Source organism: Lonchura striata, chromosome 17, assembly GCF_050655825.1.
Source record: "Lonchura striata isolate lonStrDom1 chromosome 17, ASM5065582v1, whole genome shotgun sequence".
NCBI classification, from domain to species: Eukaryota; Metazoa; Chordata; class Aves; order Passeriformes; family Estrildidae; genus Lonchura; species Lonchura striata.
Window position 1 is genome coordinate 9,695,001 of NC_140719.1, and position 440,000 is coordinate 10,135,000.

At 49.0% G+C, this 440,000-nt stretch overlaps 13 protein-coding genes, 2 long non-coding RNA genes and 1 other non-coding gene across 54 annotated transcripts; 11 read left to right on the forward strand and 5 right to left on the reverse strand.

The window, feature by feature from the left end:
- Nucleotides 1-45,684: 45,684 nt before the first annotated feature.
- On the forward strand, nucleotides 45,685-123,062 carry ABL1 (ABL proto-oncogene 1, non-receptor tyrosine kinase). Of its 3 annotated transcripts, none has more exons than XM_085594149.1 (12): nucleotides 45,685-46,104; nucleotides 46,195-46,538; nucleotides 100,164-100,337; nucleotides 101,076-101,371; nucleotides 106,508-106,780; nucleotides 110,603-110,687; nucleotides 111,050-111,227; nucleotides 113,380-113,564; nucleotides 115,706-115,858; nucleotides 116,499-116,588; nucleotides 116,923-117,087; nucleotides 119,437-123,062. In XM_085594149.1, exons 2-12 carry the CDS (start codon nucleotides 46,403-46,405, stop codon nucleotides 121,134-121,136), a joined length of 3,435 nt encoding a protein of 1,144 aa, XP_085450275.1. In that variant the 5' UTR covers nucleotides 45,685-46,104; nucleotides 46,195-46,402; the 3' UTR covers nucleotides 121,137-123,062. The 3 variants fall into 3 exon arrangements, with proteins under 3 accessions (XP_085450275.1, XP_085450274.1, XP_085450276.1); XM_085594148.1 differs by having other exon boundaries at nucleotides 45,685-46,009; XM_085594150.1 differs by lacking the exons at nucleotides 45,685-46,104; nucleotides 46,195-46,538 and adding an exon at nucleotides 90,268-90,946.
- Nucleotides 123,063-125,455: 2,393 nt separating this feature from the next.
- Nucleotides 125,456-130,345, reverse strand: QRFP (pyroglutamylated RFamide peptide). The gene is made up of 2 exons (XM_085594154.1): nucleotides 129,281-130,345; nucleotides 125,456-128,295 (listed from the first exon to the last, which is right to left on the reverse strand). Exons 1-2 carry the CDS (start codon nucleotides 130,343-130,345, stop codon nucleotides 127,906-127,908), a joined length of 1,455 nt encoding a protein of 484 aa, XP_085450280.1. The 3' UTR covers nucleotides 125,456-127,905.
- On the reverse strand, nucleotides 130,212-145,524 carry FIBCD1 (fibrinogen C domain containing 1). Of its 2 annotated transcripts, none has more exons than XM_085594152.1 (7): nucleotides 145,283-145,524; nucleotides 140,131-140,607; nucleotides 139,099-139,258; nucleotides 138,292-138,428; nucleotides 133,488-133,584; nucleotides 133,105-133,284; nucleotides 130,212-132,859 (listed from the first exon to the last, which is right to left on the reverse strand). In XM_085594152.1, exons 1-7 carry the CDS (start codon nucleotides 145,352-145,354, stop codon nucleotides 132,600-132,602), a joined length of 1,383 nt encoding a protein of 460 aa, XP_085450278.1. In that variant the 5' UTR covers nucleotides 145,355-145,524; the 3' UTR covers nucleotides 130,212-132,599. The 2 variants fall into 2 exon arrangements, with proteins under 2 accessions (XP_085450278.1, XP_085450279.1); XM_085594153.1 differs by lacking the exon at nucleotides 145,283-145,524 and adding an exon at nucleotides 144,731-145,149.
- Nucleotides 145,525-145,661: 137 nt separating this feature from the next.
- Nucleotides 145,662-177,080, forward strand: LAMC3 (laminin subunit gamma 3). 2 transcript variants are annotated; one of them, XM_085594147.1, is made up of 31 exons: nucleotides 145,662-145,785; nucleotides 147,198-147,343; nucleotides 148,647-149,799; nucleotides 157,205-157,968; nucleotides 161,918-162,222; nucleotides 162,413-162,543; nucleotides 163,419-163,585; nucleotides 163,960-164,148; nucleotides 164,313-164,430; nucleotides 164,511-164,609; nucleotides 164,820-164,956; nucleotides 166,835-166,951; nucleotides 167,262-167,457; nucleotides 167,657-167,766; nucleotides 168,033-168,251; nucleotides 169,678-169,866; nucleotides 169,949-170,194; nucleotides 170,415-170,568; nucleotides 170,680-170,822; nucleotides 170,904-171,082; nucleotides 171,172-171,310; nucleotides 171,723-171,928; nucleotides 172,209-172,285; nucleotides 172,400-172,534; nucleotides 172,819-172,963; nucleotides 173,080-173,241; nucleotides 173,478-173,580; nucleotides 173,682-173,881; nucleotides 174,013-174,159; nucleotides 174,357-174,456; nucleotides 175,071-177,080. In XM_085594147.1, exons 4-31 carry the CDS (start codon nucleotides 157,602-157,604, stop codon nucleotides 175,313-175,315), a joined length of 4,725 nt encoding a protein of 1,574 aa, XP_085450273.1. In that variant the 5' UTR covers nucleotides 145,662-145,785; nucleotides 147,198-147,343; nucleotides 148,647-149,799; nucleotides 157,205-157,601; the 3' UTR covers nucleotides 175,316-177,080. The 2 variants fall into 2 exon arrangements, with proteins under 2 accessions (XP_085450273.1, XP_085450272.1); XM_085594146.1 differs by lacking the exons at nucleotides 145,662-145,785; nucleotides 147,198-147,343; nucleotides 148,647-149,799 and having other exon boundaries at nucleotides 149,862-157,968.
- Nucleotides 177,081-177,624: 544 nt separating this feature from the next.
- Nucleotides 177,625-189,683, forward strand: AIF1L (allograft inflammatory factor 1 like). The gene is made up of 5 exons (XM_085594171.1): nucleotides 177,625-177,708; nucleotides 182,178-182,244; nucleotides 185,223-185,264; nucleotides 186,408-186,570; nucleotides 188,229-189,683. Exons 1-5 carry the CDS (start codon nucleotides 177,631-177,633, stop codon nucleotides 188,314-188,316), a joined length of 438 nt encoding a protein of 145 aa, XP_085450297.1. The 5' UTR covers nucleotides 177,625-177,630; the 3' UTR covers nucleotides 188,317-189,683.
- Nucleotides 189,684-191,710: 2,027 nt separating this feature from the next.
- NUP214 (nucleoporin 214) lies at nucleotides 191,711-230,455 on the forward strand. 4 transcript variants are annotated; one of them, XM_021543507.3, is made up of 36 exons: nucleotides 191,711-191,865; nucleotides 193,309-193,504; nucleotides 194,147-194,298; nucleotides 194,550-194,754; nucleotides 195,221-195,291; nucleotides 195,614-195,677; nucleotides 195,934-196,037; nucleotides 196,343-196,449; nucleotides 196,597-196,663; nucleotides 197,179-197,302; nucleotides 199,143-199,304; nucleotides 200,360-200,813; nucleotides 202,113-202,288; nucleotides 202,811-202,902; nucleotides 203,228-203,317; nucleotides 203,657-203,806; nucleotides 204,037-204,195; nucleotides 206,359-206,462; nucleotides 206,918-207,097; nucleotides 207,563-207,648; nucleotides 207,755-207,838; nucleotides 208,162-208,407; nucleotides 209,086-209,250; nucleotides 209,739-209,847; nucleotides 213,155-213,230; nucleotides 213,878-213,986; nucleotides 214,962-215,064; nucleotides 216,610-216,683; nucleotides 218,466-220,220; nucleotides 221,664-221,734; nucleotides 222,244-222,400; nucleotides 223,704-223,853; nucleotides 225,084-225,255; nucleotides 228,593-228,735; nucleotides 229,545-229,569; nucleotides 230,251-230,455. In XM_021543507.3, exons 1-36 carry the CDS (start codon nucleotides 191,824-191,826, stop codon nucleotides 230,282-230,284), a joined length of 6,258 nt encoding a protein of 2,085 aa, XP_021399182.2. In that variant the 5' UTR covers nucleotides 191,711-191,823; the 3' UTR covers nucleotides 230,285-230,455. The 4 variants fall into 4 exon arrangements, with proteins under 4 accessions (XP_021399182.2, XP_077644008.1, XP_021399185.2 ...); XM_077787882.2 differs by having other exon boundaries at nucleotides 222,247-222,400; XM_021543510.3 differs by having other exon boundaries at nucleotides 208,162-208,398.
- Nucleotides 230,456-232,117: 1,662 nt separating this feature from the next.
- On the forward strand, nucleotides 232,118-238,021 carry LOC146765883 (uncharacterized). Its single transcript, XR_014958855.1, has 3 exons — nucleotides 232,118-232,258; nucleotides 236,605-236,877; nucleotides 237,752-238,021. It is a non-coding gene; the product is annotated as an uncharacterized LOC146765883 (long non-coding RNA).
- A 1,755-nt stretch (nucleotides 238,022-239,776) lies between these two features.
- On the reverse strand, nucleotides 239,777-248,724 carry FAM78A (family with sequence similarity 78 member A). Its single transcript, XM_021543511.3, has 2 exons — nucleotides 248,152-248,724; nucleotides 239,777-240,861 (listed from the first exon to the last, which is right to left on the reverse strand). The coding sequence occupies exons 1-2, from the start codon at nucleotides 248,412-248,414 to the stop codon at nucleotides 240,333-240,335; spliced, it is 792 nt and encodes a 263-aa protein (XP_021399186.1). The 5' UTR covers nucleotides 248,415-248,724; the 3' UTR covers nucleotides 239,777-240,332.
- A 5,374-nt stretch (nucleotides 248,725-254,098) lies between these two features.
- Nucleotides 254,099-268,346, forward strand: PLPP7 (phospholipid phosphatase 7 (inactive)). Of its 2 annotated transcripts, XM_021543513.4 has the most exons (3): nucleotides 254,099-254,236; nucleotides 254,926-255,398; nucleotides 267,507-268,346. In XM_021543513.4, the coding sequence occupies exons 2-3, from the start codon at nucleotides 254,948-254,950 to the stop codon at nucleotides 267,869-267,871; spliced, it is 816 nt and encodes a 271-aa protein (XP_021399188.1). In that variant the 5' UTR covers nucleotides 254,099-254,236; nucleotides 254,926-254,947; the 3' UTR covers nucleotides 267,872-268,346. The 2 variants fall into 2 exon arrangements, with proteins under 2 accessions (XP_021399188.1, XP_021399187.1); XM_021543512.3 differs by lacking the exon at nucleotides 254,099-254,236 and having other exon boundaries at nucleotides 254,790-255,398.
- Nucleotides 268,347-272,243: 3,897 nt separating this feature from the next.
- Nucleotides 272,244-273,569, forward strand: LOC146765884 (uncharacterized). Of its 2 annotated transcripts, XR_014958857.1 has the most exons (4): nucleotides 272,244-272,383; nucleotides 272,483-272,515; nucleotides 273,210-273,313; nucleotides 273,431-273,569. It is a non-coding gene; the product is annotated as an uncharacterized LOC146765884 (long non-coding RNA). The 2 variants fall into 2 exon arrangements; XR_014958856.1 differs by lacking the exon at nucleotides 273,431-273,569 and having other exon boundaries at nucleotides 273,210-273,347.
- A 9,415-nt stretch (nucleotides 273,570-282,984) lies between these two features.
- Nucleotides 282,985-329,511, forward strand: PRRC2B (proline rich coiled-coil 2B). 19 transcript variants are annotated; one of them, XR_014958853.1, is made up of 33 exons: nucleotides 282,985-283,193; nucleotides 296,298-296,465; nucleotides 297,355-297,532; nucleotides 297,747-297,849; nucleotides 298,770-298,842; nucleotides 301,517-301,660; nucleotides 302,298-302,539; nucleotides 302,904-303,025; nucleotides 303,478-303,620; nucleotides 304,203-304,293; nucleotides 304,690-304,882; nucleotides 305,253-305,568; nucleotides 306,191-306,378; nucleotides 308,724-308,988; nucleotides 309,721-309,940; nucleotides 310,561-312,624; nucleotides 312,747-312,946; nucleotides 313,601-313,746; nucleotides 314,194-314,335; nucleotides 314,950-315,029; nucleotides 315,730-315,921; nucleotides 316,061-316,255; nucleotides 316,682-316,768; nucleotides 317,691-317,795; nucleotides 318,390-318,582; nucleotides 319,782-319,879; nucleotides 320,511-320,638; nucleotides 321,231-321,468; nucleotides 322,867-323,043; nucleotides 323,321-323,412; nucleotides 323,717-323,808; nucleotides 324,353-324,434; nucleotides 324,831-325,614. XR_014958853.1 is itself a non-coding variant. In XM_085594155.1 (32 exons), the coding sequence occupies exons 2-32, from the start codon at nucleotides 296,351-296,353 to the stop codon at nucleotides 324,969-324,971; spliced, it is 6,792 nt and encodes a 2,263-aa protein (XP_085450281.1). In that variant the 5' UTR covers nucleotides 282,985-283,193; nucleotides 296,298-296,350; the 3' UTR covers nucleotides 324,972-329,511. The 19 variants fall into 19 exon arrangements, 17 of the variants coding, with proteins under 17 accessions (XP_085450281.1, XP_085450288.1, XP_085450287.1 ...); XR_014958854.1 differs by lacking the exon at nucleotides 324,831-325,614 and having other exon boundaries at nucleotides 324,314-324,434; XM_085594155.1 differs by lacking the exon at nucleotides 323,321-323,412 and having other exon boundaries at nucleotides 324,314-324,434; nucleotides 324,831-329,511.
- Nucleotides 318,811-318,893, forward strand: LOC116184250 (small nucleolar RNA SNORD62). The gene has a single exon (XR_004149008.1). It is a non-coding gene; the product is annotated as a small nucleolar RNA SNORD62 (small nucleolar RNA).
- A 252-nt stretch (nucleotides 329,512-329,763) lies between the features above and the next one.
- Nucleotides 329,764-343,027, forward strand: POMT1 (protein O-mannosyltransferase 1). 2 transcript variants are annotated; one of them, XM_077787883.2, is made up of 21 exons: nucleotides 329,764-329,828; nucleotides 331,082-331,205; nucleotides 332,015-332,158; nucleotides 332,818-332,924; nucleotides 333,499-333,549; nucleotides 333,892-334,038; nucleotides 334,949-335,060; nucleotides 335,537-335,602; nucleotides 335,732-335,825; nucleotides 336,262-336,417; nucleotides 336,995-337,125; nucleotides 337,351-337,446; nucleotides 338,794-338,886; nucleotides 339,898-339,994; nucleotides 340,083-340,175; nucleotides 340,693-340,813; nucleotides 341,042-341,139; nucleotides 341,647-341,760; nucleotides 342,073-342,199; nucleotides 342,280-342,457; nucleotides 342,663-343,027. In XM_077787883.2, exons 3-21 carry the CDS (start codon nucleotides 332,037-332,039, stop codon nucleotides 342,835-342,837), a joined length of 2,178 nt encoding a protein of 725 aa, XP_077644009.1. In that variant the 5' UTR covers nucleotides 329,764-329,828; nucleotides 331,082-331,205; nucleotides 332,015-332,036; the 3' UTR covers nucleotides 342,838-343,027. The 2 variants fall into 2 exon arrangements, with proteins under 2 accessions (XP_077644009.1, XP_021399195.2); XM_021543520.3 differs by having other exon boundaries at nucleotides 329,822-330,832.
- On the reverse strand, nucleotides 342,872-349,247 carry UCK1 (uridine-cytidine kinase 1). The gene is made up of 7 exons (XM_021543521.3): nucleotides 349,123-349,247; nucleotides 348,795-348,954; nucleotides 347,922-348,018; nucleotides 347,661-347,803; nucleotides 347,487-347,581; nucleotides 346,357-346,405; nucleotides 342,872-346,037 (listed from the first exon to the last, which is right to left on the reverse strand). The coding sequence occupies exons 1-7, from the start codon at nucleotides 349,207-349,209 to the stop codon at nucleotides 345,850-345,852; spliced, it is 819 nt and encodes a 272-aa protein (XP_021399196.1). The 5' UTR covers nucleotides 349,210-349,247; the 3' UTR covers nucleotides 342,872-345,849.
- Nucleotides 349,248-351,046: 1,799 nt separating this feature from the next.
- On the forward strand, nucleotides 351,047-352,468 carry PRRT1B (proline rich transmembrane protein 1B). 2 transcript variants are annotated; one of them, XM_085594179.1, is made up of 3 exons: nucleotides 351,053-351,495; nucleotides 351,622-351,750; nucleotides 351,840-352,468. In XM_085594179.1, exons 1-3 carry the CDS (start codon nucleotides 351,160-351,162, stop codon nucleotides 351,984-351,986), a joined length of 612 nt encoding a protein of 203 aa, XP_085450305.1. In that variant the 5' UTR covers nucleotides 351,053-351,159; the 3' UTR covers nucleotides 351,987-352,468. The 2 variants fall into 2 exon arrangements, with proteins under 2 accessions (XP_085450304.1, XP_085450305.1); XM_085594178.1 differs by having other exon boundaries at nucleotides 351,047-351,750.
- A 667-nt stretch (nucleotides 352,469-353,135) lies between these two features.
- RAPGEF1 (Rap guanine nucleotide exchange factor 1) lies at nucleotides 353,136-437,920 on the reverse strand. 10 transcript variants are annotated; one of them, XM_085594173.1, is made up of 27 exons: nucleotides 437,760-437,914; nucleotides 432,793-432,876; nucleotides 405,843-405,982; nucleotides 401,371-401,549; nucleotides 398,539-398,695; nucleotides 394,111-394,199; nucleotides 393,580-393,732; nucleotides 392,105-392,228; nucleotides 390,695-390,878; nucleotides 389,018-389,533; nucleotides 382,591-382,793; nucleotides 379,987-380,145; nucleotides 370,551-370,832; nucleotides 369,212-369,304; nucleotides 367,540-367,628; nucleotides 366,186-366,297; nucleotides 364,518-364,593; nucleotides 361,463-361,551; nucleotides 360,048-360,136; nucleotides 359,477-359,662; nucleotides 359,237-359,321; nucleotides 358,921-359,015; nucleotides 358,385-358,463; nucleotides 358,141-358,242; nucleotides 357,616-357,713; nucleotides 357,087-357,215; nucleotides 353,136-356,559 (listed from the first exon to the last, which is right to left on the reverse strand). In XM_085594173.1, exons 3-27 carry the CDS (start codon nucleotides 405,948-405,950, stop codon nucleotides 356,409-356,411), a joined length of 3,627 nt encoding a protein of 1,208 aa, XP_085450299.1. In that variant the 5' UTR covers nucleotides 405,951-405,982; nucleotides 432,793-432,876; nucleotides 437,760-437,914; the 3' UTR covers nucleotides 353,136-356,408. The 10 variants fall into 10 exon arrangements, with proteins under 10 accessions (XP_085450299.1, XP_077644012.1, XP_085450298.1 ...); XM_077787886.2 differs by lacking the exon at nucleotides 432,793-432,876 and having other exon boundaries at nucleotides 379,987-380,142; nucleotides 437,760-437,918; XM_085594172.1 differs by lacking the exon at nucleotides 432,793-432,876 and having other exon boundaries at nucleotides 360,048-360,140; nucleotides 361,467-361,551; nucleotides 437,760-437,918.
- Between the last annotated feature and the right edge of the window lie 2,080 nt (nucleotides 437,921-440,000).

Here is a 440,000-nt window from a genome sequence, read left to right on the forward strand (position 1 = left end):
CAGGAACCTGGACTGCTGAGGTTTCTTTCCCAGGAAAAATGGAAAAAGGATGTGCCCAGGGGCCCCTGGCCCTGGGAAGGGGCCTCACTGCAAAAAATCCTTATATCGAAGGATGGACCCCACACCGAAGTTGTGCCCACCTCAAACCTGTGCTGCCCTGATAGACCCAAGGGAGCCCTACAAACTGACATCAGGAACCTGGACTGCTGAGTTTTCTTTCCCAGGGAAAATGGAAAAAGGATGTGCCCAGGGGCCCCTGGCCCTGACTGCAAAAAATCCTTATATCGAAGGATGGACCCCACACCAAAGTTGTCCCCACCTCAAACTTGTGCTGCCCTGATAGACCCAAGGGAGCCCTACAAACTGACATCAGGAACCTGGACTGCTGAGTTTTCTTTCCCAGGGAAAATGGAAAAAGGATGTGCCCAGGGGCCCCTGGCCCTGACTGCAAAAAATCCTTATATCGAAGGATGGACCCCACACCGACGTTGTCCACACCTCAAACTTGTGCTGCCCTGATAGACCCAAGGGAGCCCTACAAACTGACATCAGGAACCTGGACTGCTGAGTTTTCTTTCCCAGGGTAATTGGAAAAAGGATGTGCCCAGGGGCCCCTGGCCCTGGGCCCCTGGCCCTGACTACAAAAAATCCTTATATCGAAGGATGGACCCCACACCAAAGTTGTCCCCACCTCAAACTTGTGCTGCCCTGATAGACCCAAGGGAGCCCTAAAATCTGACATCAGGAACCTGGACTGCTGAGTTTTCTTTCCCAGGGAAAATGGAAAAAGGTTGTGCCCAGGGGCCCCTAGCCCTGACTGCAAAAAATCCTTATATCGAAGGATGGACCCCACATCGAAATTGTCCCCACCTCAAACTTGTGCTGCCCTGATAGACCCAAGGGAGCCCTACAAAGTGACATCAGGAACCTGGACTGCTGAGTTTTCTTTCCCAGGGAAAATGGAAAAAGGATGTGCCCAGGGGCCCCTGGCCCTGGGCTGAGGCCTCACTGCAAAAAAACCCTTATATCGAAAAATGGACCCCACACCGAAGATGTCCCCAGCTCAAACTTGTGCTGCCCTGATAGACCCAAGGGAGCCCTCCAAACTGACATCAGGAACCTGGACTGCTGAGTTTTCTTTCCCAGGGAAAATGGCCAAAGGATGAGCCCGGGGGCCCCTGGCCCTGACCTGAAAAAATCCTTACATCGAAGGATGGAGCCCAGACCGAAGTTGTCCCCACCTCAAACTTGTGCTGCCCTGATAGACCCAAGGGAGCCTTAAAATCTGACATCAGGAACCTGGACTGCTGAGGTTTCTTTCCCAGGAAAAATGGAAAAAGGATGTGCCCAGGGGCCCCTGGCCCTGGGAAGGGGCCTCACTGCAAAAAATCCTTATATCGAAGGATGGACCCCACACCGAAGTTGTGCCCACCTCAAACCTGTGCTGCCCTGATAGACCCAAGGGAGCCCTACAAACTGACATCAGGAACCTGGACTGCTGAGTTTTCTTTCCCAGGGAAAATGGAAAAAGGATGTGCCCAGGGGCCCCTGGCCCTGACTGCAAAAAATCCTTATATCGAAGGATGGACCCCACACCAAAGTTGTCCCCACCTCAAACTTGTGCTGCCCTGATAGACCCAAGGGAGCCCTACAAACTGACATCAGGAACCTGGACTGCTGAGTTTTCTTTCCCAGGGAAAATGGTAAAAGGATGTGCCCAGGGGCCCCTGGCCCTGACTGCAAAAAATCCTTATATCGAAGGATGGACCCCACACCGACGTTGTCCACACCTCAAACTTGTGCTGCCCTGATAGACCCAAGGCAGCCCTACAAACTGACATCAGGAACCTGGACTGCTGAGTTTTCTTTCCCAGGGTAATTGGAAAAAGGATGTGCCCAGGGGCCCCTGGCCCTGGGCCCCTGGCCCTGACGACAAAAAATCCTTATATCGAAGGATGGACCCCACACCGAAGTTGTCCCCACCTCAAACTTGTGCTGCCCTGATAGACCCAAGGGAGCCCTAAAATCTGACATCAGGAACCTGGACTGCTGAGTTTTCTTTCCCAGGGAAAATGGAAAAAGGTTGTGCCCAGGGGCCCCTAGCCCTGACTGCAAAAAATCCTTATATCGAAGGATGGACCCCACATCGAAATTGTCCCCACCTCAAACTTGTGCTGCCCTGATAGACCCAAGGGAGCCCTACAAACTGACATCAGGAACCTGGACTGCTGAGGTTTCTTTCCTAGCGAAAATGGTAAAAGTATGTGCCCAGGGGCCCCTGGCCCTGGGCCCCTGGCCCTGACTGCAAAAACTCCTTATATCGAAGGATGGACCCCACACCAAAGTTGTCCCCACCTCAAACTTGTGCTGCCCTGATAGACCCAAGGGAGCCCTACAAACTGACATCAGGAACCTGGACTGCTGAGTTTTCTTTCCCAGGGAAAATGGAAAAAGGATGTGCCCAGGGGCCCCAGGCCCTGGGCTGGGGCCTCACTGCAAAAAAACCCTTATATCGAAAAATGGACCCCGCACCGAAGATGTCCCCACCTCAAACTTGTGCTGCCCTGATAGACCCAAGGGAGCCCTACAAACTGACATCAGGAACCTGGACTGCTGAGTTTTCTTTCCCAGCGAAAATGGCCAAAGGATGTGCCCAGGGGAACCTAGCCCTGACTGCAAAAAAATCCTTATATCGAAGGATGGACCCCACACCGAAGTTGTCCCCACCTCAAACTTGTGCTGCCCTGATAGACCCAAGGGAGCCCTACAAACTGACATCAGGAACCTGGACTGCTGAGTTTTCTCTCCCAGGGAAAATGGAAAAAGGATATGCCCAGGGGCCCCTGACCCTGACTGCAAAAAATCCTTATATCGAAGAATGGACCCCACACCAAAGTTGTCCCCACCTCAAAGTTGTGCTGCCCTGATAGACCCAAGGCAGCCCTACAAACTGACATCAGGAACCTGGACTGCTGAGTTTTCTTTCCCAGGGAAAATGTCCAAAGGATGTGCCCAGGGGCCCCTGCCCCTGGGCCCCTGGGCCTGACTGCAAAAAAATCCTTATATCAAAGGATGGACCCCACACCGAAGTTGTCCCCACCTCAAACTTGTGCTGCCCTGATAGACCCAAGGGAGCCCTACAAACTGACATCAGGAACCTGGACTGCTGAGTTTTCTTTCCCAGGGAAAATGGAAAAAGGATGTGCCCAGGGGCCCCTAGCCCTGACTGCAAAAAATCCTTATATCGAAAAATGTACCCCACACCGAAGTGTCCCCACCTCAAACTTGTGCTACCCTGATAGACCCAAGGGAGCCCTACAAACTGACATCAGGAACCTGGACTGCTGAGTTTTCTTTCCCAGGGAAAATGGCCAAAGGATGAGCTCGGGGGCCCCTGGCCCTGGGCCCCTGGCCCTGACTGCAAAAAATCCTTATATCGAAGGATGGACCCCACACCAAAGTTGTCCCCACCTCAAACTTGTGCTGCCCTGATAGACCCAAGGGAGCCCTACAAAGTGACATCAGGAACCTGGACTGCTGAGTTTTCTTTCCCAGGGAAAATGGAAAAAGGATGTGCCCAGGGGCCCCTGGCCCTGGGCTGAGGCCTCACTGCAAAAAAACCCTTATATCGAAAAATGGACCCCACACCGAAGATGTCCCCAGCTCAAACTTGTGCTGCCCTGATAGACCCAAGGGAGCCCTCCAAACTGACATCAGGAACCTGGACTGCTGAGTTTTCTTTCCCAGGGAAAATGGCCAAAGGATGAGCCCGGGGGCCCCTGGCCCTGACCTGAAAAAATCCTTACATCGAAGGATGGAGCCCAGACCGAAGTTGTCCCCACCTCAAACTTGTGCTGCCCTGATAGACCCAAGGGAGCCTTAAAATCTGACATCAGGAACCTGGACTGCTGAGGTTTCTTTCCCAGGAAAAATGGAAAAAGGATGTGCCCAGGGGCCCCTGGCCCTGGGAAGGGGCCTCACTGCAAAAAATCCTTATATCGAAGGATGGACCCCACACCGAAGTTGTGCCCACCTCAAACCTGTGCTGCCCTGATAGACCCAAGGGAGCCCTACAAACTGACATCAGGAACCTGGACTGCTGAGTTTTCTTTCCCAGGGAAAATGGAAAAAGGATGTGCCCAGGGGCCCCTGGCCCTGACTGCAACAAATCCTTATATCGAAGGATGGACCCCACACCAAAGTTGTCCCCACCTCAAACTTTTGCTGCCCTGATAGACCCAAGGGAGCCCTACAAACTGACATCAGGAACCTGGACTGCTGAGTTTTCTTTCCCAGGGAAAATGGAAAAAGGATGTGCCCAGGGGCCCCTGGCCCTGACTGCAAAAAATCCTTATATCGAAGGATGGACCCCACACCGACGTTGTCCACACCTCAAACTTGTGCTGCCCTGATAGACCCAAGGCAGCCCTACAAACTGACATCAGGAACCTGGACTGCTGAGTTTTCTTTCCCAGGGTAATTGGAAAAAGGATGTGCCCAGGGGCCCCTGGCCCTGGGCCCCTGGCCCTGACTACAAAAAATCCTTATATCGAAGGATGGACCCCACACCAAAGTTGTCCCCACCTCAAACTTGTGCTGCCCTGATAGACCCAAGGGAGCCCTAAAATCTGACATCAGGAACCTGGACTGCTGAGTTTTCTTTCCCAGGGAAAATGGAAAAAGGTTGTGCCCAGGGGCCCCTAGCCCTGACTGCAAAAAATCCTTATATCGAAGGATGGACCCCACATCGAAATTGTCCCCACCTCAAACTTGTGCTGCCCTGATAGACCCAAGGGAGCCCTACAAACTGACATCAGGAACCTGGACTGCTGAGGTTTCTTTCCAAGCGAAAATGGTAAAAGTATGTGCCCAGGGGCCCCTGGCCCTGGGCCCCTGGCCCTGACTGCAAAAAATCCTTATATCGAAGGATGGACCCCACACCAAAGTTGTCCCCACCTCAAACTTGTGCTGCCCTGATAGACCCAAGGGAGCCCTACAAACTGACATCAGGAACCTGGACTGCTGAGTTTTCTTTCCCAGGGAAAATGGAAAAAGGATGTGCCCGGGGCCCCTGGCCCTGACTGCAAAAAATCCTTATATCGAAGGATGGACCCCACACCGAAGTTGTCCCCACCTCAAACTTGTGCTGCCCTGATAGACCCAAGGGAGCCCTACAAACTGACATCAGGAACCTGGACTGCTGAGTTTTCTTTCCCAGGGAAAATGGAAAAAGGATGTGCCCAGGGGCCCCTGGCCCTGGGCTGGGGCCGCACTACAAAAAATCCTTATATCGAAGGATGGACCCCACACCGAAGTTGTCCCCACCTCAAACTTGTGCTGCCCTGATAGACCCAAGGGAGCCCTACAAACTAACATCAGGAACCTGGACTGCTGAGTTTTCTTTCCCAGGGAAAATGGAAAAAGGATGTGCCCAGGGGGCCCTGGCCCTGACTGCAAAAAATCCTTATATCGAAGGATGGACCCCACACCAAAGCTGTCCCCACCTCAAACTTGTGCTGCCCTGATAGACCCAAGGGAGCCCTACAAACTAACATCAGGAACCTGGACTGCTGAGTTTTCTTTCCCAGGGAAAATGGAAAAAGGATGTGCCCGGGAGCCCCCGGCCCTGACTGCAAAAAATCCTTATATCGAAGGATGGACCCCACACCAAAGTTGTCCCCACCTCAAACTTGTGCTGCCCTGATAGACCCAAGGGAGCCCTACAAACTGACATCAGGAACCTGGACTGCTGAGATTTCTTTCCCAGGGAAAATGGAAAAAGGATATGCCCAGGGGACCCTGCCCGGGACTGCAAAGAATCCTTATATCGAAGGATGGACCCCACATCGAAATTGTCCCCACCTCAAACTTGTGCTGCCCTGATAGACCCAAGGGAGCCCTACAAACTGACATCAGGAACCTGGACTGCTGAGTTTTCTTTCTCAGGGAAAATGGTAAAAGGATGTGCCCAGGGGCCCCTGGCCCTGGGCCCCTGGCCCTGACTGCAAAAAATCCTTATATCGAAGGATGGACCCCACACCGAAGTTGTCCCCACCTCAAACTTGTGCTGCCCTGATAGACCCAAGGGAGCCCTACAAACTGACATCAGGAACCTGGACTGCTGAGTTTTCTTTCCCAGGGAAAATGGCCAAAGGATGTGCCCAGGGGCCCCTAGACCTAACTGCAAAAAATCCTTATATCGAAGGATGGACCCCACATCGAAGTTGTCCCCACCTCAAACTTGTGCTGCCCTGATACACCCAAGGGAGCCCTACAAACTGACATCAGGAACCTGGACTGCTGAGTTTTCTTTCCCAGGGAAAATGGAAAAAGGATGTGCCCGGGAGCCCCTGGCCCTGACAGCAAAAAATCCTTATATCGAAGGATGGACCCCACACCGAAGTTGTCCCCACCTCAAACTTGTGCTGCCCTGATAGACCCAAGGGAGCCCTACAAACTGACATCAGGAACCTGGACTGCTGAGTTTTCTTTCCCAGGGAAAATGGAAAAAGGATGTGCCCAGGGGCCCCTGGCCCTGGGCCCCTGGCCCTGACTGCAAAAAATCCTTATATCGAAGGATGGAGCCCACGCCAAAGTTGTCCCCACCTCAAACTTGTGCTGCCCTGATAGACCCAAGGGAGCCCTAAAAACTGACATCAGGAACCTGGACTGCTGAGTTTTCTTTCCCAGGGAAAATGGCCAAAGGATGTGCCCAGGGGCCCGTGGCCCTGGGCCCCTGGCCCTGACTGCAAAAACTCCTTATATCGAAGGATGGACCCCACACCGAAGTTGTCCCCACCTCAAACTTGTGCTGCCCTGATAGACCCAAGGGAGCCCTACAAACTGACATCAGGAACCTGGACTGCTGAGTTTTCTTTCCCAGGGAAAATGGAAAAAGGATGTGCCCAGGGGCCCCTGGCCCTGACTGCAAAAAATCCTTATATCGAAGGATGGACCCCACACCAAAGTTGTCCCCACCTCAAACTTGTGCTGCCCTGATAGACCCAAGGGAGCCCTACAAACTGACATCAGGAACCTGGACTGCTGAGTTTTCTTTCCCAGGGAAAATGGCCAAAGGATGTGCCCAGGGGCCCCTGGCCCTGACTACAAAAAATCCTTATATCGAAGGATGGACCCCACACCAAAGTTGTCCCCACCTCAAACTTGTGCTGCCCTGATAGACCCAAGGGAGCCCTACAAACTGACATCAGGAACCGGGACTGCTGAGTTTTCTTTCCCAGGGAAAATGGAAAAAGGATGTGCCCAGGGGCCCCTGGCCCTGGGCCCCTGGCCCTGACTGCAAAAATCCTTATATCGAAGGATGGACCCCACACCGAAGTTGTCCCCACCTCAAACTTGTGCTGCCCTGATAGACCCAAGGGAGCCCTACAAATTGACATCAGGAACCTGGACTGCTGAGTTTTCTTTCCCAGGGAAAATGGCAAAAGGATGTGCCCAGGGGCCCCTGGCCCTGACTGCAAAAATCCTTATATCGAAGGATGGACCCCACACCGAAGTTGTCCCCACCTCAAACTTGTGCTGCCCTGATAGACCCAAGGGAGCCCTACAAACTGACATCAGGAACCTGGACTGCTGAGTTTTCTTTCCAAGCGTAAATGGAAAAAGGATGTGCCCGGGGGCCCCTGGCCCTGACTGCAAAAAATCCTTATATCGAAGGATGGACCCCACACCAAAGTTGTCCCCACCTCAAACTTGTGCTGCCCTGATAGACCCAAGGGAGCCCTACAAACTGACATCAGGAACCTGGACTGCTGAGTTTTCTTTCCCAGGGAAAATGCAAAAAGGATGTGCCCAGGGGCCCCTGGCCCTGACTGCAAAAAATCCTTATATCGAAGGATGGACCCCACACCGAAGTGGTCCCCACCTCAAACTTGTGCTGCCCTGATAGACCCAAGGGAGCCCTACAAACTGACATCAGGAACCTGGACTGCTGAGTTTTCTTTCCTAGGGAAAATGGCCAACGGACGTGCCCAGGGGCCCCTAGCCCTGACTGCAAAAAATCCATATATCGATGGATGGACCCCACACCGAAGTTGTCCCCACCTCAAACTTGTGCTGCCCTGATAGACCCAAGGGAGCCCTACAAACTGACATCAGGAACCTGGACTGCTGAGTTTTCTTTCCCAGGGTAAATGAAAAAAGGTTGTGCCCGGGGGCCCCTGGCCCTGGGCTGGAACCACACTGCGAAAAATCCTTATATCGAAGGCTGGACCCCACACCGAAGTTGTCCCCACCTCAAACTTGTGCTGCCCTGATAGACCCAAGGGAGCCCTACAAACTGACATCAGGAACCTGGACAGCTGAGTTTTCTTTCCCAGGGAAAATGGCCAAAGGATGTGCCCAGAGGCCCCTACCCCCAACTGCAAAAAATCCTTATATCGAAGGATGGAGCCCACACCGAAGTTGTCCCCACCTCAAACTTGTGCTGTCCTGATAGACCCAAGGGAGCCCTACAAACTGACATCAGGAACCTGGACTGCTGAGTTTTCTTTCCCAGCGAAAATGGCCAAAGGATGTGCGCAGGGGCCCCTAGCCCTGACTGCAAAAAATCCTTATATCGAAGGATGGACCCCACACCAAAGTTGTCCCCACCTCAAACTTGTGCTGCCCTGATAGACCCAAGGGAGCCCTACAAACTGACATCAGGAACCTGGACTGCTGAGTTTTCTTTCCCAGGGAAAATGGCCAAAGGATGTGCCCAGGGGCCCCTGGCCCTGACTGCAAAAAATCCTTATATCGAAGGATGGACCCCACACCAAAGTTGTCCCCACCTCAAACTTGTGCTGCCCTGATAGACCCAAGGGAGCCCTACAAACTGACATCAGGAACCTGGACTGCTGAGTTTTCTTTCCCAGGGAAAATGGAAAAAGGATGTGCCCGGGGCCCCTGGGCCTGACTGCAAAAAATCCTTATATCGAAGGATGGACCCCACACCGAAGTTGTCCCCACCTCAAACTTGTGCTGCCCTGATAGACCCAAGGGAGCCCTACAAACTGACATCAGGAACCTGGACTGCTGAGTTTTCTTTCCCAGGGAAAATGGAAAAAGGATGTGCCCAGGGGCCCCTGGCCCTGGGCTGGGGCCTCACTGCAAAAAATCCTTATATCGAAGGATGGACCCCACACCGAAGTTGTCCCCACCTCAAACTTGTGCTGCCCTGATAGACCCAAGGGAGCCCTACAAACTGACATCAGGAACCTGGACTGCTGAGTTTTCTTTCCTAGGGAAAATGGCCAACGGACGTGCCCAGGGGCCCCTAGCCCTGACTGCAAAAAATCCATATATCGATGGATGGACCCCACACCGAAGTTGTCCCCACCTCAAACTTGTGCTGCCCTGATAGACCCAAGGGAGCCCTACAAACTGACATCAGGAACCTGGACTGCTGAGTTTTCTTTCCCAGGGAAAATGGAAAAAGGTTGTGCCCGGGGGCCCCTGGCCCTGGGCTGGAACCACACTGCGAAAAATCCTTATATCGAAGGCTGGACCCCACACCGAAGTTGTCCCCACCTCAAACTTGTGCTGCCCTGATAGACCCAAGGGAGCCCTACAAACTGACATCAGGAACCTGGACTGCTGAGTTTTCTTTCCCAGGGAAAATGGCCAAAGGATGTGCCCAGAGGCCCCTACCCCTAACTGCAAAAAATCCTTATATCGAAGGATGGAGCCCACACCGAAGTTGTCCCCACCTCAAACTTGTGCTGCCCTGATAGACCCAAGGGAGCCCTACAAACTGACATCAGGAACCTGGACTGCTGAGTTTTCTTTCCCAGGGAAAATGGAAAAAGGATGTGCCCAGGGGCCGCTGGCCCTGGGCTGGGACCTCACTGCGAAAAATCCTTATATCGAAGGATGGACCCCACACCGAAGTTGTCCCCACCTCAAACTTGTGCTGCCCTGATAGACCCAAGGGAGCCCTACAAACTGACATCAGGAACCTGGACTGCTGAGTTTTCTTTCCCAGGGAAAATGGCCAAAGGGTGTGCCATGGGGCCCCTGGCCCTGACTGCAAAACATCCTTATATCGAAGGATGGACCCCACACAGAAGTTGTCCCCACCTCAAACTTGTGCTGCCCTGATAGACCCAAGGGAGCCCTACAAACTGACATCAGGAACCTGGACTGCTGAGTTTTCTTTCCCAGGGAAAATGGCCAAAAGATGTGCCTAGGGGCCCCTGGCCCTGACTACAAAAAATCCTTATATCGAAGGATGGAGCCCACACCGAAGTTGTCCCCACCTCAAACTTGTGCTGCCCTGATAGACCCAAGGGAGCCCTACAAACTGACATCAGGAACCTGGACTGCTGAGTTTTCTTTCCCAGGGAAAATGCAAAAAGGATGTGCCCAGGGGCCCCTGGCCCTGACTGCAAAAAATCCTTATATCGAAGGATGGACCCCACACCGAAGTGGTCCCCACTTCAAACTTGTGCTGCCCTGATAGACCCAAGGGAGCCCTACAAACTGACATCAGGAACCTGGACTGCTGAGTTTTCTTTCCCAGGGAAAATGGCCAACGGACGTGCCCAGGGGCCCCTAGCCCTGACTGCAAAAAATCCATATATCGATGGATGGACCCCACACCGAAGTTGTCCCCACCTCAAACTTGTGCTGCCCTGATAGACCCAAGGGAGCCCTACAAACTGACATCAGGAACCTGGACTGCTGAGTTTTCTTTCCCAGGGAAAATGGAAAAAGGTTGTGCCCGGGGGCCCCTGGCCCTGGGCTGGAACCACACTGCGAAAAATCCTTATATCGAAGGCTGGACCCCACACCGAAGTTGTCCCCACCTCAAACTTGTGCTGCCCTGATAGACCCAAGGGAGCCCTACAAACTGACATCAGGAACCTGGACTGCTGAGTTTTCTTTCCCAGGGAAAATGGCCAAAGGATGTGCCCAGAGGCCCCTACCCCCAACTGCAAAAAATCCTTATATCGAAGGATGGAGCCCACACCGAAGTTGTCCCCACCTCAAACTTGTGCTGTCCTGATAGACCCAAGGGAGCCCTACAAACTGACATCAGGAACCTGGACTGCTGAGTTTTCTTTCCCAGGGAAAATGGCCAAAGGATGTGCCCAGGGGCCCCTAGCCCTGACTGCAAAAAATCCTTATATCGAAGGATGGACCCCACACCGAAGTTGTCCCCACCTCAAACTTGTGCTGTCCTGATAGACCCAAGGGAGCCCTACAAACTGACATCAGGAACCTGGACTGCTGAGTTTTCTTTCCCAGGGAAAATGGCCAAAAGATGTGCCTAGGGGCCCCTGGCCCTGACTACAAAAAATCCTTATATCGAAGGATGGACGCCACACCGAAGTTGTCCCCACCTCAAACTTGTGCTGCCCTGATAGACCCAAGGGAGCCCTACAAACTGACATCAGGAACCTGGACTGCTGAGTTTTCTTTCCCAGGGAAAATGGAAAAAGGATGTGCCCAGGGGCCGCTGGCCCTGGGCTGGGACCTCACTGCGAAAAATCCTTATATCGAAGGATGGACCCCACACCGAAGTTGTCCCCACCTCAAACTTGTGCTGCCCTGATAGACCCAAGGGAGCCCTAAAAACTGACATCAGGAACCTGGACTGCTGAGTTTTCTTTCCCAGGGAAAATGGCCAAAAGATGTGCCTAGGGGCCCCTGGCCCTGACTACAAAAAATCCTTATATCGAAGGATGGAGCCCACACCGAAGTTGTCCCCACCTCAAACTTGTGCTGCCCTGATAGACCCAAGGGAGCCCTACAAACTGACATCAGGAACCTGGACTGCTGAGTTTTCTTTCCCAGGGAAAATGCAAAAAGGATGTGCCCAGGGGCCCCTAGCCCTGACTGCAGAAAATCCTTATATCGAAGGATGGACCCCACACCGAAGTTGTCCCCACCTCAAACTTGTGCTGCCCTGATAGACCCAAGGGAGCCCTACAAACTGACATCAGGAACCTGGACTGCTGAGTTTTCTTTCCCAGGGAAAATGGCCTACGGACGTGCCCAGGGGCCCCTAGCCCTGACTGCAAAAAATCCATATATCGATGGATGGACCCCACACCGAAGTTGTCCCCACCTCAAACTTGTGCTGCCCTGATAGACCCAAGGGAGCCCTACAAACTGACATCAGGAACCTGGACTGCTGAGTTTTCTTTCCCAGGGTAAATGGAAAAAGGTTGTGCCCGGGGGCCCCTGGCCCTGGGCTGGAACCACACTGCGAAAAATCCTTATATCGAAGGCTGGACCCCACACCGAAGTTGTCCCCACCTCAAACTTGTGCTGCCCTGATAGACCCAAGGGAGCCCTACAAACTGACATCAGGAACCTGGACAGCTGAGTTTTCTTTCCCAGGGAAAATGGCCAAAGGATGTGCCCAGAGGCCCCTACCCCCAACTGCAAAAAATCCTTATATCGAAGGATGGAGCCCACACCGAAGTTGTCCCCACCTCAAACTTGTGCTGCCCTGATAGACCCAAGGGAGCCCTACAAACTGACATCAGGAACCTGGACTGCTGAGTTTTCTTTCCCAGGGAAAATGGAAAAAGGATGTGTTCAAGGGCCCCTGGCCCTGACTGCAAAAAATCCTTATATCGAAGGATGGACCCCACACCGAAGTGTTCCCCACCTCAAACTTGTGCTGCCCTGATAGACCCAAGGGAGCCCTACAAACTGACATCAGGAACCTGGACTGCTGAGATTTCTTTCCCAGGGAAAATGGAAAAAGGATGTGCCCGGGGGCCCCCTGTACCTGGGCTGGGACCTCACTGCGAAAAATCCTTATATCGAAGGATGGACCCCACAATGAAGTTGTCCCCACCTCAAACTTGTGCTGCCCTGATAGACCCAAGGGAGCCCTACAAACTGACATCAGGAACCTGGACTGCTGAGTTTTCTTTCCCAGGGAAAATGGAAAAAGGATGTGCCCAGGGGCCCCTAGCCCTGACTGCAAAAAATCCTTATATCGAAGGATGGACCCCACACCGAAGTTGTCCCCACCTCAAACTTGTGCTGTCCTGATAGACCCAAGGGAGCCCTACAAACTGACATCAGGAACCTGGACTGCTGAGTTTTCTTTCCCAGGGAAAATGGCCAAAGGATGTGCCCAGGGGCCCCTAGCCCTGACTGCAGAAAATCCTTATATCGAAGGATGGACCCCACACCGAAGTTGTCCCCACCTCAAACTTGTGCTGCCCTGATAGACCCAAGGGAGCCCTACAAACTGACATCAGGAACCTGGACTGCTCAGTTTTCTTTCCCAGGGAAAATGCAAAAAGGATGTGCCCAGGGGCCCCTGGCCCTGACTGCAAAGAATCCTTATATCGAAGGATGGACCCCACACCGAAGTTGTCCCCACCTCAAACTTGTGCTGCCCTGATAGACCCAAGGGAGCCCTACAAACTGACATCAGGAACCTGGACTGCTGAGTTTTCTTTCCCAGGGAAAATGGAAAAAGGATGTGCCCAGGGGCCGCTGGCCCTGGGCTGGGACCTCACTGCGAAAAATCCTTATATCGAAGGATGGACCCCACACCGAAGTTGTCCCCACCTCAAACTTGTGCTGCCCTGATAGACCCAAGGGAGCCCTACAAACTGACATCAGGAACCTGGACTGCTGAGTTTTCTTTCCCAGGGAAAATGGAAAAAGGATGTGCCCAGGGGCCCCTGGCCCTGGGCCCCTGGCCCTGACTGCAAAAAATCCTTATATCGAAGGATGGAGCCCACGCCAAAGTTGTCCCCACCTCAAACTTGTGCTGCCCTGATAGACCCAAGGGAGCCCTAAAAACTGACATCAGGAACCTGGACTGCTGAGTTTTCTTTCCCAGGGAAAATGGCCAAAGGATGTGCCCAGGGGCCCGTGGCCCTGGGCCCCTGGCCCTGACTGCAAAAACTCCTTATATCGAAGGATGGACCCCACACCGAAGTTGTCCCCACCTCAAACTTGTGCTGCCCTGATAGACCCAAGGGAGCCCTACAAACTGACATCAGGAACCTGGACTGCTGAGTTTTCTTTCCCAGGGAAAATGGAAAAAGGATGTGCCCAGGGGCCCCTGGCCCTGACTGCAAAAAATCCTTATATCGAAGGATGGACCCCACACCGAAGTTGTCCCCACCTCAAACTTGTGCTGCCCTGATAGACCCAAGGGAGCCCTACAAACTGACATCAGGAACCTGGACAGCTGAGTTTTCTTTCCCAGGGAAAATGGCCAAAGGATGTGCCCAGAGGCCCCTACCCCCAACTGCAAAAAATCCTTATATCGAAGGATGGACCCCACACCGAAGTTGTCCCCACCTCAAACTTGTGCTGCCCTGATAGACCCAAGGGAGCCCTACAAACTGACATCAGGAACCGGGACTGCTGAGTTTTCTTTCCCAGGGAAAATGGAAAAAGGATGTTCCCAGGGGCCCCTGGCCCTGGGCCCCTGGCCCTTACTGCAAAAATCCTTATATCGAAGGATGGACCCCACACCGAAGTTGTCCCCACCTCAAACTTGTGCTGCCCTGATAGACCCAAGGGAGCCCTACAAACTGACATCAGGAACCTGGACTGCTGAGTTTTCTTTCCCAGGGAAAATGGCAAAAGGATGTGCCCAGGGGCCCCTGGCCCTGACTGCAAAAATCCTTATATCGAAGGATGGACCCCACACCGAAGTTGTCCCCACCTCAAACTTGTGCTGCCCTGATAGACCCAAGGGAGCCCTACAAACTGACATCAGGAACCTGGACTGCTGAGTTTTCTTTCCAAGCGTAAATGGAAAAAGGATGTGCCCGGGGGCCCCTGGCCCTGACTGCAAAAAATCCTTATATCGAAGGATGGACCCCACACCAAAGTTGTCCCCACCTCAAACTTGTGCTGCCCTGATAGACCCAAGGGAGCCCTACAAACTGACATCAGGAACCTGGACTGCTGAGTTTTCTTTCCCAGGGAAAATGCAAAAAGGATGTGCCCAGGGGCCCCTGGCCCTGACTGCAAAAAATCCTTATATCGAAGGATGGACCCCACACCGAAGTGGTCCCCACCTCAAACTTGTGCTGCCCTGATAGACCCAAGGGAGCCCTACAAACTGACATCAGGAACCTGGACTGCTGAGTTTTCTTTCCTAGGGAAAATGGCCAACGGACGTGCCCAGGGGCCCCTAGCCCTGACTGCAAAAAATCCATATATCGATGGATGGACCCCACACCGAAGTTGTCCCCACCTCAAACTTGTGCTGCCCTGATAGACCCAAGGGAGCCCTACAAACTGACATCAGGAACCTGGACTGCTGAGTTTTCTTTCCCAGGGTAAATGAAAAAAGGTTGTGCCCGGGGGCCCCTGGCCCTGGGCTGGAACCACACTGCGAAAAATCCTTATATCGAAGGCTGGACCCCACACCGAAGTTGTCCCCACCTCAAACTTGTGCTGCCCTGATAGACCCAAGGGAGCCCTACAAACTGACATCAGGAACCTGGACAGCTGAGTTTTCTTTCCCAGGGAAAATGGCCAAAGGATGTGCCCAGAGGCCCCTACCCCCAACTGCAAAAAATCCTTATATCGAAGGATGGAGCCCACACCGAAGTTGTCCCCACCTCAAACTTGTGCTGTCCTGATAGACCCAAGGGAGCCCTACAAACTGACATCAGGAACCTGGACTGCTGAGTTTTCTTTCCCAGCGAAAATGGCCAAAGGATGTGCCCAGGGGCCCCTAGCCCTGACTGCAAAAAATCCTTATATCGAAGGATGGACCCCACACCAAAGTTGTCCCCACCTCAAACTTGTGCTGCCCTGATAGACCCAAGGGAACCCTACAAACTGACATCAGGAACCTGGACTGCTGAGTTTTCTTTCCCAGCGAAAATGGCCAAAGGATGTGCCCAGGGGCCCCTGGCCCTGACTGCAAAAAATCCTTATATCGAAGGATGGACCCCACACCAAAGTTGTCCCCACCTCAAACTTGTGCTGCCCTGATAGACCCAAGGGAGCCCTACAAACTGACATCAGCAACCTGGACTGCTGAGTTTTCTTTCCCAGGGAAAATGGAAAAAGGTTGTGCCCAGGGGCCCCTGGCCCTGGGCACCTGGCCCTGACTGTAAAAATCCTTATATCGATGGATGGACCCCACACCGAAGTTGTCCCCACCTCAAACTTTTGCTGCCCTGATAGACCCAAGGGAGCCCTACAAACTGACATCAGGAACCTGGACTGCTGAGTTTTCTTTCCCAGGGAAAATGGAAAAAGGATGTGCCCAGGGGCCCCTGGCCCTGACTGCAAAAAATCCTTATATCGAAGGATGGACCCCACACCAAAGTTGTCCCCACCTCAAACTTGTGCTGCCCTGATAGACCCAAGGGAGCCCTACAAACTGACATCAGGAACCTGGACTGCTGAGTTTTCTTTCCCAGGGAAAATGGCCAAAGGATGTGCCCAGGGGCCCCTGGCCCTGACTGCAAAAAATCCTTATATCGAAGGATGGACCCCACACCAAAGTTGTCCCCACCTCAAACTTGTGCTGCCCTGATAGACCCAAGGGAGCCCTACAAACTGACATCAGGAACCTGGACTGCTGAGTTTTCTTTCCCAGGGAAAATGGAAAAAGGATGTGCCCGGGGCCCCTGGCCCTGACTGCAAAAAATCCTTATATCGAAGGATGGACCCCACACCGAAGTTGTCCCCACCTCAAACTTGTGCTGCCCTGATAGACCCAAGGGAGCCCTACAAACTGACATCAGGAACCTGGACTGCTGAGTTTTCTTTCCCAGGGAAAATGGAAAAAGGATGTGCCCAGGGGCCCCTGGCCCTGGGCTGGGACCTCACTGCAAAAAATCCTTATATCGAAGGATGGACCCCACACCGAAGTTGTCCCCACCTCAAACTTGTGCTGCCCTGATAGACCCAAGGGAGCCCTACAAACTGACATCAGGAACCTGGACTGCTGAGTTTTCTTTCCTAGGGAAAATGGCCAACGGACGTGCCCAGGGGCCCCTAGCCCTGACTGCAAAAAATCCATATATCGATGGATGGACCCCACACCGAAGTTGTCCCCACCTCAAACTTGTGCTGCCCTGATAGACCCAAGGGAGCCCTACAAACTGACATCAGGAACCTGGACTGCTGAGTTTTCTTTCCCAGGGAAAATGGAAAAAGGTTGTGCCCGGGGGCCCCTGGCCCTGGGCTGGAACCACACTGCGAAAAATCCTTATATCGAAGGCTGGACCCCACACCGAAGTTGTCCCCACCTCAAACTTGTGCTGCCCTGATAGACCCAAGGGAGCCCTACAAACTGACATCAGGAACCTGGACTGCTGAGTTTTCTTTCCCAGGGAAAATGGCCAAAGGATGTGCCCAGAGGCCCCTACCCCTAACTGCAAAAAATCCTTATATCGAAGGATGGAGCCCACACCGAAGTTGTCCCCACCTCAAACTTGTGCTGTCCTGATAGACCCAAGGGAGCCCTACAAACTGACATCAGGAACCTGGACTGCTGAGTTTTCTTTCCCAGGGAAAATGGCCAAAAGATGTGCCTAGGGGCCCCTGGCCCTGACTACAAAAAATCCTTATATCGAAGGATGGACCCCACACCGAAGTTGTCCCCACCTCAAACTTGTGCTGCCCTGATAGACCCAAGGGAGCCCTACAAACTGACATCAGGAACCTGGACTGCTGAGTTTTCTTTCCCAGGGAAAATGGAAAAAGGATGTGCCCAGGGGCCGCTGGCCCTGGGCTGGGACCTCACTGCGAAAAATCCTTATATCGAAGGATGGACCCCACACCGAAGTTGTCCCCACCTCAAACTTGTGCTGCCCTGATAGACCCAAGGGAGCCCTACAAACTGACATCAGGAACCTGGACTGCTGAGTTTTCTTTCCCAGGGAAAATGGCCAAAAGATGTGCCTAGGGGCCCCTGGCCCTGACTACAAAAAATCCTTATATCGAAGGATGGAGCCCACACCGAAGTTGTCCCCACCTCAAACTTGTGCTGCCCTGATAGACCCAAGGGAGCCCTACAAACTGACATCAGGAACCTGGACTGCTGAGTTTTCTTTCCCAGGGAAAATGCAAAAAGGATGTGCCCAGGGGCCCCTGGCCCTGACTGCAAAAAATCCTTATATCGAAGGATGGACCCCACACCGAAGTGGTCCCCACCTCAAACTTGTGCTGCCCTGATAGACCCAAGGGAGCCCTACAAACTGACATCAGGAACCTGGACTGCTGAGTTTTCTTTCCCAGGGAAAATGGCCTACGGACGTGCCCAGGGGCCCCTAGCCCTGACTGCAAAAAATCCATATATCGATGGATGGACCCCACACCGAAGTTGTCCCCACCTCAAACTTGTGCTGCTCTGATAGACCCAAGGGAGCCCTACAAACTGACATCAGGAACCTGGACTGCTGAGTTTTCTTTCCCAGGGTAAATGGAAAAAGGTTGTGCCCGGGGGCCCCTGGCCCTGGGCTGGAACCACACTGCGAAAAATCCTTATATCGAAGGATGGACCCCACACCGAAGTTGTCCCCACCTCAAACTTGTGCTGCCCTGATAGACCCAAGGGAGCCCTACAAACTGACATCAGGAACCTGGACTGCTGAGTTTTCTTTCCCAGGGAAAATGGCCAAAGGATGTGCCCAGAGGCCCCTACCCCCAACTGCAAAAAATCCTTATATCGAAGGATGGAGCCCACACCGAAGTTGTCCCCACCTCAAACTTGTGCTGCCCTGATAGACCCAAGGGAGCCCTACAAACTGACATCAGGAACCTGGACTGCTGAGTTTTCTTTCCCAGGGAAAATGGAAAAAGGATGTGTTCAAGGGCCCCTGGCCCTGACTGCAAAACATCCTTATATCGAAGGATGGACGCCACACCGAAGTTGTCCCCACCTCAAACTTGTGCTGCCCTGATAGACCCAAGGGAGCCCTACAAACTGACATCAGGAACCTGGACTGCTGAGATTTCTTTCCCAGGGAAAATGGAAAAAGGATGTGCCCGGGGGCCCCCTGTACCTGGGCTGGGACCTCACTGCGAAAAATCCTTATATCGAAGGATGGACCCCACAATGAAGTTGTCCCCACCTCAAACTTGTGCTGCCCTGATAGACCCAAGGGAGCCCTACAAACTGACATCAGGAACCTGGACTGCTGAGTTTTCTTTCCCAGGGAAAATGGAAAAAGGATGTGCCCAGGGGCCCCTAGCCCTGACTGCAAAAAATCCTTATATCGAAGGATGGACCCCACACCGAAGTTGTCCCCACCTCAAACTTGTGCTGTCCTGATAGACCCAAGGGAGCCCTACAAACTGACATCAGGAACCTGGACTGCTGAGTTTTCTTTCCCAGGGAAAATGGCCAAAGGATGTGCCCAGGGGCCCCTAGCCCTGACTGCAGAAAATCCTTATATCGAAGGATGGACCCCACACCGAAGTTGTCCCCACCTCAAACTTGTGCTGCCCTGATAGACCCAAGGGAGCCCTACAAACTGACATCAGGAACCTGGACTGCTGAGTTTTCTTTCCCAGGGAAAATGGAAAAAGGATGTGCCCAGGGGCCGCTGGCCCTGGGCTGGGACCTCACTGCGAAAAATCCTTATATCGAAGGATGGACCCCACACCGAAGTTGTCCCCACCTCAAACTTGTGCTGCCCTGATAGACCCAAGGGAGCCCTACAAACTGACATCAGGAACCTGGACTGCTGAGTTTTCTTTCCCAGGGAAAATGGCCAAAAGATGTGCCTAGGGGCCCCTGGCCCTGACTACAAAAAATCCTTATATCGAAGGATGGACCCCACACCGAAGTTGTCCCCACCTCAAACTTGTGCTGCCCTGATAGACCCAAGGGAGCCCTACAAACTGACATCAGGAACCTGGACTGCTGAGTTTTCTTTCCCAGGGAAAATGGAAAAAGGATGTGCCCAGGGGCCCCTGGCGCTGACTGCAAAAAATCCTTATATCGAAGGATGGACCCCACACCGAAGTGGTCCCCACCTCAAACTTGTGCTGCCCTGATAGACCCAAGGGAGCCCTACAAACTGACATCAGGAACCTGGACTGCTGAGTTTTCTTTCCCAGGGAAAATGGAAAAAGGATGTGCCCAGGGGCCCCTAGCCCTGACTGCAAAAAATCCTTATATCGAAGGATGGATTCCACACCGAAGTTGTCCCCACCTCAAACTTGTGCTGCCCTGATAGACCCAAGGGAGCCCTACAAACTGACATCAGGAACCTGGACTGCTGAGTTTTCTTTCCCAGGGAAAATGGAAAAAGGATGTGCCCAGGGGCCCCTGGCCCTGGGCTGGGGCCTCACTGCGAAAAATCCTTATATCGAAGGATGGACCCCACACCGAAGTAGTCCCCACCTCAAACTTGTGCTGCCCTGATAGACCCAAGGGAGCCCTACAAACTGACATCAGGAACCTGGACTGCTGAGTTTTCTTTCCCAGGGAAAATGGAAAAAGGATGTGCCCAGGGGCCCCTGGCCCTGGGCTGGGGCCTCACTACAAAAAATCCTTATATCGAAGGATGGACCCCACACCGAAGTTGTCCCCACCTCAAACTTGTGCTGCCCTGATAGACCCAAGGGAGCCCTACAAACTGACATCAGGAACCTGGACTGCTGAGTTTTCTTTCCCAGGGAAAATGGCCACAGGATGTGCCCAGGGACCCCTAGCCCTGACTGCAAAAAATCCTTATATCGAAGGATGGACCCCACACCGAAGTTGTCCCCACCTCAAACTTGTGCTGCCCTGATAGACCCAAGGGAGCCCTACAAACTGACATCAGGAACCTGGACTGCTGAGTTTTCTTTCCCAGGGAAAATGGAAAAAGGATGTGCCCAGGGGCCCCTGGCCCTGACTGCAAAAAATCCTTATATCGAAGGATGGACCCCACACCGAAGTTGTCCCCACCTCAAACTTGTGCTGCCCTGATACACCCAAGGGAGCCCTACAAACTGACATCAGGAACCTGGACTGCTGAGTTTTCTTTCCCAGGGAAAATGGAAAAAGGATGTGCCCAGGGGCCCCTGGCCCTGGGCTGGGGCCTCACTACAAAGAATCCTTATATCGAAGGATGGACCCCACACCGAAATTGTCCCCACCTCAAACTTGTGCTGCCCTGATAGACCCAAGGGAGCCCTACAAACTGACATCAGGAACCTGGACTGCTGAGTTTTCTTTCCCAGAGAAAATGGAAAAAGGATGTGCCCAGGGGCCCCTAGCCCTGACTGCAAAAAATCCTTATATCGAAGGATGGATTCCAGACCGAAGTTGTCCCCACCTCAAACTTGTGCTGCCCTGATAGACCCAAGGGAGCCCTACAAACTGACATCAGGAACCTGGACTGCTGAGTTTTCTTTCCCAGGGAAAATGGCCAAAGGTTGTGCCCAGGGGCCCCTAGCCCTGACTGCAAAAAATCCTTATATCGAAGGATGGACCCCACACCGAAGTTGTCCCCACCTCAAACTTGTGCTGCCCTGATAGACCCAAGGGAGCCCTACAAACTGACATCAGGAACCTGGACTGCTGAGTTTTCTTTCCCAGGGTAAATGGAAAAAGGATGTGTTCAGGGGCCCTTGGCCCTGACTGCAAAAAATCCTTATATCGAAGGATGGACCCCACACCGAAGTGGTCCCCACCTCAAACTTGTGCTGCCCTGATAGACCCAAGGGAGCCCTACAAACTGACATCAGGAACCTGGACTGCTGAGTTTTCTTTCCCAGGGAAAATGGCCAAAGGATGTACCCAGGGGCCCCTAGCCCTGACTGCAAAAAATCCATATATCGAAGGATGGACCCCACACCGAAGTGTTCCCCACCTCAAACTTGTGCTGCCCTGATAGACCCAAGGGAGCCCTACAAACTGACATCAGGAACCTGGACTGCTGAGTTTTCTTTCCCAGGGAAAATGGAAAAAGGATGTGCCCAGGGGCCCCTAGCCCTGACTGCAAAAATTCCTTGTATCGAAGGATGGACCCCACACCGAAGTTGTCCCCACCTCAAACTTGTGCTGCCCTGATAGACCCAAGGGAGCCCTACAAACTGACATCAGGAACCTGGACTGCTGAGTTTTCTTTCCCAGAGAAAATGGAAAAAGGAAGTGCCCAGGGGCCCCTAGCCCTGACTGCAAAAAATCCTTATATCGATGGATGGACCCCACACCGAAGTGATCCCCACCTCAAACTTGTGCTGCCCTGATAGACCCAAGGGAGCCCTACAAACTGACATCAGGAACCTGGACTGCTGAGTTTTCTTTCCCAGGGAAAATGCAAAAAGGATGTGCCCAGGGGCCCCTGGCCCGGACTGCAAAAAATCCTTCTATCGAAGGATGGAGCCCACACCGAAGTTGTCCCCATCTCAAACTTGTGCTGCCCTGATAGACCCAAGGGAGCCCTACAAACTGACATCAGCAACCTGGACTGCTGAGTTTTCTTTCCCAGGGAAAATGGAAAAAGGATGTGCCCAGGGGCCCCTGGCCCTGGGCTGGGAACTCACTGCAAAAAATCCTTATATCTAAGGATGGACCCCACACCGAAGTTGTCCCCACCTCAAACTTGTGCTGCCCTGATAGACCCAAGGGAGCCCTACAAACTGACATCAGGAACCTGGACTGCTGAGTTTTCTTTCCTAGGGAAAATGGCCAACGGACGTGCCCAGGGGCCCCTAGCCCTGACTGCAAAAAATCCATATATCGATGGATGGACCCCACACCGAAGTTGTCCCCACCTCAAACTTGTGCTGCCCTGATAGACCCAAGGGAGCCCTACAAACTGACATCAGGAACCTGGACTGCTGAGTTTTCTTTCCCAGGGAAAATGGCCAAAGGATGTGCCCAGAGGCCCCTACCCCTAACTGCAAAAAATCCTTATATCGAAGGATGGAGCCCACACCGAAGTTGTCCCCACCTCAAACTTGTGCTGCCCTGATAGACCCAAGGGAGCCCTACAAACTGACATCAGGAACCTGGACTGCTGAGTTTTCTTTCCCAGGGAAAATGGAAAAAGGATGTGCCCAGGGGCCGCTGGCCCTGGGCTGGGACCTCACTGCGAAAAATCCTTATATCGAAGGATGGACCCCACACCGAAGTGGTCCCCACTTTAAACTTGTGCTGCCCTGATAGACCCAAGGGAGCCCTACAAACTGACATCAGGAACCTGGACTGCTGAGTTTTCTTTCCTAGGGAAAATGGCCAACGGACGTGCCCAGGGGCCCCTAGCCCTGACTGCAAAAAATCCATATATTGATGGATGGACCCCACACCGAAGTTGTCCCCACCTCAAACTTGTGCTGCCCTGATAGACCCAAGGGAGCCCTACAAACTGACATCAGGAACCTGGACTGCTGAGTTTTCTTTCCCAGGGAAAATGGAAAAAGGTTGTGCCCGGGGGCCCCTGGCCCTGGGCTGGAACCACACTGCGAAAAATCCTTATATCGAAGGCTGGACCCCACACCGAAGTTGTCCCCACCTCAAACTTGTGCTGCCCTGATAGACCCAAGGGAGCCCTACAAACTGACATCAGGAACCTGGACTGCTGAGTTTTCTTTCCCAGGGAAAATGGCCAAAGGATGTGCCCAGAGGCCCCTACCCCCAACTGCAAAAAATCCTTATATCGAAGGATGGAGCCCACACCGAAGTTGTCCCCACCTCAAACTTGTGCTGTCCTGATAGACCCAAGGGAGCCCTACAAACTGACATCAGGAACCTGGACTGCTGAGTTTTCTTTCCCAGGGAAAATGGCCAAAGGATGTGCCCAGGGGCCCCTAGCCCTGACTGCAAAAAATCCTTATATCGAAGGATGGACCCCACACCGAAGTTGTCCCCACCTCAAACTTGTGCTGTCCTGATAGACCCAAGGGAGCCCTACAAACTGACATCAGGAACCTGGACTGCTGAGTTTTCTTTCCCAGGGAAAATGGCCAAAAGATGTGCCTAGGGGCCCCTGGCCCTGACTACGAAAAATCCTTATATCGAAGGATGGACGCCACACCGAAGTTGTCCCCACCTCAAACTTGTGCTGCCCTGATAGACCCAAGGGAGCCCTACAAACTGACATCAGGAACCTGGACTGCTGAGTTTTCTTTCCCAGGGAAAATGGAAAAAGGATGTGCCCAGGGGCCGCTGGCCCTGGGCTGGGACCTCACTGCGAAAAATCCTTATATCGAAGGATGGACCCCACACCGAAGTTGTCCCCACCTCAAACTTGTGCTGCCCTGATAGACCCAAGGGAGCCCTAAAAACTGACATCAGGAACCTGGACTGCTGAGTTTTCTTTCCCAGGGAAAATGGCCAAAAGATGTGCCTAGGGGCCCCTGGCCCTGACTACAAAAAATCCTTATATCGAAGGATGGAGCCCACACCGAAGTTGTCCCCACCTCAAACTTGTGCTGCCCTGATAGACCCAAGGGAGCCCTACAAACTGACATCAGGAACCTGGACTGCTGAGTTTTCTTTCCCAGGGAAAATGCAAAAAGGATGTGCCCAGGGGCCCCTGGCCCTGACTGCAAAAAATCCTTATATCGAAGGATGGACCCCACACCGAAGTGGTCCCCACCTCAAACTTGTGCTGCCCTGATAGACCCAAGGGAGCCCTACAAACTGACATCAGGAACCTGGACTGCTGAGTTTTCTTTCCCAGGGAAAATGGCCTACGGACGTGCCCAGGGGCCCCTAGCCCTGACTGCAAAAAATCCATATATCGATGGATGGACCCCACACCGAAGTTGTCCCCACCTCAAACTTGTGCTGCTCTGATAGACCCAAGGGAGCCCTACAAACTGACATCAGGAACCTGGACTGCTGAGTTTTCTTTCCCAGGGTAAATGGAAAAAGGTTGTGCCCGGGGGCCCCTGGCCCTGGGCTGGAACCACACTGCGAAAAATCCTTATATCGAAGGCTGGACCCCACACCGAAGTTGTCCCCACCTCAAACTTGTGCTGCCCTGATAGACCCAAGGGAGCCCTACAAACTGACATCAGGAACCTGGACTGCTGAGTTTTCTTTCCCAGGGAAAATGGCCAAAGGATGTGCCCAGAGGCCCCTACCCCCAACTGCAAAAAATCCTTATATCGAAGGATGGAGCCCACACCGAAGTTGTCCCCACCTCAAACTTGTGCTGCCCTGATAGACCCAAGGGAGCCCTACAAACTGACATCAGGAACCTGGACTGCTGAGTTTTCTTTCCCAGGGAAAATGGAAAAAGGATGTGTTCAAGGGCCCCTGGCCCTGACTGCAAAAAATCCTTATATCGAAGGATGGACCCCACACCGAAGTGTTCCCCACCTCAAACTTGTGCTGCCCTGATAGACCCAAGGGAGCCCTACAAACTGACATCAGGAACCTGGACTGCTGAGATTTCTTTCCCAGGGAAAATGGAAAAAGGATGTGCCCGGGGGCCCCCTGTACCTGGGCTGGGACCTCACTGCGAAAAATCCTTATATCGAAGGATGGACCCCACAATGAAGTTGTCCCCACCTCAAACTTGTGCTGCCCTGATAGACCCAAGGGAGCCCTACAAACTGACATCAGGAACCTGGACTGCTGAGTTTTCTTTCCCAGAGAAAATGGAAAAAGGAAGTGCCCAGGGGCCCCTAGCCCTGACTGCAAAAAATCCTTATATCGATGGATGGACCCCACACCGAAGTGATCCCCACCTCAAACTTGTGCTGCCCTGATAGACCCAAGGGAGCCCTACAAACTGACATCAGGAACCTGGACTGCTGAGTTTTCTTTCCCAGGGAAAATGCAAAAAGGATGTGCCCAGGGGCCCCTGGCCCGGACTGCAAAAAATCCTTCTATCGAAGGATGGAGCCCACACCGAAGTTGTCCCCATCTCAAACTTGTGCTGCCCTGATAGACCCAAGGGAGCCCTACAAACTGACATCAGCAACCTGGACTGCTGAGTTTTCTTTCCCAGGGAAAATGGAAAAAGGATGTGCCCAGGGGCCCCTGGCCCTGGGCTGGGGCCTCACTACAAAAAATCCTTATATCGAAGGATGGACCCCACACCGAAGTTGTCCCCACCTCAAACTTGTGCTGCCCTGATAGACCCAAGGGAGCCCTACAAACTGACATCAGGAACCTGGACTGCTGAGTTTTCTTTCCTAGGGAAAATGGCCAACGGACGTGCCCAGGGGCCCCTAGCCCTGACTGCAAAAAATCCATATATCGATGGATGGACCCCACACCGAAGTTGTCCCCACCTCAAACTTGTGCTGCCCTGATAGACCCAAGGGAGCCCTACAAACTGACATCAGGAACCTGGACTGCTGAGTTTTCTTTCCCAGGGAAAATGGCCAAAGGATGTGCCCAGAGGCCCCTACCCCTAACTGCAAAAAATCCTTATATCGAAGGATGGAGCCCACACCGAAGTTGTCCCCACCTCAAACTTGTGCTGCCCTGATAGACCCAAGGGAGCCCTACAAACTGACATCAGGAACCTGGACTGCTGAGTTTTCTTTCCCAGGGAAAATGGAAAAAGGATGTGCCCAGGGGCCGCTGGCCCTGGGCTGGGACCTCACTGCGAAAAATCCTTATATCGAAGGATGGACCCCACACCGAAGTGGTCCCCACTTTAAACTTGTGCTGCCCTGATAGACCCAAGGGAGCCCTACAAACTGACATCAGGAACCTGGACTGCTGAGTTTTCTTTCCTAGGGAAAATGGCCAACGGACGTGCCCAGGGGCCCCTAGCCCTGACTGCAAAAAATCCATATATTGATGGATGGACCCCACACCGAAGTTGTCCCCACCTCAAACTTGTGCTGCCCTGATAGACCCAAGGGAGCCCTACAAACTGACATCAGGAACCTGGACTGCTGAGTTTTCTTTCCCAGGGAAAATGGAAAAAGGTTGTGCCCGGGGGCCCCTGGCCCTGGGCTGGAACCACACTGCGAAAAATCCTTATATCGAAGGCTGGACCCCACACCGAAGTTGTCCCCACCTCAAACTTGTGCTGCCCTGATAGACCCAAGGGAGCCCTACAAACTGACATCAGGAACCTGGACTGCTGAGTTTTCTTTCCCAGGGAAAATGGCCAAAGGATGTGCCCAGAGGCCCCTACCCCCAACTGCAAAAAATCCTTATATCGAAGGATGGAGCCCACACCGAAGTTGTCCCCACCTCAAACTTGTGCTGTCCTGATAGACCCAAGGGAGCCCTACAAACTGACATCAGGAACCTGGACTGCTGAGTTTTCTTTCCCAGGGAAAATGGCCAAAGGATGTGCCCAGGGGCCCCTAGCCCTGACTGCAAAAAATCCTTATATCGAAGGATGGACCCCACACCGAAGTTGTCCCCACCTCAAACTTGTGCTGTCCTGATAGACCCAAGGGAGCCCTACAAACTGACATCAGGAACCTGGACTGCTGAGTTTTCTTTCCCAGGGAAAATGGCCAAAAGATGTGCCTAGGGGCCCCTGGCCCTGACTACGAAAAATCCTTATATCGAAGGATGGACGCCACACCGAAGTTGTCCCCACCTCAAACTTGTGCTGCCCTGATAGACCCAAGGGAGCCCTACAAACTGACATCAGGAACCTGGACTGCTGAGTTTTCTTTCCCAGGGAAAATGGAAAAAGGATGTGCCCAGGGGCCGCTGGCCCTGGGCTGGGACCTCACTGCGAAAAATCCTTATATCGAAGGATGGACCCCACACCGAAGTTGTCCCCACCTCAAACTTGTGCTGCCCTGATAGACCCAAGGGAGCCCTAAAAACTGACATCAGGAACCTGGACTGCTGAGTTTTCTTTCCCAGGGAAAATGGCCAAAAGATGTGCCTAGGGGCCCCTGGCCCTGACTACAAAAAATCCTTATATCGAAGGATGGAGCCCACACCGAAGTTGTCCCCACCTCAAACTTGTGCTGCCCTGATAGACCCAAGGGAGCCCTACAAACTGACATCAGGAACCTGGACTGCTGAGTTTTCTTTCCCAGGGAAAATGCAAAAAGGATGTGCCCAGGGGCCCCTGGCCCTGACTGCAAAAAATCCTTATATCGAAGGATGGACCCCACACCGAAGTGGTCCCCACCTCAAACTTGTGCTGCCCTGATAGACCCAAGGGAGCCCTACAAACTGACATCAGGAACCTGGACTGCTGAGTTTTCTTTCCCAGGGAAAATGGCCTACGGACGTGCCCAGGGGCCCCTAGCCCTGACTGCAAAAAATCCATATATCGATGGATGGACCCCACACCGAAGTTGTCCCCACCTCAAACTTGTGCTGCTCTGATAGACCCAAGGGAGCCCTACAAACTGACATCAGGAACCTGGACTGCTGAGTTTTCTTTCCCAGGGTAAATGGAAAAAGGTTGTGCCCGGGGGCCCCTGGCCCTGGGCTGGAACCACACTGCGAAAAATCCTTATATCGAAGGCTGGACCCCACACCGAAGTTGTCCCCACCTCAAACTTGTGCTGCCCTGATAGACCCAAGGGAGCCCTACAAACTGACATCAGGAACCTGGACTGCTGAGTTTTCTTTCCCAGGGAAAATGGCCAAAGGATGTGCCCAGAGGCCCCTACCCCCAACTGCAAAAAATCCTTATATCGAAGGATGGAGCCCACACCGAAGTTGTCCCCACCTCAAACTTGTGCTGCCCTGATAGACCCAAGGGAGCCCTACAAACTGACATCAGGAACCTGGACTGCTGAGTTTTCTTTCCCAGGGAAAATGGAAAAAGGATGTGTTCAAGGGCCCCTGGCCCTGACTGCAAAAAATCCTTATATCGAAGGATGGACCCCACACCGAAGTGTTCCCCACCTCAAACTTGTGCTGCCCTGATAGACCCAAGGGAGCCCTACAAACTGACATCAGGAACCTGGACTGCTGAGATTTCTTTCCCAGGGAAAATGGAAAAAGGATGTGCCCGGGCGCCCCCTGTACCTGGGCTGGGACCTCACTGCGAAAAATCCTTATATCGAAGGATGGACCCCACAATGAAGTTGTCCCCACCTCAAACTTGTGCTGCCCTGATAGACCCAAGGGAGCCCTACAAACTGACATCAGGAACCTGGACTGCTGAGTTTTCTTTCCCAGGGAAAATGGAAAAAGGATGTGCCCAGGGGCCCCTAGCCCTGACTGCAAAAAATCCTTATATCGAAGGATGGACCCCACACCGAAGTTGTCCCCACCTCAAACTTGTGCTGTCCTGATAGACCCAAGGGAGCCCTACAAACTGACATCAGGAACCTGGACTGCTGAGTTTTCTTTCCCAGGGAAAATGGCCAAAGGATGTGCCCAGGGGCCCCTAGCCCTGACTGCAGAAAATCCTTATATCGAAGGATGGACCCCACACCGAAGTTGTCCCCACCTCAAACTTGTGCTGCCCTGATAGACCCAAGGGAGCCCTACAAACTGACATCAGGAACCTGGACTGCTCAGTTTTCTTTCCCAGGGAAAATGCAAAAAGGATGTGCCCAGGGGCCCCTGGCCCTGACTGCAAAGAATCCTTATATCGAAGGATGGACCCCACACCGAAGTTGTCCCCACCTCAAACTTGTGCTGCCCTGATAGACCCAAGGGAGCCCTACAAACTGACATCAGGAACCTGGACTGCTGAGTTTTCTTTCCCAGGGAAAATGGAAAAAGGATGTGCCCAGGGGCCGCTGGCCCTGGGCTGGGACCTCACTGCGAAAAATCCTTATATCGAAGGATGGACCCCACACCGAAGTTGTCCCCACCTCAAACTTGTGCTGCCCTGATAGACCCAAGGGAGCCCTACAAACTGACATCAGGAACCTGGACTGCTGAGTTTTCTTTCCCAGGGAAAATGGCCAAAAGATGTGCCTAGGGGCCCCTGGCCCTGACTACAAAAAATCCTTATATCGAAGGATGGACCCCACACCGAAGTTGTCCCCACCTCAAACTTGTGCTGCCCTGATAGACCCAAGGGAGCCCTACAAACTGACATCAGGAACCTGGACTGCTGAGTTTTCTTTCCCAGGGAAAATGGAAAAAGGATGTGCCCAGGGGCCCCTGGCCCTGACTGCAAAAAATCCTTATATCGAAGGATGGACCCCACACCGAAGTGGTCCCCACCTCAAACTTGTGCTGCCCTGATAGACCCAAGGGAGCCCTACAAACTGACATCAGGAACCTGGACTGCTGAGTTTTCTTTCCCAGGGAAAATGGAAAAAGGATGTGCCCAGGGGCCCCTAGCCCTGACTGCAAAAAATCCTTATATCGAAGGATGGATTCCACACCGAAGTTGTCCCCACCTCAAACTTGTGCTGCCCTGATAGACCCAAGGGAGCCCTACAAACTGACATCAGGAACCTGGACTGCTGAGTTTTCTTTCCCAGGGAAAATGGAAAAAGGATGTGCCCAGGGGCCCCTGGCCCTGGGCTGGGGCCTCACTACAAAAAATCCTTATATCGAAGGATGGACCCCACACCGAAGTTGTCCCCACCTCAAACTTGTGCTGCCCTGATAGACCCAAGGGAGCCCTACAAACTGACATCAGGAACCTGGACTGCTGAGTTTTCTTTCCCAGGGAAAATGGCCACAGGATGTGCCCAGGGACCCCTAGCCCTGACTGCAAAAAATCCTTATATCGAAGGATGGACCCCACACCGAAGTTGTCCCCACCTCAAACTTGTGCTGCCCTGATAGACCCAAGGGAGCCCTACAAACTGACATCAGGAACCTGGACTGCTGAGTTTTCTTTCCCAGGGAAAATGGAAAAAGGATGTGCCCAGGGGCCCCTGGCCCTGACTGCAAAAAATCCTTATATCGAAGGATGGACCCCACACCGAAGTTGTCCCCACCTCAAACTTGTGCTGCCCTGATACACCCAAGGGAGCCCTACAAACTGACATCAGGAACCTGGACTGCTGAGTTTTCTTTCCCAGGGAAAATGGAAAAAGGATGTGCCCAGGGGCCCCTGGCCCTGGGCTGGGGCCTCACTACAAAGAATCATTATATCGAAGGATGGACCCCACACCGAAATTGTCCCCACCTCAAACTTGTGCTGCCCTGATAGACCCAAGGGAGCCCTACAAACTGACATCAGGAACCTGGACTGCTGAGTTTTCTTTCCCAGAGAAAATGGAAAAAGGATGTGCCCAGGGGCCCCTAGCCCTGACTGCAAAAAATCCTTATATCGAAGGATGGATTCCAGACCGAAGTTGTCCCCACCTCAAACTTGTGCTGCCCTGATAGACCCAAGGGAGCCCTACAAACTGACATCAGGAACCTGGACTGCTGAGTTTTCTTTCCCAGGGAAAATGGCCAAAGGTTGTGCCCAGGGGCCCCTAGCCCTGACTGCAAAAAATCCTTATATCGAAGGATGGACCCCACACCGAAGTTGTCCCCACCTCAAACTTGTGCTGCCCTGATAGACCCAAGGGAGCCCTACAAACTGACATCAGGAACCTGGACTGCTGAGTTTTCTTTCCCAGGGTAAATGGAAAAAGGATGTGTTCAGGGGCCCTTGGCCCTGACTGCAAAAAATCCTTATATCGAAGGATGGACCCCACACCGAAGTGGTCCCCACCTCAAACTTGTGCTGCCCTGATAGACCCAAGGGAGCCCTACAAACTGACATCAGGAACCTGGACTGCTGAGTTTTCTTTCCCAGGGAAAATGGCCAAAGGATGTACCCAGGGGCCCCTAGCCCTGACTGCAAAAAATCCTTATATCGAAGGATGGACCCCACACCGAAGTGTTCCCCACCTCAAACTTGTGCTGCCCTGATAGACCCAAGGGAGCCCTACAAACTGACATCAGGAACCTGGACTGCTGAGTTTTCTTTCCCAGGGAAAATGGAAAAAGAGTGTGTCCAGGGGCCCCTAGCCCTGGGCTGGGGTCTGACGGCAAAGAATCCTTATATCGAAGGATGGACCCCACACCGAAGTTGTCCACACCTCAAACTTGTGCTGCCCTGATAGACCCAAGGGAGCCCTACAAACTGACATCAGGAACCTGGACTGCTGAGTTTTCTTTCCCAGGGAAAAAGGAAAAAGGATGTGCCCAGGGGCCGCTGGCCCTGGGCTGGAACCACACAGCGAAAAATCCTTATATCGAAGGATGGATTCCACATCGAAGTTGTCCCCACCTCAAACTTGTGCTGCCCTGATAGACCCAAGGGAGCCCTACAAACTGACATCAGGAACCTGGACTGCTGAGTTTTCTTTCCCAGGGAAAATGGCCAAAGGATGTGCCCAGAGGCCCCTAGCCCTGACTACAAAAATCCTTATATCGAAGGATGGACCCCACACCGAAGTTGTCCCCACCTCAAACTTGTGCTGCCCTGATAGACCCAAGGGAGCCCTACAAACTGACATCAGGAACCTGGACTGCTGAGTTTTCTTTCCCAGGGAAAATGGCCAAAGGATGTGCCCAGAGGCCCCTGGCCCTGGGCTGGCCCTGACTGCAAAAAATCCTTATATCGAAGGCTGGACCGCACACCGAAGTTGTCCCCACCTCAAACTTGTGCTACCCTGATAGACCCAAGGGTGCCCTACAAACTGACATCAGGAACCTGGACTGCTGAGTTTTCTTTCCCAGGGAAAATGCAAAAAGGATGTGCCCAGGGGCCCCTGGCCCTGACTGCAAAAAATCCTTCTATCGAAGGATGGACCCCACACCGAAGTGTTCCCCGCCTCAAACTTGTGCTGTCCTGATAGACCCAAGGGAGCCCTACAAACTGACATCAGGAACCTGGACTGCTGAGTTTTCTTTCCCAGGGAAAATGGCCAAAGGATGTGCCCAGGGGCCCCTAGCCCTGACTGCAAAAAATCCTTATAACGAAGGATGGACCCCACACCAAAGTTGTCCCCACCTCAAACTTGTGCTGCCCTGATAGACCCAAGGGAGCCCTACAAACTGACATCAGGAACCTGGACTGCTGAGTTTTCTTTCCCAGGGAAAATGCAAAAAGGATGTGCCCAGGGGCCGATAGCCCTGGGCTGGGACCTCACTGCGAAAAATCCTTATATCGAAGGATGGACCCCACACCGAAGTTGTCCCCACCTCAAACTTGTGCTGCCCTGATAGACCCAAGGGAGCCCTACAAACTGACATCAGGAACCTGGACTGCTGAGTTTTCTTTCCCAGGGAAAACGGCCAAAAGATGTGCCCAGGGGCCCCTGGCCCTGACTACAAAAAATCCTTATATCGAAGGATGGACCCCACACCGAAGTTGTCCCCACCTCAAACTTGTGCTGCCCTGATAGACCCAAGGGAGCCTTACAAACTGACATCAGGAACCTGGACTGCTGAGTTTTCTTTCCCAGGGAAAATGGAAAAAGGATGTGCACAGGGGCCCCTGGCCCTGACTGCAAAAAATCCTTATATCGAAGGATGGACCCCACACCGAAGTTGTCCCCACCTCAAACTTGTGCTGCCCTGATAGACCCAAGGGAGCCCTACAAACTGACATCAGGAACCTGGACTGCTGAGTTTTCTTTCCCAGGGAAAATGGAAAAAGGATGTGCCCAGGGGCCCCTGGCCCTGACTGCAAAAAATCCTTATATCGAAGGATGGACCCCACACCGAAGTTGTCCCCACCTCAAACTTGTGCTGCCCTGATAGACCCAAGGGAGCCCTACAAACTGACATCAGGAACCTGGACTGCTGAGTTTTCTTTCCCAGGGAAAATGGCCAAAGGTTGTGCCCAGGGGCCCCTGGCCCTGGGCTGGGGCCTCACTACAAAGAATCCTTATATCGAAGGATGGACCCCACACCGAAATTGTCCCCACCTCAAACTTGTGCTGCCCTGATAGACCCAAGGGAGCCCTACAAACTGACATCAGGAACCTGGACTGCTGAGTTTTCTTTCCCAGAGAAAATGGAAAAAGGATGTGCCCAGGGGCCCCTAGCCCTGACTGCAAAAAATCCTTATATCGAAGGATGGATTCCAGACCGAAGTTGTCCCCACCTCAAACTTGTGCTGCCCTGATAGACCCAAGGGAGCCCTACAAACTGACATCAGGAACCTGGACTGCTGAGTTTTCTTTCCCAGGGAAAATGGCCAAAGGTTGTGCCCAGGGGCCCCTAGCCCTGACTGCAAAAAATCCTTATATCGAAGGATGGACCCCACACCGAAGTTGTCCCCACCTCAAACTTGTGCTGCCCTGATAGACCCAAGGGAGCCCTACAAACTGACATCAGGAACCTGGACTGCTGAGTTTTCTTTCCCAGGGTAAATGGAAAAAGGATGTGTTCAGGGGCCCTTGGCCCTGACTGCAAAAAATCCTTATATCGAAGGATGGACCCCACACCGAAGTGGTCCCCACCTCAAACTTGTGCTGCCCTGATAGACCCAAGGGAGCCCTACAAACTGACATCAGGAACCTGGACTGCTGAGTTTTCTTTCCCAGGGAAAATGGCCAAAGGATGTACCCAGGGGCCCCTAGCCCTGACTGCAAAAAATCCTTATATCGAAGGATGGACCCCACACCGAAGTGTTCCCCACCTCAAACTTGTGCTGCCCTGATAGACCCAAGGGAGCCCTACAAACTGACATCAGGAACCTGGACTGCTGAGTTTTCTTTCCCAGGGAAAATGGAAAAAGAGTGTGTCCAGGGGCCCCTAGCCCTGGGCTGGGGTCTGACGGCAAAGAATCCTTATATCGAAGGATGGACCCCACACCGAAGTTGTCCCCACCTCAAACTTGTGCTGCCCTGATAGACCCAAGGGAGCCCTACAAACTGACATCAGGAACCTGGACTGCTGAGTTTTCTTTCCCAGGGAAAAAGGAAAAAGGATGTGCCCAGGGGCCGCTGGCCCTGGGCTGGAACCACACAGCGAAAAATCCTTATATCGAAGGATGGATTCCACATCGAAGTTGTCCCCACCTCAAACTTGTGCTGCCCTGATAGACCCAAGGGAGCCCTACAAACTGACATCAGGAACCTGGACTGCTGAGTTTTCTTTCCCAGGGAAAATGGCCAAAGGATGTGCCCAGGGGCCCCTAGCCCTGACTACAAAAATCCTTATATCGAAGGATGGACCCCACACCGAAGTTGTCCCCACCTCAAACTTGTGCTGCCCTGATAGACCCAAGGGAGCCCTACAAACTGACATCAGGAACCTGGACTGCTGAGTTTTCTTTCCCAGGGAAAATGGCCAAAGGATGTGCCCAGAGGCCCCTGGCCCTGGGCTGGCCCTGACTGCAAAAAATCCTTATATCGAAGGCTGGACCGCACACCGAAGTTGTCCCCACCTCAAACTTGTGCTACCCTGATAGACCCAAGGGTGCCCTACAAACTGACATCAGGAACCTGGACTGCTGAGTTTTCTTTCCCAGGGAAAATGCAAAAAGGATGTGCCCAGGGGCCCCTGGCCCTGACTGCAAAAAATCCTTCTATCGAAGGATGGACCCCACACCGAAGTGTTCCCCGCCTCAAACTTGTGCTGTCCTGATAGACCCAAGGGAGCCCTACAAACTGACATCAGGAACCTGGACTGCTGAGTTTTCTTTCCCAGGGAAAATGCAAAAAGGATGTGCCCAGGGGCCGATAGCCCTGGGCTGGGACCTCACTGCGAAAAATCCTTATATCGAAGGATGGACCCCACACCGAAGTTGTCCCCACCTCAAACTTGTGCTGCCCTGATAGACCCAAGGGAGCCCTACAAACTGACATCAGGAACCTGGACTGCTGAGTTTTCTTTCCCAGGGAAAACGGCCAAAAGATGTGCCCAGGGGCCCCTGGCCCTGACTACAAAAAATCCTTATATCGAAGGATGGACGCCACACCGAAGTTGTCCCCACCTCAAACTTGTGCTGCCCTGATAGACCCAAGGGAGCCTTACAAACTGACATCAGGAACCTGGACTGCTGAGTTTTCTTTCCCAGGGAAAATGGAAAAAGGATGTGCACAGGGGCCCCTGGCCCTGACTGCAAAAAATCCTTATATCGAAGGATGGACCCCACACCGAAGTTGTCCCCACCTCAAACTTGTGCTGCCCTGATAGACCCAAGGGAGCCCTACAAACTGACATCAGGAACCTGGACTGCTGAGTTTTCTTTCCCAGGGAAAATGGAAAAAGGATGTGTTCAGGGGCCCTTGGCCCTGACTGCAAAAAATCCTTATATCGAAGGATGGACCCCACACCGAAGTGGTCCCCACCTCAAACTTGTGCTGCCCTGATAGACCCAAGGGAGCCCTACAAAATGACATCAGGAACCTGGACTGCTGAGTTTTCTTTCCCAGGGAAAATGGCCAAAGGATGTACCTAGGGGCCCCTAGCCCTGACTGCAAAAAATCCTTATATCGAAGGATGGACCCCACACCGAAGTGTTCCCCGCCTCAAACTTGTGCTGTCCTGATAGACCCAAGGGAGCCCTACAAACTGACATCAGGAACCTGGACTGCTGAGTTTTCTTTCCCAGGGAAAATGGCCAAAGGATGTGCCCAGGGGCCCCTGGCCCTGGGCTGGGACCTCACTACAAAAAATCCTTATATCGAAGGATGGACCCCACACCGAAGTTGTCCCCACCTCAAACTTGTGCTGCCCTGATAGACCCAAGGGAGCCCTACAAACTGACATCAGGAACCTGGACTGCTGAGTTTTCTTTCCCAGGGAAAATGGCCAAAGGATGTGCCCAGGGGCCCCTAGCCCTAACTGCAAAAAATCCTTATATCGAAGGATGGACCCCACACCGAAGTTGTCCCCACCTCAAACTTGTGCTGCCCTGATAGACCCAAGGGAGCCCTACAAACTGACATCAGGAACCTGGACTCCTGAGTTTTCTTTCCCAGGGAAATTGGAAAAAGGATGTGTTCAGGAGCCCTTGGCCCTGACTGCAAAAAATCCTTATATCGATGGATGGACCCCACACCGAAGTTGTCCCCACCTCAAACTTGTGCTGCCCTGATAGACCCAAGGGAGCCCTACAAACTGACATCAGGAACCTGGACTGCTGAGTTTTCTTTCCCAGGGAAAATGGAAAAAGGATGTGCCCAGGGGCCATAGACCTGACTGCAAAAAATCCATATATCGAAGGATGGAACCCACACCGAATTTGTCCCCTCCTCAAACTTGTGCTGCCCTGATACACCCAAGGGAGCCCTACAAACTGACATCAGGAACCTGGACTGCTGAGTTTTCTTTCCCAGGGAAAATGGAAAAAGGATGTGTCCAGGGGCCCCTAGCCCTGGGCTGGGGCCTGACTGCAAAGAATCCTTATATCGAAGGATGGACCCCACACCGAAGTTGTCCCCACCTCAAACTTGTGCTGCCCTGATAGACCCAAGGGAGCCCTACAAACTGACATCAGCAACCTGGACTGCTGAGTTTTCTTTCCCAGGGAAAATGGGAAAAGGATGTGCCCAGGGGCCCCTGGGCCTGACTGCAAAAAATCCTTATATCGAAGGATGGACCCCACACCGAAGTGTTCCCCACCTCAAACTTGTGCTGCCCTGATAGACCCAAGGGAGCCCTACAAACTGACATCAGGAACCTGGACTGCTGAGTTTTCTTTCCCAGGGAAAATGGCCACAGGATGTGCCCAGGGACCCCTAGCCCTGACTGCAAAAAATCCTTATATCGAAGGATGGACCCCACACCGAAGTTGTCCCCACCTCAAACTTGTGCTGCCCTGATAGACCCAAGGGAGCCCTACAAACTGACATCAGGAACCTGGACTGCTGAGTTTTCTTTCCCAGGGAAAATGGAAAAAGGATGTGCCCAGGGGCCCCTAGCCCTGACTGCAAAAAATCCTTATATCGAAGGATGGACCCCACAACGAAGTTGTCCCCTCCTCAAACTTGTGCTGCCCTGATAGACCCAAGGGAGCCCTACAAACTGACATCAGGAACCTGGACTGCTGAGTTTTCTTTCCCAGGGAAAATGGAAAAAGGATGTGCCCAGGGGCCGCTGGCCCTGGGCTGGGACCTCACTGCGAAAAATCCTTATATCGAAGGATGGACCCCACACCGAAGTTGTCCCCACCTCAAACTTGTGCTGCCCTGATAGACCCAAGGGAGCCCTACAAACTGACATCAGGAACCTGGACTGCTGAGTTTTCTTTCCCAGGGAAAATGGCCAAAGGATGTGCCCAGGGGCCCCTAGCCCTGACTACAAAAAATCCTTATATCGAAGGATGGACCCCACACCGAAGTTGTCCCCACCTCAAACTTGTGCTGCCCTGATAGACCCAAGGGAGCCCTACAAACTGACATCGGGAACCTGGACTGCTGAGTTTTCTTTCCCAGGGAAAATGGAAAAAGGATGTGCCCAGGGGCCGCTAGCCCTGACTGCAAAAAATCCTTATATCGATGGATGGACCCCACACCGAAGTGGTCCCCACCTCAAACTTGTGCTGCCCTGATAGACCCAAGGGAGCCCTACAAACTGACATCAGGAACCTGGACTGCTGAGTTTTCTTTCCCAGAGAAAATGGAAAAAGGATGCGCCCAGGGGCCCCTGGCCCTGGGCTGGGACCTCACTACAAAGATTCCTTATATCGAAGGATGGACCCCACACCGAAGTTGTCCACACCTCAAACTTGTGCTGCCCTGATAGACCCAAGGGAGCCCTACAAACTGACATCAGGAACCTGGACTGCTGAGTTTTCTTTCCCAGGGAAAATGGAAAAAGGATGTGCCCAGGGGCCCCTAGCCCTGACTGCAAAAAATCCTTATATCGAAGGATGGACCCCACAACGAAGTTGTCCCCTCCTCAAACTTGTGCTGCCCTGATAGACCCAAGGGAGCCCTACAAACTGACATCAGGAACCTGGACTGCTGAGTTTTCTTTCCCAGGGAAAATGGAAAAAGGATGTGCCCAGGGGCCCCTAGCCCTGACTGCAAAAAATCCTTATATCGAAGGATGGACCCCACACCGAAGTTGTCCCCACCTCAAACTTGTGCTGCCCTGATAGACCCAAGGGAGCCCTACAAACTGACATCAGGAACCTGGACTGCTGAGTTTTCTTTCCCAGGGAAAATGGAAAAAGGATGTGCCCGGGGGCCCCTAGCCCTGACTGCAAAAAATCCTTATATCGAAGGATGGACCCCACAACGAAGTTGTCCCCACCTCAAACTTGTGCTGCCCTGATAGACCCAAGGGAGCCCTACAAACTGACATCGGGAACCTGGACTGCTGAGTTTTCTTTCCCAGGGAAAATGGAAAAAGGATGTGCCCAGGGGCCCCTGGCCCTGACTGCAAAAAATCCTTATATCGAAGGATGGACCCCACAACGAAGTTGTCCCCACCTCAAACTTGTGCTGCCCTGATAGACCCAAGGGCGCCCTACAAACTGACATCAGGAACCTGGACTGCTGAGTTTTCTTTCCCAGGGAAAATGGCCAAAGGATGTGCCCAGGGGCCCCTGGCCCTGGGCTGGGGCCTCACTACAAAGAATCCTTATATCGAAGGATGGAGCCCACACCGAAGTTGTCCCCACCTCAAACTTGTGCTGCCCTGATAGACCCAAGGGAGCCCTACAAACTGACATCAGGAACCTGGACTGCTGAGTTTTCTTTCCCAGGGAAAATGGAAAAAGGATGTGTTCAGGGGCCCTTGGCCCTGACTGCAAAAAATCCTTATATCGATGGATGGACCCCACACCCAAGTTGTCCCCACCTCAAACTTGTGCTGCCCTGATAGACCCAAGGGAGCCCTACAAACTGACATCAGGAACCTGGACTGCTGAGTTTTCTTTCCCAGGGAAAATGGAAAAAGGATGTGCCCGGGGGCCCCTGGCCCTAGGCTGGGACCTCACTGCGAAAAATCCTTATATCGAAGGATGGACCCCACACCGAAGTTGTCCCCACCTCAAACTTGTGCTGCCCTGATAGACCCAAGGGAGCCCTACAAACTGACATCAGGAACCTGGACTGCTGAGTTTTCTTTCCCAGGGAAAATGGAAAAAGGATGTGCCCAGGGGCCCCTAGACCTGACTGCAAAAAATCCATATATCGAAGGATGGAACCCACCCCGAATTTGTCCCCTCCTCAAACTTGTGCTGCCCTGATAGACCCAAGGGAGCCCTACAAACTGACATCAGGAACCTGGACTGCTGAGTTTTCTTTCCCAGGGAAAATGGAAAAAGAGTGTGTCCAGGGGCCCCTAGCCCTGGGCTGGGGCCTGACTGCAAAGAATCCTTATATCGAAGGATGGACCCCACACCGAAGTTGTCCCCACCTCAAACTTGTGCTGCCCTGATAGACCCAAGGGAGCCCTACAAGCTGACATCAGGAACCTGGACTGGTGAGTTTGCTTTCCCAGGGAAAATGGAAAAAGGATGTGCCCAGGGGCCCCTGGCCCTGACTGCAAAAAATCCTTATATCGAAGGATGGACCCCACACCGAAGTGTTCCCCACCTCAAACTTGTGCTGCCCTGATAGACCCAAGGGAGCCCTACAAACTGACATCAGGAACCTGGACTGCTGAGTTTTCTTTCCCAGAGAAAATGGAAAAAGGATGCGCCCAGGGGCCGCTGGCCCTGGGCTGGGACCTCATTACAAAGATTCCTTATATCGAAGGATGGACCCCACACCGAAGTTGTCCACACCTCAAACTTGTGCTGCCCTGATAGACCCAAGGGAGCCCTACAAACTGACATCAGCAACCTGGACTGCTGAGTTTTCTTTCCCAGGGAAAATGGAAAAAGGATGTGCCCAGGGGCCCCTAGCCCTGACTGCAAAAATTCCTTATATCGAAGGATGGACCCCACAACGAAGTTGTCCCCACCTCAAACTTGTGCTGCCCTGATAGACCCAAGGGAGCCCTACAAACTGACATCAGGAACCTGGACTGCTGAGTTTTCTTTCCCAGGGAAAATGGAAAAAGGATGTGCCCAGGGGCCCCTGGCCCTGGGCTGGGGCCTCACTACAAAAATCCTTATATCGAAGGATGGACCCCACACCGAAGTTGTCCCCACCTCAAACTTGTGCTGCCCTGATAGACCCAAGGGAGCCCTACAAACTGACATCAGGAACCTGGACTGCTGAGTTTTCTTTCCCAGGGAAAATGGAAAAAGGATGTGCCCAGGGGCCGCTGGCCCTGGGCTGGGACCTCACTACAAAAAATCCTTATATCGAAGGATGGACCCCACACCAAAGTTGTCCCCACCTCAAACTTGTGCTGCCCTGATAGACCCAAGGGAGCCCTACAAACTGACATCAGGAACCTGGACTGCTGAGTTTTCTTTCCCAGGGAAAATGGCCAAAGGATGTGCCCAGGGGCCCCTAGCCCTGACTACAAAAAATCCTTATATCGAAGGATGGACCCCACACCGAAGTTGTCCCCACCTCAAACTTGTGCTGCCCTGATAGACCCAAGGGAGCCCTACAAACTGACATCAGGAACCTGGACTGCTGAGTTTTCTTTCCCAGGGAAAATGGCAAAAGAATGTGTCCAGGGGCCCCTAGCCCTGGGCTGGGGCCTGACTGCAAAGAATCCTTATATCGAAGGATGGACCCCACACCGAAGTTGTCCCCACCTCAAACTTGTGCTGCCCTGATAGACCCAAGGGAGCCCTACAAGCTGACATCAGGAACCTGGACTGGTGAGTTTTCTTTCCCAGGGAAAATGGAAAAAGGATGTGCCCAGGGGCCCCTGGCCCTGACTGCAAAAAATCCTTATATCGAAGGATGGACCCCACACCGAATTGTTCCCCACCTCAAACTTGTGCTGCCCTGATAGACCCAAGGGAGCCCTACAAACTGACATCAGGAACCTGGACTGCTGAGTTTTCTTTCCCAGGGAAAATGGCCACAGGGTGTGCCCAGGGGCCCCTAGCCCTGACTGCAAAAAATCCTTATATCGAAGGATGGACCCCACAACGAAGTTGTCCCCACCTCAAACTTGTGCTGCCCTGATAGACCCAAGGGAGCCCTACAAACTGACATCAGGAACCTGGACTGCTGAGTTTTCTTTCCCAGAGAAAATGGAAAAAGGATGCGCCCAGGGGCATCTGGCCCTGGGCTGGGGCCTCACTACAAAGAATCCTTATATCGAAGGATGGACCCCACACCGAAGTTGTCCACACCTCAAACTTGTGCTGCCCTGATAGACCCAAGGGAGCCCTACAAACTGACATCAGCAACCTGGACTGCTGAGTTTTCTTTCCCAGGGAAAATGGAAAAAGGATGTGCCCAGGGGCCCCTAGCCCTGACTGCAAAAAATCCTTATATCGAAGGATGGACCCCACAACGAAGTTGTCCCCACCTCAAACTTGTGCTGCCCTGATAGACCCAAGGGAGCCCTACAAACTGACATCAGGAACCTGGACTGCTGAGTTTTCTTTCCCAGGGAAAATGGAAAAAGGATGTGCCCAGGGGCCGCTGGCCCTGGTCTGGGGCCTCACTACAAAAATCCTTATATCGAAGGATGGACCCCACACCGAAGTTGTCCCCACCTCAAACTTGTGCTGCCCTGATAGACCCAAGGGAGCCCTACAAACTGACATCAGGAACCTGGACTGCTGAGTTTTCTTTCCCAGGGAAAATGGCAAAAGAGTGTGTCCAGGGGCCCCTAGCCCTGGGCTGGGGCCTGACTGCAAAGAATCCTTATATCGAAGGCTGGACCCCACACCGAAGTTGTCCCCACCTCAAACTTGTGCTGCCCTGATAGACCCAAGGGAGCCCTACAAGCTGACATCAGGAACCTGGACTGCTGAGTTTTCTTTCCCAGGGAAAATGGAAAAAGGATGTGCCCAGGGGCCCCTGGCCCTGACTGCAAAGAATCCTTATATCGAAGGATGGACCCCACACCGAAGTTGTCCCCACCTCAAACTTGTGCTGCCCTGATAGACCCAAGGGAGCCCTACAAACTGACATCAGCAACCTGGACTGCTGAGTTTTCTTTCCCAGGGAAAATGGAAAAAGGATGTGCCCAGGGGCCCCTGGCCCTGGGCTGGGGCCTCACTACAAAAATCCATATATAGAAGGATGGACCCCACACCGAAGTTGTCCCCACCTCAAACTTGTGCTGCCCTGATAGACCCAAGGGAGCCCTACAAACTGACATCAGGAACCTGGACTGCTGAGTTTTCTTTCCCAGGGAAAATGGAAAAAGGATGTGCCCAGGGGCCGCTGGCCCTGGGCTGGGACCTCACTGCGAAAAATCCTTATATCGAAGGATGGACCCCACACCGAAGTTGTAAAAAGTGGCAGCAGGGTTGGGGCCAGAACATGCAACACCCTTCAGGAAGGGGAAGAAGGCAGGTATGTCCTGCTATGACATTTGGGAGTGACCTGCTGACTCATCTGCCTGTGTATTGTCCCACATCAAGTGCAGCAGTGCTCTGGGAAACAGGAAATGCTTTTGGAGAAACTGCTGAGTGGAAGGCTGAGAACTGCTGGCAAAGAACCTGCCCCACTTTGCTGCTTATGATTGCACAGCATCAGAAGGAATAACTGCCTGTTGGCCTGCATGATAAACTCACCTGGTCTGTTAAATAAAAAGTAAATGCATTCATCTGCACAGATCTCAAGCAAGCCAGGGAAGAGCATATTTTACAGCCTGTACTGTCCACAGCACAGCCCTGCAAGTGTTTGACAGGTTGGATGGGGCCTGGAGCAGCCTGGTCTAGTGGCAGATGTCCCTGCCTGTGGCAGGGGGTGGAACAGGATGGTCTTTAGGGTCCCTTCCAACTCAAACAGTTCTGTGATTCTATGAGGTCCTGCATATTTGCAATGATTTTTGTTTAATTTGGTGAAGGTTTTTTTTACTATTGTGCTTGTCTTCTGGAGCTTACTCTGCTTCAGCCCTGCCACAGTAGGAGAGACTATCCAGGATGCTCCAGTCAGACCCAGAAGAGAGTAACTTTTACAGTGAAGAATGGTTGGTATTGGGTTTTGTGACAAATTTCTCTTGGGCTGCTTGGCCTGTGCTGACAGCCTTATTTCCTCACTTTCCTTCAATCTGTGGGAGCTGAGTGGCGGTTGTATCATCTTAGTGAGAAGCTGATCCCCATTACTGAGATAAACATGGAGAAATTCTGCAGAGTTCAACAGCTGTGACCCTGGATTTGTCCCAGCATGAGAATCTCTCTCTCCTGTGTGGGTGTGTGTGCAGCACAACCAGTCTCAGTACCTGCAAACTGAGCAATTGATGGAGAAATCCAATAGAAATGGTTTGAGCTCAGTCTCCTGACTAAGAATTAGTGATGTAGGAGCAGCCTGGCACAGCAGAGGTGGAGGATCCCGCAGGGCTGTATGAAGTGCTACATTTTGGATGCTATTGTTAGAAGATGAAAAAGACAGGTCTGCCACAGACCTTGAATACGGCATAGGAGACACGGAGTGTGTTTGGATTTGTCACAAGGGAGGAGTCCGTATAAACAAGCTGCTCTGTGTCCAGATGGATGCCCTGAGCAGGAGGCTACAGCACAGAATTGCAAATGCGTGTTCTCCTGTTGTCGAATGGGAGCAACCACAGACCTTTGACCAAAACATCCTGACCTCAAGCTGCTGCCTTGACCCTCTTATATTCCCAAGGTGAACTGGAGAATGTATGAAAAACTAAATATCTTCAGCACCATGGTCTGTTCTTTAGCTCAGGGAACTCTCAGTGCCTGCTGAAGAATTTGGGGCTTTAACTCCATCTTTATACCAAATGGTGCACAAAAATAGATCAATAAAATATTTTTTCAATTGTCACTAGACTCTACGGCTGTTTTTATTATCGAGTTCTGTGTGTGCTGAGAGCATTCATAAGTGAAGTCCTTTGTGCAAGCAGGGTGACAGATTCCTGGCTCTGCACACAGCTCATACAATAAGGATCTCTTCTTCCTTGTCCATCTCTGCAAGCATCCAGGGTCCAGAGCTGGACAGAGGCTCTGAGACCCTTGCAGAGTCAGATTTGAGGGAAAACAACTTGGCTGGCCCTTCTAAAGAGGTAAGGGATTTCACATGAGGTTTTTTGGGCCTTTTTCACAGGGCTTTCTTTCACAGAATCATAGATTAGTTGGGGTTGGAGGGAAAATCTGGAGATCATCCTCTCCAACTCCCCTGCCAGGGCAGGGTCACCTGGAGCAGGTGACAGGAATGTACCCAGCTGGGTTTGGCGTATCTTTAGAATGGGAGACTCCACGCACTTTATCTGTTCCAGAGCTCCGCCACCCTCAACCTAAAGAAGTTCTTCCTCAATGTTGGAGGAAACTTTCTGTGTTTTAGTTTATGGCCATTGCTCCTCATCCTGCCAGTGAGCACCACTGAAGAGAGTCTGGCACCATCCTCGGACACACCGGGGAGACACTGACATGGATTGCTGAGATCCCCTCTCAGCCTTCCCTTCTCCCGAGTAACCCGGCCCAGCTCCGCAGTGTCTCCTCATCGGAGAGGCGCTCCAGCCTCCCAGGATCTGCAGAGATGCCCCAAGGAGCTCCCCGGCAGCTCCTTGCCCATCTTGTCACCCATGAGGTGCCCAGCTGGGCACGGCGCTCCAGATGTGCAGCGCAAAGGGAGGATCCCCTCCGCGCCGCGCCGGTCCCTCCCGCCGCCCGGCCGGTCCCGGCGCCGGCAGCGGGGCCGCGCTCGGGCCGCGCCGGGCGGGAGGCGGGGGCGGCGGAGGAGGAGGGGCCGGAAGGGGATGTGACCGCCCGCCCGCCGGCCCGGGGGTTCCGGGATCTCCCTGGCCGCCTCCGCCGCCCCCCGCCGGTCCCGCAGCCCCGGGGCACCCGCCGCGCCTCGCCCCGCCGCGCTGCCGCCGCCCGGGGATGCGGCCGGCGCGGTGCCCCCCGCCTGCCCCGGCCCGGCCGCTGGGCACGAACCGGCCTCCCGGAGCTCCCCGGCCTCGCAGCCCCGCGCCCGGCTCCGCCTGAGGCAGCGGGCACGGGGCGCCGGCCCGGCCGCCCCAGCGCTGCTCCGACGCGCCATGGCCCCGGCGGGGTAGCGGCGGGGGAAGGAGCCGGAGCCCGGTGACCGAGGAGCGCCCGTCCCATCGCTGCAGCCCCGGGAGCCCGCCCGGAGCTGCTGCTGCTGCTGCTTCGCCTGGAGAGCTGACATGGTTCCAGCGCACCTGACCCTGCCGGACTTCAGCGATACTTGACGCCAAATCCGCGGCTCTTTGGCCTTTGCTAACTCAATGCTATGCAAAAGAAAAGGAGGAGAAAAAAAAAGAAACCTTGACACTAGTTGTGGTGGGAATGGCTGTTTCCTGTCCTGGGTGAGCCTATGTGTGGTTTCTTGCTTGTAAGATGAACTAATTAATTCTCCTTTACCCAGTGGAAGACACACTACATATGGCAACTTGAAACTTTGGTAATGCTTGGTCATTGCTGAGCGCTTGGAACTTTTACTCATTTGTTTTGTTTGATTTTTAATTTTTTTTTTTTTTTTTTTTGCATAAAGTCACCTAAGGAGCCTTGTTGCTGTCTTCAGGAGCATTGGAGGAATTTGTCTTAATTCTTCACCTCAAGTGACTTTATCCCACTGTGAGTGCAGCCAGTGCACCCACCTAAAATACCTTCTTCAAAACTCCTTCCCAGCCTGGAAGATCAGGGCTCACGGACTTCTTTGAAAACTTCTCGTCCTGGGAAAGGCTGCCCATAGTTACTTTATGGGGCAGCAGCCTGGAAAAGTTCTTGGGGACCAAAGGAGGCCAAGTCTGCCTGCCCTGCACTTCATCAAAGGAGCAGGGAAGAAGGAGTCATCGAGGCATGCGGGCCCACACTGCAACGTCTTCGTGGAACATGGTGAGGAGTTTCTATTGGTATTTGGTTTAATTTTGGTTTGCTGAGCTAGATATAATATCCAATAATATCCAAGACCATGGAACAGATACAGACATGTACTTTATGGAAGTCTTGTTTTCTTTCCCTTGCTGCTTAATGCAGATCATCTGTGATTGTTTATTAAGAAAACGCATGGGTCAGATTGCTTGAAACCTGAGCATAGGTTATTGTACAGCTAAAGGTGAAATGAAAGGAAGTAACTTTTTAACATTGTACAAGTTTCTCATTTCTGCCTTGGTTATGTTCTGGTTTGGAATCTGGGAAAGTGACCCATTTTTGAGTTGTCTGTGTCATTATACAGACCAGCCTCAGCCAGTGGTGGTGCTGTGGTCAGTGACAGGTGTTCTTTAATTATCTTTACCGAAGGGACTTTGCTACTTGGAAGGGGAAAAAACCCTTTATTTTGGAAAGTTTGTGAACTTACTGCTGTTGTGAAAAGAGTTTCTTGTGGCATTTGGAACACCTTTGCTTAGTGGTTTCTCAGAGCTGGTTAAACCTTCATCCTGTGATGAAGTGCTAGAGGCCTAAAGTTTGAGGTAGAGCAACTTTGTCACTTGCTGACCTTCTGCCAAGTATGGGGGGAGTTCAGAATCTCAGGAAAGAAGCCAATGAAAAACTCAGTAGGAATCAGAAGCAGATTTGGTGACTGCATCAAATTCTTCCTTAAACAACAAATACCAACTAACCAAACACCCCCCTCCCAAAACCAAAGAAACTGTAAACTGAAGGCATCCCTACACAAGTGAGGTGCAGAAATGCATTGTTTTTGCTTAAACTCTGGGGTAATCCTTGCTTCTGCACAACACTTTAAAAATTCTAATGTTCTTGAGATGACGTGCTGCTGGCTGCTGTCTTTGGCTGGAGAATGTGATTTTGACAAAGCTTCTGTAACAGTTTTGTCCTGTAGAGGAAGTTTATCTGTGAACAAAACAAAACTGCATCTGTAATCTTTATAGAACTAAAAATTGAAATATTTGCTGTCTGAGAACACAATCCAGTTAGAGGAAAAGTTTTGATTTGTTCTTACTTTTTAATGGCTTTGCTTTCTAACTTTTTCTCATTCTATGTTTCTAGAAGGGTCCAAGGAATTCTCTGCAGTGTTCAACAAACACACAGAGATCCCTTGCTTGTACTGCCCTGCTGAAATACTCTTTTGAGTTACTTCAGTGTTTTATTTTCCCCTACAATGTTTGTGCACTGAATAAACTTTAGGTAGTTAAGGGAAGGTTAGAGAATATCAGGGCTAACTTGGCTCTGTGATGTTAAACCTGCTGCTGGATTTTTCCTTGGTTATTGCTTTTACTACTGTGGACAGAGTTTCAAGGTCAGATGAGATACAGCCAGAGCACTTGCTGCAAGCAATACAATGTTCTTAGTCCCTTTGGTGTTTTGCTGTGGCAGGAAAGCCAGAAACATTCTTTTTTCATCATCTAACAGCAACAGGCAGATGGTAGCTTCTTGCCAGTGTGACCTGAGGTCAGCAGATCCCAGCACATTCACGAGGAAAAATGGCATCTCTAATGTCCATGGGCCATATGTCCACGAAAGACCTTGGTGTCTTGATTTAGAAGAGAATAAACTTGAAAGGGGACATCAGGGTTAGGACATCTGTTGAGAGAACTGCAAAAAATCAGCCTCGCTTATACACATGAGGAAAAGTTTCTTCCTTTGAGTGGATGAAAAGGTTCTTCCAAGTCCTGTCAGTAGAAGGCAGTACCACTGTTGTTTATTCAGCTCTCTTCTGAGTTTGGGCTGCTCCTGTTCTGAAAAATTCCATATTAAAAATCTGGATAAATTAAGAGGGAACAAAGTACATTTTAGAAAGTTCTTCCTTTTCCTTTCAGTAATTTGCTTTGAAATACATAGACTGACATACTTTATAATTAATGAACAAAGCAGTATTTAATGCCTTCAGTCCTATTCAATTATTGTGCCTGGGCTGTAGTTAATAAAAATAAGATTGGTGTTTTTTTTCAAGGCTTAAATAGTTGCATGTTTCCTTTTCAGTACATCATTACACAGTTTCTTTTAAATACCAAACACTGTATCTGGTTTCTCTGTTGCACTGTGGGAACTGGTTTGTCTTAGGAAAATTGTGTTTCTGGCTTTTCATAACTAAGAAGTGCTTAAGGAGAAATTCCATGGTGGGCCACTTAAACCCCTAGAGACAGGTGAATTCTTAAATGTACTTGTCTGAAATTCTTGTATATTAAAGCCCCTGATAAAACAAAGAAGTGGAGCTTTTGGTAGCAGGGCTCTCCTTTTAGGGTTGTGTTTTTATAAAGGCATTCATGATCCTGCTTTGGTGGTGCAATTACCTGCAAAGTTCTGCTGAGGCTCCTTCAGCAGGCACTTAGTGAAAGATCTGGATTGCTTCAGTGGTACCAGATTTTGGCTGAAAGCGTTAGTGAATATTATCAGTGTAAGGCAAAATAACTTTCAGGAAAGTAATTCCGTTTTTTGGTCGTCACCCTTTCCGTAGCACCCAAAGCAACACATCGAGAGGCTTCTGAAAAGTCAAGCAGGCAACTGGCCAGAAACCAGCTCTGCTGGTGCTCAAATCTTCTGTGACAATAATGCAGAAAGGCTCTAAATTTTGTCATGAGCTGACAATTGAGGAGTGCCTTAAGGGGGAAAAAAATAATCTATGTGCAAGTTTTGGGCTTCTCTCTTTGTGCTGTTACTTTGCCCACCGAGGGTGTTTTACAAGCTGGAGTTCACGCTCGTGTCGTTACCCTGGGCAGCAGAGTAGCCCTTGCTGGGATTCTACAAATTTCCCCCTGATGCAGATTACTCCAGCTCACAGTTTGTTTGCAAGCTTGAACTTGAGAGGAATTATAAAGGCAAAGTTTGCTTCTTTCTCTCTGCTTTTCTTGGTGAGAATTGAGTCTATAGTGACTGCTTTTTGGGGATATCCAGCTGAGAAAAAAGTGTGGCCAGTAGACAGTGAAGGGGAAAGACTCTGTCAGCGCACCTTGAAATTTGCACACTAATGTATCTTGTGCCTTTCCAGAATGTTAATTTTGGCAAAACTCAAACTTTCTGAAAAGAAAGGTGTGTTCTCAGAGGGCTCAGCTGTGATCCCTGGGTTGGCAGGAGCTGGCTGGAGCGATTGGCCAACACCACCCCTTCTCTGACTGTCTTGTGGAGGTGTTGCTGTGCTGAGTGATGAGCAGATCCCCTGAAGCATGTTGGTAGAACAGTATCTCCAAGGAAAAGCAGCACTTGAAGGCTTTAAAAATGAACTCTAATCATTACATACGTGATGCTGAGATGAGGAAGAGATTGATAAAGCACTCAAAAATGGCCTTTTCATAGTCTTACATAGTGATAAAATGTGGCCTTAGAGTTTCTCTTCCAGCAGGGAAGCTTAAATGAGCTGTTTACCTCATTGTAAAGGGAGATAACCTGCAGAACTGGATCCATTTTTCTTAAACATTTAGTGCTGAATATAGCTGAAGTCAGCCAACTACAGTCACTGTCATATTAGATCTGAATTCTTTTTCTTACAAGGGTGCTGAAAGTTTTACTGCTTTAATTTGGAAGCAATTGTGCAAAATGGATCTATAGCACCACCGTGCCACAGCTGCCAGTTGGAGATGTGCCCTATATAGTCCACTGTGAGGAAAAACCCCAACAATTAAAAGTACCATTTCCTACATTATTGATTAAAAATAAATTTTAAGGGTCTATATGCTTAATAATCTGTCTTGTTTTATGCCGTTAAGTTTCATGTTTCAAGTACTTCAATTGTGAAAATTAGGAAATTATGTTATAATCAGTTTCAAGCATATCCTGGGCTCATCCCACAGTGTGAGCAGCAGGGCAAGGGGGGAGATTCCCCCCCTCTACCCCACTGTGCTGAGACCCCACCTGCAGTGCTGTCTCCAGCATGGGAAGGACTTGGAGCTGTTGGAAAGAATCCAGAGAAGGCCATGGAGATGCTCCAAGGGCTGGAGCCCCTGTGCTCTGGGGGGGCTGGGGGTGCTCATCTCAGAGGATGCTCCAGGGAGAGCTCAGAGCTCCTTCCAGTGCCTAAAGGGGCTCCAGGAGAGCTGGAGAGGGACTTTGGACAAGGGTCTGGAGTGACAGGACACAGGGAATGGCTTCAAACTGCGGGGAGACTAGATATACAGAATAAATCCTTCCCTGTGAGTGTGGGCAGGCCCTGGCACAGGTTCCCAAACAAGCTGTGGCTGCCTCTGGATCCCTGGAAGTGTCCAAGGCCAGGCTGGACAGGGCTTGCAGTAATTTGGGGTAGTGGAAGGTGTTCCTGCCCATGGCAGGGTTTTGGAACAAGATTATCTTAAAGGTCTGATTTTTGTACTCATTATCCTTTGTCCTACAGGGGAGCTCAATATGTCTTCCTTATATGCAATATACATTTATTAGATAATCAATTGCCCATACATGGAAATGATTTAAATGAGACTCCTTCCATACTAGAGCTGTTTCTTCAAACCCATGTACTTAAAACCCCTGCATTTATCTCTTTCCATTGTACCTCGGGGAATTTTTATACTTTGTCTCTGCTTCACCAACTGCAAAACCTGAGACTTCAGAGAAACTGCTTTACTACTCCTGACTCCACTTTAGACCATTTACCTGAAATTGGATCATTAGCAGCGGCCTAATTGGAAGCCATTTTTTAGTCTGCCTTCAGTATTTCAGATTTTCATTCTGAACTGACAAAACTTTCTTTGTTGTTAGGCTGGAGATTTGGCAGCTCCCAAATTTCAATTTCCATATCTATTAGGAGAGACTTATCTCCAGCTTTTGGGATCATTGCTTATGAATCCAACTTCACTGTGCCTCAGTATTAGCCTGGTTAATGCTGACATCTACTGCATGCTGAATGCAGATTTGTTTACTGCCTCTGACTGTATCCCTTTTCATCATAAAAAACCACTTGCTGTATTTTTTTCTTGCTCCAGTTATCAAATACTACTAGGTTATGCTAAGAAGCTCTTCTACAAAACTTGATCTATGGTTGGAATATGTATGGAAAGAGACCTAAGACTTTCTAAAGTGCTTTTCCACAGGCCGAGGTGGAGGATGATGATGATGATGGGGAAAGGCTAATCCCTTTCCTGGGCAAAAGCAGTTCTGTTTTGTGCACTGGCTAATCTTTGATAACTTGCCATGTTTAAGCAGTTGATCTCCTTCATGACAAATAGGTAGCAGTTGCTCATATGCCAGACTTTCATTAACAGATTATGCTAGTTCTGCATTCTTATTTACAAATTTTAATATGAAGGCTGTGGTAGGAAATCAGGACAGGGAGGCAAGAGAAGGCTACAGGGTATTAGCATAAAAATCTTCCCTTGCAAGCGATCATCTCTTTCAGCCCACTTCAACATTTACCATCAAACTCACAGTATTTTACGTTGGAAAGTTTAAGTCTTAAGCTTGAAAGTGAGGAGGTGACACAGTCCCGTTGCTGAGAGTCCCGAGTTTCATCCAGAGTTTTGGTATTAGGCTCTGTGGTAAATCATGAGGGTGCAGAAAGGTGAAAATGGCCTTGGAAAGTCTTTTCCTGTTGACTGTCACTTTAGGGTGGTGATGCTGTTGGGTTGTGCCTTGGAACAACAGGGGTGTGTTTCCAGCTGTGCTTGTAGGAACTGTGGTGAAGCAGACAAGAAATAGTTGGGAGAGTGTTTTGGTAGCCCTGGTGTGGATGGGAGTGTAACCAGAACCTTGGCAGGTGCCAAGTGAGGAACACTCTTAGCTGACCTCAGGCAGTGGGGATGCAGAGCTGCAGGAGTTAGTCCAGCTCTTAACCCCTGGCTGATACCAGTGTCATGCTCACTAAAGGTTCAGAGCACCCTGCCATGATTTTCAGGCTCTTTGGAGTGTTTCAGCATTGCCAGAACATTCCTGCAGCTCCATCAGCATACTTGATCCACCCTGTAAAGTTTAAAACCTGGATGTCTGTGATACTGTGTGAGTGGACATTGGGTGTGTTGCAGGTGCCATCACTTTCAGCTGTATAAAACACTCTGATATGCGTTTACAAAGACTGAAGGAAGTGTTTGAAACATTAGTGGCCTTCTGGAGTATTTTTGCAGATGGACTTTGCTCTCCTTATTCTTTGGCAGGGGAAAGGGGCTGCCTTCTCTCTGCAGTGTCTGTGTGAGCAGTGCCAGTATCTGCACCCAGCAGTGTTCTCTCAGTTCAGCCACACTGTGCCATTCTTGTGAGAAGGAGTTACTCTGCTCATAAAAGGTCTCTTGTGAATCCCAAAAATCCTTTGCTGTAGGAATATCCAGAGCGGTTCCTGCAGGAGCGAGAGGGATTCTTACTTCTTTGCTTCTGTGACTCTCTTATCAGTCAGCTCTTACTCTGCTCGATGTTGATTGAAGATCAATCTAAACACTCTGTAGAGGTTATTAGTCTGCTTGCCAGAGTGTCCATTTAATTGGTTTAAGGAGGATTCTTGGGTAAAAAGGTAATGAACATTCAATTTTAGTGAGTAAAGCTGCCTAAGGCAATGTCTTTCCTTAGTTCTTAACTAAATTAGTTCTTAGTTCTTAACTCTGGTCTTTCTTTAAACTTCTGTGTTTAATGCCAGTGTTGCACTTAGATATTAAGCATAAATGTTTGTGTGATGGCTGGAAGTTTCATCACGCTTGTGGCAAAATTTGATATAATTCTGCTAAAATGGTATGTTGTGCTCTGGGAGATGTCCCTTTCTACACATTTCCTTATGTGTCCTGAATACCAGTTTGCTTTAGTTTTTGCTTAAGTACTCTCTGAAATTAGATTTAGGGTTTTTTTTTCATGTGTGTTTTCTTTTTCCCCAGCAATTTTTCCTGGCTGTTACCAGCTGGGTTGTGAAAAGCAGGAGCTTGCTTTTATGCAGAGTGATTGCTGCTAATTTACATGGATGCAAGCAAGCTCATCATTCTTTCATGAGTGAGGAGACTGCCTGATTTATGTTGTGTCATTTCTGAGCACTGTTTTTACCTAATGAATAGAGTTTCACAACAGATTATTAATCATTAAGACTTTGGTTTCATTGTGTGTATTAAAGAATCAATATTGCTACATGTTGCCTGCCTTGAGAAGCTGCTTATCCATTAGCGCTGCTTTTCTAAGGCATTCTGGTGCATTTATCACTTTGGCTGACTTCAGTTCCTACCTTATTCCTGCCACGTTTTCCCAGGGCCTGAGCTGTGTCCAGTCTGCTTCCCTGTAGATTCCTCCTTTGAGGTGCTGTCTGAGCAGTAGCAAATGTTATTTGCTCCAGTCTCTCCTTAGAGCTCATAAAATAGTAAAAAGCTGGACCTTCCTCTGCTGTGGTTTGCACTCCACATTTGCATCAAAGAGGGAGTGATGGCCTCAGAAACTGGGAATAATGTGTGATGAAGACTATTGAATTACATACTCTGCTGCCTGTTAAATGCAGGTTTTGGATGGCAAGGCTGGCTGGAGGACAGGATTCCCCTGTTGTCTGAGCTGCTCTTTGTTCCCTGTCCAATGTCCATCTCTGCTGGAAGTACCGAGTGACCTGGGCTTGTTCCCTGTGCTTCCCGTCACGCTGGTGCTGCACAGGAGGAAATTTCACTTGCCCTGCACACCCAGAACCCAAAACACACTCGTGGGCTCTGTCAGTGAGCTGATCTCCTGCCACGCCACACCTGGGGGAACTGGTGACTATTTCATGGCCTTGTCTTTGTGTGTGTGTGTGTGTGTGTTCCCAGAATAAATAAAGCTGTTTTTCCAAAGGCTGAATGTGTGAATGGTAGTGGGATAAGGACGTGGAAACTTTAAATAGGAAATTCCTTGGGCTTTCAGGAAATGTTTGCCCTGTCATTTATGTTCAAGTTGACTAAATTCAAAGACTGTTTTTTGTTAGGTTCAGCCTCATTTAACATACCTGGTGAGGGGCTGTTCCCAAGTTCTCAGTTCCTGACCACAGAGCGTTATCACAGGGCTGTTATGCAGTAAACACAACTGTTTTCACTTGGGTTTTTGTGAATGAAATTATTTAATTAAAGTGTTTAAAATTATTTACTTAATTAAACTTTAAGGTTTATTACAAAGGTGTAAAGCAAATTAAATTGTCATTTGGGGCACTGGCCACCAGATGTCTTCTGTGACTCTTCACTAACTTCTCTGATTAAAATAATCCCAGCAGTGAGAATCGTCTTGGAAATGAGCAAAAGTTTAAAAGTTTAATGGTGAGAACCAGGGTCAGAAGTGACAACTGTGGATTTCAGAAATAGTGGCTGTCAGGTCTTTTTAGATTCTACTAGAACCTGTAATCTTTGTGTTGCTGATGAAGAAAAGCTTAGTAGGTGATGTTTGCTTTCAGTGTTAATGGGAAAATCTTGCTCCCTCATCTTCTCAAGCTCCATTTCAGCTTATTCTTTGTTTAAAAAAGAAAATAAGTAGTTTTCAGTTCTGCATTCCTTTTCACTTATTGATGTCTTCTGCACTTCTGCACTGCACTCCCCCACTTATTTTGTTATGCTGCACCGACTTTTAAAAAATATAAATACTTCCCTAATATTAATATTAGGTTCCTCACAGTATAGAAATTGATTTGGTAAATCCTCTTGTAACACTGAGTTCAACATTTGTGAACAGGAGCTTTTTATGGCAAGGATACTCAAGGACTATCTGGAAACAAATTCAGCCTGTGACACTTATTTACACAGTTGGTGTTGTCTGAATGGCAGAATTGCTCTCGCAGAGCTAATGGTGGAGTTAAATTGTTATGAAGTCGTAACAATGCTTACAAAAGCAAAGCTGTAATCTAGTAATACTCTATTTTACTCAAATCTCTTTTGGGTGAGAGTATTTTATAATAACGAAGAAGATTTAGTGCATCTAGCAAAATAGTTTAAGCTATAAATATGTATGTGTGAATGGGGTTTCATTTTTATTATTTTTATTGGCTCCAAGTTCTTTTCATTCCTGATATAAGTCTGGCAACACATAATGTTCATTTAAAAACTATATCCCATTTTAGCCTGAATAACTGGAACAGCCATTAGAGGTATTGTTGTCTGGCTACACCTCATGTTTGCAAATAACTTAGGAAAGCTCAAATGAAAAGTTTTGAATAAATGCCAAGCTGTTATTTCTTCTTTAATATATTTAGCTGGATGGATAAGAAACTGCATTTAAAAGTCTCTGCAATCAAACCATTACTTCCTACAAGACTTATTGATGGATTGCACTAAATGTGTTTGCTATATACATTCTTTTTTTTTTTTTCCTCAACGTGCAGCTATTTAATAGAAAATAGATGTCCTTTACAGGAAATGAACTGGAGGGAACACAAAGCTCTTCCCATCATTTGATACGGTTGATGTTCATATAGAAGCTGTAATTTCCCTGGGCTCTGCAGATTGTCTGTTATGTCTAAATAGTGCCTCCCACGCTGAGGGTGGATGTCAAGGTGCTATCGTGTTTCAGGTATTAAGTAGTAATTATTGTTATGAGGCGATCACATCAGTGTAAGTATTGCTCAACCTTTCAAATTCCATGTCATTGGGAAAAAGAAAGTGTTGGGGAAACTTCAGTGTAATTTAGCCCTCACTGTGAGAACTGCTGGTGGTTTTAACCTTGCTCTTGCTGAAAAGTGAGACAAAAAAGGCTTTTCATGACCACAGGTACACCACCAGGTGTGGTGTGGGTTGTTGTGCTTGCAAAAGATAACTTGGAGACATAATCTGGGAGTTAATTCTGGACTTGCTGTAGTAGTGAGTCTGGAGAGGGCCAAATCCTGAAGGCTGTGGCTGGTTAGCAAAATGTACTGAGCTGCCTCATAAGTAGGTAATACTTTGAGCCAAGCAAAAGGAAAAATTAGAATAATAAAGGTTGGATTTTTGGAGGCAAATGCTAGCTTGAAATGCTAATATAATCATCTTGGTGACTGCAGTTTTGCCTCTGCAAAGCAAAGGCAGTGCATGACATTTCATTGAAGACCTGCTGCAATGTTGATAAGCCGACCTCTCCTGAGAGGAATTGTGAACTTCACTGAGCAGCAGCATGGCTTTGTAATTGTGGTTAAAAACACAGGATTTGAAAAGCATTAAATGAAAATAGAACAGCCCTGCATTTATTATCGGGTAAGGATTCAAAGAACCGTGAAATGTTAACTTGAAATATTTGCATTCCACTCATAGGAGGAATAAGTAGCACAAATCCAGTGAGGTGTTTTTGCTCTGATTTGTTAACTTGGGCTACTTTTCCCCAAAAAAGTGCATATTGCATTGTGTTGGCCATGCCCACATCATTTAGTCCTGCCTGACTAGAGAGGCATTAAAAACACTGAGGTGAAAGTCCCAGACACCAGCAGAGCCATTGCTTTGCAGCTCAGACATCTCCGTCATCTGCAGCGTTCCCAAATTAGGAAGTGGTGGGCTTCAGCAGGACAGGGAGTGGGATGATGTGGAGCCCCTGGAATGAGACACATTTCATGGCTGGGGACAGCCTTGAGTCACTGGGTGCTGAGGGTGCCCTGAGTCACGGCGGCGGTGGCAGAACTTTGTCTGCCCAGAGATAAAGGGTGGATGTTGTGGCTGAAATGGGGACATCACCACTCGGCCACTTCCGAAAAAACACCATGTGGTAGCCAAGGTGCTTGGTTGAGCTGAAATGTCTTGGCCATTCTGCTTTTAAATTGCTCCATGGATGTCACAGGTTTTTAAATTCCAGATTTAGAAGGAAGGGGGCTCTTCCGTGGTTACGAGGCTTTCATCTGCTGAAGTCGTGTTTCAGAAAGTTGATGTGCTGCTTGTGAAATGCTCCCCTAAGGCAAACAAGCCCTTCAGGGAGGGGGACTGAGGGCTGGAGTGAATCAAACAGGCATTTTACATTTCAATTATTAATACAGTACTTTTTATGATTCTCAAATTGGAATTGCTAGCAGCTGAATTTTAAAAATGTAGTAACTTCTAAAATTTTTAGGAGTAAAACTAACCCTGTGCAAGTAAAGGTGCTATCTTCTACTGCAAGACCTCTTTACTACAGTCTTGCACAGTTACTTGGATTTGAGTTCTCTTTACCTTGCTGCACTGTGTTCTCTTTGCATCCATGGTCAGCCATGTGGAGGTATCCATAAGGGATGGGTCCAGGGGAGGTCAGGTCTTACCTGAGAGGAGTTACACGCAAAAGGTAATTGCAGGATGCATTCCTGATCTGTAATCAAATTATGATTTCTTTAAAATGGATCCAAATAAAAATTATGCTATTAAAAATTATTATCACAAGGATGCCGAATGCAAAGCTGAACAAATGGATTTCTTTTAGACTACAACAAATTGGATTAGAGTATATTCGATGCCCTTGTGCCTCTCTCCCCATTAAAAAAAAGTATTTTAAAAACCAATCTGAGTGTAATACTCTAGGCAAAAAAGTGATGGAGGAGGGGGTCTGTGAGAGAGAGTTTGTGAAAAATTCTGCTAGTGCACTTACACCTTGACCCCATATTGTGGTGGGGACGAGCTGTGTGAGTGCAGCTCCTGCCCAAACAAAGCCCCACAGGAGCCAGGGATGTTGGAATTCACCTCCTTGTGCCATGCAGCACTTCTGACTGTTCTGGAGTACAAATCATGACTCTTGATTTCAGAGGCTGACACGTCAATCTGCGTATCCAAGGTTTGTGGCTGTGGTGAGGGAATTGCTTTCAGCCTGGGATCGTACCTGGGACGTTTTCTGAAGCTTTGGCTTGAGGAGCTGGCCTTGCCAGGGGTTGGCCTGGGGGTGTTTTATGGGATGCACAAGTAAAAGCAGATAGCAGGGATGAGGGAGGAAAGCCATGGAAATGTTCACGGCTTCTCTGGGACTCTTGTGCCCTTCCTGCTGCAAGCCAGCCTTGGTGACAGAGCTCCTGTTACTGTGACACCACAGATAAACCACAGCAGGGACTTTGCATCCTGCTTTTCCTTGTGCCACCTCCACTCTTCTTCCCACATCTGGCCCCTGCACACAGCAGGGAGGTGCTACCAAAAGCAGACCAAATAATACAGGAAGAAAAGCAGCTTTTTGCTTTGCATCTGACATCAGTGTTATGTTGCAAAGAATAACTGAGATATTTTTTTTTCTGGTCATTTCTCCTCCGTGCTGGGCTTGTCCTTGGATAAGTAAAGTGTGTATTTTCAGGCTGGGTAATTAAGGTTTGTGCAGGCAGTGATTCCAGGGATGCACCAGTGCTGAGGCAGATGAAATCCTGTGTTATTCCTTGTAGCAGGGACAGCATCACAGATAGTTAACAAGTACCTGCTTGGATTGTTCCTAAGTCAAAACCAGATCCTTTATCTTCATGTTCTTTATCATCAAAAAGCAGCAGCTTCTTGCTCTATAACCCATATAAATCAGTAATAAGATTCTTTCTTCATAGGAAGGGAAGAGGGTTGAGAGTGTAGAAGTGCTTGAAAGTCCTCAGAGATGGAATAGTTTGTGTTTGCTGGTTTAAATTGGAAGCTCTGTCTTTTGTACAGGTATTGATGCCAACATGGAATGATGTGCATGTTTATTTGGCTTTGATTTATTGATTGGAGCGGGGGGAAGATTAAACTCTTCCTGGATAATGCCTCTAGTAGATGCCTATCCTATAGCCACCCAAATTTGATAATTTGAAAACCTGTGTTGTATATCCCTGACATTTCACACTCATCTTTCAACTGCTCACCTTTTGTCTTCCAGTGTGTGCAAGCTGTTTATTATTATTTGTTTTGAGTATTTTGGCATTGGTTGTTGTTGGCTTTGTCTTTATCATATGGTTGCTTTTTCTCTTGGAGAAACAACTGTCCATTTTCAAATTGGATGCTCTTGCAGGTTGAGTGATTGCTTTGTATTGTGTAAGGCTATGGAAATCCTGCTGCTGACTGAAGCAACTGAAATCCTTGTTTAGAAAGGAAGTAATAATTTCTTACTGCCTGCTGGAAAAGCTGTTGGCCTGCTCCTGCAGGTGACCTGCCAAGGATTTAAGAAAGAAAAATTGGGTTTTATCCTCTTTTTTCCTGGTTTTAAGATGGTCAAAGCTGGCATGAAAAATAGTGGTTTTCAGAGAGGGGCTTTGTCTGGCCAAAACAGCAAAAAAAGAGCAAACCTAATCTTGCTTTTCTTCTCAGGTCAGCTTTGAAGTTGTTGGCTATATTAGCTTGCTATTGAAAATAGTATTTCTTTCTTTCTGCCCCTTTAAGTAAAGGGAGATGGCTGCTTTGCCCACTCAAATTGATATTTTGGCAGCTTTCTATACTAGTTCTTTCTTGCTGCATTTTGGGAAAATGGTCCTTAGAGATTGGCAGTGTCCTTTTTGGGACAGCTGGACTTGAAAGGCCAGTGGCATTTGGATAAGGTGATGTCCAGACATCCCTGCTGTCCTCTCCCACCACAGCCTGTGACCCTTGAGCTATTGATCACTGCTTCTGTAATTAAACGTGCAAGTTGGTGTAACTCCTGAGCAGCCTGATGGTAGAGAACACTTTTGCAGTCTCTAAGGTGCAAAATAACAGCTCCGTGGAACCAGAAAATCAGGCTTGTTCTTGGGAACCTTGCTTTTTAGCTTTCTTGATGGCATGGATCAAAGCTTTTAGCCAAACTCATCTGTATGACTGGATCACAGTGTCTGAACGAAGCCTGAAGGATTATGTGGACAGGAGGCTGTTGTGAGTTATAGCAAGCAGCTTTGTTTTGAAAACCTGTGTTTTTCTCCTACATTGCAATTACAGGGGATGGGACTTGGATTTCCACTTTGTTCTCGCCAGTTGTTGAGGCCTGACCTGGAGCTTGCTGGGAGGTTGGCAGTGTGATTGCAGCACTTTGGAGCAGGACAGACACTTGGGACTTCCAGTTCAGACACTTTTTCTCATCCAGCCTCCAGATTTTTATTTCTTTTAACAAACAGTCGCAGAAATTGAAGAAACAATGCACAGGTTCACATCTCAGCCATTTCTCGTCTTCCATGAACCCTGACCAACACAGCAATGGGAAAGAAAGAACGTAATTGTAGCAAAATGTTATGTGTGCCTCCTCCATTCTGCAAAACCTGTATTTTAGGGAAGATTGTATTGCTGGACTCAATAGTCCAGAAACATTGTCCTTCCATTTCGTCTACACTGTCTCTTTCCTACAGATATTGTTTTCATAAGATGCAGTCGGAATTAATGCATTTTTAAATATTTATCTTTTCTGTGTCATAAAATAACCATTCCAGCTGAGATTGAGTTCATCCTTCAGCATCCATATCCAAAGGAAAAGTCTTAAGAATTATCAAAAAGCCGAAGCTGGAGGAGGCCATCTTGCCTTCATGATCCTTTGGGCTCTGAGATTTTGGTTTGGAGCATTTGGTATTTTTTTTACCTCATGTCTGGGGACATTTTATCATCCTCCTCTTTCCTGTTCCAAGCAATTACCATTTATTTTATCTTCAAGCAGCAGCCTGTGGCAATAAATTTTAGGAAATTCCTTCCCGCCCTTTATTAAGCCCTATATAATAGCTTCCGCTACTCACTCATACATTCATTAGGAAGAATTAAACGAGTGCTGGCGCCCATTAGCAGAGCGTTTAATAACCTCTCCAAGGGAAGGTGCAGCAGATTGGAATAAATGAACAGGAGCAAAAACAAATGAAATAACTTCATAGAATATGCTCAACTAATTCGTTCTTAGAAAAACTACTTATTTACATGAACGTAGCACTTCAAAAGTTGTCGGTTTGAAACCCCTGACAGAAGAGTCCCTGAAGATCTACAGGCAGTGACAGTGAGAGCGTGGTTATGGTGCCTGTGGGCATTTTAGGGAGAGAAAAGGCATTTTAGTGTGTCCTGCCCACTTCCCCAGCTGCTGATGCTGTGCTTATGGACTGCAGGGAGGACATCTGTCCTGTAGGAACTGGGCCATAGCTAATAGCTCATCTCATCTGGTGGCAGCCACACCAGAGTCCTCGGATGCCTGTGATGGCTGATCCCTGCCAGGATGGGCTATGGGGCAAACACAGACCTCGTACCAGCAAGAAATTTACTCCTCCTCCATTGGTTCTTAACTATTGTTTTAAAGGAGATTCACGCTCAGCTGACAGTTGGCATAGAAGAGATCGGAGTCTGAGTACCCCTAAGTGGTTTTTCCAGAATAAAGATAATATTGGAGGCATTGCTGTAGGGAATTTCCTTAGGAAATCTCAACTTGCAGGCAGACCTGGAGTTGCACGTTACAGGAAGTGTTTTGCCACTAGTTCTAGTACTTTCCATTATTTGACAGTATTTTAATTTTTATGTGTATGATCTGATCCACGCAGATGAAGGAAAGTTGCTGGGACTCGTTTGGATCCAAGTGCTCTTTTGCTGGATGTGCATTTCCTCTTGTCTTGGTGGAAAACAAGCAGAGCTTTAAGATCTGCTCCTGTGTGTAACTCGTGAGAGCTCCGTACCTGGGTGTAAAACAAACACTTACCCACGGTGGGCTTGCAGTGTCACAGTAAGTGTCTCTCAGCTGTGCTCAGCAGCCTTTCCTCTTCCAGGATCTGATACTGGCACGTCATTTTCACACACTTCAGTTTCAGATTGATTCTCTTTTGAAAAAAAAAAGAAAAGTTCCAGTAAATAAAGCAAATCAAAACTACAGTAGCAGTTTTTATGGCTAACGTTTCATATTGACAGTGCTGACAACCTTGTTTTCATTTTGCTGTTGCCTGTTTTGGAGACAAAAATGTCATTGTTGAAATGTAATTCAGGTCTTGTGGATGAGAGTGTTTTTTGAGATTTTATGTTGTTGGGGTTTTTTTCTGTAGTCATTTCTGATCTCATTTGAGGAGCTCAAAGAGTTGAGAACAGTGACACAATAATTGCAGTTATTGAACCAGAGATGTAGTCTAAGACTTTTACCTGGATCACTACATTTGATTGATATTTTAATTTAGTTTTCTGGCAGATGAAAGATAATGAGAATCAGTTTGCATTTGGAAATATTTGCACTGGAGAATTCCTAATTTTTTTTTTTAATTATTGCTTTTTACCTGCTTATAGAACATATACAAGTCCTGTTTGAGACCCCTCATTATATTTCAAGCATCAACAGTATCTGAATGGAAAGAATCTGCACAAATCATTTCAATATGCTGCTAATACACACAGAATATCTTTTTCTAGTCTCTGTGCTGGATAATAGCTCGGATAACAGCTTTCAGACACGTAAATAACATTGCAGAGACATGGTGCAGACTCCTTAATGGATAAACGTATTTATGAACCTGGTTATTTGCATTGCTTTTTAAATGGCCTGATGACCACCCTTCATCTGAGGGAAGAAATAACTCGGGTAGATTTTGAGCAGATTGGTTTTGGCTCAGTCTCCTGCTGTGATAGGTGGACAATGAAGTGTTCATAGAGCAGGACTGAGCCTGCAGAAGAGCGGGGTGAAATGCTGCTGATGAGCTGATTTATTCCGGCGGGGTCACTCCCCTGCTAGTAAATAGCAGCGTTGGTAATTTTGCTATTTTCGTGCAAGCTTCCTAGGTATTTCAACTTCCTAGTTGAAATCCTGCTTGGATAGAGGCAGTAAAAGCAGGGATCACATCCCTCCAGCAGTGCTCCCTCCACCTCCAGCTTTTCCTTCTCCCCTTGTGGTGCTCCTGGAGGAGATCTCTTTCCATTTTAATTACTCGTTTGTCCCGGATTTGAGAGACTTGCTTAAAGGCACGACGTAGATTGCAAATGGTTGCCCCTCGTATATAAGGTAATAATTGTAATATAAGCTAAAAACTGTAATAATATCTTTATCGCCTTGGAACAATTCCCTGCTCCCCATGTCCTCTGGAGCAGCAGAAGCCATTCGGCGCTGTGACATTTGATGGGAGTTCAGGCGGAGCCGCAGCTTGCTAATGGATTTCCGATTGTTCTCCTGGCCCATTCTCCCGCTGGATGGTGCTCGGGCAGCCGATGGAAAGGCTCTGCCATCCTGACATCGCCTTTCTCTGCGAGCACAAGAGCAGCTTTCCTCTCCTGTCCCTGTGGCTGCTCTCCTGCTCAGTTAGAGATAGAGAAGGGCCAGCTCTCTGTTGGAAGCTGAAATTAGTTTTGCAGTTTATATTATCTCTTTCCTGGGAGTCCGCTGGAATTCCTCTTTGCTCTAGGGAGCTTGAGCAGGCTTTCCTATGGCTGTTTGACTCTGTGAGTGCCTTAAAGCACTGCTGGTACAGAGCTGGCTGCTGTGGGAGGTGTGTTTTGGGTGGGGGGGTTTCTCTGCCTCCTGGACAAAACACCTTTTTATGCCAGACCTCTCCATTTCAGGCCAGGGAAGCCACATCTGCCTGGGGTCAACGTGCAGGGTCCCCCTGCAGAACTGCCTTCAATAGGGCTTTTATGCAAGGAACGCTTAAATGTGCTGTGACTGTTGGTTTAATAACTCAGTTGTATGGTTTGGAATATCTGCTTCAGGGTGCTAGTGGGAAAATTCAGGGTAATCTCTTTGTTTCAGTTGTTACAGGACAGCAAACATCTTTAAAATAAAATAATATTGTAGAAAGAACAATTTATTCTTAGGAATGATTAATTAAAATGTTTTTATCGACTTAAAATCAGTATTTGTGGTCCCTTTACCATCTCTGAAAGCCTGATCCAGCTCATTCCTTTCTCTTGAAGGATTGATTGCCTTCCAACAACTCCCAGAGAACCACAAAAGTGAATTTTGGGCTTTGTAATTAAGATATCTTGAGTTATTTCTGATTTATCAACATGACTGATGGAAGGGGTTGCATGCATTTCTTTTCCTTTCACTGATACACTCCTCATGTGGAGGCATTCCGAGGGCTTTGTGGGTGTCAGCCTGCAGAGTGCCAGCCTGCAGACTCTGCTGCTGGAGCAGTGGCACAGCTCTGCCTGGGGAGATCCCCTGCAGGCTGTGCCACCCTCATGTTTTGTTTTCTGGAAATCTCCAGGCTAATTCAGCCTGGGGTGTCGAGCCTGTTGAAGATAGCCAGTGATAAATGATGTTGTACCAACCTACATAATAAACATTAATAATATGTTACAGGAGATTTTATTCCTATGCATCTGATAAATACCGAGCTCACATTTCAGTAGATATTCATCCCACCACCAGTTTTAAAAAAAAGTAACTAATGAATTGTTGGCTTAGCTCAGTTTTATGGCTTAGAAGTTCAGGCTGTGCATTTCTTTGTCACAATCTCATTATATCCAACAGCTGCCTCTGGCCTGGTTCAGATAAACAGTATTAACTTGCATTTAACCCCAAACCCTGTGTGCATAGGCTGTGCTGCCTTTCCCTTGCACAGGTGATTCGTACCAAGGTAAATCCTTTCCCTGCAGGCAGCTGTCCCTAGGGAGAGCTGATGGGCACTGCAGGAGTGCCCCATGATCCCTGCCTGGGTTTTCAGGAGCAATTTTGATTGGACTCATCTTGTGAGGAGAACATAATTTTCTCAGGACATGCTGGCTTTGGTAGGATTTTGAAATGGTGCTCCCGTAGTTTTAAGAAGATTTCCCCCAAGATCTTCCTACTTGTCTAGGAAGAAAGCCAGTTTATCTTCCTCTCTTTCTATTTCTAACTTGTTTTGACTGGTATTATCTCCCCGGTTTTTTTTCCTGTTTCCATGATCTTTTTGCCTCTTTGATTTCCTGTAAACCTAGTAGAGCTTATGGATTAGTTTCAAAGCCACCAAGTGCAGACCTCCTGGGCTCCTCACAGGGCCACAACACCTGGTTGTGTCACATTGCCCAGTCCTGTCCCTGCTGAGATGCAGCTGGAGCTCCCCTCTCTGGCCTTTTTTTTTTGACTCCTCCAGAAAAGCAAGTTGATTATTTTAACTTGCAATAGTTATACCTGTGTCCTGTGGACAGGCTAATACCAGGTATCACTACAGGCTTCCATTATCTCTTCATTCATAGTGCAGAAGATGTGAAGAAATGTGTAGGGTTTTTTTCTTGTCACTCTGTAGTGCTTTGGTTTAGCACCTGGTTTGAGGCCTTGTTTGCTGATTGAACTGCTCCATTTGGGTTTTTAGTGTTTTTTGAAAGTATGCCATCAGAACAGCATAGTCAAGTGTTTCCAAACTTCCCAATTACACAGAGAATAATCACTGTGCCAGAACCACTAGGAATCTTTCTTATCATACATGCTTCTTTTCCTTTGATTACAGTCTTGCTGAAAGACAGTATTTAGGCAAACATTCCTTTTTGTGTTCCCTGGGATGGGCTGTCAGTTTGTTAGGCTTCCAGCAGTTCTGTTTATTCATGTGTGCCTTTGGAAGAGTTGGACACAGCAGGCCCATTTTGCCTTTGTTCACTGCTAAACAATTAGAAAATAATTTATGGCTTTGCTTTTGCTTTTGAATCTCCTAAGGAAATGATGGCATATTCTTACCCCAAGAGCTACAGCGCTGAGCCCTTTGCATCAGAGAGAAGCTGTTCCTCATCTGTGTTGGCACAGCATTGGGGCACTCTGCTGATGATTGGGCCATTTGGCTGTTACTTAGAATTAAATGAATAATGAATTTTCCCATTCATCCAGAACGGCTAAGTGTTAAAAGTGATGTATGTGTTAGATCCCTGCCTGGGAGCAGCAGTGTGACTAAAGAATTGAATGCAGTTCAGGCAGGCTGAAGTATCCATGAGTGTGTGGGATCATTAGTGCTTTAGGGTCCATCTGCCCCCCACTACCAGGTAGTTGCTGTGTCCAACAAGCAACTGAAGTTTTATCCTAACCCAGGAAAACATTTGTGTTGTGTGTACAGAATTAGCACCTAGGTTTATTGATCATCTAATAGCGTTGTCTTGGGCTGTTTAACCTGTTGAAGGTTAATTAAAAAAAGGAATGGCCAGCATAGGGACCTGATTGTTAATCTGAGTGTGACTGCACAGAAGTGAGTTCTTTTATGCACTGAAATTGGTTTATAAGCTTTTGCTAGATTGCTTTCCCTCTGCCTCCTGCTCTGTGCCTGGCATTTTTTTTCCCAGCTTGACATAAATATTTGGCTAAGGCTAAAGGGATGAACAGAATTACATACTATCAGCAGAATTAGAGAGGCAAAAAAGGTTATTCTGCCAATCACATCATGCGCTGGGTAGAGCAAAGACTTGCCTTAATGCATCTTATTGTATTTGGCATATGCTAAGCAGGATGAGGATCCAGTGGGTGCAGGTCATCGCCCACTGCCAGTTTCCCAGGCTTTGGGAGAGCTCTCCATCCAGGAGCTGGAACGAGTGGCATGTGTCGGTACCCGCTCTGCAATGTGACCTCTGCTGCATTCCCCGGGCTCATTCCTGGCATAACTTGGCTTTTCCATCCCCACCCCCTGTCCTGGCTGGTTCATGGTCAGGCTGGAGAACCGTGGTAACCCCAGAGCCAGACTTGAGTCCTGCTTAACTCTGTGCCTGGAGCCTAGAGACCAGCTCAGGGTCTGAACCCACCACGGCAGAGCAGGAATGCTGGGCCTAGAAATGGACCTAGGAATGCTGGACCTAGGAGGGAGTGGCACCTAGAAAAGTCATCCTGTGACTAAACCAGCCAGCACAGCTGTCCTAGCAGCACAGCTTGCCAAACTTTAGACATGTGCAATCTTCACCATACAAAGATACTTAACCTTGTTAAGGGTAGGGTAACCTCTTCCAAAGTAATTTAAGCAGGAAAAGAAATCTGTAATGCTGGAGTAAGTGTAAATTACTGGGTTATGTGCCTGTACGTGTGACCTTTGGATTACAGCAAAGTGTCTAACAGGCAAGACCTTTTGCCTTGGGTTTTCTTCTAGAGTGTGCTCATCAGTCTGAGAACAGCTGCTGGTATGAGATATAATTAAGGTTTAATTGGAGATGTCCATTAGGAGAAAGGAGTGAGGAACACTGGGAGAAAATAAAGAGAATAAACTGTGAAGGTTGAAAAGAAGAATAAAGTTTAAAGAATACTAAACTGAGAAATGGGAGCTGATGCAATACTGGAGGAGAAAAAGAAAGGGCTGAAGATCCATGCTGGAGCCAGAGGGCATTAGAACAGCTGAGCTGGTAGAGCAGATCTCAGAAGTACAATTGCTTGAATTATTCTGGGATGGAATAGAAGAGGAGCTGAGGAACATCAGGGCATGAATTTGAAGAGCTTGGAAGTGAAAATAAGTGGGTTTTAGATGGCAGAAGTATAAATGTTGAAGGGCAGGAGGCCTATTGGGGCGAAGAGTGAAGTGGAAGGCCTTTTGCTGGAGGGCCCTGCAGTTCTTGGAGAATGGATTGTAATGGTTCTGCCCCAGTGGATGGGAGTGGGTGTTGAATTACTAGCAAAATGCCTTTTCTTCAAAATATCATTGTTAATCTCTCCTAGTGTCAGTGCTGTGTTCAAATGGGAGTTTAGAGCCCTTGCTTTTGTCCTGTGTTTCAGAGGGGGTTGTTTATGTCACGCACATTGGCAGTGGCACAGGAGAGGTGGATTGCTCTTCCAGTGGTTGGTGTCCCTGGTGCTGCTCTGGGACACCACCACCAAACATCACAAATCAAAAGATCTGCAGGCAATCCAATACCCCAGAGCCCTGCTTAGCAGAGCAGCTTATCCTGGTGGAATTGAAGGGGTGAGAAAACCTCAGGGGTGTCCCTACCTTCCTTGTGGCTCTGCAGGATCAGAGGCATCGGGGAATGCATTGAATTGTCCTTGGCTGTGCAGGAAGTCCAGAATGGATGAATTGAAGGGTGATGCCCATTATGGATTGCCTGGGATGCCTCACCCTATAAATTCTAGCCAAAATAAAAATAGTTCCTTTAAATAAAATATTTAGGTAGGCTCTATTTAAACATCCCCCACAGTTTCCTTTCTTCTATATTGCTTGCCTAAGTAAGTTTGAAATTCTGCTGTTGAAAATGGAAAACTCTACAGTGGCAGTTTCCAGTGAATTTTCTAATTGTGAGCATGTGCACTCAGTGCCTTCAGATTTTCATCATGCCCTTTAGCAGGGTTGCTTCAAACTCTTTATGGAGGGAAGTGCCTTTTCCTAAGAACTGGGGAATGTTTGAAATCTTGAGAGCAGATTTAGTATCTTTTGATGAGAAGGTTAGCCTGGTGCTTAGAGCAAAGTCCTGGGAGCTGTAAAAGTGCAGGGCTATTACGCCAGCGGAGCCAACTGACTTTCCTCTCTGTATGACCTCCAGCAAGTCCTCAGACCTCTTTGCATATCATTCAACCCAGCTGGAAAACCTAAGTAAACAGCAGGAACCTTGCTTCAAGCCAGAAGCCTCAACTGACTGAGTTATTCTGGGGAAATGGAATAAGTAGTGAATTAGAATCAGGTAAACAACATGTAGATTGGATTGCTTTAAACAGAAAATAATTTTGTAAATGTCCAAAACCACTTTTATTTGGCTTAGTTTGAATGGGTGGGGTGATTGCTTTGTCCTACTTTCCAGTAAAGGGGAAAAAAATCCACTTGCAGTTTCTGTTTTCATCAGACTGTTTACAGAGTCTGTAGAAATCGAGTTAATCAATATTTCTGTTAGACACTTTGGGCCCTATGCCACATGCACACATTTTTAAACCCTTCAATCTTGTATCATTTATGGAGATGGTATTGTCAGAAATAGTACTGTAAATAATTTATTCTGCTGCCAGTGCTTTTCTAAAGGTCTCTAGGCATGAGGCAAGATTTCCTCCAGGAGCTGTAAAGCCTCCAGATCAGTTTGCTGTGGCAGAAAGATTTATTTTTTTTGAGAGAGATAGGAAGGATGGTAGAAATGATGGGTTATTTCAGGGAGTGGCTGGCAGCTGTTTATTTTGCATTGTTTTTGAGATCTAGAGTAGAGCAATCAGTAAAGTTGAATCATTGTTTTGTGGGTTCTGTGGGTTCCTTGGTGCTCCCAACCTCCCGAATCCACAGATATCTGTGTCAGTGCCTGCAGTGTGGGTCTGATGGGCTCCCTGTGGCTGTGCCAGCCAGTTCCAGTTGGCAGCAGCCAAGGGGCAGCTAAATGAACCTTGTGTTCAGCCCTGGCATGGAGGTGTGCTGTGCTGTAACAAATACCAGGCTGCAGACTGTGCTTTTCACTGCATTGTGCAGCTACAGCAGAAGCAGAGACTCCAGTTTGCAGATTTGATGTTTTCCTCTCTCAGGTGATGCTGTTTTTAACTGCACTGTCAGTTCCAGAGGAAATGTGGCACCGTCTTCTCTTTGTACTGCTGAGAGCAATTTCTTTGTGGGTGGCTGGTGAGTCCAGGCTCACTGCAGCTGGACATGCCAGCCTGGAACAGCAGATGGAAATCTGTCAAACTTCTGTAACTTCTGAGAGACTGGAAACTTTGTTGATTGAAGAGAAAACCCTACAGCAGGCCTAAGTAAACATTGAGAGGCTTGCAAGAAAGTCACTACCTCCAATTTACTCTTGAAAATCTTCCCACGTCTTTAACACTGTTTTGGATTTCTGGGTAATGAATAGAGAGTACAAAGAAAATTCCATGTAAACTCACTTGGTTTACTCCCCAGATAAACTAGAACTAACAGGTTTCTAACAGGAAAGCAGTCACAGGTAGCCTAAATTATCTCCAGGCTTCACGGTTTGATGACCCTTGTGGGTCCCTTCCAATCCAGAATATTCTGTGATTTGCTGCAGGTTTAGACCCAGAGAGCTGATGTAGCTTTAATGATGGGGCATCAAAGCTCTTTCTAAAGCATTGACAGCAGCTGTCAAGAGACTACTTGGGTATCACGTGCTCCATCATTGTGCTCTGATGGTCTCTGCTCTCTGGATATAGTCTGAGTATCCGCAGTATCCCACAAAAATTGGTTGTTGTTGTTGATGTAAATCTTGGTGGTTCCTGCCAATGCCCTTCCTTGTCTTCACTCACCTTACACACAGAGAAATCAACATCTTCAAATGAATTAACAGCAATTTAAAAGAGTGGCATTTTGCTTGGAGGAGTAACAAAAAGCATAGCTACTACTGTTGTAGTGCAGATGGTTACTTACAGGTTTGGGTGAAACAAATCGATCCTGTGCTTCCTATATGGATCACAGTGTGCCTGGTGCAGCTGAGGAGTCTCCCATCCCTGTGGGTGCAATGGTAATGCAGTTTGCTAACAGCTCCACCAGCCAGGCTCCAGCTTGATTAATAGATGAATCCTCAAATGCCTGCTTTGTGTAGATGTATGTACTCCTAAAAATTGTCTTTTTGTAGTGCTTTGGGAAAACACTTAGTATAATAGTTAAAAATAACTTGTATTACTTCATGTCAGGTATAAAACATTGCATTTTGACTCAAACTGCAGATTAAAGTGGGAGGCTGTGTCTTTCCTTCTTTTTGTTTTACAGCCCCCAAGGTGGCTGTTTCGCATGAAACAGTGTCATCAGGCTTTGTTGTCAGTGATTTTTGTGCTTCAAAGGAAAGAATCAAAAACTGAATCTACCGGTTTTTATACTGACAGAACAAACTTCACAGTATTTGAAGTTTCCTTCCAAGATAGTATTTTTCCCCCCATGGCTTATTTTGATTTAGTTGCACGATCTAGCCTGACATTCCCCTCAGTGTGCTGTGATGTCTTGGGACAGTGGATTTTTGGTTGTCTTGCTCCAGCTGATGGTGTGTTTGCAGCTCTGCTGACCCCGCGCAGCCGTTCAGAGCTCTGCCACTTGGTGACAGTCTTTTAAAATAAAATCATCACCACTAAAGGGGAGGCTTGAGCTCAACTGACCAGTGTGTGTTTCTGCACAGCAAATCTCAGAGTAAAGAAGGCTGGGCTACAGGGATTTATTTGCATATGGAGTAAAGTGAAGGGATTCAGCTCCTCAATGCCAGTTTGCTCTAAATACCAGGTTATCACTTCTCATTCTATCACTCCCTGGAATATCACGTGCTGGTAGGACTTTTTTGTGGAGCAGTAAATGGCAGGTCTCCATCACTGCAAGGTGTCTCCTGTTGTCACCAGGGGTGACACACATCCATATGTTCACACCTTGTGAGCAGCCTCTTAAAGGCTGTTCAGGCCATGCTGCTCATCTTTCCCTGGAAAGGCACAATCCTGGTGCTGGTGAGGTTTCTGCTAATTTATTCTAGACAGTGAATCTGTTAGCTGGACTTTTTTCAAGTGAAGAAAATATGTTTCAGGCAGGTTTCCTGCACAGTATCTGCGTGGTAGCTGGTCCATATCTAATAACTTGCAGCCAAATTTAATCCAGGAATAGAGGGAGAAACAGGGAAAGCTCATCTGTCAATCTTCCTGCACAGTAGAAGCTGGTCAGATAAGCATTTCTGTTGTACAGGACTAACCACAGAATATCTTCATTGAATCATTCCACTTTATCTTCTCTTTCCATTCGAATCTGGCAAAGTTCTCCCAGAAAGTCAGAGCAGTAGAATAAAACAAAAAATTAAGTTTGCTCTTTTTGTGCTGCTCTATGGCAACACTTTGCCTGTTGAAACATTCATGAACCCATCTAATATTAGGCTATTTCAGTGGATTTCATGCTGCTGGTGCCAGGAGAACCTTTCTAGTAGCTATAGTCCTGAAGCAAATCAGTAATCTCAAGAATTTGGGGTCAATTTTCTTAGGTTCTGAAATCTGGTGTGCTGCAAAGTGAGATAATTTGTGCTGTGTTCAGTTCAGTGCAGAATTGTGGAAGTACCCAGTAAAGTCCAAGCACTAGTGCTTTTCACAGAATTATGGAATTGTTGAGGTTGGAAATGCCCTCCAAGATCAAGTGCAACTGTTAACCCTGTGCTGCCAAGGCCACAACTAAACCATGTAGCTTTTAGTGGTTCTTTTATTGATTTGCAGCTATATCCCAGGATTATAAAACAGAACGAAAACCTGGTAAAGGCCAATTTTCTCTAGAATAAACCTGCTTAATGGAGTTGCTGAAGGCAACGGAGAGATTTTGACATTGGGCCTGCTCCTCACTTAATGCAAACTTAGATTAAAACATTTCAGTGTGTCGATTAAACATTACAGTGGAAGTTTCCTTGCTATATTTTGCTTGTTTCTTGAATTCCCAGGGTGGGAACATTGGTGTTACAGAAAATGATTTTCCATTTTCAGCATCATGATACCTCAGAGCTGTTTCTGAGCTGTGTGACTGCAGGTACTTGCACAGCACTGGCTGGGTGGGCGAGATTTCCCTTAGCTGAGGGCAGGTGAGCAGGAGAAATCAGACTTCTGGATCCACAGCAGCAATCCCATTATGTTTCCATCTTGCTCAGGTCCAGACAAAAAGTAATGCCCAAGACAAACTGTGAGAGATACGTGTTTTTGTGCAGCCTGTCCCGGTGGGGTGCGTGTCTGCTGTCTGTCTGACACAGGAGGACAGCAGTCTCCCTAAGTGTCTTTCTGTCTCCAGCAGCAGTAGATCCTCTGTCTGGGCAGAGGATCCTGTCTGCAGTGCTGCCTCTGCTGCTTTCAGACAGCCTCAGCTCTCGCTTTCTGATTCTTAATGGTCTGGAGAGGATGCAAGTGGGAGGAGGGGGCAGAAATCTTCTGTATTTACAGATTTGACATAACAGCAGTTCTAGAGCTTGGTCTTTATGCTCTGTGTTTAAGGCAGGGCATGATTCCCTTCTGTTCTCTGATGCAAAGATAAACTCTCAGAAAATACATCTTTCTTACTGCAGGTGTAGGATGCTTCAGGGTTACCTTGCTAAGCTCTGAGTTTTCAACACAATACAGTGTATTTCTGAGAGCTGTGGATCAGCAGCACCAAGTGTCTGACCCTCTGTCCGTAGTCTGGTACTTGCTTTTGGATTGTGTAAGTCATTAGTTTGGGACATATGGCACAGAACCATAGCCAGAGGACAATATACTGGATTATTTAGATAGCTTGATGTGCCAGGATGAATTTTAACTCCATTCCTTTCAACCTCGCTCATACGCTGGAGGAGCAGGGGAGCAGCTTCAGCAGCTCAAAGCTGGCCTGCTCCAGCTGCCCCAGAAGAGCTCTTGGTTGTGTCAACACTGGAGACTCAACTCTCTTGGAACCCGGGTCATGAAGGATAGCATGAGGCCATTTTTTCTGAGTTCTTCCCCTTTTCTGCAATTCCTGAAATATTAATCAGCCCTTTTGAAATAACTACCATCGTTTTCCAACCAGGGGTGTCTGTTGAAGCAGTGCTCCATCGCTGGCCACGATGACACTGCTTGGCACGAGCGGCTGCCAGGTGAGTGAAAGTTGATCTGGAGCTGTGGAGAGAGTGGAAATAATGTGGCCTGGGACATGTGCATGCAATTTGTGCAGATGATTCAAGTGAGAGCCATGGCAACTGAGATAAACAGAGGGAAAGATACTGGAAAACCAGCAGTGGCTTCATTTTAATAGCACAGCCTTGATTCCAGACAGCTCACATGTTTACTAGAAGAGTTTCGTCTTCCTGCATCTCTTCCTCCCCACCACCCCCATTGCTCTGCATGCACTTAGTCATGAGATCAGATGGCTGCTTGGATGAAGCACTGCAGGCCAAATTCCACTGTTTCTACTTGAGAAAAAAAAGCCATTGCCTGTCTTCAAATTTCTCCCCCTATTTGCACACTCGTGATTTAAAGCACCCTCATAAAAACTCATCTTAGAGCTTCCCGTGGAACAAAATGAACTTCCTGAAAGTGTTATGGATTATTTGGCCTAGTGCTGAGTTCGGGATGTGCTTTTGCTAGAGGTAAAGGTATTGGGAAGCTCTCAGCCTGTGCTGTCTGAAGCCTAGAATGGAGAGTGGAGCGGAGCACACCAGGATTAAAGCACACCACTGCCGCTCTTCCCGTGGGAAGTCCGAGTGAAGCTGGCTGATCTATGGCTGTTGAATACCAAACAGCTCTTGAGGAGATCAAGTCCAACTCCCATGCCAGGGCTCCACGGCGTGCTTGGCAGCGGGGCCGTGCTGGTGTGTGGGCTTTGGGCAGGAGAAACCTCAGGCTGCAAGTGGAAAGAGCCCAGCGAGAGCAGCAGGCGCCGTGTGCTGTTCCGCCGGGAGAGGGTTGGGAACGAGGACCTGAGTTCTGTCTCCAAGTCAGCGATCCTGTGCTTGCTGCCCAGGGTTGTGTAATCTGGCATAGGGCTGCAGTTTGGGTATGCTTATCCCAAATTCACCCCCCAGGGGAGCTGCTGGTGATTCACCTCTCTGAATCATAATTCCTGACGCTTTTCTAATCGCTGTCCTTAGCGTGTCCTTGGTTCATGGGCTGCCAATCGAGTCTGATTGGAAGAAAAGAGCTTTCAAGCAGTTTAGAAGTTTGCCAATTTCCTACACCAATGCATTAATCCCACCTCAAGACTCTGGCTCATTTCTTTTCCTCTGTTGCTTTAAGAGTGAACCAGAAGACGCAAAAAAAATAGAGAAAGAAATTTAGTTAGCTGTAGAAATGTGATAAATGACCAGTAATTTGATTGTGAGCAAAAGCATTCCTTGTATGCAGTTTTCAGTTCACAGTTTGTAAAACAGAGTGTTTGCCTCTTTAGAAAATCTGCTCTTTTTGTTAAGAACTGGCAGGATCCTCAACCCTCTCTTCAAGACATTGCAAATACTAATTAAAAAACCTATATCTAAATAAAGTTGTTTGCATATGTTAACACTAGATATCTTTTTCACATATGGTTCAACATAAAACTCCCAATTCTGCACAGAGAATGTGAAGCTTCGTATGCCTCTATATGAATGACTGAAAATAAGGATTAAAGCAAGTTGTGCAGGTACCCTCCAAGTCCTTGTTTTGGAGCAGGAATGGAACCAGGCCATTGATTTTTGAACTCTTGGCTCATGTGAAGCCATCCTGCACTTTTAGCACCTGCATGTTCCAGTCCTGCTGCCTGCTCTTCTCCTGGCGGCTCCAAGATCCTCATGTGCTCCATATTCTTGGTTTCAGATATTGCAGTGTTGGTGATAACACATGTTACTCTGCCATGTGAGGAAATTAATGTTAGGTTCTCCTTGTGACACAGGAATCTGGAATCTTTTGCTAGCAAAAGGCTTTTGCCTTTCTGCTGTAGAGAGTGAAGTGTGAACAGGTTTGTCTTAGACATTTATCTTCCTTAACTTGGCTGGAATGGAATGAGCAGGCTCTCCAGCAAGGAGGCCTTTTCCCTAAAATGTGTGTTACCAACTTTAGTGGAGATGATAAAACAAGATGCTCATCTTTCTTTCTGAATTTGTTCTCCACTTCATTATTTAGTTTTACATTTTTATGTCACTTCCAGTTCTCTTATCATGGTGAAATCTTTCAGGGAGGATAAAAGCTGAAGGCTACAAGCAGAAACCAGAATTTTTCAGCTGCCTTTGCTATCAAGCTGCAAACATCAGTCAGAATCCCAGTGTTTATTTTGCTTTTGTTACCATTCCTGTATAAAAAAAATGTACATAAAAGGGCTGTTTGCTGACTTGCAGTAATTGGGAGAACACAAAGAGCTGAGTGAAGGGATTCAGAAGGAAGAGAAACAGAGTTCAGTTTTGAGTAATGGAAAATGCTTTTCCCAATCCAGTGTTTTTTGCATCCGTGTCTCCCCATGGTGGTTTCAGGTCGCTTAACCTGTTGGAGTGTTCCCTAAACGTTCCCTCCTAGAATTGATTTTCTCTTCTTTTGCCTGCCTGCCCTCGCTGGGAATATAAAACTGAGAAACCAGGAATCAGCTTGGAAAATTTAGAGTGATTTTGAATTTTGAGGGTGCTTTAAAAAGGATGCAGCTTGAGAGTAGAAGTTTGCACTCAATAATAGAGCTGGAACTACAGTCCCATGGGAACAGGGGCAGAGCTGGATGGGTCAGAGGAAGTGGTGGACCAGTGCTCGTAGGTGTTCTGTCGGGACCAAAATATTTTCCACAGGATTCAGAGTGGAAACTTAAGCTTTCCTAGAAGTATTCCTGGGAAGAAGTGCCAGTGATTAATCTGTTTGCAGTAAGGACAGAACTGAAGTTTGCTCCCTGCTTCATGGGGTGATGCCTGCTCAGTAAGAACACCTAATTTCCATGGTTCTTTGGTGGCCACTTTCTGCCTGGAAATGTTTGGAGCCTGTTTTGAAGCTGTGCAGAGGAGCATGCTTGCGTCATCCAGAAAATGCAGTGAGTCAGTGGAGTCCTGAGGGAGCTGTAACGGCTCAAACAGAAACTTGGAAAATGAAATGGGGATGGATTTAAAGATACAGCATTTGTGGCTGCTGCTCTGTTTAGAGATGGTCTGCACTCCTCAGAGGCATTGGTGAGGAAGGGGTTCAGGAAGGATTTTGCTGCTGTGAAATACAAGTGGAGCTTTATGAGTGATCCACCCGGGACAGGGTGTGGAACTGGAAGAGGGTGTTAAGCAAGTTCTCCTTGCCATTATGCTCAGTAATTTGGTATTCAGAGAATCTCCATGAATTCTTTATTGATATGTGTATTTTGGTATGTTAATGAATAACTTATGGGGATGGACAGGAAGGAAGGTGGGGGCAGCCTCTTGGTTTGGCCCCCACTCCTCTTTTTCCTTAACATTTCCAACCGCCTTCAGATTTGGGCTGATTTCCACAGCATTACGAGCTGTGTGTTGCTGCAGTGCAGCTGTGCTGGGATTGCTCTTGGCCCAGCTCATCTGGCCCAGGAGATGCCCCAGGTCCTGTCACAGAACCCAGTGTGGCTTGTAAGGATGTGCCCAGGTCCTCGCCGGGCTGTGTCACCACCACGGGGAGGTTTGCTGTCAGTGCGTGCTGCTCTTCCTCTTTGTGTCCACCCACAGCTGGACAAAGTGGATATGGGATCCCTCGTTCCTCAAAACCAGCAGTGATCCTCAGCAGGACGTTTCAGAGATTAGGTGTACTCTCCTTAAAGTGCTCTCAGTTCCTGTCATAGATGAAATAGCCAAGGTCTGTCATGGTGCTGTTGGTGTGTTCATTGTTTTACTTGAAAGCTCTCAGGGCTGTGAACCACTCAAACCCACAGATGAATTCATCTTTATGGTCTGTTTCTGGAAGGAAAAAGTACAAAGAAAAAAGGGAAAGTGGCCTAGCAGTGAAGTCAAAGACAGTGTTTTGTGCTTATATATTTCCTATTGGTTCTGCTTCAGAACTGACAGCCCGTTTTCATCATTTACCAGAGCAGCAGAATGAGGTTGTTCTTCCCAGCAGAGGTAGAAGAGCACAGCAAAAAGTCCTGAAAAATTTCCCCTCCAGGCAGGCTATTTCCCTGTTGGGACTGAGTAACTTGAGGTGCTGAACTTTGTTGGTTTATCTGAGCAGGGCAGGGTAAGAGGCATCAAGGCAAGCTGGCACTTTATAGATAAGATAAACCTCCAAGAGTGACTTTTCTGTAAATTAAAAAAAAAGAGTTTCTGGAGAGCCAAGAATGAAGAAAAATGAGAAAACATGGCTTTTCCCATTCATTTGGGTTTTTTTGAGCAGGGGCAGCTCAGTCCCTGGGTTCCCTCAGAGCTATTCTGACACTTTATTATCAACAACATAAAAGCATTTTGTGACTGTGATGTGTATGCACCTCAGCACTTCAGTTTAGCTGTTTTATTCAGACCAGGAAAGCTTCATTAGTTCATGCTGATTGAAGAGTGATATGGTCCCCAGCCATCCTAATGCAAATTGATGACTCATTTATATCTTTAAAGTTGAATTTAAATTTCTATACAATTTTAGACTTAGGCAAGTAACTGCATTACAGTTTTGTGGCTTCTGTGAAAAATCTATTTTTTTTTTTACACCTAAAGCCATATTTCAAACCTGTCACCTCCTCCCCATAAAGCAAAGCTATTTCATTACATCATAGCTGTGCAATTTGCCTTCTGATAATTGGCATATACATTTATGTTGGATCCATTAAATACTTGTCCACTTAAAGAGCTGGCAGGCATGAAGATGCTAGCATGTAAATATTAATTAAAAAAAATTAGAAATGGATATTCTCTTGGCCTTCTTGCTGGCAGTTTTGCCAAAAACAAATGAATCGTAGTTTTCCCTTCCATCATCATCCTTCTTGGTTTCCAGAAAAAATGATTAATGAGCTTTAGCCTTTGCAGCTGCAACGTTTGATTGCAGTCTGACTTCACTAGTGATGAATACAGAAATATTTCTGCAGTTAATTGGATGTTATCAAATCCACAGCAGGTGATTAAGACCATACTCATATGTAGTTGTTGCAACGAGCAGGATCTTTGAGGGCAGGTTTCCCTCTGTGGCACTTTACCCCTTTGTATACTGATACCAGTTACACTTTATCTTAAATAAATACTTGAGGAGCTTAGTGTCCAATATTTGCTCCATTTCCTTTGCTTTAGGGGAGCTTAGTGCCCAAGATCTGCTCTGTTCCCTTTGCTTTGAGGCACTGAGGTTCCCCTGCTGCTCTGGTTAAAGTAAAGTTTCAGATAAGTTTGATGGATTTAGTGTGGGAAAGGATCAATATGTATTTGAAACAGTACAATGTGTCAGTCTCATACGAGATGCCCATTTATAGGCTCCACATAAATATAGAATATTTTAGCTTAGTATTTATTCTTAGCAATGGAAAACCATCTTTGAATCCCCCCGCGTTCCAGCACTAGTGCTCCGTGCTGAAATGACTTAAAACACATCTTTCATGGCTCTGCAGCTTTAAATTGCCTTATTTTCCCCTCTCTGAGCCTCTTCTGTCACCTCTGTTTTGCCAGCAAGTCTTGTGAAAGCAGCATCCCTTGTGATTCAGATCAAATGACTGTCTGGCAGCAGGGTGAGGACCCTCCTGTAGGGAGCAATCCAAGGCCAGCCCCCCACCCTGCACCCCTCACTGCTTGGGGAGAGGATGCTCTGCACATGGGATTGAGCAGACCTTCCTCCCTGCACTCTGGGAGAGGGGTAGCACCAGGATGAACAGGAATATTTCCTTGGCACCATCAGCTTGGGAGCTGCGGTGTTAAATTCCTTCCTCAAGCTTTGCCCCCTTGGTAACACCTCCAACACACTGATTATTGATGTTAAAAACAAAAAACAACAAAGGGATAATTGCCCAAATTTTGTAAAATGGCTATTTCTGCACATTCAGCCTCAGATGGCGTTTGACCCTTAATACATATGGTTTCACTTAATGTATTTTGTTTAAACAATCCCTGTTCCTGGAAGTGGTTTCAGAATAGGCTGTTCCTCATTGCTGTTCATGTTTGCTTTTTCTTATGATGTTATAAGAAGCTTGAAGAGAGTGGATTCAGAAAAAGACAGTAATCAGTGTTCGCAGGCATTTGTGGAAGCCTTTGTATTTTCCAATTAATATGATGTTGACTCCTCAAGCTTTCAAGACTGAAGTGGTTTGGAGCACTTTTGTCCTCAGGCTGTCGAGCTCCCTGAGCTTCTGTAACTCCTCTGTCTGTGCTAAGAGACCCCAGGGATACCAGCTTTTCATCTGGGATACCTGCTTTTCCTCCCAGGATAGGCTTCTTGGTGCTCCAACACATGAAAACCTCCTTTCTCTTGAATGCAAACAAAGTGTTTCTATGCAAGAGGAGAAAAAATTGTCTGTTGTACTTGGAACTATCTTCTTTTCATGTCTGTCAGAGTTTCTGCATGTGCAGACATTTTGCAGGTGGTGCAGGGTGTGTTGGTGATATTGAGCACACCCTGAGCGAGCTCTGAAAAGCTTCCCTCAGATTCCACCACAGGAGTCTTAAAATGCTGTCCTGTACCACAGCCACGGGAGGCAGCTCCACTTGATAGAAAGAACGTGAGTGCCCTTGAAGTACACGAGAAATGTGGCTTCTAAGCTGGAAGTTGGCGTGTTGGGTGTGTTACTGGATGTTTCACATTCGTGTAGTACCTGCTAGCAGTGGGTTCCGAGGCTGGGAACTGGTCTGTAGTTTGAAAGTTTGTAGTAGTTACAAAAAATGGGGAAAAAAAATGGACATGCCAAGTCAGGTAATTGTTTATCCACGGTGATTGGAGAAATCTAAAGAAGAGCTGGAAATAAAATGATGGCATGCCAATTCATATGATGAAGCAGAATAGTTAATTTTCCCTTATTTTCCCTTATTTATGTCTTTATTGTTCCTAAAATTATTTTTTTTCTTAAAATCCAGGCCCTGCTTGGGGGATTGACAGTGTAAGCAAAAGTGACCCAAACTATCATCAAGTCTTTCTAAAACAATAACCTGCTAATCCTCCCAGTGACTTGTGATGGCCTTTATAGACACTTCAGGTAGAATTAAAAAATGAGAGATCACATGGTCTGTGGGGTTTTTCCATTTTATAAATGGTGTGTTACATGGCTTAAAATCCTTTTATGTCACCTCCTCAATATTCTCTATTGTCCATGCAGTGCCCTTGCTTCATCCCCCTTGACTCCCGAGCTGCTGAAGATTTCTTGTCCTGATTCTTTCTATGAATGTTCCTCTACTTTGAGATTAGTTTTAAAATGGGTTCTTCTGGCACCCTGGCTGCTGTGCTTGTGGGAGGGAGGGATTAGGAGAACACAGCAGCTCTTTCACCATCTGAAAATCCTCTGATCACGCTGGACATGCAAAGACTGAACCAAGGAAGGGAGGAAATCAGGATGTGTGGCCTAACAAAAACCAGTTCATTGATTTTTTGCTCTGGGTATTCCCACCTGATGTCAGTTCTAGCCAGAGCCTTCCTTCTCTCGTGTTCCAGGCTGCTTTTGTTAGGTCACTATTTTTTAGTCTTAATTCTTGTAGTAACTGAAAATAACATCTCCAACTTGGCTGTGCAGGTGGAGGAACTTGAGTATCACTGGCATGAGACCTCAGTATGGAGTATGGCAATCAATGAGAAATAGGAAAAGCTGTGAGTTAAATTACAGAGTTGTGCTATCTTCTGTCTGGAACTTCAGGGAACAGCCCCAGCATCAGGAGAGGCTTAGAGTGGAGCTGCAGAGGAACTTCTTACTTCAGAAGGTTTCTCACCAAGCTGTGTTTTCTGGGACTGTTGTCTGTATTGCTGCACTGCTGCATATCTGGGTATCTGTCAGCTCTCTAGGAATTTGAGGCATTGCATTCCCTGATCCAGACTGGAGTGCAGCCAGTTTCTCGAGGCTGGGTGAAGTACTTCCATTTCAGGTGGAAGCATGTCTCCCAGCACAGAATAACTGTGGTCTGTTTGAGGGTCTCTGAATGATTGAAGTAGTCCATCTATAGCTCCTCCAGTTCTATATTCATATATTTATTTCTTTGGGATTTGTTTGTAGCTGTCTCAGAAGGAAAGGTTGGTAAGATTAAGCTGTTTATACAGCTTGTCAATACAGATGGTTTGCTCAGTATTTTGAATTAAGGAACAGCTTTGCTGCCCCCCTCATGATGCCAGCACTGTTGTTTGTGTGAACATACACTGACAAGACTCTTGACATTCTTGAACTGGGTCACCACATGGTTGGTGAGCACCAGTGCCAGCAAGAGCGAGAAGGTAGGAAATCTGGGACTGAGCACTCTGTGTTTAGATGGGGTTAACTGGCTCAAGATCCTTACTCTGTGTCAGCAGGATTTCTTCCCAACTCATCTCAGTGTTTGTCTCTAGCACTTTCCTGCTTCCCACCCCGCTGCTCCATTGTGCAGCTTTTCAGAACAATCACAGGTATTTTAGTATTGTGTTTGTTTGTTTAAATCTTCATGCACATCCTCAAGATCCATTTCTCTCCCTGAACAGTGAAGTGACTCAGCTGAGCCTGACATGACAGAAGTGTCTGGCTCACCCTTTGGAGCAGGGTGGGATGGCTTGGAGGGTGCCAGTGGCTGTTACTCCTTGATGCTTGGCACTTCTCCCTATTTTCTGTCTGGTATGTGAGCACACAGGATCAGTTCAGACCACATGTAACATATCTGCTCTGGGAATGACTCTGATTAATGATGGGCAGGTAAAGAGGGAGTGAATAGAAAGGAACTTCTGGGGTTACTGGAGATCAGTAACCCTTCTTTTTTTACACCTTCCTTTATCTTTCCACTTGTGCCTGGAAAGGCAGAGAATATGCAGAGGTATTGTACAGTCTCATACCATTTTCTAAATCTATGTTCAGATATGACAAGCATGATTAAGCATACAAAAAACCCCAAACTCATCCTGAAAGAGCTTAACTTAATAACTTTTGCCTCTTATGAATTCAGCATCAGTCTTTTGCTTTGTCTTAATGGTGCAACCTAGGGAGAATGTTCCCTAGCTTTAAAAAAACAATCCAAATTAAAATGCTTCTCTCAATGTGTTGTTATGTTTAGAAATTGGAAAAGAGTGTTCAACCTTTGTGAGAGCTTAGCACTTGAACTGCATCTGACTGTGCTCAGTAGTGCATGAGTAAATTAGAGACCCTTTTCCTGCATCCCTGCTCCAGTTGGACCAGGACAGAGATGTACATATATATTTTGCTGCTGCCTTTCCTCATGGTGAAGTAGCTTATTTCTGTCTGAAGTTTCTTCCTGCCAGCCCCAGTCTTCACAGGAAAAAATACTGGTCCTGCCTTTACGTCATAGTCCCAGCAGGACTCTTAAAACTTCTTATATTGTGTCCTGACAACAAAATAAAATGCTGAACTGTTTGGAGGGAACCATTGCTTCAGGCAGTTCTAATTAACTGGAAGCTTTTCCTTTCTGGGAGCATATATTTACTTTCTTACATTGGGAATAATAAGCAATTAGTGCTAAGGAACACTAGGCACTTACCTGCACATCTAAGGGAGGCTGAGACTAGATCCTGAGGGTGGATAAGTAGAGTAATTCAAATCAAGTGACTGTAGATGGCTTTATATAGTAGATTTTATGCTTATATTAATGCTTTTTTATTTCTATAGTTACAAAGGGCTTTTACTACTTTCTCAAAATAATATGTATTCCCCTGTGGATGAATTAGTGACGTCTGGAATTCCTGGGCAGAAGGCACTGGAGTTTGGGGCTTTGGGTTGGGTTTTTGTGGGTTTTTTCCTTGGTTTTTAAAAAAAATTAATTGAAAAGAAGATTTAAAAAGCACACTCATTTCAGTGTCAAAATATCTGTATGTTGCAAGGGTTTCTACCCATTGATATGGATAGTGTTCAAAGGCACTAACTGTCAAGAATTAGATCCCTAGAGAAAAATGATCTCTGCAATCAAATTTATCCTATTCTCTTGTTGGCTGTGTGCATGTGTTATTTGAAATTTTCTACATTTCAGTAAATTAGGATAATCTTTGCTGAATTCAGGTGCTGCAAAAGCTTAGATGAGTGAGTACAGAAATTATGTGTGGCTGGGAAGGGAACCTTCACCTGCCCCGAGAGGGCTGTGAAAATGTTAATACTGCTTCGAGACCTCCTTTGTGTGATCAACCTCAAGGCAAAGGAATTGAATTGCTCCTCGGTTTGATGGATTATTTGTTTATTTGTGCATCATTTATTTGTTCTGCATGGCTTTTATCCATTTGCTTTTCAAGTCCTTTGGTGATTCCCACACCTGTGGCAGCAGCAGGACAGTCAGTGCTGCAGCTGGCAGAGAAAACGCAGCACTTTGCCTGGGTGGGGAGAGCCAGCAGGAGAAAGGAGATCCAGCTGGTGCCATCACTGGAATTCCACAGCTGATGCACAGAAGGTTTTCCACATTGCCCGGGGCTCAGGGGCTCAGGGCTGGTCGGTGTTCCCGCAGGGAATGGCGAGGGGCAGGCATGGATTGGCTTTGTGTTTACAGCCAGCCCTGGATAAACCTCTCCTCCTCCGTGTTCTCCTAATCCCCGCTGGGTCTCATGCGGCAATGGTTCAGTAATACTTGTTTTCTTTTCTTCTTCTCCCCTTCCACCCCCTCCTCATGTGTAACTTGATCTCCGAGGCCTGCTCTTCTGCTTTGGCAGATTTTTCAGCTCTTGAACGGAATAAATTAACCACTTAGGTACTGCCAGGACTAACCCCTGCTCGCTGGTCCCTCTGGCTCTTCCTGCGGACGTGCTGGACTTACACAAGAAAAGCCCACAAAGTCATCAGCTCAGAGCTCCTCCTTTTAACCTCTTTCTTCACCTTTACTTTCTCATCTGCATTTCCTTAACGTTTCATTTAAAAGAAATACGGAAATTCTCCCACTCATGATCTGAGTCAGTATTTGGCAAAGATATTTCTCTAAAATTTGTTTGCTGGTCCTTTCCAAGCATGTATGTTTTCTGATTGCATCCTGGCTGTCTGTGATTCCTCCCTTCCCTGGGCTGCCAGAAAATACTGAACTTCAGCAGGATCCCTAAACTGATGGAATTCCACCTAATGAACAGGAACTTCCAGTCCCTGCTCCCTCTTTCACAACCTTAATAAACTGCCTGGACAATGGAAGTTCAGTCATTAATAGTCAGTAGGAATTTATACCATTTTTGTATCTTTAAAGTACACTACTTTTTTTTTTTTTTTCAGATCTGACAAATGCAAAAAGTTTCTTTGGTTTCTTCTTTTTTTTTTTTTTTTTTCCTCCTTTGACTGCAGATGTTTCATAAAGTGTTCAGTGGAAGAGGCCCAAAACCTTTTCAGTGATAGGTGATGAGCCCCTTTGGGCTTGAATTTAATGTTGCAGGCTTCAAATAATAATACTCCAAGCAATTCCCTGCGGAGCTCATGACCCATCTTATGTATTCACTGTACTCATGGAAAAACACATCACCATTGCAGGAATTTAGTAGTACCTTCTGTCTTGTTATTACCTTAAAAAAAATAAGGATTCTGCTCTGTTGCTTGAAAGGAATTTCAAATAGTTGAACATTCCATCTCTGAAATCCTACCACTTCCCAGGCACCTCCTTCACTCGTGAAAATTACAAATAACAAACATCTGTTAAATCAAGGAGAAAAAACAACAAATGCACATGCTTTATTGTAAAATCCTTGCCTTTTCTGTTGATGTGTACAGTGGACTTTTTGTAACCTGGCTTTTCTTCGTTTTTTTTGAAGTTTCTACTGATGAGAGAGTGACTTAGTAAGTCCAAGTACCAGAAGTGTTTAATATCTCCCTGTTTGTGCAGTTACCTCTCTGTGCTCTTGCAGGGCTATTCCAGCTGTGCTAGATGGTGACTGAAGAAAGAAAAACACTCTTTGCCCTCAGGTGTTAACTTGCCTTTGTTTGTGGGCTTTTAAAATTTTTATTTACAATAATGCCTATTGTAGAATGGTCATAGTAGTAGCAAGAGGCTTTTGTTTTTAACATGCTGTTTTAACTAGCTGTTGTAAACATGTCAGCTGGATCTTGCAAAGAGCTTAAGCAGGAAGGGAGATCAGTGGTCTCTAAAAATGTTTTGTGTGTGACTTGGAAAAGGAGAGACAGAGGTTTCTATGTAAAAATCTGGAAGAGAGACACTGGCAGCACTGGTGGAGTGGTTCTGAGTTAGGGCAGTGGTGGAGAAAGGCTGGCATTTACACGTATCTGGCACCAAGGTTCATCTGGGCAGAGTGGTAAAACCACTGAGCCATGTTTATCTGGGTGTGCATCCCTAATGCCAGTGGGATTCCTAGAGCTCACCAAATAAGTAAGTGGTAGTTGTAGATCCCTCAGTAACCTGGTTGCTTGGGCTTTCTCCTGTGGAGAATCTCACTTGGAGATCTTACCAGGCTGATGGAGAGCACATTCTGTGTGAAAACACCAGCAAGGACTTTTCTCACCCCCTCCTCATCACGTGGCAGATATTACAAATAAATCCCAAATGTCATTCCCTTCTTGTGTAGTGCTGTCATAGCCAAGGAAGTGAAGAACCCTGGAGTATCCTGGAAGATTGTTTTTACTTGTCCTTTGGAGTAGCTACAAGGTGTCTGAACAATCACTTGAGGCTAAGAGGTGATGGACTGAGGAGCAGTTGTTTAAATCTGAGGTGCCTGGGAGTGGGATGTGCACTCACCTCTAACCCTGCCAGCCTTGGGCTCACTTTCTGCCGTGCTTTCTTTGGCAGGAGGAATTTCTCTACCATAACAAAGCTCTCATGACACAACGTGCTTGACACACTGAAGTTGTATTCACTGCAAACAGCTCTACAAGACTCCACCAGAGTTTTTGTGCTGCACGTGTCAGGAAGGTAGAGTTGGATTTGAGAGCCAGGATTTGAAGGCTGATAGTCCTCTCTGTCTGATAGATAGATAGCACTGTCCTCCCAAACTTTTGGCACTCTGTGTCTAAGAGTGGATGGAGTTGTTTAACAGTGGAGGATCTGAAAATGCAAAGGAAAACTGGAACCTGTCAGACAAAGCAGGATTAACCCCTAGGAAAACAGGGAGTGCTATCAGATCAAAGCCCAGCTTTGTTACATGCTGTGGTCATTCATGGATTTCAACATCAGCTTCTTTGATTATTTGCATATACACACATTTTTTATTAGGTAATGATTTTAGGATGTGTTATTCCACTATGTGAAAAATGCCATCAGAAGAGAGCTGTGTAGCACGGGAGTGTTCTGTGGCGTGGGTGTGTTTTTAATCCTAAAGACAGTGACCTATGAATGTGGCAAATCACATATAGTCTTACCACTTACTAAGAAAAATTCATCTCATAAATTATGTGATTCTACATTTTGTTGCTCCAAAGACAAAAAAAAAATGTTTTACAGCTGGCACTGAGTTAGTCTTTATCACCTGTGGGGAAATTCTCAACTGCATATATAGAAAAGAAAGATAAGGCAGAGGTAACTTTAACTGTAAGCAAGAATTTGGTCTTTTTCTGGCACACTTCTTTACTCCTTTGCTTTAATCACTAGTTTGTGATACTTCTATTTCAAGTGACTTTTCCCATCCCAAATCAGCTGAATGTGCCTATCAAAAAATGCCCAGACTTTGAGACTTGAAAGTCTGTTAACTTTCCATGTTTCAGAAGAGGATTTTAAAGCAAAATTAAGCTCAGATTTTAAATGGGTGACAAACACTCAAGCTGTTTTTAACAGTATTGCAACAAAATTCACTCCAGCTGCTAACACGTGAGATCATGCCAAAACTCACTTTCTGTTCATGGAGTCTAGTCCTTTCGCTGCTGCTGTCATGTGTGTGTGTGATCATTCTTTTGTGGATAAAAATCTTGTGTCCTCAAATTCTGGGTAGCATTAAGAATGTAAAGAATAAATATCTGGCTGCTAGAAGCAGCTCAAACGCAAAGGCCGTTGGCTAAATAGGTTGTAGGAGCATGAACAATAAAGGCTAATGGATACTGGATTGCATTAATGAGAGCAGAGCCAGCAGGTCGAGGGAAGTGATTATTTCCCTCTTTTTGGCTCTTGTGAAGCCACATCTGGAGCTCCTTCCCCTGTAGCAGATGCTGAGACCCTGGAGGGAGCCTGGTGGGGGCTGGAGCCAGCACTGCCCCCCAGGGCTAATAGAGAGGGGGTGGAAGGGGTCCCAGAGCTTTCATAACCACCCCACTGGTGGCTGGAAAGACTTTTCCCAGAGGTGCACAGCAAAAGGAGGAGAAGCAACACTTAAAACTTGCAACAAGGCAAAGCTGGGTAGGTATGAGAGGATAAAGAGTGTTTAACTGCACAGCAGACTCGGTTAAAGTTTTGCTGCATGGAGCCTGGAAAATCCTGATGTAGGGGGATAGCCTCCCTCTGAGCAGGAGCTGGAACTGGAGACCTTCTGAGCCTGCTCCCAACCAAATTGTTTTGCCATTTTGCAGCAGAGAGCCTGAGTTGAAGGTTGCATCAGTCACTGGAGTCCAGAAACCGGCACACATTTCGTGACTGATCTTGTTCTAAGCTGTGTATATGACAAACAAATGTGAGAGGGATTAATAGCTGACAGCAGTAAGAGTGGCAGAGGTTGTGTGACACTTACCAGTATGGCTTTTATTTCTGTATCACCAGTTAATTTCATGGCATTCAGGAATGGCAGAGGGTATTTGCTCAAAGTATTTACAGCCCAGTTTGCCACGACACAAAAGAGGTAACGTTGAAGGATGATGTTTGTAGCACAGGGACCACACAAGCGTGTCTGCCTGGAAGCATAAAGGGAATTAATTTATCTACAGAGGAAGTTATCCCGGATAGTTCTTTGTGTTTAACTCCCCAAGTGGATGTGTTTCTCCTATAGTGAGGTTCTTCTGCAAGCGGGTTAATTTAATTTGAGATGAGGCATTCTTCTTCAGGAATAAGAACCCCAGGAGTTCATCAGAAATGTAATCCACATTAATTCTGCTGGCACTCATTGTATTAACCTTAATTGTAATGGCTGGGTGGTGTTCATGGGGGGCAGCCTTTGTACTGCAGGGAATGCTTTGGGGATTCCATGTTCGTACAGCTGCAGGAGAAGCGGGATAGGGATGGGAATGCTCGTCTCAAGGAAAAGAAGTTGTGTGCAGGATGCTTGGTCTGCTCTTAAAACCTCTTTTCATCCTGGTTCCCTAAACATGACACTGGGCTGAAACACGTGAGGACTGAGCTCCTCCTGTGATTTATGTAACCTTTCTCCTCCAAATCTGTGTTTAACTCTTCTTTTTTTCCTGTTTTTTTTTTCTCTCCCCCAGTGCAGTTGCACACAAGTTCCCTGTTAGGCAGGCAAAGAATAAGTAGATAGGTGTTGGTTTCTCTTAAACTCTGGTGCTTCCATAAAATAGAAATTCTCCAGAAGTGGAGAGAGGATGGGATAGAGTGGGGAGAACTGTACTGTTATTTTCCCAATGTCCATGCAGGCTGCCAGCAGTGGGGATGGGAGCCTCAGCTCCTTGCTGAACTGTCTGAATTGTGGAAATGCTGAAGTTCTCTGCCTGCTTTCTGGTATATTAAATGGGAATATCCATGTTCATATTTTCTGAGAGAAAGGTGAAAATACTGTGAGCATCACACTGTCCTTATTGTTACTTCTTTGCTATAAATGTGACTTGTGGTAGTTAAAAAAAAAAAGAAAGGCAAATGCACTTATTGTAGTTCAGTATGGGTTGAGAGACAAAGGATTTTTTTCCCAGCTGTCTTTCATGGTTTTACCCCATGGATCAGAAGACTGAGGCAAAGTGATGCTGTAAAATAATGTTTAAAGAGTCTGAGCAATGTTTGCTGTTTCAGAGGCACAGACCTCAGATGCTGGAAGCATGCAGAGTTTCCCCTAAAGTATTCAATGTTTGAAAACGTTGGAGGGCAAATGAGCATAAGCACTAGTCAGAAACCTTGCCAAAATAAACTGTCAGATGTGAAGGCAAGTTTTCAGGGACAAAAATGAAGATTTGCTGCTCTGTTGACTCTGTGTGTGACACACCAAGGGCTCCACATGCTGTAGCATGGTTTGTGCTGGGATCAGCTTCCCAGGCTGTTTCCCCCAAACTCTGTTTTGCACCCCTAATGAACTCCACACCCTTGATCACCTATTGCTCCAAGCAGCAAAAGCACCCCAAGCTTTGGGAGGTGAAAAGGTATTTTTGAGTGGAAATACTGGAGTGGAATTTTGAGTGAAAATATATACAACTGCAGTTGTATACATACCTGTTATGGTTTGACACTGGCATAATTGCTAGTGCTCTTATGAAAATGTAATTTTTTAATTGAATGTTGTGAAATGTAACTGAGAATAAAGTAGGCTTAAGAAAAAAAACTTTATTAAGCTACTATTATAAAAGAAAAAAAGAAAAAATATATACAAAGATTAAAATGAAAACTGTAAAACATTCTGCTTACTACTCAACTCTAATAAACTATAGCGAGACACAATTTGGACTTTAATTAGGTTTCCACCCTTCAGACAATTGATATTCAGTTTATTGAGGGAGAGAGGAGTTTTTTGTGCTACAGCCTCCCTAAGAAACACAGTTGCTCTATTATGTGTTTTTATATTATACACGGCACTACCTGGAGAAAAAGTTTGTTATGGCGATTCTTTTTTGGTTTTTTTTTATGCACAGTGTTTTTATTACCAACGTATGGACAGAGTGCAGCTCCCCCGCCGTTTTTGCGGCGGGCTGCAGGCGGGCACGCTGTCGGCTGCGAAGCGAGGCGCTCGGAGCGGCCGCGCTGCCCGCAGCCTGTCGCTCCGCGGGCTGCGGGCCCGGGCAGGAGGCGGTTAAGCGGCGAGGGCGTTGCTGATGTCGTGGAGGCCGGCGGCGGGGCCGGGGGCCCTTTGTTGGCAGCGCAGCCCCAGAGCGCCGCACCGCCGGCTCTGCCCAACTCAGTTGGCTTCGCTGTTTTTTTGGGTTTTTTTAATTATTATTATTTCTTACTGCTTATATTCTTCCCTCCCCCTTTTATCCCCCCCCGCCTCCCTTCCTCTCTCTCCCGCCAAAAGAGTTGGGAAGGAGGGAAGATGGCTGGAGTTAACTCCCCGCGAGAGGAGGCGCGGGGCCCCTGCATTTTCCGCCTCTCGGGCTCGCCCTTGTAATGCTTGTCGGATTTTCCTGGATATTTTGTATTAGGCTTCTCCTGGATGTGTTGGTTTAGACTTTTGTTTTAGACTTTTACCGGATCTTCTTAGACTTTTTTGGGTTTTTTTAGAAGAAGCTGAAGGAGTGGCAGGGGGGAAGGGAAAACAGACAGCCGAAGCCAAACTCTAACAAATGAAAATGTTGGAGATTTGCTTGAAATTGGTGGGCTGCAAATCGAAGAAGGGGCTTTCCTCCTCCTCCAGCTGCTACCTGGAAGGTGAGTACCCGCAGGCTTGGGACGTGCTCATCCCGGTGCCATCGGCACCATCCCGGACACGAGTTTATCCCGGGATTGAAGCTGGGGCCGGGTTTGGGGGTGTTTGGAGCTGCCGGGGCTCAGGCTGGGCTCTCCCGTGCGGGGCTGAAGAACCGAGCGGTGTCGGCGGCGTGCGGACCCAGGTGCCTTTCATTAATGCGCTTACAGAGGGAGCGCGGCTCTACCATTTATGGTTGTAAAATGTCAAGTGATCTTATTGCCGAGCCCATAAACAATTTCCTATCTTCAGGCCTCAGCTTTTATTTTTTTTTTTCCGTGGGGGAATCTTCCTTATTTTGGACGTGAAAAAACCCAACGCCACACACAAAAAGAAAATTTAGATGAGTCCATCGGTAAAATATTTTCAGCGTGCGTTAATTTGTAATGCCTTGGTCGAGTTTGGTTATCCCCCCCTTCTTAGTGTGCTTTCCACAGGCATTCGTTTAACTGCATTTTCTTGCATGTTTGCTTTTACAAAGTGATTTTTGAGTCACACCCGTGGTTACTTGTAGCCAGTGAGATGTTAAACATATGGACTCAGCTGGTTTGGATGGAGAGCTTGGGCGACAGAGGCACCGCGCTGGGCGGGGGGACTTTGGGCTGAGGTCTTGCTTGGTGTGACCTCAAGCAAGATTTTCACCCTGACGTGGCTTCACAACCCTGCAACAGCCTTGTGGTCCTGTTCAGCCTCTTCGCTGCGCTCCCAGGGCTGTGTCCATCCCACAGGTCCAGGCTCCTCCAGCTTCTTTTGTGTTGCTGGATGTTCTTTCAGTAAAAATAATCCTCCTGCCAGGAGGACCGTGCTAACTCATCAAATCAGAGGCACGGAAGGCAGCAGCTGATTTCCAGGGGCCTATCGCAAGTTTGCTGTTGCTCAACTCTCAAATATTTAGTGCAGAAACGGCCCTCGGAAATTCATGGGTTAGGAATCTCAAAATCTACAAATGGCTGCTCACGGCAAACTCACTTGAAGAAGTTTTGGATCAAGAGTCTGTATTTATTGGATACATTCAGTGACTCTGAGGAATTTTCTGTTCTCTGAAATCAAAGAACAGTGTCCAGAGGACTTTTTCTGCTTATTTAAAGTTTCAGAAAGCAAATGGTGGGCAGATGCGTGAATAATTTTGATGTTTTTATGTGACTGAATTCTTCTGCGATCTTTTAAGTATACAAAGGCTCTGGTATTGCTCAGGGTGTGTGTGGAGAAGGAGCCCCAAGCTGTGCTGGGCCTCCTGTCTGTGCTGCTGGATCTTTCAACACAGCCCTGTGAGAGCAGGCAGAGCATCTGGGGCCTCATTTCCCTCTGCAGAAATGAATGCTGAAGGATGATGTTACAAGGGTGTTGCCCTGACTCTTTTTGCAAGTTTTCTCTTTTGTGATCCTTACAACCACTCCCCCCGCTCCCCAGTTTGCAATGCAGTTTCATAATAGGATTAAAGCATAGTTTGACTTGGCTTATAGGCACTATGAGTTAAGAACATTGGACATAATTAATATTGTAGTATTTCAACCTTCTGCTTCCCTGAGGCTGTGGTTGTTTTTTATGATGGAATGAGAAATATTTGGGTTTTATGATGGAATGAGAAATGTGTGTTGAAATGACTATACTCGATCTCAAGGTAGCTCAGTCTCCTTTCTCAGCTCAGCATGGGGCAAACCCAAAGCCAGTGTCAGTGAATATTAAAGGTGTACAAATGTGGCAACTGCAACCTTAATGTGGCAATTGCAACATAGACAGCCCGGCAGCCCCATAATTGATTGGGGAACTCCTGGAGAGCAGGGTGTCATACTCATCTGAGGAAAAAGAAGTTTAAAAAAGCTGGATTTTCTGTTACTCTTTTCTGAAGCTGAATGTCTTCTTGGGTAGCTTTCTTATAAACATTACTATGAGGTTGAAATCGTTGAGGACTCCTCCAAAAGAATGGTGGTGGCTTGTCCCAAACTCCTGAATTCCAAGAGCACAAGTGAAATCCATTTGCTTGTGTTGCCCTTAAGAATGTAACCAGTTTTTACATATGGATTTGTTATTTTAAGCTTGGCAGATCACGAGGAGGGGGCAGGGTTGTGTCAAGGGTCAGAAACTCTGGATCATTGCTCCTGGATCCCTGTGAACAGCCTGTGATGGTCAGTCCATTTCCATGCACATCCCTCAGCCTCTGTGAAGCTTCTGAAATAATAAATGAGATGATGGTGGTGTCATTGGAGGCTTTAACTCTGCTGTTGTTATTTTAGTTGTATGGAAAGCTGGAAGTTTCTTTACTGTAGTAGATTGATAAACCTTAAACATAACTGCTTAAAGGCTGAAGGGTCCATTAGGTGCTTGGAAAACCAGTTGCAGCCAGGAGGACAGATGACCTTTTACTTAATTCCTTGTTTTTGTATTCATATGTTAACAAAAAAAAAATCAGTTCTTGGTTGATGAATAGCATGGGATGTAACAAAATAAATTCTGTTTGTTGTCTTTTTAAATACACTTTTGGAGAATATTATGCTGAATCTGGATTTGTTGTAAGGCTGATTTGTTGTCAGGCACGTGTGTAGGTGTACGTGTCCTTTGACCAAGTAATCAGAAATGTGGTTTTCTTTTCATGGTGGTCCCTTTTGAAAGGCTTTTATGCTCTGTTAGTTTGCAGGAACGAGGGTTGTTTGGAGATGCTCTGTGTGTGGTGTGGAGGGCTGGCAGGTGCTGTGGCCCATGGCTGTGTGCTGCTGTGCAAGGGCAGACTGTCCTGCTCCCTGAAAAAGCTGAAATTTTCTCTTAACATGATAAAAAATAAGTTCAAACTGGTTCTAACAGTTATTCAGTTTTCATATTGATGTTTGAGATGGACATTTCTTTGCCCTCATTTCTATTCCCACTAGTAAATATTATTTTAAAATGTGACAGATTTGAATTTCTCTCATGTGCTTTCTCCTTTCTGCCTTTGCCAAAGTGAATAATTCCTCACCCACTTCACACCAAGAAAGGGTAAAGAGTAGAAGGGAAGAGGCACAGTGAGTACTGCTGCCAATCTGATCAGGAAAACAGAATGTGTCCATGTCCCAAATAGGGGCTGGAATAGTCTTGCTGCCTTTTTGGGCTTGGCTCTACCACTGAAGGCAAAGCCTTGTTTAAAACCTGTCAGCGTTCTCTGTGAAGTTAAAAAAAAAAAAAAACATTTTGGGGACACTAGTGAAGTCCTTTTGTTTTCTAACTGAAAAGACTCCTGTCCTGCCAGCTGTCAGACTTTTTAAATTTTTCTTCCCTCTTCCTAATTTATTTCTTTTAGCTTGTCTTGTTGCAGCTAGAGTAGATGAGCCTCGGGAGGAGTGGCAGCCTGTACCCATTGCCCTGTTCCTGGACAGGGATTTTTGTAATGTATTTGGGCACATGTTAAGCCAGACCTAAATTGGCAGCATAGTGACTCTTCTACCCCAATGTCACTGGGATCAGCAGGCAGGGCTTTGGTCACCCTGCTAGGGAGAGAAAATGCATTAACCTGGGGTTGCTGCCTCCCTTCTCTTTATTTCCTCTCTTCCTTGCTATTTTCTGCTCCTCACCTCATGGCTTCTCATGCACTACCACTCACAGTTCTTGCTGTTATCCACGTTTCTGGCTTTGTAGGGGCTTCTTATGTGCTTGTTCCAGTGGTTCTTATTTGTTCAAAAATGTGGTTGATGCTGCTTGCTACAGTTTCCCTTGGGATGTGGTGAGGGAAAGGATTATCATTTCACAGGAAAAATTGTAGCTGGTTTCAGACCTAAAACTGATCATCCACAGGTATCAGTCCTTCCCTGAGCAGTCTGTGGGGCTGCTTAATAAAACAATGGAATATAACAGTAAATCTTGATGATTCTTTCTTGGTGTTTTCCCTGCCCAGGACTCAGGATCAGGCAGACTTCCCTACTTCTGCTCCTTCAGGAAGGAAACAAAACCAAAAGCTATAAAAGTGAAGTTGTCAGAAATACTGAAGTGTCATTGAAGTTCGCTGGAATCTAGTTACTCTTTCCTCTTCCTCTCCCAGACTTTATTGTCTAAGGTCAGGCAGAACTCAGTGGTAGATTTGGGAGTAAAGTTCAGATTTCTGCCATACCCACTGTTCCACTCCATCCATCTACAGCTGTGATTAGCTGGCTGGAGAAAGATGATGTTTGCCATGTCACTAAGGGGTTATAAATGGAATAAACTCAGTGAATGAGCTCAGGTAGAACTTACAGGTCTGCATAAGAGTGAACTTGAAGAAAAACCCAACAAAATTAAAAAACTGTAAAAGCCCCAAAATTATGGAATCATCTCTCAGAGGAGTGGGAGATGTCACATCACTGGGGTGCTCAAACAAGATCCAACACTGCGGTTGACTGTGGGGATCTCCTTGAGCCTGGACAATGCAGCCAGAGCCTTGGGTGCCTTTGTTCTCATGCTGGCATTCAGAAGTCTTGGTGTTCAGTATTTGGAGCACTGGAGATTCCTGGTGTCCTTGTGGAGGGAGCACAGCAGGAGGAAGGTGCCTCACTGGGAGGGGAAATAGGGCAGCACAGCTGGGGAGGCTGGCCCAGCTCAGGCGAGTGGGGCTGGATCAGTTTCTGCACTACTTCATCTCTGTGTATGAACACACAATGTTTAAAAAGTGGTATTTATCCTCATGCTGGCTCTAAGAAGGTGGACTTCCCAAATATCAGCCAAGAGCAGGAAAACCAGCAATTGCTCTTGTTGCAGAAGGGTCTGTGGCCTGGACTGTGCAGTAGGTAATGGGAGAGGCTGAGTCTGATCTCACTAGGGGGATGAGTCTGAAATAAAACATGAATCCCTCCTTCCTTTTGGAAAGATTTGCTTTACAGGTTCTTTAATTTTATATTTAAATCCATATTCCATCAGGCACAGGGAATCTGTGAGGGCCACTAAGGAAGAATACTGAGACAGAGAGGCAGCTGCTCCATCATATGTGCTCAGAGTCAGAAACATTTGGCAGTATTAAAGCTGCCTTGCTATTCTGCCATTTATCATATTTTTTTCCAGGGGAAAAGGAGAGTAGAGGGAATGTAGGGAAAGGAGAAGGCTTAGGTGGCATATGCTGTGTCTCCAAAGAGATTACTAGATGTGTTCTGCACTCCCTTGCTCTACAAACCTTGTGGAAAAAATGCCTGCACAGTTTGTAAGCCCACAGGATGTTTGTTTTGCAGGGAGACAGGAGGTCTCCTCCTTCCCTCGGGACTGCCTCGCAGGCAGTTCTGGAGGAGCCAAGTGTAATTCTGTGCTCCTGCCTGTTTTCCAGCCCTTCCCTTACATTGTGAAGGAAATTTGCTTGGGTTGATCTAGACCAGAATTGTTCATATCTGAGAAGTTCTCACACAGCCCCTAACAATGATTCATGGCTTTGTATGAACAGTAATGAGTAGGAGATAGTTACACTTGCGAAACCTTTCAGTGTGCAAGCATAAATACCTTCTGGGAAAACCTTAATTTAGGGAGGAAATTATGACATTCTTATGGCTAATGCCTCAAAATACAAGCTGCTGTTGTCTTATTTCAAAGTCTTGCACCACTTTAATTAAGAGTCATCATTTAGTTGATGTTAGTGGAGAACTGAATTACAGTGCTGCTTTAGGACTCCTGTCAGGAACCCAGGTGTTATCCAGAGCATGGTATGATCAGAGTAATAAATTGCAGCCTTGCTGGGGTGCAGCAGAAGACAAAGTGGATGTGTGGAAGGAATGACAGCGCAGCGATAACAGATTGAATTACGCTCACTTCCTGCCCCATCACCGTGCCAGGATGGCCTCCTGTAGGTACAGCAGCCAGGCTGATTTATTAGGAGGAATCTGGCCCACTGAAGATCTCAGCAGTGCTGTAAAATTGTAGTTAAAACCAGCAGTAGGAGGTGAAGAAGCTGTGTGTTGAAAAAGACTCTCAATATGTAGGAACAGCAATGTCTAATTCCTGCTCTGAAGGACTGGAATGTCTGGGCAGATTTGCTGGAGAATAGCTCAGAGGGATAAACGCTGCTGACAGCCGGCTGTACGTGGCTCCCAGATGGACATGTCCTGTCTGCTTCTCTCGCTTCATGGTTTAGTGTCCTCAGTCTGCTGACAGTCTCCTCTTGGGGCCCAGACCTTTAAAAGTGTGTTTTGTCACGGTCTATCAAGCTTCTGCTACACTCGGGTCACCACAATTCTGCTCTTTCCTTTACGCTCTTCTCTGTGTTGACTCAGGGCCTCATCCTCCCTTTCTGGACCCTCTTCAAGCTTCATTCACCACCTTCCCCACCCCAGTTCTTATCTTGGGGTTCCTACCTTCTGGAAAAACCAGCCCCACTCAGCCCAGGAGTTGTCTGGCATATCTCCATCGTGCTCTGCTGCTCAGCACGTTCACACACAGCCCACACGTCTGTTGGGGTGCCTGTGGCTGCACAGGAGAGTCAAACTGGAAGAGACAGAGGGTGTCTGAAGCATCCTCTGATTTCACTGGGAGACCGGTGTGGTTTTCCAGCTTAGCAAAAGAGACAGAGGGTGTGAGCATCTTCTGATTTCACGATTTCACTGGGAGACTGGTGTGGTTTTCCAGTTTAGCAGATTCTCGTGTTTGTGTTTAACAGCCCTTGCCCTTGCTGGTCCTTGGTTTTGCAGGCGTTATCACTGAGTCAGTGTCTGTAGGAATGGCATCGAGCAACGCCAGCCTTCCCCGACTCCGCAGCGCACCCGTGGGTGTTGTTGGCACTGCCAGGGTGTTGTCTCACAGCTGAATCGAAGCACATACCTTGGCACCCGTGTGTGATGAGTCAGTCTCAGCCTCACCACGGCCTGGGCACGAGGGAGGGATTCTTGTGGAGCACTTGGCTTTGCTCACACATCGCCATCCCTTGTTTGTGTCTGAGCCATCCTCACTGGGCTGCGCTGTGCTGGAGTTGGAGGGGAGCCTGCCTTGGATTTCCTGCCTTCCTGTTGAATTAGTGCCCCATGTGGGAGGCATTTTCCTTCCTAACGGAGGTTATGGTCCATCCCACGGAGCAGTGAGTGCTGGATTGTCCCATATTTGGGGGAGAGCATCACAGCATTGCTGCTTGCTGAGGTTGTGTGTCTGCCCCTTGCAGCTTGGCTGTCTGTTCCAGGTGTTCACTGATGGTTTAACTCCTTGGAGTATCTCCCATCACTGTGGTGCCCTGTGTTTGATAAGGGAGCTCAATGGGCTTGACAGGATCAAAGCATTTTCATAGTAAAATGATTATAGCTTAATTTCTGAAAGTGGATTTTCTGTTTCTTGTCTCATTGTCACTCTTGAGGGAAACCCAGGCTATTAAAATATATTCTCCAGGCAGGATATCAAGGTGCTTTAAGATAACCCCCCAACACACTACCACTTGACTTGTCTGTGGAATTATTTAACTGCTTTGATTCACTGTGGAAATAGATCTCACCGCAGTTACTGTTTGGCTAGGAAAGCAGGCCCCACAGTGTCTGTATTTGCTGTTTGCTCACATACATTTTCCAATGAATACAGTAGTACTCATGCCCCACAGTGTCTGTATTTGCTGTTTGCTCACATACATCATATACATTTTCCAACGAATACAGTAGTACTCATGGACATAAATAACCACCCAGAGAGCCTTTACCAGTGGTTATCTGACCAACACATCAAGGATACCAGATTGCCTTTGGGTAAATAGTGGCTACCACTACTATTTGCATTTTCACTATCAAAAATTATATTAGAAAATAATGTGTATTGTTATAATTTGTAGGGTGAATTTTGGGAGGTTGGTGGGATTTTTTTTTTTTTTTTTTTTTAGCATTTGCCCATTTGGAGAATATTTTGGACATGTCCCAGTCTACACTAAACTTCCATGCCTTTTCTGATGTCAGTTGCATCAGTTCTTCACTGGTTGGCTGCACAGCTCGCACTGAATTTCCAGGCCAAACAAACAATAGTGTTAAAACCATGTTTTGACAGGATTGCATCTGTATAGCAGCAAAATGCTACTGAGTATTTCAGGTATAAAGAGTTCTGTGCTCCTGGGTGACCTGCCAGTCTAGGAAACGCTTGGCATGGAATTTCTGTGTCCAAAGCCCTGTCTGTGCAGAAGAAGGGCTCAGCAGACAGGGGCTGATGCTGTGTGATGAAGGAAGGGCAGTTCCATGGGGCAAGGGGCTGCTGTGACACTGCCGTGTTTCCTGTCCCCAGAGCCACACTGACGCAGTGGTTTGTGTGCAACTCTGTGACCTCGCTCAACAAACTCATCCAGATGGAGAATGACCCTTCAAAATACAAAGTTTCACAACTTATTGTGCTGGCTCTGTGCCAGGACAGTCAGGCATGGTGCTGCCAGCACATCTGGGGGTAGCGTGTTAAAGAGTGAGGGGGCACAATTATCTGGGACATTTCTGCTCCAAACTCTACAATCATGCTCCAAAGTGAAGGACTTGCAGGAACAACTGCAGTAAAATTCCCTGATGTATTGGAACTTGCCTGATACTGAATATTGCATGCCTAATGTGCTGCAGTGTATAAAAAACATTGGAGGTTGGTTTTCACTCGCCTGTAAAGCTTAGTTTTCAGGAATCTCTGTCTTTGGAGTTGTCTTAGGGTTCCTAAAAAATGTAGAAGTATGCTCAACACTGCTGTGGTTTGAGAGTGATGGGCAGGAGGGAGGGCAACAAAAAATACTGCCTTGTCCTCAAATAAGAAGAAAAGTTGTTTAAAAAACTGTGAAGACCAGAAAGACCTAACTCCTTCTTAAATACCATGTCTTATAAATCTCACCTTTCTTGGCTCCATTTGCTGCACGTTCTAGCCATTTCATTTATAGGATAATTAAGGGATTTACCTTTTAAAGGTCTTGGGTTTGTTTTCAAATCTAACCATTCCAGCACTTAGGTGTGAGCCAAAGGATTTACAGGCAGCAAACAGCCTACGTGAGCTGCATTTACTGGAGTGATGGAGAGGAGCTTTCCCTTTCCTGCATTTCCTGAGAGACAGGAGCTGGGAGCTCTGGGAGAGCTGGGGACAGCTCTGGAACAAGAGTGTCCTGCCTATGTGGCAGGAGATCTGCATTAAGGCACTGTCCATATCCTCTGACGCACGAGGAGCACACGTGTCCTGAAACAATGCAGCTTCGAAAGTCAGAGTGTGTGGGTTGGCCAGATGGCTTTTATCAGCCCAAATGAACCTGCTTTTTCCTTTCTCTCCCTCTCTCTCCTCCAGAAGCCCTTCAGAGACCGGTAGTGTCAGACTTTGAGCCGCAGGGTCTGAGTGAAGCAGCTCGCTGGAACTCCAAGGAAAACCTTCTCTCCTGCCCTAGTGAAAATGACCCCCATCTCTTTGTTGCACTGTATGATTTTGTGGCGAGTGGGGACAACACTCTCAGCATAACTAAAGGTAAGGTCGCTGGCCAGAATCCCACTGGGAGTGTGGGAGAATGTGTAGAAAGGAAAGTCGCTGTGAAATAATTAAGTTTTACACCAAACCCTGTGGAATTTTTTTTGATGTGGGAAATCATCTTAAACAAATACAAATATTTCACAAATCATGACCTTTTTAAAGGTTATAACTGTCTTTTTTATTTCCTTGGGCAAGAAACTGTTTGTCAAAACTAAATTCTCCATTAGGATCAAGAATTTGAACTGAGAAGTTAAACTAAGCTGATTTTGGAGGCTGGCCTCTTATTTTCACAGTTCTCAAAACACAGTCCCTGTTTGAAAAATGACTGTACAGATATAAGGACCAGAAGGATTGAGACAGAAAACACTGTATGTACTCCAAGTCACATCTACTTACCTTCCTAATTGAAATTATTTTTTCATTGTTTATGCACTCCAGTTCTTTCCTAGCTCCAGCAAGCCAACTCAGTTCAAATAAAATTTGCTGGATTCATTTTTTAAACTCGAGTAGTATTGGAGCTGGTGCAGAACTGCAGGAGGCTCTAAAAATCTGAAGCATGTGACTTTATTTGGCTTAGAGAGGTCCACTCAAGCTTGAAGAGAAGCACATGCTCCCCGCTGAGTCAGATACCTATTCTTACAGGAGATTATTTAATGATCTGCTAGGCAGAAAGAACTTATCTTTGTCCTCAACTCCCGAGCTTGCCGCGTCTAAATCCATTTTCTTTCCGCCAAGGTGAAAAGCTCCGCGTGCTGGGCTACAATCACAACGGGGAGTGGTGCGAGGCTCAGACCAAGAACGGGCAGGGCTGGGTGCCCAGCAATTACATCACGCCCGTGAACAGCTTGGAGAAGCACTCGTGGTACCACGGGCCGGTGTCACGGAACGCCGCCGAGTACCTGCTGAGCAGTGGCATCAACGGCAGCTTCCTGGTGCGGGAGAGCGAGAGCAGCCCCGGCCAGAGATCCATCTCCCTGCGCTACGAGGGCAGGGTCTACCACTACAGGATCAACACTGCCTCCGACGGCAAGGTAGGCTCCGGGCCGTGCACACCTCGCTGGGGTACTCGGTGGAGCAGTAGCACTCGAAATGAGCAGTTCTGAGCTCTGGTCACAGGGCTCGTGGTCTGTATTTACAGTAAAGTGTGAGGTTCTGACATGGCTGGGGCAAAACTGTTCTGTTCCTTTAGCAAACTGCGTAATACAGATCAGCAGAAACATCTCTTTAAAAGAGAAAGAAAAATTTTCTCCCTTTCTTTAAGGGAGAAAATGGATCAGAATCAAACAGATCATTAATAAGGGATTCTGAGAATTCTTGTCCCTTATGTTCAAAAGATAATCTCTGACTGTTAAATCAGAAAAGTCAACACCTGTTGCTAATAATCTGATAAATATTAGGGACAGAAGGCTTTCTGAGGTATTCTGCGGTATTTTTAACTACTGTTTTGATTTCTCTACAGTATTTCAGCGTGATCATTGGAGACGGGTAGGCACTTTCACTTTTATATGGGCTTTGTCCCCAGTTCCTTTATTTTTCCCCTAGATTGTTGTGTGCTGTAGCAGTGGTGCAATGCTGTGCTTTGTGGATGCTGCAGAGAAATGTTAGCTTAAAAGTGTACTATTCCACAGGTCTTTGTTTTGATTTCATGGAAACATTGCTACTGGCATTGGAATTTGGAAAATGTTGTTTTTTAACAAATCTATTTTAAGCAGTGTCTCTTTAGATCCTGTGCAGAAGGTAAAGTGTGGGTCTGGAGCATGGCTGCTGAAGCTCTTCTTGCCATCATCTAATAGATGACAGATTCTGTGCCATTGAATTTCTTCAAAAGAAAAATATAAAAGTAATCAAGTATAGTAGCAGCCCACTGTGCCAAATTTTCCTTTGTCCTGTGAGAGCTTTACTCTTTTTACAGCAATCCTGGCAGCAAAATCTTTAGTATGAAAATAAAGGGAACCAGTACACCATGTTTCCTATTTATCAGACTCAGCACTCTAAAACCTCCAATAAGATAACCAGATTTTATTTAGTGATGAAATACTTTTTGTCTGCTTTAGCAAATGGATTATAATTGAGACAATTCTGACCATGTTATTTACGGCAACATATTTCCAACTTATGGCATTTTGATTCTTCCTTCTCCCTCCCATGTAGAAACTCTGTGGTCAGCATTAGCTCTGTGAAGTGCTGACATGCACCATACTTGAAGGACTACATGGAAATCTGGAATATTATTCCTCCTGTCTCTGTAGTGGATGTTCCTTCTATTGCCATAGATGCTGGCAGATGAGCAGTGCTCACATGTGAATGTTTTGAACCGAAGGCTCCTTGGGTTGATGTAAATAAGCATGTGTCCGTGAGGGGATAGCACATGTTCTCCATTTGGGCTCTAATAGAGTTTGGCACATGAAGGCTTTCATCCCAGCAGAGCTGTTTTTATCCCAGAAAACAGTTCTGCAGAACTCCAGCAATCCATTCAGGTCTGTGTTAGCCAGGTTAACTGTTTGTTTTCCACAAAGTTGCCTGCATTGGTGTTCTTGAGAAAAAATGCAGGTTGGAACAATTCACTAAAGCAGATCTGCAGCTCATGGCAGTTGGAAATGCAAAATTGTGCAGCAGCAGTGACCGAGACCTGTGGCTTTTGGGTTTGCAGGATCAAGCAGAGAGGTAGCCACAGTCCTCCTGATGCTGTGCCAAGTGCCAGCATCCCTGCAGGAGGGGCAGTTTGCCATGTCCATGCATCATGTGCTGCACTTTGCAGCCTGGCGTCTTCAACCTCATCGGACTCAATTTGCGCTAACGAGCCGGGCAGTGAATTGCGACATCTTAGCAGCAGATGTGCTGCTGGGCTGGGGACACTGTGCTCTTCCAGCACCCTGTCCCTGGCTGTCAAAGCTGAGGAGCTGGGAGGAGAAGCAGCCAATATCCCTGTTTGTCCCTCTGCGGGATGGAGGCTGCTGGAGCAGGTCCCACGCTGAGCTGCTCGTGTCACACTCTGTTTATTACTTGGCTCCGCAGCAGATCATGGCTGTGCAGGAGGAAAGCTCTTACCTTCACTGCCCCGAGCACCTGGGGCCCTCCCAGCCTGCTGTATCATTAGTCAGCCTGTCCAGGGAATTTAATATCTCCCAGTGCTGCAGGAAGGATGAATGGCTTTGGTGGGATCATACCCTGTGCCTGACAGAACACGCTTCGGGAGAAAGAGGTATTAGGGAAGCGTGTGGAGCAGCTGCTGCTCAGCACAGTGGTGTGTCCTGCATTTCAAAGCCTTACCCAGACTTTTTCCTGGGGGAAAATTGAAGGGACTAGAGAGATCGGAGGTTTGTACGTCTTAATTTTAGTACAAATGATACTGAATGCACTGGAGTTCAACAACTTCAAAAAAATTCCTCTGGGAATTTTTTCTTTATTTCCCACTTTAATGGGTCATACTCTTTTGGACCACCCTCTAATGTTTTCTTTTGTTGGTTGGATTTTTTTTAAGGAAGGTATTAAAAGTGACCTTTCTTGATTTGGCTGGCACAGTGTGGGCAGTCATCTGGTAAACCACTTCCGTGGTACAGAGGACTTGGTTTTCCTGACTTGATAGTACTTGAGGGAAAACTTATTGAGTAACCCAACTGAAAAAATAGCCTTGTCCAGCCTGTTCTTCAAATCTTGCTGTCCTCAGCAGGAAGGAAACAGGACTGGGGTCCTGCTTGAGTCTCCTGGATCCTCCAGTGGCTGAATTGGATGCAGACTTGAACCATCATGGATTTTTTGGTGTGAATGTTCCATTTTATCTGCTGAGTGGGGGAGCAGGAGTGCCACTGGATTCAGGATGTGCTGAGGTTAGCATGGGCCAGTTTAACCACCTGTACAAAGTACCCTAGCCAGGAAAAAGAGATGTGGTCTGGTGACAGAAGTGCAGATGAGCAGCCCATTTGTGCATGCAGAGCCCCTGGAAACACTACTGGTGTTTATGGTTTGTTTGCTACACAAAAATTGACCAAAGAATGTGTCAACAACATAGCCAGGAAGCAAACTTGAGTCCCTGCAAAACTCAGGTGCTGGGTCTGTTACCTCTGTGAGAGTACAAGTCAGCAGCACCACATGGTTTTGTTGTTGGGTGTCATCAGTGAGGGGTTAGAAAAAACCTTTCTACAGAATAAACATGTTTAGTGGTGGACATTTATCTTAATATAAATGGAAAACTTCATGAGTGTTAAGGCATGGAGTGTTGTTTTTGTGGCCTGGACAGGGCAGTCCTGTTCTGTCCTCATCCTGCTACAGCTTTTCTCTGACATCTTTGGCCATTTATTTAGCTTCTTTCTCCTTCTGGAACAGGATCATACAATCTGTCACACTAAATACAGATATCTCCAATTTTCATGATATATAACTTGCCATAAAACCACAGGGGAGCTTCCTGCTCCGCGCCTCTCTAATACTTCAAGTAATCCTGGAGTTCAGCTTTTTCTACATCCATATTTTTAGATGTTAATTCTCAGTGTAACATGGGAGCTGCTCATACCACTGCAAGTACTTCAAATCTTTCCCAAACAGGCATGGTTTGTTCTAAATTGTGGTTGTACTTGCTAATGCTTGGTAACTCACACCAAGCAGCTGTAACAGCCTCTTATGTTGTCACTTTTCTGTCCTGAGAATATCTGGTTATAAGGTGATTGCATCTGTTTGATCATGAAAAGTGTTGTAGGTTTTTGTAGGTTTGGGTTGGTGGTTTTTTTTTTTTTGTTTTTTTTTTTTTTTTTTTTTTTGAGGGGGATTTTTAAGCCATAGTGTTGAAATGAGATTTCAAAAGAATATCTGATTCATTCTGGTAGAGAGTTGTGAAGATGCCCCCCAGGAGGTTGCCATTATTTTCCAGTGTTCATTAAAAAGACTAATCAAGTTTGAGGGTGGTTTTGTCCCTTCCCAAACATTTTTTTCTCTTTCAAACTCAGCTCCCTTTTTTGTTGGTAATACTCTCTTAACGTTGGAGCTTCACAGATGCATTTTCTTTTTCCATCCAAATATTCTGTGTAGGTGGAAGAAACAAAATTTTACCCTAAGTCTGGGATTTTTGGTTGCCTGGCAGCCCTATGAACTTCCTAGCCTCCTGAAATCCCAAACAGGTGGCCAGTGCACATGCAGAAGCTGTTGAGTGTACATCCAGCATGTCAGAAGCATTTGGGAAGTTTGATCATAGCTGTTGGCATGTGATGTGAGCAGTGGGACTAGCTCTGTGTGCAGTGGATAGGAATTTGGGTGGCCTAATATGGTGCTGCTCTTCTTTAAGCTTGTCCCTTGCCAAACCTTGGTCCTTTGTGAGAAATGGAGCTCTTCCATCTTCTGTGTTACAGTCTAGACTATGATGCAGAATGCATGTTGATACAAAGATTTCTCCCTGTCTCCTTCAGGTGTAAGCAGCACTTTTCACATCATTAAATTTCTAGCTTTTTTCACTTTGCCTGGCAGAAGACCGGGCTTGAGGATGAAAACTGGAAACACACAGCTCTGGTGGGAGGGAATCAGTTGTCCGTTATCTTTAGCAGGATTTTAGGCTTAAAATGGATCTTCTGTATAAATGTTAAGAAGGTAACAAATATGGGTTATCATGCCTCGCAGCAGGTTTTCATTCAATGGTAATGATTTTCCTTCTGTGCTATCGATCAGTGCCCATCACAGGGATGGAGCAGACCAGCTCCTGCCTTCATGCTAAACCTCTGCAGAAGCTCAGGCCTAAAGCAGGGGAAGCTCTGGTGTACCAGTGATGCTTCAGAGAGAATTTAGGCAAGTGAAACTATCATAATCCAAACAGTAATAGTGAAGTCAAGACACTGAGGGTGACAAGCCCCCCCATACTCTCCAGGAAGTGTCCCACTGACCAGCCTTTTAAAAAAAGGCATCTCAAGCAACAGCATGCCGTTCTAGTGCTATTTGCAACCATTTCTGCCCTATTGTTTTGGCAAAGTGCATGTATTTGCTCCTGAATCCATGCCTTTCCCATGTAAGCATTGATTGTTCTGGGCTTTGGAGCTGGTTACAGAGCTTCTGGAGCTCACAGTTCCATGCCTCAAGTAGAGGCACCACCACACTTGGCTTTCACAATTTTACACTGCAGTTCCTGTGTCCGAGCTCTCCGAGGGGCATTACCTGAACGAGCTTTTCCCTTCCCCTTTGCTTCCCAGCTCTATGTGTCTTCAGAGAGCCGCTTCAACACCTTGGCAGAGCTGGTCCATCACCACTCCACCGTGGCAGATGGGCTGATCACCACGCTGCACTACCCGGCCCCCAAGCGCAACAAGCCCACCATCTACGGCGTGTCCCCCAACTACGACAAGTGGGAGATCGAGCGCACCGACATCACCATGAAGCACAAGCTGGGTGGAGGCCAGTATGGAGAGGTGTATGAAGGAGTCTGGAAGAAGTACAACCTGACAGTGGCTGTGAAAACACTCAAGGTAGGGCTCGATCTCTGAGCATTCCCCATTCAGCTGGGAGCGTGTTCAGGCTGGCTGGCTGCCCTCGGTTCTGGTTGTGTTTGCGTTGATGGTGGCCCTCCCGTTGAGTGCTGTAGGCTGGAAATGGAGTATTTTTAAAAGAGTTTGATCCTCTTATGCTTTATGTGATACCTATAACATGCATATCTAAACAAAGGAAGATGTTAACAGCACAATTTTTACTGGATAATGGATGAAACCTTAGAAAAGTAAACAGTGCTGTGGTGTCTCATGTTCAGGGTGTGGTAAAGGTGAGCTCTTCACGGATGAACACACCAGCGCGAGCTGGGGTATTAAAGAAAACTGTGGATTGTGAGTCAGTCAACATAAAATTCAAAGGTTGTGCTTGAGGGAAGCTTTCCATGTTTTGATTTTCTGTCTTATGTGGCGTCTTTCCCAAAAGACAAGCTCCCTGTGTACCTGGAAGTCTTAAGCAACAGTTCACAGCTGCTTCTTATCAAAAGACACAAGAGGAGGGAAAATGGTATGCAAGCTAAGGTATATTAAAATTCATAAGTGGCTTTAATGAAGAACTGGATAATCAGTTCTGTTTCTGGCTCTGCTCCCTGATTTCTGCGTCTTAGTTTCCTTGTCTCTTGAAATGCAAATAGTGCTCTGTGAGTTCATAAGGTCATTTCTTAATTCATCTATGTTTATAAAACTGTCTTGAGATCTTCTGGCACCATCTGCATGCATTGCATTTGATTGCTTAATAGGAGTTTATGCAAACTTGACACCATGTTCTCTCTCTTCGAATGGGGATGTGGTTTGGTCTTGCAGAAACAAACAGAACCGAGGGTTTCATTTGTTTCTTTTTGGTTTTTTTGCAATGGAAATTTTGAAGTGGAGAGAATTTGTAGATGGTTCAGTGTCAGGGGAAGAACTTTTCCTTGATTTGGGGAAAATATTTCTTGCTCTCTGAGCACTGGCTGCCTCAGTACTTCTGGGTTGCCATGGCTGCAGAAAGTATTTTCATTTTGGCCTTTTCTGTACTCTGGAGGTTCCTGCTGCTGCTCCCGGCGGGGGAGTCCAAGTGCAGCTTGCACAGGGAGCGAGTGACATCTAGTGTTGTCCCTGCTCGGGATTGCTGGGAGCAGCACGGTGCAGGTGAGCTGGGATGTGTCCAGGTTCAGCAGAACACCTGCTCACACTGAGGAGAGCTCAGCTCTCCCCTGGAGCATGCCTTGCAGTCCCATCTCCCTGCTGCTGGTTGCAGTGTGAGGATTCCCGATGCTTTCAGACTTCCCATCTTGCTCCAAACTGAAGTTGTTGCTTTTGTTCTCTCCCTAAAACCCACCAACAAAGACAAGCTGCGTGTTATCCCATCAAATCTGTTTGTGCAAAGGAGGAACCTTAATACAGACCATGGCTGTTTCAAATAAATAAATATTTAATGAAACATGACTAAAAGTGGTTCATAATGTAGTATGGAGCAGCATTTTCCACTGGGGAGTGTAAGAGCAACCAGGAAGAGAGTTGAGAAACACTTCAACCTGCAATTATGTATGCTAAAACCATCCTTAAAAGCAAATTTATAATCCACCTTCTTTAAATCCATTAGTCTACTGCCTGACAGGTGGGATTATAGCTTTCTTCAAAGTTTTGGGAAACATTTTAAAATCACATTTATATCCCATTTCTACTGGGAAAAACAAGCCTTTTGCAGCTTCTGCCTGAATCTTTGGATGACTCATTTTATTTTCCTTTGAGAGAATGTTTTTCAAAACTTTGTATGATTCTTCTTGCTCCTTCCCCCTCTACCTCAGATATCTCTGTAAGAAAGATAAAGGAGAGCAAAGACTAAAAGAGAGAGGAAGAAAAAAGTCCTTCCAGCATCTTTTTGAATAATGATGCTTATGAACACCCATTTGTTGTTCAGTTTTCTGTCAAGTGTCTAAAGATAGCTCATGGCTGGCACAGAGCTGGAGAAGGAGGGATGGAAGCAGCACACACTGTTCCTCAGTGTTTAACTGGAGAGGGCAAGACCGTGTTTTGGTTATGAGATGTTGCCTGTTAAAATCCATCCCTGGCAGCTCTGTGAGTTGCACAGGACACAGTGTCTATCAGGGACTGTTATAACAGGGCATGCTCTGAATTTGTGTTTCTACCCCCAGATTGGACAGGGGCACCAGGCAGTGGCTGCAGGGCCAGGGAGCTCTGTGACCTGCACTGGACCAAGTGCTGGCCACAGCTGATTCTCCTAAGAGCCATTTAATGGCTGAGCTGCTGTGAGCTGGTCAGCTCAACACATTTCTTACTGCTCACCTCAGCTCTGCTGCCTAGGACTCCTTCTGCTTTTTCTTTTGTTGTTTTTTTTTTTTTCTCTCTCCTTTATTTTTAACCTGGCAAAGAAGCCTGTGTTTTAAATTAGGCAACATGTAACCCTGGTGTCCCTTAATGTCATGGCATGGCCCTGTGCTGTGCTGGGAAAATGCTGGACAGCCAGAAGTGTTTTATTTCTGCCATGGTTTAGTATAGTGAGAGCTGGAAGCCAGTTAAAGCTGGGTCCTTTCCACGAGATCAGATTTGCAGAGAGGTCATTGCTACAGTGGTTCTCTGTATGTGTCCTTCCTATTAATATGGTCACTGAGAGGTAAGAAATTTCAAACTGTGGAGCAGCTATGCAAAGGACAAACCTTCCAAGATTTGTGTAGCATGAATAAGACAAAGGCACATTTAGGATAATTTTGCAACCTGGATTATTAACCCAGTTTCCTTTGCCAAAGAGAATAGTTTTAAGGTTCTGCTCACAAGGACCTTTGGACTATTAGTTTTGACAGTGTGTTGAGCAAATCGCAGCTGTCAATCAAGCTAATTGGCAATGAATAGCAAATGATTGAATGGAAGTGTTGGAAAAATGTTCTCAGTGCTAAGTGCAGAGCAGGGAGCTGGCTGGATCTCACAGTGGCAGCCCACTGTTATCGTTCTCACCAGCAGCAGTAAATCCTTTCCAATCCTTCCCTAAAACACTTTGTCCATGTAGCCTGTCAACATTAATCCATCATTGAAAAAAATATGGATATGGAAAGAAACATTGCTTTAGGAATAGATCTGTATTTTTGAACCACTTTGAAATGACCTTCCGGCCATTTGGGGCGTATCAGCTTCAGAAAAATATGTCTTTTGAGCAAGATTGTATCTTCCTTGGTTTTGTGCTGTGCCAAGTAACTTTATGGTGCCCAACAAATTGGTAGTGACACGTCTACCCAGAATGGACACATCATGGGTCAGGCTCTAAATGCCAGAAATGAGTCTGTGAAACCTTAGGTTTTCAGTCACACCACAGCTGCCATCGGTCCTGCCTCCCTGAGAGAGGGGATTTCTTGTTCCTGCTCAGTGAACACAAGGGCCTGCCTTTCAGCAGCCTCTCAAGCATTTGATTGTGGTGTATCCTTTCTTTTATATTTGTTCTTGTTCCTTTTCTTCCTTTTCTGTACTTTTATTTCTTTTTTTTTTTTTTTTTGTTGTTGTTGTTAGGAACAAGCTTGTTTTTCCTTTTCAGCTCCCCAGCATTCTGTGAGAAACCCTTCACAAAAGGGATATGGATTTTCTTGCCCCAGCAAGCTCAGCTAGTATGAAAATGACAAAAATGTGTTTTTTAAATCATACAAAAAAATTAATGTTTGTAACTCCCTGGCTTTGTGTTGTGGCTACAGGGAAAAATTACTGTGTGAGAACTGTGGCGTCTGTTGTCAGTTCGCAGTTCTTTTTGTGTCCTTATACAAAAATCTGTTTCTCCTTTGTGTACACTGCCTTTGCCAAAGCTTTGCCATTGTTCTGCAGGAGGATACCATGGAGGTGGAAGAGTTCTTGAAAGAAGCTGCAGTAATGAAGGAGATCAAGCATCCGAACTTGGTGCAATTATTAGGTAAGTGATAAATACCAAGCAGAGGGATTTGAACTAAACCCTTGTGCAGTGATATGGATGTTAAGGAGCAGATAAGCTGCTTACCATACCAAGGCTTTAAATACAGACACTTATTGTCTGGCAAAATTCACAATTTGTACCACTAATACATGATTTTTAATGATCTCGTCTCCCTAATGTTTAATTTGCCAGAAGCTGAAGCAGAAAATTAAGCCCCTCTATTAACCACTTCCAAGCAGAACCCATTTTTTCCACAGCCCCATTTTTCTGCCTTCTGGAGGTACAAATTGCCTTTGAGGATGAAACCTGACAATTCACTGATATTCTCCAATATTCACTGTCAACTTTATGTCATTCCCCAGGGGTGTGCACACGGGAACCTCCTTTCTACATCATCACAGAGTTCATGACGTATGGGAACCTGCTGGATTACCTGCGGGAGTGTAACAGGCAGGAGGTGAATGCTGTGGTGCTGCTGTACATGGCAACTCAGATCTCTTCAGCCATGGAGTACCTGGAGAAGAAAAACTTCATCCACAGGTAGGAAGGACAAGTGAGCACCCTTGAATCTTGAGCACAGAACAGTCCTTGATGTCTTTTCCTCCCTTTCAGTGTATGACAGCATTGATTGGTGTCATATATTTAACACATAGTGCAAATCTGGCACAGTCTATTAACCTGTCTAAAGGATGGGTTTTCTCTCAGGGTTTTTCTCGTGCCTTTGAAGTAGATGCAGGTGAAAGTCACATCAGTACTTAAATGTTTTGGGCAAGGCCTGAAATGTGAGTTTAAGCCAAAGTAATGGACTTTTAATGGATCAGGTAAGCCACTTCCTTGTTTCTAACAGCCTTTCAAACCAGCTGCAGTTGGTGATGCTGGATGTGTGCAGGTCCCTGCAGCAGAATCACCCTCCGAGCACCGCCCCAGCCCCTGTTCTTTCTTGTTTGCTTCACTTTGTTTTCCACCGTAGGGATTGTTCCATGCTATTGTCCAGATTGTGTATTCACTTTAATAAGCATCTCTGCTGTCTTTAAAGTCTAAGGGACTCTGACCTTTAAAGTGTGCTGCAATTATGGCTGGAGCTTTGCGTTCCTCGTCTGTAGAAATGGGCTCCTGGCAATGTAATGACACATCCTGCACCAGGGCTTGAGAGTGCCTGTGCTTTGTACAAGATGCTCTCGGTGTCGTAGCGTGACCTTTCCTGCCCAATTAACTGGAATATGGAATTAGCACCTGTTTTTTTTTCATAGAGACAAATATGAAGATTGTGTGTAAAGTTCTAGGTGCTCTTCTAAGCCGTGAGTTGCCTTTGCTGCTTGAAAGGCCTGGTTAAATGCTGCTGTCGGTCAATAAATTGAACAGTGATGCTGCCAATTAAAATTTCCAGCCTTTGATTTGTTCTGTTGAAAGGATTTTGTCCCTTCAGCCCACAGGAAGTAAACTTTAAAAACTCCTTTGTGTGAATTTCATTTGTCTTCTCTGCCATTCATTTCATTTCCTCTTACTTCTGATGACCCATTTATCTAAAATAAATAGTAGCATTTTTCCTTATCAGCCACCCCCATAACCACCTACTCAATTATTTGAGGAGTGTTGTCACAATTCACATCCATGGATTCAAATGCTGTGCTCTGGCCTTATTTAATGAATCAGGAAGGAGGAGGAATTTGATTATGGAGAGGAGCTTTTATTTAGATACACATTGTAGTAATCAGCACTGATAAGAAGGTACATTCAAAAACACTGTGAAATTTAAATGGGCATCCAGTAAGATGTACTTTTTTTCTGTTTTTTAATTTATTCCAGTTGAGGAGAACAAGCAACAAGAAACAGCAGTGTCTGCCTCATATCTAAAGATCTCACAGGAGCTTCCTGGCACAATCAATTTTTAGTTCAATGTGACATAATCTGGAAAAGTGTTTTTAACAAAGCCTAATATTAGGAGAAATGTGCTTCTGTGCTTCACAATTTTATCCTCCTGAAGCATTTCCAAGGATGCAAACAGCATGTACAAGGCAGGGAAGTTGCAAATGCAACATACACATGTCTCATCTGCCAGAGTGGAAAAAAGATGCAGAGAAAAAGTTAAATCCACTTCTTGCCCAGTCCTTTGAAAATGCCAGTGCTGATAGCAGAGGCTCCAGCAGGTTTGGAAAGGCCAAATGCTGGTTGTGAACAAATTGTGGTGTGAAAGGTGGTGCCCCTGGGAGGAGGAAGAGCAGGGCTGAGAGCTCATCCTGGTGCTTAAGCAAGGACTGGAAATGGAGTTCTGGAGAACAACTGGTGTTGGCTGGGGTGACTGAAGTGCTGCAGAGGTGGGGAAGAAGTGAGGAATTGAAACTCGGTTTATTCAGTGCTCATCCCCAGCTATTGATAACTTGAGCACTGACATTTCTTTGAAATATTTTTATCCTGAGGGTGGCAGCTTTTATTGAAAGTGAGGGGGCTTCTTGAAGCTCTCACTTCAAATTAGAAGAAAAAAAAAAAATTGGGGATGACAGTCTTACGAAGACGGAATGGAAAATAACTTTCCCTCTTGTGTGTGCGCGTGTAACTCCAGAATTTCTGTGTAATATTTGGATCAAAATAATCACACAGGCCCAGGTTTCTCTGGGAACAGCAGGCTGCCTTGCTGTCGCTAAAAGAGAGATGGTAAAGACTTCTCATTGCCTATTTTTGCTCTTCTTTTTAGGGACCTTGCTGCCAGGAACTGCCTTGTAGGGGAGAACCACTTGGTGAAGGTGGCAGACTTTGGCCTGAGCAGGTTAATGACGGGTGACACCTACACAGCCCACGCCGGAGCAAAATTCCCCATCAAGTGGACTGCACCAGAAAGCCTGGCCTACAACAAGTTCTCCATCAAATCCGACGTCTGGGGTAAGAATTTGCATGGAAAAGTAATGCAGGTGACAGTCTTCTTTTCCAGGGCTGTGAAATGAGGCCATTGTGGAACATTTCAGGAGGGAGCAGGAGGTTTGTGTTTGAGCAGGAGCATTGTGTTTGAGCCACAATGTTCTGTGAGCTTTTGTCAGAGTGCAGGAGCTAATCTCTGCTTGGGCAGTCTCAGCAGAGCACAGAGAATGCCCACCTGATTTTATATATTTGAGTTGTTGGCAAATATGAAAAGTAAAGGGTACTGTAATGTTAACAGAAATGTATGAAATGGGACTGAAGAGCACCAGTGGTACTGCCTTGATGGAGTTCTGGCACAGGACTATGAAGTGATACATTATTATATAGCCAAAAACTTTCTAAGTACTTCAAGGAGTAAAGAATCTGGTTCGTTTTATGTTAAAAAAAAAAAAAAGTGTGTATGTGTCTAAGTGATAGCTCCAAGCTCGTCTTTGTGCATTTTAAAGGAATAATCTTTGGAATGAGATGAGGAGAAGCAGAGGGAAAATTTGATGACAAATGGTTATTGAAGAGCCCTGAAGTACTGGTGATAAGAGTAGACTTAGCTAAATTGAGCTATATTGTATCAAATCTGACCACAGAAAATCTCATTGTACTTTTATCAGTACATTTCTTCGGGTTTTATCTCTGCTATAGCTGTTGGTCAAATTCTCAAAAGTGCCCAATGACATGAGATAGAAATTTGTGGAATGTGGTCCCAAAGGCACTTGGAAAATGATATCCTGAGCATTTTCTATGTATAAACCAACAGATAGAAGTGAAGCAGAGATGAAGTTTTCCGCAGTTTAGGGGGAAAATGTACAGAGAAAGGCTTTATGTTGAAGAAACTTTTAGGTAGATGGCTGATGTAAAATGTTTTGTAGATGGAGGAGGAAAAGCCAAAACAGCCTTCCAAGGAGTATGTGATTGCTGACCAAGGTGTTTCTGCTGCTTTGGCTTTCCTTGTGGTGTTGGCTGTTGAGTGTCTGCCACAGTCTTAGGATGTTGCTGTGCTGCTGTGGTGGCTGCAGGATCCCTGGTGCCTTTCAGTAGCAGAGTGCTCGGGGGAGGAAACATCCCAAAAGAATATGGGGTATCTTTATTTAGGGTTAATGTAACCTCGGGAAGCAGGGCTGGGGCAGTGGACTTTGGGATCTCATCAGAGATCAGCTGTCCCCGGAGGCCAGGGCTGCTGCTGGGCATGCCAGGGTTTAGATGTTTTCACCTCAGTGCCTCAAGACAGCAATCAAAGAAAATTGTGCACAGAAATGTCTAATGTAAATTGCCCTTGGTGGCGTTGCCACGTAATGTGATGTGATTTCCTTACTTATGCAGAATTGTAATCGCTTTCTCTTCAGGTTAAGAACAGAATAGGGTGACTGAACTAATTACATGCAGGTTGTTGAACTGGTGTTGGGTTTATTCTGTGTGCCTGACTCCTGGGTTAGCTGCCTGACCCCACTGCTGACCTGCATCCCCACTGACTGCTGCCACTTGAATGCCTGTTCCGAGACCCTTTTTGTGCTCTCCCTTTTCCAATTCAGCTTTCCCTGGGCCCAAAATGTCTTACCCTCACCATGTATCATTGGTAGCAACTGCTGAAACTTTCCTCTCGCTGCTGCCTCCCAGATTCCCCCTTCCAGACCACACTGCAGCTAAACAAGGGCACCCCAAAAACACAGAGCTATTAAAATGTGCGAGTCCTCCAGGGAGAGGTTGCAAATGAGAGGAGCTGTCACACTGAGGGAGCGACTGCAGTGCAGCACTGAAGCAGTTTCAGCTAATCCACTGTGAAGTCTCTTAATTGTGCCTCTAATAGGACTTGAAGGATCTCAAGGCGTTCAGGTTTGAGACAACTGATACATTGAAAATTAGTCTAATTCTACCCTGTCATATCGCAGGAGACCTGTCTGTGCTGACGGAGAGGCTTGTTACGCTTCTTTAACATTTAAGCTGCTGCTGAGCATGGGATCTGAGCCACCCAGGGCTGGTCTAAGTGTGCAGCACTGTTTAGTGACTACTCCCACCAAACATCCTCTCAAATTCAAGATGAAAACAAACCTTATTTATTTTTTTCCTCTCTTTTTTTTTTTTTTTTTTTCCTTCTCTCTTGTTCCCTACTGCAGCCTTTGGTGTTCTGCTGTGGGAAATTGCAACCTATGGTATGTCCCCTTACCCTGGGATTGACCTGTCTCAAGTCTATGAGCTGTTGGAGAAGGACTATCGTATGGAGCGTCCTGAAGGCTGTCCTGAGAAAGTTTATGAGCTCATGAGAGCATGTAAGTGTTTCTTAGCCCTGCAGGTGCTGCTTTTTAGCTCTGCAAGGGTGCAATAAAAGTGCAGGGGTCTGGCTATGTACCACAAGGCATGAGGATCCCCTGCCAGTATCAGGGAAGGTGCAGTGCTCTGTGGAAGTGTTTGATTAAAACTGCTTTCTCTAGAGGATGAACATGCTATGAAACCAGCTGTTCATCTCTACTGGGAGCCCACAGACCCAGAGAGGAGATTCGTTGTAGATCTCAATGCTTCCTTTGTCTCCTTTTTCCTGGCAACTTAAAGAAAAACCTGTGCTCCAAGGATGAAGCAGGAGCTTCATTTGGCTTCTTGCAGGACTGACTGTGCCTCTTCACTGTGGCCTTTGGTACGTGACTCAGTGCCCTGCACTCCTCCCCAGCAGTGCTCAGCACCTACTGTCACACACTGACACCAAAACCTGATTTAGGGAATGCTGGGTGTCTGCAGCTGTCACTGAGCCAAAGTGGTTGCAGACACTCAGCACCCTGTAAATCAGATTTTCCTGTCAGTGTTTTATCTCGGTGTATTGGAAGGGAACTGTGATTTCTGGCTCCTCCTGCTGCAGGGTACTGAGTGTCTGCTGCTGGAGGGAAGATTTGAGTGGTGGTGTGCTTTTTTTTTCAGGCTGGCAGTGGAGTCCTTCTGATAGACCATCCTTTGCTGAGATTCATCAGGCCTTTGAAACGATGTTTCAGGAATCCAGCATTTCTGATGGTAGGTCTGGGTCCCTGTTGGACCAGCAATTCCAGGGCTGGGGAAAGGGCTGATTGCATCCTTCACTCTGCTGTTATTCACAGATTGTTTTGCAGTGAAACTCAGTCCTGTGTTATACTATCTGGTGCAAATTATATTGAAAGCAGTTATTTGTTTACATGCAGGTATTTTTTCTGAGCAAAGATCTAATCTTAAAGGGCCAAATGGCTGAACAACTCCGAGGAACCCCAGATTTGTGTTGTTTTCTTTTCTTTTGTGCTGTTAATTCCAATCAGAGCAATAATTTTTTATCTTCAGCTGATTGCACTGATTGTTTTTCTTCTGTGCATTGCAGAGGTGGAGAAGGAATTGGGAAAGAAGGGCATGAGGAGTGTCGTGAGCAATTTCCTGCAAGCCCCAGAGTTGCCAACCAAAACGCGAACATCGAGGAGAGCTGCCGAGAGCAAAGATGCCAACGAGGGCTTGGAGACTGCACATGCTCGAGGCCAGGGGGAATGTGGTAGGTTTTAATTAAAGTCATTATTCCTTCAGGAAATACAGGGGGAAACAAAATGCAGATCTAGCTCCAGGCCCTCACGCAGGCAAAGCTGTGCCTAATCACAGGTGCCATCTCTCTGTACCAGCGCTCTGTTTCTGGGTGACAGACTGCTGACTTTGCTGTCCTGGGTCCAGAACTCCTTTTATTAGTTTTTGCAAAGGTGGGTTGTTAATTCTGGAGCCAGATACACGCAGCAGCTGGGAGTGTGAGTCCTAACTGGCTGAGGGACTGGTGATCTCCCTGCTGTTGCTTAGGGAAGCCCTTGGAGTTCTTTTAACTTAATGGCTCTTGCCTGCAGCTCCCTAAAGACCAGAGCCTGAGCACAGAGCTCTCTGATCATATCCTCTTCCCATTCCCTGGCAGGAGCTATCAGTGGGATCTCCCACTGCATCTGAGTGCTGGGTAATCTGCTGTATTCAAGCCACTTTACACTACCACACTGCATAATTTAAAGCAGGGTGATAGCTTGGGTTTAGCAAGCCTCATAAGGGAGGTTTCTTCACTCTTCCATCCTACCAGATTTGTGCTTGCAGCACAGAAGAATATTACTCTTGGCAGGCACCAAATATAATTTCAGCGAGGGACAAAGAGGTATTTACAGACTCTTCCATAAAATTAAACTTCCAATCAGTTTTTTCAGGCACTTACCTTCCATTCCGAGGTAATAAAAGCAGTGGTAAAAGGCTGAATGAGTACAGCAGATTTGTGTCTAGCTCTATGCTTGAAAAACAAGAATGTAAAATAAAATGCAGTGGGGGTTTTTTCCAGCTCCTGTTGAGCTGCCTCTTCTGACCACTCATGTGACTGACCTCTTTTGTGTAATGTCAGATTCACCCAGTGGTACATGTTTCAGTAACCAAAGTACATCAGGGCAGAGGGAAGGGAAAATGAGGGGATTTAAAATGTTGGAAAAAGAAAGTATCAGGTGACTCAGGAAGGAAGGTTATTTACCATATATAGGAAATATAATTGCCTATTATTACAAGCTTTTGAAGTTAAAATAATTTCATTTAAATACTTGAGAGCTTTGCGAAATTAAAGTTCAGCAGGCATAATATGATTTTAACATTATGCTGGGAATCATTTCATTCTTTACAGTGGAAGAAATCTTTTCACAATAAAGTTTTATTGCAGTTTCCCTTCCAATTGTCAGTGTTTCCATAGCAAGTCCAGCAGCTGGAAGCTGATCCTTAGTGCAAGCTGCTAGATTTCTCTGGATTTCTGCACATCTACTGTGTCTGTACTCAGTAAGGCCATGGTCTGGCTCTTCTGGATGTCCAGGTCCTCTTGAATCCTTGTGGGAATGGTGCAACTGCAGTGTTCCTGTGCAAACATATTGTCCTCTCAAACAACACAATTTTTTATTTTTCAAATTCTCTCCCCTCAACCAAAATCCATTCCTCAGCCAAAATCCTATCCATAGCATGATGATCACCAATTTGTGACTAAGAAGCATCCTTCCTTATGACTCTGCTTCATCTCCCTTCTTGCTGCCTAGTCAAGCTGTAAATATATATGCTGCCCTGCAGGCATTCCTCCTTTGGATTAGAATGCCACTGGAGTGCCTGGCCTGGGAACGAGCCCCTCTGTCAGTCAAACACAGAGACCTTCAGGACTCTCTATGAATTTATTATAAAGCATTATTCATTTTTAAGTACTGCTTGTAAGTGGAGAGAGGGTCACCCCATTGCTTCCCTCTGCAGCAGCGCTGCTGAAGGAGGCTGGCACTGCCCCTTTTCTCTGTTGCTATACAAAGCTGAGCATCTTCACTGTGGTACGACCTGAAGTGTCATATCTTGATCTCCATTTCTGCTCATGAAACAGTTCTTTCCATTCCCCAAAAAGGATGACATCAGGAAAATGAACGTGGAGCCTGGGGATGGAGGTGGGTTACAGAGGTGCCTTATTAATTCAGAGGGTCAGTGATTCAAAAGACAGCAATAGCACAGGGACTAAAGCAGAGGCTTCTTCCTATTTATCATCTTCACAGTGTGAAGTTCAGACAAATCTCCAGATGTGAGGAGGGGAATCTGAACACAAACATGTAGTGTTGGTATGTCACTCTTCCAATCAGAAACCCACAGGGAAAGTAGTTTGGCAGCCACGTCAGGAATGAATGGATGCAGGATCGTGGGCCATGTTTAGTTCAGGCTTTGAGTGTGCCTGCACTTCCTTTATTTCTGCTCTGAAGTTGTGTCTGTTTAGAGAACCTGCACTTCTTGGAGGTGCTGCAGTAGTTTGATCCTGTAAGAAAATGGTTTATTCTGGCTCTTTGAGCAATGCTCAGGAAATTTTCCTTTTCTCTTGCAGACCTCCTGGATCATGAACCTGCTGTTTCTCCCTTGCTCCCACGGAAGGAGAGGGTGGCCCTGGAGAGCAGTTTGAATGAAGATGAGCGGCTTCTTCCAAAAGACAAAAAGCACAACCTCTTCAGTGCTCTGATCAAGAAGAAGAAGAAAACTGCCCCTACCCCTCCAAAACGGAGCAGCTCCTTCAGGGAGATGGACGGGCACTCGGAGCGCAGGGCGGGCGGGGAGGAGGAGTGCAGGGATGCTGGCAACGGAGCTTTCATTGCCCCCCCTGCAGACACAGCTGAGCCCTCCAAGTTCCAGAGCCCGAGCAACGGGGCTGGTGTCACCAACGGGGTTGTGGCTGGCAACTCTGGGTTCTTATCTCCCCACTTACGGAAGAAGTCCAGCACGATGAGCAGCAGTCGAGGGGTGGCCGGTGAGGAGGAGAGCAGCTCCAACTCCAGCAAGCGTTTCTTGAGGTCCTGCTCAGCCTCCTGTGTGCCCCATGGAGCGAAGGACACAGAGTGGAAATCCGTGACTCTGCCTCGGGATTTGCAGTCCACGGGACGCCAGTTTGATTCCTCCACTTTCGGGGGGCACAAAAGCGAGAAGCCGGCGCTGCCTCGGAAGCGGGCGAACGAGGCCAAGGCTGACATTGCTGTCAGGGGAACAGTGACCCCTCCTCCACGGCTGCTTAAGAAGAATGAAGAGACCGCTGATGATGTGTTCAAAGATGCAGAGTCGAGCCCTGGTTCCAGCCCTCCCACCCTGACGCCAAAACTTGGCCGTAGGCAGCCTGCTGGCCCTCCTTCCTCCAGCGGGCTCCACAAGGATGATGGAGTCAAATCCAGTGCCTTAGGTACCACTGTGATGATGGACCAAGGTTCTGCTGCCAAACCCAACCCTGCTGGGTTCGTGGGGGCCAGCAAAGCTTCCTCTGAGGAGCCACGCCTGAGGAGGCTAAAGCAGACCTCAGAGTCGGCAGGGAAGGACAAAGGGAAGTTATCAAAGCTGAAACCAGCCCCTCCTCTCCCTCTGTCTTCATCCTCCATTGCCAAGCCTGGGAAGGTTTCTCACAGTCCCGGCCATGAGGCAGCAGCAGATGTGGTGTCTGGGCCGAAATCCAAACAGTTGACTCAGGTTGGAGAGGCTGCAGGCAGTGATGCTGTCAAGCCAAACCAGTCAGGGGAAGGTGTGAAAAAGCTGGGGATCCCCTCTGTACCAAAGCCACAGTCCTCTACAAAGCTGCTGCTGAGCACAGCAACCCCAGCTGCCTCTTCCTCGTCCATACCCTCTGCCCCAGGCGGGGACCAGACGTCATCCACAGCCTTCATCCCCCTCATATCCACCAGGGTCTCGCTGCGGAAGACCCGGCAGCCCCCAGAGAGGATTGCCAGCGGCACCATCACCAAAGGGGTGGTGTTGGAAAGCACCGAGGCTCTACGGCTCGCCATCAGCAAGAACTCTGAGCAAATGGCCAGCCACAGCGCCGTCCTGGAGGCTGGCAAGAACCTCTACACCTTCTGCGTGAGCTACGTGGACTCCATTCAGCAGATGAGGAACAAATTTGCCTTTCGGGAGGCCATCAATAAGCTGGAGAACAACCTGCGGGAGCTTCAGATCTGCCCCGCCACCGCTGGCAGCGGCCCTGCGGCCACCCAGGACTTCAGCAAGCTGCTCAGCTCGGTGAAAGAAATCAGCGACATTGTTCAGAGGTAGCAAGAAACCAGGCTGAAAAACAAGCAAGTGAATCAATCAATCAGTCACAATGGGCCAAAGCCAGCTGTGGAGAGAGTAACGTGTGGACTGACAAAGGAGCGGGGCGTTCGGTGGGGGCTGTGCCAAGGACGCAGACTGAATGGACGCCCCAGCTCCCAAGGGCAGGGCTGGGTTCAGGAGGCACTTCCCACCCTCTGAACTCAGATTCCCTGTGCTTCATATACTTGTAATCGTCTTATCTGTGGAGTTCTTGCCTTGTGGACTACAAGTCTAAATGCTGATGTCACACCATGCCTTTTTATTAATATTTTATTGTTCTGGACTGTTGAGACTGAAGCCAGACTGGTGGACATTAAGTCCTCCTCAGGAGGACTTTGTACTGCATTTTTGTCCCCCCCCTGCCCTCCTGTACATGAGGATAAGTGTTTGGATAGCAATATACCTACTGCATTTCTTGGGGGAGTTTGCCCAGCATGTGGCCCTGGACCAAGTCTGACATTTACCTGGCACTAATACAATAGATTTGGTGCTTGGGAGGGAAGGGGGAAAAATTATTCATGTAAGGTTTTTTTAATGACAGAATGCTACAAGTGATGATTGCCCAAATTCTTCCTCTGATTCCACCTTGCTACCCTTCATTTCTGTGTTTCAGTAGTTTCTCAGTGTTGTTTTGCTCCAGTGACTTGCTTGGGCTCGCAGTGTTGGAGGCTGATGTCACAGCCCGGGAGCCTGTTTGTTTGTGGATCTCCCTCGGGAGCAGAACAGGCCTGGAGAAGGTCTGGAGGAGGATGTGGCACTCTGGTGGTGTCTGACACTAATCAGGCTGGTCTTTGGGGTGGGGGTAGCAGAGCTTGAGCAGGTGGGAGGATGGCTCGGGGTGAGCTCTGAGGCATCACTGTGCCTCCAGCAGCTCTTCTGGCTGAGCCTGCACACCGCAGTGGGTGAGAGCTGCTGTGTCTCCAGCTGAATTTCCAGCTGTTTGTTTTGTGAAGGGAGATGGAGCCTGGCCTCTGCCCTCCTGCAGAGCTCTGGGGGGGTGTGGTGCCTGCCTTTCTGTGCCACTGGAACTCCCTGAGAGGAGCTCCAGTGCCAGCATTCCTACCTTCATGCCAGCGTGGTTCCATCCAGCATCAAACAAGGGTCTGTGCAGACTGCAGCCACTTCTCTGGGCTGCATCTCCCGAGGAAACTGCCACAACACGGTGACAGCAAATCTCCTGGCCCTCCTTGCCAAGATCCTGTGACCTTCTCAATTAATGCTGGGAACTAATTGTGACTCGTGACAATAGTGAAAGAACAAGGTTTAGGGCTATTAACAGTGCAATTTAACTCCTCTTAACAGTTCCAGCCATGAGAAAAACACATTTCCCATTTTCTGTTCCCCTGTAACTCGTGACCCCTCTTGTGTATCTTAAACACTAATTGCCTTCAATTGTATTTTATGCTGTTCTCTTTGGAACTGTTTGTTTTGTATATGATTTCTAGTAGTTCACTCGTGTGTGTTCATGCCACTTCTCGCCCTCACAAACAGCCATGACTTAACATGTGACAAATGTTCAAAAGAAAATACACACTTCTGCCACAGGCTGCCTTTAAAAATGTAAGAAAAAACCCAACCCTTGAATTGTCTCTTTCCTGGAGGTACTGTTTTTACTTTGATAACATATTGTGCCACTATATTATACATTTGTATCTTGTTATTACACACTTTTGTAGACTTGTCTTTTTTACAGTGTGTAAATAGCTCTGTCCTTCATCTCTGTGATACTTAAGGGGGTCGTTTCCCCTTTAATTTAGTCCAGTACAGATTGTTTCTGTACATGACTTCCAATTCTTCTCTCTTTCTCTATTTCCATTTTTTTGATTTGTTTTTTATTCCAGTCTCTCTTGCGTAGTATATTTAAAAATAAATCAATGTTGAGGAAAACTCTTGTTTGTCTGTCAGTGAGGCTTTTCCAACCCAGTTGACTCCCCTTAGACTCCTCATCCAAAAGCAGGAGTTCCCTGCTTGGGAACCTTCATTGTGACCCTTCAGCACAGTGGGATGGTCAGAGCCAGGCCAGCAGCCCCTTCCCGTGTTCCTTTGATCTGGCTCTGAAAAGTCAGGAGAGAAAAGAGATGCACAGAGTAAGACTGTGTCATCACCCCTTCTGAATCAAAGACTTTGCTGTTGTCTTCAAGGAGATTTATATCAGAGATCTGACTAAACTTTTCCTCTGTTAATGGTTTGTATTCTGTAATTCAGCTGCTGTTGTGTTTTCCTCCTCCTCCTCCTCCTCTGCTGTGAAATGACCCATGAGTTTCTCTCCTCATTCAGTTCTCTCTGTCATTTCTGGTTGCTTATTTTTGTTTTCTGTTTCTCTTCAGCCTTTCTAGTAAAACTTGAAGGAGGGACATTTCCAGGTACTGAGCAGCCTCTAAAACCAGCCACTGCTTTGATAAATTAAGATACTAAAAAGGATGAGAAGGAAACAAGGGCAGGTGACAGTGTGGTGTGCCTGAGCTCCCACAGTTCCACAATGATGTTTTAGGGTTGTAACCCAGTTCTCTGCATTTCTGATCCCCTCCCCTGGTGAAATCTGTGGGTCCTGGCACTGGGATCTGGGCTGGGGGAGCAAGGCTGATGGGACCCTTGGCCTGCTGTGACAGTGACTGCATTGGGCTGTTGGTGAGGCTGAAGAAGGTGAAGGAGAAACAGGAGGATGCACTGGTGAAAATAAACAAAATTAATGCTCTTGGCAAGGCACAGGCTCAGCAGAGGCTGCAGCACTCTGCGAGTCCTGGGTGGGACTGAGACCTGGCCAAGGTCATGTCCACACTCGGATATGGTGAGTAGCTGTGGTCTGAGGGAAGATGGAGAAGCTTCCCCTGCCCCTAAATGCTGTCACTGCTGGTGGTTTCCATCCCTGCTGGCTCGGGGACGGGTCCATGGTGTTGTGGGAAGGCAGAGGCTGGTTGACCTGGCTGGGGAAAGCCCCTGGATCTTTGGTGCTGGCAGTGAGAGAGAGGGGATTAAAGGCTAAATTTAGCTGAGTACAGTAGGAGTTGATTTAACAGATCGATGCATTTAACAGTTTGATTGCTCCAATTTTCAAGGCTATTGAGCTTGAAAGTGAGAGTACTCTGGGGGAAAAATAGCTGTGTTTGTGGTTTTGTTTTGGTTTTCGTGTCTTTGAAATTACAATGTTCACTCTTGTAAGTTTTCTTTAATGTCATCTTGCTTTTTGTTGAGAAGTTGCTTGTCACGAGATGTAAAATGCCGTCAGTGTTTTATGCTCACCCTTTTTCTTACAAAGTCCATGTTTTTATGGTCAGGCTGGTGTGAGAGCCTGGCTGGGCCAGTGGTGTTTTCAGGTGTGCCAGACCACTGCCTGTCCCCCAGCACAGTCGGGGACAGCCCACAGCCTCTCCCTTGGCTGACATTCATCCTTCCACAATTGGAAATCGAGGGAAATGCCCTAAGCACAGTGTCATCTCTGAGGAGAGGGCTCCTGTCATCACCTGGGCACCTCAAAGCAGGCTGGCAGCAGAGTGGGACACACTCCCTGTCCGAGGGTGAGACCTGGCCTGGGTGGGCTGCTGACAGTGATGCTCCTGGGTCAGTTCCTGGTCACTCCTGATGCCTTGGCAGTGCCAATGTCCCTACAGCTGTGGGTGAGGGACAGCCCTCAGTCATTTCAGTGTTGAGGCCGAGCTCAGAGCTGTCCTCCCTGGCAGTGCTGCTCCGTGCTCAGTGTAGATCCAGCTCAGCACAAAGCTGACCTGCAAACCAGACTTTGCTGAGCGTTTTCCCAGAAATCACCCCCTTGTTGAGGGTTCTGTGTTTGTCCTAGCATCTGTTCTGCTGTAGAGGTCCCACCTGTGCTCCTGCAGCCTGCATGACCCAGTTATGATACACAGAGCCCCTTCATGGTTCCCTGGGATGCAATTAACCCCGGCTCTTCTCTGCAGGGGCTGCTCTGAGTTTCTGAGATTTGCTGTTCCTGTTGTGTGTGTTTGTAGTGCTGCAGCTCTGCCTGGGCAGGAGGAGCAGCGAGAGGCAGCCCATGGGAGAGGAACAGAGGAGCAGAGGCCACGGCAGGGCCAAGGGTTGTGCCTGGGCAGGGAAGGTGAGTGGGTGGCTCCTGGACAGTCCCAGCAGTGGTGGCAATGCCTGCACTGCTCTCAGTGCACTGGGCACGGGTAGAGGGATCCAGGATCTGTTTGATCCGATCCTTATGGATTGGTGGGTGGCTGGGTTTGAGCTCTCCACCTCCCAGAGATGTTCAGGATCTGGGTGTCCCCTCGGGAGCTGCTTCCCTCCAGCAGGAGGAGAGGAGCTGGGCAGGGGTGTAGCTTCCTGCAGGAGCTGGGTGGGAGGTATCGTGTCCAGTGTGCAGGGTGGGCAGTGCAGCCCCTCAGGGGTCATTCTTGGCATGTTCCCCCTCCTTCCTCCCAGCCACACCCCCGGGCTCCGGGCAGTTATTTTCCATTCACTTTTTCCTCCCCTCCCCAGCATTCATCGCCAAGGAGCAGCAATCAAGAGCCTGGTGCTTCCCAGGCACCCTGAGGTGTGCTCAGGGGATGCCATGGCCCCTCACCTGCCCCATGTCACAGCCTGGCAGGAGCCCCTTTCCCGGCAGAGGGTGAGCAGGGTGATGGCATTGCCCTGCTGGCACCAAGCTGCCCATCAAGGTGCCCTGAGGCTTGGGGCTGAGCCCAACTCTGTCTCACCTGCCAGGTAAGTGCTCCAATTTTCAGGGAGTTCTACAGAGCTTATTGCACATCAATCAAAGCCTCATTATGTGAGAGCTTTTATGAGGCTGTTCTGAGCTTGTTCCTCTCCGGGATTTGAGTGCAGGAGCCCAGGCATCCCCGCAGCCCCAGCATTGCCCAGCAGGTTTCCTTTCCCTTCCCGCAGCAGCCAGTGCCACTTTCCCCTGCAATGATCCATCACAGCAAAGCCAGGGATTTACCGGCCCTCACTAACTCAGAGTTTCTCCAAAACTCTTCCCCCTTGCATCCCTCCCCCCGACTCCAGGGCAGGGTAAAATTGATCAGTGCGTGTTTATTGATGGTTTGAACACTCCGAAGAAGGGGGTAGGGGGAAGTCATTGCCATGGAAACATCGATAAAGCTCTGTCTGCGCTGCGCGATGCCAGCGCGGCGCCTGCGTCCCGCTCCCAACAGGGGGGCCTGTGGTGGGGCAGGGATGGGGAGGGATGGAGAAGGGTTTGGGGGTGCTGGGGTGCGGGTCTGTGCGGGCTCAGCCACCCCGAGTGCCGTCGCTGCTGTGCTCGGTGTGAGATGCTCAGGGCTGCAGAAGGAAATGCCCGTCCTCACCTTGGCACCATCGCTGTCCTCTCCCGAGGGCCAAACCCTGGCACTCTGTGTCCCTGCAGGCCTGATGAGCCTGGTCCTGTGCCTCCATTGCTCCCTGGGCCTCCTGCCCCACGACTGTTTTCCCCTGGGTTCCAGCTCCTCCATTCAGGCACAGTCACTGCTCCTGCTGCCAGAACGGCTCACGCAGCACTGCATTAAGTGGTCTGTCTGCTTGATGGATATTACAATGCACCTCTTGCAGCCTGATTTAGGTTTCTTTAAAATCTTTTTACTCCCCCGACCAAGTCCTGCCACGGTCTCTGATTTTTGAGGGTGCAATTCAGCGCTTGCAAATCATCTCCAGGCTCATTTTTGTGCCTACAATGAAATATCAGCAGTGGCTCAGTGTGTAAGTTGCCGTTAGTGCCTGCAGCAGGTAGTTAGAGCTCTGATTGCTGGTACCTCTGGCAGGCACAGAGAAAACACTGGGATTGGCAGAGCTAAATCTGCCCAAAAGAGGGGAAGGCAGTGGCTGGGCGGTGGGGCTCTTCCTGTGCTGGTTTTTGGGGCTGCTGGTTCCAAAGCCTGGAGCACCAGTGACACTGAGCACCTCTCAGTGGTCCTGGTGGGTGCAGAAGTTCTTGTTTCAGTCCTCCTGCACCCAAGTTCCACAGGAGCTACAGCTGGGATTAGGTGGTGACGAGGCCAGGAAGGCATTGGGAAGGGCCAGGCTGTCAGCAGGAGCTGGGGTGGTGACAAGGACATTGAAGGTCAGGCATCGCTATCTCACCCTGGTGAGCAGTATGGGGCTGTGGCAGGGCTGGTGGTGCCAGGGCAGGCTTCTGTGCTCACACCAGGGGTTGCTAAGGACAAGATTTTCTCGAACCCCACTGCTCTGCCCTGGTTTTGCAGGCAGGAGCTGCCTCGTGTGAGAGGCATCTTGACACTAAGCAGAATTTGCTGCCGGAGGGACTTTTCCTTAACAGGCAGGAGAGCAGCAGCTCGGTGGAGAGCTCTGAGGGACCCTCTCCTCCCAGACCCTGGCCCTGGACTGCAGGCAGCCTCTGGGGCTATCAGCACCAGAAGTGTCCTGCTGTAAGCCTCCGGCCTTGCTGCCTGGCCCTGCTGGCACTGCCCGTCCTGCTGTGCCACCCCTGCTTTCTGTCAGCACTGGAGACCCACACCAGGCCCTTTCCCCGTGCCCCAGCAAAAGCTGTGTGTGACCAGGGAAGGGATTTGGTGATTTCTCCTTAAGGCCCCCTCCTCTTCTTCCATTGCACCGGTCGGGGACAGGGATGGGAGATCCAGACAAGAACTGGGAGTGGAGCAAACGCAGCATCCCCCCTCCCCAAGGCAACCCCAGCAGCAAACCCCCAAAATACCCTTTTATCCGATCAAACCCAGGTGAGACGGAGGGGAAGGACGGGACAGGGTGACCCGCGGGAGGTGGGGAGTCGAGCCCCAAGCTCTCATCTCCCGAAGCGGAAGGTGAAGCCCCCTTTTTTCCTGTTGTAGCCGTTGAGCTCCTCCGCCAGGTTCCCCAGGGTGCCGCTGCGCTTCTCGCCTCCGCCGGGCAGCGGCTCGGGGCCGCCGCGCCCGCCCGGCCGCCGCCCGGCCCCGGCCGCGCCGAGTCCCCGCAGCTCCCGGGCGATGCTCAGCAGCGCATCCAGCTCCTCCTCGCTTCTCCTCCGCCGTGCCCCGGCCCTCCAGCCGGGACCCCGGCCCTCCACCGCCGTCTGCCAGCCGGCACCGAGCACAGCCGCTGCCCCGGGCTCTCCCGGCTCCCACCGCTCGCCCGGAGGGAAGCAGGCTCCCAGGCTCAGGAGGAAGAGGCAGGACAGCGAGTAGGGTGCTCTCATCTGGGGGAGGCACAGGAAGGGGGAGGAATGTCAGTGGAGCATCCTCGGGCAGCGGCTGAGGCACGGGCTGCCCTAGGGAGGTGCCCATCCCTGCTGCAGCACCCCCAAACCAGCCCTGCCGCCCCTGCTGGAGCCCCCCGAGCTGCTCCTTCTGCAGCCTCCACACCAGCAGCCAGCGCCAGAGAGGGTCTGAGCTCCCCCCTGCCTCCTTGAGAGCCGCTGCCCTTCACAGATCGCAGCCTGGCAGCTGCTCCCAGGATTATTCCCCGCAGTGCAGGGCTGGGGGCTCCGGAGCTGCCCGCTCCTCTTGGGGGCACCGCGGGAGCATCACCCCGATCGTCCCCACGAGCGGCTCCTGCCCGCTGTGCTGGGTGACCCAGGGGCAGAGGAAGGTGCTCGGCTTTATCCCTGTGCTCTGTGGGGCTCGGAGCTGCCCTGGAGAGGGATCTGAGAAGTCCTGAGCCTCGTGTGGTGCCACAGGCGGGGGGTGACCTTCAGCAGGGGCAGGGCTGCTTGGCCTCCCTTCCTCCTCCCACAAAGCCTCACAAAGAGGAAACGGGTTGTATTATTATTATTACTATTACTATTATCCGGAGATATTGCCTTAAAAGCTGCTGCAGGTGCTGGGGGCCAGGCTGTCTGCTCCATGCTTGCCCAAGGGGGCTGTTTCTCACTCCTGCACCAGACCCAGGTACGCTCAAACCCCTTCCTGCCCTTCCCAACACTCCTTAGCCTGGAGGTTTCACTTCGGGCTGCCCCCTTACCTTTTTCACACCTTGCCCCTGTTCTGCTCTCTCCCTTTTCCCACCCCCTTGCCCATCACGGAGCCAAATTGCTGAGTCCCATCCTGGGGTCTGGGGGTGCTGGTGGTTCCCCAGCTGCTTCCCACCAGCCTTTGACTCCTCTCCGGCTGTGCTGCCCGTCGAGGCAGGGCTGTAAGGCAGGGACAGACAGACAGACAGACACACAGACACCCATCACTTACCTCTGCACCTCGGTGCTGCCCAGTGCTGCCACCCTGGCACCTCTGTGCCCTCCTTGTGTCCAGATGAGCGGCCAGCCCGCCTTGGGCCATTAAATAGCCACGAGTGCTGATTGCCATGTCACCCCTTGGGCATGTGGCCACAGGGAGAGGAGGGTGGGACCCTCTGGGAGGGGACAGGGCTTGGTGGAGCTGCCACAGTGGGAACACAGCAACACCGCTCGTTAACGCGCCGCCTTTGTTTGCTGCCTCATTTGGAGAGCAGCTGGGAGCTGGCCTTGTGTCCCTGGCAGCTGTCAGGGATGCTGCTGGGATGGAGGGTCTCACCTGGGGGCCCACGCGTGTCCCCCTCATCTGGCTGGTGTGTCCTTGTGTGCAGCTGTTGGGGGTCCCACCCATCCGTGTGTGTGCACAGGCTCCACTGGAGACCCCTGCGCCCCCAAACCCACCCAGGGCCTGGCTCCACATGGACATGCCAAGTGCTCCCACCCACCCTGGCCAACACACACAGCCACCAGTGCTGGAACATGGTCCCCAAGGCACCCTGCTGTCCCCTCCAGGTCTGTCCGGGGCTGTGGCAGTGGAATGTGAGGTGGGCAGCAGGGAGGTGTGGGGGCATCGCTGGGTGCTCTGTGCATCGGAGCAGATCCCCTTGGCACAGACACCTGCCACCCTCCCAGTCCCGGGGCCACCCAAGGTCCTGCAGGGCCTTGGTTTGGGCTTTCCTGGGAAGCCTCCTCTGCCCCCTGGGTCTCCCCAGCTCCTGTTTTGCAGGGTGGTTTCGTGTGGGATTCCCAAGGATGCCATGCCGTGAGCCGGGCACGGGGAAGGAGCAATCCCCCAGCACAGCGAGGAGCTGCAGGGATTCGGTGTCACTGCCTTTGCTGTCACCACAGCTGGAGTCCCCACGCTGTCACGGCTGTCACACGCTGGGTAACGATGAGATCCTTTTATTAAGGAGTTTAGAAAGTCCACATGTACAGCGTTGGACACACTCACACACGACCTAGACTTCACAGCACTGCTACACACCACGGCCTGGCCCAGGGCTTCTCTGGGAAGGTCCATGGCCACATCCCAGACCCCCGGTCCCCCCTGCCCACCCCTTCCCAGGGAGATGTCACCACGGATGGGTTTAACCTAATCCAGGGCCACGGAGCAATGCGTGAGCTCTTGGGAATAATCCTGGGAAATCCTGCGCCTTGGCATGGATTAAATACCTCTCGTGCAAATCAAAACAAATCTCTGGGGGGTCCTGGGAGACACAGGCAGTTACACAAGGATGTGCTACCAACAAACCAACGTACAGTGTTCTCTCCCTGGCACGGCAGAACGCCAGTGGAGGGGACTGGGAGGGGATGATCCTTCCCACCCGGCACATGGTTCCATGTGCATTCCTGCCCAAAGCACCAGAAAAGCCAGCTACAGATAACCCACCAAAAGAACTGATCAAAAGTAAAGCTGGGTGCAGGCAGGACCCTTTCCAGAAAGGTCCAGTGGAATACAGGAAGCTCCTTGGAAGCTCTCAGGGCTCCTGCTGATGTGCTGAGAAGTGCCACTGCTGAGTTCCCCCGGTTCCCATCGCTCCAGAGAGCCAGCCTGACCTGCTCTGGGCGTGGATGGAGTGTGCAGAGCTGAGTGCCCTTCACTCAGAGCTCATCCTCACCTGAGGGCTCTGAAGAATCTCTCTGGCAGAGTAAAGAGCTGTGGTGATCCCAATGCATCGTTTGTGCACTTCTGTCAGGGCAGACAGCCACTCACCCAGTAGGTGAGAGATCTTGTCCAGCACAAGATGCAGGGTGGGGAAGGCTTAAAAAAAAGAGAAGAATCACAGAGGGAAGTACAAACCTGGCACAGTTGGGAAGCTGAGTCTTTGATCTCCCTGTGCTTTAAGCTCCCCTGGAAATGGAGATGGGGAGTTTTCCTCCCCTCCTCAGTCCCTCCATCTGTCTGATGGTGATTCTTGGGGCAGGGCTGTGCTGTGGCACAGGCAGAGAATGATGTAAAGGGTGGCAGGGTCACATCTGTCCCCTCCCCTCTCAGTCCAGAGTCTGCTCACATTTGGTTCTCAGGTTTTTTTTGACAAAATCCCCCATTTGAGTCCTTCCAGGGAGCCAGCAGGAGACATCAGTCCCACAGCCCGTGGCAGCTCCTGCCTGGCCGGCTGCTGCTGCTGCTGCCCAGTTATCAGGGCCCTGCAGATGCTAAGCCCCACTCGGGGCTTCTTTTTTGCAAAACCTTAACGGGATTTGAGGAAATGAAAGGCTTTGGATATCTGCAGGTGCCGAGCCAGTGCCGCAGCTCAGCCGGGGTGAAAATGAGCTCGGGTGCCCGGCGAGCAGAGGGGGCTCACTGGGAGATGTGGCTGAGCTGCCCAAGGGTTTGGGGAAAGGTCGCAGCTTTTGGATGGCCAAAGTCCGATGTGAATGTGAGGGTTCTGCTTGGGAGGGAGGGGCTGTGAAATGCAGGCAGAGCCGTGTTGGGAAGTGAGCCTTCCTCGCCTCCTCCTCTTCCTTGTTGTGCTCCCTGTGTCCCCAGCAGTGCCAGAACAGCTCCATGCCGTGCTCGGCTCTGGGTGTGCGTCCTTGCAGCGCTGTACTGGCTCACTTTGGGGTGTCCTGACCTGCTGGGAGGCTCCAGGAGTCAGGAGAGGGACAACAGGGACTAAGGAGCTGGTGGTCGTCCCTCCCCAGCTGCGTTGCTCTTGCAGGGGCACAGGAGAGCGTTCTGCAGTCCAGAGGAGGAATTGCTGGCATGGTCAGAGTGACCCAGCTGGGCCCTCCCCATCACCAGTAGCACCATGGGGGAGCTGGAGCTGTGGAGCAGCAGCCTCATCCCAGTCCTGGGGGTTTGGGGTGCCTGGGGTTCCCCGTGACAAGAGCCCCCAGTCCCTTGCCAGCTTGGCAAGCCCACTGCCAGGTGTCAGTGCCCAGAGCAGAGGTGACCAGAGGTGCTCAGCCTGCCTGGGCTGCTGCATCCCTCCCTCCCTCCTTCCTTCCCTCCAGGCAGCCCTTTTCCTTCCTTGCAGGACCCTGCAGGCCCAAATACCTGCATCCTCTGTGCCCCAGCCACGAGCACAGGCCGTGGGTCACAATCTGGCCAGGACACCTGTTCTGGCTGCAGGGGAGCCACGGCAGGGGGAAGCAAAGGTCTGGCAACATCTGTGGGTGCCCAGGAGCCAAAGCCACCCTCACTGGCAGCAGATGCTCCCCAGGGGCCCCTCAGAGGTGGGCGAGCCCTCAGAGAGGATGGGGAGGATGGGTCTGCAGGGTGCTGGGGAAGGACAGGGGACAGGGCATGGCGTGGGCGCTGCTGCCATCAGCTAATTCTCCTCCCGGACGGGCCGGATCTTCATCTCGGTGAACTTGAGGGAATACTGCCAGCCGGTCCAGGAGGACCACTCGATGCCGTCGGCGTAGGAGCTGTGGTGGCCCTTGAGGTACTGCCCATTGAGGTTGGAGGTGTGGCAGTTGCGGTACCACCAGGCGCCGTGGTAGAAAGCGGCGCAGTTGTTCTCCGAGTGGTCGTTGTCCAGGTCCTTGGTGGTGAACTTCATCCCGTTGTGCTTCAGGAAGGAGTCACCTGTCCCAGGGGAAAGGAATCCTGATGGGCACCTCCTGCCCTGCTCCGTGGGGCTCCCCTGGGCAAGGATTTTCAGGCAATCCTTACAATGGAGCTCTTCCAGCAGGTGCCCAACCTCACCTCGCCTCCAGCTCCCCGGGGCCGTGGGGACGCAGCCAGTACTGCTGCCAGAGGCCTCTGGAACACCCCAGCAAGGGGCTTGGTGCCCACGGGCCCACGTGTGTGCCCCCATCCCGCTGCCCTACCTGCTGTCCCTGAGTAGTCGGCGATGCTGATGGGGTACCCGTCCTCCTCGGGGTCCACAGAGAAGAGCCCCACGCCGAAGCTGCCGTAGTGGGCGAAGGCGGTGCCGTTGTCAAAGTCCTCCAGGTCGATGCGGAGCTCGTAGCTGCCCTGCACCGTCAGCAGGTGGATCCTCTTCAGCCCTGGCAGAGGGAAAGGGGTGAGTGTGGGCACCCTGTGGGGATGCCCAGGGGTCCAGCCCCTCCCTGCCCAGCCCATCACTCCCAGGACTTGGGTGTGCAGGGTGGGTCTCAGTGTCCCCTCCATCACAAAGAAACCCCAGATCTCTCCAGGGGAGAGAGGGTTTGCCAGCCTGCCCAGGAGGAGCACTGCCAGCCCCACTCACCTAACCAGTGCTCTCCTGTCAGCTTCCCGAAGCCGTCCCTGTAGGCTTCCCAGCCGCGGAAGAAGTTCACGGAGCCGTCCTCCCGCCGCTGGAACACCTGGGGACACACGGAGAGCATCGGCTGCGGGGCTGCTCCCAGCCTGCGAGCCCCGGGCAGCCCCACCGCTCCCTGCCGCTGCCGGCACAAATTAAACCCCGTCGGCTCAGCGGATACACAGGGATGCTGGGGAAGTGCTCCATCCCAGGGGTGGTTCAGGTAAAACCCTTCACAGTATCCTCTGTCTGAGATGTGGGCTGAGCTCAGGAAGCCTGAAGCTCCTTGGGAAGCTGTTGGGTGTCCCTGGAGTGGTGGACACCCTACAGCTGCCTCCGAAGGGCCGGGGTCTGCTCCTGCACACGGAGACATGGAGGGCACGACCCGAGGTCTGTCCTGCAGCTCGGGCTGCCCAGCTCGCCGGGAGCTCTCCTGGGTGCTCAGAACTCTGTGAAAACCCAGCGGGGCAGATTTCTTCCTCCTGGATCTCCTTGCTCTCCTGGGCAGTCACCCCACTACAAAGCATCATCTCTGTGGCAGCCTCATCAATCTCCCAGAGAAATGAACGGCCCCGAGCCCTGCAGAGCCCCTGGATCCCAGGCAGACCCCAGGCAGATCCCAGCAGATTCCAGGCAGATCCCAGGGCTCAACGCAGCCTTTCTGCGTGGAGCCTTTCCCTTTTCCTCTCCCATCTGCTCATCAGCACGTGCGCCCTGTGCATTTCATCCCCTTTTATCCATAGTTTTGGGTTTGATTTATTGACAGCGATCCAGAAAACGCTGCTTCATGCCTGACCATTTGAACTTAATTAAGCCTCCAGCCCCGGATTAATTGCACTAAAGTTGGCTGAGCGAGCCTGCCCCGCTGCCTCCGAGCTCTGTGCTCCCGAGGCCGTGGTGGGGACAGCTGGGGCACTTGGTGATTTAGGCAGAACCCTCCCAGGCTCTGACAGCCCAGGGGCCAGAGCACCCCATCTTCAGAGCTGAGCTGTGCTGACAAGCCGAGATTCCAGCATCCCAGGATTTTGGAATGTGGATGAGCCCTGAACTCAGCTGGGGAGCCACCATGCTTCGCTCCCCTGGCTGCTTCTGCCCTCCTGCACGGGGTTTCACCCTGGCATGTGGAGCAGAACCACCTTGTGAACCCCTCACTGTTTGCCCTTCCCCACATGGGCATTTTTGGGTCGGGTGTGCTGGCTGAGGCTCTGGCACAGCCCTGATCCTGCTGTACTTACCTTCTAGAATTAGAGCCTTAATTTTTATCCCCGCATTGAGCACTTGAGAAGCTGTGGTTAAGCCCATTTAAAGGGGCTTTCTTCAGGCTTGCTGGGAAAGGGGGACAGCGTGGCTGGACAGGGGCCTGAAGCTGATTTTCCCCAGCCACCATCGGCGCTGGGGAAGGCGGTGGCTGCAGACCAGGGCTCCCTCTTAATCGGCTTTGACCCACAGTTGTAAATAGCCCAATTGCCTGAGTGGTGCCAGGGAAGCGTGTGGGACAGGGCTGCACTGCCTGAGCCTTGGCACGGCTCAGGAATCACCCCAGGAGAAGCCTTCAGTGCCCCACTGCCCACCAGGCTCAGCCCTGAGGGGGCTTGAAACCAGGCTGGTGGCTGGGGAGTGCTGGAGCTCCTGTGTCCTCCCGAGTCTCCTGCTCCATCCTCATCATCTCTCATGCACAAATCCTTCTGTGCCTCTTCTGTGCAGGCAGGGCTGTGGGAACCTCCTGGTCACCCTCTGGGAGGGCTGGGAATGCTGGGTGCACCCGCAGGCTCATCGTGCTCCCAGCCCTGCCTCGCTGCTCTTTTCCTCCTCATCAAATATGCATCACCCCCCTCTTAAGCAAAAAGGATTTCCCTCCCTTCTTTAAAGGCAAGGCTGAAATATTTATCTCCCTCATTCTCTGCCTCCCCCAGTTGCCCCTGTGGTGCAGGGATTGGCACCTGCAAAGCCACAAACCCAGAAAAATGGGTTAAAAGCAGAAAAAAGTGGGAGCACCAACCTGAGCCTGCCATGGCAGCTTCCTCTCCCTCAGCTCCACCAAACTCCTGGTGGGCTTGAAACTCCCCGTCTGGGGACATGCTCAGCCACATCTTCTCCAGCACCACAGAGCTCAGGCTCCTGGTTCCAGTTTTGGCAGCATGGCAGAGACCCCACAGCCCTGTCCCCAAGGTCCCTCTGAGCCCTGTCACAGCAGGGAGACCATCCTTGGGCTCAGCCAGGGAGGAAGCTCTGAGCAGAGCAGAGCCAGTCCCAGGGGACAGCTGTGACCACCACAGCTGGCAGCACTGCCTGGCCCTGCCAGCAGAGTTGTCTTGTCCCTGTTTGTGGTGACACATAAACCACATCCTTCAGAAACAGAGCGTGTTCCTGTGGCTCCTCTCAGCCCCTGCCTGTGGTTCACTCCAGTCCAGTGTCTGCTCAGCCCCATCCTTCTCCAGGACCCCTCCAGCAGGGGATGACCAGGCTGGGGAGGCTGTCCCCACCAGTGTCCCAGCACAGCAGGTACCCCTGAAGCTGGGAGCTGTCCCTTGATGTCACCACAGCCCTCGTCCTGCTGGCACAGCTTTTTTTCCTCCTGGATTCTTTGGCTTTCCCACCATTTCCCAGCACAAGCTGTACATGGAGGTGATGCTGAGGCACGCAGAGCACTGCTGCTCGTGCGGCTGAGCTGCTGATCCCAGGGGATTTTGCCCCAAATGAGGAGCAGTGGAGGCTCAGGGGCACTGGGAGGAGTGTGGGGCATTTGCAAAGACATTCTGAAGGCAGCATCATAGGAAAAGGCAACTTCTTGAGCCCTCCCGAGATGCTGAGCCTTCTTTGACCTCTACCATGCCATTATTGCTTTAGCAAAGAGCCAGAGGTGAGTGCCAGGGGCAGAGCTGGGCTGGGCAGCCCCAGGGCACTCACTGCAATCCCAGGCAGTGCTGGGCACAGGGTATGGATGCTCCCATCAGATCCACGTCCCCAGCAGCAGCAAACGTGGCCCTGCTGCTGGTGGGCAGGACCGAGGGGGCACAAACCAGCCGTGCCTTGCTCAGCCTCCCGCAGGAGGGGGACAGGGAGCAAGCAGGACCCTGCCTCTGTGCATGATGCTTTGGGGACAGCGAGGTCCTGGGCTCTTCCCCCTGCCCTGTCCCTGTGGCCTCTGAGCTGTCCAGGCAGCCTAAAGCTGAGCTCAGCAGCTCCCAAAGCTCCCGAGTCAAAATTGATTCAGCTGCTGCCATCACTTCCACCCACCCACATGCAAATAAGCCCAAATGTCAGGAGTAATCGCTCCAGAGAGGAGGAGGAAGGGAGGGAACAGGGAAGGGGAAGGGAAATTTCCCAATTTCCCAATTTCCCAGGCTCTGCCCCACGGCACCCAGCCGTGCCACGGCTTACCTGGAGCCTGGATCAGCCAGTGCCCCCACACCCCCAGCACCCCAGAGATGGCTGAGATATCCCTGCACCCAAGGGACTGGAGGCACGTTTGGGACCCTCTACTGCAGGGCAGCCCCAAAAACCAGGAGCCTGGGCTGTGCACCCTCAGCCCAGCTCCGGCTGGCCCTCGGCCCCGGGATCCAGCTCCTGCTTTGGCTCCTGGCCCCAGCAAGGCAGGGCAGAGCCGAGGTGTCGGTGCCCCCCAGACCCTCCCGGTGCTCAGGACCACTCGCTGTGCCCCCTCCCCAGCCCGGCCCGAGCCCCCCCCGCCCGCAGCAGCTTGAAATAAGCCTCTGAGTGTCTCGCTAATCACCCTGGGCTGCTCCTCAGGCTTGGCTGGGGCTGGTGGAGGCTGTGCAGACCGTGCACAGGGTTTGCGAGGACCCTCCGCACCTTGGGGAGCAGAAGGGTCCCCCTCTCCCCTCTGTAGGCCCCCGAGAACTGAGGTCCCCGGCTGTGCTGTGCCTCAGTTTCCCCACTGGAGCTGCAGATACCACCCGACACCACAGGTTCCTCCTGCCCAGGGTGGGCTCTCGGAGGTCGAGGGCTCATCAGCCCCTGAGGGCAGGGGGGCTAAGCTCCCTCCTGGCCCTGCTCAAAGCTGCTTAGGGGAATCAGATCGTGGGGATTTGTTTCCTAGAGCGCCCAGCTGGAGGGGTGCTGGCCAGCTCGGCTCACCCAGCACGTCCTCAGGGCAGAGGCTGCCTGCCCACCCCTCCTGGTGAGACCCCACCACCTCCTGGGACTCTCTGCTGCTGGCACCCCAAGTGATGCCCCCCAGGCTGGGGGGAGCTGCTTACACCCCTGTGCTCCCTGGGGCAGCGGGGGCTGCAGGCTGGGGGTGGCAGAGCTGTCCCCCACCCTGCTCCCTGCCCCCGTGACTGGGATTACGGGGCCATCGTGGCAGAGTGAATCGGACAGGGAGTGAATCAGCAGAGCACCCGAGGTGCCCCAGGCCTCGGATGAGGCCAAACGTGTGGGTTTGGGGTCTGCCCTGAGCCCCAGCACCGCCTCTCTGGGTCCAGGAGGAAAGCACAGCCACGTGCCCCATGGCACAGCCGCAGCCACTGCCACCACGCCGTGCCCCTGCTGAGAAGGACAAATCCCAGAGGTGGCATCCAGCTCCCTGCCTGGAGCCCCCTCCAGCTCCAGCCCCCCAGTCCAGGGCAGGCACTGGGCTCCAGCTCTGCCTGGCACCTCTGCAAAGCTCTGGGTGCAGAGCCAGGCCCCCTTGACATTTATTGCCCCTCCTGATGCCACCTCCAAGTGTCCAAGGCGACACCTCCCACGCCCAGCACCGGCACGGGGCCAGCCGTGGCCAGCAGGGCCATCCCCCGTGTCCCCAGCTCACCGTCCAGCCGCCCCCGTCCGTCGTCATGTCACAGTAGACCTGGAAGCCGTCAGGGTAGTGGGTGGGGAAGATGGAGTAGATCCCATCCTCCTGCTGCCCACTGGCATAGATGTCAAAGCAGTCTCGGGGCCGGGAGCCTGCAGAGCGCCGTAGGGATGGGGTAGGATGAGGGGAAAGCTGGTTAATTAATGGTCTAATTGAATGTCTTGCCATTTCTTCCAGGCTCCCAATCTTGCTTCCAGCTCTAGTTGCTAGCTTGGTGCTACTTTGCTCTTTCCCTCCTTTCTCCTCTGATGATCAGGGCAGTGCCAAGGGGGATGCCACCACCGTGGGGACACCCCAGCAGCTGACAGGGACTGACCTCATGTCCCTGTGAGATGGCAAGGGCAAGCTGGGGCCCAGATGGGGACAAGGGACAGCCAATGCCCAGGGAGGCTGTGGGCACATGCTCCCAGCTCCAGGACAGGCTCAACTCAGCTGCATCTCAACCCAGGGCTGAGGAATGGGACTGCTGATCCCATGCAGGGCCACCCTCCCCACCCGATGGAGGTGAACATGTCCCTGCTACCCTCTGGGCTTTTGCAGGGGTGAGAATGGGTTTTTGGGCTGGTTTATGGACAAGTGGGAGCTGCAGGGTGAGAAGTCCCCCTTCCAGGACACACCTTTCCATCTCCCTCCTTCTCCACCTCCTGCACTGTATTAAATCCCTTCTCCAGGATGGTTTGCCCCACGCTGGGTGGTTTCTCCCCACCAGGAGCTGCCCCAGGCACATCCCTCTCCCCAGGCACTGGCAGGGATGTCCCTCACCGTTGGAGCAGCCCCGGGGCCGTGCTCCCCTGGCCGGGGCTCGCTGCAGGTCAGCCTTGAGCCGGGGCCGGGCCACGCCGCGCTCCTTCTGCAGCGTGTCCAGGACGTCGCTGACGGAGCTCACCAGCCGAGCCATGTTGGTCTGGCTCTCCGAGAGCAGCTGTGGGCAAGGGACACACGGGGGGGACACTGAACTGTGGTTAAATGGTTCAACACCTTCCACATCCCAGCCCCTTGACTGCTCTGGTGTGGGCTGCTGGGGACATAAATCCACAGCAGATCCCATAAAATGTCTCTGTTGCTTTTTGGCAGGGGTCAGGGTCCGGATAAGCACCTGGGAGGAGAAATCCCCAAACTTGGGTGCATTGGTGTGCAATCCCATGGGATTTGTCCTGGGCAAAGGACGGGATGACGGAGGCGGCAGGAATAGCCGTGTCCTGAGGCAGCCGCCAGCTCTTATCATTCCCTGAGGTGACCCAGGCTGGGACAGTGACACAGGGTGGCTGTGGCAGAGCATCAGGATGGGGAGAGAAGCGAAGCAGCAAGAAACAAGCAGCTCTGGGCGGAGGGAGTTGAGTACCAGAAGGGTCAGACAAGGAACACCCAGCCATGCCCTGGATCTTGCTGCGACACCTGGCAGACCCCTGGCATACCCAGGTAGGCATTTCAACACAGCTCATTGGCTGGGGGATTTTGGGGGCTGTAAAGAGAGGGGACTGATGGCTGCATGGACTGCCCTTGAGAAGGTTCTGTGTTGTGCTTGGCTCTGACTGGAGCTCCCAAACTGGACCTGGAACTGGGACAGCCACAATATGGGAGGCTGCACGCCTGGCTCACTGGCACTGGGGTGGTTTGGCAGAGAGACTTCCCAGCTTCCAATTGCCCCGCTCGCCTTCAACCTCAGCTCCTTCTCCTAGAGCTGCTCCCTGGATGCTGTGGGCAGGGGCTGGGGGCAGCCATGCCCTCAGGGATGTCGGGACAGGGAGTTCCATGCCTAGGGAGCCCTGCCTGGCACTGCCAGCCCCGGCTCACCTGGATGAGCCTGCCCTGCTCTCCCTGCAGGGCGCTCAGCTCCTGCCCCATGGCGCTGTGCCCCTTCTTGAGGCCGTCGCAGTCGGCGCGCAGCTGCACGGCGTGGCTCAGCACCTTGGCCACCTCGTCCGCCACCGTGACCAGCAGGGCCTTCTGCTGGCTCTTGGTGGCCTTGGCCTCGGCGTCGTGGTCGGCGATGGCGCGCAGCAGCGAGGTCTGCAGCCCCTCCACGCGGCCCAGGGCGCCGGCGGCGCTGGGGCAGTTGGGGTCGATGAAGATGTTGATGCGGGAGCTGTCGGCTTTCTCGATGGTCACCAGCGCGTTGGGCTCCTCGGGGTTGGTGCTGATGACAGGGGGAGACTCGGTGCCGGGCGTGTGGTAGTGGTTCATGAAGAGGATGGCCCCCGTGACCGTCACGGCCAGGAGCACGGCCACCGAGAGCAGGACGGTGCACAGGACGTACCCGCAGCTCATCCTCTGCGGGCAGAGACACAGAGCGGCCATCAGCACCCCCCTGCACATCCCCTGTGCCCCGCGGAGCCTCTGCACGGGCTCTGGGCTCCGGCAGTGGCAGGGGAGGCAGGGTGGGACCCCAGCGAGCCCTGGGCTCCAGCAGGGACACGGAGGCCACGGGTGAACCCCGAGCCAGCAGAGCAGCCCAGCCCGCCCGGGAGCAGGGTATGAAATAATAACGAGAGCAAGGCACGGCAGCGCTGGCTCCCTCTGGCATGTTTTATTTACAGCAGCGATCCTGGCTGGAGCAGCCCTGGCTCCCCAGGAGATGTGTGTGGGGCTCCCTGCTGCCCTGGGCACAAATGTGGGGAGAAAAAGGGAAAACACCTCGTGTCCCTCACAGCAGGGACCACAGGGAGAGCAGCCAGGGTAGCCGTGGGTCAGTGCTGGGGTCATGCTGCCCCGAGTGCCGTGGGGACCTGCTCTGCATGGGGCAGCTCTCAGCTATGGCAGGCAACTTCTCTTCATCTCCCTTGTCACCTCATTTCCTGCTGGAGGGGGCAGAGCTGCTCCCAAAGCCTCTGGATAAGTCCCAGAGCCTCCCGGCAAGGCAGAGTTGCTGTGGGAAAGGTCTCTGACCCCTCCAGCCCCTCTGGCAGCTCTGCTGCTGTTCAGGCCCACCAGCTCAGCCCGTGGGACCTGCTCCATGCCCACCAAGAGCTTTTTCTCCCTGCAAAGCCCAAAGTGCCAGCACAGCCAGAGCAGAGCGGGTGAGCTGCCACCCGATCCCATCGGCTCCTGGTCTCCCCCCACCTCCCCTCCTCGTTACACCTGCAGGACAGAGGCTGTGATTTTCCCCTGACCCTGGCCACAGCTGTCACAAGGAATTGCAGGGCTGGCAGCAAACTGCAGATTCAGAGAGACAAAGACTACTTTCCCCAGAAACGAGGGGAAAATTGCTGCATCTGCAAAGATTTCCCAGGCCCTGTCCCCTCCCGTGCACATCTATCTGGAGTGACACCTTCCTTCAAGCACCCTTCATTTCCTTCCATCTCACGCAACCATTTGCATTAAGGTGACCCCAGCTGCAGCGGGGCTGGCTGGGGGGCTGAGGACCCCCCGCCAGCCCCCGGGAATGCTCTGGGTTCCTCCCCCTCTCCATGGAGTGAGGCTGCAGATGCAAAGAGCACTGGATGGTTGGGAAGCCACCTGCAGGGAGCTCTGTGAGGAGACAGCCCCAGGCTCAGCCCCTCGGCACAGGTTAAAAAGAGATGTCAAAGGCAATAAGGGAAGCTCTGGGCAAGCAGGGGGTTGAGGAGTTTGCCTGGTGTGTGTAGGCACAGAGCCCTGGCTTGGGGGCACAGGGGACACCCAGGAGCAGCAGGATGGTGGCAGGGAGAGGTGGGAGATACTCATCACTCAGATCCTTCTGTGGACACCCAGGACCTGGGCTCAGCTGGGCCCCTCAGCACCCTGCAAGCACAGAAGTGACAGGAGGGGTGGCTGCTGACCACAGGCCAATGTTTGGTGGTTTGGGATCTACAGAGTGATCAGGGACCTGTCCCTGTGGTTGTCCTGGCTGTGACAGCACCCTCATCTCCAGGACTTTGTGCCCTCCCCTGCTGCTGCTCCCCGCAGTGCTGCCATGCCCAGGGGCACATGGAGGAGCTGCAGAGCCCGAGGGTCCCCTCTGAGCAGTGAGAGCTCCCAGAACAGAGCCATGGATGGACGAGGCTCTGCTTCCCACGGCCACACAAATCCCAGCTGGGCTGTAGCACACCAAAACCTCGCAGCTCTGCCCAGGTGTACCACCACACTGGGAGCTTATCCGGCTGTTTTCCAGCCTTCGAGCCCCAGAATCCCTGCCTTCCCACCAGCAGCAGGAACTGGGGGCCAATCCCCTTCCAAAGTGGTCCCCCCTGCTTGCAACAGCAAGATCCTGAGTGGCAGCAGCTTCAGGAGTCCCACGGCATTTTGCTGGCAGGTTGTGTTACCTGGCAACCTGCAGTGGGGAGAGGAGGCAAACTCAGCCAGTGGCACCAACAGCACTCCAAACTGGGGTGGGGGTCCCGCCAAGCCCCTCCAGCAAAGCAGCACTGCAGCAGCGTGCCCAGCTCTGGACCCTGCAGATCCCCCGGGCCACACGCTCCTGCCTCACCATGACCACAGCTCTCATGATCCCTAGGGCTGTGTGTTCCATGGCCTCAGGCTCCTGGAATTCTTGCCAAGACTTTTGGACAGCTGTACGACATCCCCCTGCCCTGGTTAGTGTCTCCTTCCTAGGGAGAGCAGAAGCTGTGAGACTGAGTGGTGATTGGGATGAGCAGATCTTCACTTGCAAACCTGCTCTGGAGGCTGGGAGGGGGCTTCAGGCAGGATCTAGGGCATGGTGGTGTCCCTGGTGAGACAGGCAGTCCAAGCCCTGCACTGGCACAGGGAGTAGATCTACACTTGGTCACCCATGGGGGCTGGGACCTTGGTGACCCAGCCACACTTTGTGAGCAGCTCTGGACCTCATCAGGACCCTCAAATCATCCGCCAGCCCACTGAGCCAGCCAGACTAGCTGCTCTGGGGATGGGGACAAGCAGCTCCAGCACATGCAGCCTGTGGGAAGGGAAGGACAGAAACCGGCTTGTCCCTGGCGCAGCCAGAGGCAGCTGGTCCCCGGAGAGTGGGGGCAGGAGAGGCTGAGCTCTGCCCTGGGAGATGCTTTAAGATGAGGAGGTGCCCTTTGCTCCTGCCAAAATCCCTGCTCCTCTCCAGCTCAGCAGACCAGCTGCTGCTGTGGGATGGGGAACAGCAGTCCTGCAGCCTGGCTGCTCTGCCCCCGGGCTGTGCCCTCAGCCAGGGACGAACCAGAACCTGTGTTCTGCTTCCCAGGCAGGTGGACACTGTGGTTTGCATCGCCCAGCCTCAGCAGCTGGTGCAAACTTTAGTCCAGGTACCCGCACCTTCCTGCCGGGGTCCACCCAGCGCTGCAGGCGCCCCAGGGCAGCGAGGCTCCGTCCCCCTCCCCGAACCTATGGCTCATTCAGAGCTGCCCGAGCAGCTCAGTTCGCATCCTTGCTCCGCTCCGCTGCTCCGTCCCTCTCCACCCTGGCTGCCCATCCCGCCCCGCCGCTCCGCCTGCCTGGGGGCTGCAGCCCCCGGCCCCTCGCCCCGGGCCGGGGCTGTGTCCCCGCCGCCCCCCCGCTCCCCGCGGGCACGGAGCGGGTCAGTGAATCCCGCTCCCGTTTTCCTGCTCTCCTCCATCACCCAGAGCCTGCCCGCGACCGCTCCCACGGCGCGCCGCACGCTGCGGATGGGGAAGGGGAGAGGAGAGAGGACGGGGAGGATGGCGAGCGCTCTGTGGGTGAGCACGCAGAGGGCTGGGATGGGATTCCAGCGGAGCTGCGGGAGCTGGGACCGCGGCCCCGGCTGCACGGCAAACTCTGTGCATCCTTTGAAAGCCATCCGGCTCCGCGCTGCGCTCTCCAGCCCCCCGCGGGTGGCGGGGCTGGATCCATCCTGCCCGGGTCGCCCCCGGGGCCACAGGACCGGGGGGATGGCAGCTCGGAACGGGTGGCACTGCCCGAATCCCTGCGTGCAGGGGCTGTGCACAAGGAGGGAGCTCTCCAGGGAGGGGAGGGCAGGCTGATCTGCCTCTCGGGGGTCAGGGGTCTCCCGGGCTGCCAGCCCCTCTCCAGTGGGGCGCGGAAGCTGCTCGCAGAAGGGGAAGTCAGGCAGAAACCCCTCTCTTGCCTTGCTGCGGGTGTCAGGGGACAGGAAAGTGGCGGACCCAGCATCGAGCGTGTCTCACGGCTACTCCCCCCATCGTTGCCCAGCTCCTGGGTTCCGAGGAAGGGCAGCACTGCCAGCTCTCGTCCCCTTCCCTTCGCTCACAGGCTCGCTGGAGATTTGCTGTCCTCCAGCTCTTCGCAGACACGTTTGCCCATACTCCGCACTCCTTCTTCCCACCCTGCCCGCGCTCAGCGCATCCATCCATGCCTGCGCCTATCCCCACAAGTGTCCAGGGCCAGGCTGGATGGGGGTCTGAGCAACCTGATCGTGTGGAAGGTGTCCCTGCCCGCGGCAGGGGGCTTGGAACCGGCTAATGCCTCATGTCCCTTCCAAGCCGAGCCGTCCCGGTCTCCTCGGGCTCCCTACCTGCTCGGCGGCTGGCGGAGCTGCCACACGTGCAGCGGGCTGTGAAACGGGCTCCGGCACGTGCCGATCCCCCGCGTGTCACCGCGGCTCCGCCGCCGCTCCCGCACCCCGCCGCAGCGCCGGCCTCCCCCGGAACCCCGCGGGGCTCCCGGAGGTGCAGAGCCGGTCCAGCGGCCGGAGACCCCGAGCCGGGAGGGATGGCTCCGGCTGCGGCGCGGAGCCGAGATGCCCAAATCCCCTCTAAAGGGTTATTTAAGCAGTTTCGAGCGTGTAGCGGTTCAGCAGAGGCGTGTGGCAGCCCCGGAGCATCGCCCGCTGCCCGGCGGGGCAGCCCCGGGGCTGGGAGGGAGCCCTGGCCGCAGGTTAATTAACACATTGATTGGGAGGGGGCGAGGAGGTGCAGCCCGGGGGGCTTCGCACAGGGATGGGGACGGAGGGCAGCTCGCCACGCTGGGGTGCGCCGGGAGAAAAGCTCGCTGGGGACACTGGGGGGTCGCTGGGACCCCCGGGCTGACTGACCCCCCCCTGCCCCCCTTGCCCCCCGCCCCGTACCTGCGATTTCTCCTGCTGCCCATCCTCAAGTTGCGAGGCTCCTCCCACGGTTTTCCAACGCTCGTTCCCCATCGCGCCGCCAACTTCCAGCCCAAGTAAGTGCCCGGACCCCCAAAAGTCCCCCCAAACCTCCTCCCCGGCGGCGCAGCCCCCGGCCCGCCCGCGCTGCCCGGCTGGCCGCGGCGGAGGACGGGCGGCGGCGGCGGCGGCGGCGGAGGAGGAGGAGGAGGAGGGAGGGAGGAAGAGGAGGGAGGGAGGACACGGGCACGGACACGGGGGTGGATCTTCCCTCCCCGCCCGCCCCGATCCCCCCCGGGGCTCCCCCGGCCCCGCTCCGGGCACCCCGCCCGGTGATGCCCTGGGGGATCTCCCCGGCCCCCCCAGCACCGCCCGCCGCCCCCCGGCCGCCCCAATCATTCCGGACCCGGAGCCGAACCCCTCACTCCAGCCCCCGGCTCTGCAGCTGCCCAGATGTGGCAGCACAGCTGGAGGAGCTGCAGCAGGTAAGGCAGGGGCTGGTAGCAGCGGGATCGGGGGTGCTGCAAGGGCCCGGGGGGGAGAGCGGGGTGTGCCCTCGGAACCCGCTCACCCCCTTCCCAGAGAGACGCCCCTACATCCTCCGGGGGAACACCCCGAGCTGGTGAGGCTCAGTGCCATCGGTGGGCAGGGATGGGCAGGGTGCTGGGCGGGGGAGGCGGAGAGGGTGGCATTGCCATCGCCACCCCCCCAAACCTTTGTGCCCGGGGGTAGCCAAAGTGCTGGGAGGCTTCTCCGAGCAAATCCCAGCGCACTCGGGGAAGCTGCTGCTGGCGGGGCGAGGCAGCAGCCGCCCCCACCCCCTCCAGGGTCACAGCGATGCCCAAACCCAGCGTTCCCAGCCCAAAGCCGTGGAGCTGGCCCTGCGTGCCAGGGCTCCCTCCCGGCCTGATGTGCCGCCGCTCCCGTGTGGATGTGGTTTTCCTTCCCATAGCTTTGCCGCACCTCCCGTAAATCTTTTATTTGCCACTTGTCTGACCTGCGGGCAGGAGCGCTGCTGAGAGGTTCAGAGGAGCATCGTGAGAGCAGCGATGGCTCAGCTCTGCTTCAATCCGGCTGGGGGGAGGCTGAGTTCTCTCTCCAGGCTGAGAATCCCCTGGGAAACCCCCTGGGCAGCCCTGCAGCCCCTTGTCCTGCAGCATGAGGCTGTCCCCTGGGCAGGTGGCATCCCCAAACCCCCCTGGGTCTCTGTCCCTGGAGCTCAGCCCCGGTCGGGACCTCCCAGCAGCTCCTATGTGGCTTCACTGGGGTGGGGGCTGCCTGCCTGTGCGGGCAGGTGTGGCACAGGGGTGGCAGTTGCATGTGTGGGGGACGAGGGGCTCAAGCAGCTTTTCTCCAGGGCACACAGCCTATTTTGGGAACAGCTGGGTGTGTGCTGGGCTGGGCTCTGTGGGGCGGGGAGGGGAGCACAGGCGCTGCCTCAAGCCGTCCGTGCCCGTGTGTGTGTGTGTGAGGTGTGTGCGCTGTCTCCCGGCCAGGTGCAAATCCTGCCTTTGGCTGCAGAGGTGTTTTGTGTGGATTTAGCGGGTGATGCTCGTGGCTGGCAGCCCAGCTCCTTCCCCATGGACGGTTTTCAAGGACTTCCCTTTGCAGCTGAGGCCGGCCAGCTCGGGCCGCTGGTGCTCGGTGTGCCCACACCAGCCGGGCTCAGCTCCTGCTCCGCTCGCCCGTGCTGGAAGCGGGAGGCGCTGGCCCCCGGGAAGCAGTTAAAGCTGAACTCCAAACAATAAAAACTTATCATTAAAAAGAAATGCATCTTGGCTTCATGTGGCCTGGCAGCGCGGGGAGGAGTGATTCAGTGGCTTGTCAGCCTTGGGCGTTAGGCACGCCGAGCTGCACAACTGGACATTCTCCAAGTCCAGCAACTCATTTTCTGCAGATGGAGCCGGGACCGTGCAGCGGGGCTGACGGTTCATTTGCAATCCAACACACCTTGACATAACCCACAGCCGAATGGCGGAGGTGGTGCGGGATGGGATGCCTGGGCTGTGCCAGCAGGGCTGGCCCCTCGCAGCCAGCTCAGAGGTAAGCAGGCTGTGAAGGGGAGGAATATCAGGAGATGGCAAAGATTCCCAAAAGAGGCTCTTACCCCAGATATGTTGGTTCAGCTCTCTTTATTCTGTGGTGTCCAAGGGGAGAGCGGGGCAAAAGAGGACGAACAGGAAATGTCGGGGGTCTATATAGACTTTGGACAGGGTGGGCTTCCCTGGCTCTCTGCCAACCCCGTTGGGGCAGGAAGAAGGGGTCCAGGATTATCTGATCAGAGTCACAGGGTCTCGGGGAAGGGGCAATAGAGTGCCCATGAGCTCACTGTGACACTGCGGGGTCCCACTCGGTCCCAGCGCCGCCCCAGGTGCTGGTCTCCCAGCAATGGGGTGAGCAGGATGGATGTTGCCACCCTGGCAGAGGGGTCCGTGTTTTTGGGAGCTTGAGTGATGCTCAGGGGCCAGCAGGGACACTGGCCTGGCTCATCACTGACTTAGGTTGAGCCGTGTCACCTCCTGTTACCTGTCATAGGGGCTGGCTGTAGCTGTGGAACTGGGACATGGGAAGGGCGTCCACGGCCAGCTGAGACCCAGGGCCCCACAGCCCCGGGCCCGGCTCCACAGGCTGTGTCCGGAGGGACTGGGGGCTCAGGGTGCCCCTTGCCTTGGGCACACGGTGGTGGCTGGGCACCGATGGGCACAGCCCCTGCCCCGGGGCTGACAGGGAAGGGGGTGACGAGGGGGGTCTGCCAGCAGCCCAGCACGGATCGATAGGCATCGGAGAGGATGATTCATGTCTCAGGCTGTGGCCCGAGGGCAAAAACGGGGAGAGGTTTGATGTGAGGATGCCGGGAGGCTGCGGGTCCTGCCGGGAGCTGCGGCTCCTGGCAGCGATTCCCCTCCCGGAGCCGCTCTGCCCGCGCTGCCCCGGGGTCCCGGCTTGGCCTGGGGGAAGAAAACCACCAAAGCAACACAGGATCAGACCCAAGCTCTGAACAGAGTCTTTTAAAACACTTCAGACGCTCTCCTCTACGTTGTGGTCCTAGACAGCGAGCAGAGTTGCAGCGGGGGTGACGGGCAGAGGCTGGCTCGGGTCAGCGCTGTGCCCCCCGTGGGGACAGGACGCTGCAGAGAGCGGGACAAGAGGGTGGCACTTTGCCCTCCTTGTGTCCTGCCGCGCTTGGTGCGCATCCCCGGCGTGCCAGGGCCAGAGCCGCTGAGAACACCGATGTCCCGTGGCTCCAGCCCAGAAAGGGGCTGTGTGGAGCATCAGGACAGAGGGAAAGGCTGGGGCGGGGGGACCCCGAGCCCTCCCCGGGGACAGCGTGTGCTTTCCTTGGCAGGGAGCCCGGGGAGGCAGAGCCGTCGCTGCACACGCACGGCGTCAGACATCATCATCGTATTAATAATGAAAGGGCAGCTCCTTCAAAGCTCTTCGTCCCCGCGCCGGCGAGAGCGCAGAATGCAGAGGAGGAGCGTGAGCCTCATCCCAAGCAGCCGTGGGAGAGCGCTGCGGTGCCCGGATGGTCCTTCGCTGGTCCTTCACCAGGCCACGGACCCGCAGGGACAAAACCCTGCCCTGGTCCCGCTGGCTGCTGGCCCTGCTGGGAGTTTGGCTGCTCTGGGGGTCCCTGCACAGGAGCAGGGCAGCCCAAGGTGCCCCCAGCTCCTGCTCCCAGCACTGCCCTGTGCAGGCTGCCCTGTGCCCCTCGTTCAGCAGGAAGGGTCGTTCTGGCTGCCAGGGAAGGAGCCCCTCTCCCAGGGGCTGAGTGCTCTGTCCATCGCTGAGTGACACGGCAGGACACCGCTGCTGTGTCAGGGCCTTTCTTCCACGGGAGGAATCGATGGCTCAGACAATGAGACAAACCACCCACAAAGAGGTCTTGGGCTGCAGCCCACACAGGGTCAGTGGCATCACTTCTGTTCTTCTCCCTGCAAGATATTTGGGGTTCCAAAACCCCTCCTTTAACACCCCCATTTTGTCTGGAACACCTTCAAGCCTGGTTGTACTTTGTGGGGGTCTCAGCAGGACCAGACCAGTGCTGAGCATCTTTTCTCCTCTCTCCCCTCTGCCAAACCCTCTCCTCCACTTTTGCCCCTTTTGCTGCAGATGCCGTGGTCTGGGGAGGAAAGAATGGAGCCCTCTGTGCCAGGTGGAGATGGAGCACCCACGCCCACCCTGTTCCCATCCCAATCCCACCCCATGCTCACCTGCTCTCCCTGGCACCCCGAGTGTTTCAGAGGGTCCCACCCTGTCTCAGAGGGGTGAGTGCTGCTCTTCCTTCCCAGCCCTTTCTCAAGCTTTTTCCCCCCTCCTCCCTCCAAACACAACAAAAGCCCCAAATCCCCCGCAAATGAGAAACCTCTTTTTGTTCCTCTTTTCCCTTTGCTTTCTGCCACGGCAGAGTATTGATTGGAGCTGATGTGCTGTAATCCTCCGTTTCTGTGAAAAGTTGGCATCCCAGAGTCCCTGGAGGGGCCGGATCCTGCCCCGGTGTGGGTCTTGCTCCTCTGCCAGGCTTGTGGATAGCAGGAAAGCTGCAGCCATCCCCATCCCATCCCATCCCATCCCATCCCATCCCATCCCATCCCATCCCATCCCATCCCAACCCAGGGAGGGCTGTGGAGAGATAGGGCTGACCCCAGCCTGAGAGGGGCTCACTGTGGGGTGCACAGCTGTCTGTGTGGGGTGCACAGCTGTCTCTGTGGGGTGCACAGCTGTCTGTGGGGTGCACAGCTGTCTCTGTGGGTCTGAGCCCTGGCTGGAGACCCCCCTGTGCCCACCCACCCACCCACCCAACTCCACCCTGCTGCCGCTCCATCTGTGCTTAATGGTGGCAAATGGGCTGGAGAGCTGGGAAGTCAGGGGAAAGAAACCCAGCCAAAAATCGCCAAAAAACACGGGGAAGATTTTAATTTAAAACCTTTTCCCACATGGAGAGCAGCAGCCTGGGCCATCTGGAGGAGCATATGCAGGTGAGGGGGGGCAGTGGAGCCTCCTCCAGCTCCCCTTGCTCTCAGCAGCCTCCAGAAAGGGCTTTGGGCTGGTGAAAACCAACCCAGGGCAGACCTGCGTACCCCAATCCCAAACATCAGCCTGGGGGAGCCCAGCTTTCCCTCCTGAGCTACCAATACCTCTCTGCTTAATTGCTGTATTTGCTGCAAAAGTGATGATGAATCCCAAAGCAAACTACAATAGCAGCCGAGTTTATTGCGAGAGATTAATTCAGCGGTTTAATCAAAACCACAGGAGCAGGATGGGAAAGCATCAGTGTGGGGCTGGGAGGAGGGGGTCAGGGTCAGCTCTGCTCAGCACCCACATCCACCCCTAGCCCCTGCAGTCAACGATGCCCAAATTAGCAGATTTACTCCTCAGGGGACTTCTCCATTGGTTGAGCATCACATCCAGCATCCCAAAGCCCCAAGTCTCCTAGCAACTCCCCAGCTCTGCCTGTGCCCACCCATTAACCCCTTCCCAAGCCCCCCCCACGCTGTGTGGAACACCCGGTGCTTCGAAGGCGTCGCTGCCACACTTGGGTGGGAGCAGGGATTTATGCAACAAATAAATCTGCAGGATGCTGGGAGGAAGCTCAGGATGCTCGGCTGGGTGGGAGAACCGGGCTGCTTAGCCAAGATTCAGAGTGTTTGATTCCAGGTGGCACAGAGAAACCCTCAGGTTTATGTATGGGTGGTTTGGTTTCTGAATGTCACGTTGGTTTTGGAGGTTTTATCCTCCTGACTTGTGGAGATGCTGGGGAAAGGTCAGGGAACCCCCAAATCATGGCCAGCCTGTGCAGCTCCCAGCTGGCATCGGCATCAGGAGAGGCTGAGCACGAGCCAGCCTCTTCCATTTCAACAGTAAATCAATGACACAGTTTCCTTGAGGACAGGATGGAAGGGAAATTTTCAAGGAAAATGGCCTTGAAAGTGTAAAATCACAGCAGGACATGGTGTGATGGCCAGGCCTGGGATGAAGGAAGTGGGGCTGCTCCGTGATGGTTTTTTCAGATGGCATGTCCAATACTTCCCTGCTTTTGCCTTTAGGCATCAGAAAGCAGGAAACCAGGGTTGGAAAAAATAGTAAGCTTTATGGTTGAAAAATAACAGTTGACATGGAAAAAAAGCCAAACAAGTTTGTTTTGGTTTTTTGGGTTTTTTTTTAACTGTCTTAATATATATAGATTGGGAAATGTACCCAAAGATCACGTGACACTGAAAAGGATAAATCACTTCTCTCACTTTAATGTGCTTTGTTGGGTTTTATCAGAAACATTGTCATAAAATTACCAAATTGAAATTTTAAATGGGGGGGAGAGAGGGGATATCTCGAGGCTTCGTTCTTGCTACTCTTTTCTTATTGCCAAATAAAATACAATTAAAGCAACATTTTCTATGCCAGCCAGCATCGCTAGCATCGCTTTTCTGATGGCATTTTTTTTTTCTGTCAGCCAATGAAAATAAATGATGCAGGATTACCAGGGAGCATGCAGCCTCCGTGGCTGGAGGGGGATGCGGTGCAGCAGGCATCCCAGTTGGAAACAGAAGGATTTTATTCCCGCGGGAAGTGGAAATCTCCAGGGATGTTTCCCACCGAGCTCTCTGCCGCCGCCTGGAGCGAGGCTTTGTTTTCCCTTTGCTCTCCCAGTTCCCACCAGTGCTTCCCAGTCTAACCCAGTCCTTGGCACAGCCACCTGGAATCAAACACTGAATCTTGGCTAAGCAGCCTGGCTCTCCCACCCAGCCGAGCATCCTGAGCTTCCTCCCAGCATCCTGCAGATTTATTTGTTGCATAAATCCCTGCTCCCACCCGAGTGTGGCATAGTATCCCAAGGTATCTGGGGGTGCCAAATTAACTCGGGACCCCCTGCAGCACTTTTTGGGGTGACCCCGGTGAGGTCACCGTGGGCCTGGTTCCCCGTAGGGCTCATCCCCATGCCGGGGGATCATTCCCGTGCCAGGGGATCATTCCTGTGCCGGGGGCTACCGGTGGCTCAGCTGCTGCCTGCACCGAAATCCCCGTGGTAATTGGATGAGGGCACCGGTTTCCATGAGAATATTAAATCAGAGCCCCGGCCCCAGTGCAGGGTGACACGCCTGGGGATATAAAGACACGGTAGATCACGTTACAGAGGAGTTATTTCTCCTACTTTAAAGTCAAAGGTATCGCAACAACTTTTGTTTGTCACAGAGAATATTGGGGCACCTCTGATGGATGGGAGTGGGAGGGAGGGGGGAGGCAGCCCCCGGCAGAGGGGCTGAGCACTCACCCCTCATTACAGTGATGGGCTCTGGGGGGCTGGGGAAAAGCAGGATTAAAAAGTTCTTAAGTGCTTTCCAAGCCTGATTTTCCAAAGCCCCCTGAGAAACCATTTCTGTGATGAGGTGCGAGTGCTCAGCCACTCTCAGGGGACAGTCCAGGCTGTGAGTGTGGCCACAAACCTTTGTGGCAGTGCCAGTGCTGGTGCTTCAGTGCTGCAAAGGTCCTGGAGGCTTTGTGGGCAGCAGCTCAGTGCCACCATTCTGAGCTCAGTCCCCTTGGGACCAGTGCAGGGAGTCACTCGGCAAATGAGGGGCTCCAGTGTCCTCTCAGTTACTGGTTTAGCCGGGTGTCTCATCGTGGTGACCATCTGGTGGCATCTGCTGCTGCTCAGCTGTCACCCTCCCTCCTGGTGAAGGGGAAATCCAGCACCTCATGGATGGGGTAGGCAAGGGACATGTGCAGGGATCCAGCAGAGGATTAGGGACAGCCATGGCAGCAACATCCCACGGCTCCTGCCAGGGTGGGGATGGATGGATGGATGGATGGATGGATGGATGGATGGATGGATGGATGGATGGACGGATGGATGGACATCTCCCCACCCACAGCAGAGAGGCAGGGGGGAACACACAGACAGATGTGCCTTGTTAGCCCATGAGGTGGCCTCAGGTGATGCTGACAAGCCCATTAAAGGGGTTTATCAAGGGAACTGGGGCTAACAGGGGGCTGCTGGTTTTAGCTGAGATGCTGCTTTTGGGCTGGGAGAGCCTAAGCCTCTGCTCATTAATTAGAAAGGCTTCGAGGAGGTTTGTACTGGTTGGCCTCACTTGTGAGCAGCCGTAATATGATGAGCGATTAGGGACTCTGAAGCCTTTTAGCCAGTGTCATTAAGCTGCTGATGAGCTCAGGCGAAAAAAGGTCCTTTTTGGCTGTGCCTGAAACTGGCTGGTCCTGCTCTGACCTGGTGCTTCCTCCTGCCGTGGTGCCTGACCTCCTGAGCCCATGCAATGGGTGAAATGCGTGTCCTGGGGATAGTGATGGCTTGACTGTCACCCTGTGTCCTTGAGTTGGGTCAGATCTGGAGTAGTTCAGCTCATCAGTGAGATGATGAGCTTGTGGTCATGCACGAGTGAAGCCGAGATGTTCCTATTTTCACTGTCTGCCAGGTATTAAGAGAATTTGGGGATGATTATCTCTGAAAAGGTGACTTTAGACCGTTTGTGCATCAGGGAAGAGGACAGTGATGTGCACCCTGATAATTGCTTTGGGAGAGAGCTCCTTTACCCGTTATGGGGTTTCCCCACTCGTCTGGGCACTGAGGGTGAAGCCTTCTTGCTCAGGGGACATCCTGGCAGTGTCACTGTCCCATCCTCCCCCTGAGGGCTGTGGCAAAGCAGGGAGCAAAATCGACTGGATTTTCTCTGCCCTCCCTCATCTCCTGTCAGCCTTGGCAAAACTTCCTGCAGCTCAGCAGCATCGTGGCCCGCCGTGGTCTGCCTGGCATCTCCAGCGCTCCGTTTACAGCAGTGTTAATTAAATACTTTCTGCAATCAGCGCCATGCATGACCCCGCTCCTCGGGCTGGGCTGGGCTGGAATGTGCCATCATCGAGTGAGAACACGACTGCTGCCATCCCAGGGAATTTCTAATGGAGATTTACTCATCCCAGGCCTCTCGTTTCTCCATTTTGTGACATTTTGCAAAGTTCAGGTTTACAAAATAAGCCAGCGTGTGCGAGAGATGCTCCAGCCGTTATTGACACTGCAGGTTCAGCTTCCCACTACGCTGCAGATGGGGTCTTCACTCCGTGGTCAGCAGAGCTGGGGGGTGTGCTGGCAGCTGCCCTTTCCTGCTCCCTGCTGTGTGTGACAAGGAGCCCCCTGTCACCCCAGTGTGCCCCCTCGCAGGGCTGTGCGTGCTGGGAGAGTGGCAGGGCGTGTTCTGTGCTCATTGAAATGCTCGTGGCATCCTCCAGCTCAGCCTGCCTCCAACCCCTGCTCCTGTCCCAGGGTCAGGGAGGCAGAGGGAGAGGGAACTGGACACAGTGTCAGGGAAGGCCAGGTAGGGCTGCTGTGGTTTTTGGGCTGTGATTTGGGATGCTCAATTGCTCTGCTTTTAAAAATAAGCCTGTGCTAAAAGCTGGAGGAGAGCATGGAGGCAGCAGGCTGCCAGCAGAATCCTGTTACTGTGCCCCAGGTCTCAGCTACAGGCAGAAAAACCATTTTTGGCAAATCACTGGTGGTAGGAGCTGCCTGTTCTAGGAAGGTGAGGCAGTGTGTGTGCTGAAACACAGGCAGGTGTCCATCCCAGAGGCCTGTCCCTCCATGGCCCCAGGTGGTGGTCAGTGCCTTCCTGACCCTCTCCCATGTAACCTGTGGCCAGCTCCTGTGGATGGTGGGACCTGGGGCAAACCACCAAGCTGGGTGACCAAACCTTCTTCTCCTCTTCCTCAGGATGGACCTGGCCATCCTGTGTTCCCCTTCCTCCAGCAAGGGCAGTCATCCCTTTGGGAGAAGCTCCTGCTGGAAACTAAGGGGTGTCCATCTCACAGAGCCTCTCCAGGAGTGCAGCGGAGCCTGGGGCAGTGACCCAGCTCTCACCCCAGCTCCAGGGGATTGATGGGGCCACCCTCAGCCTCACGGGTGCTGGAGGCAGGTAAGTGGCACCCAGTGGTGGATACCCTGCCAAATCCTGGCCATGCTGCCAGCCTGGAGCTGTGGGACATGAGGGGCTGTGGGATCTGGCACACCTCGCTCCTGCCCCTGCCTTGTCAGGTCTGATCAGGAGGAGAATCAGCTGGCCCTGTTCCTGCTCTCCAGATTTAATTAACGGGCCTTTCATCTCTACCCTGAAGGAATCTGCTATCTTCTGTCTTCTTAATTAACGTTCATTAAGCAAATCAGAAGAACATTTTCTCCTCGCCGCCTCCACGGCTTTTAACCCTTGCAGGGTTCCAGGTCTGTGTTGGGGCAGAAGAAGGCTCCTGGACAGGTTGGTGTCATCACAACCTTGGTCACAACATCCCTGAAGGGCTTGGACCAAAGTCCTGGAGCACTGGGTGAAATCTCTCCAGGTGCAGAGAACTTCACGTGAGGCTGGGCTTTGTTACCGATGGAGCACAGCAAGTGTAGGGCATCTCCTTGGGCAAGGGGCAAACTTGTGCCCACCACCCAGCAGGAGCCTGGTGAGGGCTCATCCAGTCTGGGGTACAGCTGAATCCATCTGGGAATGTGCAGTTCCCAGCCCAGCTGCAGCATCCATCCCCACTGCTGAGCACAGCAGTGCCACACCAATTCCCACCGAGCTCTGGGCCATCCCTCCAAGCCCAGTGGGATGTGCTGGAGGAGCAGGTGAGATTGGGAAACTCATCAGCACCCTGAGCCCTGGCTGTGTGGTGTCATCACTCCCTAAGGTGCACCCCTCTGTAATAGGGGAAGGCAAATCCTCTCAGGGATGTGTGTTGCATCCCGAGGAGGAGGAGGAGGCAAACCCATGACACAAAAGATTTGGCTAGGGCATGGTGTTAATAGTGCCAAGGTCGTGGGTTCAATCCCCATATGGGTCATTCATTTAAGAGTTGGGCTCAATGATCCTTTTGGGTCTCTTCCAAGTCAGAGTATTTTATGATTATATCTCCTGTCCAGAGCTTACAGCCTCAGTGCCACGGGAAAAGCAAAACACCTGGAAATCCTCATCTCTGCAGGGTGCAAATCCCATTAAAACTGGTGGTGGAAACGCACGGGGCAATTATTGAGCTGCAAACCCTTCTCTTTCTCCCTGGAGGTTGACAGTGGGTTTCCCACTGGCTGCCCAATCCCACTCCCAGGCAGCTGCTGCACAGCTCCTGGATGCTGGGAAGTTCAGCCTTCCCAGAGGAGCTGGCTCTGGCTGGCAGAGCCTGGGTCAATATATGATAATGGGCCTTTGAAACGGCGCTGCTGCGGAGCCGCTGCCCAGGACTCTGATTCACAGCTCCCCTCTGGTGCTTTCTCCCGCAGGGTGTACGGGGAAGGAGAATAAAATAAATAAGAGTAGAAGGGAAGGGGAGGAAGGGAGCTTAAATTATAAATGAGTACTAAGTTTCCAGAGCCCCTGTGGGCAGCTCAGTGAAGTGGTATGGGGGTCAGAGGCAGAGCTCCCCTGTGCATCCCACTTTTGCAAATACAGCCCCTGTGGGGTGTAGGTCAGGGCTTGCCCAGGGGCACGGCTCCGTGCCAGGCTGCCTCTCTCCCTGTTTGCTGTCACCCTTCTGCCACCACGGATCAAACCTAGAGGGTTCCATAGTCCCCAGAAGGATTCCCCTGGCACAGACTATAATTAGCATTAGCTGCAAGCTGCTAATGAGGTCTGGTGATGATCTGGTTTTGCCACCCCACGGAGATGCCTCCACAGGAATGTGCCCTCAGCCAGGTCCAGGGGACTGGGCTGGCTTATGGCAACAGGCAGGGATGGGACCCCCATTCGAGGGTGCTGGTGTGGAGGAGATGGGGTGTCACAGACCCACAACCCAGGCAGGTTGGTGTAAGTGGGAGAGCAGTCAGTGCCCCCCATAAATCAGCACGCGGAGAAGAAGGTGCTTCAAAGTTAATCTGTTTCAAAGTCTTTTCCTAATCCCTTCTTGATTTTGGGGCTGCAAAAATAGTGGTGATCCCTACCAATTGAAGGAAAAGCCTCATGTGAAGCACCACAAGCTCATTCCCAGGGCTGAGGAATGGAGGAGCTCAGCTATGCCCACGCAGCTGAAGATGCAAATCCCCAATCCACAAAGCAATGGAATTGTTTTGGGGATGGAGCGCTGGATGGTCCCATCCCCACGGCCTGGGGACTAGGATGTCCTGCGGGGATCCCAAACTGCACAGCTCTGCCTCGCATACTTCGACATTCCCAGCAGCTTCCACAAGATGGACCTCGGAGCGAGAGGAGGCGCCGGGTAGGGGGACACGTCCCATCCCATCCCACCCCATCCCATCCCGTCCCGTCCCGCCTGCTGCCGCGCTGCCCATCCAGAGGAGGCTCAGCTCCGGCCGGGAGAGCCAGGCATGGCGCAGCCTCCCGGGCTCTGCCTGCTGGCCCTGCTGGGGCTGGGGCTGGGGGGCTCGTCCCCCTGCTGGGACCCTCGGGGCCGGCCCCGCCGCTGCATGCCCGACTTCGAGAACGCCGCCTTCGGCCGGGCCGTGCAGGCCACCAACACGTGCGGCTCTCCCCCCGAGGATTACTGCCTGCACACGGGCGGCCAGCACGCCAGCGCCCTGTGCCACCGCTGCGACGCCGCCGACCCCCGGCGCCACCACAACGCCTCCTTCCTCACCGACTTCCACAGCCAGGAGGAGAGCACCTGGTGGCAGAGCCAGTCCATGGCCTTCGGCATCCAGTACCCCAACTCCGTCAACATCACCCTGCGCCTGGGTAAGTGCCGGCAGCAGCCCTGTGGCGTTCCCCCCCTCGCACAGCCCCCTGAATATCAGGCTAGCTCAGAGGTCCTAGGCTATGGGGGGAGGAATATCAGGAAATGGCAAAGATTTCCAGTAGAGGCTCTTACCCCAGTATATGTTGGTTCAGCTCTCTTTATTCTGTGGTGTCCAAGGGGAGAGCGGGGCAAAGAGGACGAACAGGAAATGTCGGGGGTCTATATAGACTTTGGACAGGGTGGGCTTCCCTGGCTCTCTGCCAGCCTCATTGGGGCAGGAAGGAGGGGTCCAGGATTATCCTGATCAGAGTCACAGGGTCCCGGGGACAGGGGAATTAGAGTGCCCATGAGCTCACTGTAACAGCCCTGGGGGGCGGGTGCATCGAGATCAGGGTGGGTGCTCCTGCACCCTCTAACTCCTGCTGCCAGTGCTGGATTAAGGACAGAACCCATCCCTGGGCTTTTTTTGGGGTGTATGGAAGGAGCTGCCCTCTGCAAAGCACTGCAAGGACTCGGGGAGGGTCTGCCCTGTCCATCAGCCGAGCCCCAGGATGCCAGGAGCTGTGCCTGTCTGTGCTGCTTCCCAGCCAGCCATGCCCGGAGTGCCTGCTCCCCCTTCACCCCAGGCTGCTTTTTTTTTCACTGATTTTGGAAGCCTGCGGAGCAGGAGGCAGAAGGTTCCTACCCTGGGAGAGCCCTGCCCGGGGAGGGTGACTACCATGGGTGCCAAGCCCCTCCTGTTTCACCCCCTTGCGTTGCTCAGGGTGCCTGGTATGTCTCAGGGTGCCGAGCTCCAGACACACCCTGCAACCCGAGTGGGTTTCCCCAGCTGGCATCGACCCTCTGTGTTTTAAATACTGTGCGAGCCGCCCACCTGGAGGGTATTTAAACCCAAGGGGCATGCCTGGCATTTTAAAAAGGTTTTATAACATTTTCCTGCCATCTAAACTCTCCTGGCTGTTGGCCAGCGCTGTGAAATCTTCATTCTCTGCAGTCTCCTGCCATCTGCATGCCGAAGGCGGGTAGTGGAGGGGCTGCGGCTGGAGCTGCTGAGGGGGCACCGAGCCCTGCTGGTGGAGGGTCCGTGCGGCCCCGGCAGTGACCGGGGGGTGCTGCCCGGCTGGGTGGTGGTCGCTGCTTTCCCAGCCCCCTGCCAGCGGGCAGACATCTGGTCCTGTCCCCGGGCTGGGGCCGGGCTCCCCGGCCATCCTCACCCCCTGCCATCCTCACCCCCTGCTCCTGCCAGCCCTGACAGAGGGGATTTGCCGGCCTCTTGTCCACCTAAGGCAGGCGGTGAGATTGTCCCGAATCTGCTGGTGGGGGACCCGGGGCACAGACCACCCGAATGCAGCCTGGGTGGCTGAGCCAGCTGCCACCGGGTGACTTTGTGGCCACCAGTCCCAGCTCGGCACAGCGACATGTGCGGGCTCTGCATGCCCCGGGGCTTCCTTCCCACCCTCTGTCCTTCTTTCAGCTCTTCCCTGGTTCCTCTGTGGTCCTTCTTGGACCCCACACTCGGGTTTCCAGTGGAGTCCAGTCCCTGTGCCTGCCCTGCCGTGTCTGTCTCTGTTAACACAGCCAAGACTAAAGCATTGCACTGAGCTCATCTCCCAGCCTGTCCTGCTCACCTTCATGAGCTGCAGCATCTTCTGCCATTGTGCCCTTCTTCCTGCATGGCCCCTTTATCTTGCCATGCTAAAATGTGCCATCTTGGTGCTTGGCACATCATTGTCTGACCTTTCCCACAGCTGCCAGGGCCTGTTCTTGTCCCAGCCACAGATGTTTTTATTGCTGCCTTACTGCTTTCACTTGGGTTAAGCAGGAAAAGCCCAACTGGCCCCTGCAGTCCTCTGGAATGCACCCTGGGCTGAGTCCTTGCTCCTGAGCAAGTAATTGGGTTTTTCATCCCATGTAGTGTGCCCCCCTAGCCTGCCTGTCTTGCTCAGTCACACCTCTTGTAAGTTCTGCAGCGTGGTTGCCTGGGGAGCTTATTAAATAAGACATGGGATGACTTGGTCAAGACCTGTGTTTACCTGCATGTTGTTGATTGGCGTTAATTAGATTTATGCTCCTTTAAATCTCTTCTCCCCGTGAGGTTCCAGTCGTGCTGTTATGGTGCAGTGGGCTTGCAGCTGGTCGATCATCCCAAGTGTCCACAGCTCTTGTATTTGCCCTATCAGATGTCAGGAAGGAACCCAAAATATCTGTGCCTTGCAAAGGCAACAGACACCAGGGCTCCTCAGGAAGAAATTTGAATGCCAATGGCTCATTTTGGAGTGTCTAGATCAGGCGTTATCTGTGTCTGTGACTCTGATTTTCCCATGGGACTAGAGATGACAGGACATGTAGGTGACATGACTGTCCCACATGCTCCTTTCCTCCTCTCCATAATTCTCTTCTTGGGAGCCCCAGAGCAGTACAAGCTGCAGTTTGGGCTCAGGGGGAGATAGGTGCACAATTTATTCGAGTGACAGCACAGCTGGGAGAGCACCCAGGGGTCCTGGTGCTGCTTGTGCACCCTTCCCAGCATCACTGTCCAGCAGCACATCTGGCTTTGGGACATGTCACACCTGAGCAGCAAAGAGGAGACAACAAACCTGGTTTATTTTCTGGATTTTTCTTTTCCCCTTAGGAGAAATTGGCTGATTAAAAAGCCTGTCTGGAAAAAGCACATGAAAATTCTCAGACAGGCTTTTTAATCAGCCAAATTTCTCCTCTCATGAAAATTCCTCAGAAAAGTGAATCTCCTCCACCCCAGCTGGAGGCACCAAACTGGGGCTCCACCATTGTGGACGTCCCCTCCCCTCGTGTGGGGCCACTTGGGGCAGTTTATTGACACAGCCCTGCCTTCCCTTCCTCTCCCAGAGGAAACTGCTCTGGGAGGTGACGGCCCCGACCTCACTGTTTTGGTAGGAAGCCCCCTTGGGACCGTGCAGCCTGGGAACTGGCGCCTGCCAGGCGTCCCCCCTGCACGGGGCGCAGGACAGGGGCACCCCACTGTCACCAGCCCGCAGCAGTCCCAGAGGGACACCAGGCAAGGGTGGGACAGCCCAGCTGCAGCCCCTCCTTGGCCCTCATCACCTCCGGGTGGGCTGGGAGTGGGTCTGTGCCCCTGTCCGGGCGCTCTGCCGGGCGCTTCCTGCACCCCTGATGGGATGCAGCTGCTTTTCCCAGCGCTGGTAGCCGGCTGCCTCGGCTCCCCCGCAGCAAAGTCGCGGCACATACGCGACAGTATTCATATGGGCCCAATTAAAGGCTTGTTTTCCTAGTCCTGGAATAACCCCTCGAACATTCCCAACTCATTATCTTTTCAAATAAAGCCAAAACCTTGCAGCTAATTGTTTTGTGCTGTCAGGAGTGGTGCTGTTATGGAGCAATTCGGGCTTTGAGCTGGTCCTTCATCTCTGGCAATTAAATGGGTCTGATGTTCACTTTGGTGTTTTCTCTTCTCCTTTCTGCTAATTCTTTCAAGCTCTCTCAGAGCTCGCTGGATGCCCCAAGGATTGGTGGCCTCTCTTTGTTTTCATCCCAGCAAAGATGGAAGCGATGCCAGGTCCTGGCATGGAGCTCCCTGGGAAGGGATTGACCTTGACCCTTCCCAACTCTCCATCCCTAAAACACCACTTCTCTGGGGATGCTTTCAGTGCTGTGGGCCTAACTCTTCCCCACAGTTGCTGGATAGAGCCTGGATTTGGAACTGCTCTTTGCCCATGCAACCCTCCCAATGCACCCACACAAGGCGTGTGGTGGTGCATTGCACTGGGGCGAGAGCCAGCTTGGACCTGGACAGGCTTTGGGCTGCACCAAGGAGGAGCTGGTTGAGGGCAGCTGGGTGATGGTGGGGATTTTAGCTGTGGTGGGTGCCCCAGGATGCTCTTGGGGTAATCCAGGCTGTGGTGCCCATCGGGTGGCCGGCAGCGGGTCGCAGCGTGGCGGCTCTGTCCCCAGGCAAAGCCTACGAGATCACCTACGTGCGGCTCAAGTTCCACACCAGCCGCCCCGAGAGCTTCGCCATCTACAAGCGCAGCCGCGCCGAGGGGCCCTGGGTGCCCTTCCAGTTCTACAGCGCGTCCTGCCAGAAGACCTACGGGAAGCGGCCGCGGCAGTACCTGCGGCCAGGCGAGGACGAGCAGGTGGCCTTCTGCAGCGACGAGTTCAGCGACATCTCCCCGCTGAGCGGGGGCAACGTGGCCTTCTCCACCCTGGAGGGACGGCCCAGCGCCTACAATTTTGATGGAAGCCCCGCGCTGCAGGTGCCACCAGGGTGGGAGGGGTGTGGTACACGGAGCCTTGGGATCAAGGGCATTCTTGCATCCAGCTGGGGTAAAAGTGCTGGCAATGCGCTCCATCCCGGCTTGAAAAGCTGCAGGATGTGTTCTGATTGGGGTGGGAGTTGGCGGCCCAGACCTCTCTACCACGGTGGCTTCCCCATGTCCCCTGCAGGAGTGGGTGACAGTCACTGACCTGCTCATCTCTTTGAACCGGCTCAACACATTTGGGGATGACATCTTCAAGGACCCCAAGGTGTTGCAGTCATACTACTATGCCATATCTGACTTCTCCGTTGGTGGCAGGTGAGGAGCAGCCAGGCAGAAATATGGGGACCTTCTTGGGGCTGTGGGACTGGGGCAGCTGCTCCCCACCTCAGTGTTGTCTTAATTGTGATTTTGGGGCAAACTGCTCAGATGTGGCTTGCTCCATGTGTAAACTGGAGCTGGAAGTGCCAAGATGGGTGATTAAACCTGGAGACCTCCCAGCTGTGCAGAAATCTTTTCCCCACTAGCCCACTCCATATGCCACCAACTGTATTTGCTTTGTTTCCTCCCAGCCCAATGGCTTTTAATGACACTGGGGCTCATTTTGCTCCCCCTGTGACTCTGCTGGTTCCTGGCACTGCAAAAGGGGAGCCATGGGGTTCTAGTGGAAAGATAACCTGAAGCTGCAGAGGCTGCTGGAGGAGCTTGGAGTCAGCATGGCCACAGGCAGAGAAGCTGGCACAGCTGCCAGCAGGAAAGGGCAGCAGATATGGGATAGAGATGCGGGTGGCACCCACTTGGTGCTGCCCGTGGGTTGTGCTGCACATGCCCTTCCCCACCTGGGGGAAGTGGAAGATTTCCCCATCCTTGAGAGAGCTCTCTGTCCCAGACAGCAGGGCTGGGACAGCTCCCAGACAGCCAACAGACCTGTAGCTGTTGTCCCACCTCCAGGGACAGCAGCTGGAGCTGGTTAGCACGGGCCACCCTCGGCGTGTGACCTCCCGACTGGCCAGGCTGGGAGAGCCTCAGGAACACGAAGGGTGGCCTCAAGGCCAGCACAGCCTGAGCTGCTCTCACCCCACAGCCAGCCCAGTAGCAGGGTCACACACTGCACAGCCTGGACACCGTCCCCCTGCTGCTGCTGCCCACCCCGGTGCTCAGAGCAGCTCCCCCACGCCGGGGTCTCACCGCAGGTGCAAATGCAATGGCCACGCCAGCGAGTGCGCGCCGGACGAGGCCGGGCAGCTGGTGTGTGTGTGCCAGCACCACACGGCTGGCACCGACTGCGAGCGCTGCCAGCCCTTCTACCAGGACCGGCCCTGGGCACGCGGCACGGCCGAGGCTGCCCACGAGTGCCTCCGTGAGTATCCCCCGGCTGGCTCCGTGGCCACAGCGGTGGCTGGCCCTGATGGGCTGCGCTGGTGCTGCATCAGCTCACCTGGCTCTTCCTGCCCTTCCTGCACCTGCTCCAATTTGGGGGAGAGGGAGGACTCGTAGCCCGGGGATCCTCCTCACAGCAGCACCCCGAGTATTCCCATTCCCTTTACCCCACGAGTGCAGCCATCTGCTCCGTGCATTGCACTGCCCCCACCTCTGCTTCCGAGGGCAGAGGCACCGCCGAAAGCTCTCACTGCTGAGCCAAGGGGTCCCTCTGGCTCATCCGACCCCACAGGAGGTTGCCGTAACCTCCAGTGCCCGCCAGGTGCCCACCCCATCCTCCCGCCTCTCCCGCAGCTTGCAACTGCAGCGGCCGCTCCGAGGAGTGCTTCTACGACCGGGAGCTGTTCCGGCGCAGCGGGCACGGGGGACACTGCCGCAACTGCCGCGACAACACGGCCGGGCCCCACTGCGAGAGCTGCAGGCAGAACTACTACCGCTGGGAGCCGCAGGGAGCCTGCCAGCCCTGCCACTGCCACCCCGCCGGTGCGTGGGGCTGTGCCAGGCTCCGGCTACAGAGCTCTTGCTGCCCCACACGGAGTTTGGTGGGAGGGATGGCTTTGGTGGATTATTTTTTGCTCAGGGTTTCCCCATCTTCCCCGTCCTGTGTCTCTCCCCGGCTGGGGTTGAGCCTCAGGTTGTCCCCGCAGGTTCCCTGCAGCCCCAGTGCGACAGCTCGGGGACGTGTGTCTGCAAAGCCAACGTGACAGGCTGGAAGTGTGAGCGCTGCAAGGACGGCTACCACAGCCTCAGCGAAGGTGGCTGCAGGTGAGGAGGAACCCGGCCCCGGGCAGGAGCAGCGGGGTGGAACCGGGGCTCACCTCCTGCCTTTATCTCACCCCATCCAGACCCTGCAGCTGTGACCCCGCGGGCAGCGTGGGCACCTGCGACCCCACCACGGGGCACTGCACCTGCAAGGAGAGGGTGGAGGGGCACTTGTGCAACAGGTCAGCACCGTCGCCCTGGCATGGGGACAGGAACATTGTCCCTTTCCAGTCTTGGACTTGGTGGCAGGGCTGTGGGGCTGCATTCCTCTGCACCACCGGGACTGGGCTCACAAGGAGCTGTCTCCAGTGTCCCACACGGAGACACTGCCGTGGTTCCCTGCAGCTCTGCCTGCCCTGTGCCACATTCTCCTGTCTCCTCCCCGCGTCCAGGTGCCAGCCGGGCTGGTTTAACCTGCAACCCCACAACCCCATCGGCTGCACCAGCTGCTTCTGTTACGGCCACTCCAGCGCCTGCAGGGCGGCAGATGGCTACGAGGAGACCTACATCCTCTCCGACTTCAGCCAAGGTAACGACCCGCTCCCTCCACCGGTGAAACGGAGAGCACTGCTCTACCAATTTCAGCCAAAAATGTTTGGGAAGGATGTGGGTGAATGTCCTGTTCGGGGCTGAGCACCTCCCTTTGGAGCTAACTGGCGGTGATGGGCGGAGAGGGTTTTCTCTGGCTTGTTTTACTGTTAAACCTCAGTGTAGAGAATGCTGCCTGCTCCAGGACAGTTTAGGTGAGTGGAGACGAGAGATCTCTGAAGGCTGCTCTTGGGGAATAAGGTTTATTAGGGATGCAGAAAGGTCCTGCCTCGAGCTGCCAGACGCAGCACATGGCGAGGCTTGAGAGGATGCGGGAGGGTAGAGACAAAAGGATGCTCTAGGAGAGGGGGAGTTCCCAGAGGAGGGGAAGTTCCAAGAGGCCATGTGGTCCCTCGGAGCCCCTTATCAGGGGGCTTCAAGGTGGACTGGAGCAAGGCTTGGGCTAGTGGGGTTACAGGCACTTGAAGTTTTAGAGGAGGGTTACAGGTGTTAGGTGAACTATACATTTTAGGGGGTGAGATGGAACAGTCCACTTGACCCCTGGACCCATCCGTAGGCAAGGGCATTGTCTGGCTAGCAGAGACGACTGTTCTCATCCTGGCTATATTATTTGTGAATAATTATATTTATCTATCCTCTCGAACACCTCAGCTTCTGCCCCCGGCCCCACGGTGACAGGGTGTCCGTGACTCCCCCGAGCCAACCTGCTCCTGGGGCTGTGCATGGCTCAGAGAGCGCTGTGGGGCCAGGCACGGGCATTCCGCCACACCAGGGACTGCAGGAGCACTAAAGATCAGCTCAGAAAGATAAAAAAAACTAACAGCATCGAGCCTGCTGGGAACTTCCCCAATTATTCCCTTCTCTCCCCGTGCTCGGCTGGGATGTGACAGCGCTGTCGGACCGGAGGGATGTGGTGCTTTTGCCCGGCTGCTGGCAGGGCTGGGTGCGTGCGGGATGCTCGGGGAAACCCTGCCATCTGCCGCGCACGCCGGCGTGTGCAGCCCCGCTGCGGGGACACCGCGGGGACGGGCACCCACGGCAGGCACCCCCCGTGCCTCGCCGGCTCCCAGATGGATACGAATGCGCCAGGCACGGGTGGATCTTAATTGCCTTTAAACCGCGCTGCCAATTGCTGTGCTGCTGGAATGTCTTCTACGGCCTTGAAACCGAGCCAGGCTTTAAACAGAGTCTTTTTTTTCCACCCTTCACACAGGCAATTTGGGGCTGCTCCTTTGGGGGCTGGTTTGGCAGTTTCCGAGCTGAGATGCAGCCACAGCGCCCTCCTAAATCCCCACTCCCCAAAACATTCCCCAGTCCACAGTGGAGAGGGATCAGATGGAATTTTCCTAAACTGGGCGAAAGTATAAACTGGGGATGATTTGATAACAGAGCACAGCCCACTTGAGAGATTTCCAAGTGTTTGTCCTGCAGGGCTGGAAGAAATAACCAACTCTGCGGAGTCAGGGGGGAGTTTAACTGGTTTCTTAAGGAAACTAACTTAATGCAAGTATGCCCCGTCTATTCTGGGCTTTTCCAGCATTTCTTCTCAGGCTTTCTGTGCTCACCAGCCACAGTAATGTTAGAGTAGCAGCACAGGCAGGGGGCAAAAGTTTAAAGATAGTAATTTCCTCCAAATCTAAGAAAATAAATAGAGGGGGTGGGTTAAGGCCACCCTCCAGTGCATGAGAACACAGAGCCCAAGTGGAGCAGGGTGTTACAAAATGATGGCCCCTTCCAAGACTCAAGAGAGTGTTGGGAGAAGGGACAGAGCCCCTGAAAGCAGCACCCTGCTGGTGCTGTGCTGGCAGGGACTCACGGCTCCCTTAGCTGTGCCCTGTCACTGTATTCTGTCACACAGGGCTGGAGGGCTGGGCTGCCACAGCTCCAGGCACCACAGACCTGCCTCTGCGCTGGGCTGGCCGGGAGATCATCACCGAGTGGCATGGAGAGGAGTCTGTGGATTTTCTTGCACCAGGTACTGTGTGTGCTGGGTCCCTGGGGGGCTGCTCTGCCCTGAGGACCCCCTGGTGCTCTCGTCCCACTGCTGTGCTGGTGCAGGAGGCACTGGGCTCCATTCCAGATCTGAGCAGGTTTCTGTAGCAGAAGACAGTGAGGGGTATTGGAACAGTGGCCCAGGTCCCCAGGAGGGCAGGCTGGAGCTGACATCACTCTAGGAGGGTGACTGTGGCTCCTGATGATGGTGGAGGGAATAGGACTGCACTGGCAGTCTTGGTAGGGCTGGTGCCTTCATGTCCTACAGACTTTGCTCCTCTCTCCCCTCACAGAGAAATTTCTGCAGAACCAGCGCCTCAGTTATGGGCAGCTCCTGTCCCTGCTGCTGGGAGTGGAGAATGGGACAAGAACAGAAAGTGGGGTGCCCCTGCTCCAGGTCCAGCTGCTGCTGGAGGGTGAGGGGATGGAGATCACCATGTCCAGCAGCAAGAGCCAACTCCAGCATGGAAAGCAGGCTGTCACCTTCCGGTACCCATCTCAGAGTTTTGGGGAGCATCAGTGGTGTTTAGGGCTCAGTGCCTGATTTGTCTGGGCTGCCCTTTACTGCTGTCTGCACCCCTTGGGGATTTAACTGTGCTGTGCCCAGGTCCCAGCCAGGAGCTGGGCTGTCCTGCAGCACCCAGCTCAGGCTGGCCCTGTCCTGCCTCCCCCACTCCCTCTCCAACAGGCTGCACGAGGCAGAGGAGGGTGCGGAGCCTTTGCTCACGGCCTTCAGCTTCCAGCGCCTGCTCTCCAACCTGACCTCCCTCCGCCTCCGTGTCAGTGGCCCCGTGAGAGGTGGGTGGCTCCACAAAACATCCCAAAGGTGGCCCCACCAAACATGGGGACCAGGCTGGGGTGGGACTGGAGACATCGAGCAGCATCAGGCTCTCGAGGATGAGAGGGATTGTAGGGGGTGTTTTGGGGCAGGGGCTGCCTCCTCTCTGTGAACGCCTTTGGGCTCTCAAGGAGGTATTTTGGGGTCTCCTGTGCCCGTCTGGAGCATTTCAGAGCAGAGCAGGGGATGCACCATCCCATTTCCACACCGCTCTCCCCTCTCACAGGCAGGCTGTCCCTGAGCGAGGTCCAGCTCACATCTGCTCGCCCTGGGCCAGGCACACGGGCAGGTTGGGTGGAGGAGTGCACGTGTCCCATGGGATACACCGGGCAGTTCTGCCAGTCCTGTGCACCTGGATTCAAGAGGGAGATCCCGTTTGGAGGCCCCTTCATCAGCTGCGTGCCCTGCACCTGCAACCAGCACGGGGACTGCCACCCCCTCACAGGTGTGCACCCCCAGCCCCGCCACTCACCTGTATCTCCGTGCGTGGGTGACAAATCCATGCCTTTGCTTGTTCTGACGGCAGCTGGGAACCATTGGTGAGGTTGTGGTTCCCATAATTTGCAAGTTGAATTGCTTGGGTGGTTCTAGAGACAAACTGCAAAGATAGCGATTATTAAGGAAGTGCAATAATGGTGTTAATTTATAATTAGAGGAGCATTTTTCATGATACTTGATGACTTTTAAGGAGGAGAAGGGAAGGGTGCTGGTCTTCAGAAAAGTGCAGGAGCAGCGGCTAGGGCAGCAGAGAGAGTTTTTCTGGGCTGGGTCTCATAGGCAGCTTCACTGCCCGATGAGAGGAGCAGGACCGGGTGCAGCTCTGGAATCTGCAACTGAGGGTTAACCTGAGCAGAGAAAAAAGCAGGAGAACACAGAGGTGCCGGGCTTGAGGGAAGACACCAGAGGAGCCAGCTCTTGTGCTGCCAGCCAACCCCTCGGTGGTTGGTTCTCCTCCGTGGGGAGGAACAATGATGTAGGGCAGGGATGGAGAGGGCTGGAGGAGGCAGAGTGCTCGGCGAATGCCCCTGCCCTGCCCACGAGAACACAGCGGCAGCTCTGCAAACCCGCCCTCATCCCGCAGCGCCGGGGCTGGCGCCGCCGAGTGCACAATCCCCAGGGATGGGGCCAGACTTTTGATGTTCCGGCCTGGGCGCTGCCAGCCTGCGCACTTCCTTTCGTTTATTTTTCCACTTCTTCCTGCCACCCGCTTTTTCTTTATTTTCCATCGTCTGACTCTGCCTGGACGTGGGGAAAATGGAATAACACCCCCTCCTGCGCAGCCTTCCTGGTATGACCCGACCCCACAACACATGGGGGAAAATCCTCCCCCTGACTCCTCTCTCTCCAGTGAAGCAGAGCATCTGCCTGGAGGTGGGGGGTTCCTTGAGCGCTCTTCCTCCTCTTCCTCCCTCTCCTCCTCACAGCCGATTTCGGAAGGCTGACTCACCGGCTGGGCTCGCTCTGGGGGAGATGCTCCCCGGTGGGTGCAGGGCCGGCTGCTTGTGTTTTCCAAGGCGGGCTGGAAAGGAGCGCCTCGCCACTCAGAAATGTGTTGTGGATTACGGCAGGCGCCGGCAGCCTCCGCACACACTGATGGTGATGTCTGTGCCAGCGCTGCTTCGTCCCTGCGTCGCTGTGGCCTCCGTGTCCTCTCCAAAACCTTCTCCCTCCCCAAAACCTTCTCCCTCGACCGAAGACAGAGCAAGGAGGGAAAATGTCCTGACTACTGCTTGCAGATGTGCAACCCTTCGCTTGGAGCCGCGCATTCCTCTTGCCGTGCTCAGCGCTGGGCTCTCCATCCCTCCCGCAGTCCCTGCTGTTATTCGGGGCTGGGTTTTCGCAGACCCTCAGCTCCGTTTTCCTCCCCGCAGGGCACTGCCAGTGCTTGCACAACACTGAGGGTCCCTTCTGCGAGCGCTGCAGCCCCGGCTTTTATGGCAACCCCTTCCTAGGGCACTCTGATGATTGCAAGCCCTGCCCCTGCCCTGGCCGCTCGCCCTGCACCGAGGTGCCCAGCAGTGGGGAGGTGGTCTGCACCCACTGCCCCCCGGGGCAGAGAGGTGAGGCTGGGCGTGGGTGGGCACAGGGGCTGTGGGCAGCGTGGGCACGGCTGGATCCTCCCCACCTTTCCCCCTTCCCCAGGAAAACGCTGTGAGCTCTGTGATGACGGGTTTTTCGGGGACCCCCTGGGGCAGAGAGGTCCCGTGCATCCCTGTGAGCCCTGCCAGTGCCACGGGAACGTGGATCTCAACGCCGTGGGCAACTGTGACCCCGTGTCCGGCCGATGCCTGCGCTGCCTCTACAACACGATGGGCGACCACTGCGAGAGGTGTCGGCCGGGCTTCTACGGAGATGCGCTGGCTCCCAGCCCTGCTGGGAAGTGTGCACGTACGTACAGCCCCCGGGCACAGCTCACGTGCAGCCAAAATCTTCCCAGTTGTGAAGGCAGAGGGTGGAAGGAGATGCCCAGCAAGTTTAGGGGCTGATGGATAGTCCAGGTTACCCCCCCCCGCCGTGTGTTCCCCATTGTTTTCTTGTTCCACGGCCATCCTTCCTCAGAGATACTCTGGCCTGCAGGGACTCTTTGGAGTTATTTTGTCTCCCATAGCTTGTGATTGCAACCCCAGTGGCTCAGACCCGAGGATGGAGGGCTGTGATCCTGGCACGGGCCAGTGCCACTGCCTCCCACACGTGACAGGCAGAGCCTGTGGGCAGTGCCAGCCTGGCTACTACGGCCTGGAGCCCACCGTGGGGTGCAAGAGGTATGTGGGGCATGGCATGGGGCTCCATGCAGGGGACAGCAGTGGCTCCACGTTCCCAGCTCTGCTCTCTGCACTGATTGTCTGCTCATGACCCTCCACTTCTCATGCCAGCTGTGAGTGCCACCCAACAGGGTCACGGGAGAGCGGGTGCCACGTGCTGACGGGGCAGTGCTCCTGCCAACCTGGTGTCACAGGGAAGAAATGTGATCAATGCCAGCACGGCTTCTTTGGCTTCTCTGCCAGGGGCTGCCGAGGTAATGGGAATGGGCACTGCATCTTTGTCCCTAAGGCAGGGCTGGCAGCCACAGTGTGATGCCTTTCTGCCACCGCTGCAGCCTGCAACTGCTCCCCGCTGGGCTCCATCACCCCGCAGTGCCACGAGAACAGCACCTGCCTCTGCCACCCTGGCTTCGTGGGCTACAAGTGTGACCGCTGCCAGGCCAACTTCTTCCTTGACCCACTGAGCTCCCGCTGCCAGCAGTGTCCTGCCTGCTACGGGCTGGTGAAGGACGAGGTACAGCCTGTGCACTGCTGAGGCAGGCACAGCACCCCACCCCTGCAGTGCCTCACTGTCCCCCTGTGTCCCCCGTGTCCTGCCCGCAGGCTGAGCGCCTGAAGGCCAGGCTGCAGGAGATGGAGGAATGGCTGCAGAAGCCAGGCTGTGATGCCCGCCCGGGCCAGTCTGCCATGCTGGGAGATGCACCCCATGGAGATGGGCTGCCCAGCCCACATCTCCTGAGAGGTACAGGGGGCTCTCCTTCCTTCCACCTACTCCACCCTCTGCTCCCTCAGGGTGCTGCGACATGCTGGGTGGGTGCAAGGAGGTCCCAGGTGAGCGCTGGCCTCAGTGTGGTGTGGCCTGGGGGAGGGCAATGGAGGTCACATGCCTTTGTGGGAGGACGGAGCTCTGCAGGGATGCTCACACCACTGAGGTCTTGGAGTAGGCAGCGATGGGCATTACTGGGGGCTGAACACCAACGCATGGGTACCCTGTGGGTGCTGAATTCCTGGGTCCCTCCTGAGCACCCAGAGGGACTGTATTCCCCTTTCATTAGTAGGTGTTTGGCAGGGGCTGGGGCACGGGGCAGCCCCATAGGGAAGCAGGAAGCCCCAGACAACCCCAATGGGCAATGAGATGCTTGTGCTGCCCACAGGTGCCTGGGCCACCCTCTTGGTACAGGTGGGGCAGCTGGCAGGGGCACTGAACACTGCACGAGGCCGTCTCACCAATGCCAGCCGGGCCACCAGATGCTCTGACCATGGACCCCCCAAGACCTGCACCCTGCTCTCAGAGATTGGGGCCGTGCTGCAGTCGGCACAGCGGGAGATCCTGCATGCTGCAGACACCCTGGCTACCACGGTGGGGGCTCTCAGTGGCCCTGGGCTCCTGAGGGGGGTGGTGACAATCCTGGGGGGCACTGGGATGTGCCTCTCAGGACTGTTGGGGTGGGATGTGACCAGCAGAGTGGGGGAGCAGGAAAGCCTGGGGTCCATGTGGGTATAGCCCTCCTTGCAGCTGAGTCAAGAGGAGATACTTTCCTTGCTCTAGCCCTTTGGGAGGTTCTTGTGGTGCTGGGCTGGCAGGGTCCAGGGGTGCCTGCTCCCTGCAAGGGTCTCAGCTCTGCTGTTTGCATCCCAAGGAAATTCCCCAGGAAATCCCACAGCAGCCCACAAACTGGAGCCACTGGGCACTGGAGGCTCAGGCTCTGTCCAAGAGGTAAGACTTGAACAGGCAGAGGAAGCTGTCAGCCCAACTGGGGGTGCAGGGGCCCACTCCTTTGGCAGGAGGCCAATCCTGATACCCTCTGTCTGGGTGTCCTTGTCCCTGCAGCCACAAGGACTCCATGGCACAGGTGGAGGCCGTGGTCAGGAGAGCGCTGCGTGCCTCCAACGCCAGCTCTGAGCTCCTGCGGGACCTGCTGGAGGGGAACGCGGCATGGGACGTGCAGCACGAGCTGGAGGCTGGGTGAGGGGCTGGCAGGGCCCCTCAGCCCCTTTCCTCTGGCCATGTCCCTGGTTTAGGACTTGGTTGTGGTGATTTGGCACCTACCCAACACGCCCGTGCTGGGCACCTTTAAACTCATTGCACAGCAGTGCTGTAAAGCACAGGGACAGGGTGCTTTGTGCTGGGGGGGGGGTCAGGAAACCCCCCAGAATTTCCTGCTATATCCATGTCCAGGGCCAAGTTGTCCTCTTCATCCTTCAAGGGACCAGAGGGCCCTGGCTGACAGGAGTGTCCTGTCCATGTAGGTATGAGGAAATCCAGCGGGCGCAGGAGGAGCTGGGTGCTGGCATGGCAGAGGTGGCAGTGGGTGCCAGGAGAGCTGTGACAGCCGTGGAACAGGCACATGCTGACCTGGCTGAGAGACTTTTGCAGGTGGCTGCCCTGGGGCAGGTGAGCAGCACCCAAGCTACAGGTCCTGCTGGCATGCCTACCTCCTGCTTTACCAGCGCTGCCTCCTGAGCTGGGAGATGATCTCATGGAGTCTTTTGGCACTCCTGATCCTTCAGCAGGTGCTGCCAATGCAGGCTGGAGACCTGGCACAGGAGCTGGCAGTGCTGCAGCAGGCAGCAGCGGCCCAGGAGCCGTTGGCTCAGCGGGCTGTGGAGGCATCCCGCACACTGGCAGCTGGATTGCAGCTGGAGCTGCAAAGGACTCAGAGCTTCAAGCAGGTAATTGCTGCTCACAGGGATGGGGAGCCCCATCCCTGCTGCTCCAGCAACTGGAGGGACCATGCTTGCAGCCAGGGAGCTGGGAGATGATGTTTGGGGAGACATCGTCCCTCGGGCTCACAGATGTGCCTAGGAGCTTGCTGCCAAATGGGAGCAGGCTGAATCCCACATTTCCCAGTTGGGTGCAGCTCTTCACCCACTCCCCAGCCTCATTCCTCCTCTCTTCTCCTCTCCAGCTGCGGGACCAGGCTGGCTCTGCCCATGACATGGCCACCATGGCTGTCTCCCGAGGAAAAGCTGTGCTCTCCGATGCCGAGTCCCTCCTGGCCAGCTTGGAAGGTAAAAGGCACCAGCCAGAGCATCTCCAGCCACAACCTGGCTCTCACCAGGTGACAAGGAGAGAAGTGGACAGCTTGGTGATGGCCAGGTTGCTCATATAGGCATGAAGAAAGTGCTGGGGCATCAGAAGAGTCAGACTGCCCTGAGGAGGAGGATGGCCACTGTGAGGGACAGAGTTATGGTGGATGCTCAGAGGAAGATTAAACAGGCAGAGAAGACACTGGGAAACTCCCTGTCCATCTCTACCACAGCTCAGAGGACAGCTGGGGAGGCTGAGCAAATCTCTGAGGAGAGTGCCAAGGTCTGAGCTGAGGGATTGGGGTGGAGCTGCTGGGCATGGCCAGGCTGGCAGCCACCACCTACAGAGCCCAGGCTGCTGCAGGCAGGGCTGTGTGTCCCCAGGTGACTGTTGCCATCTCTGTCCCTTTGCAGAGGGCACGGGCTGTGCTGCAGGAGAGCAAACAGGCCCTCAAACATGCCAGCCAGCTCGCCACACGTGCCAATGAGACCCAGTGGGAGCTCTCCCGGCAGGAGCACATGGCTGAGAAGCTCAGGACAGACCTGGAGGGAGCACAGCAGGTCAGTTGGGTTCCCTTGGGCAGGTTGTGTCCTCCAGAGCATGGGAGCAGCTTTGCCCACAGCCCAAAGCATAAGGAACAACCGGATTGGGAGCTCCACTGTGGGGATAACACCTTAGGGATCTTCCTGGGATCTTCTCTACCACCCAGCCAAGGGTCAACGATGTCCCTGATCTGGGTGTCTGTCTCTGTTGGAAGGTGGGGTCAGAGGTGAGTGAGATGGCAAAAAGTCTCCAGGAAGCCCGGGGCTCACTCATGTCAGACATCGAGACCCTGAACAACCTGCTGAACAGCCTAGGTGAGACCTGGTGGGAAATGGGCTGCAGGTTCCAGTGAAAGGGCTGGGCTCTTGGGGGCCTCTCCTGCTCACTGGTACTCCTGCTTGATGGCCAGCCAGGCTGAGCTGGGTGCTCTTTGGCTGAGATCATCCATGGTCTCAGCAAGGCTTTTTTAAGGCTGATGTCTTGAGGAAAACCTTCATGAAGAATGAATTGGGACTTGCAGAATGTGTGTGCTCATGTCTGCTCTAGGTACACTGATCTCCCTTGGGATCCCCAGGGGGAGCCAGGCTGGCAAAGTCCCTTTGGAACTGGGGGATGTGCTAGACTGGGTTTGCTCCTTGTTGCTGGTTGGTCTTGTTCCAGCTCCTCAAGTTTTTATCACGTGGGTTTATTTCTGAGCATTCCAGAACTTTTTCAAAAGGGTGGAAACCCTGACCCATTTGTAAGAAAAGTGCCCAGGCTCTGCCTGGAGCCGCGATTCCATTTTCTTATCTGTGATCAGTGAGAAGCTGCAAAGCCCCCATGCCCTGCTGCACCCACTCCCTATAGTTTGCCTGGTGCCATGGAGTACATCCAGAACATCTCCTGTCCACCTGTCTGCTCTCATCCATGTCCTGTCTCCCTTGCCCAGGTAACCTGGAGCAGGACATGGAGGTGGACGCAGTGCTGAGCACGGGGAGGCTGCAGCTGGAGCAGCTGTGGCTGCGCCTGGCCACGCCGGGTCCCCTGGCCAGCCAGCTCAGCCGGCTGCAGCAGGAGGCAGCACAGCAGCAGGAGAAGATCCAAGCATTTGAGAGCGACTTGGCTGAGATCCGGGCTGACAAGCAGAACTTGGAGGACATTTTGCGGAGCCTCCCTGAGAGCTGCTCCAAGTGACAGGTCGCTGGCTGCTGCCACGTGCCCTCTGTGCCCATCCTGCACAGGGAATGGCAGAGGGAAGGACACTCTGCATTCACCAGCATCAATCTGTCCCACCACTCCTCACACTGCCCTCTGTACAGTATCACACCCCAGGTCCTCTTCCACACCCGTTCAGGCTCCACGTCTCCAGCACTCTGCAGCATGACTCCAGCCACCACCTCTGCCCTTGGGAAGTGGGGAACACCCACCTACCAGGGCCACCAATGTTTCTGTGCAGGATATGGAGCCATTCAAGGCTGGTATCTCACTGCGGAGTGAACAAAGAATCCTCACAGATCTTCTCCGTCCCTCCTTTCCCATCGCAGCACAGCGCACTGGGCAGGGACAGCTTACCAAGCATGCAATGTACCCAAGCTGTACTGCCTGGCACTCCCTCCTGCCCCAGGAGCAGAGAGAGGCTCTCACACGTGCTGGAAGCTGGTCCTGCTGCACAGCACCCTGCAGTGTCGTGCTCATGGGCTGTGGTCAGAGGTGCAGAGAGGAATCCTGGTGAAGCCAGGCAGAGAGCTGCTCGCTGGAGGGCACACAGCTTGCCTGCTTCCCAAGGGAAGGGAGTTCACAGCAGGGAGGGCTGAATTAATGAGCAGAAACAAAACAAATATGGATCCTCACCCAGCTCCTGAAAGGCAGGTGGGACATCCTCAGCTTGCTTCAGTATGAGAGGAGCTCAGGTCTTGCTGTTCCCTTGCTCCAGGGTAAGACAAGGCCACAGCCAGCTCTGCTTGGCTCACCGAATGTCACCAGGCATGGCTACAAACCAGCCAGTCCCAGGGGCTGGGTGGCAGAGATGTAGTCAAGGGAGGTGTCAGAGCAGCAGCACCCACAGCCCCCATGAGCACCTGTGCCCCAGTGGTGAGGAGCTGGCTGATGGCAGCGGGCTGTGCAGCCAGTGTGGGCTGGATGGGGAGCAGCTGGACACCCACTCCTGCCTGTGTCACTCCCACGGGGTGGCAGAGGTCAGTGGCTGTATTGCCTTTAAAGGAAAGGCATTTATGTTCCCCTGTGCTCTCATGTGGGCTGGGCTGCAGGACGAGCCAGGTTCTGGCTCAGCCCACCTTGTGCTGGCTTGTGACTCCAGGTAGCTGAAGTCATTCCCATGAGACCAGAAACGAGTCCCCAGGCTGGATCTTGCTTCATTTTTTAACCAGTTTTACCCATGTTTTTTCTGCTTACAGTGCTGCAAATCAGGTTTGCTAAAGTCTTGTGTAATTTATGTAAAATTGCTGCCATCGATGTTGAATTCCCCCAGCAACATTTCTGGTGGGTCCAGTGGCCTGGAAGGAACACAGAATTCTCCTACTGAGAACAAAGCATCACCCTTCTAATTCTGCACGAAAGCTGCCCTAGGAGTGGGGTGCCAGAGCTGCAGCGCTGTGGGGGTGTGATGGCAAGGGCTCCCCTGCTGCTGCCCAAGGACAGCTCTGGGAAAGCAAAACCATGGAACAGTGAGAGCACAGCGTGATCCGGCTTGGCCAGAGGCAGGGAGCCGTGGCCACTTACTGTCTCTCTGGGAGGACAATTAGACATCTCCAGTGAACACACAAATTTGCTGCTCTTACAGAAATGTCAAGCCTCTGCTGTGTGCCTGCTGCTGAAGATGTGGTTCACGCTGCCTCCTGCCCTTCTGGAACTCTGTGGTGCCACCTGCCTAGAGCTGTATCCATTAAAAATTCTTAATATAACACACAGCTGTCCATCCAGGTGTGTGGAACACACTGTACCTGAGTTTGCTGCTTTTAAAAAGCAGGGGTTGAAATGCGGCTGCATTTGGGGTGGTGAGGGGAATATGTCTGAAAATCCCCACTAAACCCCACGTTGGTACTTGATTTTAACATCAGGTGTCAGGCTGACACCGCGGGGGCGTGGGACACGCATGGCAGGACATCACCTCGGCCGCGACTGTCGCTCGGGCCGTCCCTTTTCCCGCTGCTGGCGCTCCAGGGTTTATCCAGCGCTGGAAGCGGCCGTACCATCCCGCCCCTGTCCCTGTGCCGCCGGTACCGCTCCCAGGGCAGCTCCGGGGCGATCCCCGGTGTCCCGGAGCGGCGGTGCGGGCAGACGGAGCCGGTCCCTTCCCTCCTGCGGGAAGCCCGGAGGCGGCCGTGCCTGCCCCCGTGCCCACCTCCAGCCCACCGCGGTACCGCGCTGCCCTCCCGGTGCGGGCTCCGGCACCGTGGGGCGGGGAATGGGTGAAGGGCGGGGGCGGAGGGCCCGGCCCGGCCCTGCCCGCCCCTATTTAAGGCGGCGGCGGGCGCGGGTGGCTCGGTGCGATGGCGGCTCCGCGCCGGCCGAGCGGCGGGGGGATGCGGAGAGCCCCGCAGGACGGGCGGCTGGAGGAGATCAACAAGGTGGGGCTGGGGCCGCCTCCCCACCCGACCCCGCGGGGAGTGGGCAGGGGGCTGCGGCGGGGGCGGGCGGGGCAAGAGGAGGAGGAGGAGGAGGAGGGGGGTGGTGGGTGCAGGAGGAGCTGCCGACCCCTCTGCCCAAACCCCTTTGGAGAGGGGATCCGGCCGCAGGAGGAAGCGGGGTTTCCACGGGGATCGCTCCCATCCGCTGGGATTGCGCTTTCCCTGCATCGCACATCGGCAGGTCCGAAGGGCTGGTGGGCGCCCGGGGGCTGGCTGCTATGGAATTCCCTTTGGGAACGTGCTCCAGCAAGAATGGGGGCTATTGTTCTCCTGGAGCTCTTCAACCTCCCCTTTGCTGTATCAAGCGCTTCAACTTTTTCTTCCCGGAATGAGAAGTTTCTGCTGCTCAGAGCTGACTCCAGCCTTCCTAGCTTTTTGTTACAGAGGGTGAATGGGTTGCCCAGTATGGTTGGACGTCCCACAAGCCTCGGGCAGGGGGAATGGAACCCCCTGGATTAGTGGAAAGTGCACTGGGCTTCGTGCCCTTCATGCCAGGGTCAGGCAAGGTCCTCTCCCCCGAGCTTCAGGCTTACCCTGTCCCTTGCTTGGCATGGTTGTGGGGGCAGTTCTGTTGGCATCCCTCCCAGCTAAGAGCAATTCTGAGGGTGAAAAGAAGGTTTTAACCTTGAAGCAAACAATGCTGGGATTTCTAGCACTTCTAGAAATCCTTTAGTTAGTGGCACCTTGGTGTTACAAGTGCAGAAATCAAATCGCTGTACAAGATGAGAGCCCGGAGGAGATGGGCTCATCTTGTCCTCACACTGATTAAGCTCTGAAAAGTGTCACTATACTCCACCAGACAGCAATGCTCCTCCAGTGAGACAGTAGAGGTGAAGCGTAGGTCACTGGAGAGGGAATTAAGTCATTAGAAATTACTCAATTAACTAGAAATTGGGATGTACTGCGGAATAAGAGTGGAAAGAGAGATGTCATGACATAAGGTGTAGAATAAGAGCACTTGGTTGAAAAGGAGCCTTTGTAACCTGCTGCTGGAAGGCAGGCACAGCACACCCTGCACAAGGCGTGTAGCTGGCTATAACACACCTCCCCTAGCCAAGGTGGTGGTGGCCCTTAGGCTGAAGATCAAGGGACTGTGTTGTACCTGCTGCTGCAGTTTCTGCTTTTCCAGAGCCGTCCTCCAGCATCACAGAGGCACAAGGTGGATACGTGATCCTTAAGCTGGTAGGAGCTGTAGGGCTGAGTCTGGGAAGCTGTGCTTCCTGGGATGCTGGGGGTGTGCCACTGCTGTGTCCCGAGGCTCAGGGCTGTTCCCACGCAAGGGACAGGTTCCTATCTCTTCCCTAAACTGACATCACTTCTGGCCTTTTCTTTGGCTGAGGTTTGGGTGACAAAAATGAAACAAGCTGCGTGACTTCCCACTGACAGAGCTGCTTGTTTGCATCCTTACTGCCCTGTGTGCTGGCTCAGCGCTACGAGATGAGGTTTGAGCAGCTCAAAACCAAGTTGCAGATAGCATGGGTGGCAGATGCCCATGGATTCTCAGAAGCCATTGTGCTCTGGGCAGCAACCCCCACGCTGCTGTGCTTTGCCAGCTCCATGGGGGAGTGCAGCAAACAGCCTCACACCTCCCTGACAAACAGCTGATACAGAAACTTGGGCTGATACTGTGGCTGGAGCCAAGGAGGGGGTTTCCCCAGCACTGAAGAGCCCTAAGGCTGTAAAACAGTCAAGTGCTCCTAATAAAACCTATCAGGCCGAATTCCTATCAGGCTTAATCTCATTGTCTCATCCTAACACTTAGCTCCCTCCAGCCCTGTTTTCCTGGCTGGTTTCTACCCCAGAGCTCTCTCTGGGACATGGGTCTGGCAGGCTGTACACTGAGTGCACATGTGTTGCTGAGGGATAGCCAAGTCCTAGTGCTGGCTTCTCTCTTCCAGCCTGAGCCACTCTTCTGGGCTCCCCTCTTGGTTGTTCCCCTCTTTTTGAGCAGTGCAATCACATTGTCCAGCCTCGTGCATCAAGGTGGCAGGTCTAATCCAGCCCAGATTAGTTTCAACCTTGTTTTACCCTCTAATGCTCTGGGCTGCAGGGAAGGAATTCAGCTTGTCAGAGAGCAGGTGCCTGCTTCTCCCATCAAGGGCAGGCAGGAGCATCCCTCAGCCCTTCCCAGCCCCTGCAGGCAGGGTGGCTGGCATTCAGCACTTAAACATCCCAGTGAGAGCTTGGCCTGCCGGTTGGAGTCACCTTTTTGGGGAGCAAGGATGCATCTGGCTTTGCTCAGGTTGTGTTGCAGGTAGCTGGGACTTGTCTGACTGAGTTTATTGGCTTAGAAAAGTCTCTCAACAGCTCAAGAAAGGCTGTTCAGGGCAGGAGTGGAGGAGAGGCTTTTAAAGCAGTTCTTATTAATAGAACATGCCCCTTAAAATGGGAACTTAAGCTAAGGGCTCTAGGAGGACCTTCAGCCACTCTGAGTTTGAGTCACAGGCCCTGGGGACTGAATTCCTGTGTGCCATTGTGAGTGTTTTCCTTATCGTGTCACAGCCCAGCTCACACAATGTGGAGAGTGGAATGCTTTTCAAATACAGCCCCTTGTTGCTTCCTTGCACCTGGAGCAGAGCTGTGGTGCTGGTGGGCTCTCCAGCCCCCTTCCAGTTGAAACACAAGGGAATTGAGTCCTGATCCTGTGTGCAGTGTCACCTGTTCTGCTCTTGTGTCATGCTGCCCAGGGCTGGTGGTCTCCTGGCCATGTGTCCCTCAGCCATCACATATGGATGCATTCCCTTCAGTCTTCACAATTTCTGTGCCACTTCTTGCTCCCAGAGAGATGCTGTGCTCTGCCCTCACATCCCCTGTCCTGCTGAGATGTGGAAGCTGCTTGCTGCTCCTGCAGGGCAGGAATGAAGCTGTGACCTAGTGGCCAGGAGGTGTTTTGGCTTTCAGTGATGTTTGCCTTCTCCAGAGGCTGTTCAGCAGTGATGGCAGCAGGTCACACTGCTCTGGTCTCTGGTGACTCCTGCTGCTGCTGCCTGGGCCCAGGTCTTGAAGCTGAAGTGGGCCCTTTGTGTTGAACTGGTAAATGATACCCCTGGGTAGAAATAACTGAGCTAAATGAAACTGAGTTTGCAAAGGAGAGCAAAACAAGGAACTGGAAATGTTGCTTTTCACCACAGCTCTCAACTTGAGTTGGTGACCATGGTGATGAGGGAAGCCAGTGTCACCCTGGTTTTGTGGCCATAGTCTCTGGTGTCCCATGTGGAGTTTCTGGGGTGGGAGGAGGGGGTGGCAGTCACTTCTGTCCTAGTGGGCTTCCTAGTTCTGTTGCAGGGAAAAGACTTGCCATAGAAGTGGTTAACTGGCAGTGAAGGTTTGAGGATTCCCTGAGCAGTCTAAGCTCCCCTGTCCCAGTGAGGAAGGAGGGAGAGCTCCAGCTGTGTGTGGGACCCAGAGCACAGGAGCAGGATTAGGATTACCAACAGTGATCAGCACACAAGGCTCTTGGTGACCCACTCCTGCCTTCCCCATAAGCATGGGGAGCAGTGGTGAGGAACACATTCCCAGAGCAGGGAACAGCCTCAGTCCTCCATCCACTAACCCCTCGAGGGGTTTATCCTGGACAGGCCATGCATAAACTGTGCAGATGTTAATGATTTCTGCACTGAAGAATGTGGTGTTGTTGCTGAACACAGATCGAGTCATTAAGCTGTGCTGGGCTGGAGCTGGGCGATGTGGGAGGGCAGGGACAGGAGCAAGGCCCTGCTGCTCACAGCTGTGGGGAGTGTTGCTGGCAGGGCACAGCAGAAGAGTTGGCTGTGCATGTTGTGGTCTGTTCTCTTGGGTATCTGAAGGTTTTTCAGGTGGGGCTAGGGACAAGTGACCAGAAGTGATTCAGGGCTTCCTCTCTAACCTGAGCAGGGTAGAGGGAGAAAATGGATATTTGGTATAAGAGACTTCATAAGCCCAAAATACCCGTCCCCTTGGGCATATGACATTCTGCAAACTTTGCCTGCTCTATTTACAAGCCCTCTGAGTTTATCTAAGAGCTTGAAATCTCAGATAAGAGTGCTTTTTGCAAGGACTAGGAGCCCTTGCTGGAAATAAGTGCCCAATCCACATGCTAAGTGTGCTTAAGCAGAGATGTGGGGAGCTCAAACTTTGAGTGAGCAAGAACAGGGGCTTTCATGCAGTTATTCCAAAGGCAGGTGGGGTCCAGTCCTCCCTCAAGCTGCTGGTGGGAAATCTGAGACATCAGAGGGATTCCCCTTGCACTGGAATGTTAATGACAAGGTGTGGAGGGATTCAGCCCATTTTCAAGTCTCCTGGTGCTGTTGCTCAGCTGTGAGTCTCTGGGAATTGAGAATCTTCTGACTAATGCTGCCTTTGGAGGTGCCCTCTAGGGTGTTTTTCTTTGCATCTTTAACCTTGAGTATATGTAATTTTTTCTGTTTTAGGAGTTTCTCTGTGACCCAAAGTTCAGTAATGAAAAAGACCTGGAGGAGAAGTTGGCAGTGTTCAAAGGTGAGAACTGGAGGGTCGTCCTGTCCTTTGAACCTTACTGCTTGCTCTGAACCAGATTATTTTCCTCAGCACTTGGATCTCACCAGCCTGAGATTCTCTGCCAAATAAAGTAACTGAGTTGAGATGGATGCCTTCCCCCTTGCTTGCGAGACTTGGTGAAACTCTCTGGAGAGGTGTTTTCCACACAAGCCTTTGTGCTTCTCCTGCTTGCAGGGCAGAGACATGTCACCCTAAAGACATCCTGCCTGGCAGCTGCTGTTACTGCAAAACCTGCTGTGTGGGCAAAACTCTGGGGAGCAGCAAGGGAGGATGGTTTCTGTCAGCAAGCTAACTGGCATAATGGACCGTGCAATAGCTGGACTCTATTTTTTTTTTTCCCAATGAGTAGGAGGGCCTCATTCCACAAAGCAGAAGTGTCAGCTGCTTTCTGGAGGAGTTGGGGACTTCCTCTCTCCAAAAGTCTCTTTAGTCCTTTCCCAGCCGCTTGACAGCAGAGGGAACACAGCACTGCTATGTCTAGTTCTGGCCAAAGCCTGTCTCCAGTGGGTCAGCAGATCTAGGGCTTATGTTTGGGCCTTTTGCTGGGACAGGAGATAGAGAAACAGCTCAAAAGCCTGGAGTCCTCTGTAGCTTGTCCCCAAAATGGTTACATGACAAGATCTGGCAGGGTTATTCTGGTGTACCCACTTTCTTTCCAAGCAGTGGCTGAAGGCAGTTGGGAAAACATGCCTGCGTCACACTGCCTCGAGGCTTGTGCTCAGCCTGGCTCTAACCAAATAAAACCTGACCTTGCTTCCATTTCAGACATTGTCTGCTATTTCCCTTTGAATTTTGGCTTTGCAATCCAGCAAAGAAGAAGCTGGCTGGCGTTTTGTGATCCCTTACACTGCTGGGCACAGAGGAGCCTCCTGTGTTCCCCGATCTCTTTGTGTTGCCTTTTGTGTAGCTTTGGCTTTTGGCTGCAGCCCCGCATTATTTTTTCCCATCACAATTGGGGCTCTTCAAACATTGCAACTGTAGGTCACAGGCAGAGAATTCCCTGTAACGAGAGCCTTTGGCATCTCTTCCTGCTGCCTCGTGAGTTTGTCTCCGTGGCCTGTCCCTCTCTCCAAGGCCTCCTCCAGCTCCCCCAACAATCAGCTCATTGTGTGATGATGGGAGAATATTTCTTCTCTGCTGTCCTTCCCACTTCCCTCTCCCAGCCTGGGGGAGGCAAAGATGGAGCCCCCATGCAGTGTTTGTGTAAATGTATTTGTGAGGGAGGGACCATGCATGGTTTTTGCCCCACTATATCCCTGCTGCTGGGGTGGGAGGGAAGCATGAATGTGTGAGCTGAGGCTGATGTAAAGCTGCCTCTGTTCTCTGCACTGTTGGCTGAGTGTCAGCTCAGAAGAAAAGAAAACATGGGCTGGGCATGGACGTGGCAGAGCAGGGTTTGTGCCCCAGGCATATGCAGGGGTGCCTGACCCTGGTAAGGGAGGTGGAAGTTAAAATGCACAAGGTCATTCTGGTGAGGCAGAGTGTGGGGAGAGGCAGTCCCACATCAAGCATCACTCTGGCCCCTAAACGTGTGTTATAGCCTGATTTCTTCTAGAATCGGTTGCTTGATGCTTGAAGGGAGACATTTACTTCAACCTGAAGCATGAACATCTTTGGCTTATACATGGTATTTCCATATTCTGTCCTGGCCAGCTCATGGCAGCAGTAATCCATGGGCTGAGACCCAGGTGAAGCCAAGCCAGTCCTTTGCCTCCTGCCCCTCACAACAGTTAACCCAGCAATTTCCCTTGGAAGCACAGGTCCTGGAAAGACTCTGATGTGTGAAATAACCACTCTTCACTTTGGCTCCTTAGCCTACCACTTGTGTGTTCATGCTCATATGCCTGCTGGTATCCCCAGAGCAGAGGCAAAAGGTCTTTTCAATTTTCTTTCCTGGGGCAAAGGAGAAGTCTGGAAGAGCTTAGTTAATCTGGGTCCTCCAAGGTGAGGTTGTGGTGAGAGAGTGCTCACTGCAGGGTAATTTCTCCAGCTCAGCATGGATGGATGGTGCCAGCAGGCATCTTGCTCTTTCCATTTAGTATAGCTGAGGTGATGGGGGCCCCCCTGTGGTGCTGGGAGCTGTATGGTCTGTAAGACAGACAAATCCTTGCCTGAAGAGCTTAAAGTCTAAATGGGGAACAGCTATCAGGAGGTGGGGGGTGTGTAGGAAGCTCAGGTGTGCTACTTCAAAGGGAAGAAGCTGCACAGGACTGAATTCCTGAATTTTCTAACTCAAATCAGTGCTCTGCCTGTTACAGCATGCAAGTTTTTGTCCTGCAAAGCTAACCAGACCTTCTGGAGCAGGCTCTGCCTCTCTCTGAGAATACTGGAGTTGCTCAAGTCAGCAGTGTTTGACAGCAGGCTGGAAGGGCAAACAACCTGCTCCAGCATCACTGTGCCCAGGCATGTTCTTGGCTTCGCCCTCTTGATGTGGTCCTTGAGCATCTCTCCTGGCAGGTGCTCCTCTAGGAGTGAGCACAGTGACGGGAGCACTGTGGAGTCTGTCCCTCATTATTGCAAGCGACTGCGTCATTTAATCCCCCTTCTAATCCGATCAAGCTTCATCTCGGGAGTGCTCAGGGGTTTGTTTTCCTTGCTACTCCTTCTGGGAGCCTGTTCCAGAGCTTTGTTTTTCTGGCTGGAAACCTTTTAACGCTGTTCATAGCCAGCTGATACCTTGTTCTCATGCCAGTGTTTTCCTTCAGCTTAAATGAAAAGCAGCCACAATTACAGAGAACTTAACTCTAGAGCCCTGGAGTTGAGATAAGGGTGCTAAAACCAGGCCTTGAGATGGTCTCCCCCTCTGAACTTTGCATTCAGCAGTATATCAATCTTATCACCAAATGCTTTATTTCAGGGCTGTAAGCAGGCAGTGCTCCAAAGCCCTGCACACCCTCCTCCTCTAGAGTCCTGCTAACTTAATTCTGTGTCTCTTCCAGAGAAATACATGGAGTTTGACCTGAACAACCAAGGCGAGATTGGTGAGTGATTCTGAAGGATGCTGGGCTGGAAGAGCCACAGCCTGTCTGCTGCTGAATCTGCTGCTTCCCTCTGCACTCATGGTGTTGAGGAGAAAAACTTGTGGCTTTTCCTATGCCCAGCCTTGCTTGGATCTTGATTGTCAGCCAGGGGCTTCCTTGGCTTTCTAGCCCCTGCCTCTCATCTTCTTCAGTCTCTCTTTGCCAGCACTCTTCTCAGTGCTGTTCTCCTGAAGTTCTGTTTATCTCCTCCACGGCTTTCTGCTCTAAATGCTTTTTTTTCCTTCTCCCTTTTTCTCCACTGAGGCCTTCTTCTCAATCTTCTGCTGCAAAGCTGGGAATTCAGAGCTGGGAAGCTGCAGGACTTTGACAGTCCTAGCGCTTGAGGCAGGAGCTGTATAAATCCATGAGCACTTCTGGTGCAGAGAAGCTCTTTGCTTTGCAAGGGAGGGAGCAGAGGGAAGAAAAGGACTTGAGAGTGAGTCTGGCTCAGCTGAGCAGCCCTGCTTTGGGCTCAGAAAACACCAGTTACATAAAGTTCCAGCCTCCTCCAGGCCTGGAGCTGACACTGAAGTGTAATCACTTGTGCAGTGTGCCCTTCCAGGAGGCGGCTGCCTCGTTCCCCTCCTCCACAAGGCTTCCAGCTGAAGTGAAGCCTGTGGGGAGCTGAGGAGGCCTGACTCAGGGCTTCCGGGAGGGAAGGGGCCGCAGGTCTCAGCAGGCAGCAGTGCAATGGGAGGAAATGGCCTGTGGCGATGGGCAGGGGCGTCTGCTCCCCACTGCTTGTTTGTCTCCAGCTTTAACCCCGGTGTTGCTTCCCTCCTCCCCATCCTTGTGATTCTTGGCAACACAATCTGAGCTAGAGAGCACTGTCCCCACGTGTCTCTGGAGCACTTGGAGTTGTCCCTCTTCTCCGAGTGTGTGGTATTTTTATCTTGAGCTGCACAGCTGGGAAGTGATGCTCTGTACTGGGCAGAGTGGCATTGAGCTGTGCTGGAAGGCTTTTTGTGCTTTTGGCAACAGCTTAATGCTGTCAGCCACAGAGTCCACGGTGAGGTGGTCTCGGGTGGGAACTCATGGCTCTATCCCTAGGGTTAGTCTGTGCTCAGTGGGCTCACCCCTTGACAGCAGTGATTGCTCTTGTAGATTTGATGTCTGTCAAAAGGATGATGGAGAAGCTGGGGGCTCCAAAGACCCACCTAGAACTGAAGAGGATGATCTCCGAGGTGACTGGAGGGGTCAGCGACACCATCTCGTACCAGGACTTTGTCAGCGTGATGCTTGGGAAACGCTCTGCTGTGCTGAAACTGTGAGTGTCCCGGGATGGAGCTGGGGAGGGCAGCACCGAGCTGCTCTGGTGGGAAGCTGGGAAGCACGAGCTGTTCTCTCTGCTGGAACTGGAGCTGGGCACACTCAGTGTTCATGCAAGGAGATGAGGACCCTTGTGCAGGGGGGTCTGCAAGGTGCCATGAGAGGGTGTATAAGCCCGGGTGGTGGCTGAGCAGTGGTAAGTGCTCCCAGCAGAGCTGCCTGCTGTGAGTTAGCACAGGCTTCCTCACATGTGCTCCATGGGAGCCATCCCCCTCCTTTCCCCAGGATGTGCAGGCATTCAGCACTGCAGGACTTCTTCCCATCTCTTCCCTGAGGATCCTACTGGCTTTGGGGACATAGGCTTGCCCTGTGGATGGTGGCAGGACTTGAGTGAATGAGGATCCTGCCAGTACCAGTAGTGCTGGCTCCTGTTTCCCACAGGATACTCTGTCCCTGCCTGATCTTGGAAGGATGGGCAGTAGATGGAGATGGGACACATGCTTAAAACAGCTGGCTCATGCTGGGAGAGGTTTTCTGTGGTACAGGATGCCAGCACTAGCCTCCCACGCCCCCCTCTGCCCTCTCAACAGGTCTCTGAAAGTGCTGCTCTAACAAATGGCTTCCAAACACTTGCTTGGCTTCATCTCCATCCCGTTGAAATCTGGCATTTCCTTTCACAGCTCAGAGGCTGGCCCTGCTTTTTTGTCTGAAACCACCATGAATAGGAGCTGATCCTCTCCATCCTCCTTCCCCTTTTTTGAAGGCAGCTTTAGAAACACAGCCAGCTTTCCAGGCAGGTTGGGAGGAAGGATCTTGCACCCACCTCTCACGTGGTTTCTCTAAGCTGGGACATGTTTGCTGGCAGATTCTCCCCTCTGTGAGCTGTGTCTCTTTTGCGATGCTTCTCTTCCAAGCAGACACAGACTTCTGACATCTCTGCTCCTCCTTTTTCTCCACAGAACCAGACTGAGCCTGCAGCCTATCCCATATCTTCCATCCCTCCTCCCAACTGCAGCAGCTTTCACAAACAGGTCCCTTCTCTTGCTAACAGACACCCCATTGTCTGTTGGACCCTGTAGAGCAGGAGCAGAAATGTAAAACTCCTAAGAGCAGTACAGCCCTTTGATCCATCGAGGCAGCTGGCATTCCCAGCGTAGCTGCAGTCCTCAGGGAGGAAGACAGTGAGAGTGGTTGCAAAATGCTTGAGATTCCTACAGCCAGTGCCTTGCTCCTTGTTTTTGCTCTCTCCTCTGGCTGTAATTGCTTTTGCTTGCTCGGTGTTGGCTTCTGAATATTCTGTTGTGTGGTTATGTGCAAGGTGGGCCAGGAGTGGTATTTGCTTTTACGCATCAGGAACACTTGGCATGCAGTGTGTGCCCCAGGGGATTTCGGAAGTGGCTGTCTAAATAAAATGTGCTAATCCTCTGGGCTCTGAGAGGAAAACCGGCAGAGACTTTAGGAACCCACTCCTGGTAGCTGCTGGAAAAGCCAGCCTGGCAGCACTGCCCTCTGTTGGCTTTCTCTGCTTTGTTAATTATCTGAGTGCTCTTTATAGGGGAGCCAGATGCTCTTTTTCAGCAGAGAACACCACCCCCAGTGATGGATAAATATACATTTGCTCTTTTTAAAATTGGCAATATCTGTTGTGTTTTGCAGGGTCATGATGTTTGAAGGAAAAGCCAATGAAAGCAACACAAAACGTTCTGGTCCACCTCCAGAGAGAGACATAGCCAGCCTCCCTTGAAGAGGACAGGCTATAAAATGGGCACTGTTTGCTTTGCTGGTTTGTAACAGAGGTTACATGTGCTTTGTTACTCTTTACTGTGGACAGTCTTAGTTTTCAACTAACCTGCCTTAGAGGAACAGCAAGGGAAGCTGGAGACCCCCAGCTCATGTCTTTCTGCTGCATCCCTTAGCCAACTTGATCTGTTAGACAGAAGCTGTAGCACCAAGTGTAATGTGAGACCAAAAAGAACAAAAAATAACTTGTGATTTTACTCTTTCCTCTGCCCTTCCTGCATTTCTCAGACGAGGAGCTACTTTGTTCCCAGTGTATGGATTCAGAGCTGTGCTTGTCACGGCAGGTTCCTAATGGTCCTTGCTGCCAGACATGGACAAAACCCCTGAGAGCGGTTTCATGGGTGCAAAGAAATAAGTGCCTTCTCTGCTCCATCCTCCTGTTCCTACTTTGGACTTAGTTCTTCCCCTCCTGACCTCCCCAAAATGCAAGTCAGGCTTCCACATCTGCCTGATCATATGGGGAACGTGGGAATGTGCTTGGACACGGAGATCTGCCTGCACAGCCTATTGGAGTGGGGACATTTGTCTGCTCTGGGGGCTCATCCTGCGGGCAGATCTCGGGGTCCAACTGCAAGTGAGGATGGTTGATGCCACCTTGGGGACCCCCTTGTAATAAATCATGACTTGGGTCCGACCAGGAGTGTAACCTCTGGGCAGGTGATTGTGTGTCCCATCCATGGAGTCCAGAAACAAGCTGTGATGCCTTTGCAGCCCCACAGGATTCCTGGGGCAAGTGAAACCTCCAGGTGAAAGGAAAACTGAGTGACCAAACTGAGCCTGGCCAGAGCAGTTGCAGATGAGGATCTGTCCTCAGGCAGCTTCTCTGTCCCTCTGATTTTTGCAGACCTCCCTGTGTGTGTTTCAGCCTGGTCCCCTGGGCCTATCCATTTTCCTGATGGATAAGGCTTAAAATCTGCAAAATAAGAAGGGCTGTAAATATGGAATATGAGCTGGGACTGTGCTATCCACACTCTGGGTACTGTGGTGATTTTTGTTCCATACACAGTTTCTGGAATCCAGGTGTTTGCTCTTTGGCCTTTCCCTACTCTTTTCTTAAATGCTCTTGACAGCTTTTAACTTTTTTTAAATCATGATTTAGTAAGTACATTTTTAAAGGAAATACAAATAATTAACTCTACTAGGCTCATCGTTCCTGCCAAAGGCTGCACTTTTAAATAATTTTTAAAAAACCAACAAAAACATTCTCACTACTGTTTGTGTGAAAACCAAAACTGTAACGGAGAGAAAAATTATGAGCAAAAGCAGCACCAGTCTACTTCAAGGACTGAAAATAAATCTTTTGAAGCTACACAGTGTGTCAGTGTTTACTGTTATCAGCTCTGAAGCTTGGTCCATATAACTGGTTGAAGATCAAGGGAGTTGGTTTCCAAGTCTGTTAATATAAACCCTTAAACAGATCCTGGAGATAGGTTTGGAGTGTCTTGATCTGATCTTTATCTGTAATAACTGACTGAAAACCATGGCGTTTGTGTGATGAAATACAGAAGCCACCTCCTGAAAGCTGGCTCTTTTTTTTGACTTACTGAAAAAGAGCAGATGCCAGTGCTTGTTTTAAGGAATAACTTGTTTATTCCTTAAGAGAGCAGACACTTGCAATGCTTCTCTTGAAGGAGGTTTTTCTTGTCTGATGTGAATTGTCAAAAGGGGAGACCAAGCTTCCTGGGGAATGACTGGGTGCACTTTTTCCATGTGTTTCTCAAAAGGACAGAATTTCCCTGAGATCACAACCCCACGTCTGCTTTCTGCTGCCTGGTAGCCTCTGGGAATGCACTGGCTTTTCTTGGCTGCGTGTTGAAGCTGTTGTTCAGCTGGGAAAAAAAGGAAACATATTACACGAGGGAAACTTGGATGTGGTTTGCCACGGTTCAGGTCACTGCCCAAAGCCATCATTACTTGTCTCTGTGGAAATCCTTGTCCTTTTTGGTCCTGGAAAAGAAAATGACCTGCTAGAGCTGGAAACAACCCTTCTCAAAATGTCTCCATAGGGCTGAGTGCTGGCATTCTGTCTGAGTGGGAGCTGAACCCCTCAAAACTTGAACAAGTAATAAAATCAGGGACCTGGTGTGATCAAGCACCCACATTCTGCTTTTGTGTGATCCTGGAGCACAATAAGGCTCCTCCAGCTCACAAAGCTTCTGTGTTTGCAACTCAGCCATCCCACACTGGAACTGACCCAGAACATCTCCATGCTCCCACTGCAGCCCATGCCAAGAGAGCAGGATTTTAGCTGAGGGAAAGGCATGAAACTGTGTCAGGGTAGGTTAGGTTGGGATTAGAAAAAGGTTCTTCCTCCAGAGGGTGCTGGGCACTGTTCAGGCTCCCCAGGGAATGGGTACAGCCCAAGGCAGCCAGAGTACCAGGAGTATTGGGACATGGTGGGATTCTGGAGTTTCCCTGTGCAGGCTCAGGGGTTCAATTCAACAATTCTTGAGCGTCCCTTCTAGCTCGGGAATTTCTGTGGCTCCTTAGACCTTCAGCAGCACTGGATCTCTGACATGGAAAAAGCATCAAAACCAGCACCAAGGGCTGGTGGCCGGGTGGAGCAGCCACTTGCCAGGCTCCACCAGGGCTTGTCAGGGACAGCCGGGACCCATCCCTGGTTCAGCTGGAGCCCGTCCCTGGTTCAGCCGGAATCCATCCCTACTTCAGCCAGAGCCCATCCCTGGTTCAGCCCGAATCCATCCCTGGTTCAGCTGGAGCCCATCCCTGGTTCAGCTGGAGCCCATCCCTGGTTCAGCCCGAACCCATCCCTGGTTCAGCTGGAGCCCATCCCTCGTTCAGCCGGAATCCATCCCTACTTCAGCCGGAGCCCATCCCTGGTTCAGCCCTAATCCATCCCTGGTTCAGCCGGAGCCCATCCCTGCTTCAGCCCGAATCCATCCCTGGTTCAGCCGGAGCCCATCCCTGGTCATGGGCTCTGTCCCCTCAGGGCTGCTCCCCTCAGGACGGAGCGGGGCTCGGGCATCCTACAGCTCCCAGCGCCTCAGAACCTGTGGAAAAATCAGGGCGAGAGCATACAGCCTTAAACTGCGCCAGGGTGGGGTTAGGTTGGACACTGGGAGGAATTTCTTCACACAAAAAGGCGATTAGACACCGGAACGGGCTGCCCAGAGGGGTGGTGGGGACGGGAGTCCCCCGTCCTGAGGGGACAGAGCCCGCTGAGTAGGGATGGAGTCCCTGCAGGTGTTTAAGGAACGACACTGAGTGCTGTGGGCTGGTGACAAGGTGCTGCTCGGTCACAGGCCGGGCTCGATGGTTTCAGAGATACTCCCCAGTGTGACTGTGCGCCAAGAGGGTTTATTGAGCACAGGGGCTGTGCGGGAGGAGCCCCGGGAGGACCCGGAGCGGCGGGAGGCGCGGCCGGAGCGGCCCCGGCGGAAGCGGAAGCGGCGCGCGGCTCTCCCGGCGGGACCGCGGCCGCGGGGCCGCCATGGGCGACGACATGGACGTGATCCCCGAGCGGGAGATGAAGGTGGGGCACGGGGAGAGCGGGCTGTGAGGGCAGGCCGGCGGGGGAGAGGGTAGGCAGGCCGTTTCAGTCGGGCCGGAGCGCCTCGGCTTGGAGCCGGAGGGGAACGGGGCTTGGAGAAGGCTCGGCCTGGGCTGCGAGAGGTGGTGGGTTCTGGGGGAGGCTTGGTTGGCACCGTGGGGCTGACAGGCGGGGAGGGTCGGCCTGGGATGTGGCGGGGCTTTTGGAGACATCCTTGAGGTGTTTGTGAAACACAGCGGCAGGATGGGTCAGGCTGGAAGGGACCACAGTGGGGCATCTGGTCAAACCTCCCTGCTCGGACTGGTTCGTCCTAGAGCACGTAGCACAGGATTGCTTGTTCTGATTGACCCGGAATATTTCCAGTGAGGGACACTCCACACCCTTTCTGGGCAATCCTGAGTGTTTTCAAGTATTTGGGGACTTTCCGGTATAGTGTGGTACAAACCTGTAGGGTGGAAAAGGGAAGGCTGGCATGGCCTTGGTGTAGAGGGGTGTTTAATGCCTGGGGAGGGAATCACAGAACGGTTTGGGTTGGAAGAAACCGTAAAGCTCGTTCTAACCCCTGCCACGGGCAGGGACACCTTCCACCAGACTAGGTTGCTCCAAACCTCATCCAACCTGGCCTCGAGCAATTTCAGGGATGAAGTGGAGTTGGAGGAACCTTGTTTTGGGTGATATGTTTCTAAGTCCTCCTGTCAGCATGCCTCGTGTTGGGATCTCCTGGTTTGGGAATGTATGGCTGTGAGGCAGTGAGAGCTGGAGTCTTGCTGTGTGGTGCCAGCCTAGCCTGTCCTCTGTCACCCAGTGTTCCTGTGAGGCTGGGTAAGAAGGGACATGGGGGAACAGATTCCTGGAGTGATTACAGGACTTTGTGAGCTGCCTTCTGCCCTCAAAAACAGGGTAGTTGGGCTGTTTGTTTTGCTGAAGTTTCTGAGTTCCCACATCCTCCTCAGATTACAGGAATGCACTTATTCAGTGGCAGTTGTTTGGAAATAACTCAGGTGCTTGACTGGAGTTACTGGTATGTAGGTTGGCAAATGTGTACCTTGTAGCAGCAAGTTTTGTTCAGTCCTGTCCTGTCTTTTCTTTATTCCTTTCTCATTTCCTCTGTATCCCTTGGCTGGTTTTGGTGTGGCTCCTGAGTAGGTCAGATGTCCCAGGCAGATTTTATGAACACAAGTGCTGGGTACAAGTAAGATTTAACCAGTGGGAAAAAAAAAAAAAAAAAAAAAAAAAGTGGTGTAATCTCAGTCTTTCATGGATGAGACAGAAAATGTGATCGAGTGGCCAGAGGCTGCCTGGGTGTGTGGCAGGGATTTGCAGCTCTCATGGAGAGGCTCCTGCACTTAGTGTCTTAGAGAAGTCAAAGTAAACTGTTCCTCTTGGGCAGCATGTGAACAGCCTATTCCCAACTCTCTCAAACAGGATTTTCAGTTCAGAGCACTGAAGAAGGTTCGCATCTTTGATGCTCCTGATGATCTTCCCAAAGAGCGCTCCAGCCTCCTTGCAGTGTCCAACAAATATGGGCTGGTCTTTGCTGGTGGAGGGACCAGCCTGCAGATTTTCCATACCAGAGATCTTCTCATGCAGAAACAGCTGGGAGAAGATCCCAATAAAATTGGTAAGACACACTTAAATCTCATGGGTTTGGCAGAGACAGGTTTATAGGGGTTTGTGATGTGGAGCTCTTGGCTTCTAATACGTGTTACAGTCCTTGCCATTTTCTGTCAGGCATTTGAGTTGCCACATTTTCTTGTGTGGGGAAGCAGGAACTATGGCTGGTGGCCATTCTTTGCTGGGTTGGTAGCTATTCTTTGAGCTGTGAGCCTGTGTATGTGTCAGGGATGTGTGAGTGGAGGGACACACTGAGGGCGTTTTCACACTGACTAAATGACTGTCCAGGAGAGGAGAAGCAACCACTGTTCCACCACCTGAGTGCAAAATGGTTTTCCATCCCCTTAGTAACTGTTCCACTCTCTGTATACATAAATAAAGCAAAAAATCATTCCACTTACCATTACTCGGGTTACTGAGGAAAGAAAGTGGCATTTTCTCTTCTTAGAAATTTGGCAGCTCTCAAGATTGTATTGATAGACATGAAGGGATTTGCTTTCATTCAATTTTTCTGCATCTTACCTTTGACAACTGCTGTTCATGGGACTGAAGATTATTGCATAAATTTGTTGTTTTGTTTTACAAGAACAATTCCTGCTATTTAAATTTGTCCCCTTCATTCCATCTTCCCTTCCTTTTGTGTTTTAAGTGGAGAATATTCAGAGTACTCTGGTTCCCATGAAGTTTCCTATGCAGCACCTGGCTCTGAGCTGTGACAACCTCACCCTGTCTGTCTGTATGATGTCCAGTGAGATTGGGTCCTTCATCAGCTTTTTTGATGTCCGCACGTTCCTAAATCAGGTACAGCATATGCCAAGTGGGTTTGGCTTTGGTTTGGGTTTTTTATTCAGAATACAGCAGAGGAGAGGTGTAGCTGGGGTGGGATTTTCTATCTCTGTGAGGGCTGTCTTGTAAAGGAGTTGCTCAAAATCTGCTTGTTTTAATCAGACATTAATTTATAGGCATGTCAAAACTGCTTTGAACTGTGACTTCTGGAGAGTTTGGTTTTGTGCTCCGCTTTGACTGTCTTGTATGTTTGTCTTTCCTAAAAGGCAAAACAGCAGAAACATGCATTTGCTTGTCACAAACTGGCCAAGGACTCGGGAAGTGCAGCCATGGTCAACGACCTGAAGTGGAGCCCTGCCAGTCCCAGCATGGTGGCCGTCTGCCTGTCTGATGGCAGCATCTCTGTCCTGCAGGTCACAGACTCTGTGAAGGTCTATGCCACACTCCCATCCTCTGCTGCTGTCACATCTGGTGAGTAGCAGCCTTGGAGGGCACTCAGAACATTGGACACTGAAGAGCAGACATCAATTGTATAAATACATGTTGCTTGTCTCAAGAGGAGTTTTCTTAAAGTTCTTCATGAAAAGGAAGAGTTTAAACTCAGTGACATTCAGAAAATGTGTTGCAATGGATTTACTCTTTCCCAGTTGATTGCAGCAGCTGAATCTTGTGAGTTACCAGGTGTGCCCACCTGTGGTTTGTGCTGTCTCAGGCTTGACTCATTTCCAGGAAAACATGCAAATAAGCATCATCACCTGTTGGGTTTTGACCTGTGTAGTTTGCCTTCTCTGGGACTGGATGGCACCCTGTTTGATTCAGATTCATGACTTCTTTGAGTGGAAAAAATAGTTTTAGTTTATTGGTCCTGTTTTTGTGGGGCTTGTAACTCTCCAGTTCCTTAGGGCTAATGAAGTTATCTTTTTTTTTTTTTGCCTAGTGTGTTGGAGCCCAAAGGGAAAACAACTGGCTGCAGGGAGGCAAAATGGCACTGTGGTACAATATTTGCCTGTAAGTATTGGTGGTGTTAAGGCCTTATGACTTTTCAGGAGTTTGAAATGTGGTATATTGCTGGTTGGTTTTTTTGGTTTTTTTTGCACACGGTGTGAGCCATGTGATGCTGCCCAATTGCTTCAGTAATATTCAAGTGTCTTAGGCCAGTATTTGGTTTAGTTTAAGGTTTGCACTGGTCACTGAAGTAATGATTTCAGAGTGGCCCATGATTGTTAAAGAATGGGTGAATTCTAAACCAGTTCTCTGGGCTTTCTGCAAAACTTGCAGTTGGATTTGTTCATTGCCTTTTCTGTTTATTTAAGAGTTGTTTTATTTGCAGAATCTCCAGGAGAAGAAAGTAATCCCTTGTCCTCCCTTTTATGACTCAGACAATCCTGTTAAAGGTGCGTATTTTTATTACCTTTTAATTTGTTTTCTCTTTAAAAGTATTTTGCTCATTCTTCCCCCTGTTGTCTTTACTTATAGCAACTCTATAGCACTGCTTATGAAATTACAGTCTGATTTTCTGTAATTCCTATGCTTGGTAGTTTAGGAGTTAGCTGCTATTTGTAATTTCCTTTTGTGCTGTGCACAGTTAAAATCAACAAGAAAATATTACTATAAAGTCTTTCTGGCTGAGGTATTTGCTTTCTCTTTCAGTTTTGGATATACTTTGGATTGGCACGTATGTCTTTGCCATCGTGTATGCAGAGGCTGATGGGACACTGGAGATGTCACCACAAGTGGTCATAGCCATATTGCCTGTAAGTGCCAGCAGTCATAACAACACAAATGTCTGTTGCTTGTTCCTGACTTGTTCATGACTGGCAAAGTTGCTTTTGTTGTTGATAGAATACCACATAGAATTTGAGTTTGGTACTGCTGTAAATCATGGGATTGAGTTGGGGGATTAAGTGGAGAAAGTAGGATCCACATAAAAATCAATGAGTAATCTGTTCTCTGCTGAGATTCAATTACTATATTATTGGTATGCCTTCATACCGTCAAATTTAAGGGAGATTACTTGGTTTGTGTATTGAAAGATAAATTATCAATGTTGATCTTACAGAAAAAGGAAGAGAAGCGACCAGAGAAGTTTGTGAATTTCATGGAGCCGTGCTACACGAGCTGCACTGAGAGACAGCATCATTACTTCCTCAATTTTGTTGAGGAATGGTGAGTGGCAGGAGTCATGGCAAACCGCTTCCCTTGGTATGCATGTCTGAGGGGTCAGTGCTTCTCCATAGATTGTGTTCCCCCTTCTTGTAGACCTTGCAGTGGACTGTCGTGTTAGTTTTAACCTATTTGTATCCATGCTTATAGGGATCTAGTTCTGGCAGCTTCAGCAGCTTCCACAGAAGTCAGCATTCTTGCCAGGCAGGGGGATCAGGTAATATTCTTATTCCATTTGTGGAATATATTTTGTCTTGCATCTGTGCAAATGTACATTTTCTTTCCCCAAGTATAACCTATATAAGACCTGGAATACAATGAGATGATGAGTTTAAGACTTCCCAAAACTAAACAAGCTTCTAAATTGTACAGAATCTGATGATAATTCTTAGATGAACAAGGGATGTGTGTTGTGAACCAAGTACCAGAAGTCTGTTTTTTGTTATTCACTTTTCAGCCTCAAAATTTGGTCAAACTCACTATAATAGTGATTGATGTGAGGCCATCAGTTGAGGCTAAGCATTAAAAATGTCTGACCTCTGACATGCAGTGATACATGAGAAGTCACACAAAAATCTGTGAAGGACCCTGATCTTTCTGGCATTTGTTAATCTGACAAATTTAAGTAGATACTCTCTAGCTGGTGTTTCAGTCTGTTGTAGACTGGAGTGCTGAAGAGGGCTGGTCACAGCAAAGCAGTAGTTGATATAACAATAATTTTACTTTTTGCAGAACTGGGAATCGTGGGTTTTGGAGGACTCCAGCAGAGCAGAACTTCCTCTGACAGATAAAAGCGATGACACTCTGCCCGTTGGGGTTGCTGTGGACTACACCAGTAACATGCCCATTGTGATCAGTAAGTCTTGTTAGTCTCTCTTGTGGAGTAGTCCAAAAATCTCAGTATGTTTGATATTTCTGAGGGGCAGCCTTGTGCTCAGAGTTCTGGGAGATCATTCTGAAAGGCAGACCACCACACCTGCTGCTGTTTTAATACCAAACCCACAGCACATGTCTTTACTTCTGTGTAAGGATTCAGTGGTGAGGTGTTAAACACAGTTCTTTCCTGGAGCTTTCAGCATCCTGGGATATGACACCAACAGACATGGCAAACAAAGCTCTTGAATTACATCTGTCCCCAGAACTGGGATTTTAGTGAGTTTAAAGGAGTTGTGTTCTAACACTGGGGATTTCAGGCTGCCCATGAGATGTTCTTTATTCTTGTCACTTGTGTCCTTTTGCAAAACTGTTTTGCATAAAGTACATTTGCATGGAACTAAAGGAAAAGTGGGTTGGTTTCAAAGCCAGAAACAGAAAAGATCACTGAGGTGAATGCGTAGGTTTTAATTCAGCACAGGGTCTGTACTGCCTAAACCCTGCTGTGCTCTACATCTGAGCTGCATTATTGCTGTACCTTCTCTGCTGCCTAAAGGCCCTTCAAAGTACTCTGTCAAAGTCTGAAGCTACATCTGAACTATTGTGTTGTATCTCAGTGAATTCTGAGAATTCTATCTTGAAGGCCAGAGACAGATGGAAATAGAGATACCTTCAGGCAGAGTGGAAAGTACTGCAGTCAGGAGTTCCTGAAGAGCACAGGAGGGTGCCAGTTAACTGAGACCTTTACCTGAAAAAAAACCTACAGTAGGGAATTGAGGTCAAACATTGTGCTTGAATGCCAAATTGAATTTGAAGCCTTTTCTCTGTTAATCTCTACAATTACTGGATTAAGAAATCTGTCAGGACAGATTTTTTAAAGCCTGTGTTGTGCTGCCTCAGAGTTTTTAAAAAGGTTTTTCGAGAAGCATTTTGACATTCCCTGTGTTCTGACACAAGGGTTTGGCTACACATTAATTGGCTTTGTAGTTCACAGCAAGTTTAGGTTGCAGAGAAACCTGATTTGTCCTGGAGCTTGTTCCCAGGTGGAAACTGCACTTCCCTAGCATGCTTTTCCTGAAGAACCAATAGTAAAGAAAAATGGCTATTCACTGGGCTGCCTGACAAACAAAGCACCATGATTATAGCAGATCTTTCCTGCACTCTACATGTGTTAGGTTTGGGTTTTTGTGTGTAATTAAGCACAGTTAATCCATTACAGAATTTTAAAAATACAGAGAGTGTTCTGGGCCTTTAACTGTTCTGAGAATGTTTGTACTGAAGCAGACTCACAAAGCAGCTGCATAAAACACAAATATTTTATATCAGTGGTTCAGATCATGGGGATATTTGTTTGATGTTGGCTTTCTTTAAAGTTAAAAAGCTTCCTATGTAGCAATTCCATTTTGTAGTTTATGCATATGAATGTTAATGAGGGGACAGGACCCAATGGTATGTGGGGATTGCTGAAAGGAACTGAAGGAGGGAGCAGAGTATCAGAGAGGAAAAATGACTGCTTCAAAATCTGAAAAAGCGTGGCATGAGAATTGATGGGTGAAAGCTGGGCTTTGTCATTCAGGAGATGACATTCAATCGTCAAATAACCCTTTTATGAAACATGAAGTCAGGAACATAAAGGAATACAAAAGGATAAAGAAAGAGATCTGAGCACTGACAGAGAAGCAAGGGAACAAAGATGCAAATGAAAGCAAGAAGGTAGAAATATAAGAAATATTGTGTGAAGGAAGTCACATGAAGTTGGCAATTCCAGTAGGAACAGAATAGGAAGCTTTGACTGCAGGACTTATATGTGTGGTCTCTGGCAGGTGATGAGAAGATCCTTCCTCCAGCTCCAGTTCTGATCCTGCTCTCTACGGATGGTGTGCTTTGCCCATTTCACATGATCAACCAAAACCCAGGAGTCAGGTCACTTATTGTGACCGCAGAGCCACTGCAGTTGGTCGGGGAGAGAGTTCCAAAGTCAGCAGGTGAGTACTCCAGGGGCTTAGGGAACACTTGGATTTGTGGATCTTTGGAATATTGATCTGTCAGTTCAGTAGTCAGACACATGTGGTCACAGAAAACATATCTTTTCTTTATAATGATAATGGGGAGCAGTTCTTGGGTGTTTTGAGCTCCCAGGACTGTTCCCTGTCTTTTGTGCATGAGTGTGAAATTACCTAGTCCTGTTCCCCAAATCAGAGAATCATTTAGTTTGGAAAAGACCTCTAAGGTCATAGAGTCCAACCTTTAAACCTGTTTGTTTGTGGGATCTCAAGCACTTTGTAGGCTGTACATTTAGACTTCCTTATGCAATCAGCCTTTGGAGAATAGGGACAAACCAGTTTTAGGAGGCTTTTTGCCCAGCTCTGAGCATAGCCTGCACACTTCAGAGAGGTGATGGTTTTCCTCCATGGCTTTGCCACAGGAGATCATGGCATTTGACTGCAGAAAAATCCTATTTAAACAAAACTCAATTTAAATCCTATTTAAAGCTTTCCTCAGCACTGTGAAAATTGTATCAGCAGGTGAAGAGGAGTTTTGTTTGAGTTATAGATGTGTTGCCCTGTATAGCGTGATGTAGGCAGGTGATTGTTTTGCTTGTCTGCATTAATGGAGAAATAATTGCAAATGCACCATTTTCTTCCCTGTGCCCAAATTTGCTTCTCCTTCCCCCACCAGAATGCTGTTTTTTGGCAGCCTGCCTTCCTGCAGTGCTGGCTAACTTGTGTGCTGACTGCTTATTTTATTTGAGATGGCAGGAACCTCATCAAAATCAATGGAGGAAGGTGAAGCTTTTTCACAGGAAACTGCAGACAACATTAATCTGGACAGATTGTTGTATTGATCGTGACTTTGTACAGTTTCTGTATCCCTTGCTGGCATTGGGGACTACAAGCCCAGCTCTGCCATCTCTCTTCTTCACTGTCCAGTGGAACAAGCAGTGCTGAGCTGTCCCAATCAAACAGATTTGGCCTTGCAATACGTTCTGCCATTAGTGCAGCCAAATGAGCCTACTCCTTTCCCATTTGTCTTTCTGCAGGGAGTACTGCCACAAGTCCAACCACTCCTCCAACTTCTCTAAAGCCTGACACAGCACCAGCTGTTACTCCCACTGTGCCCACCTCAAGTCAGACTCCAGCAGCAAGTGGAGCAGCTGTTTTTTCCTTCATGCCCTCAGCTGTGAAGAATCCTGGCTCCACAGGCAGTGATCCTCCACCATATTCCTTTGCCACTGATACCTCCAAGCAAGCCCAGACTCCTGCTCTGACTGGGGCAGCAACATTCTCCTTCTCTGCTTCTTCCAAGACATCCGTGACTTCTGCTTCTGTAGGCAGCACTACAACAGCTCCTGCCACCTCTTTTTCTTTTGGGTCCATGAACTTCAAACCAGCTGCAGACAGCTCACCTGGGCCCCTGCTCTCCACAGCAACTGCTGCACAGAAGCCATCTTTTACACCTTCAGCTTCTTCAGTCAAAGTGAACCTCAATGAGAAGTAAATAGATTCAGCAGTGAATGCAGGGGCTGGGTACTTGTTAAATTGCTGCAGGCATGGATAACGTATGGTAGTTCTGAAGATGGTGTCTGGCTTTTTGCCCTGACAACAGTTCCTCAAATTCTCAGCAAAGCACTGAGGAAGCCCCTCTTTATCCAAGAGTGTCGTGGCTGTGGAAATCCTCAGTGCTTCCTATGCCAGATGTTACATTCATGGGTACTAGTCAAGGGACAATGCCAAAAATTTAGACTGATAAATTGCCAAAGACTTAGTGGGGGTTTGTATGTCTTTGTTTCATAGGCCTCAAACAGTAATTCCATGCTTTGGTTTGATGCAAATCATGGCTAAGGAAATCATGCTGGGAAATCCCTTCTGTCTGGAACTGCTTTAGTGGAGTGGTGATAGCACAAGTTTCTGTGACAGTTTGTTGAAGGTTCCTTACCCCCAGTCTGAGAAAAAGCTGGAGCCACAGCTGATGGATTGCTTTGCCACTCTGTGTTAAGCAGAGAAGGTGCCAGACCTTTTGGTTCTGATCTGAAATGGACACTTGCTCATTGAGCACAGGATCTGGAATCTTCAAAGCTTGTTCACATTCGCTGAAAAAAAAGAAAATTTATTAGAAACTATGCAAAAAGGGTTTGAGTGTTCTCAGATGTCATTTACTCACTCTTCCCTCCAACTCCTGAGACTTGCTCTTTATTTTTAGAAAAAGTAGTTTAAAACACAGAGCTATGTTAATTGGAGCTGCTTTTTAAGGAGAAGAACTTTCATGTAAATGCATCATAAGACATTTCTGATGGTTTAAATGATTATTTTTGAATTAGAAAAATCTTTACTACACCAGAATCTGATGGCAGCTCTTAGGGCTTTTTATATTTTGTGTATAAAGCAAATGATACACCAGTGAATTGGCTGAGTATTTAAATTGGCTGCCTTGAGGAGCTGAGTTTGCAAATGAATAGAAATTCATATTTTCTTGCAGAATTTCTGTTTGAGCATTACTCTGAGGATGACACTGAAGGGCAGCTCAGACTTGCTATAGTTGGAACAAAATGATGAGGTGCATTTGAAGCAGGGTAGTATTTTTTGCAGGCATTTAGCTTTTGCTCATGGGAGGATCTAAGACAGAAGTCTTTGTGGTTCCATGTATTCAGAAATTATCCTGGATGGCTCCTTCCTACTGTCTCCACAAGCTACACTTGTGATTTTTTTATCTGGAGCTTGAGTTGTTGCTGATCCCAGGCGATGTTCATTCATTTATTCATTCATTCACTCATTCATTTATTCATTCTGTTGCAGGTTCAGTGCTGTAGACGCCTCTTCTCCCACCAGTAGCAGTGGGCAATGCACTTCCTCAATGTTTTCCTTCTCAACTAGTTCCAAAACTGCTCCTGGAGGTTCTTTGAGCCAGTCCACACCCCTTGCAGCTCCTCCTGCCACACCACTGAAGACTTCGTCTCCTGTCCCTACCACAGGTAGGAGTCTGATCCCTATTGTTGGATATAATTTCTTATAAAAAAACATTCTAAAAGTTCTAGGACACAAGGAGCTTCATTTGGTTTCTTGCTTGTTTTCCCTGCTGCTTTCCCTGCTCCAGAGGCCCTCCTGATTAGCACACCATCATGATGTGAATCACTTTTTCTTGAAACTGAGCATTTTTTCCATTTGTGCTCTATTTCTCAGAGAGCCATGTGTGAAATAATTATATTCAGCTGCTTAAGTTCACCCAGAAGTTCTGGCATTTTCAGTGCTCTGAATGTTTCTGGGCAGCCACACAAAGCAATGCCTTGCTTTCCATCTGCATTGACCAGAGTTCAAAGTAGTCACAAGCCAAGTTGAATGGAAGTGAAAAGGCACCTGAGGAAGGTGTGTTCTTGCACTGGGGCCCATAGCACTACTGCTTTTGGATTTGATAGTGGTGGTTGTTTCTGATCACAGCCAATTTCCTCAAGCTTTGTATAACTTCATCAATTACTGTTGTTCTTATTAAATTCCAGTGGCACGCCCCGCTCAAAATACTCCTCCAGCTTCTTTGGTACAGAAGACACCCAAAATCACCACATCAGCAGCAAAGCCAAGCTCTACTCAGGTAACAGGAACTTGACTGGGTTCTTTGGAGGGTGAATGTTTTTCATGGCCCACAAATTGCTTAGAATTCCTTGGACTGAACTAGTGTTCATAAGTCAAAAGATTAGCTAAGCTCTGATTTGGAAACAGTAGCAAATCTGTGATTCTAAAAAATGTTCTCTGCTTGTCTCTGCATATAGAAAGCTGTATTTTACTTATGCTATAATCAGAGTGTATGGTGTCTGAATGGAGTTTCTAACACCAGACCTTTTTTGATATTCTAAGCTCCCCGTTGCAATGGATATATCCTTAATATTGGTTTTGGTTTTGTCTTTCTTTTCCCCCAGGGCAAATCAGCACTCCCCAGCACAGCTTTAGAGAAACAGACCCACCAGTGGAAGGATTCAGACCCTGTCATTGCAGGAATCAGGGAGGAGGTGAGATTTTCAAGCAGTTTTCTTCATACTGCCACACAGACACTTCCATTCAGCTGTGTCCTGATGGTGTCTGTAAGTAGTTTAGGAATCAGAATGGAAATTTTTCCTAAGATGATCAGACTGTAGTTGTTATTTGTGTGTCCTGTTCAGTCATCTTCAGTCACTGTGTTGAGAAGATGGAGTATTCTTTCCTGTTAATGTTCAAGAATCATTTCCTGCTTTGGCTGCAAAGTGACCGGTGTCTATGGTGTAGTTGAGGCATGATCCAAGAGCTGAGACATTTGTTCCAGACCCTGCTGTGTTTTCAGTGGCTGCCCTTTCTTCCACTTGGCCTTGCAGATTGCACATTTTCAAAAGGAGATGGAGGAGCTGAAGGCCCGGACTTCCAAAGCCTGTTTCCAAGTTGGAACTCCAGAGGAAATGAAGATGTTGCGAACTGAGTCAGATGATCTTCACACCTTCCTCTTGGAAATTAAAGAGACAACAGAGGTGAGCAGGCTATCTTCAAACTGTGAACCAGCAGTGACTATTCCTCACCTGATGTTCCTCCTTAACCTGCTACACCTGAACTGTAGATGGAACATCTGACTCTGCTGTGTTAATGAGGAGGTGGCATTTGCCTTTGTGCTTTCAGAAATTGCAAGAAATGGTTGTGCTAGAAATGGCAGTAGAAAATGTTACCTTGAACCTTGTCTCATCTGTTCTATTTCACTTTGCAGTCACTTCATGGAGATATCAGTATTCTGAAGACAACCCTGCTGGAGGGATTTGCAGGGGTAGAAGAGGCTAAAGAACAGAACGAACAGAATCGTAGCTCAGGGTATTTACACTTGCTCTATAAGAAACCTTTGGATCCCAAGAGTGAAGCACAGCTTCAGGTATGAATCATATCAGCCAACTTCTGATAGAGAGCTTTAAATAAAATAAAACTTAGGCTTGTGTGTGCAAGTTCCTAGCATTGTTGTTCTGCCCTAAGTATTTGCTGTTTCAGTAAGTAGTCTAGTAAATGTGTGGTGAGCTTTGGTTTCCATGAGTTTGCAAGAGATCCTGGAAATCCTCTCCTGAAGCTCCTCTCTGTTCTTGCCATTTGCAGTGATGATTCAAAACTCCTTCAGAAGGGATGTAGTTCACCTGAGATCCAAGCCTATTCTAATCTTAGAATGTGACTCTTGACATCCTGTTCCTTCTCAGCCTGTAGTGTTTGCTCAGAGATTTCAGTTAAAAGAATTTTGGGTTTTTTCCTACACTTTATAGAAGAGTTCTTGGAATTATTTTTATCTTCAGCAAGTGCCTTATGGAACAATTTGATGATTTATTATGACTTACAGAATTGTGTGGTTAATTTCATGGATGGTGGAGCATAAAGCTTAATGATATTCTGAAAGCTGGGGCACAAAGGAAAATAACCAGCAGAACATAAAGAGGCTCTCAAAGACAAGAAAGAAAGTAGGGGTGAAGCACTTTTTGTTACAGCTCTGGTGATGAAGGCTATTTAACCCTAAGCAAAATAGAGTGAATGTGCCCTACAAATGATACTTGGTCTTTTATACACTGATAAGTTCCCCTCGAGAGGTTTGACTGGCAGGTTGAAGGCATAATTGAATGTCATCTTTGTGGCAGGAGGTATCAAGACCATGCATGCAGTTACTAGAAATCAGCTGACACAAAGTAATTTCTTTTATGTCTGATCTCTAATCTTCACCTGGATTCTGTTGATTGATTCAGTCTTAATTGCATGCCTGCTTTGATGTCCAGCATGTCTCTCTGACATCTAAAGCTTACACTTGTGACTTCAGAGATTATAATCTTGAAGTATGTGTTTCACTGTGTAGAGGAAGGACCATGAAAAGTAGAACTCAGTGGGAGAGAAGTGGAAGTGGATTTGAATGGGAGAGCTTTTGGGTCACCTTTGTGGAAGTTTGTTTTGAGAAAGCTGTGTGCTGACTCTGAAATCATCCCCATTCTCCTGGGTGAGAAAAGCTCCCTTAGGCAGCCTTGTGTCTTAGTTTTCAATGAAGTTTTCAAGACCCTGAGACTTTTCTGATGTCCAGCTCTACCAGTTTGGTATCCAGAGACTTGCTGCCACAATAGGTGCTGGGGAAAGGAAGCCTGGACTTGGCAGTGTTTAACACTAAGCCCACAGCAGGACTGGGTGTGCTTTCAGGTTGGAAAAGTCCCACTAGAATTCTGTGCTGTATCTTGAAAGCATTTACAGTGGAATTCTTCTCAAGCTGTGTTCCTTGGCTGCTTCATCATATTTAGGTGAACATTCTGTTGAGATGAGCTGAAACCAGCTGCAGTTCCTATTTCCATTTTACAAGGTTGGAGTTCAAGGCAGGGACATGCCATGCCAGGCAGGAAGGATCACAGGAATGAGACTGAGCTCTGGGTTTGTTTAGGGAGCAGAGCCTGCAGCCAGAGGTCTCTGGCATAGATGCTGCAGTTGTGCAGCTGTGTGGTCATGGATAAGTTACTTTACTCTCTGTCCTTGCTTTTTACTTATTTTCATTTTCCTACCTATAAAAGTCAAATGAATTCCTTGCCTTTATGTGGGAGGTGTGAGCATTTGAGTACTTTCATGAATCATAGTCTGTGAATGCTAATATTCTAGAGCCTTGTGAGCAGCCTGCAAAGCTTTGATCACTTATAATTGTTAGAAGTTTCAATGTTGTAAGATGGGACCAAATGACTCATGTTCTGGAACTGGCATTTGAAATAAGGATTGTTTTGTATAATGCCTGGTGTTTGTAAAATCCTTTTTGTAAAGACCTGGCAGTGTTTTGCAAATATTATGGACAGTATTACTCTTAGTTGAGAGCTGAGGTGTAATGTCCAGGGCAAACCCTGGACAATGTGTACCCTGTTGATTGTTACATAAATTTTCACCATATTGGGTTCTGTTGTGCTGGCAAAACTTTCCAGGCAGAAATACGGACAAGTGCTATGTGGCTTGGACAGAATGAGCCCAGAGTCTTCATCTTCTTCAACTGAAACTGAGATTTCTGAAATTATTTTAAAACTCACTTTATTTTGCATGGCAGGAAATCCGGCGCTTGCACCAGTACGTGAAGTTTGCTGTTCAGGATGTGAACGACGTTCTGGATTTGGAGTGGGACTGGCACCTGGAACAGAAGAGAAAGCAGAAGTAAGTGATTGAAACTGGAGTACAGAACTGTATCTGTGAATAGGGAATTAGTCTATAATCAAGAGAGAAAGACCTTTTTCTGTTTAACAGTATGATCTTTTTCAAGATGATCTTTTTCTGGGAGTAAAATTTGTCTCAGACACCTAATGGTAGCCATAGTTTCAGACTCTCTGGCTTGATATATGTTACAAGCTTCTTGTCTCCTTGTACAGTACAAATAGAGCTTATAAAAAACAAACTGCAAGCTTTGCAAAAATTCATTGATGGCAACTAATTAAACCTTTCTAAAATAAAACATCTTAAAGCAAATGGGCTAAATAAATTGACTGGCTGCATATTCAACTGCTTTGGTGATTGACCTTGAGTTTCAGTAGCCAGATTGGTGTTTGCTTGCCTGCCTGTGACCCAGGTGCACAGAATGGTCCTTATCCTGTCTCTTGATCTGATCCCTGCAGGCGTCTGATAGTCCCTGAGCGAGAGACTTTGTTCAACACCCTGGCAAATAACAGGGAAATCATCAACCAGCAGAGGAAGAGGCTCAACCACCTGGTGAACAGCCTGCAGCAGCTGCGCCTCTACAACCAGACATCTCAGTGGAGTGTTCCCAGTGATACACCTCTAAACAGTGCTCAGAGGTATGTGAAACATGAATTCCTCCCTCTCTCTTGCCCCCAGCAATGTGCAAGGGTGCATCCTCCAGAGAATGATGTTTTGTGGGCATGGTATGGGAGAACAGGACATTATAAAGATTATTCTAAACCATGCCCAGGTAATACAGAAGCTCATTGGTTGTATTCATGGACATTGTTTGATGCTTAGCAGAAATTTCCCCTAAAAGTTTAAAGAGTTTTTTAGTAAATGGGATAAGAGAGCCTCCAGGCTCAGATACTGCTGATTGTCTGTCTGACTTCAGGGGAAGAAGTGAATGACTATTGAAGTTTCCAAAATAGTTAAAGGTGCATTACACAGTATCTAGAGGAGCCAATTGTTCCTCCAGATATGGCAGTGGTTCTAGTGGCTACTTTGGCCTGATTTTGTTCCTGCTTTGGTTGGCTTTGATCTGCTCCTGCTGTTTTTTTCACTGCTCTGCCTTGTCCCAGTTTTGACAGTGACCTTGAAAGCCTGCGCAACGATTTGATGAAAACTACTTTGAAATCACATGCCAAACCTTTGCCCAAAGCACCTGGTAATTTATTCTTTCTTTCTGCCATAAATGTGAATTACGTTGTTTTGTTTTTTTTTTTTTTACTTGCAGTTTGACTGTAGACTAAAAACTGCCTTCCATTTTCCAGCTAAACTATCCCCAGTGAAGCAGGCACAGTTGAGGAATTTTCTAGCCAAGAGGAAAACTCCACCAATTAGGTCTACAGCTCCAGGTAAACTTCTAGTGACTACAGAAGTCTCATATGCTTTCCAGGAGGGTGACTTACTTGCTGTGGGACTGAGACCTGAAATTAGCTTTTGACTACTCAACCCCTGCTTCTCCTTTCCTGTTCTCCCATCTGCTCTCAGGAGGACTTGCCTTCAGTTGCTGTCTGGTTGAAGGCTGCTTTTCCAGGCAGTTAAGAAGACAAATTCTATCAATGCATGAGTAAAATGAGCCAATAGGAGAGCATCCTGAAATAGGGTGCATTTATCTTGGCTGTTACACTGGATGGTTCCCTCAGCTTAATACTGAATTTTGGTTTTGATGTTGCAGCAAGTTTGTCCCGATCTGCCTTCTTGTCCGCAAGATATTACGAAGATTTGGATGAAGTCAGCTCAACATCCTCAGTTTCCCAGTCACTGGAGAATGATGATTCCCAAGCAGTGGACCAGGAAGAAGAGGCTGCCCCAGTCCAAGTCCCTCGTCATGCTCCTGTGGTCCGAACTCCCTCAGTCCAGCCTGGTTTGATGGCTCAGTCCCCATCCTTTGGGAAACAACACCTCTCCCTGGGTACTTTGTGTGAGTTGTGTTTGCAGTGTCTCTTCCCAGTGTGGTCTTGTGGGTAGCTTTAACCAACTGCATTATCCACTGCCAGTGCTTCAGCCCTGGAGAAGAGTGATGGCACGATACAGATTTACTTTGCCAGGTTCCCAGGAGCAGTAACAGAGTGGCTTTGTAACTTCATGAACTTCAGCTAAAAGCACTAAAACACCTTGACTCACTGATTGTGTTTTTGTGATTGCCTGATTCTTTCAAATTGCAGTGACATAAAGTATTGCCCAAAGACTAAGAAACTGGAGTACTACTGCATTTATGGCCAAGGTTAGGAGTTCTGAGCCCAGCAAGTCTCAGTAAGAACTGCATTTGCAAAAATTCAGTTTTCCTTGTGCAAGAGAGGTTTCTTTAATCTCTGCAACCAGAGAGAAAAATAAGGTGTCAGCAGAAGTGTCTGTTACAGCAGGCTGGAAGTCCTTTAAGGCATTAAAATGACATCTATTGAGACTTACTAAATTCCTTGGGATATACCAAAGTCTGCCAGGGACAGATTGGGTTGATTGTTTGAATGGCCTGCAGATGAGTCCTGTCAGGAGGAAGCTGTATACTTAGAGGAACTGCAGTTCAGCAAAGTCTTTCAGAGACTTTCTGATTTATAGAGAAACCTTTTACTAATATTTTTATTAATTTGTTTCTTTTTAGTGCCTACATCTTCAAACAGAATCATCCCACAAGGGGCAGACAGTACAATGCTTGCAACAAAGACTGTGAAACATGGAGCCCCTGCTCCCACTGTCACTGTTCCAGCACCACAAGCAGCTGCTGCTGCAGCTCTGCAGAGGCAGATGGCTGCTAACCAGTCCCCAGGTAAAAGGATGGCTAATTGCCCAAGTGACCTCTGAGCAGTTGAATGGGGCTTTCACAGGGATTTAGTGCTCTCAAAGGAGGAGATCATCAACAAAATGTGGCACACACCTGCAATTGTTGCACCTCTAAGCTATCCAGTGTTCCTTTGTCTTCCTTTCTCCTGTAAGCTGCTAGTACGAAATACCTGAGAAACTCCCATTTCTTTTAACAGAAGATGTTACAACATTTGTAAGAGAGAGTTCATAACAGATTTGGTCAGCAAACAAAAGCTGTACCAACTGCATTGATTGCTGCCCACTTCTTTTGTTCTAATGAAGTCTGAGGTTCCAAATGTTTTGGGCCAGGTAGACTATATATGTTTTAGAATCTTGGATGGATATTTTTTGAATTATTCAAGCCATACTGAATGAAATTAAATGCTTAATATGGAATTTTTCTTTACATCTGTTTGGTTTTTTTCCCCTCTGATTTTTTCTGTTCCTTAAAAGCTGTGAGCACCTCCTTGACTGAATCAACTCTGAAGACTGTTCCTCAGGTGGTGAATGTTCGAGAACTCAAGTCTGGTGCACTGACCCCAGCAGTCTCTGCAGTAATAGGGTAAGTGAGTGCTGCCCTTCTTTCTGCTGGCCTTTGGTAGCATTTGCACTGGAGCACATCTGCCAGTGGGGAGCAGTAGCAGTGTTTTACTGAGTCTGGCTGTGTAAGACCTAAAGTGGGTGCATTTAGACAAGAGTACTGGGTCTGTGGATTGAAAGAAAGAAATAAAGAAGACTTTACCAGGCCATTCAAGGAATTGCTGATGGCTTGTCCTGAACAAATGATGAGACCAGTATTAACTGGTCTTAACCAGTATTAACACCTCCATTTGTCTGTATTAACCTCCTTCTCCATTTGTCTGTGAAATGCATTTATGTGCATCCTCTCTTTTTGGGATTCAGTGGTTTTACAGCTAATATGAAATATGGCTCTGGTATCTCTCAAATCACTACCTCTGTTCTGTCTCTTTCAGTGAGGGAATTGCAGCTCTCTGTCACTGAGTGTGGTCTGTGACTTCAGGCTGTCCAGATGTTTTCCTTCTACTTTGTCATCCTTTGCTGAGAGAACCTTCTCTGGAGTTATGCCTCTTCTATCTGTTCCCAGATTCAGCCCCTGAAGGGAGGGAGAACTAGCTTTTCTGGAAACTTGTCTCAAATGTTTTGACATCAGAATTTTGACTGAGGGGTTGGGGTGTCACTAGGGGTCCGTCACTTTGGAATACTTCTGAGCTGCAGGGCTCTTCCTCAGGAGTAAACTAGGAATGTCTGGTATTTAACCTTGAATTTGTTACCATTTCTTGTGAGTTAGCTGTAACACTTGGCTTCCCTACTCTGCTTCCTGCACACAACAGCCAGCTCAGCTCATTCCAGAGATTTCTGCCTTATCACAAGCTCTGTCACCAGCCTAGGACTAGGCGTTTTCCCTGTCATTGTAATGACCTTGGAACTGTCTTTGCTTGAAGTTCCTGCTGTTGCTTAAGACCAGGGCAGTGCATGGCCAGTTCTGGGCTGGGGAGGCAAGGGCAGTACTGAGAAGTTTGTGCAAAGTAGAGCTTACTGCATGAAGAGGGATAAATTCACCACATATCTCTGATTATATATGGAGTTGCAAATGCTTTATCCATATAACTGTGAGCTGCATGTGCAGCTCCTGGAACAGTTGCTGTTGTTACATCAGCATTGGCTTTCACACATTTGTGTGTACTCTTCACTCTCAAAGAAAAAAGGTGGAATTCCTTTGATTCAGCTTTTTAAAAAGGGAACAGTCTCACAGTGGTGGTACTCAACTGGAGACCTTGACATTTGCTTCATGGTTTCTTTTGCATTTTAATTGAGAAACAGCTTGGGTGCTTTTTGCTATTTTATTTCTTCCTTAAAAGTGATAAACTGGAATGGGAAGGGGAATTGCTACATCTTTTGAAAGTCAAATTTGCAGACAGCTCTACTTGGAAATTTTCTGGCTAAGAGTAGTGTTGTGACCAGGAATAGTTTTCCACCTGCTGTTTCATCAGAACTATGATGGAAAAAAGTAAAAAGTACTGGCTGTGCATTGAGAAGGTTGTAAGTGAGCAATATTCAATGAGATTGGTTTTCACTTGAACTGTAGTTAAAGACTGTCTTACTTTCAAGTAGTTTTAGACTGTCAGTATTGATTGATCTCTCTAATTTATAGAGCACCACCTAGCTTGGTATCTTGGAGGCTTTCTACAGTTTTACTTTATAGCTGACATCATAAAAATGTGCTTTCTAAAAATTCTACCCAAATGAACCGTGCTTGCCAGTCAGATTCTGCACTAAAATGAAGAGCATTCACCCAGCAAAGTTAATTCACCAGTTTTTGCTTCTTCAGATATCTTGGCTCTTTTTTGCTGCCACAGCACACTCTTTAGTTGGTAAGCAGAAATTATTTTTTAGTCGTTATCAGTTGTTCAATGCCCTATGACTGGGTGTGTTGGTGGTCCCAGTCCAGTTACTAATACATAGCTTTTCAGTGAAAAAAAAAAAATTCTTGCTCCACAATTGAAGTCAAACCCAGCATTTTCACAGCATTGTCAAGGGATCTTGAGATCAAGTCCCACCCTCTTATGAAAAAACAGACTTTTTGTTGTTTTCTTTTTTGTTCAGTATAAGTTTGGAATTTACAGCTGCACAATCCCAACACCAATTTTTTCCAGTGTTAATCTTGAAGTTTTCATTGTTTGCTGTACTTCTGCTTTGGGCAGAGGGCAAAATCCAGGTCAGGCAATGTAGAGAGAGTACTCATGGCTGGAAGGAAGGCAGGACTTTGTAGTAAAGCAAAGCTGTTTAAGGCACAAAACCATATCCAAGACCAAATGTCCATGCAAAATGTTTCATGTATGCATCCTTTTCCTTTGGAAAATGGTAGGAAATTCCTGTGAATCGGCCTGCAGCTGAGCAAACAGTATATGCAGTTTGGGAATCCTCATGCTTTAGCAGACAGACAACTTTGGATGCCCAAATTTGCTCACTGTCTGGGATTTGAGGCCTCAGCCAGAAATTGGTTATTGCCTTAGGGAACTTATGGTCCAAGTCAAGATGGAGAGAACCTGCCTGAGTAAGAAAGTTGGGCTTTACCACCAAGAGAATGCAATCATGGTTGAATTTAAGCTTCTGAAATCTTCTACTACTGGGCAGTGAAGCTTCTGAAGGTGGTGGGCCACAGACTTGAGGAGATGCTAAAACTGGTTGGCTGTTCCCAAGTTGCACTGATTTGATTTGTTAGTGTCCACAGTGCCAAGGTCAGATCCTGCACCCCGTGAGATGCTGCCATTCTGCAGCAATTGTCTGGGGGTTTATATTTTATGGTCAAAAATACCAAAATTACAATGCAGAATACAGGTTAATTTTATCATAGTTCTTGCCATGACTTTGTCAATGTTTATAGTACACTTCAAAGACAGGAATTGCTCCCTCTATCCCTTCCCAACTTTGCCTCCTTACTCAGCATTTCTAAGCATTACGTGTACGTGTCTGGACTCCACATTGTGAAGGAAGCTGCTTAAATGTGTTATCCACTAGGCATAAAATTGTAATCCCCTTACCTGCTGATTTTTCATCAATTCCCTGTAAAATAGAAAGCCCTGACGCTCTTCAGAGACAAGAGTGTCTGGAGAAGACTTGATAGTTTCAGTCTAGAGGTTTAAACACATTTACAGACTTCCTTTGTTAAATGTGGCTGATTCATTTAAGAGGTTTATTCTCTAATCAGATTTGTCCTTTTGGAGTTGTGTGTGGAATCTTTAATAGTGGCTGTTGTTCAAGGCTTCTGGGAGCTGTGCTTTCTGAGAGGAGAGGAAATCCTCTTTCAGGCTAGTTATTCATATAATTGTTTAATTTTTCTTTTTAAGATCATCTGTACCTCACTCTGCAGCCCAGGCAGTCCATCAAGTTTTGGCAACTGTTGCTACAAATCAAGCTAAACAGGTATTTTGATACAGAGCCCTTTCCCTGTGGAATACTTACCTGGGCACGCTCAGCAGAGTTTGGGGATTTAATTTTCATAGCTTGCCCTGCATTCTTGACAAACCATTTCTGTATCTGTGACCTTGACAGTGTGATGCCAGGCATATCTATGTTATGTCTTGATTTTTCTCACTTCTGAAGACATGCAGTTTTCTAGTGGCCACAGCCTTGCTGCAGCTAACAGCAAAGGAGGCTGTTAGGTAGCTACAACTAAATTTTACACCAAAAAAATAAAGTTCCAGGTAATCAAGGGAGAGAGTTCTTTATTACCCTGTTATTCTACTGAAAACATTGCTTAATGGTTGACAAGCTGCTGGGTTTTATATCTATGCATCAAAAAAACCCAATGCAGCAGTCTTTGTCCTCTGGAATCATTGAGCTGCTGCCCACAGTGGCTTGCTGACTTATTGAAAAGGCTGAGAACTGACTCTGTATTTAAGTGTCAAGCCATAATGGCCCCAATAGTGCAGAGTTCTTCTAAGTGCTGCAACCACCCACCTCTATTTTATTCTTAAGTCACTGCATGACAGTGATAATAGCAAACCAGTGTCAGAAGGATCTTTGTTAATGGGCAGACTGCACTGACCTGAAGTGGTGCTGTGTTTTAGACACCTCTGACAAGCTCAATGAAGAGCCAGACTCCACCTTCCTCTGTGTGTGAACCCTCTCCTATGGCATCCACAGCTTCTCCAACATCATCTGGCAACAAGATCTCAGGTGAGTTGTCTTTCTCTTGTGGAGATGGAAATAAGGCCTGGATGTCTATTGCAACATGTCAAGGTGCACAGTCCAGAGAATGTGAGGATACTGAGAAGAGATTTACCTCCACTGAGAGGTTGCTGTGCCAGTCTTGAGGGGGAAAATTTGTAAAACAAAGGTACATAAGTGCAGGAGAGTGGTTTTCTATACTCCCTGTGTTTTGTCCGTTCCTGCACCTAGAATTTAGTGACACAATTCCTTGTTCAGAGGGCACTCAAGGCTTGTAACTCTTATCAGGAAATGCTGAAAGCACATCTACAAGGCTACTGTGGTTTGACAGCAAATTAAAAGCAGCTCTTTTGTTTTTAAAACGTTAAAATCCTGCTGATTTAAAACATTTTAAATGTGCTGATTTGACTTTTGGACACACAAAGGAGTACCTGAACTAGCTTTATCTAATTCTGTTGAGCACTGAGCTGTAGGACCAACTTCAGAGCCAGTTCAGACACAGTGATCAGTCTCATAGAGTTGGAAAGCTCCTAAAGAAAGGAATGCTCAGTTTACAGCTCAACAGGGAAAGAGGAAACATTAGTGGAAGGAAGCAATTGATTTTTAATGTGTATTAGATAATAATGCTTGCATTGGACATGGCTTTATAAGCCTCTTGCATAAAAGTCTGAAATCCATGTCTGTTGGTCTTTTGCCTTTAATCCGTGGATGTAGGTTGCCTCTTAGCCAGGGGTAAGAAGCAGTAAAAATAGCTAGGAATCATAATTTGTCTTGGCAAATGCTTCTTAAATTTTGGTTTATTGAAAATGTCAGCTCCTGAAATTGATAGCACTTCCTTTTTATTAGAAATGTATTAAATTATAGCCTGTGTGTGCAAGCTAATCCCTGCTTTTCTTATAGATAGATAACAGGGTGCTTTGTTTATTTTTTTAATTTGTAAATTTATTTTTAAAGTTATTTATTTGTTGTTCTTGTAACTTACAGGACAAGGGACAGTAAAAACAGTTACAGCTGTTTCTTCTACTGTGACATCAGTGCAAGCAACAACTTCACAGCTTAACAAAACATCCTTGTTTTCTTCTGCAGGGTCTGTATGAACATTAAGATTCCTTTGTAGTTGGCATTAAATATGAGTATTGGCTGTTACAGCAGGTGTTGCCTACAAGCTGTGCAGTGCTGTAAAATGGCACCTGCAAATGTTAGACTGGGAGGGCAGGGCTTGTACCAGAGTCCTTTGAAGACCTTGTTTGTGGGAGCCTGAGTGAGGTCTGAAGGTCTGTGAGACTTTGACACAATATCATATTGCTCTGTCTGAGATTTTTCAGTGTATAACTAATCAAAAGTAAAGGATGACTGGCTTGCTTTTGGGGTTTATCTACAGTGGACTGTTGAACAAGTGCCCAGATAGGACTTGAAATATGTTCTGATGGTCCCACTCGCTGAATTACTTCTTCATTTTAATATAGCAGAGCAAATTTTGTGCTTTGGCCTGAAAAAGTAATCAGTTCATGAAGGTGACAAGAGTGCCCCCAAGCCATCTGGTGATATCTGTTGCATAACAATAACACAAAGCAAGGCACGTGTTATGAACATACAGTTGCTCTGAAATTTCTCTTATGGAAAGGTATTTCAGGGATGGCAAAAATCTTTATTTGATTATATCTTATGTTTAGGGGAGAAGGGTAATAATGCCTTAGGAATGATTGATTGAAATTCTGCATGTTTACTGGTCTAGCACTCAAGTGAATTTCTCTATCAAGTTGGCACCATTAAGTCTTTCAAAATACACATTCAGATGGGTGATTTCTTTCAGTCTTGCCCATTCCTCTGCATGTTTTTTAAGTGGGTGCTACACAGATGCCTTGCTGGGCTCTTCAGAGAGCTAAAAGAGTCCTTTTGAGTGATGGAAATTCAGATTCAAAAAGCAAACAACCCTGCCTTTGTCCCATGTGCAGTGCCTCAGTGTGTAAACCATATGCTAAATACAGTGCTGTTGTCAGTGATGTCTTAGTCCCATGGCCTGACTTCTATATCAGCAGCTGGTCTTTGAGAATCAGAAAAAGCTTACAAAGCCTCAGGGAATGAAGATCTCTGCAAGGCTCATTATGAAAGATCACAGTATTTTTGCAAGACAAAATATTTTCAGTGTAAAGTAGTCATGATAATTTTTCATTTTTGTCTTGCTATGAATGATCTTCTTTTTGATGGATGGTTGTATCCAGTCATTCCTTTCTGCACATGCATCAGTTCTTCCCTTTTAGCTCTTTCAAACTCTGGTTGCCCCTGTCGTTTTTCCTCTCACCAGCCTCCTCAAATCCATCTGATTTTGGTGCATGGGGAAGAAATGTGCAGCAGAAAGGAAAGAATATGGAAGGATGAGGGCTGGTCAAAAGAACTTTGAACCATGACTCCCTTTAACCCTCTAGAAGCCTTTTCAGAGAGGGAACAAATGGAGCAGTGTGTGTGTGCTTCTCTCTTCGTGTTCAGTCCTTGGAGAAACTGCTCCTGTGTGCCTGGCTTTGTGCAAGTCTGTACTGGAAATCTGAGTCTCAGAGTTGTGCTCATCATCATATAGTTGGAAATTTCAGCACTTTGAGCTAAGTCATTCTTTCTTTCTCCCCTCTCCTCCTAGGTCTGTATTTAATTTTGGTGGTGTCACATCAGCTGCTTCATCACAGACACTGCCCAGCCTCGCTCCCTCACAAGGTTAGTTTGGGAGAGTGTGCAAACAGCATCTCTTCCCTCTTAACAGTGTTTACTCTTCCTAATCCTTGTGGTTCTTGTTCTGTATTGCATTTCTATTACTAAAATTGCAATATATTTCATATTGCATAATATTGCAATATAATTTCATACATATGCTGGGTTCTTTCCTGTAATACACAGAAATCTGGGCCACCCACCTATCAATTAAGCAAAATATTTGTTGCCAAGAACATTTAGGACACACTAGTTTATTGAAAGGATAACATCTGTAGTAATTTCCTCTGCTGTTTTTAATCTGTAGATTTAAAGTTGCTGAGGTGTACTGACATAGAACTGTTATCCAGTGAGCATTTAGTAATAAGAGGGAAGTGCTTGGAATGGCTTTGTGTTGCTTCCAAGATTGAAGTGACAATACATAGGCTGCCTTTTCATGTCATAGGTAGACCCTACTTGTTGAGTCTCTTAAAAGGGAACTGATAAAATCTGCTTTGCAATGTTTTTGAAGCTTTCTGCCTTTAATTTTAGTCTTGCAGATGAGATCATACAGTCAAAAAATTCGCTTCCAATGTTTTTTGTTCCTCTGATAAAAGATACCACTTCTTCTTACAAATCTAGGCTCATTTCTATCCTTAGACCATCAGAGCTACAGTAATGCTACTGATACTCTTGATGTTAAGCAGAGAGAATGAAGTGGGCTTAAAATTTGGAGATTGACATAAAAGCTTAGGTAAATAACACAGATAAAGCAGGAGTGGGAGGTACAGGAGGCAGACTTGTAAACCACAGCATTGTGTGAGGCCAGGTACTTCACTCTGTTCTGTGAACTGGTAGGAGTACTTTTGTCTCTGTAATTGATAATGGAAGAATTACAGAATGTAATTTCAGGGCCTCAGGAGGGGGAAAAAAGCTATATTATTGAGTGTCATTTACTTAAATATACTTAATATAGAGGAAAACACAAGGATAATACCAGATCTGCTAAGAAGCTTTTACTCTTTGTTGTTTGATCTCCATGCAGATTTCCTGTGTTTTGTCCAAACACTGGTGCAGTGTTTTCAAGTCAGAATTTGTTTGGTGCTCAGAAATGAAATGACAGTACATTAAATAAAACTAGCCCAGTCTCCCTTAAAACTTCAGCAGTTTCACACTGTTGGACAGCAGTGTAGTTTAGAAATGGAGCTGCTTTGGCAATTACATTTGAGAGTTTTTCTCTAGTTTTTCAAAGCTGAAAACAGGCTGTATCAAAGCTGGTTGGTGGTCTATAAGTAGCTGAATTTGTAAAGAAAGATTTGATTTTGTAGAAGAGTCTTCAAGTGTCAGAAAGTATTTTTATGACCTTAACTGTTCTGATCCATTGGTTTAAAAAGAAAGTGCTGTAGTAAATGTGAGGAATTTTTTACCTGAACCAAGTAAGAAGAGGTGAAAGTGGTGTCAGTAGAAAATTATCTGTAATAACCAAGTCTTTCATGTTTTTATCAAACTGCTGAAAAAGAAATAGAAGCTAGAGTACTGGAGTTGTCTGTACTCAAAGAGAAGGGTGGTTAAGTGGAGGCTGTGATGTGACAGTTTGTCACTACCACCCTGGCCATAAAGGCTTCTGGTGTCCCTGCTGTGTCCTGAATGGATATGAAGGTTGCACTTACCTGATGGACAGAGGCTTTATAGTTTTGAGGCAAGAGCACTGACAGTCTGAAGCACTAAAATGGACCATTATTGCAAGAATGATAACTGAGCTTTGCATACCCTAACTCAATTTGTTACCTCTGTCTCTCTCACTGACAGCCCCTGCAAAAGAATCGGCCCAGCCGGATTCATTTTTGTTTGCTGGGAGTTCCAAACTTGGAGCAATCCCTGAGCCTTCCTTTGTATTTGGGTCCCACAAATCAGCAAGTGCTCCAGGAGGTGTAGCAGGGGGTAGCTCCTCAGCAGATGGCACCCAGCCAAACAAAGCTGCTGCAACATCATCTTCTGCTCCTTCCACAACATCTGGCAAGTTGGATATTACTCCATCCAAACCAGGAGATCACTTGTTTCAAGGCAACCTGGCTGGGGAAACTCTTGGGAGCTTCTCAGGACTACGAGTTGGTCAAGTAGATGATAATGCCAAGACCACCAGTAAAGCACCATCTACCAGTGTTGCAGGAACACCGTCAACTAAAGTGTCTACAATACCTTCTGGGTTTAATTTTTCTGCTCCCCTGACTTTAGGAAAAGCTGGAGAAGCTGCTTCAACATCAGTCACATCAGCTGGCACAGCATCACTGTCCAGCAGCACTAGTGCCACAGGCAGTCTCTTTGGCAATGTCCAGTTAACCAGCACAGGGTCTTCTGGGATGTTTAATCTTGGAAGCTCTGGTGGCAGCAAACCCACCTTTTCATTTGGTATTCAGCAAACAAACAGTATGAGCACTTCCACCTCTGCCCCTTCTACTCTCCCTGCTTCAACATCCCTCTCGTTTGGAGGTTTCTCAAGTTCATCACAAACTGCTGTCTCTGCTACAACTTCCAGTAAGACTGCAGGGGATGCCAAATTACCACCTGGGTCAGAAAAAACATCTGAAAACGAAGCTGTAGCACCTGGGTCTTCACCTCCAGTGCCACAGCCCCAGGCACAGCTCTCAGAGCCACTTAAAGAACCAGCTTTACCCCAGGCCACAGCTGGGGACACTGTCCCAGAGGGCTCTGGGACCACAGTGGCACCACCTCCCCCTGACACCGGGGCTGCTCCCACCTCCACCAGCGATCTGAAGGTCCCGGTGCCTCCCGCTGTCTCCACAGTCACCCCACCAGATCAGAATGTCTCAGCAACAACCTCCACAGCAAGTGCTGCCTCTCCTGCAGAAGCCACAGGTGCTCTGGCTGCTACCTCTGATGTTCCTACAGGTGTGCAGAGTCCAGCTGCTGTTGCCTCTGTGTTTGCCCCCACTTCTGCAGGCTCCTCAGTGTTCTCTCAGCCGCCGAGCTCCAGCTCTTCTGGCTCAGCGTTTACCCAGCCTGCCGGGGAAGCAGCTGCCGCTCCTTCCACGCCGCCCGTTTTTGGGCAGCTCCCAGCAGGTACCACAGCATCCTCTCCCTTTGGGCAGCTCACCACCAGCACTCTGTCCACGGCCACAGCCAGCACCCAGGCTGCCACCTCAGCCTTTGGTACTTCTGCTTTTGGCACCACCACCACGGGGGGCTTTGGCCAGCCAGCCTTTGGGCCAGCACCAGTCTTTGGACAACCCGCAAGCAGTTCTGCAAGTGGCTTTACCTTCAGCCAGTCTGGGTTTGGGACAATGCCAGCCTTTGGCCAGCCAGCAGCTTCTACAGCAGCCTCGAGCAGTGGGAATGTTTTTGGATCCCAGGCCAGCACCAACAGCCCCAGCTCCTTCTCCTTTGGCCAGCCAGCCAGCACGGGCGGGGTGCTCTTTGGGCAGAGCAGCCCTCCCGTGTTTGGGCAGAGCACTGGCTTTGGGCAAGGGGGATCTGTGTTTGGTAGCACTGCTGCTGTCACCACCACCACATCCTCTGCTGGGTTCAGCTTCTGCCAGGCCTCAGGTAAGAGCAGAGCGTTGGCCCAGTGGCACTGTCTGGCTTGGAGTGTAACACTGGGGAAAGCAGGATGGCATTAATGCCTTTTTTTCCCCTATGGCACCTGATGGGTCTCATTTTTCTGGTTTGGTTTTGTTCTGTTTTGTTTTCAATTAGTAAGAACAAGAGCTGCAGTGTATGTGAGAAGCAGACTAAAGTTGGAGGCAAAAGAAGCTTTTGCTCTGCTTCACTGTTCATCAGCAGGCCTCTGAATGTAGCCTTGTCATCCTTCATTTTATACTTACTAGTCTACCTTAATTTAAATTGAATTACATATTATCCTGCCTGTTGCACAATAACTGGAAGTGTTGTAAATTGTTGCACCAAAGGCACAGAGCAGCTCTGAGACCATAACCAAGGCAATAAATAAACACAGATGCAATGCTTCCTTCAGTGGCCTGCACTGAACAAATGCAACAGTGGATGTACATGTACAGCCAGGTGTAATACTGTGTCATCAGCTAGGATGGCAAAAAAAAAAAAAAAAAAAAAATAAGCCCTCAAAGTGGTGGCTTTGCAGGGAAAAATCTGTTAAATCCACTTCTGCATTTGGAAAGCATTTCAAAATTAAATATAGCAGTAACACAAGCTCTAGCTACCTGTCCACACAGTTAAATTGGATTCTTGCACAGACCAAGCCTCCTTGGTCAGTCCCTTTTCGTTCTCCACATGCTCAGTATATTGTTGGGGCTTTTCCAAAGGTTCTTCTGTACAATCTTCAGAGAGCTCCCAGGGAAAAGTGACAAGTGCATAGTAATAATAGAGAGCATGTATTTCCAAGGAAGAAAAACTAATTAGGTTCATTTAATTAAAAATGATGGCACTGCAGGCAACTGCTTGCTCATTTTAACTACAGTAGCAGAGAACAGTTAAATTGTGGGAAGTGAACTCTGCTCGAGAAAGGTGTTCCTAATTATAGAGATGCAAGTTTTATTACAAAAGGCACATTTAAGTGAAGTGGGAAATGGAAAGGGGAGTTATTTTTTTAATCAAAACATTTCATTATCTTTAACAGGAGTCTTCAGGTAACAAAGCTCAGATCCTCTTTACACAGGGGCAATCAGAATGCTCCAGTGCTTGTGCACGACTTGCAGTATTATTGTAGCCATGTTATCAGAAATCCAATTCTCTTAGTGTTAGCAACAATCCCACAAGTGAAAAGGCCTTCTATTGTCTATGTTTAAGTTGGCCAAAGAGAGAATGACTTTCATATAAACTTTCAATATAATTTATTATTTGTGTGTTGGCACATGCTTTGTATTTGTCCAGCCTAGATATGTAACATCATTTGTATCCCTGTGTTTTGGCATGCAAGACCTGTCCTTATCCTGTCCTGGTCTAGTATCACCTTCCTGAATGTCTTACACTGTGGTAATAGTGTTGGTGGTTAATTTTTCTTTTTTCTCATAGGTTTTGGTTCTAGTAACACAGGTTCTGTGTTTGGGCAAGCAGCAAATACTGGAGGCACTGTCTTTGGCCAGGCAAGTATTTATGGCTTTTTGTAGAAACAAAGGGCTGTTACATGTGGGGGACTTGGTCAGGGTTCCCTATTTCTGATAATTTTTTTAAAAACACAGTTTGATGTGTTAAATAAAATATGTCCCAGTCTGTACTGGAGATATTTGCTGTTGTGGTAAGCACCAGACATCTGCATAAATACTCCAGGGGGTATTCATGTATGGGGAGACACAAACATTTTATCACATGCAAGATAAGATAGATGCAGTAAGTCTCCTGCCTTTGTTCTATGCTAAGTGGAAAGTAGGGCAAGTGTAGGGCAAGTCTCAAAGGCATTATTCTGTGCTGTGGACAAGATTTAAGACAGACTTAAATAAAATTTCATGGCATTCTATTTTGGAAGGTGATTGCTGGCTGCTTTGTCAGCCCCTTCAGACATCCAGAGAAAAGGCCCAGGCAGAACAGCCTTGGTTGGGAGCATGTGCTGCTTTGACTTTGCTTAAATCCCTTTTTTGTCCTTTTTGTGTTCTAGCAGCCATCTTCTTCTACTGGAGGCTTGTTTGGAACTGGAAGTGGTGGGAGAGGTGGAGGCTTCTTCAGTGGTTTGGGAGGAAAGCCAAGCCAGGATGCAGCCAATAAGAATCCCTTCAGTTCCTCCAGTGGAGGATTTGGATCCACATCTTCTCAGAGTGAGTGAACAAAACAAGAATACAGAATGTGCTGTGATTTCCATCTGCTTTTGTGAGCCCATCTGCTTTTCTGCTGATTGTTTTTGAGTAAATTGTGTGCTAATATGAAAGGCTTTGAGGGAGTAATCAGAGTATGTGTGATGTGCAATCCAGAATTTTTCTTCTAGGTTTATGGAAAACAAGTAGGAAAGCCATTGAAACAAACAAGCAGATGCAAGAAGTGTGAATAATATCTATATTCTGTAGAGAATTCTTGTCTAAATCCTTCCTTAAAATTAAATACTCAAAATTCTTGTCACTGAATTTCTGCCTCCAACTTAGTTGGAAGTTAGAAACCTTTGATCATCTCTCATCACCCTAAGCATGTAAAAATTGCAAAGAATCAATATGTGAGGGAGAGAATTTTTGTTAACTTCTGCCTAAATGTTAATATCTTTATGCAGCACATACAAGGTACTTTATCAAAATTTGCTGTGACCTATGGATAGGCAGATAGAAAGCACAAAGGGGAAGCAGTGGCTGAACATGAAAGTTAGGAAACAAAGGGAAGCTGTAAAATTAGTGCTGCAAGTGGTTAGAAGTAGCACTTCAAGCCTTAAGAGAGAAAATCCATTTATTTTATTACATCTTTAATGATCCATTGGGATTAATGGTTGAGGTCAGTTTTCTAACCTTGCTAATTTAATAATTTAATGCAGTTCTGGGGTTTGTGATGAAACAAAACAGATGGTTCACCAGAGAAAAGCTTTGGTTGTTCTGTGTCCTGCCTCTAGATGCAAAAACTCCCTGTAGGCTTATGAAGGATGAAAAAAATGAGTTATTCTCATCAAGGCTGAAGAAGTTTGGCTCCTACTTTAAGGTCCTGTTAGATAATCTTGTGTAGAAATACTGAGCATTGCCAAAACAGCTGAGAACCTTTAATTTGTGGTTTGCTGATATTTGTGTTGTCTGGAGAGACTGATTGTAGCTGCTGAGATTTCTCACTTGAGGAATTGTCTTTTACTTACTGGGGCACAGGATGCATCTAAACGAATTATCCCTCTTGGTGATTTACTAGATTGCAGCAATAAAGGGTTGTTAGTGGTCTATCAAATCCAGATCTTGGTGCAACTACAAAGTCCTGTAGGAATTAGGGAAAACTTGGCTTCTGCCTGTGTTGTTTTCAGTGTGATGTTCATTGTGTGCTTGGGGGTTGTGGAAAGAAAAGTAATTTTCCCTTCTCCTGCTTCAACTAATGAAGTAGAGTGTAGAATATTGTCTGCTCTGAGTATTGGCTGTTTATAAATATTCCTCATCTCCCCAGATTCTTCGAGCTTATTTGGAAACAGCGGAGCAAAGACTTTTGGCTTTGGCAGCTCCTCCTTTGGAGAGCAGAAGCCTACGGGCACTTTCAGCTCTGGTGGTGGAAGTGTGGCCTCCCAAGGCTTTGGGTTCTCCAGTCCAAACAAAGCAGGTACTTTGGGAATGCACCCACTAGGACAGCCCTCACTCTCTGGGAGATATTTGCTGTTCTGCCACTTAGCTGTCCACAGCCTGGACTCGGTGCACGGACAAGAATTGTCTCTGAACAAAAAATGAAAAATAATGGCTGATTGAATGGAGCTTTAACTGGTGGGTCCAAGGCACAATTTTACTCTCTCTTATGCAGCATCCAGTAAACCACATCCTCAGGTGTTCATTCCAAAAATTTCTGTTGCAATTTAAGAGCTGAGAGCTGTGTAATTTAGTTCTGGTTTTATGTTCTGTAAAGTCAAGTGTACAGAACATGGAACTGAATACATTTTTCCTATTTTAGATACTTCCTTGGAATATTATCTTACAAACTTTGCTCTGGGTTTTGTAACTTCTTTTATCCCCATTTCACTATTTAAAATAGTGGAAAAAGGAAAATGAAACGTGTGAATATGCATTGCTAAAGAGAGTGTTTGCTGACCAAAACTTCAGTCCTTGGGATAAATGCTCTTAACTTCCTAGAGATAGAGGTAACAAAATATCTGATCTGCCTTTAAATAATTCAGGCCTAGCATTTATTTTTTTCCAGACCTTTTGTGTTTACAGCCAAACAGTATCCATTACCTTGGCATGGACTGGAATTTCACCCTGGGTATTAAAATGTGCAGTGGTATCCCATCCTTATCCCTGGTCAAGTAAAAGAGCAGGTGTCCTTCTGTCCACAGTGAAACAGGCCAATAATATCAGCAGATGAACATAGAAAGAAAAAATCTGTGTAGAAATCCATTCAGAGCTGCAGGAGGCAGTTAACCCCCCTGAACAGCAATTGCCAAGAGATGAGTTCTCGATTCCCTGCAGGCAGTTCCACTGACCTGGCATTTAATCCTTCCATTTTCGTTTCCACCACTTAAACCAGGATTAGATCATACCCTACCTCCCAAATCTTTGCATCACTGAAGCACCTAAAACCCAAGTTTGCATCTACTCTCTGATCTTAAGAGATGGGGGAGGCTTGCCAGTTGCAGTTTTTTTTCATGCATTCAGGCACTTCTCTTACCCATATCTCTTGCAACAAAACACCCTGCAGATTGGAATTAGTTCCATAAATTTTTGTCCCTATGATAGGATGAACACCCCATTATCTACCTGGAAAGCTGCTCTTTGTTTTCTCTCTCTGCATTATTGTTTATGTGATATTCTTGTCCCCTTTTTTTGCCTCTGTTTTGCTCAGGTGGCTTCGGTGCTGCTCCAGTGTTTGGCAGCCCTCCCACTTTTGGGGGATCCCCTGGGTTTGGAGGGGTGCCAGCATTCGGTTCAGCCCCAACCTTTTCAAGCCCTCTGGGCTCAACGGGAGGCAAAGTGTTCGGCGAGGGGACGGCAGCAGCCAGCGCTGGAGGATTTGGGTAAGCCAGGGAAAACAACCTCCTTGCATGACAAGGTTCTGCTTGGTTACCTGTGCTTTTACATGAAGAATATGTTCTGTCACTGACTGGTAAGCTCAAAGTGTCCTTGGTTTGATTGTTTAAAAGACAAAACCAATTGAGGTATAAAACTAAAACTCGCACCCCAAAGGAAGCGTGATCATTTTAATGCTGGTAACTCCTGTGTTGAAGCTTTAGCTTTTGAGAGGTCAGCTTGCAACTCTGTGAGGAAATGCAGGGGTATTTTCTCTGTGTGCATTTAATGAGTGCAAATCTAGGACTACAAATTATGCCTAGCAAAGCAAACAGCAATTGTTATCTGTTACTCTGTCCAGACACTTTATCCTCTGGTTATACTTGGGCTAGAGGTGCTAATGAGAATTCAGGCTGTTCTCTCACCTGTGGGTTGAGGCACTTGAAACAGCCTGTGCTCCCAGAGTTCTTTATCCCTTCCTGATTGTTTTTACCTGCTCCTGTGTCCCCTAAGCCTGTGCTCGGCACCAGAGCAGACAACACATCATTCCTTGTTTTGTTCATCAAATACAAAATTCCAAACCTTGCCGAGCAGCTTCTGCAGGAGGCAGCAAATGCAGTTCTTCAGCATTGTGCTACCAGCCAGCAACACTCCTTCATGTCCTGCAGTTACAGTCAGACTGAACAGAGCCAATTAAAAAAAGAAAAACTTCCAGTGTGGAGAGGAAACCGGATGTCTCCCCAGTCTTGGTGTTTATATATTTCACAAGTGTTTGTCTCTTAGTCTGGTTTCAGGAGGAACTGCCTTTACATAAGGCGTAGGGGACATCCAGAAGTGTGACTTGTTAATTCCCTGTGAGGTGTGGGCAGGTACCCCTGAGCTGGGGCAGGCTTCAGCCACGTGCTCCTGCTGTCCAGAATGTGCAGCAGATTGAGGAGTCCCTTTGGAAAGGGTGAAAATACAGGCAACTTAAATCTTAAAAGAAGCATGTGTTTGTAGGGATGACTTAGCTTAAATCAACTGCTAGTTTGTTCAGCTCCAACATCTAGCCATTGTGCTGCAGGATTTTGTACTGAGACTGGATCTGCTTAGTGACAACATGGAGAGCTTTGAGATAAAATGGGATTCAGAACAAGCAGCATGTTGATGGAAAAGAGGTCTTGCATAAGCAGTCTGCAGACTCAAGAAAGATAACACAGTAACTTAACTTGTGGGAAGCTTTGACAATTTTTTCTCTACTAGAAAGGTACAGACTCGGTCCGATATTTTTCAGAGTTACCTGAGGATGTTGGTTTTAAAACTTTAAAAGAGTGTGCAGAATTCCCAGGCAGCTTTACAAAAATCCAAATCTCATCACAAAATGTTGAGCAATAGTTTAATTCTGCAGTATAATGTTAGCATCTGTGCAGGACTTCCTTTTTGCCTTTCTCTTGAAGTGAAACTTTAAGAATCCCAATTCCAAAGAAGTCACTTGCAAATACATGGTGTTGTATTAGCTCCAAGTTGCTGAGAATACTCTGCTGACTTAAATACATGTGATTCATACTGCTTCAATTCTGAAAAATGTGCATCACTCAATAAATTATGGGGGTGGCAGAAATAGAAACCACTACACTTCTTCAGAGCCTACAGTTCCAACTGTTGGTGGGCAAATAATGTTTTGCTTTTATAAACTAACCTCAAGTGTATCTCAGTTGTGTTTTGCACAGCAGCTTTACAAAAGACCTGAAAATTTGGGCAAGATAGATTGGATTAAAATCTTACCAGGCATTGACTGCATTTCATGTCTTTTATGTGTCTGGAAAAAAACTTTTCATATTAAGCTGTTTCTTACTTAAACTGTGTGTAGCCTTTCCAACAGGCCTCTCTCTTCTGATTGCAGCTGAAAGGAGCAGTTTGAACCACAAGTTTCCTTGTCACTATTTTCACCTCCTCTTCCTTACACAAGATAGACAGGATTTGTGTGTTGTAGCACAGTCCTGAGAAGATGGAGCAGTGTAAAACCTCTTGTTCTAAACACATAACCCAATCTTGCTTCTTTTTAGAAAAACTAAAAAATCTGTTGTGCTTTTCCTAAGAAAAGCACATTTTGTGGTTCTGAGTGCTGCCTGCAAGTACAGAGGTGAAAAGCCAAAGCAGGACCAGAGATGCAGAGTCACTGAGCTGCCCCTGGTATCTGCTGCTGTCTGTGGAAGCAGTGTGCACACTTGGCAGTGTCTGGGAGAGGAGAGGTGATGTCCTTTGCCAGGTGAATTGCTTGTCACATTGCTACCAGGGCTGTCTTTTGTCTGGAGAGATAGCTTTTGATGTAGGTCTGTGTTTTGGGTTTTTTAAAGTCTCCTAGATGTGGATGGATGGAGAGGTGGGTTAATGTGCTGTCAGGTTGTGTTTCAAGTGAGAAATGACAGGAGTTTGTGTGAGACAAAGCCTGGCAGAGCTGGCACACTGTGACATGTCCAGCTCTGCTCAGGCTGCTGCTGGGTTTTAGGATTGTTGTGCACTTACAGAGCTTTAGCAGAACTTGTCATTTGGAAATCTTGTGTCTGCATTTTGCCCACTTTAAGTTAAACTTGAAGGTCGTTCTTTGAGAACATTTCTTATATTCAGAATGGAAGGAAGGGCAGAGAAACATACTGCATGTCATGGTCTCATTAGTGTGTCACACTGAGAGCTTTGTGCTGCCTGGTTGGACAGAGTGGGTGGAGAAAGACACATTTCCATATATAAAAGTGTTTCTCATTTCAGTCCCCAAAGGCAATTAGGGAAATGATTAGTTAGAGGTGGTGGGGAGAAGTGCCAGGTTGGTGCAGATCTTCAAGGAAGCACGGGAACCTTGTGTGGTTCAGAATGGTCTGGGGAGAGAAAGGAATTGAGAAATCTGCACATTTCTCTGGGCAATGGAAAAGGTATCCTCTGAAACTGGAGAATCTGGGTTTTATATCTGGGCTCTGCTTTGTGCTCTGGCTTTGAGCAGCTCATACCAATTCTGTGTTTGCTGCCCTGTTTGTGAAGTGAAACGATACTGTCCTCTTGGTGAAAACCACACATGGGTGAATTAAAATAGCACCCTTTGGCTGAAGTTGGTATTTCCAAGCACTTGAAAACATACTCTGTATAAGCATTAACATATTTGCCTGGTGTGTGTCAAGAATGGGACCTCTCTATGTACAATAGAGTCTCCCAAAGCAGGAAATGTCTTTCCAAAATGAACAATTATTCATATCAGTTGGTCTCACCCTTTGATGTATCCTCGTTTAAGTAGTGCACTGTTGTCATGGATATGGGAACAAACTTCCAGTGTGAGAAGATGTTTGCAAACTCAGTTTTTCTCTTTAAAATCTGCAGGTTTGGTGGTACCAGTAACAACACAGCATCATTTGGCACCTTGGCAAGCCAGAACACACCCACGTTTGGCTCCCTGTCCCAACAGGGCACAGGCTTTGGAGCACAAAGCAGTGGATTCTCAGCTTTTGGGACAGGTGGAGGAGGTAGGAGAGGCTAAAATCACCCTAACAGCCCCCATGTCTCTGGTTTTCCCTGGAAATTGTATGGGACTCCTCAACTCCCTCCCAAAAATCTGCTGTAGGGAAGGCACCATGTCCATGGGAATTGAGGTGCAGGGTGGGGTATAGCACCTTTCCAGCCTTCAGCTCCTAATTCCATCACTGATCTGCTGTGTGCAATGTCAGCACATCACTACTGCTCTGCACACCTCATCTGATCATTGCTTTTCACCCCTTCTGTGGAGTTGCTCTTTCTCCTCAAAGGAAAATACTGAGAAATAAGGAGTATTTCTTCAGTACCATGTGCTTGGGTATCAGTGCTGCAAGTACTTAGTGTTAGAGGAATATGCACTGAAAAATTGAGCTGGAACACCAACAGCCAAATGTTTTTCTGCTGCAGTGCAGTGAAGCCACAGTGATTTAGGCAGGGCTCAGAGCAGAGCATTGCCACGTTCCCTGGTGGCTGCCTGACACCAGGGGCCTGCATTAAGCACAAACCACCTCCAGAAAGCAGCTCAGAGAGAGGAGCAAACCAGGCACATTGTCTGCAGGGCTGCTAATGAATAACCTGGCTGATGAGCAGTGAAAGCCAAGCCCTCTTAGGAGCCAGGCAAGTCACATCTCTTGTAGATGGAGATTTGACTTTCATTGTTTGCTCATTGCTTTTTTTTTTCCTGGCCTAAGGCAGGAAAGAAATATTTTTCAATCTGTGTGTGGGAAGGGACATTTACTACAAATCCTACGCATTCATTTTCCATTTTACCAACTATTTTTCTATCTTGATTTTCTTTCAGGGTTTGGTTTTGGATCACCTAACACGTAAGTACCATTTTGTGTCTTAACTCTTCCTTAAAAATAGGAATTGAATCAGAATAAAGAGTGGAATGGTTTACAAGAGCAAACTCTGAAAATAGCATTTAAATACTAGTTCTGATTTCCATTTTGGTGATGCTGCAGAAGTCAAAGTCCAGGCTCTGGATGTGAGCTTTCCAGTGAGGTTTACCTGTCTCTTAAGTGAAAATTTCCACTTGGATCATGCTCCTTCTCCACCTCTCAAGGACACGATGTGTGTGCTCAAGCTGTGTGTGTGAATCAGGAGTCTGCTCCATTTATCAGGTTGAAACAAGGAGTGAAATAAATTGGTTACTTTTGTGGCTGAAGTGAGATGATGATTTACAGTCAAAGTTTAACTCTGTCATCTGCTCTGCCTCTGCCTGGCTGGATCCCTTCCAGCAAGTTTCTTAAACTTTGTTTCCCTGTCAGATAGAGAGAACATGGATCTCTGCAGATGGCAGCCTCTAGAATAAGCACAATTATATCTAGTCAGTGTGTGTTGCTGCAGGCTCAGGTGAAAGAGGCTGGAAATACTTTTGTGCTCTCATAAAAAGCTCCTGGTACTAGGGAGACTGGAGGTTTGATTGAGAGATCTGCTGAATTAATGCTGCCTGAGGGAAGCTCTAGCACTCACTGCTGTGGTTTTCTTTTTATCTTGCTCCACAGATCTTCCTCTGGATTTAGTGGATGGAGAAGCTAGGAACATCCTGAACTTTTCCTGTAGCTCCTGCATTCATGAGTCACCCACATGATCGATACCCAACCAGCTTTTCTTCTAAATATGAGTTCTCAGACTTTTTTTTAAGAAAAAGATTTTGCTTATTTTTATGCAATACTTGCTCTCACTCTATATTAAACTATTTTATCTGGCTTGATGTTTTCTGTGGTGGAAGGGTTTATTATCTCCCTGCATCAAGAGGGGATGGTTGTGTCCTGAGCTCAGCTTTCTCTTGTCCATCCCTTCCCTACACAAGGGAGTAGCTCCAGTTGTTCCTGACATAAACCAGCACATTTATCATTAATAGAATGCCTGATTATCCCAGCCTCTGAAGAAGGGGCTGAGGTTTGGCCTGCTAATTTTAAGTCTAGGATGGGGCACATGCTTATCTCAGTGAAGTGCTGAAACTGAGTCATGTGTGAGCCAGAGGCTTAGTGGAGAAATAGGAAATTATCTGGGAAGAAGCTGGCAGCGTGCAGAGCATGTTCCCATGGCAGTAGCATTCAGCAAAGAGGTGGGAAGTAAAAGCTCTCCTATTTTTACCTTTCTGTAACTCTTACAGAACTCAAAAAATGGAACTCAGGTTCTGGGGAAAACTTCTGGCCCTGGAAGCAGACATACGACCTCCATCTAGAGCCATTAGTGATTTTGCTTTTTTTTTTTTTTTTTTTTTTTTTTTGCTTTGGTTGCTGGATTCTACTGTTGGATACTTCTTTTTTTTCTAACAGAGATGAGATTGTACTTTTTTTCCTGTAGCTTTTGGCTTTAATCAGTATCATTTGTGAAATTCTCATGTGTTTATACTTGAACATACTAAACAAATGTTTTAAAGAATGCCCCAAAGGCTTCTGGCCAAACACTTTTTCTATTTGATGCCTCTGACCTCCATGAAGCCTCCAAATGATGCAATCAGGTTTTGATGCTCTGTGGATAACACATTTGAAACAGCAGCTCCTGTGTTAGCTGAGTCCATGCAGATTGGATGGGCTTTTCTTCTTGGTCCTATTAGGATGTTTTGGACAGTTCTGCATTTTCTGTTTTCAGCAGAAACATTGCATTGTTTCTTTTTTGCTTTTTCTTTACCATCTCATGATATGATGACAGGTGACATTTTCTGTTTTGGTTGACATGTGATCATTTTTGGGAATTGTAAATAACTGATAACTTCTTGTTTTCATATCCCTTATAAACTACTTGTATTTTTCAACAGTTCCTGAAGAAATTGTTTTTTTTTTCAAATCAGCCTAAAAATGTTTTCCTAATCCTGTCCTTGTTGAGCCAGGTGTCCTTCCTGTCTGCACCTGGGAATGACATTAGGCAGGTTTCCTTTAAAAAAAGGAAGAAATGTGGGCAATTCAGTGTACAAGGAGGGTTTGTTTTTAGCTGTGGAGAGCCTTTGCAAGGCCATGGGCTCCAAGGCTTTTCCATATGCCCTGGATTTCACACTGGTGTGCCATGGGTCATGTTAGAGGAGCACTTTTGGGATCTGGGTGTAACCTCCCAGGCCCTTCAGGGGAAGAGAGAGAGTTCTGGTGATCCACAGCAGTGGCACGGAGAGAACACTCCCAAACTGGCTGGCCTGGAGGTGAAGAAAAGCTGAAGATGGATTGAAGCATGCCCTTCCCAGTGTGTTCTCCTTGACAAGACTACATTTCTTAAGGCCTGGAGGTGACACTGCTGTCGTGCTTTCTTTCCTCTTTATAAATAGCAGCTGGCCCAAACCACTGACCTTAAATTCTTTGCATTAATCTCCCCTCACAGTGGCATGTGACACCTCCTCAGAGGCCATATCAGCTGTGCTCCCCCAGATAGCTCAGAAGCCTCTTGCTGTGGAGAAGATTGGCTTGGTAAGAATGTGGTGTTGGCAGGCTGAGCCATTTGAAGTTTCTCTTTTGGAACGATAGGAGCAGTTGGGGGGTGTCCCTGCTCTGCTGCTTGGTACCTGTTGAACTCTTGGTAAGTGAAGTGCCTTTAGAACTACCCCAGACCCTGACTGAAAATAACATTTTCTTGCAGTTTTTCCTAAATCCTGACTGGAACAGCCCAGCCCCCTGAACTATCTGCCCTTGAGAAGCAGGTGCTGCTCCCTGTTTCCATAGTAGCTGCTGGAGGAGCTGAGCAGCTCCCAGAGGCTGATCGTGACCACGAGCCCACAGGAATATGCACAAAACCCAGCAGAGCCACAGGAATATGCACAAAACCCAGCAGAGCTGGCTCTGGAAAATTTGCATTTTCATTAGATGACTCAAGGAGCTGGCAAGTGCCTGTGGCAGTGGCTTGGTGGCTGCCAGAGGCTGTCACAGGCTGTGTCACCTGTGCTAAGTGACATCTGGTCATGAGGCCTCTGTGCAGTGCTCTGTGGGTGGACATCCACCAAAGTGTAAAGCTGTTAATGCAGGAAACCCCAGTCTTGGTAGTCCTGGGGAGAGAACTCAAGGACTAACCAGGCTTGGGGCCTCATTCAGTAGTTTGTGCATGCTGGTTAGTCCTTGGATAACCAGCAGCCCTCACTGGACTGTTCTGGAGGAGCTTTGCCTTCTGTGCCTCTTTTTTTCCTGCTCTTTCAGCAGGAGCAGAAATCTTCCAAGGCTTTGATCAAAGACAAGGTCTTAATTATTTCTAATGAAAGCACACACTTATTTTCCCCTCCTCTGAGACCATGCTGTGGCCTCAAGGCAGTGGAAAGCCAAGTGCTGGAAATGCTCTGCTGTGACAGAGCACAGGGCTGGTGTCACTGTGGTGGGCAGAGGGGAGCCTCGGGCACAAAAAGGATCTCCCCAAACCCACGGAGAGACCAAAACGGGGATTTCTGCTTCCTCAAAGGCTAAAAGAGCAACAAAGAAAAGAGGTTTTTTTTCCTGGAAAAATAAGGCAAAACCATAGCTTTGTCACAGAGGTAGGAAAATTAACTACTTAAATCTCATATTTGAAATTTGCTGTATGATGCTTGGTGTTTCAAAATGTGGTCTTGGCCATATCCCTCTGTCTGGTTCTATCCCCTGGGAAGGGAAGGGTGTGATTTCTTTGGCCCTTCTGTGCCACAGTGGGGAGGTGACCAGAGGACAAATGCCAGTGGCATCCTGCTGTTGTTGAGCTGGGAAGGGATGGCAGGGCTGGAGTTCATCCCGTGCTGCTGGGTCACATCCCTTGGCTTGTCTGTCCCTCACAGCCACCCCCTGGCAGGGGCAGAGCTGGCACATCCCTGACCAAAATCCTGGCAGTGGGAGGAACCAGACCATGCTCCTGCCCTGCCCTGGGCAGGGAGGACTGCTTAGCCCCTGCAGGGAGCTGCTCTGCTCTGCTCAGGCCTGGGGTGAGTCTCACAGGGATTCCTGTGAGAGATGATGGAGGTTGGAAAAGTGCTGCAGAGGACATTTCCTTGCTCCAGATGTTGGGAGCAGGGATTGAGGCTGGGGAAAGGTGAAGGCAGGTGCTGGCACCACCTCTCCTGCCAGCCCTTTGCCCAGGAATCAGGGCACTGGTCTCTGTCCCTGCCAGCATTCTGGAGCAGAGCTCCCTTCTCCCCTCAGCTGTGTCGATGTGTCCAGGCTCAGAGGCTGAAATGACATTTTATTTATCCCTTCTTAGTTTTCATGTGTCCCTTGTGCATTGCTTCCAGCGTTGCTTACAAGGAAAAATAATCCTGCATGAGGCTTTGGCATGAGTGAGTCTGGGAGTGCCAGGGGAAGTTTTATTCCTAGATAAATGTCGTGTGGAGCCCAGGGCTGGGAGGAGGCAGCTGTGGCTCACAGGGATGGGTCACAGTGAGTCCATCCCTGTCCCCCCCTCACAGCCATGAGGCTCTGGGGTCTTGCAGCCATGGAGAGCAGGCACCCAGTGCTCTGCTTTAACTGACATGGGGGTGTTTGGTCTAAGGTTGGATTCCATGACCTTGGAGGTCTTTTCCAACTTTTGTGACTCCATGATTCTTCCTCTCCCAGGGCTGAACTTGGATGTGTCAACACATCTTCCAGCTCTGCACACCTACACGTGTCCGTGGGCTCAGCTCCCCTCTGCCAGAGTGTGTCTGTCCCCTGCTGCAGAGCCAGGACTTCTCCTGCTGCCCTTATCTCATGCAGGTTCTGTGCTCCAGGGCCTGTGCTGGGACTCGTGTGTTCCCTGACAGGAGATAAGCTCAAGTGCTGCTGCTCTGGCCTGGGCTGCAGTTCTGCCTCCTCACAGCCCCAGCCCAGCATGGACAGGAGCAGTGAGCTCCCCTCCACCACCCTCTCTCAGAGCAGGGTGCTGCAGTCACTGAACCTCTCTGCAGGTGGAGAGGTGAAAGGGGAATGTGGGGCAGCCCCGAAGTCATGAATCATGGCTGAGTCAGAACTCACTCTCCAGTGCTGCTCTCCTGGATTTGGGACAACCCCAAAATCATGAATTGTGGTTGAGTCAGACCTGACTCTCCAGTGCTGCTCTCCCATGTTTGGGTTCTTCACAGAATCATGGGATGGTTTGGGGGAGAAGGGACCTTAAAGCCCATCTCATTCCACCCCCTTCCTCACTTCCCACTATCCCAGATTGCTCCAAGCCCTGTCCAACCTGGCCTTGGATGCTTTCAGGGATGGGGCAGCCACTGGGCACCCTGTGCCAGGGCCTCACCACCCTCACAGGGAAATAATTCTTTCTAGGACTCTACAACCAAAATCTTTGTGGAGACCAATTTATAAAAGTTACTAAATGTAGCCCTGAGAATCTCAGTGCAGGTTGTTTCAGGATCTGCTACAATCACTTGTAAATTCATGGCACTGTATTTTTTTTAATAGGTGCATCAAGGTTCTTCAGAGCATTGCTAAAAATGTTTTGTTTTAAAACTTGAAAACATGAACGAATGAAAAGAGTATTTGCAACTGCTGCACATTAACAACTTAAGGAGATGTGAGAGAGGAGAAATAGGGAACAAAACCTGATTTGCATCAGCAGAGGAAAGTCCCTGCAGAGTTTCAAGAAGGAAGTGTGGAGGGCAGAGGGTTTCTTCAAATGAAGGAACCGTTGCCTCAGTTTGCTTAAAACCGAGGTTAGAAAATCACCAAACCAAGGGACAAAACTTGTAGAAAGGTGAAGTTTGAGATGTGCTGTGGTCAAGGACTGGTGTTGGCTGAAGCACCAGAATGGAGCTCCAGCACCTTCCCTGTGCCCTCCTCATCCCCCACAGGGGCTTTTTCAGTCTCCCTGTGCAGGGAGAAGTGACCGGGAGCTTTCTGCTTTTCCAGGATCTCCCCAAAGCAGCTGTGAGTTAGCTGGTGTCCCCTCCCCACCCCTCCCTCCCTCCAAAAGTGGGACATCTAAATTTAACCTGCTATCAACAGATGAGGCTGGAGTGTTTCCACTGTGGCGAGGAATCCCACTCAGAATCTGTCCTCTCCCCTGCTCAAGCTCCATCCCTGCACATTCCTTTTCTGGAGCTGGGAGTTTCCTTCCTCCTCCTCCCCACCTGCACTTGTTTGTGTCACTGCCACAGCACTGATACCACAGCAGGTGGTAAAAAAAAAAAAAAAAAGTGAAAAAAAGAAAATGTGAAAAGGAGAAACCTGTGCCCTGCTTGGGCAGAGCCGGTGGGCTGGGAGCCTGCAGTGGGGTCGGGCAGTGGCAGGAGATGGAGCACGGAGCTGGAAGGTGCCAGTGGGGCCCTGTGGATTTAGGGGAGCAGCAGGGGAGCTGTGCTGGCCGCTTGGCCAGGCACCCCCTGCTCTCCAGAACTCATGCCAGCACTTCACTGGAAAGCAAACAAAACCTGAGCGTGGGAATTTTCGGAGGCGGGCAGAGAATAGTGGAATGAACACAGGTGGTGTTTGAAAACCAGTCACGGACTGCAGCAGCTTTCAGCCTCTCTGCCCAGGGCTCTGCGCTGCTGCCTCTCTCCAGATGCGGCATTTTCAGCGAAAATCTGCCCCGGGTTTTGCTAAATAAGCAAACGGCGTCAGGAAACCAAAGCGTGCGGAAATTCAGCCGCTGCCTGCGCCGCCCTGCCCGGCTCCGGCCGCCCGAGATGCGCAGCAGGCTGCTGATGAAAAATGCAGGATGTTGGCTGGTGTTTTTCACTAGAAACCTCCTGGGCTCGCTCTGCTGCAGCCCAAGAGCTGACACGGAGAGAAAACCGGCGGTAAATCGGGTGCTTATCGCTGCCTCGAAACGTGAGCGCAGAGCTATTCGTTTAAAAACAGCCACCGCCCAAACGACTCCAGGCAGACGCGTTTGAAAATTTCACTTTATTTCTCTGTCTGTTATAAAAGCAGGGTTTTGTATTTTACATCTCTGTAAGTGTCCAGACTCGGTACATCTTGGTTTTGTTTTCACAGTATCTCTGCAAGACCAAGGACGGTTCTTATTGCTGCGCCGGGAGCCAGGGCAGGAGGGACGCGGTGCCTCGCCTTCCCCCCGGGCTGGACCCAGCCTGGCGCCGGCTCGACAGGTCTCTACCCCTCCCCAAGGCTGCCGAGGGTCTGTCCTGACTCCCCGAGGGGCTGCCCCTCTTCTCCCACGCTCATCTCGGTGTCAAGGGTGGGGAAGGAGAACCGCGAGGTCCGCCACCGCTCGGCGCCTCGGCCGCGCTCAGCAGCCCCTGGGTGCAGGTGAGGGTCTGGGCCAGGCTGTTCCTCACCCTGGACCACGACCGGGCTGTGACAGGGATGGCCAGGCTGCAATCTGAGCCCCTGTGGGGATTTGGGTCTATAAAGAGCTGAGAGCATCACTGATGGGAAGGGTGAGGCAGAGACACGCTCACGTTCACCCGTGTATCCCGTGCCGGTGCCCCAACGCCTTCCCAGTGTATCCTTTGTGTATTCCTGGTTCTGCAAAAAGCTGCCAGAGAAGGAGCTTGATTCACCTCTGCTCATTTGCCACTCTGCCCTGGGTCCCCAGACATTTAAGTCCCCACTGGAACCCTGTCAATCAACCCCTGTTCTGACCACATGGCCATTAACCAGCCTTAGCAACGGCGGTGTCTTAGAGCCCCTGCTCCTTCCAGCCATCCTTCCTGTTATGGACAATCTGTCCCCATCAGTTTGGTAATGAAGCAGCATTGGAAAAGCATCACTTTTAATCACAACGCATGAGATCTCCACAGAGGCAGCATCACTCTCTCTGCTGTGTCTGGTGATGCAGATGGAGGTGAAGGGGCACGTTTCGACCTAGGCACGGGATAAAGGCATTCTTTGGGAAGGGAGAAGTCCATGCAAAGCCGACCCCAACGTGAAATTTGAATTTTGTATTTACTGCTTAGCTGGGTCCGTTCAGTGCAACAGGACAAATTAGCCAGGAGGTTACTATCAAATTGCATGGATGTATCCAGTCCACCAGGTAAAGGGAATAGGAGGAACCAGATTTACTTAATGCATTGGGAGACTAAGTCCAACACAAAGCTAAGTGGAAAAGGACATAGGTGTTCCCTGAATGTGTTTTTTTGGTGACTGAGAAGAAATCTTTCCTTGGAATTTCTTTGTGCAGCTAATTAAGACAACTGGGTCCGATTCCTTCGACCCAGGCTGACATCAGTGAGAACTGTAAGTACTCAGCACCTGGAGACAAAGTGAATACCAGACACAAATCCCCCTTCTGCTCCCACCCATGGGACTCAGCAGCAGCCAAGAAGTGTGAGAGCACGATCAGCTATTCACCCACAGCTCACAGTTTGTCCTCTTCTGCATGTATTGCCTCAGAGAAAATACAGACAAGTCCCAAAGGGCTGTGCCAGTGGAGCTATAGTTGGATTTGAATCCAGGTAAGAAAATGGAGTTTAATATAGAGAGTGACTGTGCAAGTCCAAGTCTCCTTAGCTTCATCCTTTATAGTCCCAAAGCCGAGATTTAGGCACCCTTTGGCTTGTGGATTTGGGTTTGATCCAGTCCAGTCGTTTGCAAGCCAGACTTCCCACCTCGGAGCTCTGCCCATGGGAAGGAGCAGCTCCATGGCTGAGCATCTCTGGAAGCCAGTGGATGGAGAAAGGTGGGCTCCCCTGGAGACAGGGGAATGCCTGCAGAGCCCCAGGATCCTTGTTTGCTGGTTTGAGGCTGTCTTGGTGGGGGACACAACTTCTGGGCGTGCACTCCCCAGGCAGGGGTTGGTGTTGAACCTGCTGCCAAAGGAGGTGGTGTGGCTGTGGAGAAGTGAGGAAGGAGAATTTCTTGCTGGTAACGTCCTGTGTGGAAGATGGGGATAGGAATAGCAGCTAATTGGTGCCTCTCCGAGGGGAGAGCCTTTGAGCAGCGTGTGTGGGGTTGTGAGACCTGTTCAGACCAGCTCAGCAGGGCCAGGCTTGTACCTGGCATGCAGAACTCTCCTTAGTCCCAGCTCTTGAGGCAAGTTGTTAATAGGAGGAAGAAATATTTTCTGGGGGAAGGAGCTGCAGAGGGAAGTGATCTGCCTCGGGCCATGTGCTGGAGCAGGGCAGATCCTCCACTCCCCATCCTGTGCCCTGGCCTCCAGATGCCACCTCTACCACAGAATTTCCTCTGCCTTCAAACCCGTGCCTCCCATTCAAAAGGCTCTTCTGCTTCATCCTCCTCTGCAGAAGAGCATCTGGTTATCTCAGCAGCCATCTGGTCCTTATTAAAACCTACAGGTTTCCCTTCCTCCTCCAAATGCTCCTTCCTCACTGAGGATCCACACCCAGGGCTCAGGTGTTGCCCTGCCTGCACCTTCTCGTGCATTACCCTTTGCTACAGTGGATGTTTGTGCCGTGGCAGACAGGGACAGTGTCATGTCCTGCCTGTGCCTCCTTCCTGACAGTCAGGTCGATCGTGAGGTCATTGGGAAGAAAATGATCTATGGATCCCAGCGTGATTCCTTACCACAGCAGGAAGAGTTTTCCTCAGCTGTTGCTGTTTTTGCCGGGAGTGGGTCCCTGTTCTTTTCAGACGTGGCTGCTCCTGAACTACAGATCTTGCTGGGTGGGTAAGATCTGTCCTCGCTGTCACCTGGGTGTCTCCAGTGGCTTCAGAAGGATCCTTTTGTCACCCTGCTCTGTACAGCACCGTCACTGGGGCCTCACGGCAAGCGGGACCACAGAGCTTCCCCCCACAGCAGCAGGAGCACGAGCCCTTGGCTCTTACCCACGAGAAGGTGAGGCTGTGGGCTGGCTGGGAAAACATCTGTGTGTCCTAAAGACAAACCCACTGGGACATCCCCCCCTTGATTGGTGTTTACTCCCAGGGCCACAATTCCAGCGGTGAGGTTATTCCCTAATAAACTGCTAACGGGAGGCTGAGATCACCACGGGTGAGCAGCACGAGGAGCTTCCAACCCCTCCTGGGAGCTCCCCTACAGCAGGGTTGTTATTTGCATTGCTTTGAAACTGAGATTGTTTCCGTGCTTCCTTGTTCCAGCTTTTAAAAAGAGGAAGATTTTCTTCTTCCGATTTTATGCCCTTTTCATCCATCAGCCCATGCCACGCTGAGAATCTATTCCTTGTTCCAAAACTTTTTCTCCAGAATTCTGTAGAAAGGACATTCTGCCTGGTGGTGGTTTTGTTGGTTTTGTTTTTTTTTTTTTTTCAAACATAGCTTTAAGGCAAAAGTTTGGCAATGCAAAGCAAAGTCTACATAAGGCCGCATGACTTGGATTTGCAACTCAGAACCTTACAGCTTAAAAAAAAATACCTTATCTTAAATAGTCAACTTTTTGCTCCAGGAACTTGTTTCATTCTCAAACAAAAAGAAAAAAAAAATATTCTTAAAATCCCAAATAAAATGTTCTTATTGTTCTGGGCAGTTCTGGACAAGCTAATGAGACTAAAGTTCAAACGGGAACTAAAGTAGGGAAGAAAATAAAAAGCTCTAGGGTAGACATCAGTGTTAGTTTCTTCCCTTAGGAATCCAGTGATGAGACAGACCCAGTCCAAGGTCTCCTCTTTAGCTTTAGCACAGTGAAATCCGTCCCAATGGGAGAAGGTAGAATGGTTGCATTTGTTGAATGAATAAAAAGTGCATTTTGATTTCGCTCAGATTATACGTGTGTATCCTAATACCTAAGTGATTGTTTTGCTTCGGGTTTCGTTGTCTCCCTTTCGTGCCGGGACGCCGGGCGTGTATTATCGATGTTTTGGGGGTATCACCACGAGTGGTGCTCCATCCTTTGGCCTCCACATGAGTACCTGAGCATCATTGGCATTGGGTTTGACAAGGGCACTGGGTGGTATTGGCTCATTCTTGCTGAGGACCTGGGGCTGCTCTTGAGCAGAGGGCTCCTGCAGCTTGGCACGCTGCCCCAGGGGCCTGCTGGGGTTCACCTCGATGCCCAGCCTCATGCGCCATTTGATAGTCTGCAAGGTCACCATCTCGTTGGTGGCCGTGTTGGTTGCCACCAGCCAGGTGGTGAAGCTCTGATCCCGGTGGATGCTCGTCAGCTTGGCCACGTTGCTGTCGCTGACGGGCACCGCCCACGTCACGCTCGGGTAGAAGTTGTCGTTCATGCTGATGTTGAACTTGGACTCCTTCTTGGTGGGACCCACGATGGTGCAGGTTTCTGTGGTGTTCCCATACCAGGGATAGTTCACTCCATCTGAGTCACTGATGGCCTGGATTTTACCGTCCAGTAGATCTGGAAGCTCCCAACTTGACCTGCCATAATCGATAGCAAATTATGGATAATGAATTAATTAATTAATTTAGAAACATGCTGGACTTTGGAAAGGAGAGGGAAGAGCTGTGGATGCATTCCCTCTCCAGCTTTTACTGGAATTTGTGCCCTTTGTGCCATCCTGCCATTAAAAGCAGGATGCTTCTCATCAGGCCTGCTCTCAATCCGCTCATCCCCTGAATTTCTCTGTGGATGAGCCACTGTCCCTCCCCGCTGTGTGCCTGGCGCTGGAAGTGTAACCCATCCTCCTGCAGCCCTTGGAAGGAGGCAGCTCGAGGGCTGCACTCCAGGCTCTGGCCTGGGGATGGTGTTACAGTCATCAGAGAGCTCGAGCTGTTTGTAAAACTGCCCGCGCTGCTCACCTGCGGGAGGGACAGAAAGATCACTGTTCCAAGCAGGAATATAAACTAAAACAGTCCCCTGCCACCTTGTACTGCTGATGCACAACTTGCAGTGGGCTTTTTCATTAACTTCCAATTTAATTTTTACTATTAGATTTGCCAATAGAAGGAAACTGCTGTAAATGTCTCAGAAGAAGGGTTGGATGTTTGCTCTGAGACGGCACAACCACAGATCACTTGCTCAGTGCACAGCAGCTGTTTTAAGGACAGTCTTTTAAAAACCAGGCTGGCAGAGGTGCCTCTCATTTACCTTCTCCCTCTTGGTCATGAATCAGCACTCCTCACCAGCCAGGGATGATGTCCCAGCCATTGAGGTGGCAGAAGGGTGGCAGCAGCAGTGGCATTTGTACCTGACCCCTCCACAGGACTGGCTGTGCTCCAGTCCCCCGAGCCTTGTGGCTCCCTGCTGCAGGCTGGGACACGATTTATCTTGGAGAGACACAGAGGGGACGCCCTGAGGCTCGTCAGGGTCAGGGTGACTGTCCAAGCCTTTCATAAGTCTGGTGCTGCAGCTTAAAATAGCCCCTTGATTGCAGAGGAGGCTGTGGCTGGGGGTGCTGGTCGGCCTGGCTGGCTCTTACACAGCTCTGCATGAGCTGCTCTGGCCAGGGCTGATGTGACAGCCTCATAAGGCTGTTTTGACTGTTAATTAGTTAATGACCGTGAAGTGCCTCCATGTTTGTACCCACTGGATCGTTCAGCACTTAGCTGTGTCTGGCTCTGGCTAGAGGATACCATGGGGGATTTAAAGGTCTCATTTATCTTTTCTTCATGTGAGCAGGGGGTCCTGGCAAACACCTCCCCAGCGGGAGAGGAAGTGTGAGACAGGACGTGGGGTGCCCTGGGGGTGCAGGGATGCCGGGAGCAGCAGGAGCAGGGGATGCTGTGAGCAGCAGGACCGGGGCATGCAGGGATGCTCCGAGCCGCAGGACCAGGGGTTATGCAAGCACAACATCTCCCTGCACAGATTCCCAGGCTGCTGTCAGCTACAGCACCGAGGCTGCAGCAATCCCTTCCTCCCGAGCTCATCGCCAGCAGGCAGAGGGAGTCCTTTCCCTGGAAGAAAATTTTTAGTGAAGGCAGCCAAAAGGAGATCCCTGAGCAGTCCTGCCAGGACCCTTGTGCACTGCAGAGATGTTGATATGCTCTGCTCTGCAAACCGGAGTCATCCTGGCTCACCACCCCTCGTGCCCTTCAGGCAGAGCTGAGCAGGGGAAGGCTCTGGGAAGGCTCAGGAAAGGCTCTGGGAAGGCTCTGGGGATGCTGGGTGACCCAGCCCTCACCGATGGATGAGTGGAGGTCCTGCTCTGCAGCCCCCACCCCTCCCGAAACCCCATCTGGGGGCTCTTCTCTCCCTTTCAGCCGCTGGTTTAGGATTACTTTCCATTCAGACAGTGGCTGGTACTCAGCTTGGCTGTCACCCAGAGCTGAGATGTGACAGAGGTTGACTCTGAGGTGACAGGCGTGGTGCAGCCACAGCATCTCTGCAGGTACCGAGGTGCCAAAGCAGGAGCTGAGATGTCACAGAGGGTGATAACCCCCCTGGGCTGCTCCAGCCTACTCAGATCAGAGCTGCTGGGTGAATGGCAGGAGAACGTGGCAGAGTATGCTCAGAAAATGCAGGTCCTCTAACACCTGCTTGTCCCTATCTTCACTCCCAGTGCCCCAGGTCAGGAAGGAATTGCAGGAGCATCTCGGGATTTACCCAGGATTTAAACAAGAGCACAGAGGTGGAGCTGTGTCAGGGCCTGAGCAGGATGGTGCCTGCAGAGCCTGCAGCATCCCAGGACAAAGCTGAGCGTGGCTGGGCTCAGGGTGGCCCAGGAGGGCACCCAGCTCGAGGAAAGGTGTGGGCAGGAATGGGGAAGGAGAAACCAGCCTGTGTTTCTTCACAGAGCACGTTGTGCCTAATTCTAGCCAGTGTGGTTAACCCCAGGGTTTCAAAACCATCATGCTTCATCTGCTCAGCTTGGAACAAGCAGAAAAACGAGGCCTCATGATGATCCCATGACTGGAGCAGAGCAGAGGCTGCACAGTGGCTGCTGCATGTGGTTGCCCCTCGCCTGATGCTCCAGCAAAGCCTCTGTGCCAGCCAGGCTGGCAGCCTCTGCTTGCAGAGCGTGTCCATGTTAAATAATATGCCAACAACTGGATGATTTTGGAAAGAATGCTGTGGAATTATCTTTGGCTGCATCAGCATCTTTCTCTGGTAGTGTCGAGCCAAGGAGACACCAGAAAGTGCCCAGTAAACACTTTGCTGACAATAGCAGGAAGGAGGCATGAAAAGAAACCAAGCTATCTGGTTTCATGGGTTCACTGATCAGCTCCAAGATCAGTAGGTTTTGCCTTATAACACTGACAAGCCTGTTTCTGCCTCTTCTGAAACCTTCAGAGCCAATGTGGGCATCACCAAAGCCTGGAGCTGCCAAGAAAACTCTCTTAACAAATGTCTTCTTGCTACCAGAAGGAACTTTGAGCTATTTCTTGTGGTAGAAGCGGAGCCCTGCTGCTGACAGCAAGCAGCTTTATGTAGGTTTTAGCTTCCCAGTTCTCATTCAGACACTTTTTTCCCTATTCTGTCACACAGAACGAATCCCCCAGCTCATCCTGAGCTCCCAGATGTCAGAGCCACAGCACCCACCAGGGGAGTGACAGCAAACCCAGCACAGCAGCCTCCAGCCCTGGGCATCCAGCAGTGTGGGAACATCCAGGTAACCTTTCCAGACAGGCACCAGGCACTATTGCATCCTCAGCTCTAATTGCTTAAAGCCAGCTCCTAATTAGTCACAGGCCAGATGGACTTGCACAACCTTCTGCTTTCCCACACCTTCCCCTCCAAGCTCCCTAACTAAGAGCAGCCCCTCTGGGACACAGCCCCTGCTTGGTGCAGGGAGCAGGGCCATGTGTGGGTGTAGAGAAACTGTCTCAGGCATTTCCATCCCTGCTCCTGCCTCCCTCCACCAATGGCCTGCACTGGGGACTCACTGGGAGAAAGAAAACCTGATAGCCAGAGCTGCTTAATTTTAAATTCTCCTTTACAGTGCCTCTCTCACCTACTCCAGCACGTCAGGCAAGTCAAGGCAGGGTTAGAGTGAAGGACAGGAAGGAAATTTAAGATGCTGTTCCCCAGCTGACAGGGCTGTGCTGTTGTGGTCCCTCTTCCTCCCACCCTCCAGCTGTGTGTTCCTGCCTCATGTCTTGAACCAGCAGCAGTGTTGGATGGCTGGGTCAGGAAACAGAGCTTGCACAAAACTGGCATTAGGAAAAAGGGAACAATTTCTGCTGGTTTAGGGGAGCAGACTCAAGTCCAAGTGGACAACCCATGTAACTGGGCTAAGGTGGGTGCTCACAGCACAAGTGGGATCCAGGGCCACTGCAGGGCAGCAAAGCCTTTTCCTCTAAATCCCTGGAGGGGTAAATTCCCTCAGCGAACTGACCTCCCTTCACTTTCTTTGGAAAAGATAGCCTTGTGGTTTTTTTGATTGTGTCCTCCCTCCTGAGGACTGGGGGTTTATTCTCTTGACAATTTGAGTTCATTATGTCCCTGCTGCAGGGCATGGAAGATTTAATCTCACCAGGGAGAGATGCCTGGGAAGATGAAGTGATGATGTAAGGATGCAAGTGCCCCATCAGGTCTTCCAGGGAGAGAAACATCCACAGGAAAACTTCTCCAGATTCTTGGCTGATCATATTCCAACTCCAATTTATTTATCTCTCTCTTTTGCATATCTCCATCTGCACAGCTTCTTGCACATCTCCATGGAGATGAAGGAGGCTGGATAATGCCATTCCAGCATGGCCCAGCCACTGAGAGGTTCCACCAGGTGCAGAAACCAGCATCCACCCCAGGAGATGCCAGCAGGGACCTGGTCCAGCTGCTCCTGCACAAGTCACAGCTCTGGCCTGATCCTGATGCTTCCCTCTGCACAGCAGCATCCTTCCCTAAGGACAAGGGTAAAATCCTGCATGGGAGGAACAGCAATACCAGCCATGGGGTGCACAGGAGTTTGCCCCAGCCCTGCACAGAGAGGGGTCAGAGAGCACATCCACATCCTCATGCTGGTGGTTTTTATGCTCCCTGCAGCATCTACTGACTCACACGTAAAGTAATGCCAGCACTTATGTGTTAGCTGAGCTCTAATTCTCTCCCTTTAAATTTAAAAATGCTGCATTTAGCCCCCAAATTGTCAGTGCCACTTTAAACGTGCGTGTCTAAATTATCCCCTCTGTAGCTCCCATCCCTATAGCAGCATTATGCACAGCTCCATCTGCTCCAGTATTTCTCAGCTGTTTCCATCCTCAATGTAATGGCCAGCTTATGCACAGATAACAACTTCCCAGCAGAGAAGTGAAAAATTAATCCAAAGCCTGCTGTAAGTATTGGTGCTTCAGTTGGATGACTGATTTTTGATTATTTGGGGGTTTTTCTTTGCTGGTTACCACAGGGGTTAAAAACATGGATGTGGTAGCAGCCTCTCCCTACCACGGAAAGTTTGGACTCTGTTGGCATCAATCGATGCAGCTCTGTGGAGGTCAGTGGGATTACATCGAGTTGCACCAGCTAAAGCCTTGGCCCATCCTTTCTCTTAGGTTTGTGTCCTCTCTCTCTCTCTCTCTCTCTGTAATGGTCTTCCAAGCCCGTGTTTCAATGGCATTGAAGAGCCTTTCCTCCTAAATGCCTTTATTTATAGCCTTCAGATGGCAATGGGTCTATAGAAAGAGAGTACAGGAACAGACCAATTCCTGCCTGTGTTTGGATAACTTTTTTTTTTTTTTTTGGTATCAGTTAAATGTCAATGAACCTCATAGGAGGAAAAAAAATCTTTGTTTGCATGATTTTCTATCTAAAAGCTCTCATACATAGCTGCAGTGTTGAATTCTACCAGTTTACAGCAGCAGCTACTACTCCTTTTTTTGTTTGTTTGTTTGGTTGGGTTTTTTTGTCCCAAAACATTCCAGCAAGGGCAGGCTGTACCAAATCCTCATTTGGGCAACTCAGGTGCAGGGAAATAAAAGGCCATGCTGAGGTTTGCAGCCTAGAGCAGCACTGGCAGCATCACTCTGTGCCCAGTCCCCTCTATTTCAATGCATCTGAGCTGTATTTACATGAAGTGGACTTTTCTATTTTCCTTTGCAGCTGGTCGCTAAAGACAGGATTCCTAAATGAGCCTGAGAATTACACATGCAAATCCCAAAGGCCTACAATTGGGAACATCTGAGCAACAAATTGTCCTTGCTAAAGATGCTGTTGGAGCCAAGAAAGCCTACAGATTTCAGGCCTGCTGTAAATACTTTTAAAATCAAGATCAGCCTGTCTGCACTGCCGCTGTTTGCCGGGTGCCAGTTCAGCTCTCAGGAAAGTTTCTGCTTGAGCAGAGAGGGGACACGGGGACAGCAGAGGGGCAGCCTGTCACCTCGGGCTGCTCCTGCTGTGCCCTTCCCTCTGCATCTCGCAGGCTGTCGCTGCGATGCCGGGATGCTGAGGCCGTGTGCTCGGAGGCAGCGGGGAGGGAAGGAGGGCCGGGCTGTGCAGGCAGATGTTCAGGCTGTCAGGAGGACGCTGCATTAAGTCACTCCTGCTCTCCAGCCAGCCCTGTCCCCCTCCTCCCTCAGCACTCCTCATTCAGGGATGCTTTAAGCTGCCCAGACTGACCCTCAGGGGCTGAGCCAGCATCTCCCTGGCTCGGGGCACTTGGGATGAGCAGGGAGAGGATTCTCAGACCTGACCTTCCCGTCCTTCCTCCCTCGCCCCCAGAGACTGAGCAGCATCAGCAGCTCCAGCCACTGGCCCCGTGGCTGGACAGACACGTTTGTGCAGCACCAGGAGGCTGCACCTGCGCTGCCCAGCACCCTGAGTTGCAGAATTGCTGTTCTGTGCAGGCTTTTGGGGATCAGGTGCTGGGGCTGATGTAGCTGTGGGCCAAAGCCTGCAACGTCTGGAGAACAAGCTGGTGAGGGACTGGGGAGAGATGACTTTTCTTGGCAGGGAGGTGACATTCTGATTTCACTCATTCCTGTCTCACTATGACTTTCTGACCAGTAACACGAGGATTCTTGGTGGCCAAACAGCCCCTGGATTCCTCCCACCTCACATATATACCCATATATTATTCCCTTTCACATTACCCATAAAGGAGGGTGACGTGAAATTCGCACCCTGCTCCGAGGTGATGCAGGTGGTTTAACTACCAAGGGGTTAAATCCAGCTTGTGCTTTCCCGTGGGCTGCCTGCTACTGTGGGCAAAGCAAGCAGGATTCCTCCTGTGACGTTCAATGTGCTCCCAAAGCTGGTGGGCTACCGAGCTGCCAGCCACGGCTCACTGCAGCAGCAGCAGCAGCAGCAGCAGCAGCAGCAGCAGCAGCAGCAGCAGCAGCAGCAGAGCACACCAGGGACGGCTCCGTGCCACAAGTGTCAGCCCTCAGTTCTCCCCGGGGCTCCTCAATGTGCAGTTTTGGGATGGGGAGGGATGCAGGCAAGAGGAGCTGGAGGTCAGGAGAACCCCTGATGTCAAACACGTATCAAAGCAGGGTTCCTGTTGTGGCAGGGCTGCTCCCAGGGTTTCAGGGTCTCCTATGCAGCCCAAAAGCTGTTGTGGAATAGCGTTGCTTTTGGGTTCCTACCAGAACAAGTGGGGTTTGGTTGGGGCTTGGGCAAATTCCCACTTGAAGAGAAGAACACCCACTGCTTTGAAAGGGCTCTCCTGTATTTTAAACACACGGGAAAGTCCTGTTAAGTTTCAGAGGGGCTGGGTTTTGAAACATGGATTATAATTTTTGGCTTAATCCACTATTTCCCAACCAGGCCACGTTCCTCCCGCTCCCTCTTCCCGCTAGGCAAACGCACCCGCACGCGCTCTGGGAAATACTTACATTCCCTGGTCCCCGTAGTGATTGTAAAATTCCATGTGGCTGCAAGCCTGGATCCAGCCCACGATCCAGGTCTCCTTCTTGGGAAGAGGGGGCACCAACACCTGGGCAGAGGCTCGGAAGTGAGGGGTCCGGTAGCGCAGGACCACGCTGGAGGACTCGTCAATGCTGGTGGGAATGGGATCAATGGAGGCTTTGACTTCAATCACTGAAATGCTTTCCCGGAAAACTTTGGATTTGCAGCTAATACTCTGAATACAGCCCATGGCATACCCCGAGTACAGTCTGACGCAGCTCCTAGGGTACTCCAGCAATCCTGGGGAATATTAGGCATTGAAATTATCTGGTGCTAGATCAATTACAGATCTTCTTGGTTTGTAATTTCAAAACTGATATCCATAGGATAGAAAATTCATCACGTAAAGCCTTAATTCGAGTATCTGTCTTACAAGTACTGCTTCTATTTTTGAGGTTAGCTGCGCTTCAGAAGCAAAAGGGCCTTTAAAATTTTTTCCCCTTTTAATGACCCATTAAATCTCTTGCTCAAACAGTCTTTGGGTTAAAAAAAAGTCTCTTGAGTTCAATAAATAAAGGTGGTGCTCTCAGCTGATATATTTAGTCCTTCCTTTGCTCAGATGCAGTCTGTCATTCACCATCAAACATAGGACTAGCCGGTATTTCCCTTTATTCTTTGGATGAAAAGCAGAATGTTGATAGACACATCTATATAAATAATGAAATAGTTTTTAGCCCCAGCTTGTCACAACCGGTGTGGATTTCCACTTCCTGACTTGCAGTTGTTCATAACTTCCTTTCGCACAAAATTACAATAATAACAGAAAGAAACGACGGCTGGAAAATGCAAAAAGTCGCCAAATCTCCGATTCTGGAGGCTCCTCCGCCAGCGACGCCTGGGCTTTGGGGATTATATATATTTTTTTTTTCTTCTCCTTAGAAATAGCCGGACGAGAGGGAAGCGGCCGCGGTGCCGGTGGGGCCGGCGGCTCCGGGAGCGCAGCGGGGCAGGCGGCGATGGAGCCTCCCCCGCCCGCCGGGGCCGCGCCGCTCCGCGCCCGCTCAGCGCCGCGGAACCGCCGCCCGTGACATCCCCCGCCACGCACCGGCCCGGGGGGCGCCGGCCCCGCCGCTCCCTTCCTCCTCCTCCTCCTCCTCCTCCTCCTCCTCCTCCTCCTCCTCCTCGGCGAGCGGCTCTCCGCAGGGGTGTCCGACCTTCCTCCTCTTCCTCCTCCTGCTGCTGCTGCTGCCGCCGCCGCTCCCGGGCTCGCCGGCTGCGGCTCAGCCGGCGGGGCTCATGGGCGGGCGGCGGGGCTGCCCCGCACACGCGTGGGCCCCGCAGGGCGTCCCAGCATCCCGGGGAGCCGCGCCGAGCCCCGGCCGCGCCGCCGAGCCGCGGCTCCTGCGCTGCGGGGGCGAGCAGCGGCGCGGGGCGGGGGGGAGGCTCCTTCTCTCGCTGGGTGGTTTTTTTGGGGTTGTTTTTTTTTTTCCCCCCTTCTCCTCTTTGCTGGCTGCCCGGGGAGGTGAGCGGAGCAGGATCGGTGCCTCCGCCTCCCGGCTGCCGCAGGCTTCCTCTCCCGCAATACATTCACGCACCCGGGGACGGCGCCGGCCCCGGGGCTCAGCCTCGCCGGGGGTTGCGGGGGGGCTCCCGCGGCATCAAAAAGGCAACGGGGTCAAACTTTGCGGGAACTCGCTCGCAGCCCCTCGCTGCCCCCGGGCGTGCCGCCGGCTGCCCGGGCAGGGAGCGCCGCATGCCCGCGGCTCCGGCGGCCCCGGCTGCGGCTCCGGGCCCCCCCGCCGCCCTGTCCTCCCTCCTTCCCCCAGTCCCATCCCTCCCCCTGCATTTCGCTTTTAAACTGCAGCTGTTGAAGCTAAACCTCCTTTGCAAAAAAAAAAAAACAAAAAAACCCAGCATTTCCTCCCACATGTCCGTGAATTGTGGGTAATGTAGTTTTTTTTTTATTTTAGAAACACCTTCCCCCCCACCCCCCTTTATTATTATTATTATTATTATTATTATTATTATTATTATTATTATTATTATTATCTTTTAATTTCACTGCAATGTGCTTTTTCTTGGGTTTTCGGATTAAGATTTTTCTCTCCCGGTTGGAGCGTGCTGGGTCGATTTGGTACCAACCAAAGGGCACCAGAGGGGAAGATTTCCCTGTTTGCAGAACCTGTAGCCCTAGGTTGGACGGACTGTGATTCCAGCAAGGAATAATGTAAAGCTCTCCGTAGCAGCAGTGGGACTTGGGAGCAGCTGGAACAGGGAGTGAGAAATGTCTGAGGCAGCAGTGGATTGCAGGAAAGTTGTAAACTTCTATTACAGGCAGTTTTAGGGGTAATGTTGCCAGCTGGTGCTGCTGGCCATCAGCTGGCTGAGGATCTGAGCACCAGGGGAGGTGAAATTTTTGGCGTTTCAGCAATAGCTGATGGACATCAGCTCATCAGCTGAGTGAGTGTCACTTGTTTCTAAATAGGAAACCTGAGGAAACGAGGTAAAAATCTTATTGCTGGTGCTGCTTGTGGTGTGGCACAGCAGCACAGAGCTGCTGTAAATGTATTTTAGTCCTTCGCACCCTGCACTCTCAGCAGGCTGGATTAGCCCTTAGCAGGCAGGAGAGACCTGAGCTACCAGGTGATCCTAACAAGCAAAGGTCACAGGACGAGGGGAGGCAGATTTGCTCATTTCCACTCACAGCAAGTGGAAAAAACACAGTTTATTGTCATGTTTTTCCTCCTCATGTGTGTCTCGAAGCATTGAGGAATATTTATTTTAAACTTCCCAGTTGCTGTGAGAGGCACAATTTAGTCACTAGTCCTGTGACAGAAACACTAAGAACCTGCTCAAGTTACAAGCCACTTACTATCATGTAGTACCAGGAAGAATGAAATTAGCATCTTCCGAATGAAATATCCAGCAGCCTCCAGAAGGTGCTGAAATCCTTTGACATTTCCAAGACTCTTTCACACTTTTCAAACAAGCTTGTCACAGTTTCCCAGAGCATCATGAGTCTGGTGAAACTGCATATTCTGCGACTCTAGTTTCACTGAAGCTTCAGCCAGGTCTTGCTTCAACTTGGCTGTCTCTGGTGCTCTGGTCAACTAGGAAATTGCATTATCTCGTTCTAATTAAATCAGCTCTTCAGCTGGAGTTTTTGTTGGGTTTTGGTCGTGCCTGTCTCTGTCACGCCGCTGTGAGTGATTAAGGCATTAGCACATCCCACCCAGTTATTATATTTATATTTATATTTATATTTATATTTATATTTATATTTATATTTATATTTATATTTATATTTATATTTATATTTATATTTATATTTTTGTCCCTAGAAGGATCCCGTGCAGGGTTTGCTGGCTGCACTTTGGCTACAAGCGCTGCTTCTTTGGCCAGCTGCCGGCAGAGGTTGGGAGGCAGAGAGAGGGGATGGCGCTGTCGCTCCTGTCCCACCCGCATCCCAGCGAGGTTTGCCTGGCCCCGCGGCTGTGCGGGGAATTGTGGCCGGCAGCCCCGGGGCGAGCAGCGCTGCAGGGCTGGGCACAGCCCGGGCTGGGCACGGGGGGCATGCCGGGTTTGTCTGTCTGGCTGTCTGTCTGTCTGTCTGTCTGGGCGTTCTCCCAGGTGCTGGATGAGCCCTGCGGATCGTGTGTCAGGACTGGAATAGCCCCGCCGGAGCAGGGAGCCTGTCTACAGGGATATTTATAAACGCCTGGGTTCGGTTTGCAGGATGGGGCTTGTCGTGGCCTCAGTGGGATCAGGGATTTTTCCCTTCCAAGCTCAGTTTCTCCAGCTGGGACTGTCAGTGACAGCTCACCCTGCTGCAGGAGAGACCAGGCAGTTTTCCTTTCCCACTCCACCACTGACACGGGTTTTGCTGGCCCTGCATCCACCCCACGCTGCCCTTTCTCCTCCAATCCCTTCCTGCTCAGGACTGGGGCTGGAGTGCAAGGCTGGAGTCTCATGGGGAGGCTGAGGCAGAGAAATTCCCTCATATCAGCATCAGCAGAAGAGACAGGCACCAGATTAAATTCACTCCCAGGGCTTTCAAGGTATTTTTTAACCCCTGACAGCTCCTGAGGAACACGTTCTGTTGCAGCTCAGCATCCCCAGCACCAGACTGGGCAGGAGTCTCGCTGTTTCTGCAGGGTCCTGGCCACCAGTGCCTTTATCCCTCTGCCCACTGATATTTGCAGAGCCCCACATTTGCAGTGAGTGGGAAAATCCAGGAGGCCAGGCACTGGGAGGTGATGGTTACAGCCAGGTGGAAGCAGTGCTGATGGTTCTCTGCCTGGCCCATGTCAGGTAGGCTGAGATTTCCCACATGCTGGGCAGTGGGGTGAGGGCAGGCAGGTAGGGATGGGCTGCTGGCTGCCCTGGTAGTGGCAGCACAGCCAGGGATCAGGCAGGAGCTGCTGGGTGTTGGTGATGTGACAACTCCTCTGTGATTTAAGGGCAGCCACAGCCCCACGTGGTACCTGAGCCAGGACAGGTTGTGTTTTATGGGCTGGGTAAGGATGCCTGAGGAGGGAACAAGCTCTTCTTCCCACTGGGATCACAGAATCACATGGTTTGGGTTGGAAGGGACCTTTAAAGGTCATTTAGTCCAACCCCCCAGCCATTGGCAGAGACACCTTCCACTATCCCAGGCTGCTCCTAGCCCTGTCCAACTTTGTCCTTGAAAACTTCCAGGGATGGGGCAGCCACAGCTTCTTTGGGAACCTGTGCCAGGGCCTCAGCAGCCTCATTGTACAAAATATCTTCCCAATATTCCCTCTAACCGTGCTCTCTGTCAGTGTGAAGCCAGTCCTGTCACTCCATCTCCAGCTCTCCTGGAGCCCCTTTAGGCACTGGAAGGAGCAATAAGGTCTCCCTGGAGCCTTCTCTCCTCCAGGCTGAACACCCCCAGCTCTCCCAGCCTGGCTTCAGAGCAGAGCAGCTTCAGCCCCTGGAGCATCTCCATGGCCTCCTGTGCACTCACTCCAGGTCCTTGTCCTTCCTGCTGGGGACCCCAGAGCTGGATGCAACGCTCCAGGTGGGTTCTCACCAGAGCAGAGGGGCAGAATCACCTCCCTTGACCAGAGATAAGTTCCAAAAATAAATTGATGTATATTATATTCCTTGCTTGTCCAAGCACTGCTGCCACCTGGATGGTCTAGTCAGATGTGCACAGCCTGGGAGCACAGTTCATGAGGGAATTTTGAGAGCTATGTATAAAAGTGCAAAGAAAATGTAAAAATTGTGTTATTATTTTTGGAAACCTAAGAACCACCTTTCATTTAGCACTTAAACTCCCCGGTGAAGTTTGGACAAGACCTTTAAAGACAGCTGGGTGCCCAGTTCCCAGGGTTACCTGTGCACCCACTGACCTCTGTAACAGGACAGTTGTGCAGACAAATGCCACTGGCACCGAGAGACGTGGCTGTTCTGCTCCTCGGTGTAATATCCACCTTCAATTCTCCATCCATGGGGGATTTCCAACCTACTTGCATAGGAATAATCCTGTTCCTGGAGCCTGGGGGTGGTGCTGGCAGTGCAGTGACCTGGCTCAGGGGGTGCTGCAGCTGGGCTGTCACCCTGAGCTGACATGGGTGGTCTCTCCCAGAGGTGCTGGAGGCTCAGGCACACTCAGCTGCTGCTCAGGGTGATGGTTCAGCCCCGGGAAGTGGAGCTGCAGGCTGCCAGGGGATGCTCCCGGGTGCATGGATGTCTCAGGGGTCGGTCCCAGCTGCATGGGGAGGTGGGAGGTGGCAGCGATGGAGCACAGCGTGCGTGGCAGGAGGGACAGCGGTGCTCCCTGTCCTCCCTGGGGCCTGGCAGAGCCTTCCTCCTGCCCGTGCTGCTGGGGCCAGTGGCTGTGCTGCTTTCGGGGGCCACGGGCACTGGCTGTCACCTGCTTTCTGTCACCTGCTTTCTGTCACCTGCTTTCAGCTCGGGCTGTGCTGTGCTGGTGACACGGAGGGGACACGTGCGCTATCGAGGCCACGCAGGAGGATGGGAATTCAGCAGCAGCTCCTTCCTGGCTAATCAGGAGGCAGGTGATGCTTCTCCTTCTCCAGGAACGGGGTGAGTGATGGAAGGCACGCCAGGGTGCACCCTGAGCGGGCAGGGAGGATGGGCTTAGGGGTGCTTTGAAAGGCATCTGTGCCAGGGGGGTATTGATGGTGCCCAGGCATGGGGAGGGAAGTGGAGAACAGATTAATCAGGAAGATTTGGGGGAAAGCCCCTTGAGGGGAAGTGCCTGAGAGACACCTGGTCTTGGTGCTGCTAAACCAGGCAGCACAGCCCCCCACGGGGTGCCCTGAGGAGGGGGATGCCATCATCTCCAGCTCTGGCTCTGGTACTGAAATGTGAATTGCAGCACAAAAAGAACTACGTTTCCCAGTTTCCCTTGCAGCCCAGGGGAATAAGCAATTGGAAGATTTAAATAGACCAGGCCAGAAGCAACCAACCTTTGGCACAATGTTTTTCCCTCCTCTTCTTCATATCTATTGGCTGTCCAACCTTTTTCCCTGGCACTGGAGTGGCTGCCAAGCCTGGCATTAATTTTCCTTCCAAGCTTGCTAGGCCCATGAAGTAAACAGCCATGTGCATTCCTTACTCTATATTTAACAGCTGCAGTCTGTGCTGGGGGCAACTGCAACAGAGGGGAACCTTTGTAGCTTCCCAAATTCACAGCTCGTGAGGGTGGGAGTGGGGGAAGCTTTCTGCAGGGAGAAGAGGGATTGCTCTCCTTCCCGGTATTTGCAAAGCAGGTTGCGTTAAAGAGAGACTGCAATGCCAGCATCCCAGGCACGCTCCAGGGCCAGAGACAGGAACAATGTCCTCAACAGGGCTGAGTTCCTCTCGCTGAACCAGCCCTTGAAGGGGAACCAGGAGAGCAGGAGCTCCAGCAGGAAGCAGAGCAGCCAGGCCGGGGCAGCCGGTGCCCAGAGCACCAGCCCCAAGGAGCGGAGGCAGTCGCAGCAGCTGCCCGAGGAGGATTGCATGCAGCTCAACCCCTCCTTCAAGGGAATCGCCTTCAACTCGCTGCTGGCCATCGATATCTGCATGTCCAAGAGGCTGGGAGTGTGTGCCAGCAGAGCCTCCTCCTGGGGAGGTGCCCGCTCCATGATCAACCTCCTGGGGATAACGGGGCACGGCATCCCCTGGATCGCGGGTACGCTCATCTGCCTGGTGAAGAGCAGCACGCTGGCAGGCCAAGAGGTCCTCATGAACCTGCTGCTAGGTGAGTGGCAAACCTCCCTCCCTGCTGGGAAAGCCCAGCCCTCCTCACAAGGGACAGCAGCGCTGGGACTCCTCCTCTGGCTGCTCCCAGCGGCAGAAGTGGTCGGGAAGCAGGGAGTGACCTTTAGGGAAATGCTGCACTTCTTGGCACTGCTAGTCCCAGGTGCTGGGGGTGACGGAGGTCACAAGAAGGTGTTGGAGAGGGATGGAGTATCCGTGGTGGCTGGGGACAGCCATGGAGCAGGGACAGGCCCCTGGTGCTGCGTGGGGCAGGGTTGTCCAGGCAGACCAGGGCAGTGTCTGTGGTGGGAGGGTGGATACCAGCAGTGCTGTCTTTTATTTCATCTGTGGTCATCTGCCTTGGTGTTTGATAGGGTATCATAAAGATATTAGTCTCTAATATCTGGATCAACTCCTGAGGAGTTGCCACTTTCTTGACCAGGCTCCACGTGACAGGGTCCTGTCACCTTCCCTGCTGCAGTTTGCTCTCACATCCTCCTTCCCTTGGGTACCTTTCTTGCTGCTGTCCCCGTTTCCATGTGCTAATTTGACCCAGAGGCTGTGTAGGCTGTGTGGGATGCCTCTGGCTCTCCTGCTAGTCCTTCCTGGCATGGTGGTGGTCAGTGTCCCTGTTTCTGGAGATTGAGATGTGTTGAAGGGTTTGGCTTCTCCACTGTGCAGGGCCCATCCCACCTTGATGTCCCACCAGTGACCAGGATGAGCTCTAGCTGTGACTTGCCTTAGATCCTGGCCCCAGCCTGCCCAGGCCACATATACATGAGGAACTTGCTCTTCTTGCTCTTCTGCCTTTGGCACAGGGTCCAGTTATCCTCTTTTTCATTATGACTAATTACCCTCTCATCTGGCTGTGACCCACCCTGGTGTTTCACCCTCCCTAAAAACTCAGCAATCCCACTTTTGGTTGGTAGGAGAAATTGAAAACACTGGATTTAGACCCTTTCTTGTCAGGGAGCATTTTCAGGGGCCGTAGGGACACTTTATTTCACAGTCACAGTCACACTTTATTTCACAGGAAAGGGACGTCCTGTCTGCAGGGGCTGACTGTGACGTGATACAGCTCAGCAACCGCGGCCTCAGGTTTTGGGGATTTTTTCACAAGTTCATCCTTCACAGAGGGTGAAAACTGACCTGGACTGGCTTGAAAAGCACAGTGGTAGCTGCCTTTTCTCCCCTGTGCCTTTGGAGGAGACTGTCCTGGTGCTGTGACATCTCATGGGGGGAGGCCGTGGCAGGGAAGAAGCCAGAATAGCTCCAGCGTGATGCGGAGCCCGACATCAGCAGATCTTGCAGGGGCTCCTGGAGCCGGGGTCAGCCCCTCCTGGGAAGAGAAGATCCACTTAAAAGGGCACGAGGATGAAATAGGAGGTGACTAACAGCGACCAGCACAGCTCCAGATGTCTCTTGATCCAAGAGCCTCTGACGGAGTTGGAGCCTGAAAACCGACCACTTTGACTCCAAAATATTTGAGATCCTTGCAAAGACCTAATGCCCCTTTTGGCTTAAAAACAAGGAAGGTTTTCTCACCCTTCTGTTGCTATATGAGGAGGACAAATGCAAAGCCACCTCAGGGTCATGTTCTAACTTCATGGAGTGGTGGCTGGGAGAGCTCATCCCTGCATCACCACCCACATCTCCAGGTCTCCTGAGCTCCAGCGTGGTGTCCAGGGACAAGCTGGGAGTTCTGGAGTCTTGCATCCTTGCCTAGACACACTCCTCCCACCCCTCCTCTCCCTCTGCCAAGGCAGGAAATAGTTAATTGGTGTGAAGGGCCAGTTCCATAGGTCTGGCAATTCCCAAAGAGCTCCACTGCTCCCTCTGAAAAGACAGCACTGACTGGTGGGACTGGCCAAGTGCCCTCAGCCTCTCTTGTCAGAGCTTCTGGAGGAGGAGATCTCTGCTGTGAGAGTGGCCTTGGGCTGATATTTAAGCTTGCAGTCAGAAACTCTGAGTCTCTGAGTAGCTGCTGTGATATCTGCACTGCTGCTGGAGAAGGAGCCTGGCTGGGAGCCTGGGGCTGGTGGACCTCGACAGGTCCCAAGAGAAGTGGGGTCCTGTGTAGACAGGAAGGTCATGGCACCTCTGCTGCATCTGGCATCCTTGGTCCCTCTTGCTGCTGCTTTCCTGTGGTTCAAACCCACCAGGACGTGGTGAAAAGCTCTCCTGTTTAGGCACAGGCCAAAGGGAGGGGAAGCTCCTGGTGCTTCCCTGCTGGAAGAGGGAAGCCAGGAAGTTGGGGTTGTCTGTGGCACCCCTTCCGTACTCCCCGGGCTCTCCTCCCTTCCCCCGGCTTGCTGAGGGTTTGATACATCAAGCAGAATTTCTGATGCAGTCTCTGGGCAGGGAGCCAGCCCATCATAGAGCACTTGTTTAGGATTTGCAATCAGGCTTCCAAGGCGAGGAGACTGCTGAAAGGGGACTGGGAACCTGGCAGGAGCACCACTGCAGATGGAGGAGGAGCTCCTGCCAGGGGCTTTGCCAACACATGTGGGGGCATTTCAGGTCTGACCCTGGGATGCTCCATCCATCCCCACTGCAGATGCTGATTAGCAACCCCAAGCAATGTTTTCTCTCCATGTTTGTCATCTGTGATGGAATTTATTGATTCCCCTTCTCACAGTTGTCTTTTCCAGCAAATGCCAAACAGCCAGAGAAGCACACACAGCCTGTTACTGAAAAGATGGAAGAAACCAGATATCTGTGCCCACTGTAAAAATCCCTCTGCCAGGACATGCTTTCAGGAAGACTGTCTCAGCATCACCAGCCCTGGCTGAGCAAAAGTCAGGGAGAAGGTCCACGACCCTTTGGATAAATTGAGAAAATCATAACTTGGGAAATCCCCCAGTTACAAAGTTCCTTTTACTTGTCTGCCAGTGTTGGAACTTTTAGGACTATTGCAGCTTTTCTCTGCAATCACAAGGATTTTGTGGGAAGGTGCTTAGAAAGTAATTTGAACTTTGCAGCTGGGCTTTCAGGGGGAAAGCAGTTCTAAAACTTCCAGTAAAATGCCCAGATCTGCTTCAGAACCAGACAGAAATTCCATTAAACCCTGGGGGCAGCAATACCTTGGTTTCTGGTTCTGATCCATCTGGTGAGGATGTGGATCCAAATTTAGTGATTCATTGACTGCAAAGCCAGCAAAGAACATTTGGATCATCGATCTAACCCACGGCAAAATACAGGCTGTAGCACATCCCTTAATTTATTCCTGTTCAATTTGTTAAAGGAAAAAACCCAAACACTCAATCTGATGTGCAGTTACAAGTGAGGGTGAACTCGTCAGAGCCATTTCTGTATTACTGCAGTGGTAGGGATTCTCACAAGTGCTTTTAGTTGGACTCTTCCCTTCACTGTGTCTCCCTACCCTTCCCTCTCCAGCTGAACAGCTCTTTCAGCCAACATCTCTTCCGCCTTTCAGTGTTTTGGATAGTGCTCAAGTAATTTCTTCACCTCCTATTTATTAAGTTAAACAGATTGATCTCGTTAAGCTGATGGTCTTTGCAGGTCCAGGCACCTTCTCACTGCAGCGGGGATGGAATGTGGTCCCTGGGGATGGAAAATGTTTGCCCACCCAAAGTGGTCACTCCTGTGAGGCCCCTCTTTTGTGTTTACAGCCAAACCATTGCTGTGTTTGGTTATTTGCCACCAGCTAGGTGCCTTTGCTGTTGGGAAGCACCTGCTTGGGTCATCCTTGCACATAAAATTGTGTTTGTGCTTGGTTTGAAGCACCAGGAACTGGTTCTGCTCTCTGGAGCAGGTATCCAGACTAGGAGAAGAGAAAGCCCATGTCCTCTCTTTGCTTGCAGTCTCAGTGACACTGGTCCCAGTGCTCAGCCATCTGCAGCTGGCTCTGCATCCCCTTGGAGGGGCAGGATGGCTCTTTGGTGCTGTCACTAAGCATTTATCCCATTACAGCCCTGCCTCAGGCTGTGGATGTATCATGAGCAGTGGCAGGCTGGGGATGGGTGAATGCCACAGAAGGAGGAAAGGAGGGAGCCCAGGGTGGCTTCTCCATTCCTGGAGGTCAGCAAGGAGGAAGCTCTTGCTGTGTTCAGCCTTCTTCCTGAACATTGACATAGCTTTACTCTGACCAGGAACCAAGCCATGATATTCTGAAGCACAGTCCCTGCAGATCCCCTGAGAAAGAAAATTCTAAATACATATATATGGTCAGAACTCTGTGGTAGCTTCCAAGCAAGACCAGATTTGTAAGAAATTGGTGGATTAGGAAGGAGAGAGAGAAAGAAATGCCTTCACCAAGCCCCTCGAGACCCCAGCGACCCTGTTCTAACAATACTGACGTGCTTCAGGTATTGTTGTGCTTCTCTTTGGAGGCTCTGTGATGAAAAACCCAGACAGTGCAGCCTGGTGCTGGTAAAGGTCACGGGGTAGATGAGATGCCCAGGCAGTGCAGAGGAGCTGATCCTGTCGAGCCTCAGGGCAGCCCAGACCCAGCAGAGAGGCCGGGGAGCTGCACAGCAGATGGATCAGTCTGTTTGCAGCAGAGATTGCTCAGCCCAGAGCCCCAGAGATGGTTTGGGGCCAAATGTGTCTATTTTTTCCCCTTTCATTCCTGCACTGTGAGAGCAGGGATTTCCTGAGCCAGGCAGGGCAGAGGAGATTCCATCAAGGATGGGTAGAGCAGCTGGGGAGCTGGTGCCCTGTGGAACCATCCCTCCTTGGACAGCCTGGCACATGGAGGGGGCTCAGCTGCTGTCCTGCTCCCCTCCCAGCCCTGCCAGTGCCCACCAAGGTCTCACTGAGCCAGCAGCACGTCTGCCCAGTGAGGTGGAAACATTTCAATGCCAAATAACCCAACACGAGTGACCCATGGAAGGTGCCAGGCAGAGGGAACAAGACAGATGCCCCTGCATCCAGCATTTGGACACAGGTCCAGCCTGGCATTAAACATTCCTCTTTATCACTCCAGGCTGCTAATCTGCCTCTGTTCTGCCCAGATACAGCAGCTGAAGTCCGTGGTCCTTCGGTGGGTGCTGTGCTCAGCCTTCATCCCTTCAGAGCTGATGAGCTCAGGCATCTCTGAGCAGCCAGCAGTGCCCAGCTCTCCCGGCTTCCCTGCCCCCCTTCCTGCCTGCTTCCTCTACACAGTGTGTCCTGCTCCCTGCAGGGCAGCCTGCAGTGTCCCTTGGATAAAGGACACTCAGGGACAGGCTGGGACTCGTCTGACTGTGGCTGGAGCAGGCACTGGGGTATTGCCAGGGTCTGATCAGCCCCTCGGTACCAGGCAGCAGCGATTTGCTCAGGTCCTGGCGGGCTGCTGGGGATGCTGTGAGCCCTGCAGGCATCAGAGTGCAGCCCTTGGGGAATGTGCAGCGAGCTGGAATCCAACCCTCGAGCTGGATCCAACCCTCGCAGAGCAAACAGCGAAAGGTTCAGAGCCTGAACGCAGAGCAAAAGAGAAAAGAAGTGCGAGGGCTGTTGAATGGGAAGAGGGGGAATAAACATGGGAAATGAGTCATTCCTTCTGTCTGTCACTCCGGGAACAACTTCCCAGTGCCCTGCCTGCAGCTCGGAGGGGACAGGGGCGGTTTCGCCCAGGCAGAGCTGGAGAAGCAGAGCCGGGCTGAGCCCGAAGGGAGCTCCCGGGAAATGGGCGAGCGTGGCTGCCTCTAACGCGCCTTGACGGGAGCAGCGGCCGGGAGGAGGAAGGTGGGCGAGCGAGGTGAGCTGTTGGGAGGAGCAGCAGGCAGGGAGAGCCCGCCAGGTCTCCTGCTCCAGATCAGGGCTGGTGGAGGGTGGGGTGGGAGAGAGGGAAACCAGATGGAACTCTCCTTTTTTCCTCCACTTTGAGGAAACCTCCATGCTTGAACCTGGAACAGAGAACCATTTCCATGGGTACAGGGATGCTGGCAGATGTACCTGATCTAGGTCCACACTAGGAGGTGTGATGGTTGGGAACGCCCTGAGCATCACAGAATCAGACCCTTTTAAATTTTTTTTTTTTAATTTTTTTTTTTTGCCAGTTGGCCTCTTGGACAGCAGTGGGGTGGAACTCCAAGCCCAAAGAGCACTGAGGCCGAGCCAAAGGCTGGGCCATGCTGCTGCTCCTCAGCCCAAGGCACTTTTCTTCCTCCAGCTCATCCCATACAGTGCTGTAGGTGCTGCTGTGTGTGGTTCTGGGATGTGCTGATGGTACCCGTGCTGCTGCCATGGGGTACAGGAGCATTTCAAGCTGTCAGAGCCCTTTTGGGAGGCAGATGAGCCATCCCCAGGGCTGCTCAGCTCTTTTCCCCCAGCAGCACAAGCCCTTTTCACTGTGCTCCCCCTCTTGCCTGCATCTCACCCCAGCCTGTGCAGCCCCCCAGTGAAGCCTCTGCTCAGTATTTGATGCTGAGCACAAATTTCCCAGCTCCCAGGGCATAGTGTTTCCAAGGGGAGAACTCCAGGCAGCCTGTGTTTGCACTCAGGGCTGCTTCTAATCATCTAGAATATAGCAAATCTATTTTTAGTTGTTGTGGGTTTTTATTTTAATTAATTGCACAATTCTGCTTTCCACCATTTTGTCACCTCCCCATGACCACTTACCCCACACTGATGCTTGTTCAGCCAAAAAATAACTCACCCCCCAAACACCAGAATGCCTGATTCATTGGCTCTTCAATGTGTCATGCCATCTGTGCTTTTTGTCAGCTCTTACACCCAATAGTGCCACATTTGGGGAACAAAATGGAATTGAGGGGTTCATTTCCAGAGTGCACCTCTTTGAGCTGCCACTGACTCCACCGGAGAGAGGGTGAAGATTCTTTTGAAACCTGCATCTTTCATTAATGTCAACGAGATAAGGCTGCAAACAGCTCATTTTCCAGGTCAGGGAGCCTAATGCCTACAGGAGATTTGGGAAGTTCAGAAGGAGTAGGAGGGGGCATGTAAGTAAAAAGAAAAATGGGGGGGAAAAAATTATGAATTCTAATTATGGAGCTAAAGAAACTGTTTCTTGGGACTGGTGGCGTTTGTCCAGAGTTGAGTACTGAGTGAGGGTGGGTACTCTGGGCAATACAGGATTTTCCAAGCCAGTCCTGGCCCTACACGTGGCCTCAGCACAGTGGGTTTGAAGCCCAAGCAATGAGTTGTCCCCAGCTTGGCTCTGCTCCGTGCACATCTTGTCTGAGGCACATCTGCTCCATCTGCTCCCACACTGGGAGCCTCCTGAGCTCATGTAATGAGCTCACTCTTCATTCCTGGGCACTTACCTCCCTGATTTCCTCTCCCCATGTGCTCAGCCCTGGTTCTGGGTGGCTGAGTCCAGCTTGTGACTGTTTCTGATCCCAACCTCACAGGAGAGCAGCCTTGCCTCGTGCAAGCAGCCCCATGTGTGTGAAGGCACGTGGATCTCGGCTGCAGGAGCAGATGAGGCCAAGAGCTTTTTTGGCTTTCTCCCCTTTTCCTCCCCCCCTGCCCCTAGAACTGCACCCAGGTTGTTTTTCAGCTGTGGTTTTGATAACATGTTTATATAAACATCCCAGCTGGAATCTGCCTCCGTCCCTGGAGACGCTGCCTGCCTCCAGCCTGGAGCAGGCCACGTCCCCAAGGGTGCTCACACCATCCTCAGCCTCTTCCTGCCTTAAGGAACAGCAGCAGAGATGCCACCTCGGGGACAGAAAGGACCTTATGGTGACAGGGGACATCCAGCTCTCTCAATTCCTTTTAAATACAAGCTTTGGGGCTGCTTGGGTTCTGCTGATGATGGTTCAGGTTTGTCCTTGTGCCCAGCCTGCACAGGGCTCCTCTCTGCTCACCTCTCCTCTCCTAATGGGCTCCTAGCGTTTGGTGGTAGGAGCAAGGCAGATAATTGTTCTCCTTTCCTTATTAATAGATATAAAATTCCTGCCCAGGGGGCTCACTTTCAGCTCATTTGCTGTGCATCTGATGCCAGATGTTGGCTTTTTACAATACCAAGGTGATCTCTGAAGCTAAAATTGTCACAGGCAGGGCGAGACTTGCTCTTTGGTTTTGTGTTTTAAGGAAATGGTAGATGTTAATGTAGGATTTGGGGATTGGGTGATTTCGTGTTGGAAATCTGAAGGATTGTCTCCCTTAACACCAGGTCCACAGGGAAATTCTTGATCTTTTTCAGAAAAGTGTGAAAGAAGCAAGAATGGTCAAGAGCTGCTCTACGTGGATTTTACATCCAGTGATGCCTCTGGTTTAAATCCAGTGCTACCTGGCTCTGGGGGGAAAGGCATGATGAAAAACATGCTTCATATAAAAATTTCTTCCTCCTCTCATCTCAGCCTCAGTCAGGTGGCACTCTGCCATGCCTGCTGTGCTTTTGACAGCCTCGAGGGTCCCCAGGGAGCAGCCAGGGCAGGCTGTACCTCAGCTGCAGGCTGCCTTCCACGGGCTCTCCTGGGGCTGTGTCTGCTCCAGCCTCCAGTCAGGGCAGCCTGAAGGATTTGCAGGGCCCTGTGTGAGGCAGCGGGGAAGGACAGAGCCAAGGTGGTGCTGCAGGTTTGCAGGTGGCAGGTGCAAGGCTCAGAGGCTTGGGGTTCAACAGCAGGAGCAGTCCCCAGTGCAGAGACACCCACCTGCAGCCGGGACACCGAGGGACCGTGGTAAAGTTAACCCCTTCCCTGCCTGACGCTGTGCCCACCCGAGAGGGAGGATTTGATGTGCATTGAGGGGAGGAGGGAAGCGAGCCAAGGTCCGGGCGGGTGTGTGGGTCATGGGATTGTGAGGGAACAGGGCTGGGGATGGGGGTGCTGGGCAATGGAGCTGTCTGCGTCTGCTCCTGAAGGATGGGCTCTTGGCAGCACCGCCGGCAGCAGCGCTGCCTGCTGATTCACCCTGCCAGAGGGAGAGGAGAGGGAGAGGGAGAGGGAGAGGGAACAGCAGAGATCCAGCACGGGGAAGGAGAACAGCAGAGACCCAGCATTGGGAACAGCAGAGACCCAGCACAGGGAACAGCAGGGATCCAGCACTGGGAAGGAAGAGGAACAGCAGAGACCCAGCACTGTGAACAGCAGAGACCCAGCACTGGGAACAGCAGAGATCCAGCACTGGGAACAGCAGAGACCCAGCACTGTGAACAGCAGAGATCCAGCACAGGGAACAGCAGAGACTCAGCTCTGGGAAGGGGAACAGCAGAGACCCCAAGGCAGTGGGACCCCCCACGCCTCAGGGGCCAGGGCTGGCTGCTGGGGCTGTTTCATAAAGAAATCTCCATGAAAGGAACGGAAAGTGCAAGGGGAGGAAGTGACAGAAAAAGCACCAGAGCAGGGATCTTCGGTGGTTTTTTCTTTCCTTTTAACGGCAAATTAACCCCTGGTTTTAATGCTGTCATGCTTTCCAATCTTGAAATGTGGGCAAACGAGGCTTTTTGCTTTCTGTGCATCATTTGACGAAAATCAAAGCGAGCAGTACTGAAGGCCCATTTTATTCATCTTCTGAATGAAAGGATTATTAGAACTGCTCTTTGGCTTGCTCTCCATGCCCTGAACACCTCCATGCACACACGCCTGCATCCCTCGAGTTGCCCTGACATCACCTTTGACCGTAAAAAAATATTGCCAGTGCAAAATACTGACAGGCAGTGGTGAAAACCACGCATTGCTAAAGCACATGGCACTTGTGGTGCTGATCCATGGTTTGGTGGGGAATGGTCTCTAGGGAATGTATTGAGCACCGTGCAGGAGACACTGGGATCTGCTGGGGTGCCCAGACTCGTTCTGGAGCCCTGGCTTGGCTTCTCAGCAATGCAATTGGTGCTGATTTCAGCAGAGTAACTTGGGCCAGAGTTTTCTCTTGGCAGCACTGGTGCATCATCTCTCTGATGCTTCTGGGTTCCTGAGAATTTGATGAGCCTGGGTTCCCGAGAGAGCATCGTGGAGCTTCAGTTTCACACAGTTCTCGTCCAGGATGAGATGGGACTGGTGGGAAATGCAGCTGCTGAGCTCTGAAAATCATCTCCTGAAGCAATCTGCTGGATCAGGCCTGCGGGGGGGTCACTTAATGGGGTGAGGTGTTGGGCTGGGGGTGATTTAGGAAGCCCAGCATGAGCAGAGCCCTGCATAGCGGGGCAGCCCTGTCATGGTCAGCCAGTCCCAGGCTCACAGCATTTGACCTTAACAGGGAGCCAGGGTGAGTGGCTGCTCCAGGGCTCCACAGCCTGAAATCCCTCCCTCCCCCTCTCTCCCCAGCCAGCTTGTCAAAAAAAAAAAAATAAAAAAAATCAGCAAATTGCAGACAACCACTCTGCTGAGTGTGGGGATCCTGGTGGGCTGCAGACCTCCCCCTGCTCTCTCCCTACCTGCTGGTCACATCCAGCAGGAGCTGGGCAGTCCCTGGTTGTCCTTGTCCTCCTAAACCCATTGCTACTGCTACAGGCCCACTGGTGTGACCGACCTCCTTGCAGCCCCTTGCCAGCTGCAGCCTTGACACCTTTATTCAGGTGCCACTCATGAACCTTTGCTCTGTGTCAATCTCCTGCTTTTTGTGCCTAGCCTGATTCCTGCTACTGTGCATGCCAGGGAGGAGCTGGTACCCAGATCTTTTCCTCTGCTCCATGTGCCCTCCACAGCTCTGAGACCCCAGGGCATGCATGACCTATTGGGCAGAAGGTTCAGGGAGGTCCTGCTGCCCCACTTCCCCATGCAAGATGTCCTGCAGATGAGGGAGAAAAGCAGACTCCCATAAGGAGAGGGTTTGGCCAGGATAAACACCAGCCCCTTCCCAAAGCAGTGCTGTGGCTGGGGGTGGCACACGGGGAAGGTGGGTGAGCAGAGCTGCTGTGACAGCTCCTCACTTCCCAGCTCCTGCCAGGTGCTGAGCAGGCAGGTGGAGCTACCTCCCAAGATTTCCCATCCCCACCACCACTGCACTCCCATCCGTGCTCCTGAAGCCTTGTCAGCTCTCAAGGAATGGTCTTTAGCAGAGCCTGGGAACCAAACAACTGGCCCCTGGCATTCCTGCTGAGGGAGCAGGCTGTGCTGGTGATGGCAGATATGTCCTTGTCATTGCTGCAGGGAGCTGAAATCAGAACTCTGACTAATTAGGAGGGTTGTGGAAAAGCAGATGAGGGGATTAAAGAGAAATAAAATTGATGCTAGGAAGTAGAAATGACAGTACCTGTCGGCTGGGACGAAGCAGGTGGGCTGAGGAGGAGGGTGGTGTAGATAAATGCTGATGGGTTTCACTCCTGAAGCTGTTAAGGAGGAATGTTGGTTTTGTGTAGAGAGCTGCAGCTGCAGGTGCCCCTGCCACCACAAGCCTGGGTTTGCTGGGGCTGGGAGGTGTGGTACCCCCAGTAATTTGTACAGGGAAGGGGCTGTGCGGGGTGACTTGCAGGCAGAAAGTCACAGGGAGGAAAAGGTGAGCAGAAACAAGAAATGGCTTGTGGGTGTTGGATGCTTTGGCAAAGGAAGAAGCATGGGTGGAGGATGTCTAGGAGGATGTCACCCACCCTCCAACACACTGTGGTGCTGTTTCTAACATGGGAGCCCATTTTTCTTTATTGTTTGGCTTTCCCCTTGGCTCACTGGCTCCTAACGCTCTTTTCTTAGTAAAATCTGTCAGTGTGGTGAGAAATCTCTCAGCATGGTGTGATTCCATGGCTGCTCTGGGCAGGAGGAGGTGGTGGGCTTGGGAGAGGACAAGGGACAACACTAGAAAGTGCTGTGGGGCACCTTTCCTCCAGCAGACTGCTCACTGCAGCCTGGTCAGCCTGGCACAGAGCCCCAGGCAGGGACCTTGCTGCACAAGGTTTCTAAAGCACGAGGTGGAGGCAGCAACAGGAGCACCCAGAGTGGTGGTTTTGGGGCCAAAAGAGTTTCAATTTTAGCTTTGCCAGTTGCTCTCTTCCTCCCCAGGTGGGTTGCTGGCCTCTGCAGTTTGGGGTTCTCTTCTGCCAGATGATGAGAGTGGTATTTGCCTCCTCTGTGGGCAGAGGGTTAATCAACATTTGGGTGGAGACATGAGGATGGGGAAGTTGTGTACAGCTGCACCATGGCCATCTGGCCAGAACCAAACAGAAATTTTTATTTAAAGACAATGATAACCCTTTAATGTTACGCCTTGAAAACTGCCCTCAACTCTTCTGTCTCTCACTGTCCCCTCTCTGTCTCCTGTTTTGTAGCCCTGCTCCTGGATATCATGATTGTGGCAGGTTTGCAGAAGCTGGCCAAGCGGAAGGGCCCGTACGACATCAGCCCTGGCCTGTTGGACTACCTGACCATGGACACCTACGCCTTTCCCGCCGGGCATGCCAGCAGGGTGGCCATGCTCTCCAAGTTCTTCCTCAACCACCTGGTCCTGGCCATCCCTCTCCGCATCCTGCTGGTCCTCTGGGCCCTCTGCGTGGGCCTGTCCCGCGTCATGATCGGACGGCACCACATCACAGATGTCCTCTCCGGCTTCGTTTTTGGCTACTTGCAGTTCAGGCTGGTGGAATTGATATGGATGTCTTCCAACACGTGTCAGATGTTGATATCCATCTGGTGAACACGGAGGACTTGGAAACTAGAAGATACTTTGAGAGTCCCCCTCCCAGTATTTTCTACATGTTGTTTGTTGGAAGCAGTTGTAACTTCCATGAGTAGTGGTGTTTTTTAATGTCGCTTCCCCACCTTTAAACAAAAAAGTTTCTTGTAATGAATTGGGTTTTAGAAATCAAGGGCCATACCTGTGTTCTGGCCATATTCTCAAGCTGTGTTTGGACAGCAGCCTAATTAAGCTTTACAAATGAGAGAAATGAGCTCCATGTCTGCCTTCTTTAGGTGGTTCACATTGGCACCTTGGTATGTCCTCAGGATGGGCAGTGCCTGAGAGCTTCCTGAGAACACATTTGTGAACTTTTTAGAGGATAAATTATTTTGGCCACAGTGCTTTTTTTCTTTTTGTGAGCCCAGCAGTTGTGTCTTGTACAGAGTCAGGACACTGCTGGTGCTTTACAGATAATAAATAATCATAAAAATCCTGCCCTGTTTGGTTCTTATCACGAGGGAGGGGAGAAAACAAGTCCAGTGTGGCTTTGAGATATGCATTCATGAAGCAGGTCCTGCAGTCTTGCTGCCCAAGGGGATGCAAACTTTAGTTTTAGTTGGGATGGGCCTAGGTGGGTGCTCAGGACACTGAAGGAAAACCTCTTCTGTGGGGGTGTGTGAGGAGTTTTTGGTCTGGTAAGGGACACATGATGCTGTTTCTTCCCATTATTGACAAATGGCCTCCTTGAAGCCTGGTGGATCCTTATCCAGCTGGTGGTCATGCTCAACGTGCTGTCTCCAAAATAGATCCCCCCCTTGCAGCTGCCATAAGAAAATCCCATCTTTTGAACAGAATGTGCCAGTTCTCTGTGGTCTAGCTGTCTCTAGAAGACAGTTTGATGCTTGGCAGGTGATGGATACTATCAGACATAGCATCTTTCCTGACTGGATGAATCCTGCAGAATGGAGAGGAACTGTCATCCCTGTCCTCCTGTGGATCTCAATAAAAATTCACCAGGCTTGGGAGGAGTCAGCTGGGTCCTGTGCTGTCATCTCACCCTGCACGCTGGGAGGCCTCTTCCTACAGGGGCTAGTGAGAAGAAGACATTCAGCTAATGACTGTTGCAAGCTGCTGACATGTGTTGCTCTTTGATGATTAATATGAAAAGAAGCTAAACAGAAAATCTATCCCTGGCACGCGTTTCCAGCTGGGATGTCAGCGACGAGCCCTGGGAGCTGCTGGCTCCCCGCACTGCCGGCTCCGAGGCTGGAGCAGGAGCGTGGTAAGGAGGGCATCCATGTCCTTCAAACACAAGCCTCCCACGGAGCTCACAGATGAGCTGTCCCCTGGGAAGGGCTGTCACCAAGTGTGTTGAGGAAAGGGGAGAGCTCAGGGTTGTCCCTGGAGGCTGGAACAGCAGCAGGCAGAGCAGCGGGGGTGGCAGGTGCTGTCCTGCTTCCCTCCTGCTGCTGCGTGTGGGAGCAGGGATGTGCTACTCTCCCATCAGGGTTTTCCTTTGCCAGCCTCCTTCTCCTGCAAAGATTTCTGTGAAGAAGTGAGCTATGGTGCTTTTTCTTCCTTCCAGGCATTATTAAACGTGGCAGAGTTTATCCTCATCCCTAGCAAGGATGGCAGCATGTTCTGAGCTCTGACTGCGGGTGATGCACCACTGTGTAGCTGGAGATGACAAGTTCCTGAAGGGGCAGGGAGCAGAGGATGACTTTTCTGCCATGGCTTTGTGGGAAACTCTCACTTTGTAGCTGCAGAATTTACTGAACCTTTGCAAATAGATTGGATGATTCTTCAGCCGTGTCAGCAGGTCCAGGTTTCCTTGCACTTGTGTTGTCTTCTCTTGGTATATCCAGGGTGGCAGGATGGCTTTGTAGGAGTTGCTCCTGATCTTTGCTGGTGTAATCAGGAGAGCATGGCCTGCAGAAGCTGCCACGGTGGGTTAGATCAGCTGAGCTGGTCTCATCCCAGCACATGGTTGCAAAGCAAGGCAGGAGAGCAGGGGGAGGTGAGCTGGGTGATTCCCATGGGTAAGCTGGGATTCATAGGCTAAGGCTTTCTCCCACAAAGAGTTTCTCCAGGGAATCTTCCTCCTCATCCCCCTGCAGCCTGTGCCCCTTCTCCCCACAAGTACTTCAGTGCCCCAAGCAACAGGAGGGGAGGTTTTGGGAGACCCCCCACAAGATGAGTGTGGATTTGGACACAGAGGCCTGGCAGAGCCTTGCCTTAGCCATGGCTGCCCTCCCAGCAAGCCAAGACATTCCTGATCCCTCTCTCCCACCTGCCGTGCTGAAGGTACCGCTCAGAAACAACCAGCATCAGAAACAACCAGCATAGCTGTGGAGAAAAGCAGCTTCTGTCTCTATAGCAACAGCAAGGGATGGTGGGTGCCTGTCCCCTGTCCCTGTGAGCTGGAGCAGGACACTGGGGCTGCTCTCTGCAGATGCTCAACATGGCAATGTGGGGAGACAAAAGGCCAAATGGTTTGAGCTCCTTCAGGATTGTCCAGGAATCGCCTGAACCTTCAGATCCCCAAATTCAGCCACACAGGGCTCAGCCTGTGAGGCTTGGGAGGAGTGGTCCTTCCAAGCCAAGACCTGTCCAGCCAGAGGATTGAAGTTCTGACTGTGGCATCTTCTGCCTTTCAGTTCATCTAAGAGATTAATTAAGAAGATGGCCAGGAGGAAACCAGTGCAGTGTGTGGGTTGGGGACTGCTGCCATCAGCACTCCATGGTGCCACTGGGAGAGTCCCAGGCTGCTCTAATGATGATTTCATGTGTGATCCTGCAGGGGAAGGAAAGGCCCCTCCTCCCCTCACCCTAATGCTGATTATGCTCAGCAGCAAAAAGAGATTTTAATTTATTAAATTAAAAAAAAAAAAAAAGATTTCCAGGGCCAGGGCAAGTAGCAAATCTGGATTATATCTTTTGGGCATATGTGGCAATCACGCCTGGGGTGTTTAGTTCTCCTCTCCTCAATCTAAGCTCGTGTTTTTTTTCCTGACAAGCTGTTTTGTGTACATTTGTGGCTGGGGCTGTGCTGAAATGTAGGTGGGACAAATCCTTTCCTACATCAGGGCTGTGCTGCCCTCCCTGCCATGGCAGGGTCCTCTCTGTCCCCCAGGACTCATTGTCCCTGTCCTTCCCAGGGTGAGGCAGCTGAAGGGGAGGGACCTGCAGGAGATGGTGGAGGGTGGCTTGGCAGATTTGAGGATTGAGAGGAGAATTAGGAAGGCTGTCATACAAGGTGTCCCAGCAGTAGCACAGGTGTGACTCTAGTTCACCCCAGGCTGGGTTTTCTTGGGCAAACACACTCCTTTTATTTAGTCAGGATATCTCTGAGGAGGGTGAAGAGACCCAGGGGTTTATCTGGCTCCCAGGAGCTCAGTGCAGCAGCCCCAGCTCTTGTCACAGCCCTGACACTGCTCTTTACAGCACCGAGGACGTCCCTGGCAGCCACAAACTCACTTTTGAAACTCTGAATTAGGGGGAATCACCTGCATGGTTTTCAGTTAAAATTTTTAATTAAAGTGCTAATTAACCATGTAATTTCCAGACTACAAGTTCAATATAGTGGGCAAAGCCTAAGGAAACGGATGGTGTCTCCCCTTCACACACTTACATTCCAGAAGGTGCTGCAACACAAAAGATACACGAGCACAGATGATGCTTTTTTATGTGATTTTGGCCACCTGAACTAGAGATGCAGCCAGTTCCTGCCTCAGCACACAGAGACATGGACATGTACGCTGCAGGTGGGAGCAGGTGACCACAGAGGTGTTTTTCTCTGGTGTTGACCCAAGTGCCTGGCTGATGTGCCTATGTCTGCAGGCAGTGCTTGATTTAGGGGTGATGCTGGGGCTCTGCCCCCCAGCCAGGCAGGGATGGGCTTGTTTCATTCCGTGCCTCACTGGGACTCAGAGCAGCAAAGATCTCCTTGTTCTTTCCCCAGGACACAGGAGTCAAAGCGGATTAAAGGTCCCTCGGCTGATCACATTTATTTCATTATTTGAGTGAAATCCCTCGTAAATACCGCCTCCCTCCCTTTTCTTTTTATAAAAATAGAAGGCACGAAAGAATTGGAGATTTAGGAAAAGTTAATCACAGGAGTCGCTTGAAATCCATTAACCTCACACAGCCTGAGCGAGGCTGATCCTTGCTGCAGAGAAGAGATGCTGAATGGCCTGGGGGGGACCCCAACCCCGCCAAAGAAGAGCTTTCCCTGGAAAAGACCTGGTTCTTAGCAGGCTGGGTGGTATTACAGCCTTTGTTCACAGTCTGGCCATGATGAAGCGCTAATTGCAGTGCTGGAATAAATTGGCTGAAGCTCCCAGGAGGCTCCAGAGCTCTGGGATCAGGTGTGGGAGCCCTGCAGCAGATGCTGCTGGCCAGCCTGCTCAGGACCATTGGAAATGCCAGTGCTCCTCCCTTTACCCTGTGCTTCCTCTGAGCTTCTCTGGAGGATGGGACTTGGGCTTCACACAGGGATCTAGCCCAGTTTTTCTAACAAATTGCAAACAGGTGCAGTTGGTTTCCATTCCCCAGAAACTGCCCTGAGTCCCCATCCCTCCAATATCCCCACGCCCCTGGGACTCTCTCTGACTTCCTTTCTTCTCCCAGGACCAGCAGTTTTGTGCAAGACCATCAGTGCTGGTAAGCCAGACCTGCAGAAATTAATTAAATGAAAAGCAATGGGAACAGAAGCTGAGAGCTAAAATGATGGATGTTCATGAAACACTTGCCCAGAGCCCAAAGTGCTTTGGGCATTTGGTGATGTTTGCTTCCAGCCAAAGAGCTGTGCAATAGTTAAACACTCAATGCAGTGGTGATTAAGGAATCAGCCTCTGCTATCTGGGTGTGGGTGCCCTCTCTCCATTGCAATTTGCACCTTGGAGCTGCCAGCACTGGTTTGTCATGGATTGATTCCCCTGGCTGTGGGGGGCTTTATTTGCTTTAAATCCTAAACCTTGACTTGTGTATTAATAGCATGGTAATGCAACGCTTTTGTGTCCAGCACAAGCCAGGGGTTATATAAAACACAGATTAATGGGAATCAGCAAAATACAGGAGCATGTGGAGGGATGCCATGAGGATGCCTTGGAAGGGGTGGCAGGTCCTGAGGGTAGAGAAGGTGGCTGAGTGGGTTCAGAGCACTTCCTGGCAGGATTTGCTCTGGTAATTGTTCTGCAGCCCCTGATTTAGGCCATTTCCTGAACCAGCATGTCTGTGATCAGGGGTCTTTTGTCCCTGAGTGATAACAAGAAGGCAGAAAGGTGGTCTGGGAATTTGAGTGGAAATGGCTGCTTTTTGCTTGTTTGTTTGTTTGTTTGTTTTGCCTTTTCCCTAGCTGATATGCATCATTTCTGCAACTGCAAAAAAGCAAACATAGTACAGGCAGGAAGATGAATGAAGAAGCAGTTTTCCAAAGGAAAGGAACATCTTTCACCAGGGGTAAAAGAACCTCCATTCCCAGCATGGCTTGTTTCTCCTCTCCCATCACAAAAAGCAAGGTGATGCTTGGGTTAAGAAAGGCTGAGAATTCTCAGGATCTCCTTTCTGCTCTTGCAGCGATCAGTGGGAGATCAGTGCTGGTTTTCAGGGACCCCATGCACAACCCACAACATCAGTTCCTCAGTTTTTGGGCAGAAAAATTCCCTCTTGCAGACTTCTCAGCTCAGAAACATTCAAGATGTGCTGAAGGGGCAAAACCCCTCCTGCTGCTATTCCTCAGAGCAGGGGCAGGGCAGGAGAGAGGGAAAGCAGCAGGTTTCTGGGCACCTGCCTCTGATGTGACCTTCCTTGGGGGAGCATGACCTCGGCAGCTCTGCCCTCCCTGACGGAAGATGCCTCCCACCCCGGGAGGAAGGCACAGCTGGACTCCAACCATCAATCACGTTCCACCGGGAAGGGCTTGTATGGCTTGTGGGATTCCTGGTGGGGTGACTTTTTTTCAAAGCCTCCTGCAATAACAGCAGCCGTTGCTCAGCTTCCTTTCTAGATAACCTTTTTCCTGCTGCCCAACATGCTTATCTGCTGCAGACAGGCTGGCAAGATGAACCGGAAAGCTGATACCTTATCTCTCCCTCTCAAGGAGCCTATTTAAGTGCTGGAATGTGTTGAGATGGTTAATGATTGTTAAAATCCAAGTGAGGAACATGGACCTCAGGACAGGTCCTGCTGGGAGGGAGCATTTAGTCAAAAAGGAGACTTGAGGGACTACAGCCTTTCCAGGCTCTTCTATCTTTTATCTGCCAAAAGATGCATCACCTAAAATGTAAAATATTTATTTAAAATTAAAAGGTATAGACTGAGTTTTCTGGCTAATCTGGGGATTACCACTGCAGGCTGCTCCCAACTCAATAAGGTTTGCTTGGATATGCCCCTTGGATATGGTTTTATCTGTGTCTGAGTTTACTCACTACAGGAAATACACTGCTGTGGGTCTGCCCTGCAAGGGATGCAGTGTGTGATTCCTCGCTCACCCTTTAATCTGACTGCTGTGGGAAGCAGTAAGATGCTCACACATTCATAAAGGTAAATAGGATTGGAGAGCTATCGGGCTAATTGAAATGAACGGGGCTCAGCGGCTCAGACAGCCTGATACAATGAAATGAGACCTCTCTGGGGACACAGGAGTCAAGCATAGCTTCAGCACTTCACTTATTTCAGCCGCTGCAAGTGGCAGCTACAGCAACAGCAATTGCAGACGCTGGGATTTGAGCACTGTGACAGGAGAGGGGCCAGGGAACACCGGCATGGCCAGGGTGATGTCTGTAACAGCTGCTGGGGATGGGCGAGAGGTTTATTTTGGTCCTGACCTGGGTGAAAAAAATAGCTGTTGGAGATGTTGCCAGTGTGAAACACTCTGCCAGCAAGAGCCAGAGTGCTCTCCTTCCTGATAGACAACTGTGTTCCAGCACACCCAGGGTGGGTAGGATGGGGAAAGGGGAGCAGGGCCAGGCAAACCCTCAAACACCAGTAGGTTGTGGGGCTGAGGAGCTCTGGGAGTGCCCAGATCCCAGCATGATGCGAGCTCGTGTGTGTGCAAGGGGTCCCTGCACCCCCTGCCCTGGCAGGACCCCTGAGGGCCGGGCTCAGACCTGGGGATGGTCCTTTGCCACTCCGTCTGCTCTTGGAATGTGTTTGCAAGAGAAGCTGTTCAGCTGCAATGCACACTGCTGCATCTGAAAGGTAATCTGTTCCACATCACTGACTACTTTTCCATAGCAATGCATAAGGAATCACCCCAGAGCAGACCTCAGCCTGTCTCAGCCAAGAGCTTCAGCAGAAACACAGGTGATGCTGTGGCAGCCAGGCTGGGACAATGTGATTTCTGGGAGGTCTGATCCCATCCCAGACTTGCTAGAACTGCCCTCTCCCCTGAGGCTTTTCATCCCTGCAAAACTCTAAATTAGACACTGAAATATGCATGTCTGCAAGATCCTCCAAATTTTCTTTGCATCTTATGAGGTCCTTGACTCCATCCTGTTGGGTAGGAGCAGGATGCCAATCTGTCACAGCCTTTTTGGGGGTTGCAGAGAGGATCCTGCAGGGAAACAGGACGGGAGGTCTGTGGTACTCATTTTTCTTTCCATGATGTGATTTGATTACACTGATGAGGAACAGGGCTGTTATGGCTGCTGTGTCCTGATCAATCCTGTGTGTCTCTGCCCCTGCCCTCCTTGTTTAATTTCTTTAGGACAGCACTTGTATTTTTGGTGTCATTGCAGCTCCAGTCCAAACCCTGCATCCCTGCTGGGTGCAGTGACTGTCAGGATGGGGCCAAGCTGTCCTGCAGAGAGAATGAGGCCATCTTAGCAGTTGTCCCTGTCAATGAAAAAAGTAGGAATGAGGGAGATCCATCCGAGCTGCTCGGCGCCTGTCTTGTGATCCTGAAACCCAAGAGCCCCCCCTGACTCAGCAGGTTATTAATAACCCCCTGGCTGTGCTCCCACCGTAGCGCCTGCCAGCCCTGGCACTGCCTGGCTCTCCTCCGTGGTGAAGTGAGATGCACGTCCCAGGCAAGGGCAGGAGCTCCTTCCTGCCAGCCCCCACACCCCATGCTCACCCACAAGGCTGGGCAGGAATGGTGTGAGGCTCATGGAGGGGTCTGGAGAGACCCAAGGCCTCTGCACCTCCTGCAGCACAGGAGAGGCTCCTGCTGAAGTCAGCCTCGTTACATCCTTGTCTCACATCCTGTGGTTTTTATGTCTAAAATCAGCTCTGGTCCAGGCTGCAGGACAGGTGAATTTGGCCTCCTGGAGTGTGGAATCAGCAGTGCCACCTACCCCCTCCCCAGGCTGCTGCAAACCCTGGTGGCACTTGGCCCCTGTGTCTATTTGGACAGGACAGGGTCTGTCAGCCGCTGAGTTTCCATCTGTCTCTGCTGAACCTTTTCTTTGGTCACGACCTTTGCCTATGCTCCTCTTCCCAGGCTTGTGAGGGCAAAGCAGATGAGTCACAGATCCCTTGGAGATGAGCTGAGGGAGAAGGATGGCACCTTCAACAAAACTGTGCTGATGATGCAACCTGACTTTGGTCTGTTCCAAAGGGAGAATCCCAGGCTGCACGAAGCCTCCCGGGGTTCCCTCAGCACCGGGGGTCCCTGCCAGCCCTGGCGAGCACAGATCAGGGATATCCTCGTGTTTTCCACATCCCCACCACATTGCACAGAGAGCCCTGGCCCCAGGGGCTCAGCAAAGCTGCGGGGTGATTTGTGTGAGGCTGAGTCCATCGCCAGGGCTGCTGCTCACTCGCCGGGTTCATTAGCGCTGCCTGGGTTCTAAATAGCGAAGCCGAGGTGCTCACAGCACCAAGAAAAACCCACTCCCACGTGGAGAAGCATCTGCTCGACACCTCGGCCGCCTCTTTGAGCACCAAGCGTGGGGCGTGAGCCCAGCGTGCCGCGGGGACACAGCGGGCGGAGATGCGGGAACGGGGCTGGCCGCTGCCGGGGCCACCCTCCGAGCCCTCCGGCCACCGGGGCACGCAGCAGCCAGGGCTGGGGACACTGGGGAGAGCCGGCGGCTCCAGGCTGGGTTTGTCGCTCCATCTAGTGGGGACACGGCGGGATGTCGCCGCCGCCCCGGATCGCAGCCCCCGGCACGGAGATGCCCCAGCCCCTGCGAGCCCCTCCGCGTCCTTGTCCCCGCACCAGCAGCCAGAGTCCCGCGGGAAGTTACACCCCAAACCATTTGGTCGTTTCCGAAGGGAGCAGGGACACAGGGACGGAGAGGCAGGAGGTGGATGGAGCTTTTGGGGCCGATGCTGTGTTTTCCCTGAGCAGAGGTAGCTAGCACCCGCTGAAATATTTAGGAATTCTGTTAATAATTAAAGAAGAAGCTGAACTCAAAAGGGGCCACGTGGGAGCTCCTGAGATGGAAGGGACAAATCTGGTCATGAGAAAAAAACATTCACTAGAGAGTTATTTCATGAATTCCCCAAGAGAAAGGAAATTCTGTAGCTCCAGAGGTGTTCCAAACAACGGCCTTGGTTTCAGGGCTGTGGAAGTGCATCCTGCAGCCTGTTAGTTGAAGTTACCATTTCTGTCTCTGCACGTGTGCAGGATTCACATGCTGGCTGGGCTGTGATCATCACTGATCAGAGCCACGCTCGGCAGGGACAACAAGAACTGGCTTGTTTACAGCAGGGGCTGAAGCTCTACCAAAATCCATCCATTCCCATCAGCTCCAGCATATTCAGAAGCAGCTGATACTTCCCTTTGTCAGGGTGAAGCAAGATATTTTTGAGCTGTGAAACAGCAGCTGTCTTGCCACGCATGGACAGGAGGAATCAGATTGTTGTGATGGAAGGTTGGAACCATGAACCCAAACATGTCCTTGCACTCACATCCTGACCACAACTATAGTCATTATGAGAGTTTCAAGGTAGGAAACAAAATTACTTTGTAGTTTAAATCTGGACTGATCTTCAGATTTAGAGTGAAAGAAGTTTGATATATTTATATTATGAATTGTCATAAGAATCAGGTTGATCTAAAACAGGAATGTTTTGCCTTCCTCAGAAATATTCCTTGTATTTTGAGATACACCTTGTAGGAGGACCCTATGTTAAATAACTCTATCCCCTTATTTGTCTTGGATTTTTTTTCCAACCTCTTTGAAGAAGGGGCTTTGATAGAGCAAACAGAGGTGCTAACTGAAAAAAACCCCAGGTGCTTCTCTAAGTGTTTTTCTGTGTGTTTTGGAAGTGAGTGTTGTATTGAAAAATACACCCAAGTCTTTCCCTGACAAAACTTTAGTACTTGAACCTCCATCTCCCTATTTTCCCCTCTTTTCTGAAGGTGCTGAAAACTTGGCATGTCACTATCAATCTTTGGAGTCTTTTGAAGAACACAAGCTGTCACATTGTAAAAAAGCTGTGTGATGTTTCTGGATTTTTTTTTTTCTTGAATCTCTTGCTATTTAAGCAATCAAGGTTTTGTGAGGGCTTCCAATTGGATGTAGCAAGAAAGGCTGGGCTTTAAAATCTGTCTGAAGAGCAGTCTTGCTGTCTTCTGAACAGCCCAGCCAAAGGAATAATCACTGAGCCAGGATGAGCAGAAGCAATACACTTGTTTTGCAGTTATGGACAAGGAAAAACTAGAGTCATGGCAGATTAAGTGCCTTCAAAATACTTGCACTATCAGGCAACTGGTATTTGGGTTTTGTTGCAAACAAAGCTCAGTGCTCAGGCCAGCTGAAAGCAATTCACTTCTCATTGGAAGAATAGTTTCTTCCTTTTAATCAGCTCTGTTTTAAATGATTTCCATTTTTAGTGCCTTAAATAGTCATTTTGGTTTGTCCTTCAGGAGCCAGCATTTTCTCATGAAGAATGGAGTGTGACTGCAGCCTTTAAAAGGACAAACAATAGCCTGGCAAACAAACACTTCCATGTCATCTTGTTTTTATACAGAGCCTGCAACTCCCATAGGCTGCAAAGGAATAAAAATCAACAGCCTCTACCTGATCTGGCAGCTAGAAGAAGCAGTAAGTAACACAATTATTCCAAGTAACCCAGTTTGAAACACAGGCCAGGATTACTTGGTTCTCATACTATTTTTCCATTCCCAATATTTCATACTTATTTCAGCTTAGACAAGTGAGAGACTCCAGCTTCCTTTCTCTTCTTACAGAATACCTCTTTTTACAAAGCATCTCTGTTGATATTCAGTCTTAAAGTAGAGGGGGGGAAAATCTTTTATATTTGAGACCCAATGTCCCTTTGTTCTGCTTGAGTTCTGGCTTTCAAAACATTTCCTTATATTTGGGTAACACAGGCTCATTCGTGGGATTACAGAGAGCTGCCAGAGCTACTCATGTCTTCTACCTCTCAAATATGACAGCTCAACTCTATTGATGTTCTTGCTGACTGGGTTTTGGGTCCTAAGGCCCTGCTCACTTAGTTGCAGGCTTGAATTTCCCTGTAGCTGTCTCAGATAAGCTAATGAAATCAGTGCAGTCATGAGGCACTCTTGATTTAGACACAACTGAATTTGAAATTATTCTCATGCTTCAGGGCATAAACAGCTCTTACCTCATGGAATTATAAAGCATATTTTCCCTTGGACATGTGATTCCACAACTGACCATTGAGTTTCTCCTGCAGTAGCTGATGTTGGCTGCTGTCTGAGACAGATGGAAAACTGGAAGGACCGTGACCTGAGCCACTAAGGTAAATGTGTACTTTGTGGTGCCAAATGGCCTCTGGATGGGGAACAGAGAAGGATCGCTTTGCTTTTTACAAGTGTGTTGATGAGTTTTGTGAATGACTGCGAGGGCAGTAAGGCCCTGTCCTGTGGTGCAGGCTGCCATTTACAGCTGAACAAAGTGATAGCAAAATGGCACAGGAGTATTGAGCCTGTAAATCACCCTGCTTGGTGCAAGGCAGGGGCAGGGATTGATGGATTCAGAGCAAATTTTGTAGAAGCTGCAGAACATAATAGAAATTCTATTATTTCTAGGAGACCTTATATCAGAAGATACTTCTGTAGATGTATGTCCTATACGAGGGCTATAATGGATAGCCCTCGTAATAGACATTTTGTGTTTAGCAGATTTCCTCTGTAATGGATATTTTGTGTTTAGCAGATTTCTCACTAGTGGAAGGATGAAGCACACAGAAGGATTTCTGCTCTCACTTGTAATTAGTCCTGCAAGGAGGAAGCAGAATACTCCTGAGTGTCACTCTTTTTTCTAGGGAGCAATTTAGTAAAGACTCTGGAACAGGTGAAAAATCAGAGTGGGTGAGTTGTTTTTCCAGAATGGATCCTGCATAGAGCTATGCACTGAATTTCATCCAGATGAAACCTATTCTTCAGTCTCTGCCCAAATTGCTTCTCATTGTTGACACTCCTCCTCCACAGTCTGTTGTGGGTCTAGTCCTACCAAGCTCTCACTTTACACCAGTTATTTTGATTTATACACAGGCTGGTGAGAGGTGGTGCAGGTCTTTTAAAGAGCACCAGAAGAAATTCCTCACTTTATGCCAAGGTCTGATCCATATGTGTCCCCATGGGCCACACGTAGTTCACCTGGATGTAGAGGAACCCCACTCTCCCCTGTGGTGGCAGAGACAAGCTTTGTCCTCTCACTATCCAGATTTTGTCCAGCTTTGAACAGTGAAGGGGTGGAAAAATCCAGCCCTAATGCAGTCCTGAGCCAGACTTGCAAAATTCCAGAGCTGGCTCTGGCACACTGCTGGGCACAGGTGGAAAAGCCAGGAGCTTGTGGGCACTGCAGTGTACACACTTGGTAATATATTTACTATTGTCTTTCATTGTTTACTTTGGTTTTTTGATCACCACAACAGTTTGCATTAATTTTTCTTTAATTGCTGCATCTACTCCCTTGGCCTTGGATTGTTGCCTTGGAGATGCACAGGAGACCTTGGGAGAACTGCTTGTTACAGCAGCAGATGTGGATAGTGCTGACCTGGCCAAGCCTATGTGAGTCACCTGCTGATGGTGGGGGTTGTAGGTGTCTGCATGAGTCACTGAAAGTGAGGGGATCCCACATTCCTGATCTCCCAAAAGGAAATGTTGGTGCCACAGGGTGGCTTCCTGTCACTGTAGCTGCTGCTGTGGAAGACTCTGAGGTTTTGCATGGGCAGGAGGCAGGTTAGAGGAGGTGTTTGTATGTGTATGTACTTGTTTGACCAATGGAGAAATAAAGAATTAAGTGGACCAGACTAATGCCCCAGCTGCCAGTGAGCTGGTGAGAACAGGAATTTGGGAATGTTGGGAAAGAGGGTTGGGGTCCTGTAGGGAGAGAAGTGGAGGGCATTGACCTCCTGTCTCTGGACAGGTAAAAACACTTCTAGAGAGATGAGATGAGACACCAAAGGGGCAGGAGTGGTGCAGTACTTTGATATGCAGAAAAGGACAACCAGATGATGGTTTCAGCAGCACTGGTGCATCTCGTGGTAGCTCAGTGCCTGGCAACTTCAATAGCAGTGCAGATCAACTGTAGGAACATCCCATATGGTCCAGAAAGCTGTTCATGCATTTCTTCCCTCTGCATTACTCTTGATGGCTGTTTGAGATCATCTCTCATGAGCAGTGATCCGGGTGCCTGGCCTTACGCTGTTCCTGTAACACGGAGAGAGGTGGGGACAGTTCCTGCTGAGGCACTGTCTGCTCTGGGAAATGTGCTGCGAAATTCCTCTAAAGCCACTTTCCCTTCATGGGCAAGGGCATGTGGGGTGACAGCACATGTCTGGTGACCATTGAATAAGCTAAAGAGTGCATTTGCATAAGACCAGCAATTGCCCAGGTGCTTGTCCCATATATATAAATATAAATGTGTGTGTGCACAATTTTTCTGAACTGCTGGACAGTCCCTAAGAAATAAATGCATGTGTGTACCTGCAGTCTGGCCCTCTGTCACCAAATGTCACACTGACAGACACCTGTGTGTCTTACAGGACAGGGAAGGATAATAAAAGAGATGCTGCTCTGTCCTTGTGTGCAAGGAGACCACATCTCCAAAGCTATAAAACATCCACTGGGCAGAGGAACTGCAATTTGCAGTAACTTTTACAATACTATCTTTAGTGCCAATTTCTTGCCAGTGCTGCTGCTTCTTAGGTTGTGTCGACCTGAAGTTCTTTTGTCTGAAGCAGGGACTGTTTTTGCTGGTGAGGCTATTGGTATTTTATGGCTCTGTAGAGTGTTTTGGGAGAGGAGTGACTGCTTTGCTCTACTGCATTCATTTCCATCATCCTTGATGACAGAACAAATTAAAAGATATTTGTGGACTGAAGTCCTTCCAAGGGGCAGCTTCTCCTTTGAACCTGCTGCCCATTTGGAAAACATGTGGTGTTTTCTGGTCCCTCTCAGGCTGGACAGGAATCCTCATGTGCCTGTCATCACCCCACGTCCCTGTCACTGCCCTATGGCTCTGGGGTCATAAAAATGTGAGGGAAAAATTTCCAGTATCCCCTCAGAGACATTGTCCCTGGCACAGGGGGCTGAGGTGGCTGTAGCAATGAGCCCTGCCGTGATGACCCTTGCCTCATAGGAGAGATGATCCAGTCCTCAAATCCTCCTTGTTGCCTTCCCCCGGACCCACTCCAGCAGCTCGGCATCTCTCTGAGAGGAGCTCACAGGATCACAGATTAACTGAGGTTGGAAGGGATCCCTGCAGATCAATGCACAGGAATGTGCCCAGGTGGGTTTGGACTGTTTCCAGAGAGGGAGACTCCAAGCACTCCTTTGGGCATCTGTTCCAGAGCTCTGCCACCCTCAACCTAAAGCAATTCTCTCTTATGTTGAGGGAAAACTTTTTGTCTTTGAATTTATGGCCATTGCTCCTCATCCTGTCACCACTGAAGAGAGTCTGGCACCATCCTCGGACACACCGGGGAGACACTGACATGGATTGCTGAGATCCCCTCTCAGCCTTCCCTTCTCCAGAGTAACCCGGCCCAGCTCCGCAGTGTCTCCTCATCGGAGAGGCGCTGCAGCCTCCCAGGATTTGCAGAGATGCCCCAAATCCTGTGGGTGCGCTCCGCAGGTCCCCCTGAGGGAGCTCCCGGTGCCCCTGAGGGGGCTCCCCTCAGCGCCGCCCCCGCGCTGCCGGCGGCGCCCTGCAGGTGGCGCTGCGCGGCGGGGCCGGGCCGGCACAGCAGGAGGGGGAGGAGGAGGAGGAGGCAGCGAGTGCCCGGATCGGCCGCAGCCGCCGCCGCCGCCCCGCGCAATCCGCCGCCATCCGCCGCGCCCCGCGCCCATCACCCGTCCGCACCCGGCTCCGCAGGCACCCCCGGCTCCCCGCCACCACCACAGGTGGGTATCGGGGGCCGGCGGCGGCGGCGGCCGCGGATATTCGGGGCGGTGAGTGGGGCCGGGGGGGGAGGAGGAGGAAGGGGAGGGAGAGGGGAAGGTGGGACGAGGCAGCGCTAAAATGGAGCCGGAGCCAGCGGCTGCGGCACCCCGCGGCCTCCCGGCTCGGGCGGGTCCCGTGGGCGGCTTGGGGGGGTGACTCTCCCCGGTTTCTCGCTGCTGTGGCCGCCGGTGTTTCTTGTGCGAGCCGCCCCCCTTCTCCCTGCGGGGACGGGCCCGCCGCGGGGCCTGGCCGGGCCCATCCCCGGTGGGGCCGCCGGGGCTCGGGCCCCTTGTCCGGGCTCCGGCCCGCCGCGCTCCCCGCCGGGTGCAGCCGGCGCGGGGGGCTCCCCGCCGCAAAGGCAGGTTGTTTTTTTTTTTTGGTCGTCTGGAGTGTGACACAAAGATATTTTTGTCGCGCCGTGTGTGTCTCAGCAAAACAAGGGGGGGGGGTGGCATCCAGAAGGCTCGGCCGGTTTGTTATTGTGCGGGAGCTACAAAAGGGCCGCTGAGGCCGAAATGCGGCTGGGGCGTGGGGGAGGGAGCGAGGATGGAGTTTGTGCGCTGGGCGAGCTCGTTTGGTAGGTTTGGAAATATGTTTAGGCCTTTTTTTTTTTTTTTTTTTTTTTTATGTTCAAGAAGGAGTTTTTCAATTCTGTGTGGGAGCATCTGTGCTGCAAGCTGGGGGAAACCCTAATGCGGGTCCTGGGACACGGGCTGAGCATCTTTTCCGGGGGGTGTTTTTAGTCGTGTTGGTTGTGAATTTAGAAAACAAAAAGTCCCCCATATATTCAAATTCAAACCTGCTGTAATGGGTTGGTATGAGCTGGAAATTGTGGGTTTTGTTAGGAAAGTTGTTTTGTTTGGTTTCTGTTTTCTGGGTGTGCAAAGGGTGAGATACACACTGAGCATCTACTCATCAGATAAGTGTTCGTATATTGATGTTACTGTTGTTTGGGGTGATTATACAGTAAACATTAACGTTTAGGGATTTAGTAGTTTTCTTTCTAGGAACAGGTATAAAGTGTAAGCACATTGCAGTGTGTTCATCATCTACTAGGGAGGAAGGCATCCCACCTCTTCTAGCACTGAATCCAGGTTTATAGTGGAAGCGTTGGTTTTGTTAAGCCTTGTCTTACCGATTCACTTGACACCTCCACTGGAATGGCCTCTTCCATGATGGATAAATAGCTGGTCCCCGTCTTGGAGAGCCCAAATTTGGAGAATCGACTCCTGATGAGTAGGGTTCAGATATAAACTGGCCAGGACATTACTTTTGTACTTGCCTTTTCCATATTCAGTGTCACTGGGGTAGTGAAACCCCCAGTGACGCTGAACAAAAACTATTGCTCTGAGCCAGAGGGGCTAAAGTCATCTGGAAGAGGTAGGGAAGGCAAGGCCATAGTCTGAAAGCAGAATTTAAAGAGAGGATGGAAAGTGATGTTTTCAGGCTGATTTCTGACTGAAAATGTGAAATATTTACATGCATTTTTCACTCCTAGTGAAGCATTGTAAATGAGCTTAGGTTTTATCAGGAGCTCACCTGTGGTCCATGAGCTCTTTGTGGGCTCATCATGGGTGATGCTGTTTCTTTTGGGTCTCTGGCTTAAGAAGTTTTTCCTAGTTAGCAGAATATTTTGGGATTACAATAAACGGCACCTCTCCCATAATGTTTTTCTTGTAAAAATTTAAAAGTTCAGATAAAAAACATACTCAGAAAAATTGCAGATACTGTTTGGAATTGCTGCTTTGTTGTTTTTGCAAGCCAGTGCGAGTACATCTGCTGTTAGCTGTATTTTGATTTTGTGTTTAATTTTTTGAGTGTCTTGAGTACCAGTTGATTCCTTTTTTTTTTATTCTTTAGTCTGGTACACTTTTCTGCATAGTTGAGTAAACTAGGTATCACATATTTGGGGATGCTTTCAGCATTCTTCACTGTTAACAAAACAAATTTTTACATGATTTGACAGATACCTTTATTTAAAAAATTAATTAAACCACGGTTTGATATGGGTTTCCAGATTTGTCATTATATAGTGCCTTGGTGCCTTGTTTTTTCTAAATTCAGATATTTTTTTCTTTGGTCTTACAGTGCATTTTTTTGATGCATTCTTGAGCTTTTTTTCTTTTTTCTATGTGTGCATGAGAGCTTAAAAGGGCAGCTCATCCAGCTGGCTGAAACTGGAAAAGTGAGTAAATAGTCCATAAAGATGCTGGAAGGGACATGCAGGGTTTAAAAGTATTTTTGTTTCAGTAAGTGAGTCATATCGCTAAATATTTTGTATTAAAGCTATTTCACTTTATAGTGACATCTTAATAAAACCTTTTAATAAAGCTTTGTGTAAGGCCTGACTTCAAAGGCTCATTTATTTGAACAACCTCCTAAAGGTGGTGGCGTTGGAGCTGTGTTTGTGTGACGCAGCTCCTGGGTGATGGCACAGGACAGGCAGCGCTCAGTGCCCGTGTGTGGCCTCCTCTCCTGCTGGGCTCACACCTGAGCTGTGCCTGAGGAGAACAAGGACCCCGAGCTGTGCACTGCAGCTCTGAGATGATCCAGGTCACAATTACCTGCCCTGTTCCAGAGTGCTTTGTGCTCAAGGCCTTCATTGTGCTTACCTGAGTGATTGAAAGTATTTAAGGGCAAGCCCTGCTACGTTTAAGTGCTGCTGAAAATAATAGTAAACCTTATATATATATATATATGTCTTTTTATGATGGTAGTCTACAAAGAGATTTTGCTCTAGTGGCATTTCCACTTAAAATTTTGTATTTTCATGTTGTAGGAATAGAAGCAGTACGAGCAGGAGAAACTTAGTGATACAATATGGTAACTTCAGGAGAGGGTTTATTCCAAGGGCTGGACCTCTCTGGTTCCCTGTTTCTTTTTACTACATTCCTCATTTATTCAGCAAGTTGGCACTGAGCTGTTGTCTCAGTATCAGACTTTGCTCTTAAGCTGATCCTGCCATGTTAAGTGGGTTTTGTTTTTCGTGTGTCACTGACTCATTCTTCTAATAGGTCGATAATTTCACAGCTCCTTATCACTAATTTCTCATGTGGAGCAGAAGAAATAGAACAGTGGTTCTGTCAGGTATCAGTGAGGTGAGAGCACAGAGAACAGGTTAAGGCTGGGGAGCTGCAGCTGTCTCCATCATAGAACAGCCATTTGTAACTTCTGAAATTAAGCGACTTGGTTACCAAACGGAAAACACCCTCTGAAGCTGGGTTTTGCCCACATCTGGGTTGGTTAAAGAGTTTTTCCTTCCCCTGCAAGGATAAAATGGGGCTAAAGCAGAACATTGCATTATATCCAGCCTCACTGAAACATAGCTCAGGCTCATGCTCTGTTAGTAAGTTGTACTAGAATTCAGGATGTTCCCTGCATGCGTGTGTACTTATTGTGCAAAAGTAACAGAGCAGTTGGAGCTTATGAGCTGTTTATTTCAGAGCAAAGCTGTTCTGATACTGACTTGTACAGCTGTTAAATCCTCATCTGTTTTTTTTTTTATTATTTGGAAGCATTTGGACAATAACCGAAGTGGACTGGAGGCTGCTTTAGTAGTCCTGTGTTGTTCTGTAATTGCCTGTGGCACTGGTTGGTTGTGAAGCTGCTTGTGCTGCGAGGTGTGTGGGGACAGAAGGTGTTAAAAGGTGTGTATGCAGCTCTGCAGGGGGTTATTTAACTTGCAGCCAAAATGCAATGTCTGTGGTTTGACTCCAGCACTTAAATTTTCAGGAGAGTGTTAGTAGGCTGGAAGGGGTGAAAAGGTGAGAAAGGGTGGAAGTGGGGGGTGAGCTCAGTGTTCCATTTTAAGAAGACTGCAGGTATTAATTTGTGGGGACTGATGAAAAGTCATACCTTGGGTGAAAGGGAAGAGAGATAATGACCAAGTTTGAAATGGGCAGCTGAGCCCGGCTTTAGTGTGAAGAAAGGGAGGACTTGCTGACAACCCTCTAGGATCTGGCCAAGAAGCCCACTCTGTTGGACTGTAGTATCTTGGTGTCTGCCAGGCTGCAATTAGCTATTGGGAGCACCCTGAATAGCCTTCGGATTTCAGATGGGTAGCACTTAGGAGGAGTAAACTACCGAGTATTTGCGCAATTAGTACCCTTTCTGAAGAGTTTTGCTTGAGGAATCCTTCCCAGGTAGCCATTGAGGCATTTAGATGGGAATTGTAGCCTTGGCTCGCCAAGGAGTGAATAGAGACAGATTTGAAGAGCTTGCACTGGGACTTTCCCTCCCCCAAGCGCTTATTGTGTGGGAATATAGTGATTTTTTTGGAAGAGTTCTGCTGCGGTGTGAGTTTTTCAGCTCTTCCTACCTGTATGTGGGCTGGGAGGCTGCACAAAAGACTCGACTGATCTTGTTCAGGGTTGGGAGTGGGCTGTGAAGCAGGCAGGGGAGTAGGGACATGCTCAAGAGGTGCTCCTTCTTTGGCTACAATAATAACTATGGTTTTATCTTTTATTGAAATAACCAAGCTTCAAGAACGGTCATTCAGAACCAGATTCATGTGATCTTGCATATTATTATTGTCTTAATATTCTGCATATGAGCTCTATTGATGCCTGTGATCATATTGCACTGAAAGCAGAGTATGGGGTAGTTCATTTAGGAGGTGTTTGCAGCATTCCCCATCCCAGCATGCAAGGACCTGCCCCTCCCAAAAACTTATCTGGAGCAGGAGCCTCATGCTGCTGCTGGCCCCACAGCGTCAGGCAGGCAGTGTGATTTAGGAAGAATTGGCCCCAGAAAGTGGGAGATGAAGGCTCTATTTCTTGCTCTGCCACTTAGCATAGCTGCAGAGTTCTGTGGTGTCGTTTTCCTATCTGGAAAATAGAAGTGATGACGCTTATACACCTTGTCAGTTATGCACTGCAAATATCTATGTAAATGAAAGCATCTGTGAAATGTTTTCACTTCCTGCCTGGCTCGGAGTAGTCCAGATGTCCTGGGCATAGTCCGAGTTGCTTAGCTCTCCAGAAAACCTAAAGATGTCTAAAGCTTCTTTCTTCAGGGTACTGAAATCACAACACATGTAAGGTGCTTTCTTACCACTTTGTACCTGTGTCCCTTTCCCATGACATTTCTCTTAACATCCTTGGCACTCATTTGTGCAAATGGCTCCTGTGAATAGGCTTCCTGTAAGGAGAATTGCTGTGCAATGCTGCATTGCCCTAGTGCTGTTCAGACTGGGGAGCCTGGAGGAAGACTTCCTTGGAAGCTTCAGCCTCTGCAGTGTTTATGAACTGCAGGCTTGTCCGGACTGCTTGTCATCTTATTAATGGCTTGAACCAGCTGCATCAGTCTCGATGGCTGTGGGAATTGGGAGAAATCTGATAGAGAAAGAGCTATTCAGCTCTTGCCAGGGCAGCTTTGTACCCTGCAGCATGTACCTGCCAGGGGAGCTCCCAGCAGTGCCTTGGGAAGGAATGAGGCCAGAGGGATTTGCTCAGCAGGGGTGTAAAGGAACCTCTCCCTTGCTTGTGCAGCAAGGGATTGACATTTGCTGCCTGTTGATCAATAGCATTGGGGTTTCTCTCTTCATAAAGAAAACCTTCTGTGCATAACCTGAGTGGGAGCTGGGGCCCTGAAGTCAACAGACAACCTCAGAGAGTGGAGGGGTGTTGCCAAAGTCCAGACTTTGTTGTGAGGCTCATCAGGCACAGGGTAAGCATCCACATCCCCATTCCAGTGTGATCCTTCCTGAGACTGCAGAGAAAACAGAGCAGCTTACTCAACAGCTGGTGGCATTTGTGTGGAAAGAACTGTTTCTGTTCCTGAAAAAAGGACTGTTAACCCAGAGGACTGCCAGCTTTGCTCTGATTTCATCTCTTGGAGCTGTGACATCTCTGCTTTTCTCTCTGCTTGGTTGCAGTAAAATTCAGTAAATAAAGTTCACTGCTGAGAGATGGAGTAAGTTGCTGAGCTTGGGACCTGGTGAAGGATTTGTCAAATGTTTGATGGAGAATCATTGTCCAGTGGCCAGTGGTGGCCTTGGATGGGTAGTGCTCACCAAGATAAGCTACTGGTAGCACAGGTATTTCACCTATGCTGCTCTTGCTATGGCTCACCTGGTTATATGGGTATCATGGCTGCGATGACTTTTCAAAGTCTGCATAGGCAGAAGTATCAGGACTAAGGGACTTTCACAAATCTTTACATGCAGTGGTGTTTATTTTTAGTGATGGAAGAGTCTTTGCTTCCATCTATCAGACCTCAGGTGTTGTGCAGTGCTTGAGAACAGTTTGTGTGGTTGTGTCCTGCCCTTGTTGGCTCCTCAGGAGCAGTAGGCAGGACTGTGGGTGTATTTTCTGTGCCAGTGGACAGTCTTTTCCAGTGGAAGGGAGCGTTCTGGACATGGCAGGTGTTGCTGCAGTGCATTTCCTCGTCATTTGACATTTTCTCTGGGAGTCTTGGCACACAGCTTTGGGTGGCTGAAGCAGGCACGTGAGTTCTGAGAATTCTTGCTGTCTACAGTCTTAGTTGAGCAAACTGTTCCTCTGACTTGGACTGATAGAGCCAGTTCTGTTACCCATCAGGAGAGCCCACCAGCTACTCACAGTCTGTTATTGTTGCTCAGATACTTAAATGCCCAATTTACCTTACAATTCAGCTGAGTGTTGCCAGGAGATTTCTGAACAAGTTTTGCCAACAGAGCATTATGCCAGGTATTTCTTTTGGTTTTGAATTTAAATTGCTTGTGATCAGCCTCCTTGTTTTGGTGTTGACTGAACAGGATGTTGTGTCTGTGTGTTCCCCCTGGACACTGAGATCTCAGAAGAACCTCAGCAGGGCAGAATGGAAGGCAGAATCTATGTGGAGGTGGAGGGTCGAGTGTTTCAACTCTGACCCTTGGTTGTAGGGGAGCCAGAGTGAAAGTGCAACTCCTAAGTGTACAGATTTGCACTTGAATGTGAGCCTTGTTGGGCAGGCAGCTCGCAGAGATCATGGGGTCCCTTCCCTTTCCTCTTGTACCAGAGAGGTTGGGATCTGGATCTGTTGAGGCCACAGGTGATCCTTGTTGAACCGAGCTGCTTTCTCCTCCCTGGGTTTTGCCTCTGAAATATATAACAGCAAAGAAATAGATTCTTTTACTTCACTTTGTGCTGGGCCTTGTCACCTTAAACATCTTCCAGGATGAGAGGGTAAGGAGTGCAGTGTTGGTAGCTGGTGCCTCCAGGTTGTTCCACATGAGACACCTTCCTGCTTCCCTGCAGGTTATGAAAGCCTTGCAGCACTTCCTCTTGAGTTGGAGATAAAGGTTATGCATTCCTGACAAGCTGGCACCAGTGGGTCAGTTCCATTTCTACAGCATGGTGGGGCAGATGGGTGAAACTGGCTGTTTCTTTGGTGGGCTGTTGTAAACAAACATTCCTTTTAAGGAGAGAATTAACTGCACACCTTGGGTTTTCTGTTGCTTGAAAAAGAGGGGGAGTTTTATGAGCACAGAATCTCATAAGTATTTTCTGTGGGCTGTGGACCAGCCTTCTGACTGGCTTTTTTTTTTTGCTCTATGCCATAGTCTTCATCCTCAGGATGAACTATTTCTTTGTCTGCATCCTCAATTACTGGAGGTCAGGGCTCCTTTCCAGGGTGTGGTGTTGTCTGTCCAGCCCGCACAGAAAGGACCACAGAACTCATTAATGTTTTTGTTTAAATACAATTGAGCTATTCTCCAGACTTTAGTCTTCTTTATCTGTTTTACAGTAAGTTACAATTCCAGCCTCTCTGGCTGCCTTTGCCTTGCCTGCCTTCCCAGCACTGGAAAAGCTGTTTAGCAGAGAGGTGAAGCTTCTGTATTCTAAGGCTAAACCTGACATTGCAAAGACCTGTTTTCTCTAAAATGTGCAGTGAGTCACTGACAGTAGTTGTGATTCCTAGCCTGTTGGTACATTCAGATGAGGGGGCAGCAGGTGAGCTTGGTGAAGGCAGAACTGAGAAAACGAGGTCAAGTCATCAGACAGGACATGCCCTTTCTGTCTCCCTTCCCTGCTGTCAAGTTTTACCACTGTCTGTAGAGCTCCACAATGTGGAGTTATGATAGATCTGCTGTCCAGAAGAGACTGCCTCTTCTTTTCATTGTCCTGCTCTCTGTTTCAAATCCTGGGAGGCTTGACTTAGAGGTCTGAGGATGGGGCTGGACAGCAGGGATTCTCTGGCAGACAGCTTCCAACAATATTGCATGGCTAACCATATACCTCTGCAACAAACCATGGCAGATGTGATCCTGGTCTCCTGTTCCTGAGCCAAGGTTCATGGGAGATGGAGAGAAGCTGGAATTGTGCAGGATTAAAAGAACTGGTACCACCAAATAATGCCTATTGAGCTAAGCAAGGAGCGTCCCTCTTGTGAATCAGCTCAGTGAAGGAGGTGTGTTGTGTTTGTTATCTCTTCTCTGCACTGCAGACTCCTGACTTGCTTTTACCCTGTCTGGCAGGATTTGGTGCAATTTTCTGGCACTGTGTTTGGTGTTACATCCAGATCTTGGCAGGGCCTTTTTCAGGTGTACCAACAAATCTTGGCATCTCCCTCTGGAAGTGATGCAGTAGAATGAGAGCGAGAGGGTTTTTTGTGGCTTAGACTCTTGCTACAGCCTCTGCCTGCTGCACAGCTCTTCTGCATTGATCCCATTGACTTTGTACTTGGATGCTGATATTTTTCTGTTGCTCCCTGTCTTACTAAGCAAGCTCTGCTGGGAACTGAATGCTCACCTGGTCCCTTCCTTGCTAGGCTCATGATCCCTGCATGGTCCAAACAGGGCTTTTGCAGGATATAAGTGCATCTGACAGCAAGTCCCAGGCAGGTGATGACAGTGTCTCACCAAAGGCCTCCCAAGGGCAGCCAGTGGTGTCTTTCATCACTGAGGCAGGTGCTGAGTGTTTCACAGATACGTGGTTCTTGGTGGGACATGTTCCAGAGGTAGTGGTATCTCTGTGCTGACAGATGAATGTTCAGCTATGGAAGTACAAGTAAAATTGACCTGTGTGTGTATTTAAAGAAGAGTGAACATCATTAATCTTCTGTAAAACTATACTGTGTTTTTTAAAAGGTTTCACATTGCTGGTAACATTAGGAACCACAATGTATTTCAGTTTAAGGTAACTCCAGACACTTTCCCCTTCTGAAAGTACTATTTAGCTTTTCCAACCTGTGAGTTTCTAAACAATTTATATAAAATTATGTCAGAAGTTTTCCTGCTTGTGCAGAAAAACCTTTTCCCTGTTTATTTCCATCGTGTTGCTTTTTGTGTTGTTGACTGCTGCTGTGAAGTGAGCAAGGAGTGAAGATCTGCAGTAATCAGGGCTGTGCTCCTTGTAGAGCTCGGTGGTGTGTGAGTAGCTGAAATGATTCCTTCTAGTATGTGTGTTACCTTTCATAAATCTGTTTGCCCTGCTCAGCTAAGGCTGGCTGACTTCCAGGTACTCCAGCTCCATTGAAGTCTTGTGAATAAAACACCAGCAGCCCAGCCTCCTGCATACATAGATTTGCAAAGAGCTTTGCAGACAATCCTTTTTGTCAGGAGTCCCTCAGTTTGGCTGTGTTTTCAGCTCGGGGATTTCCAGTTGTTACCAGTGCCAGTAACTCAAGGTTTTCACATTTTTTTGCAGGACAGGCAGTAGCTCTAAGACTTGCATGCTTGTAAATCTAATGTCTTAAAGACATTAAAATGTCACTGTTGTTTTCTGGATTAGAATTTATCTCTTTAAAAGCAAGTTAGACAGGGTCAATACCCAAAAATTTGATCCAGGGTAGTATGATGTGGACATGAGTATGCTTGGGCAGTGGATCTCTCTGCCTAAGTGCTTCAGTGCAGTTATTTGTATCCTGGGATCTCTAATGGGATTGGTCATACTGCAGTATTTTGTGATTGCTCAGACAGTGTTTTGCTGTCTGGTGCTGTCCCTGGTTATAGTAGAAGAATGAGAAGAGCTTACCCTTCATGCTGAAACTGATAGCAAACCTTCCCCCACAGACCTCTATAAACCCAGAAAGAAACCTTGCAGAAATGCTGGTGATTGATTTTTTTTATGATTTCTCTGTAACAGGGGATATTGCTTTCTTCAGGGTCAGCTGTCGGGCACGGGAGCCCTGAGCACAGGTCAGAGGCTCTGCCGAGGCTGTCAGTTTTCACTTGTCAGCATCAGCATGTGCCTTCTAGTTCCAGCTCTGCTAGTAATGAGCATGCAGGCTGGCAGTTCAGTTCTAAATGAACCACGATTTTTATCAGAAATAGCTTTGCTCTTCAAGACTAGAAGGCCTTCATGATCCCTTCCTGGATTCCCTGCTTAACTGTGTGATGGGAAGATAGTGCAGTGTTGTGCCAGCCTTGGGAGGTTCTGTGGCCTCTTTGAAGTGCTGTGGGTGACCTGGGTGCCGAGTGATCTCCCTGGCTGATAACACTCTTGGAGAGCTGGGATCTGCAGCTGCCAGGAGGGACAGGCAGCAAGGTCCTGCCAGTCCAACAGCTCTGACCCAGCTCAGTGCTGCTGCAGCCTCTTTGCACAGTGACTATGGAAATTGCTTCACGTCTCCATGGTCTCGATTTCCCCTTTGGAGAGCACACGAACAAAGCTGTGTTTCACCTCTTCAGAGCATTGAAGGAGTTGGAAGTAAATTTCATTTTTCCTGACAGCAGTTTTGTCTGTCCCAGAAAGTTTGACAAGGGGCTTTATCCCAACATGTCCCCAGCTTCTCTGCTGTGAAGTGGTTGTTTATTTTTTCCAAATCCTTTTAGTGATAGAAGATGTAATCAAGAGGCAGCTGAAACCCTGTTACATAACTGTTGTCAGCGTTTCTCTTTGGCAGCATTGCCCTGTGTGTTGTTTGCACACTGACTTTTAGGAACTCCTGGCTTTTCTGTTAACCAGATGATTCCTGAACCTGATCCTGGGTAGGTGATTTGTTGTTGTTGGGTTATTTTTAAACGCCTTCTAATTTTGTCTGATTTGAGCTTTCTAAACTTCAGAGGAGATTTTACTGCTTTTATTGTGAGGTTGGTACAGTGTTGACATGGTGTGGATAGGCCCTGAGCCAGGCTCCCTCTGCAAGGCTCAGTATACCTGTAAGAGCAGGTGGCTGTGCTCTTGCCAGCACATCACCCTCTGCTCTTTGTTCTGCTCTGGGGCTCCCACAGCTCTGCCCCTTCAAAAAGCTCATTGTTCTCAGTCCAGCTTGCGCTTTCCTGCCAAGTGTATGCTAATCAGTGTGTTTTCTCCCTCTCTTTTATGTCTGTCCTACTAATAAAATACAGTGCAAATGGGTAAGTGAGGGAGGAGCTGTTGTTTTCTTTGGCACATGGTGGCCATTTGAGCAAAGATGAACCAGACAGGAGCCAAAGATCTGTTTGCTACTCTGCAGGAAGAGGTGCCTCAAGACTGCCAGCCAGCCCCGTTGTCTCCACAAAGGCTTCACGCTGCAGCCCTGTGTGGTGGTCCAGCAGAAACGCTGTGAGGGGCTTCTTGGGGAGCCTGGTGTTTTTTCCTGAGCATCCTGTGAATGCAGTTGTTGAGTGACAGAAAACACTTTCCTTTCTCTCTCCCTGACCACCTAGTACAGTCCATGGCTTCTTGTTCCCCACAGACCTGGTTTAAATTCTGTAGTGCAAGAAGAAATGCTGTGTAGTGCCAGGCTTATTGGTCAGACACCTGCCCCCAGCAGCAGCCTTTAGATGGGCTTTACTGGGCCAGTTGCAGTTGGCACTGCATTCCCAGTCTGGCTCTGTCCAGCATGTTCACAGTCTGTGCTTTAATTTGTACATAATATGTGATGGACTAATCCTCTTACCTGCAAATTGTATTTGATAAGGCATTGCTGATGGGAATTTTAGCCTTTGGTCAGATACAGTTTCTTTCAGAAAGAGTGATTGCTGTCTCTGTGGGAAAAGGCTTTCAGCTGGGTGAGTTTCAGAAAGTGTGAGGGGTGGGAGGATCAGAGATATGTATATGTATGTATACACACACACACACATGTATATAGTGTTTGGTTACTCCCAGCACAGAGTTGAAACCCTAGAATGGTTTCGTTTTACCCTAACAGATGGTAAAATGAAACTGCCAGCAGTTTTGGGCTTGAAGTAGAGGCTTTACAACAAGAAATCTGGAAATCTAAATTATGTGTGAAAAGGTTAGATGAAGCTCCTAGATTTGAGAAAATATAGAACAGAATGATGCTTTTAAAAATGTAAGATAGGTCCATTGAAAGTAAGCAAAGTGTCTTTTCTGACATAAAAGTTGATGTACAGTGTGAGCACTGCATGTTTCAACTTTATCCCAGGCTCCAGGAGCCAAAAAGTCAAAGTAAGGAGTCTGCCTGCATGATGAGTGTTACTCATGACATGTTGTGTCAGCAAAGATCAGATTGAAAAATTAGCAAACCACATCCATTACAGAAAGTGTATTTCAAGATAAAAATTATGTTCAAGATGCCAGCAACAGAGGAATATAATTTTCTGGTAATGAGTTTGGAGAATTCATAGTGGAACAGCTGAACTCACAGGCTCAAGAATCTGAATCTGGTACAGTTGAGCAGGTTTTTTTCTGACTCCATAACTCTTTCATGGCCAGCCAATGAGACAAGGGGATTTGGAGAAATAGTTCTGTTGTCTTCCAGTGATGCTGTCAAAGCATTAATTGCTGGTATAAATGTGTCAGTGTGGAACCATAATCTAAACATTAAAAACCCAGTGCTTCAGGGGAAATTCAGTGATGAATTCCAGTGTGGTATAAGATACAAAGATACAGTGCTTTTCTGGCATTTATGTTTAGGAATCCTTGTGTTTAGCTGTTTATTGTCAGCCTTACTCTTTTGAAGCAGGGACTTGTTGACACCCCCCCTTGTGTTCTCATACTTAAAAGAATCTCACTTCTTTCAGCACTAGAGTGGCAGGAAAAAAAATGCCATGAGAAGTGTGTTCCTGCAGTTCTTTTCATTCAGTCTGTGAATCTTAAAGCCCAAATGCTTATTGTGACTAAAGAGGAGGGAGTTAAAACTTGTATCTTGGTGTGTGTGCTCACTTTTATGTTCAGTTCTTGCTGTTGTGTGTTCTGTGTTTTGCTTTTCCATGGCTGAACAATCCGTTTGATGGGGTTTCCCTGGTTCTTTTCCGTTAAAAGGCAGATTGGGAGCGGCGCAGAGAAATTTCCTTACTAGATGACATTTCATCGCAATGTCCGATCGTTTGGGGCAAATAACCAAGGGAAAGGATGGGAAAAGCAAGTACTCGACTCTCAGCCTGTTTGATAAGTATAAAGGAAAGTCAATAGAAGCTATCAGAACTACAGGTAAGAAACACCTCCAGAAAGCTCCTTTTGATGTCTTCCCAACAGTATTGTTGCAGAGCTTGTTCAGGTTGTTGACCCTGTGTGACACAGCTGGGTTGCACTGTTGGTGCAGGTGTCAAAGGCTGTGTTTTATTAAAACCTAGAGGAAAGTCTCCATGGCTCTTTTATTGTGGAGACATAGAGGAATTACACAGGACAGATGGGGGCTCTTGACCCTTTCATTTAGCCTGCTGCAGAGTGGACAGGTAGCAAACTTGAGTGGAGGCCTTACCAGGGCCTTAGGCTGTGCCAGGGCAGGGCACCTGAGCTGACTGAAGTGCCTTAAGCTGGTCAGACCTTGTGTGAGGTGAGAGTCAAGGACTGAAGGCCACTGGGAAAGAACCTGAGTTGGTTTTGCAGTGGGAATATGACCAAAAGTAGATAGTGGGTTCAAAAAAATTACTTTGCCTGGACTGGCACTGGTATGAGAATAGAAAACAAAAGATAAAATACTTTCTTAATATATGTGGCCTGGTGGATAGAGGTAGAAAATGGAGACCTCAGAATTCCTGGGTTAGGTGACCTGTTTGTCTTCTAAAAGGTGGACTTGGGTGGCCATTTCCCCAAGCTGTAAAAAGGTGGTATTGCTTCTCCTTGGTGAAATGAAAGAGCTACCTGTGCAAATCCTCCTAAAAGACTCTGTGAGCACTTTGTTGGGGAGAATTATTTTTCTCCCTCCCACTGTAGGAGCTGTTTGACAGCTGCATCTGTGGTCCTGTGGGAAACAACCTGTGTGTTGACATAGCAGCAGCACTTCTGCTGGGGCTGTGCCCAGCCACAGCTTCCTAATTAAGGTTACTTATCTAGCAGGATACAGCCCTCTGACCTGCTGCTGTTCCTTTCTCACCAGTTATTCCTAGACATGGCTTACAGAGTCTTGGGAAAGTTGCTGCTGCCCGGCGCATGCCACCTCCTGCAAATTTGCCTAGCTTGAAGTCTGAGAACAAAGGAAACGACCCCAACATCATTATAGTACCCAAGGACGGTACAGGATGGGCAAACAAGCAGGACCAGCCAGACCAAAAGAGGTGGGTAGAGTGAATCTTCAGTGAGTTTCAGCAGGCAGCAGTGGTTGTGCACTGCTGTGCCTGGTGTCAGACCTTACAGGGATCAGTTCTCTGTTGTCTGTGCCAATGCAGAGCCAGTGTTTTGGCTTGATCTTTTAGCAAGTGCCATATTATTACCAGGAGTTGTTTTCCTGCCTTCCTCCCCTTTGGTCTCACCTCTGCTGTCTCTGCTCAGTTCCAGTGCGACGGCTGCACAGCTGCAGGAGTCGCTGCCGCAGCAGGGTTTGCAGAAATCTGTCTCCAATTTACAGAAGCCGACACAGTCAATCAGTCAGGAGGTAGGTGCCAGCAGTCTCTGACTGCCCCCCTGCTTCCCCTGTCCCCAGGCAGCTTGAGGACTTTAATTGCCTGTGTTGCCTTGCGCTTAAGAAAAAGCTCCTGTATAATCAGTTATTGTTGAAGTGACTCTCTTGCGTCCAAGCTGCTGTGCACCAGGAGTGTTGTGCTGCTGTTACAGAAGTAAAATACACAGAATTATATTTCTCAAATGTGTGCAGTAAGTCTAGTTGCAGTCTAGGAAAAAATGGCTGGAATGTGGGATGGCTGGTTAGCACTTGTAAACTCCTACTTCAGTTGTAATTCAAATGTTGTTTTGTGACAACGGATCCGGCTCTTGTTCCCAGCCTGATGAGACTTGATGGGAAGAGATCTGGTCATGTGGGAGAAGTAGCCAGTGTTAGGACCTGAAAAAGCTGCTGGCAACTAAGAAGGTGTCCCAGAGAGTGCAAGGACCTGACCCCATATGTGTTTTAGATTTCACACTTATGGTTTAAAAAAAAATTCTCAGCCCTTGAGCTTCAGGGAAATCAGGACAGAAGTATGTTTTGAAGAGGAGAAGAGTGGCTAGTGCATGAGAAAGTAGGGTAGCCTTCAAGCTGAGATGTAGCATGGAACAAATCTGGAAGATCAAGGAGACCATTTGGGAAAATGCAGCAGAACAAAAGGAAAGCTTGATGAGAGTACAAGTTGAGGAAATAGGTGGTGAAAATGGGCAGAGCAGAGGATTTTTACTGTAGCATTGTAGTACACTGGAGTGGGGAACAGCTGACTGTAGTCGCAGCTTGAAGCTGTGGAGACCTTTGGTATCTGGGTGATCTGGAGGCCTGAACCATAGCAGGTGCCAGCCAGGAAATGAGAAACAGTCATGTATCTTAACTGATCCATGCTGGGGTTTCTTTTTGCTTTGTTTTGTTTTCAGAGTACAAATTCAGTGCCAGGTGGACCAAAGTCATGGGCACAGCTGAATGGAAAGCCAGCAGGACAAGAAGGTGGTGAGTATGATAAACAGAGCTGGTATGTGCCTGCTTTTCCCAGACAGGCATGAAATGGGGAGTGCTCCATTTCTTTCTGCCCTCCCTGTCAGCCTGGTGCAGAATGGGAGTGAGGCCTTCTGAGTCCTGTTCCCAGTCTGTGTGCTGTGTTGGCTGGAATGATGCAGCTGAATCAGTTCAGGGCTGCCAGTGCAAGACGTGGCTTGAATAGAATGTGTCTCATGGCCATATCAAACCAGAGCAAGTCATGCCCTTGGGATGCAGCAGGGGGTTCTTGGAGGGGAAGGTTCTGAAGGAGAAAGGAAACATTTGTCCCCATCATGAGCATCTTCAGTCAGCCCAGAGCAGTGTGTAACAAAGGTGCAGTGAACACTGTGAAATAGGGGAGAGATTGCTTTAGAAGGGAAGAAAGGTACCTTGGAAGGGGGAAATGCGTCTCCATCGGCAGTATCAAGGGGATCTTCACCTAACTGGGTAGTCAGAAGTGAGGCTGGAATGTTCTTGTACAGTGTCTGATCCAAGGGAATTGCAGTGTCACTGGGTGGAAGTGGCTGTGGAGCTGCTGCAGGGTGCACTCGCCTACACATTGGCTGAGGCCTTGCTATTAAGTCTTCCTCAGTAACTGTGCTGCTAATGGCTTCTGCTTGACTGAGAATCCTGAAGCAGTGTTAACGTGAATTGGGAGTTTAGTTGTGTTCAGATGCATCTGTTTCCACACAGGAGGTGGTTTCCAGCTGCACTGAGTAGTGCCATTAAAACCAAACTGAGAATAACAGCTCAGTTCCAGTGTGAACAGACCTGGAACCATTCATTTGTCAAGTGAAATTGCAGAGTTATTTGAAAGAACTTAGACAGCTGCTGATTGCAGAAACAGAGGGGACAAATTTACCCTAAATTAAACGAGGCCCTTAATGAGAGGGTGTTTCTCAAAGGCTAAATGTTAAAGCAGAAACTTGTACTTGCCTGAGGCTGGTGGCCAGTGCAAAGACTGTCTTGTTTGGTTAATTGGTATTTTTTGACTCTTGCTGTATAGGCCTCCTGTACAGTCATTCTGAAATCTGATCATCTAACAATATTCTTATAGCATTTTTTGAAAACTCATTCTAGGTCACACTTAACAATATAGAGTTCTCAACCCAAGAAAACAGTTGCCTATGTGGCTAAGAGCAGCTTAATTAGAAGGTAACTGAATCACAGAACCATCAGAAATCTGTCTGAAAGGATTTCTTAGACCATCCCACGCTTGCACCTCCTCTCTAATGCTTTTCCTTCTTAGCTAATTCAGGTATTACAAAGAGGAGAATCTCTTGCTTTTTGCTCTTTTAAAGTCTCAGAGCTGTAAAATCTCTTCTGGATGGTGTATCCTGAAGAAATGTGGCCTAATAAATTAATTATGGACTTCACATGACTGTGTTTTTGTATAAAGGACATCTGGAGAAATAAAAGGGGCACCAGATATTTTTTCAGTGTGATGCTGCTTAGGGTTAGAGTACAAATTGTTAATGGCTGCACATAAATAGTCCTTACATGGTGCAGCCTTTCCCGGGGGTAGGTATCTCCCCTGAAAGACACTTGCCTCTGCCATTCTAGTTCAGTAAAAATCAGAACTCTTCAGCAAGTGTTAGCTACTTTGCAATAAATTAGGCAGTGTCCTTAAGTATTTTCATCTGTCTAAAATTAAAAGTGTTTTGTGCAGCTGTTGCAAAGTCTTTCGTGGAAATTTCACATGGGAGGTCTTGTGCAGTGTGCAAGTTCCAGAAAGTAAAAATTACTTAAGCTAGTCTGTCTTGATTCTTCAGGGAAAGGAAGAAGAAAGACATCTGAGATGAGACTGTTGTCAAGTCTTCAGTACTCATGGCTAATACTTCCAATATCATTCTGAAATGCCGTTTTTAAGAGAGCTTTAGCCAAGTAGCACTAAGAAACAGTTCTCAAAAAAAGCAATTCTTTTAATGTGTAATAGTACAATAATGCTTGTAATTTCCTTTTATTCATTGTTATCGTGCCAACAGATTTAGGAGAATTGCTGTGTTTCGTGTTCCAGTCACTGGCAGATCTTTAGAATTGACAGAACTGTTGTTCTGGAGTGACTGATGACTCAGCAAGACAATTTGCCAGTGACTAGAAATGAGCTTGGCCTGATCTGGGCAGTGATCTGCATCTTGAAAATGCTGCAGCAGGGAGGAGAGCATAGAACATCTGTCCTTACCTGTGGTGTTTCACTGATACATCGACAAAAATCTCAACAATCGACTTTCCTGGCAGAGTGAGGTCTGAGCAAAAAAGAGTCTGAATAGAGATGTCAAATACTTGATAGCAGGATATCATTTATGAGTGATCTTGCAGAATTTATATCTCTGCCTCTGTCTGAATTCTGTACTTCTCAAAAATAATTGGAAGATAAGGAAGTTCACTGACTTTGTTGAATGTGAGAATTTAAATGAAATCCTGAGTGTGGGAGTGCTGGGTGAGGACATGTGTTGTCATGTTGGTGACAGTGTCTGAGAGTGTTGGGGATGTGAAGTGAGGTGCTGGTATGATGGTAATTTGGGTTTAAATCTGCCAGAGGCCCAGATTCCCAGGAAACACACTTCCAGACTGATCTCATAAGGGAGTTGCAGCACTGGACAGAAGCACTCAGAGAAGTCTGAGTCCCACATTATTTGTCTGACAGGTTCAAGGGCCTCAAGCCGACTGTTATCCTTCTCTCCCGAGGAATTTCCGACGCTGAAAGCAGCTGGCGAGCAGGACAAGGTTGGCAAAGAAAAGGGCGCCTTAGATCCGTCGTATGGGCCAGGACCAAGCCTCCGCCCCCAGAGTGAGTGAAGGATTGTCTGTCTGCCTTACCCCAGCTCCATAACCCCATTGACCCTATTTTGGACAGGGGTGCCAGTTCACAGTAGTACCAAGAACTCCATTCTTACATTTCCTTTTATCTTTTTATGAGCTTACACATGTCAGACTGCTTAGCAGATGATCACAGATGGGCATGTAGTGCTGATGTTCTGTGGTCCAGACAGCCAAGTATGGACTGTCATCTACTATACTGTTTAATAAAAATTGCTGATGTTGCAAAGCAGTCCCCTTCCCAGACTGGGGGAGCCACAGTGAAATCAGTGTGTGGTGTACTGTGGCTTCTCGTTCTGTGTTTTTGCATCTAATTGGCCTCAATTCTGCAGGGTGAGGACTGTGGAGATGGATGGGGAACACTCTGGTAGGAGTTCAGGTTTATTGGCAAACAAGGACACCACTGGTGCAGCAATTACCTAGTAACAGCTGATGCTGCTCCTCTCTTAAGCAAATAAACACAGTTGGAAATTCTTCTTGGTCCTTGATATTTTTCTACAACCTTGGGGTAATTAGGGCTTGACCAGAGTACTTGAGGTTTCGAGTCTTTCTGGCAGAGTGGTTGCCTGCATTTACAAATATTAACATAATTATCATCTCCCTTCCAGATGTCACCAGTTGGAGGGAGGGCGGTGGGAGGAACGTCACCTCTGCCACATCTCTGACCGCCTCCCCTGCTGAGCTGGGCAGCAAGACCTCCAGCACTGGAGACGGGGCCCCCTCCTCAGGGAGCACCAACGATCCCAAGGAGCCGTCTCTGCGCCCAGCTCAGCCCGTCCGCAAAGGGGCTTCGCAGTTCATGGGAAATGTCTACCAGCCACCCACCTACCACGACATGCTACCTGCTTTTGTGAGTCACCCTTTCTCCACACCTTTGTGATGCCCTTCATTCTTAAGATAAGGGAGGAGTTGAAGTCAGCTGAGATGTGTTTTCTGGATTCTCAGTTGGCTGCTAGGGTTTGCTTAGGGATCCTTCTCTTGACATATTTTGAGTTTGTGTAGCACAGCTTTGCTCAGCCTAAAGAGAAGTTGTCCCTTTCCCTCTGGTGCTGGAGAGGGAACCATTAGAATGTGGCCTGTTGGGCAGCCAGATGTGAAATGTTTGTTTCCCCTTTGTGAGGGTGCAGCTATCATGCACACATTGTAGTCTAATCTGGGTAAACCTTCCTGTGGCAAGGAGAAAAACCAGGCTGTTCTGCATTGCCTCATTCCAGATGTGTCCACAACAGCCATCTGAGACCCCTGCATCGCTGGACCGAGGGTCTTTCCCCACTCCTCAGCTTCGGCTTGAGCCCCGGGTACCTTTCAGACAATTCCAGATGAATGACCAGGATGGGTAAGGCTGCCATCACTTTCCCACTTGAGAGGCAGGTTCAGAGTGTGACATGAACCTTAAACTAGGCAAGAATTTGGGCCAAGAATGCAGTTGCATATGTGAAGCTGCAGGCACCAAAGGGGAACCCTGTTTTTTACCCAAAGCAGGAATGCTTTTCTTCAGCTACCGCAGCAGCTAAAATGTTGCAAGACTGTGAGCATTATGTGTCTGGAGAGCAGACAGACATGAGAACTGGGGTGTGATCCTGGACTGGAGGGGTTTGTAGCTCTGATCTGTAAGTTCTAGGAAGTGGGTACCAGGTAGACAAGGGAAAGAAACTGCTGGAAAGGGAAAGAAACTTGGATGCATTGTATATAAATGCAAAGTAGAAAAGGACTAGTTCAGTGTTAGAGACTCAGCTCTGTGTCCTTTGATTTTCTTTTTGCCGTTTCTGACCATTTCTGTGTTTTCAGAAAAGAGAACAGGCTCAGCCTGTCTCGCCCAACACGCCCAGTTCGGCAGCAGATGGAGCGAGTGCCTCGGCCCACCATCATCAATGCAGAGAACCTGAAGGGGCTGGATGAGCTGGACAATGATGCAGATGATGGATGGGCAGGTACAGTGCCTTTGTGCTCTAGCTTTGGGTAGCTGTGAAATTGGTGTAAATGATGACACAATGGATCCTTCTGATCCTTCCATCACATTGTGCTCAAGGAACTGGATCTGAAGACTCCTAAAATCTGAAAACACACCAAGCACAGCAGGAGGGATATAGCACTGTGGGTGCTGGGAAGGAGAGTTAGTCCTGCCTATTCAGTCATGGCATTCGGTATCCAATTGCACACAGTCTGGCTTGGCTACTGTCTCCTCATTTGCAGCCCCCACTCCCAGGCTGTTTGCTGCTCCTCCTCTGGGACCAGCCCAGCTGTTCAGTAGTGTGTTTCCACACTGCTCACATCATTTCTTGCCTGGTCTAGTTGAAGTAGTCCCTGCTCTTTGAGGGAGGTTGGTAGATGGCATTAAAGGTCCCTTCCAACCCAAGCTATTCTGATTTCCAGGACCAGTGCTGGACATTTGGCTTAGTGAGTAGTTAATGCCCAGCTTGTGTGTCCTGTAATTTAATGCTCAAAGGGGGCATAAGCTTTATCAAGACAAGGGATCTGTTTCATAAATCTGTTCTCCCTTGCTGCCTTCGTAGGCATTCATGATGAAGTGGATTACTCCGAGAAACTAAAGTTTAGTGAAGATGAAGAAGAGGAAGAAACTCTAAAAGATGGACGACAGAAGTGGTAAGAAGTCACTCTGTTTGCACCTACAGTTTACCTTCAGTAAAAGTGAGCAATACCAGGATCTTTAAAAACTTGTTCTAAATGTGAAGTCTTGATCCCTCTGATTTGTTACTGTGACTATATTAATTTTACTGGGCAGTGTTGGAGTGGTCTTCAAGGATATGTGGAGGTCTAACAGCTGACTGCCAGTTTTCCAGTCAACTTTTCTCACCTTTATCCTGCTGCACAGTAGTGGAGTTGATCATTATGCACCTTAAGAGAAGCACATCACTTGTTATGGTAGTTTTTTGTGATCTTTCCTTTTTACTACAGTCAGTTGCCTTTGCCACTTGATTAGGCTCCAAGTGCTTTTTGAAGCAAGTAGCAAATGCAATAATAAAGCTGTTTATGTGACAGGAACAGCTGGGATCCCAGAAGGCAGCGACAGTTGTCCCTGAGCTCTGCAGACAGTGCAGATGCCAAGCACACCTTGGAGGAAGGAAAGAATTGGAATGATTCAGTTGGCTTGTCCCGGCCAGTCCGGAAAGCGCAGGATTCACAGCAGCCTCCGAGGAAGCTGAATGGCTGGAGCTCTGCCTCAGAATACCAGGTAGGTTGAACTCGTGAGGGTGAGCTGGAAGCCCATCACTGTCCTTAAGAGGCCACTTTGACATTTTATTGGAAATGGGATGCTGATTAATTTCTCTATTCTTAGTTTATATCCACCTGGAGAGATATCTATCTGCATAGAACTTCCGCTAGGGAAAAGAAATTGAAGCTGGTCCAGAACAGTGGGGTTGTCAGTGAGAAAATGTAGTTACTGAACTATATAGCAATAACTCTTCCTAGTAACAGGGGGATTTGTGCTTGAGGATAGAGGGGAGGGAGTCAGAAGGGAATATTGTCACCATGGGATGCAGATCTCAAGATAGAGGCACTGGTTGGGTCACGCTTATGGGGAAATGTTTTTTCTCTGGCAGAAGCCTGCGCTGGGAAGTGTTCTCAGACAGCAGTCCATCGAGGATAAAGAAGAAAAGGTGCCTGTGAGACAGAAGTTTGTGCACTCTGAGATCTCTGAGGCCGTTGAGAGAGCCAGGAGGCGACGGGAGGAGGAGGAGCGGCGAGCCAGGGAGGAGCGCCTGGCAGCCTGTGCTGCGAAGCTCAAGCAACTTGATCAGAAATGCAAACTGGCTCAGAAGAGTGGGGAGACACAGAAACACACAGAGAATGAAGATGTGCGACCTCCCAGCACGGAGAAAAACACTGCACAAGAGAATGGCCATGCTTTCCGTAAAGGTACCGAAACACTGCCTGCCTTACCCTGTAAAAATTGCTTTTTTTGCTATTGTGCTGATCTCTTAGCTGGAGTGGGGGAGTTCCTAGGAGGGAGTGTTCAAAGGGTCCTTCAGCTGCCCTTGAGAGATCAGCTGCTGCTTGTATTCTGCAGAGTATTTTGCATTGTTGACAAAGGTTGATTAAATAAAAAAAGCTATTAAACAAATGCAAACTTCTCCAGTTGCCTTTATCTGTGCTCAGTGAGCTGTGCTAGCAGAGGACTTGTTGGAATGGGCCTCGTGGGCTTCTCATGATTGGATGATAATATTAAGTGCTCGTGGCCATATTTCAGAAAACCAGTAAGTGCTGCCAGGTTTAAGGACTAATGGGGAAAAGGACTTTCTCCCCAGTGCTTAAGCAGAAGGCTGATAGCAAAGGAGGATCTCAGAATTTATCATTAAAATAAAATGGCCAAAACCCTCTATAGGGCTGTCAAGGTAAAGGATGTGCTATATATGATTGTAGTAAGATTCAGCCATGTATTACAGTCAGACATGCCCACAGCTGTGTATGTTGTGTGGTGGTGGTGCACTCCCAGTTCTGTCATGAGCAGGGTCTTGAGGGCTTGTTTTTTTCTCTGCAGCAACCCCTGAGTTTCACACACAGGATGCCTCTGTTGGCTATCTGGAAGAGGAGAGTCCTGCTCCAGCAGCAACAGCTCAGAGCAGCAGTGAGGAGGAGCTCAGAGAAGCTCCCTCACCAGCACAAGAATTCAACAAATACCAGAAGTCTCTTCCCCCACGATTCCAGAGGCAGCAGCAACAGCAGCAGGTAAATAGCTCCCAACCCATTTTCTGGACCCTTAATAAACCATTGTGTTTGCTCAGTTCTCAACACCATCGGTCTTTATGCTGGGAGGAGATAAATGGAGTTTTATCCTGGCCTTTTTCAGTACTTCTAATCATGGAAATATCCTGTCTGATTGGGTAGAAAGGCTCTCTCTGGGCTGCATGAGTTTTTCTTGTGCCCTGTGATGCTAGAGCTGTTGTGGGTAGAGCTCTGCCAGGTTTGTCACTTGCCTGGGAAAAAAATACAGTGCTGTCAGAAATGTTGGCTTGTCTTGCATGGTTGTCTGGGCATCTTCTGACATTTGGAACTCTTAGGACTGTGTGGTTTGTAGCAGAGCTCTGGTTTGCAAATGTTGATGAGCAGGAGAAGCTGCGGATGTTCCCACATCCAAAGCCATGAGCGCATCAGTGGCTGTCTTGGTGCTTGTGTAGGCCTGGCCCAGGGGAGGTTCTGTTCCTTGGGCTAGCCTTGAACCTGATGAACATCTTTTTTCCTCTCTGGCACGAGATGAGCTGCTGTTATTTAGCACTGCTGCAGTGCCTGAATACATAGGACAAGGAAAGGGGAAACCCTTGGGGTTCAGCTGCTTCCATTTCTCTCAGCGCTTGCTGTGTCCTTACCATTGTACGTATGGGCAGCTATTTGCTTGCCAGGGGCAAACTGTGCTTAGTTTGGCAAGTTCCTGGACTGCTTCTGGACTTGGAGGGAGTTCTGGAGTGACACACTTCTCATTCCACCTCCTGCCTTTACAGAGGGCCAGTCCTTTGCTCTGCTCTCCTCCAATACCTACTTGGGTTTTTTCTTTGAGGCTCTTTCAGATCACTGTTTTCTTTGTGCCATAAAAATGTTTGGTCTTAAATGTTTCATTTTTGTTGCATTGAAAACTCTTCTGGGGCACTGAGACATCAGCTGAGCTGCTTTGTGCAGCTTGGCTCTTGCCTGACCTTTCAGTGCTGTATGTGCCATACGTCCTGTGCAGCTGTGCTGCCAGATGCAGTGAGCCCCTGTAGGGCAGCAGAGCCAAACCAGGGGGCAGAGTATTCGGGCTTCAGATAATGCAAAGTTAATTGCCATTCTTCATAAAATAACCACTTGAAATGGGATATCATCAATGCTGCTGCAGATCTTAGTGAAGAGCTCACAATTGGCTTTTGCTCAGTAATTGCTCTTTTATGGACGCTCCCCGTGCTCATCGCTCGGCAGTTGACATTTTCATGATTCAGATGTACAGCAGCAAATGCTGCCTAATGTTGCTCTTGAAAAGAGATGCTCTTAAACTAAAAAGAATTGGATGTCTTTGCTGTCATGCTAATAATACCACAGGTCATCACTACTGGAAGAGCATGAAGTTTTATTTTATTTTCTCATCCTCTGTGATGTTAGTATGTATGAGGCAGTATGTGTTTTGGCTGGCTTGTATTGCTGCTTTGGTAGCTCCATGGAAAGAGCAGAATGGAAAAGTATAGGTATTGTAAAGGAAATATTTTCTACAAGGTACCAGAGGACTAGGTAATGTAGATATAATCTGCATTTATCAGAGCCTTCCTTGCTGTAATGAAGTGTCAGATTCAGATTTAAAGGTGTCTCTTTTGCTCTGCAGTTGGGGATTGGCTTTTTTAATAAACAGTACAATATCTGACACTGTTCTAAGCTTAGCAAAAGAATATGGTTGCACTTTTGACAAGTAAGTAGATGCATTTGATGTTAATTAGAGCTGTGTAGTGTTTGAAAGCTTTCTTCAGTACACAAACCTCCTTTCAGATATATATTATTTTTGGACCTTCAGCAAAAGTTAAATGTCAAATCAAATTAACATCATGACAGTCCTCAGCTAAGGGAAGGTGGACTGGTTGTGTGGGAGATGGGGAAACAACCAGCGAGTGCCAACCTGTCTCTGAAGGATGCCCAGGAAACTAAAATATTAATAGCTCTCTTAATGTGATTTAAGTTCTTTTTATCTAATCTATTAAGCTGACAGGGGTGGAACTAATATATCTACACACTAAATGAATTAGAGATGTATTTCCTGAAAAATGCAACATCTTCTAAAGTATTTGTTTCCTGTTATGAAGTGGTGTTTGACAGGAAGCTCTCCTGTATTCATAGGAGTGTTGAGAAGATGCAAACTGTGGTCTGAAAGCTGATCCCTTGTGTTTGGCCATATAGCCTGGCCCACAGTGGTGTGGTAGTCTGGCTGCTCTGGTATTTAGAGAATAACAACTGCCACATACCTGGCTGGTGGTGAATTACCCCTGTCTGCCCACCCTCCCATCTGATTAGGGATTAAACCTTTGATGGATGGCATGTGTTTTCCTTTAACTGACCAGTACATCAGTGTGATTCCTGGCTCCACAACCATGTCCAATGGCCCATCCTGTTGCCTGCAGGAGCAGCTGTACAAGATGCAGCACTGGCAGCAGCAGGTCTATCCTCCCCCGTCCCACTCCCATCCCCAGCGGACGTTCTACCCGCCGCACCCTCAGATGCTGGGCTTCGATCCCCGCTGGATGATGATGCCGTCCTACATGGACCCTCGCATGGCCCAGAGTCGCACCCCCGTGGATTTCTACCCTTCAGCCCTTCACCCTTCAGGTGAGATGTTGTCGGTGTTTGTCTCGGCTGTTGAGTTGGTTCATATCTGGAAATTCGCTGTGTTTCCTAACCTCTGTCCAGATTTTGCATTCTGGTTGGCATCCCTTCTCTGGGGGTGAGAAAGCTGGTTTCAGTGGGAAGTGGTGGGAGACTGGGAGGGAGGATATGTAGACATGTCTGTCCATTCTCTGCACTGCAGTGGGAGACCTTCCCTGCCTGCTTTGTGACCTTAGTGGATGTGACTGATCTTGCCCCTTGGAGGAAAGGGTAGCAGATCCACTGATCATGCCTGTTGGAGGAGAAGCATGAGTTCTGGAGTTACTGTAATCATGTGAAAATTTAATAGACCCTTTTAGGAAATGTGAGGGAGAAACCCTGTAGTTCCTGAGCTGTGTGTGCTTTGCACCTTTCTATCTTGTCCTAATCTTCAGAGGTGTGAATGTAAACATCAGGATATATAAATCATTCCTTGCAGTTGGTGGATTGCTTGATCCCAAGCCAGTGATGCTGTGTTAGTGTCTGTGTGGGCTGGGCTCTGAGAGCTGTGTCATCTTCTGTATCACTCCAGGTGTATTTCCCAGCTGTGCATTTTCCAAGTACAGGCTCCAGGGAGGTTTCCATGGCTGCAGCTGCCTGATGCTTGAGAAGGAAGGGGAGTCAAGCTAGGGGATTGTTAAATTCTTCTTGTCTGTGAGATCCTAGTGCTAATGGCATGAACTCTGTTGTAAGCAGGAATTATGAAGCCCGTGATTCAGCAGGACTCCATCAGTGGGAGCCGCTGTCGGTCTGAAGATCAGAACTGTCAGGCAGGGCAGGCAGAGAGGAAAACTGCTCCCTTGGATCCTGTGCCAGTGTGGGGCCAGGACAGCTACACATCCCTGCAGAGCAAAGGATACTCCCTGTCGCATCAGAAACATGCTGACAGCATGAGCATGGAAGGGCTGCATGCCAGGTGAGTGCAGAGTTCCCCTGTTCTCATGCATGCTGGGATGGGAGGTGCTGCTATAAGCATCTGCTGAAAAGCAGGTGTAGAGCTGGCCTGAAAGATGTCTGTAAACAGGCCCAGGTACTGATCTGGGAGCATTTTTACACTCCTGAGTGGTTTAGCTGGTTTACACAGAGCTATTGAGTTATTCAGAAGTTTTCTATCTGACCAGCTTGGAGCCTGTTTGGAGGGAGAGGGCAGGCTTGTCACCTACATGGGAAGGTATAAAAAGCCATGAGTCAATAATTCTGATTATTGCTTATCCTACTTTCTTTAGACATTCTAAAAGTAATTCTTTGTTTTCAGATCTCCACATCATTGGGGGTTAAATCTCCCTTCATTTCTTAAGTTTGCTGCCCATCATAGGAGCTGTTTTCTTTATTATGCATTGGTTCAACAAACCTAGCACTACAGCCTGGGGCCACAGCAGGTCTGGCCAGCATTTTTGTATTTATTGGGTAATTGCCTCATGATTTAGCACAAGCCTCAGTTTATTTCTTTTTCACCTCTTGTATCCAGCCTGGGCCCTTGGAGATGTGCTCTGCATTACCTGACTTACCTTTGTTTGTTGTTTGTTTTCTTCTCAGGAATGAAAGTTACTCTGCTTCTGGAAGGCAGGAGAGTCTGAGCTCTCAGCGAGATCTCTTTGAGGAGAGAGGGGAGGAATATTTGAATGCTTTTGACAAGAAGGCCCAAGCAGACTTTGACAGCTGCCTGTCTTCTCAGAGGATAGGCCAGGATCTCTTGTTCCAGCACCAGGAGAGTTTGCAGGAAGCCTGTCCTGCTGGCAGCCGCCATGCGAACCTGAGGTGTTCACCCCTGGAGCCTGATTTTATCCAAGCAGAGAAGAAGCCTGAATATAATGGTTGGGATATCAGCCACCATCAGAAACCCGCGGAGACAGCAGGAGAAGTTGCTGAAGAAGGACCCCGGGAGGAGCAGTCTTTCAGTGCTGACCCCTGGAAGAAAGAAGGAGCCAATACCAAGCAGGCCACTGAAGAGACAGCAGAGTGGGCTCCTGAGAGCCGCAACACCAGTGGGCAGCCCCAGGAGCAAATGGGGAGAACACGGCGGTCGGGCCCCATTAAAAAACCAGTCCTGAAAGCCCTCAAGGTAGAAGAAAAGGAGAAGGAGATGGAGAAGGTTAAACTGGAGGGAGAGGACAGCTCACGCCCGCTGAAGGAGAAGGCAGCTGTTCAGAAGGTAGAAAATGAGTCAGATGACTCTGCTGCCTTGCTGAATTCAACGCGTTACCTGCTGGATGACAAAGGTTCTTCCCAAACGAGCCTTGCACGAGAGGCTGAGAAATCTCAAGAGGAAGAAGAGGACGAGGAGGAAGAAGAGAAGCCAGAAAGAACCTGGGAGAACAAGCTATCCAGAGAAAGCAGCGATCTCCCTCCCACAAAAAGAAACAACTGGATCTTCATTGATGAGGAGCAAGCCTTTGGTGGGAGAGGTCAAGGGCGTGGGCGAGGCAGAGGCTTCAGAGAGTTCACTTTCAGAGGCCGAGGCACGGTTGTGAGCAGCAGGGGGGTCTACAACAACACGCAGAGGAGCAGCCGGGGCCGAGGGCTCCGGGAGTTCAACCAGCCAGAGGACTTCCCCAGAGGCAAACCAAGGCGCCGGATTGCCAGCGAGACACACAGCGAAGGGTCAGAGTACGAGGAGCTCCCCAAGCGTCGCCGGCAGAGGGGCTCTGAGAACAGCAATGAAGGCTCTGTGCTGGACAGGGATGACAGTGATTTGAAAAAGGGAGACTTCAAAGAGTCTTGGAGGTCCAACAAAATCTATTCAGATGATCACAATAGCCTGGATCCTAAGATGAGGGCTCCAAGAGCCTTTGGGAGATCACTGCCACCAAGACTGAGCAACTCTGGCTATGGGCGAAGGGGGTTCATGGGTAAGGAGCCTACCCAGTGGCAAAGCAGGAGTGGGGGAGGAGGGTGGCAAGAGTACAGCCACACGTCTCCATCAGACACTTTTGGGAGCAGGCAGCAGTCTGACAGGGACTACCTTCAGGATTCTTACAAACACACAGATTCTTTCTCCAGCCGGGTTTTTGATGAGAGTCATCTGGATGACAAAAGGCACTTTTTCCAGGAGGATTACTCAGCAGATCAGGAGAACATAGAGAACAGGCCCTTCAGGAGGCGGCGTCCTCCCCGCCAGGACAAGCCCCCACGGTTCAGGCGCCTCAGGCAGGAGAGAGAATCAGTCGGGCAGTGGAACCCCGAGGAGGGAGGCCCTAATCTGCTGCCCAGCCAGTGGCCAGGCAGACCCAAACTGGGCACTGCAGAGAAGAGCAGCATCTCGGGCAGACGCTCTCCTGAGCTGTCCTACCAGAACTCTTCGGACCACGCCAATGAGGAGTGGGAGACAGCGTCTGAGAGCAGTGACTTCAGCGAGCGGCGGGAGAGAAGAGATGGAGCTCCAGAGAGCGAGGGCCAGCTGGAGGGTGGCCTCAGCACTGGGAGCCTGGGAGAGAAGAGGGAACTGGCAAAGAGGAGCTTCTCGAGCCAGAGGCCGCTGGTGGACAGGCAGAGCCGCAAAGCTGAGCCGGCAGGGTTTGCAGAGCAGTCTGTCAGGAGCGGTGTGGGAGCAGCTTCCAGATATGAGAGCCAGCAGAATGGCACCCTGATGAAGAGCAAAAGGTGAAGTTGTTTTCTGATCTGTGGTATATGCTTATGTTGAAGGAGTGGATCTAGTAATCTTCTTGTCACTTCTGTTCGCATTCTACTGACAAAACTAAATGCTTTCCCCTCTTTCTGTGTAGGTCTCCAGAAGAAGGAGGAGGCCTTGGCAACACCAATGGTGGGAGCAGCCACTCCATTTATAGCTTGGACAGGGCCTCCCATGTGAACTCAGAGAGTGCTGAGGGGCCGGGTAAAAAGCCAGAGAAGGAGCACAAATCCACTGCACAAAGAGCAAGTGAGAAGGGAGAGGCCTTGTCACAGTTCGAACTGAGTTATGGAAGTGAGTATCTTAATTCATTTGTTTCTTTGAAGAGGATAACATATTATGGCTGACTGATTAAAGCCAGACTGATTCAATCCAGTGTAATTTTTGTATCAGGTTAGGGACTTTCTTTACATTTATCTACAGAAACGAGAAAATTCTTGTGTATCTAAATAGATTGTTAAAATTTAAACACAAACTTTTCAGCCTATTAAGACAGTGTCTCTGATGTTTCTTCTATATAAAGTTTGTGTTTAGGGAGAATATTTCTTTATTTCTCTCTATGATGCTAATGTATTTTAGGCTTGAAATTTATGTTGTGTGAAGGAAGTTGAGAGAGGATCCAGAGTGGGGAATTTGAGGCTGAGCTAATGGCAGGGAGGCAAGGAATTAGTATCCCTGAAAAGAGAATTACCTGAGTTACCATATAGCTCCTCCAGCTGAAGTGTGCTCATCCTGAAACAGAGGAGACAGCAAAGTCCTGCAAGATAAAGTGGCTGGTAGATGTCAGCAGATTACATTATTTTAATTTTCTAAAAGTAGCTGCTGTGTTGCTAGGTGAACTTATTGTGGCATGGATCCTCTTTGGAGTGCACTGTTTAAATTATTTCAATTATAAAGCTTTATATGCACACACATGTGCACTGTATTCTCTCTGTGTGCTTTGTTCAGGTACCATCATTGATAATCGGGTGTCGAACACAGCAGAAGAGAATGAAGTTGGTTCCATGGCAGGGGAAGGCTTCATTGAGGTTCTTACTAAAAAGCAGCGTCGTTTGCTGGAAGAGGAGCGAAGGAAAAAGGAACAGGCTGCTCAGGTGAGGAATGGGAGGCAGAAAAGTTGGACCTGTTGCATAGTTTGGATTGCAGTCAGAGAAACGGGGCCCCAGAAAGTGTTTGTATGAACAGAAAAACATACAGTTGACAGTGACAAAGTAGTACAGATCCTGTATTGGGCCCCAGAAACATATTTGGGGCCTCTGGTCTGAAAAGGAGAGTTTGGTTTCTGACTGTTCTTGGCTTGCAGCAGAATTGTTAATTGGGAATTAAGTTTCTAGAGTGGTCTTCATCCAAAGCAGCTTAGCTCTCTAAGCCAGCTGCTGGCTGTAGTTAGTGGGATATTGGGCAACAGGAGCAGTGGATGACTTTGCACTCTGACTGTGTTGTCGCCAGAAGAAAACCTCACAGTGCAAAAGGCAGCTCTTTCCAGCCCTGTTAGACTGGGGGAACCTCCCAGTCTGACACCTGTGCCTTTCCTGTCACAGGCACCAGCCAAGGCCCGCGTCCTTCAGTCGCGCATTCCACCGCGGTTTGCCAAGAAGCAGAACGGCCTGTGCTTGGAGCAGGGTGATGTAGCGGTGTCTGGAAACAGCCTGGGCACAGAGATCTGGGAGAGCAACAGCCCAGGTAGGCTTGGGTCTGTTCGTTCCAAAGGGTTTCACAGAGCTGAAGTCCTCTGGGGTGTGCAGCAAGGATGGGGTCCATGGTTCAGAGGAGACAACCCTCTCCTGTGTGATGCTGGGAGTGGTGGGGGGAGGTGGGCTGGCTGACATGTGGAGTAGCCTTTGTTCTAAGCTCTACTGTTCAGCCATCCTGCTCCTGTTGCTGGCCATGTCAGTCTCCTGATCTGCTTCTTGGGTCTTTGTTTCACATCAAGATCCTACTATACAGCATTTTATAGCTGCCTGGGCTGGACCTACTTGAGACTTTTTTCTTATTTTGCTTTCCTACATTTTCTCATCTCTAGTCCTGAGCAGCTGGTGCCTCCCTTGTTTCTCTCTGACCTGTCTTTCTCCTGTTATGTTCCCTAAAAATCTCCTCCCTGTTCTCTACTGTCAGTCCTCATACCCTGGATTCTTTGCTGCATCATGTCTCAGGTGTCTGGGCAATGCTTAAGGTTCTGAGATGGTGAAAATACCCTTTCTTATGTCTAGAAATAGAAGGTTGATGGTGTAATGTGTGTGGAGTGTGCTCGTAGCTGTGTTTCAAACAGCTGGACCTTTCCCTCTGTTCTCTTCCAGCACTTTCCGTTCAGTCTCCTGGCAGTGATTCCTGGAGCAAGCCTGTAAATACCTTTAATGGTACCGAGTCCAGCACTGAGGTAAGTGGCTCCTAAGGTGCCCTTCAAGGTATTGTGTGTATTAAGTAGTAATTCAGGTGGCTTTTATGCTTCTCATTGCTCCATCTGTGCTTAGCAACTCTCAGCTCTGCTTGTGCCATTTTAAACTGTCTCTTTGCAGTTTTAATTTGAGCTTGACACTGTTCAGATCTTGACCTAAAGAGCCAAGCACTGCTTGGTGTTGTGTGTGGGTATAAATCTGGAGTATCTGTGTGATAGAGCTATTCCAGGGTTATGCTCATCACTGGGTGCACACTGTGGTCGAGGAGGGTGGAATCCCTTAGGTCCTGTTTGTGCCTTGTGCCTGTGAGCAGCATGTAGCTGTAGCCTTAATGCAGGGAGGGCAGAGTTCCTGAACACTTCACCTCTGGAGACCAAGAGTTCAAGATTTGGTTTGTGTCACATGTGAAGTGAGTCTGGCAGTCTCAGCCTAGTTGTTCTGTGGGACACATCTCCTTATGCTGAAGCCATGGTCTGGTTGGTGCATCAGTTCACCTGTCTCAGGGCTGTGTGGAGCTGAGTGAGCGGCCAAGGGGTGCTGCAGGTCAGGCCCAACTCCTTTGCAGTTAACCAGGATGGTGATTTGAAAAAGGGACGTGGTCTTGCTGTTTTCTGGGATGTTTTTTCCTCGGTGGTGCTGGGTCTGAGTCCGGGGCTTTAACACATTTCGTGCTTTGCATAGCAGGGATTTAAAGGCAGCCAGGGGGATAGTGGCATTGACTTGAGCGCGGAGTCTCGGGAATCCTCCGCGACCTCCTCTCAGCGCAGTTCTCCATATGGCACCCTCAAACCAGAGGAGATGAATGGGGCTGGCCTGGTGGACCCAAAGCCTGACTGCCAGAAGGAGCAAGTGCAGAAGCAAACTGATAAAAAGGTAATCTGGATTCGCAGCCAAGCCAGAGCGCAGAGTGAGAGACGTTGTGAAGTGGTTGTGTTGTTCTTGATAGCATTTTTAAGGCTTGAGGTTGGGTTATTCGGTCTTTGTGTCTCAGCCTCTCTGCTTTCCTGTTAAGGATTCAGATCAAGGCTCAGGACAGAACAAGGAACACAAGCCCGGACCAATCGGCAACGAACGCTCCCTGAAAAACAGAAAGGGTTCGGAGGGAACGGAACGGCTGGAAGGGAATATTCCCCCTGTTAATGGGGTGGAAATTCACGTGGATTCTGTACTTCCTGTGCCACCCATTGAATTTGGAGTAAATCCTAAAGTGAGGATTGAATTTAATTTTATCTTCTTGGTGATTTGATCTTGTTGAGGCATGAAAAGTGGTTTGAGGCAGAAGGATTATTTAGAGGAAGCTTCCAGCTGTAGGTTTGCCTTAGATTTCATTATTGACACAGACTAGGCACTCAGGATGTCCTGGCAAACATTTAGTATCCACTTGGAAATAGTGTCCCAAGGAACAGCTGGGGTGGTAAGAGAGGTGAGGGACAAAATCACGGCCAAGCTTTTGTGTGCCTCTGGGGGTTGCCTGCTGCTGAGTGCTGAGAATTGTTTTCTGTTTCCAGCAAGGCTTACTGGAGATCAGTCTTTAGTTTGTAGTGTCATAATTCAGGCTAGAATCATTAACCATGAAAAGCAAAGGGTTGGCCCATGGACCTGGATTTGAATTTTATGTGTTTTGACTTTTCAGGACTCTGACTTCAGCTTGCCACCTGGTTCTGCCTCTGGCACTGCAGCTAACCCTGTCACCAAATTGCAGGATGCCTTGGCCAGTAATGTAAGTATTTTTTTTTTTCTTTTGACATTGATTCATTGGAGGTACTCCTTAGATGCTTCCAAAGAGAGCAAGCATGTCTGCATCTGACTTCGTATTTCATGCTTAGGCAGCACATGTCACTGAAATCCAAAATGGAAATCTCAAGATACCTTGGTAAATTAATGTCACAAACGCAGAAGTGATGTAGACAGCAGCTTCATCATCATTGTGACCTGTGTAAAGCCATCTCTGAGATGAGCAGTCTCTTCCCCTGAGCCACACAAGTGTTGGACATGGCCATGATGAAGTTGGTGGCATGTTTAGACCCAGACTGCCCAGCTTCCTCAGAAGTTTTCACATGCCATAGCAAGGCATAGAACTGTAACATGGTGGTCAGACCTTTTTTAGTTTTCCAGCTTATTCCAGCCATGTGGGTATTTCATTATTCTATGTGAAAGAGTGAGCACACTAAAAGCCCAGCTGGTAGCTCAGCTGTAGACAGCAATGTGAGACATGCACAAAGCTGCTTTTGAACTAAATGTCTTCAGGTTTGTAGGCTGTCTGGTTTTGATTTTGGAGATTTGTCTTATAGGGTGTTTCTTTTCAGAAACAGGTTTTGTCTGAAATTTAGGTAGTTTCTAAATATGGGACAGGAAGGAGAACTCTTCTGCAAATGGAAGCTACTGGATCAAACTGATGTTGAAGTGGAAGCTGGTATAGTTCAGCATAGAGGGGTGTCTTTGCACATAACCAAAGCTTCTTCTATTGCAAGAGCAGAATGAACCCCAGTTGAACGTGGTACTTTGCTCCTGCAGTACCCTTGGGGACTGAATTCTTTGATGTGCACTTACTGGATCTGCCCAGCTGAATCTCTGTCACCTTAGTGGCTCATACCTTTCTCCTAAAAGCTCACAAATATTCACCTTTATGACTCTCCCCTCAGGCAGGGTTAACACAGTCCATTCCCATCCTGCGAAGGGATCATCACCTCCAGCGCTGCATTGGCCTGAACCCCATGTCCTTCCCCACTGCAGACCTTACTCTTAAGGTAAGGAAGCTGCAGGTGTGTGGATGCCATGTCTCTGTGGGCAGAGTACTGAGGGTGGGGAGATCTTTCCCAGAGTATTTTTTGTTAGGTATTGCTAAACTTTAATTAGCTTTTGTAAAAGTTGTGCATATGTGCTATTCAACATGAGTGTAGGGGTGTGTGTTTTAAGTCCTGAATGCAGGAAGTCCTTGCCAGTTGTAAAACCAAGTGCAACAGAGCTTTTCTGTTTCACACTGGGTAACGTGGCTGCTCAGGGATCCTGGGGAGCCTGGTGGTGTAAAGAGAGGGAAAAAACAAACAAAACCCACCGAAGTGTACAAACAAGAACAACAAGAGAACCGAATAAACCAAACCAAAAACCACCTCCATCCCAAACCCAAGAAGTTCAGCAAATACCAAGGGATTTGAGTGTTCGTGAAGGATTTTTGTCCATTAGAAATTGTTGTAGAACCCCCTGACCTCAGATGGGTAAGCTTTCCACTATGCCTAGAATGCAAGGAGTTTGAGCTCATAGGACACAGATGAGCAACTGTAGGCTTTGGTAATGTCCTCCCCATTTGAACTGTCTGTAGTTATTGTTCTTTGTTTCCATAGATGGAGTCTGCTCGTAAAGCTTGGGAAAACTCTCCGAGTTTACCAGAACAGAACTCCCCAGGAGGTGCAGGCTCAGGCATCCAGCCTCCTTCCAGTGTTGGAGCTTCCAACGGTGTCAGCTACAGCTCTTTTGGTGGAGTTTCTATGCCTCCTATGCCTGTTGCCTCTGTAGCACCTTCTGCATCTATTCCAGGTACCTGCAAACTGCAGCAGCATTTGCTGTGTCTGATCTGAGAGTCATGCTCTGGTTCTGGTAGATGAGAGCATGGTGAGAAGAGCTTCTGTGTAGAGTAACTGGCTGATATTTGACAGATCCTTAACAACTCAGACAAGACAGAAAGAGGGACTGTATCCACACTTTGAAGAATGTGACTGGTGAAAGTTTAATACTAAGACAGTGCTCCCTGTGTAGTGGCGAGTCTCTCTCTGATGTCTCAATAGATCTTGTTTACCCTTTACTGTGTGCCCAGTAGAATAGAAGGGAGGAGACCTCTGGCTGAGAGGCTTCAACAGTCCCAATATCATTATCAGCCATTCCTCTGCTTGTTTTGCCTGTGAAGTCACAGGTTCTGAGCACCCTTTGCTTTTAGCAAAACGACAACTGGCTTTTATAGCTCACAGAAGTCTGGGAGGGGGAAGGTGTTGCTGTATTTTAGTTAAAGGAAAAGCTTAACTCAGTTATGTTAGTGTGTGTAATTAGGGAGAGTATCTGGAAAGAGGAAATGTACCAGGATTCTCTCCATAGGATGACTCCTGGGTCCCAAAGGAGTTCTCATGTATGCACTGTCTTTCTCATGTCTCAGTTCAGGAACAGAGTGACATGTGTAGTGACTGTTATTAGCTTCCCTTTGATAAACAGATTGTTCCAAGTCAGGTGATTTCCTTCCTAACCACCCTAATCTTCCTGCTTAAATTCTGTGGTTCATATCTGCACAAAAGCACAGGAGTGGCACAGCAGTTACTAGTTGGTCCCACTCTAGGGGTGAATATGGCTTTTAGATCTCATGTGTCAAGGTCTTAAATGCTGTATTGGCTCTTTCTGTCTGTGTTAGCTGTAAAGATGAGATGATTGCAGAGCAGGTTTCTGGCATTTAGATCAGCGTACAGGTTACCAGCTTCTGAGCTGCTAGTGTCTGACTCTTTTGTGGAGGTGGGAAACCTGGGTTTACATTGAGCCTCTGACAGGAAGGTATGATTAATTCTTAGCAATCCTACTACTGCTGATGTTGGTATGTGGATTTAGGAGCTTTACTGACTCTTCTGAATGGGTACTATGTTTTTGTTAAATTGCTGAAAGGTAGGAAATAGTATTGACCTGCAGATCTCTGCAGTCTACTGTGCCTGTATCTTCCCTGTACCTTGAATTTACAGCCTGCCTTTTCTGATGTCCAGGTAACCATATTCCACCCCTGTATCTGGATGGCCATGTGTTTGCAAGTCAGCCCCGCCTGGTCCCTCAGACAATACCTCAGCAGCAAAGCTACCAACAGGTAAGGGAGCAGTACAGCTTCCAAGTATTTCAAGGATTCTTCATGGTGGCATTTAAGAAACAATGAGTAATTTTTCACTTTCATAGCCCAGTCTCCCTTTAGGTTCCTTGAATGCTTCTTCCCAGTGGGTGTCAGGGGTTAGTGGAACTGAAGGGAGGGAATTTAGGAGCTCTTCCTCTTCTGTACCAGTGCCCTTGGACTGGTTTTAACTGAAGCAGATGCTGAGGCCTGAGTGAGATGGAAGTGACTTTCAGTGAATTCCCCAGCCAGTCAATAATAATGAGTAACTTCACTAGTAAATAAGATGTTGATAGGGCTGGAGAGAGCTCTTTCAAGGTGGAGTACAGGCAGGTGAGAGCTGGGATTGTCACTGCCTGCTTTTATGTGAAGAGCATGTTGGTTCCCTCATGTTCATCAAATGCCTCTTGTAGGCATCAACCTCTGGGTGCCTGGGCAGTGTCTTCCCTGGCAGTGCTGCTGATCTGGGGAACGATGCAGGGCTGGCCAAAGGTCCAGTGTAGGTAATTGTCACTGCAGATTGACTCATGCTGGAAACTGATGGGTTTTTAACAGCCCTGGAGAGTTTCTGACTCCTCTTGTACCTCTCAGTCATACTCACTTTCTTCTGCAGGCTGCTGCTGCTCAACAGATTCCCATTTCCCTCCACACATCCTTACAGGCCCAAGCTCAGCTTGGACTGAGGGGTGGTCTGCCGGTTTCCCAGTCCCAGGAGATGTACAGCTCCATACAGCCCTTCAGGTAAATGCTTCCTGTTTTCCTTTCCTTGTGGCTTGCTTTCTTAATGTTCTTCATGTCTGTGTACAGTGGTCAGATACCCCACACTCATCTTCACTTTCCTCTTTGTTCAAATGCTGTTTCCTTCCCCTTATAACAGTGCCAGTGTAGGGAGCATGAGACTGAAAAATCTGAGTTAGTGCTTCAAAAGCCTAAACACTGAGGTGTAAAAAAACCCTTCTTATTTGCTAGAGCTGTTGGAATCTTTAACTCCTGTTTTTTTCCTGCTTTGCAAAATTCCTGCAGACTTTAGGTAACCTGAACCTTCCCTTCACTGCTAATCCACAAGTTGTTGTGTGGGAAATTGAAACATAAATATTAGATACTACACAATGTTGTTCAGTTTGGCAACACAGGGACGTGGTTGTAAAAGCTTAAGAGTGGAAGTAAAAAAATCCTGGTAACTAAAATGGAAAGTGGCATCACAGCTTATTTCTAAGCTGTCAGTTTAGTTGCCTGAGAACTGATGGCAGGCCAAATACAGTTTGGCAGGGTGTGTTTGTACAGTCTCCAAAGGTTTTGTGCATCATGACTGAAGCATGTTTTTTTCCTGCAGGTCTCAGGTGTACATGCACCCCAGTCTGTCCCAGCCCAGCACCATGGTCCTGACAGGAGGCACAGCTCTGAAACCTCCATATTCCGCCTTCCCAGGCATGCAGCCCTTGGAGGTGGTGAAAACCCAGTCTGGGTCCCCCTATCAGCCCATGAACGGAAGCCAGGCACTGGTTTATGAGGGGCAAATAAACCAGGCTGGTATGGGAGCCTCCCAGATGATGGACTCTCAGCTCACACAGGTTAGGAGCAGGACTGGCGAGCCACTCCTTTGGTCCAGGCTTATTCACAGCCACTTGTTTCTGAGGATGGGTTGTAACATGTCTGTCTGAACTAAACTCTTTGTAAAGAGGCGGAAGATTTCCCCGAGACACTGTTCTGTGAACCATGGTTTCACATATGCAGCACCTTATTTAATGAGATGGTTGCTCATACCTTGTCTGTCCCTGCTGAGACGTCATTTTGTCACTTGGAAGTCAGACCTTCCAGTGCTGCATGCATAGGAGGCCATGAATGCAATGGTTGTCCTAAAAGCACCTCTTCTGAGAGCCAAATCCCAATCGTCTCTCCCATCACCTCAGCTTCCAGGGCAACTAGGAACTTGTATTAAAGGCTCATCCATCCGTCTTCTCAGTTCATTTGTCGTCCAAGTCTTATTTACAACTTCAGCTGATCTGTTTGGCAGAATCCTAACAGGAATTTCAATGTGTGAAAATGTTTTAATAAAGCATGGTTCACATAAAAACATTGAATTCTACTGTGACCATAGCTGTGTTTGTGGGCATGTGCTCTGATTCTCTGGAGAAATTTGATAATTTTATTAAACTCATCTTACGTTTATCTTGTGCAACTTGTTAAGGTTTATTTTTTGTTTCAGAGGGATTTTTATGTTGTGACTGACGTAAAGAGTTAATCCTGAAAGTAACCTTAGGTGAGGAAAATACAGAGAACACTGGCAAACTAAATATTTGAAGAAATGCTTTATCCATCATAAGCGAGTAACTTGTTTTCTGTTGCCAGCCTTAGATCGGTTTATTTATTTATTCTAAAATGTTGATAGAACCTCCCAAATCCAGCAATTGTGAGAAAATCTGGGGGAACAGGAGGTGCCTCAGCCCCAAGCTACAGTATTTTTTTGTAATTGCTCTTAGTTATGTCCATCATTGGTTTGAAGCTCACTGTGAAACATGGAGCCTAAGTCCCCATCCCTTTCTCTGGAGGTCCAATCCTCAGAATGTTTTGGTGCAAGAGTGTAGGAGATTTTCAAACGTGAAAACAAAGCACTTGACACTGCACTGACACTGACGTTGTATGAAAGGAAAAAAAGACCCATGAAGTGATCATGAGGAAGACTGGAAAACTGGGCTCTAGGAATGGAGGACAGCCCCCATCTAAGGGCAGTTAGGTTAACTTGATGGCATGTTAAAAACGCAGCTGATAAGGGTGTTGGCAGCCCTGCCAGAACATCCATTTCCATGTGAAAGTCCCTCTGTTACAGTCATTTGCCTTTATTCTGTGCCAGACTGCGCTGTTTGGGAGCTTCCCTTTGGCAAGGCTGTGCTTTCAGGGTATTGGGAGGCAGCATGTCAAACACAAGACTGTTACTGCCGTTAAGGTAACTACATGTCCTTGTCACACAGCTGACAATGCCTGTGCCTGGCTCCCAGCTGCCTCTGCCCCGCTACGGCTCTGGCCAGCAGCCCCTGCTTCTGCCACAGTCCATCCAGCTTCCTCAGGGGCAAAACCTGCCTGTAGGAGCTCCCCGAAGAATCCTCCCTCCTGGATCCCAGCCTTCTGTTCTTGCTGCCAGCAGGGAGGTAAGGATTAACTCCTGGTGCTGCTCATGGCATTCAGTAACCCCTCCTGCGTTGAAGTTTTACTCCTTGCTTTTTAAAGGGGAGAGTGGCTTGTTTGGGATCCTTAAATATCCAAGCCAAGGATTGCTGTTAAAATGAAGGAACCCTTTTCCCCTCATCTCCAAAGTGCGAGCCAGCAGTTTTCAGGTTTTGCTGCTGGTCGTCATTCTGTTTCCAGGGAGCCACATCCTGCCTTGATCCAGTTTGGAGTCTCCAGTTTTATTACATGTTTACACAGGTTTCCCCAGAGTGCTTGAGGGGTGGTGAGCTCCAGACACAGTTGGAATACTGCCCAGATATTTCACTCTGTTGTGAAGCTTGTCCATTGGAGTAGGTATATTAATGTCATGTCTGGTTTGATGGATTCATATCATAAGTTTGTCTTATTATAGGGGAGAGAGAGCACAGCAGTTAACTGCCAGGTTCTGTATTTGCTTGTGCTGCTGGCTTGGTGCTTTAATACCAACAGATTATTTCACTTACAAGCCTCACTTTCTTCACCTGAAAAATATTTCTTCTTTTAAATGGGCATGATGGGGAGAAGGGCAAACATTTGGCTTAAGTGTTTATATGAAGTAATGAGTGATTTGTGAATGCAAAGATGATACTCTCTCTCACTCATTTTCCTCTGTAGTCCTCCCAGATGGAAATGAAAGGGTTTCATTTCTCCGATGGTAAACAGAGCATGTCCTCCGGAGGGTCAGTACCATCCCCACACACGTACAGGTGAGACCTTCACACAACTTGGGCTCCTTAAGATGGGAGAGAAACACCCATCATCCCTGCACGAGATCCACCTGGGTTTTCATGTCCAGAACGTGCTCACTGCAGTCCAAGTACTTGTGTCTAAATGCATGGTCATTCTTTCATGCTGGGCGTGGGCCAGTGTGTGCATCTGTCCTGGTACTTTGTGGGAGGTGCATGAAGTTACTTGTTCACTGAATCTCAGAGACAGGTTGGAATTGGTGTGTGCTTTTGTTCCTTGTGAAGGTGGGAAATCTGATGATCGTTGAATAAATATTTATGGTCTTGAAGATGGGAGTGCTCATTCTAGACATATCAGGTCATTAAGGCTTTTGGGAAACTTATTTTTTTCTCCTAACCGACCCGTGTGTTGTCATTTGCATTGTGGAGCTCACTGATCTGCACAGCACAGACTTGTGCCTTGTCTGTTGCTGCTTTGCTGTCTTTTTTTCTTTCACACATGAATAAGGCTCTCATTCCATTGTAGAATTTACTCCATGAATGTTGTCGACTCTTCGATTTCCAGGCCTAGCTCTGCCAGCCCCAGCGGGAAGCCGTCGGGACCAGCAGTGAGCATGGGCTCTGTGCAAGGACACTACGTACAGCAGGTAGTGTACCTGAGGTCTTTGTACAGCCCAAAAATACCTGCTCTTCTACACTGTTGTTCTTGGCCTTGGGCTGCAGAGGCAGAAAGGCCTGTGTACTGAAGCTCCATGTGAGAGTTAGTGTTTTCCCCTGGGTATGTGGGTGTTTTACCAAGTCCAGGAGTAATTCTGTATGATTTGAAAGTCAGGAGAAATTAGTTCTACTAATTTCTACTAAGTTCTGCTGTGGAGTTTTTCTAAGTTACTTGGATTGCCAAATACGTGATACACTGAGATCCTTAAATGTGAGGTGTTAGAGGAGCAAATTCAATGTCCTGCATGAACGGTGGTCACAGTTTGCTTGTTCTGCCTGCCTAGAGGTGTCTGTCCTAGCTAATGCTTTGGTTTTTGTGTCAAAAGGCAAAGCAGCGGGTGGATGATAACAAAGCCAGTCTGGGAGCAGTGAAGCTGCAAGAAACAACCTCCACAAACCAGATGAAGCCAGTGCGCACAGGAGCAATCAAACCTCAGGCAGTCAAAGTGGAGGAGAGCAAGGCCTAGGAGCACCTCTGATGCCTGGCTGGTCCTGCTGCCTGAGAGGCACCACAGCTTAGACTGGACCCCACTGGATCTCCTGAAAATCTCACCAGATCTATCCCCACCCCACACTGACTGACTACAGCAACATCATTCAAGCCCCTCTCCCAACAAAGCAGTTTGAAACAGTGGATATGACATTGACCTGCTTGCTTTAAAACAAACCAATCATGTGACTTTTAAGTGGCTTTAGCCATTTTTTTTTTTATTTCCCCCTCCCCATGCCCCATCCACAGGTAGCTGTGATTGCTCACTTGGCAAAGCCCGTCCTTCTCCTTCCCTGCTTCTGTCTCAGCAGAGTGGCAACTGGGGGAGAGGGGTTTAGTTTGAGGTTTTTCATTTTAAAGGCAGCTGAGGTTTTTACAAAAAAAGCTGTATCTTTGTTTATAGCAGAACTTTTATATGTTCTCTCATTCTCCCCCTTCTTTCTGCTTTCCTCATTCCTTTCAGAAGAGAATTCCCTTCAGTTAAAATGATGTTCTGACAAAACTCTGCTTAGTTTTGTATATGGTTCTGTGCTATATTGAGAGTTCGAGTTTGTTTGGGTGTATTTCCTCAGATGATTTAGTCTTTCAGACTTCGATTAAAAAAAACAGGACAGATACAACATTTGTTAATTTTTCAGTATTTTTGTTTTAAGATAGAAGCAGTGCTTGCAGTAGGAAGAAATGTGTACTAAAGACACATAGTACATCAGTGCATAAATCCTGAAACTTGCACCACTTCCACACAGCTTCGGGGTGCTCGGTGCACAACAAAATTTAGCATTTTCATTTTAAGGAAAAAAACCCAAACCACCAGATTTCTGTTGCAAGCGCATACAGATCTAGGTGTTTAATTTTTTCCTTTTTGTGCGTTTTGGATTTTTTTAGCGACTGCAAAACACACGCCAAAATGTAAATCATAGATTTACAAAGTGTAATGTTTGTTAGGAAAAAAAAAAAATTCTCACAGCACGTGGGTCAGAAGAGTTGGCTAGAGCCAACGGGTCTGTATGGACTACTTTTTGTAGTTGTGATGCTCTCTCATGCTCCCTGCCTTGGCTGCTGGAATTCTTCGTGTCTCCTGAGACTTGTCCTATATTGTGTTCATCCCTCGGGGCTGCTCTCCTAAGCTTTGCTCTTTTCCCTGAGTCTTGCTTTCTATTCCTCTATTCCATGGCCTTTTGTAAAATTTGCATAGTAATACGTTGGTAAGGGAGCCCCTCTGCAAGGCACACTTGGAACCTCCTGTTTTAGGTTGGAAGTGCATGGTTACAGAGGCAGTTGGGAATCATCCTTCTCCTCTCCTTCCCCAGGTGAACAGCAAAGGGTTCTTTACTCTGGTGCAGTTGCATATAGTGTGTGTACAGCATCGTCACCTCACCACTCCTCTCCAGTATTTGATGATCTACACAAGGAAGATCCCAGTGGGAGAGGTTGGGTTTTATTTCTTTGGCTGTTTGGTTTTGGTTTTTGTGAGCGTGCGTGTGCGTGTGTGTGTGTGTGTGTGTACGTAGATTTTTTAGGACGGACTTAAAAGTTCCTGAAAGGGCTTGGAGTCCTTCACCTGATGGTAGTCTAAAGTAAAAACTACTTTCAGCTAACTTGGTTTTTGTTGTTTAGCTCTTGCAAAATGTAAAGTAGGCTGGTCACTCTGAAGTGAGGGACAGAACTGTTTCTGGAGATGGTAGCTTGCTCACGGGCTGTGTGTCGGCCTCTTCTGGGTGGCAGAAAGTCATTTGGTGGTGGTTCCAAAGAAGATATTTTGAACAAAGAATGTATTGGGGAAGGGATCTGAAAGGTGTTCTTGTTTCTTCGTTTGCTTTTTCCCCCCCCACCCCTCCCCTGTCTGGAAAAAGATCCTTTGTAACTTTGTAAGGATGCATTTGAAGTTTTAAGCTAGGCATAAATATGATTTTTATACAGTAGCTTTAAAGAGCTTAGAAACCTAAACTAACTTAGGCATAGTAATGTCCCCTCTCCATAGGTGTCCCCACAGAACATGGCAGAGAACCTGAAGGGAAAGGGATAGGATGGTACTTTAAGAAAAAATAAGAGCTCTTTTTTCCTTAGGTTTTATGGATTTTAATTTCAGAGCAGAGTGTGCCAGCATCTCTCTAGCATCCTCCTTAAAGTACAGGGTTTGAGATTTAGTGACAAATATTTCCCCAACCTTCAGACATCTCCCAGATTTGCATCCTCATCTGCTAGTCCTGCTCCCAGTGTTTTCCAAAGATTGTACCTCCAGTAAGTCATCCCACCCTTGTTTCTATTTTCTCCCTTGAAATACCATTAACAGTGGAATTGTCTGTTTGGGATTTTTTTTATTATCCTTCTGCCCAGCTGGCCCTAGCTAATACAAGCCCAGAATCTAACTAATGGCTAAAGAGACTTACCTGAGCCCTCCTCATCTCTTCCCTACTCTAGACACACTACTTCAGCTTTACAAAGACACTAACCTCCTTCCTCCCACCTGTGTGACTTCAAAATGGTCAAACGTGTTGGAGAAACTGGGTTATTGCAAGATCCAAGTTACTGCAGTCCCTCTGGTGTACATGCCATCAGAACTACAAAACTTCCTGTTGAAAAAGGTCACCCTTCTTTCTCTTTTAATCCCTCCACTCCTCCCCCCAACAGAATAAAACACTAGAATTTATTTATACGTATTTGATGTTGTAGGTCTAGGTGAAAAAGTAATTGTTTCACTGCTCTATTTATATATTATGTCTGAATTATTCTGTGCAGGAAAGGCCAAGAAATGCATGTGAGCTTCATTCCACTTCTCAACTTTGCGTGACTGTCAGCTGCAGTTGGCAAGACTCTCTCACTTAGTGGAGTTTTGTGTGATGGAAAGCAGTTTTAGAGCCCAAATTTCTACGGTGCAATATCCTTCTCTGGCATATATTTTTGCTTGTTTGTTTGTTTGTTTAAAGCTAGTCCAAGGTTAGTGCAGTTTGTGGTGCTCTGGAGTCAAAAGGAAACGCCTCAGATCCTCAAAGGAGCAGAAAAGCCAAGGGAGCTGGAATGCTGATAAAAATCCGGTGTGGAGAGGAGGATGGAGATGCACAGAATGTGTCAATGCAGTTACAGAGGGTCCTTCTGCTTGCTGTCTGCATATTGAAGGCTTGATTTATTGCTGATTTATTCCTTTGTGAGTTGCTTTAGCTTTGACTGGAAGTCAGCTACCAAATTCCCTCCTGCTGGGAAAGGTGCAGGGTGCAGTGGGAGGGAAAGGTGGATCCCATCTTTCCAGCAAGAAGCAGGAATGTTCAGAGGCTGCCCCTGCTGCTCTTTGTGAGCAGAGGGTCTGAAGCACCCGTGTGATCAGTTCCCTGTTGCACAGTGAGCCATGGCCAGCAGCTCCAGTCAGCGCTGCTGCCCTCACCACTTCTGCTGTTAACTCTTAAATCAGCATTGATGTCTTGGAAGAATAAAAAGGGCATAAAAAGGCACTCCAGTGTATTTTAAACGACAAGCAGAAGCAGCACAGTCACCAGTGCCACAGGCATTGCTGTTGGTGTTCCATAGCTTGCTCCTGGCTGTGCCAGCTGTGCAGTGGCAGCACCTCTGGATGTGTTTGCTGCCCGTTGTGTGTGTGGTGCTCACGCAGAGGCGCTCGCTCCATCAACACCTTCCTTGCAGGAATGCTGCAAAGCCACGAGCTGCCCTGTGCTTCCTGAGTGTTCATAGATGGGTATTCTCACGTTGCAGCCAGCACCCCTGCATGCCAGGACCTCCTTCTGTTGCATCTCCTTTTGCTCCAGGCTGGCTAAGCACAGCTTAATTCCTGGTTATTTTTTATTCAGCAACCCAGTTTCTTCGTAAGAAAGTTTTATTTGTGAATAAAATTTAATTTACGACAGCCACCAGCGTGCTTAGTTGTGGCACATGGACAGAAAAGGTGCATTTAGCTGTCTCTTTTTTGCTTCAGAATCCAGCTATTCTTGTTGTTTATTTTAATGCAAAGACCACCAGTTTTTCCAGTGGCCATAGACACTCCCTTGGGTTTAGTGGCTTGTTCTGGCTGCTCCAGATGTCCTTGACTGTCCCCCAGGAATCACAGCTGCAGCAGTGAGGCGCTCACCCTTTAGCATGTCTCGAGGCATTGTCCTTAGCTGGAATCCTCCCTCTGGTTCTGTAAAAATTGCATTTGTTGTTTCTCAAGGGGATACTGTCCTCCTTAAAGCTTTTAACTTCATGACCTGTATAGTAAATTTTTTTTGGCCTTTCCTCTCTTTGTCTTTTCATGTAGACCAGATATTTGAAAGGGCAGACGATGGATAATTGTGTAACGTGCAACCTGTTTATATTTTTTGGAAACTCTTAACTCGGACCGGAATTCGAATCACGGAATCACCAGGCCAGTTGCGGCACACTTCTTTATTGCCCTTCTCCTCGTTTCAGTACCTATTGTTTCTCCTTTCAAATATGTGATTGTATTAGCTCTTTCCATATGAAAGAATTCTCCTTATTTAAATAAAAAAAAAAATTAAAAAAATAAAGCAGATTATGCTTTTCTCAAATTCCCCTGGTCCCACTGTCTGGTTATTTTAGTTAATAAAAACAAAACAAACCAAAACAAAACGCAAAAAAAACAAACAAAAAACCACCAAAACCCCAAAAAAAAAAACTTAAAAAACACCAAACAAACAAACAAAAAAAAAAACACACAACAAGAAAGCCCCAGCGGCCGGGTCGCTGGTTGTGGCCGTGTGCCCGAGTGTTGGCGGGTCCCTCGCAGCCGCCATGTTGGTGAGGCCGGGCGTTGCCATGGCAACACTTCCGGTTGCCTTGGTCCACGTGCCGATGCGTGCGTCTGACGTCACATCCGGTACCGCAGGTAGGGGCGGGTGGAGCGCGGCGAGGCCACGCCCCCCGCGCGCGCGGCGCCGGAGGGGCCGTGAGGGGCGGCGGGTACCGGTCCTGGGCGCGGTCCCAGCCTGAGCCTGGTTCCGGTCTTAGTCCTGATCCTGGGCATATCCCAGTCCTAGATCGCCATATCCCGCGGTCCTAGTGCTGATCCTAAATCTGGCCCTAATGCTGGTCTCGGCACTGTTCCTGCTGGCCCCGGTCCGAGTCCGCATCCTAATCCTGGCCCTAGTGCTGTTCCCGATCCTAGTGCTGGTCCCAGTCCTAGTGCTGGTTCTGGCACTGTTCTTCCTGGCCGAGGTCCTAGTCCCGATTCTAGTCCCGATCATAGTGTTGGTCCCGGCACTGTCCTTCCTGGCCCCGGTCCTAGTCCGCATCCTAATCCCGGCCCTAGTGGTGGTCCCGGTCCTATTTCTGGTCGTAGTGCTGCTCCCGGTACTGTTGCTCCCGGCCCCGGTTCTAATCCAGGCCCTATTGCTGCTCCCGGCACTGGTGTCCTGGCCCCGGTCCTAGTCCCGGTTCTAACCCCGGCCCTAGTGCTGCTCCCGGCACTGGTGTCCTGGCCCCGGTCCTAGTCCCGGTTCTAACCCCGGCCCTAGTGCTGCTCCCGGCACTCGTGTCCTGGCCCCGGTCCTAGTCCCGGTTCTAACCCCGGCCCTAGTGCTACTCCCGGCACTCGTGTCCTGGCCCCGGTCCTAGTCCCGGTTCTAACCCCGGCCCTAGTGCTGCTCCCGGCACTCGTGTCCTGGCCCCGGTCCTAGTCCCGGTTCTAACCCCGGCCCTAGTGCTGCTCCCGGCACTCGTGTCCTGGCCCTGGTCCTAGTCCCGGTTCTAACCCCGGCCCTAGTGCTGCTCCCGGTCCCGGTCCCGGCTCCGCGGTGCCGCTGGCCACTCGCCCCTTCACCCCCGTACAGCTGAGGGAGGCTGGGGCTCCTCTGCCCCACAAAAACCCTCCAAGAGGATCCAGTGCGGGTGGTGAGGATCAGTGACCCCCTGAGGGAGAGCTGAAAGGGGGAACCGGGCGGGTGGGGGACGCTGGCCCTGCTCCCCCTCACAGGGGGTGCGGAGCCCGGCCGAGGTTTGAGCGTGCCCTGGGCAGGAGCCCGAGGATCCCTGCCCAGGGATCAGCAGGGCCTGCAAGGGGCTGACAGAGCCCAGGTGGGAGCACAGCTGTGCCACGGGCTCCTGTGAACCTCTATTCCATGCAGCACTTGTGTTTTGTAGGCAGGGAGAAACCAGGCCAGCGGCACGGCTCTGGATGGTGGTGATGTGCTCACATCTCACTTTGTTGTCTCCTGATCAAAGCCACGCAGATGGATTTGTTCTGGTAACTTTCTGTAGTGTTGAGGTGAGGAGGCACAGTACTGATTCTCTGCTATTTTCTGACCTAGCTTTTAGCACTTCTGCTTAAACAGCGCCTGTACAAGTGCTCCAGTAACCAGCTTTCTAACGCAGAGTTCCCAGAGTCCCATCCCCATTCCCAGTCCCCATTCCCATTCTCATTCCCTCTTTTCCATTCCCAGTTTTCCATTCCCATTCTCATTCCCAGTTCCCTTTCCGTTTCCCATCCCCATTCCCAGTTTTCCATTCCCAGTCTCCATTCCCATCCTCATTCCCATTTTCATCCCCATTCCCAGTTCCCATCCCCACATTCCCATCCCCATTCACAGTTCCCATTCCTAATTCCCCTCCGTTTCCCACTCCCAGAGTAATACCTTATTTTGCAAGTAACTTGTTTGGGTTTTTTTTAAACCTGCCTGAACTCTCAGTTAGTGAGGTCATCTGGTGCCTGAGCACATGGGTTGTCCACAGTAGCATCAGAGTTTGGGCTGTGAGGTTTGCTTTGCACAAAGCAGAATACAGGTTGGAGAATTAAGGTACTACGTTTCTGCAGAACCAGTGTAAGAATAAACAAGGTTTTTAGCTTACTACTGCAGGCAGAAGCAGGGCAAATGAAAAGTGTGTCGGTTCAGTAACGTTATTTTTACAACTAGTCCTATAGATAGAATAGAAACACAAAAACATGAAAAGCAATAGAATTTTGGGAAATTAATCACCATTAGCTGCTTGTAGCAGAAATCAGGCTTGTTGCTTTCTGGGGAGTGTTCAGCTCACTGTGAGCCAAAGGGTGACTGCTGTTCTCTTCTGCTCTCGTAGGTTCAGACAAACCTTTGACAAGATGTTGGGATTTCTGAAGGAGCCAGTTGTGGTCACTGCAAAGATCAATGTGAGCCTTGTGGCACTGACTGTGATGGGATTAATAAGTCGTCTCTGGGGGCTTTGCTATCCACGGGCTGTGGTGTGAGTAATGAGTTTATTTTCTACCTGAATGACACAGACTTGTTTTTCAAATGTTTGTGAGCAAGAATGCAAGAGCAGAAGAGCACAGTTTGACTGATGTCAGCCTTTGTAAATCATAGAATCACAAAATCCCAGACTGGTTTGGGTCAGAAGGGTTCTTAAAGCTCATCTTATTCTGACTCCTGCCATGGGCAGGGACATCTTCCACTATCCCAGGTGCCCCAGCCTGGCCTTGGACACTTCCAGGGATCCAGGGGCAGCCACAACTTATTTCGGAACCTGTGCCAGGGCCTCACCATCCTCACAGGGAAGAATTATTTCCTAAAATTAATCTCAACCCACTCTCTGACAGTGTGAAGCCATTCCCCCTTGTCCTGCCACTCCAGGCTGTTACAGTCTCATCCCATTTTTCCTGAAGGCTCCCTTCAGATGCCAGGGGGCCACAATTAGGCCACCCCTGTTGCCTTCTCTTTTCCAGGCTGAACAATGCCAATGCAGTGATAATCTTTCCCTAATAAAACCCCCTGAGGAGAAGGGGCAAAGCCTCAGTGCTCCCTTGCATTCTTACCTTTCTCACAACAAGTTGGTGTTTGCTTTCTGAGTATCCTTGCAGGAAAATTGCTGTTAGATTTGACATTTTTCTGGCTCTGGTGTTTCAGTTTTGATGAAGTCTATTATGGCCAGTTCGTTTCACTCTACATGAAGAGGATCTTCTTTGTGGATGACAGTGGCCCACCCTTTGGCCACATGCTGCTGGCCTTGGGAGGTAGGGTCTCCTGGGATTGGGAAGTGCCTGTTGCTTGTTGCTGTGGGAGAGAGAAGTGCTGGTTAGAAATGAATCATCAGATCCACTTATGGGGGAAAGCACAGGGCAAATGAGAGACTGATGTAGAGAGAACTGGGTTTTCCTTTGTTTAGGATTGTTAGGAGGCTGTTTCACGAGTAAAGGAGGGGATGATGAAGCCATGTATCCATCACCTCACTGTTATCCAATCCTTTGGATAAAGAGGAAAGTAAGATGAGAACTGCTAGTGCAAGAAATAGCCTCAGTTCCTTTCTGTAGCTGAGATACCACAACATCAAAGTGTCTGTATGGGAGGGAGGGAGGGATTAAATATACATCTGACTTTGTCACTGAGAATCCCTTGTTCCCAATTTATATTCTTTGTGCCTCTGCACATTGTCAAGTGTTGCTGCAGACAGAGCAGTATCAAAGAGGACCCTTTTGGGAAAGAGGGCCTTCATGCAAGGAAAAGCTGTGTGTTTGGGAAATGGTTTCCAATTTAGCACCAGGTTTTATACATGCTTTGAGACTAGAAATTCTCTTGTTTATGTTGTAGGTTACTTAGGAGGATTTGATGGAAACTTCCTATGGAACAGGATTGGAGCTGGTAAGAGTTGTTTTTAACTGTCTCATTCTTCAGAGAGAATAAGCAGAATTTCAGCAACTGACAGATTCCTTTTGCCTGTCTAGTGGAAGTAACACTTTTCCAACACCTTCACTTCTCTTTTTAAATAAGTCTTCTGCAGGTCTCTAGCACAAGTTAAAAGCATTATGAATTCATAGCACAGGCCTTGTAAATCAGCTAAACAGTTTAAGAAATAGAATATGGACAAATCAATGCAAGTAGGAGTTAGATTCCTCTAACAATCAGCAAATTCTGTATTGGTCTGTCCTCTCTGCAGTTGAGTCTCCAGATTGGTGGATCAGTGTTTCCTGTTTTCTGTTTCAGAATACAGCATGAATGTTCCTGTGTGGTCCCTGCGACTCCTGCCAGCCCTGGCTGGTGCTTTCTGTGTGCCTTTAGCCTACCAGATTTTGGTTGAACTGCACTTCTCTCACTGTGCTGCACTTGTAGCTGCTCTTCTGATTCTCTTAGGTAAGATTGTTCAACTGAGCCCTATTCTTCATACATGGGGAGAAGAGTCCCTTTTACCCTTAGGAATGTTTAGGGTGGAGTAGCATCTTCCCAGAAAACATCAACAGCCCTGGCCTGTGTCAGTCAGTGCTGAGCCTCCCTGTTCTCCTCCACCCTCACAGCTCTGCAGCAGGCTGCCCTTCTGAGCTTTATACAAGTTCATTTCAATATTAAGCAAAGTAGGCAGCCTTAACAGCCTCACAGGAAACCACATTTCTTGTATCCAAGGAGGCCTGTACTCCCTTCCTCAGAGGTTTACAGGGTGAATTACAATATACTGGCTTTTAACAGCAGGACAACTCAACTTGCAGTCAGAGCTCATCTAATTTCTTCTGTCCAAACTGCAGCAAACCAGCCTGTGTCCTTAGCACTGATTTGACACTGTTCTGATGTGTACAACTCAGCTGGTTTTGTTTTCTCTGAGGGGCTGCTGGCAGCTGCCTGAATGGGAAACCTCTCCTACCTACCAGCTTCTCTGATTCTGGCTCCCTTTCCTGCAGATCTGTTGTGGTGCTCATTGCTTGCTGTGCTTGCTGCCTGGACTCTTTGCTTTGAGAAGCACCTCTCTGGATTTCCCAGGACTGATTTTCTTTGCCTTTGTCGGAAATGCAGCAGCTTTATCTGCATCCTGATAAGACTTCACTGCTTGCCCACCTCTTTGTCTGGGAAAGTTATGTCCATGTAATTGTAATTTGCTCCTGCTGGAAGGTTTTTGTCCCTCTAAACCCAGCACTTGCCCATTACAGCCCATAGGAACCGTCTGTCCCTAAAAGGGAAGGTCCTTCTGTTGGATAACAGTATGATTGTCTGAGGTAGCTCTTGCCTATGGACAAGTTTCTCTAATTTTGTGTCTGTCTCTCTTTTCCAACAGAAAACTCTCTCATCACTCAATCGAGGTTCATGCTTCTGGAGTCAATACTGATTTTTTTTATCCTGCTTGCAGTTTTGTCCTACCTGAAGTTCTACAATTTGCAAAAGCACAGGTAAAGCTGGATTGTCTCCCACCCTTTTGGATACTCTCATGGTGACTTTTTTTTTTTTTGTCATAGACTGTGTTTTTCTATGCCTCTTAATCATTCTATAACTCACTTCACCTCTGTGTAAAATCCAATGGTTCAACCTCCCATATGCCTGCCCCAGAATTTTTCTACTGAGCAGTGTTAAAGACTGTTTTTACTGTTAGCAGGGCTGTTTTTTAATTTTTAAAATAGAAATAAAATCCCTTGGGAGCATTTCTGTACCCACCCAGATTTTTTTACTGGAACGTTTCCTTCTGTGTACAGAAACACTGATGATAACAGGTCACTTAGTGGTCCTTTGTAACTGTTTACAGGCACTGAATTTAGAGATATTTGTCTCTTTTTTCCCCTGATCCTTGCAGAGGATGAAGTAATAATTAATAAAGTAAAATTATCTTTAAATTGAGCCTAGCAAGTGATTTAATACATTTATCTTTAAGTGCCTTCTCTGGAAGCTGGTGGTTTTGGCTCCTGCTGACTGGAGTAGCCTGTTCTTGCGCAGTTGGGTAAGTGATGATGTCTTACCTGGATTTTAATGCCTACTGTTCAAGAGAATGTTAGAATATTTATATCTTGTGTTAGGTAATGTTGTGTAGTTTTTAACCACGTTCATTTTTTATACACTTTCCTCACAGTGTGAAATATATGGGCCTGTTTACCTATATGCTGCTCTTGGCCACTGCAGGACTCCACTTCTGGCACATGATAGGAGACCAGAACTTGTCAAATGTACGTAGCACAGCATGCAAAATATACTATTTGTCACTTTTCATTGCAGGAGCCTTTCAAGCCAACAGATAACAGTGCAGTCTGTAGCTGGCTTTTGTACAAAAATTCCTTGTCTGGAAACCCTCCTATCATAGTACAGTTCTCAGCTCAGTTGTTGGGGAAGATGGAATTAAGTTAAAGAAAAATACGTGTGTGTGACTGTCTTTTCTGCTGTTATCCATGTCTTGGTGACGTGTGACTCAGAACATGCACTTGCCTCACACACTCCTGCCAGCTCCACTTCAAATCCTTGCTGGAAGTTAGCCAGCTGTCCACAAAATTACAGCTGAATGAAAACAGTGGGGAAAACTTAGAAAAGACAAACAAAACAAGTACAGTGCTGTGAAATTTTTAATATCTAGACCATGAAACAAGTGAGTTTTCTCTGTTCTTCCAGGTTTCCTTGCTGTGCCATTTTCTAGCCCGGGGTCTGGCCCTTGTCATCATCCCCATGGGGCTGTACCTGTCCTTCTTCTATGTTCACTTGGCTTTGCTGTATCGCTCTGGGCCTCACGACCAGATCATGACAAGTGCTTTCCAAGCCAGCTTAGAGGTGAGGGAAGTGTGATCTTGGAATTGATTTATTAGAGAGAAGAGAGGAGAATGTTCACTATCAGGTGGTGTTCAATCCTGTTCCTTTGGTCCTGCATGTTTTGTCCCTTTTATGTTTAACTATTTTGCTGCTGTAGTACTGCTTTAAGGTGAAGCAATAATGACTGAAATTCTAATAACAGATGAAAACCTTTTCCCAATGAAGCAAGAACAATATATTCACTCTTCTGCTGAAGGTTTGTCTCTTCCTATAGGAACTCCACAGAAGTAGATACAGTACTGAACTCATGTGGTGACATGGTATGCTATAGGAGTGCTTAGCCTGTCTTTTAGAACATGGCTTTAGGGATATTTCCTGAGACCCTGTAGTCTTTTAGTTTTGTGGGTGTTGGTGTATTTACTATCCTATCTACTGAGTATGGTGCTGCAAGGCTTGATTTTGATAGGTGAAACCAAATGAGAAGGTGCTGTGTGAAGATACTGCTGTGTTGAAGTGGGATGTGACTCCATAGACTTTAAACAGCCTCTGGGTTGTTTCTTTTTCTTCTTTGTCCTTACCCTGTGCTTACCCTTCTCAGGGTGGGCTGGCCCGAATCACTCAGGGTCAGCCCTTAGAGGTGGCCTACGGCTCTCAGATCACCCTGCGGAACGTGCTGGGCAAGCCCATGCAGTGCTGGCTCCACTCTCACACCAACACTTACCCCATCAGGTGAGGAATCTGCCTGGCTCTCTGTGCGGAGAAGCTCTGCTTCTTCACCTGCCAGTCCAAGTGTAACAGTTTGGGTCCTGGCGATGTCTTCATTAATCCTCCAGAGTCCCTGTGCTCTGTAGGAATGATCAGTGATGTGGTGCTGGTTTGTGCTGCTGGGACTGGTGAGCACAGAGATCACAGATGCCTTTACACCTCTGTGGGCTTTTGTTACTTCCTGTGCAGGTATGAGAATGGCCGAGGCAGTTCCCATCAGCAGCAGGTGACCTGCTATCCCTTCAAGGATGTGAACAACTGGTGGATTGTCAAAGATCCTGGAATGTGAGTATGCAAGAGATTTAAATTCAACCTATATGCTTCCAAAACCCAACCAGGGCTTAGACTACATTGGACATAACTCTTCTCTGCTTATGGATGCAGAAGCCTGGTGTGATCTGAGCAAGTGATTGCAGCTCTTTGCACAATCCTTCTCAATGTGGTAAAAACATTACTGAGGACTCTAAAATCCTGTCTGAACTGCTCCTGCCAGAGCCTGTTGGCTGTGCTGTGCACAAGTGGAACATGAAAGACTCACAAGACTCACAGCAGAGATTCTTCAGGTGTTTTGCATGAAAGGGAGGCTCTGCTTTTTGAAGTGTGAGCCATGGTGTTAGAGTGTCTTGATTAATTTTATCAAACTTGAATAAGTCTCAGAAAAGAGTAGAAAACACTTTTGAAAAATGAGTAGTTCTTTGTATTAGAAGTGTGGAACGAGCTGTAGGATCTGCCACATAGGGAAGGATTCCAAGTGGTGCCTGTACCTGAGGCCTGGTTTGTGCTGAACCATTTTGCCATTGTCACTGCCAGTGCAGGGCAGGACTATCTGTCCTTGTTTTGCCAGTAAAAGCCTTTGAGTGACATAATTCCATACTGATCAAAAAGTTGCTTTTCTGAGTTTCTCACATTGTTCTGGGAACTGTATAACAAGTCCTATCAGAAGGACTGTGTGCCATTACAAGTCATATCCACATTGGGAAAATTTTTCCATGGTGCAGACTTTTCAAGCAAAGAGTCTAACAGGACCACAGGCCCCAAATATATTCTTAAAATCCTTCAAACTCAAAAGACTCCTGTGAGCATCAGAGGATGTGAAGTCCTTCTATGGAACAGTAAAGTACAGGCAGCATTTTAGTGCATTGCAGTTTCCCCTTGCCATGGCCCTGTCCAGAAGCCACATGAGAGTTTACTCTATGTGGTGCAAAAGCCATTGATCTGTCCTATAATTGTGCCAAAGTGACAGCAGCTGTAGTGCAGCACCCATCAGATTCAGTGAGGCACTCAGCGTTTCACACAAGCCACCAAACAGCTGTGTGACAGTAATAACCTTAATTCACCTCCTGACTGACCTGGATTCAGACCACTGACCTAATGCCTGGAGTGTCAGTATCCCATTACTGATCCTCTGACTCATTCTGCCCTTAAGTCACCTTTGCTTTGATGAGCTTTGCTTCCATTCTGGTACAACCTATATATTGCTTTAATTTCTCATTTTCTTGCCTAAATGTCTGTCCCTGCCTGCAGTGTCTTGACCTAACAGCTTGGTCATGACAAGGTTGTGGTCTGTATAAAGATGCATATAATTTAACCATTTCCAATTTAACCATTTGCTCTTGGGTGTCCCTTCACCAGGCAGCAGCTGGTGGTGAGTAACCCCCCACGGCCTGTCAGGCACGGCCACATTGTGCAGCTGGTCCATGGCATCACAACTCGCTACCTCAACACGTAAGTCCCTTCCTCGTGCTCTGCTCTGCCAAGCCTGCTGGCTCATTCTGCTGGGTTGGCTCTCAGAATAACCACTTAGTGACCTTGCATTCAGATATGCCATAAACTGCTTGCTATTTGTGGATTTTTACACCAGTGAGCCTTGGAGGGACGTCATGTGGTTAGTTCCATATGCCATCCCTGTGGCCCAGAGGAAGGATCCTGTATGCTTATTTATTTTTTCTGATTGACTTGGCAGTGGGATTTGATCCTAATCACAAACTTCTTAATGGTTGCTTACTGCTTCTGTTCTTCCCTACTTAGTGGCCTTTAGAGGATTTCACATTTGAAATGTGAACAAAGAATTGTTCACATTTCATGGTAGTTCTGCAGATTCCTAAATACAGAGTCCTCTCTGTGAGTCTTCATCCTTGCCCCTTCATTGCCCCCACTCTGGCCAGGTGCAGGTATTCAGTATTTTGTGTGACTCAACCCAAATCCAGCTCCACTGACTTTGGTGGCATGCTCCTACCTGAATAATGTGCTCTGGAAGTTTGGAAAATGTGCTGGAGAATCCGGTGTGCTGTGGCTTATTGCCAGAGATTCTTGCCTCTTTTGAAAGCCTGCAGTATGAAGTTGCCTCCTGACTGCTTCCCAAAGGCCATCTGTGTATACTTGAATATCACTCAGATTAGGAAGGAGGTTGTTCTGAGCTTGGGTTTTTGCTATGTCCCTTCCAAATCTAATTTGTTCATTATTGGAAACTCCAGTGAACAGCGTCTCTGTTTGTCACAATCAGTGCTTGTTCTTCAGCCTGGCATCACAGGCATCTGCATTGGCTTCCTCTGAGCCTGTTCCTGGCAGCTCTTGGTTGTGGGGAATGCTTTCTCTCAGAGTAAACAGTGCAATCTTGATAAGTGAGTTCCTTTTTGCTTTATTACTGAATCCAGTCTAAGCCAATTCCATATGGGTTTGCTTTTAATATGTATTTGGGGAATGGTGGTAGAGGATCTTCCTTTATTCGTCTTCTAGGCATGATGTTGCTGCTCCTCTTAGCCCCCACTCCCAAGAAGTTTCCTGCTATATTGATTATAACATCTCCATGCCAGCACAGAACCTCTGGAGAGTGGTGAGTGGTCAGAGGGAGGGGAGGACCTGATCATTCTCCAGCAGAAACAGCTGAGACAACATGGATCAAAATCATCTTTGTGTTGTAGGAAATTGTAAATCGCGAGTCTGACACGGATGTGTGGAAGACAATTCTGTCAGAAGTGAGGTTTGTTCACGTGAACACCTCTGCAGTGCTAAAGGCAAGTGGGGTTATGTTTATTTGCCTGTAGCTTTTGCTTCATGCAGTTCTTAAAATTTCAAAAACTCTGCTCCAAAATAGCTACACCACTATAATGAACAACCAAGTAAGTAAATTAAAGGAAACAATAAACTTGCTCAGTGTGACAAAGAGCAGCATGTGTTTTAGGTTGTCACACTGGTACTTCATCCCTCTCAGTATCAAAACTGTCCTGCTTGTCAAGAGGTTGTGACCACTCTACACAACTGGGGCTTACAAACTGATGTTGAGTCTATCTGCCCGTGAGAACAGCTGGAATAATTAAAGGATCTTTTTCTTCACAAAGTTTGCCAGTATCACTGATTTTATAGCTTTAGCTTTTATTGAGACATTATTTCCTGTGGTGACTCTGCATGCATTTTCTGGCAGCCCCTTGCTGTCATCCAGTGCTCAGGCAGAGCCTGGGAACTTCTTCCATCCTGAAGTTGAGATTGGTAGAACTTTCAGTTTAAAAGTTCACTGTTGTCTTTCTCTTTCAGCTCAGTGGAGCATCTCTGCCTGAGTGGGGATACCGGCAGCTGGAGGTGGTTGGAGAGAAGCTGTCCAAAGGCTACCACCAGAGCATGGTGTGGAATGTGGAAGAGCACAGATATGGGAAAAGTATGTCTCAGCCACGTTCCTGAAGCAGGTTTCACTTCATGGTGATGAGAAGGTGGTACTGTGTGTTCAGTTGGCTCTGCCTTGGTGTCAGAATCCTTACAAAGTCCCCCCCGAGTGCTGTTGCAGTTGATGTATTGGAGAAGGGTTCCTGGGAGAGTGAGGAGCCTGTGTGCTCTCTCCCCTTTCTAGCTTTCTGCCTGTGGTTATTTCTGAGCTCTTTCCTTCCAGGCCAGGAGCAAAAAGAGAGGGAAGTGGAACTCCACTCTCCCACACAGATGGACATCAGTAAAAACCTCAGCTTCATGGCAAAGTTCACAGAATTGCAGGTGAGTGTTTTGTTACTCCCTTCATTTTTCCTTCTGCTACAGAGCAGGAGCCTGAGCATTTCTGCAGTCTGAGAAATCATTGTTTAATCCTTGCTGATAGTTTGGCTTCCTCACTGTAGAAAAATGTTTCTGAATGCACTTATAAGGGCATTAAAGACCTGGGCTGTCCAGTAATGAATACCCAAGCGATTGTGTAACAAAAAAGGGGGTGGAAAGTTGGTTGGGCACCCAGAAGCTGCCTGAAACTTAACTATAATGTGTGGTACGTGCAATGAGTAGTGTTGATGCCCCTTACTATCTTTGTAGAAATCCATTAAGGAAAGTGCATTATTTAATAACAAAATAAAACAATTGTATTGATCAGTATCCATATGAGATATGTAAAAGATTTCTCTGCTCCCAGCTTAGGAACTTAACATCTTACATCTGGAGCTGTTCACCCATGCCTGCTGTCCTACCTGTTGTTCCAATTCTAAAAGCCTTCTGCTTACCTCTTTTTTTTCCTAGTGGAAAATACTCACATTAAAAAATGAAGACACAGAACATAAGTACAGCTCCTCTGCCCTGGACTGGATCACAATGGACACCAATATTGCCTACTGGCTCCACCCCACCTCAGGGGTAAGTACAAGAGGTAGAAATAGCTGTGAAGCTGTTGAGAAAGCAGAACAGCTCAGATGGGAGCCCCAGGAGTAGAAGTCAGAGCAAGGCTGCAGCTTCAAGCCAATAACTTTTCCTATAGCATCCTTTAAATGCTTTCCATTACACAAGAGTCTTAAAACAGCAAAGTTTATCAACCAGCTTTGTTCCAGGTTACTAGGCAGGCCCATTCTGGAGCTTAATTTAGCAAGTTTGTGTAGGTAATATTTAAACTTACCTAAAAGAACCACATCATGGTCCTGATTCTGGCTTAGACCATCATCTACTCTGCAGGCCCAGATCCACCTCCTTGGGAATGTTGCCACCTGGGCTTCAGCTAACGCTGCTGCTCTGGTCTACCTGTGCCTGTCCCTGTGGTACTTGCTGCGGCGAAGGAGGAAGATCTACGACATCCCTGAAGGTCTGACTGCACTCTGTGTGTACCCAGGTGGAGGCCTGTGCCTTGCTCTGCTCTCAGATGCCATCTCCTGTCTCCTGCAGATGCCTGGCAGATCTGGATGTCAGCAGGAGGCATTTGTGGTGGAGGCTGGGCTGTGAATTACCTGCCCTTCTTCCTGATGGAGAAGACACTTTTCCTGTACCACTACCTGCCTGCTGTCACATTCCAGATTCTCCTGATTCCTGTGGTACTGCAGCATCTCAGTGATCATCTCTGCAGGTATTTGGCTTCAGCAGAATATTCTCTTGAAAGGAGGACTGGAGTTCTTTCTCCAGCTTCTGTCACCTGGGGAAAGCAGTGGCTTTTTCAGCAGTGGCCAAACTGTCATTGCTTTTAGGGAAACCAGGGCAGGCACAGGTGTTTTGGATGAAATGTTTGGCCAGTCTTGATGTAACTTGAGTACTCTTTCCCTCTCTGATGCCAGATCTGTGCTGCTCAAGAGCATGTTCAGTGCCCTGATGGTAGCCTGGTTCTCCTCGGTGTACTTCGTGCACTGCACCTTCAGCCCCGTGACCTACGGGCAGCCTGCGCTGTCCCTGCCGGAGCTCAAGGCCCTGCGCTGGAAGGACACCTGGAACATCCTGATCCGAAAGCAGTGACACTCCAGCCTGGCACAGCAAAGGGAAACGCCTCTTGTGCAAAGCCAAGAATTTATTGTTAGTAGCACGGAAATTTAACAGTCGCTTCAGGTATTTTGTAGTAGTCCAGATCTAATGATTACAGGAGAAGAAAATAAAGGAACACTATTACAGAAGAGGTCTCAACAGAAATAGAGCTGTTCTGAGCACAGTTCCCAGTTTCTGCCTGTTACATTCACCCTTCACTGCCCCTCAGGGTGTGAAGGTTGCTGACTTTAGTCAACAGCATCCCAGCACCTTTGCTGGGAAGAGCTGCAGCAATTTCTTCTCTTTTCTGGGAGTACAGTGGTGCTTCTTCCTTCTGGCACTACGTTGCACTTAGGGCTATCTCATGTGTTTCCTACCACTGAGCTCTGCAATCCCATAACATGCTTGCTATTAATGGACCCTTTCCAACACATCGGATACTTTTTTTCTGTTTTCTTTGTTATGCCTGAAACCCCAGGTTTTCCCTCTAAAGCCTGCATATCTGTAACAATCAGTAACTGGCCCTGCAGCCTTACAGCATCATTCCATGACTCTATTCCTCAACAATGCATTATTTTCCCCCAACTTCCAATGCTCTGCTGTCATTTCTATTTATGTAAATACAGCATTAAGCTACATTTATAAATAGTTCATTCTGCATAGAATAATGACTTGTTACTATTATCTATTTATAATCATCTGACACAAGCATCACTTTTAAGAAGATAAGCAAAATAAAAAGATATTAAAAATTGCTGTTACAGCTAAAGAAGGCTTCAGGCAAACCAGGAATTGAGCCAAAGCCAGAATAATCCTTTGGTCATGTGGCACCGATGTGAAGCCTGAGGCCTGTTACCAGCAGTGGCAGTATTGCCATTGCACCTCAGATCCCATGGGAAAAGAGCTCTGGGCAAGGTAGGACTGATCCTGCTGACAAGGAAACCTGCTCCAGCTTGTGCACATGGGTTCAGGGTGGAAACACTGAAACCCAGCCCATGGCCTGGTCTGCACCAGCAGAGAATTCACAGAGAAGAAGGCAAAGCTGAAGCACTGGGAATTCGGGGGGGAATTTGTAATGGCTCTGTGCCGGTGTGTGAGCAGGGCTGTAGTACCTGGGCCACATTCCATTGCTGTATCTATCTCCACGTGGCTGCAGCAGCAGGTCCTGCAGGGCAGCACAAAGCTGCCAGAGCAGCATTCCCACACCCCAGGGGCTGTGCACTTCCTCACTGCTCTAAATAATTCCCCCTGAGGAAGGTATGATCCAACGCCACAGTCATTCAAAGTAGGTTTTAGTGACTATTTTGCTCCTACTGGAATCAGCCCTGAGAGCTAATGCTTCAGTGCAGTAGCTCATGCTCTAAGTCTGTCACCCTGAGCTAGACAGCAGCCAGCAGCAGTCAGGAAATGCTCTGCCTTCTCCTGGGCACTGCCAAAGTACCAGTGAACTGTCACTGAGACACCAAACCTTCACCCCTTCCCAGGGCTGAGGAGACTATAAGGATCAAAGTGCAGACTGCATTTCTTAACTTTGGGGTTTTTTCTGTAAATTTTCAGCCATGACAGAACCAAAGATGACAATTCTGAGTTAAGGGAAGAAAGAACTGTTGAGTATAAGAGCCCCTCCAGCAGTGTTCCCTGTGTACCTTTTTGCTGGCATAGTGAATGCACCACCATTACCTTTTATAAAAATTATTTCTGATCACTGTTCATTTATTTATTAGCCAAAGTAACACACCCACAACCAACACAGCCAAACCCTGTTTTTAGAAAATTAGCAAATACGAAAAAGTTCCTCTTAGTAACATTTCCCTCCCACCCTCATTCTCAAAATTACACCTTAAGTCCAGACTCAAGAACAGTATCACAAGGACATTTTCAAAGGTCCAACCAGCACTTCATTGCAGTTTTTTCCAAACAGACACTTTCATGCTGCTGCAGTATCACTTATCTGGGGTAAACTACAGAAACTGGGATATCACTGTTTGTACTTCTTGTCTGCTCTTTTTAGAAAGCCAGACATTCTTGAGTTGAAGCTGCTGGAGTGCAAGGCAAGTGCTCTGACCCTGTCTTAGGGTGTCCAGGCAGCTGCTTGTGGCAGCAGGAGGAGGGTCCTGCAATTCCCAGCTTCCCCCCTTGCTGACCTCACCAGCCATCTCTGGAAGTGGACGGATTCTGCCCAGCAGAATTTGCAACCAGCAGTACAGAAATGCACTAAAAGACACTAATATTGACAAGGTCAGGTTTCTGTTTCCATGAGCAACTCAATCCAGTTGGAGCTCACACATTCAGTAACTGGGTACAAAAAATAACCAAACAGTGTAGCAAGAGTCAGGAGCTTGGAAAGGAATAAATTAGGAATCACTAGAACCACCAAACTTCTTGGGCCTGTCTCCTGGTGAACTGCAAGTTCCCATTTGTCCCAGTCAGTCTCTGTGTCACCCCTATCTCAAGGCAGAGGTGCCTCTGCAGCTCAGTACCTCTGACCCCACAGGCTAGAAGGAGGCTGGCCAGCAGCAGAGCATGGCCACAACTCAAGTTGCCAACAAGGTGGAGAAGAGTAAGAGCCTGTTAAAATTAACAGCATATCAGCTAGTCTTGGGTAGAGAGAAAAACACCCAAGAGGCAGATGATTTTCCTGCTACAGACAACCATCATCAGGGAAATGGGGTATCTTGCTAGTCACCTGATAGTGCTTAATCTTCACGGGAATCTTCAGCATTAGATCTCATTCTGAAAACTAAAAAAAGGCAAATAACGCTGCCTTTAACCAGTTCACCAAGTAACAACTCCAGACATCTCGGGGAGAACAGGGAGGGGTTTGGAGGGAAGAGGGATGGAAAGCCAACCCCTTCCTCTCTCCTCTGTGAGAAGATTCCCACCAGGATCCCCTCCGCTGCTAGGACGACTTAAGGGGCACTTCACCAACCATTCCGTGGAAGTCCTTTCCCAAAGTTGTCTTCAGTGTTGGTGTGGACCAGAGGCAAACCCTGGGGCCGAGCCGAGCTAGTGCGGGCGGCTGCTGGACTCGAGGTGGGAGCGCTTCCCGGCCGCCAGGACAGCGCCGCTCTCCGCCTGCTCGGGGAACGGCCGCTTGTACGTCCGGCCGTGCCCGTTCAGCGCTCCCCGCTGCCACTTGCAGATGTCCCCGTTCAGGATGTCCTGAATGTGCTGCACGATGAGGTTTATGGCAACTGCAGAGAGGAACGGGGAATAGAGGACATGAAGGTTCTCCTGTCTCAGTTATCTAGAAAATGTGGAGCATCCAGCCCTGCTCAACTCAGGTTTTAACAAGCCTGCTGTCTGCAGTGAGGTCAGAGCCCAACAGGTCACTTTTCCAGCCCTCCACATGCTGAGCCCCTGGTCCTTCTGATCAGGCTGAGCAGCTCCCTCCCCTCCAGCAAAAACCCCTTCCTCAGGAGCAGGCACTCAAGGCAGCAGGGTGCCTCCTGCTCTATTCCCAACCCCAAAGGTGTCTCCCCAGGCAAACCAGGGAACCCAACTCCCTTTTACCCATGTTGTCAACTCCTCGGGGGATGATCACATCTGCATACTTCTTTGTCTGCAAAACAGAAACAGTGGTGGAGGAGGCTGTTAATGGGAAAAGTCAACTTCATTCCAGGAGGAAGCAACCAAAGGCCAGAAAACTGGGCAAAGATGGAAGGTCCTAGTGCTCCAGGGTGGGACGTTAAGCTCTCATGGTAACAACCTAAATAAATTCCAATATCACACTGGCAAGTGTGCACTGGATTTAAGATCAGGGATTATTTTACTGTCCCTTTGCAGAGAATCACCAGGTAGAAACAGCAGGTCAGGGTGGAGTCCTTTGCTTTTAACCGTCTGAGCTGCCTTCAAACGTTGCCGATTTCAGGCAAGGTCTGTTTGCCAAGAGCTGGTTTTAATCAGCATTTCGCAAGCCATTGCTAAATCTCTGCTGAGAGCCAACGTATACAAAGTGCATGTGAAATTCCTGCCTGCCTCTGATAACATTTTATTGATCTTTACCATCACAGCACTCCTGCTTTTTCATTCCCCCCACAGTTGGAAAAAAGCTGGCAAATTCAGCATTTCTAATGAGTAGTTTTAGAATCTCAGAATTGCTTTAATCTAGAGCAATAGGTGCCTGAGTTAGCCTTTTTCAATTTATTTAATCCACATACTGCATTTTGTTCTCATAGGGTTTTTGACAAATGAATTTGATTATGTGAGTACCTAAATTGGCCACACACTACATGGTGTAGCAAGCAGAACTAGAATAGTCTGCCCCAGGTTTTCACCAGTGTTCCCTCTGAGAAAGGCTGCTGGAAACCAAGCTTTTCTTTCTTCCTACAAGACTTAAGAATAAACTGAGAGTGGGAGTTTCATTCAGAGAGACCCATACGTAAATAGCCCCAGCAGCCAGCAGTGAGAAAATGTGCTTGAGGCATTTTCATGGTGCTTCGCCAGCAGAAGCATTTTGGTTTCTTAACAACCAGCTTGAAATGGTTGAATACATGAGGCAGAGAGGAGAATGTGAGATTTGTGAAATACCAAAAGTCACCACTGCTGCCGCTATAGCAGCTAATTCCCAAACAACCCTGCTCCTCTACCCCTGCCCAAAAAAAACAAGACCCCACAAATGAAATCAGTGAGAGGTTTCATACCGGTAAGCAGAACTCCTCAAAGGCAGGCTTGACAAACGTGGTGTACTGGGTGAGGATCTGCTCCAGGTCCCTCCCACGTTTCATATCTCGCAGAACTGGGAAGGGGAGATAAAAGCCCTGAGTGTTGTCCCATGGTGGGGACGGATAAGGAGCAGGGGCACGGCCGGGCTTTACCTCTGCGGGACAGCCGGACGTCAGAGTCCGTGTCCACAAAGAGACGGAGGTGGAACATGTCCCGAATGTCTTGGTTGTAGAAAACCAGGATCCCCTCAAAGAGGACGACGTCAGCGGGGTACACCACTGTCGTCTCTGCCAGCCTGCCAGGAAAGAACACCCAGAGCATGTTAACCGGCCTCGTGCCACCACCAAGGGATCTGTCCCCAGGCTGGGGACACCCCCACACAAGCCAGGACTGCAGGCAAAGGCAGAGCCTACCTAGAATGTGTCACAAAGTCATATGTTGGTACCTCAACCGTTTTGCCATCAACAATGTTTTTCAGGGTTGAATGCATCAAATCGTTATCAAAGGCATCTGCGAGAGGAGAGTTTAAAGAGAAGGACTTTCAGATGCTGCTGTATCAAATGATCTGGTCAGATTTTTCCAGACCCAAAGCAAAAACCCTCTGCCCAATGTTTCACCAGGAAAAAAGGAACTTGCATCTTATTCTTTCCTACCACTAGCAACTCAGCACTCTCTGCCCAAGTGACAATCGCTGTGTTTGGTTTCAGAGATAAGGAAGAGACAGTTTGCTGTTTACAAGCAACTACAACACAATGAAATTAAGAGGTGAAGCTGTCAAAGGTGAAGCTAGTCATTTTATAATTTTATCAACCCACTTAGTAATTGGGTAATTTTGTGCAGCTTTGTTCATCTGTTAGTCAAGAGTCAATTGGAAAACCCCAGGCATCTTTCACGGTTTCCACTACCCACCCAACAGGCACCAGACTTGAGCCAAGGGCAGCTCTCTGTCCCGCCTACAATCCACAGCACTCCCCTGGGCAAGGGGAGCAGCTGTTGGTCCGGACAAGAAGTAACAGGAAAGGATTTGGGGAATGATGTGGTTCATTAAGGAGACTCTCAAAGCAGGGAGTGGAGCAGTGAGCAGGCTGGGATGCTCTGCGTCTCTCCACAGCTCCAGAACCCGTCAGTAACAACGGGCACAAGGGAAGAACAAAAGGATGTTTTGGTGGAGGAAAGCACATTTCTGTTCTCCAACACTTCCAGTTTCCTACAGGCGCTTCCCGTGCGACCGCGCTGCGCTCCGAGCACCGACCGAAGCCTGCAGGGCCGGGCCGGTGCGGGCTCACCCGGGTGGTCGAAGTTGTACTGCCCCTTCAGCGCCTTGGCCTGCTGCTCGGCCGTCAGCACCTTGTAGAAGCTGTCCTGGCTGAGGATCAGCACCTTGCGCTGCCGCTGCTCCACCTCGTTCTGCCCCAGCAGCTCCATGATCTTCTCGCACACTGTGGACTGAGCGGGACGGCGGCTCAGCGGGACCCCAGCCCTGCCGCGGGCTCGGCCCGGCCCGACCCCCGCCCGCAGCGGGGCCGCCACCGGCGCTGCCCCTCAGGCGCCGCGCAGCTCCCGCGCCGCGCGGGCTGCCGGGGGCGCGGCCGGGCCCCGGCGCGGCGGGCTCACCTTGCCGCTGGCGGTGCCGCCGCTGACGCCGATGAGGAAGGGCTTGGGGTGCGGCCGCTCCGCGTCCGGGCCGCCCGCGGACGCCATGGCGGGACGGACGGCGGGGGCGGGGCCTGTGGCGGGGCGGGGCCACCAGGGGGCGCGGCCGCGGGCGCGAGCGCGGCCGGGCCCAGCGGCGGGGCCGGAGCGGGGCGCGGACAGACGGACAGGGGGACAGGGGGACAGAGGGGCAGAGAGAGGGACAGGGGGATAGAGGGACAGGGGGACAGAGGGACAGGGGGACAGGGGGACAGAGGGACAGGGGGACAGGGAGACAGAGGGACAGGGGGACAGAGGGACAGGGGGACAGGGGGACAGAGGGACAGAGGGACAGGGGGACAGAGGGACAGGGGGACAGAGGGACAGATGGACAGGGGGACAGGGGGACAGATGGACAGGGAAACAGAGGGGCAGAGGGACAGGGGGACAGAGGGGCAGAGGGACAGGGGGACAGGGAGACAGAGGGACAGGGGGACGGGGGGACAGAGGGGCAGAGGGACAGGGGGACAGGGAGACAGAGGGACAGGGGGACAGATGGACAGGGGGACAGAGAGAGGGACAGGGGGACAGATGGACAGAGGGACAGGGGGACAGGGGGACAGAGGGGCAGAGGGACAGGGGGACAGGGAGACAGAGGGACAGGGGGACAGATGGACAGGGGGACAGGGGGACAGAGAGAGGGACAGGGAGACAGAGGGACAGAGGGACGGGGACAGGGAGACAGAGGGACAGGGGGACAGATGGACAGGGACAGGGGGACAGATGGACAGAGGGACAGGGGGACAGGGGGACAGGGGGACAGAGAGAGGGACAGGGGGACAGGGGGACAGAGAGAGGGACAGGGGGACAGAGAGAGGGACCGGGGGACAGGGGGACAGAGGGACAGAGAGAGGGACAGGGGGACAGAGGGACGGGGGGACAGAGGGACAGAGAGAGGGACAGGGGGACAGGGGGACAGAGGGACAGAGAGAGGGACAGGGAAACAGAGGGACAGGGGGACAGAGAGAGGGACAGGGGGACAGAGAGACAGGGGGACAGAGGGACAGATGGACAGAGGGACAGGGAAACAGAGGGACAGGGGGACAGATGGACAGGGGGACAGAGGGACAGGGGGACACATAGACAGATGGACAGGGGGATGCGTGGACAGTAATAACGCTCTTCCTTACTACAGACAGCGCTGTTTTAGCCAGGCACTTGTGTGACCGTGGGTGTGAGCGCACGCCTGTCCCCCGCCTGTGTTTGACACCTGTTCCTGTGTGTTTGACACCTGTTCCCGTACTTTACAGCTGTACCCACGTGCACACCTGTTCCTGTATGTGTTGTACCCCTGTTCCTGAGTGCAGGTGCGTGCAGAGCACACGGAAACTATGAATAAACACCTGAAGGTACGACACAGAAACACCAAAACACAGAAATACACATATGGGTAAAATACACAGCGTGTGCACACACATCCTGTGCGTGGGGTGCCATCGAGATGTCTACACACATGCATGCTAGATATTAATAGCTATAGCTGCAATATACAGAATTTTATATACATTTTGTGTACAAATAGAGCCGAAACACACACCACATTCCAGACGTAAATACAATATTCTAAAATAAAACCAAATCACACGTTTAAACACGATCTAATTGCTGTGACGCTCCCGTCCTGCCCTGCACCCAGCAGGAGCCCGGACCCCCTGGCCGCCCCCGTTTGTCCCCCCGAGGTCGCTGCGCGCCCGGAGCCCCGGTGCGGGCCGGGCGCTCGGCGGTCAATGATTAACCGGCCCGGCCGCGCTCCCGCTCCGCGCGGGGCCACGCGGGGCTCGAGGGCCGCGCCGGGGCCGCCCCGAGCGGCGGCTGTTGGGACCCCGCGGGCACCGCCGTGAGTGGGGCGGGCACGGGGCGCCGGGGGCTCGGGGGGGGAACACCGGGGTGACCGCGTGGGTGGGTGTGCCGGGGGTGTCCCGTCCCATCGGGACTCCGTGTCCCCGCAGGCATCCCGCGATGGACGGCGAGCCGCCAGCCGGGCCCCAGGGCCGCGGGGCAGCCGGGCCGGGGGATGGCCGCGGGGCAGCCGGGGCGCCGCCCACCCCCGGCACCCGCAGCGATGCCCCCGCGGCCCGTGGGGACCGGCCCGTGGCCGCGTCGGTGGTCACCAACTCGGCCTTCGAGGGGGCCCCCCCACCCTACTCGCCCCCGGACCCCAAGAGCTTCCACCTCCTCTACCCGCCGTTCCCAGCCGGCTTCTCCCAGCAAGGGCCCGTCTTTTACCCGTCGGGGCCGGGACCGCGGCCCTTCCCAGCCCCGGGCTTCCCCGCCGGGCCCCTGCCCTACAGCACGGTACGTATCCCGCACCCGCTGTGTTCGGGTCACCCCTTTTCTGCCCCGCCGGCTGTCCGGGGCTCCTGCGGTGCCCCGAGCAGCGCAGCCGGGCTCGCTCTCCGCCCTGACCTGCCCCACGCGCAGCCGGCCGCGGGGCCGCCCCCCGCCGGCCGCGGGCAGCCGCTGCCCAAGGACTACACGGTGGAGTCAGCGCTGGTCACCGTCTTCTGCTGCCTGCTGACCGGGGTCATAGCCCTCGTCTACTCCTACGAGGTAAGCACGGACTCACCCGGCAGCCTCCAAGCCCCTCCTGGTGCTGCGGGTCTCTGCTAACTCCTCCTGCCCTTCTCCCCCTGCCCCAGACCCGGGCTGCGCTCGCCCGCGGGGACTTGGCCCAGGCGTATGCGGCATCCAGAAAGGCTCAGTTACTGGTCCTCTTCAGCCTCCTCTTCGGCCTGTTCGCCTCCATCAGCTGGATCATCTACGTCCTGGTGGCCCTGTACCTGTGACAGGGACCCTAACTTGGGCGTGGGGCGGGGCACGGGCAGGTGGAGCTGCCACAGCCTTGAGTGGAAAGGGCGGCAGCGAGGAGTTACTGGGGCTGCGGGGCAGTGCCCGTCCTTCCCGGCGGGGCGAGGAGCTGCCCCGGAGCCTTCAGCTCAGCCCAGGGCAGGGAGATGCCGGATCCTGCTGGATCCAGCCCTGGGCTGTGTCGGATCCATGGGCGGGATCAGGCTCTGCTGCAGGATGCTGAATCCCGCTGCTGTGGGCTGTCGCTTGGAGCTCCAATGGACTCTGATGCATCAGGATTGGGGTTGGGGATGGAGCAGAATAACAGGTGTTTGGGAAAGCCCTCACCGGTCATTAATAGTGTGAGAATACAAACCCAGGTATGCAGTTCTACAGTAATTCCACACACACACCCACACACCCTCCCTGTATTGCCACCTCTGCTGCTTCCAGATTGAAATAAAATACAGCTGTAGCCAAAGCTTCTGCTTTCTCTGCAAACCAAGGGCCTCCATCTCCCCTTGCCATGGCCCTTGTCCACCACAAAATTCAGGGTAAGTTCTGCAACCGCTGACATCAGGGTTCTCCCAAGAGCACCAGCCCATGCAGGACCCCAGGGAATGGGAATCTCCCCATGGGCCTGGGTGTGCCCCTGGCCGAGCTGCTTGGGGGGACGCTGAGCCGTGGGCAGACCCCTCCTGCTGTGCTGGTTCCGTGGGATGCAGCCCCACATTCCAGCCCTGGCGCAGGGGCACGTGCTCGGTCAGTGTCTGGGCACTCTCCTCCCAAGCTGGCCCGTGACAATTATTTCCAGAGGAATTTTGAACCCTGTCCAGCACTGAAATAGCTCCACGGAGCAGCCTGGCTGCTGCAGGGGCTATTTATAGCCCTTGGCTGGTGGCACTGCACGGGCTGGGCACACGCCGGGGGCTGCGCAGCCAAAACCCTGACACGGGGACAGCAGTGCCCAGAGAAGGTGGCAGGAGCAATTTCCCCTCCCAAGTGTATGGCTTGCACTGGGGCAAAACCATCTAGGCAGAGAGAGAGGGAAGAAATTTATAGTGAAAAAAGAGAGGGGAAAAGAGGCACGGGCAGAGGAAAACCACGGGGGGTACATGAGAAAACACGAGGCCACACCAGCGCCAGAGGCGGATTCGATTGTCACTTTAATCCACAGACTGTGCATGCACTGTAAACAGGATCATCAGGCAGGCTCGTTATTGGTGTTTTATTTGTCTTTAATATAAAAGTTACAGGTCTGAAATGTTTGCAGAAGATGCCACCACGGGGGTCAGTGGTAAATCTATAATACAACGGAACTGCTTGGGGAGAGGCCTGGGGCAGGGGGCTGGTGACTGGGGACATCGCTTCTCCCCACTCCCTGCCCCGTGTGGAGAGGGGACTGACTCTTCCCTCTCCCCAAAAAGAGGTGATGGCCTTGAGGATGCTGCCTGCAAGATGGGAACACACTCATGGCCAGTCTTGCACAAGGATGTCCTGGGTTTCTGCTCCCCAGGGACTGCTCCTGGAGAGGAGCGGGGGGTCTCTGCTCAGTGAACCTGAAGCTGCTCCAGGGAAGGGGACCCTCCTCTAGGGTCCCTCCAGCCCTGAGAGCCTGGCCTGAGGGTGGGACACGAGCCAGGAGCTGTGGCTGCGACACTGCTCGGCTGGGGATGCCAGCAGAGGAAGGGGTGAAGGGGGAGGAAAGCTGGGGGGGTCACTGGAGGAGGTGCTGTGGCCACTCAGACCTCCCACCCCCACGCCACGGGCTGAGCCTGTGGCTCTGGGGGCTTGGCAGAGGGCAGAGAGCGAGACCCCCTTTGGTGCTAACAGGGCTTGTGGGCTCAAGTGCAGGGAAGAACCTGGAAACAGCTCTTGTTGGTTGGGGATCACAGAATCACAGAATTTGCTTTCTGGAAAGGGACCCATCAGCGTCACCGAGTCCAAGTCCCGGCCCTGCACAGGACAACCCAAAAATCCCACCACGTGAGAACACTGTCCAAACGCTTCTTGATCTCAGACAGGCTTGGTGCTGTGCCCCACCACCCTCTGGGGGGAAAAACTTTTTCCTGATTTCCAGCCTAAACCTCCCTGACACAGGTGCAGCCGTTCCCTCGGGCCCTGTCACTGCTCACAAGTGCAGAGATCTGCATCTGCCCCTCCTGAGGCTGCTGAAGACCAAAACGTCTCCCCTCAGTCTCCTCCAGGCTGAACAAAGTGCCCCCAGCTGCTCCTCACAAGGCCCCTCCAAACCCTTCCCCATCCTTATGGCCTCCTTTGGACACCCTCTAATAGCTTAATGTATTTTTTTACATTGTCGTGCCCAAATTTAGTGTTGTCAGCAACGTTCCTCAGAATCCCTTCCAGTCCTGCGTCCAGGCTGTCTGCTGGGCTTTTAAAAGATCTAATTTACAAAGGAAACATGGACATTACTTCCTGGGGAGCCTTTGGGGATTGCAAAGCCTTGGCTGGACAGAACACACAGCTCCAGTGCCCTCAGTGCCATGAAAATAAACCACTTTTGAAGTGTTCTGGCTCGGACACTGTGGTTCAGCACAAAAGATTCCTGCTCCTCCTGCTCTGGGGCTGCACAGAACTGGGTTGGACCCCACACTCCCCTCCCCCAGATGCCCTCATGGGCAGGGAGTGTCTCTGTGCTTGGCCACTGTGTCAGCCTCGTGCCTGAGGCTTCAGGAGAATAACCAAGCTGGGTAAAATCCTGGGCTGTCACTCTCCTGAGAGTCAGGCAGAGCTGCCCAAGGCTTTGCAATCTGTTTGGAGAGGGAAAAGAGTGCAGCTTTGATTCACCCAGAACAGAGCCTTTAGCAGCCACAGAGCTGCTATTGAGAAGTTAAGGATGCTGGGTGAAACCCCATGTCTGCATTCCTTGGGAGCTGCTGCCCTAAACCTGCAGGATTTTGTCAGAACCCTGTAAAAACCTGTGCCCACGTGGCAGGGAGCTGAGGAGGGTCTTGCAAGGCTGCTGAAACCTGCAGGGCACAGTCACACCCACGATCCAACAGCAAACCACTGGAGCAGGACAGAGAGGAGGGATGTGAAATGGCCTGGCTGGGGCTGTGCTGGGTGGGATGCAGAGGGGGGACAGAAGGGCTGAATAAGGCACACTGAACAGATTGGGGTTAACACTGTGTGTGTGGGAAATGACCCCCCTGCCTCGTCCTTCCATGCTGGGCTGTCCCTGCCCTGCTGGCACCAGCACGGCGGGACTGGGGGCAGGGACTTGCTGGGGGTCCTGCCAAAGCACAGCTCTGAAAGCACAGCACTGAGGGTCCCAACAGGGACCCCAGAGAAAAACATTTGGCAACAGAGAGAGGAGAGAGGAGTTGGTGGGAGGACAGGGTGGTTCAGCTGGGCACAGGGCTCCTTCCTGGTTCCAACTTCCAACCCAGAAATGGCTCCTTCATGAGGCTCCTGCCCCTGCTCTGCAGCCAGTGCCCACCTGGCCACTCCGAGCCTCCTTTATCCAGCACTTGGAACAACTTTGTCACTGGTTGTGGATTTTGTACAGACTGGTTTGCACCTTTTTTTTTTTCCTATAAACTCATCGGTATTCAGACATGCATCAAAAATTCCCAGGGGGTTCTAAACACTAGGTATGTACAGTCTGTATCCTACAGCATTTCCTGTGCAAAAGCTAAGTACCATCGCTAATGGACACGGGGTCACGGGCAGGCGTCCCCAGGACCTGGGCACTCCGTGCTTCCAGGTTCAGAGGGATTCACTGGTGCTTAAATAACGGGATCTGAGAGGAGGAGGGGGGTGTGATGACTGGAGATGGCGGGTCCCTGCCCACATTTTCAGTGCCTCTTCCGTATCTACAAGCGGTGCCTTCCTCCTGTGAAGAAGACGCCAGAGATCTGGGGTGAGCCGAGACCCCTGTAAACACAAGCAGCTCTCTGGAAGCAGAGCTCCTCTGGCAGGCAGCAGGAGACCCTTCCATCCTCACGAACACGTTGGGAAGGTGGCATTGCAGGGGAGACTCCAACCCTTGGCTTCCACGGCTGCTGCTGCCCGACGCCGCTCCGGAGACGAGCCAGCTGAGCTCCTGCTGCCCCTGCTCTGGATGGAAACAAAGCCAGGCTACGCCTGACTGCAACAGGCCAGCAAACCAGCAACACGCTTGCGTGGGACACTCCTTCCACACAGCTCTGTCCCCGGGGTTAAAGCTGGTTCATGGCACAGGGGGACGGGAGGAGGAGGAGGGCGAGTGCCGCGAGCACCGGCCGATCTCTGCCCTCGGCGGCTGCGCCGGCGCCTCCGCGCCCGGCGTTCCCACCCCGGGGATGGTGCCGCTGGCAGGGAGGGTGTGTCATCCAGTGACAGGTACAAACACGGAACTCCAGTCTCATAGCTGCCCTCGGCGCCTCTGCGGAGCGATTCTCCTCGCACAACCCCTCCTCCTAGGTTTTCTCTTCCCGATCCGTTTTCCGCCTCGTGATGTTGCGAGGTTTGATTTTCAGGGACAGTTCCCACAGGGCCTCCTCGGCCAGGTGGTCGCTGAAGTCGTTGAAGAAGGACACTATGTCGTCGTTCCTTTTGATGTCGTAATGTCTGGAAAACCACAGAGGAGCTGCAGTTAAACAAGGGCTACCTGGGGTCCTCTCCTGGCTTGGGGCCACCCCTGTCCTGCTCTGAGGACATCCAGAACTGTGTGTGGGCTGTGCCCTGTACTCATGGCAGTGCTGTCATACCACAAAGGGGAAAAACCTGTGCTGATTTGAAGGGAAAAAGGCACTTATCACACAGAAATTAGCAGTTAGATCTGCTGCCTCTGCTGCAGGACAGCACCAAAGAAAACCCTGAATACCCCAGAGAACACAGGAACCAGCAATGGCAAAACCTGAAGGCAAAACTTGTCTGGATCTCAAAACTATGATCAGAAAAATACCCTCACAATGTTTATCTAACCTAGAGAGGGAAGGAGACTGATTAGAGCCCTGTTGTTCTCAGCTCTCCTTCCAACTCCCTTCCCCTTTAAACTCCCTTCTCCTTGCACAGGGGCTTCCATGTCCAAGCCCCTGCCCCAGTGCCCACCGAGGTGCCCCAAAGCCACCTCTGAGTCCCACTGCTGCACTTACACTTGCTGGAAGCACCTCATGCTGTCCAGGATGTTAAACTGCTGCCAGCGCTTGGAAAAGTTCACTTTGCTGTCAATGTAATCAGGGTTTCCCAGATGGACAAAGGTCAGGTCCTGCAGAATCAAGCCTCTGAAAGAGGGAAAGGGGCAGCAGGCCAAGGGAGTAGGCAAACAGACACAGAGGTTAGTCACAAAGGGCAGGGTGGCCAGCCAAAAGGCAGCCCAACAAAATCCAACAGCCTCCCACTGCCACCAGAACAGCAACCTTATCCAGAGAGAAACATTCCCCAGCAGCAGATCCAAAGTGTTTGGATGCAAACACCCCCAGCTGGCCACCCTGCCCCAGACAAACTGCTCCAGAGAGGGCCCATGGGCTGTGTGGCACAGTGCTGCCTCACGCCAGATGCTGGGCAAAAGGCAAGGGCTGAGCTCAGCAGCAGCTGCTGAGAAGTCCTTGAAGGAGCCATTTCAATGTGCAGAAGCAGTGGCAGGGTGTTAAACCATGACACAGGGGAAGGAGTGGCACTCACAGGTAGGGGATGCAGGGGGGCTCCACGTCGGCCAGGGCCGCTCGGTAGGCGCGGAAGGATGAGGAGCTGTCGATCAGGGTGCAGTACTCAGCCAGGCCCTGCAGCACACAAATCCCCTGGTGACACCCCTGCTGCAAAGCCATTTTCCTTGTCACCTCCCCTCAGACAGCCACGCAGAGCAGGGAGGTAATGCCATCCTGCAAACACCTCCAGCTGATTTACTCAGCCCGACCCTGGGGTGCTCGCGTGGAGCACTGCTGCTTTCAGCCTCCCCAAGCCTTGGGCTGCAGGAGGAGGAGGAGGAGCAGGCTGTCCTCCCCTGTGACTGTGCTGGCACTCCTGAAGCTGTCAGAATGCCCAGCCACACTGAAGGCTTGCAGCACTGTGGCATTTTACCCACTGGAGAGGAGTTATCCACCATCCCTCCACCCTGGGGCACAGCTGAGATGTAAAACCACTCGGCTGTTTCACACATAACCACACTTAGCCTTCCTCCCAGAGATCACAGGCCCCACTGCTCCTTACCTCTGAGGTTTGCTTCTGCCACTCCAGCCTTCGGATGGGTGCAGAATCCAGTGCAGAAAGAATGGCCAGATAGGAATTAAAATTATTCAGCTTTCGCAAGTGCTGTGAAGAGGGAGAATATTCCAGTTACTCCAGAGCTCTGAAAAGCCTTCTAGCATCAAACAGCTCTACCAAGCAGAGGGCCCCATTCCCCTGCTCCTTTAAGCAGCAGTGTGTGTGATTCACAGGAAAAACCAAGCTGTACCTTCATAATCTTTATAAATTTAAGGAGCAGCCTCTCTCGGTCCTGGGCTTTCTCTTGTAGCATAATTATTGAACGGACCCTGGAAGAACAGACAGAATAAAAGATAAACCTACTTAAGCAGAGATCAGATTTCCTCTTGTTTCATTAAGAAAACTGATCACTAATAGGGATGGGCCAATGCAAAAAAGTTCACAGTGCTTCCAACTCAAATGAAGCACTCTAATCCACAGCAAAGACAGGATACTTTCACAGAGTGCAGTTATTTGCAAGGGGAATGCTTGTTTCAAGAGCTCAGTGATACTGATAATTAATTCATCTGGATTACAAGGCCCTCCCTAACCCTTCTGATTTTATTTCTGCTGTGCTCTGGGGTCTTAGATGAGTGCTCTGCATCTACTTCCCAGCCAAAAATATCCATTATCCCATTTGTAAAAGAGGAATTGAAGTCTATGAGTAATACTTGAAATATTTGCAAGGCATTGAAGGCATTGGAGGTTAGGCACAGTTCAGTGCCATGGCTGTTCTGAGCTCCTTACCAGTAGGACATGTTATTAAAGTGCTCTGTGAACTGTGTCAGGTTGGGACTCTTCTCTTCATTTTGTTCCTTTGCCCAAAGCAGAACTTCTGGGATCTGCCAAGGAAGGAGAGGAGAGGGATGGGAAAATACCACACATTAAAATGGGATTTCTACCCCAAGATTCCCAGCTGAAAACTTTGTTCACAGCCACTTGCTTGCCCAAGATCAGCTGTGTCCTACAATCCAGCAGGTGTCTGCAGAGCTGGCAGGGAACACCACACACTGCAGAAGGTCCAAACCCTCCCACTGCCCTCAGCCCACCCACATCTCTGTACCTCGATTTTATAGAAGAGTTCAGCATCCAGCAGGGTCAGCTGCTCGGCTATTTCATGACTGTGGAAATCATGCAGTGTCCCTGGCCTGTGGAAAACAACGAGGAAGTACAAAGGCTCAGGAAATGTGACCTGTTTTCTTATCTTTCTTGTATTTTGAACTGAGGAAACTCTTGTGTTCCCAGGGAAGGGATGCCCTGGCTCTCAGAGGACCCAGATATGGCCATGTGGACCTTCCCTCACCTGGCTGCCACCCCTCTGGCCGCGAGAGGTTTGATGGAGTTGGCGTAGCTCAGCATTTTCTTCTGATCCACTTTGTCCAGGATGTTCTTGCGCAGCACTCTGGCCAGGCTCAGCTCCCCACTGCACACCAGCCTGAACACCAGGTCCATCAGCAGCTTGAGGATCTCCTCTGTCAACTCCACCAAGCTGAGAGGAAGGTGGAAAACGCAGGGAAGGCATCAGAGCTGAGACCCTGAGCTCTGGGGTTTGTATCTCCATGAGTCTCACTGCTCTTTCCTACCAGCAGAATTGGGTGACTGAAATTCCTCTTTTTCACAGCTCTTCCTTTCCCAGAGATTCCCCTTTTACTTGTTATTTTAAAACCACTGACCCAGCTGGCACACACAAGAAGAATCTGTTCTTTCAACAGAATTCAGCACTACAGGTGTCTCACTGGTCAGGGTTGGGAGTTTTCAGCTGTCATTACAGATGGGGTTAAAAAAATACAGCTTCCCTAAAAACCACATTTTCCCAGCTGCCAGATTTCTCTGAGTTACTGACCCTGCATCCCAAAATGAAGAAGGCAACTCACCACAGCTCATCCACCACTCGCACCAGCACGAAGAAGGTGTTCTTACTGACTCGCTTCTTGAACGTGTCTGGGAAGTGGCAAAACTTCTCATATGTGGGTTGCAAATTAAGGAATCAACTCACTGTAGCCAGACCAGCATCAGTGCAATTCCCAACTGCCTCAAGGAATCATTGAATGATTTGGGGATTTAAGGGACCTTAATAATCATCCAGTTTAGGGACATCTTCCACTGTCCCAGGTTGCTCAGAGCTCCATCCAGCCTTGCCTTGAACACTTCCAGGGATGGGGCAGCCACATTAGAACACCACACTGTTCTGTCCTAATGGAAACTGGTGCTCCATTTCCCGGAGATGAGGGACACTGATATGGCTCTAAGATGGCATTAAACTGACACCAGCTGCTGGTAGCAGGGGGTGTGAGGAGGTACTGACACCTCGCAGAATTGAGAGCAGGTGTACCCTGAAATTGTTCCCTCTAAGGTGGCTTTTAATGAGCAGCACTTCCCTACAGTGATCTCCCCCACTGGTCAGTGACATCTGGTCTCAACAGATCTCACATGTCACCTCCATCTTCTTGGCTGCCCAATCTGCTGCAAGGAGGGCAGTGACAGGGGTGACAGCACAGGTTGAAAAACCTTCTGCCAGGTGGACAAAGGACAGAGAACACGGTTATCAGGGAGGCAGCACTGGCAGGATTGTCACCTGGCTGAGCCGTGCTGTGTCCCTGGCAGCCGGAGCAGCAGCTCTGCTGCAGATGGCACTGACGAGCTGCAGCAGCACACGGTGACGTCAGGCTCCCTCTGACGTGGCTGCACAGCACCAGAGCCACCAGAGCCACCCAGACCCTGCTCTGCTGGCAGCAGGCTGCTCAGGGAGAGGCCCTCTCCATCCTCTGCCAGGAATGCTCACCCTGCACAGCAGGGCCCTGCCTCGTTACCAGTTCCAAGCTCAGCTCAGGACTGGGAGGCCAAGAGCATTGTCAGGGCTGAGTTTATTGCAGTAAGAGAGACAAAGCCTTGATGGTTTCATCATCTCTAATATTAAACTACCCCTGCCCACACAGGCAATGCCCACGGCCTCTTTGGAAGGCACAAGGTTCTCTGGTCCCCACTCTACAAACGAGATGTCCCAAATAAAAGCCCAGCTCCCCAGTGACATACAAAGAGGTGAATTAGTCCTCTACCCTGCCAAGACCCTCAGGAGACAACTCTCAGGTCCACTGTGACTGGACCTGCCCTGCAGCAATTCCCATTGGAGGGAGTGGAGGTGAAGGAATTCCTGGAGACCACATCAGGGCCAGCACATCACTGACCATGCTGCCAGCAGGCTTTTGACCAAAAAACTTGCCACCAGCTCCTTCCACGCTGACCATCCAGCTCTGATTCCTGGTGGGAGTGAACTGCCACTCATAAAAGGATATCTGTACTGCAGCTTCTTGATGAGCTCTTCAGGGGTAATAAATGTCCTGTATGTAGTCAGAAAGGCTTCACAGTACAGCACCAGATCTAGGCAAAAGAGCAAGAAAGCCTCAGTCAACCCTGCTTTCAGAAAACAAGTTTCTTGTGGGGTTGAATGCAGATGTGCAGAGGAGGACATGGACACAATTTGATGTGAGTGAACTTCCAGAAATGTTGTGCTGTTGGTGCTTACCAGCAGATGGACCCTTTGGCACAAGAGCAGCAGTGACACTGCCCTGTCCCCACCGGCCTGGCCCTGCCTCCCATTGCAGCACTCGGGCTTGTGCCTCATAAAAGGGTCAGTGAAAAACACCTGCTTGTGAGACAGGAGCTATCAATAATGTGTCAAGGAAAAACGTAGTTTAGACCTTGGGGATGCTTAAAAAAGAAGATCTGGTGGCAAGAGGTGATGCCTGCTCTGCCTTTGCCGCTCAGGCAGGTCACTCTGCCCTCCCAATGAGGAACACACGTGTTTCAACACATGCTGTGGTGCTGCAGATCCTCTGCCCTTGCTGAAGTTCCAGGAAATCCATCCCAGGACAGTGTAAATAGAAGACTATTTCCAGCCAAAAGAAAAGCAAATTGCACTGCAAAAACTGATGCTGCCCCAATAGGGACATAGTGCACACAGTTAGCCTGTGCTAATTCATCTGCAGGACAGGGTGCTGTAGGGCCTGGAATTTGCAAAGGCTTTGGGCATAGAGGATGAATTTGAAGAACAAACTGTAAACAGGAATGCAGATGTCGGGTAAAGACTGCAAACACCTGCAGTCCCAATGCCTGATCCCTGTGGAGAGGAGTGCCAAAACAGGAGCATTAGGCATTAGTGCCAGCACAGAGCAGGGGCAGGGCAGCAGGGGTGGCACCCTGCCCCTGCCAGGAGTGCTGCACCAAGGGCAGGCAGGGAGGAAGAGCTCCTGTTGTGCCTGCCCAGGCTGGGCTGCACATGCAGAGCTTGCTCCAGCCAGGACAGGCATCACCCCATATCCACGTGCTCTAACACCCAGCCACTGCTGGGAGGTGGGAAGGAGCAGGGCACAGAGGGAGAGCTCTGCCTCTCTACCTGCAGCATTTCTCTTGGCAGGAACCTCACCTTCCTCCTGCTCTTAAATCAGGGATTGCTGCTGCCTCTGGGTTACAGAAAACACAGGCTGGGTGGTCACATCAGGGCCTTGTCCAGCTCTAACCCTGCACTCACAGCAAGTGCGTGTGGCTGTGAGCACTTAGCTGACCTGGGACTTCATTCCTAAAGACCACAGGTCTCTCTTTATTCCTTATGCCATTTAGCTTTTTCAGAAAACTCAAATGGACAAGAAGCATCATGCAACAGGGCGTGGAGTCACATTTATTCTGGGTTCCCATCTGCCCAAAAGGCAACGTGAGGTAATACAGCTGGTCTGCTCTGGCACTTGAAGCTGCCAAGAAATTCATCTTTAAAGGAAAACCTCTTAACTCTACCCCTCTGTGCCGTTTGGCTGATTGATTTACAAGCCTCGAATTCTTCTCATTGTAAGCTTAATTCATTAACCCTCTCAGTCACCCAAGCAGTGGGTTAGCATAGCACAAATTCCTCTGTGCTCATTCAGCTTGGCAGGCACTGGGAGCTGTCGCCTGCCCGAGCTCCCTCCACCCAGATCTCCACAGCTGCACCACTGGGCACATAAAATCCTGCTCTAGCTTCTCCCAGCTCTGAAAGGTTCTCCACAGCTCTCACCCCACTGCCTGCAGAACCCTCAGAGCCCCCTGGTCATGAGCTGGAGGTCCGCACTCACCCCCTTATCAAGCAGCTGTTTTTCAATAGGAAGAGTAGGGAAGTTTTTTGTTGTGATGCTTGTTCCAGAGAACACAGCAGTTTCTCTATCCCACTTTCAGCATGTTTGTAAGGGGTATTTCCACCATTTCATTTAGACTATTTTCTTTATTATATATTTCCAGCCCTGGCACAATCAACTGCCTCCTCCTCTCTGGTGTGCTCCTAACTTTGGTCCTTTCTGCCTGGATTCTGTGCCCATGCAAACTGGGAAACACAGCTGTCAGGGGAAGGATTTTTTTGCTAGCTGAATGGTGCTGGTAAGTAATTGCAAACATCTTATGCTACAGTAAAACCCCTGCCATTTAAAAACGAACATGAAAGATATTTCCCCTTTGACTATCAACCTCTAAACTACGAGCACTGAGTGATTCAGAGGGTTAGTGTTTTGCCTCCCAGGAGATAAGGAGATCAATCCTGGTTAAGGCCATCAGCACAAATGTGTTTGGCAGGTTCAAATCACTCTCTGGAAACACTGCAAAGGCTGTCTTTGCCACAGGTCTTGGAAAGGAGCTGCTTCATGTGTGTGGTGCCTGGGTTTGGACAAATGAAGAGGGGTTTTAACAAATCTGGAGCTAAGGGTTGCTAATGTGCCTTCTCCTCCCCCACATCTCTTCTTTTGTACTGTGGATTCCCTCTCTGAACTGGTCTGGGTGGCTGCCAGGACACAAGGAGTACAGAGTGGGACAGGAGGTGGCACAGTAAATTGAGAATATGGGGAGTCAGCAGAGCAGCACCCGAGCAGCCTCCCAGTGCCCACGGGTACAGACCCACACCAATACCCCTTTTTTCCTACTTTGATGCAACAGCCATTCCAGCAACTCCTACATCGCCACTGCCCTGAAATTCAGAGGACAAGGAGCACCTCTGGAAACAAGCTCCCTGCCCAACAGGCTCACACCTGCTCTCACAGAAGGCAGTGGCCCAGCTCAGCAGGTACAGGGACACAACACAGCACTGTCCCTGGTGTGCTTCAGCTAGATCCAGGCAAGGGCTGGGAGGAGTTAATCCCATCCCTGCTGCTAAATGGAACCACCAGGGGTTTATCCAGCTTACCTCCATCTCCCACAGATAAACACAACCCCCCAGGCTCAGAGGATCCCTGCAGACTCCCCAGCCCAGCTGTCTGTGGCCGTGGGGCAGAGCACAGGCAGCCAAAGCTGTGCCAGGCTGTGCCCCAGCCCTGCCCTGCTGCTCCACCCACCTTTCCTGTCGGTCTCCGTGGCGTGCACCAGCAGAATGTCCCCAGATCCACCACGGACATCTGGCCCATCATCCCCCTGCAAAGGGAACACAACCACGTTAGGCACGGCCCAAGCTCCCTCAGGCCTGGTTTAACATCAGCTGGCAGTGCACAAAATGTTCCTGGAATCCTGCTCACATTTGGGACATGGACTTCAGTGCTGGGATAATCCTGGAATCTGAACAGAGCATTTGGTGCCCCAGATGAGGAGCTGGGCTGATCCTTATTCGGGGTCTCTGACCCCCTAAGGCCAGGTTGTGAAGCTCAGGGAAGGCTGAAACTTCTGCCCACAGGAGAATGAGCAGAAATGCCACAGATACTCCCAGAAGACCATTAACAGGGCAGCAGCACTGTGTGAGCTCTGTCTCGAAGTGCAGGAGCACGTAGCACAGTGGCTGTGGGGTGGGAGGTCATGCATTCAACTTGCATGTTCCTGGAACATCAAAACCCAGCCAGTTAATTCCCTAATCTGGAGCCATTTGGCCGGAGGTCACCTGAAACCATCCAATAACTGGCAGAAGAAAATTGCCCTGCTAATTGCTTGACCCCTGCATTATCACTCTCTAAAACACATCTTTCTTTTAGCTACTGCATTTCACAACTTAAAATATGCAAAACTGATCCACCACTCAGTCAGCAGTTCCCACACTGCAGGAAGCAGCTCACAGTGACAGTTCCATGCTGCTTCAACTATGTAGATCATAAAGAAAAGAAAGAAAAAGGACACTAAGACACAGATCTGCTAGTCCCAAATGTTCAGAAATCACTGATTTTTAAATGTTTTTTAACAGAAACAATCCCTCAGAGGAGGATGGAGTTGTGTCTGGCTTCCCTTAGGAATGTCTTTATCATTTCAACATGCAAAACAGTGAAACAATCATGCATTACAGCCATGGAGCAGCTCTGTCTTAAGATGTGAATTTTTCAGGTGACCCTCTGGCAAGACTCATGAAATACTACTTAGAGAACACGTAAAAGCTTCTCGCTCTCCTGCACATCTCAGCTGACCAAAGAACACCCCTAAAGTGCCAGTAAATGATCCATTCTCTCTGTTTTCCAGCCAAGCCCCCTGACAGTCTGAAAGCTTCACAAGCCTGCAGGTTCCCTCCAGCTGCATGTCACAGACAGCGTGGCTCAAGAGCACAGTGAGCAGAGCTGGCTGGGAGAGCACCCAAGGCTAAACACAAAGCCATTCCCAAACACAGAAACAATTCCTCTGGCTGCTTCTCCACATCAGTAACATCATGTCCTGCTCATTCACCTGCTGAACCTGCAGTCAGAGGGAAAGGCCATCACCCACAGCTGGATGGATTATGCTCAGGCTCTCAGGGGATTCCTTTCAGACTGTCAGAGGCTGAAGAGGTGGGAAGGGGCAGACTGGGAAAGGGCACAGGATGTGCTGGTTTTTAGGGAGACATCTCAGCATTTGTTAAACCCACTCATTGCTGGTGCTCCCTGCCTGTACCAGCAACTCGTACTTTAACAGCAGCCTTCACACACACCCCACCTCTGCTGCAACCTAGTTTTTCCTATCTAATAAAAGGTGATGCCTTGTTTGTGCACACAGAGAATCAGATTTCAACTCAGAGTAAACCAAAGAGTATGAAAACAAACTCTGAATGCACCTACCTCTTGCTTCAGTGTTAATCTAGACATGATTTCACTGTGGTCAATAAGGGACAGCTCATCTACCTCTTCCTCCAGCTGTGATGACTCCAAAGCATCTGGTGACTGTGGCTGCCTGTGAAATAAAGGGGAAATAACCTTCATCAAATGACAGTAAGTACACAGAGACTCTGGAGGTAAATCTTTTGCAAACAAGCCCAAATGTCTCTCTCTAACTCTGTTGCTTTGTGCATCTCTTGAAAAAGAGAAAGATAAACCTTTAGGACATCAACACTTGTCTATCTGCATTTCTGGCAGACAGGATTTTACTATAAGTACACACTTCCATGTCTCCTTAATCCACCAAATTTTTAGTGCACACAAATCTAAGCCCTTCCTCAAGTGTATAGAGAACTGAGCACACTCTACTCATACACATCTTAGTCAGTTCATGACCCGTTGTACTGAGACAAGGGGAGATGACAGGCTCTTGTGCTGCAGGAAAAATAGAGCAGAAAATCATGACCATTTTTTTGGTGTACATCCCCCTCTAGAATTCCTACCCACAAAGGCTGGTACTCTTGTGCCAGGACATGCCCTCTCTGTGCCTGTATTTCTTAAAAAAAACCCCCAAAAACCAAAAATTAAGTACTTATGTTCCTCATAGCTTTACCCAGGCCAAAATCCGGTGCACAGTCAATATTTTGGGTAGATAGTGAGCTTTGCAGAGCACTCTTGTGTTGTCTCCTTCACTGCAGGGATTAAAACCCTCAAACCAACTGCAGGAAAATGGGGGGGAGGGAAGTTGATTGTCACACACAAATCAAGGCTGTTCTCTGTTTTTGCTTTAGAAATGCAATTGCAGAGCAATCTCGAGCAGCAGGGAAGCACTCACTCCACTCCTCCTGAAGCCCATCTGTTACAGCTTGCACCTCTTCATTTACATAGGCAAATGACAGCTAAGAGCATTAGAAGGGATATAAAGCCTCCTGCTCCGGGGCCTCAGCCAGCCCCTAACTAGCAGGGTTAGGAAGAATTTCCCTCTGCAAGACTATTCCCAACAGCAATACAGACTCTTTTCACACATTTCCCTGGAAGCAGGAGGGAGCAGCCAGTGTCAGGGACTGAGGATGCTAACACAGGCTGCATTAACCCAGTGGGCTCCCTGAGCTCAGCAAGGACATCTTGCCAGGGTTCTCCTCGTTCAGCAGGATCCCACCAGGCACTGGCTGTGCAAAAAAAAGCAGGCTTAGAAATTTAGACAACATGGAGGAGGTTTAGGGCACACCAGGCACCCCGAGGATGGTCTGGCAGAGGGGATGTTGGGGCTCTGCACCCTTTGAACCTGGAAGGAGGACACCAGGGGGTCAAGGCTCACCTTTCAGCACCATCTTTGCCCTCCTTCCCCATGGCACTGCTGTTCAAAGCCGAGTCTTTGGAGTGGCCATCTTTGACAGGGGGAGATTCCTGCCAAGAGAAAGGAGTTTTTCATCATTACACGGGGTCCTTGAGCCCAGCCAGCCTTGCATTTACAGTCTGCCTGCCTCTAAATGGCCCTTTACTGTAAATTCCTACAGAGCAGTTAAAGATTGATGCAAGTTAATGCCAAATGCCAGGAAAACACAGAAGTTAATCAGACAGGAAATTTGGGACCATCTCTGGCGACTAGTGTAATTAGTACTGTTTGCTCTTAACATTGTGAAATGATGCTGAAAGTTACAACACAAGTCAGATGTTGTCTTGGATTTTAACCCTCTCATGACCTTTTATTTTTCCTCCAGCCCTTCCTGCTGAAATACACTTTGCCTCCTGCTTTAATCCAAAGAGACACAATCAGCTCTAAGCTCTCCAGTTTCAGTTCCCCTCCTGACCACAGCCCCCCTGCCTCAGGGGGTGGATGCTCACTGCCTCCTACCTCCCTTCTCTCCCATCAGAAGAGGTTTTGCAATGATGCAACGTTTCCACTCCACGACTCAGGGCTGTGGAAATGAGGCTAATGCAAAAAAGCAGAACCAGCTGAACCCGTGGCATGGAACAGCAGGTAGAGAGCTCAGAGCAAAGATACAGCATTTTAAATTAGCCATTTATTAAGGAGACAAATAGCCATGAACAGCAAATGGGAATATTAATCCAACAGTGTCGGAGTTCAGAATTATTTAACATCATGCAGAGTGAAGCCAGTGAGCAGACAGGACTGAAACCACCTCCATGCTATCCACTCAGCATGGAAACACCCTGCTGAGCCAGGGTTTCTTGGTGTCTGCAGGATTTTTCCAGGCTCTTATCTGCAAATCCCTTTGCTTCAAAGTTGACAACCCGCTCACAGCTGCCCAAAAGGATGGGCCTGCCCAGATGTGTCTCCTGAGGGGAAGTGATGGGAGCACCATCTCTTGGTGTATTCAACACCACCAGGGATAAAGGTCTTGGGGACATCCCGCAGGAGATGTGCCTTCCAAGAGGAGGGCAGGCAAAAGGATCACCACGGACTCCTGCCAGTTTCCTATGACCCAACAGGAAGATGAGACCTCCCTGGAATGGAAAACGCCCTGGGCTCCTCTAGGAAACATCTAAGATACAAGGCTCGAGTAAAGGAAGAAACAGTGTGTGAGTACAATGCTGAATCAATCATTTACTTTGCAACCAAACAGTGAAGGAAAAAATAAGTATTTAGTGCTAGCATTTAGGCTTTCTGTATTAAAATAGGGAAGGCAAAGCAGTTACAAGAAAAGATGTGGCCCAGGGTGCAGCTCTCTGGAAGGGAACTTCACGCAAGCAGCTCCGAGCAGCCAGCGAAGCGCAGAGGAAACAGCGCGGCAGGAGAAGCCATCCCTGACCCCAAAAACATCTCCTGCTCTGCACCTGCACCAAGAGGGCCCCCAAACCTGCAGCCAGGAGTGGGCAAGCAGAGGGATGGCTGGGGAGCCGGGGCAGCAGGATGGACAGGGAGCTCCAGGGTGTGCGGAAGAGGCCGGTGCCAAGCGCGAGAGCCCCGGCGTGAGCTCAGCATGCACCAGGCAGCCCCTCCCGGGGCTCTCCGGGCTGTTACTTACTCCTTCAGAGCCTGGGAGTTCCCCGTTGCTCTGGCCAGAGGAATACAGATTGACATATTCACCCTCACCAGCCTCCTCACTGGCGTTTTCACTCTGAAGGAGACAGGATGAAAGGAGATACGTGATGGTGCCCCTCACCAGCGCTTCTGCCCTCGGCAGCTGCTGGCACCTCCCTCGGAGCTGTTCTCTGTCTCTGCGGCCAACAGCGGCCACGGAGGCTGCACCATCCTGGGAGTCATTATTTCTGGCTCTGGAGGACTATCCTGAAGGCCCTGGGCAGCAGCAGGCTCTGCTCTGCAAGAGCTGTGGACTCCAGGTGGGACTGCCAAGGTGCAGCTGGCGGATTTCAAGGTGCTGGAAGTGGAATATTCGGAGCTGGACACAGAGCTCCTGTCCTATCCAGGGCAGTCCTGCTGAGCACAGACCAGCCCTCAGCCCCATGGGCATCAAAGGTATCCCCCAAAGTAGGCTACAAGCATGGACTAGACCCATCACGCCAGAATAAACCAAACCTGAGGCCTTCTGGGATATAACAAGGACCTGGTGCAAGGAAGATGCAAAGCAAGGTCACGTCCAAAGCGTGAAAAGCTGCACATTTATTCTGTAATCAGTGACCCTCTTCCAAACTTGGCAGAGAGGCAGCACTGGCGTGCCCTGTGCTGACAGCTCTAATCCCATCAACTCTCGGCTGTGCAGCAGATGAAAGAGGAACTGTCTTGAAAATGAGGTGTTCAAAAAGGTATCTGTAATGGACAGACCTGCTCAGTGATGTGCAAAGTGATCTGGGACCTCAAGCTAGCAGAGTGGGAACAGTGTTAGCCTCACTTCACCAACATTAGACAACCTGCCACCAAGCACAGAGCTGGGGCTGATGGGAACTTGGAAGAGCAGGAGCCTGGAGAGAACAAGAGGTTTTATGCACAGGAGAGACAGAGCTGGACTGTACTCACTGCTCCTGGTGACTCGGGAAGGAGCAGGTGGCAACTGCAGGATGTGAACTGCTGTAGGAGCCTGCATTTCATAACTATCAACCTCACAAAACACTCCTTTACCTCCCTCAGCTTTATCTTACAATTGCAGGAAGCTACAGCCAACTCTCCCCTTCACCAGCATTTGACATTTTGTGCTTCCTACACACGTGTAACATTTTCTAAAACCTGCTGAGGTTGTCCATTTTTATATGAAATTTCTTCTCTGCGATTCACACACATTTGGAAACCAGACCAGACCACAATTTAGCATGTATCAATACAAGAGACATTTTGTTCAAAAGAAAAACCCCACCAAATAAAGGCAGCCTTGCGTTAAGGTGCGTTATCATCCCTTAGGATAGTCTCACCGAAGGCGTCTGGAGAGAATCAGTGAAAGAGGTTTCAGAAGGAAGGCAGACAGGAGCATTCCCGTTAAAGCTGCTCTCCTGAGAAGAGGAGTTTGGCACATCCACAGTGCTGGGTGACTGGCTGGCTGCAGCGGGCACCGCTAGGTCGGGGCTCTGGGACAGATGGACGGGTGGGAAAGGCGGGGTGGAGCAGGAGGTGGAGGTAGAAGAGAGGAAAGGAGGTATGGAGACTTGGTTGTGAGGCACAAAGTCCTGGGAGTAGGACCTAAACACAGATTTGTACTGCGGGACGCAGAGACACAACACAAAAACAAGGAAGACGGGGAAAGGAAAGAGACACAGACAAAAGAAAAAGTAATTAGATTGGCAGCAGCATAGCAGTGACAGCACAAGGCATTTCTAACACAGGCAGCACTATTTTACTATCCACATGTTATAACAGGAACTGCTACCTGAGATACAACAGCCAGGCTTTTCCTGGAGAGGCGTGTTCTTGCACCACCAGCAGCCTGGCTGCTCATCTCACCAAGGGAAAGTGAGCAGCAAGGTGTGACCTGCAGGTATCCAGCCTTTGCTGGGCAGGGCAAAACCTGGACAGCTCAGAACTGCTACTGCAGTGACCCTGAAAATCACCCGAGTGGAGGAAAGGATGTGAAGGCACACAGAAAGCACAACTCTGAGCATGCTGGAAGTATCGACATAGAGAAAACTACTTCAAGCGCTTATTGCTTTTCTGGGATTTTCCACAGGATCCAAATTTAAGATGCTTTTTGCTCCAGCCCTGTAATTTAACAGCTACTGTGTCAAGTCTGTTCCAGAACACACAGCTCCCAGGGAGGAGTGGCTGGATACTGCCTTCAAAGTTACACTGAAGGATAAAGGAGATTATGCTGCTACTCCTTCCCATTCGTGAAAAACAGGGAGCAGAAATGGTAATTGCCCTCCGGAGTGATGAATTCCTTATCAAACCAATCCTTTAATGCAGTGCCTTGAAGAGTCAGCTGAAGAGATGAAAAGAGATCATCTGCGTAAAGCTTTCTTTCACTATCTCTCCTAATCATCAGATTACTGTTCAGATAATATTAAACAGGGTGCAGTGGGAATATATTGTGCCAAGAAAAACAAGAGCAGCCCTCTGTCTTTTAACATCTGGTGCTAGTAAGATTTGCCATCAGGGTAAGTCCAAAACAAAGCTGACTACCATTAAAAAAAAAAAAAAAAAAAAAAAAAAAAAGACAATAATGCTAAATCTGCTGGAGAGGAGTTTATTTTAAAACTTGCAAAGCTGGTCATAGTCAAGTGGACTGAAAGAAGAATCACATCATCCAAAAAAACCCAGGCTGGAACACAATTGTGGTGCTGCTCCGTTGAGGGATCTGCTGCAGAAGGACTGTGCAGTACAGAGCTCTCAAGAAGCACTGACACAACTTGCTCAAACCAGGCTGAAAAGTGACACCACTGTGATGTAGAAAGAAAGGAATCAAAGGCAGGAATTGGAGAATTCAGGCTACATTTTCTCAGGAGAGTTGAGCAGTTAAGAAAAAGCAAAGCTTAGTCCATCACCTGAGCCCCAGCAGCAGCACCCAGCTCAGCAGTGGTATTTTTGTTTCTACCTAGGAAAGGTGTGGGCTTAAAAATTTAAACTGAGAACAGCCTCAGGCCAGAGGTCTGGTCAAAAAAAAACTTTTCCACTACAAAGGGAAGGAAATGTAAAGGTCAACGAGGAGACTTTACCTTCCACCACCTTAATCCTTGAGTGGCTGTGCCTTGTGCCTTGCATGGAGTCCAGCAGTGCTCCGGGTGTATTCTCAGGGCCCAAAACAAATTGCAGGCCATAATACAGAGGAGAGGAGGGGGATGCTTTGGAAAGAGAGCTTAAAAGACTACTGAAAAATAATTAAAATGCAAATCCCCTCCATGTGTCTGTGGCTAAAAGGAGACTGGCTCTAGGACAGGCTCCTCTCTCTTCCTGCCCATTTCTTTCCGGATGAGCAGCGCCGGCTCCAGGGACACTGTCAGCTTTTGGAGCTGCCTCAGTAACAATGACAAGTCTAATCTCTGTATTTACTTTCTGCCTGGATAAATGCTCTACATTTATTCATTTTCACTTGCACGGCACAAACCACTAAATCCCTCGTAAGACGCCGGGCTCATGACATCATCTTGGCTCAGCAGATTCATTATGCCTGCCTGGTATTCCATGAGCTCACTGGCACTAATATTCCAATGATCACCCCAAGTCCCAGCCTAGACCCCAAACCACTGCTCAACAGCTCTAGAAGGCACTCAAAAAAACTGCTGTGCTGATCAGAGGATCCTTTGCTCCTGTAGAGGAAATAATTAGCTCCAGCAGAAGCCCTGTGCCAGCTCCCCCATTGCTGGATTTCCTGCACCCCCATGACACAGGCGGCACACGCTGTCCTTCACTTTGTAGTTGATGGACATCGTCCACCCAGGAGGTCCAGGGGGTTTTGTCCCTGATCTGCTGAACCCAGAGGAGAAGCCAGGCTGTTGCAAAGCAGCAGTGGAGCTCACGCAGGGCAGGAGTGAAAGGAAATGACTGTCCTCAGCCAAGTCACTCTGGGACAAGCAGAGCCCTGCGTGAGGCGCTGGCAGGGTTAGCTCAGGGCAGACTTCCCTGCCTGCACCAGCAGCTCAGGGACATGAGTTACTGCTCCTGGGGCAGGAACATTTGCACAGCTCCTGCCTGGAGGAGCTTCACACACATTAATCCTAATTTGAAGGCAATTTAGACCTAAATATAACAACACTGAAGAAATGTTAGAAGTTTGAATGCAGATAAGTCAGTATTGACAATCACTGTATGTTTCTCTCTCCCTGGTCTCATAATACACCTTCAGAACAACTTCTTGGCATGAGATATGTTGAAAATGCCAGTTTAAGGGCCAGGTGCCCATGAAAATGCATTCATCTTCATTATGTGATCCGTGAACAATCATTTAAGGATGCAGACAGGCTCTCAGCATGCCGTTAACAAAGGGAACAGTGCAGAGAAGCCTTTGGTGTGCTGGCATTAATTAGTCAGCCTGCTCTCAACTTCCAATCTTCTTGTAAAGTTGCATCTTTTAGAAAGGGAGCCAGGGAGCCCCCTCCTTCCTCTGGAGCCTGCAAGCAGCTCTGGAATTCCAGCTATGCAGCCATGCTGGGATAAGAGCCAAGAGTGAAGCATACTTTTCAAAGGGTAAAAAAAAACCCACCCTGCAGTGGAGATGATGTCCATATGGCACCCATTCCTGCTGCTCCCCAGCCTGACCCAGCCCAGCCAGCAGCTGCCCCAGGAATTGCAGCAATGGCTTCCATGGGATCTGGGTGTTGTCCATCTCCTGGAAGCCTTGTCATCCTCTAAAATGAATACTTTTTGGGGAGGGGACAGTCCATTCAACACAATTGTCACAAGGAAACGAGCCATCCTTCAGCGCTCCCCCCAAGAGGCAACAGTTTATCTTGGAAACAAATCAGTGCTTGTTTTAATCAGCTTCTCAGAGGTTTCCTGCAGGGTCAGTCAGGCCTCGGCTATGGCTTCACGGACACAACCTCCTACTCCGTGGCTTTGCTTTAAGTGAAGTACTTCCAAATAACTTCTGGGAAAGCTACAAAACAGGGGGCAACAGGAATCTGTGGGAAAGGATGCTCTCCCTGTATCCAAACTCTGGCCACACTGCCAGCTCCCACCACAGGACCAGAAGAGGGGGTCCCAGCATGAGTGACCAGGACTTGTGACAGCAAACGGCCGAGACAGGGAGCAGAGAGAGCTCCCCCTCCTCTCACCAGGGCAGGGGTTTTTAAAAAGACCTCTCTGCCACTTGGGAAGTGCTTGCACAAAGCCAGCTTTAAGCTGGGAGCAGTCTCATCTCCTGGGAACAGCAGGAAGCAAACGTGCCTGGCCCTGAACATTTACCACACACCGTGACACACAGAGGTCTCCCAGAGACAGCATCTTTCAACCTTTTCAATTTGCTGCCTTTGATTTTTGGCAACTGTGAATATTTCAGAACAGCTTTCCATCATTAGAAGCCTTGATCCAGGATGTCCCAAAGGTCAGTGACATTCTGGCTGTTTATTTGAATTAGATGGCAGGACACAAGCACTTTTTTCTATTAAAACTTGTTTCAGGAGAGATGCTTCTTCACACTCACTAGGCATGGCTGACCACAGCTAACAGGGAGACAGGGGTATATATGCAGAGAGTCAGTGGTTGCAAGTTTCAGCATTCTCCAGCCCAAATCTGAAGCTGAATTCAATTATATGGCTGAGAGAGCATCTGCAGCATCAGCAGACACAGTTTTTACCTTTTAAGCACAGCCTTCTCAGTTACCCTATGGACTTCTGCCAAATGAATTTGCCATCCTGCCAGACACTCCCAGATCAGGTAGAGCATCAGATTCCCAAAGTATGAAGCTATCAGAGGAAAGGATCAATCTTTTAGATCTCTGCTAATGTTAATAAGGGAACTATGTGGGCAATGTGCCAGAACTGGATGCCCAAATTGTAACAGTACAGAACTATGTTCACAAAATACTGGGTGTTGCAAAGTCATTAGTCCCTAAGAATATAATTGCACAGACAACTATTTGAAAAGACTTCCTATCTCATAACACAATGCTGGGCTTCCAGGTACTTTTGCTAATGAGGAAGGAAATGCTCCTGCAATGAATGGCTGGAAACACAAGCTGCCAACAGAATGGCTTCAAGCACTGCCACAGGAAAGGCAGCAACTCCTCAGGCTGGAATGTTTCTCAGCAAGGCCTCTGACCTGGCTGCAGAGCTGACCTCCCTGGTTTTAATTGATGGTAACCACAGTATAGGGATGGATGGGGCTTCTTGTGTCTCCTGGCTTCTGCACAAGAAAACACAAAATCCAAACTTTTCCTCATGGAGGAGAGATTCCTGCACGTCTTTGCAACAGAATAAATAAGGGGGCAGCAGGGGAAGAAAACCTTTGTAAGATTTATCAGCCATGCTGTCACGCATCCCTCTTTGGAAAATACCAGAATTCAATTCTGTTGCACCTACAGCATCAACTCTTCAGCTTGTGGACAAAGTCCCCAGATCAAGATGGCAGATTTGGAAAAGACAGAATCTGGAGACCAAGACTTCTAAAAGATCAGTCCATGAAAAACATGGGGTGTGTGGCCTATGAAGTCAACATGGGACTGGTCAGAAAGATCTACAGAGACCTGCAGTGTTCCAACTGCGAGGAAAATGTATGAACCCCCAGAGGAAGTGGTTTCCACCACCCCAGAAGATCCAATGATGCCAGCAGGCAACAGCACTATTAATGTCAGTGTCCAGGCCTGCCACGGGCAGTGGAAATGAACACAAACACAGAAAGAATGCTAAACAGGAAAGGCAAAACAATACCTAAGTCAGAGCAGCTGGTTAAAGGGATGCAAACTTTTCAATCCCCCTTCCCTCTGCTCCAAATTAAGGAGCCAAAACCTTAGGACAGAAACGAGCAAACACGTTATGACTTCCCAGCTGTGGTTCAACTGAGGCTCTCACCATATGAATGGAAACAGCTCAGTCTCTGCTGAGGGCCAGAGCCTGGTGTGTGCTGCAGGCTGGAAGTGAGCTCCAGGAATAAGAACAAGGCAGGAAAAACGTGGGAAGCACATGGCTGCATCGTGCACGCCTTTAATCACTTATCTGACCCCCCTTTTCCTGAACATACGTTAGCACGCACACAAGAAAGAAGAACAGTTGCTGTGAACACACAAGAAAGAAGAACAGTTGCTGTGAATTTTCTGTGCACTTGCTCAATTTGCTCAAGAATGGTGAGAACAAGTGAGAACAGAAGCGCTGAACTGGAGCTTTCATAAGGAAATCACTTGCGCCTTCTGCTGGAACCTGACAGCCAATTGGTTTCTGGTAAATTACCAGAAATGTTTCTTAATTAAAAAGAAAATATAGGAAAAAACCCAACATTTTGAGAAAGGCAACTTATTCCTCCACAGTGAAGGACGCAGCCAAATTTCCACTAATGGCATGTACATGCCTTGGAGATTCAACTGTTCCTTGTTTCAGTGAGGAAAGGCTTCCACAAGACTTTCTGCAGCCCTTGGTGCAAAAGCTGTGGATGGGCAGCAGTGGAGCTTGCTGCAGGAGATATTTCCTCTCCCACTGCAGAGTTCTCCAGCTGCCAGGAAGTAACTGGATTTCAAAATCTGATTATTCCTGCTGCTCGGATACCTGCCCACCCATTTCCAGGCAAACAGCACAAGGATTGATTAAACCACAGGACAACAGCTCTGTGCTCACAAGAAGGGAGGGAGGTGATCAGCTGGAGAGAAACTGCTGCCAGCCACAGAAGGATGATGCCTTCTTGTTGAAAAGCTCCTTCCCCACTGCTTAGAACTCTCAAAAGAGTTGGGAATCCCTTGAATGATTCTTGACAGTTGTCCCCCCAGTGTGGGATTTAATGGCTCAGCTGTCCATGGGATGGGGAACATGATGCAGTTCCTTAAAACACCAGCCCACACTACCAACACAAGCCCTGCTGGCACAGAGGCCAGACACGAGTCAGACTCGGATAAAAAACAGCCCAACTTGCCAAACCTATGAGGTCTGATCCAGTTGCTCAAGATCTGCCTCTATCCAGTAAAAGCTATTACCTCTGACACAATTTCCTGCAAAGGAGGGAAAAGCACAATTAGTGGGCTGACAGAGCAGCAGTGGCAGCTGGGCTGCAACAGCCCCTGCAGTGCTGACTGGAGAGAAAGCAGTCAGGGCTCTAGAAAAACTCATCCATTAAAAAAATAAAAGATGCTCTGAACAACTTCACCTCTTTTCTGCTGTCGGAAAACAGTCTTGTTAAGCCATGTAAATCAGGAGTAAGGCACTAATCCTTCACCAGAGCCAAGGGGATAACAAGCAGAACGTGGCGCTGGTTTGGCCTGCCTGCTGCTGGCATGGGAACAGATGGGGACAGGGACAGGTCCTCCCTGGGAGTGACTCCTGTGGCCTCCCTAGACCAGCCTCCAGGGAAGGAAAACAATCACAGGGCACTTTCAGAAAACTGGCTACACTTGCAGAGCCTTGCTGACACTGGGTCAGTGGACAGCCATCGAGTTGAGCAGCTTGGAATTCCTGCTATTGATCCAAGGAGGTTTTTGCTTCCTGTGCAGAATGAGAACAGTTTACATTGGAGACATGTAATTTTAGGAGATCTGATAGCCAGTGCTGCTAGCTGGGTACACAAGAGGCCAAGTGCTCAGCTGGCAGTGCCTGGAAGGTGTGCTCACCCTCATTGGGGCTGGTGGCAGCTAATGCTGATTTTTGCCAGGTTTATTGTTCACCAGCACTCACTTGAGTGCCCTTTCTCTAGGGAGAGAGGAGAAATGAAGACAAGAGCACACGAGGAGCAGAGCAGCAGGCGGAATGCTCCTGGTGCAGCTCGTGGCATCCCTTGAGTGAAACCTCCTGGGGCAGATTGCAGGAGGGGCTTTGCTCCTTCCAGTGCTGATGGAGGGTGTCACCCTGGGAGGGATCCAAACCCCCACAGCTGTGTCACATCTCTGTCTTATTAGGGATAGGGCAAATGGAATATTGGTATTACATGGGTCAGCTATGATGCATGTAAGGACATTGGTATTTCGTAGCTCAAAGAGACACTTCCATAGTGAAAATCTCATTTTTGGCTGTGAAAAAATAGACCAGATAAAGTAATGAAATTATGGAATTATCCTAATTTAAAGGCACTAATGGAAAAATCACCATTTTTAATTCAGCTTATTTCCTTTGTGCATTTGACAGTGCACTGTCTCATTGTTCTCACTGTTCCTCATGCTCCAGCCATTTATTTTACCCCTCACCAAATCCTTGCAAAAATGAGGAAGGATTTTTTAATGAAGTTTTAATATTTCTTAAAATAATATATTCACAGTAATGTAGTCCAAAGTGAGATGAGAATGGGTCAGAACAATTTAATAGGTAGTAACCATTTAATCCAACAAGGACGCCTTTTTAAATCAAAGTGCCCACGTATTTTTAGAACATTATAGAACATATTTATAGCCTCTCAATTAAATCAAAAATAGTCAGATACTTTTATCTAGTCCTACAGTTCCATGTTTTGCTAGCAAGGACCACTACCAAGTAAGAGAGCTGTACAACTCAGGACTTTTCCTTCAAATTTCAGAACTGTTTACCACAAATTTATGCAGACACTAACCTTGCCACCCCTCAGCCTTTTCATCTGTGCAGCAAAGCTGCTCTCTCTCACACAAGTAGAAGCGAAAAGCTTTCATTCATGGCTTGTGAAGTAGCTCTACTTGTAAAGCACTTGAATACTTTCTTCTTTGGACCAGTGATTATCACTAATTTTTAAAGAATGAGTAAGTGCTGAAATGGGAAGATAGCAGTGGCACAGTGGGAGGATACTGTTTTCAAACATTTAATATTAAACTAATGGAACACTTTGGAATCTTCTTAAGTCTTGTCTGATAATTTCTTCTCCAGAAGAAGACTAATTTACTAAACATCCAGGTCACTGTCAAAAACCAGTGTATTCTCACTTGTCATCACATGGCAATCAGAGCATAACCACATAGTTTTACATGAAAACGAGCCCCACACTGATGAGCTGGTGGAATCCCATGGCTGAGTTTAATTTCATTATAATAACACTTTGTTATTACTACCATTTAATTTAAGCAGCTGATCAGAGATTTAAGCAGTGCTCTAATACTACTTTGATTTAAATTATTTCCAGCTCCTCCTGCCATTTTCTCTTCAGGCTGCTCACAAGTGCTGTAGAAAACCCTGCTCATCCATCAGCAAACCATACAGGCAAACTGAGCTTGTTTGGGACCATGGAGATGTGAAGGGAAGCAGACAGGCAAAAATGAGGTGGAAGATCCAGTAGAGGCTGTTTTCTAGAAATAAAAAATTAAAGAGCTGCAGCCCCTGTTCCACATGTTTGACTAAATCTATGGATTTTGGGGACAGCATCTTGTTATTTCTCCCAAGGCCAAGCTCACACAGCAGCCTTTAATTGACTCATCCACATCACTGGCATTATGCAATAGGACAAAAAATACTTTGCAGCTCCAACGTGCAGCCTGGGGCACACACAGGTCACAGGAGTGTGCCTGGGCACACGGGCCAGCTCTCCTTCCTCAGTCCCCTGCCACAAATGTCAACATGGACACATCGTGTGAAGAAAGCTACACCTGCCCTGGCTTCACTGGGTGAGATTTACACTTGGTGAGATTTACACTTGGTGAGATTTACACTGGGTGAGATTTACACTGGGTGAGATGATTTACACACCGTTTCTCCCACCTGGCTGGCGACTACAGGAGTTCAAAAGCCCCCAAAGGAACCTCCACCTTGACCTGAGAGGGAAGCAGAGAAGTGGCACAGCAGGGATGAGCAGTAAGACAATACCCCCGTGTTCCAAGCGCAGAGAACTCACCGAGTGCACAGGAAAGGAGCTGTGCCGGCTCAGAAAGGAGTTAGACACTGACATAGTGAGGCCCTGAGTGGCACCGCAGTCCTCGGGGGTGAAGGGCACTTTAGGCTGCTGGACACAGTAGGAGACAGAAGAGAAAGAAGAGGCAGCATAGGAGGCCTGCTGAGGAGGGGGGAGAAAGCAGGAGACACAAGACACAGAGAAAGAGAGCACAGAAAAGGTGATGAATAAAGGGAAAGAAATGCTAGCTGTAAAACAATGCATATAATGGCTGGCTAAACAAACAGCTATTCATGCAGCTCATCAGAGCCAGACACACCAATATCCCTTCCTTGAGCTCAAGAGGCACGACAAAAATCACAATTCAAATCTTCTTTGTTTCACAAATCCCTTAAAAAATGAACTCCTGCCTCCCCCTCCCCGCTCACCCATGGACAGCTGCTGCTGGCACAGACAAGCTGCTCCTGGCTGCCCTTTTGTCCCCTTGCCGTGGGGGCAGACACCCAAAGGAGGAACTGCCTCTGAGCACACACTTCTTGCACATTACTATTTTTTTCTGGCAACCTGCAGATTGGGAACTTGGCCTCTCCAGTGGATCCTCACTGGTACTGCTGTGAGACTGGGTGACAGTGACATCCTGCCATTTCTCTGTCCAGTCCAAGATTATAATCATTTGCACAGGAGGCAGCTATTACACCCTAAGTGAAAAATCCTGGCAAGGAGTTTCTCCTGAATTCCCCTATGGTAAGGAGACTGAGAGAGGATAAGGTATATTCAGGCTTTCTCAGACTTGTTGAATAAAACATACAATGTAAGCATACAATCTTATTTTTGATTAAGATCTGAAGCTGACAAGAAAGGACTTCCTCATTATTATATTATAGAAGAGTCCATCCAGCAAAACTTGCTGCTCCTAGAGCAGCTGATTCCCATTTAATTTGCCAAATAAAATCTCCCAGGGCAGCAGGAGCAGAGGAACAAGAGTGTGGTGGCTTTTACAGGGACTGTGGCATATAAGCCATCACCTGCTTGCACCTCTTTCCCGACAGAGGGATGAAGGGAGGGAGGCTGCACTTGAAGAAACCTTTGCTTCAGGGGAACTGCAAGCAACACCTTGATGGTATCAGCTTGTAAAATGACAAAAATGGCCGGCAGGCAAAGCAGTGACATCTTGGCTGTCCAGAAAATGATTAAAGGGAAGCAAAGAAATGCTTTACTTCAGCCATCAAATTCAGGACAGGAGAAGAATTTCCCTTCTGCACAATGGCTGCAGCAAATCTGTGCTTTGCAAACTCTGACCATGACTGTGCAGCCCAAGTGACCTCTAGAAATGTCACTGAAGTGCAGCCACCTCCAGGAGGGGAAGGCAGGCAAGGGACTGCAAGGAACAAGTGACAGTGCAAGGGTCACACTGATGGGGACCACAGACCCTGGAGAACTGCCTGATCCTCCAGAGATGAGTCCTGTAGACTCTATAGTATCCCTGCATAGCAAATGGGATGCCAGCATTTAAGGTCTTGTCCCCAGAAATAATTAATGCATAATACTCAGTTCAGCTTAGCCAAAAATGTCACTTTATCTTTTTAGGACTCCTACTTGCATCACAGGAATGTAGTTATGCAAATCCCAAAATTAGAGTTAAAAAGTAACACTCTGGGGCACGTACAATATGAAGAAATATTGCAAGAGTCACCCTCACAATGCTTAGACTATGGCTCTGTTCCCACATTTCTTCCCATTTTGTTAATGCCATAGCCAATTTAAGTAAGCTACATCAGAACAAAATAATCTTTTTTTTAAACAGAACAAATAAGATAATTAATATAAACAAAATACCTTGGGTTGGAGTTGGAGAAAAAAAAAAAAAGAGAGAGAAAAGAAATTAAATGAAAACCCTCTAAAGGAAATGGGACAAAATTCCACCCTCCACTGAGGTTGGAAACAAAACTGCTGCTGCCATCAGTGAGGTCAGGATTTTATTCCCCACATGGAAAATGGCCCTTTCTGTGCTGTTAAACCCACCACCCACACACATGTGGATGTGCTTTTCCCTGCTGGCAGGCTGGGGGCCAGCAGAACACTGAGAAACAGGTAAAATCCTCACTCACACAAGGGGACTAAGGTGAAGGAAACATGAGTGAAGTAGTGGCTGTACCCAAGGTCTGTGCATGACAACATAACAGCAGTTATTCTGTTTAAACAGTTATTATTAGTGGCATCTCTGACAACAGTTTCAAAACAGCAGTGGGAACAACAGTGCAGCAACCTCTTGAAAATAGTGTTGCTCAGTGTGTCAAAATCTTCCAAGCAGTTGTCGTTACACAAGCCTGGCACAGATTCAGCCCTGCCATGTGGAAGACAAACGTTTCATTTTTAGGGCATTTTAGGACTTTCAAAGCTTACGGGGAACGGTCTGAACGTGGAGTCGGAAAGCAGCAAAACCACACACGATGCAAAATGCCTAAAACCACGTTCACAAGCTGCCAAGGAGCACGATGTGAGACACCAGTGAGACATCCTCCCACCAGCTCTGCCTGTCAGAACCAGGAGCAGAAGAGCAGAGCTGCTCCTGGTGGCCCTGCCGGGTGTCCCCGAGGTGTCACTCACCAGCTGCCGCTGCTTGGGTGGGAGAGCAGGAGGAGGTGCCAGATCTTGAGAGGAGTCTAAGCTGATAAAGGAGTCATTGATCCCGTAGACTTCCCTGAGGTACTTGTTCTTCTTCTGGTAGATGTGCTCGTTCTGAGGGGTCTGGTAGAACATGGACGGCTGCGGCTCTGAGTAGTCTTCCACAAACTGCATGTAGGCCATCACTGCAAGGCAAAGAGAGCTGACACTCACTGTCCTGCTCTGCAAACCCCAGCTGAGGGTCAGCAGGCAGCTGCTTGTCCTCAGAAGGGCACCCACAGCTGCCATCCACCTTGTAAATGTAAATATTCCTCCTGCAAGCCAGCACACAACAAGCACCATCCCAGGCCACAAACACAGCTGATAATACTCTGGAACCAGTGAGCTCTTGAGAAGTCTCATTCACTGATGCTTAGCCCAAATCCTCACCTAATCCATGGCAATTCTGAGAATATTCCTCAACAGCTAATGTCCAAAGTCACCAAAAAAAACCATAATGGTGTCAGTCTGCTTTTTAAGAGTGTAACAATGCAACCTGGACAATAAGTCTCTAATAATTCTTGTGACCACAGTAAGTCTCATATCTGCAGTCAGCAAGATTTCTAGAACAAGGAGGCATACAGTGTTTCTCCATTCTAGCAATTCTCCATTCTCCATTGTTATCAGAGAACACCTATCTGTGAGACTGCATGTGCCTCTCCCTCAGCTGTTTAAATGCCACTGCCAATCCTGGTACAAAATACTTAATCACAAAGTAATTACTCCTGAAAGTGTCCCTATCCACGTGCTCCTACCTCCTTAGCTCAAATCTGACACCCTTTGCTCCCATCCCTTTTTAAAGCAACTTACCATCTCCAGTTTTCAAACTCAGTGGATTCACAAGCTTTTGTGAGATGTGGCTCAATGGAAATTTAAATGGGATCAAACCTTGTCTAGAGGACTTTTCATCTGTACAATACACCTTCCAAAATTTATAAAAAAACCCACACAGGTGAGCCTAGGCAGCTCTGACAGAGAATTTAGTTACTGCTGCAAATTTTAGTGTTGGAGGGGGAGGATGCTATCCAGTGCCACAGAAAGACTACTACAAACCCACCCCCATTATTAAGGATCAAAGTGTGCTGAATAATGTAAAACAAAGGAAGAACCTGTTTCTGTACAACTGAGAGCAGGAGAAACAGATACAAGTGTCATGGGAAGGACTAACCAAGGCCTTCTTGTAAACATGCTGTCATGCACCAGGCACTGTGATCATCCCTCCCTTCCTCCTGATAAACAAGCAGTTGTTACTTTTTGTAAATCTGGTCATTCGGTGGCCATTATTCATCTTCTGCTGGCATTTCAGTTGTACAGCTGAAAGGAGTGGATGACTTCAGTGAAAGCCACAAATGCAAGGAGAACAATGCAGGATTTGCACACCATGAAGTTGGTTCCCACACTGGCTGCAAGGCAAAGTCCTCTGTTCACCTGCCAAGGCAGACCCCCCAGGCCAGCTTTAAACAGGATACAGCCCTGCAAATGTGTCAGCAGGAAGGAGTGGCTTTGCACCTGTCTTGGGCACCTTTTTTCAGATTTCCTCTAATATTTTAAACTCTATTTAGAAAGGGAGTTAACACAGCTGCCCTTCCCCAAAACAATTATAACCCTCTTCCAAAAAAATAGAATAAAGAAAAAAAGAAATAATGAAAAAAAAAAAACCAAAAAAAAAAACAGGTCAAGGCAATGGGAGCACAGGAAATGGAGCTGATGGATTTCAGTCCTGACCGGTAACACCTGCTGTCCCCACCCTGTGACCCCTCAGTCCTGCCAGTGGACAACCTGCTCATGTCCTGCAGTACAGCCAGTCCTGCACAGCTCTGCCAAAGCTGCTGGAATTCCGACCTCCAGCTCTCCCTGCCACCTGAGCCTGCCCTTCTTCCTTCCTCAGAATCCCTGCTCTTTCCCAGAACAACCTCACTGTGAAAGGAAGCATGTTCTGGAAATACTGTCTTATTTGGAATCATGGTGATGGTGCAGGAAATACAGAATTACTAAAACAGTCCTTTCAAGTTGGCTAAGGTGCTCCTGTGCCCTGGAAAATGCCTTGATATCATATAACAACTTCAGGGGACAAGATCTAAAGAAGGCTTCTAAAAGCTATTTCTCTAGCAGCAAAACTGAACTAAGGATCAGGAGTCCTTGCAGAAGTGCAGAAGACGAGAGCTTGAGGGAAAGACCACATTTTGAGAGCTCATCAACTGAGCAGGACAAAAGCCAAGAAGGCAGGCCTGGCAGCGCTGGCACAAATGCAGCAGAGACTGCTGAATCCAGATCAACCCTTCGTGTTGAGTCACCTACACAAAGCAGTGCTTCACTGAACACCCAGGTCTGCAGACACCACTGGGGATCCATAGCTGAGAGCTCCTGGAACAGCACCAAGCACTGCAATGACACCACAGCTCACAAGTGTTGATGAAAAGGGCATCACATTAGACACTTGGGTAAAATTAAATCACTGCAACTCAGGGCAGTGAGCCTGAATGCTGTCGGGAGCCTTAACTCAATCTGCAAGGGAATAATGAAGAGCTCTTTTATCTCAGCTCTTTATGGGGCTAATGCATCCCATTGTCATGGCAGTTCCCCTGCCTGGCTTGTTCCAACTGGTCCTGGGCAGGTGAGCATGTCTCTGCCTCTACTTTGTCATCTTGGTTTGCAGGCAAAGTGAAAATCAGTTGGGATGGTGAAATACAAACCTGGCACTGCAGAGTGCAAATCAAAATAGGCATCATTAAAATCCTGCCAGTCTTGAACAGGAGAGTAAGAGAGCAAGAGCACTCCCTTGACTCCTGTTTGCAAAGGGTCTTCTCTCCCCCTTTCCCACTGGTTTTTAACAAGGCAGAAATTTAAAAGCAGATGGGAAATTACATCAGCAGCTCAGCTCAGGCTGCACGCCCTGCAGCAACTGTGCAGAGGGAGGGATGGGGGCTGCAACTCCCCAGTGAGCAGCTGGGGTGGAGTGACAGTCTCAAGGCAGCACCCCGGGAGAGAAGGGAGGCGTGAGTGAGAAACCTCTCCCACCACATGCCCAGTTTATGTCAGTTCTTAACCCAGACAGAAAATATGTGAAATAAAAAAAAAAAAACCATGAAATCTCAGACTGAGGCTGGAACACCTTCCCAGCAATCTGCTTGCAGTGCCTTGACTGTCATTTCTGAAGGAGCTAAAGCTGCTCAGGGATTTCCAGCACACACCAGCTCTGCCCATATGGCAGAAGTCACAGGTACTGCTCTCCTGGAGCCTGCTCCCCTCATCTGCAGGAGAGAACCAGTGGTTGTTGGAGTCCAAAGGGGTAATTAGGAGATGATCAGCACCAGGGCACACCTGCAGTAAGGTGAGGCACACCAGCATCCCCCCTGGAGGACTCCCTGACAGCCCAGCCCGACCCTGGTGCTGTTGGCAGCTGGGCCCTGCACGGGCACAACAGATTTGTGTGCATGGGCAAGAGCCAAAATAATGGACATTCTTAAGCTATACCACACAGCAACTCAGTGGAGAAGTCAAGGTCAATGAGGCAGTCGTTGCTGTCACCTCTGGGAGCAGAGCTGTTCTTCACAGAGCTGGCATTATCCGCTGGCTAAGCCCAGCCTGCCCTCAGCATGGTTCCTGCAGTTAAATACCAGCTGCTCACTGGGCACCAGGCTGCGTTTTGTTCCCACTGACAGCGAGGGAAACGTGAATAAGTGCCTCACCAGTAGTTTCCAAGCTGTTTGGGGAAAGGATCTTGTTATTTCTGACTCTGGGCTCTTAATGGCAGAAGCTGTTCCGTGTCTGTGTCTTGTTCAGTAGGAACACGACGCTGGTGCTCAAGCAGCAGTCTGGAGTAATTTGCCCTTAGCACAGCAACATGTGCTCTTACAGCACAGTAAAATAACCATAACTCATGCCAGACTAAAAGCTCTATCACTCCTCTGTGTAAATTATACAGAAATCAACTCTTGGAGGTCCCTCTGAGCACAGCTCACAGCAATACACAAGGTTAACTCAAGCAGATCTTCTGTGTATTACCAATAAAGACCATCAGTGTCTCTGATGCAACACTTACTGCCAGCTACCAAGAGATGTCCCACAACAAAGGCACTACAACCAATTCCCATCTCTGGATCTTTTTAACAAATCTATGCATCTCCTCCAGGTCCCAGGAGCTTGTTGAGGTTGTGGAAGCAGCGCTGTGTGATTACACAAGAATATCCACATGCATCAGCCTCTGGGCAAAAAATATCCTGGGTGTCACCACAGAGCTTGAGTAATGTTTGACTGGCCTTTTAAATGCTGAAAAAGTAAAACTAGCAACCACAAATCCATGGTGTGATATACTGTGGAGTAAAAACAACCGAAAACAAGTTCTCAGTGTCACATGAATGCAACTAAAACATTTGCAGCCGTCAGGTATCAGCCCCAGGACTACCAACAAGTTTTGCAGCAAGGATGCTTTATCAAATCAGCGTTGACAACACATTAGGAAACAGCTCCTACCTCTCCTAACAATGCAATCTGATCAATACTCCCTCTAATCCAACATCAAAGAAGATTCACACAAGGCCTTGGTACTGAGGTTAAAGTTGTGCTCAAGCAGTAATGCAAATTGCTTTTAAACTTGTTTTCAAGTAACTTTTTGGCATCTTGTGTGATACCAGAAAACAAAGACATGGGGCTTGAAGACACAAGCAAACAACTCAGATCTCTCTTTCAAATGTCAAGACTTCCTCTTACCCAAGACTCACCCAGGAATCTCCCCTCCACTGAAGCTGCCTACGTGCACAGAGGTGCATTTCCCTGCATCCATCCCAGCCTGAGTGGTGCAACAGCAGATCCACAAGGATCTGATCCTGCACTAACGTGCTCTATATCACAGCCCCTGGCAGCTCGTGCTTCAGGTGAGGATTTTGAACAGCACAAGCTATAACACCTTGGCCTGTGCCTATTTACTTCCTCTCTGTTGTCCATCTCATCCTCTTTTTTAGCTGATTTTAGTGTCTTTAACTGCTTGATTACCAGAGAGGAACAAAAGAGATTTCCTGCATATGGGGACACTTTTATGACCCTCACTTCGAGGTGGGTCAATCCCTGTGCTCTGAGTAAAATCCCTGAGGGTTACTCATGTGGACAGGTCATTCAGGGATAATGGAAATGCTTTTAGACAAGGCATATTTTTAAAGAAGTGACTGGCAGTACACTACATAGGAATGGAGAGAATACACCCTGACACCACACACCCCTCTTACTCCCACCCTTACACATAGAATTGCAGCATCTTAGACTGGTTTGGGTTGGAAGGAACCTTAAAGAATCCAGTTTCAACCCTCTGCCATGGACAGGGACACCTTCCACCGAACAAGGTTGCTCAGAGTCCCATCCAGCCTGTCCTGGAACACCTCCAGGGACAGGGAGTCCACAACCCCTCTGGAAAAAAATTATTCTCAGTGAGAAGTCTATAAACTGCAGGAAGGAGCCAGAAGGCCAACTCAGCACTTTGAAATCAGCTCTTCTCTTGGGCAGCCAGCCATGCAATGTAATGCTCTTCCTCCAGATATTGTATACATTACCTCCTCATGCAACACACAGCTGCAAAGGCAGCCAGTGACCAGTAAACCAATATCTGCTGGATCTCACTGTGTAGTCCACAGCCTTCCCTGGCAGAGCACTGTGGCTGCCTGTTTGGCAAGAGATTTCATATTTTTCAGCCATGAACATTAAGGAAATCAGAAGATGGTTGTGAGCTTGAGATGTGGTCAGCCCTGGTGTGCCAGGAGTCTGGCTGGGGACAAGAGCCTTTGCTTTTAGAGGCTGCTTGTTTTAATGATGTGGGAAATTCTCAGGCATCCAAAGGAAATAAGATCCTGTAGCAAAACAGCAGTACTGGACTCCAGTTAATAGTGTTGTCTTGCACAGCTATGTGGGTGACTGTGCTCCTATTGCCAAGAACTGCTCTGGCAAGGCTGGGTTTTGGACAGAAAAATAGTCCTTTCTCTGAGCTCTTGGAGAGGACCCAACTCTCCTCTGCAGTGGGAAAATAAAATTGAGGAAGGGGGGGAATGAACTGACTTAAAAAGGGAGAACAGACCAGAAAGATCTGCAAGCCAGAGTGCCTCAAAGACTCACATTCAGGTGAACAGAAAAGTAACAAGATCTCACTACAGTAATGAAGAAGCTGTGTGATTCCAGATCCCCTGGGCCTGGATTGATCTTGGTCCCAGGAATCACTCCCTGCCCACCACAGCACTGCCACTTCCCCTCCATATCTTTGATATTGACCAACTGCTTTTGACACTCAGACTCAACTAGTTAAGAGCATCACCATGACTTAGTAATGATCAGAAGCACCACAACTGCAAGGCAAGAAACCAAAACCCAAACGCAGGAACTCGCTTACTGTGCTTGTTTTTCTTCTCTGGCAGAGGTGGCGGCTTTTCTGGGTCACTGTTGGAATCTGGAGCAGCAAAATCAGCCATGAATTCCACTGGTGCTGAAGAGTTTCCTTGCTGGAAAGGCAGCACAGCAGCGAAGGGGGTGAAGGGCACTGACGGGACGAGCACGGCGCTCTGCAGGTCGTCCTCGGAGATGTTGTCGTACTGGGACGGGTGCCGCTCGTAGGACACCCTGCAGCCCGAGCTCTCCGAGGTCTGCGAGGCTGCACTCCTCCTCTTCTTCTCGGGCAGAGCTGGGGGAGTCTCTGTCGGCTGCGCTGCTCCCGAGAGGCTGCAGAATTCCAGTGGAGGAGAGCTGCCCTGCGGCAGCTGGAAAGTGTGTCCGTGGAAAGGGGAGCCAGACTCACCCAAGGACTCTGGCAATGGGCTGAGGACGCCTGGCCCCTGAGGAGGTATCTGATCAGCGTTGGAGAGGTCCTGCTGCAGGAATTCGTAGTCTGGATCATAGTGATCCGATTGATCTGGGTAAACAGAGGATGATGTGTTAGTTTCTCTCTTTTACTCTTTAGCCCTTCTCAGTTCTGTCCCTCCTATTCTCTAAGTTAATTAATCAGTTCATTTTAATCAGAGTGGAACTTCCTTGCAGCTGGGACTATCTTTTTACACTTTCTTTAACACACAGACTTCATATAACTCATAATTAATTCTTTACACTAGCAAACAAATAACAAAAATTCAATAGGTAGACAGCTGCATAATTTGTGTCATACTTATATTTTTATTTTCTTTCCTAGCATGTAGAAACAGCACTGCTTTTGTCTACCAGGACTGTAATTTCTGCAGACAGGGCTGAAATGAAGAAAACATTCCACTTGAGAGCTGAATTGAATTTGAGAACCATCACCTACAGCAAGGGAAACACATTCCCCTGGGCTTTTTCCTCTCTGACAGAATGTAGGAATCTGTGGTATTGATGATTCTGAGATTGTAGAATATCTCTGTCTGTCAGCCCCGCTGCCAAAGCAGAAGCCATAATTGGTCTGTGCTGGTTTCCAGGTTGTTTATTCTGTTGATCTCTCACATGTTCTGCTGCCCTGCCCAGCTCTGTCCTGCAGGGCAGCGTGTGGGGCTCTGCCCTCAGTGGGATGTGACAAACATTAAATACCAGAAACTCCCTGGGCTGCATTTACAATAACGTGCCAATATCTGTCACCTACCTTGGACAGTGTGTCCCCAGCCTGAACCAACAGAAAAATGCCAACACCACAGTGAAACATGGAGGGCATGAAGAAGGAGAAAAAGGACAAGGCACACCCAATTTCCTCCATCTTGTCCCCTTTGGACCCCTCATCTAGAATCCTAAAATTTTACTTTTGCACCCGTGCCACACTTAATTATTACTGATATCAAACACTCAGAGCTGGTAATTCATCCTGTAAGATTGAAAATTCTTTTCCATAGACAGAGATCACAGACAGTGTCTCTGGGGGCTCTGTCCAGGGGGGTTCCTGACCCCTGCCAGGGCAGCCAGAGGGATGCCCTGGATTCTGACAACAGAACAGCTCTGCACTGAGCTGCCTGCAGCAGCTCCAAGACAGCAGCTGCAAGTGCAGTGCATTTACTACATCACCTCCTGCACCTCAGCTGCAGAGCAGAGGCCAGGCCCCAGCAGCCCCTCTTACCCAGGGTTTCACAGCTTGTGTTGCGGGAGCACTGGCCGCTGTCGCGGTCCAGAGAGGAGAGCTGCTCGTCAGACTTGCTCAGTTTGCCAATGCTGCTGCACGGAGAGAGGCGAGGAGACTCTCCCCCGTAGGAGTGGCTTCCACCTGACAACCTCCTCTGGGCATAGCAGTCAACATCAAAATCCTTCGGGACAAAAAATAAAAAAGTAAAAAAACATCAAGTCACCATCACTCTTGGCAGCTCGCTGGTGAGGAAGATGCAGCTCGAGGAGCAAAGACCTCAAAGGAGGGGAGAGGATCATTGCTGCAGGCCCTCTCTAAGCTCATGGAGGACACAGAAACCCTCTGATGTGGTAAAGAGCCCATGCCAGGGAGCTCTGTGTGTTCTTAATTTCAAGCAAGGCTTGCTGGGCCCCCACTGGACTTTACAGATGCTGAGAAGATAACCAAGTTCTTCACAGCTACGTGACTGATGACTGCTTGTCATGACACTGAGACAAGGGAATGACACTGCAAGATTTCTCATGACATACCTGGGGCTTCAGCAAATACTTGGTTACCTCAGGTGCATGCAAAGGGAAAACAAACTACAGTGAGATACAACTTTCTGTGCCTATGGCGATGGTCCCATTTCAGAAATTACCTCAAGCTTATTAACCTGTGAGTGAACCCCTCACTTATTCCCACTCTGTCAGAACAACATTAGTGTGACTCTAATTTCAACTGAAGAGTGGCCACAGCTCTATCTGAGTCAGCCAAATGACTGCAGAGGCTCCCTAAGCCAAAGCTGAGGCTTTGGGGATGAGGACAAGATTTGATTTTTATGCAATTTGATATGATCCAGGTCCTCACTGCTGAGCTAGTAAGTTCCTGAATGGGTAAAGCAAACCCAGCCATTTACAACCTCATAAACCCCAGACAAGCACAAGAAATGGAATGTGATTAACACACAAACAACTTTCCCATTTTTCTATCAGAAAATGTACAAATTTCCCCAAAGCACCGGCAGCGGTCAGAGCAGTAGCTCAAACTATGGCTTGAGTTAAAAGATGTTTGAAATTGTGACTGGATGAAGACAGACTTCTGATCTCAGAGTAAACCCTGGTGAGATGTCAGGGAGCTCAGCTGCCCCCTGATCTATTGGACATGGCAAGACTCAGTCACTCCCATCCTCACACTATTACCCCTCAAGGCAACAAAGTTTGTAGCAATTTGTTAATTAAACACAACAACACTGTAAAAAAAAAATAAAAAAATTAAGCTGTCCACATTATTTATGACACTGCTGCTTCTGCCACTGCCACTCCCACTGCAGGCAGGGACCTGCAGCTCTCAGCAACTCCCTGAGCTCTTCCTGCAGCTCACAGCACACAAAGCCCCTTGGCTCTCACAAAGGGGTTGTGCCATTACCTGTCTGTTGATCCCAACAGGTAAACTGGACCCACTGGTAGCTCGGCTCATGGGGGCCACAACAGCCACTCTGGTTGGGGAAGGTGCAGACTGACGTTTTTTAGGGGGCAATGCTGGTGGAGGGCTGCAAGACACAAGAGGAATTGATGCTTCCATCACTCTTCCAGGAAAAAAAAGATTTTCAGAGGCTTCACAAGATGTTTTCCAGAAAGCTTTTGTCAGACAGGAGCTATTCAGCAAAATGTATCCACTAAAAATATTGATTTAAGAATACTCTCACAGGTAAGGTCCTGGTAAGTGAATTATTTTTTAAGGTTGGTGTTTCTCAAACAAAAACAAATGCTGTTGTTAAAAGTATTCTGAATGGTGCTAATTAGCATGGCAATTATTTCTTAATAAAAGCAGTGAAAATCCAAATTACATGTTTTGGTTGACCCAAATATTATTTCCATTTACAGAAGTCCTTCCCCCTCCTCAAACCTTCCTTCCAGATGTGAAAAATGCTCAAAGTTTCACAGATTTACAGGACAGGAAAATTATCTTTTTTGGTCTTTGCTTTCTTGGTGAACTTCAGGGAACAAAAGGGTCAGAGCTGCTCTCACCAGGGGCACTGTGAGGGCCCCACGTTTTGGCATGAATCTGTGTCAGACCCACACATTTACAATAACTTGTGAGAGTTTAACCCTTTGACTTTCAACTTTTGCTTCTAATGACACGTAATTCTGGTAGTCATCAAGCCTGAGAAGTTCCCAAGAGCACACAGAGTCTGTTCTTGGAACATACCACGAAATTTTTATATAACCTTTGAGAATTCATGAAATACACAGAAATGTGATTCTTTTTATCAGCCACAGGCCTTGATGCCACGTTTTCAAATTACCACAACACGTATTGTTCACACCAGCCATTAGCACCAGTACTAGAGAAGAAAAACAACACACACACAAAAACCTGCAAATTGGGGGTTTTCTCTTCCTTCTCAAAATAGAACATAGAAACTTTCATGTGGTTACTCTTAGAACAGAGTATGAACAACTAAGCACAAGGGGTTTTTTCACACACTCTTGGCTTTCACTCTTAAGCTGATAGGCAAAGCTGAACAACCTGGCTGTGCAGGACAGATTAGTAACTGCCCCTCAAGGTTAAAGGAACATTTCTCATGGGATACAGCAGCCTAAGACACTTGTACAGTGTAGAAATCATACAGTTTTATGTGAGGTTATTATGGATTTATGTGATGCCTCTCATGCGTGGATGTCAGGGCGTGGCACTATCCTCACATAAAAAGAAAGAAAGGAAAAGACACAAAAAAATAATATGAGAGACAGAACACAAAGCAGAGTCCAGGAGCAGGGAAAAATTGCTCTGGAGGACTGGAAATTCAAAAGCAACACTGACCCTCCTCTCTTGTGCACATTGTATAAAAACCAACAGGGATACTGGTGTTCTCTGGTCAGCTGGCTGGGCAGTATTACCTGTTCTCTGCCACACGAATGCTGGGCAGAGGGGGTTTAGGAGGTGCAACTTCTTCATCCATGGAGTCAGTCAGCAGCTCGTTGGATTGAGTCATGTTAGTTGTTTTGTTGAGGATCTCCATTTCTCGGTCTGTGAGGGGAAGCTCTGATGGGCTGCAACATGCAAAACACAGATTGCAGATCATAAACCACAGCTGGAACACAGCCCTGACAGGTTCAAACCTATTTTCAATCATGTGCTATCAGACAGGCACCTAGAGCAGAAGGCAGAATTTGCATCTGCAGGTGGAATTCCATGTATATGCAGAGCTCAGTGTGCATGTGACTCAAAGGTTGTTTCACTGCCAGATTTTGGTGTCTTTCCTACCACAGCATCTTCTCTTTTAGCAATCCTGCTGAAATAGATGGGGGGCTACATTAAGAACACCACCACCCTCTGTGAAGAACAGCTGAATATTTAACTCAACTCTCAGCAGTCAGAAATTATCTCTTCTCTATCAGTCCTGCCTGCAGAAAAAATCAGTGACCCACCTGTCAGATTTACATGCTGGTAAACTGGGTTTAACTGGGCTTGTGGGAGAGGGATGCTCCTGCTTTTCAATCGTGAGTCTGACCAGCTCCTGATGGATGGAGAGAAGAAAAAGAGAATAGTCACTATTTGTTGAATGCTGCACTTAAACATCCCAGAACACAAAGGGATGCTACTGCAGTAAACTCTTGGTTATGGTTTAATGATGGTGTGGACACAGAGAGAGCTGAGCTGGGTTTAAGTCTGGTACAGAGCCACACAAATGATGCAGAACAGCTGCTAAGGAGCAGCCTGCACCCAGAGGAAGTTTTGGCAGTATTTGAGTGAAGTTCATTACCCCTGACTGTATGGGGATTCTGCACAAACCCATATGTGTGTCTTTTTGCTGTATTTCCTCTTTCCTCTGTCTCACAAATGTGTTCCAGTCCACACAATATCCTAGATAATGGTAAATTGGCTTTACATACACAGATCTAAGTAAAAAACAGCCTTACCCGGTGGAGTACTTCATCTAGCCAAAACCAACATTAAATAATTGCTTTACATTTTATAAATAAGAATGTATTTGTTTCAAAAAGCAAGTTTTCTGTAAAATGCCCAACCAAAAATTAAACAGAGAACACCTTCATTTAACAGGCCTGCTTCCCCTGAAGCCACCTTTTAACACATTAGCAATAGAAGACTTAATCATTCAAGAAGCTACTGTAGAGTATCTGTTAGAGGCAGATAAAGCTCTGGATAAAGAGATAAGGGCATGATAATCCTGAACTCTAAGTCTGCCAGCAGTCAAAGCAACAATCATTCACGCCAGAAAGACAGAGAGAACATTTCATGGATGTCTCAGTCTGACAAATAGATCTCCTGCCCACAGATACAAACACATGCCCCTCTTACAGGCAGGCTGGAAAACTGGCAGTGCTTCCTGCCACTATTGGCTTCCCAGCATATTACACAAAGGAAACTGTAAGGGATCAATTTTAATTTATTTTATTTTTTTAAGCAGCCTGAAGTACAGTGTGATCATTCCAGTATCATCTTTGTGTCCTTGTCCGGAGATTTTGGAAACAACTGGCATTGCTCTCTCAGTGCAGTGGCTGTAGCTGGAATGTCACTGCCATCATCCCTCTGAGCAAGGAAAATACTCCAGTTCTGGCACTTTTACACAAGGCTCTACTGAAAGCTGAAGTTAACACAAACACAACAAGAGGAATAAAGTGCAAACACCATCCAAGTGTCCACCACAGCTGACTTTGGTCTCCATGCTCTACTTACACTCTTATGCTCCACAGAACGTACACTGTGTTACCCAAAAACTCAGCTTTCCAGAAGCTGTCCTGGAACATCCCACACAGGCTGGGGGAAGAGGGAGCACAAACAGATGTCCATGGGGACCAAAACTGTGAAGATGTCCCTGCTGGGACTGAGAGCCCTGGTGAGGAACAGCCTGTTCTGAGAAGTGTCCTGATGAGTAACATCACTTGACTCTTTTGGCTGCATTTGGTATTTTGGGGCTGAGTGATGACTCAATGGATTGCCACCTTTCTGCCCTCTTGACAAAATTCCAGTGCTGACAAGGTTTTTGGAGATCCTCATGCACTTTAACAGACTCAGGGCTGGACCCTGTGTGTCTCTGGAGTAGCAGCCAGCGAGGACTGCAAGCAGGCAGGAGCACAATAAGGGAAATAAAATGTATGGGCATCAAACCAAAAGCCAAAATACTCCTTAAACATCCCCCTGAGAAGGCAATGGAAGGGAAAGTGTAATGTCTCCTTTTCCTGACCTTTCTTCACCACCTTACACCAAAGCCAGGCCAACACTGCAGACCGTGGTGGTGGCTTGTGCTGCAGCAGTGCTGAGGAGCCCCAGGACTGAAGTGCTCCATTTTCCTATTTTGCCAGTCATAATGGACACCCAGTGGTCTACCACATGGGAATGCAGGTTAAAACAGGAGAAAAGCAATCCAATTTGGCTCAAAAGTATCTTCAGAATTATTCAAATCATTAGGACTGGGGGAAAAAAACCCAAAGCACCTTCCAGTGGAAGCACCAATGCATGACTGCAATTACCTGAGAGGATCAGTTCCCCTTCCAACTTTGCAAATATCACCAGACCCTGAATGTTTCTCCTCTCTGCTATCCCCAAATGAGAACTAGCATTTGGAAATCAAGCCAAAATCTTTAGCATACACACAGAGGTAATGTGCACACAACTGAGCCAGATGCACATTATGCTATTCCTTATCAACAAGGAAAGAGATTCCTGCAGCAGTAATTAGAGATAATTAAAGCCACTCTACAAACTATGCTACTTCAGCAAGCTGAAAATTCCACAATGAGATGGATTTTTGAAAAGTTATGTAATCAAACCAAGCAATTTTTTTCCTGCCTAGCAAAGCCCTAAAACCTGAGATCAAAATATCAAGTAACAGAGGTGAACAAGAATCTCCTTTATACTTAATTCCGAAAATAAAGAAGTAAGCATTGAAACGTGGAAGTGGATCGTGTGTTATCTGCCAGAAAAACCAAATAGGCTCTGCTGTGGAGAGAAGTCTCCATCTTCTCAGTTCTGCTTCCAGATTTGAAATGTGGCTTGGCCTTTCTAAAATAAACTTTGTTCCTTGCTGTGCAGGAGGTGAAAGCATGCTGCTTCCAGTTGCTGACCTCTTGATGGGCAAATACTCTCCCATCTCCCCAGACAGCCACACATCTGCTCTAAGGCTGGCCAGACATCAGCCAGCTCCAACTGGAAGGCCAAAATAACTTTTAATCTAAAAACAAAGCAGAGACTGATATATCTATGGTGCTGAGCAGGGCTCCACAGCCCATGGACATGTTCATGTGCTCCCAGGCTGGGCTGGCTCATGAAAAGACCTCCAAGACCTTCCCCAGTCTGCAGAAGACACAGCTCTGGCTGAAAGGCAACAGGTACCAAGGGTTTAAATATGGCTTAAAGTCAAAGAACAACTCCCAAGTTGTGTGCCCAAGTTTCCTGCCATGAGACCACACAACTCTGTTCCAGATCTGGGATAACACATCTCTCCCTAGGATTGTGCAGATTCAGTCAGTGATAACTCACCATTTGCTGGGAAATTACAGCACAGATTTTCACATCCTGCAAATTGCTGCTGAATTCCAGCACTAACAGCAGCTGAGATTTTAGGCTAAACTCTTTTCCTCTCTCCTGCTGTGCAAATTTAAGATCAGCTTTACTTTTAAAATGTGTAGCTTAAAGTTAAAGAGCATAGTGTGCAAAATAATCCTAGAAAATCCATGTTCTTTAGGTGCTATAAATTATTTGTCTCAAAGATACTTATTTAAAAGGCTTGTAAATTAATAGCAGATTTTAGTATCTGTGTTTGAGTGACATTAAAGAGATACCCAGATGATGCGGACACCAAACCAAGAGGCCTGAAAATGTGATAATCAAAGCTTGGGAGATCCAATTCATTTTTACATTTGGTTCCATTTAATAAAGCTGAGTCTGAGTACAGTGGAAGGTACCTGCTCCTGATGCATAACTCCAGGTGAAGCACCTGCTGCAGTTCTTAAACTCTATCCCAATTTTCCTTGTACAGTTGATTTAAACATTCCCCTTTAAATTCAGCCCTGCTCTTGAAAGAGATTTAACTTCCTCTACAGTTTCCAAAATAAGATTCCCAGGAGGTATGAGTCTGTCCACTGGTTCCTGAAGCCCAGATCAACCAAACTTTTAGCAACACTGCTAGGGCAGGTGAGTGATCAGCCCAGAGACAGCCTGGGACACAGAAATAATGGCTACAAGAACCTTCCCAGGAGGCAGGAGGGCAGCCAAGAGCTTTTCCAGGGTGGAACAGGGAGGGAATGCTACGAGCAGGTCAGACAATGGACACAAAGGTTTCTGTTAAACGGTTCCATTAGCAATGTAAAACTAATCTCCAGAAAACTGAGCTGAGCTCATCACCTTTTCCACACCCTAATCCAGCTGCTTAGAGTGGGGATGTATCACTGACAAATCCCTTGGAATTTCTCTTAAAAAATGGAGCTGCAGTCTTTCATTCTCTATGGGCATTGACAGGGAGCATTTTCCTTTTATTTTGCTGAGATAGAAAATGTGCAAACCACATCTCATAATCTGCATGGGAGACTGGGAATGACTCTCTGAAAATTCAATGCAATACTGAAGAAAGACCCATTGCTTCTTCCAATTCATCTAAATGCCTGGTTGAACATGCCAGAAGTTCACATTCAGAGCCAAACTGTGCTAGTCTTTAACTAGCACTCCAAGGAGGAACATTGCTTATGGAACAGTTGATTTAAGTGGTAGTTTACTGAAGGCAGAAATAGGACTTTCATATTTTACCTGCACTTAAAAATCTAGTTTACACAGACCTCTTCAAAAATACATTATTATATGCTCTTTATAATAAAATTTACAGTATTTGTCTCATGTACCTTGACTCCATCCAGAACAGCTTTTATGACATCCTTGACTGTTGTCACCATCTCCTTGTCCTCTGAATTCACCCCCTCCAGCATCACCTGGTCAGACCAGCGGATGAGGTTGGCCAGGCTCTGGTACACTCGGCTGTAGCAGGATGAGATGGCAGAACTGCACAGCAGGAGAGGGAGCAGTTGAAAAAGAAGAACAAAAAAAAAAAAAAAAAATTTTGGAGATGTTCTAGAATGTTACGAGAGTGAGTTTCACACTGTGCGTTTCACTGCTTTGCTCTCTGACACTCAGAATTCGTGTTGAGCAGGTGACAAAGCTCAGGCTGCTCCTCCACTGCAGCTGCTCTCCCGTCCTCTAGCACCAAATGATGACAGTTTGAAGGTACAAACCACCAACAGCTCATCCCCAAGTATCAGAAGGAATTATCTAGGATGCAGATTAACACCGCAATGCTAAAAAAAATTCTTTCCATCTTAATTTACAGCTCCATCCTATGCCTAAATGTTAAAGATAAGCATTAAAGCTCTACATTTAAGTTGAAGCTATGTTATTTCAGTATTATCCTTCTTCCTTATTAGCTCTCCCCAAAACCACCTTGGACCACTGAGAGCTGACTCTATTAATTCCTTTACAAATCACTGCCTCGCTGTTTATAATGCCTGAAAACATGTAATTAAAATTACTTCTTTAGAGAAACTGAACTGAATGAATTTCAGGTTTGAAAGAGGAAGGGTGTTGCTTTGTTTTGTTTTTAATGAGAAACAGAATTTAATCTATTGTTCTGAAGGGAAAAAAAAAACTTTTGGAAGGATGACAACTTTAAATAAAAGTTAACTGTAACAACAGTGCTCCCAGGCATTTTCCTGGCCATTCTGAAAACACTGACTTCATTACTAAACAAGGTGTGTTAACAGCTCTGCCGATGGCAATGCTTCAGCAATTCTTTGTCACGTTAAATCAATTTCAAACTGCATCAAAACCATAAACAGATAAGAGAAGGTGTAATCTTGCAATCATTACTGATACAAGTTGTTCCAAATCCTCCCATTTCTCTCTGGTATCCATTCTACATTGGCTTAACTCCAGTAACTTCATTATCGGTGAGAAAAGAATCAAGCCCACGAGCTCCAATGAGTTTATTTAGGTGAATGAGCTCTGCAGGACTGGGGAAAGAACTACTGTCAAGTTTCAACCAGGGGATACAAACAATGGCAAGGACTTGATTGTTTGGGGTTTTTTTTTAAGGTTTGCTGCTTGCCATTTGTTCTCATTTGAAATAAAATTAGCTTGGTAGGAGATAGTTCCTAAGCAGGGCCCTCCCCATCTCTTTCTAAGGCTTTGATTTCTTTGCCATTAATCTTCAGTCTGCTTCCTTCTGAGGCAGTAATTGAAAGCCCATTTTGTGCAAGATTTAATTACTTTTTTCCTTGATGCAAATGCTTCCCTTAAAGTAAAAAGAAGTCCAGCAATATTTATAGGGATTTCTGTGTCACTGACACAAGTCTTGCTCACTTTTCTTGCCATCAGAGTCAGCCCTTTGTGTCCTGCCACTGAAGTACACAGGTAGGGAGAGCAGGACATGGCTTTTTGAGAAAGCCAGATCCCCATCTGGGTTTTTTGGGAGGCTAAGCAAGGCAGGGCATGGACATGGGATCTGTGCTTTAATGCACAGTGCTTCTAGAAAGAGAGATTTATCACTGTGTAGAGGATATTCCCATTTTAACAGATTTGCTCACTATGGGTCAACAGATCCAGCCTCAACTGGATCTTACCTGTCCCAGCCACAGGTGTGATACTCATCCATTTTCTCCTTCCTTTTGCCAGAGCAGCCCTGGCCTCAGCACTGGGGCCAAACACAACTGACCATCTCTATTTGCAAAGTATTTGGCACCCAGTGCTACCCCAACTACATTATAAACCTTCCCTGTGCCAGCACTGAAATAAGCATCTTGAAAGAAAAAAAAATTTGGAGATATTTAATGAGAAACAAACAGGAACAGCACAAAAACTGGCAGGACTTCAGGAACCAAACACCTGCATTTCTCTGTTTAGTTCTGTGCTTTTCTCTGTGTTAACTTTGCTCTTTCAGTATTATTCAACAATGTTTGTTTGTTTTCTGTTTCAAATCAATTGCTCCAGCACCCATGGGATGAACACCAACAATATCTCTGTGGCTTGGCAACACCACAAATTCTTACAAACTATGCTGAGCTTGGCTTTGCCAAATTTCTATTTCTTTCCTGGCTTCAAACCCACTGCCTAACTGGTAAAAACGTAATAGACATAATCTGTTAAAACATAAAACAATAATCTGTTGAGTGAGGCAGGAATGAACTTGGACTGGTTAATCTGCTGAAGTACATCTATTTACTTCTGTATCTGATCCAGCAAAATCCAAAAAAAGCAGTTAAGAGAGCAGGCTCAGACTTCTGTAATATCAGGGTGGATAAAATGAGCACAGAAAAGGATTACTCTGAAGATAAACTCCTTTTTCAGGTGAAGCTATTGATTTGTTAGCTTTTAGGATACCACCATGGACTGCAGAAACAGGAATAGCATCTGAAGAGAATCTCCCTCTAGAAAACAATTAATTTCCAAGTTTATGCTAAGAACCATCCCTTCCTCCACTCTGAAAGCAGCCTGATTTGCTTTATCTTTCCACAGCATGAGATTCTTTCACAGCAGGGAATCTGCTTTTAAATGATGTCTGAAAACCACCACATAATTAGTAAAAATAGCAGCCACTTCATCAGCTTCTCTTGTGATGTGGTTCCTCAGATAAAGCAGGAGCCTGTTGGTCTCTCATGGTCCCAAAACCCAAAAAGGAAACTCACCTTTGCTGGATGCGTGGGTCAGTTTGCACCAAGGGCAGGATGGCTTCCAGCACTTTACTTGCTGAGCCTGGCAGCATCTCCAACACTTTGTTATCAATTGCCATTTTGTCCACAATAGTCTTAAAGTAGCGCAAGGCACTGACAACTTCCTTCTCCTTTTCCTCTAGCCATGATACATTCTGAAGAGGAGGGAAGAAAAGGAGAGATATGTTAAAATTTCAGTACTTTTAAGGGTAGAGTTCCTTTAACAAACCCAAAGTTTGGTGACACTGAGGTGTGTTCCAGGAGGAGTGCAAAAACCCCCTTCTACCACAAACACCTTTAAATTGAATTACTACTCTTTCAAAGGAATCCGTAGTGCAAGATTAAACCCTCACTTTAACCTTCAGAATTACCTGCATTCCAAACTGAAGGCTGATCTTGATCAGTTTTGGGCTAAGATTAGCACCACTGATGACATCAAGGACTCTGCTTTGAAACCCATACCCTAAACTGGGCCAGTGAAAGAAAAAACATTTCACAGAATGGTTTGGTTGGAAGGGATCATAAAGCCCATCTCTACCCCCTGCCATGGGCAGGAACACCTTTCACCATCCCAGGCTGTCCAAGCCCCATCCAACCTGGCCTGGGACACTTCCAGGGATGGGGCAGCCAAAGTCGCTCTGGGTAACCTGTGCCAGGGCCCCACCACCCTCATCGGGAAGAATTTCCTATTATCTAACCTAAACCCTGCCCTCTGCCAATTGAAAGGCAACACCCCTTGTGCAATTACTACACGTCCTTGTAAAATACATGAAAACACCCAAATAAACTCCACTCTGATTAGCCTCTAACCTGAATCATTTTGTGATGCTGTTGGAACAAGAGAACTCACACAATTTCCACGAGGGCCAACTGTAAAAGCTAAGTTTTGGCACTGGTGAATGAATGTTGCAGAAGGGAACAATTCACTGGAATAAAGCTGAGTTGTGGTCACTAATTTCTGTGCCATCACAAACACAAGAGGAGGAAATTCAGAAGTGATACATGATACCTAAATGGCATTTTGGACTGTGATAGTTCTTAAAAGTTTACAACAGGATGCCTGGAGGACTTTTAAGGCCACAAGTAGTTTCTAAATGAGATTTAAATTAACTACTGAACACTGCTAGAAAAGGAGCAGAGAGCTTAGCAGAGACAGATTTCATCCATTATCTCCTCAGTAAATTCAGCTTCAGGAATTAATGACCTATGGGCATTGTGTGCTCCCCATATTCTTGTCAGCTGTTAAACTGTTGCTTTTCTGCAAAATCAGACCAGCAGCCCAAAAGGTTTTAGGAAGAACAATTTATAGACAGCACTGGTTAGTAATTTGGGGCCAGTTGCATAAAAGGGTTAGAATCCCAAGTTCCATCTAGCTCCAACTTCAGAAGTCTAAGTCCCAATCCAAGAATTGCAAACCACCCTGTCATTTTCCATCTCATCTGGGCAGTGCCCAAAATCTGCTGCTGCTTCCCCTTTGGACAACATTTCTTGCCAGGAACCTCAAGTCCTGATCTACAGCCCACAGTGCCCTGAACTCCCTTGCTGAGGAGCATCCTGGCAACTCACTGGGATAAAAAATGACATTTCCCATTTTGTAGGGATGTGTCCTCACCACTGCAGAGTTTATTCCAGGATACAGAATCTTAAAAACATTTAGGTCAGAGATAACCTCCAGGATCATTGAGTTCAGCCATTAATCTATGGAGAACCTCGGCCTCTTCCAAGGTTTTGCACTTCATATGAAATGTCACACAATTTAGGGATCAGAGAGTCTGGTCTGTGAATTCCCTGGGTAAGCAGGACCATGGTCCAGCAGTCAAAGCTCTCCAACAGTAGTCAAAAAATGCAGACTGCAGTTCCTGCTCCCATGGCTGTTTATGGGTTTCATTCAACAACTGTTTCCTGTAGAAAGGCTTGTGACTTAATAGCTTAAACACTCTCCTGGTGTGCTGGTGTGCAGAAGGGATGGGCCTGACAGAGTTCAGGGCTGAGAATGACAACTGGAAACACAAATCCTTCTGCTGAGCACACCAAGGGATGTGAATCCAGCCACCGGACACTGGCGGGGACACAACACTTGTTTTGGGTGGGTTTTGTTTTGTTTTTTTGTTTGTTTGTTTGTTTTTATTTTGTTTGGTTTTTTTCCCCCTGCTAGTCCTTTGGGTGACATTCCCCAGGAGCACTTTGTAATGAATCCTCTCCCAAGGCCCAAAGGCATCATTTGTAGGTGTGCACAGAACCATGGAATGGTTTGGGTTGGAAGGGACCTTAAATCTCATCTCACTTTTATCCCCTTGCCACAACTTCCACCAGACCAGACTGCCCCAAGCCCTGTCCAACCTGCATTGGAACACTTCCAGGGATGGGGCAACCACCCATATCTCTTTTAGGCATTAAATGGGAAAAAGTTACAACTCAGGCAAAACAACATCTCTCCACTCCCTGCCTGACACATATAGATATTTTTGGATGATTTCTGAAATTTTCCCTTAATAATCAAATTGCAAATGCATCATGTATGAGACACAGCTGAAAGGGTCACAGTGAGCTGTACAGAATACACCCAATTACAAAAGCTGGAATCATCCTCTTTTTCCTTACATTTTGGCAGTGTAAAACCTATCATAAGTCTGTATATAACACTGAAGGACAGTCCTGGTCCTACAACAGGGTAAGAATCACAGATAGGGTTCAGGGGACAAAAGAAGGTTGTGAAAAGAACACCCCCAATGTTGCCCCCTTCCAGACATAAAGGGAAACAGGAGATGATGATGTTTGCATGAGCTGAGCATATCCTTCAGCTTATACATTGTGATTTTACATTAATTTTTAGTATTGCTATTTCTGCTCTACGGTGATTATCTACTTCAAGAGCACAAAAATAGCATCTTAAATAGTTAAGAGGGAGGGAGAAAAGGATGATATTTGGTTTATCAAGTGAGCCTTCTGACAGAAGATCTCCCATTTGTCAACTGATGTCTGTTCCAGTGAGAAAACCTGGCGACAATCCAGGCACATCCTCTTCCCACTCCCTCCACTAAAGCAAATGAGCTGACTACATCCAACTAATTGATTAGTTGGGCAGTAGCTATTAAAATAGGTAAGGAATGAGCCAGAAATCAACAATATTTCTCAGTATAAAAATGAATGCAGATTAAATAATCATGTACAGTAATAAAAAAAATGTCAAGTGTTTTGTTTTCCAATTTAAAAATTCCCAATCTGTACAAAAAAATATTTTAATGTCCAGCATGGCTTATTAGTAAATCCTCTTGCACTGTTTTTAGGGGAAAAATAGAACAGCAGAGACTTCATCTATTATTAACATGCATTTGCTATAGACCACATTTTGAAAAAGGCTCTTCATTTTCTAATGTATTTAATGTGGTCACACATCAATTTAAAAGTAGGCCACTAAATTATCTCAAGATACCATCCTGAAACATCATTGGAATTAAAAGCCTTCAAGGAGTACTCTCACTGTTGCTTTGTGTTTTTTTAATATTTATTTCTAAATAGTACTCAGCAGTGAAAGGTGTTTGGCTCCCTAGAAAGCATTTCCACAGCCTCCTGGGAAAAAAAAAAAAAAACTGTCATCATCTTCTACCTGATGGAGCAGAATAGGGTGAGGAAGGCTGCAGAGACTTTTCTGGGTGTTAAGCAAGTCACACAGCCTAAGAAAACTTTATCTTGCTGGCTGCTCTCAGTAACTCCACAACAACTCTCAACAGAGATAATCTGAAAAATTCTGCATGTCTGGCGCTGCACACTGGATGAGACTTTGAACAGCTGAGAATGATGTTTAATTATCCAAAACAACCTCAACTGTTCTTAACTTCTGGCTTCCATTTGTACTTGAAAACTGACTGCAACACTGTTGTCACAGAGAAAAGTCTCCAGCTCCATAATCAGGTCACAACGGGAGAGGAGATAACACAGATCAGTTTGTGACCTCATTTCTTAGAGGACCTGGAGTACATTTGGTGTGAGGAACATGGTGCTGGATCAGCAGCTGCTCCAACACTTCTGTGTGACTCTCCCTGCTGGTGTCATCAGAGATTGAGCACATCTTTGGACCAGCTTCAAGGATGTGCTGGCCTGGGTCTGGGGTTTTTGAAAGGATCACACCCCAAAACCAGGCAGTTTTTTGGAAGCTGTAAGCATAACCCACAGGGTGTGCGTGTGGGGAGGATGTGTCAGGCCATACACCATGTTCCATAATGAGATATTTAAATGCTTATGGAAGGAGGTCTCATCATGCTCTCCAAAGGGAAGCACACATCTTGATTTAATACTACACAGTGCTGTTTATAGGCAACCATAAAGTGGCCCTGAGGATCCCTGAGCTGCAGAATTATGCAGAGGACAAATTCACACATCAGATTATGATAAACTGAGTACCAGGAAGCAAGAAACCATCAGGATAACAGAACATGGCCTTTGCTTACTTTGTTCACTGACTTCTCTGGTGTTTTCACTGTCAGGTCAGCTTGCTTTCCTTTCTTTGAGGGTGTTCTCTTTATTTTGGGTGAATGAAACTTGCCCTTCAACTTCATTGTGAACGAGGAGAGATGGGAACGCTCAGAATCTAGAAAAACACAGAAAAGCATTACTGGATTAAGGCAAATATGTTGAAACCAGGGATGTTACAGCATTATCTGTCTGGAAGACACTTGCACCATGTAAATTTATTAAGTGGAAGATAATAACGAATAAGCTACTGCTCTATATTATGTTTCAAACCACAACACCACCATAATTTCCTGCTTTCCTCAACCACAGTATCACCAGCATTTCCTGCTTTCCCTTGGAGGCAGGAACACTGCAAAGCAGAGGCAGGGACAGTGGGACTGCTACTGCTCTGTGCCTTGGAGGGAAGAGGAAAAACACCTCTCTTCAAAGCACTTCTCCGCAGAAGGTCCTGAAGTACTTTACAAAGGAGGCAATCATCGTGCCTCTTTGGCAGATGAGCAACTGAGTCAAGGGGATGAAGTGACTCCTTCACAGCCCTTGGCTGCAGGTCAGTGCCACAATCCCAGGTCATGCCCTTGCCAGGATGTTGATCTCTACCCACTCTGCAGCACCAATTTTGAATGTGGCCCCACGGATAATCTGAACAAAAATGCCAGCCCTTGTCATCTGCAATGGATTTCATTTCCAGTGTACCAGAAAAAAACAGAGGAACCCCTTTGATACCAGCGCATCCTTCAAGAAACTGAACTGCAGAAGTGCTCAGCCCTTTCAAAAATTGTATTTTCATTGTTTTTTGAATACCTAAAAGAAGAAGTCTCAAAGGTTTGCAATCATGCCGTACGCAGACATACTGCTGAAATACATTTTTATCTGTTTAACCATGAAGCTAAATAAAACTAAGCTGTCTTGTAGAGAGCAATTTAGAGAGTATTTTGAGCAAAGAGCACTTTAATAAATTAAGGTCTGAGTTGCTCTCTAGTGACCCAGATAATTCAGCAGAAGTTCCCCAACTTGTCTCTAATTACATTATCAAGGAAAGTACACAGTTTTGCCGTATGTTTCATTTTTCTTTTAGGTTCTTTGAGCATTAAGTGCACTGGCTGTAATGAGTCCAGAGGACAGCCCCATGCATGCAGCACTGCAGCACCTCATTAAGCATGCAGACTGCAAACAGCAAATGCTGCTGAGTCAAATCTAGCACCCAGCAGCTAAACACCACAGAGCAGTGCTGCTCCTCATACTCAAAACCACCAACCACAGCTCAAGGAAAGAACCTGTCTCCCTTTAAACCTGGTTTCCTGGCAGCAGCTCTGACCTCTGTGAGCACACCCACCAGCACTCAGGTTAGGTATGTCCCCCAGACCAAGATTTTGCAGGCATCCTACAAATGGAAGCTACATGAGCACCGATCCTAATCTGGGCTGGCTGCAGACCTGTTCTCCACTTACAGGAGTAAATGTTTTCCCAGGTTTTCTTTGTATCCTAAAGTCCTGCTTAGTGCTCTGAGGAGGGAGGCACTAAAAACCTTGGCCACTGCAGATAAATCCAGGCGTATCAGTTGGCCTCTGAAGAATCACTTACAGCAGCTGGCACCCCAACTTAGCAACAATTTACGTCAGTGCTTTACATCCACAAGAGGATCTCCAAACCTTTAAAACCTCTCGTCTCCACAGGGTGCTGAAGGTCACCACTGAAGAGAGTTCCTGGCTGCTGTGATAACACTCTTGAGCTCCTCCCCAGAAAATAATTTGCATTTATTCCATACACCATATGAGAATTTCCATATTTGCACACACATGCACGCTTGCCATGAAAAGTCATGGCTCTGAATTAATTTTTTGAGAACTGGCAAACAATTACAATAATTAATCTACAGGGAAGTAATGGTGACAGCAACAAATTATGTCTGGCTCCTCCATGGGCTGCAGTGAGATCCAAACTGCAGGTCTCAGTAAGAAAACACTCAGTGCCTACAAAACCCTTGGTCACCTATGGTGATAATTTTGCATTGTAGAGACAAGATATTTGGAAGGGAGAAAGATTTTAAAAGATTAACATTTTCTTTCCTCCCTGCCACTAGACATCTCTACCCAGCTTCATGTGGCAAGCATGTGAATGGCTGAACCAATGTGTCTGCATGGTCAGGAACCTCCAAAAGGAGCTGCCATCAGAGAAAGTTCCTTTTCTGCTGACAGCAGATCCTCTTCACCACCACCACCAGCCAACCACTACCCCTTTGTTCTTTTTATCCTTTGGTCACAACAAATAATTTGTGTGGCACAGTCTGAGGGGAGATAGACACACACAGCAAGGACAGAAGCAAGTGGCTGGAGCAGAATAGGAACTGCTTAAAATAGTACTGGTGAAGTAAACCAGCTGACATTTGCAAAAATAATAAACGTTACTGTTTGAACAGCCCTGCTAAGTCCTGCTTTGAAGATCACAAATTAATGCAGCTTTTTACTGCCATGGCTTTCTGTCTACACCAAGCACTTTCCAGCTCTCATCTGCTCACAAGTTTCTGATGCATTTGCAGTTAAACAAATGAGTCACAAACCAATATTCTCTCACACTCAATTACACTTAGCACTTAAAATAGCGCTTTTCTTGTTCCAAGCACATTACAAACACATCGTTCTCATCCTTAAACAGTCAGGCCTTAACCTCACTCTGCAGATGGGAAGCAGGCACAGAGGTGAAGCAACTTGTCTAAACAGAGCAGAGGGTGAGTCAGTGACTCTGGTACAGCATCTCCATCACTCTGCCGGCCCTTGGCCTCTCCCCCTGTTCATGGATCGAGCTGTGGAGCTCCTGTGATTGTGTTCAGTGAATGCCAACAGAATTATTCGGCACACTGGGCTTTACAGTTTGCAAGCTGATACATCATTCAAGCATTATAAACAGAATTTGCTTTGTAATGAATCTGGATGAAGTGGTATAAAAGAGAAGTGACACTTGAGCAGGAAGGGATTCCAGCTCACAGGTGTAAGGGACCTAAGCTTTTACAGACAAAGCCTGAAACTCTCCTCCAAAGAGCACAGCTGAGCAAAACATCCTAGACTGGTTACCACAGCACTGCTTTGAAAAAGTTATTTTTTTAATACTATATCCTAATTGAAATATCTTACGTGTCCTGTGTGTCTGTCCAGTTAAAAAGTTCAAACAGCAGAGAATGCCTTTACAGATTAAATAATTTGATAACATACAGAAAACAGAGCCATGGCAATGCTCAAACCACTTCTGTCCCTCTGCTCCTTCCTGCCTATCTACAGTAACCAAACCCCTTAATGCAGCATTGAGATTGTTCTTAGCTTGGGAGCTTGCCCACTGGAAATTATTCTATCATATTACCCTCACTTCTTGTTGATGAATAGCCAGCAGTGTTTAGCTGGAGTCTCAGCAGTGGCTTTCTCCTCTCTGGTGTGCAGGAGGAGGGTACCCCACACTTACTTCTATGAAGAGTCAAAATATTTGTGAGATGAATGGGAAAAGTCAGGGTAATAAACTCAATGAAGTGATTTCAACTGGAAGGGGGAAAGAAAAAAGTTGTATCAAAGTATTTCTGTCTCAAAGGAACCCCTGACTTTCCATCCCCTCATATTTCACCTGTCTGGATGCTCTCTGCTGCTGCGCACAACTGGAAAAAAAAGCCCTTCAAAATGTCTTTATTAGAGATCTGAGTTTTTTGATTTCTGACTGGGAGCTTCACAACATCACTCGTTTCATAGCTAATTCCATCCCCTGTCAGAGAGGCTCCCACTCCGCCGTACTTGAACGTGCTCCAGCTGTTGAGTCATGGCCCTGCTCAGCTCCCAGGCTCGTGTCTGGGGTCTGACCACACACACACCACCAGGAGCTCACCTGACAGGCCTGATCCAACCAGCCCTGCTGCCAGCTGTGCCCAGAGGGGTCTGCAGTATCCCCCCAGCCCCCGGACCAGGCACACCTTGGCTAAGGAGACCACGGCCAACTCAGAGCCACCCGATTCCCCACCACGCCCCAAACTCCAGCAACTGGTGCTGCTGCTGCCAGTTTGCCAACAGAAAGCTAAATGTGGTGAGGAAAGAACTGCAGGTTTCAGGTTAAAAGGGAAGGCAGATAAATCAGCTTATGTGCTTGTGGGAAAAGAAACTAAGGATGCTTAGGAGAAAGCCTGCAAGTCAAAGCCCAACATCCACCTCTGCCATAGTCAAATGGTTACTCTCCACTTGAGTTCAAATAAAGGCCAGAATAAGTCAAAACACACACAAGCTGGTGAATTCCACCAAGCTAAGCCAGTAGCAAATTATCTGCTTTAATGTCAAAGTGAAAGTTCAGCCTTTTACAGAGCTCAGTCATAACAGAATTTCCATCTGCTGGGTGCCACTCGCCAGCCTCGTGTAACCAGCACATGGGAACCTTCAGAAATGGGAAATAATGCCCTGCCTGCTTCTGCACCTCCTGGTCCTGTTTTTGTCACTACTGTTCCATGGCAGGGAGGCTCCAACAGCTGGGACAAGCTGCTCAACCTGTCTAGTGCTTGGATCATATAAAACTAATTGAATATAGACTTATTTAAAACCCCACAAACTTTAGATTACAGTACCTTTTCTTTCCTTCACCTGAAAAACTAAACCCTCCATCTTCTCTCTATGTGTGTTTGGACACCAAAACCCTGCAGCTTTAGAGGGGACACAACCTTAAAAAAGGGGTTATAGTTAATTTTCCAGCTTGTCCTGACTCTTGCACCTTGTTAGAAAGAACGAAGTGGAATCTAAAAATCTTATTCCACAAATGGTTCCTTTTTCAAAGGCCATTTAGGTCTCTGCTGGATGCACATATTTAAAAACTATCAGATTAAAAATATCAGCGGACATCTCTCCCTATGTCATAATGAAGCTATTGTGCACATTTTTAATCAACTGCTCCTGCCACTTTTGCCACGAGTCCTTTGAAGGCAACAGTGACTTATGTAATGAGTTACACAACAATGCCCATTAAAATGGCATTTGTTCCCTTGGGCTCAGCTCCATCATTTGAGAAGACAAAAGGCAAGTTGCAAGGCTTCAGCTAAACCCTAGCTGACAGGGACTTTAGGGGTTCTGAAGCAAAAGGCAAAAATAACGAGCCAGAGTTCAAAATGACCTTTCTGCTGAGGATGTCTGTGCTGTGATGCAGCACCCAGCGAGAGGCTCTGGGGCTTACTGCAGAAGCAATTCTGCTCTCAGAAACACAGGAAAACAGGTGACTCAGGATGGGCAGACAGGCAGATGCGAGCTTACCACAATAATCACAAAACATTCTGCAAAGCAAACATCTTCCTAGATTGTATAGGAATATTACTAGAATTCCCAACAGCTTCCTTCCACCCTTAGGGCAAGGGCTGTATCTGTTACATACCTGTAAGCTCACAGATCAGGGGGGCTGTGCCCTGGCTATAGCTTTTGGGCTCTCTTGTAATGCAAATATTAAAATCAGTGACTGACAGAAAATCCAAGCCTTTGAGCTTTGCAGGAAACAGCAGAGCTCCTCTGCAGGAGAACTGGCACAGGAGGCACAGTGTGATGCTCACCAGTGAGCTGTGGGCAAGAGAAAACAACTGCAGGGGCACTTGTAAAAATAAATTTTAATAATCCTGTCTTGTGACAAAATGTTTAAGCCTGCCAAAGTGTCTATGAAGGTGGAGAGAAAGCACAAGGTTTCAAGGAGGATTGAAGGAACAGATGAGGAGGACCCCAGATAAATTCTCCACCCTTTCACACCTGCAGGTGCTGCTAGCTCTCCCATTACACTGCAAACAACCTTCAGCTACTTTTCGCACCCTCTTTCTCCAGAAGTCCTGAGGATGTTTAGAAGCCTAAAAATGCTGATATGCAGCACTTGTGCAATGCTGTGTGTTCCCAAAAGGATGAACTGGGATCCTGAGTACAGAAAAGGCAGAATGCGACAGAACAGAATTAAAATATCCCTTGTAAGTGTATCAGCATATCACTGCTGCATCATGGGTGCTCAAAAGCCTCAGACCTACTACTCCCAGCTCTGTGAGTTTGCTTTCCTCAACTTTGCCATTATCCCCAGAGACTGAAGCAAGAGAATTAAAGCAGAAACAAAAAAAGACCTGGTAGGGGACCTGGAAAGGAAAAAAAAAAAGGGAGGGTCCGGTGTCAATCAGGAAGTTTGCCCACCCTAACCTTTGTACCTTAGGTGGAGTTGTTTGTAAGCTGCTCCAAGTCCTTCTCCAGGGAATCCAATTGCTAGGAGAGCTGCCAGGTTTTAGAGGAAAACGATGGAGGAAGGGCAGCTGAGAATCAAACAATCATTCTCGAGTGCTAAAGGAACTTCTCCTCCAACATCACGTCACCTTGGAAGCAGCCAGCTTTTGGGAGCGGAAAGCCCGACTGCCCTTTTTCTTTTCTGGCAACATTACAGTGAATGAGCATAAACCAGCGAGCATTAATGATGTGCAATGACAGCACACAAACTTCTCTGGAAAAGGGAGGCTCAGTTCCCTCTCAGCTGGCCAGGCAATGCTCACTGACTCACAGGCTTCATTATTTTTATGCCGCCCTCTGGGGCCTCCAGAGGAAGCAAAACATTTTTATTCGTCAGAGAGCACATTTTTATTTTGATTTTTTTTTTTCTTTCTAAGCAGCCATGAATGAGGGATCTCCAGCTGCAGCAACCTCACATGGAAAGAGCTCGCAGTGTTTGCAAGGGAATTGGAAGGCAGAGAGGGTAACTCATCAATTCAGCCATGTCTCCCAACTGCACTGAAAAGGACTGGCTTAGTCAACAACATTAATTTTATGGTGCATTAGCACTACATCTCTTCTTTCTTCAGTATCATATCTGGAAGCAAATCTTCAGGTTGCAAGGAAGATGCACACAATCCAGCAAGCAGAAGTTCAGAGCAGCTGATCAGATCCCCCTCTACTCTTTTTGGCTGGTATTTCAGAATAGAGAAATCTCCTTGTTTGCCGATAAACCGGGAATCCTTTACCTGCTGAAAACTGCAGCAGTATTGCTCAACTGATTTACAGGGGGAAAAAGAAATTTAAAAGGCAAAAAGCTAAAATAAATCAAACAAGGAGAGATTTAAGGAAGTAAAACTGCTACCCAAGTTCAGTCTGGCTTTGAGATTTCTTTTTGAACAAGATACTGTAATGTATTGATAAGCAGCAGACAGGACTTCTGCTGTGTTTTATCAAAAGCTGCTCCAGCAGACTGGTGCCATATCAACCCCCAAGCAGAAACACCAGCAATCACCAGCAAACCTTTGTGCAGCATCTGGCGAGTCTCTGGTAATTTCCCATCTAAGAACTGATTTTGCACAGCCCTGCAAGCCCCAGAGAACTGATGGGATTACAACACTGGTAACATGACTCGTAACTCCCCCAGTGCCAACAGCACTAGAACAACAAGAGACTCAAGTAGCCTCCTACGCCAACTGAACAATGTGGTCCTTGCTCACCCTGTTCTACCCATGAAAGCCACCAAGGATGTTACCTAAACATTTTGTTTTAAATGAAAAAAATAATCCAGCTACCAGGCATAGCATCTGAATTACCTCAGCAAACGGCTCCTAACACAGAAATTGCAACGGTTGAGAGGGAATCTGCTGAACTTCCCTGCTCACCAAACATGACTTAATATGGGGTCCGTGGGCATCCCCACTTGTCTAGCAGCTTCTGGAGGATATGGTCATGACAGTGATTCAGACATCTAAAAATAAAGCCCTGCAGGCACAAGTGCGTGCGCAGCACCTGAGTCACTCCGGGCTGTGGGAGCCCGGGAGCCAAACTCATCTATTCCATTGACACCACTGCCATGGCCAAGCAAAAACCTCATCACCGAGCTCTGCTTCAGCTCCTTCTCCCCTCCTCTCATTCTCTCAAGCCCGTTTAAGTTCTTCCCAAAAAACCTTTGCTGGGCTTGGGTTTCAGTCTTGCGGCCGTCAGCTTTGAAAGTCAGAGCTGAAAGATTATAACCCAATGTTGCTGAAGCTGTTTATTCATCTCCAAGGTGACAGGATGTCGTCACAGGCACTTGGCAGGCCACCAAGCAGAAAGGCATTATTTCAGATGCTATAGGGAAAGCCTAATTGCTCACAACCTGGCCACAGGTTCAACAGCCGACAGACAAGGTTGTAAGTGAAGCCTTGGCTTCTTGTCTGCCCCACAGCACCGGCTCTGAATGGGAAAAACTCAGCCCTCTTTCATCCTTGGAGAGTAACCTCTGCTCTCATTCATCAGGCAATGGAAAAAAAAAAAAAAAAAAAGAGAAGCTGGCTCAGATCTGCCTGACACAATTTCCAGTTGCTTTGGACATTGCTAATTATAGTCATCTTTATTTTTGACCTCTGATTACAGACTCTTTGCACATTCAGTCTGAATGGCAAAGATAACCCCTCTTTTCTAGTAGGCTTGGGAGGAACCTTATACCCTGCCCAAAAGCCACCGCCCACACTCATCCGAGCTGAGCACAAGAAATAAGATTGAAAACATGGAAAGCATTTGCTTAAACATGCTCGGTTTTACTTCCTTCTTTAGCAAGTGCCACAGATCAAGGGCAGCAGTCCAGGTGAAAGTGTGATGTAAGCTCTTTTCCATGCATGTCCCGAGATGAGCTAGCTTCTCCACACAGGAGCCTCATTTCTCACTGTTCTGACTAGCACTGTATCCTCAGGGCTCAGATGCTGAAAAGCAGATATTCACTTCAGTAAGATTAAACATGTCTGCACAACTCCAGTGCACCATGCTGGGGGCTCACATCTCTGCACGAGAGAGAAAAATGAATTTCAGGAACCAAGCCAGCACTATCTCCTAGGGGCACTGCAATACCAGTGTAAACTTCCCTAATACTGCTTACTCAATAAAACAAGGCATCACAGGAGGGCTATGCAAATCCCTCAACTTTGAAGTACTGCTCTCCTGTTGCCCCAAAGGAGCAGCTCTCTATCTCCACACACCCAGACAAGTGTGTGTGTGAAGCAATACAGCAGCACTGCAGGTGTGAAATTTCTGATGTAATCAGGTCAGAAGCTGCTCTGACATTATTGTTGTGCTGCTCTGTAAAGGGTTAAGGAGCTGCAGGCCATATCCTCAATTCCATACTCGTTCTATACCTGATAGGATCTGCAACCAAATCACCAGCTTTATTGCCTGCCTACGGGCAGGAGAAAATATTAGTCTTCTATAAGCATGATTTGAAACATCAGTGCCTCCAGCAAGGGGAAACCAAGATGTTAATTGAACTGAGCAGCCCAGGAGGGAGCTCCCTCTTCCCTTCCTTAGCTGTAGGATTAGCATATCCCTACACCACCATGGCAGGAAACATGAAGTACCTTAGGGAGTCTAAGTGGGATGTCTGTCTTTCACTCTGCTGCACATAAACATGAAAGTTACTTTAACAGGAAACAATTATTTGTGGCAGCTTTCTATTTTATCCCATGTCCTCATGCCTGAATTAGAATCTCCTGGTTACACTGGTCTATGGTCAACAGGTTTCAAGGGAAAGGCATACTGACACCAACACCTGCAGTTCTCCCCACTCTTTTTGGCAGATCCTGACTTTGAAAGATACAGAAGACTGAGTTTCTGCAGCAGCAAACCCCATCAGATTTGTACAAACATCAACAACAAGCCTGAAGGAATTCATCCCATCTCTTACTCATCTCAGCCTACTGAAGACTTGAGGTTTCAGCAGCAGAAAAGAGCCACTAGAATATTACTTGTTAATTTAATTTTGAGGAAAAAGCTGCTATTCTCCAGCTGCTTCAGAATATTACTCAGCCTAATGCAGTGACAAGTCTGAAAATCCACTTAACAAGGGGATACCTGAGCCTGATTTCTTTGGCACATCGTTCTTTGCTGGCATATCTTGTATCGCCCTATCTGTATTTAACAGTTACTGTCATCTTTAATGGAAAGTCCCAAAAGGGGGCCCTACTAAGAATCAGTTTCAATTTTTCAATGAACTTTCAGTTTGCTCACACTGGAAGCTGGCCTGAATTTCAAGAAGAAGTACCTTCCATACTCATATACAAGAACCCAACAGCCAAAGGGAACCCAACTCAGGCTGGATTTCACCAAAACCAAAGCAGAACCTAATCTCAGCATCTCTTTACAATCTTGCTGAAACTATTCTCTTATCACAGAATAAATCTTGGGGCTACTTCAGTGATGTTTTTATCAACATCCCATTTCCTGATCATATCCCATCCCATTCAGGGCATGGCATTGGCTTTCAAAAGTGAGATCTTGACCAGAGCCAGCCAGGAAGACACACGAATGCATCGAAAGACCATGACCCACTCCAAGAAAAATAACATGCTTTAAAAGCCAGTGCCCAGATTCTGTGGTAGAGAGACCTTGAGATTCTATAAATAAGAAATAATTTTGTATTTCTATTTAATTTGGTTTTGACAAAACAGCAAACCCACAACTGCCAAAGCTATTTAAGCCTGTGCAACACAACGTGCGACTCCGTGGCGATCCTGCCATCAGCCCTGAAAGGTGAATCAATACTAATTTCAGTTTGTGGTCTGTTGAGCAATACTTTGGAGCTTTAGGAGGTCTGTTTGGAAAACAGCAGCCAGTTTGTAAGAGGAAACTTCAGCTCCACGAGGCCTGGAGCCATGTGGTGCAGGGTCAGGCCAGGCTGTGCTCCGCAGCCTCCGGAGAGCACGAGCCTGGTGCCCTGTCAAAGCTTCACTGTGATTAACTTTATGCTCCTTCACTGTGAAAAACAGGCAATAACCCAGTGATTTGTGCAGTGCATTCAGCATGTCACACAGCTGGGTTCAGAGAGACATCAAGAGATGTTTATAGAAATACCTGTGGCACTGTGGAAGGGTGAACACCTCCCAGATCTTCTGGGATCACTGTTACCAACTGGTAATGCACAACCTGCCCACAAAAGCTTCACCCCAGCTGGATTTTGAGTCTACACCAGGATCCAGCCAATAAGTACAAAAAATTACACTATAAATCATCTTTCAAGTAAAAGACAACCACCTATAATGTTGCAAGCACAGAACTGACTTCATATATATGATCCATGTTTATTAATATCACTTTGCAGTATAAGAATCTAGCACTGAGATTTGTGTCAATGTAGTAAAAAAGAATCTTTTTTTTCCTTTTCTGCTCAGAGGAAACAACCTTGTGTTGTGAGGAAGGGGTTTCAGGGGGAATCAGACACTGCAGGCATTGACTGCAGGACCTCCAGGAACATCTGCTCCACACAAGGACCACTCTCCCACAACACCCTGCACGACTTCACAAGATTTGCAATCTGAGCTTGGACCTCATTTATTTTAGCACGTTTTCAGGAAACTTTCCTTTCTACCCTGTTTACAAATTTACACAGCAAACTCACTTTGCCTCCCTCCCCAAACAAACACACATTTTGCCTTTTTTCTCCTCTGTATACTCATGAACTTTGAAGCTCAGCAAATAAACTCTCAGCTACGTCCACTTCTAAACTGCTGATTTCTGTAGAGGAATGACAGATGGAAGAGAGCTCTCCTGCTTCATTTTTGGCAACTCTACAGCCAGAAGTCTGAAGACACTCAATGTGCCCTCATTCCTCATTAACCTGAGAGCCACTTTTATATCTACTGCAAAGATTGCAGAACTGGAATATGGCTGAAACAAAATTTGAAAAAGGTGGTAGGTTTGGGAAAAGCTGCTTTATTAAAATGTATTGAAACTCCTAAGTCCATCTGCAAAAGGCTCCTGCAGCTTTGTATGACTTTAACCAGTACCATTTCCATGTCTGTCCCTGATATAACACACCAGCCATAGGTATAAAACACCTCTCAAGGCTTGATTGCTGCTATTTGATAGAAGACCAACACTATATATAGCAGTCACAATGATAATTATGAAACTGAACCCATATGGGAACTTTGAAAGACAGCCCTCACAGAAGATACTTTCAACAGGGATTCAAATCACTTATAAAAATAGAGAATTTAAAAAAATATAAAAAAAATATTTCTTCAAGTACAGTCAAGTAAATTTGCTATTTTTGGCAGAAAACAGAGCAGGTGAAGAGCTGAGCTGGTTTTCTGGCAATTGTACAAATCTACTTTTAGGGAAATCACTTCAAACTGTAACACACCAGAATTTATCATGATAAAACAGGCAACATTCAAAACCACAAGAACCCTGTAGCTCAGACTTTATAATGAGGGGGCTTCTCCATCCTGGAAAGCTTGAATCAAGGTGAAAGTTGGAAACTCACATGTATTATTCCCAGTTAACTCCCTACAAAGTTTTATTTTGGAATATGACTGTCTACTTGCAGAATAAATTTAGCTAATTAAAAGGCAAAAGGGCAATATTTAGAGATAGTTCTCATATATATGGGAAGTTGTTTCTCAAAGATAAAGTCAAGCTTTGTTGAACAGAAGTAGATAACAAACCTCAAAGGAAGAGATTTTTCTTATATGAACTGTCATTTTTTTTTTATTTAAAGGACACTCCTGTGTAATAAGATATCAGGACATAACCTCAACATTTTCCATTGTAAAGCAGAAAACCCTATTTTGTGCTCTCCTGTCAAGAACTGGGTCTGCATTTGCAAAACAACCCAACGAAGAAGCACCAGCTCCACTGAAATACTTTGTCATTCAGGAACTCAGGGCAGGGAAAGCCAGCTCCAGACCCAGCAGCACAGCTCTAGGCTTACATTTGATCCATAGTCTAAACAAAGCCTGACCTAGCACCAAACAGCCAGCTGGTTTGCACACAGAAATCTGCAGAATGTTACTTTTGCCCCTTTAATGAGAAAACTGCCATCTCTGTGTCTCCAAACTGACCGTGTGATGGTTTCTCATTTTACAAGCCAGAAATTCATGGCAAAAATTGATGAGGAGGGGATTCAGAGCAGGTGACAGCATCAGTGATGTGAAAAGCTCACACAGAACAGATGCAGAAACACATCATCATTGGCAGATGACCCACCTGGGTGATGGCAGCTCAACTCCTGAAGTCACCAGGAGCAGCTTTGAAGGACAAATGGAATAATTGTGATCCTGAAGCCACATAATATTCCTGTAATGGGCTTGAAACATGCTGCTGGTCACAGGCAGCACACAGTAAAGAGTTTGGCAAAGCTGCCCAAGCAATAAACAGGTTACTGTGAAAGAAATGACCAATGCTCACAGCAAATGACCCAGCAGAACCAACCTCACCACCCCTAACGAGCTCTCCAGACGCAACAGCATGAATGCTTACAGTCATTTTCAGTATTTCAAACCAAGAAACTGCTCCTCCATATTCTTAATTACCTCCCACAGCAAGACAGACAGGGATTTGGAGCCTCCATAAATGCTCAGTAGTAGAGAAATCAACCCATTAATTTTCTAAAATTAGGGCTACTAGGTTTATTTTATAGAATTACTAGCCAAACCAGAGTCCAATAATGAGATGATCTATTTGGAAATAATATTTTGCTTGGAGGAAAGAAAGAAACATTGTTTTCATCTCTAATACCCATAAATCACTGTATTTACAGACTACAGCTAGGGGACTCAGGGCCAATCTACTGATAGGCTTTCTCTTCTGTTTGCACCGTGTCAGCATCTGCTCTCTTCATGTGAAAACAAAAAGCTGCCCAAGGAGATTATGGCATTTTCACACCCTGGATCACCCAGGACCCAAAGAGTCTGCCTAGTTCAGCTCATTAGGAGCACACCACACTTCGCATTTCCTACTACTTTAATATTGTAAGTGTTTAGTGAATATAGGGTAACACTGGTAAAGCAGCTCTTGCTCAACTTCAGACAAATATAAGAGACTTCTTTATTACAAAAGGTGAAGTCACATGCTCCAAGGCTCCTTTCACAAAGTGATCATGGGCATAATAAGGTGAACACCAATAGGTACAATCAAAGAACACCCTCCTGTCCCTAGACATGTTCCTACTGTTCAATTACACTGTGGCAGACATGGATTGTTAAAGGATTTTCACACACCTAAGGAGCCATGTCTGGCAGTGATTTATTTATTTAAATAAACACATTACACCTATAATTACATAGTGCTTTTAAAGAGAACCCCCAAAAAACATCAAAAAACATTAAACTGCAGGGTAAAAGGTAACAGTCAAACATGAGAACAATCACAAGGAAGAAGAGACATTAAATTCCAGAAAAAAAGGGCAAATCACATGGATTTGAAAGCTTGCTAGGGGCTATGCAGGGCTATACAGAGTCCACTTATCACAGGTAAGAATTCAGATTGAATTCTGGAGGTCTAATCTGAAATACAGAGAGTCATAATATTCCTGGGGGTAAACAGCTCCAGAGAGCATCAGCATTGCCAGAGGCTTCTTCTGCCAAATTACCACCACTCTTACTTGAATTGACACCTCCTGGTTGTGTACTAACACAACAATCTTGTATTATATTAACCTCAGTCAATCATTTTTCCTCCACAGAGGCACAGGCCAGGAAGGGAATTTCAGAGTTCAAGCCCATTCTCTTGCTGGATCATAAAAATCCCAGCATTACTGTATCACACAAAAGGTCTCCCACTGGGACTTGATGCAAAACAAGGAAAACCAAAACAAGGAAACAAAGCAAACAAGGAGAAATCCTTAAACAAAGAAAGAAAATCTTTGAAATCATTGGCCCATCCACTTAAGTGCTGTTAATTCAAAATTATCTTGATTCCAATAGCTTGTTGGAAATTTTCAACGTAGTATGTGTCACTTTATTTAAAAAACACGACCTACATTTGAATTTCTGAGTAAGAGCACAGACGTACACAACGCTTTGCATGCTAAAGATGCGGCTTTATAGTGGCTCAGATTTCACACATTCCCATCTTTGAACGGCAAATCTGTTCCCACTCTGCCCATTGTTATGGGATCTAAAAAATCCAGAGCCACAGAGAGCACCTGACCTGGGAGTTCTGATAAAAACCAGGCTATTGCAGAGAGACAGCAGGAAAAAAGAGGCCGCTCCACTCTTTAATCAGGTTGAAACGCTTGGCTGTGGAGAGGGGGGTTCAATCTCTCCAATCCACATTCCCATCGCTCACGCTGCTTTCTTAATTAGCAGCAAGTGGACAACAGCTGTCAGTAGCCTGGAGGCCAGAAAGTTATCAGCAAAAATGGAGAGAAACACAGAACGGGGCTGTTAAATGCACCAGTGGTCAATAGAGGCAAGAGATCCATCCACAGGCAACATGGGATGCTTTGGGTTGGAAGGGATCATCTCATTCCAACCCATGGACACTGCCTCATCCACTGACACTGAGAGGATGCTCTTCCTGCTGGCTTTAGTCTGGTTATTTTAACATATGACTAACTGTAATTCAGGTTGTTTTGTTTTGGTTTTTTTTTTTTTTTGTTTTGTTTTGTTTTGTTTTTTTTTCAGTATTCCCGTAACAGGAAAATTTCAACTAAGAATAAAAGGAAATGGGAAGGCCATCCTAATGTCTTGATGAAAATACATGGGGGTCAGTTCAAAGGCACAGCAGAATAAAGGCTTCAAGATTGTTCCAGAGATTTTAGGCATAACAGTTGAAGCACAGGAGAGAGGGGGAAGAAAGGATGCTTTACTTAAACAGTAGACAGAAATTTTAGCATAAAATAGAAACTTAATCTAGAAGCCCTAACCTCAAACAGCACAGAAGAAAAAGACTCTACTCAGTCATTATTGTCTGTGTATTAAATCCTGTAAGCCCAAGTCACTGCCTTGACCTTACTGTACCATGTATTAGACTAAAGTGGGTCAGGAAGAAAATTCATTCCCAAAGAGGTGACACCCTCTGGTCAAACCATGTGCTTATCTTGTAACACAACTCACTGACTGTCTGGATGATCAAGAAATAAAGTAATTGCTTCCCTGTTGGATGTCCTGATTACTGCCATTTGTGGCAATAGGGATCTCAATTCAATTGCAAGCAATAAAATGTATTATTAAAATTCCCCACTGCCCATTTGTTACTGATAAATTGTCATCACCCCAACTTCTTCAGAAAAGTCAGGCTTCTTTTGAATTTGGCTTTATTCTACCCAGAAAGCAGGGATTTGGAGCAAGTTTCTGAGGCCTGGCTGGCAGTTCTACCAGTTCTAAATATATCCCAGCTTTCTGAGCTTGAACTTATGCAAGGGAAGCTGGGACGAAGATGGAAGTATTTCCCCAAGCTGCCAGTAGACTAGCAAGACATCTAAAAGCCCTCATCAAATTAAGTGCTTAATTACAATTCAGACTTTGAGACTCTGGAAATTAGGATAATCTTCTGGGAAATTTAGCAGTCTCCCACAAAAGAGATTGCAACATACAAGCCAAAAAAAGCAGAGAGCTTGGAGAATGTTATCCCATCAAATCACACCTTGTGCTAGATTCCTCACCCTAATTCCTGGGGAATAAGAAGTGAGATCCACTTAATTTCAGGTTCTTGAACCATTGGGAAAGATGAGGATCAACATTTAGGAGGCTAAATTGGGAAAAGCTGTCTCATGTAAAAAGCTGAGAAATGTTTGTTGAGTTGATGGAGAGCTGCCTGTGAAGGAACCTTATCTCACTTGACTTCATGAGGGACTGTGAGGTGAGGCCACAAAGGGCACGGCTTGGAGAAGGTCTCGACACAGTCACTGGAACAACCACCAAAATTTGGGCAGCACAGCAATGGCTGCAGGCTTGCCAGCTCCGTTCCTCTAGGTGGCATGATCTGTGCACGCATCACCTGGATCTTCCCACGCAGACAGATGTCACCACTACACAGCACTACGTCTGCCACTCTCACTACCTAGTGACATCCCTAAAAGCATCAACTAACAACCCACTCACAGGCTACACAGCTCCAGTGATGACTGAAAAGCCCACAGAAGCTCCTGGAGAAGCAGAGATCATTTGACCACAGTACCACGTGGAGACACAGCATAAAATGAAAGGAGGGCAGGAGTTGTACTCACTGTTCTTTCCAACTTTCCATCACCACCCATCATGAAGTCAGAGGTACAGAAGAAATGTCTGCACAATACTCTAAAAGTGTAAAGCTCTAGGTGAACACTAAGCATTACACATTTTCCTTTTTGATTCATGAAATTATTGCAAGGGAAGTGAAATCTTGATCTCAGAATAAGCCGGAACATCCCACACTTCCCATTGTTACCACTCTCATGAGCCATCACCCAGAATCACACGGAGCAGCAAGAGGAGCTCTGCTGCTTGGGCAAGATGTGCAAGGATGTTCTTTTGTGTGACACATGTACCACTGCTTGCTGGCACATCCCTGTACATCTCCAGGACAACGCTGCCGAGTCAAAACCTTGTGACACAGAGGATGCACTATGAGCAACATGAGTGTTACCATCCAAAAAACCTGCAAACTAAGAGAAACAAAGGGGAGGGAGAGCTGACAGGGAGGAAATCATATCCTGGTATCAAAGACAACAAAGGACAGAACAAAATGAAAAGTAATCCAAACCCAGAGCTCAAATGGAGAATGAAGGAAGTGATTGAACTCGGGCTGGAGGTATCTCAGAAGCTGAGCTATGACACTGGGGTCACATGGATAATGAAGAAGCTGTAGGGGAGAGGGTTTTTCCCATCAGCAGCTTATCTCTGCACACTCAACTTCCAGACAGGTTCACATCTGGAGCATTGCACTCCTTGCTCACTGTTTTTTCTGTGAGCCAAAGGTCAGCAGTGCTGCTACAACCTCCCATACCCTGGATGAGCCCTCTGGAGCCTGCTGCTCACACCTGGTACTGATCAGAGGGGTCTGGACCAAAATCAGAATTTCTTTTTCTAGATAATGTCAACTACAGAAATTCACAAAAACGTTCATTAATTCAAAACAAATCTTTTGGCGGAAATCTATGGAAATCTATATATAATCTCATCAGAAGTCAGCTCTGTGATTAAAACCAGAGAATATAACAAAAGAAGTCACAACTTGCTCATCACCAGTGCATTTCCAGTGAGTGCCTGGCCTAACACAGGTCCTGGCAGAAACCCAGGCTAGGTCACAGGGTGCTACAACATCAGAGAATGCTCAAAGCCATGCAGCCAGCAGAGATGCCTACCTGCAGAAACAAAAACTGCTGCATTAACTCAACATGGAGTAAATCAATTAAATTTGTACCCTGGAGCAAGAGTCTGGGGAGTGTCCAGACAAGCCTTAACAAATATTAACTAGCCTGAAGTTAAATACCTCTCTGTAAACTGTCCTACAGACTTTGATACCCTAAGAACCAGAATATTTTTCCCCAATATAAAATTCCAGGCAAGTGAAAATATGAAAGCAGTTCTTCATACAGCTTAACTAGACTGATCATTTAAACTTGAGCTGCTTCCTAGAGATATTAGGGCTTTCACAAGATTTTTTCTGTGGCTTACTCATAATGAACAGCTGCTCTGGCAACTGCTGGAGTCAGCAGGTACTTCCTGCCCTGAAAAATAGTCATCAATATATCTCAGTACAGAAAATCATACTCTCTTTAAAACAATTCATGATAGGCTTTAGATACCAACTGGCTCCATGACAAGGACACTCCCTTAAACAATGGTTACACCCTGTATACAGCTAAAAATGAAATAGCTGAAAAGGAAGACATTTTACACAAGTTCCCAGGGTAAAGCACATCTGAGAAGCACTGGTCTGGGACTGACATTGTTCTATTGAAAGAATAAATATCTCAGTCCAAATTGTATTTCCTTCACCACCTTCCCACACTTGCACAAGGAGAAAATCCCTCTGAGCTTTCCTTTTATACTTCTGGTGCTCTCCGACAGAATGAAAACCCAGCGTTTTATAAGACTGCAAATAAATTAGAAGTGCTGCAGATTATGATTTGCCCTTTTGTTAACATCACTGATAGCACCAGTGAGCCTGTTTGCCAGCATAGGAGAGGTCTGAAACTCTTTCAGTGTTGACTTTAAGCTGAATACAAATATTGAGTGAGCTGCCTGTACATGGAGTCCTCAACCACAGCGAGCTCCTCGCATAGCAATGCTGCTTACAATGCTGCCAGTGAGCAAGGGTGTCAAAACAAACATCATTGTATTAATTGCATCTGTTGATGAACCAGCCCAAGAACAGCCTTGTTTCAATCACTGGCTTTATAAGACAGCACTGAAATGTTACTGTGAGTGTTGAGATGGATGAGTCAACAGACAAAATACAAAAGCATTTGTAAAGAGAGTCTCACTGGAGTAATTAGAAAAGCTGCACAGCCACACAAAATGATGGCTTTTATTGACATAGCTTGCTCATAATAGTCCTTAACTTAGTAATGAGTTTCAGTTTTGTTTTCTGCAACCTTTCCAGTCAAGGACAGGCAAACACACAAGTACTGTTACCTTTGCAAAGGTGAAAGATCAGTAAACACATAACCAATCTGAAAATAGTTCAAGAAGTCATGCCAGATACTAATCCTCACTTGGGGAGATACAAACGGCTCTTCCCTGTATTTTGGAAGCTTTCCTTGACCTTGTGGAGTAAAAGACCTCTCAAACTACCAGGTAAATATAACACTGGGGCTCAGGGTCAGCTCAAGGCAGGAAGCACTGGCCACACATCCCCAGCCAGCCTCTCCTCCTGGTCTTACTCGGCTGAAATAATCTCTGCAGTGTCACATAAGGTCAGGAGATTCAGGTTACTGAAAGAATGACATTTTAAACCTGATCTCTCTCATCCAAAACCATCTGCAACTCATCTTTTAAGGCAGAGATTATTCATTCTGGGGGAATTATCCACTAATCAGTTTTTATCTCCAAATGAGGTCCACACGCTTGCAGCCAGGTCTGGCAGAGGTTTAGGTTCTTCCACTCTCAGGGCAGTCTCCCACTGGACAGATTTTAAAATGCAGCTGATGGCAGCTCCATGTGCTAAGAAAACCAGCCCAAATTTACCAACCATTACCATGGGCCAAGGTAGGTACAGAGGTACAAAGCAAGGCTCCAGTTACGAGTCACCTTTACTGGGCTGGGGGTAGTTTTTTACACCTTCATGCCCAGGGAACTGCTGTGTGAGCTTTCACAGCACCCTGATGTTCTGAAGTAGGATAGAAGCAAGCAAAACCACAGTGCACAACAGGAGAAGGAGACACGAACTCTGATATTTCCACCCAAACCACATGCACAGAGAGAGGTCAGCACAGAGCTCTGGCTCTCAGCACACTTGCTCACTAGCCTGGCTGCTACTCCCTGTGATATTTGTCACAGCCAAGTATGAAACTCAAGAGAAGCACGTGGTCCAGTGAAGTCAGACCCCTGCATTCTGCAAGTGCTTCTCCCCTACTTATTATAGCTCATCCTTCAGCTCTGCCCTGGCACACCAAAGCATTTTCTATCCACTGCTCAATCAGACAGCAGTTCCTCCAATTGCTTCTGCTCACCAGTACGAAATTCACGTTCAGCACCTCCCAGAGGTGACATCCCTGTTCTGTAGGGCCTTCCAAATAAGATGTGCACTTCATCTGCAATTATCATGCAAAAATACCCCCACAAAAATCCAGGCAGATAAACTCCCTCCTGCATTTCACCCAGAGGCACACAAAGGCAATTACTGCAGAACTTGCAGTTTGCATCGGTAAACACAGCAATGTAATAGTTTTGGGTTATCCGACTTTCAGTTTTGAGGACTATGTTAAAACAAAACCAAAGCCAAACCAAAACCAAACCAAACTCACCCGGATTTCTCCTGACAAGCAAGTTGTTAAACTGGCCCAAAATCGTATTTTACCAAATGCAAAAGAGAAATTCTGGAGATTCTTCAGCTGGTATGAATCAGGATAAAAGGCATTTCACAGCTGTAGAAGTGAGAATATTTCAGGAAAAAAAGAGATGTTTTTAATTCCCTCTAGTTCATTTAATAAATTCTAAACATCATAGCCTAAAATAATCCTGACAGACAAAAGTAGCCCAGACCTTCTTATCCAACAGAGTACAACTCTGCACTCACTGCCTCAAAACTATTCTCTACCCTCTCTTGGGTAAAATAGCAGGGATGGAGGGAAAGAAACTATTTAGACTGAAGAGCAGAAACCTCTACTCAGACCCATTTGTTTTACTCTGCAAGTATTGACAGATGAGTAATGAAAACTTTGCTGCAGACACAGACTGTTCTTCAAGGCAGCATCAGTTAATAAACCACAACCACAGCTGCAAAAATATTCAGGAATTTAACTAAATGACTCCTTCAAGGGCAAAGGATTGCAGGAGGAGCCAGTTTTTGTGCTTTGTTATCATCCCAAAGGTTAGGATCAGAGCATGCAGCACCAACACAAACCAGTGTTGCTGTTTTAGACATAAAAGCTTTGAATAACAATTTCATTAAATGTATACAACTGGGTACTAATATTTCTAGTATGACTCTTTTCCATTATGATAATAATTGAAACTTAGTATACTATGTTGCCAAACCTTTTAGATGTGAATTATCTCATCTGAAAAGAATTAAATGGTAAAAACAAATTAACATAATAATAAAGCTAACAGCCTGTGAGCTGTCAGAAACACAGGAGCATCAAGGCTGGAAGAAACCTTCAGGATGATCTGATCCAACTGTCAGCCATAATCTCCCCAAAACCACATTCCCAAAAGCCACATCCAGGCATCTCCTGAACACTTCCAGAGACGGCGACTCCACCACTTTTCTGGGCAACTTATTCCAAGGCCTGACCCTTCTTTCAGTGAAAAATCTGAGCCTTCTCACAGGACAAGCCACAGCACTGGCCTGGCACATGGCTGAGAAGGTTTTGCAGGCATTGCAGACCTGGATCAGGATGCTGCCCCACAGCCACGGGAACAGCTCATGCTGGCAATGATTTCAGAAGCAGCTGTGCCCACAGTGGATGGGGGAATTTTTTGGTGACATTACCAATGAAGCCCTGACAGAGTGGATAAACCAATGTACCAACTTTAGGTACAAAGTCCTCACAGAGTTTGAGAAGTCTTGTTGGTTGGGGGCTATGTATAAAACACGAATGGGATGAGATTGCTGTGGAACTCATTTTGAGTTGTTTATTTTTTACTATCAGTCTCATTACATGGTTATGACAATGGGAAGATGATAGCAGCTTACATCTTAGGCAGTAGACTAGGAACTTAATGTTCTAACTTACTTTAAAAGCTTTTTGACTAATCACACAAAGCAAAAGCACATTGACAGTAGTTATATCCAATCATTATAAATACACATAACTTTTGGTTAAAATAATGTTCTCTTATTTTGAATACAGTATTTGTTTGTAAACTTTACGATACAATGTACAGAACTCCATTATTAAGTTTAGAACTTCTTAATATCTCACTAGATATATTTTTCTGCAACTTAGGGAGTTATTTTACTTAAGCATTAATACACAGACTATTGTTCTATTTGTCCTTTCTTTCTACTTCTTGTATAATTTTTCTGCTGACAAATCTTATAGCTACTGCTTAGCTCTAAATTACCATCTTGTTGTCTCTGAGGCTTGCTTTTTGCAACGTGCCTAAAACCCTCTGATTTTAAGGAATCTCACAGAGACGTATCCAAACAATGACGTGGACAATCAACAACCTTCCAACATCCTTTTTATGGTTACTAACACTCTTACACATCTTGTTGCCAAAAGACCCTCAGGATTTATAGATAAATTCCTCTGCCCAGGGCAAAAGAGGGCTTGGAGCCTGCAGCTTGGCACTCACCAGGCTGGCAGCCAAATGGAAGCTCAGGGAAATTCTCCTGGGTATCACTTGTGGTGCACCTGATGTCCCCAGGGAGCCCTCTGAGCCTTACAGTGAAACACACACCTCACATTTGAGGTCTAATGAAACAGGTTGTATTTCAGGATAAAATCTATGAGTAAGTGCTGCCAATGAATATTTAGGGAATTTATACAAGTGCTTTCACCCGAGACACACAGGAATAAAACTATCTTTGTTTAAAGGCTACCTGGAAATAGGCACAGAGAGTTAATAAGAACCAAAATCTCTCTTGGCATGGTTTTTAAGTGTTTCTTTGCCCTGCAATTGTTACCAGGCTTTTACTGGCAAACCACCCTTCACTGCCCTCGACTGGCTCCTCTGAACTGCCTCCAAAACACACATATTTGCTTTTTCCCCCACAAAGGTTTTGCTTTTCCTTGGCATTCCCCATTCCAGGCCATTCACAAGTCATGTTTGCCAAATGGCTACAAGCATGGGACAGCTACATTTTCAACTTTGCCATAATGAAGGCCCTATCTGAAGCCTCTTTGATCTCCTCAGACTTCCTCAGAAAATGTGCAGAAATTTAAATAAATTTTAATATCCATTCCTCCACAGAGTTTGACAGAAATTGGCCAGTAAGTCCAGGAGTTGTAACAGAGGATGGATGAACTATCACAGCTGCTTTATGTAAGGATGTTACAGATTAAGGAAGAGAGGTGCAGACAAGGAGCAAACTTATCTCTCAGAGATGTGCCAAGTTATGCATGATGACTTGCTGCTTCTTCTTTAAAGGGATTTTGTGCACCTGAATATCACAAAACTGGCCAGAGCTGAGAGTGCCAGTTCATGTACTTTAAACACCATTCCTAAAGTTCACTCCATCATTTTAACAGGGTGGTTCTACAATGTTCCAAAGTGTTTCTCCTGTAAAAAAACAACATCCCAGACAGAGCAGGGGACAGAAGTGCTGCTGATTCCAATGACAAAGAGCAAACAGCTACACACCTAAGAACAGAAAAAACAAGCTGAAAACCAAGAAACTCCCCACCTCAGTTTGTCAGTTATGTTCTAGATATTGCTTATAATGATACAAGATTATGGGGTTTTTTTTAAGTTGTGTGACTATCAGATGCACCATGGTTTTGGGTACTACAAATTTTTCCCACACAGAAGCTCAGGAGAAGCAATTCCAAGCAGCAAAAGTTAAACTCAACCCCTGCACTGCTCTTACCATGCTCTGTCAAAAATCTGGCATCAGCCTTAACATCTGATTTCATGTGACCTTTCAAGGGTATTTATACAGACAAACCACCTCCTGCACAAACCAGTGCTCTACATTTTCTGCAAATCCCTGTAAATTCATAGATGAGTTCTAACTAAACCTTTTGGCAGAATTCCCTAGTTCCTCAAATGTATTATTCTTATATATAGTTCTACTAAGAAAAGTAGAAAATGGAGACTTAAAAAAATTAAGATGGAAAATACATATCCAAAGAGGGATACTTAATTTTCTTGTATGTGAAAGCTGTAGCATACATCACTGTCAACTGTGAAATGCAAGGCTGCATCAAAAAGGAAGAAAAAAAAGGCAAAATGCTCAAATTGACAAAGTTAATGCAGTTAGAGCACAACTGAAAGGATCATAAAGCACCCAAGAAAAACTGTGTTTAAACAGTATTGTCCTGCTAACTGAACCCATTGTCAGATGGATTCACTGAGCTCTGCTCTCCAGAATTGATTGGAATGTATTCTACAACCAGAACTGCAATATTGATCTCCCTGGGTGCCCTTTGTTACGTTTGGTTCATAAAGGAAACTTTCTAAATACGGAATTAATTCCTCAGGCTACTGTAGAACCTCTTGGGCAGCACAGACAGGACAGACTGGTAGACAGGACGCAGTCAAACCTATCAAAAGGAAAGGGATAAAACAGTATGTGCTGTATATTTGGAACACACTTGTTTTGGTTCCTATTTTAAATATTAAAGACTCCCTGCAAAGTGCAGCTGAATGGTTACAGAACTATTTATTCAGTCTCCAGTAAAAATTCTGTCAAGCTTTAATCCACCAACCAAGCTGCAGTATCTGCTTCCTCCAACCTTACCAGCTGTGAGTAACTATTCTTTGATTTTAACCTCCACTGATTTTTTTCCTTTCTTTCCAGAAGCCTAAAAACAGAAAATTCTCATGAATTTTCTTTCAAATTCCAAGATTTTGTACACGTCAGGGATGAAATTAAAGATCTTGTTTAGAATATAAATGGGACTGGTTCAGTGAATATGTTAAGTACTCAACAAAGGGCATCCCCCCATGAAGCCTTCAGAGAGAAAGAATGAGAGCATGAGAGTGCAAGCAAGCTTTAACCTCTCTCCCTGGGCAGAATAATGGATTAGGGTTTCCTCAGAGGTACTGATGGCCATGCCAAGATGTTAACTTGCATCACAAAGTGCACAGGATTTTCATGGCACCAGAAAACCTCTACCCAAAGCAGCGGACACTGTCACCCAGATAAAGTAAGATAATGCAAAACATGTGGTTTATTTTCATTTCAAAAAGCCTCATTTCTATAATTAAAAATCTCTTCTTCAGTGCTACTCATGCTCATTTGAGCCTTAGTGTGGTTATAAAATGGGAAGCAAAAAATTATTCAGAATATAGCTTTTATCAATTCTCAGATCTTCTAGATCTTTTAGAGAGTTTCCTAAATACAATACAAAGGAGGTGTAGGAGAAGCAGTCCTCCCAAATACTGTGAATATTGTACCTCCCACAACACCAAGAGAACACTGATACAGTTTTTTTCATTTACTTTTTCCTATTCACTTCTCCCTTGCTCTAACAAGGAAACATTTTCTTACAAACCCCACAGAAGGTGAGCTGTGCAAGCAGCTCAAACAGCAAAGAGATTTAACATGAAGAGACTGTTTTGAAGCTGGAGAGCTTCCACTGAAATATGCAACCCAAATAAAAGCAGATCAATAATGTGATCCATCAGCCTGATCTCAGGCTGCTTCACAGAACACGTGAGGACATCATTTCTCTGTCACACAGATGAAACTGTTTGCTCTGTCACTGCCAATGTCAGACACCTTAAGAAGAGACTGGAAATGTATTTTTAAGAGTGGATGCTGTGGGTCAGGGAATAAAGCTGTAATTTGTCAGGATGCAGTAAAACGTGAACAGCACAACTGCAGAACATTCCTCTGGCAGCACGTCCCAACCTGCAGGATTCCTGCAGCTTTTCCGGATTGCTGAAATTCATCTTCTGTCTCTTTGCCTTGGAACAGAGTCCATGAAAGCTGTTGGGAACGTCCTCCTTGCCCGATTTCCCCCTTTGCCATCAGCCTCGTCCTCTCCTCCCCGCTCTCCTTGCACGCAACTCAGCCCCCGCTCCCTCCTCTCCCATCACTGCTGGGTTGGGCATCCTCTCAATTTTCTCATCTTTCAGCACACTCCATCAACATGTGATGCCCCTTTTCCTTCTCTGGCCACCTTTTTATACACCTTGACATGCTGAGGCTGCAAATTCGAACTTGCAAAGACAATAAATCTAGTTTTCCTTCAACCTGCTCTCCCTTTTCCTCTGATCTCAAGCCCTGAGAATGACACCCTGTTCTCCTTTACCATCCCCTCATCCCATTATGTTCTGCAATATTTAACTGCAGCAAAACTTTAGTTAGTTAGAAAAAAATTACAAATAACAAAGCTCATATCCTTGCAATAGCTATGTGATTTTAATACTCTCTCCATGACACTGGCTGAATCCCACAGTCATATGCTAACAAACAAAAAGGAAAAGTATAACTCCAAAGCAGAATTTTCCAAGTATTCAGGCACTTACATCATAATAAATTTCAGTTCTTTGCAGAGAAAAAAGCCTATTCTGTCACAAATCTGAGAAGCTGAAGGACCCCTCTCCATGCATAGGATTTTTCTCTAGATAATGTAATGTCTCTACAGGCAGAATACAAGCTGGAAGGATTTATTTCATGCTAAGCAACAGTACAGAGGACAAGAGCTTCCCAAACTAGCAAAATACACCAAATCTCAAGTTTCAGCAGAAAAAATGCTGTGATTATATGCTTTGGAAAACTGAACAAGTTATATCCACTACATGTATTCAAACTATGCAAAATGATGGGTGTGGTGAGGAGGGGGAGAGAGGAAGGAGGCTATTAAATCACCTTACCTGTAATTCTGACATGTAATTTGTTATTTTTAATATACAACATAGTTTCAGGTGTTTTATCTGGCACAAAGACATAAAAATGTTCTTTATCATCTTACCTTTGCTGGGGTACAAGGGATCTTCCAAACTGGGTGCTACGGTAACAAACAACTCCAGCTCCCACTAGCTCAACTGAGAGCTACCTATAATACACATAAATGATGGAGGGATTGAATTAAACCTCATTAGCCATCAAATGCCTCTGCCAAGGAAGGGACAACATCTCTCCAGCTTCTTTAAAATGAAGTCTAGAAAGTTAACTCCTCATCTTCCTCCACTTTCAGTTCAAATGCTGTTAAGATTCTGGATGGAATGCTCTCCTTCCAAAGATCTGTACATCAACAGCAAAGCTCATTTTGCCAATTCTACCCTCAGGCTTTCCACTTTGGAATAAATAAGGTCTTAATGTGCATTTCTTAAAAAAAAAAAAAAAAGACCACACCTTTGCATTATAATCTATCTGCACCTATTGTAGAGTTACTAGAGCATCAACTGCAATTCAAAACTTCCAAAAATATGAACAAAACCCCAGTGAAAACTGAAAGAGGAGTTACAGATTGACTCCCTTCCCTAGAAACACACACCCAGGTTTCTTCCACTCGGGCAATACATTGCAGCAAGCAGCACCACACAAGTGAATCAAGAGATCTAAATGAGGGATATTTGTTTTATGATCTTGATTGACAGTGAACTTCCACTTCTCTCTCTGCCTGCCAGGAGGTTAGCAAGAGCCAGTGAGTTACCACCACATAAAAATCACAACCAAGAGATATATTTAGTCACCATGGTTCAAGGAAAATGATTGCTTACACTGAAAATAAATTTAGCAATTGTTTCCAGTTTCTGATTTTCACTGACGAAGGCACAACCCAGCTGCTTCACATTCCAGTAGCCTTCAGCTGTCTTTTTTCTCCACTCCTTGCCCACTTCCTTCTTACAACTGCTAAGACCATCTCAATCCTGCAGCAGTTATCCCACAGGCTGCATTTCGGAACACACCACCTGTCAACCTACAATGGCTTACAAAAGATGCCAAATCCTGCTCCTTGTGCCACTTTGCAGAAATCAGCAATCATCTTGTACCTGTATTTTACCTCTACACAAAACCAGCCTGAATGGTTGATGCTGTCTGAAGAAGTTACAGTAAAACACACGTGGGATGTCACTATGGGAGCAGCACACAGGAGGAAACAGGAGGTGCTGAAAGCCTGACTAAGGAAGAATTGGAACTGAACTGCCTTTGGGGTTGAGAGGTAAGTTTTTTCAAGGGTCTAATTTTCAGATTTCAGGTAACTCCTACTTTGTCTGAAAACCACCAGCAGAGAAGCACTTAAGCTGGTCAACTGCAAAATTTTCTAACCTGAAACCCCTCACTTAGTATTGAGAAATATTTTACAGCTGTGAATACACAACAGAGCTGAGAGAGTCCTGCCTGGTAACACACCTAAACATGACAGACAAAGAGAAACTGCACAAAACTGTACAGGTATATAAAACAGGCAGGCTAATTTCCATAAAATGATCCAAGGCATGATGACAGTTCAAAATATACCCTCTGCAAAAACAAAATCTCCAGGAAACTTCACATTTGTACAAAAACATCCACAGATGAACAATTCAGGATTACAAAAATTGGCATGAAGGGCTCCAGATAGAACATTAAATTTCTACAAAGATGAGAATAATGTGATCTCCTGAATTGTTTCTTCAATTTTGTCATTTTCTTAATAACAGAGCTCTCCTGGAATTACCCCTAAATGTTTATCCCACCAAAACTAAAGGGTGAGAATTTGAGGTGAATTTGCTTATCAGGGAAGTGCTTATGAGTAAAAGGTAAAGCCAACAGTGTTTTTGGTCTACTGGGAATAAACACATCCCATTGAGTCCTGAGCAGAACAGAGATCACTGCCTGCACTCCAGGTAGCTAACACCCGAAACAGCTCTCTCAAACAACCTTTAGCAGGCAGCTATTAGAAAAACAAGTTCACAAGGGAAATGAAAGCCCTGAAAGAAATAACAAGACTAAGACTGAAAACCAAGTAGAATAAACCTTCAAAATATGGCACCCATATGTTCTTTGGTTTTAATAAAAGAGCATTTTTGACTTGTTTCATGACAAGCTTTTGGTTCAGAGCTGATGGTGTCTAATTCCTCCCTTACTCTCCCTGAATGACGGAGAGTAGCTGAATTCCCTGCAGCACGTAATCCATCAGGTAAATAAAAACAGGAATTCGTGCATCGCCATGGCAACAGGAAACCAACGCAGAATCTGTGACCTCCTCTGCTCTTTCTTGGCATCCCTATTTTGGATTTCACATCAAAACCAGAAAGAGCAAATATTTTCTGAAAGTGAAGACAAAAAGTCACAGTTCTGGAGTAAAGGGAAGCCAATGGCCATTCCTTCTCTTCAAGCCAAGGAGGGTTCTGCTTGGGAAAAGTGTCTGGAAGTCTCATGGTGGCAGCCTAACAAAGCAGGGCCTCTAACACTAGCAAACCCCAAATAAACCATCTTCTCCTACGTTACCAGCTGGCCACCCTTCAGTCTAAAGCAGAGCTCTGAATTGCTCTACAGTGACCCTTCTGTTGATAAAACAGCAGCACTGAGAGGCTCCAGAGGGAGCCTTGTCTGCTCTTCCTTCATGGGCAGGATGGAAGCTGTTATCTCTAATCATTTATTATTGTTTTTTATGGAGTGCCAACAAGGTGTTTCAGTTAAGGACCCAGGGAGCAGATGTATGAGGGTCTCTGGGGGTCTGACCCTGCAAGGGGTAACACATTTTTTTCCAGCAGCCTGTCTAGATGGACACATGAGTCAAACCAAAGCCTACTCCAGAGGCTGTCCCCATGGCTTGTGACCAGGCAATAGTCTATTTTATTTATAACATAATGCACCAATTTCTGTCCACAAATTCAAATGTACACGAATGCACAGACCTTGGACCCCACAGCATTTGTTTCACAAGTCTGTATCCTTTGTTCTGCTACTGTACACGTTTTTACAAACATTACCCCAGAACGGCTGTAGTGCTACAAGCTGTGTTTATTCGGTGACGCTATTAACCAAACTGTTTGTGTCAATCAGAAGTTCAAACACTCAGAAACAGCGATGGAGACAGTGCTGCTCTGGAACAGCTGGCTCCCAGCCCTCCTTTCCTGACTCTTCTCCTCTCATTTATATTTGGACTGGATTTGTTGTTTTTTTTTTTTAAATATCCTTCCTAAAGAAATGAAAGTACAAGCAGTTGAAAGATGACAGATTCCCAGATTTACAGTTTCTCTTGTTCAGCAAATCATCACTGTGATAAGACTTCCACTAGAACAAATGTCCCTGCATCAGGGCTTCTCCCACTGCATCTTCCAACTGCACACTCACAGCATTGACCTGGGGATGGATCTCGCACAATCCTTGAATCCTTCAGTGGGAGCTCAGTGTGGCTGGTCTCTAGTTTGCGCAGGGTATGATTTTATATGGTATTTTATTGCTATTATATGGTATTTCATATGGCATTTATATTTATATGGTATTTCTTGGCCTCGCTGCTCCATTGTTTATGGAACCGTGCTGAGTTTGTGTGTGTCTCCAGAGTCATCTTCCTGTGCCTGAGCTCCTCACGCTGCCTCTCTGGTGTGGAGCTCTATTTACTATTCTCCCAGGGTTATTTACTGCACGCGAATAAACAAAACGTGATCACTTATTTATACGTCTGTAATTACTGTCTACAGTTACTAAATCCCAAGCCAAATTCACCTCCAGCATAAACAAGTGGCAATTATTCCAGAGCTGGCCCGAGGTCTGTGTACTCTGCTAACACCTTCCCTGCTCGCTGGAGTAAAGGACAAGCATGGAAAAGCTCAGAAGGAGTTGGGATACTCGGAGAGGGATGGAGCACGGGATCAACCTGCGATATTTCTGGAGTCACATTTGTTCTGCTGATGCGGGGCACGCTTGCCGGGCAGTAACTCACGCCGAGGTGCTGCACGGCTGCCAGGCTGCTCATCCATCCCCCGGGGCTGCTCCAGAACCCGCAGAACACACCAGGGCGGGATGGGCACGGCCAGTGCTGCCCGCTGCTCTCCTTGGAACCGGGCATCCCTCCTGCATCCCTGGCGGATGTCCTGGGAAGCCTGGATGCTCCACACAGCCCTAGCCGGGCTGCTGCCCTGCGTTCCCCAGAAGGAGACAGCCGAGCTATTCCCCACAATGAAATATACAAAACAGCATCGATTTTTCTCTGCTAATTAAATACAACATAATTAAACTACGTAAGTTCGCTGCTTGATTTGCACAGCACTAATTGAATCTTTAAGCGTACTACTCCCACTACAGAGAAAAACAGGGTCATTGAACCATCTAAAGTGACAACTGAGAAGCAGGCACGACTCCAGAAGCACAGAGAGACAATATGATCCGTGCCTGAGCGTTTCCTTGTGAGAGCTGGAGGAACCTCAGCAGCCTCCCCTGGCACTGGCTCTTGTGAGCACCCCAGGCATAAGAGAAGAGGGAGGAAAAAACCTGCAAGTTCCCTCTGACATTTGCCCACGGACTCATTTTTTCTCATCCTGCACCAACACCAGGAGAGGAAAGTTGGGAGAAGTTGAAATTATTCATTGCGCCTAGGCCCCAAAGCGCTGCAGCGCCCGGCTGTGCTGATGGCTCGGCTGCCCGGCAAGGACGGAACGGGCGCAAGAACACAAAAATTCAAATAAAGGAGTTGGGAGGAAAAAGAAGGAAACGGCGAGGAAAAAGGAAAACGCGGAGGAGACACAAAGCCCGAGCCAAACAGCGCCCGGGCACCGCAGGACCAGCCCCCGGGGGGACGGGCAGAGCATCCCCGCGGCCCCGGGCCCGGCCCCGCTCGCTGTCGGGAGCCCCGCCGGGCACGGGGGTCCCTGCCCGGCTGCCCCCGCCCGCCGGGCCCGCGGCACCGCCGGCACCTCCCGCGGCTCCTCCGGCGGCTCCGCGGGGCGGCGGCGAGCGCGGCCGGCCCGGCGCGTCCCCCCGGCCCGCGGGCCTCGCGCCGCTCACCTGCTTTCTCGATCTTGCCGGACATGTCGGAGCCGGCGCTCGGCGCTCAGGCCCGGCGGCGCACGGGCTGCCGGGCTGCCGGGCTGCCGCTGCAGCCGGGCGCGATGCGGGAGCGGCTCCAGCGGCGGCCGCGGAGCTGCGCCCGCCCCCTGCCCGCTCCGCGGAAGGGGCGGCCCGGGGCGCCCGGCGCGCACGCCCGGAGCGCGGCGCCGCCTGCCGGCCGCAACGGGAACCGCGGGGCGGGGCCGGCGGCGCGGCGGGCGCGCAACACCCGAGGAACCCCCGCGGGCCCGAGCGCTGCGGAGGGCATCGGGATCCGGGATGGGCATCGGGATCCGGGATGGGCATCGGGATGGGCATCGGGATCCGGGATGGGCATCGGGATCCGGGATGGGCATCGGGATCCGGGATGGGCATCGGGATGGGCATCGGGATCCGGGATGGGCATCGGGATCCGGGATGGGCATCGGGATGGGCATCGGGATCCGGGATGGGCATCGGGATCCGGGATGGGCATCGGGATGGGCATCGGGATCGGGGATGGGCATCGGGATCCGGGATGGGCATCGGGATCCGGGATGGGAATCGGGATCCAGGATGGGCATCGGGATGGGCATCGGGATCCGGGATGGGCATCGGGATCGGGGATGGGCATCGGGATCCGGGATGGGCATCGGGATCCGGGATGGGCATCGGGATGGGCATCGGGATGGGCATCGGGATCCGGGATGGGCATCGGGATGGGCATCGGGATCGGGGATGGGCATCGGGATCCGGGATGGGCATCGGGATCCGGGATGGGCATCGGGATGGGCATCGGGATCCGGGATGGGCATCGGGATCCGGGATGGGCATCGGGATCCGGGATGGGCATCGGGATCGGCATCGGGATCGGGGATGGGCATCGGGATCCGGGATGGGCATCGGGATGGGCATCGGGATCCGGGATGGGCATCGGGATCGGGGATAGGCATCGGGATCCGGGATGGGCATCGGGATCGGGGATGGGCATCGGGATCCGGGATGGACATCGGGATCCGGGATGGGCATCGGGATGGGCATCAGGATCGGGGATGGGCATCGGGATCCGGGATGGGCATCGGGATGGGCATCGGGACCGGGGATGGGCATCGGGATCGGGGATTGGCATCGGGATGGGCATCGGGATCCAGCATGGGCATCCGGATCGGGGATGGGCATCGGGATCCGGGATGGGCATGGGGATCCGGCATGGGCATCGGGATCCAGCATGGGCATTGGGATCGGGGATGGGCATCGGGATGGGCATCGGGATCCGGGGTGGGCATCGGGATCCGGGATGGATATCGGGATCTGGGATGGACATCGGGATCTGGGTTGGGCATCGGGATCGGGGATGGACATCGGGATCCAGGATGGGCATCGGGATCGGGGATGGACATCGGGATCGGGGATGGACATCGGGATGGGCATCGGGATCGGGGATGGACATCGGGATCCAGGATGGGCATCGGGATGGAGGGATGGAATCCCGCGGGGGCATCGGGATCCGGGATGGGTATCGGGGATGGGCATCGGGAACCGGGATGTAATCCTGCAGTGGGCATCAGGAACCTGGGGTGGAATCCCAGGGTGGGCATCGGGATCGGGGATGGGCATCAGGATGGGGGATGGGCACCGGGGATGGGCATAGGGAACCGGGGATGGAATCCCGGGGTGGGCATCGGGATCGGGGATGGCATCGGGAACTGGGGACGGAATCCCGCAGGGGCATTGGGATCCTGGGTCAGGCATCGGAATCCCAGGGATGGGAATTGGTATTGAGGGATGGACATCGGGACCCTGGGATGAGGATCAGAATACCAGGATGGGGATCAGGATCAAGGGATGGGATCAGAATCCTGAGATGGGCATTGAGATCCTGGGATGGCATCAGAATACTGGAATGGGCATCAGGATCATGAGATGAGGACTGGAATCCTGGGATAAGGATCAGGATGGGCATCAAGATCCAGGGATTGGCATTGGGATCCCGAGATGGGATCAGAATACTGGGATGGGCATCAGGATCCAGGGATGAGGATCAGGATCCAGGGAAGAGCATTGGGATGTTGGGATGGGATCAGGATACTGGGATGGGCATCAGGATCCAGGACATGTCTGGCTGGGAGGGTCCACAGTGGGTCAGCTGCTCTGACCTCCTGCTCAAGGAGGGTCATCCCAGCACATGGCCCAGGGCTGTGACCACACGGGTCTGGGATA

What these genes read in the sequence shown, in the direction of transcription:
- UCK1 (XM_021543521.3), bottom strand. Translation starts at nt 349,209, where the DNA reads ATGGCGTCCGCGGGCGGCCCGGACGCGGAGCGGCCGCACCCCAAGCCC. An exon ending in CGTCCGGCTGTCCCGCAGAG is followed by an intron (nt 347,582 to 347,660) that starts GTAAAGCCCGGC and finishes TCCCCTTCCCAG; the next exon opens with TTCTGCGAGATATGAAACGT. An exon ending in TTGAGGAGTTCTGCTTACCG is followed by an intron (nt 346,406 to 347,486) that starts GTATGAAACCTC and finishes TCTGTTTTGCAG; the next exon opens with ACAAAGAAGTATGCAGATGT.
- POMT1 (XM_077787883.2), top strand. Translation starts at nt 332,037, where the DNA reads ATGTTGGGATTTCTGAAGGAGCCAGTTGTGGTCACTGCAAAGATCAAT. An exon ending in TACAATTTGCAAAAGCACAG is followed by an intron (nt 335,061 to 335,536) that starts GTAAAGCTGGAT and finishes TTTATCTTTAAG; the next exon opens with TGCCTTCTCTGGAAGCTGGT. An exon ending in CTTTCCAAGCCAGCTTAGAG is followed by an intron (nt 336,418 to 336,994) that starts GTGAGGGAAGTG and finishes TACCCTTCTCAG; the next exon opens with GGTGGGCTGGCCCGAATCAC.
- LAMC3 (XM_085594147.1), top strand. Translation starts at nt 157,602, where the DNA reads ATGGCGCAGCCTCCCGGGCTCTGCCTGCTGGCCCTGCTGGGGCTGGGG. An exon ending in CTCTGCCAGGGGCTGCCGAG is followed by an intron (nt 170,823 to 170,903) that starts GTAATGGGAATG and finishes CCACCGCTGCAG; the next exon opens with CCTGCAACTGCTCCCCGCTG. An exon ending in ACGGGCTGGTGAAGGACGAG is followed by an intron (nt 171,083 to 171,171) that starts GTACAGCCTGTG and finishes TCCTGCCCGCAG; the next exon opens with GCTGAGCGCCTGAAGGCCAG.
- AIF1L (XM_085594171.1), top strand. Translation starts at nt 177,631, where the DNA reads ATGGCGGCTCCGCGCCGGCCGAGCGGCGGGGGGATGCGGAGAGCCCCG. An exon ending in GGCTGGAGGAGATCAACAAG is followed by an intron (nt 177,709 to 182,177) that starts GTGGGGCTGGGG and finishes TTTCTGTTTTAG; the next exon opens with GAGTTTCTCTGTGACCCAAA. An exon ending in GAAGTTGGCAGTGTTCAAAG is followed by an intron (nt 182,245 to 185,222) that starts GTGAGAACTGGA and finishes TGTCTCTTCCAG; the next exon opens with AGAAATACATGGAGTTTGAC.
- PRRT1B (XM_085594178.1), top strand. Translation starts at nt 351,160, where the DNA reads ATGGACGGCGAGCCGCCAGCCGGGCCCCAGGGCCGCGGGGCAGCCGGG. An exon ending in CCCTCGTCTACTCCTACGAG is followed by an intron (nt 351,751 to 351,839) that starts GTAAGCACGGAC and finishes CCCCTGCCCCAG; the next exon opens with ACCCGGGCTGCGCTCGCCCG.
- PRRC2B (XM_085594155.1), top strand. Translation starts at nt 296,351, where the DNA reads ATGTCCGATCGTTTGGGGCAAATAACCAAGGGAAAGGATGGGAAAAGC. An exon ending in GCCAGCAGGACAAGAAGGTG is followed by an intron (nt 298,843 to 301,516) that starts GTGAGTATGATA and finishes TTTGTCTGACAG; the next exon opens with GTTCAAGGGCCTCAAGCCGA. An exon ending in AAAGATGGACGACAGAAGTG is followed by an intron (nt 304,294 to 304,689) that starts GTAAGAAGTCAC and finishes TTTATGTGACAG; the next exon opens with GAACAGCTGGGATCCCAGAA.
- RAPGEF1 (XM_085594172.1), bottom strand. Translation starts at nt 437,784, where the DNA reads ATGTCCGGCAAGATCGAGAAAGCAG. An exon ending in CCAGCATGTAAATCTGACAG is followed by an intron (nt 393,733 to 394,110) that starts GTGGGTCACTGA and finishes TGCATGTTGCAG; the next exon opens with CCCATCAGAGCTTCCCCTCA. An exon ending in ATTCGTGTGGCAGAGAACAG is followed by an intron (nt 392,229 to 393,579) that starts GTAATACTGCCC and finishes TGTGTCTTGCAG; the next exon opens with CCCTCCACCAGCATTGCCCC.
- QRFP (XM_085594154.1), bottom strand. Translation starts at nt 130,345, where the DNA reads ATGGACCTTCCCAGAGAAGCCCTGGGCCAGGCCGTGGTGTGTAGCAGT. An exon ending in GGCAGCACCGAGGTGCAGAG is followed by an intron (nt 128,296 to 129,280) that starts GTAAGTGATGGG and finishes TGCCTCCCCCAG; the next exon opens with ATGAGAGCACCCTACTCGCT.
- FAM78A (XM_021543511.3), bottom strand. Translation starts at nt 248,414, where the DNA reads ATGGGCTGTATTCAGAGTATTAGCTGCAAATCCAAAGTTTTCCGGGAA. An exon ending in CACTACGGGGACCAGGGAAT is followed by an intron (nt 240,862 to 248,151) that starts GTAAGTATTTCC and finishes CGATTATGGCAG; the next exon opens with GTCAAGTTGGGAGCTTCCAG.
- ABL1 (XM_085594149.1), top strand. Translation starts at nt 46,403, where the DNA reads ATGGGGCAGCAGCCTGGAAAAGTTCTTGGGGACCAAAGGAGGCCAAGT. An exon ending in GAACTTGGTGCAATTATTAG is followed by an intron (nt 110,688 to 111,049) that starts GTAAGTGATAAA and finishes GTCATTCCCCAG; the next exon opens with GGGTGTGCACACGGGAACCT. An exon ending in CATCAAATCCGACGTCTGGG is followed by an intron (nt 113,565 to 115,705) that starts GTAAGAATTTGC and finishes TCCCTACTGCAG; the next exon opens with CCTTTGGTGTTCTGCTGTGG.
- PLPP7 (XM_021543513.4), top strand. Translation starts at nt 254,948, where the DNA reads ATGCCAGCATCCCAGGCACGCTCCAGGGCCAGAGACAGGAACAATGTC. An exon ending in CCTCATGAACCTGCTGCTAG is followed by an intron (nt 255,399 to 267,506) that starts GTGAGTGGCAAA and finishes CCTGTTTTGTAG; the next exon opens with CCCTGCTCCTGGATATCATG.
- FIBCD1 (XM_085594152.1), bottom strand. Translation starts at nt 145,354, where the DNA reads ATGGGGAACGAGCGTTGGAAAACCGTGGGAGGAGCCTCGCAACTTGAG. An exon ending in AGCAGGGCAGGCTCATCCAG is followed by an intron (nt 139,259 to 140,130) that starts GTGAGCCGGGGC and finishes CCTTGCCCACAG; the next exon opens with CTGCTCTCGGAGAGCCAGAC. An exon ending in CGGACGGGGGCGGCTGGACG is followed by an intron (nt 133,585 to 138,291) that starts GTGAGCTGGGGA and finishes GTGTGTCCCCAG; the next exon opens with GTGTTCCAGCGGCGGGAGGA.
- NUP214 (XM_021543507.3), top strand. Translation starts at nt 191,824, where the DNA reads ATGGGCGACGACATGGACGTGATCCCCGAGCGGGAGATGAAG. An exon ending in AGAAGATCCCAATAAAATTG is followed by an intron (nt 193,505 to 194,146) that starts GTAAGACACACT and finishes TTGTGTTTTAAG; the next exon opens with TGGAGAATATTCAGAGTACT. An exon ending in CTGTGGTACAATATTTGCCT is followed by an intron (nt 195,292 to 195,613) that starts GTAAGTATTGGT and finishes TTTTATTTGCAG; the next exon opens with AATCTCCAGGAGAAGAAAGT.